This window comes from Heterocephalus glaber, unplaced genomic scaffold (genome assembly GCF_053883595.1).
Source record: "Heterocephalus glaber isolate CG9 unplaced genomic scaffold, H.glaber_assembly_v1.0 deba00001444, whole genome shotgun sequence".
NCBI lineage: Eukaryota > Metazoa > Chordata > Mammalia > Rodentia > Bathyergidae > Heterocephalus > Heterocephalus glaber.
Window position 1 is genome coordinate 31,951,003 of NW_028258297.1, and position 573,055 is coordinate 32,524,057.

General features: G+C 48.0%; 11 protein-coding genes and 4 pseudogenes across 54 annotated transcripts; 5 read left to right on the forward strand and 10 right to left on the reverse strand.

The window, feature by feature from the left end:
- Positions 1-8,701: 8,701 nt before the first annotated feature.
- Tspan11 (tetraspanin 11) lies at positions 8,702-66,150 on the forward strand. 4 transcript variants are annotated; one of them, XR_002390823.2, is made up of 9 exons: positions 8,702-8,992; positions 30,644-30,738; positions 41,655-41,846; positions 54,124-54,198; positions 54,863-54,967; positions 57,077-57,235; positions 57,420-57,506; positions 63,171-65,427; positions 65,848-66,150. XR_002390823.2 is itself a non-coding variant. In XM_021248151.2 (8 exons), exons 2-8 carry the CDS (start codon positions 30,655-30,657, stop codon positions 63,228-63,230), a joined length of 762 nt encoding a protein of 253 aa, XP_021103810.1. In that variant the 5' UTR covers positions 8,718-8,992; positions 30,644-30,654; the 3' UTR covers positions 63,231-66,150. The 4 variants fall into 4 exon arrangements, 2 of the variants coding, with proteins under 2 accessions (XP_021103810.1, XP_021103809.1); XR_015452186.1 differs by having other exon boundaries at positions 8,914-8,992; positions 63,171-64,828; XM_021248151.2 differs by having other exon boundaries at positions 8,718-8,992; positions 63,171-66,150.
- Positions 66,151-70,634: 4,484 nt separating this feature from the next.
- On the reverse strand, positions 70,635-253,761 carry Tspan9 (tetraspanin 9). 10 transcript variants are annotated; one of them, XM_087213583.1, is made up of 11 exons: positions 253,576-253,591; positions 194,348-194,437; positions 193,616-193,753; positions 178,383-178,557; positions 151,388-151,467; positions 76,745-76,936; positions 76,373-76,447; positions 75,321-75,422; positions 74,761-74,892; positions 74,353-74,436; positions 70,635-73,622 (listed from the first exon to the last, which is right to left on the reverse strand). In XM_087213583.1, the coding sequence occupies exons 4-11, from the start codon at positions 178,474-178,476 to the stop codon at positions 73,551-73,553; spliced, it is 831 nt and encodes a 276-aa protein (XP_087069709.1). In that variant the 5' UTR covers positions 178,477-178,557; positions 193,616-193,753; positions 194,348-194,437; positions 253,576-253,591; the 3' UTR covers positions 70,635-73,550. The 10 variants fall into 10 exon arrangements, with proteins under 10 accessions (XP_087069709.1, XP_021103812.1, XP_087069713.1 ...); XM_021248153.2 differs by lacking the exon at positions 253,576-253,591 and adding an exon at positions 176,928-177,053; XM_087213587.1 differs by lacking the exon at positions 178,383-178,557 and having other exon boundaries at positions 253,576-253,623.
- LOC147827556 (Fanconi anemia group G protein pseudogene) lies at positions 93,712-99,840 on the reverse strand (annotated as a pseudogene).
- Positions 93,712-103,093, reverse strand: LOC147827557 (Fanconi anemia group G protein pseudogene; annotated as a pseudogene).
- Positions 253,732-273,081, forward strand: LOC147827558 (uncharacterized). 2 transcript variants are annotated; one of them, XM_087213588.1, is made up of 4 exons: positions 253,732-254,962; positions 266,192-266,243; positions 267,108-267,259; positions 267,750-273,081. In XM_087213588.1, the coding sequence occupies exons 1-4, from the start codon at positions 254,810-254,812 to the stop codon at positions 267,762-267,764; spliced, it is 372 nt and encodes a 123-aa protein (XP_087069714.1). In that variant the 5' UTR covers positions 253,732-254,809; the 3' UTR covers positions 267,765-273,081. The 2 variants fall into 2 exon arrangements, 1 of the variants encoding a protein (XP_087069714.1); XR_015452187.1 differs by lacking the exon at positions 266,192-266,243 and having other exon boundaries at positions 267,108-273,081.
- Positions 273,082-277,619: 4,538 nt separating this feature from the next.
- Positions 277,620-331,451, reverse strand: Tead4 (TEA domain transcription factor 4). 17 transcript variants are annotated; one of them, XM_004869339.4, is made up of 13 exons: positions 331,300-331,451; positions 308,472-308,726; positions 301,644-301,731; positions 298,936-299,000; positions 298,527-298,589; positions 293,455-293,583; positions 292,282-292,325; positions 291,813-291,868; positions 289,557-289,678; positions 288,702-288,875; positions 279,454-279,594; positions 277,964-278,116; positions 277,620-277,890 (listed from the first exon to the last, which is right to left on the reverse strand). In XM_004869339.4, the coding sequence occupies exons 2-13, from the start codon at positions 308,583-308,585 to the stop codon at positions 277,777-277,779; spliced, it is 1,263 nt and encodes a 420-aa protein (XP_004869396.1). In that variant the 5' UTR covers positions 308,586-308,726; positions 331,300-331,451; the 3' UTR covers positions 277,620-277,776. The 17 variants fall into 17 exon arrangements, with proteins under 17 accessions (XP_004869396.1, XP_021103735.1, XP_087069699.1 ...); XM_021248076.2 differs by having other exon boundaries at positions 308,472-308,729; positions 331,300-331,430; XM_087213573.1 differs by lacking the exon at positions 301,644-301,731 and adding an exon at positions 326,346-326,489 and having other exon boundaries at positions 277,620-277,876; positions 331,300-331,430.
- A 9,011-nt stretch (positions 331,452-340,462) lies between these two features.
- On the reverse strand, positions 340,463-341,654 carry LOC110346631 (S-adenosylmethionine decarboxylase proenzyme pseudogene; annotated as a pseudogene).
- Positions 341,655-344,515: 2,861 nt separating this feature from the next.
- Tulp3 (TUB like protein 3) lies at positions 344,516-413,000 on the reverse strand. 2 transcript variants are annotated; one of them, XM_013067334.3, is made up of 11 exons: positions 412,865-412,999; positions 376,140-376,191; positions 362,622-362,781; positions 361,100-361,276; positions 354,502-354,632; positions 353,420-353,617; positions 351,624-351,736; positions 351,219-351,333; positions 348,713-348,811; positions 348,146-348,317; positions 344,516-346,725 (listed from the first exon to the last, which is right to left on the reverse strand). In XM_013067334.3, the coding sequence occupies exons 1-11, from the start codon at positions 412,903-412,905 to the stop codon at positions 346,592-346,594; spliced, it is 1,392 nt and encodes a 463-aa protein (XP_012922788.3). In that variant the 5' UTR covers positions 412,906-412,999; the 3' UTR covers positions 344,516-346,591. The 2 variants fall into 2 exon arrangements, with proteins under 2 accessions (XP_012922788.3, XP_021103715.2); XM_021248056.2 differs by lacking the exon at positions 361,100-361,276 and having other exon boundaries at positions 412,865-413,000.
- A 2,181-nt stretch (positions 413,001-415,181) lies between these two features.
- Positions 415,182-423,790, reverse strand: Rhno1 (RAD9-HUS1-RAD1 interacting nuclear orphan 1). 5 transcript variants are annotated; one of them, XM_013067300.3, is made up of 4 exons: positions 423,714-423,770; positions 419,064-419,274; positions 418,268-418,491; positions 415,182-415,940 (listed from the first exon to the last, which is right to left on the reverse strand). In XM_013067300.3, the coding sequence occupies exons 3-4, from the start codon at positions 418,457-418,459 to the stop codon at positions 415,395-415,397; spliced, it is 738 nt and encodes a 245-aa protein (XP_012922754.1). In that variant the 5' UTR covers positions 418,460-418,491; positions 419,064-419,274; positions 423,714-423,770; the 3' UTR covers positions 415,182-415,394. The 5 variants fall into 5 exon arrangements, with proteins under 5 accessions (XP_012922754.1, XP_004869388.1, XP_012922755.1 ...); XM_004869331.4 differs by lacking the exon at positions 423,714-423,770 and adding an exon at positions 423,398-423,619; XM_013067301.3 differs by lacking the exon at positions 423,714-423,770 and adding an exon at positions 420,288-423,619.
- A 19-nt stretch (positions 423,791-423,809) lies between these two features.
- Foxm1 (forkhead box M1) lies at positions 423,810-439,574 on the forward strand. Of its 7 annotated transcripts, none has more exons than XM_087213570.1 (9): positions 423,810-423,977; positions 425,838-426,386; positions 427,126-427,277; positions 429,324-429,524; positions 431,736-431,864; positions 432,669-432,713; positions 433,286-433,358; positions 433,504-433,679; positions 434,280-435,826. In XM_087213570.1, the coding sequence occupies exons 2-9, from the start codon at positions 425,885-425,887 to the stop codon at positions 434,397-434,399; spliced, it is 1,398 nt and encodes a 465-aa protein (XP_087069696.1). In that variant the 5' UTR covers positions 423,810-423,977; positions 425,838-425,884; the 3' UTR covers positions 434,400-435,826. The 7 variants fall into 7 exon arrangements, with proteins under 7 accessions (XP_087069696.1, XP_021103712.2, XP_087069693.1 ...); XM_021248053.2 differs by lacking the exon at positions 434,280-435,826 and adding an exon at positions 437,649-439,574 and having other exon boundaries at positions 423,811-423,977; XM_087213567.1 differs by lacking the exon at positions 434,280-435,826 and adding an exon at positions 437,649-439,574 and having other exon boundaries at positions 423,811-423,977; positions 433,289-433,358.
- Positions 439,575-439,720: 146 nt separating this feature from the next.
- Positions 439,721-449,874, forward strand: Tex52 (testis expressed 52). Of its 3 annotated transcripts, XM_087213581.1 has the most exons (4): positions 439,721-440,596; positions 442,937-443,528; positions 445,555-445,739; positions 446,273-447,226. In XM_087213581.1, exons 1-3 carry the CDS (start codon positions 440,363-440,365, stop codon positions 445,560-445,562), a joined length of 834 nt encoding a protein of 277 aa, XP_087069707.1. In that variant the 5' UTR covers positions 439,721-440,362; the 3' UTR covers positions 445,563-445,739; positions 446,273-447,226. The 3 variants fall into 3 exon arrangements, with proteins under 3 accessions (XP_087069707.1, XP_087069706.1, XP_087069705.1); XM_087213580.1 differs by lacking the exons at positions 445,555-445,739; positions 446,273-447,226 and adding an exon at positions 447,325-449,874; XM_087213579.1 differs by having other exon boundaries at positions 442,937-445,739.
- A 19,696-nt stretch (positions 449,875-469,570) lies between these two features.
- Itfg2 (integrin alpha FG-GAP repeat containing 2) lies at positions 469,571-498,642 on the reverse strand. Of its 2 annotated transcripts, XM_004869324.4 has the most exons (12): positions 498,395-498,641; positions 476,097-476,192; positions 475,405-475,446; positions 475,065-475,236; positions 474,064-474,203; positions 473,496-473,644; positions 473,104-473,201; positions 472,875-472,928; positions 472,687-472,778; positions 472,125-472,242; positions 470,806-470,979; positions 469,571-470,732 (listed from the first exon to the last, which is right to left on the reverse strand). In XM_004869324.4, the coding sequence occupies exons 1-12, from the start codon at positions 498,488-498,490 to the stop codon at positions 470,629-470,631; spliced, it is 1,335 nt and encodes a 444-aa protein (XP_004869381.1). In that variant the 5' UTR covers positions 498,491-498,641; the 3' UTR covers positions 469,571-470,628. The 2 variants fall into 2 exon arrangements, with proteins under 2 accessions (XP_004869381.1, XP_004869382.1); XM_004869325.4 differs by lacking the exon at positions 475,405-475,446 and having other exon boundaries at positions 498,395-498,642.
- Positions 498,643-512,370: 13,728 nt separating this feature from the next.
- Fkbp4 (FKBP prolyl isomerase 4) lies at positions 512,371-523,484 on the reverse strand. Its single transcript, XM_004869323.4, has 10 exons — positions 523,216-523,484; positions 519,243-519,387; positions 518,675-518,817; positions 517,801-517,921; positions 517,355-517,511; positions 516,444-516,534; positions 516,262-516,345; positions 515,855-516,040; positions 515,111-515,350; positions 512,371-513,143 (listed from the first exon to the last, which is right to left on the reverse strand). The coding sequence occupies exons 1-10, from the start codon at positions 523,318-523,320 to the stop codon at positions 513,036-513,038; spliced, it is 1,380 nt and encodes a 459-aa protein (XP_004869380.1). The 5' UTR covers positions 523,321-523,484; the 3' UTR covers positions 512,371-513,035.
- Positions 523,485-531,477: 7,993 nt separating this feature from the next.
- Positions 531,478-533,481, reverse strand: LOC101712608 (transcription intermediary factor 1-beta pseudogene; annotated as a pseudogene).
- A 22,073-nt stretch (positions 533,482-555,554) lies between these two features.
- Positions 555,555-561,612, forward strand: LOC101712260 (heterogeneous nuclear ribonucleoprotein H-like). The gene is given in 2 exon segments (XM_013067281.2): positions 555,555-555,570; positions 560,960-561,612. Coding segments are annotated over 2 exon segments (654 nt in total). The 3' UTR covers positions 561,598-561,612.
- Positions 561,613-573,055: the final 11,443 nt, after the last annotated feature.

Below are 573,055 nucleotides of genomic sequence, written 5' to 3' on the forward strand. Positions count from 1 at the left end.
ATTTAGGAATATTGTTTTCCTTTCAAATTCATTAAAGAATTTGAGAAGTAGTGGCATAAGGTCTTCTCTAAATTTCTGTAAAATTCAGCAGTGAATCTGTCAGGACCTGGGCTTTTATTTGTTGGTAGGTTTTTAATTATATCTTCAATTTTGTTGACTGATACTGGCTTATTTTGAATTTTTGTATTCAATTTCATTGACTGATATTGGGTTATTTAGATTTTTATATCTTCTTGATTCAACTTTGGTAATTCATGTTTTTAGGAATCTGTTGATTTCTTCTGTGTTTTCCATCTTATTAGAATACAGGTTCTTGAAGTAAGTATTAATGATCTTCTGGATTTCTGCAGGATCTGTTGTGATTTCACCCTTTTCTCCCCAAATTGCAAGGATTTGGGTCTTTTCTTTCCTTTTTAAATAAGGTTGGCTAAGGTTTTGCCAAATTTATTTAATCTTTCAAAGAACCAACTCTTTGATTCATTGATTCCTTGTAATGTTTTCTTAGTCTCCATTTCATTAATTTATCCTCAGATCTTTATAATTTCCTCCCTCGTACAAGCTTTGGGCTTGACTTGCTCTTCTTTTTCTAGAAGCTTGAGGATCAACATTAAGTGGTTTATTTGAACTCTCTCTGTTTTTTCGATGTGGGAATTCACCACTACAAATTTCCCTCATAGGATTGCTTTCATTGCATCCCAGAAGTTCTGGTATATTGTATTGGGATTATCATTTAATTGTAGAAACTGTCTAATTTCTTCTGTGACCTGTTGGTTGTTCCAGAGGGTGTTATTTAATTTCCATGAGTTTATGAAGTTTTTGTGGTTTCTTTTGCCATTGATTTCCAATTTCATTGCACTATGGTCTCATAGTATGCAAGGGATAATTTCAATTCCTTTGCATTTACTTCAACATGTTCATAAACTATGTGGTCTAATTTGGAGACCATCCTGCGTGCAACTGAGGAGATTGTATATTCTGTTGTTGTGAGGTAGAACACTCTGTAAACATCTACTAAGTTAGTTTGTTCAAAAGTTTGGTTCAGTTCTTATATTTGTTGATTTTTTGTGTGTAGTTGATCTGTCTATTTATTACAGTGGGGTATTGAGGTTCCTATTACAATTGTAATAGTGCTTATTAGATTTTCATGTCCATTAATATTTGTTTAATATACTAGGTGCATATATATTTATGATTGTTATCCCATCCTTTTGGATTGTTCCCTTAACAAGGATGAAGTGGCCTTCTTTGTCTGTCTTGATCAGTCTTGGTTTGAAATCCACTTTGTCTGCAAATACAATATGATTTTTCAGGATTCCTGTCATATGGAGTATTGTTTTCCATCCTTTGACTTTCAGTCTATGAATTTGTTTTTGAATTAAATATGTTTCCCATATGCAGCATATTGTTGGATATTGCTTATTGATCCATTCTTCCAGTCTGTTTTTTTGATTGGTGAACTGAGACTATTTACATTGATGGTTATAACTGATATGTATTGACTTATTGTTGGTTCCCTTTATTTTCTTTTCTGTTTAATTACTTGCCTTACATGGCAGATTCATTCTGTTGGGGTTCATGGAGTTGTAGTCCTCATTATCTCTTCTAGAATGTCCTTCAGAACACTTCGGAGTGCTGATTTGATGTTCATTAATTTCCTCAGGTGTTCTTTGTCATGGAAGTATCTTATTTTTCCACCAATTTTGAAAGATAGTTTTGCAGGGTACGTCAATCTGGGCTGGAGGTTTTTTCTTTTAGGGTTTGCAATACTTCACTCTAAGTCCTCCTTGACTTGAGGGTTCGTGTTGAGAAATCTGCTGTGATTCTGATGAGCTTTGCTTTATGGGTGATTTGTTTCTTTTCTCTAACAGCTTTTAATATTCTGTTCTTGTGTTGGATTTCTGAAATCTTGACTATTATTTGCCTTGGTGAAGACCTTTTTGATCCATTCCACTGGTGCCTTTCTCTGTGGCCTCTGGAGTCACCAGTAGTCACCGTGCATCTGCAGGTTGGAGACACACACACACACACACCTGTGTGAGCCAGTGACTGGGGAGCAAGTGCAGCTCGCCAGCTCCCTCTGAGCCAAGGTCCCTCTCATCACTATCCCTGCGGACTTCAATTCCTGCTTCAGAGTCTTGCTGGGTCCCGGGATCCCACTTCCTCCTTCTCTTCCTCATGCGGCTGTATTCCAGCGTCTGGACACTGGATCTCAGAGAGGCTGTTTCTCTGCGGCTCACCACTCCCCCATCTTCCGAGAAGTCCGTCATGTGGACTGTGCACTTGTACATGACAGATCTTGATTCTTCTTTTCCACCTTCCCTCCCCTCCCTTCAACCCTTCTTCCCCTCCTCATTTACAAAAGCGTTGTTCCCACTTTTCCTTCTATTCCCTTTTTTTCTTTTCCTTTCCTTCCTCCCCCATTTCTCTCTCCCCCCTTTTGTATGACTTTTGAGAAGTATCTATCTGTTCAGTTCATTTGCCCAGTTATTGATTAAATTACTTTTTCATTTGGTTTTAATATTTGCAGTTCTTTATATGTTCTGGATATTTATCCTCTGTTGAAAGAGTAACTGGTAAGATTCTCTCCCACTCTGTAAGCTGTCTCTTCACTCTTAGTTGTTTCCTTCACTGTGAAGAATGTTTTTAATTTGATGCAATCCAATTTGTTGATTTTTGCTATTATTTCCTGAGCTATTGGAGCCCTATTCTGGAAGTTTTTGCCTGGGACTCTACCCTGAAGTTTTTCCTGTGTGTTTTCTTCTAGTAATTTCAAAATGTAAGGTCTGACATTAAGGTCTTTCATCCATTTTGAGTTGATTTGTGTACAAGGTGAGAGAAAGGGATCTAGTTCCAACTTCTATGTGTGAATGTGAAGGTTTTTCAACGTTTGTTAAAAAGGCTATTTTTTCTCTACCACATTTTTGGCATTTTTGTTGACAATCAGATGGCTGCAGTTTTGGGATTTCATTTCTGGTTCCTCCATTCTATTCCATTAGTCTACAAGTCTATTTTTATGCCAACACCATGTTTTGTTGTTGAATGGCTCTAGAGTATATTTTGACCAGGTATTGTAAAGCCTGCAGCATTGGTCATTTTTTTTTTTTTTTTTTTTTTTTAGTACCAGGGATCAAACTCAGGCCCTTGGGCTTGCCAGGAAGGTGGTGGAACCACTGAGCTAAATCCCCAGCCCACATTGGTCATTTTTGCTCAGGATTGCTTAGGGTATTCTGGATCTTTTGTGACTCATGAATCTTAGATATTTTTTTCTAATTCTGTGAAGAACAACATTGGTATTATGATGGGGATTGCAGTAGTATGGCCATTTTACAATGTGAATTCACCCACTCCATGAACGTGAGAAGTCTTTCTATCTTATATTGTTTTCTTCAATGTCTCTCTTTAATATAATTTTGTTTGGGTTTATTCTCTCTCTCTCTCTCTCTCTCTCTCTCTCTCTCTCTCTCTCTCTCTCTCCTTCCTTTTCTTCTTTCTGCCTTCTTTCCTTCCTTCCTCCTTTCTTTCTTTTTGAGGCTATTGTGAATGAAACTGTTTTCCTGAATTCTGTCTCAGCAAATTTATTATTGGTAAATACAAAAGATATTGATTTTTGTGTGTTGACTTTGTATTCTGCTACCTTGCTAAATTTATCAGGTGGAGGGGCTGGGGCTTGGACTATTGAACCTATGGGCTTTGCATTGAGCTACATCCCCAGCCCTCTTTAAATTTTTTATTTTGAGACACAGTCTTACTAAGTTGTCCAGGCTGAGTTTGAACTTATGATCCTCCTGAATCTGCCTCCCAGGGTGCTAGGATTACAGGCATGCATGGCCACACTTGCTTTGTTTATTAATTCTAAAAGATTCTTGGTGAACTCTCAGGATTTTTTAGGTATAGAATCTTATCATCTGTATTGCAAACAAGTATTTTATGAACACAAGTGGTGAGAGGGGACACCCTGTTTCATTTGTAATTTTAAAGGAAATACTTTCAGTTTTCCCCCATTCAGAATGTTGTTGGGTAGAGGTTTATTGTATATAGGTTTGCTGTACCATATTGAGGTATGATCTTTTGACACCTAGTTTAATCAGGGTTTTTGTCATGAAAGGATGATGAATTTTGCTGAAGATTTCTTCTGCATCTACTGATAGTGTGATTTTTATCCTTGATTCTATTTATGTGGTGTATACACTTGTTGATTTGCATGTATTAAACCAAACTTGCATCCCTAGAATAAACCAAACTTAATCATGATTTGCGATTTTTTTGTTTGTTTTGTTTTGTTTTTTAGGCACCGGGGATCGAACTCGGGTCCTTGAGCGTGTGCAGCAGGCAGCTGATTTGTGATTTTTTTAATGTAAGGTTAAATTCAATTTGCAAGTATTTTATTGAAGATTTTTGTATTTATGTTTTTAAAAGATACTGGGCTGGTGTGTGTGTGTGTGTGTGTGTGTGTGTGTGTGCGCACCTTTATTAGGTTCTGGTAGCAGGGTAATACTGATTTTGTACAATAAATTTTCGCAGCTCTTCCCTTTCTATTTTTTAGATTAATGTGATGAGCATCAATATTAAAATTCAAGAGTGAATCCATCTGGTCCTGGGATTTTCTTTGTGGGGAGACTTTTTATCACTTTTTATTCAACCACTGCTTGATTTACTTACCTTTTAAAAAAAATCTTCTTGTTTCAGAAAAGAGAACCAACAACAGGAAAATAACATGACAAGGATAAGTCAGTATGTATCAGTTATAACCATCACTGTAAATAGTTTCATTCACCAGAATAAACCTTTCCTCATTTAAGCTGTCTCAGATATTTCATCACAGTAACAGAAAGCTGACGAATGGTGGATCCGTCAGATAATGAGAGGCACACATGGCACCAGGGTGTAGATGGGAAGCAGATGCTGTCCACACTGGGCGAGGAACAGAAGATGAAGTACAGGCCGGGTGAGGGGCAGAGGTCTCCAAATCTGCCGCGAACGCTCTTCCTTTACGGTAGCTTCCTGGTTGGGACTGCACTGGTGCCTCCAGGTTTGTTTGTTTTTTCCGAATAAGGACATTCTTAGCAGCCACATCCATATGTTTATGACTCAGCCAGCATTCGGACCTCAAGGAAATCTACTAAAAGGGAGATCAAGCAAGTAAGAGTGTCCTGGGCACGGTCTCGGTGCGCGATCATGGTGCCCCTCAGTCCAGTCTCTGCAGTGCCCACCACACACTACTCGAGCCCACACAGGAGAGCAGTTGAAACAGCTTCAAACCAGGTCAAACACCCAGCCCCCTTCCCTGGTGTCAAACTGTTATTCTCCTCCCTCCCCTGCTTCAAGCTGCATCGGTTCACGAACTGAGTTCTCTCCATGATTCTGGTCACAAACTGAGTAGGATGAGAACCAAATTGAATTCCTCCCTCAGGTCAACATAACCTAACCATTGGATGGGATTGGATTCACAGGTGGCTGGTGGTCCCTTGGGATGTACTGACCACAGCCGAAGGACTGCATTTCTTGTTTCATTCAATTTAAAGTAACTGAATTTTAAACTTAAAAACTGATCACTTGATTCAGTTATTGGAAAGCTTATGTGTATATGGAGCAACTTCTTCAACTGTAAATGTTATGAAATCTAAATACAGATCTAGTATTTCCAATGAAAGTTTGGTGTCTGAACTTAGATGTACTTTAAGTCTAAAATACATATCAAAATTGGAAGACTTAGTAGGAAAAAAGTGTAAAATATCTCATTTTTTTATACTGACACAGGTTAAAATGGTAATATTTTAAATATATTGTTTAAATAAAATGCATTGTTAAAATCAGTTTGACCATTTATTTACATTTTAGTTACTTATTCATTTTACTATATATTGGAAAGTTATAACTATATATATTTATGGATTATAAAGTGATATTATGATTTTTATACAATGTAAGATGATTAAGTAAAACTAATAACCCATCCATCACCACCAACAGTTGTCATTTTTTGTGATGGAAACATCCAATATTTGCTCTCTTAGAAATACTAAAATGTATAGCACTCAATTATTAGCTGCTGCAGTTTGCACTCACCAAAACTCCTGTTGAAATGTGGTTGCCAATGTATAGGTGTTGGCAGGTGAGGATTTTGGGGCCGCTGAGGTCTTTCTCAAGAGACGGGGTTGGCTCCTGCAGAGTTGCAGACTCCTCCCGGCACAGCTGGTTCCCATAATGTGCCCAGTTCTTGTCCACTGTCTTTCAGGCCTGCCTGGTTGACTTCCACTCCCCACTGTGAGTTTAGGCAGCAGTGCCCAGAGGCCCAGCAGATGCAGCCACCTAATCTCAGGCCTCCAGCTTCCAGAAAGAAAGCTAAATAGACCTCTTTTCTTTATGAATTAGTCAGTCTTGGGTATTCTGTTACAGCATGGGAAACAAGCTAGCTGTGTTCACCACACTGTGTGACAGATTGTTTTTTTTTAAAAACCTTAAGTTTCTTTCTACTATCAACTGAGACTGTGCCCCTCGGATTACCATCTCCTCTCCACCTCCATTTTCATGTTTGTAAATGTGGCTCCCAGAAATTTCCTAGTTGCTGTTATTTTTCTGTTGGTTTACTACTCCAGACATTGGGATGATACTGCATAGCATCCTGGCCTGAGCTCCATTTATCCCGTGCCCTGTCCCGGGACTAAAAGTTTCCTCCCAACCATTCCCCACACCCTAGCACTGTCCTCACTTCAATGATCCACGCATCGCAGCTCATCCTCCCAGAATTCTCTCCCTGCCCACGCCCACTCTGCCCTTGTCTCCTCCAGAGTGGAGCCTCTGAATAGCCGTTGCCCACACTGACCACACCCTGCATGGAGCCATTGTCAGTCTTTCCCTTGGCACCACTCTGACTTTGCTGAGCCACCCTGGCCCCCGGGACCACATCATCTACGGCCATCCTATCCAGAGCCTGCTCCGCCAACTCCATTCCTCTGCTGGGGCTTCCCTGCTATCCCACCTTCTCATTGTACCACTGACAGTTCTCAGTCTCCTGTGTCTGGAAGCCAATTGAGAGCTGCTGCTGGGAAGAACATCTTAAAAAAGAAAGAAACAGAATTAGGCAGAGAGTGAACTTAATGGAGATGTTGTTTCCACCGAGGCCACCTGTGGAAACTGCAGAGCTGGGTGGTCCTTCAGAGGCCCCTGCGATGGAGTCAAGAAGTTGTGCTTTTGTATCTGTACATCAACCAACTGGTTCTGCCCCCACCGCCAGGAGTGATATGTTAGTGTTCCATCATTGTAAAAACATACCTGAGACAAACAACTTGGAAGGAGCAAAGATCTACTTTGGCTTACGGTTTCCAAGGTTTCAGACCATGGTTGCTTGGTCCTCTTCCCCGGGGCCTGTGGTAGACAGAACACCACAGTGGGAAGCACATGACATAGCAAAGGTGCTGGCCTCATGTTGGCCAGAAAGCAAGAGAGGGGGAAACGCTGGAGGTCCCAGTGCTCCCTTCAAGGGCAGCCCCCAGTGACCTGATGTCCTCCCACTAGGTCCCACTCCTGAGGTTCTGCCCCTCACAGAGCACCCCAGGCTGGTGACCAGGCCTTCAACACTTTCGTCTTTGAGGGATAATCAAGATGCAACCCGTAACAAGCTGCAACCTGGCTTCTACAACTTACCCTAAATAACTCCAAATTTCCATACTAAACTTACTTTCTTGGGCACCCTCCTTCCTGGTTTCCCCCTTTCTCCTGAGTTCTGTGACACTCACTCATCTCTCCTGATAGTTTCCATTTCTTCCACCGCCTCCCTTCCATCCTTAGACCCAGGTCCTGTCTTCTGCCTGTCCTCTCGACCTCCCTCTGCTCACGAGGTCAGCTCAGCTTCTTCCAAGCAACTCCGAAATTCCCATCTACAGCCCTTCTGCTAAGTCTTCCAGAATCACCTGGCCCACCACATTTCCTGGGTACTGGAAGGTGGCCTGCTTTACAAACTCCACTCGCCTCCCAGTGAGCTCAGCTTCACACCACTCCCAGCTCTCCCAGAATGTTTACACCTCACCACAGCCTTCTCCTTGTACAGCACACCCCCGAGCTCTGCAGACTCCTGTCCTCTGACTCTGTGACTTCATCTCACAGGGACAATTGCAATTATCGCTTCTGAAACTTCCACTGCCTTAGTCCATTTTCTGTTGCTATAACAAAACACCTAAGACCAGGTAACTTGCAAAGAAGAGACGTTTATTTGGCTCAGGACTCTGGCAGCTGGCTGGGAAGTCCGAGATTGGGTAGATACCTCTGGGGAGGCCTTGCGTTGTACTCCAACATAGAAGAAAAGTGGAGGGAACGCAATTGCCTTTGAGAGACAGACACAAGGAACCCCTCACTTTACAAGGACCAGCTCTTGGGTGTAATTAATCCAGACTTGGGAGCGCGTGAACTCACTTCTCAGAGAATTAACCCGTTACACTAATCCCTCTGGAAGCACTAATCCCTCCGGAAGTTCCCACCATACCACCTCTCCAGCCCCTTACACTGCGACCACAGCCCAACACCAGCTGTGCAGGGGGCAACCCGTAGCACCTCCTTCCGCCCCCCCTCCCGCCGTGTTAACCCTTTCTCGGCAGCCCTTGGGGTGCCCAGGACACCGGGCTTCAGCAGCCAGCGGCTGTGGTTCTCCGCCTAGGTGACGCCCCAGCCCCCGCGAGCTGGTACGTGGGCAGTCTGGCACCAGAGCGCGGCTGAGGAGGTCCAGGGCGCAGGAGGCGGCGCCGCCAGGGGCACGGGGCCCGCTCCGCTCGCCCTTCTGCTCCAGTGTGGGTCGGCCCTCGGTTCGCCCTGGGCGGGGAGGCCTCGGACGGGGGAGTACAGCGGGGACAGCTCCAACTCCCACCCGCAGCGGCCGGCAGGAAGGCGGGCGGGGCTGCGCTCCCGGGGCGGGAAGTTGGAAGGGGCGCGGCTGGGCGGTGGGCGGCGTCTCCTCCCCGGCGCCCCCAGCCCGCCTGCTCCGCTCCTGCGACCGCCGGCGGTAAGTGAGGGCGCCGCGCGGGGCGGGCGGGAACGCAGGGTGCACGCGAGGGGGCGCGGGGTCCCGGGACTGTGTGCGCGGCGCCGTTCTGCACGCGTGCGGGACAGAGCGGGGCCTTGGTGCAGCCCGGCGAGGCGTGGCGAGTCCCGGCACAGCAGGGTCTGCGAAGCGCTAGCCCCTCGGCCTCCAGCTGAGCTGCCGGGGGGGGGGGGGGGGGGGCTGTCCCTGCACACGCGGCGGGAAGGGGTAGCCGCGCGAGGTTCTGGAACGATCCCCGGAGTGTGCCCGGCGTTCGCGCGTGTGAGTGGGCTGGAAACAGGAAGGGAGGGCTGGCCGGGCGGCGTCCGGACCTGGCTCAGGCTGCTGAGTGTGCGAGGAACATGCCCAGACGCCCGGGCAGCGTCACGCTTGTGGCGCTGGGAAGAGCAGAGCCCTGGAAACTCCTAGGTGCTCTGCAGGGTGGAGGGAGGGGCTGGCGGGAGAGAATGTGGGTACTGTTAGGCAGGGTGGAAAGTCTGTGTCTAATTTGTGTGCATGTGGGTTGTCATAAAAAGCGGTCGTTGGAATCTGGAGACCTGAGTGTGGAGCAGAACTTCGTGGTCTTTACTGGGTCGCACTCTTCCCGCGTCTCACTCAGCTGCTTTTGAGTCCACGTGGGGACGACAGCCATGGTCCTGCCTGTCTCTGGGGCAGCTGGAGACAAAGTGGTAAATGCCCAGGTGCTTCGGGGCAGTGAGGCTCCCAGGCAGGGGGAGCCGCTGGGCACACAGGTGCTCACGGGGGCCTGGGGAGGGGCGGCCTGGGGCAGTTGGCTTGTGGGTAGCAGAGGGAGCCAACTGCATGCTGTGCCTTGTGGCACTCGGACAACAGCAGTGTCTTCAGGAGCCTGTTTGGGACTGGGGTGTGGAAACGCCACAGGCCTGGGTGGGCTCACTAGGTTTGTGCAGATGTCTTCTGCAGCAAAGAAACACTGCTTTGACATTCTCCAAATCGCCCAGGGCACCTTGAGTTTCCAGATGAACCAGGGACTTCATCGCCGTTTTGCTTTTACATCTGGGCCAGCAAATGAGGAGCCAGAAAACGGAGTGGAGAAGCTTGCCAGGCAAAGTCAGGGTGCAGGGTGCGCACAACAGAGTTCTGACTCCGGGGGTTCAGAGCCTCACAGCCAGGGAGGCCTGGGGCCAGGCTGCTGAGACCCATGTGCAGAGAGCACCGATGCCAGAGCACGGTTGGTGGCTTCTCACTCTTGGCTGTCAGATTTCTCTGCATGCAGTAGTTGTTTCATAAGTTTGTGGCAGGAAAGAGCCTGGTCGAGGGACCCTGAAAGCTGAGGTTCAGGTTCTGCCTGGGCTCCCTGCCCACTGTGTGTGGGGAAAGTCTGTTCCTCATTAGTTAGGATCAGGGTGTCTCCAGATGATCGTTCTGATCGAAGCTCACAGACCACTTCTTGCAGCCCTTCCCAGCTCCTCACCTAAAGCAGCAACCTCACCACTGGCTCCCTGCACCTGGAACACGGATGTGCCCAAGAAAGGGCCCTGTGGCTGTCTGCACACTCAGGAGGAGTAGGGTGCCTGTGTGCTTTTCCAGCTGTGCTCCTAGGAGCTTTGAACCCCACAGGCAGGGCACCAATAACTCAGCCTATCCCCTCCAGGCAGGATTTCCTCTGAAGAAAGGGTCCTACCAAAATAAAACGAGAAAGCCATTTATCAGAGGGCCTCCGGGCATGTCTTTAGCCCCTCGTTGAAATGATGAAATGACGGCATTGTGCCTGGAATTTACACCTTCTTGGCCCGCCCGAAGGCTTGCACAGGGTTTGTTATTGGAAGAGGGTCTCGTGGAAGTTGATCCTAGGCTCTTGGTGTCCTGAACAAAGAATCGAACAGAAAAATCAGAAAAAATAGCAAGAGTGAGATGTATTTAAAAGGAGTAACAGGAGTGAGGGAAAGAAGTGAGAGTGCACTCCGAGGGTGGGAGTCAGCCAGTGAGAAGAGCTCACGGCCTCCACAGGGGCTGGTCCTGGGCATCCAGGGGCCTGGTATTTTGGAGGGTTAAGGTCTTGGGGCTGCAGCTGTAGAGTCATGCACAGCCAGTGCCTGACCTGGCCCACCACCCGCTGGGAGGGGAACCTTTGACCGAAGGGTTTGGCTGACGGTCATGCTGTCCCAAGCCCACAGTGCCACAGTGCCAGAGAGGACGGGCCAACTCAGGCTGGGGTCGTGTACGTCTAGGTTGGACATGGCGGGAGATATCAGAGTGACCTTTTTCTGTTGGTTTCTGATATTTTGACACAGTCGTCTGGTCTGTCTGGTTTCTTGTGTGTTGTCCCGTGGGTTTCTGTTGTTTACTTGTCCTTGCTCTGTCTCCTCCCTCAGGTTCAGACCCCAAAGTGAGATTCCCAAGTCATTTCTGTCCAGCCATGGAGTTCATCTTAGGGTTGTTTAGTGCACCTGGTTTCATTTCATGAACTTTTGCTCAAAGCAGTATGAAAATGACTTTGCACACAGTGCAGCAACAAGGGGCTGGGGAATCTCTGGGCCGTGTGTGAGGCAGGCACTGGACAGGGGAAGCACTGGCCATCTGACAGATAAGCATGGTGACTGCATCTGTCATTGACCTCTCTTGGCTGTGTCACCAGGCAGACTGTCCAGTTGCACCCTGTCACTAGTAGATGTCCATCAGCATATTTTCTCTTGAGTAGTTGGCATAGAGAAGAACTGTTCCCTGAGCAGTGACTCAGCTCAGAAGCCAGCCACATGGTGGCACCACGCGACCTATACTTACAGCAGTTTCCTGGGGTTCCCAGGCTGACCTCCCCGTAGAACATTCTCTCATGCCATCTCTTCCTATAAATACATTTGCATATGGCAGCAGGCAACTGCTGTGTCCAGTTTTGTGGCAGAGGGTACATTTGCCACTGCTTTTCCTAAACTCCAGAGGAGGAGCCCTTGAGGCTGTCCCCACTGTTCTGATTTAGACCAAGACTCTCTCCAAGGGCCTCAGGGGCTCAGAAGAGAGGCTTTGGGCAGATAAAGGTTAAGTCATGTCAGGGGAGTGTAAGTGACTTCCTGTTAGAATGTGGTCACTGGGGGCATGACCTGGAAGGGCTTCTCTCTCCAGGCTCCTACCTTCTCTCTGTTTCCTGGCCCCCCTGGTGTGAGCCACCTTGCTCCGCCTTACCCCATCTGCCACGCTGACCAGGGACTGTAGCTGTGAACCAAAGCAGAACTCTCTTCCTTGAGGTTGCATATGTTGGTGTTGTGTCCAGTGACGAGAAAAGTGACTAAGGCACCCACGTTGGAGGAGTGGAATAACTTCATGTGGTTGCTTTGGGTGGGATGTGGGGCGGGAGACCATACAAAGGGAGAGGAGAGACAGTAGGGGACGGACTCTTCCAGTGACTCCTCAGGACTGCTGGCCCTGCTTCTTGGATATGAGGCACCTTTGGCTGGCTCCCATGGTTCCCAGAGTCAGCAGCTTCATCTCTCAGGACAGCACAACTCAGTGCAGGTGGAGCCAGGTGGTGGGATGCTCCACGTACAGTACACGGGTGCACCAGTGCTGTGCTGAGCTTTGAACTTCCGGGTTCCTGAGAAATGCCTGCTGCTGGACTCTAGATGTTGAGATTAAGCTCAGTGCCAAGAATAGAAGATGAAACAGCTGAGCAAGCGCAGGCTGTGTGGCAAACACCTACGCCACAGCTGGGACTCGGGGACTCTGGGACATGAGCAGTGGAGGCATCCGTGTGGGCAACCAGCCCAAGCCAGGTTTTCGTCCCAGCACTGCCCCTTCCCCTCCATGTGACCTTGCTGAAGCTTCCATTTCCCCATCTGTAAGTCGGGGAAGTGATCCCAATGGCGTCTTTGCCTGGCTGAGTTCACCCTGTGGGGCTCAGCACAGCAGGGAGACACAGAACCCCCAAGTGTGCCCCAGACATCTGACACTCAAGGTGAAGGACCCCTGATGGGGAGGGGTGGGGTCGTCAAGATGCCCGCAGTCTCCTGCTGGCTGTGCCCCAAGCCAGCCCTGCTCCCCACATCTCCCTCGGGTGCCTTTCCAGATGGCCCTGGACCACTGGTGTGGGGGGACGCAGCTGTGCCCAGCAGCCTGACCTACCTGTCCCACTGTCCCACTGCAGACGACCATTCTTCAGGGATTAGGGGTCACTGTTGTAAATCCCAAGAACTGTGGGCATCACGGAGGGTCAGAAACTAGGAAGGAAAATCATGCTGCTGGTTTCCCAATCTGTTTTGAACGAGTGAGCAGGATTCCTTCATGATGGGTGTGGGGTCACCCTGCAGTGGTTCTCAGCCTCATCCCAACTTAGTGACCTGTCCTTCCCTCCTTCCTTCCCTCCTTCCTTTCCTCCTTCCCTTTTTCCTTCCAACATGGACTTCATGTCTTTAGAGATTTTTGTCAGCCAACCTTCAACACACATGAAATATGTTTCTTTACCTTAAAAAATTAAAGACTGCTACTGATGATTTGATTTTACTCTCACTGTCTACCTTTCTGCTTTATATCAATTGCATTTTAAAAACAACTGTGCAGGTCATTTCCTGACAGAAACTTGTATGTTTAAAAAGCTCAGCAGTGGTCAGAAGTGGACTGGTGTTGTCCAGTTTATCTAAAGCCTGGAACAGGTTGTAAAATCAGAGATTCCGTCATTCTGTTTATTCCTGCAGTGTGGATGGAGGCTGGACTAGGAGGCCTTTTGGCAGGTGAAGGTCAGAGAAGTGTTCCTGAAACACTGTAGAAATTTCTCCCTCAAGCTTCCTTTTGTAGACAAGCACTGCACTTTGGACATTTGGAGAGCACTGTCTATTCCCTGGCTTTAGAATTCTACTCCTTGCCACTACTTCGGAGTGGTGTTATGTTTGCTTTCTATCTCTAGCAAGTAGCATGGAGCCTGATGAGCAGCAGCATTCAGCGGGTGCTCACGAGGGGCTCTGAGGAAGGAGCCGCTTCCTCGGTCCTCACAGAGACGCTGTCTGAGGGAGAGTCCCTCCTCCAGGCCAACTGAATGGCTCGCAGGACCCAGCGCAGCATGGAAATGTGGGCCCACGTCCTAACACAGGAGGAGCCGCCAACCCAAGCTCTGAAATGTGACATTTTCTGTGCTCTCAGAACTTGTCGAGCTGCTCTTATTTGTTGACAGTTAACGACATTCTAAGTACAGAAAAATTAAGATTTTGAATTACTAAGATGGCTCTTACCATTCATCTTTGTTATGCGATGCTAGCTAGCGTAAAAGGAAAAGAAGCAAGCATTCGACTCATGCGCACTCACCACCATCGCGCCATCCCTGTTCCCCAGGCTGTGTGTGCCCTGGTTTCTCCTCTCACCAGAGCAGGGAAATATGCGCCACACTGAGTCTGCTGTTTCTAGGTCACTCCCTGCTGCACAGGAGTGAGCAGGAAAGAACTGGGAACTGTGCGTGTCCCTCTCCCTTCCCTCCTGTCACCTTCATTTCCTATGTCAGTTGTGGCCCAGTGCAGGAAGTAACATAAGTAAGAAAGGACGGGCCACCTAACCTGCTTCTCGGGATGCCTGACTCAGTTCTTTGTGTAGGCCGAGTTCTGGTTTCCACATGGAGCGAGGCCTCCCAGGACCCCCTGGCCCTGTCACAGGTGGGCACCGTGTTACCCAGTACTTGCTGGAGACTCCAAATCCTGAGCTTCACCTGCACAGTGCACACCTCGCTCTGCTCACACTCGTGTCCCCCACCCTGGACTTGATTTACAAATGGAAGCTCAAAGATGAAATGATGAAGGACCTCACGATGCCAACAACAGAGCATTAAGCCAAGTACACAGCCCCCTGAGAGTGAGGACCTGAGTCCACACAGTCACATGCACATGAGGCCACTTTGTCTGAGGTCTGGAACAGGCTGAAAAGCAAAATTCAGCCAGGCATGATCCCACACGCCTATGATCCTAGCACCCTGGGAGGCTGAGGTAGGAAGATGCAAGTTTGAGAAGTTAGGGAGAACCTGTCTCAAAAAACTTTTTAGAGCAGGGGATATAGCTTAGTGCAAAGGCCCTGAGTTCGATCCCCAGTTGCCCACCCCACCCCCAAAAGCCAGGCCAGGCTAAGCCAAACTCTCCACGGAGTCCAAGGATACTCCTGCTCAAGGGTGCTTGCTTGCTGCTCCCGGCCTCACCGTCTCTATAGCAAAGCTGAGCAGATAAGTGGGGATAAGGCGGCAAATGGCTTAGTTGCCAAGGAAACGTTCTTTCGCTGGACAGAAGAGAGGCACAAGGCAGAGGACTGTGAGCCTGTTGTGTAGCTCTGCACTTGGAGAAGCCTGGTGCACAACAGGCTCAGAACAGCCAGGCCTTCCGGAGGAGAGGCCCCTCCGAGTCTGAGGAGAGAGGATGAGGTCGAAAGTTAGGGCAAGGGGAACTGCGAGAGAAGGGGAGCACTGGGAATATGAGTAGCACTTTCCAGCAGCACGGGAAAGGCAGCTGAGGGCTTTGAACTTGGCAGGAAACCGTAGTTCTAAGCCAGTACTAGGGAGCAGGTACTAGTACAACAGGGCTGGGAGGAAACCCTCCTCTTTCATGTGGGAAAGAACTGCGTCAGACAGCCACACTGACACCGTCCCTCTGATTTCGTTATTGAGTTGTTCTACCCTCCACCTTGGTTTTAATTTGTGTAAAAACTGCTAGTTTTAAGTTCCTGTTTCCGTCATTAGATTGGGTAGCTGATTGGCTGATACAAGTTCTGCCCGAGCCTGCTGAAAGTGATTTTTATATATTAAAGAATTAGAACAAATGGGAGGAAACAAAGAATATGCAGTAGAGATGTGTGGCCCACAAACCCTACAGTATGTACCACCTAGTGCTTTGCAGAAGAGGCATGCTGATACCTTCCATCTAGCGCGCCCGGGATGATCAGCCGTGAGGTGGAGCCAAGACTGTCTCCCGAGTGTCAGCATCTGAGGTCCCAGCCTAACCCCATCTTAATTCCCAGGGCCTGCAGCCTAGGAGTTGATTGTCTTCACTCCTCAGATGATCCAATGTCCATCTAAGGCTGAAAGGCCCTGCCTAAAGCAGCAGCTCAGAAGCACCATCGACGTCCCTCAGCTGGTCCGAAGTCCAGAGCCTGTGGCTCAGAAACCCAGCTTGGGCCCGGCAGTGTGCATCCCAGGGGACTCCAATGTGCACTGGAGTCTAAGGGCGCCGCTCTCGGGCTTGGCCTTTGACTCCCAGACTGGCTCGAGGCAGGCAGATGCCATAAAGGGCCGGAGGAGAGCAGGAGGAAGAGCAGAAGCCGGTGAGGTCAGCAGGCCTAACGTGACTGCCGTCCGAGCCTACCTGAGGCCCTGGGGTTGAGGCAATGGTAGGAGCTAGAATCAGAGCAGAATAGTACCCCTAGCAGAAGTTCCTCTCCCTTGAAGATCATTTCTATCGATTTTAGGTTTGGGCTCTATTTTTCCTCAGCACATAGATCTTTCAGAACATCAGCTTACAGAAAGAACCTAGTGAGTAAACATGGGAATTTAAACACAATTTTGAACTATATTGAAATAATTCAAATAAACATCATACATGCCCGGGAAGTAGGAGCATTTGACTGTTAAATTTCATCCTACAGCTGAGATGCGGGGAATTCTCCTCCCCACTCAGGAGGGACAGATTCCCACAGAGTCTCAGTCTCCCACCCTCCAGGAATGTAGCATGTGGGGCATTTACATGAATGGAATAGAAATGGTGACCTGTTAAGGCCCCACCCTGTGCCAGGCGCACTTCATGAGCTTTTAACATGAATTGTTGCCAATAGTCATCCCAGCCCTCCGACCTCCGTGTTATCATCCCACTTTATAGTTCTGACTGTTGAGGCACAGAGAAGCCTAAAACTCTTTCAGTTCCATGACTGACCAATGGCAGGGCCAAGATTCAGATCCGGGGAAGCCTGGCCTCAAAACCGGTGAGGGGAGGGTGGGGAAGCTCGCTGTGACCTTCATGGCTCCACATCGCAGTACATCCGACCTGGCCGAGCTTTGCCCATCTGAGAAAGGACTCGAGGACCAGAGGCACACGGCACACACAGAGGAAGAGGCCATCCTGCTTGGCCAGAGTTGCTACAGCAGAGCTGCCTGGGCCCTTCAACTCTTCTTCCTCATTCTAGAAAGTAGTGGTTTCTGGAACACTGCCTATGGCTGTGCCATCAGCAGTAATGCAGCATCCCTTCTCAGGGCCTCCGACCTCCAAAGCACTGGGTGCTCTTAGCTCTTGAGCTCCCAGTTTTGGTAGCCTTGGCTGCAACAGAGGCACTGGGAGTTCAGACTTCAGCAGTGGGGGCTCCCCAGTGACTCTGCAATCCTCCCAAACCAGGAGCACTGGCTTGGGAGAACAGAGACCAGCCGAGAACCCAGCTCATCATGGACTTGATCAACGTGAGAATGCAGCCATGACATCTACCCCCTGAGATTCTCTCGTCAACATATGGTTGGGGGCTAATATTTAAGGTTTCCTCTCCACGGAGATGTGCAGGGGGTTTCTAAACCTTGGAAACAATGGGTAGTTGATGATAGTGGTAATGATGTGATTAATGCCTTTTAGGGAACAAATTTGGGCAACAGCTAGGGTGTTCTGAAGGCATATCATTTCTTTAGCGTTCTCCCCCAGCAGTTCATGGAACCGGAGCTCTTCCTTTTCCCAGACAAGAATTGCTTAACAGTATGAGGACTGTTGGCCAGTTGCCATGTAAATACATTCTTTCTTGCCCCGGAAAGGTCAAGTTTCTTTTAAAAACACAAGTATGTGTGTGACTGGCTCACCTGCAAGGAGAACTCAGTCCTTTCCAAAGGAACTCCTAGATTCCTAGGAGATGTTTCCACTGACCCAAGAGAAAGAGACAGGGTTTATTTATCAGGGAGTTCAGCGATTTCCAAGGTCTCTTCAATGAATCGCATCACCTCCCATACTTTTTATACCCAGATCCCAAAGTGAACACTGGAATTTAGCTTTGGGTGCATCTCCTTTGCACACACGCACACACACTATCAGTCCGTGTGGCTGGGGTGACAGCAAGCCAAACCAGGGGTCTGGACACCTGGAATACCTGACTCTGCTGAGGCTATGCCGCTGTCGGATGCCTGGGCCTGCCAGGTCTCTGGGAACTGATGGCTCAGACCTCAGCTGTGCCTACCCCTGAGAGAAAGGCTTGCATATCGCAGTTCTTAACATTTTTGTGTGAGAGAATCACACACCCCTTTGGGGATCTCCTAAGACCTATAGGACCCCAGCACATCAGTGGCAACATTGTTTTATGCCAACTTCCAGCCACTTGAAATTTGCCTTCGAGTTAGAACTCCACGAAGGAATATTTTTTAGGCTTATGGCTGAGCCATGGTATCTTGTTCCAGGGACAATAAGACACTATTCTGAAAGCAAAAGAGAAATTGTATGAATCCTCCTGTCTGGGAATGGAGATGAGTTTTTGCATAATCTGTGCTTTTTCCCCCAATGGAAGGTGAGCCCGTGCTGTCTGAGCCCAGCAGGTTGTGAATGCACTTAGGCACAAAGTAGCGTGTTCCACAATGAAGGGTCTGTGGGGCAGCCCCTCCTCCCACTGCCCGGCAAGCCCCTCCCAGCCTGGCCATCCCCAGAGCCACAGAGGGCAAGCCACCATTGTCCCCTTCTTGCTGCTGCTGCGATGGGGTGGGCGGGTGCATGTCCACCACCACTTGAGAGTTTAGGTGCAGGTTGAGGCTCCATGACCACTGTCTTGGTCATCCCTCTACCTGCTGGCAGGAGGACACCACACAGGTAGGTTAGATGACCACTGAAGCCTAGCAGTGGTGAGGGTGAGATCGATTCCCCTCTGGACATGTGGTAGTCCAGGCCCAAGCAAAGGTCAGAGACCCAGGCCCCTTCTAGCTCCCTCCTCCTGGCAATGGAAGGATGGAAGGGGGAACCAGCCTCCTGCTGTACTCAAGCGGGATGCCCGCCACCTGCAGGGGCCCTCTTCCCGGGACCAGTGGGCAGTTCCAGCCCCCTCAGCTTGCAGTTCTGGTCATCAGATGGTGGCTTAGCTTTGGGCCTGGAGAGGCTGCTCAGGGAGCTCTCTGCTGGGACCCCGCCTGCCAGGAGGCTGCTGTTAGGACTGTTGGTCAAGCCCAGAGGTGCGGCCTTGCTTCACCATCACTGATTTGCAGACTGGAGTGGCTCTCGCATTCTCTAGCTGCTTCCAGGGCCACTGTATACCTCTCTGGACCACACAGATAGAGATGCCCTGCAGGCCTCAGCCTGGACACTACATCAAGCTTGCAAAGCGCCTGCCTCCCCAGAGGCTGCGGACATTGGCTCTCGGGCCATGGTCCCCTAGCCTTCCTGGTCCTCTTGATGGCAGGCAGGACTGGATCTGGTGTTACCATTCTGCACCCTCCTGCTCTGGCCCTGCCTGTGCTGGGAATGGTGTCGGCCTTGGTGATCCCAGGGACTCAGATCTCAAGGTCTAGAGTGCGATCCAAAGTCTGGGGTCTGGGAACCACGGCAAAGTCTAATATCCAAGAGTTGCCTTGGGGAGAGGGAAAGAGCTGCAGCCAGTCCCCACCCGTTTCCTGGGGACCAAGCCGAGGCTCAGCAGGGCTGGCTGTGCCAGGTCTCCAGGCAGAGGTGATTCTCAGCATCAAGTGGGAGTTGGGCCCAAATCAGGGAGGTCCGATGGGAAGCAGCCAGCCTCAGCAAGCAGACAGGTATATGCCCTTGGAGGCAGGAGCCAGGAGCCAGCACCCACTGTGCCCATGCCAGGGCGAGGGAGTGGCTCCAAGGGGGGACTTCAATTTCAGACAAGGCTGTGTCCTTGGGTGAGTCTCCTCCCCCAGTGGGGGTCCTGAGAGAGCTGCTTGGACACCATCACTTTGCAGGTAGCCAGAGCCACAGCTGGAAGAGATGGGACTGTCAGGCTCCACAGTCCTGAGCAGGTACCCCGGCCACTGGCCCCAGCAGACATCATGATCAAAAAAGTGGGCGAGCCCATGGGACACAGCTAACGTAGAGTCTCCATGTGACCTAATAATCCCATTCCAAACAGCACCACTGGAAGAAACGCAAGCACAAATTTATACACGAATGTCAGAAGCAGCTCTCTTCCACAGTGGCCAAAAGGCAGGAACACCCAAATGCCCATGAAGAGCTGAATGTAGCTCAGTGGTAGAGTGTTTGCCTTGTATTCTTGAGGGCTTAGGTTCCATTCCCAGCACTAAAATGGGGGTGGGGTGAATGGATAAGCAGAAGGTGGTATGTGCACACAATGAAATATTATTCAGCCGTAAAAAGGAATGAAGGACAGATCCATGCTAGAATGTGAATGATCCTTGAAAACATTATGTTGGGTGAGAAAAGCTCACCACAAAAGACCATATATTATAACATTCCATTGGTAAGAAACATAAAGGCCAGCAGATGCACAGAGACAGAAAACAGATTTGTGGTTTCTAGAGGTAGAGGGAAGAAGACTTTTTGGAGCTGGGGAAGGGGATCTAGAGAAGGATGGAACAGGAGAAGGGAGGAAAGAAAGACCAAGATACAATTTATGTTACCAGTTCCCCAAAGCAATGTAGTTATGTACCACAAACATATAATGAGTAAGTAAATAAATTTAAAACAAAATCACATGACCTTCCTATATGCATCATCTGCTTTGATAAATTAAGGTTAAATGACCTGTTTAAGAAAGACGGCCCCCATCTGGATGGCCTTGTGCCCTTCTCAGGGTGCCACATTTCCCAGGGTTTCCATGTCCTCGAGGGAAGCGGAGGTTTCTCTGCTCCAGGAAGGAAGGCACCTCTTCCCTTGAGAGATAAAGGTAAGAGCCGAGTTCTCGCCAGTACACAGAATACATGTTGGTGCTTGCAAAGGAAGCAAAAAATAGTCATATACTTAGGAAAAATGTATCTTTCAGGGCTTAAAAACCAAGACTTCTTAGTGCTAGGATTTTAACTCAAGGTCCACCCTTAGCACCAGCCACATGACTGTGGTTAGCAGTCAAACCCCACATTTGATCCAAAAGAGCGGCCTCCGTTCCTTTACCTGTGCACGGCAAATAACATCGTGTTTGTCCAGAGGCTGCAGCCTGGGTCTCCCCGGGGGCCTCATAGGCCCCGGGCCTTAAAGTCAAGGAGACGACGATGAGGGCGAGGCTTCCTGGGATCTGGCATCTGTAGTGCTGGCCGTCGTGGTTCTTCCGACCTGGGTCTGCTGCCTCCCCAGCCCTCCACCCGAGGTCCTTGCCAAGGACAGCTCCCCTCATGCTCAGCTCCAGCCAGAGACCACCAGGACAAAAGAGGCCACGAGAAGCCAAGCCAGGGGAGGTCAGACTTCTGCATGTGGCCCTGCGAGTGGCTCACACGCCTGGCTCCTGCCTCCGGTCCCTCTTCTGTGAAAGGGAGGGAAGGCCCGTGCAAGTGGGTTATTTTAGGCACTACATTAATGTGCCAATCGCACTTAACGCAGTGCGTAGATATGGTCAGCATCTAATAACTGTTCAGGATGTTTTTGTACATCGGGCAGTCAAGCTCTCATTGACTGGCACAGGAAGAGCACACAGGCTCTGGAAGTGGTCTGACAGCAGTGTGAGGGCCGCGGTGTGCGACCCCAGCCCCCGCTGCCTCAGCTCTGCAGTCTCAGGCATGGCAAGCGGCCCTTAAACATGAAGTCGGGGCCAAGATGGGTGGGCCGCCTGGAGGGGGCCCACAGCGACCGGCGGGAAGTGCTCATGTGAGAACACTTTCATCCAACACTAAATTCAGTTGGAAATTAAACCACTGCAGTGGCCTTTTCCTTTCCTGCTGGGCTTGGCCAAGAACTCAGAGCTGGACACTGGTACTTAGTGGGTGGAGTCAGGGTAGGGTCTGGTTTGTCCCATCACACACACATGCTATTGTGTGGGAGAATGTTTTGTTGTTGTTGTTGTTTGGTGAGTTAAATGAGTGCTTCTCTGTTTGTTTATTTTTGTTTTGTTTAAAATGGGATCGCTCTGTGCTGCCCAAGCTGGCCTTGAGCTCCTGGCCTCAAGCCATTCTCCTGTCTCAGCCTCCTGAGTAGTTAGGACTACAGGTGCACACTGCTACTCATAGCTTTCTTTTTTTTCAATTGGCATATAAAATTGTATCTAGTTTCCATGTACAACATGATGTTTTGGAGTATATATATATTGTGGGATGACTAAATATAGCTAATTAGCATATGCATTACCTCATACAGTGACATTTTCTGATGAGAATGTTAAACATCCACTTTCAGCATTTTCCAAGAATGTATTATTTACAGTCACCATGCTATAAATCAATCTCCAAAAGGTAGTGCTCCTAACTGAAACTCTATGCCTTTTGACAAACATCTCCCTACCTCCCCAACCCAGGGAAAGTGCAAAAACTCCTGGAAAATTAACAATATACTCCTAGACAATCAATGGGTCACAAAATATACAAGAAATTGAAAAATTCCTGGAAGTTAATGACAATGATGGTACAACTCATTGAAACCTCTGGCACACTATAAAGCAGTTCTAAGAGAAAAACTGATCGCAATTAATACTCACATTAGGAAGACAGAGCAAGCTCAAATAGGCAACGTTATGAGAAATCTTAAGGCCCTTGAGAACAACAAACCAGCCCCAGTCCAAAATTAAGGAGGGAAATTATAAAGATGAGAGCAGAAATCAATGAAATTGAGACAAATAAAGTTTTCAACAAGTTGAAGAGCTGGTTCTTTAAAAGAAAAAATAAAATTAGTTAAGCCCTTAGCCAGACCTACCAAGAGAAAACGAGAAAAGACTCACGTCAATGAAATTAGAAGTGAAATAGGTGAAATCACAACAGACACTATGGAAATCCAGAAGATAGTAACTATTTCAAAAAATTATATTCCAGCAAAGTAATAAATTTTGAAGAAAGGGACAGGTTCCTAGACACACACAGACTACCAAAATTAACCTAAGAAGACATAAATATACTTAACAACTCAATAACAAGCAATGAAATTGATATGGTAACAAAGGATCTCCCAACTAAGAAAAGCCCAGGACCTGATGGCTTCACTGCTGAATTCTACAAAACCTATACAGATGTTATATTGCCAATACTCCTCGAGATTTTGGAGTGCTCCCAAATTCATTTATGGAAGCCAGTATCACCCTGATCCCAAAACCAGCTAAAGACCTAACTAAAAAAAGAAAACTATAGGCTAATCTCCTTAATGAACATAAATGCAGAAATCCTCAACAAGATATTAGCAAATAGAATGTAGCACATTATCAAAAAGATCATACATCATGATCAAGTAGGATTCACCCCAGAGGTGCAAGGATGGTTCAACATACATAAGTAAATAAATGTGATACAGCACATAAATAGAAGCAAGGTAAAAACCACATGATTATATCAATAGATGTAGAAAAGGCTTTTGACAAAATCCAACATCCTTTCATGTTAAAAACCCAGAAGAAAACAGGTATATAAGGACCATACCTGAATATGATAACAGCTGTGTATTACAGACTAACAGCCAGCATCATAGCAAATGATGAAAAACTAAAACATTCCCCTAAAATCAGGAACAAGACAAGGATGTCCATTATCACCTCTTCTATTCAAGGCACTTCTATTCAAGTGCTTGAAACATTAGCTAGAACAATTAGGCAAGAGAAAGAAAAGGAATACATATAGGAAAGGAAGAACTCAAATTATCATTATTTGCAGATGACGTGATACTCTACATAGACTACCCAAAAAACTCTTAGAATTATTAATGAACTTCAGCAATGTAGCAGAATACAAGATCAACACAAAAATCATCAGCATTTATGTACACCAGCAATGAATGGGATGAGAAGGAAATTATGAAAACAATACCATTCACAGTCACTTCCAGAAAAATAAAATATCTAGGGATTAATCTAACTAAGAACAGAAAGCCATCTACAAGCGAAACTACAGTACTGTGAAGACTGAAGAGGAAACCAGAAAATGGAAAGATGTCCCCTCCTCCTGGATAGGCAGAATCAATATTGTCAAAATCGCCATACTCGCAAAACTGGTATACAAATTCAATGCAGTCCCAATCAAAGTACCAACAGCATACTTTACCAATCTAGAGAAAATAATCCTAAAATTCATGTGGAAGCAGAAGAGACCCAGAATACCAAAAGCAGTTTGGGGCAACAAGCGCAAAGCAGGAGGCATAGCAATACTTGACTTCAAGCAATACTCTGAAGCAATAGTGATAAAAAAGGCCTGGTTCTGAGGCAAAAACAGATACATGGATCAATGGACTAGAACTGAGGATACGGAAACTTCCCCAGACACATTCAACTGCTTGTTCTAAAGGAGCCAAAAGCATATGTTGGAGGAAAGACAGCCCATCCCACAAGTGATTCTGGGAAAACTGGGTATCTGTGAGAACTAATATCTAGAACATACAAAGAACTCAAAAGAATTAAACTACCTAAAATTAAAGATCCAGTCAAGAAATGGGCAAGAAAAATTAACAGACACTTCACAGAGGAAGAAATACAAATGGTCAACAAATATATGAAAAACTGCTCAGCATCTCTGGCCATTAGAGAAACACAAATTAAAACAACGCTAAGATTCCATCTTACTCCACAAAGAATGACAATCGTTAAGAAATCAAGCAATAACTAATGCTGGTGAGGCTACAGCACAAAATAAACTCTCCTTCATTGTTGGTGGGAATGTAAACTAGTACAAACATTATGGAAATTAGTATGGAGATTTCTCAAAGAACTGAAATTAAACCTGGCCCCTGAAGACTCATGCACATCTCTTTATACAAAAGCCATTTAGTCCATCTAAGAGTTGCCGAAGTCCTAATAGTTTCAGCATTGCTAAAAAGTCCAACTCCAAAATCTCTGAGATTTAAGGCAAGTTTTTAGCTATGAGCCCCTGTACAAATGAAAAGGAAGTTAAACACTTCTAACATACAATGGCACAGGTAAACATTTCCATTCCAAAAGGTACAAATAGGGAGATAGAAAGAAATGGGACCAAAGCAAGACTAAAATCCAGCAGGGCAAACATTAAGTCTTGTAGTTCCATGTCCACCATCTGAGGCAATCTGTGGCAAGATGTGAGCTCCAAAGGGATTGGGTGGCTCCACCCCTATGGCACTGCTGATGATTGTAGCTCCCATCGCTTCTCTCTTGGGCCAACTCTGCTCCCTCCTTGCAGCTTTCCTCAGATGATCCATGCTTCTGGCTTCTCCAACCTTCTGGGGTCTCCACTGCATCTTCAGCTTCACACACTGCCTTCTCAGGGACGCACTGCCTGGGCCCCCAGGCCTTCTTCTGAAATCTGGGTAGAGGCCTTTCTGACTCCACAGCCCATGCATTATGCGCCTAAAATCAGTACCATGTGGGTGACACCAAGGTCTGCTGCCTGGAACAATACCCAGGCTTGCTTCTTTCTTGGCTGTAGGGATTGAATGCCTGGATTGTTGAACACTATGAACTAAACCCAGAGGAACAAATTCTCTAGACCACTGCCATTCTAGAACATGGTGCACTGGGGCTCTTTTCTCAAAGCAAAGTCTTTCACCTTTGCAATTTTGAAGCTGCAAAAGGGTGGAGTCCTGCTGGTTCTTTTGATGTTCGCAGGCCATCTTTTCTATTGTCCTGCCTGTTCCTTCTCAGCAACCAAGTTCTCCTCTACTCCTTTGCAGTCCACAGCTTTACCAGAGGTTCCTTTCAGGCCAAACTCAAAACATTTTAAATCATTCTGCGGGCCCTTTGCTCTTGATTTTCAACATAGATGAGACTGAAAGCTCCCAACAGCAGCCATGCCACAACCTCAACATTAGCCTGCCTTGAAATTTCTTCCACCAGATTAATTAGTCTGCCACACTTAATCGTGGTCTCCTGCAAAGTCTCAACATAAGTGAAATGCAGACACATTTTCTGCCAAAGTATAGCACACGTGTCTGGACTCCAACAGCCAATGTAGACTCATTCCTAGTTGAAACCTCCTGAGACTGGTCTTTACCAGCAGGAGTTCTATCAATATTCTGGTCTTCTGAGCTCTGACCAGAACCTCCCAGCATTCCAGGGGCGCTTCTTCAGCCAGCATCTCTAAACCTTTCTAGTCTGTTTCTACAAGCCAGTTCCAAAGGCTCCTGAACCATATAGCCAGGTAGTATCACAACAACAACCCTACTTCTATATTATCAAAATCTGTCTTGGTTACTTTTCTTATTGCTAAGACAAAATATCAGATATTTACATGTTTAAGGAAGAAAAATTTATTTCAGCTCAGATTGTAGAAGTTTCCATCGGTCACCTGGTTCCAAGGCATAGCAGAGAGGAAACAGTCCATGGCAGAGCAGGCAGGAGGTGGCCACAGCAGCAGGTCTTCCTTTCCTTTTTATCTCATCCAGGCTACAAACCTTTTGGGTGGTGCCTCCCACATGGAGGGGGGCTCAGCATCTGTTTCAGTGAGCCCTCCTGGTGATTCCTATGTTTGCCCAGGGGAACACACCAGGAAAAGCAGCCACTCACCTGGGCACTGGCAGCAACTGTGGGGTCACAGAAGCAGGGGAGGGGTCCTGACTCAGAGTAGATCACCAAAGTGGAGGTCTCCAGCCTGTGAATACCAGTAACAAACACAGACCTGAGAAGGACACCCCCCACTGCATGGCCAGGGGTACTGAGTGTTGCTCTGGGATCAGGGAAGGCTGAGTTCCTCTGAGCTCAGTGCATTTTGGTGGGCGAGAGCAGCTGGTGTTTCAGATCCAGGGCTCATCATGAAGAGACCTGCAGAGGGAGGAGGCAGTGTGGCCTTGCAGAGAAGGTCCAGGGTCAGGAAAGCATGGTTCCTCCTTATGCTCCTAGGCTTGTTTGTGGCTCTGAACATCATCTATGTTGATGATGGCCCCCAATGTGTGTCTGTCCCACCTGTCCCCCAGCCCCTTGGGGACATCTCCTCCCACTGGTTCAGGAACTCCAACTCTGAGCTCCTATGAACAGACAAAGTCCACTTAGGGAAGGCAGTCTGCTTGTGGAAATCACACGCCACTCCTACAGCTAATAGAAATAGTTCGGGGAGGGTCCAGGGCCCAGTGCCTGTGCTCACTGCAGGGTGTGGTGAGACTCATGGCGGAGCTGCAGGGGCTCCTCCTCTCCAGAGACTGCTCTAGCCCTGACCACACCACCCTGTGTGTCATCCTCCGCCCCAGAACATGGAAAGAGGCGAAATCTTGGAGGGGGACAGCTGGCGGGGAGGGGGTGCTTGCTTTGCCCACCACCAGAGAGCTGAGGTCCCAGCCACCCTTTCCACCACAAAGCACTCCTGATCCTCAGTCCTCCAACTGCTTCCCCAGCCTCCTCATCTGCAAACAGCGACTCAGGGTCTCCTCCCCGCACCCGAGTGCTCTCCACCCACAGCCCTCCACCACTCTGGCCAGGCTGAGCCCTGCCCACTGGGGACCAGATCCCTGTCCACCGGGACCCTGTCCCTTGCTCCTCCTCCCATCCCGTTGCTTGCCAGGGTGCCTGGCTTCCTCTCTCTTCTGAGAACCTGGGCCCTGGGCCTCTCCCCCAGGGAGTTGCTTGCACCGCCTGCTTGACGGGTCCCGTGCAGTGGAGTCTGTCACCTGCCCGGGCCTGAAACCCTGGTCTCCTGTTGGCTCTGCCTCACCCTTGCCAAACACTCCTGACACCAATAACCACACCTTCAGCCCTAGGCCACCCATAGTTGGGGGACGACACACGGTACCTCAGGGAGGAGCTTACTGGAATCCCCGCTCCTAATCATTCCGGGCTTTAAAGGGGAAAATTACGCTTGGTGAATGTTTGCTCTGTAGATTGGCAGCAGTACATGAATGGACTGTATGAGCTCGCATGAGATGTGCTGAGACACCTTGGTGGGGCACACAGTCAGAGTGGTGGGGTACCTACTGCCCAGCACCGTCCTGGGGCTCCCCCACCTGTAGAGCACCCGGACTCCTGGCTCTTCCACACCCTGTGCCCACTGTTAGTTGTAAGCAGTAGTGAACGACAACATAAAGCATAAGGAAGCTGCAAGTCTGTGGATCTCCTGTGGAAACCAAGTCTGGAGATGAGCAGCTACGGCAACTTCTTCAAACATACTTCTTTGTCCTTTTCAACCTGTGCTTTCTGGTTCATAGTTCACAATGGCTGCTTAAGCTCCAGCCTTAGCATCAGCATTCCTTAGACAATGGAAGGACAAGGTAAAGAGAAACATGGTCTCCCCTCTCTTTAACGATACTCTGCTGCCCGTGGTGGCACTGGTCTGTAATCCCAGCACTCAGGAGGCTGAGGCAGGAGGATCACTGTGAGTTGGAGGCCAGCCTAGGTTACATAGTGAGTTCAAAGCAACCTGAACTGCATAGTGAGACCCTGTCTCAAAAAAAAAAAAAAAAAAGGCTGAAAGGATACTCAGGTAACTGAAGGTAAAGAACGATGTTTAATGATGATAAAGGGGTTGCCCCCAGAGTGCTATCACAACCCTAGACTGTTTGCACCACTTCAGGGCTGCTGAATCCAAAATTAGCAGAATGCAAGGGGGTGGGTGGACGCCAGTGGTGGTGACACAGCCTTCTTGACAGCACAGCCTCTCTGGTAACCTACAGGACAAGCAGAGCAAACCCAGTGAGGACGCGGAGCTGCTGCTGTTCGGTGAGCAAGTGAGGTCGACGCACACCAGCAGCGACGGGTTCTTGTGCCTACAGCGTGCATGTGAAACACAAACCCACAGGGTGACCTTGTCAGAAGGCGCTCGCACCAGCTGTCTATCGAAGCTCATTCTGGCACCGGCACCAGAAAGGAGGCTTGGGAAGTTCGCCTGCCCCACGTGGCAGAGCCATGTTGCACTGCACAGGGAGGCTCAGTAACTTGCCCTTGGCCACACAGCCTGTCAACAGCAAAGCCAGCTCAGACCCAGGCAGCCAGCCTCACACTGGCACCGATGCTTCGCTAGGGCCTCTGCCACCCCAGCCCCTATGACTTCCGGGAAATCATTTTTAAATGTATGTCTCAGCTCAGGTGTTCAGGTCTTCATTGCTTCCACAAAAGATTGGATGGAACCCCGGTGTCCCCTCTGACCCTTTCCCTCCCGCGAATGGCTGAAATGTACCATCAGAAATGTGTTTCTTTTTGTCATGTCCTACTCTCTTCCTGAAGTTCTTTTTAGAAATGCAGCTTCCCAGATGGGCATGGAAGGCACATGCTTATGTAAGTTTCTCAGCCTAGGCAACTCAGTGGCTTATCCAGACACTGCCTCAAAATATAAAATAAAATGAAATGAAATAAAGTCGCTAGGGATGTAGCTCAGTGCAAAGGCCCTGGGTTCGGTCCCCAGTACCACACACACATGCATGCACGCCTGCACACACAAAAGTGGTTTCCCTTCTCTGCGAAGGTCTGTGGGGAGCAGAGGACTTGCAAGAGGAGGGCTGGCCTTGAGCCCCATCCAGAGCCCTGGCCGTGGAGCCCAAGGGCCGACTGCAGAGTGACCAGGGCCAGCTCCTGCGCCTGGCGGCTGACCCCATCCACCACCGTGTTTTATGAATTTCCTTTTTTCTCCCTCCATCCTTCATCTGCCTCCCTACCTCTCAGACTAAATTGGAGAAAAATGGGTTTTGTCTTCTTTTTTAAAGAAGACCAAAAGTCTTGACTGCTCTTCTCCAGGGCCTGCAATAGAAACCTTGCCGCAGAGAGCCGCACTGCCTTTCTCTGCCTCCAGGAGCCCTGAGTTTAGAGGGCAAAGGCCGGGCCTTCCTGGGGAGGAAGCGTGTTGAAACTGACCAAGCACAGACAGGGGAGGAGCGCAGGGTGGGCTGAGAGGTACACGGACCCGAGCAGGACCAGCCCTGCTACTGAGGTTCTGCAGGGGACAGCCCGGGGAGTGGCTGCTCTGCCAGCTGGGTGTCCAGGTGTGGGGAGCCCGCCTTACTGCCTCTGACCCCCCTGTGCCCCCCGTCCTCCACCCACCGGTCAGGGGCAGAGAAAGCGGATTGGAGCCAGGGCACCTCAGGGCTGGAGTCGGGTTTCGCCTCAGCTCTGTGGCGTGCGCAGAGTAACAGGCCGCATTTGCGGAGCACTTCCTCGGTGCGGGGACTGTCTGCTAAAACATCACGTAGATTATCCCAACATTCCACACGGCCTCTGGCATGGGTGCAGATCCACGCCACAAATCAGTCCCGCAAGTCTCACATCAGCCGTGACAGACCAGGGCTTGAGCCCAGTCATCGGACCTCAGAGAGTCTGCTGCTTGCTGCCAAGCCACTGGGCCTGTCTAGACCTGTTCCTCATGGGGAAGTCTAGGGGCTGGGATGGGTAGAGCAGGAGGAGCCATGGCTGAGTTCCGTGGCCACACAGCCACTGTTCCTCGCTCCTGCCGTGTGTGTGTGTGTGTGTGTGTGTGTGAGTGTGTGTGTGTGTGTGTGTGTGAGGCAAGCACACACCTGTGTTGTGACAAAGAATGAGAACAAAACAAGGCCCAGGCGAGGTCTGCAGAAGACCTGTGGGTCAGGCCCATATCCTGAAGACAAAGCTGACACCAAGGTGGCGGAAGTGCCGATGGGTCGCCCGTGCTCTAGTTGTTGTGCATTAGCCACGGCCCAAGGCCTCTGGCAAGGCTCCCTGCCAGCTCCTATGTGTTCTTTGCAGACCTGGTGATCATGGCCCAGTGGAAGAGCGAGCAGGATGACTGGCTGGTCGTCTACCTGAAGTGCTTGCTCTTCATCTTCAATTTCCTCTTCTGGGTAAGTGAATCCTGCACATGATCCTCTTCCCCAGCAATGAGGAGCCAGTTGATTTCTTCCATATCAAAGGGCCCCAAGGGGCAGGTGCTGCGTGCTGCAAGGCAGTGTATGCCTTTGCTCCCAAGGGGGAGCCAGAGAGTTCGGTCTGCAGGTTGGCATGGAGTCGGGCTGCATGGCCTGTGACCACTGGCATAACAGTGCCCTTTCCGTGCCAGTGCCCTGCACTCAAGGGCCAGCTCTTTCTTCCCTGGCACTGGTCACTCTGTGCCCTATGAATGTGACTGCCTGAAGCAACCTCTTGTTTCCACTGAAGCCCATTTGGGCCAGGGCAGAGGGACCAAGGCCTTAGGGACACGGGCTGCCACTGGCAGTGGTAGGAATGACGTCTCTCTATGAGGACTCCCTCAGGAAGCCTCCCTGGTCGGCCTTTTCCGGAACAGTGCGGAGTCTGTCCACTGAGGCAGTTTTCTGGTAATTGGGAGCAGAATACCATCAGCCCCCAAAATAACCTTCCGATAAGACAGAACTGGGTTTTGTGCTACCCAGGGCTGCCCCATTGACAGTCTCACCGGCTCTCAGGAACTCCCGTGCAGGGTGGGACTCCCTTTCCACGCCCTTCCCTCGGGCCCTCGATACAGATTGGCCGAGGCTGTGACAGAGCAGTGTGGGCTGCGGGGACCCAGCCACGCAGCACTTCCGGGGAGAAGGCAGGCATTCGATGCTATTTACCAAAAAGCGGAACACTCTCGTGTTTGTCCTAATGCGTTTCGCAAAGTTCCTGAGACAGCAGTACACTGATCTGCCACTTTGTCTTCCTGGCAACCTGGAGAGGGTGACAGTGGATGCTGCAGACATGCGCTGTGTGGGTAGGCGGGTCTGCATGCTCAGAGACAGACCCTGTGGGTGTTTAGGACTCTTTCTGAGTGAGCATTTCTTTGTCAGAATGTTCTTCCTGATCATTTTCAAATGGCTCATGTGCACACTACAGATAATCTCCAAAAGGTTGAAAACTATAAGAAAATAAAAATTGCTCCAGCACATGTTGGCTTCCGGGTTGCCCAGTGCTGGCCTTAGACAGCAGCAGTGTTTGCCCCCAGTGCTGAAGACAGGAGGTCCGGAGTCAGGCATCCGCAGGGCCGAACTCTGCCTGAGGCCGGCCAGACTCTCTGTGCCTCTCACTCGCAGCTTTGGGCTGGGGACTCTCAGCAGCCCTGGTCCGCAGTGCAGCCGCACTCCCGTCTGTACCTGGCCTCACATCTGGACCCTTCTCTGTCTCCACGCACCATTTTCCTCTTCTGGGACCGCACTGGATCTGGGCCACACAAATGACCTCATCTTAACCTGATTCCTGCTGCCCAGACTTCCAGATGAGTCCATTATTCCCAGCCTCCAGGGACTGAGGGTCCTCACTCGTCCCTTGGGAGACAGTTCATCCCATACCACTCGCTGTCCTGGGGGCAAACCCTGGGCGTTCCCTCCAGACTGCAGCGATGGCTGAGAGATGGTGACCCCATGGTAGGACTGACCATGGGTCAAGAGGTTGGGACTGTAAAATGGGCAGGATTAGGAATTAACTCGGTGGGTGAGAAGGATGGCAGAGCTCAGCATTTGGACAGGGGACTGGAAAGAGAAGCAGTTTGGGGTCAGATGGAGACGGCCCTCAGTCCCCGGGAGATGTCTGAGCGGGGACGCCCTGTGGCAGTCAGTTCCCCTCTCCAGGTCTCTGGAGCCAGCCAGGCCAGTGCCCCAGAATGGACTGCCGTCTCCAGGACCGGGGCTGAGTCTAGGGGGTCAGCAGTTCCCAGTGGCCCGAGCATAGGGAGTTCTGGGATAGAGTGGGGGGTGCTGACACCAGGAGAGCCCCAGCAAAGGGGGTGGAGACTGCTGGGGAATCAGGGAGAGGGCAGCTGGGGCAGGGACCAAGAGAGACGTGGCTCAGTGAAGCTGGAGCCTAGCGGCCACCAGGGTAAACACAGGGGACATACTGAGACCCCAAGGACTGGAGCGGTCCCTGGGCTGAACGCAGGAGCAGCGGTGCGTGGAGAGCTGCAGAGGCGAGGGTCGGGAGGCAGAGCTCACTGTAGACCCTGCCTCTGGGCCCAGGTGGGGGAGGAGGACCTGTGTCCATGGGCTCCGCAGCACTGAGGCCGGTGTGGGTGACCCCACTGCGATCCAGGGGCTGTCCTTGGGGCCGCTTCCAGCCAGAGTGGACCAAGTCGACATCCTTTAGAGCAGTAAGGAGAGGGTGTGGCTGCGGGCAGGTGGGCAGCAAGTGTGTTCCCAGGGCAGCCGCTAGGCAGAGCCTACCTTAGCCATCTCCAGCTTCCTGTTAGAAACATCTGGCTGGCACCTGCCTGCCTGCCTGCCAAGACCAGCCTCCCAGGACCTGGTCAGCTCAGCCTCCTTCTTGTGACAGTGGTGGGCTCGGAAGGTTCCAGCCTCTGTGGGCAGGGGGTCACGGTGCTCAGTCCCCTCAACCTGCCTCCCCACCTTCAGGTGACGGGGAGCACTCTGCTGACCTGTCTCTTCCCCAAACAGAGCCCAAGTTTACACCTAGCAGCATCCAAGTCCCTGGGGTTGACCAAATTCCCCAGGGAGGGCACTGTCCCCAGAGATCCCCTCCCCCACAGACACACCCTGAAGTCCCATTGCTGTCCCCTCCACTGAGGCCGGTTATAAACACAGTGTTGCCTGTGTCTACACTGGGGTGCCGCACAACCACCCCAAGGGAGAGTCTCAAGGCAGAGCAGTGAGGGACCCTCGGACATCCGTCAGGCTGCTGCTCATGGTCACTGCCCTGCCCCCAAATGCCGAAAGGGAGCCAGGACCAGAGGCCAGGCCGAGCTGGGAGGAGCACGGTGAGAGCAAAGCTCGTCTTCCCAGTGTGTCTCTTTGCTGTGCTCCATCAAAGCCCAGAGCAGGATGGGGGCGCCAGGGCTCCCTGCAGCCGTGCTGCCCTGCATTTGCCAGATGCTGCTGGGTTAGAGCCTCCCACAAATTATCTCCTGCCACCCTCCACTCAGCCCCACTGGCCCTTACCATCATATCCTTTCCCAAATGTGGGACAGGCTCACCAACTTCAGATGCTCCCAAGTCTTATCCTGTGATAAGCAAAGCTAGCATGGTAGCCAGGTACTCTAATACTGGGTCAGTAATGGTAGTGACTGTGTAAAAATTCATTCCAGTTTTCATTAAGCTCCAACTAAGTGTCAGGCATAGTTTTGGGTGCTCAGAACACGGCAGTGGAAAAGTTCCTGGTGTCTGGACAGGCCGTGGCCTCCTCTGGCCTGACCTTCCACTTGTGTCTTCCTGGATGACCCTCCCAGCCCCCCTCAGGGCTGTGGGCAGCTCTGTGAGACCCTGTTGTGCAGAATGTGAAGCAGTTTCCCCAGCATTCAAGCGCCATGATTATTTGCCACAGAATGTTCAGTGCTGTGGCTGAACTGTGTCCCCGCCAAGTTCACAGGTGGAACCCCGAGCCCAGTTGGGCTGATTTGCAGACAGGGCTTTTGAGAGGCACTTAAGGGAGGGTAAGTTCGGTCATGAGGGTGGGGGCCAGGCCCAGCAGGAAGTACAAGAGGCCCTCCACAGGCGAGCAATGTCCAGGCCACATGAGGACCTGCAGGAAGGCTGCCAGGCAGCTGGCCAGGAGCAGAGTCAGCCAGGCCCTTGACCCTGTACTTCCAGACCCCGAAAGTGGAAATAAATTCTCTTCCTAGGCCACCCAGTGTGCAACATGTCATGATGACAGCCCAGGCAGACGATGCTGTTAGACAAACCCCCTGGCCACTCCGCCCTCGCGTGGTAAATGAGAATCCAGTGCTGTGCTTGTGGAATTAGAGGTTGATATTTTGAGAAACATTCAGCACAGTTTCGGGAGCATACTTGGTATTTGCTGTTATGTGTGACCATTGTAATGACTGCTCCTTGTCCTGTCCTCAGCCTTCTCGGTCCACGTCCACGGTGCTGGTGCCACCCCTGTAGGAGACACATGCTGGGGTGTGGTGGTGCATGCCTGTAATCCCAGCTACTCTGAGACTGAGGCAGGAGGATCAGAAATTCTAGACCAGCTTGGACAACTTAGCGAGACAATGTCTCAAAATAAAATTTACAGGGGTCTGAGGATGCGGTTTTGGTAGAGCACCAGCCTAGTGTTTGCAAGGCCCTGCTCCAATCCCTAGCCGCCCCCAAAAGAAAGCTAAGAACAAAAGAAACACATGCAAGTGTAAGAAATATTAACAGGAAGCATTACTCATGAAACTAAACCCACTTTTCCGAATGTGACACTCCTGTTTTCTCTGTGATTGTTATCATTAAGTGTGGCTACAACTCACTAAACATTTCACAAGCCCAGTGTCACATGCTAGAGTTTGAGAACCCCAGGAAGCCCTGACATCTGCCCAACCTGCGCAGGTCTGGAGGTCTCATCCTTCCCACCCGCTGTCCCCTCAGCTCATGGACAAACCTGACACCGCTTTTCTGCCTCCTTCATGAGCCCAGAAAGCACATGGGCCCAGGTTTCCAGTATGGCTGCCTGGGAAGTGCGTATCTTCTCCCCACTTTTTCTCCAGGGCTCCCTACAGCTCCCATCAGCCCTGCAATGTTGTCCTCTAATTTATTATTTTAATTAGATGTTTGGCTGTGTTAATAATCAAAACTTTCCCGACTCCCAGGAGCTCTGCCAGGCTGTTGGAAGAGCCTGGAGTGGCTTCCTCTGCCCAGGAGCTCCGCCCTTCCCTGGGCATTGGCTCGGCCTTGACGCCTCCACAGGCATCCCAGGGAGACCTTCTGGGAGAAGAGGCCATGGCCACTGTTGACAGAAAGGAGCAGCCCCGGCCCTGGCGAGACTGTCACTTCTGGGCACAGGAGGAGCCAGGGAGGGAAGAGCCTTCTGCTCATGTGCAGGCCCAGGCTGGGAAGTCCTTCACATCCTGTGTCCCCTGCTGAACGTGGCCTCGGTCCCAGCTGAGGTTGGTGCGCATTTGGCCTGGGAGGGTCAGGATGACACGCGGTGGTAAAAAGCCAAGTCCCTGCAAAGCACGAGGTGCTCCACCCTGGGGGCTTGCTTCCCGGGCAGAACAGCTCCACGGGGGTCCACAGCTCAGTTGGTAAAAGGGGCACCAAACAGAATGTTAGAAATCTTGAGTTCTGGTCCCCACTATGCTGCTAGAGTTAGTGACCTTGGGCCGCACTTCTCTCTGGGCCTTAGGTTTTCCTTCCAGAATGTAAAGGGCATGGGCCCTTCTCCGCCCTCCCATGGAGCCCCTGGATGTCTCCACTGGTACCCCTCTCCCAGGATGAATGAGGTTTAATTAAGAGGCTACAGAGGGGACCGGGGATTTAGCTCAGTGGTTCCGCCACCTGCCTCGCAAGTGCAAGGTTCTGAGTTTGATGCCCGGTACCAAAGAAAAAAGAGGCTACAGAGGGAGATGCCAAGGCAGCAATTGTAGACTGTGCTGCATGTAACCAGAAACATGCTCAAGACAGGAGCTGGTGCCGGGGACAGAAGGGTGGGGGCTACGTTCTGCAGGCTCCTGGGCTGGGGCCAACAGCTCGAAGGAAGGCCCCTCCCAGGTCCTCCCCAGTGTGTCCTTTGGGATTTCGCCTCCTTGTAAGGGTGGAAGGCATGGGTGGGAGTAATGTTCTCATTTGTTGTTCAAAGCTCTTTGAAACGGAGTGGTGAACACAGTGCCTCCCGGTGGAAACCGCCCTCCCTGTGACAAACTGGGCATGTGGACTCCTCACACGGGACAGGTTTGAGCCAAGGGCACCACGGCAGGCAGAGCAGAGGGCCACCTCCCCCAGAAGCAGGGATGCTGCTCCCGAACAGGGCCAGGAGCAGCCCTGGTGGCAGCTTGCTTTCCCCTAGGCTCTCAGCGGCCTGGGTGTGGCTGGGGGTGCCCTTGGCCCCAGGACCCTACTTGGGGCCTGTAGAGCCTGGCTCACAGGTCTCCTTAGCCTCTCCCTGGACCCCAGCCTAAATCTGCACCCCAAGTTACTCACTTGGTCTCCATGACAGGAATCACCTGGTGGTGACCGAGTTGGAGTCTTTCCACCTGGCCACCCACAAGTGACCAAGAGGAGGGTGCTATCGGTCTGTGCCCTCAGCGGTCTGAGAGGCTGGCATTGCCAAGCAGATGCCCAGTGGGTGGTACTGAGAGAGAGAGCGTGAAGACACGTCAACCGGCACGAAGGCCCTAAGGACCCAAAAAGAGCCCTCCCCTCCCTCCGGGATGCACACTGCTCCTTTAGACCTAATGGCCGTAAGGCAGGGAGAAGGACCACTGCCCAGGAAACCAGCAGGGAGAGGCAGGGAGCAGAGCAGTTTGACTGCACAGCTCTCTACGAAAGTTCCGCCCACCAAGTGCCACATCACCACGGACGTCAGGGGCAGCGGGCTGTGTTCAAGGGCTGGGCCCCTTCAAGCAGAGGGCTCCCGGGAAGGGACGTGGTGTCGCAGGGGTGCCCGGGAACGCCTCTGCCCACAGGCGAGAGCAGCTGGCACCCTTGAAATGAATTTAGGAGGGTGCGTAGAGTTCGGCAGGAGAGAAAGAAGGAAGCGGACACCTGAGTCCCAAAGGGGCTGCGTGGCTTGTGCATATTCTCACAGCCAATGGACAGGGCTTGGACAGGACTCAGGCTCCTCACCCCAAGCTCTCCCTCTGACCACCCCACTGAGCATCCTTAGTGACAACCACCAGCCCAGGCTGGAGGAAGGGGAGCAGAGCTCAGTGCCCTGGCTGCCATGGCAGCTCCATGTGCCCCCAGGTGGGAGAGGAAGAGGGGCTGAGGGCAGACAGGGTGCACGTGGCCCTGCTATGTCAGGTCAGGATGGGGTGATGGCTCTGTGGATGGGACGCCAGGGGGCAAGGGCACGGATGGCTGTGGTCCCAGTGGGTGAACTCAGCCCCAGCCCCTTCTAGAACAGTGTGGTGCTCAGCAGGGACCATCTCCACACTGTGGCCCAGTGTGTGTCTCCCCCCGCCCCCCGCCATGGGCTTCCCTGGCCTGGAGGGAAAGAGCTGTCCTGCGCAGCGGGTGTCTCCCCACTGCCGTCCCAGGGCCTGCCCCATGGGGCCCCTGTCTTTCCTCCACTCCCAGAGCCCTCTGCCTGCTTTCCTCCAGGTCTGCCGCTTTGGTTCTAACCCGGCCTCGAATGCATGGCTGCTCAGCTAATCCTTTTCATCTAAGTACTTGAACGACATGCTGGCAGTTCCTTTTCTATCACCGGGAGTTCCTAAAGCTATGCCACATGAGTGCCCTGCAGTGTCCTCCTGGCCTGCCACTCCCAGCTTTACCCACTGCAGGGTTTTCTGGCTCACTGGCCACAGACAATGGCTTTGAAGCTATAGTGGTCGATATTCCACAGAAAGCAAGGCCAGTTTCATGAAGAGCCACGCCCTGTTGAGTCAGCTTGGGGTCAGAGTACCCCGAGCTGCTGGTGCTCCTCTCCCTGCCTCTTCTGCCACTTTCTGCTGGCTTAGGCGGTTTCCTCAAGGAGACACGGTCAGAAGCATCCTGCTGGAGGTGCACTGGCAGGAGGTTGGCCTCTGGTACTTACAGGGATGTTGGGATACCCACGTAGAGGACTGGGCACCTTGTGATACAGGGGAAGAAGGGAGGCGTAGAGGGGCTGAGAGTCCATCCTCCGTTCACATGGCTATCGGGCACAGCAAGGCTGGACCCAGGGCCTCTGACTTCTAAGCCCATGACGACCTCTGTGACCTTTCCACATTTAGCAGCTTTGCCTCTCCTGTCTGTTTTCCAAAGAGCCGGCCAAGTCCTAAGCAGAACTTAGGCTCATTCCTGCAGGCTGCTCACAAGTGGTGTCCCCTCCCTTCGACCCTCACTGGGTGTCACCCCCAGGAGGGCTGAAGACTCCTGGACATCAGAATGGGATGGCTTTGTCCCTTCAGATCCCTGCCCGACACTACATGGTGGCTGGGGAGCCGTCTGCACCCCAGCCCACCTGCGGGCTCAGCCCATTTTGCAAGACTTGAGAGCACGCGTCTCCCCCAGCCCCACGCCTTCCCCTGGCAGCTGCATTTTTCTTTTCTACCTAATCTGATTTTTGCCTGTGCTGATGGAAAATTATGCTTCTCATTATCCCACCTTCTACCCTAAAACTTCTGTGGAAGATGGAGAGAAGGATAGAGCTCAAGTCCTGAGCAAAAGTCAACAGCACCCCTGGCAACTGCTCCCTGGGGCAGGCCACAGTTCAGTGGACGCCTCGGGTCCAGAGCCTGGTATGCGCTGAGATCAGCACAGAGCCACCCACTGGGGAGAGGGTGGGGCTCTTGGGCCCCTACTGGTGTTGAGATCTGGGCTGTGCTTCCACTGGGAACGGCAGACATGCTCATGCCTGTCCCAGTCCCGAGGACACTGACGGGTCTGGAGTGCAGCTTCGGTTTCTCCTGACTCCCCGGGTGATTGTGCAGCCAGGACTTAACAGGGACCCAGTGGTGGAGAGACCTTGGAGAGACCATGGACCAAGCTTCTCACCTAGGTCGAGAAGAGGCTTGCGCCCCTGAACCTGAGGGTCTTACTTAGGGTGGAAGGCAGTTTCTCTGGACAAGAGACCCGAGTCCTTTCATCAGCTTCTTCCGTGGCTTCTCATCCCCGAGGAGACGACCATTAACTGTCCCCAACCCTGAGCAGACATATCCGGGTTCTGGGTCCAGATGCTCAGCCCACACTCTGATTTGGAGAACATGGGGGAAATGGAGGATGTGCACCTTCCATAGGCTGCATCCATTGGAGGCCAGATTTCCTGGCTTTTGCTGGGGTGAGATCAGCTCAGGGTGGTTGGGTTGACCAGCAAGCTGGCTGCTGCTCAGGACCTGTTCCTGACACTGTTGTATGCCTTTGATTAGTAAAAAAGGAGACAGGGGCCGAGGATTTAGCTCAGTGGTTCCAGCATCTGCCTCGCAAGCAAAAGGTCCTGAGTTCGATCTCTGGTACAAAAAAAAAAATGAGAAAGGAATTATCACTCAATTAGCACACTGTGTTTGGTAGGCCAAAGCCCGACCTTGGAAAAAGAGATGGAAAGGTTCTGAGTGGTTATAGACTGGGAACCACTGATCTAGTAACTCCCTTATTTGAGAGATTAAAAAGCTGAGATCGAACTGAGAGTTAGGTCACCCAGCTGGTTATACCAAGTTGAGACCCTCACCCAGGCCTTCCAGAAATGCCGTAAGGGACAAAAATCTCCATGTGTGGGATGCTTTGCTAACAGTCACACTGGTTATGGAGTGGACCGATGCATGTCCACTGGTGTGCCTCGTCCAGGGTTTGGTTCCACTGACTCAAACTCGGGAAACCCCTCACTTGCCCAGGCGGTGTGGACCACTGATGACCCACACCCACAGAGAACTGAGAGAAGTACCGAACCTGGGATTCGTCAAAGCTAAGGTATCATCAGTTGTAAGATCCATCACTGGCCTCCGGCCATAAGAAACAGTGCTGCCAAGGACCCTTAGACCATTAGTCATGAGATGCGTCCCAGGCTCAGGGAGACTGAAATGGGAGAGAGAAATGTGAGTCTGGGACTGAGGAGAGATGGTCCTTCCTCTCCTATCCCACCTGGGTGGCCCAGCTGTGGCCCCGGGTGGCATCCTTCCACCTGGTTCTCATGCCTGGTGGAGGAGCCACTGGAGATGAAATGGGACTGGGAAGAAATCATAGCTCTTTTAAAAGCAGGGGTGTTGGGGCAGGCCCTTCCACTCCATGGCATCCAGAGACAGAGCCTGGATTTGCCCCCAAAAGACCTGATTCCAGTCTCAGTGCTGAAACTCTAATGGTGTCGACTTGGGCACATTCTTACCCTCCCCAAGCCTCAGTTTCCTCATCTGCAGACAGCCGTACATGCTGCCCATCCTCACAAAGCAGGTATAGAGCTCAGAAGGGAAATGGCAGTGCACACACACTGGGTGTGCAGTTGCCTGGTGCCTGTTAAACCCAAGAGCCATCTTCCACTCCTCAGCTGAGGGCTGTGGCTCCCAGAGCAGAGGACAGGGAAGTGAGTCCCATGTGGCAGGCTGATGAGGAAAAGCTGAACAAGTGGATGGACCCCCAGTAAGTGGGGTGCTTCTCTAGCTTTTGCCACACCCAAGACCCCTTGAGAAGCATCCACCATCCATCCTTAGACGGGTCTTTCCTTAAGTGGGGACCAGGGGACGAGGGCACAGCGGAAGTCCACCCTCCCATGGCCATGCGGTCAGAGGTTCTCTCCTCAAATCCCAGGCACTCTCCCCTAGGGTTCCACACTGGCACCCTGAGGGCGTGCGCACTCACTCACACACAGTTCCGAAGTGTGACAGTCGCTGACAGTCATTCAGCCTTACGTGTCTCCCCAGTGCCACTCCAGCTGCAGGAGGCAGTGGCCCCAGGACTGAGAGGAAGGCAGGCCACCAGTGAAGAGGAGGAAGTAGACGGCTCCCTCTCCATCCTCTGTGGATGGCGTGCGGCACACACTGACCTTCCCAGGGAGGAGGCAGTGGGGCTGAGTGGGTGGCCCTGCCCTGCCCACCTGAGAGTCCCCAGTGGAAGGACCAAGGGAACGGCAGCACTGAAAGTGCCTGCCCGGGGGAGGTGGCAGGGCAGAGCTGGTAAGGTGCCCTCAGCACAGCTGGGGGCTGAAGGTCCCCAACGCCCTGTCACGCCCACAGCTGCACCCATCCCCTACCCACGGCACCCTCGGAAGGGGCCCCCCTGGGGGTCAGACCCCGAGTTGAAATCCAGCTCTCTGCTGGCTCCCACGCGGGGCCTGGTGAGGCTCCTAGCGGCTAGGCCTCCAATTGATCCCCTTGGTCAAGCCGGCACCAAATGCTTCTTGCGGCTGTTTGGAGAGGGCTGGTTGTGTAGACAGCACCCGTGCACAGCGGGCCCCGCTCCACCCTGCTCCCTGTCTCCTGCAGGCCGGCGGCTTGGCTGTGATGGCCGTGGGTGTCTGGACCCTGGCCGAAAAGAGCAGCTACCTCGGCTTCCTGGCCTCCAGCACCTTTGCCACCTCAGCCTGCATCGTCATCTCGGCGGGCACGCTTGTCATGGCAACCGGCTTCCTGGGCTGCACTGCCGTCCTCTCGGAGCAGAGGGGCTGCCTCTCCATGGTGAGCGCTGCCTGGGCACTGAGGTTGGGGACAGCCAGGCGGGGAGGCTGCTCGGGCCTGGAACAATCACATGTGTGGTTCCTGGACAGGAGCAGCGCGCAGCCTCAGCCTCCTCTGGAGCCCCTCTTCCCTCCTCTTCTCCCTCCTCTTCCTCCTCTCTCTCTCTCTGGACTCTCCTTCCTCCTCTTCCTCTTCTTCCTCCTCTTCCTCCCCTCCCTCTCTCCAGCGTCTCTACCACCTGGAGCTCCCCAGGTGCGGCCCACAGCCGGCCTCATCCCACCGGCTCACTCCCAAGCTCTGCCCTGGCCCCTCCCGGGTACCCCGAGGCGCCCTGGACACCATGCCGCCTGCAGATATTCCAGCGCGTCTCTCTTCAGCTTAGGGGTGCTGCTTTAGAAAACATAGTGACATTACTATTACCACACTCTTTCCTGATGTTGCAAAATAACAAGGCAGTTTTGGATTTGCCAACTGATCCAAAACACTGTTCTTTGTTTTCATTTATTTATTTTTACTTTTTTTTTTTTTGGTACCAGGGATCAAACTTGGGCCCTTGTGCTTGCGAGGCAGGCAGTGAAACCACTGAGCTCAATCCCTGGCCCTGTTCTTTGTTTTCAAGTTTGAGTCAGAATCTAAATTAGGTCCAGGTATTATATGGCAGGAGCCTCCTAAGCCTTTCAGTCCCTGCCTCTCTCTCTCTTTCCCCTCTCTGTCTGTCTCCCTGTCTCTCTGTGTCTGTATGTGTGTCTCTCTCTCTTTCTCGCTTTCCCCTCTTCATGCTGGGCAGGTGACGATGGGTACAGAGGACAGGCAGAGGTGAGGTGGTTGGTCCAGAGTGCTCAGCGGGAGGCCAAGGGAGCAGGCTCAGCCGAGCTAAAGGCCTGTGCCAGCCTTGGTAGGCACACATGGAGGTCAGCAGGTCCCAGTCAGGGGAGCTTGCGGCAGGGCCCAGCCTTCGCCCTGGCATTACTGGCCGCTGGGCAGGGCACTCGCTCACACCCTGCCTGTGGGGATGTTGAGGCAACAGGAACACACGAAGTTCTGAAGCTGACAACACACTGCAACAGGGCACATGGTCCAGCTCCTGCGCCCTCCCCGGGCTCCAGCCCACCTCACGCTGCGGAGCACTGAGGGCGGGGCTGGGTTTCACCAGACAGCTGTGTCCCTGGGGAGGCACAGGGGCCTCGTCCTCAGGAGTCAGCATGGGCAGTGGCAGGCAGAGACCAGTCGCATACCAGAGGGGCTCAGAGCAGGGCAGGCGAGCAGGGGCCTAGCAGTGGAGCTGGGCACCCAGGGCAGCTGGGGCTTCATACCCACTCAGTAGCCCACCTGGGCCAGAGTTTTCCGGGTTGGAAGGGAGCTCAAGGCCAGCATTCACCCAGACCATCCAGGCTTCAAGTAGGTGAGACCCGGGGTCCCTCCGGCATTACTGGAGGATGCTGCAAATTAAGGGCCCCTGGGAGAATGAGCTATTCCTCTGGGCGGGCGAAGAGGCCAGAAAGAGCACTGAGGGCTCAGCTCCCTCCTTGCTCTGCACCCAGTGCCACCGTTGTGGCCACGTCCCCTCCTCCCCTCCACGTCCTCGAGTTCAATCTGTGTAGCTGTGAGGCTGACCACGGAGGCCGAGGTCTCCAGCCTCCCCGGACACAAGCTGACCGCCATTTGGGCTGGATTCTGCCGGAGGGCGCCTAGCTCTGGCTGGGGCTGCTCTGAGAGAGGTGGACAGTCAGTGGAATGGCAGACTGGAGCTTCCGAAGGCTTCCGGGCACCTCTCCGCCCACCTTCCAGCTTCCAAGACAGAGAGCTGGGCCATCCCCTGGGGCTGGAGGCAGCCTCAGCACAGAGGCCCTGGGACAGGCTGGCTGGAGATACTTCTGTCTTCTCAGCTCTGCTCAACCCCTCCATAGAGGCTGTACAGGTGCTGGCAATGTCTGGCTCAGCCTCCCTGAACAGTGAGACCAGAAGTGTGCACTTCCACACACATGTGCACACACACACACCCCACACCAGGACCCGAGGTCGGGCGTCTCCAAGGTCGGGCTAACAGCAAACCCCATAGCCTGGGACCTTCTTCTGCCTTCCCTGCCTCCTTGGAAAGAAGCAACAACACAACTGGCCCATGGAGAGACCAGAAAGGGCAGAGGACCCCAGCTCACACCACTCTGGCCCAGCCTCAGAAGCAGGGAGTTCTGTCAGCCCTTCCTGGGGCTCACACAAGCGGCTCTGAGACCCAGGCTTGCATGTAGAGGCTCGGTGTGCTCCGGGTACCTTAGAAGTGCTCTATGGCTCCTGAACTCTCCTTCCTGGCTCCATTTCCTTTCCCCGCCGCCACATCTAACTTCCTTTCAAAACCTTCAGTCAGCTGAAGGCTGAGGGATGCTCTGTATAAAATGATTCCCAGAGAGAGAAGCTCCCAGGGAAACAGTGCCCTGCCTGGGCCTCCTCCTGGGGCCTCTGGCACCCTTACAGCCACTTTCCCTGAGACACTCACCGGGACAGGAACAGTGCGTCTGAGCAGCTGCCGAGATGACAGGCGGCTTGGCATGGGAGTCTGCAGAGGGGAGGGGAATGGGCTTTAAATTATTCATAGGAGACCTTCTGTTTTTAGCCAAGACTGCACAGCAGAGGCAGATAATTCAGGCCGTCCAAGCCTAAGCCCGATGGCCAGGCCGATGCCACCCACATCAAAAGAGAGGGCTATTTTTAGGGTTTTGAATACGGGCTTCGCAAACTTTTATATCTTCAGCCAAATGAAGATCGTGATGGATGGTTTGGACTAAACTGGGTCTTTGTTGGGAGCTATTTTATTTTTAGAGAGTGGATAAAAAGTAAGAAGTTCTGGAAACCAATTTCTGAAAATGAGGAGACCCAGAATTGCAACGCTTCCATCTGGGTGTCAAGACACGGTTAACTCAGGCAGGAAATAAGGTCTGGAATCTGGGACAGGTCTCTGTCACTTGCGCAAGTTCCGCTTGGTCCTCTACCAAGTCACCCAGGCTCTCTCTGCCATCCCAGTAACCCCATCTTTGTGTGGGATACGGTGTGAGGGTGCTGAGGAAGTATTTTCAGGTCTTAGGGAACGCGTTGCTGCGTTATATAAAGATCATAACAACGTGGCTCTGATGAACATTTACATCGCCATCACCATGACCAAGCTCTTTGAGAAGGGCCCTAAATAAACAGTTGCTCTTAGGGCCGCTGCTCCTAGGGTGCCTGCAGCCTTTCGAGACCACACCACCCAGAGAAGCGAGTGATGGTACAGCGTTCAGAGGGCACCGGCCTGGGAGTCTGGCTCTGTCCTGCCTGTGGCTGTCGCTTTGTCTGGCTCCTCCCTCAGCCTCAGGGTGGCACCACCTCCTCCGCCAGGTGTCACTTTGGTCCTTGAATTGGCTGCCTCTAAGTCCCAAAGGGATCAAGAACCTATAGCCAGACTGTTGGGAGGCTTCAGGTCCTTTCCAACAGAAGGAAACAATCTGACCTCCCCTGTGCTTAGTGCAGTGGAGGCCCGGGAATGGCAGGGTGGCCTCCGCGGAAATGGGGCACAAATATCCCGAGGAGCTGGCTGCATGGAAGACACGCACAGGCAGTCTTCGCTCTGCTCCCCAGGCCTTATTGCCATCATCGGCAAAGGCATGGGCCAGATCAGCTGTGAGCCAGGGCCGCGCTGACTGCCTGTCGCAGTGTGGCCCCTCCCCTCAGCCTTCCTCAATGTGGGGTACAGAAGGCACACAGGAGCTCTGAGTCCCTCGGCCCACGCCCTTCGCCTGGTGAAGCCTGGTAACTACCCCAGCCCTGGCCCAGGGCTTTCTCGCAGGCTGTACCCCGTCTCCTGAGCCTCAACACAGCAAATGGCACGCACCTTCTCACAGCCCGAATCCCTGGTTTCTTTCCAGGTGAAGCCTAACCTGTGAGGAACCCGTTAGGATATATTGGAGGATTACTCATTGTTCTTCCTTCAGCATCCACATCCTGGCAGATGCTCGATCTCACTGCATAACTGGAAAGATGTGGGACAGACCCTGTCCGAGGGCTGGACAGCAAGGCCGGTTACCAAGCCCTGAAGCCAGGGTGCAAGGGAGCCCCAGAAAGATGATAGGAATGCAGAGGGCAGAGAGCAGCACCCCAGGACAGGCGGAGGCGGAGGTTGGCTGCTGCTCCGCGGGTCCCTGGGTGCCACACAGGCCGGTGTGGAGGAGACTGCTGGCTCTCCCTGTGGCAGAGCCGCGTCCTTCCCTTTCCGCGGGAGGCCAAGTGAGCAAGCTTCGGTTGGTCACACAGCATCAGGTCCAGACAAGCTGCCGACTCGAACCTGCCCACATCCACCTTCCCCAGGCTGCAGTGGATGGGCAGGCTGCCTTCCTCCCCTCATCCTCTCCACGGTGCCCGGCAGAGCTGCCTAACCCGTCAGCCTCAGCAGACACTCCCTGCACATTCCCAGCTTTCCCTGCTTGGCTGGATGCAGGAAGGGGAGGGAAACAAGGCTGCCACTCGGTTCTTGTCTTGGAGCCTGGTAAGCAGCAGAGGGTCCTACCCCAAAAGGTAAAGCCCATGCAGGTGGCTCAGACTCCTGCTTGGATTTGCTCAGAAGCTCTTACCACTGAGCCCTGGATATTCCCTACTTCTGGGCCTCCTGTTCCCAGGAGCCCAGAGTCTCCCTCTCTTGTTCCTGGTTGGAATTTCTCCTCCTCAGCCTTTTCCTCAGAAGAGACTTGTGTCCTACTGTTACAGTGGTAGACACCCCATCACCTGTCCCCTCCTGCGGTCCCCACCACTATGCCTTTTCCTGCCCTCACCACCCCCAGGTCCTTTTGGTTCCACCTGAGTGCACAGCTGGCTGCAGGCTGCACCATCCCTCACCAGCCTGCAAGGAAAAGACAGTTGGCAAGTCTAGGGGCTTCCAGGGTGGTAGGAGGCAGCGATGGGTCAGCTGCATACTGGGTCCAAGGGCACCAGCATCCTCCGTGCTCCCAGAGCCCGGCCTTCACCCTGTAGCCAGCTGGCCAGGCCCTGTGCCCACTCCAGGTCCTGCTGTCATGCAGCCCATTCAGACTGAGCCCTGCAGACCCCTCGAAGCCTGGCAGGCACCTGTCTTTGGCTTGTATTTCTGGAACTGTGTTCTCCCTCCACATCCCTGCCTAACACACCCCTGCCCCTGATCCTCTGAACCCTCAGCATTTGGGCTTCGATTTCCCATGGCTCCAGCTGCGTTTCCATCACGTGCCTCTGGAGTGCCTCCTTCCCGTCTTTACTCTCCCCCCCCCCCCACCTCACTGGGCTGGCCGCTGTCCGAAGCCCACCCTGTCCTGGGCTCTGTACCCACTCTCAGCAGTGCTGGATCTACCCCCAGCAGACCAGGCCCTCATGGCCTTGCTGTGGAGCAGCCCCGGTGGCCTTGCCAGGCCCAGCATCCAGCACCGCTGTGGCTGCACGGCCCGACCTGGGAGCCGGGGCTGGTGCCAGGACGGGTAGAGGTCACCTGTGATATCTTGTCACAGGACTGGCTTGAGGCTCCCAAATCCACATCCTCTCTCTTCTGCACAAATCCCCAGCTGCCTCAAGCCAGTGGTTAACTGCCAGGAAATAATTCTCCCTGAGGTCATTGATGCTTAAACAGCGGGCTCCATCTTTTCATATTTATCACGGTCTGAGCGCCCGACCCTCCCTGCACAGCCTCGGGCTGGCCTCTCCCTGCCATTTAACCTTGGCCGCATCTGGAGTCTTTGCTTTGTTGCCAAGCTGTTCTGAGAATCGCTAGCACCTCTGCCCTGCCAGCCTGCCTAGACATCTGGCCTCGGTCATCAGACCATGACCTGCCATGAAGCTCTGTGAACCATTTCCTTGTCTAATTGTGCAGAACCTGCGAAGACTGAAGAGGAGCATTTTGGCAAAGCTCCCTCTTTTGTGGCAGAAAGTCTAAAATTCCGATTTTGTAAAGTTCTTAAAATTTACTACAAAAATGGCAGCAGCAGATGCTGAGTGCCCTGTGTCTCATGTACTGGTGAGTCTGTCCCAGAAATTATGTGGGGCCGAGCTTGCCCCATCTGAAGAGCTGATTTCTAATTAATCACCTTAATGGCACAAAGAGAAATATTTCTGTGCACCTCCTGCAGAGTCTCTCCTTAGAGAAATCCCTGGTTTGGTTCAGAGGACGCCGTGTTGCCCCAGCTTCCTTTTGGATCTATAATTTTAGAAAGGATCCAAATTCACTTCTAGTTCAAACTGTTCCAGTAAAGAATCAAGAGGAAAAATGCTTTGATACATGGCCCGGAGGAAGATGAATGCTTAGGCCAGTTTTGTGCTTAACACACTTGTTCCTTATGCTTTGGTTCTACTCTGACATACTTAGACGCAGGACAGAGAGGCCACAAGCTCTTTCCCTGGAATCCTTGATCCTGGTTTCCACCTAACCAAGACACCTCTGGTTGTTGCTGGGGGCACCAAAGCAGACCCGGAATGGCAGGGCAGAGTAGGAGCCAGATCGGAGCAGAGAGGTTAAGAGGGACAGCTTCAATTCCACCTCAGGGCCACAGAGAGGCCCAGGAAAGTGGAACAAGGAAGGGCCAAGCCAGGATGAAGGCCCTGAAGACTCCCAGGGAGCGACACCCGACGAGGCCCCAGAGTCTCGGAAGCTGCGCGCCAGCTGGGAAGACACTGGTTGGACGTGTGGAGGCTGTGCTTGGGCTGAACGGAGGAGCTGAGCCTGGACATGGTCAAGCAGAGCAGGCTGCAGAGCAGGTTCTGGGCAAAGAGCAAGAGCAGAGGCCCCGGGGCTGGAGGCTTCCTGGGTCTGGACTCTGTGCACACTCGGTGCCCATGGTCACAGCTTCCGACGTGATAGCAGGCTGCATGCAGTAAGAGGAAAAGCAGAGGGCAGAGACTGGCGTCAGGGCCTGGCACCCAGCACACCAGAGGAGCAGGTGGAAGGCAGTCTGGCAGCGTGGCTGATGGGAGAGCACAGGCCAGGGAGGGAGATGGGGGGTGGGGGCTGGCTTCGTGGCAGGGAGGGCTTCCTGGACTTCCTCGTTTTGTCTGTCCATCTTCACCCCTCATTCTCAGAACTTCCTGGCACCCTGCCTTTCCGGGGAGCTCCTGAGCCCCCATATTCACACAAGCCGGGCCTACTGGCAACATGCAGAACAGGCCTCGCCCGAGCCAGGCACCCACCCCGTGGGGACAGAGGCAGGTAGGAGCCCAGGGTCCTGTGTCAGAGTGCCACAGACTGGCTGTGCAGCCTCAGACAAGCTCCTCAGCCCCCTGGCACATGTCCTCACCAAGGGTGAGCCTGATGCGACACTCGCACGACGCTGTGACTCACCTCTGAGGGTGGCGGAAAGCTGTCGAGTGCAGGGCTGGAGAGAGGCCTGGGCTGGGGAAGAGCCCACAGATGCTGGCTGCTGCCAAGTAGGTGCCTGGTAAGCCATCCACCCTGCCGAGGGAGTTTGCTTACTTTTTGGGGAAGAGGTATCTCTCCGTGGCTTCCGCTGGAGGAAACCTGCACCCTGTGCTCCTCCTAAGCAGACTTTGAGGACAAAGCCAGCACACTGCCTGCAGGGTGGCGAGTCTGATGTCCCTCAGGAGAAAGGTGGGCTGTGTTGGTGGAGCACAGACCCTTCTGGCGTGGCCAGCCAGGGGGCCTGTAAATGCTAACCAACCTGAGATGCAGCACCTCTAAATTGCATATCACCTGAGGGATTCGTACTACTGGCTTTTAACAATTCAAAAACTGACACCAAACCACACTTCTGCCTAAAGGCAAGAGGTTTTAAGAACTTTCCCAGCACTCCATAGAATTAGCTTCTCACCCAGATCTCCCTCCAAGCCCTTCCCCAGCTCACTGAGGAGAGCTGAGGGCCACAGCCCCTCCAGAAGACACTCTCCCCCTGGCACCACTCGGGGCTGCTGGAGTGACCCTGCCCGTGGCCCTTCCTCTGAGCCCTGCGGAACAAGAGCTGAAGCAGTCCAGACATCCCTGCCCCCACTTGGGCCAAGGTGAGCAGCAGCCGCAGAAGCGCCCTGCCAGGCAGGGTCACAGAAAAACGCCTCCTGTGGGCCGTTTCAGGCTTCTCAGAAGTGAGCGGCCCTTGGATCCTCGGTTCCCACAGGGCAAAGGGACTCACGAACCCCAGGGTGCAAAGCTGAGTTCCTAAGTCAGGCTTTACCAGGCTCCGGGCGGGAGGGACCTCTGCTGAGGAGCTGTCCTGTTCATGGCAGGGGCAGCAGCACCCCGCCTCTCCCTTCCAGTTGTGACAACAAAACCGATGTCTCCAGGCATTGCCAAATGACCCCCGGGGCCAAATCAGTATGGCTGAGAAACACCATAGCAACCTAACTGAAGTGACAGCTCCAAGTCTCAGTCTCAGGGACAGAGGAGATGAAGCTGCTGTCCCTGACTTGGTCCCCCTCGAGCAAGTGTACTTTGCAAGAAAACACACTCCCCATCTAACCCAGGGGTGGTCCCAGATGGACTCCTATAGCCTTCACCATCCCGGGCAGCATGCGAGAGCCAGAAGAAGCCAGTACAGCAGTCACTCCATGGGGACAGGTGGAGGACATGCCACAAAGTGAGGCCCCGTCAGCAGAGCAGCAGGGCAGGCGGGCAGGGGCACAGAGGCAGGTGAGTCTGGAGGGAAGAAGCAAGCAGAAAATGGCCAAGGCGGGGGGTGGGCAGAGGACATGGGAAACAGCTATCACTGGACACCTTGAGTCCTCTGTCTCACAAAGAACAGAATCATAGAGGACTTTACGGAAAGCAGGTCAAAGGGGGAGTGTTTGTTAGACATGCCAGAAGGAAAGCAGTTGCTGTGGGTGTCTGGGGAGGGTCCCCGAAAGTAGGATTCGGGAGTGCTTTCTTTATGCTGGTCTTGTACAGATGGCTCAGTTATGGAAGGATCACCCATCACAGGTAGCTCGTGGGGGTTAGAATAACCAGTTGGAGCTCAGGCTTGGTAGAGTCTAAAGCAAATCAGTTTTCAGCAGGCCAAGTTCAAAAGAAACCAGTTTACTCTGTATGTGTAAGTTGCTCCAAGTCCAGCTCGGGCATAGAGGGAGGTATCAACTAAATCAGCATACTTAGCCTTTTTATCGCTTCTCCTGTGTTTGCTTTTATACTCCAGAGTTTAGTTGCATGGCTCACAGTAGCTCTTCACTGGGTGTCTGTGCTATTTCTTTGCATCAAGCTGACTCTGTCTTGTGTCCATCCCTTTTACAGAAGCACTGTGGGCATTCCCCAGGGGCTGGCAATTGCTGCCCACCGGGGATGGCTTAGAGGAGCCACGACAGCGGGGCATTGAAAGGCCCAGTAGATATCAGAGCTCTGGGCAGGGGGGTCCGGGAGAAAGGTGTCGAAGGCTGGACACCCTGGCCGAGTGCAGGGACCAATACCGGACTGCGAGCAGAGCTCCTCAGGTTGCACAGGACCTCAGATGGCTTTGCCGGCCCCAGGGTGAGGGAAGTGAAGGGCAGAGGTGGGTGTCTGTGTGAGCCCACGCATCACCAGGACCGCAGCAGCCTCTCCACGCCAGGGCTGCCAGCATCTTCCAGGAGGGAGGAGCCCCATGAGCACAGCTCTCTGCCTGTGTCCCTGGAGCTGTCACCCCTCAGTGACTCAGGGCCTCCCCTGCCCAGGTGAGTCATACACCTGCAGCCTTCCTGCCTAGGAAGCTGCTCGACCCCCTCCGAGCCAGCCTGGCCCGTCTGCAGGCTGGAGCCATAGCACTTGGAGGGGCGGCTCTGCACACCTTTCCCTGCCACTGACGGCCTTCCAGGTTACACAGCCCAGTGGATGCCAGTCCCTGAGAGGCTGCAGGGACTCATTTGGCCTGTGTGACATCGAGGGTGGGGTTCCCCATCTCCCTCTCTTCACTGTGTGCAGACACAGCTGTAGCAGTCCCATCCCTGGGGCCAGCAAGACACATGTCAGGGCTAGCATGCACACCTGACTCAAGCTGACGGCGAGGTGCTGCCTCCTAGCTGCCAGTGGCCACGTTGTCCCAGGTGCATGGGCACTAACTTCTCTTCCTCTGTCCCTCAACTAGGGGGTGCCCAGGTGCCCACCTGGGGGCAGGGGGACCTGTGTGGCCAGACCTGGCCCCTCAGTGCCGGGAGGGGAGCAGTTTGGAGAGAAGCTTTGGGCCCAGAGTCTCCCAGAGCCCTAAGGAGTCTGATGCAGTGAGGGGAGCCCCGGGTGGGTGACAAGGTGGCCACGCTGTGTCCCATGGGCGGAGGAGCTGCAGGAGGGCTGTGGTGCCTCTGCTTTCCAAGGGCTGCTCACTCTCACCCAGCCCAAGCTCTGGGAGGGAGGAGGTGGAACACCATGAAGCACGCTTCCCTGCCATGGGGGTGGACAAGGCAGGCGGCACCACCATCACCCAAGGCAAGGAAACAAAGGCCCTCCAGCCTGTGCCCCACACACAGGACCGGGGGAGGCCAGAGTTCAGCCTGTGCAGCCCTTGCACATTTCCCATTTGAACAGGCATGGGGCCACCCGACCGAAGCCAGCATGTTGAGTGGCATTGCCCCAGGCTGCCCGGGTCTTCAGCCCCATCTCTGAGTGTGTGGAGGGACCATCCACACACTGTTTTGTAGGGCTCCCACCTCTGCTTCCCTTGGTCCCATTCAGGACCATCCTGAGACCCAGGCAGACAGGAGAAAAGTCCAGAGGCCAAGGGAGTGGAACTTCTCCCCACTCAAGACCCCATCCCTGGCACCCAGGGCCTTCAGTCCCCTGCCCAGATGGCCCGAGCCTCCAGGCAGAGCCACAGGCATCCTGTGGCTGGTGTGGGATCCTGGGATGGGAGCCCAGCCCTCTACCTCCTCAGCCAGAAGACGTCTAATCCTGCAGAGGGCTGGACAGAGCTTGGACACACAGGCTGGAGCCTGTCCTGGGGCAGTGTAGACTCTGAGTAGGGAGGGAAGGAGGCCAGGGACTCCTCAGGCCCGCGGGTGATAAGACAGGCCTGCCCCTGTGAGTAGCTTCCATCACTGTCGCAGAGCACCCTAGGATGACTTCTTAGGGAGAGGTTTCTTTGGCTCATAGTTTCAGAGGTTTCAGTCCATGGTCAGCTGGTGCCATTGTTTTCAGCCTGCATCAAGGAAGAAATTTGGCAGCAGGGTGGCAGAGGGAAGCTGCTCAATACACGGCAGTCAGGAAGGAGAGCAGAGACACAGGGAGAGGCCAGGGACAGATCTGTCCCGCAGTGCTCCCTGTCCTCCAGCTAGGCCCAGTTCCCAGTTTCCACCACTTCCCAAGAATGCCATGAAACGATGGGTCCACCACTGGGCGGCTCAGTGATGAGATCCAGTCTCTCTGAACACTGCTGCCCTGGGACCAAGCCATCAGCATGTGAGCCTTTGGGGCCATTTCAGACCCAGAGACTGACCTGCAGCACCAGCTCCAAAGCTGGAATGAAGTTCCTGTGGGGAGGAAGGGTGTTGACTTAATGCAAAGGCAGCTCTGCCCTCAGTCCCTTCTCCGTGAAAACAAACATCCCCTCCCCGGTGTTTCCGCAGCCTTGCGCATGCACTGAGCACCCACAGGGAGGCCAGGCGAAGCCTCGGCCCGTGGTTCCGCTGTGCCTCTGGACAGGCCACCCATCCTCGCCTGCCCTCTCAGGAGCCAGTAGCTGCCTTCCTTGTCCAGCTCCTGCCCTGCCTCGGAGCCTGGAGCCTCAGCTCTAACCCACAGCCTGGGCCGTCCCCAGAACCTAGTGACCCAGTGACCATGGGCCTGTCCCTGGTGCGGCCGGGTGCTGGGAAGTCTGGGGACAGGTGCTCCTGAGTGGCGCCTCTTTCTCCTCTCCCCTTGCCTGCCCCTGCTCCTTCGCTGCTTCTAGCTTGCTTGTCACCTCTCCCTGTCTCCTCCCAGCCCACGTGGGTCTGACCTGCTGGCTCCTGCAGGGACACAACAGCGTCTAGCAGCGCCCAGCAGCCTCACATGTGTCCTCCCAACCTGGTTGCACATTCTTCCCAGGGCTCGACAGTAGCTGTGTGTGTAACAGCACTTGTGCGTCTGTCCCCCGCCTCCAGGGCTCGGGAGCCAGGACCGACTTGGTTGCAGCACCTGCACCTGGCATCCAGGAGGCTTTGGTGCACACTGAGTGCATGCCTGGTGGAGCCAGCAGCCCATGAGTGAGGGCACAGGCTGTCGGCTCAGCGGCTGGCAGGGGCCGTTGGTCCAGAGCTCTGGGAAGAGAGCATGGCAGGGCGAGGGTCACCAGCAGGCCCACCTCTCTCCTCGGCCAAATGTTCAGCACCCTGATCCCTCTCTCCTTGCTCCTAGTACTTCTGCCTGCTGTTTGTCATCTTCCTTGTGGAGCTGGTATCGGGTGTCCTGGCCCACATGTACTACCGGAGGGTGAGTGGAAGGGCGGGGAGCAAGGGCAGACACACAGGGGGCCCTGACTCGAGGGCTGACAGTGCTCTGCATCTGGACCTGGCTCCCCGCAGGGCCCAGCAATGCTGCTCTGTCTGCTGGTGCAGCGGTGTCTGTGAGGGAGTTGGGGAGGGGCCACCCTTGTCCCTCCCAAGGAGATGTAGAGGGAAGCTTGGGCCAGGGAGCAACACCAGGCAGGAAAGAGCCCAGCCTTGCCTGCCTGGGCTGGACGAGGGGGAAGTGACCAGTCCGGCTGCCTCCCACCCCAGGGGCCTCTGAGGCAGGGCGCAGGGTCATGTGCAGGGCAACCCTGGGCTGGTGGGACCTTACGACTGCAGGGGCAGTGTCCTGGTGCCCACAGGGCAGCCATTGTCATTAGGAGTATCAGCTCATCATCATACTGCAAATCTGCAGCTTGTGGCCCACAGCCTGCGCCCGGCCCCCAGCCCCTCAAACTGTGAGCTGCCCCTCCCCTCTGGGCTCTGCCCTGGACACCTTGGCCCTCGGCCCGCGCCTTCTCGGGACGCTCGAGAGCCCTGCCATCCTGCCAGTGCCACAGGCCTTGGTGTCCGGGAGATCCAGGGCAGGCTTTGGAGCCCACCGGCCCATGGAGGGGCAGGGGTCCCACCTTTGCTCCCCTCTGCAGCTGAGTGACGAGCTGAAGCAGCACCTGCACCGCACCTTGGCGGAGAGCTACGGGCAGCCCGGGGCCTCGGAGGTCACAGCCTCAGTGGATCGCCTGCAGCAGGACGTAAGCCACGAGCACAGCCGGACTCTGTCCCTTCCCCTTCCCACCCGTGTGACCCCAGGCAAGCTCCCCACCCTCTCTGAGCTTTTGCTGCACCCCTACCATGAGCTCCTGAGAGCAGCAATGCCAAGACTGCATCTCAGATGTCCCCAGTCTCCACGAACACCCGGAGCCTGGGTCGCTTGCTTTGCCATCCTCTGCCCTCACTTCCGCCACAGCTCCCCAGCCACTCCTCAGCCCTCCTTCTGCTGCCAAGCCGCCCTGGTCCTCTGCGCAGGAAGCTGGCCTTGCCAGAAGAGCCAGTCTCAGCCCCTGTCTGGCTGCCTCCCTCCTGCTTCAGGAAGCGGGGCCCACGGCCCAGAGGGGAGGGCAGGGCAGGCAGCCAGAGGTCAGAGAAGCAACCGCCAGACCTTACAGTGTGTGCCCGAGGGACTGCACTCGGCTCTGCTTCCCAAATCAGCCAAGCAGAACGTGCCAGTGAGGCCCACAGCCCTGGCCCTCGTAGGACGTCCACACCCAAAGTCAGATGAAGGGCAGACTTTGATCCCTGTCACCCCGGGTGCAGTTCGAGTGCCGTGGAGCCACATGTGGCCACCACAGACCCAGGACATCTCTGTCCTTACAGGAAGTTCACTGGACAGCGTGCGCTAGAGTCCTAGCAGCACATGTGGGGAAATGCCAGCTGCTTTCCCCGCCCACTTTGGGGCCCCTTCCCCACTGCCCCTGCACACTCCACTTGGGGCTGGGGAGCTCCGAGTGGGGAAGGAAGAGGAGGTCAGGGAGTCCTAAACTCCTGTGTCCCTGAGACGCAGGCTCAGCTCCCAGTGGGGCACCCAGAGGGTCCCTTCACAAGAAGTAGGCCAGGGCACAGGGGCAGCCCCACCCAAGGGCCCACCCAGAGATGCACAGTGAGAATTGAGCCAGACAGTGCACGGGACAGACCCTGCCGGGGGGCCTAACTCAGAAAGGGGACCCGGAGTTGGCGCTGGGCTGGATCTCACACTGAGCAGAGCTGGGGTGCGGGTGTGTGCACAAAGGACACAGCTGGCAGAGAGGCAGTAGGACCTGAGGGACAGTCAGCACCCTGGCCTGCACCTCAGACAGGAAGGGACACGTGCCGAGGAGCCAGCGGCTTCCTGCGGCCGCTTCCCAGCCCTGCGGGGTGCCAGAGGTATGTCCATGACACATGGACACGCAGGACAAGCAGGTTGGGGGTGGGTGTCCCTGACTGCTGGCTCTGGTGGACTCTTTCCAACACTTCATGCGGGCACCTCGGCCAGTCCTCACAACAGCTGTGCAGGGAGCGTCCTGTCCTCATTTCACAAGCGGCCCCGCAGAGCAGCAGCCTTGGGGCCTGAGCAGACACACCTTGAGCAGCCTGCTGCTCCTCCGCCTGCCTGTGTGCTCCTGTTCGTTCCTCCTCTGCGCGACGCACGGGCTTCTGCCCTCTGTCCAACACAACTAACTACGACCCGTACTGCCCCTGCTTGAGCCCCAGCCCAGCCTCGCTTCGACACACAGTCAGTCCCTGGCCGTGTGCAGAATCCGACCCCAGTGCCCCTGCATGCAAGGGCAAGAAGTGGCTGAGTCCACACTGAAGCAGCGTCTGTCGGGCTGGTGTTTCCCCACCCTGGCGGCTGCAGATGCTCACGCCAGGCCCTGGGCTCCGTGCTGACCTGCCCGTGGGCTGGGCTCTGGGATACTCCCGGTGCCCCTGCAGTCTGGGGTCTCCAGGCTTCAATGCCCAGTTGGACACCAGGACCTCAGGTGAGGCTGGGCCCCTGTCCCCAGTCCTGCCTCCTGGGTGACACCCTGGAGACCTCCCCTGGGTGCTGCTCCAGGCTCTGCCCATGGCCCCACTCTGGCAGGACCCCAGCATCCACCCACCAGCCCATCTTGCAAGCCCTCCCTGGCCCAGGACCCCCATCCTGATCTCCCCAAAGGACTTGGGTGGCTATTTAAGGCTGTGAGCAGGCGTTCCAGCCTGCAGACAAGGCACTCACGACAGGGAAGGCAGAACCCAGGAGAACGTTTGTGGACTGGGTGAAATCTGCGACCCGCGGCCAGGGAGGGACACACAAGGCCCTCACTCCAGCTGCCTCCTCCCCCTAGTTCAAGTGCTGTGGCAGCAACAGCTCAGCGGACTGGCAGCACAGTGCCTTTGTGCACTCACAGGAGGCCCAGGGGCGCCGGGTGCCTGACAGCTGCTGCAAGACAGTGGTGGCGCGCTGTGGCCAGCGGGTGCACCCCTCCAACATCTACCAGGTGGAGGTAAGTGCTGAGCTCCGACAGGCCAGGCCAGGAGTGGGGATGAGAAGCCCAGCCTCAGGGTGTCTCTTCAGAGCAGGCGACACTGGTTCCCTGAGGGCCGTCAGACACCATGGCACCTGGGCCCAGTCCCGCCCTCCCTCCTCACCCCAGCTGGCCAAGGAGCTCTGACCGTGCTCTCTTTCAGGGAGGCTGCGTCCCCAGGCTGGAGCAGTTCCTGGCTGACCATCTGCTGCTCCTGGGCGCGGTGGGCATCGGGGTGGCCTGCCTGCAGGTGAGTGGGGTTGGGGATGGCAGGGTCGTCCAGAGACCCTTGCAGCCCCTCTCAGTGACTGAGGCTACAGCTCCCACCCTTCCCTGTGCACCCGGCTGGACCTCGTGGTTGTCGCTCCCCAGAGAACACGGGGCAGCTTGGACTGTGCAGGGTGGGGCCTCGGAGGAGAGAGTGTATGCACTCGACGTGTGCAGAGTGTTGGTGGCAGTTTGGGCTGAGCTGCATGGGTATCTGCGGGCACCTGGGTCTCACTGGCTCACTGAAGGCACATGTGCATGTTTGGTGTAGGTGTGGGAGGTATGTGTCCCCGTACATGTCCTCATGAAAGGCTGTGTGTATATTCTTGCACCCAGCTCTCTCCAGAGGGTGGGCAGTGCCCTTGGCTCCTGCTTCTTCCCTCCATGACCCTCCCCAGCCACCGTCCAGGAAGTCAGCATCGCGTCCACCCAGAAGCTGGGCAGGAGCTGTCAGCTGGGCACACAGCGAGCAGAGCCTGCCAGCAGGAGCTGCATGGCACTGACCTTGTAGCTTCAGCTCAGCCCTCAGTCAGTGCTGTACGCAGTGTCCAGGGAGGGCAGGGACTTTGCAGGGCTCCCAAGCCCAGTGCTGCATCTGCTCTTGGCTCTCCCTGTCCTTCCACTTCGTCTCCCAGCCTCAGAAGGCCTGTGTGAGGATGTGATGTGCTTTGGCCCACACGAAGGCCAAGGTCAGGGGAGCTTCTTCAAGCTCTCTGTGAGCTCCAGAGTATTTCAGACGCTGCTTCTCCTGGGAGCCTCATGACGTGAGAGGGAGGTGTCCTGTCCTTTAAGGCAGAAAGCTGAGACCCAGAGAGACAGCTTTCCAAGGCTCTCACACTTGGAGCTGGCACCTGGGTCCCCTGGTTGTGGGCCCTTGTTTTCCGAATTCCTTATCCCCACACAGAGGCCTGTGGAAGAGAGACATCCAGGTGGCAGTGTCCCCTAGCTTGGAGAGACTCCAGGGCAAAGTCTTGCAGACCATGTCTTCCACCCACATCAGTCCAAGGCCTGGAGGAGCCAGTTGCAGCCTCACATACAGGGAGAGGCCTCAGCCTCCTGAGGAAGACCCATCTCAGTCCTGTGACCTTGAGCTGTATGGCCACAGCCAGTTATTTCATCTCTGAGCCTCAGTTACTCACTTGCAAAGGGGTTGATTACACCTCATTCGGCCATGGAGTGAGCATCAGCACCGAAAGAGCCAAGCAGGGAGCAGGTTTTCTGACCGTGACACACACCATTTTTATTATTTCTCTGTAGGCAGATTGTCTTGGAGAACAGTCCCAGCTGCTCCCCTGGCTCGCACACCTTCGTGCCCAGAGCCCCGGGAGGAGCAGCGGGGCCCCTCCTGTCCCGCGTGCTGAACCAGGGGTCACCCCTGCTCTGCTTCAGCTCCTGCTCCACTGAGGGCCCAGGAACCCTCTGCTCTGGACTTTGACCGAGCCTGGTCTGCTCTGCTCGGTTCCCTGCGGGCCCTGTGTCTGCAGAAGTAATGGCCAAGGTGAACCTCGGGCCAGAGAGAGCCCTCCGTGCAGTTGCGAGAGTCTGGAGGCCAGCAGTGGACCTGCAGACACACACGTCCCCTCCCCGCTCCGCCCCTCCGTGCACGGGCTCCACTGCTGACTGTGGAGTGGCCCCCGGGTCCCCAAGACAGTCTTCACTGGCCGCAGCTGTGAGTTTACCCAGTTTTCTCCACTGCAGCCCACGGAGCTCTGTGATGGCCAAGCTTCGGCTCAGAGCGCCCTCTGCCGGTCAGACTCAGGCACAGCCGCCGCGCGCATCGCACCAGGCCTCCCCCAGGCCAATCTTGCTCCCAGGCAGAGGGCTGGGGATTTAGCTCAGACGCCTGGCCCGGCAGTCTGATGCTCCCTGTCCTCTGAGCAGGGGGAGCCTTGCTGGGAGACAGAGCCTGGATTCCAGACTAGAGCCCTGCCCTTGTGTGGCCGTGGGGAATCACATTTCCCCTTAGTTTCCTTACCTGTAGAATGGAGAGGCCAAACGTTTTTTAGCCATTTTTAATGTTTTCAGTTTTCTAGTTGCCTTTTATTGGTACATGTTTGCGGTACACAGCGCTCATATTTACGGCAGGGAGCTGGCACCCGACAGAACACCTTCACCCTCTTCACCCCTGCTCCGCCCATCCCTTCTGCTCCTTCCAACTCTTAGTCCTCTTCATTTGCAAAAAGCTCTATTTCCATTTTTCTTCAGTTGCTTTTTTTTGAGAGGATGGGGGAAAAGAACTGAGCCTTTTGTAGAGCAGCAGTGTCTGCTTGTCAGTGGAAATCTCACACAGGCCCTCTGTACGCAGGAGGGAGCTGCTGGGGCTGCCCCTCCCAGGCTCAAGGCTGGGCTGCACCGGATTTACCACAGTGTGGAGCCCTAGGCCGGCCCCGGCCCTGTGACGTCTCTGGCTGTAGCCCTCTGAGTTTGGGTAAAGCACCGGCCACTGCAGCAACAGCTGCCTCAGGGTGGCACCTGCAGGAAGCTGGAGACAGGCCCGAGAACTCAGCAGAGCGCGCAGCCAGGTATGTCACGTGTCCTCGCAGGCACGGGCCTGCGCCCTTTATGCTTGGGAGACGTGGTGGGGCTGCACACTCTGCACCGAGAGGGAGAGGAAGGGGCTCGAAGAGCCTCCCCCACCGGGTGAACTCGGTGAAGGCCCAAGTGGCTGAGGACTCCACCCTGGTCCATGGGGTGACAGAGCCAGAGTGGAGAAAACCTGGTGCCTGAGAATGCTGTGCCGAGAGGCTGGATCTTTTCAGACTTCACATCCTTGCACTGAGCTTTTACCTTGTTTTGCATCAAACCTGTAGTGCAATGTGGGGCCAGACTGGGGGGCTGCGGACTCTCGTGATGGGGTGTGGTCCGGCAGATGCAGCCTGGGATTTCACTGGAAAGGTGGGGACGGGACCCACTCAGGCCACCCTGAGCTCTGCCCCCAAGTGGGATGGGCTCTGCAAAGTCCCCAGAGCAGCAGTCCTCAACCTTGGCAAGCTGGAAAGCCCCACGGCCAGGCTGCAGCCCAGCACGAAGGGCTAAAATAGTCTACAGGGGTCTTTGCAAGATCCTGGTGTTCCTCTGCACAGCCGCCTCGGCCACACTATCACTGGGCCTGTCTCATTCAGGGAAAGCTGGGGACACAAGAGAGATGGGAGCCAGGGAGGGGAAGTCATTTGCCTAAGGTCACACAGGGCAGACCTTGCTCCCCATTTTGGCATGGACTCTGAAGGCACTCTGTTTAGGTAACTTTAGAGAGTAACTCCTAGAGTTCTGGCTGGGACCATGCTGGCACTGCAGGGGCAGGGTGCAGTCCCTAGCACACACATACATAGCAGTCACTGTGCAGTCCTAGGCACAGGGTTAGAGCAATGTAGAAGGCCCTGACCAGCCCAAGACATCAGGCAGGGCTTCCTGAGGGAGGTAAAGTGTGGGGATCCTGGAAGGAGTCCAACAGGAAGTGGCAGAATGGGTGAGAGCCAGGGAGTGGGTCGGCATGTGCACAGACCTGGCTGGCTGGCAGGGAATGGGGCATCACTGAAGGGCGCTAGGGGCCATGGCTCTGCTGGCGTCACACAGGGTGCAGGAGGGGCTGGGTCCTGTTGTCCTTGTTGTTCAGGCGTCTCACCAGGACAGGCTCTGGGCCAGGGAAAATACTGGAGGTGTTTGTGTTGATAGAGGGAGGCACGAGGCTCAGAGAGGGACGGAACTCCCCCACCCAAGGTCATCAAGCCCACTGGCGCCCACTTGTGAGGGAGCCTGGCTCATCAACTACCCTCCCTCTGCGGGGTGCAAGTGGGCTCTGGGCCCAGGCAGTGACAAGGCAGCCTCGCACCTTCCATGGCGGGCTCTGCAGCCTATTCGAGGGGAGGGGAAGACCATCTGGGGATAGCTTCCAGGGACCTCCCTGGCCTTTTCCTCCGGCCTTCTGGTGACAGCCAGGTGCTGGTTCAGAAACATCTCGAGGAACTGAGCACCTTGGGCCCCTGTCACAGGGCCCGCCCTGGGCTATGCTCTGCCAGGCAGCCCCCGGAGAAGCACCTCCCGGCCTGGCCTGGCCTGCCTGCCTCAAGTCCAGTGACTGCAGTGCACTTTCCTGTGTTGTCCCTGTTCGCCCCTGCTGGCTGCCCGGAGCTGCTAGCGCTGGCTTCTTGCCTCCTCTGAAAGGGGGACCAGTCAGGGCTCCCCTGAGATCCAAGCCAGCGACCATCCCTGCACAACATCTAGGAAGGGGGAGTGTGTCCACGTGTGTTCACATGCACACGTGGAGATGAGTGTCCCTTACCCCTCTCATGAGTCAGGGTGGGGAGTCTGCTTGGCGTTTATGCATACGCGTGTACACACACTGAGGCGAGTGTGCCCATGCAGCTCACCCGTACTGTGCTTATCTGAAGAGGCCCCTGGAAACACATCCCATCCAAGAGTTCGAAGGCCGCCTGGCCGGTGCTCTTTGCAGATGTGGACACAACACACAGTACATCTGAAGTGCGGCAGCCTTCTCCTCCCTGCCCCCTTAGCAACATCAGAATGATGCATACAGACCCCCAGGCGGGTAATCAAGGCACAAGGGGGTCAGGAGTGTGCTGGGAGACACCTGGGTGGAACAACTGACAGCCACCTGCTGAAGGCCAACCGAGATGAGATGCGCTCCTAAGCCCCTGGGCTTGTGACCCTGAACCCCAGAGGTGGATTAGCGCAGAGGCTGAGAGCTGAGCACAGCACCCACAGTCTCTGCTGTCCTCCTTCTCAGCTGACAAGAGAGGCAGGCAATGGGCTGTCCTCAGTGCTGCCTCGAGCCAGCCCTGCAGCCAAGCAACCACCTCGAGACAGTGACCACCCCACCAGCCTGGCCTCCTCCCTGGCTGGAGCCCGGACACCCACCCAGGCTTGTGCTGCCACTGTCTGGCCCATGAGAAAATTTAGGGGAAGCCAGGACATTGTCCCTGTATTTAGGGGACTCCACCTTCACCCTGTGCCAGGGAGCAATCATGGGGCTCCTGGGCACAGTGCCCCTCTTGTGGGTAGAGGGAGATCCAGCATGTCACTGCTGTCATTCACAGAACCCCGATGTCAGTCTGGGAGCTCTGGTCACACCCCCACCTCCTTGTGTCCTTGAGTGGGAGGGAGGAGAGGAAGAGGAGGAAGCAGAAGGACCTATGAAGAGCTAGGAGGGAGAACAAATGGGGAAGCTGAGGACCCAGGTGGGAAGTGATTTTCCCAAGCAAGGGTGCGGCAGCCCCTGTGCATCACTGCTGAACTTGAGGTGGGCTCTCACACAGGTCGCTGAGGGCCTGCGTCTGCATCCTGAGCTGTTCACAGGATGCTCCTGCCTGTGTCCACTTCCACAGTGGCTTCTGAACATCAGCCAGAACATCAACCCTGGGCCTCAGTTTTGCGCTGGAGTCTGAAGGCAGCAGGATGCAGGCAGATTCATCCTAGAGAGAGGTGCTGAGACAGCTCTCGTGGGAGAGTGGAAACACCACTGTCCAGGAGCCCGTTAACCTGGGCTGTCCCTGGAGAAGCCTGGGACTGCAGACCTGCAGCATCAATGAGGAGCTCGCGAGAGATGCAGATCCTCAGGCCCCCACCCCTTCTGAGCAGCCAGCACCTCGAGGTTCTGATGTCTTTCTGCTCTGCTTTCTCCACCTGGCAGATCTGTGGGATGATTCTCACCTGCTGCCTGCACCAGAGGCTCCAGCAGCACTGTTATTAAAGGCCAACTCTGTCTCCTTCTGACCACGCTCCCCAGGACCAGGCCCACATCCCACACCTCATGCGCACCAGGCCTGCAGACTCGGCCCCAGCCCAACAGGGCACAGGGACTTCTGTGAGCGCACCGAGTGCCTAAGCCTGCCGGGGACCCCCCACTTCTGCTTACTCACTGCCCAAGTCCAGGCAGGGATGATCCTGCCGGGAGACAGCCAGACCCCTCCCGGGAGGGGAGCCCATGGACCATGGAAGGCCAAGGGCTGGGCTCTCAGCCCCTTCCAGCTCCGGAACCTGCACCTCGGAGCTGAGGTGCACTGGCCACTGGCCAGCATTCGACTTCTGCCTTCGCCCACTCTTCCCCACAGTAGCACTGGGGCGGACTCCTCCACAGGAGCCCACACAAGCCCTTGGATCTGCCTGGGCCCTCTCATGGGAGAGCAGTGATGTGCCTGCTGACTGCCTTCTGAGAGGCCTCAGTGTTGGTGAAGGCTCAGTTGAGCCGCCAGGCAGGGGCAGGGGGCACACTGGCCACAGCAGCAGGTGCCACACCAGGGACACCCCTGCCCACCCACCCATGTCCTGTGGGGAAGATGCCTCTGGAGATAAGGCCAGAGCCCTCCTCCCCCTGCCCTAAGGATCACCTGGCTCAAGGTCAGATTCTCAGGACTGCCAGGTTCTAAGTGTTACTAGATGTAAAAATCCAAGTGGATGAAATCCCAACCTGCAAAGTGGGGGAATGGACCCTGAGAAGGAGGAGCCCTGGGTGGAGGGGCACCCCTACCCCTTTTTTCCTGGGGCGCTCTCCCTGACCATGGTCACCATGTGCTCTTCCCAGGGCCCTGCTCTGCTTCCATTTCTACCATCCTGGAGTGGACACTGTCCCTCCCTTTGGTTCTCTTTCGTCACTGAGAGAAGCAGGGAATTTTCTGGAAGAACCACCCAACACTGAGGGAGAATAGAAGGGAAACCCTAGAATAGAACACATAGGCAGAGAGTAGGTATCGACTCAGACCAGAGCCTTGAGCATCCTCCAAGTGGCTGTTTCGTAGGCAGCTCCTAAAACCCCACTCCTGGCTTCCATCTTTCCCGGCTCCTGCACTTCTCCCCATGAAGGGGATGTTCTTACCCTCTCCACATGGACAGTGGCACCATGTCATGCTGAGGTAAGGCCAAAGGAGGTCACACCTCTCCTCCTGACATGGTTCTGTCTGGAGAGCACAGCTCTGCTGCCCTGGCTCAGCCCCGGAGAAGGTGTGCTCTCCCACACTCAGAGCCCTGCGTGGCCCAGAAACTGTCTCCAGAGCAGGAAGTGACCACGAGGATGGAGGGACGTGCTGGGCGCTCCCTAGAACCTGGGCTGGCCTCTCTCACCTGCCTAGAGAAGGCCAGGGCTTGCTGAGGAAAATCATCCAAAAGGAGACAGGCTTCCCCAGCAGCCCATCCTATACCACAACCAAGGGAAATGGCAGAATGTGAGCACTTCAGCTGTCCTCCGACTTCCTGGGATTCGGGCAGATTGTCCAAAACCACCGCAACTGCCAGGCTTATAGAGGAGAGGTGCCTGGCTGGATCCGAGCTCTTCCCGTGGAGGCCTCAAGGGAGGTAGGAGTAGACAGGGAGATGCCAAGCCTTCTGTGGCTGCCCAGAGGGCTCCCTGCATTCTCAGGCACACGGGGGACAGAGGTGACAGGCAGGCGCCACTTGATCAGCCTTGTCACAAGGCAGGGCAGGAACGTGACTCGTCAGCCCCAGCCCCATAGGTTGAGTTGGCCGGCCTGACCAGGACAGGATTAACTGTGAGCCCTGCCGTGGGCACCACTGGCCCTGACAGCCACTGGCAGGAATGGCTGATCATTGCTGCAGAGGGAGAACTGTACAGAGCTTTTTGGAAATGTGGTCTTGCTCATGCGAGCAGCATGGAGACAAGACAGGGCTAGAGCAGATGGAGGCCTGGTTAGAGGAGGTGCCCTGGGTGGTGGTCGTTCAGATAAGGACTTTTACCCCCACACACACCCACAAACACTGTTGCTGGGCTCTGGGGTGGGGACAGTGTGGTGGGGCACTGTGGTCCTGGAATGTCGCTCTGGGACTCCCTGAAGGCTGAGTAGGGAGAGTGAATTGGAATAGTTACCTTCAGCACCTACCGGCTACCAGCCTTGCAAACACTACCTGCCTACACACAGCGGCACCAGGCCTGGAAGGTGGGTAAGAAAGTGGTATTCTGTGTGGCTGCTGGGTGGCACTCCCTTTGTGGGGATGAGAGCGATCAGTATCTCGGCTGGCAGTTGTCTAATGTGCTGTACACAGCAGTCATCGTGGGGCCCTCCCAGAGAGAGGCCATCTAACAGTTCCCGGGGCTGCTGGTGCTGCTGGCCCTGCAGCCACACTTCGAGGTCCGCTACTTTGGACCACACCACAAAGGAATCATTGCCACCTTCCCTCAGATGTCACAGCCCCAGGAGAGGGCGGGGGGAAGCCCACTACAGCCTCCCTGCGCCTCCTTGCAGCCCCTGTCCTGGTGGTGCCTGGGTCCTCCCCTTCCTCCCCCAGCCCCAGTCTCCCACCACCATCGATGCACCTTGGCAGCCCTGCTGCATCCTTCTCACTCCCTTCTATTTCAGCATAATACCCAGCCCTGTGCTCCTGGCCTCCTTCACATCGCTCCCTCCTGCTCGTGGGCCTGCACACTCACCTCACCTGTACAGTGCCACTGGAAATTCCAGGCAGCCCAGCGACAGGAGGCTCCCTGGGCCCTGGAGCCAGCCGGCCTGGAGCAGGCCATCACATGTGGGAATGGAGAAGTTGCCTTACCCTACCCCATGTAGAGAAGCCCTCTCAGGGCAGCCTGGCCCTCCCTCACTGGTCTTTGTAAGCCTCTGGTGCTAAGGGCGTGTGATGAAGGAATTATATCTAGGACTACATTCCGCAGATCTGTGTTTTGCTCCTCTGCAAGGAAATCCCAGGCTTTGGTTCCCCGAAGGCACTGTGACCCTGCTGTGTCACTGTGTCACGGCTCCCTGTTCGCAAATCCAAGACCTCATTCGTTAGGGTCCTGCGCAGCCCCCTTCATCAGTTCTCGTGATCTACTTGTCTAGAAGGACAGCTGCTCACAAGTGGCCTTGGCCCCTGGCTGCAAGTAAAAGCCAGGCTTAACCAAGCTTCCTGCCTTCATACTCCGTACTTCACCCACTTCCCAGGGGCAGGCGCCACTCGCTAACGAGCCTGTGCTCTGCTCTTCCCTGCCGCCCTCCCCTTCATTGGGACGCTGGCCGTGGTGAGGTCGGGCAAGGCTGGGACTCGGTTCCCCAACGCCCTCCAGCGTATTTGCCGGTATTTCTCCACCTGGCACCCACGACTGTCTTCATCCCCGAATCCAAGCTGGAGCCTTTTTGTCTCAGCACACACAGACCTGAGTCTCTGCTGAGGGCACCAGTGCATCCGGTACATTTTAGAGCTAAAGGCTTCATCCTCTACGACACGAAACACTTCTCTGTTTCACTGTTCCTTCTAGAAAGTTGCTTGAGGACTGGTGGGAACCAGAAAACAGTCTGGGTAAGCTGGGCTCTAGAGAATCTTGAGACAGGAACCAGGGAGGGTGTGGTCCAGGAGGCAAGTTGGGAGCAGAACTCTGGCCTGCGTGAACTCAGAGGGGTCCCAGCCACTGACTGACAAATGCTGGATCCCCTGAGGAAGTCCCCAGGCAGGGGCCTGCCTTGCTAGGGACTCTGCTGACCCTGCCTACTCTCCAGGAGACACAGATGTTTGCTCACCCCCACCACCACTGTGAGTGTGCACACATGCGTGCAGAAAGGCACCCACACACCAAGGAGGGAAAAGCACCATCCATACCTTTCCCAGCTGCAGGCCAGCAGTGCTGTTGGTGGTCTCACTGCTGCCTACGTGACCCAGCAGCCAAGAAGGGCTGTAGCATGCAGGTGGGCTCTGGGCAGCCAGTGCTGAAGCAATGCCAAGTCACCCTCGGTGGCTGCTGGGTCTCCTGTCCGCTGCTACTACTTCCCAGCAGCCCCGAGGGCTGGGTTTCATTGCTGGGGATGCACATTTCCACTTGCTCCCCACAGTGAAAACTAGAGAGGCTACTGGCAGGGAGGGGAGGACATGGGGACAAAGCCCTTAATAACCAGGAAGCCCCGCTGCCTTTCCCTCCTGCCCCCATTTCTAGTTAAATCTCAGGCTGCTCAGTAGAAAGGAGCTGCCCTGGGAGAGATGAGTGTAGAGTCCCAGCTGTCCGCCAGCCAGTGCACTGAGGACACGGTAAAGCCAGCCTGAGCCAAAGGGTTAGCATTTCCCAGAGAGGCTGATGGCCAGCATCTGTGGGGCTTTAACATACTGAGAGCAGCTCATGCCTTGCTGATTCTATTGCAGAGAACCCCAAGTTGGGGACCAGGGGCAACATTCAGCATGCTCTCCAAAAAGAAGGCTGAATCTTTTCAGGGACTGAAGTGTCTGCCAGAGAAGAGAACTGCATGGAGGACATGCTGGACTTCTGAGGACGCAGTGGGGGTTGGGGTGAGGACAGAGGCAAAGGCACAAGCTTCCTGGTGTCATTAAACTACAGAACACAGGCTGCCACCTGCACTGACCACGTGTTGGAGGGCACTGCTGGGGACACTGAGCTAGGCTAAGGTCCAGAGCTGTGTAACCAGAAAACATATCTTAGAGCAAGAGGTGCTACCCACAAGCCTCAGGTGCAGGCTGCTGAGTACCTTCTACTGCCAGGTGTGGCTTCCTCTAAGCTGTGTTGCTTCCTCTGAGCCCAGGGGCATCACGGGAGATAGTCAGTACCCCAGGCTCACCCGGTGCTCTTCTGGGTCCTAGGGACATGAGAGGATGCTCCAGGTGAGCAGCATCAGGCACGAGGGACAGCTCAGGCACACCTCACTTACTCTTTTTGTGAGCTAAAGAGACAGTGGTCCACCTCATGGCTGTCCTTAAACAGCACAACCCAGATGGCTAAATCAAGTTTCCAGATCTTTACTGAATGCTTTAAGAGGGGACCATCTCAACTCCCGCATTTTTGTTCCAAAGTGGCACTGATTTAATTTGGTTTCCTCTTGCTTCTGTGGTTATCAAATGCTGCCGCTGAGCCAGCCCTGCAGAGTGGAGATTGGGAAGCTGTCTGCAACCTGCATGGCCGCTCAGTCCCCGCCCCCATGCACCCGCCACTCTTCCCAGCCAATCTCCAGGGTCCCCAGCTTTCAGCTGGGCAGTGCTCATCCCTGGGGTCCTGCTTTTAGTTTGGGAACCCACATTCCAATGGGCACTTTCCTCACTTGGCAGGTGGCAAAATCAAGAGACATTCCACGACTGTCGGACTTGCATGGACACCAAATGCTCAGTGGGTGTCGAGCCTGGGTCTTCCACCACCACACCATGCACATCCTAAGTTCAGGTGTCAACAGCCAACTTTCACGTTTATGACAGCATAAGACTGTGGTCTTACTCATGCCACGCTGCTCTCTGCCCCTCACCCACAGGCGGTACACTCATCTGGCAATCTGGTCACACAGTTAGGCATCTACCTGTGCAGGGGGAGCCCGTCCACCGGGTGAGCAGCAAGAATGCACGTTCTCCCCCCTAGATCTAAATACCACCATGGCTTGTTGGTTCTCCTGTCTCAGATCCAACTCAACGCTGCTTGCAGTGCCCTGTCAGCTCCTGGGCACATCACTGCAGCAGCTGGGGCTGGTCTCCCTGCAGCCACTCCTTGCCCACTGACCGCTCTCCATGTGCCAGGCAACCTTCCCAGGCAGAGCTCCATGTCACACGGGCTCACAGCCTCTCCGTGGCTCCCATTGCTGCTGGCTTCGGCTCAGCCTTTTCCACCTGCTTTGCATGCTCATGCCCTGGCAAGGCTCCTGCCGCACCTCCATGCCCTCTGCACCAGCTGTCTGTGGCCTGGTTGGGGGCCTTCCCTTGCCCAAGTTGGGGCCAGTGCCTGAGCTGCATGGCAACCAGGGCCCTGAGAATGTCACGATCGGTGCTGAGCTGTACCCGAGGTCCACTCCTGTGGTCTCCTCGATTCTGGTGCTCTGGGGGCACAATGTGAGTCATCCCCAGTCGCAGTCCCAGGGCCCAGCATGAGTTGCACTTGCTTGGTCCCTGAATGACTGGAAGCTCATCTGTGCAGCCCTGCTGGCAGCATCCTTGCTCGCTTACAGGAAGCCTTCTCCCCATCACATGGGATCAGGCAGCAGGGGGGCCCAGAGTCATCCTGGCCACTCCCTCCCATGGGCAGAAGAGCCCAAAACCCACCCCAGAAGGCTCTAGCCACATCATTAGAAGACCCAAGGAACATGGGCCCTTCTGCCAGCCAGGGCCTGCCTTCTAGAACAGTTAGTCAGTGCAGCCCACTGAGTTACTGCAGACATCATGCCAAGCGAGCGGACATCCCAGCAGGTGTGTTCACACCTGGGGACAGGCCAAAACCAAGTGGCTCCTGCCCAAATCCCTATGATAGGGCTGGTCCTCAACAGCAATACTGGTTTAACTGCCCCAGCCACAAAGCCCCACCCAGTACATCCACCGGGACCTGAGGCCACTTCAGCTGTACCTTGGGGAGATCACCCGGACTCGGGGCAGTCTCTCAGGCTTTAAGACAGGGCAGCTGCAGGCTGGGGCCCCATAGGTTGAGGCTCTGGGACCGTGCTGTCACCCTGGCTACTCCCTTGGGGAGGGAGGCGGGCAGGCCTTCAGACCCTTGGATACATGCATTCCTCATCCCTGCTTCCACTCAGGGGCAGTGACATAGCAGTGACCCAGGACAAGGACTTGAAGTGTGCCTCATCTGCAGCCGACTTGTGCCAGAAACGACAGCCAGATCCCAGTTGGGCTTCTACTAGCCTGTGGTAGCCAGAGGGCCTTCTTTGTCACAACCATCCTTGGATACATTTCTAGTCCCCTGGAATTGTGGCTCCGTGCTGAGAGACACCACACTGTCCCTATAGTCCTGGGACAGACGTCAGGCTCACAGGATCACCAGAAATGCTAGAAAAACAGGGAGATCCCTGCCCCTGCAGGAAGCCATTCTCATAGTCCTCATCCCTCCCCACACACAGGGCCTGGGCGCCTACAGGGCGGCAGGTATGGAGATGGGGCCAAGGCCTCTCGTGCAGCCCCCTTAGGCTGCCCCCTCGAGCCTGCCTCAGGTCACCAGACAGAGCAGTGTCTGCATGGCTCAGGCCCCTACAGAGGAGATGGGGACCCCCCCAGCCCCACCCAGCACCTTTACCTGGGTCCTGGAGGGCAGAGGAGGTCCCTGCCCTGGGGAGTGTCTAGGACAAGGGGAAGATCAGGGCCTGAGCCCCACCCCGGGTGCCTCACAACTCCTATGTAAAACAGGTCATCACCATAGCTGGGTGCACAAACACTGCTCAGAGACTGCCCAGTGTGCTTTTGACACACTATCCGGTTTTATTTAAAAACATGCTAAAAATATAGTGTCCAACAAAGCCGGGACTGGGATGAGGAGGTGTACAGACAGGCAGCACAACAGAAAAGTGCATCAGAAACCGAGAAGTGTGCTCTCCGGCTCCCCCACTGCCCTGGGCCAGGTGAGCAGCACTGGGGTGTAGGCAGGGCAGGGGCAGGACACACTGGACCTGGACCAGGGCCTCACTGCAGCAGAGGGGAAGATGAGGGAACAGGGACCAGGGGAGCTGCCCGACGCTGAAGGGCTGAGGGGCCAAGAACAAGCCCCAAGCAGCCTGCACCCGGCTCCCATCCTGTGCTGTCCCCGCTAATTAGCACCTCCACCAGAGGGTGGGCAGGGCGGGAGGAGGGGACGCCCCTTCCAGCCACATGAGCTGCTCTATGGCCACCACAGCCGGAGGCATGGCCACCTAGCTCCACATCCAATCAGACACGTGCAAGGAGCCTAGGAGGTGGTCAGCAGCCTCTCCAGGGTGAGGGCCCGGGTGCAGGGCCAGGCTGGCTGGGTGATGGGTGGCTGCCGCCTACTGCTGGCCACCCAGGGCAGTCTGCAGCCCCTCCACAAGATGCCACAGAGAAAGGCTGAGTCTGCATCGGGCATTCCCTGGAAGTCACCCACAAATCTGAGGGGCCTTTCTGAGTCAGGTCTGTCAACTGCTTGCATCAGCCCTGATGGAACGGAGCTAACTTTGACCTCAGCCAGGGAGCTGAGAGTGAGGGTGTCACTCTGGAATTCCCCCCGTGAGGTCATGGTCAGGAGAACCCGAAAAGACGCTGAACCACCCCTGTGGCATCACTCAGTGTGGCCTTCCAGGTGGCCTGGGATGGGCAAGGACTCAGGACAACAACCACTCTGTGTGTGAGACTGCCCATGCAGCCTCAGCCAAACAGCTCAGCAGCTGTGCTCAGCGGGGCACGAAGGCAGCCTACAGACGAAGGTCTGGGACGGATGCATGAGGTGGGGGAAAGGGTGGCTGTGGCCAAGGCTCCAGAAACCGAAGATGCCAGGGAGGCTATATGTCTCAATGCTGCTGCTGCTATTAGCAAAAATTAACAATTGCATTGATAGGCATAAATAAACCCACTCACCCTCCCACAGCAGAAACATCACACAGCAGGGCCTGTGCAGCACCAACACTCTGCCAAATGTGTGATGATGGGTCCGCCCTGCCCTCTCATTCTGAAGGGAGGCAGCTCTTGCTCCTCACCAGGAAAAGCACCAGAAGAATACAGGGAAAGGCAACTTTGCTCAAAGGTGCACTTGCCCCATCCTGCCTTCCCAGCAATTCCATCCACGCCACATTCCTGCCTCTGCCCAACCTGCTGAGACCATCCATCTCTCCACCTCCCATCACCAAAACAGGAGTCCTGAAACACCCTGGTCCTGACTTGTGTGTTACTTAAGCGTGGACGAGGATTTCGGGGTAGCTGGAGGGGGGGGGTCTCGGCCCCAGGGAAAAGCCGGCAGGGGAGACCTGCTCTGGTAGGCAGAAGCAGTGCCCAGTGAAGACCCAGTCCCCACCTGGTGGTGGCACACTTTCCAAGCTCAGCCCCACTGACTCTGACGGGGTGTCCTGCTGCAGCTCAACCACCTCTCAACACCACCCCACCGTTCATGCCCATGCTACTTTTTCCCCAGAAATGCTGTGACGGGTCAGCCTGGCCTGGTGGGCTTTCTTACTTTGTGGGATCACACAGGATGTGACGGCCATCCAGACCCCTGCTGACAGCAGTGGGGACTGGGAAGGAGATGCGGGCAGGGTAGTCAGCAGCCCCATGAATGCGGCCAGTTCCACCTCCCCTCCTGAGGCTCCCAGGCCCTCTGCTGTCATCCGAGCAGCCAGACATGAGGACTGCTTCCCTGTCCCACAGCAAGGTGAGGGCGGATCCAGGCCAGAAGTGTCATCTAGGAGTCTACAGCAGGAATGTCTGGAAGTCACAGAGCTCAGACTGGCTCGGGGACAGCACCCAGGAGGAGGGTGAGCTGCCTTGCAGGGGCAGCAGAGAGCAGAGGGCGGCAGGAGGAAACACCACCCGCTGCTCACCCATGGGAAGGGCAGGACTCTGACAGCTCCAGCCAAGTTCCTGGCAAAGTGCTCGCCAAGCCCCTGCCCCACACTTGCTGAGCTCCTGCTGTCAGGTACCCTGCCACTGACTCACGCTCTTCCGTCCTTTGTCTATGGGGTCCAGGCCCATGCCCCATCCCAGATGCACCGGGCCTTCCTCAGTGCACTCCAGAAGGCCTGGTGGAGCTCAGCCTACAACCACTCGAGTCACACGGGGTGTGTCCTGAAGCAGAGTGGACAATGTCCCCTGCCCACCCATCCCACCCACAGGAAGGGAAACTCAAACCGTGAAGGAGATCAATAAAGTAAAAAGTTACAAATCAGAAAGCTAACCCTAAACTTACCCGAGAGATAATATTCCTGAATAATCAAAATCAGAGTAAAATAAAAAAGTTACACTGTCAGGTATAAAAAGCCCGGCACGATGCACAGGGCCATGCTTGGCAGCGGGCAGACTCTGCCGGGCAGACGCAGATGGCGGTAGCCTGTGTGGGGGACAGTGCTGCCCCAGGGGAGTACTCTGCCCCTACCCACTCAGGGATGATGCATGGGCGGCACGAGGAAGGGCAGGGGCAGAAAGCCATCAGGTCCCGGCCTCCTCCTTACCCCACCCACCCCGCCGTCTTTGGCAAATTTGCAGATGCAGGAACCCGGTGCCCAGTGCCCTGCAGTCTGTGCGTGCCTCCTCCCTGGCCTCTGCCTCTGAGAAGTCCATGCGAGGCAGGTGGTGGAAGGGAGAGGTGCAGGCGGGAGACACTAAGCTCAGCCCCTCTCCCCCAGTGTCCACAGGCTGCTCTCTGCCAGCCTGCTCACGCGTCGTACTTCTTTCCTGTCCGATGGATGTGCTGGAACAGGGTCATGGAGAAGGCCATGCCCAGGATCTGAAAGACAAGGAGAAGGGTCTTGGGGTCTTAATGGCTGCCCTGCAGCCTAGGCTCCTCCTCGGCTGCTCAAGTTTTGGGTGTCACCTGGCCCCTGGGGCAAGAGGTACAGCCACAGAGTGCTTGGAAAATGCTAAGGCAGGAGGAGACGGTGCAGAGGCGGAGCTGTGGGCCTGGAACACCGAGGTACCTCCCCACAGCTCCCTGGCCACGGACACACAGAGGCCAGTGAGAGGGGGGACGATGGGGAATAGTGCAGCTATTCCCATTTACTCTTAGTGCACTTATCTTTGGATGTGTGTTTTGGACATAGAGAATATGCCTGGACAATACTGGGGCTTGTTCCTGCTCCTCAACCTGAATACTGAAAAGGGTGGGGATCCAGACCCTTGCAGAGGCAGGGAGGCCAGGCACGGCTTTCTGTCACCACACTGAGGGTGCCCATGCTCAAGCTGTCCAGCAGTGAGCAGGGAGGGGCTTGTGCCTTCCTCTTGGGGCAAAGGCTGGGGAGCAACGGGAAGGCATGTGGGGAGGCAGTGCCCCCACCTGCCAGCCCCCAGTGCCCAGCACCATCCTGCTTGCTGGGTGCGATCTCACGCCAGAGCTCTGTGGCTGACAGTGGCCTTGGCTGCAAAGCGCAGGTGGGTGCAGACCCTAGCAGGCACCGATGGGCGGATGGCCTCTCTACACCCCTGCCCTCCTCTGCTCTCCATGGGATGCCCCTCCGTACCTGGATGATGAGGATGCACATCCCTACTGTGCCGAGCACATGCTTATTCTCGTCGAACCACATCTTCACCTTCTCGTAGCAGCCCTGGGGAGTGAGACACAGCACGGCCATGATGCTCCGGCCTGCCCTCCCTGCACCCCAGCCTTGCTGGCCTTGGTCCTGCTCCTCCCTGCATGCAGGTCCCCAAGGTGCACCCACAAGGCCAGCTGCACAGCCGCGGACCCCACAGTCCCTCCCCGACTTGCCCAACCGTAGGCCCAGGGTGCACTCAGATGCACAGGTGTGAGCAGGTACACACGCCCAACCTCCTGGCTTCTCCCCTCTCCTCCACTGTGGGCCACAACCTCTACAGCTCTCCTCCGGCCAGGCTGACGCCCACAGACCCCAGGCAGCAGCACTCAGCCTCACCGTTTTCCACACGGGGGTGGTGCTGTTCCGCCCACAGCCTTGGGAGTTCTCCATGCAGCAGCGGTCAGGCACTGTGTTCTCCCCCAGCACCGGGTACCAGTCTGTGGAGTCAGTGACCCCACAGCATCGCATCTGCCGGGTGAGACGGACAGGTGTGGTCAGCCTCACCGTGGCTGGCCCTGTCTTCCCAGGCCTCCCTGCCGAGGCCAAGCCCAGCCACTGAGGCAGCCACTGGAGCTCGGGGACCTTCTTGTCCCTTCTCTGGGAGACAAATGACTGCTCCTTCCTTGAGACCAGGGCGGAAGAGCAAGGCACGGCCCTCAGACTGTCAGGAGCCGGACAGCTCTGCATCCCAAGAGGCCGCCAGCCCCACTGCCCACTGCCTCCTGGGCACGTCTGGGAGAACCAGCCCACTTTCCTCTCCGATTCTCACTCACCCTACAGCTCCCTCTACTGGCCACGCCAACATGCAGTCTCGCCAGCCTCCCCTTGCCTCCTTGTCCCTTCCAGTGAACACCCCTAGGCTGGCACCCATAGCCCACCCACTCCCAGCAACTCACCTCAGCCTGGATAATGTTCCAGGCATTCTTGAGCCCCACATTGTTCTCGGTGTTGTAGAGAAGCAGCCCTTCCTTAAGGTCCTGCTTGGCGTTCTCATTCACCTGGATGGGTGAGGTCAGCACTGCAGGTCACTGGGGACCCCGCATGGCTCCTCCCTGACCCTGCCAGCAGTGAGGACTGTGGTGGTGCACGAGATCAGTGGGCCCAAGGAGGGGAGGCAGGGTGCGGTGCCCCCACCCACCCCAGCTCTGGCTGTAGCCTGCACTGATCACCAGATACCTAAGGCACAGCTCAACTCTACAGGCCAGAGCTCTGGTCCTACCACGTGGAAGAGACAGCCTGCCTCCTGCCTCCTGGCCCCAGGGGCAGCTATGTTGCTGGCCGCTCTGCCCTCCCCACACCTTCTCTGCAGACACCCTAGGACTGAGAGGGAGAGCATGGTGGGTCCGACCTCTGCCCTGACGTCCACCTCTCACCAATGAGTGGCATGGCGGCTCTCTAATCTCTGTTCCACCTGTGATACTGCAATAACAACATCTATACCTGGTGGAGACTTTGTGAGAATGAAAGGAAGCAGTTCCTATGAGCAGCCAAACACAGGGCCACACCGAGCAACCTCTCGATATGGCCACTTTGCTTCCCTTTCACAAGAACAGAACTGAAGACTCATGGTCTGGAGACCCACTGGTGCTTCTCGCTCTCTGGAGTCCAGGGCACAGAGAACTCTGGGCTGGCTAAGTCCTGAGGGCCCAAGAGCACGGCTGGGCATCCTTTGTAGTTACTCAGGTCTCCAAGGGTGGCACAGGCCCTTCTCGTTGCAAATGGGTCACTCTTAGATCACCCAGGGGTAACAGCAAGCACTAGTGAGGTTTGAATCTCCTCTAGATGGTTGCTACACACAGTTCCAGTGATGGAGAGCTCACCAAGGCCATCTCTGCATCATTTGGGCATCACGTTTCCCAAGACGGCATGAGGTAATGAACTCCTCCACTGTCCCCAAACCTGCCCTTCCCGCTGTCACCACCACATGTTCCCTCGCTGTAAAGCTTACCTTGTCCATGTAGATGAAGAAGAGGATAAGCAGGATCAGCTCTGCGAGGAGGATGATCAACAGGACGATGAAAAACTAGAAAGAAAAGGACCAGGCATATGCACAGGGTAGTGGCAATAGCCAGGGACAGAAATGGCAGGGGTAGGGTACAGGCAGCACCTGGCAGGGCTTTCCAGGCTGAGAGGCCCACTACTCCTGAGGAAACCCGGAGGGCCAGGGGCTGGGTGAGATCAGACACACAACATTCTAGGAGCGACTCCCCGGGCTAGGCTTGGGTCGGTGGTAACTGGTGTTCTGGGCTGTGCCCGCCTCAGGGACCCACCGACAGGGCAGTGCAGAGGGCCCTGGGCTTTGGGCGGGGGTCCAACTCACACTGAGCAGGAGGCACTTGTTTTCTTTGATGGCCCCTAGGCAGCCGAGGAAGCCTGTCACCATGATGATGGTGCCGATGGCGATGACGAGATTGGCCGCAGACAGTGAGGGGAAGCTGGGGGAGAAGGTGGCAAAGTTGCCCTGGGACACGGAGAGCCAGATGCCCACTCCAAGCAGCCCACAGCCGCAGAGCTGGAGAGAAAGGAAAGGGGTTAGACCAGCACTGTTCTCACCTCCAGTGCCTGGAACCTGGAAGACTGCACAGCCCTCACTTCAGCCATGGGACCACACGGCGAGAGCTGGGCCTCAGGCCCAGAGCAGATGACTGAGACAAAGCCTCCAACTCTCTGTGCCTCGGTCTCCCTATCTGATAAACAGGACTAGACCCACTTCATGAACCACACAGGGTCACAGCAAGGAGTCAGAGACAAGAGCACACAGCAGATGCATCGAAAGTGCGAGACACAAAGAGGCAGCTTCAAAGAAGAGGCCCAGCATTCAGGATGCAGGCCAGGGAGGGATTGGGGAGGGATAGCAAGTTAGGACTGGTCTTGGGGAGCAGAAGAGAATATGGAGCCTGCTTTCTCAGAGCCAGAACTTCCAGTGGCTGTGTCCCATTGCCCCTGTTCCAAGGAGGCTGAAGAACAAAGCCCACAGATGGAAGAAGAGGAGCACTTGTGGGGCTGGTGGAGGGGCTGGCTATGGTCCAGAGTGGGGAGGCCATGGTTGCCCTGGCCAGTGGCCAGCAGGAGAGGCTGAAGCCGACTCTCCTCTCAGCACCCTGGGCTCTGACAACGCTAGCTGCTCCACCAAGGGAAGCTCTTCTTTCATTGGCACAAACCCCACATCTGCCTATTTTATCCTCCATATAGCAGACCTGCTCCACTCCCTCCGCTGGCTCAGGGGAAGTGTGCTGCATCTGAGAAGCCAATCAGCCAGCCAGTATTTACCAAGTACCTACAGCGTGCAGCATCCGGTGCCAGAGTAGCAACCATTACTTTAGAGACCTGGCTTCCAGGAGCCTCCGTTCTGGATGGACAAGGCAATAAAACCCCACATCCACCCCCACCCCCCCGGCAGGATGCACTGGAGCCAAATAAACGCAATGGCTATGACTCCCTGAAGCAAACACAGCCCCTGCGCTCTGGCTGCTCTGCTTGGAGAGAACACACAGATGTGCTAGCCTGAGAAGAGGCTGACCACACCCGGACAGAGGGCTCTGGAATCTGGAGGAGGAGCACATCTCCTGTGGGCACCTGGGTATGGAACGCAGGGCACACTGACTTGCGGCATGTGGGGAGGCTGCAGTGAACACTCAGCAAAGGCTCTGGCTTCATGCAGAGGAGCGCCTTGTGGGGACGCCAGTGTGACAGAGCGAGCGCTGACAGAACTGCAGGTGCTGATGTGACGCAGGAAGAGCAGTGAGGACCAGTAACTGGGGACAGGGTAGCCAGGGAAGTCCTCCTGGGAAAGGCAGTGTTAGACGAGGCACAAGGACCTGTACAAATATGTAGAGGTGCTCTAGAGGGAGTGCGGCAGGCACAGAAGCCTGGAGGTGGAAGGAGCCTGGCTGGCCAAGTGGCAGTATGGCTGCAACAAGCAAGTAAGATGACACGTGGTGGGGACAGAGAAGAGAGGGCCTGCAGGCAGGAAAATGTCCGAGTTGTGCCAGGGCAGGACAGTGACACAGTCTGGTTTCCCACACGTCACTGCAGCTGCTGTCCTAAGAGGAGAGCCCTGGAGGGGACAACAGGGCAGCCAGAGAGCAGTGGGCAGGACGGAGGTGGCAGCGCACAGTTAGGAAGGACAGCGATAAATGGTCCAGTGCAACATGTGGAGAGCTGACAAGGCTTCTGGGCTTCAAGGAATTAGCAGGATTTCGATCAGTGGGGAAGCAGAATGGTGGCCCAGACTACACACGAAAAAAGAAATGGTGAGAGATATTTGCATGGAGTAGGAAGCCAAAGAAAGCCAAGGAGCTATAGAAAATGAGGCTAAGTCCAGCATCTGTCAGATCCCCATGCTGCGGACAGTGGTCATGCAACTCCTCTGCCTGGAGCAGCCTTGGCTGGACGAGGTCAAAGGCAAGGCGTGGCATCTCCAGAGCGGGTGCATGCACTCAAGCGGCTCGGGAGCAGGTGCTGCTGCTTCTGCACTCACTAGGTGGCCCCTCAGCCTGCTTCAGAAGCTCTTTGGGTTCACCCATGACACGCTGAAATTTGCATTTCACTGACTTTCTTCAAATTCAGTCAGTTTCTATGCTGCCATCTCAATTTTTCTTTCATTAATCATAGCCTGGAAAATGCACATTCTTCAGGCTGAAGATTTATGGCTCTAAAAGTCAGACCTGGATTAAGTAAGTGGAAATTCTACTGCAGCAGGTACTTAAACAGGTACAGAAAGGAGCCTGGAGCTGCAGATCAACCTCACCTTGCCGCTGAGGCCTCTGCAGCCTTCTGCAGAAGCCACGGCTCCATGCGGACCAAGCTCAGCCCCTCCCAGGCTGGCCACCACCCCACTGCACTGCATGGATGAGGTCCATCCGTGAGCTTCCTGACACCCAGTACTGGAGCCTCCCTCCACTGTGAGGCAACAGAGCCAGGGCCCTGTTCCCACACCCGCTTCCTTCCTCACTTCCTGTGCAAGGCCCCACCAGGCCCTAGGTGAGAGCCAGGCAAAACCTGTTGCCTACAGGTATGTCAGCCCCTGTCACCAGCAGCCTGCTCCCAAGCCTGCCCAGTGTTCTGTTCTTCTCAAAGCCTTTGTACGCATTCCCTGCCGCTCACGAGGCCCTCCTACAACTTCAAGGCACCCTTTACAATGTCTGCTCAGTGCCAAGGCCTGCCCGGCACACCCCACTGCCACATCCCGTACCCTGGGGTCTCCTGCTGGGAGGAACCCTCAATGCCAGCTTCAGATGACCCAGCAGAGCCTTTAGTCAAGAAGAACACACAGACCAGAAGAGGAAACCAGGGCCAGGGATTTAGCTCAGTGGTTCCACTGCCTGCCTCGCAAGCACAAGGACCAGAGTTTGATCCCCGGTACCAAAAAAAAATACCAAAAAGATCTCCAAAAACACAGATGAGGAAACCAAGCGGGGACGGGTGGTTGGTCCCTGGCCACAGTGCCAGGTTGGGATAAGTCCCAGCCTCCTACATTTGGGTGCAGATTCTTCTACACCTACTTCCCAGGAGACCTGTGAGTTTGGAGTCTCCTGCTGACAAGTGACAAGGGACAGACAGGCACCAAGACATCTGCCTCAGCCCCAAGCCCCTACCCAAGGGGCCCTGCTGCTCTTACTACCTCTGTTTTCAGCTCAGCCTGCAAAAAGCTGCCTGAATCCTCTTCCGAAACGGCTCTTTCATCATGCAGCTCCCTGGTGTGACCTTAGGATTCTGGAGCTCTCCCAGGGCCAATTTCCCTTAAACTGCAGGATCTGGCCTGGTCCCTGCTCCAATCCCTTCCAGCACAGTCCTCGCCATGCCTAAGGGATGCCGCTCTTGTTCACGGGCCAGTAGTTCTCAACCAGAGGAGATTTTGATCCCCAGGAAGTCACAGAATATCTGCAGACACCTCTGGTTGTCACAGCTGATGAAGGGGGAGTCCCTGGCATGCAGCGGGTGGAGGCCAGGGATGCTGCTCACCCCACAGTGCTTAGCATGAACCCTGCAACAGAGAACTCTGTGGCCTCAAACATCAGTAGAAGCTGAGAGACCTTGCCCTGGGCCTATCCTCATGCCAGGCACCATGGCCCCTGGAGAAGGGCCTGGCATGGTCCCTGGGGCGGCTGAAGGCAGTGCTGGCTCTGGAAGGGACGGCATCAATGAGGGAAGTGCTCAGAGGCCTCCAGCAGAGCTAGGCAGGCTGAGCACAGGCCTGGCCGGTGGCAGTGAGCAGGAGGGAGGCAAGGCAGGAGTGACAGGGAAGAGGGAAGCAAAGCCTGGGGATGGCACTGCCAGCGCTCGGTATGGAGAGCTCAGCTGGTGCCATTTGGGGAAATTCCCTTCCAAAACCGGAGGGCTGTCTCAGCAGAGATAACCGAGCTACTACTGAGCTCAAGGCTGAAGAATCTGGGGCAAGGCAGGGTGACTCAGGAGATCAGGACCCAGCCAACCAGAGGTCATAGGTGCCCTGGTGTGGCCTTCTCTGAGAAGGGACAAGCTGAGGCTTCCTTGCCCCTTACCCGCTCCCCAGCTGAGGCATTTCAAAACAGCTTCAACTTTGCAAGCGCAAGGTCCCAAGTTCGATCCCTGCTACCCAAAAAAACAAAAAAACAAAAAAACAGCTTCAACTCAGGGCTCCAAACACAGCCACACCCAAATATAGACAGACGACCTGCTGCATATGTCCATGGCCTCCAGGTAGCTCAGGCTTTGGATGTGTGCTGTCTGAGGGCTACCTATGGCTTGCAGGAGAAGACACAGGCCTGTTGGTATGGACAGAAGCCCTCAGGCCCACAGGCCACGCAGGGTCCTCCTCATCTCCTGGGCCACTCCACACATGCACAGCAAGGAAGCTGGGGCTCAGAGAGGCCCTAACCTATCTCAGGCCAGCTCTCCACAGCCTCGCATTTACTAAGTTAGTGCTACTCAGCCTGACATCCCCGTGGCATTGCTCCTTGTCTTCAGTGTGAACCATACTGACTTGAAGCTTTGATGTGTGCTCCTGCCATGTGTCTTTACACTTGTCTGCATAGGGCACATGCTCCTCTAGGGCTGGGCCCACAGTTCCCCTCATCACCCCACTTCCTCCCACATGAGTGACCTGGGCCAAGGTGAGGCCACAGCGGCACCTCGAGGGCCTCAAGCTCTGTGCAGACTTGCTGCCCAACCTCACAAAAAGATGCGCTCTTCTGGAGCCAGGCTCACAGCCTATCTGTGCTCCCACCACAGGGCCTAGAACATGCCTGGAATACTGAATATCTGTCCAACGAATGAATGGGTGCATGGGTGAAGAAATGAACCAGCAAGGAGACCAGACCAGACACTCATGGCCACTTGAAAAAGAGCCACTGCGCACCCCATCCTACCCAGGGCCCCTGTCACCCACCTGAGCTCCTCCTGACCTGGTGTGAGCCACTGCTCGCCTGCCCAGCCCCACCAGCCCCACTATGCCCTCTGGCCACGCTAACCCCATGCTGTCTGCTGCAGCAGGGCCCACCAGGCCCTGGGGTCAGAGGTCACAGTGTCCTTCCACCCTGCAGCCCATCTGTGCTTGCAGATTTCTTTTTTTTGGTACCGGGAATTGAACTCAGGTCCTCGTGCTTGTGGGGCAGGCAGCAGAACCACTGAGCTAAATTCCCGGGCCCCTGTGCTTACAGATTTTTAAACACCAGGTCTCAGTGCTCTATGAGCCAGAGCCAGGCCCAACATTTAATGGGGTTTAATAAATTAGTGGATATGGATAATAAAAGAGGAAATCAACATGGCTTTAATTTCACAGCCTGACATGCTGCCTGGTAATGAAGCTGCCCGGCCCTGGAAGAGGACAACCTGCCAGGAACTTCACTGTGGGGAGCAAGAGACAATATATAAACGCCAAGAGAGGCTGCTACTTTGTATTTCAGACACCCTCTTGCCTCCAAGGGCCCCGGGCTCATTCACCCTCACAGCCATAGCCGAGACAGGCAACGGGAGGAAGGGAGCAACGGCCATACTTCCACCTCTGCATGCGGGGGACAAATGGACGAAGTTAGAGCCTCTCTGCCGAAGTCACCTGCCAGCAGGACTGCAGCTCATGGGCCGGGGAGAGGAGGTCGGGCAGCTCCCAGGTTTGCCCTCTGACAGGCTCTCCAGCCCTGCATAACTCTAGGAGGAATTCTCTCCAGCAACTCCAGAATCTACTCCCTGTGGCTTCCATACACCAGGCCTGGTTTCCCCAAGATGCTCACCAACAAGTATGACAGGCGCTTAATACTTGAAGATGTATCTCTAACAAACGTCCTTTCAAGTCTCCCCCAGCCTACTAAAGGGGTCTACATCTCTCACCTCTGAGTCATGCTCCACTCCCCATCCCTGTCTCAAACGGAAAGTCAGACTCCAGCTTCAGAAGGGCCATCACGGAGGACAAAGACACTCTCCCCTCCCACACTGTGAGCTGTATGCTTCTCATAATCTGGCCTAAGCTCCCGTGGCTTGGCTGATGTCTGCAGCACAGTTCTGTCCCACACTGAGCCAGGGTGGTCATTTAAAGCCAAATGGCATGATTCCTTACTCATTCTTTTTCTCTTAAAGCCTCCAATTTCTTCACACCTCCACCTTGCAGCCCCTAGTATCACCAGCTTACAGGTGACAGAGAGATCACACCATACTTCTGAGTCTAATTTTCTCCCAAATAAACATAGCACAAATCATTTGCATAGCCACAACCCAGTTACATTTGATTATTCTAAAAGGAAGTTATTCTTTATATAAGATGGTTCTGAGAGACAATGTTTAAACCCAGACAAACATAAGGAATGTTGTGCTTGGAGGTACAAGTCTAAGGTTAATAAAACTCTTGAAGTGATTTGAGTAAGCAAACCTCTTCACCCTCCCCAAATTCCGTGGAAACCCCTCTCAGGTGAGAGCTGTCCTGTTATGATGCATGTACCTCCTGCCACTAAAGCCCAGAGTGCATAGAGATGGAGGCCCACATGAGGGAGCTCAGGGAAAGCCCTTGCCTCGCCCCAGTGTTAAGGGCTCCATGGGGTGCGTGCCCAACTGCCAGCAGTCCTGGCCTCCTGCTGGTGGCACCCAGGGCTTGGCGGCCTCTGGTTACTAGCAGGGGCATGACTGGCTCTGCAGCAGGACCATCTGTTTGGGCTTCCTGGCCTGGCCTAGGCTGCAGGACCACCCTACTCAGGACCTCATCCCAGCCGCCCCAGCTGCAGTGTCTGTGGGACTCAAGGGCAGCCCAGGGCGAGGCAGGGAGGTCAGAGAGACTTCTGTGTTCTGTGCTGTGCTGACGGACCCTCTACAGAGTCTCCCTCTGTCCAGAAGGGGAGATGGCTCTGTGGACACTGCCCACACCCTGCTCCCAGACCACCCAAGCTCCGTGCACCCAACCTCAGACCTGGGTCAGCTTTCGGAGGAGCCAGTGTCTCTCCACCTTCTCAAACTGACCCCAAGCTCCTCCCCGTGAGGAACTGGAATTGAAGTGGAGGCCAGAACTGCTAAGGCCCCCCCCTGGAGCTGCAGCTGCCCAAGGAGCAAGCCTGAGGACAGCACCAGAAGACCACAGCATGCCCGGCCAATGTGCCACGGAGCAGTGGTGATGCAGAGCACCTGCCAGCCTCGGAAGCGGGGGTGATCCCTTGCCTGTCCCTAAGCATCGATTCCCTTCCAGGGCAGTGGGTGGCACCACACCTTGGACAGGTCTGGGGACAGACACAGCCATCTTCCCTGTGCCCCAGAGCCCTGCCACCCGAGCTCTTGCACCAAGGGAGGTCGGAGGACGTGAGCAGACAGCCTGGGACTTCAGTCGAGGCACTGTCTCAACACCCAAGGTTGCCACGAGGTCAAGGGAGGGGCTGAGTATTCGGAAGAGCTTGTCAGAGGCTCTGGAGAAAGGATTTTCCAATCACCAGCAGATCTTCCCTCTCTGCATTTGTTTTATTTCATGCACCTGGGGAGCAAGACGTTCACTTCTGACATCAAAGCACAGAGAACTACTGGAGCCAGGCTGCCAGGGAAGGCAAGATGGGATTAGAGATGAGCCTTCCTGAACCACTCTGGAGCTGCGGCCAGTAAGCACCCCGACAGTCAGGAATGCCAGCAGCTGCCGGAGCACAGGACTAGCGTTGTGGTGCTGAGGTGCAGGGTGCCCCAGAAGGCTATGTGACCCTTCTGAGCTGCTGCTCTGCTAAAAGAACAAGGGAGGACACTGCAAGGGTGAGCAAGGCGACCCCTGCTGCCACCTGTGTTCCTGGAGAGTAAATATCGTAAGGTACTGTGTTGGTGCTCAAACTTCTCAGAAAATGAGCACGGAACAGGACAGGACAAGGATGCCCTGAATCCACACCACAGTTCTCTGGCAGAGCTCAATTACCTGAGAGACTACAGCTCAGCCTCCAAGATAGGGACAGGGACAGAGGCCACGCTCCTGCTTTGGGAAAGGAAGAGCCCCAAGCATGAGGAAGAGACACAGGATGAAAGTGCTTTCATTCTGTTGCTTCCCTTCCACAGACCACAAAAGGGAGGATCTTTCAACAGTGAACCGAGGAGGCAGGGATTTAGCTCAGCGGTGCCGCCGCCTGTGTCGCAAGCACAGGTCCCGAGTTCCATCCCCGGTACCAAAAAAAAAGAAATGAGGGTACTGACAGCTCAAGTTCGGCAAATAATGCTCCCTAATTACACAAGTAGACACTGGGAAAGACTGTGGCTGACAGCCAGGACATCTCTGGCCCCAAGACAGCCACCCACACACCTTTGCAGGAACCCTTTGATGTGGCCGATACATACTTTGTCTTCTCCCTAGGAGTCACAGCCCCACAACCTGATTACTGATACTGCCCTCGGGGAGCTATGCCCGCCCACACGAGGACTCTGGCAGATCTGTCCTCTTTTATGGAGGACATAGGCTGGTTAAGTTCAGGTGTCTCTGCCACAGATGGTCTCAACACAAACCTCAGTGACAACCAAGATTCCTCCCTATTGTGCCAAGCTGTGCCATCTCCCAGTGCCCCTGGAAGGAAGGGAGCCTGGGCTCTGCCCTCTGATATGCAACCCTCACTCTACATTGAAGGTACTCTGCTGAAAACCGCCTGTCTGCAGTGTCAACAGACACACTTGTCCAAAGTCACAGACACATGTGCACCACGCCTTGCTGGACACACGCGTGGCCCAATGTTCCACCTCCCTGCTCTGCTGCAGAGGGTGACACCCAAGCACTCGTGTGGTCTGACCATGTGCCCAGCTCCATCTGAATGCTCTGCCTCTACTGTCCCGTGTAATCTGCCCAACCTAGGGGAGGGGCTGTTTTGTCCTCCTATCTTATACATCAGAGCAAAAGCATGGTGAGCTAAGCAGTGAAGAAGCCCAGGAAATGTGACTCCAAAGTCACGCTCTTACCATCACACTGCTCTGCTGAGACCTCGGTGACCTGCCATGCTCCTTCTCAACAGGCCAGCAAAGGTGTCACTGGACACAGGAAGGCCAGCTACAGTGCGCTGTGCAAAGCAGGCTCTGTGGCAAGGAAGCTGGCAAGACTGCATCCAGTCTAGCACAGCAGTCTCGTGTAAGGCCTCAAGGGCTAGCAGGCGGTATAACCAAGCAGTGCTGGTGACCACAGTGGAAGTGATACAGGGGTGAGGAGGGTGACAGTGCTGACAACGAGGCCAGACTGGCTGAGCTGTGGTGTGGCGGGACCTGTCAGGAGCCTTCCAAAGGGCCATTTGAGGTAGTCGCTCTTCTTTTCCCACTTCACAAATGGGAACTGGAAAGATGGAGAGGTTGAATGTGTTGTCTCTGTTTAGATATGGAGTTGGCAGAGCTGGAATTTTAATACAATTTTCTGTGACTCCCAATTTTGTGATCTTTGTATCTCCTACATATCTCAGAAAAGACCCAAATCTCATTTTCGTGAACATTTTCAACTCCCTTCTGCCTCAGTCTGAGTCAGGAGAGGTGAGAATGACTTGCCAAGGAGTTGGGGGTTCGGTGGGCAAAAGAGCCCAGGCTGGGGGAAGCCAGCAGGGCTATAGGTGGCAGCGGCCTCCGACCAGCAGGAGAGGACAAGTGTGGACAGGGTCCCCACGTGCGGGGTGGAGGCTGTGGTCATCCCCCTGCTTCACCCACTGTGCAGCAGAGTTGTGAAAATGGTAGGCTGTCCTCTACAACAGGAAGCAGGGGACAAAATAAATTGTGTGGAGCTCCCTTTTGCTCCTCTACCTCCAGAATCAGAAGACCATGCACAAAAAATAGTCTTCCGCCATCTGTTTTCTGGAGACTTTCACAAAGGCTATATTGGCAAATGGCCACAGCAATCTTACAGGCAATTGTTAGCCCAATTTGTAGACGGGACTAGAGCTCTCTGGAGTCCAGCTGTTACTGACATGGTGCCCACGGCTGACTGGTAATGGTAAGCAGGGACACGAGCACCATACCCAAAGAGAGTTTTGAGGAAGCACAGAAGCAACTCAAAGCAGTCTAGTTTAGGGAAGGCATGTGCCAGGTTCTGTGGCACAGGAGTGAGCCGGGGTCCCACCCCCAGGACACTCAAGCCAGCTGGACCTACAAGACCAGGCTGGGAAGTAGCCAGAGTACAGAGGAGAACATCGGCCAGCACTTGTCAGAGAAGGCCATGGGCGACTCAGGCCCTGAAGCCAGCTAGACCAGGTTAAAGTTCCTACTTTCCTCATTTAACAGCAGGGGGATTCTCTGGTGCTTGCTTTTTAAACGGGGGATTAACAGTGCCTACCACACAGAGCTGTAGTCAGAATTAAATGAGATTCATGAAAACAAACTTCCTAGCATGGTGCCTAATACACAGCTACAAATGGGAACCATTATTAGTATTTTTATGGCCATGCACCTCGTTTACCCAGTGATAGAGACCAGGCAGAAGAGCTGCACGCCTGGGGCCATCTTGGAAAGACGTAGTGAATCCCTGCTGGGCTGGGCCCCAGGCTGCCCCAGCCCCAGTGCTGGTGGCCAGGTAGCCAGTGCACTGGCTTTCTGCAGCCCTCGAGACCCAGGCAGAGGCAGCACGATCCACCCAGGCGTGCTTTCCTCACTCCCAGCCTCCCAGTCCCCAGCCGCCCACCTCTGGGAGCCAGCTCACTGTCCTGATTTGCAGCGTGCTTTCTTTTTGGCAGGAGTTGCTGCCGTCTGTGCTCTGGATGGTAAAACAAGTTTTCATCAATAAATTAAGATAAGCAGAAAGCCAGCTCAAGACGAGGTGGGCTGAGGCGGGCGGATGGGCAGGTACAAAGTTGCTCTGGGACCCAGAAGGGGCCAGAGCAAATCCAAAGCCAGACTAGGGTTTCCTGGCCCCTCTCACTGGGTTGCAGGTGCCCATTCCACAAGGACTTCTCAGAGAGAGGGTGATTCCAGAAGGCTCCATGCCTCCCTCTGGCCTGTTCTGTCCTCCAGTGGATGGGCCAAGTTCACAGAACAAGTAAAGGCAGGTTCTGGGCAATCCTCTGAGCTGCCATCTCGGTCGGACTCTGTGTTAAACGAGCTACATCACTCCGACACTTGCCTGCCAGATTACTGACACTATAAAGCTGCCTCCAAAAGCACAAACACTGTCCTCATAGTCTGACCCTCCTCCGGTGAACTTCAGGTCTCTGAATGCACCTGCCACACCTCCGCTTTCTCACCCTTTCTCTTGACCCTGAACACTTTCCTCTTCCCCACAGCAATCTCCCCACACCCTCAGCTACAGCTGTGGCTCTCTGCTAGGCTTGCTCACGCCCCTATCCCACTCTGGAGGGGTCCTGCTGTCTGCACCACTCATCCACCAGAGACCAAGATCCCGTCTGTAAGTGCTGATCTTTGCTGGGTGCGTGCTCTGCCTGCAGATGGCTGCACAGGGAGGAGCCCCCTTCAGACCTCTCCATGCACCCCACTAGCATGGAACATAATGCTGGGCGTAGGGCCTTCCTCATTGGGAAAGAGGAACACAAGCAAAGGAGGAAGGGGATTCACAGGGGTGCTTCCTCCCTGGTGCATGGGGTGCGGAGCCTCCTCCACTCCCTGACACCCTGAGCAGCCCACAGCATATGGCAGGAGGAAAGGCCATCTGTCCATCCACCACTATGCCCAAGGAGGTGTGCACCTCACATATGCTTGCGGGTTAACAGACAGGTGAGCCTTCAGGTTAAGCAGCATGAGGGAGCCAGAAGGCACATGGACCAGGTGCTGCCCCCTGTCGGCAGGAGCTGGAGGAGTCTGCCACCTCTGTGGCTCCATTTTCCCACGTGTAAAACAAAGGGTGAGTCAGGGGCAAGGCCCATGCCCAGAATCCCAGCTGCTCAGCAGGCTGAGGCAAGTCTGAGGCCAGCCTGAGCAACTCAGTGAGACCCCGTCTCACAATAAAAAAGTTAAAGGGGGTGTTGCTAGGAACACAGCTCAGTGCAAGGTCCTGGATTCGATCCCAAACACCACTCCCCCAACCCAACAAACAAATAAACCCATAAGGGGTGAAATGAGTAACATTCAAAGTCCTCCAGCCCTAAGAGCCTACAATTTAACTTCCACTGACTCACTCCCTAATTGCAGGAGACAAGTAAAATAGCCGTTTCAGTGCATCGTACAGGTTAGCAAGCTACGTGACCTGTCCATGGAGCTGGGAGGCTGGAACCAGGGCCCCTACTACCAACAGAGCAGCCCCATTGCACTCAGGGAAGGAGCAGGAAGGAAAAGCTGCCCACCAAAGGCCAGGTGGGCCAGCCTCGAGTCACGTGGTATCATTTACCCCCGACCCATTGAGATGACATCACAGCCCAAGCCTCCTGGTTAGGGAAACCAAGGTAAGACATGAGACTTGCTTAGGGTCCCCAGTCAATTCACTACCCTGCCCCAGACAGTGAACCCTGAAATGCACACAAGCACAGCAAGGGAGGATGGCAAGGTTTCAGGCCACAATGACGTTAAATCAAGAGTGTTAAACACACTTCAATCTGGATATGTCAAGATCAATAACTTCCGAGTCTGAGTGCTTCCCACACCTGAAAGGAACAGAGTCAGGTGAGAACTGAGGGAGACTTAGAGGGGATCAGCAGCCCCCAGCAGTCTCTCCCACCTCTCTTCAGCCCATCTCCCTCATAGTGGAAAACCCCGTTCCTAACACCAAGGCCTGCAGAGAGGAAACCATGCCACCTCAAAAAGGGGGAAAGCGGTAAGGATAACCTACCTGTTAAAGTGTGAGCTGGCAGGCGGAGCTGAGGCAAGTTCAATGAACAGAACAGAAACATATTGACAATAGCAAAAAGAAACAATTACCATGCATTTTCATATGGGATCCGAGGAATCAATTTGCTCTTGGTTTTGCTTATTCAACAAAAATGGGAGGGGAAAAAAAACCATAGCTGGGGAGAGATGAGGAGGACACAACAGAATGTAGACGCTTGCACTTTTTGGCTCCACATTTCCCTTAAGCTCTCAAGAGTGTTTTCTGACATGTGGGCTGGCACGGGAGTCAGAAGGAATATGCTGTGAGTGGAAGGACTCAGGTGTTGCTTCCAGGGTACCCACAAAACAGACACCCTTGGACTAACAGAGGTGTGTTTCCATCCACTTGGCAGCTTTGTGTCTCTGGGAGTAGAAATTACTTTTTAAAAAAGAAAGGAAAAATGCAATCTCCAAAATTCCTGGTACCCACTGCTCAAGGGAGCTGGTGTCTGACTTCAAGAAAACTCTAACCTTTGCCAAACTTCCAAGGTAATCCTGAAGATCCTACCCCTTCTGCAGAAGGCATATCATCCAGAACAGAAAGCCACTGTCCAGCAGGCCAGAGGTCAGCTCCACTTCTATGGGAGGGGCGTAACTCTACATCAGCGGGCCTCACAGTCACATGAAGCTCTGTTCTGTCAGTTGTGGGCAGGAGCTAGAAACCCGGACAGGACTCAGGATCTTGCCTACCAGCACCAGGTGCACAGACCCAGGGTGACCTCAGCCCTTCCTTTCCCATCTTGTCAGGAGAAGGTAACCCCACATTCTCAAATAGGTCCCAAAACTGTCTCAAGTCAAAATATGCCCAAAACACAAAATTTCCATGTGCACAGAAACTACTTCCCTCTCATGTGTGAGACCCTCAGAACAGTACCTTCTGCACAGCATCTGTCGTCCTGTACACAAGGGAAGAAGGGGGTGGGGGGGACTAGGAGAGAAGACTAGGCCAAGACCCCAGGGCATGAAGGAAAAGTAGCTCAGCATTCCCTGCTGGGGGAATGGGAAGGGCCAGAAGCCTACCCCGACCTCTGCAGAGTGAGTAAGTGGTCATGCCACCAGCAGACTGGACTGGCATGAAAGGGCACAAGAGCCCAAGGATGACAGAGCTGGAGCCTTCTGCTTTTTCTCACTATATTAGAGATCGACAGTAGGGTCACTGGATGCTTGAGGGGAGGAGTCTCCTGACTTCTCAAACCACGTGGGGATTGACAGGGTGAGGAGAAGCACCCAGGTTTCAGTGTTGCTTGCCTGGGACCCCCCCCCCCGCATCCACTAACCCCCTTATTCACAAAGCCAGGTCCTCCCCAGGGAGAAGCAGCTGCTTTCTTCATTAACCCCAGACCTGTCCCAGATAGCCCTCCCCATACAACAGCCTCGTCAGTAGAGTCCACCATGTGCTTCAGGAGCCAGTCCTCCCTTAGATGGTTTTTATCAAAGTCCACTGTGTTTTAGGCCAGGCCAAATGATCACAATTTGGGGGATTTTCTGCAGACACCATGAAAGAGTTAACCTGGTCTCCAAAGTCAAGATTAGGGGCACCGCTGGGGAGCTTATCTGACCTCCTGAAAGGCTTAGCACCCAGCTCAAGAAATGCCAATCAGCAAGCCAGGCTGAATTTAACCTCGGCCATCCCCCTAACCCTAGCCAGGGCACTCCCAAAATCGACAATTATGCTAGAAGCAGTGCTCACTGCAGCCATCATCAGCTATTTATAAGCTGCCTGCCTTCTGGGAGGAACCAGACACCTCCCATCACAGTGTCCTGCCAAGTGCCAGGCTTGCGGCTATGGCCTCAGGGATCCACCATGCAGGCTACTCAGGAGCAGAGGTGCTTTTCCCGAGACCCAGGGGGCCTTGCCTTGTCACCTCAAATGCACAGAGGCCACGTTCAACACAGCCTCTCCTCTCCCAGGAGATTCCTAGGGAGACTAGGTCTGCTCTCAGATTCAGTGTGGTTCCTGCAGCTTTTGTACCAACTCAGTGCTGGGTGTCTCCACCCTAGTCCAGCCACTGCTCCCTCTGAGCTCCTTCTCCTCCTTTTCTCATCTCCCTGCTCTGACAACGCAACACAACTAAAGAAGTGCAGAAGAACATTTACGTACATGACTACAGGTCTAGTTGCGGGTACAGGAGGTGCCCTAGCTTCTGAAAAAGAGGTAGGTGAGCAGCTAGCACCCATGCCCACAAAGGCATAGAGGGCAGGAGACAGACTGCTCCTCAACTCGAGGAAACAGAGGTGCCTGTCCTGATGCTGGTGCCTCTCACACCAGAGACACAAAGGGCGGCTCAGGTTCATTCCCACACAATCTGGGTGTGACTCCTACAGCTCCTTACTCTCCCCTGGAGACCAGCAAGACTTCTAAGAACTCAACACCGCCCTCCCTCCGGTGTGGGTTTACTGGCCTGCACAAGACCTCACCTATCTTGTCTACAGATGCTCATCTTATTCTCAGGGCAGCCTAAAGAAAAGGGCATTATGGCTTCTGGGTTACCATTCTAGACACCCCAAGAATTCTGTTCTAAAAACTAGTCCCCCTTCTGCCACTAGAGAGAGAGAGAGAGAGAGAGAGAGAGAGAGAGACAGGCAGACAGGCAGGCAGACAGAGTGCACTGGCACTTCTAAGAAACTAGCACCCAGCAGCCCAGGCGCTGTCCTCCCTTCACTGCTCACAAGGACCACATTCTTTGGGATGGCACAGCGACAGTATCACAAATATGGTGGTGAAGGGCTGAGGGAGGAGAAGGTACTAGAGAAATGTTTAATAACAGAGCTAGGTTATCTCCTTTCTCCTTTCTCGGCTGCTCGCCTAATGGTTGCTCGCACTACTATGTGGCTATGGGCTTGGTGAGTCAGCTGCTGGGAGACCAAACCCAGGTCAGCACAGGGGCCGAGTCTCCTCAGGCCACCTCTGCCCAGTCAATACGCCAGTCAGATGGGGCCCATGCACAGTGCACTCAGGCGCGCCTAACTGCCTCTATAAAAAGCCAGGCCAGTGGGCCACAGCCAGCCCCAAGCCCCAAGGTTGACTGTCCCATCCACAGGCTTTGCTCCTCACTGCCTCTCCTAACTGTAGACTGCTATTTCAGGCTCTGGGGGACAGAGGGGAGCCGATGGCCATAACAGGAAGCCCACGGGGTGGACAGGCAGGCGTCAGAGCAGTTCTGGTGACAGAGCAGCTGCCACCCTTGGTCCAGCCTCTCCCCTCTGTCCCCTGGAAACCAATAAAAACAGTTTGCTCAACAGTCAACACAGTGTACAAGCACTGTGTGCAACGTGGCTGTAAATGCAGAGAGAAACCTCCATGAGAAACTACGTGGTCCTACTTGTCATCCCTAGTGTGTCACTGTGGGCACAGATGGACAGGACAGGGAGAAGGCAGCCCATCAGCAGGGCTTCAGCAACTCAGTTTACTGCCACGCATTCTCCACAGGGTCAAAGGGGTTGACCTGCAGCATGCCCTTCCTTCAGTGTCATCACAAAGCTAAAGGAAGTTAGCATACAAGATGCACTAAAACTGCACTGGCGTCCAATGAACACAGTGCCACAGGTGCTGGACACTGACAGATCAGGCACTGCCATCAGCAGCAGCAGCAGCACAGACAACAGAAAGCCCGGCTGTCATTCATTTTGGCCGTCTTTTGCAGAGACACGAGTTGGGTATGCAACCTGGACTTTGGGGACCAGGCTGATGCAGCAGCTGTGCAGGCACCATGCTGTTCTCCGCTCACCTGTGGGCCTTTCCCTCACTGCTCTGCACCTCTGCAATAAGAATGCCCCTCTGTGTCAGGGAGCACAAAGGGCAGGGTGGTGGCCAGGAAGAGGGCATCTCAACACTGGAAAGGGGTAGAAAGGAAGCTGGGACCCAAGGGCGGCCCATACCCAGTCAAAAAGAAGCGAGGCAATGCCTAACAGAGGGGCGGGCCCCAGCTAACACCCCCACATTGACAGAACTAGACCTGTGCTCAAGGTACCCAGCTGGAGCTACAATGTGTTGTTCCACTTAACCTCACACCTGTCCTAGGAGGTAGGCACTGTTACCCAAACCAATAGGGCCAGCATTCGTTCTCAGCTCTGGACTCCATCTTCCAGATCCCTCCATTCCCCTGCTAGGCATCAGAATCCACAGAGCTGTCTCCACATGTCTGGGTCTGCAATGGCATGCTTGGCCAGGAGGCGCTCCATTGGGCCAGGCCACTGAAACAGAAACACTCTTAGCTCTGACATCCTGCCCCCTCCATTGTTGTCAGCATCCCACTAGGGTCCTGGGGGGAGTGACAAGATCCCTATCCCCTACTATTCTGGGGAACTTTTTTTTTTTTGGTACCGGGGATCAAACTTGGGACCTTGCGCTTTCAAAGCAGGCAGCGGAACCACTGAGCTAAATCCCCGGCCCAGTTCTGGGGAACTTTAATGAAGAGCTCAGTTCCTCTGTGAGCCCATGCTGGGCTCCAGCTTGGGCACTGTCGCAGGAAAGCAGCCTGGAGCAGGCACCCGTCCTCCTGCCAGCACCTCCCTGCAGGCTCACAGCCACCTGTGGTGGGGTGTGTGTTCATGATCCCTGTTTACTCCAATTAAAGAACTTGTACAAGTGAGAAGCTTGGCAGGCCAGGGCTGGAGTCTAAACTTTAATCACCAGGTTACATTGCATCCTTCATGAGCCACCCTTGTTACTTTGTCCACTGAGCCCTCAGGCTCTGCATCCAACAGAAGCAAAGGAATGCCTAACAGCATAATCTTTCATGCCTTTTTCTTGCCATCTTTTTATTTGGTGTCCTTAGGGACTGAAGCCTGCTTAGAGTAGGCTCTATAGCAAGTGAATTACACCCTGAGGCCAGGGAGCACCTTGGAGAGGCCACCAGGCAAGTGTGAGGCTTTCTTTTCCCCGCACAGCTGAACACACTCACGGCAATCATTGGAGGAACAGAACAGAGGGGCGCTCCAAGCACCAGCTCAGGACATGCCATGTAACTGTTAATCCTGCTTCCAGATTGCCCTGAGTCACAGCCCCTACACCCAAGATAGGTGTCCCTGGCAAGCCCACTGCACCCCTCGAAGAAAAGGTCCTTGGCTTGGTCGGAAGGCACCTTACTCTGCTCCCTTCACTTTAAAATAGGCCAAAAGGATGCCTGCCAAGATTCAGTGCTCTTGGCAAAGAGTATGATTATATTTCTGGCTACGGTGAAGGCTTGACCAGGGAAGGCATCCCAAACCAACAGCTGACTCCTGCTGTGATGACAAGAGGATCCTGGGAGTTGGCCCGGGCCCAGCCAGTGCCCTGCTGTATATAGTAGGAGGGGGCTCTGGCCCCACCGCAGGGCTCTGGGAACATAAGGCTGGCTATATAAGGGGCTGGGGCTGGGGGGAGTCCAGGGGGCTGGGGTTTCTTCTGGGCTCGGCCAGAGAGAGAGCTCTCCTGCAGGCATGTGCACACACCTGCTTGGGTGAGCATTCCTGCATTCCATTCCCTGCCTGGAATGGGCTGCCCCCTCTCATGGCCATCACAATACCCTCCCAGCACTATGCTGGGCTCACCTGCTGCAGAGGCCCAGCCAGGGACTCTGCTTGCCTCTGGTGGCACCAGCAGCTGAGCTCGGGGAAGTGTAGCACCCACAAGGAGCTGGTTCATAAACAGAAGGGGCTGGACTGAGACGTCTGGGGCACATGGCAAGGAGGCTATGGGCAGGTTTCAAGTGCAGGAAGTATCGGTATAATTTATAGTGGCTGTGTTCATCCCATGAGGCCCTGGAGGGCATAAAAGGGCCAAACGGTAAAGCCTACAAGGTAAAAAGCATCCCGCAGCCTCACGCACCCTATGACCACAGCTGAAGGTTGTGTTGGCTGTGAGGAGATGGAGGGACGCCTGGGGCCCTCTGCTGGGTGCTCTGCTCTGGGTAGTGGTTGTCACAGAGCTGTGTGGCCCAGCCACTATCCAACTGGTGCTTCCAAGTCCTACCACACACTCCCAGACCAGGCCCTTCCTATGTTCGCTCTGCCATCCACTCTGTACCTGAGCATGGTGCTGACTGGCTACCTGGTCCTCCAGGGTGGACGGCTGGTGCTCAGAGCCAGCACTGGGAGGCCCCAGGCAGCCAGAGGCACTGAGAACCTGCCATCTTGTGTCCCTCTGTCCCTAAAACTAAAGTTGTCCTTTGCAGCAGAAGGACCTGCTCCCACACAGACCCCTAGATGCTGAAAGGTAAACAGTGGTTTCCTCTGGGGCACGGTATTGTGAATGATTTCGATTTATGTTATTTTTGTACCTCTCTGTTCTTTCCAATACTCTCAATGACTACATATTAGTTTGTAATAAAAATAAACTTTAAAAAGAAAAGAACCAATCCCTCCCTCCTGGCCCAGCACACCTATCATTTTTCAAGATCAGCCTTTCAGACCCCTCTACCCAGGGCACCAAGTCTCCCTAACCACCTTCAAAAACATCCTTTCATCCTTCCAATGCCCTACACCTCCAGGTGACCTCAGACAGGAGGAGACCAACAATCACAGAACCCTTCCAATCTCTGACCTGAGATGAGATGGAATAAGACAGTGCTTCCCACTGAGGTGACTCCCAAAGCATGGGAGGAAGGCAGAAGAGAAAGATGCAGGAGAACAGAAGGGGGCCAGGAGAAGGTAAGAGAGGGCACAGAACCAAGATCGGGGCCACATGGCCTACTGTCGCCCTCCGTCTCACTGCAGTCCCTCTCAGGGCCCAAGGCCCTTCGCAAGGGCAGATTGGTGTGCCCATCACAGCCATTAACGGGCCTGGCAGCCTCTGGTAGGCACAGGAATGGGAGCACTGAACCCTGCATACCTCCAGTGCTCCGTCATAACACCAGGAAAGGGCTCTGGTCATGCACATGGCACCTGAGCCAGCCAGCCTGGGGGAGGTGACAGCTGAGGCTGCTGAGAAGCTGACCTCAGCATGGGCAGGCTGGGCCTGGGTATGGGCACCAAGACAGGGCTTCTCATGACTTCTCTGCAGAGGGGACATTTTCTTGTGTGTGCCCATGATAGCAGACCTAGGGGAAGGAAGACAGGGAAAAAGCTAGATATGACGGTGACTTCTAAAATGCCATGACCTCCATTCTGGAAAGATGGGCTGCTAGGGAATTGGATCAAAGTTTATAAAACCATGAAGGCCAATGCCAATGTTGATGTAGACCTATCTAACAGACCCTGGAACAGAACCTCGGGCATCACTTGAAGCCAGAGAGAAGCACCTGGTACAAGCAAAGGCAGTTTGGCTTTACAGTGGTCAAAAGACAAGGGTGCAACCATGGAGGTGGCACAGGATGAAAACATGCCTGGGATTGAGGAGACACAGGTATATCTGGGGCGAGAGCACCTCAGTGGGCCCTGGGGAGCTGACAGAGGCTGGCCTGTGCCTGACCTTCACAGATGGCCGTGTGCACGATGTGCTGCTATCAGCACCATGGACAGGCTGTGAATCTAGCACAGGTGGTCCTCATCATGCATCCAAAGACATTTTAATTTCTCTAAAATGAAGTCCTTATTTAAAATGAAGCTACCTAGGCTGGGGCTGTAGCTCAAGGGTAGAAAGTGTGCTTGCCTTGCATGCATGTGGCCCTGGGCTCCATCCCAAGCGTTATAAAACCAAAATAAAACCAAATTATTTCAACTAGCTCTGAGACCACATGCATGGTGGCAGGACAAGGAGCAGTTACCAGCACTCACCCCTCGACAGTGTGAGGTGATCATGCAGAGTCCAGAGCCAGATATCCAGAGCTCAAGTCTAGCTCCATCATCTGCTTGAAGGCGTCCAGAAAATCAGGTAACCTCTGAGAATGTTTCCACACTCATGAAATGAAGATAAAAATGTCACTCTTAGGGCCAGGGATTTTGCTCAGTGGTTTTGGCGCCTGCCTCGCAAGAGCATGGTCCCAAGTTCGATCCCCGGTACAAAAAAAAAAAAGTCACTCTTAGAGGAACAATCTGACTATGAGGCCAAATAACATATGTGACCCCCTGGATAGCATGTGTCAGGAGGTGCTTGGCAAATAGTTGCTAACCACAGTCCCTATTTACCTGGTGGATAAATCAGATGTGGACTTTTCTTTTTTTTTAAGGTGCAAGCAAATTTATTTAAAAGATACTAAAGTAAGAAGTAAAGCTCCTGCTCTGGATTGATAACCACGAGTGCTCTTTCTTTGTCTAAGGGTTTTAAAGGGATTTAGAAGGGAGCTTGAGCCGTTGTGTAAGCCATATAATCTCGCCTTAGAAGACTACTTATTTTTTAGCAATCTATGCAGTGTTCAGTGTCCATGCAAGACCTATGGGCCAATGGGCTGTCTAGTCATGCTCTGGGGAGCCCCCAGCTAGTGGGACAGCTGTCACATGTTTTGTAAGGTCCTTGGAGGGTCATGACTCAGCAGACTCCATTTTGGGGCCACTGTCCTTAATAGAACCTGTGCTCAAGAACCCTAACTCTTGTCTCACTAATTCCTATTACATAGTAGGGCATTCAAGTCCAGAGAGGTCCAAGGACAACCACAGAACACAGCAGATTCAATACAGCCCAAGGCAGCAAGAAAATTATATGCTGGGACTAGAAGTCTTTGGGCTCAAGATGACTGCTGGCCCTGATATTAGTAGACAGCTCTTGGTGAATGCTGACTCAATTCATCCTTCCACCACACAGACACATTTGACTGAGATCCAATTTCTAGTAAAGACAGGGTAGGGAGAGCAGAAGACTGCCCATCTCTGTTCAGTATAAAGTACCACACCTGCCATGTCTTGAGAGGCCCATCTATATAACCCACCAGTCCTAACTCCACTCACACTCACCTAGCACAGGATCCTGGGCTTTGAGGCTCTGCTTCTAGGCAATGGAAAGGACTAACGTACTGGCTCCAGAGGAAGGGTTAGTTTTTCTACCTATATCTCAAGCTCATAACACAGATGTTGAAGAGCTAGGGGTTCATTTGTGAGGCCCTGGGTACAATCCCCAGCACTACTCCCCTACCCCCTGCAAAAAAAAAAAAAAAAGTTGGGAGAGGGCATCTTAGGCAACCAACACTCAACTATGTGTGGTAGGCAGACAAGAAACATGAGTTTGCCAGGCGTGGTGGTGCAGGAGGATTGCTACAAGCTCAAGGCCAGCCTGGGTTACACAGCGAGTCCAAGGCCAGCTTGAACAACATAGTGAGACCCTGTCTCAGAAAAGAAAAAAAGAAAGAAACATGAGTTCTACTTAACCCAAGAAAAAAGAAAACAGGAAAAAAGGTGCCATGATCACAGCAATAACTCCTTGGTGGTAGGCAATGCTTCCTCTGGAACCAGAATGGCAATAAATGAGCCAAATTTCATAGGACTATCTCCAACCTCACCAGTAGAGGAGTTTATAGGAATGGTCAGCTCCAGCCACATTCTCCAGGGAAAGACTGAAAAAAGCTCTCCCCACAGAGAGCTTGAGGTCCCAGCTCAAGATCTTGGAAATGTGGCAGCTACAGGTCAACAAGGCTCTGTTAGCGAAATCTGAAACTCTTCAAGGAGGGTTTCCCAGTCAGGTGGATGAATCCAGCTCAAATATGTTTCCAGGTACAGGGGGAGAGACCTGGAGATCAAGAAGGGCGTGCCAGGTAGCTTCTTCCTGTGGCAGCTGAGTTTGGGTCTTCAGCCTCCAGCAGACAGCATTGGCCTCATCCTTCCGATTCAGATTCCTCAGAGTCTGAAGCAGGTGAAACAAAGCATGTCTGTGTCCTGGGCACACCTTCACACTGAGGAGGAAGTCCTGTAGGGCTCTGGTATCTTGCCCACTGGCTACCCATTCCAGTCCATGCCTGATCAGAGCGGCTGCCCAAAGGAAGATGTTTCAGTGCCACATCTGACCTATACCCCTGCTCACAGCTGGAAGCTCCTGGTCAGGCATGGCCCTGAAGAGCAGCTCAAGGCAACGGCTAAATTCACTGACTGCCTCTTTCTGGGCCCTCAGTTGAACCCAGGCCTGGCCCTGAAGCAGGTGGGCAGTGTGGCAGTTCCTTGGTTCCTTTACTGACATCTTCCCACAACCAGGACATCTTAGGAAGCAGAGATGATGTGCAGCTGAGCAGCTCCTCATAAAGCATCCTGGGCTCTGCCTGCCTTGATTAGCGCTACTGCTGCCTCCAAGAACACCTCCAGCTTACAGGGCCCTGGAGGACATTGGGGTGGGGAGAATCTTGGCTCTGAGCCATCCAACAACAGGGCCAAAAGGTCCATGTAATGCTCTGCAGCATCTTTTGCCCTGCAGAGTCATAGCCTATCAGCTTTACCTTAGGCCCCGTCAGGACCCTCCAAGGGTTCCAGGGATAATGTTCTCTTTTAGCTAATGGATACTAAGGGTCCTCCCCGTCTGTAGACATCAGCTTGCTAGCAGGTGCTTGACCTGGCTCTGTGTGCCACAGTGAAGGGGAGAGGCCGGGTCAGGTCGTGGGAGTAGCAGTTCTACTTCAATGAGAATCTGGGGAGCTTCAGATTTATGAGTGATACTCAAGGCCTCAACCAGCAGCTCCAGACTCCAGCTCTGCTCTTGTGTTCCCCAGTTGCCAATATAATCTGGAAGCCTCCAGAAGGGGAAGGCCCAAGGCTGACCCCTTTTTTAGGGCTGCAATCAAGTAGAGCAGCGCTCTCTGTGGATTTCCCTTGGTGGAAAGCATATGCTGTCAAAAGTACATCTCTCAAACCCCTGGGCACCCTGCAGGATTAATGGGGCAACTGATTCCTCAGCTAGAGGGCTCCAAGTTTTTAGAAGCAGCAACAGATCCTCAGAGGCCCTGTTCCTGCAGACTGGAGGACCCCGCTGAGCCCCTCCAGTAGGTCCTGAGTCAACTGCTATTGTCTTAGACCACACTCCTGAGCCACCAGTTCCTTGGCCCATCGAACAAGTCGATCAATCATTCCTTTCCCTCCACAGGTCCAGGCAGCTGGCACGTGGAGTGGAGCCGCACAGAAGGGTCCAAAGGGACATGGTGGCCGATGCGAAACCCTGCTCCCCTGGGGCACCAACCTGGCTGATCCACCCTTTCCAAAATTAATCCAGCACCACTTGCCTCTGGTGGGTCAGGACTGCAAAACTCGGCTAAGGTTGGTCCACTACCAGTCAGTTCAGCAGGAAACTGGGGAAAGAACCCAAACTGCCCAGAGATGGAGTGGCGTGTCTTAGTGGCAGAATCATGTGGCTCAGCGTTTAGCTAGCTGGGTCCTCTCAGAGCCCAGTTTTAGGGAAGGTGGTCCAGAACCATTCTTTGAGGCACCAGCATGGGAGGCTCAGCCCTTCCTCAAAGCCACATCCCCCAGCCGCTCTGTTTCCAGATGTGGACTTTTCCCTCAGAACATCAGGCACACACACATGACCAAGGCATGAGCAGAGTTAGGGATGGCAGGTTGGTAGTAAAACACCAAGAGGAGCTGAGAGGTTTCTGCCTGGGGAGCTAGGAAGAAGGGGATTTCCAGTGGAAGCTTTAAAAGGGGGCAGGCCTATAACACACACAGATAATTGGTCTAGAAGGAATTATGGGTAGGAAGAAAAGCATGCAGAAAGGAAGAGGGACAGGAAATGACATGTACACTTCCTGTGGGCCACCCTGAGTGCTCTGTGAGACAGGCTGGAATAAAGAACAGTGAGGGCTCATCTGATTGGTCCTCAGGGTGCCTGGGCTTACTGTAGAATGAGTGCAGGCCAGAGGCCCAGGTGACACTGATGAAGGAGCATAAACTCTGCTGGCTTCTTCAGACAGTGGTGGCACCTTGTGTGGGAGCAGAGGGTACTGTTAACAAGACTGAGGTCCTGGAAAGTAGAACCTGGTAGCTGCACGGCAAGTGGACTGAAAGCAACTGGGGACAGTGAAATCGCTGTCAGGCCATGGGGCCTGACTCAGGAAATGGTAGTGAAGATGGACTGGTGGGACCTAAAGGGAGCAGCAGGCAAAGGTTCCCAGTCTGAAAGGTGAGAAAGTCAAACATGTGACAGGACAAAGGAGGGCTTGTGATGCAAGGACCAGTGGAAGAATGCAGGTGGAGTTGAGGGACTAAAGGGTGGGTGTGGCAGAAGTAGGTGAGGGAGGGCCCTTTCATAGCTCAGCTGTGAACTGTGCAGCATCTAAGTCAAATCCTTTGGGAGTGGGGGTGCAACCAAACTGTGGCTTGATAATTTTGTGCCTCAGTTTATCATCCAAACCTAAATGAATTATTCCACCACACAGGCCCATTGTAAAAATGCTCGCTAGGGCCAGGGATTTAGCTCAGTGGTGCAGCCTCCTGCCTTGCAAGCGCAAGGTCCCAAGTTCGATCCCCGTACCAAAAAAAAAAAAAAAGCTTGGAAAACTGCAAGAGCACTTTATAAATGTAAGGTATTATTATCAGAGTACAGAGCTGGATCCAGAAGCTGGACAGGCTGGACAAGGACAGAGAGAGGAGTGTGCAGGAAGGGTTAGGGGCATGAGCTGCAGAATGCTAGGCCCAGGGCACTGTATCTCACAAGTCAAGGAGCAAGCAGTATCTTCAGGGGCCACAGCGCCAGCTATGTGCCATTGTCTTCAGCAGCCTTCATGTACCAGAGCTGCCAGCCTCCACCAGGACCACATGACATCTGTCCACACTGAATATCCCTTCCAGATCCATCTGGGAAAGGTGAAATAAGTGCAGTGTGGGTCAGGCAGTGAGACCAGCACCTTGACGGAAGTCTGGAAGGTAACGAGGGGTGTGAGTATCCAGTGTCCATGAGGGTGAGCTCATTAAAATCCCCCGGGAGATAGTCATCACCATGAAAGAGACAATGGGGGAGCCATTAGCTCCTGATTAAAATGAAGTGGCTGTTGCTCTAACCCAGAGAAGTGGAGCACATCTGTGGGAGAGGGCAGGTAGACAGGCAGTCTGTCATCTGATTAAGATGCTGTCTCCCATCCATCACGCTCCACACCCTTCGACACTTTCTGCCAGCATGTGTGCAGATAGTATGCTCTGCTCTGTGCTGGCAACAGAAGCCAACCACAGGGGACTGGCTGGGGGCATCATGCTGGATAGCAGAGGAGCTTCTCCTAGGTGCACTTTGTGAGTCTGGGAGCCCAGTAGGAAACAAATAGCAGAGAGTAAAGTCCATGGGGGGCTCGCCAAGCACATCCTACACTGTGGCCTGGCACTGGGGGTTGGCTTGATGGACACAAGCCTGTTCCCCAAACCAGTGGCCACTGGAGAAGATGACAATGGGCATGGAGTGTGATGACTCACAGGCTGCTAAGAGGGTGCTCCAGGAGGATCCTCTGCAGACTGGAAACCCCATTTCTCTTTCCCTTGCCATTTGGCCCTAGAGAGCCTTTGTAACCCTGCCTGACTCTCTTGGGAACCCTGAGAGTCAGAAGCAGCAAGAACCAGCAAGAGCCTTCAGGCCCACCTCCTGCCCCACGCTGGACTGGACTGCAGCACCACAGGTCGTGAGTGGGTGACGCTCTTTCCTTTGGGGGCAGGTAGGCAACATCTATCGAGTGTTACCAGCAGTAACTGATCTCTGACCTTTCCTTTTAAATTCCAAGGGTCATTTTGAAATCAATTTTGCTACAACCCTGACTGCACAGGGCCCAAGACAAGCTCACAGTCATTCCCAAGATGGTTTCTCAATAAACTCAATGACCTTTTTTTTGTTGCTAAATTAAAAAAAAAATTTATTATTACAGTTTTGCAGTAATGTTACCTTCACGGTAGGGAGTAGGCATGTGTACTTAATGTACCTTAATTTTTTATTCCCCTTGCCCTGTCCTCCTTCCCCACTCCCTCAATTGCTAGATGCTCTTCCCATTTGCAAAATATCTAAAAGACCCAATTAACAACAATGAGCACCTAAAATGAATAAACACTTCTCAGAAGTAGTGGTATGAATGGCCAATAATACATACATGAAAAATCCTCAACATCACTTGACATTACAGAAATGCAAATTAAAACCACACTGAGATACCATCTTATTCCAGAAAGAATGACTATTATCAAAAATGCAAACAGTAACAAAGGCTGGCAAGGCCGGGGGTGGGGCACCCTTCCACACTGTTGGTGGGAGTGTAAACAACCACAGTGGAAATCAGTACAGAGGTTCCTGGACACAGAACCTTTGACATAGTGAAGGTTCAGGAAAGACCTTCCATGCACTGACCACAGCCAAGCTCCTCTTCTCTGCCCTGGACAAACTGCTCTGTTTCGACCACCCACCCACCACAGTTTTCCGAGTGCTCACCCTCTTGGGAACCATGAACATCCTCCAGAATTCCTGTCTGGGAGCTGCTCCACTTCACTCAAGAGACCACTCACTTCCCACAGAAGGGAAGTGCCCTCGAGAAGCAAATGAGTGCTCCCTGCAGGTCTTCCCACCTGGCTCAGGATGGGTTCTCTGAGCCACCTGGATGGTGAGTGGCAGCAAGGCCAGGTGATACTTGGAGAGGAGAGCTGGGGAAGATGCCAGATTGTTTTGAACAGCTACCAACTCCAGTTTTGCTCTTCCCTACCCCAAATGTGGTTATTACTAGGCCCAGGTATGGGATGGCCTTGGTCAGGAAGGATGTTGGCACGCTGACCCAGAGAACATGGTCTGGGCTACAGTTCCCTGGCTCTAACAGGGAATGGGCACCGAATCCCATATTTTTCAAGTGGCGATTCTGCCCGATGTCCATCTGCCTGCTTCCCTCTGCACTGCAGGGATGCATCCTCATGGGTACACAGTGTTAGAGCCCCTCTGCCAGGAGCAGCTACAGTCCTGAGCTCAGCAAGGCTGCCACAAGCTGGAGAGGCAGTGGAAGGCTTTATCATCAGAAGGCAGTGGGAAGGCAGTCCTAGTACTCCACATACTTCTGAGAACAAAGACTCCAGGGCACAAAACAGACCTCTACCAACTGCAAAATGCAGAAAAGCTGCAGGATGGATCCTGGCTCAGCTCTGCCTGCCATACCTAGGTGCTGTGAGCAGAGGCTGGCAGGGGTTGACAGATGCAGCTCAGGTCTGCACCATGTGGTGGCTTGAGTCCTCTAACCTAATGCAGGTGGCAGGGTGGAGAGGACGGGGCCAGCAGTCCTTTCCCTACACAGTCTACAGGAGGCTGGGGCCCAGAGATGTGTCCAAGTCACATGGTGAATCAAGGGCAAACCCTGCCCCTACCTTACTCCTTCCACTCCAGCACATCGAGTGCCATTCAATGTGTGTCCCTCTTTGGCAGCCTACAAGAGGCTGGAGAAAAAGAAACTGGGAAACATTTCTCTCCTATTGCAGGACTCAGTTTCCCCTTTCTGCCTACAGGGTGGAAGCCTGGGAGCAGTCCCGAGGACATCCTTCTCACACCCCTAGGCACCTTCCTTGGCAGAGATCTATGAGCAGGAAATGAAATGTGCCTTGGTCCAGGCATCACCTTGCTTGCCCCAGGATGGTCTGATCAGAGCAATGTTGAGGTCCAGAGCCATGTGCTGCTAGCAGGAAGCAGAGGAACAGCACCTGCTGTTGCTGGAAGGCTGCCTGGTAGCATCCAGGGTCTAGGGGTCTGTTTTCCTCCCTTCTTCCCAGGAACTCGAAACAGCCAGACAAGATGGGCTGCAGCACACAGACTTGTGGAAAGACTAGAGTGCCCAGAGCTGAACAGCTAAGGCTCAGAGGGAGGCATGTGTGGTAGCAGTAGGCAGCATGGCACTGGATGCAGCAGATGAAGCTGAGCCAACTGTCCTCAGGAGGAGCAGGGCCTGGCAGGGAGGTCCTCAAGGCTCCGTGCCTGGCAGTGGAGTGCAAACCCAGTGACCACATACCCTCCCTTCTCTGCTGTCAACTCCAGCAATCTGGCTCCTGCTAGCCCTTTCTCCCCCATTACCCAGGCTCTCACACCCATGACTAAAGGACCATCAGCCACATGGTCCCCTCTGGGGATGGCGGGGGCTCACCATCTGGCAGGACCTGCTGCCACTGATGCTTGCTGTCTGCCTGCATGCAGGGTCCAGCAGGGGATAGGGGACCTGAGAGGTTATTCTCCTGAAGCAGACCCCAAGGCCAGTCCTCAGGGGGGCCCCATGCTGCCAGCTGTCTCTTGCCTCATCCACATACCTCATGCCATTTGGGGAGAGATGTAGTCCAGCCCCAGGATTGTGGCTTCAGAGAACAAGGACCTGGTAGCCTTCTAGTTGGGGCCTCCACCCCCTTGCCACTCAAGACATGTACATGCCTGGAGGAATGAGAGGCCCAGGTCACTCATCCATTGAGGACCAGGGTCAGTGTAGCTGAGTCTCTCAGGGAGGGAACAAGAGTCTGGGTTAAAAAGATGGAGTCCCAGGCAAGGCCATCTTTCCAGCTCTAAGCAGACCTCTGATGTTGAAAGCAGCATCATGTGAGCACCCTCACTTTGCCATACACCGTTTGGGCCAAGTGCCCCACACAGCTGCAGCAAAAGTTCACAATCAGTGAGCAGTGCACCAGCAAGCAAGCTCAAGGGCAGCCTAGTCCCAGAGCCCAGGCACCAGAGGTTGCAGCTAAAGGTAAAGGCCTGTCCAGGACACCTTTGGTTTCCACGAGGGCAGGACTAGAGGGTACATGGGGGCAGAGAATCCCCATGATGCTGGCAGGGGCCACACAACCCAGAATGCTTCTCAGGCCTTGAGCTCAGTCACTCTACCCATAGACTTGGTTCAAGGACCACCTGCCAGCAGCACGTGAGGAGACAAGAAACCTATATTGCCCTCCTCAGTCAGGCTGGGTGAGGCCCTCCCATGGAGTGGGAGCCAGGGAGAGACAGACACTGGGCCTGATACCTGCCTTGGAGGAGGCTCCCTCTGAGTGAGATCTAGTCCCACATTAAGCTGCTTAACCAGCAGCCCTACCTCCGAAGCTCAGGGCTCAGCTGCAAGGAAGTGAGGGGGCAGCACAGCCCTGTAGGAAGCACAGCCCTAGGTCAACAGCTGTGCAGAGTGGAGTGAGTTACTTAACCTCTTTGAGCATCTTTACACACCAAATAAAGGATAACACAACCCTGCCTCCAGGGATAGTCTTGGGAAGAAGCACCCAGCTCCTGGCTCCACGCCTGGCCATGGGAGGTGCCTCACAAATGGTAGTGGCATAATGTGTTACTCCAGTAGATGATCAGGCAAAAGAGTGGAGTGAAAAGGCTCCTGGGAAATGACACACCACTATGATGGGCCTGCATGACACTGCTACATTGGGTTGGCTTTTGAGATATTGCCCAGGCTAGCCTCAAACTCCTGGCTTCAAGTGCTCCTCTTGCTTCAGCCTCCTAAGTAGCTAGAGTATGTGCCAACACACTGGGCAAGGGTCACTTTTTCTACGTTAGATTGTAAAGCCCATGATGAAACCCTCCCTGTTTCCTCATCCCCCAAATCTACCCATCCACCCACATCTCAACTTTCTCAGGCTGGCTCCAAGGCTGTGACAGGAGGTCTGGGGACCCAGTTTCCTCCATAACTCCTGCCTAGATGCTCTGCCATGTGTCCTTGTAAGAAGAGTAGGGACTACAGTGGTATGCAGGCTGCAGCCACATGGGGATGGAAGGGTCCTTGGAGGTCATGTACATAGCCAAGGGTGCCAAGGCCCAGGGAGGCTATCACTCATCCAAGAGCAGGGCAGAGCTGGGGCTCCCCAGTCCACCAGCCTGCCCTCCGCCTAGGGTGCCAATCAAGCAAGAAAACTTGGGGAGCTCCTCGTTTGCCCATTCCGTCCTCTGCATAGGGCCCTTGTGTTGTAAAGTGTGGACAGTCCCTTCCACAGGCAGCTGGCAGGCAGAGGAGACAGAAAATGCCTGCCCATGAGGGACTCGATTCTCCTCTGGACTCCCAGAGTGCATCATGGAGTGTGGGTTGGCTGTGCCCACATCTGGGCTCTGCTCTTCACCTACAGGTGGAAGCTGCAGCAGCTGGTGGCTAAAACCTGTGATTCTGCTAGAGGCAGGGGTGGGAGGAAACTCAGTACTGAGGGGCAGGCTAGCTGGCATCCCAGGATGTGGGTACCAGGAGGAGGATGCCCAAGGCCTCAGCCACACTCATTCCCATCTGGAGAGTACAAGGTGCACTCCAGGTGGCAGGAAGGGCTCATAGGGTTGGGAGCAACAGGACTGCTAGACTCAGGACTTTGCAGGAGTTGCCGTATCTACTGTGCAGGCTTCTCCCTGCCTTCCTGTGAGCCGACCTACTGGGAAAAAATTGAGAATCAGAGTGAGCACATAAACACACACACACACACACACACATGCACACGCACACACACACACCCCGGCCTGTGGAAGCCAGAGGGGAGGCCTCGGCCTGGGAATACTAGAGGTGCAGGCGAGAGGCAAGTGAGCTGGACAGCAGAACATTTTCTGCCTTGTTTAGATGGCCCAGTCCAGAAGAGGAGGCAGGGATTCTAGATCTCTGGGGAAACTGGGGGACTCTTCTCCTTCTCCAGAACCCCAGCTCCTGAGCACCGGCCTGGAAGGGATGGTGAGGAGGACAGGGAAGAGGACTTTGCCCTCCATGAAGCATAGAACACAGCCCAGCCGGCAGCATTCCATTCTATCCTGAGCTGAGTGACACACACTACAGCTCAGGCTGGCAGTGCCTGCTGCCCTAGCCCCACTGGGCACACAGGCAAGGCTGGACTCCACTCACAGTCAGGGCCATGCAGGTCAGCACCCACGCCTGCTGCTTGAACTGGGACTGAAGCAAGGGTGCCCATGGGATGCCTAGGTCCTGGGGTGCCCTACCAACAGACTGGGAAAACTAGGGCCAAAGGAGAACACTCGTCTAAGACAACACTGGCCATTTCTCTCTCTCAAGATATCTCACTTTCTCATTGCACTACAGTAATATTTTTGGACCACAGTTGATTTTAGGCAGTAGACCACTGAAAGCAAAAAGCAAAAGGAGGAATATTGTATGTGGTTTTCAAAACTCAGAGAACTATATATGAAGAGTAAGCTCTGCAGGATGTAAAAGACTGTATTATGAACATTTTCCCATTTAACAAGTTCCCAAACTTACTCCTCCACAACATATCACACTTTACTGTTCCTCTGAGGTAGGACAACTAAAGTGCCTCTAATTCTCTTTTATGATAAGCTGCATTGTAATATGCACCCTGACATGCCTGATAGCATTTCTGATCATTCCTCGGGCTGAGCTGCTCATCACAGGACAGGCCTGCTTTTAAGGCTCCTGCTCCCAGTGGCCAAGCTGTCATCCACAAAGGTTCAGACACTAACCCCAGATCTGGATTACAGGGCTCGTCCTGTTAGCAGCTGTCAGTCTTAAGCTCTCTGTACACTTGGGATGGGGTGCAGCTCAGTGGAAGAGCATATTTACAAGTCTGCAGCACACAATCAGAACATAAACCTCTGCACTTGAAAGGCAAGAAAACAGCATATTACTGTTGTCATCACTTGAACTTCTTTGATTACTGGTGATGTTCTGCATTCTTTTTCATGTTCAGTAACCACTAATATTTCTTCTTGTACAAACCTAATTATAGCAGCAGCCATCAAACTATAACTCTCAAATGTCCATGGCATTTTAGGGCTATTGCAATATACAAAATACACATTAAACCCCAGGAGTTAACATTACGCTTGTATTTAACACCACAGTGCTCTCAAGACAGGCTGACACAGCATCAAGAGTGACCAGATTTGAGTCAAATGGCCATGGACTTAAAGGAAGGCCCACTCCTTCCTGCTCCAGCACGTGACCTGGGTGTCATCTGCAGTAGTGACTACCTCATAGGGCAGCAGGCAAATGCAGAGGAGGCCCTGTATATGACCACACACCTGCACAGTCTTCAGCAGGCCACAGGTCCACAGTGGACACTACTGAGTGGCCTGACAGGCAAAGCCCCACCGTGAGGGGTGGGGAGGGAGGAGAAGATGCCACTAACACTGGGCTGTATTGTTAAAAGGCTAAATTACAGCCTGGTGTTCCAAAGAACCTGTCAGACAGTTTTCCCATGGGGCATACTTTACAAGAGGACACATATCCTTTGGGGGCTCCCTGTGGGAAGCCAGGGAACTGGACCCTGTGGTTCTGGGCTTTCCCTCCCCGGGAGACCAGCAAAAAGCCCAGCATCACCATGCACCTCTAAAAGCAGCAGGAGGCTTGATGGACAGTCTCCCAAGGGCTCAGGCAGTTCCCAGCCCTGTGGGAGGCTTAGTCCCAAAGGAAGAGAGCAGGGGGAAGGAGAGGATTAGGGGGAGGACCAAGCACCCCCAGGGAAGAGGCCACTGTGCCTACAAGGCTGCAAGGGAAGCCCTCAGAGAAACACAGGACACAGAAGCAGCCCCACACTGGGCCTCCCTTCCACATTGCTGGCTGCAGGAGGCACACAGTGCTCCCAAGTCGAGAGCTAACTCAGATCAGGGCCAGGAATCTCCAAGCCTCCTACTCCACTGTAACAGGACAAAACAGCACATCCTTCACCCTCCAGGGTTGAAAGGCGTGTGCCCACCAGGAAAACCTGCTGTGGAAAGACCACTCCCACACTGGCAAGAGGGGAGAGAAAGCCTGCCTGGACAAGAAGATCAGAAAATCACTTTGGACCTAAATATGCACTTCAAGCAAGAACATGAGCCTGTTCACTATTCCAATAGCCAAGATGCGTGTCTTAGTCACTTTCCTCATTGCTGAAACAAAATCCCCGACACCCAAGTTAAAGGAGGAAAGGTTTATTTGGCTCACAGTTTGTAGAGGTTTCAGTTCATAATCAGCTGGCTCTAAGGCAGGGTGGCATGACAGAGGGGCATCGCAGAGGACCAAAGTTCATGGCAGGCAGAAAGTAGCAAAACAAGCAAGGGACCTTAGCAGCTTCTTTCTGGCTTTTTTATATTTCATGTAGGGCAGTCCCAAACCAATCAGAGGACTGATTTAGTAATCACCTACCCTTAATATTAGCACCTTTAATCTTAGCATTGCACCATGAATCAATCACATACTCTAGATTAAGCCACCTCTGGAAAAGCCCCATCTATGACCACATGAGGCTTTGGGGGGACCTATAAATGTAAGCCATAACAATATGGAATCAGCCCAGGTGTTTGTCGACAGATGAATGCATTTTAAAATGTGGTATACATAAACAATGGAGTACTACTCAGCCATAAAGAGTGAAATGCTGGGAGCCAGTCCCAGCACCCGGGAGGAGGCTCCCCCAGTGCCATTCCATGCTCCTAGGGCTGAGAAGGTGAGCCACACGGGCGCCAGAAGCACCCCCCACCCCATGGAAATGAGAAGACATGTAAACAAGCCTCAGAAACAGACTTCCAGATCACCTACAGCAACCCCAAAGGGAAACAAGATGGAACAATCTGATACTCAACCACCTGGACTCCCTGAACTGGCAACAGAAGAGGATCTGGAGAAAATGAAATCAGAAATAATTTCTTAGATAACAACAAAGATTGTGCTCATAGTGAAAGACATGACTAATAAATTTAGAGAGGATACAGATAAAAAAAATAGAGGATCTGAGGAACATGATGGAATCCCAACATAGGAAACAAATGGAATCCATAAAACAGATGCAAACAGATTTCCAGGAGATTAAAAACTCCATCGAAAGTCTACGCAGCAGAATGAACCAATGTGAGGACAGAATTTCAGATATAGAAGATAAGCTGGCAATTAGTGACCAGGAAAAGAAAAATTGCTTTAAAATTGTAAGGGAACACGAGAAATCAATCCAGCAGCTGCTAGACGATGCAAAGAAGAATAACATAAGACTGATTGGAGTCAATGAAGAAAGAGGACAGAGTGCAGATGACATAAAAAAACTCTTCACAGAAGTGATGGCAGAAAACTTCCCAAGGAGGGGAAAAGAACTTGACATACAGATAAGTGAGGCATATAGGACTCCAGCTAACCTCGATCAAAAAAAAAAAAAAAAACTACACATAGGCGTATAATAGTTAGGATTCCAGAAACCCAACAGAAGAACAAAATTCTACAAGCAGTGAGAGAAAAGAAACAAATCACATACAAAGGAAAGCCCATCAGAATCACAGCAGACTTCTCAATGCAAACCCTCAAGGCAAGACGAGCTTGGAGTGATGTATTTCAAGCCCTAAAGGAAAACAGCCTCTGAACCAGATTGATGTACCCTGCAAAACTATCTTTCAAAATTGATGGAGAAATGAGATACTTTCATGATAAAGAGCACCTCAGGAACTTCATGAATACCAAACCAGCACTCCAAAATATTTTCGACAATATCCTAGGAAAAGACAATGAGGATCACAACCCCAGGAAGCCCAGCAGAATGAATCCATTGGGCATGACAAATTAAACACAAAGGGGGAGAATCCAACAAAAAGAAAAAGTCATGACAAGGCTTTTAAAACTTTTAACTTCATCTCCCTAATGAGTGTATAATTCAATCTTGTTATTGTACTGATTAGTATTTTTCTGATTCTAGAGTTGCACACCTTTCCTTGTGCTGTACTGGCTATTTATCATCTTCTTGTGTCTACTTTTTAATTGGGTTGTCTATTAATGAGCTGTAAGAGTTCTTTATATATTCTGGTCATAGGTTATATGCATTGTAAATATGGTCTGTTTAAGGACTATGTTTCATTTTAATGATGTCATTGAAAGTTCTAAATTTTGATGGAATCTCATTTATCAATTTTTTTCTTTTATATACATCATGTTTTTTGTATCCTAGGTAGTTCTTGCCTACCCTAAATTCTTAAACATTTTCCCTTATAATTTCTTCTTAAAGTTTTATACTTTTAGTCTTTTGTATTTAGGTTCATAGATCCTTTCAAGTTATTTTTATGTATGGAAATAAAGGGTTGAGGTTAATTTTTTATATACGGTTACCAGGTGTTCTAGTGCCATTTGCTGAAAACACTATCTTTTCCTCGGCTCTTGAATTGAGTTTATATTCTATACAATGTTAATGTTAAATAATCTTTCAAAACTCAGTGGACCATATATGTGTGGTTCTATTTCTAGATTCTCTGTTTTATTCCAATGATCTAAATGTCTTTCCTTACACCAACACTGCCTTGATTACTGTAGCTTTAGAAGAAGTCTTAGAATTAGGTACTAAATGTCTTCCAACACTGATTTTTTTTTCCTTTTTCTTTTTACTTTCCTAGGTCCTTTGTACTCCTACATAACTTCTAAATTTCAATGTCTAAAAAAAATAAAATAAAATAAATTTTAAAAAATAAATAAATTTCAATATCCAATTCTTCACTTATACCAAGTACACATAGACCTGAATTTTTACATATACCTTGTGTTTTCTAATCCTGCTAAATTCAAATACAAGTTCTAGGGGCTCCTAGAGATTTCTTAGTATTTTCTCTGTAGATGATCATTTCATCTACATATAAAGAGTTTGCTTCTACCTTGCCAATCCTATCCTAATTGTGTCATATTATTGCCAGACTATTTTGGTTTGGGCCTATGTTTCAAAGTTTAATGGACAGATAAAGAGTAAGCATATCTGCCCTTGTTCCCCACCTTAAGGAGAAAGCATTGTTTCTTCTCCATTCATATAAGGCGTTCTTGCTGGAAGTATGGAGTACATGTCTTTAATTTGTTGAGAAGGTTCTGTTCTACTTCTAGTCTCCTGATAGCTTTTACCATGAACAGCTGTGGAATTTAGGCCAATACTTTTTCTCCAACTAGTGACAGGATCATATGGCTTTTTCCTTTCCTCTGTTAAAATGAAGACTTTTGGGGGTGGATCTTCCAATGCTGAACCAACACTGCCACCCCTATAACAAAACCACTTTCTACATACTGCCAGATCTGACTTCTAATAGTTTGTTTTGTTAAACAAATTTCTGTCTATGTTCATACTTTTGTCTTCTATTATCTTTATCCAGTTTTAGGAGTAGTACAATGTTGATTTCCTAAAATGAGGTGAGAAGTGCTCCTTTTTTTCTGCTTTAAATGTCTGATATAATTTATCAGTTAACATGTATATGAGTCTGTTGTTGTCATATAGGTAGGTTTTCAAGCTAGGAATATACTTTCTTTAATACGTACTATTCAAATTTTATATTTCCTCCAGAGTTAGTTTCTTTAATTTGTCTTCCAAGGTACTTCTTAGAAGTTGTCAAATTTATTTTCAAACAGATTTTTGAAATATGCTTTCTATATCCTTTTAAATTCTGTAAAATCTGTGGTAATGTCTCCTAGGTCTTGATATTTTAATTTTAAAAATGTATAATTGATATTGTGTAATAGGAAGTAAAGGTCTAAAGAAGCAGGGGAAGTGGGAGGGGCAAGGGAAAGGAAAGAAGGGAAAAGAAAAAATATGAGAAAAGGAAAAAAATGGAAACAAAATCTTTGCAAATAGGGAAGGGTGGACAGGGTGAAGGGAGGGCAGGGGAAGGGGAAAAAAAATAAGAACCAAGATACTCATGTAATGGTACAAGATCCCAATGATGTATGTAAATGTATTTTATACCTAAAATGTACCAATAAACTTAATGGGGGAAAACAACAACAACAACAAATCACACACACACAAAAAAAGAATGAAATGCTGTCATTTATAGGAAAATGGGTGGAAATGGAGGCCATTATGTATGTTAGTCAGCTTTTCCACTGCTGAACAAAATACCTGACACTCATAACTTAAAAGAGGAGAAGTTTGTCTGCCTCATGATACTGAAGGACTCCAAGGCAGAAACATCATGGCAAAAGAGCGTGGTGGAGCACAGCTGCTTAGTTCATGGTGCCCAGGAAGCAAAGTGGGGAACAGTGCTAGAGAAGCAGGGGTCCGCCAGCTACCAGATGTACATCCCATCCAGACACACCTGGAAGTGTGCTTTACTAACCCTAGGTGACTCCCAGGCCAAGCAAGTTGATGGCTTAACCAGCACATCACATTAACCAAAATAACTACAACTCACCACTGCTGAATGTACAGCCAGTGCCAGGGACCATGTTCACCCGCAGCTCAGCACCAAGGGGTGCACTTGCTCTGCTGCCAAAAGGCCTCTCTCTGCTGGCTTCTCAGAGAGTGCCCGCCACGGCTCCTCTAGGAACGGGGATTTGACGCTGTCCTCCTCATCCCACCTTCTGAGTGGGGAAATGAGGGCATGTGACTTTATCCTGGAGCAGGAATAAAGGAGTGTTCAGTTGGGGATCTAAACCCAGGATCCCCAACTCCCAGTCAGGGCTTAGCACACGAAGCACGGGGCAGGTGGCAATGTTTGCTGGGGAGCCGTACTCCTGGGGGCTTGAATTTCCTCACTAGCAAAGGAGAAACTCAATGACATTCACAAAGGGCACCGTGGGAACAGAACAAAACCACAAACCACAATTCAGCACAAAGCAGCCCAGCCCTGGCAGCTGCAGACTGCTCAGCGCACATGTCCCCAGGGTGGGGCAGGAGAGGACTACGAAAGATGCCAGGGAAGAGTTTGTCATGCCAGACTGATGGTGGGAGCTTAGGAAGCAAGAACAGGAAAGGATGCAGACTTCAGGCCAGAGTTCAAGACTCAGCTCAGCAGCTTCTAACCACGACCCCTGGGCAGCTCATTCAGCCTTCTTAGCTGCAAAACAGGGAAAACAGGAGAGATAAAAAGTGCTTTGTAGGGGCTGGGGATTTAGCTCAGTGGCACCGTGCCTGCCTCTGAAGCGCAAGGTTGTGAGTTCAATCCCCATACCAAAAAAAAAAAAAAAAGCTTTGTAAACTCTAAGTAGCATGAAAAAAAAGCCGAGAGAACACTCTCCTCCTCCTCTTGAAGATCGGAGGAAAAGGAAGAAAGACAAAGATGAGAGAAGGCAGCGGAAGGTCCCACAATGAGCTAGAGATGTTGGAACCAGATGTACTGGCTTTACAGCCGAGCCTTTTCATCATCACAGTGCACTCAACCTGCTGCACTGGACATGGAGTTCATAAACATGATTAAAAATGCTATTTACAAAATTCATGCCAGCAGAATGAGGTGCAGATGGCGCCAGTGACGCCCTTCCACAGGAAGAGCTGAGGGAGCCGTGCTCAGGCTTGGGGGAGGGGGGGCATACAGATCCTGCCTCTCTACACGTGGGAATGGAGCCTTCCCCAAACCCAAAATCCTAATCCTAAGCCTGCCCTTGGCTCCAGACAGAACCACCAGGCTCTCCCTCCTAGCTCCTCAGGAAGGCCAGCCATGCTCCGAGACAGTGAATGGGGAGGGCCCTGTGGGCTTGACACATAGGCTCTGGGGTGTCCTTGGAGAGCAGGGAGGGGAGGGACTCAGCATAGCCACATCAGAATTTCTGAAGCCAACAGGTAACCTAGGAGAAGGAGTGGAGGAGATACTGACCTGTTCACCCTGGCGGACTCAGTGCTTCATAGGTCATGAGTCACACACAGGGGCACCCGCCGTGCTGCCTGAGCACAAGCTACATCATCAACTTTCCATGAGAGTAGTCAAAGGACACTTTAAAAATGTGATAAAGGGGACAGTTTTGACCAATATGCCCTTGGCAAAATTCAAGATAAGCCCTTTCTCTGACACATCCCACTGCCTCAGCCCTTCCTCTCTCCCGGCCGTGTTCTACCCCTGCCTCAGCAGCAGCCCTGTCACCCCAGGAAGCCCACCCTATTCTCCTGCTACAGATGGAGGCCCTGCTGTGCTGCTGGAGGTCTTAGCTGTGCCACCCAATGGCACTGACAATCAGTGCTTCCCACAGGCGGGGCCATGTCTGGGGGATATTTCCCCAAGATTCCCTGCAGTATGAAGAACTGAGAGGGCCCAGTGACAACTTCCAAGATGGAAGCAGAGCCTGCAGAGCTTCTCACAAACACACAGCACTCGCAGGGTCTCTACGCACACCTGCCCACCCTCCCACCCAAACTATGTCAAGGCCTGGACTCACCAATGCCTGCTCTGTGAAGGCTGCAGAGCACAGACAAGGCTGGCTAATCTCTTCTCTGCTGCCACCCACACTTTTTCCAGGCCCCAGTGACCCCCATCATTCTCTCAGAAAATACCACAGCTGTATGAGACTCAGCCACATGCCAGACACTCTTCACAAGATTACCTCATTCACTGGGGCACCAATATGGTGACACAGATGAGCACAAGCCTCTGAGGCAGAGGCTGGTGTGGACAGCTCTAAAACTCACCAACTGCGTGGCCTGGGAAAGTGACCTCAGGTCTCTGAGCGTAGCTCTCCAGTCAGCCAAGAGTTGGCCCTGCCACCTTTCTTGGGTTCGCTGCTGAAACAATGCTTACAGAGTGTCTCGCTGCTCCTGGAAAGTCCTCAGTAAATGGTAGTTAGTATTACACGCTTGGACCAATCCCTCCAGTTAAGTGTCACTGTCTTCTCTCTACCAATAAGGAGGGTGACCTCCAGGAACACTGGGCAACCAGTTCAGAATCACAGGGCTGCTGCCACCCAGGAGGCAGAAGCGGAATTGAAGGCCACATATGGTAGCATCAGGCGCATTGTTCTCCATACCACAGGCTTGCAGAGGACAGAAGGGGGCACAGAGGTCAGCCAAGCGCCCTCAGCCTTGGGAAGTTCACAGTCTCAAGTCACAGGAACAAAGCTGCACAGCCCTGGGTCAGGTGTTTCCATCTCTGCCCAGCCTCAGTAACTGCCCCCGCCCCCCAGGAATCTTGGAGCATTAGTCTTCTTTTGAGCAGCCTGGCTCCCCTAGACCAAGTGCTGTCATAGGCAGCTAGGCCAAAGCCCCCAAAGCTAATTGGACTAGCCCTGCCTTCCCCATACAGGCATCCTGGGCAGTGGTCTGCACACCCCAGCCCCCAGGAAAGCATCAGTCTTCAAAACTCCAGCTGCAGGGCAAATCCAGCCCATACAGCACCAGTTCTCCATCCACAAAGAGCCAACCATCACTGGAAGTGGGAGACAAGACTCAGTGGGCACTTTACAAACACACTCAGTGGGGGAAAACCATGTAAGCTCCCATCATTTCGTGTTGTCCCTTGAGACCAGGGGACATGAGACCAGCCTCCAGGGAAGCAGGAACCTTCACACGCATGATCTCTGATCATGGCTGCCCTGGGAGTGCATACCTTGGGCCCGTTTTACAGATGCAGAAACTGAGAAGACTTGGGAAGCTCCCCCGCATTACACACAAATTAAGGGAAATGCCAGGACACAAAGCCCTGGTCCTCAGCCTCCCGGCCAGGTTCTTTCTACTACAGAGTACTGCACGTTTGTGCTCTCATTCCACTCATTCCTTCAATTGCTCAATTCTAGTCTTCCTAAACTGCTTAAGCTCACGACCCTCCATGCTATTTATCCATTACCACCTTCTGCTCCAGAAAACCTGGCAACTAGAATGATATTTTTCTTTTCCCATAGAGCTGCCAGGATCCAGCCCTTCTACAAGCCTTACACAGAGAGCTGATATAGCAGTTGGCAGCTCAGCCTGGAGAGGGCGCAGAGAGCACTGCAGACTATGCCACCCTCCGCTCCCTCCATTACACAGTGTAGCTCAGAGCCTTTTTGTAAGATAGCCGGGCCTCCCAGAAACACGGCTCTTACATTATTTTAGGAGGAAGTCTGAGGCAAGAAATGGGAGAGATTATAAATCAGCGCTTATTCAGCTCAAAGGTAGGTGTGCCGACTCAATTAACGGTAGTATTTGTCAAGCACCTACTACTATGCCCGGTGCTACAGGGTGGGGGCTCTGCCTTCAGGAGCTAGTGGGTCTAGTTGAGGGAAGGAGAGGCACCGCAAGCTCATCATCAGCACAGGGGCAAAGTATACCTGAGAAATTCAGAGGAAAACAATGGGCCTGCAAGTGGGGACAACAGATTTTAATCAGACTATGAAATTTACACTAGACATCAGAGGATGGCTGGGACTTCGATCTTTGATGGCATACGAGGAACTCACCCAAACTACCTTCTCAACACCATGGCTAATGCAAAAGCCTGCCTTGATCCCTCCTTCCCTAATCTTAGCTAATTACGTCACCTTTCTTATAGGCCTTTGGCTGAAGCTTCAGGATGGAAAAGTAGAGCATTAAATTAGATCTGTGAGAACAACCCAGCCCTCAAGCATACATACTATTCATTCATCTCCACTACTGTTAAGTAACAGTGCTTCAGGCTCAGAGTAGGGTGCTATAAGGAGCTACCATCTCCTGCAGGGGCCAGGCTACTCACCAAGCTAGTATGTTTGTTTGTTTTGTTTTTTGGTACTAGGGATCAAACTTGGGTCCTTCCGCTTGTGCAGCAGGCGGTGAAACCACTGAGCTAAATCCCCGGACCACTAGTATGGCAATTCTTCAGCCCCAGACCTCAGAGAAAGCCTCACCTCAGGCAGCCCCACCAAGATGGCTCTTTTCTTTCTCTGAGACCTGACATTCTCAGAAAGTGAAACTGTTCTTGCCCAGGACCCTGAGTGCATGCCCAGGAGAAGCTCTCACACATGTCCACAACTGACAATGCTCACAGGAGCCCTGCCCATGAGAGCAAAAGGCTGGGAACATGGGACTCACAATGAAATAGTACTACACAGGAGAAAAGATGAATGAGCCGCAAGTACAAACACCGCATGGCTGAATCTTGGAGACATAATGCTTAGTAAAAGAAATGGTGCTACAGAAAGCTACATGTGGCACAATTTTATAGAGCTCAAAAGCAAGTCAATCTACAGAAAGTATTGTTCGGGGATACAGATGAGTGACAAAATTAACAAAAAAGCCAAAAGACTCATTGAAATCCCATCAGCAGAGGGGTCCCCTGGGCGAGGGCACCAGGGAGTGGGCTAGGGATGGTGCTGACAAGAGGCAAGGGATGGGTGATGCTCAGACTTCAGGTGGGTGTGAGTTCCACAGTTTCTTCTGACAGCCTTTGAAACTTACATGTACTTATCAAATAACCTCATACAATAATTTAATGTGCTTGCTAATTTATTAACAACTAATTTGACAAGCCTGTGTAAGCCTGAAAATTCAGTGAGGAAGCCCTGCTGACAACTGTCTAAATGGACTGAAGGCAATGACTGAGGGGATGGTGGGGCTGGAGAGAAAGGGCTGCCCAGCAAGTCTGGTGTTCCCACTTTCGCCCTGGGTGGGTCTCTTCCCAAGCCAGTGGCACATGGAGTGACATGAAGACACCTGAAAAGCATGAGAAGGAGTAGGGGCCAGCAGCCTCAATGGGACAGGACAGCTGTCCTCACATGAGAAGGCTGGCAACAGGAAAAGGAAAAGACATTCCCTCCCCTCCGGGTGTCTCTGGGGAACAGATCCAGGGTCAATGGGAGAGAGCTTCCTGTAGCTACAATGTCCCCAAACAGAGCAAGCAAGAGGGGTCCACTGCAGGGGATCATGGGAGGTGCTGGAGCTGGGCTTCCTGAGTCTCCTAACAGAGAGGGACAGGGTCACACCAGACACCAAATCTTACTCCAAGGACCAGAGACCAGTATGACAGCACCCCCTGGGAACCCTGGGCCCCAATCCTGACCAACAACCTCTACCTCTGAGGGTGGAAACTGCCAGGCTCTGGTTTTGCAAAGTCCCCACCTGATCCTGATGCACACTGAGGCTCAGAGCTGCCAGATGCAACGTTCTTGAAGTTTTCTCATACTCGAGAGCATGTGAATCAATAGCAGGGTGCAGGGGCCAGGGAGCAGGAACTTCAGGGGCAGGGACCTGCTGCCAGTGTGCGGTGACCTCAATGATCCTGTTACAACCCTTCTTGCTGTGTCCTTATCCCCAATTTCCTCTTTTGTGTCTCTTGGTGAGACAGATAATAGACAGACAGACAGACAGACAAACAAACAAACTGGCTTCATATCTTGTGGTTACTGGGAGGATTTCTAAAGATAAATCAATCTCTGGGTAAAAAGAGAGAGAGAAAAACAACCAGATCTTATCATGGAAGCTGGAGATAGAAGAGGAAATATTTGACAGAAGACCACATATTTCCCAGGATTGGTGTTATAGGCGTGAGGAACAGATCCTCAGTTGTAGTGGAAACCTGGTAGCTTTCAACTCTGGCTTTGGCCCCACCACTCCCTGGCCTCAGCCCCACCTGACTGGGGACAGATGCCGTGGGCAAAGGCAGTTTGCCATCTCCTAGCCCGTAAGAATCACACCAAAACATCCAGCAGTACAGAGCCATGCCCAAGGCTTCTAGGCCTCCAGCTCCTTCTAGGCACCCTAACCATCCAGGTGCCTTCCTCAGCAGGCACTCCAGGTGGAGGGGAGAAGTGGCCCTGGTCAGACAACCCCACCGTGAGTCAGCCCAGGGAGGGCACATGGTGCTGGGCCGGGTGGCCAAGTCTGCTGGCCAGGCACACATGGCACAGCAGTGGGAGGAATCTTGGAAGCCACACAACCTCCAAAGTGAAAGGCTGCCCAATGCCAACAAGAAACCCGAGCTGGGAGATCATCTGAAGGCACCACCCGCCTGCACCCTGAAGCAAGCCACATCCTGGTCCACAGCAAACATCTGTCACCCTGGCACCTTGGTCGGCCAGTTCCATGTGAACTTCCACCATCTGCCCCTCCCAGCAGCAGCCTCTGGCCCCCAAGGTTAACGTGTTCAGAGTGGGCTGCCATGGAGCACAGGTGGCCAGCTATAATGTGCAGACATAGCAAACTGCTCACTTCCAGTCCTCACTTGTGGCCTTTCTTCTTAGTGCAGAGGCTCTCGCCAGGGACTGTCTGGGCCCTAGAAGGCAGTGCCATCATGCCTACTTGCCCAAGAGAAGCCTGCTGGGCATGCCTGGGCAGCAAAGACCTAGAAAGTGGTCCCCACTAAGTCGCCATCTGAATGCATGTTTGAGTCTGCAGTGGTGGCAGTGGAACCAGAACCTTTTACCTGGAGGAATCCTAATGCCAGGAGCCTGGATTTGCTCCTCCCCTCTGCTTTTCTCTGCTGCTCTCATTTCTGCACCTGCTGCTCTGCTGCCCTCTTCAAGGGTAAGAAACTCCAAAGGGAGAAGAGACAAAGAATGTGCAGCATTCTCTGGTGAGAAATTATAATTATTTTTAAAAGCATAATCTTTACACACTGAGGCACACACTCTTGACTAAGCACTGCTTCCAATTAGAGGCATCCTTCTCTCCTTGGGCAGGGGATGTATGTAGGTCATGCTGGGCCCTTTGTAGCAACCACACACACATGCATGCATGCATGCACACATACTCCATGTCTATACCACATGGCCCTTACTAGATTGTAGCCCCCTCCCCAAAGTCACTCACTCTCTCCACATCAGCATGGCCAGGCAGTGAGGGACACACAGACTTTACTGAGGACCAAGGAAGCCCCATGGCATCCTTAAAGGGCTCCAGGGTGATCAAGAATGGATAAGCCTTCCAAGAATGTGGTGTTTCCTTTGGGGAAGTAGCTGGATGTGAGAAAGAAGGAGGGTATGCTGGAGGTCAGGGCAGTTAGTGAGGCCCACTAGGGTAGACTCTACCCCATCAGTTCCCAGAGAGGTCTGAGGAAAACCCAAGGGAGGGGAGGAAACAGAGTCTCCAGGGGCTGAGAAACACCCCCAACCCCATCTAGAAGACCACACCCCATGGGGCTAAAAGGTGCTGGGTAGGCACCTACCAAGCAGAGCCACGGGATTCTGTTCTCATACATCAGTTCCAGGGCATTGAAGGAAGGACGTCCCTGGTGAGTGGTACTCTCCAACAGAAAAGACTGCTTATTTGGGGTAGGAAGAAAGGAAGAGGAGGGGGAAAGAGAGCTAGTAAGATGGGGATGAGAGATACAGGCTCACAAGGGAAAGAAATGTTTGGCTATAGAACTAAGTCTTGGAATAAAGGTATTTTCATCCACCTTTCAGCTGAACATTAGGAAGGGCTGGAAATTAAACTTGCAACCTGACCTCCAAAGATGTCCATCCACTTGGACGATCTGTGATGCCTGATGATGTGACCTGTGCCCAGCTTCCCATACATCTCCAACCAAGACCTAACCAGTTTTCAGGACAGTCCTGGGGGGGAAAAGTGGTGAGGGTGCTTTTGTAAATTGTTACAGGACCCAAGCCAGAGGTTTTCTGCCCCACAAAGAGAAGTGCCAGACAGATGACAGGAGGAAAGGGAAGGATGCAGGAATAAACTGAGAAAAGAAGGACCCCATACTGCTCAGCTGTGTCCCTGTCTCCTGCTCAGGAACCAAGCCCTGGATGCCCAGACCCACCTGGCCATCTCTATGGTGGAATCTGGTGCCACGACACCAGCCTGCCAGAGGGAAGTCTGCTGGGCAGGCCTGAGAAGCCAGGAAGGGGCTTCATCCACCTGCAGCCAAACCCAGCAGAAACACAGCACACAGCTCCACCTTCAAGGCTGCCCCACAAAGTACCCCCACTGCCCCTTCTGTATGGCCAAGGCCCTCAACTGCACACTTGGATCCTGGCAAAAGCCAGAGGTGAGAGAAAGATACCTGACCCTCAGCGGGGGAAAGCAGAGGAGTAAAGGCCTGCTGGGGAGAGTAACTGGGATGCCAAGTCAGGAGCCGAAGGGTCTGTGGTCACTCTGTCTGGTCCTCACCTTCCAGGGCACAGGGATGAAGAGGAAGAAGGCAGAGCCTGCGGCATGCCCAAGGGCGAGCCAGGAGTAACAAAGAATAACAAACGGCTGGACAATCCCTGCTCACTGCCTGGGTCTGGTCTGGGACGAGGCCTATGAAGCCCCAGGAAGTGTGCTGAGGGGGAGCCCACAGACATGTGCACATGCAGTCGGTCCCTAAAGCCTGTGGCTGGTGCCTTCTGTGGAAAGGGGCCTTCTGCAGGTTAAGGGTCTCAAGGAGAGGAGATAATGCTGTGTAACCCGCAGGGGCGGTAAGTGCCATGACAAAAGGCAGAGGGAGGCAGGTCCTCAAAGGATGAGGTGACAGGACCACAGGCAGTGACTCGGTGACGCAATCACAAGCCCAGGAATGCTGGAAACCACAAGAGGCAAGTAAGTGTCCTCCCAGAGCCTCCAGTCCAGATTCCTAGCTCTGCAACTGTGAAAGATCCATTTCTGCTGTTTTAAGTCACCAAGTTGTGGCAATTTGTTGGAACAGCTCTAGGAAACCAATACACCTCCAGGAGGCCTGGTACGCAGCCATCAACTCCCACCCGAACTGAGAGGAGAGCAGACGGCCTCTCCTCTGCAGCCCAACAGCATCAAGGGCTCGGCCTTGAGCCAGATACTCCCTGAGTCCTGCAGCACCCTCTGTTGATGTGACACTATTGTCCTGTACCTCACAGATAACATGGAAATTTTACTGTGCTATGTCACAAAGTGGTTGTAAGGAAAGAGTATTTTTTAAATTCATGCTAAGCATAATAGCTGCTCAATAAATACTAGCCAGCTTTGAATATCCTTGAGAGGGGCCACCAGGATCCACTGAGAAATGTAGATGCCAGTCACCATTCGGTCATTATCACAACCTCTGCAGAAGCCACACTTCCCCACCCTGCCTACGTAAGCAGGAAGTCACTCTGCTTGCAAAGCTCCTGAGGGCCTGCCACGGGACCTCCCGCTGCCTCCAGGGACCCTCAGGTGCTTGGCAGCCCTGCAAGTGAACATCCAAGTCCCCTGACTCACACGGTCTGGCCTGGGGAAGATGCAGCCCAGGCAGAGAAGGGGGCAAGGTGATGTGAAAGGGCAGGAGAAGAAGGAGGGCAGGACTGGTCTGGCACACAAGCCAAGCTGCCTCACAACATGTACTGTGAGCTTCTCTCCTGCCTTCAGCCGCCTTGCTCCCTGGAGCTGCTGACAACATTAACTTGCTGCTCTCCAGGCACTGCACACCACTGTCACCTGCACTGGGGAGTCTCCCCCTGCACACAGCTTCCCTTCAGACATCAGACCGTGATGTGTCAGACAGGCCAGGGGTGGACAGGCATTGAACCGGCATGAGATGGACCGCCCCAGGGTTCTCTCTCAAGGCAGCCCTTGGGCCCCTGCATGATCAGTCCAGGCTATGCAAACCCTTGGGGACACATGCAGCCCAGAAAAGTTCTAAAGCTTCTCTGCAGCCCATACTCACCCTGTCTTGATTGAAACAGCTGCTGTTGGTTTCAGTTCCTGCATTTAATTTTTTTAAATTAATTTTATTGGTACATTTTAGGTATACAATTCGTTTACATCTATCACTGGGTATTTGTACCTGTACATGATATATCTTGGTTATTTTTTTCCCCATTACCTGTGCACCCTTCACCCCCTCCACCCCTCCCTATTTTGCATTTAATTTTTTGCAACTAAACAACCACTCAGATTTGGCCACTGTGGTGCTGTCGCCAGCATACAGAGGCCTGCATATAACACGCTCCAAGGCTCAGGGCAGGTGTAGGCAGAGACTTGGGCAGTAGAGCTCAAAGGCAGACTCTGCTCATTCTTCTAGCTGACAACGAAAGGTCTACCTGTCCTGGGAATTCAGTCAGGCAGCCCAGGGGGACTGGACCTGGGCACAGACCCTCGCATAAGCAATACCTATTTGGAAAAAAAGCCCTTCTACTTCCCCAACCTTGAGAAAACCACTTGGCCCCTGTCTTCTCTCTATTATGGAAGGGAGGGGGCTGTTTTCCCACCTCATTTAAGCTCCGGAACATGCATGAGTCAGGCAGCATCCATAGATACACTGCTCATCTTCCCAAGGACCAGCGTGTGTGGTTGGCAGCTGCCTAAAAACTGCCCCCAAACCAGCACCTGCACATGGCTCCTGCTCTACTCTGAAGCAGTCAAACCGCACAGGATGACTCACCCTCCTAGAGCCTCTGATTCTGCAGCCCTCACTTCTAAAGAAGGTACAGAAGATGCTGTTGACCTCCACAGCCCAGGACCAGCTCCTCCTGTGTGTGCAGGAGGTCCTCTCAGTCCCTTCCTACTGGGCTCCATGGGTAGACCCTGGGGGTGCTCCAAGCCCAGAGACTGTAAGAAACAAGTCAAAGGTGGCTTGTAGGCAGCCATCTCTGCTGCCCATGAATCAGGTGAGTGCATGCCTAAGCCCCTCCGTTTTAGGCTTAGTACCGCTCCTGGGCACTCTTATAGCTTCCTGTGTTTACTTCCAATGCAGGTCTTGCTGTACCGTGGATTCCTTGGCTGTCCCTTCCCACTAAAAGGGAACTCTCTGACCACAAAGGCTCCATCTCCTTTCGTATTTCTGCATCTGTACAGAATCTGACACAAAGGCATGAGTCACATTTACTGAATAAAGGAGTGAATCAATTCTGAAACTCTGACCAGCCCTGGGGATGAGCACCACTCCCCATGCCCCCTGGTAATGGTGACCATGGCTCTTCTCTCCACCCCCAGGGTGGGCTGACATATCCAAAGTGGACCTACTCTCCCCACACAGGAAGCGTGCTGCTGAAACAGAGCTGACAGAACCGGGGACTCTGTCAGAGGGCTGTGCTGATGTCAGACCAGACCCCACAGTGTCAGGCCCCCATCCCATGCACGGCCATCCTGACACAGTTCTGGTGCCTTAGTCTTGTCTACACTCCTGGATGCACAGAGCTGTCTCCAGGACCCTGCTCCCCTGGGCACAGCCTTCTCAGATAGAGGCCAGGGGTGGCTTCTCTAGGCAGGCTCCACAGTGTAGAAAACAAAGGGCCAGGCCGGGGTTCCACTCCTATCTTTGTCACCAACTTGCTGCAATTTCCTGGACAAGTCCTTTTCTGTCTCTGGGTAAAGAAAGAGACAACAGAATAGGTAAAACTCTTGAAGACATAGGTGTAGGCAAAGACTTTATGAACAAAACTCCAATCCCACAGGAAATACCACAAAGAATCAATAAGGGGTCACATCAACTCAAAAAGCTTTTGCACAGCGAAAGAAACCACCAACAGAGTGAAAAGACAACCACAGAATGGGAAAAAATGTTTACCAGCTACTTCTCAGACAAAAGACTAACATTTAGACTATATAAAAAACTTTTAAAAAATCAGACCCTTCAAATTTAAAGACCCAACCCAACAATGAGCATCTGAAATGAATAGACGCTTCTCAGATGAAGAGGTACAAACAGTAAATAAACACATGAAAAAATGTTCAACATCACTGGTCATTCAAGAAATGCACATTAAAACAACACTGAGAGTCCAACTTACTCCAGAAAGAATGGCTACCATTGGGGCCAGGGATTTAGCTTAGTGGTTTCGCCGCCTGCCTCACAAGTGCAAGGTCCTGAGTTCAATGGCCGGTACCAGAAAAATAATCAACCAATAACAAATATTGGTGAGGGTGTGGGGAAAAGGAGCCCTTCTCCATTGCTGGTGGGAGTGTAAATTGGTATAACCACTACAGAAATCAGTATGGAGATTCCTTAAAAAACTAAAACCAGGGGCTGGGGATTTAGCTTAGTGGTTTCGCCGCCTGCTGCGCAAGTGCAAGGACCCGAGTTCAATCTCCGGCACCAAAAAATAAATAAATAAATCAGACACATACGTTTAAACTTTGCATTGTTTCATTGTTGCGAGAAATCCAGTGGGTAAAAAAGGAGCAGAACAGAGGACAGACAGGAAGTAGGAAGTACAAAGAACATGTTCAAAGAACAAGGGAGGGGGTAGGAAAAGAAGGGAAAAGGGATTTTCAAAAAGAGAACGAAGGGGAAAAACCAGAAACAAAGCTTTTGTAAATTGGGAGGGGAAAAAGGGTTGAAGGGAGGGGAGGGGAACAGGAAAAAAAGAAGAATTAAGACATATTCTATCCAGGGCTGGGGATTTAGCTCAGTGGTTCCGGTGCCTGCCTCATAAGCGCGAGGTGCCGAGTTCGATCTCCGGTACCAAAAAAAAAAAGACATATTCTATCCAGATACAAATCCCCTACAATAAATGTGATCATCATGTATGGCAAATATGTACCAATGACAAGAAAAAGGTTTCAAAGATTTATGAAAAAGATTTATTATGAAAAAGATTTTCATACTAATAAAAAAGACAGACAAATCCCTTGTACTCTGCACTTCCCGGGACACTCTACAGACACATGTCACCAGCCTGAGAAGGTCCCGGCAAAGCAGTACAATCTGCAGCATGAGGAAGCTTGAAGTCCCATGTGTCGGTGAGCAGGAGTCCCACAGAAACCAGGCCGCCTGAAGCCACCCAAAGAGATGGGGCCCTGATATCACATTTCAGCTGAAAGAAGAGAAGTTGGTCAAATCTGAAAAATCTGAGAATTCTGGTGAGATGGGAGAAGGCCATCTACTAACTTGGGAAAAATAAATTTCTTTTGCAGAAATCTTTACCACTGATTAGAATGGATTTCACCTACACAGGTGCAAGTCTGAACATAGAGGAACAGACCAAACAGCATTTTTCAATCCTGACTACATGAGAATCCTCTGGGAGCTTTCAAATAACCAGGTGCTGGGCTGCACTGTGGACCAAATAAACCAGAATATATTAGGATGGGACCCAGCACCTATATTCTATTTCACGTCTCCTCCATGACTCCAGTGCATAGAGAAGACTGAGAACCCTCCAGCTGCCTGTCTGCCCGTCAACCCCTAGGCTACTCACTGCCAACAAGCTACCGCTTCTGCTGCTGTCACTGGGGCTGCTGAATTCATGCTCCAGCGCGAAACACACTTGGAGTCCCGGCCTCTCCTTCAGTGCCTCAGCCAGTGCCCCACACAGTATTCCTCTCCCTGCTCCGTAAGTGAGGAACTGCCAAGGAGACAGGGCCGCCTCAGACCTTCCTCAGTCTAGGGCTAGGAGGACATCAGACCACAGCACAGACACACACAGTGCTGCTCAGGGCTCACTCTGGGCCTCAAGCATTGCCACAGAACTGCATGGAAAACACTACAGAAGCCTGGGTGGAATAGGCTGTGCACGAGCAAGGTCTCTGCCCCACACTCCAGAGGACCCTGGTGTGACAGCACCCAGCACCACTCCCGACAAACCCTGTCGGGAGCAATGCTACATAATTTTAGGGTAAAATCATTTGGTTAGCCTAGTTCTCTTGCCTACAGCCCAGGTAAAGAATAACTCCAGTTTGGCCTCCGGTCACAACTGAGACTTCAGTGATCCAGTGATGCTGTGATTCTCCAGGACAAGAAACACCCTGGGAGCTGAAAACATCCTGGGAGAACAACATCTGCTCAGTTCCTCATTGTTCTTGGACTGTTAACATCTTGTTTACCCAAGATGTGCTGAACTCTCTGCAAGCCTTTTGTTACACCTTGTTTATCCCAATGTGAACTACCGAACTCTATATTTCATTTGTTACATTTGTTTCTCCCGATGTACTGAATAAAAGGTGCAGTAAACTGGGGGCTTTTGTCTTTGCTGGCCTGAGCAACACTGATCAGAGCCAAAGCTCAGCTTCTTCTCAGTCTCATTTTTCTACCTTTCCTGTAATTTGCCGTGTGCTGCCGTGGCTCGCAGGAGACCAGGACTCACTGCAGAGGTTCTGGTAACGTCCCCTTGCCCTGTTCCCTACAAAACCCACATGTGACGCAGGGCTGATCATGCTGAAGAGGGCTGGGTACTAGCTGTGTTCAAATACCCTGGGCACAGGGCACAGAATTTCACTGTAATCGGTCATGTTTGTTCCAAGGATGACGACTATAACATATTTCTCATAATAATATCGTCCAACTACCCGTGTACTGCCATTATTCCACATCGATTTTAAAGCCGACTTAGCACAATAGTGGCTTCTAATTTGTAAGCAAAACTGGGGTGACATAAATCAAACTGTTAGAGTCAATGCTGCTGCTGCATGCTAATGGAGAGTTAATGGGGGGGCAACTGGGGCACGGGGCTCCTGTGGGCTATCTACGCACACTGCCCCTCCACCTGGGCCTGATGGGCACTGGCTGGTGGTGGCTCCTGGACCTGGGTGGCTAGAGCCACAGAGGTCCCTTTGGGCTCTCCACTGGAGGACAAAGCCCACAGTGAGGGAGTGAGGACAGAGGTCAGCTGATCCCATGTACCAGTATGAGGCTTGGGGGGTTTAAGGAGGGAGCTATACATCATGAGAGAATGAGGACCAGAAGAGGTGGCACTGGTAAAGCTCAGTGTCTGGCCCTGGCTGTGAATCCATACTTACTGAGACCCACTGGAGAAAGTTTAATGGATGCTCTCGGCAGGAACGCAGGACATGAAAAGAGCTGACCAGCACATGGGGCTCCACAAACAAGCCATCCAGTATCACCTCTGGTGGCAGCAACTCAGGAGAGACAGCCAGGAGTAGGAGCAAAAGGAGGCAAAGGTCAAGATCCCAGGGTGTCCAGAGGCTGCAGTGCCCTATTTGCCTGCAAGGGGAAGCCCTGGGCCTGGACACCTGTGCTGGTGAACACCCAGGAGACATCTGCTATCTCCCTACCTCCATCACAGTTCAGCCTGAGCAGAGGTCTAAGCTGCTGGCTATCGCTGCTCCTTACATCCCAGGTTCCACACCTGGGCATTACCAGGGCCATGTGTGCAGGATGTGGGGATCCCACTCACACACCCTTCCCCCAGCAGCACAGCTACAGTCACATTGTGCCCAGCTCCATGGCATCCCTGGCTCCACAGTGGCCCCTTAAGCATAGCAGAAGTTCAACACCTGCTTATTGGAAGAATTTTCAGGGGAAACAGTACAGAACTCTGCACAGATCTCAGGAAATGTACTCACAGCAGAACACCCAAGGCAGTGCTTTACTGCCTGCCATACACACCCCCTGAATGCTGGGACATCAAAAGAAAGACAAATCAGGTGTCCAGATATCTTCAATGATGTTTCTCTAACTCAAAGTAAACTGTCTTAATATATCAAGATAGACTAGCTGTGACAAGCTAAGGACTGCTTCAGAGTTGCTTTTGTCTTTCCCAGCATGGGGTGGGGGGGCAGACAGACACACACACACAGAGGATACAGGATAGGACATGAAACCTAGAGAGCAGTCCCAAAGGGTTTACTGTCCCACCAGCCACCTGCAATTCAGAGTGCCCCAGAAACCCCAGCTTGTCTTCAGGGTGCTGAACTAGTCCCGTGTCCCTTTGGCTCCCCCCAGCCCCACCCCACAAGAGCCAGCAGACTTGGAAAAGCTCAGCCTGGGGATGGGTCTCCATAAAAGGTAACCTGAAATATCTCCTTGCATCTTTAGAAAAGAGCAATGGCTGCAGGATGGCTCCCTAAGGCAGGACATTTCATGGGAAAGGCCAGTGTGTTTCTCCAGATGGCAAGGCCTCTGAAGGCAGAACTCAAAGGTGACAGCCATTCCTGGCCCTGCCAGCTCACCCCTGAGCAGCACCGGCGCTCTCCCCAGGGCGTGGGAAGCGGTCCCTTGGGATGGTGACAGCCTCCAGAGAGCAGAGCAGGGGCCAACCACACAGGCCAAGGCAACAGGGCTGAGTCTCTAGACTATGGCCCTCCTGGCAGTCACAAGAAACACTCCAACACTCCACTCCACTTCCTGGCAAATGGCCCAGGGTCAGCCTGAGCCACACAAGTAGTTGTCTGCTGTGCTGGCTCCAAGGCAGCCCCTCAACCAAAGTTTCCAACACTTCCTAAGCTCCTCAGTGCACAGACTGTGCCTGTGCTGGTGGAGAAACTGACCAGGTGAAGGTTATCCTCTGGCATCCCATCCAGGTGACCTGCAGCCCCCAGCCAGTACCACCTGCTACAGACTCCTGGAGGACAGCAGAGAGGAGGCCTCAGGTCTGTCCACCCTGAGAGGGCTTCACCCTGGTCCATGACCAGGATGGAGAGGAGAGATCTAGGCAGTGGTTAAGAGCACAGAGGGCTGGAGGATCAGTCAGATGTGAGAGTGCACAGGTTGCTAGACCAGCACCAGCACAGGCAAGCTCTAGAAACTAACTCCTATATTGACGGCCGTGGTGGTGCACACCTGTAATCCCAGCACTTGGGAGGCTGAGGCAGGAGGAGCACACAAAGTTTGAGGCCAGCCTGGGCTACATAGTGAGTTCAGGGCCAGCCTGAACTACAAAGGGAGACCCCACCACAAAAAACCAAGGGAAAAAAAAAGGAAGAAAGAAACGAACTCCTATAAAGGTAACTTTATGAAGCCCTCTTTCTGGAAATTTCCCAGATTCATTCTCTTTCTATCACCCCTTCCATCTTCCCGCCATTCTTCCCTGCTCATCCATCTCCTCAGTCCTAGGGAAGACAGACACACAGATCTGTCGTCTTCAAAGGGATCATGACATTAGAAAGCTGCCCACTGGCTGAGTCAACTCCTGACAGAGAGGGCTAACATCCTGCCTCCACCCTCATGGACAGCTGGCCTTGTGTCAGGTGGCCAGCCCAAGCCTGGGCAGCCAAGGGGCACTGTGCTCGAGCAGACTCAGCTCCCTCATAAGGTGCCGCTCAACAAAGACCCCCACTCATCGGCACGACAAATGGAGGCAACTGCTGCCTTTCCGGAGTGCTGCACACTGGTATCACCTGCATGTCCACTTAATGTCCCACAGTTAGGCTGTGGGACACAGCCATTGTTCACAGGAGGAAGCACATTGTGCCTAAAGAGGCGACACACTTCTGCTTAATCAAGGCTGTCACAGTCCCACTTCAGCCTCCCCGGCCAGGGACAAGAGAGAAGAGCTACCTATGAAACCCTCACCCCTGGCACATCATTCTCCATGAGGGCCTTCACACCACAACATCACAAATGCAACAGAAAGCAGACTTTGCGCAGGGGTGGCCGTCTGGCTCGCTGCTCGGGCCCAACAGCCAACAAGTCTGCTGGGGCTCCCTGTACCTCCTGACCCCTCTTTCGGAGGTTCTAGCGCTAGTCTGGGAAACAGATTGCTGGGGGGTGAAAGAAGAGAAATACCAGGTTGTTTTTTTTAATGACCCAGTTTCCGGCCAGATGCATTTGTTATTGGCAGCGGAGAGCCAGCAGAGTCGAAAACAGGGCAGCTGGCAATGTCTTAATCACTGTAGACAGGAAGGCAGAGGGGCCCAAGGCACTGACCAGATGGGCTCCATCAGCCAGAGCCAGCTACCTGAGGCAGCCAGTGCTACTCTGTCCCACTCACCATCCATGTGCCTTCTCCCTTCCTCTCCTCCACCTCTTCCTCATGCCCACTCCATCTCTGCCAAGGCCCTGCGCTGGCAGCAGCCTCCCCACGGACATGCCTTCAAAGGCCAGGAGATCACCCATACCTTGCTGTGGCCCCCACCCTACCCTGGCCCAGGCCCTCAGCTCACTCAGTTGATGCAGGCCCCTCCTTCCAAGAGCTGAGAAAGAGGTTTCAAGCTGGTCTAAATGTGCCAAACCCAGGAGCAACCCAAAAGGACAGGCCACCCCACTGTGAGATCAGTGGCTGCAAGCTTACTCCTCACCCATCCTCCTATACCTGCCCTGAAGGAAGCTGGGGGCAGGGGAGAGAAAGCCAAGACAAAGCCTAAAGAAAATGAGGGCCAGGAGAGGGGGTGGGCAGAGAAGAGAAGGCGAGCACCCATACTCAAGTCTGCACACACGCTCCCCACATGCTCTGACAAGGACCTCGGTGATGCTGCCCCAGTGGTGTCATCAGTCCCTGTGAACCTCACTGGGCTTGGTGCATCTTTCAGGTGCCACACAATGGATGACACCACTTCCTACAGTGCTTCTGTTACTCCCTGGGCCGACCTAGAAAGCAATTGGTATTATTACACCAAAAGGGCTGGCTCCAAGGCTGAACCACTGTAATAAAATACCTGAGGCAGGCTAACTTTATAAAGAAGAGAGATTTATCAAACTGCCCATTCTGGGGACTCAAGGGCAAGGTGCTAGCATTGACCTGGCTCTGATCAGGACCTCAGGGACTAGGGCAACACCACAGCAGGAGTACAGTGAGAAAAGAGCTATCTCCAGGTAAGCAGTTAGGGGGAGTCAGGGGTGGGCTCTGGAGAGAGGGCAGGGCTCCCAGAGAGCCACCTTATTCAGGACCGACAGTGACCTCAGGACTGCCCACAGCCTTGCACTGAGCGACATCCCCACTTCTTTTGTTTTTCTTCTTCCTTTTTCTAGTGCTGGGGACTCATGCTAGGCAAGTGCGCTTCTACTGAGCTACACCCCAGCCCTTCCCAGCTCTTTTTTTAAAATTTATTTTTACTTTGAGACAAGGTCTTGCTAAGTCGCTAAGTTGCCCAAGCTCGGTCTGAACCTGTGACCCTCCTGCCTCGGCCTCTCAGAGTGCTGGGGTTCCAGGTGTGCCCCACCAGAGACCCCTCCTGAGAGGTTCCACGCCATTGCTCACCACAGGCATACTAAAGATAAGGTCCCAGGACTTGAGCTTCCAACTACACCCACCCCACAATATGTACCTCACTCAGCACTGACTGTGAGCAGAGGCTGAGAATCACAGCCCGCTGCCTGGCCCTTCCCACTGGTGCCTCTCCCTGCCCAAGCCAGGCACCTGAGGGCCCTGGGGAAGAGGGATAGGCACAAATGCCCAGGGACAGGGGGACAGGGACACAGGTAGAGCTCAGTCCCTGCTGGCTCAGGATTTTTCCCCTCCCCAGGGCAAAGGTCTCTTGGTCTCCTGGGGAGAGAAAAGGAATAAAAACGTGCTGCACAACAGCATGAAGTCTGGGGAGACCTCCCCCTCTCAGACAGGCCGCCACCCAAAGGAGGCTTCACAGCTGCCTCGATGACACAGGGCTGCTGGAGTCTGCTCCAGTTCCTCCATACAGTACTGGGCAGGCCTCCGACAGCCAAGCAGACATCAGAAACAATAGGTGCAGGAAGCATGGGATCAAGTTTCCACTACCCTTCCCTGCTGGTCACCTTGAACGCAAGCTCTACACCCAACTCCAACCAAGTCAGTGGCTTGCTTTCATTCTCAGTCCCCAGCATCCATGCAGATGGGGCAGGTGGAGTCTTGTCCCTCAGGTATCGCCCAGTTACAGTGGGGTGAAGAGAACCAGAAAAGAAGAGAGTTCATGTAAGCATGGATACAAAAAAACAAAACAAAAAAAAACAGAAAGAGGCAAGCAACCCCAGTGAATAAAACAGCGGGGCCACAGGGTGCCTTCTGAAAGGTGCCTCTCAGCCACACCCTCTCCTGGTGCTTCTGCCACCCACAGTTCAGAGGCCGGGAGCATTCTGGGAGCTTAGTTTCTGCCAGGACAGTGGGCCAGGCAGGACCCTACAACCAAAGGCAAGGCTAGGGTCTCCAGAGTCTCCTTCTTCCCCAGGAGCTCCAGCTCTTGGGAAGCCAGCCCAGGTACTCATCCTTGGGAAGCAGGGCGGGGCGACATGAAGACCCATGGGAATCCTCATGGCTGGGTCTGGAAGCCACTATCACCTCCTGACCATCCTTAAGGCAAATGAGTTTCCATTCCCACCAAGGTGACTATGGATTCTGTGGGCTCCACCATGGAGGTGGGCTCCACCAAGCAGGTGCTACTCCAGTATGACCTGGACACTGGACACATCACCTTCCCTCCCTGTAACTCAGTCTCCCTAAAAGCAAAATGAGGCCATTTACCCTCTGGAAAACCTCCCTGCAGAGATGTGTTTGAAAGTTCACCTCAGAAACTGTTTGGACACTGTCTAGGGAACCACTGAGCTGCCAAAGCACTCCAGGTCCTCCCCCCCAGGGCCCTGTTTGAGGCGGACTCCCTTGCGACAGCCTGACAGTGTGTGTCTCGTCTGGGTCTGGACTTCTCCAGGGAAAGGATAAAGATGTGGATTTGCAGCAATGTGGCAAGTATGAGAGTACGACTTAATGCCCTGCCCCCAGAACCTACACCCACATTTTTTTGTTTTTGTTTTTGTTTTTTGTTTGTTTTGGGGGTTTTTTGGTACCGGGGATCGAACTCGGATCCTTGTGCTTGCAAGGCAGGCCGCGGAACCACTGAGCTAAATCCCCGGCCCTGGTTTTTGCTTTTTGAAACAGTCTCACTATTTAACCCTGATTGGCCTTGAACTCACAGTCCTCCTTCCTGCTTCCCCAGTACTGGGATTACAGCTGTATGCCACCACGGCTGGGTCTACTTCCACATCATGACAGCTAAAACAGAAGACAGCCAGAGAACTATCCACCTGGCTCCAGTGCTGCCCACAGCAGATAACCCCAAGACAGCAAATCTGCTCCAATTCCTGCCAATCAAAGCCCCAGACATCCAGCTAGAAGATCAGCCCCAGTGCTGGGACTGGAGTAAAGGCAGCAAGGCCCTAACCCCTGCCTGAGGCTATTTCCCTGCGCAGGATAGGTGGTGGGTATGGCAGGCACCCCAAGGAGGAGAGCAGATAGCAGATCACACATAGTAACACATAGCCACTGCCGCATGATCGTGGGATGAGAGGGTTTTGCATGGTCATTCAGCAAACCCCAGACAGAAAGAATGAGACGTCCCAGCAGAATCTGCACAATGGTCTCCCTCTGACAGAAGGCTGCTGTGCCAGCCCACTACAGAGCCTCCAGAGCATGGAGATCGAGGAGCCCTGCCACCACCACACCACCTGGGAGCACAGACTCGGGGTTCCCAAGGTGTCCAACCTTAGGGGATGCCTTGGCAGACAAATGCAGGGACCTCAATCACAGACTCCGTGGGCTGCCAGTGAGGAAGTACCCCAGAGAACAAAGCTCGGTGCACCTCTAAGACCCCTCAGACAGGAAGGCAGACAGGTGATAACATGGCAGGCACAGAACATGGAGTTACAGAAGTGGAAACAAGACAGTGCTCCCAATTTGTGTTAGCAGAGTCTCCATTTGGAGACTCCAGAGAACTATCATGAATTTCACCTCTGCAGCCTCCTGATGATTATCCCCGGCTGATCTGCCAAGTGCTAACTCTTGCTTCCCATTTTATAGATGAGCACAAAAGAAAGATCCACACGGGGGCACTGGCGGAGATGGAGGGGAGCCCATTCTTGCTCAAGGGTCCCTCCTTGATGCTATGTCCTCACCAGAGACAGAGCTAGGGAGAAAGGGTCAGCAACAGCACACAGCTGCTGTGAACAAGGCCAGAGATGAACCCTAAGTCCTTTCGGCTGGGTAGCACTTTCTCAGGACCACACAGACACAGCAAGACAGGCTCCTGGAGCATAGTTAGGAGCTACCTCAAAGGTGGTAATGCAGCCCAGCTTTCAGCCATGAGTTTCATGGGGATATTTTTTCACAGGCACAGGGTGGGTGTTTGTTTTCTAAAAGGTGTCAGCTGGGGTACCAAGGCAGCAGCTGTCACCTACCCTCCTCTGGAGCTGCCCTAGATAGAAGTAGGTGAGTAGAGGGGGAAGGCAGGGGCCAGAGGCCACACAGCGTGAGGAGCAGGGAGGACACCATTCAGGGTGTTTGGGGACAACATGAAGGAAGCAGAAAGCTGTTCCTAATGATGACTGCTGGAGGGAGGAATTGAAACAACCACAATGAAGACGTCTAACAATAGGAAGGGCACCTCAGCAGCTCTGTGTGTCACATGAGGTGCAGAATTGCTCTCACAGTTAGGATGCTTAATAAAGCAGCATGCCCCCTCATTACCTGCTCAGCCACAGCCTCCCAGGCAGGGGCAGGGTGGGGGAGAGCCAGCTCACTGTGGCAGAAGGAGTCCCCATCTCCTCCTCAGACCCAGAACTCCCACTCTTTCCAACCCTGAAGAGGAAACAGCTAAGAGGAAGGATTTTCTCCCCACCTCTAAGCAAGGACACTGAGGGCTGGGAGTATCCAGAAGCCCAGAGGGCCTCATCCAGCCTGAGAACCAGCAGCTCCTACCTCATAGACCCAGGCCACTGGCAGAATGTGGACAACGTCAGGATATTCAGGCACAGAGTTCCAGCACCCTGAAGGCTGTCCTGCCCAGCAGCCCCTTCTCTCCCTCCGGGCCTGTTTCCCTCCCTACGAGACAGAAAGGATCATCCCTGGTCCATCACTCTGCCAAGGCTACTGTGAGATAAGGACAACTAAGCATTCCAAACACTGGCTCTTTAAAAAACACAAAGAAGTTCGATCCCCTGGTACCAAAAAAAAAAAAACACAAAGCAAGTCACATGTAAAAGCATAGACTGTCAGAGCCTGAACCAGTGACCTGAGCAGTGAAACTTGTCAGATCTACTGTTTTCTTCAGGTGGAAAGAGAACCCCCAAAAGGGTCTTGACTTGCCCAGGTTCATACAACCAGCTAGTCACACATCTGGGACTAAAGACGGATCTGCAGAACAATCTCTCACCTTTCTCCAATATGCTACTTTGATCCCAGGTACAGCTGGCAGTTACCTGACTATATCCTATGAGAAAAGTAGGAAGCCTGCACTTCCAGAAGTGGGGAGAATAGCTAGTTATCCAAGACCTCGGCTGCTGGAGAGCTTACCAGCCCGGCCCCACCCATCCCTACAGGTGGAGAGCTGTCTCCATTTAAGAGAGAAGAGAGAAAACAAACCAGCACCACTAGAATCCTGTCAATAGTCCTTCCACTGCGCCTGATTCAGATTGCAGCCCTCTATGAGTGTCTTTTGTGAAACATGCACGTTTCACATGGACTCCCCTCCTCCTAGCAGGAGGCTGAGAAGGGGCCCCGGGGTGGGGGTGGGAGGGGAGGGAGGACAGCCTCTCGAAGTTCTCGGTGGCTGCCATAAATGGTAATGAATGGGGCACCTTGTGCATGCAGCTCCTCTGCTGACTGCTAGCATTTGCCTTCCTCCCCAGCCCCTCTGCAAAGAGCCTGCACCCTCCTTCCCAGCCTGGGCTCGGGCCTTAGGATGAGTGTCCTAAATGGCTCTGACATCACAGAGCACCTACTCAGAGCCCAGGCTCATCAGTCTGGCAAGCTGTCGCTCTGATTTGGGCCCAACAGCCTCTTGACAATAAATGGGGTGTGGGGTCAGAGTCCAGCTTCAGGGCACACCTGACCTCAGTGTGCAGGAACAGAAGGCTTGGGACCCCTGCAAACAGACTTCCCGAGTCCAGCCAGCCAGCAACTACACTCTCCATACCTCCCCACCCATAACATGCAGTGCCTTTCCAGCTGGGACCGGAGAGCCACTGCCAAGAGGCACTCTCCAGCAAGCAGCTCCCTGCCCACCACAGATCTGCTTCAGGGCCTCTACGTCACCCCCACCTCCGTATTTCTCCTGTCTCCTCCTCCTCCACCCTCCCCATCCCCCTGCTCATGGCAGGCCTCCTCCAGGCCCTGCAGTCCTCTCCCCTCTGCCGTCTAGACTCCCTGCAGAGCCAGCCTCCTCTTCGAAGGTGGACAGCAGACGACCAGTGTTGACAAGGACACTCACGTTACTTACTCCACGTGAAGCCAGCAGTCAGCCGGGGGCAGGGCTCACCCCTCACACGGGCTCTGCTCTCCTCCAGCTCTCAGCTCCGGGTACCTCACCATTCATCAGCTCTGCACTCAGGAAGGCAGGAAGCCCGAGTAGACAGTCACCCACAGCCGAGGTGGCAGGTCCCGTCCACAGCTCTCGCCCTGCTGATTGTGGGCGCCCTGTCCCATGAGCTCAAGTCCCATCTCTTGCACACATTCAAACCACTGCTACTCTCAGATGGGCACCTCACCCCTTCACTCCTGCTGCTCTCTCGCTGCTGTGTTCGGAGCCTTTTGCTGTGATTGCGCTCACTTCCAGAAAGTACTTACAGAGATCCAGATAAAACAGGATCATCAGGCCAGGGATTTAGCTCAGTGGTTCCAGCACCAGCCTCGCAAGCGCAAGGTCTTGAGTTCGATCCCCAGTACCAAAAAAAAAAAAAGAAGATCTTTGTCATTAAAAGACCTTATTAAAAAAAAAAAAACAGGCTCATCAAGACAAGATAAAATTAAGAAGGCAATCCTGATTAAAGAGAGAATAGTGGGAAAGAGAAAGCCTCGCACTGAACCTCCTAGAAGGCCAGGCAAAGAAGGAAGCACGCTGGGTTGTGTGCCTCCTGTGACTGAGCGGCAGTGCAGAGAAACTGACACTTTCATCGAAGCCTCTGCGGCCTAGTGATGGCAGACAAGCCTGAGGGTCAGCCTGCAAGAAGCTCAGGAGAAGCACCACCCTACCCTGTATGACTTCATGCCAGCGTAGGCTCTCTCTGGTAGGTGGCACTGCCTATCTGAACATTCGGGTACTGGTCTGCTCAGCCCCGGGGACAGGGACAGGGATGGGGATGAGGACAGGGACAGGGACGCGCCACCTTCCCTGCACTGGGTGAGCAGGGCTCGCTGGCTCATCACTGAAGCACATTTCAGGGAACGTAGAGCCTTAGGAGTGAGAAACGTGGGCAGCTCCAGGGTGGTGCTGAAAGGGGGCATGGGCTACTCCCGCCAGTGGGCAGACTCAGGGTTGGCACCAGGGATAGGTGTGGACAAAGGGCTCAGACACTGATCCATGACCATGGTCTGCCGGAACTGTCCCAAAAGGTGCCCTGGCCTGGGGACCTGTAACTCCTCACCCCAAAGGACTCAGACCTCTGTGGCCCAGGCAGGTGCTGAGTACAGAAATCAGAGTGCTGTGTCCCTCAACATCACAGCTAGAGGGACCATGCCAAAAAAAGGGGGACCAGGGGTTTAGTAGGGGTTTAGCTCAGTGGTTCCACCGCCCGTCTTGCAAGTGCAAGGTCCTGAGTTCAATCCCTGGTACCCAAAAAAACCCCAAAACACCCAGAGCTGCAGGATGGTGGGCGAGCTACTGCTCTGCCTCCTGAGCCTTGACCTCCCCCTCTGCTCCTGGCAACTCTGGAGAGAACCAGAAAGGGTGCGTCGCAAGATGGACAGGCTTCAGGAGCCCAGCATGGCCTGCTGTCTGGGAACAACTCACCTCCGCAGCCTCCGGTTCCTGCCGACATCCTGCCTCCTCCCGTCTCTTGGTAACAGCACCACCACTCTCTGGGCAACACCCACTGTGCACTGTGAAGGCTTCATGCTCTGGTGCTCTGCTCACTCTGCCAAGGGGGCACAGGACCAGCTAGACCCTTTCTCCTGGGAAGCCGTCTCTTGAGCAGTGAGACTCAAGGCCCAAAGCGGTGAGAACTGAAGCATCCCACCAGGGTGGAAGTGACGGAACTCAGTGGCCCTATCCCTGGACTCCCCAGGCACCCTGCCCTATCCCTGCCACAGCCTGTTCCTCGGCTTTCCTTTCCAGTCTGTGAGTGACTTCACAGATTGAATAGATCCACACACAGGAAAACAGCGGTACTGACAGGAAAAGAAGAGAAGAAAAGTTGGGCCGGAAAAATAAGAGGTATGCTAAAATACTCCTCCCCAAAGTGCCAAATGGCACTGTGGGATCTGTTCCTAGTAGGTACATGGGTAGACACAGCTCTGCTTCCTCAGTCAGCCAAGGGCAGTAGCTTACCCAGAACCCACTCAGGAATGGGTTGCTTAAAATGAAGGTGCCAGCTTATGCCACACACACAGAGGAAATCTAGGTAGACACACGTATTCATATGCATATGTACACATATATATTTACACTGTAGATATTTCTAATAGCTTATAAACATACTTAGAACATGCATGTGTATATTCATATCCATACTTACATTTACGTCCAATCACTGGAGGCTAAGTGTTCCTGTTCCACATAATTCCTGTGTTGAAATCATAACCCCAAATGTGACAGTATCAGGACGAGGGGGCTTCGGGAGGGTGGCGCCCTCAGGAATGGGACCAGTGCCCTTTCTGAGGAACCCCAGAGAGCTCTCCTGCCTTTCCATCATCCAAGGACACAACAAAAAGATGGCAGTGTGCAACTGATGACAGTGCTCACCAGAGCCTCACCACGCTGACAACCTGAACTCAGCCCAGCCTCCAGAGCAGTGTGGACAAGAATTCCTGTCCTACGTAAGCCACAAAGGCCACACACGCCTATGTTTAAAGCAGCCCGAAAGGACTGCAATGAACACTGTATGTATGTATGCACAGGTGCACACATATACAACATAACGTACTAGTGTACACAGACATATATGAAGGCACATACAGGGTGTGTTTTACAGAGAAGACGCAAGTGTAGAGCCAGACCACCCACAGCATCTTCACACACAGACATGGACCCTGCCCACCTTTCCCTTCCCTTTTTCTTACAAACGTTTTTACTCTGCAGCCACAGGACCCTGCCCCAGGGTGGAGCTGCAGGTCAGAGCACAGTGCCCACCAGCACCCACTCAGGGCCCAGCCACAGGGAGACAGGGCAGGCACAGGATGTGCACACACACACCTGAGTCTCTGACACCGACATAAACAAAACTCAGGCCTGCTCCCTTATCTCCTTTTTTGCCAAAGACAAATCTTCTTCTGTTTTGTTTATTTTGTTTTTTTGAGACAAGCTTTTGCTATGTAGACCAGCCTGGCCTTGAGCTCACTATGTAGCCCAGGCTAGCCTCAATCTCACAGCAATCCTCCTGCCTCAGCCTCCCAAGTCCCAGGATTACAGGCGTGTGGCACTACATCTTGCTCACTTGGGGATTTAGCTCAGTGGTTTTGCCGCCTGCTGCGCAAGCACAAGGACCCGAGTTCGATCCCCATATGAAAAAAACCAAACCAAAACAAAACATCTTGCTCACTTTTCATTTCACAGGCTCTTCCCACCTCTCTCTGAGACCAGAATCCCTGGAAACTGTAGATAGGGACACTGAAGCAGAAAGTGCCCTACAGACTTCTCCATATCTGCATCAATCATCAGGGAGTGACAAGGTAGTCAGGACCAGCATCAAAGGTCTGTCTGGAGCCAGATTCCAGGGCAAGAACAAGGAGAGGTGGTCACAAACCTGCCTCCCAAGGCATAGAGTACAGGTGCCTGCAGGAGTCCCATTTGGCCAAGGGGACATTTCAGTCCGAGGCCAGAGGCACCCCATTCCCAGAGCGTGCAGCCTCTCTTAGACTGGCCTGCAACTGTTACTGAATAGGCAACACCTAGAAGAATGCTGCCCAGAGCCTGCCCCAGACCTAATGTTGCTGCACCCTTGACAAATCTACCCACACTTGCAGAGAAGATACTGTGAACAAGCAAGGCAAGGATGAGATGACAAAGACTCCTAAGCACACTCACTCCTGCTCAAAGCCTCAGGTGTGATGGTCACTGTCCTCAGCTATACAGTAGACCCCACTGCCCGCCCACGGGGCCTGCCAAGACTTAGTGCCTAGATGACACACAAGCAAGACTGTACATTGGGAACAGTAATCCCTGCCATGTGAGGTGAAGGAGTCCAAAGCAGTCAGCAGAACAGGATGCAGGGTCATGCTGCGGGCAGGCTGGGAAACAGTATTTCCACTCTGGTGCATTCTCACAAAGGGCACAAAAGCAGCTCACAAAGCTCAGTGCATACAACTGATGGCCCATTAAACCGAACAAGTCCCTGCAGATTCCTGATGGCCAGTGTCTAACACACTTGTGTTTGAGGCTGGGGCTGAGAGAAGGCAGGCACAAACTGTCAACAGCGTCATATCCACATGTGTAAAAGCCCTGGTTTAAACCTCAGTACTGAAAACACACATACTCACACACACATACCCTAAAACCAAACCAAAGAAAAACTTTAGATATATGGAATATTCTGAATGTTTTCTAAAAACTCAGCATTATGCTTCTTGATGCTTTCAGGTTGGTAGTTGCAAGCATGTGCACTCATCTTCACTGCTCTGTAGTACTCCATTATGCAAATGTGCTGCATGCATTCTCCTGGTGGTGAGCATTTGGTTACACTCGTTTGGGGCTACTGGTACACATACGTAACATATCTTGACCATTTTGATCCCCTTTTTCTCCCCTCCCTAAGCTCCCTCCCAATATTCTCCTGCTGTGCACACAAAAGCTCTAGTCCAATGCTTCTGGAAGTATCTGAGGACCAGGACCAGCTTTTACATTTCCAGTTCCCATGGTGGTCCTGCTGTCCACGATTAGTTCACAGTTCGAACCATACTTGACTCACTTGAAAAGCTCGGCAACACCTGCAGGAGTCAGTAGTCATGAGCTGGGGAGGTCTGGCCATAGCACATTGTTGTAAAACTTTCTAAGCATTAGCACTGCCACGGACCACACTTTGAGGATCACTGCTGTAGGTCTGCCTCAGGAATGGCTCCTCTGGGCTTCAGGACATAAGCATTTCAGCTTTACCAGATAGGGCCGAGTTGTTTTCCAGTGTGGCTGTATCAACTGACATTTCCACCCAGGAATGGTAACTGAAAATGGAAAAAACTGGCATTCTCTAATACAGTGGGTGTAAAATGCTATATTATAATGGTTTTAATTTGCATTTTGTGATTACTAGTGAACACCTTTTCAGATGTTTGTCAGCCATTCTTTCCTCTTCTGAGAATGCCTGATTATGTGTTTTGTCCATTTTTCTACTGAGTTGTTAGCTTTTTCCTGTTAATTTTTAAGAGTTTTATGTTTTGAAAACTGTTTTAAATTAAATGTATTTGATACACAGTTTATGGTTTTTTCACTTTCTTCATGGGGTCTTTTGATAAACAGAAATAATTATTATTAATATAGTTGATTGTATCAGTTTATTTTCTTCGTTAGATTATACATTTATGTAACATTTAAAAATACGTGTCCCATGGATGTTTTTATATATTGGTAGTAGGACAGTGGTTGCCACAACATAATAAGCATTTGAATTGTTGAATGAGCAAATAAGGATGATTTATGTTTCTATTTTTTGAGACAGGGGCTCACTAAGTCACCAAGCTGTCCAGTCTGGGCTCAAACTTGGCACCCTACTGCCTCTGCCTCCCAGAGTGCCAAGGATTACAGGCTTGTGTTCCCACACCTGGCTACATCTATCAAAAGTTTCAAAATGAGCCAAACCAAAAGAAGTGGTATTTAAGAATGCCTGTCCATGTGAAATACACTTCATACTGGATTCAAGGGCCACAGTTCTCGGGGGAGCTGCTGGGGGTGTGGCCATGGAGAAACACACAGAGGCTCCACAGGTGTATGTAATGCAATGCTCCACTTCCTTTTTTTTGGTTTTTTGAGACAAATTCTCCCTATATAGTTCAGGCTGGTCTTGAACTCACTATGTAGCCCAGACTGGCCTCAAACTCATGGTGCTCCTCCTGCCTCAGTCTCCCAAGTACTGGAATTACAAGCATGCACTACCACACCCAGGAATGCTTCATTTCCTAAGTGACGTAGGGGATGCACACTTGTTTAATCATTTTTTAAATTATATGAATTTATATATAATCCAATTCACAATATGTAAACCCTTGAAGTGCGTTTTTGTCTAGTGATGTGGCCTGCACCTGGAGCCGCATATGCCATCTCTTAGACCAGGTCACAGGCCAAGCTGCCCAGCAGAGTCCAACGTCTGCCAGGCACTGAACGTCCAGGGGGTCCCTGGGGGCGCAATGACATCACCACCAGCCAGCTAACCTGGTCCTGACCTCACCCATTATACCAAGCACAAGGGGAACCAGGGGAAGGAATGGGCAGCCTCTGCTGGGAGGGCCTGGCTGGGGTCACAGACAGCCCCCTCACTGCCTCCTCCTCCACCCTTCCTGGACCTTCCTGCTTTCCCCGTTTCTCTTCATTCTCCTAAGACTGAAGGTCTTTCAGAACAATTCCCAGCCAGAGACACCAGGGCTCCTTCCACGGTTCCGCAGCTCTGCCCAGCATCATCCTCCCAGGGCCTGTGCCACAGCCCTTGGGTATCCAACTGCCCATTTCCAGGTTGCACCTGTCAAACTGCAGGAATTCTAACTGCAGTCAGCACCCAAAGGAGCCAGGGCTAGATGCTCTGCTAGCAGCACATACACACAGTGCCCACACTGCCTTTCGTGGGCCTAGCACAGGCACCCAAGGTTAGGGACACCTTCTGAGCATGGGCCGCATTGCTGGAAACACTGCCTCAGTAGGTCATGGAGGGCTGTGGGCTCTGACCATGGGAAAAGCTGCCCAGCTATGCTGCATGTGGACCCCATTGTGGGCCCGGATGGAAAGTTCCCCAAAGGCAGAAGCCCTGGCTCTCTCTCTCTCCCTAGGACAGTGACCCCACTGACACAGCGCCTCCTGCAGGGCACTGATGTAGGGACTCTCGATGCCAGGGATAAGATAAGAAGCCTGTTCCTCTCCTCCCAGGGGCATCTCCAGTGCTCCTGAGAGCATCCAAAGTTTGCCGGGACTCACAGGAAGAGGAGGCAGACCACATGTGATGCACACCCAGGACTCACTGAGTTAGAAGAAATTTGAGCGCTAAGTAGACAAACAGCAGGGCATGAAAGCCAGTTCTCCACCTTGTGCTGCTTCCCACTGCAGATCTGCTCACCCGCCTGACCGCGTGCCGCTCCTAACACCCTTGCCAGAGTCGGCCCCCACCCCCACCACATCTGCCAGCAGATTAGCTTCAAACATGAGCAGGGACAAAGCTGGCTCAGAAGACTTAACTCTGCCCGATGGGTTTAGGCTGGCTTCAAAGCTTCCTAACTGGGACCAAATAAGCGGGTACATCACAGTGGGAAAGGAAAGGCCGGAAAGGGGAGAGAACAGTGCATCTCTCTAAAGCTGGATTACCTACAGCAACAGCTTGTAGCCTGGATGACACAGCAAGACCTGTCACAGGGTCACTGCCAGAAAGACAGTCGAGCACTTTCCTAGGAGCCTGGAGACACACTGAGGAACATCCCACAGGTAACTCAACCTCAAGCTATCTCAGCCTTCACCACCCAATCCAGGCACCGCTCGGCTTCTCCATTCAGCCCACTTCCAGGTGCAAGATTCTGCCTCTCCTGCCGAGGTGCCAGCTCTCCCTGACACAGACTCTGGACAGACTTGCTCTCTGTCTCTCCCTACCCTCCCCATTCCCAGGACCCCTAGTCTCATCTTCTAGGCAAACTCCTATTCACCCTTCAAAATTCAATTGTCGCTTGCTCTACTTGGCTTTCTCTGTCTAATCTCAATAAAGCAGTATTATTTATCCTATTAAAAAAGAGCTCTATTAACCACCCGCTGTTCAAAACTGTAATTATCTGTTTATGCATCTGATTCCTCCATGGAACTCTAAGCAGTTCAATGGCCTAGCTTATAGTGAGTGTTCAGTAAGTGTACAGTACACACTGGATACAGGGCATCCATTAGTCCTTTTAATAGGAGAAAAACAGAAAAGCCACACGATTCACTGACTTCTTCCAAATTAAGAAGAACAAAAGCCCTGAGGCTCTTTTTTCCTCCATTTCTCCGTTTCTTTCTGATATGAATGAGCAAACGTTTCAGAGAGGGAGTGGGGAGAGGAGAGGACAAGTCAAACCATGCTGCCAGGCTGTCAGATCCAGGCCTGCCACCCCTAGCCTAGAATCTGGGGAAGAAGGAAGAGCCCTCACATGCCAGCCCCTGCCCTGGCAGGCCTGTGTTCAAATGCTGGGCACAGGACAGGCCAGATGACCTCCCAATTCCACGACTTCCTGGCTCGGGAAAACTGATATGGCTATGCAGCCAGTCAGACCCTGCCCTTACCAACTGGAGGCTCCGGTGCACACGGCGGCATTCAGCAAATAGTTGTGGCGTGAGTGAATGGACTCGATTGGGCCCAACACCCTAGCAAGCCAAGAAGGCCGAGGACCACGGGGCCTGCCGTCAAGTTCAGCCAAGGGCAGCCAGGCACACAGGGTGGGAAGGGGAAGCCGCTGTCCGCTGTGCTCGTTCAGGCAGGCGGGGATACAGCCCAGGCCCTTCTAAGGTGGAGAGAGAACTTAGCTGTTCATCGGGGTCTGCCTCTCCTCTACCCCCTCTTCCCCACCCCCTCTTGACTGACACCAATGCTGGCTCTGACATGATTTAAAAATAGATATTAAGACAAGGAAGTTTAATTTTTAATGCTTTGGAAAGGAAGTGAACACACAGCTGGCATCCTCTTGCGGCCACATTCCAGGAGTCTCTCAGGGTATCTACCCAGCCCTTCATCTGTGCCCCTGCCTCCAAGCAGAGCCATGCCTGACCCACCCAGATTTTTCTGCAGCATCCCTGTGGGGAGCCAGCCTGTGTCACTCACCCTGAACCTTCTGGGAAGTCCCAAACGCTTCTTAGGCCTGGTCCAGCCTGTATCCCCTCTACTTGGAGAGACTATGTCTGAACCTGAGCTCCCAGCTGGGATCCCTCCACACCATTCATCAGAAGGCGGCACCCCACAGTACCCTATGGCATTCAAGCTGTCCAGCACTGACTTCACAGGCCCCAGCCTGGAGTCCACAGCCAGCCAGGCCAGTTAGGGAACTTGGACAACCCCAGGGGCCTGACCCCACTTACTCAAGTTAATGAAGGCCCCACCTAGCTCCCTGCCTGTGGCTGCTCCATGCCAACCTTCCTGTGTTTCATCAGGCTCACTGAACACCATCTCAGCTAACTGCCCTTTATGAAGGGAGCAATCCACAAGGAATAGGCTTCCCAGTGGGGCCAGAATGTCACCGCTCTGCCAACTACGATTTAAAGTGATGGGACAGCCCTGCTGGCCAGCATGAAAAGTGATCATTATTCCAAGTGGCAATTATGACAGTAACCAGTCCCTGCTCCCCCATATCACACAGCAACTGGGCTGGGATTATGACTTGCTGTCCTGAGAAGAGGGCACGGGCCCCAGCACTCAGAAGTCCTCTTTGCAGGCAGCCCCATACACTCTCTCCCTTTCCTCACTGTCAACAGCTCCGAGCCTCTGTCACCCTCTGTAGAGGCTTAGATTCAATTTATCTCTACCTCAGCCATCAATCAGACAGCTCTGGGAGGATCCAGAGATATGGTGAGTGAGGGAAATGCCTCAAATGGCTTCTTCTCCTGGGAGAAGTACCTTGGACTGGATTTCATTAGTGGCGGACAGAATGGGGGACATTCTGTCCCAGTTCAGGGCCAGCCTGTCAATGAAGAAGCCAGCATTCTCTTTGGCCGTGAGAATCAAGGTGGGGGATTCAGGGAATAAAGAGGAGGGTTCCCTGTCTCGGCCACCATGGTGACCTTCATAGTGACCACCAGCTCCAGCTGTATCAGGCCCTCAGAAACACTGCCCTCCTAGGTGCCCCAAGCTCCCATAGTGCACTGGGATGCCAATGTGGCTAGCAGCATCTGGCTGTAGTCGACATTCCAGAAGTAGACCTGGACCACCACCAGCAGGCAGGCGCCCAGCAGCCTAGGAGGCACCTGCCCTTTTCTTAGTAAGAGGAGTGCTGGCTGCTCAGCTCTACCTCCCTTCCGGCCTGCCAGTGATGTCACCCAGGCTCTCACCAAAACCAACACCCTCGAAGCTCAACCCAGTGGCCAGGAAGCAGGTATTCCCAGACCTGTGAGGGGCCAGAGTCTGATGCCTTTCTCCTCCAGGTTAGGGATCCTCTGGAAGGGCTTGGAAGAGGCAGGGCGGGTGGCAGCAGCAAAGAGGTTTGGAGAACTACTAGGTGGGCTCTGGATCTATGAAAAGAGTTCTGTCTATTGATTGCAGGTGTTGAGCCCAACTCTAATCCCTCAGAAAAGCCTCTTTTTGGGATCTGAGCCATGGGACTAAAACAAGTGATGGCCGCATAATTCCTAAAAATTGCTCCTGGGTTTGTCCCTCTCTTGGCCCTACCCTCTCCCTTACCATCTCCTGAGCCTTTCCCTTACTCTCCCAGCCCAGCCCAGCCCATGCACCATGTAACTGTGCCCAGGGCAGCAGCAGGGGCCTCCCAGGGGTCTTGCTGCAGTCACACCTCAGCAGCCTTTCCCCTCTCACTCAATCCCTTCTCTGTTCTTCCTCCACAACAGGCCGAGGAACACCTGCCACAGGAAGTCTTCACTGCAGTGAAACGCAGTGACCCACTATCCCCAAGCAGCTCCCTACAAACACTGGCTAACACTCACACACACAAGCGTCCATTTCTCTCCTGCTAAATCTCCCGTCTTTTCCAAGATCTATGTCTTATTTTACTATCTCACATGCTACCAGCATGCATAAAAGAACTGGGACTCTGTTTTTCCTGGCTCATAGCTTGCTATGGGGATTCTGACAATATTAAGTAATCAAAAAAGTCAGGGAATAGGAGCAACTCCTTGTCTTGTGAGAAAGTGTTGCTGGTACCAGTTAGGACGAGACAAAGTTCTCTCACTACAGACCATAAAGAAAGGACTTTCCTCAGCTAGGTCATTAACTGCTGCCACGCTCTTAAAATAGAAAGAGTCACTTGTCACACCCCCGCTAAGGTCTGGGAGAGCCTTTCTAGAGGCAAGTTTGATATGTAACTTCTGGTCCCTGTCAAGTCAGACTTGGGAATCCCTACCACATAATAATATGTTGTGATTCACAGTTCTGGCCATCCATTCATTCACTTGCAAACATATCATTGGCACCTGCTCTGTGCAGGGCACAGACAGTGTGTCCAGAGGTCCCCAAACTAAGTTGGAGCCCTCTTGAAGGCACAAGCAGTTATACCAACTTCAGCCAGCAGGTGGCAGGGTGAGGGTGGGGAGGAGCAAGTGCCCGAGTGGGAGCTACTGGCCAAAGGCACCAAACATCCCTGTAGAGTCTTAATGATAAGCATTCATATACCAGGCAGGTTGGGGCAAAAGAAAAGGGCAGCCTGAGACCATGAAAAACAACAGAGAAGGAGGCAGTGAACAACAAAAATGACAGCATCCGTGCAGACCCAAAGGCACTGGAGAATACGACGCTGGCACAAAAGTCAAAGGATCAGAAGGCACTCGCCACAGGGAAGCCACAGAGGCCTTGACATTAAAGGTTTGGCCATCAGAAAAAGAAATCAGAGTATCTGCCTCAGCTTCCACAGAACCCCAGCCAGACGATAGGGGACATCCTAACTGCAAAGCAGAAGGTTCCAGCCTATGGAGACATCTGGGGAAGCCCAACACAAGGAATCTCAGATCATCTCTGGAAAGGAGTGCACTAGGCACCTTGCTGCCCTGGCCAGAACATCACCCAGGAGCCCAGGGGACAGTGAAGAGACTGGACAGTAAGGTGCACGGTGAGCTACCCAAGGTCACACCAAAGCTAACACAGAGCAAGACCAGAAGCCTGTCCTCTCCCTTCACACATCACACACACTTCTTCAGCTGAAGTGGGTCACCACAGAGGCTGAACACAGCACAGCTACTTCTACCCAACGCCTCTCCAAATGACTCTCCCCTGCCCCCAGTGCTCTTCCTGGACCATGCCCAGGAGGCTGAAGCTGACAGACTCCCAGTGGGCAGGCCGAGCCAAACATCTGTGCTGATGGTGTCCTGGCTCCAGTAAAGAAAAGCAGAGGCAGAAGTCAGGATGAAAGAACAGACATACACTCGAGAAGTTTTCACTAAATTTGCCTGTTACTCCTTATGCATGCCCAGCCTCCAGTGGCCCACAGAGGGCAGAAAGCAATCCCAAGCTGCCCCACCCACTGACACTTTCTCCAGAAAACAACCTCACAAAGCATGGAGCACCCTGTCTCCCTTTGTCCCTTCTGGTCCCGGAGCCTGGGAGCACGTGGTCAGCCCGCTCCTTGCCCAGGCCACTGCAGTCCCTCAAAAGCAGCAGCCAGACACCCGATGGCAGCATGCCCCCAGCCCCAGCTCGGCTTGGGACAGAGGCACCTCCTTCCAGGAGTCACTAAAGGTGGAGACATGAGACCTCTATACTCTGCCATCCAGCCCATCCAACGACAGATTGCAATATGGGAAGAAACCCAGAACATCATCCTCATGTGTCCACAGCCAGCGCAGGGTCACAGCTGTTAGATTCTGACCCCACACCACTGCTGCCAGCTGCCCAGTCTGAGGCACGTCCCACATAGGTTGTCTAAATGGGGAGAAGGTGATGACAAACTTTGCCATCCTTTCGGGAGTAGGGCAAGTCTCTCCTGGAAGACAGGCAAGTTGGGGCCTCCATTCAGACACCGAGGAAAGGAAGAGAAACAAGAAATGCATTAAGGGGGTGGGAGACTAGTAAAAAAGGCACTTACTGCTATACAGAGCGGGGAACAATGCAGCAAAGGATGGAGCAGAGCGGAGCGGGTATTCAGGCTACTGCTCTCGAGAGCAGGGCAGAGGGGGAACTGAAAACAGGACTTACCCAGAATAGTAAATTGAAGAGGAACATCATGTACTTCAAGCAGCAGAGGCAGCCCCTGGCCATGTTGCACTTCTTAAATTCTAGAAGGAACACAAAGGACAGGTCCAGGTAAAATACCACGTACTTGCTGCCTTTGGGTGCATTGTACTTGTCGGCTTTCACGCCGGCTTCGGCGCGACTCTGGCCCCGGGAACCCGCGGTGCCGTAGAAGGCGCCAGCTGTGAAGCCGCGGCCGAATGGGCGGCCCGAGGTGGACGGCTTGGCGAAGTCCGAGTCCTTGCTGTCCAAAGATGGACTCTGGTGGATCGAAGAGTCCTCACTACTCGACTTCTCCATGCTCTCGTCGTTCTCGGGGGATCCGGGGGGCGGGGGGCATCGCTCCCGAAGTAGGGCAGTGGGGACACCCGAGGGCGAGCGGGCGCGGGTCCCCACGGGACCTCCGCCCCAGCTGGCGCACTCACGATGGGCCAGAGCCCGAGCCCCGCCGCTGCGGGACGGCGCTCACACCCAGCCGGCTCAGCGCTCGGGGAGGCTGCGACTGTTTGATCGCTCCTTGCAGGGCAGCCGCTCACTCAGGCCGAAGAGCGCCGGGGTCCAGGCTCCCTACGCACGCCTCTATTAGCCCAGCCCACAGCAAGCCGAGCCTCCGGGGCGCCCCGCCCCCCCTACTCCGCCACTCTGCGGAGCTGCCGCCGGCCAGGCTGCGGCGCGAAGCGGGCACAGCCTGGGGTCACGGCAGCTGCACTGCCAGGCTTTCCCTGCGGAACCCTAGCCCGACTCTGGCTCTGAAACCCCGGAGCCCCCTACCCGCCTCGGCCCCGCCCCTGCTTTGCATTCAGCCAATGGGCACGCGGCTGTGCGGCCCTGCAGAACCTCCACCTCCACCCTCTCGCCCGCTGGCGCACGCGCGTCCCCCTGACACAGCGTCTTGAGCAGGATGCACGCTCTGCTGGGTGCCTACACCAGTGCACCAGGACCTCACTAAACTCCAGGGCTCAGGCTAGGGGAACCCGGGCCCCACTGGAAGGCGCTGCTCCTTCACGAGAGGAAGAGGGCGGCGAGAGGAGAGGGATGACTGCAGGTACCACGACCCAAGGAAGCAGAGGAGAGATCTGGGAGGACTGGAAAGGGAAGGAAGCGTGAAAGCTGCCCCTCCGCGGGGCTTGTCCAGCCCTGAACACGCGGTCTCCTGGGCAAAAACGCCCACACCGCATGCCTCGTGCACCTGGGGCGAGGTACCGTGCGTGAGCCAGGGGCCCGCAGCTGAAGCGCAAGGTTGGAAAAGCGCTCTGGGCTGCGGGGTGCAACTCCCCCCCCCCCGCACGCACGCACACACGCACGCAGGCACGCGCGGCTCCTCAAGGCTCCTGCAGCTGCGTGAGTGCCTGCCCCGCGAGCCTGGGTAGGACACGCGCTGGCTGGGACTCCAGCCGGCCGCGAGGGGTAGGGGGCAGATCCAGGGACTCGCCAGGCCTTCCATCGCCAATGCCAAGAGTGAAACTGTGTAACAGTGCCCTGAGCCACAGGCTAGGTCGGCCCAGAGTCCAGGAGCGCCTGAAGGTCTGGTCATCAGAGGACACGCTGAGGAGGGCGCTCGGCCCAGGCTGGGAACACCCAGAGCTGTCTTTACCCTCCCGTGAAACGCTGCCGCCAAGCTGGCCTCCCCTAGGTTTGTTGAGCAGTCTGCACTTGGGGCCCCCAATCCTAGCTCTCTTTTCTGCCCCGATCCGTCGCTCAGCAGAGGTGCAAAGAGCACTCCAGAGCAGGAGCCAAGCTGTACTGGGCTTCATAACCCGAGGCTCTGGGCAGCACTAGAGGGGCTGGCTGGATACAAGATCCCTCCCCACCGAGGTGGGTATGCACCTCCACCCTGGCCGCTCCGGCGCGTTTGTTCCACGCCCGTGCACTGTGCTGAGCCCCCTGAGGAAATGGCTATGAGATGTGCTGCCCCCTGCCCTTCAGCCACTTATGCTTTAGTCGAAAAGACCAGAGGGCAGAGGTCACCAAGGCAAGCAAATGGGCTGAACCGGCCCTGGCTGAGGAGGAAGGGGCATTAACTCCAGCCAGAGGGACTTCAGGACCCCAATTCAGGCCTCTGTGGTGACACTGCTGGCTCCCCTAGGCTTGCATCCTAGAGGCTGTAACCACAGCTCGTCTTCAGATGAACCTGCAGGTTTGCTGTCTGAGCCTCTCCCAGCTCAGGTGGGGAGCCTGGCCATAAAGCCTGTGTGAACTGCGGCACGGCAGCTTCTGCCCTCCTGTGTGGCACAGCAACCCTGTGGATGCCATCCACAGATAAGGGGCAGAGCTTATTGGGCACCTGGCAGAACACTACCTGCCTCTGTCCTTGTCACCTCACCAGCAGCTCCAGGGGGCTCTCAGCTGCCTCTTGTTCTCACAGCACATATGGATCTGAGGAGAGACCCTTTGCCTGCTGCCCACTGGATGGGGTTGGCAAACCAGCTTTCCCCTTGCAGCTCTCTGAACCTGCCGCCCTCTCCTCTCAGCGTGGGAGTCAAGCCCCTCTGGAGGTGCTGTGGATGTGCAGTAAGTAGGGGTGGAGTCAGTCTGTACATGCAGCAGGCGCTGTTACAGAGGGTGAGGTCGCTGAGGGCCCTCCATCAGGCCCTCTTCTTTCTAATCTTTTTCCATCCCTCCTCTCCCCGGCTCACACCTGGTCCAGCCAGAACAGTGTCCCCACTGTCCCAACTGTCCGGCTCCATGTCTGACCATAGATGAATGAGTTTCTCTAACTACTTCCTCAGAAGCTTAAGGGCCTCCAGACTGGGAGGCAGGAGACACAGGCAGGTGACAGAAGCGGCAGAGGCTACTCAGTCATAGCTCTGCTCCCTCCTGGTCACACTTGTCAAAACAGCACTTAAGTCCCCCTTACCAGCAGTTCCTAAAGCTGCAGTGGCACCTGGTTTAGTCACCATCAGAGTAATAAGCAATGCCGATTGATCAGCCTTTTGTCTCAGGGACTCAGCTTCACTCACAGTAACTCATTCAGTCCTTGAGACAGCACTACAAGATGGGGGTGGTTAAGGGCCAGGGATTTAGCTCAGTGGCAATGTGCCTGCCTTGCAAGCGCAAGGTCCTGAGTTCCATCCCCGTACCACACACAAAAAAAGAAAATGTTCAGGATAGGGGTGGTTATTATTCCATTTTATAGAAAAAGAAACACTTATTTTGAAGCCTAAATCAGTGGACTCTTGGACTCTAAACTTACTTCTTGGCCTTGGGAACCTTCCAGGCTAACAGACTCTAAAAGCACAACAGGGAACCTGATGTAGCACGTCCTGAGGAGAGGTCACTGTGTAAAAGGACCCTGACTGAGGGGCAAAATGGTAATGTGGCTGGCCCTGTGCCTCTGGACCACGAATCAGCAAAGGAAGGTCACCATGGAGATGCCTTGAGGGATCTTGGAGGGTGGAGGAGGAAGGGAGTGCAGGAGAATGGAGTATGCAGGACAGGGAGCTTATCCTGTCTTGAGGAAAGTCAACAGAGGTGCCTCAGGAAGGTTCTTCAGTCAGAACACATCCCTCCTCTGCCTCTTTCCATTGGTGATAGACTCTTCATTGTGGGCAGGACCCTAAGCAAGGACCCCAATGGTACAGAATAAGTGAGACAGGCTATGGGCCTCAGAAGCTCATAGCAGTTGAAGAGAGCAGTCTTCTGCCCACCCTATGATGGTACCAAAAAGAACCCAGCAGAGTGAGAACACAAGCACCAATGAGCAAGGAGCTGTCCCGCAGCCTGCTGTGGGAGAAAGAGAGGAAAGAAGGCACACCAGGAGCCCTGCGGGTGGCCTGCCTGGGAGCCTGGCAGTCAGTGCAGAGCTATTGCTGAGGCTCTGCAGGACACACTGCAGCTTCCCAAGCAGTGGCACGCGACCACACTGGGGCCTGAAAAGCATGGGCCTGGCAGCATGGGAAGAGATGAAAGGTAGTGAGGCCAGCTGCAGTAGCCTCAGTTTGTTAGACCTGGGGTGCAGAGGAAGAACCAGGTAGAGGTGATATAAGAAGTCGCCCCTGCATCTCCCCATCTTCTCCAGGCCCAGGAGAGCTGGGGGTACATCTGCCCTTGAGGGGCTCTCCAAGCATGTGGATAAGGCAGAACTGCTTTGCTCCCAGTCCCCTTTTTAAACAACAAAAAAACAGAAGCCACTGCAGAATTACCAAAGAGAGGAAGGAAGGTGAATGTGTGACATCAACATGTAACATCTCCGCTGCTGACTGGCAGCCAGAGAGATGTGGGCTTCTGAGGAAATCTCAAGCTCTTGTGCTTCTCCCCATTCTCAGCTTCAGTGTGAGAAAGAACTCAGGCTTCAGTTGGCCTCACACGCACACAATCAGAAAGGGCCACGCCTGGTCCCCTTTCTGACATGCACTGAATATTCCTGTATGTGACTGTGTGCAGCATTCAGCACCTCTTGTCTCTGTGCTGCAAATGAGGCAGCCTCTCACCTGGAGGACACAATGTGACCCCCCCAAGGGGCATCTGCTTTGCAAAATAATGTGCCCATCACATGACCACCATAGGGCTGGTGCTGGGAAAGTGAAGGAAAGCAAAAGGAAGATCTCCCCACCCAAGCCTTAAATTCTCCTCAAGGGGTGAGAGCTTGAGGGGGGGGGGAGGATAGGATAAAATAACATTTTTTAAATAAATAAATAAGTTCTCCTCGAGGACAGCCTGAGAGCCCACGTTCATGCCCCTAAAGGATGGGACCCAAGCTGGGCATCTTAGAAACTGTTCCTAGAAAGCAGGGCATCTGATGTCATCGGAACCGGATGAGGAAGCCCAGGAAACTTAAATGTCCAGCAGATAACAGATTGCAAATGTTAGCAGTCAGCTGATTTGTTTACAGCCACTTCCCCAATACAGACACAGACACACAGAGCGCCAACTTAGAGGAAGGCCCGAGGTGGAAAAACTAAGGGACTGAGACAGAAGCAAGACAGGACGAGGCCACCCTGAAAGTCTGCGGAGGGCCCTAAGGACAGATAGGCAGGGGCACGCACCTCTCCCTCCCAGCTACTGAGGCCTGGTACAAATACCTCAAGAGTGTGTGCCATATCTCAGAGCCCACAAGCAACGCTGCCTCCTTGCTGGGGTCAGCCCGGACAGGCCTGGCTACTGAAGAAGGTGTGGCTGTGCAGAGGCATCTGGCTACTTGTCCTCTGTCCTCTCACAGCTGCATCCCCTACACCTTTCTCGGCCAACGCTCACACCAAAATGAACCTGCATCCAACTCTCCCTCTTGGACTTTGCACTGGCTGTACCCTTCCCGGAAGTCCCTTTTCCCCAACCCACTGTCCAGCTAATGTCCACTGTCCAGTGGTCAGTCCTCCTTCATGGGGTCTTCTTGGGGCAGCAGTGATATTCCAAGTTCAACCTGCCATGACACTGCCTGTTCACAGCCCTCCCAAGCCCAGACTATGAGGGCCTGGAAGGCAAGGCTTGCCCATCATGCTTGTCTCCCAACCCATGGCCGGTGCCTAGCACATGGTGCTCTAGGCCTCTACTGAACACGGTAATGACAGCAGTGAGCACCTCCATGGGGACCTGGAGCAAGGATGGAAGCAGCTCCTTGAAAGCTGAGTCTTTGCTTGGAGCAGGGGAGGCTTTCTGCAGAGCAAGAACTGAACACTAACCTGCTATCCCAGCAGTTCACAGACTAGGTGGATGCAGGCTGCTGGGCTGCCCAGACACAGAGCCATGAACCCAGGGCTTTCAGCCATTTCTTCCAGGAAAGCTCCAAACAAGCCCCATCTTTCATCTGCAAGCCAATCAGCATCCCTGTTAGATCCTCGGAAGGCCTGGGGTACGAGGCATTGTGGTGGATGGACAGATGGACCTGCACCCATATGCATGGCCACACTGAGCTATTCACTCCTGGGAAACAGGAGAAAGCATTTGTTAGGAGTACTTATCAAAGAGGGCAGGTGGCTTCAGGAGGATGAGATAAGGCAGATGGCTAGGCACAGGGAAGTATGATAAAGCCTGAGGTTTATTGCCATGCACCAGTGGAAATGTACTGACCCAGCAAATCCAATATCCCTAACTGCTCCATGGAGGATGCAGACTTGCGGGCTGGGACAGTGCTCTCTGACCTAGCAGCCAGCCTGCCTGCAGAGCCTGTGGGGCAGCTGGGACCCTTCTGCTGTTTCCAGGAGCTGTTGCTGTTGCCTCCCCTCCCCTCTCTCACTCCATTGAGCCTGAAAGCTGTGGGGTTGGGACCGGAGCCACCTTGGGGAAGGACAGAACATAAGTAGCACTGGGGGATGCTTTAAAGTTAAGACAGGAGAGAAGAGTCCCAGATTGCATCCTGCTTAGAAGCCATCAAAGGGGAGCCTGTCATGCTCTACCTGCTGTGAGACAGTGTCTGGATGGGATGGGGAGGACAAATGTGAGCTCCTTACTGGTGTCTTAGGACTCACAAGTCTCACACTGCACAACCACTGTGACCCTGCATGGACAACTGTGTATGATGAACCAGGCTCCAGCCAATACCTCATTTGGTCTCTCTCTCCTCCCACCTAGGCTGCTCCTCATCATTTATGGTGCCTCCAGCTAAAGGGGCCTCCTAAAAGCACCCTGTTTACACCACACTTGGAGGTATTTTTTTTTCATCTTGAGATCAAATGGTCACAAACTACACTCTTTAATCAGCTATTTGGGTTACCAAAACTTAAACAGTTCCAGAAAGTTCTTTCCAAAGTGTCTCAGGTTGTTCTGGTAGCGATCCATTCTTATTGTAAACTAGTCATACATGATAGGTACCCAGCCATGATTCACCAACCCATACTTCTTCAGCACATGCCTAGAATGCTTATACACACAGGTATGCTCTCCATCATGGGGTCCTTCCTTGTCACTGCCTCCCACCTGCCAGTCTCCTTACTCGGCTCCCTGCCCCTCCTCATTCACCATGACACCTGCTGCCACCACTACTGTCCCAAGACAGTGCTCAGGACATACCACACTCCCTCCCCAACAGCTCAAAATCTTCACTGGCTCACTAGGGATTTAAACACAAACACTCAAACTTGTTGGAGACCTTCTACACCATACTTGGTGCTGATTTGCCCTGCCTTGTAGCATGCTTATTTGGATAGCAAGACCTGAAGAAGCTCCACACAGAATGACTCGGCAGCCCAACTTGATCCGTGCGTGGTGAAGACTCAAGAATGAAAGGAGACTTAACTGCATCTCTCCCACAGTGCAGAGCCCCCAAGTCTCCCCCACTTTACTGCACATGCTTACTTCACTCTATGCATCAGACTCCCTGGCACCACCCTCTGCCTAACTGGCACTCATTCACCTTGATGGATCACCACCATTTTTTCTTCTCTCTAGAGGCCCCTCTAGGGTCGCCCAGCAGAGTCACCATCAACTGAAATCAAAGTAGGGGCAGGGAGGTTCAGACCTCCAGCCTGGAGCTCAAGAGTATGTGGCTAGACTTTGTGAGGCCCAGTGTGTCTGGGTAGCTGTGTGTTACTCATCCCCCAAGCTCCGGCCCCAAGAGGCACCTCCATATCCCAGCTGAGCCAGGTGCCAGGGCACACCTGTTCCTCCTTCCCCAGCACTCCTGCTAGAGGAAATGCCAGCACACAGCCATGGCCAATTGGACACAGGAGGGGCAGGCATTGAGCTCCCTCTTCTTTCTTCCACCTCCCAGGCCTGAGACAGACCAGCACCCTGGCCCATCTACCATCTCTCTACAGTCCACCCCACTGGCCCATTTGCCTCCCCTAAGAATGAGCACAGGACAAGCATACCTAGGTGGCAGAAGCCAGGCACCATAAAGAGCTGGGGTCCAGTCCCAGCAATGTTATCATCTGGAAAGAAGACTTGCAGCTCTCTGAGCAGAGGATACATGTGCTGAATGAATGAATGAATGAATGAGCATACACTTCCATTTCCTCAACCATAAAAGGAGGTTAAGCATGATCTTGAGATACAGATGAGGCAATGTCTGGGAAACTACTTTATCAGATAGAAGGCACTATCCTTAGAATCTTGCATCCACACACAGTCCTACCAGTCAGCACATCTCATAGGAGTTCAAGAAAAGCAAAGGGCCCCTTGCTGATTAATGGAACTCCACAGAACTCCTTAGCATCCAGCCTGTATCCAACCTGTACTCGTTACTGTGGATGTTACTGAGGAGCATTCTACTCTATCTCCATCTTGGGAAGACTAACAAGAATGGGCAAGTGCTCAGAGGCCTGGTCCAGAGAGGGCCGGCCCATCAGGAAGGCTTCTTGGAAAAGGTGGGGCTTGGGCCAAGCATGGAGAGTGTCTGCACAGAAAGAGGGCAGACAAGGAGTGCCAGGTACCTGAATGCCATAAACAAAGGCATGTTCCTTGTGACTCCATTGTTCTTTTCGTTTTTTGGGGTTTTTTACTCCCTTTTTCTTAAGGGACTTGCATACTTCTGATCACATCTGATCCTCAGCACAACCTTGCATGATAAGCACAAAATATGTCTTTGTTTATAAATGAGAAAAGGCCCAAACAAAGGAGAGGGCTTATCTATAGTAGTTAGTAGAGCTGAGGCTGGAACCTACATCTCTTGACTTCCAAAACAGAGATCTTTCCCTACATCTAGTGGCTTTATCTGGGCCCAGTGCTGGACCCTGCTTTAATGTATAAAACTGACTCCTACTGAGTCATACACAAACATATTCTATATGAATGGAGGGAGACAAGGGAAAGGAAAAAAACAAAGATAAGAGAGATCATGCCTTAGGATTACTCAGCCAGGAAAAATACAATCTCCACATCATAACACCATGGGACAAGCTCTGTCAGTCCTGAAAAACATACCATGACACCCCCATATACACTAACCTTCATCACCCCCATTCGATACCCCCATCCTCCCTCTAACTTCCTGCAGCATGCACAGAGGTTCTCTGACAAATGAGAGCAAATAGAGACCCTGCCCCCTGAAACCATGGCCAGGTATAGTACAGATGAAAAACCAGTGATGGGCTGGTAGAGCTTTAGTGACTAGCTCTCTAGGGGTATGCCCTGATTTCTGGTGCTTGCCGATGGTCATGGTGCACACATTCCCACCATGGCCAAGCACTGATACCAATGATTCAACAGCCAGCTGGATAATTTTCTGATTACTTATTAATAGGTTCTCAAGAGGCAGTTCAAGAAGACTATAGCAAACCACTACAAATCATCTCTCTTGCCTTCAAAATAAACTCCAAGGCAGGAGGAGCATCATCCTGCCCTTCCTCCCCAGCAGTGAAAGTCACAGTGGTTAGGGTTGAGGGAACAGCATGGAAGCTGAACAAATCACAAGAAAGCATGGGGCAGCCTCCACCTGGTTTCCTGGCTTCCTCACAGTGGCCAAATAACCAGGGAAAGAAGTGACATTAGCTCCCAATCTACAGTGATCCTGTTGCATGAGTGAGACCAGGTCACTGCTCTGCACAAAACTCTCTAATGATTCCCATCACTCTTGGGGTGAGACAGAGTTCTCATAAAAATCTGCACAACTCACCAACACACATACACAACATATACCTCACCCCATTCATTCTCCATTCTAGCCACATGGTCCTCCTTGATGTTTCCTCATTGGAGTACCTTGGCTGTACTCTCTGCCTGAAACGTTCTTCCACTATCTCTGCATTACCAACTCTCTCACCTCTTTTAAACTCTCACTCAAACTGGGTGCAGTGGTACATGTCTGTAATCCCAGATTTTTAGGATGCTCAGGCAACAGATCACAAGTTGAAGGCCAGTCTAGGCGATACAGCAAGACCTTGTCTCAGAACAATAAAAAAGGCTAGGGGTGTGGCACAGTGTTAGACCACTTGCCTGAAAATAGTCACTCAAATATCACCTTCTCAAGAGGCCTTCCATTGCCATCCATTTAACACCGCCCCTCCTCCAGCACATTTCACTTCCCTTACCCTGTTCTGCTTTTTCCATAGCACTTACCCCAATATATAATATAATTTACCTTTTTATTACCTTGATTGTGTGTGATGTCTCCACTCACTACAGTGAAACTTTAGGAGGGCAGGAATTTGGGTCAGTTTCGTTTGCTGCTATATTTCCATGGCCAAGAACACAGCTTTCACATGGTCAGTGTGCCATATGTATTTTTTAATCAATCAATGAATGCCTAGAAGTGGTCTCTGCCAATTCCTTTGAGTGCCATCTTGGTTCCCAAGAAGAGGCAGCTGCAGCATAAGGGAGGCCAGTAGATAATGACACTTAGTGGGCCTCCAGATGCCTGTGTTCTTGGGCTGGACCTGCCACCTGTGATCTGACATAGCTGTACCCTGCATCCCAGCTCTGCCCTTCATTTTTTCTTTTCATCTCAGCTGTAATGGGACCCTACATGGCTAAGCTTGGGCAGTAGCATGGGGCAGCGTGAAGGTCACACAGTACACCGAGTCTGAAGGCCTTTGAGCTCTGCAGTGGGAGGACCTGAGATCAGGTTCAAGGCATTCCCTTAAAATCCTCTGAGTCCCCTCTGCACCAGCCACATCCATCCCCTATTCCATGCCTCTGGGCCTAGAAGAAATCCCCAAAGAATGTTCTCCACTCAGATCGAGCCAATGGAGCCCGACCCCAGGCTCCTGCCCCATCACGCCTCAGGCTCCCCACATGCAGAGTGACCAGCTCATGGTGCTATTTTAAGCTCCGAAGGCCCAGCTCTAGCACGTAGCCTCGGCGGGCTGATGGCCGAGCAGGAGGCTGAGAAGCTCACTCTCTAAGGAGTGCTGACCTGAGCAGGCCCCAGAGGGACACCAATCATCCCCTTCACACCACACCTTCTCTGCAGGGACCAGAAACTCCCTCCCAGGCCTCACCCTCCAACCCACTGGCTGTGGGGAAAATGAGTCAGGAGCTGTACTGCGCATACCCAGATTCCATTTCTGAATGTGACCCTGACTGCAGCAAAATGACTCCTAGCCCCACCCTGACAACCACCCAAAATTCCAAATGACTGAGAGCTAGCACAGTACCCGTCTTCAAAGTCTTGATAACATGAGACAGGCAACAAAAATGCAGACTGCAGGACAGCATCAGCCCTCTGTTATCTGGGAATGGCTTAGCCACGAGTCCCTTCTTAGCCCCTCTCTCACCCATTCCTCTATGGGGCTGCACATGTGCTAGGTAAACGGCCACACTCAACAAAGACTTTTGATTACATGGTGGTTTATAAATGCAGTCTAAAGCCAAATATTACAAAGATGGTCTAGGGATAACCTAGCCATCATTACTATGATCATTACTGTCTACATTTCCACTCACCTCACTGGACACCGAAATTGAGAAAAAAAGATTATAGAGCAAAGGAAGCAAAAGAATTTAGTAACAAACTCCTGCTTTTCATAGAGATCTGCCACTGGACAACTTTGATAAGGCAGTTATTCTGTATTTTCTATGACATCTACCCCTGAGGTTGTACAATATGGCAGCCCTATGCCAAACCACCCTGCACCGTAGGCCATCCAAGCAAACGGCTCTGGCTTGAGAAGGGATGCACAGGAACTCTGAGTACAAGCTATTCCCACTCCCAACCTTGTGCTGCAGGACAACTGCAAAACTACCCAGAGCAGGACAGGCCACTTGCGCCTGAGTGACCAGAAGCACCTTACAGCTCTAATTGCTCAGTTTAGGCAACATCAGCACCAGGGAGAGGGGGAAGGAGAGGCAGCAGGTTTGGCAATTAGGGAGCTCTGGGACCTCTCTCCTTGTTACCCATCTACCTCAAGACAGCACCAGCCATCCACACCTTAAAGAAATAGATTCACTCCCTAATTCTGGAGGATTGGCCCTTGAATTTTGTTGGTGCAAGATCCCAAAAGCTATGGGCCTTCAGAGATCATGCATTCTGCTTACCCCTTCCTTCCCTGGCTTCAGTCTATCAAGGCTCTTCTGAACATTTCTGTTAAAGGTACAAAAGCAACGACAACAGCCTGCGTGTACAGAAAAAGACACTATTCAAAGGGAGCTCATCTGCACGCTCCTCCCCCACAGTCTTAAGGAAGTAACCGCAACATACATCATCTGCCTGGTCTACAAAAAGACTGCACCTTGAGGCCAATCATTAAGTAGACCAGAATCCAGGTCTTCAGATTCTCATTCCTGTGCTCATTCCAAAATGCTAAGTCCCTATAAAACAGCATTTTACTAAGTGTGGTTCTCAAGCCACCTCCCTCAGCACCTCTGGGCACTGTGGATAACCAATCCCACACCCTGAGCCCACAATAGCCTCAGAGTCAGGCGTTCGGGAAACAGGGCCTTGTCAACCTGCCTAGTTAAAAACTCTCCAGAGAATTCTAAATGCACTGAAAGTTGAGGGCCACTGCTTACAAGGCTGCCGGTTGGATCAAATTGGCTCCTCCTCTCCATACAAGCAACAGCTGAAGTCCCACCACCTCCAGCAAACCCTCCCCAACTACAGACTCTGAGGAGGGGGCTCCCAGGGCCACCAACATTCATCTCCCGCAGGTACATTTGCAGGTGACCCCTCAAAATGCCCCTGAGACATTTCTATCAGTCTCTGAAGTCACACCAGCTGAGCAGAGAATCCTGGCCAATCCCTCCATCTTGAGAAGAGACATAACTGCCACAGTCCTCTGCTCAGACCAGGCCTCGCTCAAAGATACACTGAATGAAGAGCAGTAAGAGAAGGAAGGTCAGGATAACAGGATGATATCTCTCTGTGTGCCTTCCTTCTGGCCACTAAGGGCCCTGGTCCTTCCAGGAGACCTCTGATTCTGCAGCCAACAGGCTCTCTCCTTCTGCAAATCCTCAGGGTACAACAATTCAGGGTTCTGCCTTCGATCATTTGCTATCAAATCCACTTGAAACTCCAGCAAAGCCAGCAAAGCAGACACTCATGTTCCTGACATTAGCCCCCAAACAGCTTTCAACCTGTCCTCAGACATCATCTGTTTCCAACTCAGCCCCAGTCTGGCTGTCCCACCCTCCTGCCCCAGTGCTAGGCTTCATGTAGCTTGCCCTCCCTTGGCAGGCAGGCTCCTTGGGCTGACAACCCAGTTACAGATCCCCACCTCCTCATGGCCCCAGCATGCACTTTCTCCTTGCACTCTCTGAATCACTGCCCCTGTCACATGGCCTCACTGAGTCATTCTGAACAGCCCGAGTGGCACCATTTGTCTTTCCAAGCTGCAGAGGACAGGGTGCTAGTCAATTCTCCTTCAGCACCAATCACATCCTAGTCATGTGCCAGTTACTCAGTAAGCACTGTTGATAAACAAGTGGAGGGGGGAGGGGAAAGAGAGGGGTGAAAGGAGGGAGGGATGGATGGATGGATGGATGGATGGAATGAAGAAATGTAGCCAGCCAACTGTTCTGCTGGTAGCTAGTGCAGGGTTTTTGTTTTGTTTTGTTTTGTTTTGGCGGGGCAAGGATCACAGGGAGAGAGAGAAAATAGAAAGAACCCAATCACATAGGCCAAGAACAAAGCCATCATCACTCAGAGGGCCATGGGTCCAGGGTGTCTGAGAGAGCACCCATAGCTTTCCTGCCTTCCCAGTCTCCACCTTGTCGGTACCCAGAATGAGCCATTTAGCAGTCCCTACATTCCATCAGCAAACATCTCCCTGTTAGAAAGCCTGTCTGATCTGGATATATTAATTGGGCCATGAACTCTGCTAATCTGCTTCCTCCCCATCTACCTTTCAGGAAGGGAAGCAGTACTCCTGTCTGACAGGAAGCCTGGAAGCAGAAACCTGTCACTTTCTCCACCAGGCCCACATTGCCAGGAAGTTCAGTCTACTCCACATCACACATAGCCCCCTAAGACTTCCAAGCCCCTGCCATGCCCCTCCAAGACACACAGGCCTCTAACACACAAACACGAACATATACACATGGCCAAACATCCAGGCACCAGCATGAACTATGGAAACAGCACTCAATCAGCTTGGATTCCGGATGTGACTGGTTTTAGCCTCCCAGGGGACATCACAGGAGGCCTGACAGACTCAGCCAAGGAGCAGGTAGAAAAGAATCTGGGGTAAAGAGGAGGCGAATCACAGACTATAAGGTTGCTATGCGCTGAGAGGCAGTGAGTGTATGGCAGAGAGAAAGGCACAGGGTATGGGGTCAGAAGATCTAGGTGCAGTCCCAGTTCTGCCTCTCAGAGACCAATGACTTTGGGCAAGTCACTAGACCCTGGGAGCTTCAGTTTCGACATCTGCAAAACAGGCACAAAGCCTTTCTCCCCACCTGGCTGTCCTGACACAGCATGTGCGCTCTTCTCCTTATGGAGTGACTTACGGCCCTTCTCCCTCTGCAGAAACTCCCCAAGGAGACCTGGCTTGAGCAGCAATTACACTCTGCAGACAGCCATGCCGCCTGGTCCCAGCACTCATTACCTCACCACCCTTCCTTACCTTCCCTCACTACCTTGCGGCTCCTACATGCCTGCCTCTACTTCCCACCTTGGCAATAGGGATGAGGTGTGGGGAGATGCAAGGCAAGTCAGTCCCACCAGCATTCAGATCCCAGCTCTGCCCCCTGACAAGCTGCTTACCCTCTTGGTACTGTAGTCTCCTCATCTGAGTTAGAGTATGATAAATGTCTAATATTGATCAGTCGAGGATGTACATGTACACAGTGCCTGATTCACTGCCTGGCACACACTGACTTAATAAATAGTAGAGAATGTTTCTTTTAATTATTATCATCCTCATCCTGGCAAATGGATTTAGCGCTTCCCTCCAGAGCAGTAAAGCAGAGGCCTAATTCTTCCAGGTAGCAGCCTCTCCCACTGAAGGAGATAGCAGCAAGTGTCCCTACATCCTCCTCTCCCCAAGCATGCATCACATTTCTCCCTGCAGTTACTCACAGGCAGCCTTGGAGCCGCAGCACTCTGTCCCCCCTCCTTCTCACCTCTGCTGACCTGCTGACACCTCCCTAAACCTCATGCCCTGAACTCCTCCATGTGACCCCCACAGGCCCTCCAGCACCCACCACGATGCCTGGCGCTCAGGTGAACAGAAACATCTGGTGACCAAGTGGTCAGTGAATAAGCTGCACATTCTCCAAGGAATCTGAAACGGCGCAGGGCAGCAGGCTGACATCAGCTTACCTGGACGATGTTTCTACATCCTTGCAGCCTGGCTCCCTTCACCACACATCAACCACAATGGCTACAGCCTGAGCAGCCAGGCCACCTGGCTCTCTCACATCCAGAGCCTTGATGGAACCAGAGCTCTCCTTTGAATAGTGCAGCCTCCTAAACCCACGTATAGAACTTCAGTGACGGGGGAGACTTGCCCATTAAGGTTCTTGTTAGTTCTGCTCCACTGTTACCACGTGTTTATGTTTAAAGTCCTGATTCTATCATCCAATGTATCAGCAAATTCTCTCAACTTTCAAAAGATTACAGAAATTTTGCACTAGAAATGGATGTTATAGATTATCAACTTCATTGCCCTCCATAGCCAAATGAAGACACTGAGGCACAGAGTACTAAATAAACATGCCCAAGGACACATGCAATTTTATGGCAAATTCCTTCCTTCTTCTTAGCCCAAATTACTACTAATAATAATTTATAAAACATCAGGCTTTTAATATCTATTATGTCTAACCCTCATAATAACCGTGTGAGATAACCACTGTTTTCCCCACTGGATAGATGGGAGAGCTGGAAATCTTGGTAGCTCGTCCTGGGTTTCACAGGCCCTGAGCAGGTGTCCAAGCTAGGAAAAGAATCTCCTCTGTCTTATTCCAGAGGCTTCCCTGACTTCCATCTCAAGGCCACTGAACATGGGGACATCTCCAATCAGATGTCTAACATGGGGTTCTCAATCTAATGCCTCCTCTTCCCATCCCTACACCTTCACATTCAATCTTCCTTTAATATTTTTCTACTCTGTCGAGAGCATCAACATCAATCTATTCACTTAAACTAGACATCGAGAGCTACTTCCCGGAGCAGAACCCTGCCCTCCAGAGCCCATTCTCCAGTGCTCTGACACCACTCCCATGGCCACGTGCCTCAGTCTAAGTTTCAGATGCCACAAAACCTCCCGCCTACTCTCTTTCCATGGTTTCTTTCCATTCTTGAACACTTTCTACTAAGTTGCCCTTGGAATTATCTTTTTAAAATAAATCTGATCTTTGTGTCCATTTTAGGTATTCCATAAATAATACAACTCATGGATTCCCAAGATGCGAGCTTTCTCCATAGAGAATCCAGCGATTCTGTCTCTTAATGTGATACTATTCATAAACTGATTTTATGTATAAGCCACTTGTTGCGTGATCCTCCCAGTAGCTCTGTGGCTTGAAATAAAGAAACTGCAGCAGAAAGAAAAAAATTAAAAATCAAATAAATCTGACCTTATGCTGTCCCAACTTAAGGGCAAAGAGTTTTATTCCCAACTGTGGAACGCTCATGATCTCTGCACAACCCGGCAGGCCCTTCCACTCAAACTCCTACAGATCCTGTGAGACCCAGCTCAAAGCTCCCCTCCTCCTTGCTTGGCTGCTCCTCTCCTCACCTCTTCCTGGTTCTCCTGGCCTACATCTGCCACAGCCCTTCACACACTCCTTTCCTCTGTGACTTCTGCTCACCTTGAAAGGGAGCAGAACATGACATTTCTGAACCTCCAGTTCTTGGCCATGAATTTTCTAATTTATTCAACTTGCTAATTACTCAGCCTTAAAAACACTCAATGAAAACTTTTTGCTGTGTATGAAGAATGCTAGAAACTGCAAAGTGAAATATTTTCCCTCGACTTCAGATGTGGGGGCTTAGATCAATGTTGAAGAGTAATTTTCATTATAGTGAAAATGTTGGTTCAAATAAATTTCTACACTTGCCAAAAAAAAAGACTCAACGAATGTTGTTGAGAAAATTAGTGAATTTACAGTTAGGCCTCTGTTTATAATTTTAGTACAAAATAACCCTCTGTTAACCCAAGGAAAGACCTGCATCTGGACTAAAGGGTAAGTTTACTTTAGAGAAGTAATGCCAGGATACTGATGGAGAGAACTAAGTGACGCTAAAGGGCATGTGAAGTCCACACCTACTGGTCGACAGGCACGTACTTTGCAGGCAATCACTGACAATAAAGGCAGAGTAAATCCATTTCAAGAAATAAAGATCCCGAGTTATAACAGATGTGTGACTATGACCCAAATGAATGAATCTCATAATTGGTTCCATTAGCTTTAATCTGCAGCAACCCCCAGATCAATGTTTTTCAAACTGCAGGTTGTGACCTATTCAGGAGATGAAATTAGTTCAGTAGGTCAGCAGAGTATTTTTTCAAAATTTGATTTTTGGCAGGCTTTGCCCCCAAGTCTCTCAGGCTGTCCCACATCAGAGCAAAATTCGGCCCCCAACCATTTCCTGGCCTCTGTGGCCACAGGCAGTTGACGCTGATGCAGCTCACACAGTACAGGGAAGAAGACCAAAAATAAAAGTAAATGAAATAGAAAATATGAGAATGTTCTCACAGTAAGGATAAGCATCATTTCGTGTGTGTGTGTGTGTGTGTGCGTGTGTGTGTGTGTGTGTGTACTGAGTCACAGTGGGAGAAACAAGCCCCTGCATCTTTAGTGTGACATGGATAGCCCACAAGAGTTTCAGAGTTCCAGAACATGGGTTGCCTGCCATGAGAGTATAAAGTTTCTAGGCATGAAATTCAGAGTTGGCCACTTTCTGCAGGGGGCCACACCTGGCCTGGAAGGCTTATTCAGCTGCAGGAAATACAAGAGGGTTCACTCCCCATGATGGACATGTGCGCACAGATGCCAAAAAGTCAGTGTGCCCTGAGAAGAGACAGAGTCTTGTCAATGTGGAAATGGTTCCCTGGGCAACAGCACCCACTAGGCAGAACCCTGACTAGGAATTTGGACTTAAAGTGCTTGTCTACAAAATGAGAAGAACAATGCCCCAAATCACAGATGTACAATATATAACATGTACTCTTCATTCATGTATTTATTCACTTGATTACTGAAACAAATCAAAGTTGACTTTAAAAAAATGCATGAAGTGAGCTCAGCACTGAACTGTATCTCCCTAACCTATTAGAGAAAACCATTCGAAATTGAGCCAATATTTTACCCATTACAAATTCCACTCAGCTGCCTGCCTCATCTATTTATAGCAGACCTCACCTTCCACTGGTTCTGCACAACAGAAGGCAAAGCACATGCCCTCCTGCATCTCAAGGCGCAGTGTCAGATGATGCGGGCTCCAGCTCTTGTTTCATTCAGGGCAGAATGAGAGGAATGGTCTTAAAATGCAACAAGAAGTTAGCAGAAAGGAGCTGTTAAAGACAGGAACAGGTGAGTCAAGCAGGAGCCTGCTGCCTCCCCCCAGGACGGTTAAGCCTGCCCCACCTGGAGGCAGCATGTCAGGGTGGGTAAAGTGCCTGCATGGCTGCTCGGTCTCCTCCTTCCTAGATGACTTTGGGAGGTGCCTTCCTGTCTGTGGCATCCCTAGTTCCAGGATGCGGCAGGGTGATGACTGTGGGGTTGCCACAAACAATCAGACCTCCCCTCAAGCCCAAGGCCTATTTCCAGCTCCTGACAGTTCCTGTGTAATACCAACATCTTCGGAAGAATCCAGGGCATCCTGGGTCCAGCATTGTTCAAATCACACATTCCTCTTCATGAAAAGCTACTGAGTAACTCTCATACTTCCCCTCTCCCAGAGGAAACCACATCAGAGGACAAGCAACCAGATCCATCTGTGGATGGGGACCAAGGGGGACTGGCAGGTGGAGCTCCAGGGTACCTCCACATTCTTCAACAGATCCACCACAGCAGACATACAGACAGGCCCAGAAAGCTTGCCTATGCCTACCGCAGGTAAACCCACCCTCAAGGCACAGTGGCCACAGGCAACTGGGAGCGGCCAGAGCTCCAGGTGGCCTCGACACAGACAGCTGCTTCCTAAGTATCACTTAGGTGTCTACACCACCATCTCCCTAGTGCTTTGTGAGAGGCTCAACTAAGCCCTCAGGAAAGGAAAGAGAAGAGCGAGTGCTACAGAGTGTCTAGTAAAGTCTCAGACAGGGTCAGGCACTGGGGTCACCAGCCACGTTGGAAAAAGAAATGCAAGGGGAGAGAAAGACATGCAACAAATATTCTAAGCACGGTAGGAATTGGTGGAAAAAAGGGGGGGAAGTCAGGGAAAAGGTCAGGGGTCAGGACGACAGAGTAGGAGCTGTTGTCGCAGGCCAGCCTGATCCCCACCAAACTCTGCATCCCCAGGGCTCCGTGCTGTCCACAGAGAAGAGACCAGGCCGAGGATGCCTTGCTCACAGTCACTCCTGGCCCGGAGACCCTTGGCAGGCTCAGCACCTTCCATATACAGCATCACAGAACTCAAACTTCAGAGGGGGACAGCGACCAACACTGGCTCACTACCAGATCTCCAATGAAGGAGGGACCTGAGTCATCTTCATGATGAGGAAGTTCACCACTTTGTCTCTTTCCTTTTTTGTTTTGTTTCATTTTGTTTTGCAGTGCTGGGATACAACTCATGGCCTCCTACAAACAAAGCAATTGCTCTACCACTGAGCTTATACCCCTGGCTCTACCCTGTTTCTTAGATGTCAAAAACTTGGGAAAATTGGAAGTCATGAGAAGTTACAACCAACCAACCAAGCCTTTATGGTTAGCCTAGCAGATTTTTTTTAAAGTGCAACAAGGCTTCCTGGTGCTGACAAGAGTGTGGGGCCTCTCCTTCGGTCTCCCCCAGGACCACCCACTCCCCATATCCCTCGCTTTGTGGCTCCTGGGGGCCTCTTCCCTCACCTGGCCTGACTCCTCCTGTCCAGGGCCGTCTTCACCAGTACACTGGGTGTTTTCCAAACACTCCACTCAGCGCATTTCACTCCCTGCTGAAGCACTGCACCAGCCCCAGTTGTCATGGAGCAAGTAAAGAAAACCAAGGTGTGCTCTTAGAAAGCTGGCCAGGACTTGGCAGAGCCTAACAGACACACAATTCTCAGCTGAGCAATGGGGCTGGGGTGGCTGGAGGCTGGTATGATATAAAGATGAGAGGTCTGGTACAAGTGTTTCTTGGGATTTTCTCTGGCGGTGAACTGATACCTTCTCCATTGTGACTAGATCCCAGAATGGAGTCCAAGTCACCAAATGAAAAGAGAACATGTTTCAGTGGTGGGAAAGTTATTCAAATATTAGTCTTCTTAAAACTAACTTTTAATTGTGACTGGGATCAAGAAACAAAGTATCTTTTCCAATGTTTATTAATGCACATTAATTTTACAAAATATTAGTTCACTGTGGCATTGTCATACATGCATATAACATATTTTGATATCACCCCCATTACTCTCCCTTTCCCCCACACTCCTCCCCCATCCTCTTCCTCTAGTCTAATAATAAGAAACAAAATATTTCAGCCAATCAACAGACACTGACTGGCACCCCCTAAGATCACAGAATGCTAATAGAGAGGGGCAAGCACTGCTATTCCTGGCATACGCTCAAACAGGGCCCACGAAATGCTGGGTACGCACCAGCTGCTGATACACAGCTAGGAGGCCAGGCTTCCTCACAGGGTTTCACCTTCTGTTCCCTGTGAGGAATGCAGCCTGCTCCGGGCACTCTCAATTCCCTGGGTAGCCTCTTTGTGGCCCACCTTGGACAACACTGGACACTCTGTCCTCCACCCACTGAGCTCCCAAAGAAGGTTCTCACTGCACACTGCTCTGCGAGTATTGGTGCTGAGACTGAAGAGGAAAGGGCGCAGGGTGATTTTGCAATCCCAGACCCACCGCAATGCCAGGTTCATGACAGGTGACACAGGAACAAATGAACAATCCAGTGGACAGATGCCCGTAAGAAGCACTCCAGCAGGAAACACCCAAAGGTGAAGGCTGGGATAAACCCCAGCCCACAGCTCTTCAGACCCCTGAGAGGCAGGTCAGCCAGCACACATTCAAAAGGAAGAAAAGGAGAAGGATGCAGAGCCTAGGGGCCTTGGGCACCAGCGTGTGTCTCTTTAATATGCAGTGTGCAGATTCCCAGAAATCAATGCTCATTTTTAAAACAGTGCTACTCAGAGCCACCCTCCCTGACAGAGCCCAGGGTCAGTGTTAAGTATCTTTCTATTTATAAGCAACACCCACTGTGGAGGTGAAGAGCTATCCCCAGCTCAGCCATGGAGGTAGGGCAGTGTGGGACAGAGGAGAAAACTGAGGTCACCAAACAAAATGCCCACAGAGGTGTTCATGCACCAGGGAGAGGCTCCTTAGTGACTCTGTGCCCTCAGCAGAGGCTCCCAGCCTGCATGCACAACCAAGGATGGGTAGAGAAAGGAACCCAGAGATGGAAAGACCTGTGCCAGGAGTCTGGCTTCCCAGCATGCCGCTGCCTCTGTCACTTCCTGTCCCAGGAAGGCACTCTCCATCATTGGCCTACCCTCTTGTCTCTCATCTAATCCCAGGGTGTCCAGGAGCCCAGACATGCTGATGCTCTGTGGCCAAGGCTGAGGAAGACTCATCCTTCTCCTAGCCCTTCCCTTCTGGTGTCACCCCTCAGGGAGTGTGGCCCCGCTCCTAGGTTTCTAGGAGTAGCATGTTACAGAGTGCAAAAGCCAGAGGCATAGCCCCCAACACCTCACATCATACAAGGCACAAAGCCAGCACAAAACCGTAAGAGTGCCTCCAGTCTGTCCCCTCCTCAGAACACAAGGAAGGAAGGATGGGGGTAGCCTTTCTACACCACCAAATCAGGGATTCTGTGGGTCTCAGTGCTGCCAGTGAAAATTACAGCTGAGCAACTGGGCTGCTGGGCCAGTACAGGGAGGCCCTGTGCCCAAACACAGCAAGACACACAGGCTCATGACAATGGACACACAGCCATCTTCTCCTTTCCTTACACAGAAGCACAGGATGCCAGAAATGGAAGGCATCCTAGAAATCATTCAGGCATAAAGCCCCCTATAAATGAGAGGAAAATGAGGTTCCAGAGGTGGAATTAACCTCGCTGAGGTCATCCAGCCAGATGGTAACAGAGTAAATACAAAAACCCTGTTTCCTTCCTCCCTGATCGATGTCTTTCCCACTATACCATTCATCAGAAAGACATTTATCAGGCAGTGGTCTGCCAGGCGCTATCCTTGGCACATGGGCTCACCTAGAGACATAATTGCTCCCTGTTTTCAATCAGCTTATAATTTTCAGGGGTTGGGGGAGAAAGGGTGGGGCAGGTTTTCAACAACTTACAATTTTTTAGACAGCACAAGAATATGGTAAGTGCTTCCAAATCTTAGAGGTTGTGGTGACTTTTTCCACCTGGGAGGCACCTGCTCTAGGCTGGTGGTAAGCAGGGAAGAAAGGCTATCCCAGGGAAAGCAGCACTGGTGAGACAGACACAGAGCACTGAGAGCAGGTGGCAGACTCACAATCGTTCAGGAAGAGTGACATGGCTGGTGTAGACAGTCTGTGAGGGCCACAGGGCAGAACCACTGCTGTGCCCAGTCTAGGTGTCCCTTGGACAGAGAGATGACCATTGAAGTTAATCCACCCAGGTGCGGTGGTGAGCACAGAGAGCCAGGTCAGTGAGCCTAGATACTTTCCAGGACAGCAAAGGACTTGTTAGGATGATCAGATCAGTAAGCGTGGCCACCCTGCATGACAGCAAGGCACTAATTAGAGAGCTGTTGCAGTATTCAGCTAAGACACATCAAGTACCTCAACTGGAAAAGTAGGATTAAGAGGCGAGGCCGAAGTGAACCTACACTTCTGGAGTCAGCAGGGTCCGAATAGTGCTAACCCACCTGCAAGGTCACTTACCTTGGCCTTTCTACCTGCTGAGATAGCTCTGTATTCCCCATGGGCTCCATCAATCCCAGATGACAATGGTTACAAAGCAAGCACACTTCCAGAACTGAACAATGCCTCCCCAAGTGACAGTCCTCATGGATCTGGTACAAGAGTGGGTCGCAGTCACATAAACTTGTCTGACCACCTAGCCCATGGCTTGTCTCACAATCTTCTTCTGAAAGACAGTAGTGCTCCACAGGAGAGGGCATTGGGAGTCCCCTAAGCAGAGGCCAGAGGAGAAAAGTGAGAGACCCTCAAAGCTAGATTCCCACAACACAAATTCCACACATGGGTGGGCTCAACAAGTTACTTTTAAGTTCCCGGGTGACAGGAATGCTCATGGCAGACTGGGAACACCAATTAATTATATTCTCACATTTTATATTCTCTCATGTCACAGACAGGACTGATCACAGAAGGAAGGCCAGATCCTGTCCAGCTGGCTTCTCGGCCTTGCTCCAGGGTTGGGCAGGAAGGCAACACAAAGCCTGCGTCAGGAGCAACCTGCATGCTGTCTTCTGCAGCAGTGTGCTGAGAAAAGAGGCTGGCTTCAAGTGGCACACTTGATAGATGGACCCTGCTTTGCCTGCTGCTACCAGAAGGCCAGAGAGGGAAAGGAGAAATGAAAAGGCTGGGAGATATTTTTCCTGTGATTTGTGCTGCTCGAGATGCCCTGTTGCAATATTTATCCTGCAGCTCTGTCCCACTTTCGTTTATTATCCAGCTTAGCCTGAGTTATCACAACCAGGACAGGACCCATAAACTAGCTACCTGACACAATCAGGACCGTGCAGCATATTTTAAAAACTCAAGGAGCAGCTTTGACCCTCCATGGATATTTAAGGAAACAGGTGGACTCTGTATGCCCTGAGGACTCTGACTACTCTGGAAGCAGACACACTCGCAGAAATTCACCAGAGATCTTGGACCATCCACACCCTCAGTGCCAGTGTAGAACCATCATCTGATCACTGCTCCTTCTCAGGCCTATAAGGCATACCATCCAAGGCCCTGTCAATAGCAATTCACTAAAACGTATGCCAGTAAATGAATGACTGCTGGGTTTATTGAGTCTGTCTATTAAGAGTAAACCCTCTGTATCCTTGGGTTCTGCAGCCACAGATCCAGCCAACCTCAAGTGAAAAATACTGAAAAAAACTGCATCTGTACTGAACACATACAAACTTTTTTCTTGTCATGACTCCCTAGAACATAATATGATTATTTGTATAACATTAACATTGTATTAGACAATACAAGTAATCTAGAGATGATTTAAAGTATAGAGGAGATATGTAGGTTATATGCAAATACTATGCCATTTGACAAGAGACTTAAGAGTCTATGAATTTTGGTATCCAACAGGCATTCCTGGAACCACTCCCCATGGATACTGAAGGACAACTATACATATTAGATCTATGCTGGGCAAGGGGTTAGGAGTGTCTGACCAGCCTCATTTATCTTATCTACTGGATCTATTCAGAGACACACAGGGACCGAGAACTAACAATATAGAATGGATAAAATGGGTCTGATGGGGAAGGGACAATGGGACTATAAGGGTACCCAGGGCCAGGGGATTCTTAAGAGTCACTGCTGGCATCAAGAAAAACAAGAGGTTGGGTAGTAATCCTCAGACTGATGGCAAACAGTTTCTAAAGATTATGAATTAGTTATACAATCTGGTCACTGGGATTATAGCAGCACACAAAACCAGAAGAAAAACAAGACAAACCCTCACCCTCACACAGCTTGCATTTTGATTTGAGGATACAGGGTCAACAATAAAGTAAAAGAGAGGGAAGGAGAGAAGGAGGGAGGGATGAAGAGAGGGAGGAAAGGAGGGAGGGAGAGACTGGTGTGCTGTGTAGGAAACTAAAGAGAGCTAAGGAAGACAAGGAATGGAGGGAGGGCAGCTACTTTAGACAGGAAGGTCAGGGACAGTAGCCAGATCGGGGTCACAGCAGCAGGAGTAGTAAGGGGAGGCTGATCTATAAAGGAAACAGCCTGGGAGGGGGTGAGAAGTATGCTTTTCAACACATGAGGACATCTGTCAGTCATCCAAGTGGAAATGTACATCCCATGGTGTCGAGTCAAGGACTTCTTAAGTGAAGAGATGCTGGGGATCAGCAGGCAGTGATACGCCAGTGATCCCAAAGCCTTACTGGGCAGCTCCTGGGCAGGTGCCCTGCCATGCTGGGCCTTCTGCTCTGTTCATGGGTACACAGCCCCCCCCTCAGTACTCCTGCTTGGCTCAGGGCACAGGTCTGATCTACACGGCCATCCACACTACAGAGAGTCAGAAGAAGCCACAAAACTGGCCACAGCCTGCCCTGAGCCAGCGGAGCAGAGCTCAGTGATCTCCACTCTGTGCCCCACAGAGCCACCAAGAGACTTTGATGACAAGGAGACAGGGAAACATCTGCTTCTAAAAGTTGTTTTCATAGAAGTTGCCTGCGGAGTCTGGTTTTTTCCATGAACATATGTTACATGCTGAATCCAAGCTGAACACAGACAGGTGTATCCAACACAGGAATGGAGGTTATAGGGAGAAAACTAGAGTAACTGCACAGGAGAAAAATACTGAGCCCCAGCCCAGGCCAACACAGATGTGTCAAAGGCTCCAGAATATTCCTATGCACATTATAAATGAGATGGGTGGAAGAGAAATTCAGATTGAGGTGACATTTATTGAGCACCTTCTACTTCCCAGATGTTCTGCTGCATTCAGTTCTCTCAGCAGCCCCACGAGACGGGAATTATTACTTCCAGATACAGGCTGTGCAACTTCAAGAAGGAAGGGTATTTGTTCAAGGTCACAACAGCTAGAAAACAGAGAAGACAGGGCTCAGAACACCCCTCACTCCACCCCAGCCCAACACATCCCAACTGGCACCTTGGAGCTCTTTCCACTGCCTCCCTGCCTTGGGCCCACATCAGCTCCAAGGTTCCTTGGTACCTTTACCTCCTCCCTGCCTTAGCAACGATGGGAAACCCCCATGCCTACCATGACTGCTGATGTGGTCATCTTCTTCATGTTTTCAAGCACTGTCCAAAACTGCCTCCTTTATCCAGTCTTCCAAACCTACTTGTTCACTTGGCTCAACCTCCTCCAAAGAGCTAATGGGCTTAGACATAGCTCCCAAATGTCTGAGTCGACACTGCAGAACCTCAACACTTGCCCTGCAGCACTTACCAGTTGTAATTCCATATGTCCTGCCCAGTACCTGTCCATAGGATGTGGAATTAATAACATCATATTACTGTCATGTGACACATCTCACCTCTCTTGGCTGTCGCGCTGGTAACTCACATGGTATTGTCACCAGTGTGACTGGAATGACAAGCAAAGAAACCAGGATACAGAGATACTATGGTTTGGATAATAGCCCCCAAAGGTCCACATGTAAAGGCTTGGTCTCCAGCTTGGGGCATGACTGGAGATGGAAGAGCCTCTAGGAGGTAGAGCCTCATGGGAAGAAGTTCAGTCACTGAGGGTGCCCTTGAGGGAACACTGTAAACTGTCCTGTCACTGTTTGCATCTCAGCCACCATGGGGTGAATAGGCTCTCCCACCATAATGTGGTGTCTCACCACAGGCCCAAAGCAACGGGCCAGCCAACCATGGGCTGAAGCCCCTGAAACTGTGAGCCAAAATGAATCTGTTCCCTCATGAGGTTGCTTATTTCAAGTACTTTCTTACAGTAGCACAAAGCAGACTAACCCAGGAGGATAAAGGACTTTTCCAATTAACACCAATTAACACCTGTCTGAGCTTCGCATTTCCAGGCCACAGCCTTCCTTACCAGACCAGATGAAACTCCCTCTGACTCAACTTCCCAAAGCAGGAATGTCTTCTCATCCTCCTCTTAGAGGTTCCAAAGTCACCTAGACCCCCACCCCATCCAGCCTCAAGGCCAACTTGGCCCCAGCCACCCAAAAGCCCCATGCAGAGAGGAGGCAGCTTGTGTGGTGAGCATCTCTGCCCCTCTCCAGCACTCTTCATGAAGAGGCTACAATGGTCGGTGAAAACGGCTAAGCAGGTAGAAACAGAGTCAACTTTCTCTTCTCTGACTACACTTCATAAACAGCCCAAGAAGCATGTTGCCAGAAGGTCTGGACTGAGCAGAGAAATGACAAGATAAGCATACATACGCTTCATGTTCCGGCTCCGTTGAATGCCACATGAGATCACCACCTTCCATTTCCCACCACCTTCCTCCTGAGTCACGTCCAAACCTGAGCTCATCCATCTGCACACCAACGCTGGCCAGGAGAGGAGGTTGGACTGTTGGCACACCACATCTTACTCATTTTCCCAACCAGTCTTCTATTGAGACAGACAAGAGAGAGGGAGTGGGGAGATGCCTTGGCTTCCCAGAGACAGGGCCTGGCTCAGGAAAAGATCAGAGGCTCACCAAGTCCTCTCCACCCAAAACCCAGTTCTTTCCTGTTCCTATAATAGCTCTTGAGATACCCATCAGTAAAGAGATGGACACAGCACCTCATGAGAAAGATAACTGATTACAGGACAGAAAGGGGGTCACAGAAGAGGTATGGAGAAAAGAGACAGAAAATAAGCATGTGTTTCCCCAGGTCTGGCAGCTCCAAGTATATGACACTCTCTTCCCAGCCCTTGTACTGTGAGACTGAGTCCTAAGTGTGTTACACAAATTCATGTGTTCTGCCCTGCAGCGCCAGGCATGTGTTAGGAACTTGTCCAAGCTGGCTTCCCTCCTGGTCTTGAATCCAAAATGGGATAAAGAAGGGGAATGTGGACCGAGGATTTAGCTCAGTGGTTCCGCCACCTGCTGCGCAAGCACAAGGACCCAAGTTTGATCCCCGGTACCAAAAAAAAAAAAAATAGGAAGAGGGCCGTGATTTTTATAAAGATCTTATCAAGTAAAGCGATTGGAAGCATCTGGAAGGAGTTGGTACATTGTAGAGGCATGGAGATTTTTCTATAGTAAACGAGGAAATGCTTCTTTGCCATGGATAGTGATGCTGCCACTGCCTCAAAGCAAGCTGAGCCAGTGCTGTTGTACAGTCTTCCAGGCCTGAGTTTCAGAGCACTTTTTGGTACATACTGTGTGCATGAAGGCTGCCTCCTGCTGCTGCTCTGCCCCTGGGCCCCAGGCCTTGTCTTCTACAAAGGCCTCAATCCTGCTGCTTTTACTCCCCTCACAGGGAGGTGCCCATGATCTGACCCTGTAGAATCAGGTCCAGGATTCTCAAAGGGAAGCAGCAGGACAGACCTAGATCCATGGTCAATGCAAGTGGTCACACTGCCCCAGACAGGAACTCCACAGGTCCAGTGTAAGATATCCTACCAGCCAAGGGCCCTCCAGGAAAATCTGGTCCCTGCCTTCCACATGGACAGCCACATCATCTCTGCTCCAGCAGCTCCTAGCCCTGGCTATCCCAAGCTTTCAGAGGAGACGGGAAGCCCTGTTCACAGCCCTCAGGCAATGGATACCTGAACTTAGAGCCACACTAGATGGCTGTACACGCCCCAGATTCAGCCTACTCTGGGCTCCATGCCTCCACATCCATCCCAGCCCATCTCCATCATCCCTCCCTAGCCGAGTGTGGGTGGATCCCACCACTAGCCTTCACTGAGCACCTATGTGCCTAACCCTAAGGACCCTAAGGTTCCTGACATTTAGGACAAACAGTGGTACAAAGTACATAACATATGGCCCCAATCTCCGGGGGCTTGTAGACTCTTTTATTCTAAGCTGACCACTACTGCCCTGAAGTTACGCTTTATTTATGACCCCTAACGTATGTTCTAGTATCTTTGTGCCCTCGCTGCCTGGCATAGAGTACCTTCCTTGATGGAAGAGCTAAAAACCTGTCTATGCTAAAAATCCCATTTTTGGTGTTCAACCTCACTGGTCATCAGGGAAATCAACCAAAAACCAGGGCAAGACATCACAGCACACTCACCAGAATGCCTAAAAAAACAGAAACACCAAGTGGCCATCTAGGACTTTCATATACTGCTGTTGGGAATATAAACTGGCACAATCACTCCGGAAAACAGGTGATACCTACACAAGTAGAACACTGTATATCCATAATCTCTTTCTCAGTAATTTCACTCTTCAGTGTAAATCAATAGAAATAGGTTCTGATTTTTTAAGGGTGTATCAAAATCTTCATAGAACATTTCTTAAAAATAACCCAAATCTAGAAACTACCAGAATGCTCATCAACAAGTCAAAAAATCAATTGTGGTATAGACTTGTGGTGAAATACTATACAATCATGAAAATTAATAAATTACAGCCACTTGCAGTATGAATGAGTCTCATTTTTTTTAAAAAAAATTCTTTTGGGGGCCAGGGATTTAGCTCAGTGGTTTCGCTGCCTGCTGCGCAAGCACAAGGACCAGAGTTTGATCCCCGATAAAAAAAAAAAAGTTCTTTCTGAAGCTAGATTTTTGCGTGGGGGGGGGGGGGGCGGCGGGTATACCAGGGATCAAACTCAGGACCTTGCACTTGCAAGGCAGGCATGGTACCACTAAACTAAATCCCTGGCCCTGAAGCCAGATCTTTAAAACATACTGTATGATCTCACTTATATGAAGTTCAAAGTCTAATCTATGCTATTAGATGTCAGGATGGCTGGAAAGAGGTGTGCTGATGACCTCAGAGGTGCTGGGAATGTTGTTTCTTACTCTGGCCTCATGAATGGGTTCACTTTATAAAAATTTACTGAATGCTGCATTTTTTGTGTGCATGTGAGACTCCAACAGAAAGTTAGAATGATTTTCTGTTTCTATGCACCCACTTCTGTAGCCCTTTCATAGAAAGGACCAGAGCTGTTCACATAAATCACCAATCATCTATAAGTGTGATGTTAATGTCTTTCATCTCTAAAATGAAGACTGTGAGGTAATCTCTAAGGAGCAGCCCAGCTCTTGGTAATATAATGCTCTGATCCTATTCTGAGTATAACCTCATTAATCAGTAATAAGAAATCCTTCCCAAATTAGTGAAAAGTACAAAATACAGAACATTTGTTTAAAAACTGGCAGTGTTACTGCTTTCAAGAACTAAGCACATTACAAATTAAAATTTAAATGTCTACTAAATTGAAGTTAATGAAAAAAAGTTTAATATACTTTAGACTGACACTACTTGAACCCACTTGAGTACTATTGAAATCCTGTGTCTACCCATGGTAGCTTCTCCTGTAAACCATTTTAATCCAGAGGAGCTATGAATGCCAAATTACTACATCTGCTCTACATTAAGTGACCGAATCAGAGCATTGTGAGGGTCACACTGACTGAGACATCTATCGGCCCCGTTCCCTGCCGCCCACCCCCAGCATTAAGTCCCACATCCAGGCAAAGCTGAGCCTTGAGGACTGGGCTCTGTGGGAGGTGTCTTCATACCTGACCAACACACAGATTACTTCGGAGACTTAAGATACTCCTGGGAGCTCAGCACAGTGATGATGGCAGCGGGGCAGGAATTCTAGGCATATCATAAATAAAACTTCTGCCCAGTGGCTAATCTCACGGGCGCCTCACAAATATACAAACATATCAGGCAAAGCTCACTCACAGCCTTGGGAGCTTATACACATAGGCACCTCCCTCCCGACTGCCAGCAGAATCACAGCTCTGAGGGGGACTCTCTTCCGACCTCAGTGTCTCCTTCTTGTACAAGGGGGAGACATGCTCCATGGCCCTCCTCCACAGCAGTGGTGACAAAGGGACTCATCTTTCTCCTCCACCAAACAAGAGAGCATGGGAAATAATAGCTCAAAGGAAGCAATTTTGTAGAGATCACACTGCAAATCCAAACAGCAACACCTGCCTCAGGAGCTGGATTCCATAAAGTTTACTGAAAAATGAGAGAATGAACCTTGATTCCCAGCAAGCTCCCATTCATCAGGAATTAGACACCCCCAACTCTTGCCAACAGACTGAGTGACAGTGGTAGTGGCCAAGTACTTGGTATGGGAGGGTTAATTCACAGGGTCCGGCTTCTTTGTTAAGCCCATGTGCGCTGAGAACCCAGGCCGAAGACCATCCCCTCAGAAGCGAGCAGCTGAGTCAGGCCTTGGACTGCCAGTGCACTTCCCCTCCTCCACCTCCAGCTCCAGCTCCACCACCTGTCTCTGGACCAAATATGGATCGCACAGAGGCATTTCCTGAGCTCTGCAAGCTCACTGACCTGGAGGTTAATCCTATCCCTCCACAGCCGGGCCACAAGACAACAAGACTCCTTCCCAGTGAGGAGACCATGAAATCCTAGAATTTCAGGGCTGTGTAGGATCTGAGAAGCCAACAAGTTCAAGGCCCCAAAATGTCCAGGAATATCCCCAGTTCACAAAGCAGAAAGGGAAAGGCCAGGATTCAGCATGTAGTCCTCTGAACTTCACTATACTGAAGAGGAAGCCTGCTTGCATCCCAAACACCATCTTGGCCCATGGGGGTAGCAACCTGGAGTGCTGTGACCCATTGGTAATATCCACTTGGAGCCAAGGACAAGGGCTCTGCAGTTGGTGCTCACCAACCTGCCGCCACACCACTGCATCTCATCCTGGAAGGGCACTCCAGAACCTTGGTCCAGAAATGCCTGGTTGTCATTCTTCCCTTGCAGCCCTAGGAAAAGTACATCACTGGGGCGGGGGGATAATATCCTTACGAGGAAAAGAGACTGAGTCCAAAAGTGAAGGAGACCAGAGGGAGTTGGGAGCAAAACCTAGAAAATTTCACTTCTATTTCAAATTGTCAGTCATTTACTGAGTGTCTTATCAGGTAAGTCTGCATCAAATGCCATTGTGTGCAGGGCACAGTGGGGCTTAGTGACCCAATGCTGCAGGCCACACATTGGAAAGTGAGCTCTCTTCTGCCTCTGCTACTGACCCCACTAACACAGCATCATCCTCTCTGCTCCGCAGACCCTGTGTCAGAGAAAAATAAAACACACCTGGCAAGACTGCTGTGAGATCTGATGTGAAAACTCATCAGGAGAGCACAAGTCCCCTGAGCATATAAAGCACAGCTCCTGCCCCAGCACCACCAGCCTCCCCAGAGGCCCCGTGCAACTGAGCATTCTCAGCACCGCCCTCCCACACAGCACTTCCCTCCACTCCAGACCTACAGAGGGAGAGGTGTTGACCTGTAGGGTCTTCGGAAAGGAGAGAACAGCGAAGAGTGGCTGTGTCATCTGGAGGGAGAGACCAGCCAGGACATGCACCATATATGAGAACAGGTGAGTCTCTCATATCCATAGTTGCAGCTCGCACCAGAGTTTCCGCATCCTCCAGGGCAGAGCGAGGGATTACCAGGACATGTTACCGTCTCCAGATCTTCCTGCCAGAAGTCAAGTGTGGCAGCTCAGTAATGCATTTGTGTTGGTGCTACAGTAGCTACACGGAGATAGGCAGATTGCACACGATGCATAGGGGCCACCACACACTGACTCCAGGATGTGACATCCATGCAGATCCTCTGGGCAGTGAAAGCTGCAGGCAAGCTATTACTCCAGGAGTCAGAGACCCAATCACAAAAACTGTGACCCAGGCACTGCAGTTAGCAGACTTTCTTGGGTACCAAATGTCTACAAAACACCATCCTAGGTGTGGCAGAGGAGAGGGAAGGAGAATGGAGTAAAACACAAACTGAAAACATCATGGTCCCTATCACATATATGGGGTCTCAATCCTGGGGTTAAGACACACACAAGAACATTTTAGCAGAGTACAGGAAGTAGAAACACAGAGGGAGAAACACGATAGATGAACAGATCACCATATTCAATTATGGAGCTTACAGAAAGAATATTCAAACCAGTCCCTGAACAGTTGTTAGGCTTTTGAGAACAGCCAAGGGGTGAAGGGGAATGAGGTGAAAGAAGCAGCTGCGCTCAAAGGAGAAAATTATTGATTCACTCACTCGCTCACTCGCTCACTCATCATTAACCACTGATAGTTTCAGAAGTTTCTTGATGCTAAGAACTAAGCGGTGGACAGTAGGAACAACTTTGGAAATGCTCTGCTTCACCCGGAACCATGGAGGGGGTGGGAATAAGTTTGCAGAAGAGAGCTGGAGCTACCAGGGAGATCTGCCAATGCCTAGCAAGACCTTCCCCTTCCCATAGGTTCAAGAGAGGAAGTAGAAGGCCTGCATCCTCTACGGTCCCATTGCCTAAACCAGTACTCCAGCCAGCAGGCTGCTTGATGCCTGAGCTCTCATATGGCATGGCTCTTTACACTTCAGCCCAAGAGGCCTAAGGACACAAGGGCAACACATAGCCCAGAGCCTGGAATAACAGAAACTTGTCTCACTAATGTCCCTTAAATCCACCCGGGGTACCTATCAGATCTTCTGAGAAAGTGCTGAGGGGAAAGAAAACAGTTCTCCTATGGCCTAAAACAGGACTGGATTAAAGGAGCCAGAAAGCTGAAAATTCCCTCTTTCTTTTTCCCCCACACATTCATCACTTCTGGTCTCGGCTGTCACCATCTTTTCCTCTCTAGCCTGATCAAGTGCCTGCAAAGGCCCCATCCCCTGGACCCAGGGGCCCTCGATACTACTCTAGATAGAAGGATTGATAACCTCTCTGTTGCTGGTCACAGCAAGTGTCTTGTGATGAAAGTCCATGTCCTCTTATTTGGGCTTTCACCATCACAGCACCATTCTGGGAGTTACAAAGAGCAAGTTAAACAAACATATAAACTCAAAATGAACCATGGACCTAAATGCTGGAGCACAAACTATAAAACTTTTAGAAGAAAACACAGGTTTAACTCTTTGTGACCTTGTGTTAGGCAAGGGTGTCTCAGATATAATATCAAAAATGCAATTAAAGGCCTGGGGATTTAGCTCAGCGGTTTCGCCGCCTGCTGCGCAAGCGCAATGACCCGAGTTCCATCCCTGGTACCAAAAAAAAAAAGAAATGCAATTAAAGAAAAACTCAATACACTAGACTTCATCAAAATTAAAAACTCCTATGCTACAAATGAGACCATCAAGAAAGTGAAACTCACAGAATATGAGAAAATATTTGCAAGCTATACATCTATTAAGGGGCTTACAACCAGAGTATATACAGTTCTTATTAACTCAATAATGAATCTTTCAATAAATACTCGATTTAAAATGGGCAAAGCATACAAATAGACATTTCTTCAAAGAACTTACACACGTGGAAAATAAGTGTATGAACAGATACTCAACATCATTCCCCAACAAGGAAAAGTAAATCAAAACTACAATGAGAAATCATTTCATACCCACAGGATGGTTTTTAAAAAAGACAACAGTAAGTATAGGCAAGAGTATGGAGAAACTGGAATAGAATCCTCTATACACTGCTGGTGGGAATGCAAACGGTGCAGCCCCTTTGGAAAACAGTGTGATGGTTCCTCAACAAGTTAAACGGGCAGTGCTGTACCATGTAACCCAGCAATTCCACTCCCAGGTACAGGCCAAGAGAGAGGACTACATGCCTACACAAAACCCAGCACGCCAGTGTTCACTGCAGTCCTATTCATAAAAGCCAAAATACTAAAACTATCCAAATGTCCCTCCAAATGTTATGAATGGATAAACAAAATGTGGCATATACCTAAGTGATGAAATATTATTCAGTAATAAAGAGAATGAAGTAGTAGTATATGCTACAACTGGTTGAGCCTTGAAAACATTACATTAGGTGAAAGAAGCCAGACACAAAACACCACATACTGTTTGACTCCATTTGTAAGAAATGCCCAGAATAGGTGACTCCAGAGAGAGATTGTAGGCTGACGACTGTTCAGAGGTAGGGGCTGGGTCAGGGTTGGGAGGAAATGTGAAATAACTGCTCGTGGGTATGGGATTTCTTTTGGGGTGATAAACATGTTCACAGATAGACCATGGTGACAGTTACAGAACCCTAAACCCATTAAGCCACTGAGCTGCACATTCAATACTTGCATCATTTTGTTAGAGCTGCCATAATGAAGTACCACAGACTGGGCTGTGTAAACAGCAGAGTCTATTTTCTCGTGATTCTGGAGGCGAAGAACCCAAGGTCAAGGTGTCAGCGGGACTGGTTTTGTCTACTTTCTCCTTCTGCTTGGTTTAGAGACAGCCATCTTCTCCCTTAGTCTTCACATGGTCCTTCCTCTGTTTGTCTCAATCCTGAACCCCTCGTGGTACTGAGGACACCAGTCATACTATATGGGTCACAGTCCACCCACATGACCTCACTTCACTTTAATGACTTCTTAAAGACCCAGTCTCCAAATACAGCCATTCTCTGAGGCACAAAGAATTCGAATTGCAACATATGAATTTGAGGGGCCACAATTCAGTCCATAGCAATGGGAGAGTTTTATAGTGCATGAATTATATGTTAGTAACTCTAATCTTAAAAATTCCACTCATAAATCCTGGAGATGAGTTCGTTTAACCCCTTGACAGGGGGGTGGAACTGAAATCCAAAAGGGGAAGCTACTCACTGAAGATCACAGCTGGCCAGAGGCAGATCTGAGAGCAGAAGGCAGAGGCCCTAGTCAAGCCTCGCACTCTCTGCTACACTCTCCTACCAGCCTCTGAGGCTCAGAAACAGGACAAACAATGATGGGAAAAGTAAGAAAACCTTAAATTTAAAAAGAAAAATGCCTAAGAACTTAGATCATGTGCAATTAAAGAGCAAATATGCTCTGTGGCTTGGGGTGGGGGACACAGACAGTGAGGCTCTGAGGAGGTCCTGGAAGAGACGAGCATAGTGACAAGCAGAGGGTCCATAAGCAAATGCAACACAAACTCATCCCTGTCATGTGCCAGGGAAAAGTGGGAGCACGTTCCTGAACAAGATGTGGTTTTCAGAAGAGTTGGCACTTCAGCTAATCCCTGAAGAGTGGGCCTAATTCCACCAGGATGAAGGTTTCCCAAGCAAAAGGGGCCACGTGACAAAAGGCACAAATGCAGGTAATTCCAGATCTGTTCAGGAAATAGCAAGTTGACCGGTACAGTGGAGGCATATGCTTTATACAAGGCACAGTGGGGGATAACAAAGCAAAGGCAGCCTGAGGTCAATTCTGAAGAGCTACGCGTGCTACACTGAGAAGTGCTGCCTTGAGAAGAGCTACTGAAGAAGGCTCCAGAGCAGGAGTGAGACATGACCAAGAGGTGCAGGGAAAGGTTGTTTTTACCCACACCAGTGGACAACAGAGTACCACTTCTTCTCATAATTCCTGTATGAGACAATCACAGGACAGGATGTTAACCAAGGTACTCCAGTGGGAGGCAGGGACACCAGGAACCTCTGAGTCTAAGCGTGCTTAGGTTTATCTTAATCAGACTTGGTTGCGGAAAATAAGAAGAGGGAACTCTACAGGCACTGAAAAGCTGCCAACTCCTAGAGCCTATGTTGTGATCTGGTGCTGACAGCCCTTCATCTTTTCTGTTTTTCTTTTTCTTTTTTTTAGTGGATAAAGGGAAGGGTGGAAAAGGGGAGAAAGACACAGTGGAGTTGTTCGGTGAACAAAAGCACTGGTTCATCTTCACTTCCCACTTTTATCACGGTGTGCTGCTCCTCAGCACCCTATAATCATATGGGAGGCAGAGACACAGCCTGTATACACAGCCTAGGCATAAACGCATCCTGGACGGCAGTGCTGCTTGCCTGCTGATGTCTGCTGAACATCCTGATGACCAGGGAGGGGGTGGGAAGGGCCCAGGGATGCTCCGAGAATGGAAGAACATGGCCTAAGAAGTCGGGGAGCTCAGCTCGGGCCCAGGCTAGTTGTTGGTTGAGCTCAGGTAAGACATATGGCCTCTCTAGGTCTCAGTTTCTTAGTCTGCACTGACAAATAGAAGTGGCTGTTCAGTACTCTGTGTACCATGTGCCAAGAACACTTCAGGTTTTTATGCCTTACAAAATGCCTTGGGAGGTAAGTATTAGTCTCCCCATTTTACATATGGAGAAAGTGGGGCTCAGAGGTTAAATCGATGAGTCAAGATCCTAAGGCTATGCTTGCACTCAGGTCTGTCTGGCTTCAAAACCCACATTCTTGAACTCATCTGAATTCAGTGAAAATAAAACCTGCTCTGACCTTCCCCATCTACTTGCTAGGAGGCTCAGTGGGGAAAATCATACTCAACCCTGCATGGCACTCCACTGTCCTTGCCTTATACTGTAGTTACTCAGATCGAAAGGTGGTAACCCCAAGTCACCTTACTTCACCTGAGGCCCTCATCCCACGCTCTTCCCCTCCACCTACCTCCAACCTAGTCCCTGAAACTTCCGCCATCCACTGTGAGGGGTGCTCTTGATCCGTGGATTCCACCCAGTTCTTAGAAGCCAAGCCTTGATTCCAACCCCACCAGAGGACAGGGCCATTTCACTCCTGACCACTAGGGCTCCCACCTGCTGCCCTCCCTCCTCATCCTGGAGGGGGTGGCATGAAAGGAGGGAGGCACGGGTTCTGGCACAGGGCTTGCATTGAGCTTCTTCTTGCATTGCTTCTTCTCCAGGAGCCATCACAGTAAAGGCACACCCGATGTGTAGGCAGGGGATGCGACACACGTGGGGGCATGCCGACCTGTTATTAATGGAGGAAAACTGGACCTGACACTGTCAGTGATCTGAAACCTCACAGATAAGAAAGGCTTTGTCTTTTAATAAATAATAAATAACATAAGGTGTTTATTTCCCTCTCAAGCCATATTTCTTGAGTATCACTAGGGTTGTACGTCACGGCTCTCACTGGTGAGACCACAGAGCGATTAGCATCTTCAAGTCCCTTCTCCTTCCTGAGGAGTTCAAAGCACATCAGACAGACTACCCTTTATCTTCCTCACAGATGGGGAAGGGGCCTGGCAACTCTGCCTCCAGAGTGCCTGCAATAATTATTCACTAACTGTGCAAGGGGGAAATACCCTCACTGCACAGATAGGAAAATGGAGAATAGGAAATCTACTTGGCACCCACCTGATCCAATCTTCCCACTCTGACTTCATGCCTCATACTGCCTCTCAGTCAAATCCTGCCTTTGCTCAAAGGACCTAGGAGAGGTGAGTGTGGTCTCATGCTCTGAGTCAGACAGAGACAGACACAGACAAGAAAGGTGTACAGCCAATAACCCCTCCATATCTCGCTTAGCATCACAGCTGCCTCACAATGATCTCCTAAGTTCAGAGCACATCCGCTGTCCTTGTCCAGACACTTCCACAGCAACCTGTCTCACTTATGTTGCTGATCAGTATTATAATTCTGCATGCACGTTCCTCCCTCCACCCCATGACTTTTATTAGGTTATTGCTTTATAATCCTTATAGCCCTCAAAAGATAATACTGTGCCCTTAATACACAAAGCAAGTGTTGCAAACTGGCATCTTCAGACGAAAGCCAGCCCACAGATATGTTTTATTTGGTCTGTATCATATTTTAAATTTTTTAACTAGTTGCCAATAGTTAGAAATCAGTAGATTTTACCTGAAAATCAGGAGTTCAAATTTCCCTTAAAAATGGAAGCTCTTACAAACCAGGAGAACCATGTAGAATACTCTACTGTTACAGATTAATGACCTTTGAGAAATCCCAATTGTCTTTCTCCAGCCAGGTCATATCTGTAGAGGGCTGGGGAAAGGTTTAGAAAAGAGGCTCACTGCAATCATATGTGACCACTGGCGCCCCAATTTCATGTTCTGATTACTGAGTGGGGACAAGGGGGATCACAACATTGCTGAGGGTTCACAGTGGCGGCCACTTCCACTACTCAGACCTGGAGTCCAGATGCTTACAGGATCTGAGGTGCATTTAAGTATTTATATAAAACAAAAGAATCATGTCTCCCATTTATACTTATGCACTAGCTCTTCTTTTGCAATTATGTTCTATGTTGGGCATTCTGCTGCAAAACAATAATAGGACATGGTGGGGGTGGGCAAAAAAAAGGAAAAATGAAGTTCTGGCAATACCAGGCTTACATTTTGGTGTGGCAACTGAACAGCAGGAGTGTGCTAAGAGGCAACACGTGCTCTTCAATTTGTCACAGGCCCTATCCCCTGTTCCTCATCTCAGTTTGCAGCCTTGAAGCGAACTCACTACCACTGAACGGGAGAGCCTGTGGCCATTTCAGACTACAAGCTCCCTGAGAGTAATGGCTAGACAATTTTTCTTGCTTTGAATGAGATCAGACAGGACCGGGGGTTAGGAATTACTTAACCAGTGAAAAACCATACTCTACATCTATGAGCGCAAGCCAGCAAGCTTCAAAGCCAGAGCTACAGCAAAATGCACAGCTACAAGTCTTTAAAATGGGGCCTCTGCCATCAGACTGACTCTCCAAGGGCAGTTAGTGAGGACAGACATGGACCATGAGCTGAGCTAAATCTGGGGCTGACTTCCGGCTGGTATTTAACAACCTATAATGAGATCTCCTGTAACTCTAGGAAAGAATGAAAGACTGCTTGGCCTCCTGAATTGTCCTAAGGAAATAGTATGGGGAAGAGAGGGCACATGGACACCACACATGTATCTAATATCAGTATAATCATCAGTCAATATTAATGCAGTTTCTAGCATTATTTAGTTAAAACTGAATAAACCAGTAGGAAAACTGATACTCAATGATTCCTATGTAGTGATTTAAAAATCTAATTGTGATGATTATGTAGCTTGTGGCAGAATATTAAATAAAGCAAACAAAATGCAAAATCCTATCTACATTATGACTACAACATAAAAATTATGTCTGCAAGTAAATACAGACTGAAGGCATTGTGGAAAATGGAAAAGTCTATTTGTCGTGATGACAGTTTGAGAGGCCTTTCTTTCCCCTTATCCTTTTGATTTGTATTCTGATTATACAGTATTATTTATTTAATAGCCTTTTTTAAAAAATGCTCCTGCCCCTGAAATAAACTAGCATGGTCCAAAAACAGATAGTGATGAGGGTTAGGTGGGAAACATCTGCTTCACTGGGGGCCTTGTGAGGGTGCTACAGGGCCAGTCAGGCACAAAGTAAGTGTCAACATGGGCGCAGGTGCACACGTACGCACGCACACACACACACACACACACACACACACACACACGCTCAAAGGAAGCTCTGCACTCCTTACCGGGCAGAGCGTCACATTGTCCTGGGGACCCCTGCACTGTGTACAGGGCCTTCTGCAACCCTGTCATTTACATGGTGGCCACAGCTTCCCCGTCTTCTGGTACTGTATGAGGAAAGTGGCTCTGACCAGTTTCCAGGCTAGAAACAGCTCAGAGCAGCAGAGTGGCCCAAACTGATGTCACGACCCACACCGTGCCCCTTTCCGCCCATGACTGCTCTCAGGGTTCCCAACATACGTTTCCTGGGTCCACTGCTGGGGCCTCAGGAACAGGGTGGAGGCTACTTGCACAGAGAGCCAGGAGCATCCAAAGGACAGAATAACTACTGCGAGTCCTTCTGAAAACAGGGCTGGTGGGCCACCTAATCTCAGCCCGCCGTGGCATCAGGTCAACACCTTGGCAAACCCAGGTGGTCAAGGGAGAAGTCAGGCATCATGGGTGGGTAGACAAGCAGAAGACCAGACCCCATAGGGGCCTCCCTATGGCCAGGCAGTGTGAGCTGTGAAGTGGCAGAGAGCTGGCACCTTGGAAAACCAAAAGCAACTTCCTTCCCTCTAGCTTCCAATCTGATCAGACTCCCTTGGGAGAGATTTCCTGCTGTGAATTTCCCAGAGGACAAGAGCTGGAGAAGGAAAAACCTCCTTAGAGCTGCCTGAGCCAAGTGGCCAAATCAAACCTCGAATCTATCAGGCCTCCCAATTGCAGGGCCTTTACTTATACCTAGTAATTGGACTTCTACTTTTCAATTCCAAGGCTTGCCTTACTTTAAAAAGAATAAAAGGAAAGAAGGAAGGAGAAAGGAAGGAAGGTAAGAGAGAAATGTCTGTTGCTCCCTTATTCTCTTCAGTATCTGGGTCTGCAGAGGAGGGGGAGCCACGGTCCCAACAAACAAGGATGGGAAGAGGACAGCCCAACCAATCAGGGCATTAGACCACAGACAGAAGTGCGCAGCCTGGGGGCCATCCAGCTGGTGGCATCTGTCATGGCGGGAGGGGGGGGGACCAAATATGCAGCCAGTGGCAGATGGCAAGAGCCCCTCCTCCTATAAGCAAGCTCCACCCTGGGGTTGTTTCCATGCATTTTTTCCTGTGAGAAAAGAATGGCAAGAATGCAGCCTAGCCATTACCCAAATCCACCCTACATGGGCTCTATGCCCCATTGTACAGAGCGGGGAGCCTTTCAGAGCCAGGAATCAGAAAATCCACTTAAGAAATTCAGACTGGGGGCCAGGGATTGAGCTCAGTGGTTTGGTCACCTGCCTTGCAAGCTCAAGGACCTGAGTTTGATCCCCAGTACCAAAAAAAAAAAAAGAAATTCAGACTAACAGCCAGAAACTAGCAACACAGGTAATGCAATATGAGGGCTCCTTTAAGCTGAATACACACATGCACGCACACATGCACACAAACAACTCATACCCATTATGCATGCACATACATGCACAAACACACACAACCACACATGCACACACATTCTGCACACTACAAGCCACATAGAAAGGTGGCCAGAAACACTCCTGGACTTTTATGGCTCTTCAGGGACCTGATCTCCAGGAAGTGCTAGCAATTGCAATCCAATCGTGTCCCTGGCTAGCACAGCCCACTGGAGACTGCAGACCTTGCAGGGGGAGGAAGAACTTCATTGGGAAAAAATGTTGACAGAGTTTAATGTCAAGCGGAAGGACAAAGGCTTGGATGAAGAGCCTGACTGAGAAAGCAGGCGTTCTAAGAGCTCTGGCAATTTGCATGGATCTGTGCAGAGAGTATTGAGTTAAAAGGCACAGGAGGGGGCTGGCTTCCCAAGGCCAGGACAAGCCTGGGGTACAAAGGGACAGCATGTCTCTTTCTTCTGCAGTGCCTAGAACTTGGCATGCTGCAATCAGCCCTTAAGTGGGAATTAGCGAGACAACCCCCGGCTAGAAGGATGGCTTGGAAAGTCTGAAATCCTAAAACGTACTGTTTGCTCTAAAGAGACCAAATAAGATGGCAGAGAAGAAAAGCTTGGACTCACTGAGCAGTTAAGATAGGCCAAGCATAGAATGTCTGTAATTCTAAGATCAGAAGCAATGTGAGTATATGGCCTTATACTACAGACAAGAAACCTAGGAATCAAAGAGATTGGCCTTTGGTAACATGGCTGAAACTAAGACTGACACCGTGTGTCACTTCTAGAGTCCAGATACACACCACTCTGCATTTGAGGTTTCATGCTCAATCTTTCTATAGGTTTGTTTTGCTTTGTTTTGCTTTGGTTTTTGCGTTTTGAGACAGGGTCTCACTATGTAGTTCAGGCTGGCCTTGAACTCACTATGTAGCCCAAGTTGGCCTTGAAGTTAGAGTGATCCTCCTGCATCAGCTTCTGGAGTGCTGGGATTATAGACATGCACCATCACACCCAGCTTCGTGACCAGTTTTTCCAAAGTAAACCCTCCTCAGGCCAGGCTCCCTAAAAAAATAAATAAAGCAAAAGTACTGGTTCACCAGATGGCTTTAGTCAGGTCCCTTTTCACCCCCCTAGGCATCAGCAGTACCTTGTATAAAACTTAAAGGATAACCAGAGTCTTTCTAAGGTCCTTTCTGAAGTAATCCCCTAACTCTGGCAGGACTGAGATGGGCTCAGTGGGGTTCTCTAACACCCACCTTCTGTGCTGAATCCTAATCAGAGCTGTTCTTGTCTGACTCCAATCATGCCATGCCCTCTAAGTCACTCTGCTTGCTTGCTGCCTCTGCCTAGAGCTGTGTCCAGCACACCTCAGTAGTCAGTAGATGTCACTGGCTGGCTGAATGAATCACTAGCCAATCGATAAAAGGATGAACAAGTGCTCCTTGAGGGAAAGTGTGCTGCAAAGCAAGCCCTTATGAAGATCTGTTCCCTTGGAGACTTCCCCTCAAAGTGCAAGGGCTGGACCTTCCAAATCACTCTGCATTGAAATCACCTGCACTGCTTTCCCAAAAGCAGATTTCTGCCTCTGTTCCCAGAGTTTCAAACTCAGAGGATCTGGGATGGGGGCCCAGGAATCTGAATTATTAAAAAGCTTACCACATGTCTCTAACTCAGAGCCAGGTCTGGAATCACGGATGGCTGTTGCTTGGCTAATACCCATGCAGTCCTGTGCTGGGACTAAGGAAGCTGAGAGAGAAAAGCAAAGTAAGTGACTCTTTCTTACAACCTTTTCTCCAAAGGGCTTAAATCAACCTTTTGTGTCCTGATACTGCTACCTGTTGGACTGAGACAGGTGGCAATGCTGCTCTGAGGTGGTCAAGGAATAGGACTTCTTTCCCCTCTCTTTTCATCTCACCCTAGAGCTCCTGAAAAATTCAAGTTCTTTAGAGCTTTCAAGAATGCCACTGAATTTCAAAGTAAAAAAGGAAGAACAAGGCCAGGCACACATTTGGCTGCAGACCATGCTGATGCCAGGATTGGCAATACTCGGCCCCTTGCCCATGCTGGGCAAGACACATTTGTCCTTTTGCAGCTCTAACTCTGAAATTTGACCCTGCCACACACAGAGCCTCACTAATGCCAAGACAGCAGACCAGAAGGAATAGAGACCTTAGCCCTCCACGAAAGAGACTTATTCATTCATGAAAAGTACAGTCCCACTCAGAAGTACCAAGCACAGGCATAGACTTAGAAGAAAATGAAGGAATAACTACTATTCTTTTCAGTGAAAGAGTGGCCCTTCCAAGAGTCTGAAAGCTAAGCTGCCCATGCCCCACAATTTACCCAAGAGCCAGGGGCAGATACCATCCTGAGCTCTCCCTCAGCAACTGGAGACACTTTCTTAGAGGCACAAACAGAGGGGCCCGCTTCTCCTTCCTTATCCCCCTCCTTCTACCCAGCCCTGGACAAGACTGATGGAGCCAGGACAGCTGCAGCAGTGGGGAGAGGGGGGTGAACAACAGCTGGACAGAGGGAGGGCCGGGCAGAGTCCCAGCTAGGGCTGGAGAGGAAGGAGGGAGACATGGGTCTCCTCCGCACATTGCTTTTAAAGGCTGGAATGTGAACAGCTCCACCTCAACCTTGCTCCCCTCTCCTAATGGCCCTTTACAGGCAGGGAGGTACCTCTGGATTCCACAAACAGCAAGGCCACTCAGCAACATGGCTGCATGTTCTAGGCCCTAGAGCAGCAGCCCAGTGCAGACACAGCATGGATCAAGGCACCCATCAGGGCCCTTTCCTGTCCCAGCCCCACCCATGCGGGCGGGACCTGAGGCCCTGAGGCCGTAGAGAAGGAAATCCAAGATTCTGACCCCAGTCCAAGAAGGTGGAAGGCAATGAAAACCCTCTTGGTGTGGGTGTGACAGTGGACATGGATCTGTCACAAATCAAGCTGTGACTCTCAACAGAGGACCAAAGTTTGGTTCCATTAAAAAAAATTCCATGGCTTCTATGTCGTTTCCTTGTCTGAAAATGAAGCCGACGACATTTGTCTTACACAGTAGGTCTTATAAGTAGAAGCCCCATACTCCAGACCATGTGGGGCCTTGGTTTCCACACCTATAAAATGAGCAGGCTAGACTATATGGCCTCACAGGTTTCCTTCCAATCTATAAAATCCATTCCGCCTCTAGGCCAGGGACCCTGGGATGTGTGCCCTTCGTGCCTCTGTCTAAAAGGAAAAACCTGCCTGGTTCTGCACTGTCTCCCAGATGAAGGAAGCTCCTCCCTCCTACACCCTGTGCAGACTCACACTCAGCCTCCAGGAGTACTTGGATCCGACTCCCAAGGGCAGGCTCTGTCTGCTGAGCTATGTCTTCCCACATCCATGCACAGCATAAGAGCAGCTTAGCAGCTTCTCCCTGAGAGCAAATCATTTGCTACACACTTCACACCAAAGGTGTTCACCAATGCATATAGCACTGAAGGGAAAACTGTCAGTCCAAAACACTGCCTTCCAACACGGCAGCCTCCAGCAGTGTAACCATCTATACTTAAATGCTTATTAACAGACAGTAAATAAAACTAAAACTTCAGTTCCTTGAGTGCATGAGCCACCTTGAATGCTTACAGCCATGTACAGCCCACAGCACTGGGTGGTGCACACAACACACAATGGTCATCAGGCTCTGGGCCAGCGGACACTCTGTAGGACAGAGCCAGAGGGCAGAGAAGGAAGGGGGCGATGACAGCACGAAGAGGGTGCTACCACTAGGACCCAGGGCCCCACAGGCCCACCCACCTCAACCCTCAGTGAGGGTCTCCCTGGCTCCGACACCTAGCAGGTCACAGCAGCAAGTGTCACACCACACTTCGCTTGGGGGACAGAAAGGACACCTGTCATTCTTTCCAGCTGGTGGCATACTTCTGGCCTCTTCTAGTTCAAGATCTGTACCTTGTCCTGGAGCAGGGAGTTTAGCCATCCACCTGCTTCCCAGCAACTTCTCACACTGCTCCCGGATTTCAGACCACAGCAAGACCTGCAGAGGCCAGGCCTTTCCAGTCTCCAGCCTAGACTAGAAAATGTCAGGCCACGAAAGGAGAGAAACCCAGGTTTAACCCAGGTTTAAGCATCTACTATATTCAAGATTCCATCAAGGTCCTCGCACTTAGATTTTCCCATTTGATGTCCCCCCCCACAAAAAAAAATGCTGCATGCAAGGTAGAGATGGTTAAGCCCACATTCCAGACAGGGAAACTAAGGCTCAGGAAAGGCTCAGGTGACATGTGCAAGCTACAAAGTGTCACGGTCTGCTGCAAACCCAGAATGTCTGGCTCCACAGCTTACAACCCGCAGAGCTCTCTAAGAAATGAAGCAGGACCAAGCATGGACACGCTCCTCCCCAGGAACCGCTCAAACACAAGGTCAAGATGGAGGTCATTTTGCAGTTGTACATTTCTAGCCCGAGAAGCCTCCGATCTCAGGAAGGTCTCATCCTTGAGGAGGTGAAGAAAGGCCACAGAGACAAAGCAAGGGGAAAAGGACACAGGGGGGAGGAAAGAGGAAAAGAATGGAAGGAACCAAAAACAGAGACCTAAGAAGAAGGGCAGAGTGCATAGACGCATCTGAACTTACTTAATTCAGTTAATTATTTGTGCAACTGTCGGTCTAATGCCTGTCTTCTTCCATCAGACCTCAGGTGCCATGAAAGCCACAACTTTGTCTGTCCTGTCCACAACTGTGTTCCTAACAAAGTAGGCAGTCACATGCTCAATAACTACTTGTAGGAAAGATGGAGGGTAGAAGAAAGACAGTGGGCAGAATGACAAACAGAACATCAAGGGACTGGGCAGAAAGAAAAGTCTTCTGTCTGTTTAGGGACCAACATCTCCACCAGGTCTTTCTGATCTCAGCTCCCCAAGGCCCTCTGAGGGAGACAAAAAGAAAACATCCTCTTCCACTGGACTCTACCCCTCATGCAGGACCCCAGGGTCTTATCTGCCTCAACCCCTAACCACCACAGGTCATAAAACTAGGCCATGTCAGAGAGAGAAACATGCAGGATGCTCTCGTCCAATCTTCCCATTTTACAGATGATGAGTCTGTGGGGCAAGAGAAGGGATTTGCCTGGAGCACACAGCTTGAGTGGGAAAAAAATCCCCACGTCTGTGCCTGCAGGAGCTGGGCACTAGAAGGCCACTGCCAAGCCTGACTGCCTTGTGGCTCGGTCATAGGGCCAGCAGGAGCCTGCAGCCCATCTGTCTCTCCAGCCTGCCAAGAGGCCTCCCTCTCCTGTGCCATGTTAACGAAGCCCACCACAGGTGACCTCGGAACAGTGCACCAGTGGGAGGTTCTGCTGCTTAGCACACAGTCCTTTCATTTCCAATCTCCCAGCCTGACACTCCTAATGGTCTGGGCCCTTTCTGCTTTCAGCCCCAGGTGGGCATATATCACCTCAGCTGATGCCAGCCATGCCTCCCCCCCACCCCGCCCCGCCACCATCTGGACAGAGAGATGAGGAAAGAATGGGATACAGTGATCCTGGCAGAGAGGCCTGCTGGAATGCCTCACACCTGGTCCCCACCTTTGCCGGCCCACACGTGCATGTACTGTTGGGAGGCAAAGTGAAGAGCAAGAAGCCTTCTCTTTTTCTGGGACTCGGCATCCCCATATGTAATTGGGAATCTTCTACCCCAAGGTGGCAAGATGTGTTGAGAAAGTGTTCCTCTGCCCTCAGCATGAACGAGAAGAAAATCCATAAGAAACCAGTGAAGGTTAAAGCCCCTGTACTGGAGGAGCCTCGGTCAAGTAAGTGATTCAATACATGTTGACATAAAAAAGCCATTTGCTGAATAAGATGCTGCCAAGTGAAGGATGCAGAGCAAGAGCGCCATGGGCTGGCCCAGTTATGGGGGCCTTGAGACACGCTAGAGCACTGTGAGGGCAAATGCAAGTGACCTCCAGCTCTGAGACCAGGGCAAGCACAGCCCTACAGGAGGGCCCAACTGCCCAAGCAGTGAACCACATGCCTTCCACCAAGAATGCCCAGAGTGGCTGCTCAAACGGTGTGCTCATGATAGGGTGTGAGCTCAGTGTATGAAAGCGAGGAGTTTCATTTTTTGGAGGTGCCCCTGAGCTACCCAAGGCAACCAAGTAACATGACAGACTTGAAGTCAAGAGAATGGCAAAGAAAGGCAGTATGCAAATCAGGTTATCTTCATAACATAAATGTGCGATACCAGGAAGAGGGATAAGTATCATTAGCAGTTACTGTTCAAAACCCAAGATCTCGTGTCTGAATTTGACCCAAATGTAGGTGTCACTGAAGGCCAGCCCTGGCCGAAGGTCCCATGGTAATGAACTTCTTTCACTCCCAGGACACAGCCAGGCTACCAGGGGTGAGGGGCTGAGCCTGGGAGAAGCTGAGCCCATGTGCACAGAGGACAGGAAGCAACACTCCCTGGCAGTTCCACAATGCAAGGTTCCCAACTACCACAAACCAGGTGCCTCTGACCACAGAAATCTGTGTCTCCTTTCTGGAGGCTGAAGGTCAAGGTCAAGTGCACACAGAGCCATGCTCTCCACCAGTGGGCTTCTTCCTCACCTCCTCCTCCTCCTCACTTCTGGAGATGGCTGGCAATCCTTGGGAATGCACTGCTCCCATCTCTGCTTCCTTCTTCACAGACATTCTCCTTCACCTGTGTCCAAATTTCCTCTTAGTCATCAGCCTGGGGTCTGCTCTAACCCAACGTGACTCACCTTAATATGATCACATTGCCAAAGAGATGGCATGGCTTTTGGGGGGCCACTACTCAACTCACTACTGCCAGATGATGGCCCTGGGGTCCCCCACACCCATCACAGTGGGGAGACGTTACACAGGGCACCCAGTGACCTAAGTTCTAGCCTCAAATCCCCTGTGACTGGCCAGATCACCTCAGTCAGATCTCCAGCCCTCTTGCTCTCTCTGCTCTCTGTGAGGAACCTTGATTTCCCAGGTTCCTCTCAACTCTAAAACTGCCACAGTGAAAAGAAATAGAAACCAGCATGAACTCATGATTTTAACAATACAAGCAGAAATGAACATAGATATGTGTGCGTGCAGGAGTTGGCAGGCGCACTTCTAGCTCCATTCTGAGAGTATCCGGAAGCAACGACACCCAAGTAGGCAAGGGCACACCTAGTGCCTGGATCTCAGGATCTAAACACCATTCTCCAACAAAAGGAACAAGGTGCTTAGGTAAGTGACTGAATCCAGGGCCACAGCAGGAAAAGTAGAACATGAATCTGGAGCCTTTTGTGCTGCTAGAAAGAAGGAATACTCAAAAAGGATAGTGGTATGTCTAGAGGTCACAGGAGCCAACTGAAGCAGGTCACAGTGGCTACAGCTAGAGCAATCTGAGCAAAAGAATATAGCCCTGAATTATAACTAGAATTCATGGAATAAAATTAATATATTTACTACAAATCATATCAACACATTATGTATATATATTTTGACTCTGTAATGATAAAAATAACTTTATTAATTGAATAAATAAAAAAATGAGAGAGCATGGACAGGTCTTCCAGGAGAATTCCAATTAATACATGCAAAAGAAATGAAGGAAACAAAATTACCATTAGTCAAACACCACAAAATAAATGTTGCAGGCATGCTAAGACATTTGAGGGACGGGTATTTGTATAATGTCAAAATATCTGCTCCTAAACATTTATTAATTTCAGAGAAAAAAATAGTGGCTTTAGAGTGGAGGGCCTTGGCCATTGCATGTATTCCTGGACACCACACACTGAGAAGGACACAGTATCATTGGCATCGTATCCTGTCCAGAACACATAGCCCCAACTCAATCTTGAGAATACACTGGACATCCCCAAAGTGAGGCACTGTCCCCAAAGGAACGGACCAGTCCCCTTCAGTACTGTCAAGGTCATGAAAGACAAAGAAAAATGAAGGAACTGCCTGCCTGTAGGAGCCTAAGGAGACAGGACAACTAAATACAACTAACTAAGTAGGATACTGGAGTAGAAATGACATTATTGAGAAAACTGAAATCTAATAAAGTCTGTGGTTTGGTTAATAATAGTGTACCAATGTTAATTTCATTTTGACATATACTATGGTTATGTAAGACGTTAACAACCAAAAAAGTAAAAGTAAGACAGTGTATGTGCGTGTGTATGTTGCGCACACACACAGACATGCTACCAGGACACAGCACCTGTGTACACCTGGACATGTAGACATGCTACCAGAGCACAGAAGGCATGTACACATATACATACATGCTTCTAGGGCACATGTGCTGGCGTGTGGGAAGACCCATAAATTTGTAAGGTCACAGTGGATACAGTTGGGAGCAGGCAGAGGAGGGAGGGAAAATGGCCTTTTGCTGTTTCAGGCTGCGTGCTGAGCCGAGGATCCAATTTTCACAAAAGGATTACTAGATTACATTTTTTACCACAGGCAGCTGTCCCTGTCAAATAAATAATCATCGCCTTACATTTATATATCACCTTACATCCCACAGCCCTTTTCCTACATCTCAGACCAGCCTGGGAATGGCATCAACTCCACACAGGAAAGAACGGGAGAAGCAGGGGAGGGGTGGCCCACAAGAGGAAACCAGCCTGGATCCCATTCAGGTGCCAAGAAAGGGAGGGCTGGGGCCCAGATGGAGAAAGGGGAAGTCGGACGCTAAGAAGGGAGCCCGACAGTGAGTATGGTCTGAAATGAGCTCAAGGCCAGGACAAGGGTGTGAAGCAGGTCCTGAGTCTGGCAGCACCCACCCTACAGCAGCAGACAGTGAGGGGACAGCACTTGGCCTACAGTGAGCACACAGCTGTGCGTGAGCCTCTGTCTCCTCCTCTGTGACACATGCCTGTCACATGGGGAGGCACCTAGCATCACACCTGTCTCCACATCTTCTGTGCTGGCCAGGTGGGAAAGGCCCAGACAGAGAACATGGGCTGCATGGCATGATGGGATATGGAGATCTGCTGGTTCCAGGACAGAAGCCCTGAGTTCTCCAAGTTACTGTCACAGGTCCCCTGCTGAGCAGTGTGGGACAGGCCCTTATGTCCAAGCCTTAGGGGGCTGCCTACCCAGGTAGGCAGGTAGCTTCTGCCGATGTGCTACCCTGCAAAGAGGAGGGCAATGGGGCCACTGCAGCAGGGTGGGCAGCTGGCCACAGCTAAGGCTGAGTGGCCCCACTCCAGAGGGGAACCTCTAGGCCAGTGATGGTGAACATGTTTGGGTTTTCAAGGATACAGACAGCCCACTGCAGCACACGTGCCATAGGTTCACCACCTATGCTCTAGGCACTGGTTCAGGTTGTGCAATCAACAGTGCTGAAGCCCCACAAACCTGGCTTCTGGGGCCCTCATGATCTGGCTGAAAAGACAAGTGCACACTAAACATCAGGTCAAAACACGAGAGTTGGTGCCACTGTCATGCAAGCCAAGGGCAAATGAGGACCACAGCAAATGCCACAGGTTGCAGAGGAGGGCGGGGCCCCTGGGTAACGAGATCACACCAGGCTTCCTCAGACAGACAAGGCTCCCACCAGCTTCTGAAGGATGTGTGGGTCTTGGCTGGGCAGGGGCAGGGCAGGAGGAAGGGCATGAGCAACAAGATTTGGAGCATCACACACACCACAGAGACAGATGAGGACACCCATCACCACCACCTGGACAGCGAGGGGACAGGCTGGAATAGCCACTAGTCACATTGAAAAGGCTGGGGCTATGGGATCTGCATCCAGACACCCTGTGTGTCCATAGATCGGACACAACTATCCTTGTGTCCAGAGGGCTGGGGAGGCTGGAGAAAACAGAAGGGTCTGACACTGAGAAGCAAGCCTTAAGTGGACAGGGGAAGAGATCTTTTTTAACTTCCTTTTTTTAAATGCCTTGGTAATACAAAACCCAAACCTCCCCCTTGGCCAGGACCCCAAAGGCCTTGGTCCTCATCAGTGGAGTCTCATGTTTCCCCTCTGGCTCCCAGTACAGAACCCCAACTTCCCCTTTGGCTTCTACTGTGAACCCCACCCCTTCTTGTGGCCCTTACTCACTGCTTCCGTTTGGCTATTCCCTGAAATGCCTTGGTCTCTACTCCATACATATCCAAGTTTCCTCCAAGTCTTCCAAGTAAAGCCCCCAATCCTCTCAATTCTCACTGGCCCACACCCTTATCTTTCACCAAGCAGGAATAATGTCCTGGTTCCTCATCTGTGGAACTCAAGCTTCATTCTCTGCCTTCACAAAGCCTCACCCTGGGCTTCCCACACCTGATTGAGAACATCCATGTGCTCCACTACGAAGTCCAAAGTAGCCCAGAATTCTCCACACCAAGCTGTACAACTTCCTCATTCAAGTTCCCCCAGGAAACCCTGAATTTTCCTTGGGCTCCCGTCATCAACCCCGCTAAACTTCTCAATATCCTATGCCAAATTTAAAATCCCACCCTCATTTCCTGAGAAAACCTCAGTTTCCTTTCAGGGACTTTCCTGTAGGTTTGGAATGCCAAGAGCAGTACTTCTTGGCTGATCTACAGCAGATTACAGTTTTTATTTCTCATCCAATCTAGATCAAGGTATGGCCAACACCCACACCAGCCTCTACTCTGCTCAATGGGAGAAGTCCTTCAGCTTCAACAGAAAGTCCTTGAAGAGTTTCCTTGGTTCTGGACACCAAATTCCGAGAATTCCCTGGAGCTACCCCTAGAATACCCAGCAACCTAAAATGTCACAGGAGCACCCCTAAATGTTTACTTTCCATTTCTGGACTCACCTTGCTACAGATCAGCCCTGGTCCACAGACACATAAGGAGTACTCAACCACCCCCCTCCCCAGCCATCCAACAAACAGGCTTCCCTAGGACATGGATGTCTGAGAGCTCTGGCAGTAAGAGGCCAATTCTGCAGCAAGGGACCATCCCAGGGCACCAGCAAGCATCTACTGTTATGGGGACATTTGTGGGGCAATGTAAGTGCCATGGCTTGCACACCTGACAAGTGCCTGCACTGCAGGCCGGATAGAAAACCCACCTGAGGGCCCATAAGGGGCTCAGGGAACCAGTGAGGCTGAACACTGGGTCAGGGCCTACATCAAGGAGGGGCAGGAAGCAGGGCAGGTTGGAAGGAACCCTATCATCTCCTAGTTGTCCCATGTCATGAGCCAGGCCCCAAAGAGAAGGCTCCTCCCTCCACAGAGGTAAGGGACACAGGCCCAGCAAGGCCAGCCTCTGCTGGGGGGGGGGGGGCAGTTTCAACAGAAAAGGGGGAATCTACTTCAAACTGCTACCTGCTTCATCACCTGTTAAAAACCACAGCTCACCAAGACCAGGATTGGGGAACTGCTAACGATGATGCCAAACACTGTGGCCTCAGACAAAGAGAGGGAACAACAAGCTGGTCTTCCCTATGGACCCTACACACACACACACACACACACACACACACACACACACAAACACACACACGCACACACACACGAAAAGGGTGAGTGAGGCTGAAACCTGAGAGGATGCCAGTGGGCAGCGGGAAGCAATTTACAGCCAGGAAAACTGAGCCCTCAGCCAGATGTGGGACCTGGGCAGGGGCTGCCTCAAGGCTCAGTGATGGGGCCACGTGTGGAGGGGCTGGGGCTCGGGGCTCTAGGCTGGGGGATACGCAGAGGGGCAGAGAGGAAGACAGGCAGAAGAGGGGCCTGCACTCTCCTCACCAGACCCCCACACAGCAGGCCCAGGACCTGCCCTGCCTGCAGGCTGGTGACTCTGGGGTCAGCTGCCAGGGATGGGTAGGGGAGAGGGACGGGGAGACGATGGGGTAAAGGAATGAGGCAGGTGTGGGAAGGGGGTCCAGGAAGGGGTCCCCTGGCTCTCACAGAGGCAGCAGGAGCCTCCATCTATCTAATTCATTCACCTGGGTCACATCTGTGATGCTCGGAGGACTGGGAGTGAACCAGGAAGAAACAGTTCATCCCTCCTTCCTGGTTGGTCCTTCCAAGTTCATTCCCCCTTCCCTTGGTCCTTCCAAAAAAAGCTGTGCCAGCCTCCCGGCCTCCTGCCACACCTAGCCCCACGACTGGGGCCAGCCCTGGGATGGTGGATAGATGGGGCACAGGACTCCATCCCAGTATAGAACCACTGGGCACTGCCCCTCACCATCCACAGAGGATAGAGGCACCCCGAGAGAGGGAAGGTGAGGCCCAGAGAGGGGAAGGGCCACTCCGAGGTCACACCCCAGGGGCAGGACAGCCAGGACCCAAACCCCACCCACAGCACCTTCCTCAGAGGCCCAGTGACCACAATAGCCCTCAGCTGAGGAAACGAAGCTGCCTTCTCCAGAGCATCAAGGGAACTGGAAAAGGATGAGGGAAGGAAGTCAAGCCCCCAAAGAGCTGAACACAGAAATGTGTGTGACAAGAGGTGGAATTATTTCCTTTGGAAAAAAATTAATAAAAAGCCCTCCCTTACCAGACCCCAGGGGTATTTGGCTGTAAGCTGATGTAATTGAGAGAGGAGAGGCCAAGGGGAAAAAGCCCCTACCCCACCCAACGAGCCTACTGCCAGGAGCACAACAGGCGGACTGCAGCTGGAGCTGGGGGTAGGGTGGGGATGAGCCAGGCAGGCCTGGAGCCTGGGATGGAAGCAGAAAGCTGTGAAGCGGCAACACAGGGGCAGCACTCCCCTGGACTCCAGTGCAGGCCTGACACAGCATGTGAGAGGCATCACCGAGGCTGTGTCCACTGGCAAAACCTGCTGGATGTCAAGCCAGGAGGGAGGCAGGAAGCAGGGGGCAGGGTCATGGGACTCTCAGGAAGTCGGGACGTGGCTTGGGCTCCACAGGCAGACTCCTGCAGTCTTCCAGGGAGGAGAGAACAGGTCCAGAAGAGCATGGCTCAAGGAAAGGTGGGCAGGGCCAGGGCTCAGCTCTAGATTCCTGTCCCTCAGTTGCTGGAGTTCTCACAAAGCTGAAGAAAAGCCCACAAAGCCCCTGACACAAGGCTAAGGCCTGGTGAAGCACTGTGAGCAGGAACAACAGTACTGAGGGCAACCCTGGCAGTGGGTGTGGCTTCTCACAAACCCTGGCCCTCGCCTGCCTGACTAAAGGCTCTGCTCAGCATGAACCAGCTCATCAACAAAACCAGCTGCTCTGAGGGCTGGACAAATGGATGGCCAGGACTGAAGGGCTGGGCCTCTCAGCTCACACAGGCCTTCACACATGCTCGCCATTATTAGGCGTCATTGCCAAGGGGGCCCACGTCCTCAGCCTTAGTCCACTCTCCCTCCCAGGCCAGGAACCAGCATGTTCATCTACTCTCACACCCATCAACACCTGCATCTACTGCCAAACTCCGGGGGAACAACTGGTAACTCCTCAGAGACACTAGGTCTCAGCTTCTAGTCCCTGTGTAGCACTAAACACCCTGCCAGGGAGCTGTTACAAAGACTCCACCAGCTGGAGCTCTGTTAAAAGAGTCTGAGTGACATTACAGGGTCCTGGAAGGTCAGCTTGCAACTCTGGAACAGCTGGAACTGAGAGGCCACTTCTCAAGAGCACTGTGGGCTGCCTTGCCTTTGTCCCAGCCTTCCTTTATACCCACACCTGAGCCAAGCGGACGTGGAATTTGAGATCCCATGCCATCCAAGTGACAAGTGATCTACCAATAGCAAGGACTCCACGTGAATAAAATCAGAATGCACTAGAAACTGATAGGTGTCCTGCTGCCATCTAGTGGCTGACACAAGTAAAAGTGGGCAACAAGCAGAAGGCCACCAGCGAGTCTCCAACCACAGCCTCCCTTTGGCCAACCTGATCTGCCACAACTGAGAACGAAGCAGTAGGTACAGAAAGAATGAAAAGGTGCAAAACTCCCCAAGAAACACAAAGGCTGCTGCTATCCCCCAGGGGTTCTAGGAGGAAGAGCCTATTTGCTCATCCTTGTATGAACTCAAGTGGCTCTCCTGTGGCAAGTGTGCTGCCGGAGAAGGGACAGGTTGGTCAGATGCCATCCCTGAACCTAGCTGCCTCCCTGGGTGGCCTCCGCTCTGCCCGGGCTGGCCATGCCCACTTCTGACTCCCCTCTCTACCTGGACAGTTTGCCAGTGCAAACATCCTGGCCTCTCCACACTGCAGGGTGTCACTCTCAGGGTCCCCGCTGTGCTGGGGCACCTCAATTACAGTCCATCTGAGCGCCAGCCCCACAGGCCAGACTACACGGTACCTTAGAGGCCCCAACACTTCTCTTCTCCTGTCTGCAGAGCTGCTGCCCCGCCTTCTGGAAGGCCCATCTGTGTGCTGGCCCCGCTACCACAAGGCAAACAGGCCTCACAGACACTAGGCTGGTCTCCTGTCAAATCAAGAGGACAGACAAGTGAAGAGACTTGGGCTCCACCCCTGACTGGCTCCTAAACGGCTGTGTCACATGCTTGCCAAGTTTTCCCTTCCTCAAATTTTAAAAAGTTCTCATTTGGACAACAAAGGATCATCACGTGGATCCCATTCGGGTCAAATTATCCACAACATTAATTTATCCTTAGGTGTGGCAGTGACTGTAAATACCTAGTGTATCACTGTTTCCATAATAAGCTCATCTTCAGAGAGAAGATCCAAACCCTCACTCAGTCACTGAACAGTCAAAACACATGGAGAGAGTGAAGGATGACTGGCTTCATCCTGTCCTAGCTGAAACCCACAGGAGAGATCAACAAGGAGGCCCAGAGCCACAGGCCTGGCCCAGCTGACAGGGGAAGGCAGCACTTGCCTGGAGCCTGACACCCAGCTCACCTCCACAGTGCTGCTCTGAAGCAGCAAACTCACCACAGCCCAAGGGTTGACACTGCTTATAACTGAGAGCCAGGGAGGTTTTCTATACCTGACGGCCATCCAGGAAGGGCTGGCCACACTAGGAACTGACCCTGTGCTGAGGCCTGTGGTCAGGGACAGTCAATGCCATTCCCTCGGCCTTGCTTTATAAAAACATTTTCATGACACCTGATCCTCAGAGGCCTCCCCTCCCCTCCAGTTCTCTCCCCTTTACCCCCTAGTCACGTCTGCATACCAGTCAGTCAGAGCCACCCGAGGAGAAAACATCAAAGCTTGACTGTTTGGGCAGCACCATATGAGGGCACATCTGAACCCATTTTGCTTGATACACTACTCTGATGGCATTCTTCATTTTGAAACTGAGCATAAAATAAACAAAGAATGCACCAGGATGAAAGGTCTGGAAGAATCTGGAATCCATGCCATTTTATCTGCACGGTCCCTGGGTAAGGGTGTGGTAGAGGGACTCACATTTAACTCTTGTATTCTCATATATATTTTTTACAGCAAGAACATTTTCACATAACAGTGAGATACTATTTACAGTCAACAAAATATAGCACGCAAGAGACCAGCCCTGCAATTGTAGGAGGCGCCCATGCCACTGGGCCAGATCTTGAAGACAGGACCCCGAGGAGGTAAAGGCTGTCAGGGCAGATGTTGGAGTGGTTTATGAACACAGGGACAAACCCCCAGCAACCCTCCCAATACCTCCTCCATCTTCTCACTCATGCCTGAGATTCCTTCACTGAGGGACAGGCTTTGATTCCACAGTCAGAAATAGGCCTGAAACCATAGACCCACCCAAGAGACACCGAGCAGTGGCTCTGAGTCATACTCAGGAGGGACAAGTTCTGAGAAAGGGGGGTTCTAAGCCTCTCTAAAGTCATCCTTTGGGGGGCAGGAAAGTCCAGGCTGGAGCCAACAGCAACCTGGTGGATTAGGAAGCACCCCAAAGGTGAGGAGGAAGGGCTCCATGCCAGCCTGCAGGTTGCATCTGTCCTCACCCTGCACTGCATGGAAGGAGACAGCCACCTACCAGGGTGAAAAGAGGAGCCCCCATGGCCAAGTAGGATGAAGAATCCCAATCAAAAGAACTCTGCATGTGGCCAGCAGAGACCGAATATGGATAAGTAGTATCTCCATGAGCAGGGAAGTGGAGTCCCCTGTACAGGCCAGTCCCAGCCTCACTCGCTGGAGGCCTGTCCAGGGAGCCAGGCTTTTAAACAGAATCTAGACGAAAGAGGCCCCTTTTGAGAAGCATGAATGGGATTGTGGCAGCAGCTGTGGACTGGGGCAGGAGAAAGCAGGAACATTAAACTGAAGGAGAAGCCTTCACGTCTTTAGTCATGAGAGAAAAGCACATCCAAACCACAAGGAGATGCCATTTCCCACCTAGGACACCCATGACTTTTTCAAAATACAGAAAACAACAATTGTTGGCAAGAATGTGAAGAAACTGGAACACTCATACATTGTTGGTGGGAATGAAAAATGGTGCAGCTGCTATGAAAAACAGGTTGGCTGTTTCTCAACATGTGAAACAGAATTACCATATGATCCAACAATTCCACTCCTAGGTATATACCCGACAGAACTGAAAACAGGTGTCCAAACAAAAACACATGCATGAATGTTCACCACAGCTCTATTCACAACAGTCAAAGGGTGGAAACAATCCAAATGTCCATCAATAAAAGAATGGATAAACAACATATAAATATGATGGAATATTACTCAGCCATAAAAGAATGAAGTACTGCTACACACTACAACATGGATAAACGTGGAAGATTTCATTATGCTAAATGAAATAAACCAGACATGAAAGCCACATATTCTGTGACTCTACTCACATGAAGTGTCAGAACAGGCAAGTCCACCAAGGAAAGCGGGTCCCATCATGCCAGGGGTTGGGGAAGACTAGGGATGATAGATGTGGAGTGATGAAAAAGCTGTGGGACCAGGTCATGGCGACTGTTTTACAACACAGGAAATGTACTTACTGCCACAGAATTGTATATGTTAATAAATTGATTACAATAATACTTTTTTTTGGTACTGGGGATCGAACTTGGGTCTTTGTGCTTGCGAGGCAGACAGCAGAATCACTGAGCTAAATCCCCGGCCCTAATACATTTTATGTACAATAACACATATATAAATGAGATACATATATATCATAATTTTTAAAACATGGTGAGGACTTCAGGAGGGGCATGACCACTATGTCCAATACTCACAGACCCACCCAACGGTGGTCAGTGGACAGGACTTGCTCTGCCAGCTCTGGTTCCAGAGCCTTCCAGAAGCCCAACACACATCATAGCTAATCTCCCCTGCACACTGCCACACATTGGGTATGTTCCAAAGCCTCATCAGCATTGAGGCCTCTCTCCCTGAATATGCATGACAGCCCCATGGAGCCAAGCCAACTGGCCTTGCCATTTTCAGGTGAAAAAGCACAGAGCTAGAACAGGTGGTAATGAGCCAAAGTCATCTGCTAAGCAGAGGAGCTAAGAGTCAAACTCGTGGCCCTGGGCAATTAACCCCTGCACTCCAAGCCATCATCAGTAGAGAAGGGTGGTGGAGGTGGCACCAAAATACTAGGCGTGGCCAAGTCCCATTGTCACACACATGGCATGCGTCTGTTTACTTGGTCTTGCAGGGAACTGGTCTGCTCTGTGAAAACTAGAACAACACCATCAACCAAAAGGTCTGTTGGGTCCCAAAGAGAGGTACTGAATGTACCTGCAGATCCTGGACCATAAAGGGCTGCATAAGTATTCAGTTCTTTTTTTTCCCCCAAAACATGAAGAAAATTACAAAACTTGAGTAGACAGTCTCAGGAGGTGGAGGACCTGTCAGAAGAGGTAAGGGTCAGGATCAAGCGAAGGGGCTGCTCAGAAGGAACAGACAATAGACAGGGACTGGCCCATATGACCTTGAAATCCGATGTGGCTGAACTGAGAGACTCCCCGAGGGAGCTTCACATAGGAGAGCACTGACTGAGACAAGAGCCTAAGGATGCTAACAGCATCAGGGTAAGTAGGAAGGGAGAAAAGGTGAAGAAGCAGAAGGCTGGAAACAGCAGAAACATTTGCCAATAAAAACAGAAGAAACTAGATTTGGTGGCACCTCAGTGCGCCAGATGCTGTGCTGAGCGTTCCATACAGCTCATCTCACTGCACCCTCACTTCCGTGTGCGGTAGGCTATTATTAACCCATTGTGCCCACAAGGATGCTGGTGCTGAACGGTGAGGACCCCTGCTCACGGTCACACAGCTAGGAAGTGTTCACTCTGTCACCGTGCAACAGGTCAGCACTGGGTGCCAGTCTTGAGAAGGCCCTTCACACACGGATTCGGCCCCTGCAGACTCCACCCACCTGGCTCCTGCCTTCTGTTCTCAGTCCAAGCAGCAGAATCCTTATCCCTGCCACTCTACGGCCAAGAAGCAGACACTAAGAAGATGTAAGAGGACCTGGTAAAAAAACAGGGTAACTTATTTGCATCTCCTTTAGGGAGAAATCATGCTCTGCTTCCTGCCACTGCCAAATGCTGTCAGATCCTGCCAGTGTGCTGCTTGGACAGGCAGAGCAGGGGCTCAGGTTTCCCAAGTTGGCCAGGCAGGATGACCCACCAGGCACATGGCTGATGGTGCTCCGGCATGACCTAGGGAATTCCAGAACCGGTGTAGAACTGACTCACTAGCCACCACCATGATGCTGCCCTGAAGGAACCATAAAGGTGCACTGCTGCCAAGGCCTCCCAGAGTTGCCAAGCTCACCCCACTGACGAGTGGGCCTTGTAAGAAAGAGGCAGCAGGGAAGGTACCCAAAAATGGGCCAGGGCAGGCTGGACATCCACCCCTCCTGGGGTGAGAGAAGAGAGCCCTGGGCCAGCAATAAGCAGGGTTTATGCTCTGCCCTTAACCCATGGAGTCCAATCCATGGGATGGGACCCATTCATCTTACACTTTAGCCACCTCCTAAGGAAACTAGGAAGATAAAAGAGGCAAGTATAAACAGACGTGGAGCTGAGGATTTAGCTCAATGGTGCTGTGCCTGCCTCACAAGTGCAAGGCCCTGAGTTTGATCCCCAATACCGGAAAAAAATTTTTTAAAAATAAAAGGATGTAGAGGTCTTAATTTTTTCATAAGCTAAACTTCAAGAGATTATAATGTATCTGACACTATGCTAAACGCAATACATGGATCATCTCATTCCTTCTGTGATTTCATAATGGCCCTATGAGGTAATTAATCTCATCACCGCAATTTCAAAAGTAGACAAACCAAGTATTGAAAAGTCATATGACTCATGCAATGACAAATTAATACGTGGTGGAATCAGGTTGCCAAGCCACGTGGTCTGACCTCAGAACTCCACACTCCTAACCAAGATCCTTTAGCACTTCCTAAAACAGACACTCAGGAGCTGAGTGAAGAATTATTAACCATAATTCCTAGTCTCTGGGCATTTTCAGCCTGATAAGGAAATGGACAAATGGCTCCAGTGTACAAGAATCTAGCTGTGAATATACATGTTTTTACTCAAGGTGTACATCCATGTTCAATCATGTATGTGTCAGTCAGTATGTGTGTACATCACTCCAACGAGGACAATGGGGCTTTAAGATGAGATGGCAGACTGAGACAAAAGCATCACTAAATAAAGACCCCCCAAGTCTGTAAAAAAATTTTAAGATGAGAGGGTGCATAATAGCCAAAAGCTAGACACAATCCCAGTGGCCACAGACTGGTGGATACGCAAACTGTGCTACACAAGATAGAGTACTATTCAGCCATCATAGGAGAGAAATCCTGACATGTGCTACAACATGGAGGAACTGTGAAGACATCATAATGGTGAAATGAGCCAGTAACTGCAGGGCAGATATCGTATGACTCTGCTTACATAAAGTCAACAATCAAACCATAGAGCCAACAGTCAAACCATAGAGGCAGAAGGTAGAAAGGGGAGGGGAAATGGAAGTCACTGTTCAACAGGGACAGAGTTTCAGTTTGGGAAGATGAAAAAGTTCTAGAGATAGATGCCGTGACAGCTGCACAACAATGTAAATATAGAATGCCACTGAATAGCACACCTAAAATGATAAATCTTATGTGTATTTTGCCACAATAAATAAAATTAAAGAGAAATACACTGGTGGTGATGGTTATGACCTGCTGACCCTCAAGGATTTCTGTCCCTGCTTCATCCAGGGAGGAGCGAAGTGGTGACTCCACTATCATAAGCCAGAAAGAAATTTCCTGAGAGAACTCAGATATTTGGGCTTAAGACAATCAGAAAACAGGCCCTCCAGGTTCCAAAAGCTTATTGCCCACTGTGTTCAAACATCTAAGAAACTCAGGGAGTCAGCCTTCTATGTTTACAGGCCCAAAAGGAGGAGAGAGGGATGTGCTGGAGAGAGGAAGTGGTCAGGCTCAGATCCACTTTCTGGTGCAGAGCAAATGGGGGAAGATTTTCCTCCATAAATAATATTAATATTTTAACACCAGCAGGATATTTATTGATCCCTCAGTAAGCAATTACAAGCAATAGCTCACTTAATCTTTTCAACATCCAATGAGGTTTTATGCTACTTATGTTACAGAGAAATGAACTCCAAGAAGTTAAGAGAAGGGTCTGCCATCAACATGCTGGTGAGCCATGATCTGAAGCTCCAATTCCAAATCCATTTTCTCAACCACTGTAGATTACTTTTTTTTTTTAAACAAAATTTCACTATGTCGCCCAGGCTGAACTTAAATTCCAGGGCTCAAGTGATCCTCCTGCCTCAGTTTTCTTCCCCAATTACATTTTCTTTGCACATTTAAATACAGCAAGCTGAAAGGAAGTAACTGCTGTTGGGAGTGAATGTTGCCACAAAGGCCATCGTTACCCCAACAGCAGATTTCAGGCCTTAAAGTGCCACGTGATGCACTAAGGCCTGACCAAGAGCCCACAAAATACAAACAAAAGGGCTCTTCCTGAGTGAGGATGGCAAAAGCCCGTCCGGCTCACTGAGGGTCAGTTCCAAACTTAGCACCAACCTGCTGAAACAGCAGGTTCACATCTCCTCCCTTCTGGTAAGGCGGCCCGCCGGTACTGCCCAGCAGGCCCCGACAAAGAAGCACCACTTTACACTGGGTTTCCGGAGGCCTTTTAAGGCAAGAAGAGAAAACTCTGTGATGAAGACCATCTGAACCAGCGAGAAAAAAATCAACTGGGATCACACAGTAGAAAGGAATTTGAATTAGGGTTTGCTTTGAGACTGAGAAATCTAAAATGTCTTTCGTCACAGCATTCGGGAAACACAGCCAATTAAAAAAAAAACATAGGGCCAGGGATTTAGCTCAGTGGTTCCGGTGCCTGCCTTGCAAGCGCAAGGTCCTGAGTTCGATCCCTAGTACCAAAAAAAATAAATTTTAAAAAACCACATATTTAAAAACTGTCCTTCAGTTCTAAATTTACATCCAGTTGGGCCAGGGATTTAGCTCAGTGGTTCCTCCACCTGCCTTGCAAGCGCAAGGACCCGAGTTCAATCCTCGGTACCAAAAAAAAAATTACATCCAGTTAAGGGAGAAAACTGGAGGGGACGAAACATGAGAGAAGGGAAGGGACCCAAGGCAGAGGAGCCCCTCCTTGAAATCCTGTGCCCCACTAAACTCTCGGCCCCCTCGTTCCACAAGGCAGGGTAGCACAGACTCCCATCAAACATCTGAGGGCCCCGAAACCCCAGACCCTTCCAACTTTTCTGGTCTTATTAGTCACTGAAAAAACTGTATGAAGTATATAAAACAAAAAAAGAAAAGAAAAATCACTAATAACCACTAACCACTATTAGCATTTTTGGCGCATTTCATCTGTTCTTATTTACTTTGTAAAAAAAAAGATTAACACAGGCTGGGGATTTAGCTCAGTGGTGCCACTGCCTGCGTCCTGAGTTTGATCCCTGGTACCAAAAAAGAACAGTTAAGGATTTACAGTATGTATAGCTTTATGTCTTATAGTACAAGCTTGATATCTTTTCAGAAGCATTACTGTGAGCCTTATATATAATTTTTGATGACGTAATTTTTTAAAAGGTTGTTCAACAGACCATCAAACAAATGTATCCAAAATTTATTTTATTTAAATCTATTATTAACCAATATACAAAAACAAAAACTACAAATTTATGGGGTACCATGCAATCCATGGGATATTCCAATATATGCACTGTGAAACATTTAAATCGGGTCAAAGACTTCACCTCAAAAACTTATCATTCCTTTATGATGAAAACACTCAGATTTTCCCTGTAGCTTTCCTAAACATTTAGTACATTACTGTAACCAGCCCCCTTTAGCTCTCAAGTCCTTGTTTTGGGGCAACAAAGATTAAAGCCAATACAACTACAAACAGCAAGCAGTGGGGAATGGCCAACTGCACGTTCCTTAGAAAGAATAAAAGGAAAAGCTTTCCAGTCGTTGGAGAGGGGTTCCATTAGGATGGACACCAGACGTTTAAGTCTATCAGTCTTTTATATAGCTTTCGGTAGTGGTGTACGATGTACTGGTGACCATGGGAAGCTGCAGGTTGCAGGTGGGCCTTCGATGTCTGAAAAGCAAGCTGCTTTATTTGCATTTCACTTCTTCCAAGGTCTCTCTCATCTGGTTAGGATCTGTCCTTTATCCCCTGTACAGGCCCTGATAGTCAGTTTACTTAAGTTATTATTTGGGCCCCGACTTTTATTTTACTTCAGGTTAACTATTCAGGACCTGTGCCCTGTCTGCCTGACTTCCCCCATCTCCTTTACTATTACCTATAGTGACCTGACCGCACAATAGCACACCAGATCTTCTCACTGCTAAAACTTAATGCAGCAAAATTTACATAACTAATTTTCTAGTGTCAAGCATTTGGTACTTACCATTTTTAACTACTATAAATAATGCTGCAATGAATACTGGAACATATACAAAACTTCCTTAGTATAAATTCTAAGGAAAGCCAGGCGTGGTGGCACATGCCTATAATCTCAACACTCAGGAGGCTGAGGCAGGAGGATTGCCGTGAGCTGGAGGCCAGCCTGAGCTACATAGTGAGTTGGAGGCCAGCCCAAACTACACTGTCTCAAAAAAACAAAAAAAAATCCAAGGAACAGAATTATGACTATTTTTAAGACTCAACACCAACTGTCAAATACCTACTGAAATCAATTTTAAGTGATGTTGCATTTTTGACATAAAGGGTACCATATCTCAGTATCTTCTACATGGACCAAGTTTAAATTAAGCTGATAGCTGAATCCGTCCTGCTGGGTAAGAATTTCCCACTTCTTTTTTGAAGATTTTCTGCTAGTTGCTGATCTGCCAGCTAAAAATGTGCTTCAAATTATCCTGACAACCCCCGCTATTAGCATTGATCTCACTGTGCTTTATACCTTACCCTGAAGTCAGAAGGCACAGGCACCAAAGTCTGCTTACCTCTCTATCCTCATCTTCAAATTACTCATCTTTAATCACTACTTCTCAAACTTTAAATTTTTTTTAAAAAGAGACAATGTTGGCTGGAGATATAGCTCAGTGGTTCCGCTGCATGCCTCACAAGACCAAGGACCCGAGTTTGATCACTGGTACCCCCTCCAAAAAAAAAAAAAAAGAATATTGTTGCTTGGTTTTATAAATAAAAAGAAAAAAGAGACCAAGTCTCATTATGTTGCCCCAACTGGTCTTGAACTCCTGCCTCAAGTGATCCACCTGCCTCAGCTTTCCAAGTAATTGGGACCACAAGTATGAGCCATCACACCCAGCCTCAAACTGGTTTTAAGCTCTTTCAACCTCCCCCAACGTCCTTGCCAAAGTCATATGTCACAGGACTATGGCATGAGAAGGATCTGAGACCCCCTCACCATCTTGTACTACAGTTCCTCATCTGTAAAATGGGGTAATGCTCCCTCCCTCAGAGAGCTATTGGAAGGAGCAAGTTACACAACGCTTGTGAAGTGCTCAGTATCTGTGATGGGAACCTGGAAAACACACAGTACATGACAGCTTTTTTTGAAAAAAAATCCTAACACAAAATAACAAACCCACCAAAAAATTGCTTAATCCTCTAGCACAGGAGGAGATTAAAGAATCATACAGCTGTTGCTCTCACTGATGTTCATCCAGCCCTGGATGCCTGCAGAGAGACTCAGAATCTCCATGAGTGCCAATGCCCTGAACCTCAGCTCCAGGGCAAGGCAGGGCTGGCAGAGCCAGGCCTGGACAGCAGGCAGGCAGCTGGGCAGCACACCGTTATGTAGGCTCTGCTCGGCTCTGCCCAAGCAGGGGTGTGGACAGCCACAGGGAAACCAAAAAAGATAGCTGGAGAGCAGCCCAGCCACAAAGGGATCTGGGCACCAAAGCAAGCAGAGAAGTGGCTCGAGGTGCTACTGGCTCCTCCCAATGGCCACCAAGCAGGTGACTGGTACAGATACTGCCCCTGGCTGACCCTGGACCATCTGCTATTGTCCAGAGGCAGTGCTGAAGAGGAGTCATCATGGCATTGTCCACCCTCTGTATCAGCAGGAAACAGCTGGATGGACCAACACCAAATGCAGGAAGCCTCACCCTCCTGCAGGCCCTCCGCCCTGTTCAGGAGGCCCAACATCCTGCCTGCCTGTCCCCCAGGGACTCAACCAACCCCATGCACCCACAGTCTGAACAGACAAAACCATTTCCTGCCTCCATTTGGACTGGGGCAAAACACAAACTCTTGGTGTGGCCTTTTGGCAACTCACCTAGGAGCAAGGAGGCAACGGCTCCTGGAGTCAACCTGTCAGTTAATAGAAACCAAAGTACAAGAAAACAGAAGACAAAAAGCAATTAGAGCAGGGGATTCAGCTCAGTGGCACTGCACCTGCCCAGCAAGTGAAAAGTCCTAAGTTGACTTCCTGGTACAAAAAAAAAAAAAGCCATTGCACTCAATTCAGAAAAGACATGCTGTATACCAAGACGGTTTCTCTCTGAACAAAGCCCTGAGCTCGAGGATGTCCCTCACCACCACAATGCATGCAGACAGAGCTGGAGACCTCCATCTCTCTGGAAAGAGGGACTGTTACAGACTTTCACATTCACCCCCTGGACCTGAGTCTCCAGTGCTCAGATGGAGGACCCAAAACTCCCTGCTGGGGTTCAGACAACTGAGACAAGCAGCTGGGTGGTTCAGTCAGACAGCCCCAAATCTAAGCCCTACCTCTAACACTTAGCTGTGTTACCCAGGGAGCATAAGTTACATCACATCCTTCAGCCCAGGTTTGTGAACTCAAGTGCCTACAGGAGCCAGGTGGCAAATATTAAGTTTGTGAAACCAACTGGGTACAAGTTCCCACACTACAGAGACCGAGGGACTTTGGGAGATGGCAATATTGATTATGCCCAATGCAGGCTGCAATGCAGGCTGCAATGCAGGCAGAGTTAACCCCATGATTGGCTTGTGTATAGAAGTGAGTCTGGCTGAAGCCTACATGCCGAGGTCAGAATAAATTGCACCCAAATTCCGTTCCCACAACTAAAACCTTCAGACTAGAAGGACAATGTTCCAATTACAACCATTTATTTTGTCTATTCTGTTAATTCCAAAATGCTGTCTTGTCTTTTATGAGCCTTGCTTAATTTCCATAGAAACCACACAACTGCACATCCTCACACGTAGTCCTGCCCTTGCACATAGCTTGCTTTCATCCCAATTGATTACCAGTAAAAATCAGTGGCTTGGACTGGCCAGCGCCTCTGTCAGTTATACTGGCATTGGTCATAATGGCCCCTGCTTTCTCTCTCTCAGATCTCTTTTAAAAAGTTTTTTTATCTCAAGCCTGTGTTATACACTGAGTAAGGGACTGGAGCCTACTGCAGAGGTTTCCAGTAATGTTTCAGGGGTCCCCAGTAAGGGACAAGGAAAATCCAGGTCCCATGTGGTAGTGGAGGCCAAGGCTCATATCCAGCCAGCTGTGCCACAGGCAGTCCAGGCTCAGGTAACTGGACCTTCCAACTTCAAATGGCCCAAACCCCTCTTGCTATGAAAAGCTCTTCAGTGTTTAAGTATGGATTTTAACAAACAACAGCATTTATCAGGCCAGAACAGAATATACCCAGAGCCCAGACTGGACCTAGGGGCCACTAGATTGCAACCTAAGTCCTAAACTTTAGGTTCCACATTTGTACAATGTGGCCGGGTAACAGGAGCCCAGTGCTGGAAGATTAAACATGGCCAGAACTAGGGCCAGGGATTTAGCTCAGTGGTTTTGCTGCCTGCTGCACAAGTGCAAGGACCCAAGTTCAATCCCTGGTACCAAAAAAAACAAACAAACAAAAAACATGGCCAGAACTATCAAGCACTTCACTTTGCTTGACTCAGAAATCACTTGATAAATGGTGACAGTAACTCAGTACAGCTGATAGACCTTCAAGAGATCCAGCCCAACCTTCCATTCTCCAGGGAAGAAACATTTTAAGAGGGACCCTGGGACTGAGTTAGGAACTGCAAAGGTCCACCAACCTCCACCCAAACTCCCTGAACCCAAGTGGCCTCTCCTACCTACACTGGACTTCTCACCTGTCACTGGGCAGATGTCCCTCACGGGGGCTGGTCTCCCAGCTGTCATGGACACTCCTTCAGGGAAGTGCTATGCACACATCTCTGTCCCACACATAGCACCAGCCTCACACCAGGTGATGGGGCTCAGTCAGTGTGATCTGACTCACTGGTGGTCCCCTACTGGCCCCACATCCTGGTTTGCATTGGGTATGCTCAGGTTCCTGCCTTGCACCACCAGCACAGGCTGGGTGCTAAGTAAGGGAAGGCTGGGCGTGAGAGGATGGGGGTGACATCAGCAGGGCCAAAAGATGAAGCAGGGACAGGGAAGGGCTCAGCAAAAGGAGACTGGCAGAAGAAACACACACAGTGCACTTGGGGCTGTGGTGGGCTGAGGACCTAGAGAGTGAACGGCTAGAAGCAGGGGAGCTGAGTGAATGGGCTGGGAAGGCACAAACCCAGGCAGGGGAGGCCTGGCACTGCTGGTCACTGGGTTTCTGCCACACCAGGGCCCTAATGAGCCAGCATGGAGGCTCTAAAGCACTGAGTTATGGCTCCTGAGAGCAAATCAGTGCCCCAAGGTTGTGTTCAGCCCCCTATCCAATCCCAGGGATCCTGTTTGAACTTATTCTAACTTGAAGAATTCCTATCCCTGGGAGATCACGGAGTTATGGCTGGAAATTCCTACTACTCCTTCTAAAGCATACATTAAAGTTTTCTAATTAACATGAGCTGAAAAGCAAACCTTAGCTATACAAAAGCAACAAGGGAAAGAAGAGAAAATGCTTCTGGGTATTTTTTTTTTGGTACCAGAAATCGAACTCGAGTCCTTTCGTTTGTGCAGCAGGGGCGAAACCACTGAGCTAAACTCCCGGCCCACCTCTGGGTATTTCTTAAGGCAGACAATCCAAGACTAGAACTTTCAGGGCTGAAAGGACCTTAGGGACCATCAGGTTACTAAGGCCCTGAAGCCCAGGAAGGGAGAGTGATGCTCTCAAGATCATGTGGCCAGTCACTGCAGACAGACACCAGACTCTGGGGCCACTGGGGACCAGGCCTGTGCCCTTCCCAGCAGGATGCCACACTTCCCCCATTCCATCTGTTCACCAGGGACACTTCCAGAGCCACAGCAGAGAGTGTGTCACACACATCTCCCCATGGACTCACAGAAAATGCCCTAACACCCAAGCCTTTTGGCTGGGGTTTCTCTCACCAGATAATGGCTCTAATCACAGAAGTAAACTTGTAAGGGAGGAGAGAGGCATAGGTGTTCCACACCACTTGGGAGAGGCATGGGGAGGGGGTAGCAGAAGGTCTGCAGGTTATACACACAGTCGCCAGGCAGGGCAGGGCAGGGCGGGGCAGGGCAGGACAGGAGGGGCAAAGGAGAGAAGAGAGGGCTTCTGGCAGGAAAAGGAACTCAAACCTCACATGGTCGAGAGGATTTCACAACAAGGCCCCAGAAAGGCAGGGAACACTGGCAGCTCCCTCAGGCCTCCTGGGCTTCGAATCAGTCCCCCTGTGGAGAGAAGAGATTCAGGAGTCCCCAGACTTGAGTTTATACCCATCTGGCACACCTAACTATAAGAGCCTCTCGGCCCTGTGTCTCTCTCACCTATAAGACAGACGCCTTGTGCTGTATCTGCCCTATACAATGTAGAGCCCTAATTGCTGCTATTCGCACCACTGAGATTTTCTTCCTGATATTTAAACCACCCTGTACCATTTCATAAGCATTCTGAGGCCAAAAAGCATAGTACCTTCTCCAGCTGGGGTCAGATATTAAGCTGGCAGACATTCATTTGTGGACTGACTGACTGAACAACAGCGAATACCCTTCACAAGGAGGCTACATATATCCACGTCTTGAGGGCAGTGCTGAGCAGTTTTCATACCACTCCACAGAGCCCCAGGGCTCCTTTGCGCCCCAGGGCTTCTTTGCCAGTGCTGGGATTGTCACCTGGGAGCCTGCTGGTCCCCCACGCCAACTGGAAGTTCTGCTTGTCTCTGCTGGGCTTGGTAAATGTCCTCTCTGGAGGGAGGAGGAAGGAAGACAGGGGAGGGATAAATGTCCCCCATGGGCTGTAAATGAGGAAACTGAGGTAGTTGACTGATACCGTACGCTGCCACCTAGCAATCAGCCCCAGGCTGGTTCTCCCATAGTGGCTGGGCAATGATTTGCTGGCCAGAGGTGGTCATGAGGAAGTGCTAAGGAATATACTGGCTGATATGAAGTGTGGTGTGGCCCAGATGGAAGTTTTCCCATGTTTGTCAGTAAGTATAGGTGTCCTGTTCCATTAAAAAATAGGAAAGACAGGCCGGGGATTTAGCTCAGTGGTTCCGTTGCCTGCCTCGCAAGCACAAGGTCCCGAGTTCGATCCCTGGTACCAAAAAAAAAAAAATGTAGGAAAGACAGCTGCTCTTCCTCCTCCTCCTCTTCCCCCCACCACCAGCACTAACTCATAGTTAGATACTCCCTACATTAACTCATTAGTATTTAAATACCTTTGTGAAACAAGTCCTTTATTATCCCTACTTTACAGAATGGAAAAGGGTCTTACATAAATCTGCCCCAGTCATGTGAAGGAGCAGCAGAGCCAGGATCTGAACCGCAGGTGTGGTACTGACCAAGGGCCCATACTGCCTCTCGCCACAGGAGCCTCCCCCCCACAGCAACACTCAGGCCCCTGGATTCAGGGATGTGTCCTCCATCTCAGGTCTGCTGGTGTGGAGGGCGCCAAAAATGCTCCTAGGGCTCTACCTTCTGCCTTCATCTGCTGTGGCCTCCAGGCAGGGATGAGATACAGCAGAAAGCAACAAGGCCCAAATTCAACCAGGATATTTGTTCCCAATGACTCACAGAGTCCCAGAAGAAAAGATGGACAAGGGAATTTCTGAATGAATAACTAACCACAGAAAAATAGTTATGTAAATCAGCATGAACACAGAAAGAAATTAAACAAGAGTTTTCAAAAACAGCCTGCAGAAGTGGGAAATGCCCCAAACATGTGATCCTTCACTGTGCTGGCCTTGGGGCAGTGCTGGGCCTGGTGTGGGGATCTGGGCTCCTCCTGATTACAAAACTACAAGGTTTTACCTGGCTGCAGCAGGACTGTAAACACACTTGGAGTTCTCCCACTAACAGGAGAGAGAGGCCTCAAGTTGCAAAGACCAGACACATGTCCAAACTCTAGTTCCTCTCATTCTGTTTCTGCTGAAGTGCTTCTATGAATGAGATGCTCGTCACAATCTCGCTCCAGCAGTTTATAAAAACACCTATCAAAGGCTCTGCCTTATCAGGAGGACAAGTGACAGTGGAGAAAACCCAAAGCCTTGCCAGCAGGGGAAGCTGCCCAAGCAATGCCCATCAAGAAGCCCAGGGATAAAGGTGCTCTGTGCATCCCCTCAGGCTGAGCTGGTTGATAGGAGGAGCAGAGGTATTGGACAGGCTTAGCTGATATTTTGTTTTCAATAATTCAGAGTGAAGTTATCTTTCCTGCTAGAGCACTTTCTTCCATAAACCCTTCCTGCTGGTAAAGGTAGAGATCTGTTATCCCAAAGGCTTACAACTCATCCCAGCATTCAGCACACATGTAACACCAGCAGGGATGTCATCCCACCCCTCAAACCCATCTCTCACCTGATGCTGAGGCCAGAAAGCAATAAATAAACTGGAGTGTGTCCAAAGGAGGCAACAGGGAAGAAGCATCTAGAAATGAAGTTCTATGAGAGACAGCTGATGGAACTGGAGAGGAGGAAGCAGGGAGCTGTTGTCAGATATCTCAGCTTGTCATGTGGACAGGGAGCTGGCTGTCTCTTAAGCCCTGGCGGGCAGAAGCATGGCTGAAGGATGGTTCCAGAAGGGAAAAACTGAAAACCACAGCGGCCCAGCAGCAGGGGGAGCTCTCATCAGTGGAAAGTTCCACCCAGAGGGTGGCTCCTCAGTGGAATCCAGGAGGGACACAAACAGGGTGAACTAGGAGACCTTCCTCCAAGTGTCCCACAGTGACAAGCCCTGAGGAGCTGGGTGACTGCAGGAGGGGCAGTGCTCCGTCAGTTTTTAGTATTGTCATTTATTAAGTGCTCACATGGTGCTCAGTGCTTATCTGTTGTCCTGTTTAATCTTTACCATAAGTCAGTAAGACAGGTACTGTGACTACCACAGAACAGGTACCCAAAGTGTCTGCTGAATGGATAAATGATAAGTAAATGGACAGAAGAATGAATGAATGAATGAATGAATACCTTTACCGAAGAGAATTCTGAGTCAGAGCAGATATGCTGCTTGCCATGGTCAAGCAGCAGGGCTGGCATGTAAACACCAGTCAGAGCCACCAAGGCCTGCATCCTGATTCACTGAACTCTCACTAGGCAACTGCCTGGGTCTTCAGAGGTTAAAGGCTGGCTTGTAGCCAAGTGCAGTTGCACAAGCCTATAGGCCCAGCTGCTCAGGAGGCAGAGATGGGGCGATAACTTGAGCCCAGGAGTTCAAGGCCAGCCTGGGTAGCATAGAGGTCCTGTCTCACCAAAGAATAAAACATAAAAAGAATTGACTGGCTAGGACCAAATGCAACAAGCATGTCGCAAGTTTTGTTTTCCAAATATGCTCAAATAAACATGCACAGCTTTACAAAAGAAAGACTAAATGTTCAAGTTCAGCCCACCATCTTGCAACCAGAAGTGTGTTTATCTAAGAATCTATCTAGCTGACTGATGGAAAAGACAGGAAGGCTGGTGTGGTGATGCACACCTATAGTCCCAGCATTTAGGGGGATCACCCTGAATTCAAGGCCACCCTGAACTACATAGCAAGATCCTGTCTCAAAAAAACAAAAACAAAAAAAATAAATAAAAAGTAAAAATGATTGTTGAAAAATTAAAACAAGGGCCGGGGATTCAGCTCAGTGGTTTCTGCTGCCTGCTGCGCTAGCACAAGGACCAAGTTCGATCCCCAGTACCAAAAAAAAATAAAAATAAAAAATAAAAATAAATAAATAAAAATTAAAACACAGGGTCGTCTACAAGGATATGGAGAAAGCGGAGCCCTCAGACTTTGCCGATGGGAACCTAGTGTGCAGCTGCCTTGGAAGACTGCCTGGCAGTCCCTTAAGAAGCTCAACATATGACCCATGTGGCCCAGTGCCATGGAACAAATGGGTATGCTCCCCCAAACTCACAGGTTGAGACCCTAACCCCTAAGGTGACAGTATTACGAGGTGGGGCCACTGAGAGTGACTGGGGCACGAGTGCAGTCATCAAGAACAGGACGAGTGTACTCTCTGGAGCCCCACAGAATGCTTGTCCTTTTTCCACCACAGAGGATACAAGAAGTTTGCAACCCAGCGTAAGTCCCCTCAGAAGCTGATGTGACCATGCTGGCACCCTGACCTCCAGCCTCCTGAACTATAAGAAACAAATTTCTGTTGCCTAGGAGCCACCCAGTCTGTGGTACTTAGCCCAACATGTCCAAGGTATCTAGCCATTCCAGTCCCAGGTATGTGCCCAGGAGAAATGAAAACACATACCTCTCGTATATCCCTAAAATTATGCATGCATGTTCATGGCAGCATCATCCATAAGTCAAAAAGTAGAAACAGCTCAAATATCTGTCTACTAATGAATGGATAACACAGTGAATGTGCATATAATGGAATATCTCCCAAGCCTTAGAAAGGAACAAGATTCTAATACATACTACAACATGAGTGAATCCTGAAGGCATTATGCTTGCTGATTGAAAGAAGCTAGCCACAAAGACTGCATATTGTACAATTCTATTTATATGAAATGTTCAAAACAGGCAAATTTTTAAAAATCAGGCAAATCAAAGTACATTAAGGGATGGCTAGGGCTAGACTGGGCAGACAAAATGGGGAGCAGAAGGGAGAGGATGCTAACGGGTTTCTTTAGGGGAGTGATGAAAATGTTCTAAAACTGACACTGATGATGGGCACAAAATGATATGGTAAACAGCACTCAACTGTACACTTACACAGGCAAATGTTGTGGTAGTGAATTATACCTCAATAAAGCAAACCAGCTGGCCATCTTCTTTAATTTTAACAGATTACAGGGAATTTCATAATGGACAGATTACAGAGTTAAGGGAAGACGCAGTTCACTACCTCTTACCGATGTCCAAGATGTCATTTACTCATTCAAGAAATATTTATTAAAATTAAACTGTAAGTCATGCACTGCCCTACGTCAGTGGTCAGCAGATCATGGGCAAATCCAACCCACTGCCAATTCTTATATTGCTTGCAAGCTAAAAATGTTTTTTATGTAAGACTGAAAAATTCAAAAACAAAATAATATTTTATGACATGTGGAAGTTATATGAAATTCAAATTTCAGTGTCCATAAATAAATACAGTATCGGGCCAGGGATTTAGCTCAGTAGTTCCGCCACCTGCCTCATAAGCACAAGGTCCGAGTTCAATCCTTGGTACCAAAAAAATAAAAATAAATACATACGTACATACATAAATACAGTATCAACAGAACCCAGCCATACTCATTCACTTATGTACTGTCTGTGATCACAGTTTGTTTGGGGTTTTTTGGGTACCAGGGATCAAATTCAGTACCTTGTGCTTGCAAAGCAGACGCAGAACCACTGAGCTACATCCCTGGCCCCTGCGATCACTTTTGTGCCACAACAGAACTAAGGAACTACAGCACACACTGTGGTCTGCAAAGCTGAGGACATTCACAGTCAGGTCCTTTACAGATGAATGTGCTGAAGCAAGAAGGGAAGGCAGGGTACAAACAGCCAGGGCCTCTGTCCTCACTCACAGAGCTCATGGCCCCATGACAAAGGCAATGGGCCCCACAGTCACCAGTGGGGATCAATGCTGCTGCATAGGGAAACCTTCAGTTCTGGGAGTTCACAGATCAAGGGATCTGCCCGCCCACGCCAGGGTCAGGGAAGGGTTTGACTCTGCACCTGGTGGAGCAGGAGGGAGCGATGTCCAAAGCCCTGAGAGGGTCCAGGTGGAGCACTGAAGGGCTACAAGAAGCCACTGAGGCCACAGTGTAGGGTGAAGGGCAGGGCTTGCTCCGGACAGTCTGAGGCCATGGAGAATGTGGGCAGCATCTGAGAGCCACCCGAGAGTAGCCTGTGTACAAATCCTGTGCTGGGTGACCTGGGCAGACAGAAGGTGGGGGAATTCAACCAAAATACATGTATTAATCACCAAAAAAAGTGCCTATTGACTTCTTCATCCAGTATTCTACAGGACACAAAACAAGAAAAAGATGAAATTTTTTGACTCAAAATGGAAAACAAGTTGAGAGCCCAAGTCCTCTCGATGGCCTCTTGACTAGATTGGACTGGGTCCAGGTACTCAGACATAACTGCTTGGCTGTGGCCAGACACTGCAGTTTGGATCTTGCCTGTCCCTGAAGGTCCATGTATTTGAAGGCTCGGAGCCCAGATGCAGCACTACGGGAAGCATAATGACCTTTAGGAGGTAGGGAGTAGAAGAAGTTAGGTCCTTGCAGTGTTCTTGCAGGAGATATTCCAGGACATGGGCCCTTTCTGCTCTGTCTGCTTCCTGGCCACCATGAGGTGAGCAGCTTTGCTTCCGAACATGTTCCCGGCCACATGCTGTCTTGGTACAGGCTCAAAAACAGCACAGACAATCAACCACGGACCCAAACCTCAAACCCATGAGCAAAATCTCAGGTATCAACACAGCGATGGAAGCTGACTGAGGCACAGGTACCCACCAGGACTGCACCCTTCCCACATGCAATCCCTGCCAAGCCCCTGAAAGCCCCCTTCCCCACCCTATTATCCCCTCTCTAGCCACTGACCTCCACCTCTCAGGCATGCATTTGTTTACTCTTTGACTGGCTTTTATACTGGAATCTAAGTTCATTATGAGGACAAGAGCTCTGTTTTTCATTGCTGTACTCCCAGCACTACAACCTGACGGAGTCAGCTCTCAAGAAATATTCATGAAATATAAATGCAAGTACAAAAAAACTAAAGAAAAGGTAAGGGCTACATGTTCTTGACTTGCAACTTTGAATGAGTTACTTTTGTACAGCTCAGTCTCTTTATTTGTGGAACAAAAATAAGTCCCCACTCTGTGGGTAAATAAGGTAATATACACAAATAATCCTTACTGCTACTGAGGTCTTCTTGTGTCATGGGTTATTCTGCAGTGCAAATGTAAGTAAAGTGAGACTCCCCTATCTGCAGGCTGTGCACCTGAGCCTTCAACCAACTATAAATTAAAATATTCAGAAAAAAAGTCACAGGCCTTTTCTATAAGAGGCCAAAGTTATCACAACTCCAACAGGCAAGGACGATGGAATCTGGGACAAAACCGTAGGTGCATCTAGTCATTTTACTGAGCAAGAAACTAAGGCATAAGGTGACAAAGGGCCTATGAAAGCCATACAAGCAGCAGCGCATGCCTGTGTTCATACTTCCATTCTAAACTGGAGGCTTCTTATGTGTTCATTTTATTGCTCAATAAAAATTAGAATTAGGTTGTGGGTGTAGCTCAGTGTCAAGCATTTGTTTTGCAAGGACCTAACTTTGTTCCTCAACACAATTGAGAGAGAGAGAGACAGACAGACACATGCTCACTACAGCCAGAAAAATAAACCAGTATGAGGGAAAAGGCAACAGTGTCCCCACCCTTAGGCAGAACAATGTCCCTCGTGTAACCGCCTCACAGCTACATAGTGGCTGAGAGACCAGCACAGAGTTCAAGCCTGTCAGACCTGGGCCTGTGTGCAGCTTTGCTTCTAAGTCTATTAGTGACTCCCTCAGTTGCTTGCTCCCTCCTTCTGCTAGGGATTACTGGGCCTTGTCTACAACACACACTGCTGTAGGTACTGGATCCTGCAACGAGCATGCACACAAGATGAACTTCACTTTTTCCCCACAGAGCTCGTGAGAAACCCAATGGTCTATGTAAAACAAGGGAGGCGAGCAAAACACTGGAATATATTCTGGCCGACACTGCCCGCCCCCCGAGAACACACACGTTTACCTCTGCCACCACCTGACACCTCACCAAGTCAAAACCAAAGAGATTTTTTAATTCACAAACCAGAAGGGCTGATGACCCAACACAATTTCAGAGCTGGAAGGTAGAAGGACAGATGTTAAATGACTGAAGAAAACGGAATCCTAACACTTGGAATCCCGAGTCCCCAGATGCTGGATCAGCAGCCTGTGAAGGGCTGTAAACAGGATTTACCACTAGGGCTAAGGGTCTGCCTCAGGGCTGGGCTGTGCCACCTCTATATCCTACACTGCTCAGCTGAGTGAATGGTCCCTCCTCTCCCCAGCATCATAGCAGGAGTTGCCTTTTTCTTTGGACAGGGAAAAGCAGAGGTCTGTGAACTGGGACATCACACACAGCTTTCAGTTGAGGTACAAAAGCTAAGCCCCTGGCCCTCTTCATCGTTTAGCTCCTGAACACATGGATCTCTGGACCTTCTGTGTGGATAGGAGTCTTCTCCAGGCAATCTCAATGGCCCAAGAAAATATACCTGCAATACTAATTACCAGGTTCCTAAGCGAAACAGCATGACCAGGTCATCTACGTGAGACACAGAGTTCACACACACACACACACACACACACACACACACACATACACACACACACGTGCGCGCACAGCAGAACTCCCAGATACTTATTTATTTTTTATTTTGGGTTTTGTTTGGGGTTTTTTTCACAATAGTGGGAATGGAACCCAGGGAAACTCTACCACTTGAGCTATATTCACAGCCTTCTTAGTTTTTATTTTGAGAGAGGGTCTCAGTATGTTGCCCAGCCTGGTCTCAAACTTGTGATCCTCCTACCGCACCTTTCCAAGCAGCTGGGGTTGCAGGAAGGCATCACTGTGCCCAGACCTGTCACCCTTAACTCAAATACTAGCAGATTTCCAAGGATCACTCTACTGCCAAAGAAACCCTGCTACAGGAAAGACGGGAAATATACACATTTTATAGGAAACGATGAGCATCAATCCTCCCTCCTCAACATAAAACCATCATTGATATCCTTGGAGAAATAAGAGATGAGACTGTATCCATGAAACCAAAACAAGCAGCTATAAAAAGGGAAGATTCAAAAAATCTCTTAGAGGTTAAAAATATGCTAACTAATATGAAAACTTCCAGAAGACAAGAAGATAAAGTGGAAAAAAACATCCAGGAAAAGAGAGGAACAAAAAAGTTAATAAAATTACAGAACCAATCCAGGAAATGTAATATCCAAATTCTAGGCTTTCCAAAAGAAATGAAAAGGATAAATCACCAATGAAGTAATTCAAGAAAATTTCCCAGAACTAAATCATGTATGTTTCACAATGGAAAGGATCCACAGGGCACCTACGACATTGGGTGAAGTTGAACCATGCTAAGGCAGTCATGTGTGACACCTCAGGACAAGAAGCAGAGACATTTACATGGGAAGCTAGGGATTCCAGGGGGAAATCGTGCTACTTACAAAGGATTAAAGTCAGAATGGTATCAAACTTCTTAATAATAGCCCTGAAATTCAAAGGAAATGCTTTAAGCTATGCTTTAAGCATGCAAACAAACACACACACAGAAATTCCCAGTTCAGATCACATACCTAGCCAAAATATCAATAAAGGGTAAATGGAGCATGAATACTTTTTTCAGATTTACAAAGGCCCACAAATACTAAGAGTACCTACTACATGGCACACTGAGTCACCTCATGTTGTAAATGTCAGATTAGGTGCTGTCAACCCCACTGGACTCCAGGGGAGACGGCATGTTCTTCATCTTGGTACCTACAGCACACAGCACAGGAGCAGGTGGGCTCAAGGTGCCTCAGGGTTATGACCAAAGGCACTCAGCCAGCAAGGAGGAGCAAGAGGCCACACATGACCAAGCCCTGAGGTCAAAGGTCACAGCACAGTGCTGTGCAGCGCACTGGCAATGTATGCAAAGCCCAGGGCACCCTCACAATCCACAAGCTCTTGACCACCATGAGGAGTCCTAGTCAACATCTGAAACTGAAGCCAGAAACAAATGAAGCCATGCTCAAGTCACATCACTGATGTTACATGACATTTGGTTTCATTTTAGCCACCTTTTCTGGATCAAGGTAACACACAAATAGAGACAACCAACCTGAGCATAAAGCAGGGGAACACTGAGGCGAACACTCCCTTTGCTTCCTGGCAGTGCCTGTACACAGAGGGGAGCCAGACTAACAGGAGGAGGGGCACATGGGGGCTGGGCTGATGTGGAGGGTTCTTTGTCCTTGGCCCCTCTCTCCACCCCTACGTGGGAAAGCCAGAGCTCCGGCTCAGAAAGACCCAGGCCCAGGAGATGAGGGGACGCCACACAGGCTGGGAATACAACCTGCACCCATGCCCGTCCTCCTGGCAACTCTGCCAAGACACTCTCAGGTCTGCACGCAGATTCTCACTTGCCAGATTCCCAGGCCCAAAGGAACAGTCAGGGATGAGTAACAGCCCAGCCCCTGTACCTCCCTTCCACAGATTTATGGGGGCAGCTTTGCAGACAGAACCACCCCCCTCTTCCCCTAGAGGGGCCGCCTGTGTGAACATCTAATTGGATTTCCACAGCCCCGCGATGACTGTGTGAATGTACCACGGCAGCAGCCACAGTGGTGACGGCAGCAGGAAAGGTTCTGAAATAATAGCAGGGAAGGGCCCCGTCTGCTTTGCCTCTGTGGCTGGTAATCAGTGAGGACCTGAGCAGCCGAAGAGGAGCCTTTCCTTCCCTAAAAAGCAGTGCCCCCACCCTGCTGTACAATGTCCCCTCCTAACAGGGCCCCGTGGCTCTGTGGCCAAGGGCTGAACTCAGCTGATGACCTGTATCTAAGATCACCGGGACACACTCAGCTCCAGCTACCGAAGCCAAGGCCAGGCTGGCACTGCACAGCAGGGAGACTGCCTACTATTCCCTTCAGAATGCCCAACTTCCTTCCACCAGCGCTTTCTCTGCTCTTGGTACTACGGGGAGCCCACCGCTGCCAGAAACTCTCATGCCAAGTCAGGTAACTACCCACGGCAGTGGGTAGTACCACACTGTGCCCTGGAGAACTGGGTACACATGTGACACGCGCAAGCAGGCATGTGGCAAGCCCTGTGCAAGAGGAAGCGTGTGTGCCACGTGTGCATGTGTATGTGAAGGAAAGGCGGAGGCAAGAGAGGGCACTGTGACCAGGACATAAGTATGTGTGCAAAGTACACGTGCACATAAGCAAGTGAGTGTGGGTGTGAACACACATGTGTAAGAACATGACAATGTACGTTAGTGTGACGTGTGCGTGTGTGTCTGTGTGTGCAAGCCTGAGACTGAGACAGCCACTAGGTTAAGGACAGCAGGGAGGGACACCACTTTCCCCAGACTCAGACACCACACCACATGGTGAACATGAAACCACAACCCCCAGATCCAGAACTCTGGTGTCTCCCTCAGCTCACCTGTTCCTCCTGCTTCTAAGGACAAGCTAAACCCAGGCCTGGGCTCCCGCATTCCCTCCCTTGCTCTACCCCACCCTCACTCTGATCTCAATTTTTCCACCCCATAACACTTTTTTTTTTAAAGACAAGGAAAAGCCCTCCTTACTTCCTTAGAGAGCAGTAAATGTGAGGGTTACGGAATGACATTCTGAAAGTGATCTGAGTGTTCTGGGAGAAAAGGGAAGATAAAGCACAGGGTCTTCGGCTCCTCTTCTCTTGACCTTCCCCAGGGAGGTCAAGGATCAATCTGCCTTGATCTCCATTCCCTGCCTCAGGCGCCGAGCCCAAGTAGATAGCAGGAAGCTCAAGCCTCTAAGTAGCAGCGCTCTGACGAGCCAAACACAAAGACACAGAGTCCTCGTGGGCCCAGAGATGCTGCTCCCTGCAGATGGGGCACAAATTCCACTCCCCAAGCAGGCTTCCCCATCTGGAAGCAATCTGTTCTTCCTTTCACCAAACAAGCAGGTGAGAGGAGGGGGCCCACCCCTCACCCCTCCTGGTGACCAACTGGATACCTAAGAGTAGCCAAAGAACAGGAACAGGGTCAGCCTGATGGCACTCCAGATGCTGTTACTGTCATCCTCAACAATCCATCCTTCTGTCCTTGGAAATGAGGACAATAGTCCAGAGCACTTTAGCCTCAGACTGACCTTTGCTGACAGCCAGAACCACATTTTACTGTGTGTCCTTGAACAAAAATTCAACCTCTCTGAACCTCTGTTTCCTCCTCAGTACAATGGAGATGAAGTTGTAAGGATTAAATAAGATGTGCACACACAGAGCACATTAGTCAGCTTCTCTATCACTAAGACAAATACTCGATACCCAAAACTTGAAGGAGAGGTTTATTTTGGCTCAGGATTTTCAGAGGATCCAGTCCATAGCTGGCTGGCTCCAAGGCAGAACGGCACAGTGGAAGGGCCTGGCAGAGGAGGGCTACGCACCTCATGGCAGCCAGGAAGCAGGGAGAGCAGGGAGGAGCAGAGATAAGAATGCTCCCTTCCGGGTCACACCCCAGCGACCACCTCCAACCAGGCTCCACCCCTAACAAGCCATGAAGTCATCACTGGGTGAATCCATCGTCCAGTGATGGCAGGGGCAGTACAGAGCCCCCTGATCCAATCACCTTCCAAATAAGACTTTTGGGGGACATTTTAGATGTAAACCCAAACAGTCTGCACCATGCTGGGGACACCACAAGGACTCAGCAGACAATAGCACTTATTGTTCCATGGCAGCACAGTGACCCTTCTGAATGTAAGGCAGCCATGTTGCTCCTCTGTTCATATTTCTGCAGCACCCCCTCCCATAAACCTACAGGCCTTGGGATGGGTTCAAGGCCCTCCACGATCACATCCATGACCTTTCCCTGGCTCGCTTCACTGTAGCTTGACTGGTGCTGAACAGTCTCATGGGCTCCTACCTCAGGGCCTGTGCATGTACCTTCACCCAGATGCCCATGGCGCTCACTCCATCTCCTTCCATCTCTTCATGAATGTCCCTCCTCAGTACAACCTTCGGCAATCCTTGCCTCACCCTATCTTCCAGTCCTTATATCCCTGTTCTACTTTTCTACATAGCTTATTGTCACCATTCAATAACTATAGATTTTAATTGCTTGCCATCCTCGCCACCAAAACATAAGTGCACAAAGTTGGGGGTTTCCTGCATTCCTGCACCTCCAGAGCTTGGCCCAGGGAGGCCTTCAGACTCAGACCTGTGTGGAATGAATGAGTCTTGGGACATTTGGAATGAACTAAGCCCAGGCTGAGAGAGGAAATGCAAGTTCCAAGCCCCCACTCTGCCACTCACGAGTTGTCAGTCCTGAGACTCCACAGACTCCTGTGACAAAAACAGCCTTCATCCTGGCCACTTCTCAAGGTCTGACAAGAGACAGCAGGGGTAAGACAACATCTAGGAAAATGCTTTGGTGCTTGGCATGGTGGGGAGCCCTACAGAAACAGAAGTCTTTGAAACTGTCTCCCAACTGCACCGAACAGGCCCCAACTTCCAGTCTTAGCTGGGGCTAAGTGAGTGCTAAGAGAGTACACAGTGAGCTCTACAGAGTCAGTTCTTGAAAAACCAATAGAGTCTGGCCTGAGGTTTTAAATGGCACAAGTCCTATCCACCACTGAATTCCTGCAGCCTCAGGCACCGTAAGTGCTAGTAAATGTTTAGCAGAAGCATACTCGAACAGTCCCCATATAGATAGCCACGAAGAGAACAGAAAGATAACCAATAGAAGGACTTCAAAACTAGCTGACCTAAAACTGTATGCAGACAACAGCAATTGTAGATAAGGATGACAAAAATACTGACTTTACTGTGGTTTCACAGCCAAGGACTCAGCCAACCATGATCAAAAATATTTGGGCAAAGGGCCAGGGATTTAGCTCAGTGGTTCCATCTGCCTCGCAAGCACAATCCCAAGTTCGATCCCTGGTACCAAAATATGTGTGTGTGTGTGTGTGTGTGTATTTGGGGAAAAAAATTGCTCTGTATTTACTACATACAAACTTTTCTTGTCATTATTCCCTGAATAATACAATATAACAGCTGCTTATTCAGCACTTACATCACAATAAGTATATTAAGAAACCTAGAAATTATTTAAAGCACACAGGAGGACTTTGTAGGTTATGCCATTTGGTGTAAGAGACTTAAGCGGCAGCAGATTTTGGTATCTTGGGAAGGGGGGTTGGGGGCTTTGGAGCCAATCCCCCAAGGATACTGGAGGACAGCTGTATTTTTACTGCAGTCGCATCAAAGGCAAGTAATCCCTGGGGCAGACACGGAGGAACTGAAGACAGCCAAGGGGAATGAAGAACACCTTCTAGAGCACTCTGTCCAGTGCATGCATCTCTGGAAGGCTAGCTGTCCTCAGTGGTAGAGCACTGCCTAGGCTCGATCCCCAGCTCTGCAAAACTAAAAAGTACTAGTAGCAGTAGTAGCCAAAACACTGCAGATTATGACATAAAGTGCTCCATTATTATTAGCTGTAATATATCACTATGTTTATTATTGCCACCCCCCACTGCATGGAGCAACCTGGAAATTAGGAGGCAGAACACTTAGGTCCTAAGGCTCCTCCCTAGTCTGAGGCACACTTCCTTCCTTCACCAGTAAGGTAGACAGGTGGAGTGGGGCACCAGCCCAGCCACCTACCTTCTCTGGGACTCATTCGGTCAACAGATACTGACCACGTGACTGCTTTGTGCTTGAACCCCTTCTAGACACTGGACATGCAGCAGTGGACAGGCAGCAATGCCATTTCTCCTGAGCACTCCCTTTCTATCAGAGCAGGCTCTGCAGGTCCATGTGCACTCAGGCTCCAGCCCTCTAGAAACACCAGCCCTCAAATAATGTGGTCTTCATACTTCTAAGTGAAATAAATCAGACACCTGTGTTTAAATACCACATTGTTTCTCTGGGTGAGAAACTGAAAGTGGAAATAAGGACTGAGATGTATAATGGATGCTGGGAAATGGGAAAAGAGTGTTCAAAGGGGAAAGAGAACAAGGGAAGAGGGAGAGAGAAAGAAATGAAGGAACAAGAAAAAAAGTGAAAACAAGGAAAAAATGGAAACAAGCTTTTGTACATAGAGAGGGGAGGGGGCTTGAGAGGGGAAAGGATAAAATTTATTTTAAAAAAAAGAAATGGAAAAAAAAAATAATATGGTCTTCACCTCCTGTGGGGAAAGGACTCTGATCCGTAAAGGGTTTGGAGCTTTGCTGAGAAAGGTCGCCAAGTCCACAGTCTTCAGGACAGTACGAGCTTCTCTGAAGCCAGCAGCTCTGAGCCCTGCCAAGGGCCCCTCCCTGTCACTCCCCTGTGGAGCTGTTTCCCATTCTGCAGAGAAAGAAACTGAGGCTCTGCCTAGGTGAAACTTGTCTTGCAGCCAAGTTAAGAGGACCAGAGAGTCCTGAACCCCAAACTTAAGAGCATTCCTCCACATCGGTGGCCTTGGCTGTCTGGGCCACCCAGAAGGAATGAGGAGCACAGGCCAGGAGGAGAGGTGCCAGGAGCTCAGGCCCTGCATGGTGCTGCCAGGCACTCACTGCCTGGCAGCTCTCTCACCTCAGGCCTGCTTTTGGCATGGCCCTCACCCCAGAGTCCAGTCAGCTATGACCTTGGCCCTGAGCCCAGCCAAATGCAGAAACAATGAGGGAGCCAGGCAGATGCCACCAATTTCCCTAACAGACATCCAGGAGAGAAAAGTAAACCAACAATGGCTCCTTCCACAAAGAAGGTGGGCAACTCCTGCGGGAAACATGAGATTTTGCCCTGCTGAAATGGTTCCTTGGCTTATGACCTTCCACAGCAGACCCCTTGATGGTCCTCTTCCTGCCTCGGAGCTGCATGTCCACCCATCCTTCCTGGGGTGGGAGCTGGATTGCAGCTCCTTGCAGCTGTCCTTAAACAGAAAAGGGCAGGTACCTCAAGTGTCCTGAGACCCCTGTTAGCACCACCACTCACCTGGCCCATACTGTGTGATGTAGTCTTTGGCCCTAGGGGTGTAACACCTCCTTGCAAGCTTCCAGTCAATGAGGCCCCAGAGCAAGAGACCAGAGACAGAGAAACAAGCGAAGGAGCAGGTAGGTCCTGGGCAGCTGTGTCTGCTTGGGCGATGTTCAGGAGCACTGCAATGGCTGGGGCAGGACTTAGGGCTGCTGTGGGAAAGGTGGGAGAGGGTGGCCATGAAGGAGCCAGTCATCTCTGTCTCAAAAGGCACTTGTGCTCAGACCAAGGAGACGACAGGACAAGGCACTGACACAGGGGCCAGCCTGGGCAATGTGATGCCTGGGTCATTCAGGCCACTGCCAGGGTGTCTGGAAACCCCTAAGGAGAAGCCTACATAAGCAAGCAAGGAGGGGTGTGGAGTTCCCCTAGCCAAGGCAAGGAGCCCATTCCAGGTGTGTCTTTCTCAAGAGGGATGAATCAAGGGTCTCAAAGTCAGACACAGACTTAAAGTTAGGTAGAATGCTATCTAAGAGATGGTTTCACACAGCCTCCCACCCTTTTATGATCCCAAACACAGCACCCTCACAACCGTCAAGGGTTTGGGCTTAAAGCAGAATGCCACTGAGAAGCTCACACACCCTACACCACCCAGTCCTCTGCCAGGCGACTCCTAGTGGAGAAAGCTCTCCTAGGTCCAGACCCAACTCAGATCCCTAAAGCCCTTCCTTTACCCATGGGCCACAGGTTTGGCCCTGAATCTTGCACATGGTGGGTGATCTTGATTATGCCCCCTGCCAAGCACATCATAAAACAGTTTCCAAAAAGCCACTTCCATCCCTATCCATTGTAGTTCTCACCCTCCTACAGAGGTATTCACATTTGCCAATGTCCCAAAGGAAATTTTTTTTTTTTGGTACCGGGGATCAAACTCGGGTCCTTGCTCTTGCGCAGCAGATGATGAAACCACTGGGCTAAATCCCTGGCCCCCACAGGAAATTTAAAAACCCAAGGCTGTAGATACTGTCTGAACTCTGGTGAGCCCAGATCCACATGCAGGATGGTAATGTTCTTAGAAGGGTGGGGGTGTGGCTCAGTGGTAGAACACTTGCCTAGCTTTTGTGAGGCTCTGGGTTCCATCCACAGCACCGGCAATGGGGGGAAAAAATTTAGCAACCACATAGCATGATTAGCTTATATATCCTTCCATTAATACTCATTTAATTATTCATCAACAAACATTAGCTGCCAGCCACTGCTATAAGTATAAAAGATAATGAGAAAAGTGTCATATCATCACTGTGCTAAAGAAACAGCCAACTTGGAGAGACAAAAACAAAGCCAGACAAAATTACAAGGGAAAGAACATGCTGCTCCTGGGGTCTTATAGGGGTTCTTAGCAGAGGTATCACCCTCGTGTAGAGGGATAACTCCAGAGAACAGTGATGCCTGAGGTGAGCCCTAGGACAGCCCAGGGCTCCCACTGGCACCACAGTGAAGTCACAGGGTCTGGATTTGCCCTCCCACCTTACACAGCTAAGGGACTGCAGAGAACACATGAAGAATCTTCAGACACCGACCACAGGCAGCACAGGACTGTGATCCCTGAGAGAGAAACAACACAGGTGAGCTGTGCGAATGCCAGTGGGTGAAGCTGGGTGGCTTTCAGAGGTAGGAATCCACAGTCCACTGCTCTCACCGAGTAGGGAAGACAGCAATGAGGGCACACACATGGGATTTCTGGGGCAAAATATAAGGGAGGAGGGGCCTGCATAGCAAGAATGCACGGAGACTTGCAGAGGAGTCCCTTGGAATGTCTGGCTGATCTACACACTTGCGGGGTGAAACTCCACGAGACAGAAAAGAAACACTGGAAAGCAGTAAGCCAAACCATCTGCAGAGAGTACACAGGCCAGAAGGAGTTCACATCCCCCACAAGAATGAATGGAGAGAGCTCATAATACACAGGGCACTCCGTAAGCCAGAGAAGAGTGTGGCCTTAGCAGTGAGGCTAAATTAGCCCTAGACTCTAAGACTGCTCTGGATCCACCCTTAAAAAGCAAACCTCAAATGTGTGAAACTGATCCCCCGTTATTTAAATGCATGTCCGAATGAAGTCCAATACTATTTAAAGAAATAAAACAAAACCAAGCATCCATCAACGTTAAATTCACAATTGCCAGCACCCAATCAAAAATTAGCAGGCTGGACCCGAGTTCGATCCCCAGTACCAAAAATAAATAAATAAAAATTAGCAGGCATTCAAAGAAGCAGAAAAATGGCCTGTAAGTAGGAGGAAAATCAATCAGCAGGACATACTCAAAAATGACAGGGCTACATAGTGAGTTCAAGACCAGGCCAATCTACATAGTGAGACCCTGTCTCAAAAAAACAAAAAAAGAAAAATAAATTATTAACAAAAAAGAAAGAGGGCCGGGGATTTAGCTCAGTGGTTCCGGCGCCTGCCTTGCAAGCCCAAGGTCCCAAGTTCGATCCCCGGTACCAAACAAACAAAGAAACTATAGCTGAACACATTTTCAAACAACTAGCATTTCAAATTTGCTAAAACTATGCAGGCGAGAGATAAAACAACAGAACTGGGAGTGGTGGTAGTCCCAGCTACTCCAGAGACTGAAGCAGGAAGTTCACTTGAGCCCAGGAGTTCAAGGACAAGCCTGGGCAATACAATAAGACCCTGTTAACATGCACACATGCATGTGTGCAAGCACACACACAATGCGGGTAGGGGAGGCATTGCAAGCAAGGTAGATCACATGAAGAACAATGAAAAATGAGAGCCTACAGGAAGGAGAAGGAACAGCCACAGTAATCTGGCGTGACGAAAACAAGGACAAGGTAGCTCTAAGTGGGGAATGATGAGGAGTACTGGAGTGAATGTCAGCTCCGAGCAGGTTCTGTCCTCAACCAGGGGACAACTCTGGGTCCAAGGACCAGACTCTATGTGCAACAAAGACACAGGCAACAGCAAATCCTCTCATCAGAGAAGGTCGGTCTCTTTGCAGCGCCTGAAATGTAGAACTCAAACCAGAAAGGACCCAAGGGTTAAACCCCTCCTATGACACAAGAACTCACCTAAGGCCCAGAAAAGTGACAGTCCTTGCACAAGGCACTGGGGCCCTGACCCGAAGTGGGCTGCTCTTCCCACCAACCTGCTCTGCCATTACAGTCCCGCTGTGCTCTAGCACCATGCTGCTCTGGATGGTGCTGGGCATCTGAGTGTGTGGACACACTTGTCTCCACGTAAGGAGACACAGCTGCCCAGCATCACTGCGCTTTCGCTGCCACAGAGTGAGTAGGTGTTCAGGACCAGAGCAAGCGGTGATACCCAGCTGACTCTGTGGGACACAGAACAAGATAATCCTTTCCTGAGGACAAGGCCGGAGCTGCCCCTGGCCAGTCTTCAGTCTGAGGAGGACATGGAAGCAGGAAGGTCAGTCAGAGATGGACTCACCAACCCCACAGTGATTACCAGGCAGCTCCCCCACATTCCTCTGGACTCCAATCCTGCTTTTACCAGATTGGCCCTGAGCCAGGCCCTGTGCTTGCCACCCCTCCTCCCAGCAGGCACAGGAGAGGAAGAGGAAATGGTCTTGAACTTTCCTTCTCTCTTCCTCCCCAACAGTCACACTCCCTCAGCCACAGCTCCACAAGGCGCTGGGCTGGATAGCACCTCTTCTAGAGGTTAAGAATGAGCAGATTCTCGGGCTATTCCTGGAACCTCGATTTTTATCATCCTTCCATTCTGGTCAATTCTGAGGCCTGAGGCCAGAGGGCAGGAATGCCAGAGATCTGAGCCCAGCCCATCAGACTCAAAATAAACCCACATGTGCCTCTCTCAATCCTCAAGGGTTTGGTCGTCTGTGGCACGTGTTTCCCACAGACCCATAGGTCCCCTCCATGCAGGCAGCAGCCAACTCTGAGGTACCTCTGCGGGAGCTGAGAAAGCAGGCGGCAGGCGGCAGGCCTGGGTGTGGGTGAAGAGACAGAACGCAGGTCAGGATCTAGAAGCCTGGGTCGAGCTGCCTCTGCTCAACTGCCCAGGGCTCCTAGGAAAAGTTGCCTCAGTTTCCCCAAGTATGAGACTTCCAGGCAGTGGCCTCCTCTTCCCTCAACTTCCTCTCCACCTCCTCTGGGAAAGACAGCCTAACTCCCCCTCCCAGAGCTGTGGACACTTTAATGGGGCCCTCACTGCCTCTCCTAGAGACATTCAAGAAAGTGGGGGAAATAGATGAGAGTAGGGACATGCTTCTTTTGAGATAACAAGTGCAGGACTTATTCAAAAATTATGAGGGTGGGTCGAGGATTTGGCTCAGTGGTTCCGCTGCCTGCCTTGAAAAGCACAAGGTCCTGAGTTCGATCCTCAGTATCAAAAACAAAAAGTAAAGAGGGTCTGGGCACAGTGGCATATGCCTATAATCTCAGCACTCAGGCTGAGGCAGGAGGATAGCAAGTTTGAGCTCCACTTGGGCAACTTAACAAACCCTATCTCAGAATAAAAAAGCACTGAGGGATTTAGCTCAGTGGTAGAATGCCTCTGGATGCAATCATCAGTACTGAGGGGAAAAAAAAGAGTGCCTGGGGACATGGGGATATAGCCTCAGTGGTATGAACCAAACCCTGTGTTCCATTCCTAGCACCAAGAGTGTCTACCTGGTGCCAGGCAATGAGAAAACAGGAAAAATACCAAAGGGAAAGCAAGGCCTCTGCTCTTTGGAAGGAACAGAGCCCATGTGCAATAAGACACGTGCAACAAAGATGTGGGTGTAGAAATACTACGCCCCCTTACTCATATGTGGGCACTGAAGAATAGAGAGTGGAATGGTGGTTATCAGAGCCTAGGAAGGGTGTGGGGAAGGATGTAGAGAGCATTAGCAGGGACAGGGGCAGGGGGAAGGAGGAATAACTTCTAATGTTCTAAATGGTGGACAAATTTTTTTATTTTTGGTTTTTTGAGACAGACTCACTATATAGTTCAGGCTGATCATGAGCTCACTATATAGCCCAGGCTGATCTCGAACTCACAGCAATCCTTCTCAGCCTCCCAAGTACTGGGATTATAGGCATGCACTACCACCCCACGGCTAATTAAATATTTCAAGATAGCTAGTAGAAAGGATTTTGAACATTCCAAACGCAAAGAAATGATAAATGTCTGAGATGATAAATATGCATTTCCCTGATCTGATCATTATACATTGTACACATTGTATTAAAATGCCACACAGTTCTCATGCATATGCACATTAATTAAAAATAAAATTATAGGAGCTGGGGGTGTAGCTCAGTGGTAGGGTGCTTGCTCATTAGCACATGCAAGGCTCCCGTGTTTTTGTCTTTAAGAGAAAGAAACACTCCTGCCCATCAGTGAAACTTCTCCTGCCCAGTGAAGGTGGCAAAGTCCTGGGCTCTGGCATTCTGTGGAGTGGGGGTAGGGGTGGCTATAGGTCTCAGGAAAACAGGGGCCACAGACCAGCCTGCCCACTAGGTTTACAGCGTGGCAGCACCTCAGCTCTAGTGCTTTATGTAGATCAAGACCACATTAAAGACCCTTAGTTTAAAACCACCAGCAGCAGCACACAGCACCTCCTCAGGCTGTCCCTGTAAAATGCCACCATAGCCCTGTGCAGACCGTGAACAATTCCTGGTGTAACTGGCAGAAGAGAAGGGACAGGGTCCCTTGAGTTTTTCCTCTGCTGGGAACTATTCCTTTGGACACAATTCGGGGCAAGCAGGGAAAGAAGCCAGGAGTCTGGCTGCCTCAACCCCCTGTAGACCTTGAATGCCTTACAGAGCTGCTGCTGCCACTAGAAACAAGCTGCCTCTCTAAGGGGCAGTGCCATTTTACTGTCCTCACAGGGACATTAGAATCTGTTAACCACAAGGGACTTGGGTAAGCAGTAGGCAAGGTGGATCATGGAACTGGGTCCCATCACTTTTATGTCCAGTTAGGTGTGATTATAGAGCAGGAGTGAGGCTTCCCAGCTGGATCAAGGCAGGTGTCTCCTTTGGATTATACACAGAGAGCCCTGGCTGCACCTTAACAACCTTATCCTTGCCTACTTGGCTTACTGCCTTTGGAGCCCATTCCTACTGACAGGAAGCCGTGGGGCTGGATCTGAGAGGTGAGGACAGTGTGGTGGTGACTAGAGACCTAGATAAAAAGTAGAGAGACATTCAGCCACACACAAAAAGGGCTGAGGACCTACCTAACCCTGCACTTGGCTGAAGCTCTCTTACTGCACAGAACACCTAGTTCAAAAGGCATCTTGAGGAATCAAAGTGCTCAATAATTACTTGCTGATTAACTGACACTGTGAAGTTTGGTCTATCCTTACAGCCATGGAGAACAGTAACAACAGAGAGGCAGATACACAGGCAAAAGAAACAGGAATCAGAGAGGGCCTCCTGGGTCTCTGCTTAGGGGGCATGGACCTACTATCTGCCTCTATCAAGCACACTCTGCAGAGAGCACTGAGGACTGCCATCCAGTTTTTCCAATTGCTTGGCCAAAAGGAGCTGCTGAGATTTCTAGTCATACCTAAGATGCCAGATTGCTTAAAAGTTTGCAGTCGGCCCTGCATGTTTCCATTAGTACCGAGCATGGTAACTATTAAGGCTGTGAGCTGAAAAGATATCATTAGTCCTGCAACAAGGGCACAATGCCGGCAACTCTGATGTACCAGGAGTTCCCAACTGGAGTGCCAGCTGACACTCCCTCTGGTCCCTTGTCTTCACCAAGTCCCCTTCCTGAGCTACGCCAGGCACCCGCAGCAGGATCAGGGAACAGGAGGTGGGGAGATCAGAAGACTGTGCCATGAGGTGTGGATGTTTTCACAGTGAACCTTTCAGCCACAAAACTTTTCCAAAAGATGCTGAGGAACAGGGAGAAAATAAAATAGCAAAGGTTTTTCTAATGCAAATGTCCACTCTGCCTTTGTCCTTGTTTGATGAATGCACTAACCTTGGGCGGATGACAGGCAAGACAGCACTGCTGTGCTCAGCAATGTCTCCCCGGGGGCCTGCAGGCACTCCAGGGAGAGGAGAATGTGATGACGGGCCAGAGGCAGGAGGACTCAGGGATGCCCCATTGCTCACTCTCCTTTCTCCTCCTGGCCACTGGTGACATTTCACTGGAAGGGAAGAGCGACCAAGGTAGGTGATGGGAAGCCACAATGTCAAATCCATTCATTTCAAGCTGCCTGGGAAGGAAGTCTCTGAATCACACAGACCTGGGGTCTCTCACTTCACACCTGAGGTTGAAGGAGCAAAGTAGGTGCAGTATCTGGTAGGCAAATGAATGAAGAAATCCCAGTGGGACCTGGACTGGACTGCCCAGCTGACTGCGTTAAAGGTCTGTCACTCTCTGATTCCTTTCTCAGGGCTGCCACGAAATTGGCAGAGGATATGAAGAAGCCGAGCTCTTGGCAGCTCTCAAGGGGCAGAAGGTTTGACCTCCATGGCTCTAGGAACACTAGAGCAGGAGACACTGGCTACTGCAAAGCCCAAACCTCTGCTCTCACTGGCCCCTCCCATAGCACACCACTCTCCTTCCAACAGCAACCACAACCCAACATGAAAATCAAGTGTCCTCCCCTGGTTGACCCCTTTGGAGAAAGAGTTGACTGAGAAAGGGGCTGCACTGTCCTCAAAGATCTGTGGGGTCTTTCCTGAAGATTCTAGTCTTTCTGGACACAGGGAGGGACGGCACATTCGTGGGCAAGGACTCCAGTCCTGGAGCTCCACCAGTCCTGAGACTTGTTTCACTGACAGCAGGTGGATACTAGGGCTTTTTGAGGAGGGAAGGGGCTTCAGAGCCCAGACTTCAGAAGGTCTTATAGATTCTGGTTTTTTACCTAAAAGGTTAATTTCTTTGACAGAACCATAGCAAGGAAAAGATCCAGCAGCAACCACCCAATATGTAAAGCAGGATCTCTTGAACTGTCGGGCCTGCAGAGCCATCAACTGGCTGTCCCTGCATTAATGAGCTCAGGGTGACCAGCTTAGCCCAGCCCGAATGGCCAGTCCACAGAATAGCGAGCAAGGTGGTGGTTGTGTTCGTCCTCTACATTTTGGGACAGTCTCTTATGCTGCACAGATCACTGACACAAAACCCATTCTGCAAGTCTATGCAGCTAATGAAGTCACTGTAATGTGGAAAATGGCTAAAGAAGCAGCCAGACAATAAGTCTAACACAATTCTGTCTGCGGACATTGAAAAGATGAGTAGGTGAACAGCTGGATGCTAGTTTATCATAAAAATATCTACAAAGAATATAAACTAAAGCATTAGTGGTGATTATCTCTGAAAAACAGGGTAATAGGATGTTTTTTCTACAATTTATGTGATGTTTGAATATTATGATTTTGTTTTATAACAGAAAAAGATGTTTTAAAAAATTCACCTTGATTTTCACCACAAGCCAGTGTTTCCTAAAACATCCATTTTACCCTCATTCCCATTCTCTACTGCCAGCCTCCTAACCCTGAGCTGCTCTGAGTGGCCTCCCAGGTGCCCCAAAGTGAGGACCCCTCTCTGCCAGCCATGCGCCCCCTTCCACCCAGGCCATGCCCACCAAGGTTTCCATTCACCCCTGCAACCTCTCAGAGACCCTTTCCTTCCCTCCCCAAAACCCTGCTCTCCCTCCAGCCCTGCTCCATGTCCCACAGTCCCTCTACAGATGACAGAGAGCAGTCTACCAAGCCTGGACACTATCCGCCCCTCCCGGACACAGGCAGCGGGCCACCATCTCCAGCTTCTGTCTCACTGTGAGAGAAGCAGAACCAGAACAAGTAGTTCCCGCCTCACTTCCCGCTCTGCCTCACAAGCCTGGAAGGGGGTGAGACCCTCAACCCTGCCTGGAGCTCCCTTCCCGACCCCACCCATCCTCAGCAGCAAGTTGGTGGGAACCAGTGAGAACAGTTGCTATTTAGAGCGACTCACGCCATGACGGCGCTGTAAGTGCTCTGCTCCCACCCTCATGATCCCATGCTGCATCTGTTCATGCATACACACATAATGGACAGGCAGATCCACACTCTGGCTTCAGACCTAATTGCCTTCCTGGGGGATCCAACAACAGCTCTTCCTCACTCCAGTCCCTGCAACCTACATGTCCAGTTTTTAAACAAAGATGTTTAAAATCTCCCAGGACTAAGACATGTGGAAAATTACAGGCCCAGACCTCTACCTCATTTTCTCTAAGACAAAACATGTCACTCTGCAAGGGCACACACCCAGAAACACACATCCACTCCAACCCAGTCACCCTGGCCCTCGGAGCCCTCATTCAGGGCCTGGGCCACAAGGCGGCCAGGGCTTGCTAAAGCTAGGTCTGCCCCTCTGCCTTGGGCACCTGCCCCACCACAGCCTGCTGGAGAGTTTGGAGCCCCCAAGCCTCAGTCTCCACACTGTGACAAGTGAGGTTGGAGGCAAGGCTACCAGATGCTGTGCCCGCTCAGAGCCATGTAATTTACCTACTGAGAGGGCAAAGGGGGCCTCTCAGATGTGTCCCAGAACAATGCAAGACAACTCCTGCCCAAGCCAACCCCTGCAGGCCCCCAGGCCTGCGCACACCAGGGCAGGCACACACATACTCCTCTCCACACATGCACATAGCCACCCCATTCTAACCCTGCTCTAAGCACACCCCTTAAGTCACTTCCTCTCCTGTCTGCTATTCTCACAAACCTTCTCCCTGAAACGCCTCCCTCATCAGGAATGGAAGGAACACAGATCCTGTGCTGTCAGCAACATACATACCCCCTGACTGGGGACCACGAGTGTACAAAAGCCAGAGCCACTGCCCACCGGGGCCCTAGAAGCCTGTCTCAGGAAAAGTTGGACATTCTTCCTCTTTACATTTGCTTTAATTTTTGTTTCTCACTGAAAAAAGGCCATCTTCAAATCTGCACAAAGGTGCTGTAGGTTACTAAGGCCAAAGCCAAGGCTCACCCAGAGCCTGCCTCAGAGACCCTGGGACTCTCCAGCACTCCTGGGGTGACAGCCAGGGCTCCACTCAGCTTCCTGACTATTGGGACTTCTGGGGCTGGCCTCCACCCCATCCTTTCCTGTTCCCGTCACATCAGATGTTTTAACAAATGTGGACCATGGAAAGTAGAGCTGGGCGCAAAACTCTCAGAAGTACTGAGTATTCAAGCGCAATCCATTTCCAGCCCACCACTGCAGGGTGGGAGAGAAAAATGAGCAGGTGAAAGGGGTACGGTAAACTCAGAGCACAGACAATGCCCAACAAGAGTCAGTCTACCTTGCCAAACCTACACTGGGCCTCGGGATACAGCTCAGGGTCAGAGCACCTGCCTAGCATGTGAAACTTGCTGGGTCCAATTACCAGCACCACAGGAAAAAAATCCTCTACATCCGGTCCCAAAGTGCAGACTGAACCAGGCTCCCTGGTCCCCTCAGCCCCCCTCAGGAGCCCCAGTCAGTTCCAGCTGAGAGTTCAGTTGCATGTGTTTGGAAGTGAACTACACACAGGCACAGCAGGTATCTCACCTACTGTGGTTTGGCCAGAACTTGAGTTACTAACCTGAAGGGCTAGAATTGAGCCAAGGAGCCTTCTAACACCAAGCTGTATCAGGCAGGGGCAGGAGGCAGAGAGTTCAAAAGAAAGCAGAGGAGGGGATGGAGGAAAGGCAGCATGAGACACTACTCCCCAGGGGGCAGCTCTGTAAACAACCTCTACCCACACCCCCTCATCAGAAATCAGGCGTGGAAGGGCCAGGGATTTAGCTCTGTGGTTTCACCACGTGCTGCACAAGCGCAAGGACCCAAGTTCGATCCCTGGTACCCAAAAAAATAAATAAATAAATCAGGCGTGGGGTTTACTTGTTAACTTCTCCATCTTCCTCTAGACCAGAGGAGAGAAGCCATTAGCAAGGGGGAGAATAATTAGGAAGCTGGGACTGGGTACCAAAACACAGGCATATCCTTCTTGGAAACCAGCTACAGAGAGCTAGAAAGAAACGACCACCAGGCCTCCCATTTGCAGGTAAGGAAAAGGACCTGAAGAAAACAATTAACTTGCCAAGGTCACGTGCAGTTACAGGCAAGAGCAGGAGGCAGATGATAGCCTATCTCCCCAGGGCTGGTCATCGTTCCAAAGGCCCAATAGCATGACAAGGAATAGCACAACCAAAGCCCTCCAGGCCACAGCCATCAGACAGGGTGAATGTCCTGCTTGCTTCAAATCTCTCACTTGGGCTTCAATAGACGTGCAAAAGGAAGACGACCATCTGGCCAGAATCACATTGTGATGGGGCAGGAGGAGCGAAGGTGGCAGAAGGCTCACTCCCTGTCCAGCCTTCCTCTCTGGCACCTGACCATCACCAGACTGTACCCCAGGCCCCTATGCCTGGCTGTACAGCAGGCAGAGCTTCAAGAATGTACACAGACATCCAACCATTGGGAAGAGAGGAAGACTTAAAACAGGGGTCAGGCATTCACATATCCCCCACATTCTGCTTCCCAAGGCAGGCAGCTTTCACGGGGCGCCCAGCACAGGATTCCCAGGGCTAATAAGAACAGCTGCGGCAGAGCACCTGGGCCAAAGCCCCTGCTCCTCCTCCTCCTCACAGGAGAGAAGGCTCTGGACCTTCAGAGCTGCTGCTCTAAAATGCAGGGAAATGACAGCTACCTCAAGGGAAGGTTGTGAAAGTGAAGTAAGAGTTACACAATTCCACTGCAAACATACCTGAGGAGTTAAAACCAGGGCTGATGACAGTGACAAATATGAGTACAGACAGTGTAAAGCATGGCAGGGCAGTAAGAGCTTTGTGGCCACTCCTGGGCCACCAAATAATCCCTGCTAGAATTCACAAAGGGAAACTTCTGGCAAAATAAGCCCCTGGCCAGCACCCCTCCAGCCCTTGTCCTTCCCACCAACTGTATCGCTGGGTACACTAGAAAGCAAGAGACATACAGATTGCCCAGCAGGGACAAGCCACAGTATCAAACACACATAATTAAACATGAAAAAGTCCTAGCCTTGAGCAGCTTCCCCTGGAGCCTCAATCAGCACCATCCTCCTGGTCGCCAGTGGCTCCAGCCTAGCAGCTCAGAGGGGCCCTCCAGGCCCAAGTGCTGGGAACAACACAGGGCATCAGCAGGAACCTAAAGAAGCAGCCGCAAGTCAGTCCGGCAACAGCCTCCACAGAAGAGTGAGACATACAGGGCTGGCCAGGCTTTCCAGAGCTCAGCAGAGACCATCCCACCCTGGCTCCCCAGCCTGATGCTGGGAAGAGACAGGAAGCAGGAAGTCCCAGGACTCTCCTACTTCCCCAGGCTTCTTCTATAGAAACAGTAGGGGCAGGGGGCAATTCCCTCCTAGACCCCAAAGCCCAATTTAAAGGCTTTATAAGTTCAAAGTCAAGAAGGAGGGCAGCAGGACATCTAGAAAATGTCAACAACTTTTCTTTTGTGTGTGTGTCGGGGGGAATCTCACTGTATAGTCCAGGCCTTGAACTCACTAAGTATCCCAGGCTGGCCTCCAATTCTCAACTCACCCTGCCTCCGCCTCAAGTGCTCTGATCACAGGATTGTAACACCAAGCCCAGCTTGCCAGCACTCTACTCTGTTCTTCCCAACCTACAGTTAGAGGGCACGAAAGGCTGATCCCAGACAGTTTATCACACACAGGCTTTCAGAGGCCCCACTATGGACTGGAGCCAGACTGCCACTGACCTGAGCTCCCTGTATTTCCTGCAAACATCCTGGCCCCAGGATATTCCTGCAGGAAAATAAAAAACTAAGTCAAGGTTTTGGCATATGGCTACCTTAGGGTGAATTCTGTCTAGCAAGGGCCACTCTTGGGTGAGCAAACAAGAACCCACTTGCTCAACAACTGGAAAAGGCCAGAAATGGTAAACCAGTTCCAGCTGTGGTACCCGCTTCCCTCGGCTGGCGGTGGGTGCCTAAAGCACTATGCACACAACCTGAGGCCTGGCCCAGCAGGAAATCCACTAGTGATGTCGGCTGTATCCACGTCATGTAGACCCTTGGCATCAAAAATTTAACACTTATAATTCTGCCACACACAACTAAGCCAAAGTCTGAAGACATGTGAAAGTGGGTGACTTCCTGAGACCTACATTTGATCTCCTGTGCTTATGAGGCTGACAGGAAGGATCGGAACGGGCCACCACTGCTTTCGTCCCTGCATCCAGAGTTACTCCTGTGGAGCAGGAAAAGCTCGGTGGTTAACAGCCACCGAGCAAGACACAAAAGTGCGGCAGAAGCTGGAAGGGTGGTAAACACACAGACAGGAGCAGGGCTCCAGAGAAAGCCAGGCCTGTCTACAGCCAAGTCTGCTGTGGATGCAACACCGGGGTTCAGAAGGTACAGAGCTCACACCTTCTGGACATCACGGTCCACTGTGCCTCATCTGTGCTCGCAGCAGTGAGTACAATGGAAACATGAGGGGTGGGCAGAACACACGCCCTGAAATAAAGCAGCAAACAGCAACAAGTCCACAACAGCCATCTCAGAATTAGCTCCAATCCCATTATACTTCCTTTATGGCTCCAGCCAATCAGCTCACAGATGGCCTCAGTCCGAAATTCCAAAGTGTCTCGGGACCATTCCCTCCTCACCATTCCTCACAGCTGCCCAGCCAGTCTCCCCACCATGATCTGCCTCTTCACAGACCAGTCTCGCCTTCCTTAAGCCCACATCTACTTCTGTGACCCCCGTGAGAACCACACAGGTCCCAGGGCCTCCCATTCACTTTCTTTTGAAACAGTGAATGCATGGATGTCATTTCCTGGCTAGACACTGGAAACTGTCCATCGTGTGTCCACTGTTCACCTGCCTAGTCCCTTCTCCACTGCCTTCCCTCCACATATCATCCTCCACATATCACACACCCAAGTGCCCCTCTCAGGTGCCTGTCCTCAGGCTGAGTCTTCCTCCCTCGGTCTGGATGCCCCCTTCAGGGCTGGTGTCTATCACCCACCGCTGAGACAGGTGGTGCCCTCTTCCATCAAGGTGCTCCATCTTGTTTGAATCCACACAACACTGCTCTCAGAAGCCACTCACTTTGTACTTTGAACTCTCATTCTCTGAATGCCTTGTCCAGCCCCTAAAAGGACTCTACCTCCCTGAAGACATGACCTTTCATCTGCTTTATTTTTGGAGACTCAGAACTCAGCACAGACTCCTGCACAGACACCATTTGAGAAATTCGAACAGAATCACACAAGGCAGCACCTGAAAGCTAAGAGACAGATGAAGACAGACACCGCTATAGGAGTCCAACGAATAGGAGGTCCATCAGGAAGTAGTAGCTAGGGAAGGCTCCCTAAAAGGAGAGGCACAGGAGCAGAGCCCTAAAGGCTGGGAAGAGGAACAGGAAGAATACTCCAGAAAGGTGCAACAGTACACACCAAGCAGCAGAAAGAAATGAGCAAGGCACACTTGGGAGATGTCTAGCTGGACCTGGGGGTTCTTGAAAGGAGGCAAGTGGGAGAGGCTACCCGGGCAGGCGGGGGCTGGACAGGAAGGAGGGTCAGTGCTAGGCTAGGGCAGCAGGGCCACGTCCACTCTCTGTCAGTGGAGATAACACCCACAGCACGCCTGGCCTCCTGATAGGAGTCTTGTCCTCTCTTGTTCCAAGCATATTTGCCTTGTCTCCCCAGCTCGGTTATAAATAACAGCTCCCACTGTCTGCACACCTGCTGTGTATGTGGCCTGAGCTGTACGCTTCACATGCACATCTCATCACTCCTTCCCACAGCTCCGAGAACTTGGTATTGCCATTCTTACTTTGCAAGCAGGACACTGAGGCCAAAGGAGGTGAGAGCACTTGCTCAGGGTCTTCCCCACCCAGTCAGTAACTCAGTACCACTGGTACTGGGGCTACTGAGCTAGCGATGAGGGCGGGCACTCCTGCCAACAGTCCAGGCCCAGGGCTTCTGCTAAGGGAGCTGTTCCTCCCCCACTCTCCTTATTAATCCTCCAGGACAGCACAGACTGGGTGCACAGGAGCTTAGTAACACACTACACAGAAGGTAGCATGTGGTTGCCTGGGGCTTAGGAAGAGGGGAAATGGGGTTATTTAATAGAGTTTCAGTTCTGCAAGATACAAAGGTCTAGAAATGTGCTTCACAGAAAGATAATTAGCTTACAACTACAAAACTGTACACTTAAAAAGGGGTTAAAATGGTACACTTCACATTATGTGTTTTCTAACACAATTAAAAATCTAAAATACACACAGTGGTACAAGCCTTAATCATAGCTACTCTTGAAGCTGAGGCAGGAGAATCACAAATTGGAGCCACCCTGAGCAACTTGTCAAGGTGACTGCTCTCAAAATAAAAGGGTCAGGAGTGGAGTACTACTCAGCCATAAAGAATGAAAAACTAGAGTCATTTATAGCTAAATGGATGCACATCAAGGCCATACTCTTAAGTGAAATAAATAGGACACATGTGTAAATACCGATAGTTTCACTAGTGTGAGAAACTGATAGTGTAAACAAGGGTTAAAATGATTAACATGAATAATTAATAATTTGAAATAAGAAAAAAGGTCCAAAGATGAAGGAGTGAAGGGAGGGGAAGGGGAAAGGAAAAACTATGAGAAAAGAAAAAAAAATGGAAATGAAATCTATGTAAATAGGGAAGGGCAGAGGGGGTGAAGGGTGTACAGGTAATGGGGAAAAAAAAAATAAGAAGAACCAAGATACATCATGGACAGGTACAAACACCCAATGATAAATGTAAACGAACTGTATACCTAAAATGTACCAATAAAAGAACTAAAATAAAATAAAAATAAAAAAATAAAAAATCAAAGGGTCAGGGAGGTAGCTCAGTGGTAGAGTGTTTGCCTAGCATGGGTTCAGACCTGGCACTGGAAAAAGAAAGAAAAAGAAAAACACTGCTAATTATCTGATATGGAAGAGACCCTAAAAACATTTTAATCCAATAACCTTTCAAAAGAGAGTTGGGAAAAGAGATAACTGGCCCAAGGCTGAACAAATAGGGGGCATTAAGGCCAAGACAAGGCTCAATAGAGAAGAGGGAAGAGAGGCACCAGGCATGAAAAGTCAGAAGCCATAAGTTCAAGTTTTGTTTTTATTTTTGTTTTTTGGTGGTGGTGGTACTGGGGACTGAACCTAAAGCCTTTGCACATCCCCACCCATCCCCTCCTTTTAATGTTTTTTTATTTTGAGCCAATGTCTTGCTAAGTCGATAAGCTGCCGAGGCTCGGTTCCAAGTTGAGATCCTCCTGCCTCAGCCTCCAGCCTCCAGCCTCCCAGAAAGCTGGGATTACAGGTGTGTGTCACCATCCCCCGGCTAGCTTTGTTTCTTTATGAGTTTTGCGACCTTAGAGGAAGTATCTCTGATCCTCATTTCCCTAACCTACAGGAAGGTAATTAAAATTAATATGTATTTCACAAGGATACTGATGAGTGAAATACAATATACAGCTAATGTGCAGCAGATACACTGGCCAACTATAAACTATTTTATAAACATTAGTTATGGTTATTAACATTAAATATCTGTTAATATATTTAAAGAGCCGTACCAGAATATTAAAGCCTAAGACAAAAACAATAAGAAATTTAAAAATCCACTTGATTCTGGAGTATTCTCAGCGGCTCAGGGCCTCGTGCAGAGCGGGTCTCCAAGGAGTAAAGTAGAACCGAATCCCACTGCACCTTCCACTCCCCGGTTCCCTTCCCTCTGTGCCCCAGCGCACAGCCCGGCGCAACAGAGCCAGGGCAGGCTGAAGCAGGAAGCCCTGCGATTGTCTGCCTCTCCGGCTGCATTCCTCGCTAAATAGAAACGATTTGCCCAGGCTATTGTTTGAATTATCCGTAATCGTCTCCTCCCTCCCCACCTTCAGGACTGCAGGCTGAGCGCCCGTCTCTGCAGGGGACCGCACCCACAGGTCCTCCCGCGGCCGTTTCAGCAGATGGGCTGCAGGGCGCGAGGTCAAGGACCCCACCTCGCTTTCCTCCCGGGGTCGGGGAAAGCCTCCTGGAGGAGGAAACGCCTGAGGCGCCGGGGGGTCGGCGGCCGGTCCGGCGCTGCCATCAGAGTGCCCGGGCCGGGCCGCCTGGGGCAGGGAGGCTGACACGCCCGCCCCGCTCGGGCTCTGCTCCGACGCCGGGGCCAGCGCAGCTCTCCCGGGAGGCGCTCTGCGAAAATCCAGCTCCAGCCCCGACCTCGCGCGGCTCCCCGCAGCCGGGGCTCGCTCGGGAATGTTTTCCTCAGAAGTTTCTCAAGTGGCAGGCGCGAGCGCACGAGGGGCGGAATCCCGACGCGGGCGCCCGGCCCTCGCCTCCGGCCAAGCGGGGTCCCGGGCGGAGGGGTCGGCCCGCCCCGGCCCAGGCCTGCTCCGGCCTGCGCGCCCGCCGCGCCCTCCCCGAGTCTCCTCACAGAGCGGCGGCGCAGCTCCTCCTGCTCCCGCCCGCCCCGGCTCGCACCCCGGCCCCGCGCCGAAGGACCCGCGGCCGCCACCCCGCAGCACTCACCACGCCGGCCGAGGGCGAGTACCCGCGCTCCCGCCCGCACGGCCGCTGCCAGCGGAAACGGGGGGCGGGGCGGGGCGGGGCTATTCGGTGGGGCGGGGCGAGGCAGGCGTGGGCGTGGCCATCCCGAGGCCGAGCCGCTGGCCGTGACCGCTGCCCACCGCGCTCCGCCACCTGGCCGCCCCCGAGTGGGGTGCAGGGCCCGGCTGGCCAGCTCCGCGCGTGCGCGGCGCCCCGGCCTCGGGCTCAAGCGCTCCTCCGCCCGCCCCGCCCTGCCCCGGGCCTGAGCCCGCCCACGTCCCGGCTCCCGGGCCGGGGGACTGACCCGTGTGCGCGGCCCTGGGCGCAGGAGGCCTTCGGGGCTGGTCGAGGGCCGACCTGGCTGGCGCAGCCCCTCCCGCTGCCTGGGGCCCTCACCTCCCCCTGGCAGGGCCCCTGCACCTCGGGTTTTGAAGCCGAGGCCTAAACTTGCAAGCACTAAAGCCTGTCTCCGCTCCTCGGCGTTGCTGTCTCAGAAAGCGAACTCTGAGCCGGGCCCGAACTACACAGCGAGACTCTGTCTCAAAAATGAAAAGAAGGGGCCTGGGATTTAGCTCAGTGGTTCCGCTGCCTGCCTCGCAAGCGCAAGGTCCTGACATCGATACCGGTACCCCCCAAAAAACAAAACTTGGCTGTTATCTGCAGGGTGCCCTTGCTTTCTCGAGTTTACCCTAGCAGCTTCCGCTGGTCTTCTGGCCCCTCCTGGCAGGGTATTCTCCTTAACCACCGACCATCCCCTTCCTACCTCTCTACCCAGCAAGGGAAATAACCCTCCTCCCTCCCTTCAGAGCCTCCCCGTTCCCCGAAGGGTCTCCAGCCTGGCCGCCCCTTAGCGCGCGCTCCAACTTCGCCATCCGAAAGAGGGGCCGATGCCTTCCTGTAAAAAGAGCAGGTGACGGATTGGCTGGCAACCCCGGGCTGCGCGGCTGGACGGCCAGCCGTCTGAAGCCGGGCTCTGCCCGCTCCCCCTGTGGCGCGGGGCGTGGTCACGCAGTGCCCAAGGGGTGGACTGACAGCCGGCAGGGGCCAGCGTACACCTGACCATGGTGCTGCCCCGAAGTGCAGCCCTTTCTGCCCTTTAAAGGAAGACCGGCCTTACTCCTATGCTGGACCAAGTGCCTGCACGGCTGCAGACATCTGCGGAGAAGCTGTGGAGGACAAGGGTCTGACACAAAGAGGCCCAGGTGACTTACAGCCCATGAGGCCAGCACGCACTGAGTGTGTACGCCGAGGACAAAACTCCAGTGAACCCAGCGTGAGGCATGACAGCCTGGGAGAAAGAACTCCCGAAAGCACGTGGCCACAGCCTTGGCGGGATTCGGAGTTCCTGACCTGCGGAACATTCGCAGAGGTTAGTTAGACACAGTAAGGTGACAGTATCCGGCTTCTTGGCCTACAGCCCATCCAGTCCTCTTGTCCTGCTGTGGTTATTAATGGTCTGCCTTCTGGGCATGGTGCACACACCTGTAATCTGAGCACTCTGGGAGGCTGAGGCAGGAGGACAGCAATTTCAAGCCCAGCCTGAGTAATTTAGCAATTTAGCAAGACCCAGTTTCAGAATTTAAAAGGGCTGGGGATACAACTCACTCCGAAGGCCCTGGGTCAATCCTCAGTACCACCAAAAACAATTTCCCCCTGGTTTAATTAACTATGACCAAAGGCAATACTCCAAACAGCTCTTTCCAGCCCTGGATGCCAGAAACTCTGCTGGAATTTCTGAGTCCCCAAGGATTTCAAAAGATAGTGTGTCAGTTTATCCCCTTGAAATCACCAAATCAAATCAAAAATGATAATAGACAAAAAGTAGATTTCCAGCCAGCCGGGCCAAGGACAGTGCCTGCTAAACAGTGACACCTAGTAAGAAGAGTTGGTACTACAGGACACCGAGCGGGAAGGCTTCTCTGTCAGCTCCTGGTTTCCAGAAAGCAAAGAACTAACTTCTACCAAGGGCTTATGTGCAGGGCCAGCAGTTGTGACACATTTTAACTCATTGATCCTCACGGTAACTCCTTTCGGCAGGTACTGTCATCCTCCATTCTACCAGAGGAAACTGGGGCTCAGATTTCTCGACAGGCAAGATGGTGCACACCTGTATTCCCGGCGCTTATCCGCTTGAAGCCAGCCCAGATGCATAAGGAGAGCTAATTTCCCCAGGTCTTTCAGGCAACACAGACTACGAGAGGATAAAGTCCTTGTTTCTGCCCCTGCAGGCCCTGAACTAGTGGTTAAAGTTGAGCACTTAGTTACCTTAAATGAGTCTTCCACCTAAAATGACTTCCACAAACCATGAAGTGCTCAGTGGAGCTGCTTTTTGTTTGTTTTCGGTGCCTTCACATTGTGCTATATTCTCAGCCTCCCACCCCTTTTTTGAGACAGGTTGGCTCAAACTTTCGAATCCTCTTGCCTCAGTCTTACAAAGTGCTGGGATGACAGGCATGCCCAACCACACCAAACTTTTAATTTTTATTTATATCCTTACTTTTTTTTTGTAGTACTGGAGATCAAACCCAGGGCTTCACACATGCTAAGCAGGTGCACTACTACATCCCAGCCCTAGAGCTACCTTTCTGTGTGTCTGTGTGTGTGTGTGTCACTAGAGACTGAACCAAGGGCCTTCACACCAAACTACACCTCCAGCCCTCTTATTATCTTTTTATTTTAGACAAGGTCATGCTAAGTCGATAGATTGCCCAGGCTGGGTTCCAACTTGCAATTCTCCTGCCTCAGCCTCTGGAATTATAGGTGTGCACCACCACAGCCGACTTGATCTGTTATTTTTTAAAAAGTACTTCCCAGACTAGTGACACACCCCCTTCCACAACATTACTTGTGCAGTTTGTGGAGTGGTTACTGATCACAGATGCCTAGGAACCCAGCGACCAGAAGCTGCACAATTGTCAAGTTTTATCGGCAGGCACAAGTGACCAGAGAGTGTCCCTCTGCTTCCATGCTGTGCGCACATCTTCCAAACAGCTGGTCCCTTCAGCTTCGTTCTCTTCTAGGCTCACAGTAAGGCCAGTGTGGTAGGACCGGGGGTGACAAGGGTCTTGTGCAAGTCATTGTTGTAGAGGCATCAGGTGATATTGGGGACATACTTACTCTGTAAAAATATATTTGTTGGCTGTTTACATGTGCCAAACCCCTGGATTTAATCCCCAACACCAAGAAAAATGAAAGAGAGAGAGGGAAAAGAAGGAAGGAAGGAAGGAAGGAAGGAAGGAAGGAAGGAAAGGCGAGCTTGTGGTTTAACTGCTAAATCTGGCAGCTCTTCCTTGCTACTCACTGTTGCTAAGACTATCTGAGAGTGTGGACAAGAGCCAGAGAGCAGGCAGGTCGGGCCCGGTGGTTTCGTGCTTTCTGTTACAACTGCTCAGCTTTGCCCTTGGAGCCCAAAGCAGCTCTAACAATATAAAAATGAATGAGCACCCATTCCAATAAAACTTTATTTACAAAAACAAGCATCAGACCGTGGTTTGCCAACCCTTGCACCAGAATAATGTGTTTTCAAATTGGAACATGCAGACTTGCTGCGCTCAGATGTATCGTGGGTATGAGAGTAGGCTGGATTCAAGTTCTCAAGCACAAAAAACAAGGAGAGACAGGTCAAAGGCATTGAGCATCATGAGCGCAAGTGGTTCTGAGCTGGTTTTGAGTGTGTGCATATGTGTGACCCGACAGATCAGTGCCTGCAGAAAGCATGAGCCTCCAAAAGCCAGGTGTGGTGGTGCAATTGGGAGGCTGAGGCAGGAGGGTTCCCGTGAGTTCCAGGCCAGCCTGGGCTACATAGCATTACATCTGGATCTGGTGCTCATGGTGGACACACCATCGTGTTTTTATTTGACAGAAATTGCCATAGATGTTTGATCAACAAGGGGTAGTAAAAAAACACCAAAAATGTTTAAATTAAATAATTTATTATAGTAAAGACATATTTCCATTAACCCTTCTCAAAATACTCCCCTTCACTTTGAGCACAGTTACCCTTGGCAATGTGTCTTTTACTGTAGTAAGTTTTTAAAAATTTAAACATTCACCATATTTTTCTTTCTTTTCTTTTTTTTACATATTTTTCAATCATACATTGTAGCTCTGTGCAAAGGCCTAAGGTTAAATCCCCAATACCACAAAAAAAGAATGAAAACATTGTAATTGGCATATATAGTTATATCAGTGTATATACTTACATTAGCATAAACAGTTACCATAATTCACCAAAAATAAGACCTAATCGGAAAATAAGCCCTAGCATGATTTTTCAGGATGCTTCCGATATAAGCCCTACCCCCAAAGTAAGGCTTAGTTAAGACTGTCCGCCGGACGGACACATTTAGTATGTCCATTGCAACACACGACAGATGTACTGAATTATAAAATAATAATATTAATATATAATTAAATATCGATAAATAATATTGACACTAATACTCAGAATAGGTGATAATAAGTATTTGTAAATGCCCACGCAGGTGCCTTAGGATGAGAGATAAACGCCTGTGTGAATAGATGAACAGGAGACGTATGCCGGTGACCAGTCATAGCACAGGTGCGCTGCGTGAGTAACGTGTGCACTTGATAACAGACAGACGTGGTCGTACCTAATACGAGTCTTCGTACTGGAACACATCATGTGCCAGCACCCAAGTCCAACAATTAGCACTTTGTTAATCTGATTTCATTTCACCTCCAATCATCTTTTAGATTTATTAGTACATGTTTGCAGTTCATGCATTTTACAACCATCTTGGGGCGTTGAAACACGTACGTAATGCAGTCGTTTCTTTTTTAATCTCCTTCCCTCCCTCCCTCCCTCCCTTCTCCTTAGTTCCCCTTCTCATTCTTGTTGATATTGTTCATCTTAGCTCATGTTTATGGCATATAATGTCCACGTTCACTGAGGTTATTAGGATCCCGTATGTGGCACACCTTTGCTCTGCCTATTTCCCCATTCCCTCCCACTTGCCCCTCGCCTTGGTCCCCTGGACCCTTCCCATTGGCAAGAGATCCATCCCTTGTCTCATTCTATCCTTCCTTTATTTTTCTCTTGGTTTGTACTTTCCCTTACTCAGATGAGTTTGTGTGTCTGATTTATTTCGCTCAACATTATATTTTCTAGGTGCATCTGTTTTCCTACAAATGTCTCAAATTCATCCATCTTTATGGCCAAGTAGTATCCATTACACAGAGAGACCATATTTTCTCTATCCAGTCATCTGTTGATGTGTATACAGGCTGCTTCCAGGATTTAGCTATTATGAATTGGGCTGCTATAACCTTGGTATGTGTGTATTGCTCTAGTATGATGTCTAAAGCTCTTTGGGGAAGATAGACTGGGTCATATGGAATTTCTATTTTTTAGGACTCTCCATACTGATTTCCATAGTGGTTGTACTAGTTTACATTCCCACAAACAGTGGAGGAGGGTTCCTTTTCCCCCATAGCCTCTCACTATGGTTTGATTTTTTAATGATTAAGATGAAGTCTTAGCATTGTTTTAATTTGCATCTCTCTAATGATCAGAGATGCTGAAGATTTTTTCATATATTTGCTGACCATTTGTATTTCTTCCTCTATGAAGTATTCACTCCTCTTGCCCATTTCTTGACTGGGACTTTAATTTTAGGTGGTCTAATTTTTTTGAGTTCTTTATATATTCTAGATATTAGTCCTTGGTCTGAGAAGTAACCGGTAATTTTTTCCATTCTGTAGGATGTCTCTTCACTCTGCTAATTGATTCTTGTGCTGTACAGAAGCTGTTTAGTCTGATATAATCCCATTTGTTGATTCTTGCTGTTATTTCTTGTACAATTACTGTTCTATTTAGAAAATCCTTTCCTACACCTATGTCATCAAGTGTTTTACCTATTTTATCTTCCAGTACATTTAATGTTTCTGTTTTAATGTTTAGATCTTTGATCCATTTTGATTTTAATTTAGTACATGGTGAGAGATAAGGGTCCAGTTTCAATCTTCTGCACACAGATACCCAGTTTTCCCAGAATCACTTGTGGGATGGGCTGTCTTTCCTCCAACATATGCTTTTGGCTCCTTTGTCAAAGATCAAATAGCTGAGTATGTCTGGGGTCCTTTCTGTATCCTCTGTTTTGTTCCATTGATCCACATATCTGTTTTTGTTCCAGTACCATGCCTTTTTTAACACTATTGCTTTGTAGTATAGCTCGACGTCTGATATTCTAAGGCCTCCTACTTTGCTCTTATTGCCCAACATTGCTTTCACTATTCTGGGTCTCTTCTGGCTCCATATGAATTTTAGGATTGTTTTCTCTAGTTCTGTAAAGTATGTTGCTGGTATTTTGATTGGGACTGCTTTGAATCTCTGTGTTAGTTACTTTTCTCTCATTGCTGAGACAAAATACCTGATACCCAAAGTTAGAAGGGAAAGGATTTGTTTGTAGAGGTTTCAGTCCATAATCAGCTAGCTCCAAGGCAGGGTGGCATGGCAGACAAGCCTAGCAGAGGAGAACCTGTTCATGGCAGCTGGAAGGTAACAAAAGCAACAAGGGACTTTAACAGTCTTTCTGCCCCTTGGACTACAGAGATTAGGGCGGGGCCAACCCAATCACTCACCTGTAGTGGTTTAGGAATCACACACCCTTAGCCTCAGCATCACACTTTCCAGATTCAGCCACCTCTGAAAAAGACTGCATGAGGCTTTGGGGTGAGACCCAAGCCATGACGGTCTGTACCAGTTTTGGGAGTGTGGCCATTTTGACAATATTGGTCCTGCCTCTCCAGGAGCAAGGAGCACCGTTCCACTTTCTGATGTCCTCTTCAGTCTTGTTCTTCAGAGAACTGTAGTTTTCTTTGTAGAGGTCTTTCATTTCCTTGGTTAGGTTAATTTCTAGGTATTTCATTTTTCTTGAGGCTGTGAATGGTATTATTTTCATAATTTCCTTATCATCAAGTTCATTATTGGTGTATACAAAAGCTAATGATTTTTGTAAGTTCATCTTGTATCCTGCTATGTTGCTGAAGATGGTTAGTGAATCCAAGAGGTTTTTTGGTGGAGTTCTTTGGGTCTTATATGTAGAGTATCATATCATCTGCAAATAATGACAATTTGAATTCTTCGTTTTGTATAGGTATCCCTTTTATTTTTTTCTCTTGCCTGCTTGCTCTGGCTAATGTTTCAAGCATTATGTTGAACAGAAGGAGTGACAATGGGCAGTCTTGTCTTGTTCCTAATTTTAGGGGGAACACTTTTAGTTTTTAGGAATTGTGTTATACAGACATCCAGACCCTTCTCCCAGACCCCGTGTCCAATGTCCCCGTGACTCTCCATACCCATGATAGTACAGCAGTGCCAATCTGGAGTTCATATTCCTAATCTGTAGTGGTATCTAAATCCTGAATTTCGTGTGTGCATGCTGAGGAATCAAATGCCTTGAACACGCTAAATGCAAACTCTACACACTCTCTAACACTGAGCCACACCCCACCCTCTAAATCTTTAATTCAGTCATCATAGCCCACCTGTGAGGCTGAGTCTTTATATCAACTATAAACAAGATGAATGACACACATTAACACTTGTCGTAGGGTTAAAGAAGTATGCATTATTAACTACTGTTATCAAGGGGATAATTTATGTTTTATCTGCTTTTTATCTTTTTTTAGTTGTAGTAAAATTCACAGAAAATTCACCATGAGCCATTTTAAAGTTTAGCATTTTATAGTCTGTTTTTTAAGGTGTTTGCAAAGTATAAAATATGTCAGGGGCTGGGGATTTAGCTCAGCGGTTTCACCGCCTGCTAAGCAAGTGCAAGGACCCGAGTTTGATCCCCAGTAGCCCCCCCCGACAAAAAAAGTATGTCAGTAGGTGTATTATAGAAACAAAAAGTAGATTGGTGTTTTGTGTGGGCTGGAGACTGAGGGGGAGTGGTGGCCAATGAGTGAGCACTTTCCTTTCAGGGTGAGTAAAATATTTCAAATTTCAATAGTGATGATGCTTGCACAATCTCATGAAGACACAAAGACCATTGAATTGTATAATTTATAAGATAACTTTTATTACATGTGAATTCTACTAGAATAAGAGATGTATTAAAAAGCAACAGTTTATGTGTATTTACATATATGGAACAATGTGAAAGCGTAACAAAAATATCTCATTAAAGGTAGATCACAGTGTAAATGCTTATACAGATATAAAAAATACATATAACTATTCATTCTTTCTTTCTGTAATCAAAAAATTTTCAAGGACCTGTTCTGTACCAGATGCAGACTTGCAGTTTTGATGTTCACTAGTTGAATAAAACAGAGTTAGCTGATATTTAAAAACCCACAAAATACTACAGAAATGTGTAATGTGTTTCTAGACAGAAAAATATAACCTTATAAGCATATCATTCCCTATATATGTATATATTTGTAAATGATTTCAACACAATTTTCTTAAAACATGAGAAAATAATATAGAATACTGAGTCAAAAACCACCCATGTTTAAAAACTACACTCAATAAAATAATAATCTGTAGCTAAAAAAAAAAAGTATAAAAGTTTGTGACCTATATTTCCAATGTCTTTTGAGGGGGTTGGTTTGGTTTTTTTTTTTTTTTTTTTTTGGTGCTAGGGACAAAACCCATGGCTTCACACTGCTGGGCAAGTGCTCCACCACTGCAGCCCATGCCCCGGCCTGGGCTGGCAGTCTAGTATTTGTGCAGATCAAGTGGATAACTGCTTATAGAACTCTAATAAAATCTATAAACTGAGACTGTGTTTTGTAGATAGTGTTTAAATTCTTCATGTTAAATGATTAGTGTCTAAGGTTTTGCTTAGATTTTCCTAAGTCTTCCTTAGACAGATGTCAGATGTTAGATTTGGAAATGCTTAATTGCAGCTTTAACAGTCTAAGATAATTTAATTAATCAAGCTTGTAAGTGATATTAAATGTTTAGAGAAATTCATGAGCTGAGCATTAATCAAAGTACAAGTGAAGGAGATTTAGGATAAAAAACTAGCTCCATAAACAAAGGAACAACATGAACTTAAACCACATATTTAAAATTTACAATTTAAATAAATTGAAAAAATAGGTAAAGTACACAAATAACTTCAAGTATTCTTTTCATGCATCATATACATAACATTCAATTGATAGTGACTAGTAGTTTATAAACTAATACAAAAGTCAAGATTTGGGGCTGAGGATGTAGCTCAGTGGCGGAGTGCTTGACTAGCATGTGCAAGGCCCTGGGTTCAATCCCCAGCACCAAATAATAATAATAATAATAATAATAATAATAATAATAATAAATACATATATATAATGAAAAGATTATAAGTCAAATGAAAAGAAAGTACTTTAAATTTAATTTTTATTTTTTTTATTTATTCATTGAATTTTGAGACAGGATCTCACTTTGTAGTTTAGGGTGACCTTAAACTCACTATGTAGCCCAGGTTGGCCTCAAACTCATGGCAATCCTCCTGCCTCAGCCTCCCAAGAACTGGGACTATAGCTGTGTGGCACCACGCCCAGCTTCTTGTATTTATTTTTATTGAGAAAATAATTTTTAAAGAGTTTGTAAAGAGAAAATAATTTTTACAAATAATGATGAAAATGCTGCTGAAGTACGTGCATTTCCCAGAGAAGGGACCCTCCTGTACCTACACCAAACCCCTCCCATCTCCACAAGGGGGTGGAATTACTAATAATCCATCACAGCCTGGGGTGGAGCTTTTCTCTCCAGTGTTAGTCATGTTCCCATCTCCAGGACAAAATACCCAGCCCTCACAACTTTAAAGGAGGAGAGGTTTAGTTGGCTCACAGTTCCAGTGGGTTCAGTCCAGTGGGGTCAGCTGCTCCAAGATAGAAATGGCAGGGTGGAAGGGCCAGTTAAAGGACAGCTGCTCACTCTATGGCATCCAGGAAGCAGAGAGAAGGTAGTAGCCAGGGACGAAAATATACCCCACAGCTGGGTATGCTGGCTCACACCTGTAATCCCAGCACTCAGGAGACTGAGGCAGGAGGATTACTGAGAATTTAAGACCACCCTGGACTACATAGTCAGTTCAAGCCCCACCTGAACTATATAGCAAAAAAAAAAAAAAGAAAGAAAGAAAGAGAAAGAAAGAAAGAAAGAAAGAAAGGAAAAGAAAAGAAAAGAAAAAGCAGTGCTGGGGATGTAGCTCAGTGGTTCTTCCCCTGCCTCGCAAGTGCAAGGTCCCAAGTTCAATCCCTGGTACCAAAATAAAGAAAAAGAAAAGAAAGAAAAGGAAAGAGAAAGATCCTTAGATCCTTAGATCTAAGATCCTTAGAAAGATCCAGGTCATAGCCCCAGTGAGCCACCTCTCCTGACCCACCTCCCAATAGCACATTCAGCTATGAACTCACCAGTGGATTGAGTGCCTGCATGACCCAATCACCTTCCAAAAGCCCCACTTCTTTTTTATTTTTTTGGTACCAGAGATTGAACCTGGGACCTTGCGCTTGGGAGGCAGGCAGCAGAACCACTGAGCTAAATCCTCGGCCCTAAAAGCCCCACTTCTGATTATCTGAGACTTTGGGGGACGTTTCAGATCTGAGCTGTAACATTGCGCTTGATCACCATGTGCATCCCTGAACCTGGCGTGGGGCTATACACCTGCAGTCCCAGCACTGGGGAGGCTGAGGCAGGAGGATCCCAGTCCAAGCCCAACCTGTGCAATGTAACAGCTTAGTGATAGCCCATCTCAAAATATAACAAAAATTAAAAAGGGCTGGCGATGTAGCTCAGTGTGAAGGCCCTGGCTTCAACTTCCAGCACCAAAAATATAGAAATAGACAAGGGAGAGGTGGGGGTTGGGGGAGAACACCCCTGTTGCTTCTCCAGCTTCAGGGTGCCCGAGTCGCCTGCACATTGGAGTCCCAAAGCCGGGACAGTGCAGGGCAAGTGTGCAGGCCAAGGCCCCGAATGCTGGTGCTGCCCCGGAGGTGGGACACCTGTGCGCCCTCCCAACTAACCAGGACTGGAGCCGCTCCTCCTCAGGCCGGTTCATGGTCTCTCCCTGTGCTCCCCCGCCCTGCCCAATCTTTCTCTCCTTTCCTCTCATGCACCAGCTGAGCCCCGGCTGACCCCCTTTCTCTGGGGATTGCCTCCTTGGCAGATCTGGGCATCTGTGGCCTTGTCCTGCAGGACAGAGAGCAGATCTAGGCCCAAGAGGGTCCCCAAGAGGCAAAAGGCTGCCACCATCAGTTCATGGGTTTTCTTTTTTAAAAAATAGCAGAACATTTGTTGGTACATTTTAGACATACAGAATGATAACACTCATCATAGGGAATTTGCACCCGCATGATACATCCCGCCTCTTCTCTCCCATTCTCCTCTCCTCCCCTGCTCTATGTACAAAAACTTTGTGTCCTTTTTTCCTTCTATTTTCTCGCCCCTTCCCTGCTCCCTCGTTCCCCTTCCCATTTGAACATTCTCTTCCCATTTCCAGTATCTGTTATGCATTTTAGTGGTCATGGATTTCTGAGTGTCCCCCATTGGGGTGGGTGTGGGCTCCTTGACAGCTGGGCTTTCTTCACTGTTGCCCCTAAGCCCCAAAGCAGTGCCAGACATCCGGAGAGTGTGCTGAGGGGCACTACTCTGGCTGGAAGCAGCAGGCCAGCCCTGCTGGAACACAGTGGCGCCCTGGTCCTGCAGACAAAGTAGTGAGTGCTTGCTTGGCCTCTCGTGTGCGTGTGCATGTGCGTGTGGGGTGACCCGGCTGGTTTAGGTCTGGTTTAGCTCTCCTGTACTCTGTGCTGCCTGCTAGCTCGGGGCCGCTTTCATCTCTAGCCTCATGTGGGACTCTGCGGAGTCCAACCAGAGAGTGTTCCTTGTTTTGGGCCACTGCAGGATATTAAGCCAGAGGACAGGACCCAGCAGACAAAATCTGGAGGCCAGAAAGCCTCAAGGCGAACGTGATGAGTTGCCAAACCAGAGGGAACAGAAGCAAATATCAAAGCCAGGGACCATGGCCAGGAATCCCAGATCCAGGGAGATGAAAACGAGCAAGGGCAGATTACAGCTGGGGACGGGCCGCGCCTCCGAGGCAGGCATCTGAGGCTTGCTTTAATGTGTGTCCAGGACTGGGAGGGTCGGTTGGCTAAAATGAAAGGGGGCGGGTGGCTGCACAGAGCGGTATTTTCCAGAAGCTCTCGGTTTTCCAGTGCCTAAACTGGGGAGACAGCATGGAGTCTGTGAAGCCTTGGGGCCAGCTCCAGCCAGCAGCTGGCACATCCTGGCCCTGCAGCCTTGAGCAAAGTCCTCCAAAGGGGCCTCCACCAGCCTCTAGACTGCTGCCAGAGTGAAGGCGTTTCGAGATCGGAAGTGGAAAAAAGCCAGCCAAGTAGGCAGTGAAGAGGAAAAGCAGAAGCTCTCCTAGCTTGGAGGTGGGGAGGCGCAAAGAGAAGCCGACCCCTCTGGCACAAGGGAACCCGACAGGGTGGAGAGACAGCTCGGCTGAGGTCCCACAGCCAGTCTGACCTGGCTAAGACCCGGCTGCTCGCTCACCCGCTGCCTGCCGCGTACCGCTCCCTGCCGCGTACCTCTCCCTGCCGCGCTAATTTTCCTCCCCTTCATTCCCCGCAGCCTCCTGTGCCCCACATCACCTCTCAAGAAATAAAAGTATTTTCCTCAGAAGGTGAGAATCGATTGATTACTGCACTGAAACACCACCACAGTGCTTTCTTCTCTTTCGGGAGGGAGTCTGCGGGGCCTGGGACCCTAGGCCTTGGGCACGGTGGGCAACTGTTTCACCACTGAGCTGTACCTGCTCCGCCCCAATTTTACATTTTCTCTTCTGTGCTTTTCTTTTTCCTTCCCTCCCGCCCTCCCTCCCTTCCCTTTTACTCTCCTTTATTTTGTGGTACTGGGGATTGAACCAGGACCTTCGCACTGAGGATTGAACTGAGTACCTGAGCTACAACAGTCCCTTTATTCTTTTTATTTTGAGCCTGAGTCTCACTAAGTCATTAAATTGCCCAGGGTGGCTTTGAACGTGTGCTCTTCTTGCTTCAGCCTCCCAGAGTGCTGGGATTGCAGGTGTGCACCACACCCAGCTCCAAATCTTTTCTTTTTTCCCCTTCTCCTTCCCGCTCTCCCTCTGAATCCTCCCTTAGTGCCAGTACTCTCTGGGACCTCTGGAGCCAGCTTTCCCCTGTCCCGCCCAGCATCAGAAAACCTGCATTCCTGAGCTCAGGGTGAGGAGCCAGCGGACCCAGGTCAGAGAGCGAGATCTAAGTCAGGTGCTGGTTAGGGTTCCTCTGAGCCTCACTTTCTTCATCTGTGAGAAGACTATCTATAGTGTCACAGTGCAGCTGCGGGTATCAAGCAAGGAAATGCATTCCAAAGTGCTTTGCAAACTGAAAAATGCTAGAAAGAATGGGGTAGCACTATTAATACAACTATTTATGCCTCAAATAATAAATTTGGCTGCTAATTACAATCCCACAAAATAAAAGTGACTTGAAATAGTTTATTCTTCTCTCATGTGAAATCTGACCAGAACCGTTGCTGTACTCTCGTGGTATAAAGAATCCAGCACCCTGTATCTGCTGCTATGTCATGAGTAGCTCCCTTCCTATGGTCATCTCGAGATCCAAAGAGGCTGCACAGAATCCGGCCATCACAATCACACTGCAGCCTGCTCCTAAGAGGGTAAGGAGACCATGCCCCTCCCTTCTGGAATCAAATTTTTGCTACCTCCATTGGTCGATTAGTCACAGGATTGCATCCACCTCCAAGGTGTTCAGGACCCAAGGGTTTTGTTCTCAGTCAGTGACCTGTGCTGTGGAGAGCGAAAGGTTGAAATAACCTTGAGAGACCTCTGAGTCTCTTGAGAACATAATGAATCCTGGATATGCAGCGGGCACAAAAACAAGGATGGTTACTTGTAACAAGAGTGGTTAAATAGAGTTCGAATGTCTGCAGTGCAAGGGAACGTTATTCCCGGAGTTGTAAAGATACATTTGACCTTTTCCCTGGAAAATAATTAGTCGCCGAATTATGTACAGAGGAGGGGTTGGGGGTTGTGGAAAAGGTATATAAAGGGCAATAAAGTGGGAAGAGGGGTCTCTCCTCCGCCTCTCTCTCCTTTTTCTTTTCCTCAGAGGTTGTGTTTTTCTTTCATCCTCTCCCCTCCTCTCAGGTACTGTTCGACTAGTGATGGCTAGCACCGTCACTATGCCCCGTCGGAGGTGCAGCAGCTCCGTGACAGGAAGGAGGAGCTGGAAGTCTTCACCACCGCGGCCGCCTCGCCTGGCAGCGGTCAGCAGCATTGGAGAACTCCCTCGGGACGGTTTATTCGCTCTGAGAACACTCCTGCCCCCACACTTGAGTGCATGGAGTCTCAGGGAAAAATGGCAAGCCCTCTCCTGAGTCCAGACTCAGCTCCTGAAATCACATCCACTCCCAGGAATTCAAACATGAATCTGGTGCCAGTGACTCCTAAATCTAGCCCCGAGCTCTCCCCTCAGTTCTGGAATTGTTCTACTTAAATTGTTTTGTTTTGTTTTGTTTTGTTTTGTGACAGGGTCTTGCTATGAAGTTCGGGCTGGCCTTGAACTCATTATGTAGCCCAGGCTGGCATCGAACTAGCAGCGATTCTCCTGGCTCAGCCTCCCGAGTGCTAGGATTACAGGCATGCCGCCACCACACCTGGCCCAGAATTGTTCCAGAACCCAGTGCCGCCTGTCCGCTCTCTGTGGTGTCTCCCTCCTCATCCCCATCCCTACACGTGCTGCTCCCAAGTCTGTCTGTGTGAACCAGGAACCTCAGAGTGGTCCTAGCACCTCACCCTGTCCCACTTCCTCCATGCAGGCTCTCAGGAAGCCACGGGAACTGTCCTCAGCCACCTCCAGGGTGGCCCCTTTCTCATCTCCACCCCAAGCACAGCGCCACTGGTCGCACCTGCCCCTCTGCTGCAGCCTCCTGTCTGTCTCCCCACTTCCACACCTGCCCCGTGACCCTACCCCACAGCAGCCAGAGCAACAGCTGGGGTCAGAAAGTCAACCACAGCGGAGTCCACACGTGTCTACTCCCCGACCCCGAAAGCTTTCTGAATGGGTCCTGAGGGACTTTCAAAGGAATGAAACTGGAAAGGATGAAGAAAGATAACACATTTAGAAGCTGAACAGTAGCTGGTGCTGACTTAGCAGACCAGAGAAAGCAGAATGCTAACCCAGTGGATGCGAAGGAGGAACGTGATTCTTAGCACTTGACTTCCCAGAATACCGGTGGCACTGGGTATCTGAGAACGGGGAAACAGTGGGCTGAAGAAGAGAGGGTGGCCAGGCCTGGTGGTGCACCCCTGTAGTCCCAGCACTTGGGAGGCTGAGACAGGAGGATTGTCATGAGCTAGAGGCCAGCCTGGGCTACAATAGTGAGTTCAAAGCCAGCCTAAACTACATATTGAGACCCTGTCTCAAAAAAAGACAAGAAGGGAGGGTAGAGTTAGGCGTGGTGGGGCTTTGGGAGGTAATTCCAGCACTATGAGACACTGCGGCAAGTTCAAGCCCAGCCTGGGCAACCTGATGAGACCCTGTCTCAAAATGAAAAATTAAAAAGGGCTGGGGTTATAGCTCAGTATGAATACATTGAGTTCAATCTCCAGTACAAAAAAAAAAAGGAAGTTATTCAAATTGAGTTCAAGAAGTAGACCCCAAATCCCTGTTCTATGCCATGCAACCAGACTGCTGCTTCCCAGCTCAGGCAGAAACAGGAAGCTCTCTGGTTAGGCAAGAGCACCGGGATTGCCTCTGGGCTAGAGGACACCAGGCACAGCTGAAGGCCTGGGCAGAGAACAGAGCGCTGAGTCCTGCCACACTGGATGCGGACATGGCTGTCCCCAGTTGTTTCCTTGCGCTTGGTTCCTAGAATGCCGTGTCACCTGCAAGGAACTAGAGGAAGCCTTTGTCTGGACTCGACCAGACTAAAGACATCCACTTTCTGCCTCAGCCGAGCCTCAGCACCTGCCTGAAGGTCCAAGGCTCCCGGGAGCTCGCAGGGGCCGCTCTTCAGCCTAGCATCCCAGCAAGAATGCCCAGGCATCCTGACAGTCACAGTCATAAGAGCACCACCACCCCAGGGAAGCCGCTGGAGGGAGGCAGACCAGGGAAAGGACTCGTCCCCGAAAGTCCCCTCCTCCAGTGATGAGAGATGTCGTCTCCGTGGGTCCACTCCAGCCTCCTCTCACCCCTGGTGCTCCAGGGCTCCCCTTTCCCATCCAGAGGCCTGCGATGACCACCCACTCTGAGAGCCCCTGCTCTACTTCGGGTGTGATTTGTACCTCCTGCAGTCACTCTGAGCTTGGCCCTTGCTGTCGTGTGGACCTGGAATGTCCCTGAAGACCCATGTGTAACACCATTGTTCAGTGCTACTGAGAGCAGGTGGGGTCCAGTGCAAGCTCTTAGGTCTCCATGGGCTGGAAGGATGCTGTGGACCCTGGTCTCTGATTCTCAACCATGCAGTGAACAGCCTGTTTGCTTGTTTGTTTCTCCTTCTGGTTGCTTGTTTATTGTGTTCTCTGCTAGGAAGGAGGTCGCACGAGGCAGGGCTCTTTGCTTTCTGCCCTGGTAAGTTCCGAGATTTGTCCTGGCACACAGCACACTCAGTAAATGCCAGCTGCGTGGGGGTGTGCCACAACACCCCACTTTAGCCTCTAACCCATGCAGCCAGTGCCTGGAAGGACAAGCCCTTAGGGACAACAGTGGCTCTCCCGACCTTGTTCCAGAACTGCTCCCGGGATAGACGGAGTTATAAATGAATTACCCCTTTCTGAGCATGATGCTGTAAGACTTCGTCTAGTCCAGCAAGTAGTGTGTATCAGGCCACTGTTCAGTTTGGGGAGTGAAGGACTGCATATCGTTCCCCATGTGTACGATCCGAACTTTCCAGCATTCCCCGATGCTCAGGTGGGATAATGCAGGTCTCCATAGTGGACACGGGGTCACCAGGCCCTCCATACCAGTGTCACACAACCCTTTAAGATCACGCAACTCCCTGTTCAAACACACACAAACCAGCTGGGCAAGCGTCTGGTTTCTGGTGAAGGAAGCTCCCTGAGGGACAGTGCTGATGGGCAGACAGTGCTGCTGCTGGCTGGAAACTAGGGGCACAGCACTTGGCCGCATCGATCACATCTTGGGATTCTGCTTAGCAGCTCAGGGCTGGGGCCCCTCGCCAATAAACCTGCATACTCCTGGGCCAAGTTCCTGAGAGGCCAGGCTAGGGACCATCCTGCCTGCAGTGCACCCTTCAGACCCAGTGGGCTTTGTGTCTGTTTGCTGATCGCTGGACTATCAGGCCCCGTGGCAGGTTCCGATCTCCTGCTCAGTGCTACAGTGCAAGGCAAGCAAAAAACTTAAGAAAGAAGTAGAGAGAGAAATGGGGAGCAGGATGGCCGATGCTGAGCAAGCAGCAAAAGACCCTGGCCACCCAAAGCCTCTGATATTGGTGACATCACAGTTAGGGTGAGAGGGCTACACGTGGTTGCTGACACAGGCAAGGCTTGTAAGAGAAGAGACAAAGCATTCTTAATTTTGAGAATAGAATTTGGGTGTGAGTCACTCTGCCCTTGGCTGCCATGTTATCTAGTCACATAGGCTTTGGTCAGACTCATTTCTCGAAACGAGCTAATTGTAGGGTTAACTCTTTACAGCCTGCACTGCTCACAGCCTGCTTTGGGCACAATCAACGGGGTGGTCCCCCACACTGGGCTTGGGAAAGTGCAAAGTGCATGGGGCCCACAGCCTGAGGTGGGAGCCCGGCAGAGGTTCCCACAGGCAGGAGACCACCGGGGCCCCTGGGCTGGAACTTCACCCACAGCATGGGGGACCCGAGGGTGCTGCACCCTGACAGACAATGTGGGCTGGGTGCTGGGCTCCTGCCTAGGACGATGCCAGCCACTGCTGACAAGACACTCAGATGAAGAAACACTCCAGGCTTTGGGGACGTAGCACTTTACTGAAGATCTGGAGATGCAATGGGGGTTTACATAGCAAGAATACAAAACCTTAAGGTTGGATATAAGACATCCATGACTTCAAGAGACTTTTGTACTGTTTTTTGAGGCAGGGTCTCCCTTTGTGGTTCAGGCTGGCCTTGAACTCACTATATACCCCAGGCTGGCCTCAGACTCGAGGTGATCCTCTTGCCTCAGCCTCCTGAGTGCTGGGACTACAGGCATGTGCCACCATGCCTGACTCACGAGACTCTTAGTCATTTCCACCCATGGGGCTCCAGCCTTGTACAAAGGGCTTGGAGCACTTCACCCCATCCTTTCTCAGGAGGTAAAACAAAAGTCAAACTCCTGACAGTTTCTCATTGATCGGAGGGCAGCCCTCTCCTTCTAGGCCTCTCTGGGAGCCACAATGGTAGCTTTCCAGTGAAGAATGTGTCCCTCCTCAGCTGTGAGACCATCATGAGGGTGAAAGACAAACTAGCTATGCCAAGAGACAGGAGGCCTTCTCCTGAGCTTCTGAGGAGCAGCAGAGCACAGGTTTTCTTTCCTCTAGAAGTGTGTGTGTATGTGTCCTGCGCCGGAACCCAGGCCTTGTGCATGTGAGCCTCTCACTTAGCTCCCTGCCCACATCCCCTGCCCAGGGGACTCTCTGTGACTGTCTGTCTGTCTGTCTCTCTCTCACTGGGGATCAAACCCAGGGGCTCTACCACTGAGGTACATGGCCAGCCCCATTGACAGGGAAAAGTTTTAGATAACTTAGTAGATTGAATATTTAGGTAGTTGTAGAAGCAAAACAAGTAATATGTTCCTTTAAGATTTGCTTTTCCCGTAACTCTTGTTGTTTAAGGTGACTTTATTTTTTATTTTTTGGTACTGGGGATCGAACTCAGGTCCTTGTGCTTGCACAGCAGGCAACGAAACCACTGAGCTAAATGCCTGGCCCATGTTTAAGGTGACTTTAAGGTGACAGTTATCTGACTCTTTAACCAATAACTTCATTAACCTAATAAAGTTGCAATGCCTGGGTGAATTTACAATGTATATGTGCTTATCTTGTAATTGTATTTACACATCAAAGACCACTAGGGATGAGATAATGGCTAAAAAGGACATAAAAAGGAAACATTGAACAAACTGGCTAAACAAAGGGGCAGGGGGATACTGACCAGACCGGTTTCTGGCAGTCCCGCCTGCTTGCAAGTAGAACTTTTATTATTTTACCCAAAGTCTATGTCTCTGTGTATTTCTTTCCAAGATTTCCGGAACACCGTGACTTTTTATTTTGAGACAGGATCTTGCTAAGTTGCTCGGGTAAGCCTTGAGTTTGTAATCCTCCTGCTTCAGCCTCCCAAGAAGCTAACATGTACATCTAAATTGTGATAGTCTCAAGAGCGTTCACAAGTTAGGTGTGGCATGGCTCCTTCAAACATGTTTTTTTGGTACCAGGGATCAAACTTGGGACCTTGTGCTTTTGAGGCAGGCGCCGGAACCACTGAGCTAAATCCCCAGCTCCTTCAAACATTTTATCTTTCCTCTTCCCAACAGGACTCTGAACTCAACAGCCATTTATTCCCATTTCACGTAAGTTTCTGAAGGGTGCAGGGGGGTGACCCATCGTGACTTGGGAGAGGCTGATTTGGTTCTGGGTTAGCTTGGCTGGAGAGTTCAGCTCTTAAGAACATCTTACGGGGGTTTAGGTATTTGGGGAAAAGTTCATTTTCATTCTTGCAGCTAAGATTACAGATAATGTAAGAAGGGGTCAGGCATGGAGGGCAACAGGCATAGCTGCCCTGGAGGTAGGTCCACATCTGTGCCCCTCGAATCCTCTGCCTGGGGGCCAAAGGGTGATGGGCACCTGACACAGACACCATAGGTCTCAGCAGTGCCCTCCCATCACACCAGACCTTAGGCCTCCAGCCTCCTCCACCCACTGCCCACAGAAGAGGAAGCAAGTGTGCAAGGACCAAGCGCACACAGGATGTGGAGCCACACCAGGGCAGCCCTTCCACTCCACTGGCCACACACACACACACACACACACACACACACACACACACACACACACACACACACCCTTCCTGTGTGGGTTTCTCTCGTCAGGAAATCCTTCAAGTTCCCATGCTAGTTCATTGGTACAGTCTGCTTGGCCACCTCAGACCCACGAGGCATTGCCCTGTCTCCCTCCTGCTTTACACCCGGCAACACTGTCTGCCAACTCTAAACTGCACTGGAGGGCTTGGGGCCCCTTCCTCACCACCAGGCCCAGGCGGCGCTGCTCATCCACTCGCTGCCCCTCATGTGGCTGCCAGACGCAGCAGCCCCAGGGAGCCGAGTGCCAGGGACCAGCAGGGCAGGCAGACCCTGATGCACAACTCACCTCGCTCCTCTCCAGGGCACAGCAGCTCCAGAACTTTCTAAAAGTCTGATCCGAAGTACTTGCTGTGTTAACACAGTCCAGGCCTTCCCCTCACAGTAGGAAAATCCCGGTCCTCAGGTGAGGGTGTGTGGGAGACGCACCTGGGATGGGCTTCCTGCTTCTCTTCCCCATCTGGATGCTGACCAGGGGTGCCTGACCCCTGGCACTTGCTCACTCACACTCCTGACTCAGCAGCCTCCTCTTGATGCCTGGGACACATCTGCCCCTGCCTGCCTCTAGAACCCGTTATTCCTCCCCCTCTGGGAGCTGCCTCCTCTTGCCCTTCAAAAGCCAGCTGAAATGCCCCCAGGCCAGAGACTGTCCCCAGCAGCCAGCAGCGGTGCTTGCCTCTGAGCAGTCCCAGCCTCCACAGCTCTTCCCACAACTTGTACATCTTCACTGGCTTGCTCTGTCTTCAACAAACAAGTGCACAACAAAGATCTTGTCTGTCCGCTCACTGACAACCCCAGTGCCCAGGGCAAAGCCAAAGTTAAGTATTTGCAAAATGAGTGAACAAAGGCATTAAGGATCCAAGCAAGTTAGCTCAGCTTCTGTACCTCACTCTCTTCATCTTTAAAATGGGGCTGCTGGGTGCACTGGTGCACACTTGTAGATCCCAGCACTTGGGAAACTGAGGCATGAGGATTGCTTGAGTCCAGGTATTTGAGGTCAGCCTGGGTAACAGCAAGAAAGGACTCAAGAAGAAGAAAGAGAAGGTGGAGAAGACAAAAAGGAAAGAGAAGAAACTAGCGCACGAGAATCAGAGCGTCGCAGAGCTGCCCTGCTCAGGGCCACGGAGCAGTGCTGTCATGGTGGACAGACGCATTCACATGAGGGCGGGCGTGCTCAGCCTTCCACAGAAGGGGTGACTGCTCATGGCTTTTTGGTACTGGGGACTGAACCTGGTACCTCACGGATGCTAGACAAGCTCTACCATGAACTATATCCCTAGTTCCTCTTATTCTATTCTGAGACAGGGTCTTGCTAAATTCCTAGGCTGGCCTCAAACTTGCTGTCCTCCTGCCTCAGCCTCCTGAGTGGCTGCAATTACAGTGTACCTGCTGCTCTTGAAGAACAAGTCACAGATGGACAGTGGCTGAAGAGAAGGCACCACTAGCCAGGGGAACAAGTGGCGCCACCAGCAGGCAGAGGCTGGGGGCCCAGTGCCTCAGGCATAGGAGGGAGGGTGAGACTGGAGGTGGCCACGCTGTTTCCCTTTGCGTCCAACTAGAGCAGAGGCGGCAGCTAAATCTGCCCCTTCCAAGGTGATGCACCTGTAAGCAGGTGACGCTCACTGGGCTGCCTGAACTAAGTGCTGGACTCGGCCCCTGGGGCTCCCTCCCATCATGACACAGAGGGTCACCCGGTAACTGCATGGCCAAGGGGCTGCCACACACCCTCTCTGTGCCTGTGTGCTCCAGTCACGCTCTAAGGGGATCAGGGCCTCCCAATCAAAACCACCCAGGAACGGCCTGGGGAGGAGGGTGAGGGTGGGGCCTGCAGACCCAGACCTGCATGCGAGTGCCGTCTTCTCTGGGAGTGTCTGTGGAACCTGAACACGTGTCTCCTCTTGGGACCTGGGCACAGACACACATCTCTCCTGACCTTCCTCTCCCCTTCCCTCCCCTCTCTGTCCCCAGAAGCCCTCCCACTTCACAGTCTACCTCCTGTTTCCCATCATCTATCTTTTATTTTGCTCTTTAAATTCTTTACATTTTGGGGGGAAACCCAGTAACTTAGTTACACTTTGGGTTTCCTCGTGTAGGAGAAAGCATGTGCTACGGACGCTTGTGTGTTTGACTGTCCCATCTTCCAGGGAGAGTGGGGCCTCTCCACACAGCACAGTTATAACATGGCAGGAGGAAGGGGTTGGTTAAGCTGCTTGGTGATGAAGACAGTAAGTGCTGGGCTGGGGACAGAGGGAGACCGGGTGGCTTTGACTCACTTCCCACACGGGACAGGATGCTGCCCAGGCTCCTCCCAGTCACTTATCTAACTGTTGCCGAGAGCACAGCTCAGTGTAGCATGCTTGCCTGGCATGTGCAAAGCCCTGGGTTCCATTTCCAGCTAAACACGCACACACGCACACACTGCCCATCCTTTAAGGCCAGCTCTGCTCAAGGGCCACCTCTTCTCTGAATCCCCACACCCTGGTCCCTCCTGTCTTTGACCTTGGGCTACTCTGAGGATGTGCCTGCCCCACCCAACAGCTTCCTACCCTGGCTCCACAGTTAGACCCCAAGCTCTAACTTAGTGTCACCACATATTTACTGACCGCATGGATGTGCTCAGCACCATGCTAGGCATGGTACATACGTGACGTAGGTTGGTTTTTTGTTGTTTTTTTTTTTGGTACCAGGGATCAAACTCGGGTCCTTGCGCTTGCGAGGCAGGTGGCAGAACCACTGAGCTAAATCCCCAGCCCAAGGTAGGTTGTTATTATACCCATTTTACAGATGGGGAAACAGGCACAGGGAATTTAAGTAGCTCGCTGCAGGTCCCCGAGTCAGCAGGCAGGCTACCTCCAGAGCCACTGCTCCTAACACCACTTTGTAGCAACCCTCAGTGCTGCTGTACACAGAGGAGCTCCCTGCACATGGGGCTCACAGCAAACACCCAGAGGTTTGATCTTTGCTTCCTTTGCTGCAGGCTGCTAGGACTGTGGCTCCACTTGGGGAAGTCAGCACCAATGAGCCAGTAGGTGGCAGCAAGGAGCCAGGCCCTCTTGAGGGAGGAACACGAACCATCTAGGGCAGGGGTCTTAGGCACTTCATAGGCCGCCTCACTCCTCTGGAGTCCTGGAAGGCGGGCACTGTGGCCTTCCCAGTCTGCACTGAGCACAGGGCCTGTGGCTCAGACATGTTGCGATGTCCGCCTAGGTCAGGCAGCTCTAAATGCTATGCATGGCACCAGGGCAGCCTAAACCCAAGCCCCACAGTTCCTGGGAGACAGACAACCCAGCAAGCCCTTGGAGTGTTCACTAGGCAGGGTAGGCTCCAGCCCTCCTCCTCCGTCCCCAGAGAGCACAGAAACCACTCGGCCGCCCAAAGGAAGCTGCCTGAGTGGTGTCCTCAGTGGAGAGGGGGTGAGGACTCAGCCGCTCAGGGCTAGGTGGGTGTCAGGGAGCAGCAGCCATCACATGTGCCAGACCCACTTCCTGGCCGTACCAGGGACACAAGAGCTGAAGGATGAAAACACCTCGCCCTCCCCGCTTTGATGGGAGCTGACGTCTCAACCATAGTCACGGAGAAGACAGCCAGGCATGGTTCCATGACCACTGGAGACAGACAGCCATCTAAAGAACTTTCATGGCACCCTCCCGACAATCGCCACGTCCACACCTGAAGTCCAGCCCTTGTGGGCCTGCCCGTCAACACCAGCTGCAGGGTGTGTGGCCCAGGCCTGGCTCTGTCCCCAGGCCCTATGTGGCCCGTGGCTCAGTATGGCAGCGCAGGGACCCAGGCCGTGAGCTTGGGAATCTGGTGCTGTTCCTGGCTGAATCCATAGGGGCACTGGCTTTGGGACACCCTGGTGCTTGTCTGGCCATTGTGTCCAGCCTGCCCCCAGACCGCCTGCTTTCCCCCGGCCCTCCCAGGCTCACAAAGCCAGATAGGTCCTTTGCACATGCACAACACCTCAGGTTTATTGGGGGCGGGTGGGCAGGGCAGGCAGTCTGACCCTGGCAGCATCACGCCTGCTCCACTCTGTTCTCATGGCACTTCTGGGGGCCTCCCTGTGGGTCCCCTCCATGTCTCCATGTCCTGCACACACGTCTCAACCACCTTGCTCCCGAGTCTCTCATTCCTTCACCAGCCGGTAGATGTGGTGCTGAGCCCCGTGCTCACTGGCCGACACCTCAAAGACGTATGCAATGCACAGCAGGGTCTCCTGGGTGTCTCTGTCAGTGACCACCTGCAGTGAGACAGATGGGTGAAACCTCTGGAGGGGCCCTTGGTGCCCCCTGCCTGCGCCCACCTGTGTGCACCTGCAGGATGGTGAAGTTCTCCAGCACGCTGTTCATCAGGCACTTCTCGGGCAGGTGCTTCAGCTTGTGGATGAAGCCGATCATGTACCGGCAGAGCGGTGAGCGGTGGATGCGGTAGGAGTAGTGGCCGTTCTCATAGCGAGCGTACTCTGTCTGCAGATGCAGGGGACAGCAGGCACTTAGCATCCCCTCATCTGCACCCCAAGCCTGCTCTGTGGGAGGCACCACAACCAGAGCAACTGTCACACAGGAAGAAAAGGCAGGAGGCTGGAGGCCCAGGAGCAGAGCCACGCTGAGGTGGGTAGACAGTAAGCCAGGCCTCTCTCCCGTCAGCCGTGGGCAGACACTGGGCACCAGTGTCTTAGAGATGCAGCGGTCGAGGCCATGATGAGATGGGCCGGCAGCATCTTGATTCTGGCTGCATTAACGCAGGCAGAGTCTGCCCCGTTTACATGCACAGCACAAGCACTACTGGTGAAATCGAACCAGACCGCTGGATCCTATGAAGGCTGATTTCCTAGCTGCTAACGTTATTCTCCACTCCTGTAGGATATTGCCAGGCCAGGAGCAGGGTGAGGCCACATGGGATCACAATTACCGTTCCACAAAAGTAAATACAGATAGATATATAAATAAATAAGTAACTTGAGGAGCTGGGCAGGGTCCATGCTTAGCATGCACAAGGCCTGAGTTCAACTCCCAGCACCAAAATAAAGAAAGAGAAGGAAAATTGCTGTTGCCCATATTCTGCCCCCAAGATGGCAAAGCCACCAACTGAGGCCAAGTGGATCCAGGGCATCCCCAGAAAACAGGAAGTCTCTTCCGTGGCACTGGTTGGCACCTGGTTAACAGGTGGATGTGAGTGCTGGGGTTTGTTAATCAGACCAACGCGAGGAGAGACGAGGACAGGGACAGAGACCCACGGTGCTCTGGGTCACGGGCGTCCCACATCCTCGTCACTCTCGAGGTGCAGAGCACCAGAACATCAGAGGACAACTCGCTGCTCACTGAGCGACAAGCAGGGTTTCACCACAGCCCTCAACATGCCTTTGGCCAGTGTGCTCGAGAGACTGCTGGAAACTGCTGCCCAAAAGGAAGTGAATTTTTTGTCACTTCCACTAGTGTGGGTCTCCTGGGAACTAAGAAATCACAAAGTGGGGACACAGATTTGAGCATGGAGGAAGGCAGGGGCAGGGAACGCAGACCCTGGAGATCACTTGTCTCTCTTCAAGGAGACCACATGCAGGGCCTTCCTCTTTCTGGGCTCACTCAGGCTCAGCTCCCAGCCCCGGGTGCACCCACCCCACTCTCGGAGAGGATGTGTGTGAACACAGAGTCCTATCCCAGAGGCTCAGACAGGCAACAGTGCTCCTGTCAGAGGCTGCACAACTAGAAGGCCTCTTCCTGAGTGCGTGCAGAAGCCACCACCTCCCACAGGCCTGCTCCGAGGATGCCCAAGTCACCCTACCCGCCCCAGGCCAGCCTCCTACCTCCACCTTCTCCACCACCTGCTTGCCGAACAAGCACACCTTGGTGGAGCAGGTGATGATCATGTTCTCGGGACTCTCGTACTGGCTAGAGACCCCGTAAAAGGAGTGGCCTTTGTCCTCGAGGTTGGTGTTGAGGTCCGCCTGCAGGGGGAGACAGGAGGCTGAGGATGCGATCTGCAGGGCCCTGCCACAGGGAGAGGCTATGAGTCTCATAGCAGTCTCCGGCTGGAAGAATCCAGAGGGTGAACAGAGCAAGTGGACAGCAGACTGGAAAGCTTCACCGTTCTCATCCTCACTCCCAGGCTCCTTGTGAAGTCTCTCATGCAACAGAAAGAGAACCCTAGGGCTGCTTCAGTTTCAGGCCACTGCTGCCACCAATGCGGACACCCCTAGCAAGCAGGCTCCCAATTGCGCCTCTGGTCTTGGAGTTTCATAGTCTGACTTTGTTTTGTTAAACTGCAGATATGCAAATCCTTATCAGAATGAATTTATCAGAACTTTCCCACAGTCAGTTCTGATAACAAAGCGGGAGAGCAGGAACCCAGAAGAGGGAGGCTCCTCCCTGTCCCATCTCTTCTGGGCCTTCACCACACCCTGACGGTGTCTTTTCTGAAACAGCTCTGACCACAGGGTTCAGCCACCCTCCATGTTTTTCCACGGTCTTCCTGGCCTTCCTCCCACCACTCTTCCTCCCTCTGGGCATTCTCTTAGCTGCTGTAAGAGCTCTTTGCAAAAACCAAGTCTAACTCACCACCCTATAGCCCCAACTGTCTCACGGAGCCCTTCTGCCGCAGGGGCCTGAGTCCCACCCTGTGCCCACCTAGCTCCAAGGGCCCTTCACTAGCCCTGCAGCTGGTACTGTGCACCTGCTCCTCACCGGCCGGAGGTGCTTACTTCCGCTGCTGGATGTGGGGCTGATCGGAACGTACCTGCAACAGCTGCTTCTCAGCACAGGTGGAGCAATTCTCCTGGCATCACACAAGATTCCCCAGCCTTGGTTACCAGGGAGACTCCCGGACTCAGGTGGGGCTTGCCCAAGGCCACACAGCTTACAGGTGACAGGCTCGGGTCTGCAGGCTCCCAACCCAGCAGAGGGAAGGTTGAACCAACTGGCTGCCATGGGCACTCCCAGGCCAGAGCTGTATTTCTGAAGCCCTTGGCCATCTAGGGGCCCCACCCCAGAACTTGGGCTCCACAACAAACCATCCTGCCTGAGCTATGGTTGCTAACAGAACAATTTTAGACTCAGAAAAATGCACATATAACAGAAGGAAAATTCTTAGGAGGCCTCTCACCCACCCACATTACTGGTCTGAAATTACTACTATGCTGGCACCAGAGCACGGCCCTGTGGATGCAGGGGGAGCTGCAGGCTGTGACCTAAACTCTGCTGCACCAAGACAAGGGCTTCCAAGAACCCCAGGAAGGTTTGAGCATGAGAGCCAGGGAAGCCAGTTCTGTTGCTGGCCGCTAGGGGACGCACATATGCCATTTTGCTCTCCTTTGAGTTTTCCAAGAACAAGAGTTTTCTACACAATGGGCCGTTGTCTTAGAACAACAGAAACATTGTGTGGCCACATAAAATGTTGAGAAAGGCCTGTGTTTATTATTATGGGTCAATACCAACATAGTGAGGCCAGGCTCGGGAGGCTAAGGCAGAAGAATCACTGGGAGTTCAAGGCCAGCCTGTGCTACACTGTGAGACCCTATCTCAGAAAAACAAAACAAACTAACAAAAAAACCCAACAGGCTGAGTGAGAAAGGCAGGAAAGGGGACAGAATGAGAATGATTACTTTTAGGATGTCTTCATGTTGACATAGCATGCATATGGTTCACTGTGCTCGGCACTGGTTTTAACAAGGCTGTTGGGAGGAAAGAAGAAAAGAAGACTTGCAGCAGCATTCCAGCCAAAGCCCAGCCTCTGGAGCAGCCATACCTGTCACATCCTGCACTCCTACCCCAGGCTGGCCCAAGCTGCACACTCTGACTCCATCGCCACCCTTCCAGGAGGGCCTCTGCTGGGGGATGAGGCACACAAGGGATCCTGGTTCCTAGCAGAGGTGACGCAGGCCTCTGCAGAGCTGGAATCCATGGTATCCACAGCCCGAGTTCTTCTTGGGAAACAGGTGAACCAGAACCCAGGCTTTCTGTCTGCTCATTCTCTCAGTCATGTAGTCCTCCTAGGTGACAAGTTTGTCACACATGGGCTGAGGACAATCTGTGTGCTCAGGGTGGGCTGCAACCAGCAGCACAGGGCACAAATGCGGACCTGAACAGCAGGAGGCCCAGCTGCCTGGGAAGCTAGTGCCGGGCATGGGGGGATCGAGGGACGAGGCTGGACACCGCATGGTGAGGACCCTCAGGTGCCTGACCAACGCCAACCCATGGGTGATCCCATGCCCCCTGTGGTGCCAGCTCACTTTTATTCCTTCATCCCATGCTAAGTAACACATCGTGAAAGCAAGGATTCTGTTTTTCCCAACATAAGTGAAAAGAAGGACATGGTGATTAAAGAAGCAATGTTGAAGCCTGTGCCACCTAGAAAGTGCCACGTGTTGCGAAGACCTGGCGCCAGCCCCTCCTGGGCTTGTCCTCCCCATGAGGCAGAACTGCCCCTGCAGTGGGGCGGGAGCTATGTGAACACCCATTTCACTACCCCACGCTCTCTGGTCCAGGTGGGACGTTGGCTGGGGGCAAGAACAGGGTGTCCTTCAACCCAGGGCTCTTCAGTAAACATTCACTCACTGTTCCACCTTTACTGCTGGGTGGTGCGGTGTGAGGCGTGGACCCACCTGCTCACCCGGAAGTTCTCCAAGCCCCAGCTCCACCCTATCAAATATACCATCCTCATCTCCACTCCCTTGGCCCTTCCAGTCACTCAGTCATCCACTTATCCAGCCCCAGCCCGGGACAGAGGGGAGAAAGAGCTCAAGGCATTATTTCTCCTCTCAGGGAATTTGTCAGCAGGACAGCAAGTGGACTTGGTGGCTAGTGGCACCAGGAAGGAGAGCAATCCCACAGATGAATCAGGGTCGGCCCAGAACCTGGCCTGGTTGCCCCGCATAAGACCCAGGAGATGCTGGGCAGTGATGCAGAGGCTTCACTCCGGAGCACCTCAGCCCAGCCTGGGTGCCCAGAGCTCTGCAGCTATGCTCCAGCCACTGCCCACAACCTGCAGCCCCCTTCTCAGCACCACCTGGATACGCCTGGCTCCTTGGCCTTCCCTGCCAAAGGGGAGTCTTCTGCCAGCCCCACCATGCTGCCCTCTGAATGCCCCTTCCCTCCCTCTACCCTATTCATAGCTGTTCAAGAGTGGGCAGCTCTCAGGCTGGGCCTGGAGCAGGTGTGGGGGATCGGGTGACTGACAGATGAGCCCGGACAGCTGCAGCCTGGGTGTGGGGGCCCACGGGGCTCAGATTCACTGTCATGTGCTGGTATGTGCCTGGGAGAAATGTCAGGGCCGGGAGGGCCCGAGCGCAGGCTGGGATGGCAGGAAGGCCGGGACCAAACTTCTGCCACCAGGGCTCAGCTCAGGCCCTCCCAGCATTCCCCCCACACCCAACCAGTACTAGGGATCGAACCCAGGACTTGTGGATGCTAGGTGCCAGGCAAAAGATCTACCAGTGAGTTACATCCCCCACCCTTATTTTTTTTGAGACAGGGTCTAGCTAAGTTGGCCAGGCTGGCCTTGAACTTGCAATTCTCCTGCCTTGGCCTCTGGAGTAGCTGCTCTGATTACAGGCATGAGCTGTGACTCTGCTCAGCATTTTCAACATGCAGATTGGTGTTGATGGCCCATAATGTCCAAGAATCCCCTCTCTCCCACCAGAACAATGACTTTTCTGGTCTCAGAGCTTAAGAGCAACAGTGGGGAGCAGCTGTCCCCAGCTCTGGGCTCCAGCGTTCACTGGACAGAGCCCTGCCTCAGTGACTCCCCTCCCTCTCCAGTACACAGATGCCATTTCCAGCAGGGACTTGTCTTGGCAGGACATGAGTCTATAGATTGCTACCATAATCTGATCAAAGAACAGTGACTTTCAGGGGGACAGAGGCAGGAGCTCGGACTGGCGACACTGCCGCTCTGTGAGGATTCTGACCAACTCTTCAGTGCCGAGAAGCCAGAACTTAGCAGGCTGGGTGGGAAAGGCGATACAGCCACAGCTGACTGGTCTCACTGTTAGCACTCAGGGTACCTGCTCTTGGGGGCTCCAGGAAGCAGGGCAGAGCTCTCCCTCACTGCAGCTCAGAGCCCCGGCCTCTCGTGTGCCTCAAGGACAGACAGTGACGGGCACACAGAAGCCGAGATTCGCCAGGTCTGAGCTCTCAAATGGCCTGAGTGGGCAGCCTGCCTTATTTTGTCTCCACATCATGGACACAACCAGGACCCCGAGCTCCAAAAGACTGGAGTGGTGTTGGCTGTGGGCACCGTACGTGGCCAAGTGTGTGCATCTGTGAACCTGCTTAGCCAGACTTCCCCAGACAGGGTCCCCACACACTCTGCTACAAATCCCCACAGGCAGCTTCCCCTAGGGGAAAGGAGAAGATGGCAGGAGCCATGAGCAAGGCGGGAGGACACGCTAGCTTCTCCCAACCTGCCGTCTTTGCGCCTCCCAGGAGACAGCATCCTCCTTGTCTTCCGGAAGGAAGTTCGAGGTCCAGAACAATCCAAGAGGCCCAGCCACCCACACCAGATATGGACTGTAGGGTCAGGGGTGTCTACTGTCTCCATGCTGCTCCCACACCCTGCTCATGAGCAGGCCAGAGAACCTGCACGGGCACAGGAGAAGCGCTGCGACCCCAGTGGAAAGGAGGACAGGGTGGTGCCACAGATGCAGGCACCCAGAGCCAGGCTACTAGGTCTAGATTTGGGCCTGGTACCATATTGAACTGGTAAACTCTGGTAAGGTGCTTAACCTGTCTGTGCCTCAGTTTCCCCTCTGTAGGTGAGCTTATCGGCTGGAACTACCTCTGGGACGTGGCCAGGTTTAACCATGTCAGTGCACGTGAAGTGCTGAGGAGGGTGCCACTGTAATCTTTCGGTCTACGTCATCATCCCACGGCGTGGACAGACAAGAGCAACCCTGCACACCTCGAAGCCAGGTGTTCGCTTGCTCTGTGCCCGTTTTCCCCATTTGTGAAATGGAGGCCTAAGGTGATCCTCATATGGAGGGAGAACACAGAACATTACCAAAAACCACACTAGGGGTATCGCTCAGGGCTAGAACAGTTGCTTAGCATGTGAGAGACGGTGGGTTCCATGCCCACACCGAGAAGGAAGGAAAAAATTGAGAGAGAGAGAGAGAGAGAGAGAAAGCAAAAAGAAGAAAGAGAATATTATCAACAACTCAACAAGGTAGGAGCCAGGGAACAGGACCCAAACACACCACCTCCTCGAGGGCAGTGACCCCATCCAGGGCTTTCCTGCCCTTGCCAGCCTCCCTTCTGGCGCCAGTTGTACCCTCAAGGGTGGCGGCACCAGTGCTGGGAGGAGCTACAGAGCCACGTGTCACCTCCCAGGCTTCTTCCACATCGAGACCACCTGGGCAGGCTGAGTGTGAGCACAGGAGGCGGGCAGGGCAGGGACAGGGCAGGGACAACTTAACACAGCACTGCTGCCACACAGCAGCAGTGTAAACCGGGGTCATGGCTAAGCCTCTCGGTTCCAATCTCCACATCCAGGGCAGGAAGCAAAAGTGTGCAGAAGTGGAAGTGAGATGGTTTAAACCAGTGTGGTGAAACCACAGCAGCGTGCCACAGAGGGCTGTTACTATCATTGAAAGCTCTCAAAGGTTCACTATCCTGGTTTAAACCCTTCCTGAGAAAGGCAGACCAGCACCCCATCCTGAGGGGTGATCCCAACCTGCACCAACCTCAGAGCCCCAGCTCCTGCCTCCTACCTGCCTCCAGCCAGACAGCCGATTCTCCCAGCTTAGCGCAACTCTGGCCACATCGTGTCCTACTCAGAACCTTCAGTGAAGGGGAGGGCTGGTGCCAGGCTTGGGGGCCAAGGCAGGAGGGCCATGAGAGCCTGGGGGTTTGGAACCAGCCCAGGCAACATAAAGAAACCCAGTTTCAAAAATAAGCAAAACAGGGCCGGGATTTAGCTCAGTGGTGCCACCGCCTGCCTTGCAAGCGCAAGGTCCCGAGTTCAATCCCTGGTACCAAAAAAAATAATAATAATAAGCAAAACAAACCTTCATTAACTCATTACCAAGGGGGAGAGATGACAGATGCCATAAATGTGCTGCTCTTTCCCCTCTAAGACACTGCATCTGTTGGCACTTTCCTTTCTCAAGCGGCATTCCAGACGATGCTGCCAACCAGTCAGGTTAAACCCATTTTCCTGGACACTGGGTTAAAGGTGGGAATCCAACCATATGGGTTCATTGTTTTCCCTTTCTACAGACTCAAGTAGAATGATAATAGCAAAGAACTTTTAAAAATGTGCTGTACATAGGCTGGGCATGGTGGCACACACCTCCAATCCTAGCTACTCGGGAGCTGAGACAGAAAGATTGTGAGTTTAAGGTCAGCATGGGCAACTTAGTGAGACCTTGTCTCAAAAAAAATAAAAAGCAAAATAAAAAGGATGGAGGGATAGCTCGGTGGTAAAGTGATTGCCTAACATGTATGTGTGAGGTCCTGGGTTTGAACCTTAGCAATGTAAAAAAATTGTGAAAGAGGAAAAAAATGGAGAAGACAGGACTTCAAACCGACAGGACTTCAAGACACGTTAGAAAACTGGAGGCTGATTCCCAGGACTGGAATGGATTCTGCAGGGCAAGTAGCAGAAGGCTCCCCATGGAAGGGAGCAGAGCAGATGGCTTGGGGCTGGAGGGGCTGGGGAGACACTGCTGTGAAGAAAGGCCAGGCCAGAACCCTGCACATGGGCTGGCTGGACCCCTCCTAAGAACAAGGGACACTTATACCAGAAATGACGCAGGCGGACTCGGGCCTCGGCGACACGGGGACTGTTATAAAAGACGGGGACGAGACAGAGGAAGAAGCAAAATCAGCACCAGAAATGGCTGGAGCCCCTAACCCTCTCCTCTGTCCTATTCCCAGAGCACTGTGGCCAAGGGCCTCCCTTCCAGGGAAATTAATGGAGTGTGTGGAGAAATGAAATCATCCCAGGATAAGGAAAGGTCTAGCAGACACAATGGCATTCACTAATCTCTTCTCGGCTCCAACAGTCTTAAAATCAAGCCCACCTTGCACCCAGGGCTCACAGGCACTGCTAACATGGACAGCCAGCACAGACAGCAAAGAGAAACGTACACAGACTGGACTTCTTCGAAATTGGAAACCCTTACACTATCAAGAATGTGAGGCTAGGTGTGGTGGTACACACCTGAAATCCCAGCACTCCGGGAGGCCAAGGCAGGAGGGTCATGGGTGTGAGCCCAGCCAGGACAACTCAGTGACTTAGCAAGACTCTGTCTCAAAATGAAGGACAAAGAGGGCTGGGATGTGGCTCGATGTGAAAGTCCCAGGTTCAATCCCCAGTATCAAAAAACAAAAACTAAACAACAACAACAACCAAAAAAAGCCTACCAATGGGGAGAAGATATTTGCAAATCACACATCTAAGGACTTCTCTCTAGAATAAATAAAGAACACCTAGGAAAATCAGGAAAAGATACATAACTCAAAATAAAAATGGACAAAGGATCTAAACAGACATTTGTCCAAAATAGATATACAAATTAGCCAGGCGTGGTGGCACATGCTTGCAGTACCAGTTACTCAAGAGGCTGAGACAGGAGTATCCCTCAAAGCTTGCCTGGGCAACAGAGTGAGACGGTGTGTGGGGGCGTTATGCAAAACGGCCAGAAAGCACATGAAAAGATGCTCAACATCTTTAAGCATCAGAGAAATGCAAATCAAAGCCAAGAGAGGTGCCCCTGCAGAGCCACTAGGTCAGCTGCAACCACAGAAAATACCAAGTGTTAGTGGGAATATAAGGAAACCCAGGAGGTGGAGCCAGGAGGATCCTACGAGTTTGAGGCCATCTTGGGCTCAAAGTGAGTTCATTGTCAGTTTAGACTGGAAAAAAAAAAGCTCTTAAAAATGGATCTTCTGGGGCCAGGGATTTAGCTTATGGTGCAGTCGCCTGCCTAGAAAGCGGAAGGTCCTGAGTTTGATCCCTGGTAGCCAAAAAAAAAAAAAAGGATCTTCTCTTTTCTCAAAAATTGTTTATGATCCAGATTCCTTACTCAAAATATTAGTCAAGTATAGGGATGTAAAAATGATATTTCAAACAGGCATCTTTTCTTAGCGGCACTACAGGATGTACTGCAGAAACATCAGGGGAAGGGGCCCCTGGAGCTCCATCCACACACTGCCCAGCAGGGTGGGCCAGTCCCAGGCTGTGGGTGAGCGCTGGGCTGGGTTCGCTGCCCGGGCCTTGACACCCTCTGTGTGTGAACAGCCTCTTTCTAGGACCAGGAAGCTTCCAGATTATCAGAGTGGCGAGAGGCTGTGACAGGAGATGTAAGCAGGGCCGGTGTGGTCCCAGGGGAAACAGGACTAGGGGAGTGGAGCACCCAGGCCTAGCCCCGAGGCAACCCAGGACCTTATGGAGGCCAAGGCCCTCCGCCTCCCCCAAGAGGCCTGGTCTGCTAGGGGCCTGTCTGACCTTGCCTGCCTTCCTTCCCCCACGGCAGATGCAGGGCTCCCAGGACCAGGCTCTGCCAGCACAGGCCATGTCTTGGGCTGGGCTGTCTGAATGGGGTACAGCCTGGCCTGGACCAGCGAAGGCTGGCTGACCGACCCGAACCCTACATGCCCCTTCTCCCAGCTCGGTCCAGCCCACTGCAGACCCGGGAACTGGTACCAAAGTTGCCCTTCAAAGGCTCGGCTACAGCAGGTGCTTGAGGCTGGCTCTTCCCCTGCCCTTTGCTTCCCCTGTGAGTCTTTAGCCCACACTACAACCTGCGTATGGCCCCACTTTCTGGCTGGCTGCCACTACCACCATCAGAAAAGCCTGGGCTGGCCTCAGGGTTGGCTCAGTGGCAGAGTGCTTGCCTAGAATGCACAAGGCCCCATGTTCAACCCTGCAGCCCTGTTCTCTGGCATTCGGGACCCCATTCCCCATTCCCCTCTCTGCCAGCAGAGGCTCCTTCTATGCTTGCTGCTCCCTGGCCCCTCAAGCTGCCTCCCAGCAGCCAGCGCACGATGCTCACCTCACCCCCGACATCACCACAAATGCTCTGAGGTGAAAGGGAGGGTTTATTCTAGGGCTTACCCAAAACTTCACAAGAAAAAAGGCATTGGAGGGTCCCCGTTCGAAGAGCTCCTTGAGCCCACCCTTCTTTTCTGGGAATTTGTCACAGATCTGGCGGACATCTATGGCTTCGAGGTAGGGATCGCTGTAGCTTGGACTTGCCTGGCCGATGTGCACAAACAGGTGCTTGTTGTACTGTGGAGGGAATGGTGGTCTGAGAGACAGGAAGGCAGGGCAGACAGGGTGGGCCAGTGCTTCCTGCCCTGCTCTGGACCCCACTACTCTGTGACCCGGAACGAGTCATTTTACCTCTCTGGGCCTCAGCTTCCCCAGGGGGAACTTGGGGATGGTGCAGGTACAATTCTTTTGTTTCATACTGGGCAGGAATAGTATCGTTGATTAATGGGTTCCTCAGCTAACACATGTTGAGAGTGTTGGAGTTAGACAGTCTTGGCCTCCTGTCAGCAGGCCTCCTCTGAGTGCTTGTCTGGCCTTTGCAGGTGACACTGGTCACCCAGGACCCCAGACACTAAAGAGGACAGCCCAGGGATGGTGTCCCAGAGGATGGGACTTGGACACAGGAGTCTCCTCAGCTTCCTGCCGGCCTCTCAGGGCCAGGGAGTGCAGGGAAGGACCTGGGGTAGTTTGGGGTGGGAGCAGCTTTGGACTAAGAAGGAGGAGGGCTTGCAATAGCAGTGTGACAGTGAGCAGGGATGGGGAAGGACTGGGGTGAGGAAAGAGAAGAAAGGGCAGGGAGGGCCAGCCCGGGAGCCTAAGTAAGCCTCAGAGTGTGGCAGAAGAGCAGGCAGGAAGCCAAAAGCAGGTGGAGAGTGAGCCACAGGAGACAGTGTGGTGCGGGAGCTTGCGAGGACTCACCGTGGCTGGGTCCTGCTGCTGCTCCAGGAAGGCAGAGAACTCCAACATCCAGAGCTTGGAGCTGGCCACACTGCGGCCCTGCCACGGGGGCGCCAGGGGTGCGGAGGGCAATGAGGCAGGTCCTGAAGGAGATTCAAACCCTGAGCACAGCGGGAGAGGCACACAGAAGCTGCCATGTGCCCTCCCTGCCTAAACCGTCTTCAAGGCCCCTGGCTCACTGGCGAAAGCCGCATCCCCCTCAGAGGCAGGAGGCAGGTATGGCCGAGATCCAGGGCAGCTGGAGCGGAGCCAAACTCCAGGGAGACTGAGCACTGGAGGGCTGCCACAGCAGGCACCGCTGGGCTGGTGCCTTCAAGCCACCTCTGGTCTGGGGAGGAAGCTGCCTGACCAGCCCAGAGCTGCCTCTCTGGCAGAGCAGAACCTGGCCCAGAAGAGGTCGCAATACAGGCTCACTAACAAATGAATGGGGCCCAAATGGGTCCCTATGGGTTGTCGGAAAAGGCTCCCGTAGAAGGCCATGTTATAAAGAAGGGATGAAGGGGCTGGGGATTTAGCTCAGTGGCTCCAACCCCTGCCTTGAAAGCTCAAGGACCCGAGTTCAATCCCCAGTACCAAAAATAAAAATTAAAAAAAGGGATGAGGTCACATGGGAAACCCTGGGTGTAGACTGGAAGGGCATTCCAAGCCAAGGAAACAGCAGAGGTGAGCGTGCCAGCCCAGGAGCCAACTTGGCGAGACTAGAAATTCACTGGGGACACAGAAAGAGGGTGAATCTGGGAAGTGGCAAGAAGCAAGAAGCCACAGACAGGCGTGAAAGCTTTCCCAGTGGGAAGTGACTCAGGGCCATAGAATGGGGACACGGGAGCACACAGGGAGAAATGTCAGCACTGGAACAGTGGCCTGTGAGGGACAAAATTCTAGATGGCCCCAGCGTTCCCATTGGGGAGTGTGGTCAACAGTGGTCCCCGGTCAGAGGCAGAGAACTCAGGGGCACGTGGAGGAGGGGGTTTAGAAGGGACAGTCAGGGTGGGCGACAGCCACTCAAGACACAGCCAGTGCTTAATGCATCTGCTGAACCACTTGTTCTTTCACGCATCCACGCACCGCTTACTGAGGAACTATATCGCACCCACGTGTGACACAATACACAGAGACAGGAGTGACAACAAAGGTCACACCGTACAGACAGAGGGGAGCACACAGTGTGGGGAGAAGCAAGGGCAGGGGACAGGAAGGAGGGCGCCAAGGGGTAACAGGGGTGACAGAGGTGACCAGAGAACCCCAGAAGGCAATCCAGAGTCATGTTGTCTTCCAAAGTCACAGAAGCATTAAGCCCAGAAACAACGCAGCAAGACTGGCACCCCAGCCAGGGATTTAGCTCAGTGGCACCACGCCTGCCTTACAAGTGTAAGGTCCTAAGTTTGATCCCTGGTACCGAAACCAAAAAAAAAACCAAAAAACAAAAAAGCAAAATTGAGCTTTGAAAAGTTTTGGACTAGGGATTTAGCTCAGTGGTTTCGGCACCTGCCTCACAAGTGCAAGGTCCTGAGTTCGCTTCCCGGTACAAAAAAAAAAAAAAAGACTGGCACCTCAGAGCATCACAGGACTGCAAGAGGTGATGCGGAGCCAGCTACAAGGCCACTGCAGTACCAGGCAAGCGTCAGAGGACCCGAGTGAAGACTGCATCCATGTGGGCAGAGAGAGCAGGGGATTGGGCTGGACTTGGTGGTGCTCCATGTAGGGACAAGGGGCAGCGGCACTCAGGTGCCCAGGGTGGAAGGAAGCCCAGGGCCAGTGTGACTGTTGGCAGCTAGGAAGCCTCCACACCAACCGAGGATGCCTCCTAGGAGGGGTGAGGGGAGCCCTGGGCACAGCTGACCGGCGGCCCTGCCCTGGCACCTTCCAGGCCATTTCCCTCAGGTCCCCCAGGCCAGGCTGGAGCAAGGGGCCTCTTGGCCTGCCATGCGAAGGAGAGGACGACAGGGATCTGTCAAGCTGGAGACCCTCAGGGCCACAGCCCGCCTGTGAGGGCAGCTGCCCCTGGCACAGCACTACCTTTGAAAAGAGGACAGCAGTCCAGACCCCTCAAGGGGACAAACGGGCTCCGCACGCTAGTAGAGGGCAAGGAAAGGCTGCAGGCAGGACCCTGGGACACACGGCCTAGGCCTGCAGCAGGGCGGCATCTATAGACATGCAGAGGTCCAGGGCAGGAGCTGCAGGGCCCGATGTACAGGGGAGCCATTCTGGCCTACCCACCTGGCAGAAGCAGCGGAGGCTGGACAGTGTAGGTTTGCTGAGAGAAAGGTTTCACGCTGCAGGGGAGAGGAGGGACCATGTCAGCGGCTTGGAGCAGGGCCCACACACTCTGTGGCGGGCCCTCTGTCGGACCAGCAGTGGTCTCAGTGGCTTCCACCTCCCTCCCCTCCCACTGCCTCCTTCAGCTTCTGTGGCTAATCCATAGGAGCAGCACATCTGCTGGAGAATCTGCCCTCCTCTGCCTCCCCAGCCAGCCTGAGGGCTGATTCTTAGCCTCCTTCCCTCTGAGTCCCAAGCTTGGCCCAGCCCCACCCTGCACAAACAGGAGCTCCAGCAAATGGCACCCCAGGGTGTGGGCATTGCATGCAGACGGCACTCCATCCCACCCCCATGGCCAGGCTGTCTCCTGAGTTTCTGGTTTGACTTCAGTTCAGACAGCAACTAGTGGCAGACACCAGCCCATACTCACTCATTGGATGTTCCAACTTGGCCTGGTAAAGCTCCTTGCCAAAACTGAGAAGGCAAAAAGTACGATCAGCACAGCTGTGTGGACACAGGGCCCACAGTGAGGGAGATAGAGCAGGACCTCAGCTTCAAGGAGGCTGTGCGCTGACCCCAGCAGCAGGAGGAAGGAACGCGGATGTCCCTGTCCAGCTTGCTAATGCTAACAGGCTGTAGGGATCCCCAAGTGCTTCCAGGGGCACCAGGCTCCAGCAAGGCTCTGTGGATAAGACGCCCCACAGACAAAATGTGCAGGGGAGAGTCCCAGAGCACACAAGCTTCTGAAATGCCGAGGGCGGTGTTGGCCGACCTGTGCCACTGTGCTGCAGCAGGCACTCAGAGCCCTTTCAGTGGGCACACGAGCCAAGCTGGCCCAGCAGCTAGGCATCAGTAATAGTTGTTCTTTCTAAACTAAATCTTCAGTATTCAAGTTTAACTGCAGTGTTGGCACTTTGTGAGAAATAAGTGGGTTTTGGGTTGCAGTTTGGGCACCCAGTCTCTAAAAGGTTCCCCATCACAGGCCTCAGGTCAAGAAATCTATTTAGGGGTACAGGGCGCAGCTCCGTGGTACAGCGTGTGCTTAGCATGCATGAGGCCCTGGGTCTCATCCCCAGGACTGAAACAAAATCTAATGTCCCAAACCGACTTGCCCATATGATCCCTTATTGTCACATCCCTTTAACATTTGTGCTCTCTGGAGTAATCTTTGACATATAGTGGACAAGAAGCCCACAGAATAAAGGGCCTGTCCCTTCCCCCTTGTGCCCAGGGCAGAGCTGTTGGTGCATCTTAAAGACCCTGCGGTCTCTACAGCCTCAAAGACTCCATGAGGACACAGCCCCAGGAAGGAGCGCTTCTGGAACACTGCTAAAGGGCACCCAACGGCAGGGCCTTGAGCTTCAGCTCCACTCCCATCTGCAGCCTGGGCCAGCTCAGCTGTCAGCTGATGCCGGCCCCTGCCTTGGCTAAAGGCCTGCTGTGTCACTACCAAGGGGCCAACATGGCTCTGTCAGCTGAGCCTCAACTCAGGACAGCCTGGGGCCCTCGTACCTTCCTCCCCCGGCACACCTGGCTGGAAAGGACTGAAGTATGGAAACTGAACCCTCAGGCTCCCTCCAGCTGTCTGGGCCACCCCACTTACCCCGGAGACTGCAGGGCAGCCTGGCCCTCGGGCCAGGGCCAGTTTACCGTGGCAGGTGATGGCTGAGATGATCTGGGTGGACGACAGGGCAGCCATGCTCTGCAGGGCCTTGTCCTTCACTCCCTGAACCTGGGGGACATTGAAGGGGACTCAGTGTGCAGGCTCCATGCTCCATGCAGGCTCAGGTGAGGCAGCGCTGACTGAGGATGAGGGAGCCAGCCCAGTCTGTGTGGCACTCTACCTTGGCCCTGTGACTGTCTCTTGGTTTCCCTGAGTTTCCACTCTGTCACAGCAGCATGAGCCTGCCCGCCCGTCATCAGGGCTTAAGAGGGCCTTGGAGATCAGCTGCCAGACTGCGTTTCTTTTCATTCAGTACTAGGGCTGGAACCCAGGGTTTTGCACATGCTATCAAAGTGCTCTATCACTGAGCCACACCCCCGGTGCTGTGTCTGGTAACCATGGAGGCAGCTCAAGAGTCGGGTTTTAGATGGGCAGGGTGGCTCAGGGGTGGAGCAAGGCCCTGGTTCTAAAAAAAACAGAAAGGGAGAGGGGGTGGGGGAGAGAGAAAATTAGGAAGAACAAGAACCTGCCCTGAAACCCAGCACCTCTTAGATGGCATGACGATGCTAAGTTTCTGCTGGATATCTTCTCAGGGTGCAGAAGGGGCTGTCCTTGGCCAGGTGGGCTGTCGGAGCCCAAAGACAGGGTCCTGTGGCCCTACCTGCCTCATCCTGCCCTATGGGGCCCCTGCACTGTAAGCACCATGGGACTCCCCTACCTTTCAGTGCCAGAATGCCAGCATCACTGCCTGTCCCCTACGGGTTCAAAGAACCAAAGAATGGGTTCAGCCTGCATTGGCCCTGAATACACAAGCATTTAGGAAACCCTTGGTATGTCACCGAGAATAACAATATAGGGCTGGGCATGGAGCTCCATGGTGGAGCTCTTGCCTAGCATGTGCAAACCCCTGGTGCCCATCCCTGGCCCTGCAAATGTGAACTCCAAGGCAGTACTGTACTTGTGTAAGTCAGCGGTTTTCCTCCTGGGCTCCATCGTTCCAAAAAGTTTTCAAAACTGATGAGACATACTCTCTATTTCAAAGAGCCTAATGGGAATCACATCTTTGTCCAAAATAAGACCTCACACATAGACTAAGACCCTAAGTGCTTTTTAGCACGTGCAGCTTTACAGGTGCTAAATGGCTTGATTATGTCAGTCCAGAGCTCTGACTAGAAATTTATGATGAATATTGTGTGTGTGTGTGTGTGTGTGCGCGCGTGCGTGTGTGCACTGGGGATGGAACCCAGAGCTTATACATGCTAACCATGTGCTGTACCACTGAACCACACCCCCAGCTGTGATGAACCATTTAAAATGGAAAAACAAATAAACCACTATCTGATAATTAAGCTGGGAGGCCCAGGCCTTCCTTGAGTACTGCAGAAGCTGGGAACTGTGGGAGATCCTGTGACTCACAGTGACTGTGGCAGGATAATCTCCCTGATCCACACACGAGCCCTGGGAGGCAGAAAGTACGGTGGCTGTAAGGATCAGAGGTGCCCACCCCAGCACTGCTGGCAGTGCAGCCAGCACCCCTGTCCCACCACTTCCCAGGGTGTGGCCCAAGATAGCACATGGGAGGCTTCCGCTGTGTTACCCACTTTAACTCCCAGGAGGATAGAGAACAGCAGGAACCCCATTATAGGGTGAAGAACCTGAGCTGGAGCTACAGACATAACTCAGCAGTAGAGCACTTGGCTGCACACAAGAAGCTTTGGGCTTAATCCCCAGTGTTGATTCAAAAAAAAGAAGAAGGAAAGAAACTAAGGCTCAGAGAATTTAGGTGACCAGGGTGCCAACAGCAGCGATGGCCTGGAGAGCCTATTCCACAGTATGGCTCGCATGTGTCTCCAAAGTCCACGTGTTGGAAGCTCCTCTTAATCAGGTGTTTGTGGTGTCTGGGAGGTGATTAGCATTAGACAGATGAGGCCAAGGGCGGCCCTCGTGATGGTGTGAGTGGCTTCACAAAAGGGAGAGAGATCCACGTGGAGCACTTGCTCTGTCTCCAGGCAGTGCCTCCAGTGCTACGATGCAGACACCAGGTGCGAGGCCCACACTCCGAGATCTCCCGGCTGTCGGAACTGGAGCCACAGAAGTTCTGTTCTCTACACTGTTTTTTACAGTGCTGGGGATTGAATGCAGGGCTTTGTACATGCTAAGCAAATGCTCACCACTGTGCTACGTCCACAACACTGCCCCCAAAACGGCCCCCATTCTAAGACATGGCCTTGCTATGTTGACCAAGCTGGTCTTGAACTCTTGAGCTCAAGTAATCCTCCCACCTCAGGATCTCAAACACCCGGGACTGCAGGAGTGGGCCATCAAGTCCAGCTTTATTCCTTGCTGATCTCCAGCCTCTGGCAGTCTGTTATAACCACAGAGCGCTAAGACAGCCCAGAGTTGCACAGAACAGCCTGTGCCAACCAGACAGGCAGTGGAGACACATTAGAACCTGCCAGGCACCACGGAGGGTACAGGAAACCACCCTGAATATAGAGTATCCCTCCGACACAGCTCGAGCCGAGGAAGGCTGTCACCGGCCCCTCCCCTCTGTCCTGGGGCGACACTGGAGGCTTGCTCTCAGGAGCTGTCCTGACAATGAACAGAGGTTGGCAGTCTAGGTGCCTCTTCCCAAGGACACTTGTACTTTCAGGAGGAAAAGCCGCTCGGCCACCCACCCCACCTCTCCCTCCAGAAGCACAACTTGGCAGGCTGTGCACCAGTCTCTGAGCTCAACCCTGGATGATGAGGCCGGGCAGCTCCACCCGCCTCGTGCCAGCAACTGGCATCCCTTCCTGGATCCCCGGTCTTAACAAATGACTGGGCTCAGGAAACCACATCCTTGGTGGCCAAGCTAGGAGTTGGGAGGAAGGGAGGGAAGACGGGAGGGCACCAGTGGCAGGAGCACGGCTGAGGAGTCACTGAATGACCGCCCCGTATCACTGCCAGCTCATGTGGATGTGGAAGGTGAAAGGGGTCCCAGGAGGCTGTGCGACCTGACCAAGCACCCATGGCCACAGAGGGAAGGGCAGGGCTGGCAGCAGTCACAGCCCGAGGACAGCTACCTGGCCTTGCTGTCCACTCAGCACCTGCTCACTTTAGGTCCCAGAACCCCGTAAGAGTAGGACAAAAAAATCCTCAGGTCCATCTCTCTAGGAAAACATACACACACATGAAAGATTGCCATGTTAAAGGTCTGTGGCTCCCACCTAGCAATCCATGGACGGCTGCCCTTGACCCCCAAATGGAGCCCAGGGCAAGGGTGTGTGTGGTGCTCTGAACCACACCTGGGCTAGCAGGAACCGTCCCTGCCCCTGGACACTCTAAGCAAACACTGGAAGTCTGTCCTCTACCTTCCACCTGCCAGAGTCCCAGCCAGCTGGAGGCAGACAGAGCAGGGCCCGCAGCTGTGGCCAGGCCACTTGCCCCAGGCAGAGGAACAAGGTGCCTGGCCACAGCTGTGGGGTGCAGGCGACAGCCAGACTGGTGGGGGCGTGGCTTGCTGGGAGGCAGTAAGATCTACAGTTCCCACTACCATGATCCAAGGGACCAATGTTAGGCCTTGGACTATGGGGCCAGTTGGGACTTGTGAGATCATCTGCATCCATGGCTCTTCACGGGGGTTCTGAGGTGCTCTGGTTCTTGTTTAGTAGAGACAGGCTATATGCGAGGAGGGCTCTCAGGCCTGCTTCTCAGCAAGCTAGGTACAAGCAGAACAGCTTTTCAGCATACTTGGGTGAGATTGTTGTTGGGAGAGAAAATAAAAGAGACCTTCATTGCTTTAAAAAAAAATAGTTTGTAGCCAGGCATGGTGGTACACTTCTGTGATCCCAGCACTTTACTTGGGAGGCTGAGGCAAGAGGATCTCTAGAAGTTCAAGGCCAGCTTAGAATACACAGTAAATTCAAGGCCAGTCTGAACTGCACAGCCAGATGTTATGGCTGTGTCTAGATGTGCCTGCAAAGCCTCATGTGGCCAAGGTGGGGCTTTTTCAGAGGTGGCTGGATCTAGAGTGTGTGATGCTGGGATTGATTCATGGTGCAGTGCTAGGCTCAAGGGCCTAGGATTAAGGGTGTGAGTGCTGCCTGCCCTAAGCAGTCTGGATAAGAAAAGGAGCAGAAGGGCTCTATCAAGGTCCCTTGTGCTTTTGCTGTTTCTGCCTGCCATGAACTGTTTCTCCTCTGCAACACCCCTCTGCCAGGCCACTCTGCCTTGCAGCCAGCCGACTATGGACTGAAACCTCTTTGAACTACAAGTCAAATAAACTTTTCCTACTTTAACTTTGGGTGTCAGGTATTTTGTCTCAGTAATGAGAAAAATAACAAAGACACAAGACCAGTCTCAGAAAAAAAAATTAAAATTAAAAATAAAGTTTGTAAACTGCTTGTTTAATCCAATGGCCCAACGTTAGATTTTTCCAACTGGCTGCACAGACTCTGCTGTAAACACCTCTGTTGTCAGCCCACTCCTGCCTAGTGACCATCAGAAAGGCCCCTGGCTTCAGAGACCAGGAGGCCCAATTTCCCAACAGGAAGCCCATTGGCACAAGCCTTGCAGCTGGGCAGACCAGGGAGGCAAAGCAACTGTCAGCCTTCAGCGGCCCCTACTGCGATTCCACCAAACCCTGCCACCCGAAGCGCTGTGGCTGAGGGTGCTGAGGGGTCCAGAGAGGGACAGCAACTCAAGGGAGTCTTCAAGAAATGGGGTCTGGAAGGCAATGCAGCTGCTCTGAGCCAGGTGTACCCCAGTGGGAGCCTGGCCTGCAGGTCCCCTGGGAGTTAGGTGCCTGATCAGCAGGCACTGAGGTCCAGCAGAGAGCAGTCTCGGACTCATCCTCACTGTCCCAGACAGCAAGCAGCCCCTGGGTGCAGCAGCCCCTGGCTCAGCACGCAAGCAGCCAGCTCAGGCCCACAGGGAGATGGTCCCTTCTGGGAAAAGAGCCCCAGCTGCAGGACGCTGGGTCCACAGAGCCCCAGCTGCTTGTCCCCTCCCACTGCTGCTGTGCTCCTCACCTTGAGCTTGGCCTGGATCTCACGGGCTTTGCGTCGAGCCAGCACCTGGATGTGGCTGGAAACCTGTGGTAGGGAGAGAGGGCTCCTGTTCTCAGCTCCCAGGCAGCAGTTACCCCAGCCTCAGTCCCCCCCCACACACATCTGTGGCAGACAGATGGGTAAAAAAAAACCTCCCAGGAGGCTCTAGGCAAATCTCAAGTGCAGTGGCAATGTTTGCCATCTTTTCTGCTGTCCTGCAGAGGGGCTGCGACTCCCAGTGAGGCAGGAGCTTCCTCCTAGGCAGCAGAACAGGACCCCCAGGAGCCACCCTGTTCCAAGAGCCCACACTTGGTCTTGGGGAGGCTCCAGCCCCTGGGAGCTGCTGGAGTTGGGTTACCGCACCTGGGCACTGCCCGTGTCCCCAGCCCACCTGCTTTCTGGTGCGGGTCTTCCCTGTCCGAAGCTTGATGTAGCGGGCAATCAGTTCATTGCGACCTGCAGAGATTGGATGGCCAGCCTCTCAGTGGGAAAGAGGAAGACAGAAGAAAGGGAAGCAGAAGGTGGCTTCCCTGGGGATCCTCTCTTGCTCTGCTCTCCCTAGTGGTACTTGGGTGAGGATTCTGCAAGTCCCAGCTTGCCATCCTTGGACAAGGGATCCCCAGAGCAAAAGGAAGCCAAGGCTCTGCTGGTTGGATGGCTGACCGGAGGGCTCCATTTACGAGGCCCCCATGTCACTGGATGCTTGCAGCCCAAGGAGCCTCTGGAGCCTCCAAGACAGCAGCATTGCTCCTCCCTCCATCCTAGCCTCCCCCAGGCCTTCCGAACACTTGGGCAGCCCTGGGAAGTGTCTGGCCCTTGGTCGTCCCACGTGGGTTCCCACAGCCTTTGGAAGTGGCCAGAGCCTTATCAGATGTGCCATGTGTGGGCAACCAAGGGCACAGGCATCCTATGTGCTGAGATCCTGGGTGCCCCAGAGAAGAGGCCTAGGCCATCACTCAGGCAGCAGAAACCGTCAGAGGTGCAGCTCCGTGGCAGAGCCCTGCTTAGCCTGCATCCTGCAAAAACCAACCAGGCAGCCAGACGACCAGCCTCTGCTTCCACCCAGCTCTGACTCCAGCTGGCGGGAAGGTGCTGTGGCTGCAGGACCCTGGACTGTAGGAGCCCCAAGTGTCCTCAATTATCATCGGTGACAAAACGAAAAGAGGCTCAGCAACTTGCTGGGAGAGGGGAGACCCAGCATGTGCTAGAGACAAGGATGGGCTCAGGGACAAGGGGTCAATGCAGGCTGGGTGGTCGGGGGCCTGGGTGGACGACTACTGGGTAGGAGCAGACCACAGAAGAGTACTGGGTGGAGGAGAGAAGGGCAAGAGGGCTTAAGCCAGGGGGAGGGATCACCCTCTGCTCCAGCCCTGGGGCTGCAGAAGCTGCAGGTGAGCCCAGCAGGCTGTCTGCCACCTGGGTGGTAACCAGACAGCCTGGCCAGGGCCACACTGGCTGCCCAGAGTCCACCCTCAGGAGGTCCCTCTGCCAGGAGACTCGCTGGTGCACTGGACTGGCTGTGTCTCAGGAAGAAAGGAGGGGACAATCAGACTCTGGAGACTGCCTGCAAGCTGGACTGAACTTGAAACTGCGAGTCCAGCAAGATGTCTCTGCTCACAGCTTTCCAGGGAAAGGTACTGTGCCGGCTCTGTCTTGGTCCAACAGTTCTACTCTAAGTCTGACTACAGGCACCCACGCTACAAGAGGCAAGGTCAAGTGATCCCTGGGGTCAAGGACCACAGGACTGCGACCTGGGAGCCAGGCTGAGGCCACAGCTTCACAGAGGGCTTTGGTTCTATGGAAAGCCACTTTCCATGGCCCTCACTCTGATCCTTCACTCTTTTTTTTGGCCCTTTTTAAAAACTTTGAGACCGAGTTATGCTGTCATTAAGTTGACAAGGCTGGATTCAGTCTTGCAATCCTTTTGCCTCAGCCTCCTAGTGTTGGGATTATAGGCATGCGCCGCCACACCTGGCCTTGCCTTCTCTTCTTAAATCTATTCCTTTAAGCTTTTTCCTCTTGATTTGTCTAACTAAAAAAAAAAATTTTTGTTGGTACCAGGGATCAAACTCAGGACTTTTCACTTGCGAGGCAGGTGTGGTGCCACTGAGCTACATATCCGGCCCTTTTCAACTAAAATTTTATAGACTTAGGAGCCAGACCTTGAGTCTGGCTGGGTGAGAACATGGCTACCTCAATATCCTTCTCTGGACAATGGACACATTTTTGGCCTAAGTAAGCAGCCTGTTTTGGGGATGGTCTAGGGACAAGGAAGAGGCTGGTTCTGGAGTGAGGGCGTGGTGCCAAAAAGCAGGAATCCCAAGCTTGGTGCTGAGACAGTCGGAGGGGTCGGCAGGCAGGGGACACCGGGGGACAACCCTGCACACAGGCAGCAGTGGTCCCCATGGGTACCTGTGGGCTTCTGGACAGCTCTGAGGAGGAGACCACACCCTCACTGGGTCCCTCCCCAATACCTGGCACCTGCCAACCAAACGAAATGAGGACTGAGGACTGAATGAATGAGTCTTTCATGGCTCTGCCTTTTTCTTTTTTTGAGACAGGATCTCACTGTGTAGCCCAGGCTGGCCTCAAGCTCTCGGCAATCCTCCTACCTCAGTTTTACCAGTACTGAGATTACAGGTGTGGGCTACCATGCCTGGCCTTGTGGCTCTACCTTTAAAAATACCCAGAACTGGGCTACTGCTCACTAGCTGTCTTGACATGGTCCAAACAGCCATGATCTGGCCTGAACCCTGGTAATCACCTCCCACCTGCATTTCCTTCTCTCAGTCTATTCTCAACACAGCACCAGTAGTGATTCTATTAAAACCCAAAGCCATCCGTCACTTCCATCTTTCTCAGAATAAAATTGTCTAAGTTGCTGTGCACAGTGGCACATGCTGTAATCCCAGCTCTATGGGACACTGAGGCAGGAGGATCGTCAAGTTCAGGCCCAGCCTGGGTAACTTCAGGAGACCCTATCTCCAAATTTAAAAATAAAGGGCTGGGGGTGTAGCTAAGTGTGTGAAGGGCCTGGGTTTAATTCCCAGTGCTACAAAAGAAGTCTAAGTCCTGCCAAGCAGGGTGGTGCACACTTACAGTCCAGCTCCTCTGATGGCTGAGGCAGGAGAATCCCTAGAGCCCAGGAGGTCAAGGCTAACGTGAGCAGCATAATGACACCTTGTTTCTAAAAGTAAAAATGACCAAGTCTTTCACAGCCTGGAAGCTCCCACAGGCTCTGCCCCTGCCCTGCTCACCTCCCTAAGCACGCTCCCACCCAACCTCCTTGCTATCCCGAGGTGCCAGGCTCGCTGCCCACAGGGACTATGTGCCTCTGCTCCTCAGCAGGGAGCATTCTGCCCAGACACACTCAGTTCACTGTCCAGGCTCAGGACATCTGTGACAGCTGTGGAGCTTGGATGCCACTGTCTCCAGAGGTCTCCCACCAAAGCACAGAGGTGCCCTCCCTACCTGTGTCCATCTGCCCCTCCCCCTGCACTCTGTCTGTACTTTCCTCCCACTCACCTCCACACTCTTCTTCCCCACCCAAGAAGGGGGCTCCAGGAGAAAAGTGACTTTGAAAAATCCAATTATGACTTATTTATGTGGGATACCCAGAAAATGGCCTGAACATTGTATGCTCTTGACCAGTGCTTGTTAAATGAATGACAAGAGGTGGGCAGTAAGATGCTGACCAGATACCTGGCACACCGACTGCTGTGGCTTGTGTTTGGACGTCCCCCCAAAGCCTCATGAAGATAAGGAGGGCTTCCTTTTCCAGAGGTGGCTGAACCTGGAAAGTGTGATGCTGGGATTAAGGGATTAAGTGATTACTAAACCACTACACATGAGTGACTGGTTTGGCCCCGCCTTGATCCCGGTAGTCTGGATGGGATAAAAGGCGCAGAAAGATGCGCTGAAGGTCCCTGTTGCCTTTTCTCTTTTCCTGCTACCATGAACTGCTGCCCCTCTGCCATGTACCACCCTGCCTTGGAGCCGCCAATTATGGACTGGAACCTCTACGAACTGTGAGCTAAATAAACCTTTCCCCTTTAACTTTGGGTGTCAGGTATTTTGTCTCAGCAACAAGAAAAGTAACTAAGACACTGATCCAGCCTTCTAAGACAAAGGTGTGAGCTACACTGCCTCAGCCTCCCAGAGTGTGGGAGTAGAGCTAGGAGACAGGAGGGTGGCAGTCTGATGTAATTCTCAAAGTACTTGTCTCTTGGAGCTTTTCTGTACATGAGCAAATCCATATTTTGTGAGGTGTGAGGCATTTAAGAGTTGAGCTCTCTTTGGGGAAAAGCATGAGAGAAATAATGACAAGGCCTTGGGTTCCATCTCAAGCACTGAAAAAATAAATAGATAAATCAAGCAAGCAAGCAACCAACCACTAGTACTGATGGATACTTTCAGTATCTCAAAACTTATCAACTATCTAGTTTATGTATAGCTTATTGTATGTCAGTTGAGGCAGGACAGAAAAAAGCCAGGTAAAAAGGAGACAAGGAAAACTGTAATTTTTTTTTTTTGAACCAGGAAACGAACTCAGACCTTGTGCTTGCCAGGCAGGCATGGCACCCCTGAGCTAAATCCCCGGGCCCAGAAAACTGTAATTTTAAAATTGTACTTTTAGAAAAACTGAAGCTTCAGGAGACAAAGACCCCCAAGGTACAATGCCTTTTTCTCTTCCAAGAAACTTAAAACAATAAGCCTATGAAGGGGCTCCGACCCCTCCCTCAGGAAGCAGCACTACAAAGTGGGAACCTGTCCCTAACTCTCACACAGACTCTGCGTCTGACCTGGGCTGCCAGAGGGGCAGGGGCCACAGTAGGACCCACAGCCTACCTGGGCCCCATCAGGACATCCCACTCCAGCCTCTGCGCTCTCTGGAGGGCTGGCTCTCCTTTCCAGGGTGCATGTCCTCAATTCTGCCCGACACTGTCTAATGTCTGACATGTCTTGTTCTCACACCGCGAATCTCCCGTGGGTAGGGTGAGTGGAGGTACCGTCTCCTCTCTGGGGGACCTCCCCAGATCCCATCTGTTAACATCACGGAGACTTCAATAAAGCTGCTTTAACAACTAAGTGCAGGGACCCGGGCATAGTGGTGGACACCTGTAATCCTAGCACTCAGGAGGCTGAGGCAGGAGGGCTGGGGTGAGTTCAAAGCCAACCTGGCTACACGGCAAGACTCTGTGTCAACAAAGAAAAAAACAATTTTATGGATGAGGAAGGAGCTCACGTGAGCAAAGGTCACCTCCTCACACCATGTGCAGGTAATTATACCTAGTTGCCAGATAGGAAACAGGCCAGAAAACCTCACCCGGAACACCTGTCAACAGACATGCCTAGGACGACCTGCCCAGTTGCTCCAGGTGAGGCCACTTACTGTGATCCTAACCTGGCCCACTAAGATACTGGGTTAATGCAAAGGGCTCTCCCAGACCAACCTACCACTGGCTGAGGCCTTCACTCAGGCCCCGTGCTCACCCCACTGTCTGACTTTGCCCCTTGGCCAGTGTGGGTGGGCAGCACAGAAGCCAGACCCAAGTGGCTACGGCTGCCTCAGCTGTCTATGAAATGTTTTAACTGTAGGGTGCAGAGTGAGGTATGCATACATATAATGTGGGATGCTTAAGTGAAGCTAATTAATAGATCCATCACCTCAAATACCCTTTTTTGGGGGGGGTGCTTTTTTCAAGACAGGGTGTCACTATATAGTCCAGCTTGGCCTCAAACTCCCCATGTAGCCCAGGCTATCCTCCAGGTAGAAACCGTCCTGCCTCAGTCTCCCAAGTGCTAAGATTACAGGCATGTACTGCTATGCCCAGCTCCAATACTTACCGTTTTCACGCAGGAAATATTTAAAACTTACTCGGTTGGTGCTGGGGGTAGCTCAGTGGTAGAGCACTTCGCTAGCATGAATGAGGCCCTAGGTTTGACCCCAAGGAAGGAATGAGAAGGGAAGGGAAGTTTTGAAGCACACTATATTATTAACGCTCATTAGCCTGCTGTGCAACTGGTGTCAGAAACCTTCCTTCCTCCTGTCTAACTGAAACGACCTTGGACCGGCGTCTGCCCATCCCTGGTCCCTGGTAACTTCATTCTCTATCCCCATGAGTTTGGTTACTCAGCCACATCCAAGGGAGGCCCCACTGTGTTGGGGATGCTGACTTCCCTCTGCAGGTCTCTGCTCAGGCCTCCCCCTCCCTCCACAGCCCCAGCCCAGCTGCAGGACAAAGTGCACCCGAGAGAGCGAGGCCTCCAGCCCAAGGCTGCAAGCCACACACAGCCCGCAGAGGGACAGAGCAAAGGCTCCGGACCCCGTCCTCAGTGCAGAGCCTGCCCCCAGCCCCTGCCAGCTCTGCCTCGATGCTGCCTCTTGACAGCTGTGTGACTACCTGTGAGTGCAGGCCCCTTCCCTTACACAGCTTGTCAGGATGCTGCTTCGCCTTGACCCTCCACTGGGCCCCAAGCACCCTGCACGGTCCTACCTGTGTGTGGGCTGATGCCTTGCTCTCAGTTCCCCTGCCCCTGCCTGGTGCCGCCCCCCCAGCTCAGGCTCGACTTTCTCCCCAAGCTGTCTGCAGCCTGAGAGCCTCCTGGGTGGTTCACTTTCCAAAGCTGCTCCTCCTTGTCTCTCCATGGAGACATGGACCATGGAGTCACTAAGAATAGACGTTGAGCCCTCGGCCCCAGCCTGGCTCGATGGGCCAGCACTTCCTAAGAACCCACTGACTACCTGGGTGTGGTGATGCACACCTAAAGGCCCAGTACTCTGGGAGGCTGAGGCAGAAGGACTGCAAGTTTGAGCCTAGCTGGGCAACTTAGTGACTCAGCAAGACCCTGTCTCAGGCTGGGGATATAGCTCAATGTGAAGGCCCTGAGTTCTATCCCTAGTACCACATTCACAAAAAGAATGCACAGGACGCCAAGTCGGGACACAGGAGAGGAGAAGCAGAGAACAAATGGAGACAGATAGGAAAACCAAGGAACAGGGCAGAAAGCAATGAGTGCAGAAGACAACTGCACCAGCCACGGCCTCCAGAGGAGCAGGGAAGAGATGAGATCACACAGGGCCTGCGCTAAACTGCAGAAGGGAGGCAGACAAGGGCTAGAATTGCTGTCCTCAACCCTGCCCCCAGGCCAGGGGCAGCCTACCGGAAGAGGTCAGAGGGACAGCATGGCAGTGACAGGGCAAAAAACGGCAGCTGTGAGTGCGAGTGAGCACCCTTGGGAGCTGGCCCGAGAGTCTAGAGGTGCTGGAGGCATGGGGGGTCGGCCAGCAAGTGTGGGAGGCTCAGTGCAGAAGTAACAGGCGCTAATCCTTGGTGCGGCTCTGTAGGTCCTCTGCATGTCTGCCTGGGCCTGCTGGGGCTTCCTTACCAGGTGTTCCTGGCCTGGGCTGGGTGCAGGTCTAATTCCTGCTCTCAAAAGCCAAGGCCAGGCCCTGTCCCAGGTCTGGAACCATCCTCTCAGTGCCTGGTCCTGCCTGCTTGCCCTCAGGACTGGCCCACCTGGCTCACAGTCTCTGGTGAGGGGACTCAGGAGCATAAAGACAGTGGTAGCATCCGGCTGGGGCCTCTGGGTGGGGCTGGAGGGCACTGGCCGAGCACAGCAGGTCCCCGAGGGGAGCAGTGGGGACAGAACACCAGAGTGTGACCAGTCTCAGTGGCTGGGCAGCACGTCCTCCACCCTCCTCCCAGGCCTATCCCACATGCTGGTGAGCTCAGCGCTATCTATACCTCCTGGCTGGATGGGCCAGCCTGCAGAAAGGCCCTCTCTCGGCTCCTCATGTAGCATGGCCTTGGATCAGCCTGGGCACGGTAAGAGGAGACAGGGCTAAGCTAGCATTTGGCTCCTGCAGGACCTCTGCTCATGTAGGCCAGGTGAGTCATCAGACACGGTGTCCTGCTTCCAGTCCCCTGCCCGGGCCTGACCCACCTGAGCCAGGGCCAGGCAGAGGCAGGGTGGGGAGGGGAGCAATGAGGGCTTTCGGGTGAAGGTGTAGCTCCATGCTTGGGGGCAGATGCCTGGTGGCCACCCTGCTCTCCACTCACTGCCTGAGGGACTCTGGGAGAAGCTTGTGGAAGGAAGGGCTGTAGAACCCCACTACCCAGGAACAAGGCAGGCTTGATTTCAGTGGGCTGAAGATGTTGAAGAGTATCATGATTTGGATCTGAAATGCCCCCTCAAGCTCACGTGTTGAAGGCTTGGTCCCCAAGGCAGCAGTGTCCAGAGGGGGCCTCTGGATGGTGGAGGGATCATCAGGCCACTGAGAGAGTCTCAGCCCAACAGGCTGACAGGAGATGGTAGAACTCAGGAGGGGCAGCATGCTGTCCCCAGCCCCTTCCTCCTCCTTGACTACCCTGCTTCCTAGCCACCACAGTGAGCAGCACTGCTCCTCCTCGAACTCCAAGACATGCTGGCTCACTACAGGCCCAGAAACTTGGAACCAAGGGACCATGGACCAAAACCTCTGAAACCAAGAACCAAGATAAACCATTTCCTCTTTGAAGTTGATTTTCTTGTGTAATCTGTGAGTGACAGAAATCTGATGCAACGTGTTCCCCCAAATTTATATTCACCCAGAGCTTCAGTATCTGATGCTGTTTATTTTGTCTTGTAACCCTGGGGCTTAAACCCGAGCCCTTATACTTGCTAGGCAGGATTCTACCACTGACATATACCCCCAGCCCAACATCTGACACAATCTGGAAACAGGGCTTATTAGTTAATATGCAGGCATATTAGTTAAGATGAGGTCACAATGTATCAAGGTGGCCCTAAATCCAACAGTTATATAGAGAGGGGGGCATATGGGGTGGGGGGGATGGAAAAAAAGAGGCAGGATATATCACATACAGGTGCACATTCCCTGTGATGAGTGTTGTCATTACATATATCTAAAGTATACCAATAAATGTTCTGCCTCAAAAAAAACAGATCTGATGGCTGGTGTTCTTATGAGAAGAGGACACAGGGAAGACAACTATGTGACAACAGAGCCAGATATTGGGAAGACTCGGCTGCAGCCAAAGAATGCCATAGGTCACCAGCAAGTCCCAGAAGCCAGGAGGAAGGCGTGGGACAGGTCACCCTCAGAGGCCCCAAGGACACCAACCCTGCCAACCTGACCCCACGCCCTGGCCTTCTGAGTGAGCATTTGCACTAGAGGAGGGCGCCGCTGTTCGGGAAGAGGAGAGTGCAAACAACGGCCCTGGCGGTGGGCAGCTGGCCTGCAGCCTTGGCGCTGGAGGCCCAGGAGGGCCCTCTGTGCTCACTGATGTCCACCAGGCACAGAGGCGCTATCGGTCGGCAGGTCCTGTCCTGAGGCCATTGCCAGACCAGAGGTCCTGGGGGCCTTCAAGATGGGCCGGAAGCCAGATCTGGGCCTGCAGCAGCTGCTCTGTCTTGGTTCTGGCTTGTCCTTTCCAGACGCCCTCTCCTCCACCCACGTCGTCAGCTGTGTGACTGCCATCCTTCCCACACAGTGGGTGGACTTGGGCCATTTCCTGAGGTGCCCTCGTGCCCTGGCCCACGTAACAAGGAGGGACAGATCCACTTCCCCGGGCGGCCCACAGAAGCTCCGCCTGCTCTGGTGGATGAGCTGAGCCAGGGAGGCGGGGCGAGCAAGGGCCACAAGTCTTTCTTGTGGTTCACCTTTCACAGGCCCAGCTCTAAATTCTCCATATCACAGCATCTCAGCTACAGGGCCCCACCCCCCTCACCCATCCGCAGGGCTCTCCTTAGATGCCCCCATCCCTTGGGGACTCAGTGCAGAGGAAGCAGTGCACACCTGGGAGAAGCCCTGAGAGGCATCTGGAGAGGACCACAAGCCTTGTGTCCATGTCTCCTGCTCAGTTTACTCCAGGCCTGGACTGTGAACCTGGGGCCTGATGCCCAGCCCTGCAGCCTCCTTACCGTACATCTTGCCCTCGTCTGACAAGATGATCTTGCGCCGGCCACAAGGCGGGTAGATGGCCAGGGCTTCCTGGAAGCTCTGCTCAATGTCCGGGCTCCACACGCCCTCTGCATCGTTGTCAATGGGCTTGTTCAATGCTTGGCTGCACCTGGACACGCTGCTCCCCACAGGGGAGTCGGGAGAGTTCCACTCGTTGGAGGTAATGGTGCCGGCCTTGCACTCCAAGGCTCTGCTTGGAGGCGTGCCTGTTGAGTCTGCTGGGACAGAGAGCATGGCACCGGTGAGCAGCGAAAGAACTACACAGGCCACCCAGAAGTGCCAAACCCCAAACCAGGCCCTCAGGGAGCCAGGGGGAGGTCTGCGAGGATGTGGAGGTTGGGGCTCTGGGCAAGTCCTCTCCCTCTGCAGACCTCTGCTGCTCACCTGTGCAAGGCACATGACCAAGGCACAACCTAAGCACGTACTGGGGACTCAGGCAAGGGCTTAGAGGTGGGGCAACAGGACTGTGCTAGGGAGTGTTCCGACATCAGATCAGCACCTTGCAAAGAGGAAGCGAAGCACTGCACATGGCTGATGGGAGTGTAAAACAGTGCGACATTGTGAGGACACTTAAAGAGCTCCAGGTGTGATGGCACACACAATCACCCTAGCACTCTGCGAGGCTGAGCTAGGACGGCCACGTTCAAGCCCAGCCTGGGCAACTTCTCAAGACCCTGTCTCAAAATTGAAAAGTAAAGACGGGGCTGGGGATTAACTCAGTGAAGGCCCTAAATTCCATTCCCAGTACCAAAGATGGTAAATAAATAAATAAACTTAAGACGATGGCTGGGGAATGTAGCTCAGTGGTAGAAGTAAGACACTTGCCTGGCATGCTAAAGGCCCTGGGTCTGATCCTTGGTACTGGTTCATAAATAAATAAATAAGAGCTATCATGGGATCCAGCAATCCTGCTTCTCCATATATAGCCAAAGAATGGAAATAAGGTCTCAGAAAAATATTTGTACACTCATGTCCATGGTAGCACTACTCACAATAGCCAACAGGTGAAGTGTTCATGCCCGGACGAATGGATGTACAAGGTGTGGTACACAGTAGTGTCATCAGGAAGAAAACCACGGATGAGCCTTGAGGGGACCAGGCTAATGAAACGAGCCCTTCACGAAAGTCAAACCCTACACGGCTGTCAGTTCCCAGCAGTCAGTCAGCGAGAGGAGGAAATGGAAAGCTGTCACTGAATGGAAGGAGTTTTAGTTTTCCAAAATAAAAAAGTTCTAGAGCGGGCTGGGGATTTAGCTCAGTGGTTCCCCCATCTGCCTTGCAAGCACAAGGTCCTGAGTTCAATCCCTGGTACCAAAAAAAAAAAAGATGGTGGGCTGGGAGGAGCTCAGGTGGTGGAGTACAGGCCAGCACACCTGAGGCCCTGGGTTTGGTCCCTAGCACTGCAAAAGGATTCCAGAGAGAATACAGAAAAGGAAGTAAGGGCCAGGGGTTTAGCTCAGTGGTTCCGCTGCCCGCCTCGAAAGTGCAAGGACCTGAGCTCGATCCCTGGTACCAAACAAAAGGAAAAGAAAAGGAAGTAATAAATGCGTATCATAGGGACACTGCAGAATACCAAATAGAGACAAGACTTCAAAACCTCCAGGGTGAGAAAGGGCAGGTCATCCAGAGAAGCCTGCCCTCAGCTGGGTGCTGGGCCGGCTCAATGCACAGGGGCGGGGCTGAGCTACCTCCACAGCCCCGGCCAGGGGAGCCCTAACACTCCAGAAAGTGACCACCAACCTGGAGCAGGAGCCCAGCAAAAGCGTAACCCAAGAATGAGGACTGAATTCAGGCAGTTCAGACAAAGACGGAGGGAGCTCTCACTAGCACTGAAGCATGAAAACAATAAAGGGAGTGCTTGAAAAGATAAGAGCTGGTGACCACAGGGGCCTCTCGTAGCCCTGCACCCTCCAGCGTGTCTGTCCGTCTTGCTCTTTCCTCTCACTCGGCCCAAGCTCCTCGGCAGAGCCAGTTTCTCATTCACTCTTTTATCTTTTCAAGTAAATTTTGCCATGGCTAAAAAAAAAAGGTAAGAGAAAATGGACTCGATGTGAATGGAAGACGTCACACAAATGGACCACGAGCAGGGCGAGTGACTACAGCGCTGAAAGTGAATCTAAGACGCTGGCTGCAGAGGGCGCCGGGCAGAGCACTCCCCAGCTCTCCGCGATGCCATCCCTCCCGAACCCGAAGTGCACCAAATGAAAAACAATGACTTGTTTACTTTGGGTATGCAACACACACACACACACACACACACACACACACACACACACGCACGCACGCAGAAACAACATTTCTGAATTGTAAGTCAGAAGGTTCACTTGATAAAATCCAGGACCTGTTCACAATAGAAACTCTTAGTAAATGGCTAGAAACAAAAAGGAATTGCCTCGGTCTAATCAAAGATACCTTCCCCAAACCTGCACAATAAATGTTACACTTGATGATGGAACATTAGCATCGCCTTTAAGATGAAGACTACAGTAAAGAATGCACATTCTGTAGCCAGGCATGGTGGTGCACACCTGTAACCCCAGCACGTGGGAGGCTGAGGCAGGAGGATCACCACAAGTTAGCCTGAGCTACACAGTGAGTTCAAGGCCAGTCTAAGCTACATAAGCAAGACTGTTGCAAAAAAACAAAACAAAACAAAAAAAATTCTCATTCTGTGCTGAGGATGTGACCCAGTGGTACAGTACTTGCCTACTGTGTGTAAGGCCCTGGGTTCAATCATCAGCACCAAAAAAAAAAAAAAGCTCATTTTGGCCAGGTGTGTGGTCCAATCTTATAATCCTAGCACTCTGAGAGGCTGAGGCAGGAAGACAGCCCAAACTTATCAAGACTCTGACAAAAAAATAAGCGCTGGGGATATAACCCTGTGTAAGGTCCTAGATTCAATCCCTAGTACAAAAAAATTCTTATTTTTCAATGCGTACTCTATTTTAACAGATGTCCTAGACAAAAACACTAGGACAAGACAAAATGAACCAGAGACTGGAAAGAAGTAGCAAAAGTCTCTGTAGAAAAGACTCTACAAATTATAAAAACTTCTAAGAATTATGCTATCTCAACATCTCAAAATCAATTATATTCTTTTATATCAGAAATAAGGTATTAGAAAATATAATTTTAAAAAAAGTATTCCATTTAGAAAACAAAGACATAATGTACCCAGTAATAAATCTAACAAAATATGAGACCTTTTAACAGAAAACTGAGTTAATTGTTTAGAGAGACATAAGCCAGGCATGGGGATGCACACCTGTAATCCCAGCTACTTGAAGGCTGAAGCAAGAGGATCACAAATTTGAGGCCAGCCTGGGCCTCAAATAAAACATAAAATAAAAACATAAAAAGTCCTGGAGCTACAGCTCAGCACTGTGTGGGTTCAATCCCCAGTAACACACACACATAAGTAAATAAAGTAAAATAAAATACCTAAATGCAGGGGGGAAAGCATTTATGGATGGAAAACAATACCATAAAGATGTTGAATCACTCCAAAAACTCACAAATTCAGTGAAATTATGACAATAACTCCACAAGGTTTTCCACAAAACTTAAGCTCATTTTCAAAAGAAGTGGATGGGGCAGGGGGAGTTTCAAGTTGCTAACATTGTTCCCTTTCCATCTCCCCTTGGCTTCATATTTTGCAGCACTCATTCCTTAAATGATGCCTCCTTTTATTTTATTTTATTTCGTTATTTATTTTTTGGTACCTGGGATTGAACTCAGGACCTCTCACTTGCCAGGCAGGTGCTGTGCCACTGAGCTACATCACAGGCCCGAGGCCTCTTTTGAAAACCCTATACAGACTCCCTACCTGGGAGAGTCCCATCCATATTTCCATTTCTACTGTGTAAGTGTGTTTTTTATTTTGAGACACAGTCTCTCTGTGCTGCCCAGGCTGCCCCAAACTCCTAGGCCAGCAATTCTCCTGCCTCAGCTTCTCAAGCAGCTGGGACCACAGGTGCTTGTCCCAGGACCCAGAGCACCACACCGTCATGTGTCTTTGATGACCAGATTTGCACCTTTCCTGAGCTGTGGGCCTTCACAGCAACTGCCCACCATGCATCTCAACAGACATCCCAGCACTCCTCAAGCTCGACACGCTCAAGCCCAGCCTGAATTCTGTTCTTTTGCTCTCTCTGCAAATGAATCATTGCCCATCAGAGGGTAGAAACATAGGAGCATAGGCCAGGTGTGGTGGTGCAGGCCTGTAATCCCATAATCCCAGCACTTGGAGGCTGAGGCAGGAGGATCCCCTAGAGTTCGAGGCCAGCCTGGGCTACAATAGTGAGTTTCAGGCCAGCCTGAACTACACAGTGAGACCCTGTCTCAAAAAACCAAAAAAAACCCAGAAGCATAGTTGGCCTTGTTCTTCTCCCTCACCCATTCAGTGACCACCTCCTGTCTCTGTCTCCTGAGCCATTTCACTGTCTCATGGCCCTAACCCCACCGTCCACCATGCCGCTCCATCAGCTCACAGTGTGGGAGCACCTGGATTATAAAGTGAGTAAATCCCTCTGGGATTTATTTTGGAAATTTGCAAAATGCAGGTGTGATGTGGAGGAATGAGACCCTGGTGTCGGTTCTGGTCCTGCAGCAAACAGTGGGCAAGTCGTGTCACTTCTGCAGGCCACAGTCTGCTTACCTGGCAGAACGAGTTCACTGCTTTGGAGACTAGAGTGCTCCCGAGCTGGGAGTGCCTGTGCTTCCCTCCTCCAGAGCCCCTGCACACACCTCGAAGACACCCATCCACCTGGCCATGCTCAGGGAAGGCTGGAGAGCCGACCCGCACAGACAGGCTCCAGGGGGTGTTCAGTGCTCAGAGGGCTGGACACCACGGTCCTCCTCAGCATCAGCGACAGACAGTGCCTGAGGGGACAGGCGAAAGCCTAAAGATATGTGGGAGGTATGCATGCCTTTGTTCCTAATGCTTCAGATTGCATCCAACAGCCATTCATTAATGCTATGACTGCCTGAAGCTTTGTTAACCCTGGCTTTAGTCTAGATTTTCTTCTGTCCCTAACAGAAACACAGCATATGCTCTAAGAGGAATAGAGGGCACTGAAGGGACCAAAACGTTATGAGAGATGGAAAGAGGGTGGCCCATGCCCTGACCCTCAGAGAGCCAGGGGCTCTGGCCCTGTTCCACCAGAATCCCCTTTCCTTACCCTCAAAGTTGAGCCCAGGGTGGCCAAGCAGAACAGCTGGACTCTGCCCACAGGGAGGTTTTCTGAGGACCTGTACTCCATGTCCCCAAGACTGGGTCTGGGTCACCCAGGGCCCTGGCCACAGGCTTCAGTAGTGAAATGGAGTCGCTCCTGGCCCATGTGGTCCCGCAGCTCTGACCAGCTGGCCTCATCCACCTTGCAGCCTTTGGCCTGGGACCTGGTGAACCTCCCAGGAGCCCTGCCCCGGGGCCCAGCGTGAGGCCAACACCAGCCCAGAGAAGGTCCCTGCTGCCCCTTCCACAAGAGCTCCACAGTGGCCCGCTGCACCTGCCGGGGGAGCCAGAGTGAGGGACAGAAGTCATTGCTGAGCCAGGCCATGTGCCATGAACAGAGGAGTAAAAATAACCTCTGAATTAGAAAAACAATCCTAAATTCATTTGAAACCAGAAAAGGCCTAGAATAGCAAAGGCAATCCTGGGCAACAAAGGCAAAGAAGGGGGTATCACAATCCCTGACTTTAAATTATACTACAAAGCTATGGTGATAAAAACAGCATGGTACTGGCAAAGAAACAGACCTGAGGATCAATGGAACAGACTAGAGGATGCAGAAACAACTCCAGACAAAGGAGTCAAACACCTTCATTGGAGGAAAGATAGCCTCTTTAATAAATGGTGCTGGAAAAACTGGCTTTCTACCTGCCAAAGACTGAAACTAGACCCATGTCTTTCACCATGCACTAAACTAAAATCAAAGATCTAAATATTAAAACAGAAACACTAAAGAGAAAACACTAAAGAGAAGAAGAGAGAATAGGTGGAACGCTTGAGGACATAAGAGTAGGCAAAGACATTTTTCTTTTTCTTTTCTTTTTTTTTTTTTTTTTTTTTGCAGTACCAGGGATGGAACTCATGCTTGCAAGGCAGGTGTGGCACCACTGAGCTAAATCCCCGGGCTAGGAGTAGGCAAAGACTTCATGAACAAAATCCAGACCTTACAGGAAATACTACAAAGAATCAACAACTGGGATCTCATCTTATTAAAAAGCTTTTGAGGGCTGGGGATTTAGCTCAGTGGTTCCTGCGCCTGCCTTGCAAGCGCAAAGTCCTGAGTTCGATCCCTGGTAACAAAAAAAAAAAAAGCTTTTGCACAGCAATAAAAACAACCAACAGAGTGAAAAGACAACCCACAGAGTTGGAAAAAAATTTCACCAGCTATTCAGATAAAGGACCGTTATTCTAGAATATATAAAGAACTCAAAAAAAATCAGACCCCTCAAATTTAAAGACCCAATGCAAAAATAGGGATCTGAAATGAAAAGACCCTTCTCAGATGAAGAATTAGAAACGGCAAATAAAGATATGAAAAAATTTTCAACATCACTGGTCATTTGAGAGATGCAAATTAAAACAACACTGAGATTCCACCTCATTCCAGAAAGAATGGCTGCTATCAAGAAATCAACCAATAACAAATGCTGGAGGGGCTGTGGGGAAAAAGGAACCCTTCTCCACTGCTGATGTGAGTGCAGACTGGTCCAACCACTGTGGAGATCAGTGTGGAGATATCTCAAAAAACTAAAACCAGAGGTTCCATTTGACCCAGCTATACCTCTTCCCCAAAGAATTAAAAGCATCATACCATGATACCATATGTGCACCCATGTTTATAGTGGCACTGTTTGTAATAGCTAAATCTTGGAAACACCCCAAATGCCCGTCAACTGATGAGTGGATAAAGAAGGTGTGTTTTTTTATACAATGGAGTACTACTCTTCCATAAAGAAGAATGAGCTTCAGACATTTATAGCTAAATGGATGGACCTTGAGACCATACCCTTTTTTGGGGGGGTTATTGGGAATTGAACTCGGGACCTTGTGCTTTCGAGGCAGGCAGCAGAACTACTAAACTAAATCCCCAGCCCAAGACCATACTCGTAAGTGAAATAAATCGGACACACATGTTTAAAAAAAATAATAATAATAATCACGGACTTGGCTCCCAGGGCCTGGCCCAAAGACCTGCAAGCTCTGTCCCCCAGCCCCACCCAATAGGTACCCGACAGCCTCCCCAGGGCAACCCCAGCACAAACAGCACATCCTGGGCCCCAAACGCTGGTCACACGGGGACTCTGAGACCAGAAATCTATCGGCTTTTATCAGGGTCCTTCAACATCAGAACAACTGGCTACTCCAGAAAGAAACACTTTTGGGACCCGAAAGACTCGCATCCCAGGGCTGAACTCAGAGAGGCCAGGGCTCTGGAAGGTGAAACAACCTGGGCTGAGAAGGTAACAAACCAAGACCTGCAGGAACCGCGGGTGTGGCTCAGCCTGCCTGACGCACCTGAGGCGCTGGCTCCCGCTGCTGGCAACACAAAAATAAGCACAAAAACCAGGGCCTGGGCCCGATGTCCTCTCCCAGCCCCACCCCCACGGGTCAGCAGCTTCTCACAGCCCTGCCTGCCTGCCGCCACGGAAGCCTGTAACACAACGTAATGCCTGGCAAGCCAGCCTGACAGCGTCACTCCTGTGCTTATCCGGTCCCCACCCAGTGCGAGATGTCTCATCACACCTGCACATCCAGCCCAGGCTGGGGGATTTAAGCAGTCAACATTTTGCCTCAGGAGTTCACTCTTCCCCGGATTCTTTCCTCAGTCCAGGACTAATACACCGCTCCTTTCCTTTTATCACAAGACAGATGCTCCTTGGCGTATGGAGGGTTACATCCTGACAAACTTATTATTCAGTTAAAAATATACAAAACCAAGAGGGCACTTGAAGCTGGGCCTGGTGGCACATGCCCATGGTCCAGCTACTTACAGGTAGGCAGGAGCACTGCAAGTTCAAGACCAGCCTAGGCAATGTCTTTTTTTTTTTGGTGCCAGGGATCGAACTCAGGACCTTGCACTTGAGCAGCAGGTGCTGGAACCACTGAGCTAAATCCCCAGCCCTATAGGCAATGTCTTGAGACCCTGTCTCAACATAAAATAAAAAGGCTTGGAATGTAGCTCAGTGGTAGAACAGTTGCCTAGCATGAATGAGCAAGGCGCTGGGTTCCACCCCCAGCACAAGGGGGAAGGGAAGTGTGCTTGGAGCACTCAGCTACAGAACAGTCTAGCTTGGCCTCACTGACTGAAACAAGCTCAGAATGCTAACGTCAACCAACAGCCAGGCAAAATCATCTACCACAAAATGACTTTATCATAATATCCAAACAAATGCTAGTACTTTATCATATGGGTCATTCACCCACGTGCTCTGCGGCCAGCCGGGAGCTGTAGCTCATGCCACTGCTGAATCCAGAAGGGGGGATGTACCACATGCATGCATGTTACTGTTCCGGGAAAAGATAAAACTCAAAATATGAAGCAGTTTCCACCAAATGGCTACCACTTTCACGCAACTGTGAAGACTGTCATGGTGGTGCATGCCTTCCCCTCCTGCTTCACCCGGCAGTGCTGGGAAAGCAAGGCCAGAGCAGCAGCACTGGGGGGTGCTCCCTGCCATGACACCCTGGAGCAAAGACAATGGCTCCCGCCAGCATCCCACCCAGCTGTGCCCACTGGACCAGGCTGGAGGTTGGGTGCGGAGGCAGAAGCATGAGAGGCCCCACACACATCCTGGTTCGGGGGAATCTCTAGGCCTTCACTGCCCTACTTCATCCTCTGTGACTGCACCCAGGGCCTTCACAATGAGCTACGTCCGTGGCCCCATTGACAATTTCGTTGTTGTTGTTAACTTTGAAACAGGCTCTTGCCGAATCACTAAGTTGCCCAGGTTGGGCTCAAACTTGCGAACCTCCTGCTCAGCTCCCACAGTGCTGGGCTAACAGGCATGCGCCACTGTAACAGCTGACCTCATTCTTAAAATAAGACAAATGAGGAACAGTAAACAGTAAACTCCAGCCTTCTTCCAAATTCCTGCAGCCACCTTGGTCTTCATACCATCTTCAGAGCCTCGACTTTACTCACACAGTTTCCCTGCTTAGGGCAAGTCGCTGCCCAACTTAATTCCTGCCAACAGTCCGTCAACAAACATCTCTTGAGCACCTACTCTTGAGCTGGCCTCAACACAAGAACACAGGAAACAGTTTTGCTATAGGCAGGACCGCCTTCCTGGTCTCTTTCTCCGGGCCCTTGAGTGGCTTGACTTGAATGGGGTGGGGAGGGGTACAACACGTAAACACGTGACCATCACAAAGTGGCTGAGGCCTTAGAGGAACTAGGTATGAAGCACACAATGACACAAAGGTGACGCTTCAGCGTCACCGGGCCCCAGTCCACCAGGCTGTGGCCTGCTGTGCACTGCCCGAACCCTCTCTGGCCCAGGCAAGTGCTGCCTGCACCTCCTTAACTCCTGTCTTCCAAACCTTGCTGTGACTCAGACACTGGAGCGAGGAGACAGGAGAGGAAAGGCCCCCTGCAGATGGTGCAGGTCACATCCCCCGCAGCACTGTCTCCTGCAGTGCCTGTCCCAGGCAGATGACCCTATGCAGGCTGGGTGTCGAGGAGGAGCCGGGACACAAGGGACACGCATATGCTGCTCACCAGGTCATGAACTACTTGAACATCGATCGACAAGGCAAGCTACCATTCTGAACGCCCACCATGTGTCCGGCGCTGGACTGAGCACTTGACTGCACCTTCATTAATCCTCCTGACCTACCCCTGAGGTATCCAGTAGCATCCCATGCCTGGAGCAAGCAGAGGAGGACCCCCAGGAGAAGTGCTGAGAGTCTAAGCCCAGAGGCAGCCCTCGAGGGGCAAGACTCAGAACCCCAGCTCTGCTGCCTCACCACCACCAAGCTTCCTTCACCTATTCGGCCCAACGTCCGTGGACCCCTCGAAGGGGAAACAGCTTGGCTGTGCCACACAGGACAGGTGAGGGAAGTGTGAAGGGCAGCATGGCTGAAGCTGAGCTCTAAGACCCCGCCAGGCCGGCTCAGCAGCTGCAGTGGCCTCCGGGGGCTCAGCCAGGGCCCACCACTCCTGGCCTGTGTGAGAGGAGGAGGGGCAGAGGGGTCTTGGAGGGGCCAGGGCTCCAGGTGCAGGTGAGGGATCAAAGCCCTTCGAGGGGGTGCACGAAGAGTCACGGTTGGCACAGGGGACACACGTCTCTGGGAGGGAGGCTGGGCCCAGGCAGCCTGCAGTCAACCACCAGCCCATGCCCTTGCCTTCCCTGGGGTGGGTCCCTAGGGAGAGGGGGCTCCTCCGGGGAAACCCCCCACAGATGCTCCTGCACAGCGTGCGGAGAGGAGTGGTGTCTCCTGTTCCTGCATTCACAGTCCTGTGAGTACCGGCTATACACCAGGCATGGGCCCAAGTCACGCCAGGCCCGACTCCGCCCTCACTGCCCTCCCTGTGCATGGCTGAAGGTGTCCAGGGTCACCAGGAAGTCGAGAACCCGGATCGGCCATCAGTCTTCACAGATTCCCTATCTGCAAACATTTCCAGGCTCAGAATCAACGCAGTTCTCCCTCAGTTTCTGGGAAGCACTGTTTCCAAAACTCCAGAAGACACCAAAAGCCAAGGATGCCCAAGTGCCTTGCATAAAATAGGACAGTAAGCTGGGTGTGGTGGCACATGCCTAGCACTCTGGAGTCCCAGCACTTTGGAGGCTGAGGCAGGAGGATCACCACAAATTCAAGGCCAGCCTGGGCTACAAAGCAAGACCCTGTCTCAAACAAAACAAAATAAATAGGGCCAGGAATTTAGCTCAGTGGTTCCCCTGTCTGCCTCATAAGCTCAAGGTCCTGAGTTCCATCCCTGGTACAAAAGTAAATAAATAAATAAATAAATAAATAAGTGAAATAGCATAGTATTTGCATATAACTATGCACATTTTCCCACACACTTTACGCCGTCTCCGGGTAATATATAACACAACACAAGGTAAATGCCATGTAAGTAGCTGGAATATCATTGTTTGTGAGCTAATGGCTCTCAGTACAGACCCAGTTCTCTCAACACAGTACTGTGGGTGTGCAGTGGGTTGGACCCAGGGACACAGCTGCACAGGGGGTCACTCCCAGATGGGGCTCCTGCTGACCAGCTGGATCAGAGCTGCCACCAGGGGAGGATGAGGCAGGCTGCCCTCCACCCTCTCTGGTGGGCCCTGCCTGCACTGTAGGAAGTGTTCCTTTTGTGGTCTGTCTAGGTTTAGGACCACGTTTTTAAAATTTGAGTGCTTTTTGTTTAAAATGGCCCCAGGGCACACATTCTTTAAGCTTCTTTATTTTTTTTACACATTTAGTAAAATGATTCTTTTAGTCCAAACCCAGCATTTGACTAAAAATTATAATACTTAATGAAGTCCTAACATCAACACAGGAAATGTACCAGGCTTGGTGTGTTTTTTAATTTCTCACTTTGTAGCTGGGATAGCTGTCTTATATCCTATCGCGTAAATTTCACAGAATACTGCCTTTCAGAGACAAGGGGATGGGTTAACCTTTTTAGGGTGAGATTACACATAGCCCTGTACCAATTAAACCTCCACTTTAACAACAAGCAATAAATAATTGTCAGACATGGTGCACACACCATCCAAGATACCGAGGGGGCTGAGGCAGGAGAATCACAAGTTCAAGGCCAGCCTTGGCAACTTTGCAAGACCCTGCCTCAAAAATTTAAAAGAATTTTTAAAGGGCTGGGGAGCTGAAGCTCAGTGACAGTGCTTGCCTAGCATTTACAGGGCCCCGGGTTCAAGCCCCAGTACTGCAGATAGAGAGACAGAGATAGATAGAGATAGATAGAGATAGATAGAGATAGAGAGAGACAGAGAGAGACAGAGAGATTAAAAGCAAATAAAATAAAAAGGCCCCAAGCAAAGTGCTGTCTATGATTCCTAACTTCAAAAAGGTTATGATGCGGCTGGGGATTTAGCTCAGTGGTGCTGCTGCCTGCATCGAAAGTGGAAGGTCTGGAGTTTGATCCCCGTACCCAGAAAAAAAAGGGTCGTGGGCTGGGGATTTAGCTCAGTGGTTTCACCGCTTGCTGCGCAAGCACAAGGACCCAAGTTCCATCCCTGGTACCAAAAACAAAAAACAAAAACAAAACGATGCATAGTAAACAATATGTCTTGGAACAGAAGCACATAAAATAAGTTTATAAATTGACTGACAAAAATTAATTAACTAATTAATTAACTGACTGACAAAATCTTGTGACCAGAGGCTTGTAGGAACCTAACCCTGTGTTTTTCCTAGAGCAGCCTTGGTATTTGCTAATTCAGTGTTTGCAGTGACTTTATAAGACATAATTGCCAGGTGTGGTGCCACATGCCTATAATCCCAGGACTTGGGAAGCTGAGACAGGAATATCACCACGAGTTCAAGACCAGCCTGGGCTACCTAGTGAGTTCAAGGCCAGCCTGAAGTACCTAGTGAGACTCCCTCAAAAACAAAAAACAAACCCACAAATAACAAGAATCACCTGGACCTAGGGAGGGTAATGCAAGACCACTCCAGGCAAATAGTATCTCGGGATAGGGAGGAGTTGAATGGTGAGGCTGAGGCCCTAGGAAAACCACACCCAGGGGAGAGAGAAATGGCAGAAGGTCCCAGGACAGTGGAAAGGTGGAGACAGCTTCACTGTCCATCAACTATGAAGAGAGGCAGTGTTGTCTGGGGTCAGCCTGAGGGAGGAGGGACATTCTGGGCGACGCTCCGACACAGACGGACCCCGAAAACACTACGAGGTGGGAAGACTTCACCTGCGTGGCTCCTCGTGAAGGGCTTGACTGGCCAGGCTGCGCTGACAGACAGCGAACAGCAGCTCTCGCTCGGGAGCTGTGGTGATTTAATGCGCAGTCTCCGGAAGGGTGAGAAAGTCCCACAGATGCACGGAGAGGTGGCTGCACACCACTGGTGGACTTGGTGCGCCTGAACTGGGCACCTGACGATGGTTATGATGGAAAACTGTTAGGAATATTTTACATGCTTTTAAAAGCGTGAAAATGACAGAGGGAAAAAAGATGATGGACAGAGAACTGCAGTGGATCTGGCCCCAGTATTGAGGGGACAACGGAAAGGAGCTTGTTTATAGCTGGAAATGAGAGGACACCAGACAGCAAGTTCCTAGTCTCAGAAGGGTGAGTCCCCGAGGGAGCAGGTGGGCAAGCCCTCGAAGAAAGGGCCAGAAAAAGCTGACCCCCAGACTTCAAGAAGACTGGGCTGGGGCTTGCAGGAGGCCAGATGAGCAGCTCTCTCAAAAACGATTAAGGCCTGGACTCGGGGCTGTCCCAGTGGTAGAGCACATTTACCTCACGAGTGCAAGGCGCTGGGCTCCAGCTCCGGCACTGCAAAAAAACAGACCTGTGCAGTGCAGCGCAGCCACATCAGGGTCAAGGGACCTAAGGCGGGTGTGTGCCACACCCCGACACATGAAGCTGACCATGGCCAGCTGCCTGGTGGGAGTGGAGGCAGGGGGAACCACACCCTTCCAGGAAACGGGTCGCTGGGACAGAGCTGTGGAGAGGATCCACAGCACGGAGGTCCAGTGCTCAGCTCTGCACTGTCCTGGCTCAGACCCTGCCGGCCCACCACAGGCTGGGAGCTCTGAGCGAGCTGCTGGGCCTCCCTGAACCTCGGTGTCCTCCCAACCTACCCAACAGGCATGCTCAAGAATTTGGTTCATAGCTCAGTGGTTCTGCCACCTGCCTCGCAAGTGCAAGGACCCGCGTTCAATCCCCGGTACCAAAAAAAAAAAAAAGAATTCGGTTCAATCACAAACCCGACCCCCTGGCAGCTGTTACTGTCCCAGCTGAGGTGGGAGTTGCTGAAGGCCAGTCTGGGCAACACAGCAAGACCCTGCCTCTAAAACTAAATAAACACAGAGACTCAATCCGAAGACCCCAAGGCCCAGCCTGCTACAGCTCTGCATACACTGAGGTCATTGGTGTGCTGTTAGCAGAGGTATGGAGAAGGCAAGGAAGGCCGCGGAGGGGAGAGGAGCAACCAGGTGCTGAGGCCTCGGAAGTGCCCAGAGACGCAGGGCTGTGGAGGAGATAAGATTCCTAAGTGGTACGGGCCCAGGGCAGGGGCCAGGCAAGGACACACCCCAGTTCAGCACCCCAGCCAGGGCCTCACCCTAATATTTGGAAGTGGGTCATGGCATGGGGGTCTCCACCCTGCTCCACCCCTGGCTTGAGCTGTGTGAGGATCCAGCAGTGGCCTCAGAACAGGTTTGGGAGGACGAATTAGACTCCAAGCTCAGCCCTGCGGTGGTGCCCCTTGAGCGGGCACTGCCCTCCCTGGGCCTCGGTGCCTCCACTGGCAAATAATAAAAGCGAAGGTGGGAGAGTGGGTATCATTTGGCAAAAACAAGGGTGCTCTCGAGCCATGAGCGGGCATGATGGAACCGCAGCTGCCTGGCGCTGGGCTCCAAAGCCTTCTGACAGGCTGCACACCGAACGGCTCCATGGTAGCGAATTTTGGGGAAGACAGAACTATGGAGATAATGGAAACATCTTATGGGGACCAGAGAAGGGATGAAGAGAACATGGAGGCTTAATTTTTAACTGTGGTGTTGGAACTGACCCCAGGGCCTTGGGCATGTTAAGTAAGTGCTACATCCTAGAGATGCACCTCCAAATCAAACAGGATTTTTTGAGCAGTGAAGCCATTCTGTATGATACCGTGTGGCAGGAACATGCCACTGTCCAAAATGAAAAACTATGGGATGTGCACTGCCTGGAGAGACCCCGTGTGAACTGCGGAGGATAATCAGGTGTCAGGACCCGCTCATCAACTGTAAAAATGCATCACACTACAAGATGAGGAAGGGGTGGATACAGACACTCTATGCTTTCTGCCTGATTCTTCCACCATATATATAGTCTATTAAAAGAAAAAATGTGGGGAGGTAGACGGAGTAAGTCTCCTGGGGGCCTTTCTTTAGGGTTCTCAAATAAAGCCAGAGTTGGGCTGTGAGGGTCGAACTGCTCGGTGGTACTGGCAAAGCCCTGGGTTCAAGTCCCTGCACCACCAGTCATGAAAGCACTTGAGAGGCCAGAGGATGAAATTAACCAGCTGGTGCCACTTTCAGCACCCTGTCCTAGGGAAGTCCGGTCTCAAAGCTGATTCACTGGCCTCTGGAGCCTTTGCGGACACCAAGCTGCGCAGAAGGCTCAAAATGGGGGCAGAGGGGCGGCAGGGAGAGGCTCTGGCCCTTCCAGGTGGGGCCACTCAGCCTGGCCCAGCTGGTCGCACCGCCAGAGAGGAGCCTGGAAACAGATGCCAGTGGGGCCTCGCCTCCGGGGCAAGCTCTGGGCAGGGGCATGGGAGCAGGTCAGGGAGGCAGAGCCTCATCCTCCTCCTGCAGGGCCCTCTAGACGTCCATGCCCCAGCCCCAGCCACTGTGCCCTCGAGGAAGACCTTGGCTCAGGGGAGGAAACCACTTGGGCTCCTCGCCCCAGCATCTTAATAAACATTCTCCAGCTGGGGATTTAGCTCAGTGGTTCCACTGCCTGCCCCACAGGAACAAGGACCCGAGTTCGATCCCCAGTACCACAAAAAATAAAAATAAAATAAAATAAATTAAACATTCTCCAAAACACTGTACCTAACACACCCAACAAAGGGCTCGAACAGGAAAGAGCGTGCAAACAGAAGAAAACACTGGGCAAAAGAGCAGGATAGGTATGTCACCAGGGAAGTTATGCCGATGCAAATGGGCATGTGAAAATATCCTTCTCACCTCAGGAACATGTAAATTAAAGGCTAATGAGAAAGCAGTATATAGCTACCAGAATGGCAATGTGAAAAACAAAAACAGCTGGGTGTGGAGCTGCCCACGTATAATCCCAGCACTCCAGGAGGCTGAGACAGGAGGATCCCAAGTTCAAATCCAGCCAATTTAGGCAATTTAGCAACTTAGCAAGATTCTGTCTCAAAATAATATTTTCAAAGGGTAGGGATGTATTGTAGCTCAGTATGAAGGCCCTGGGTTCAATCCCCAGTGCCAGGAAAAAAAAAAATTCAACAACAACCCTAGAACACAGAGCCCAGGTGAGGATCTGCAGCAGTGAACTCCCCTGAGGTGTTGGGGGATGCAAAATGGCGTGTTTTGGAAAACAGCATGGCAGTTTCCTAAAATATTAAAAGCACGGGTACCATGTGGCCCAGCAACCCCTCCTAGGTATTTATGCAAGAGAAATGGAAGTCTGTGTTCACACAAAAATATAAATAATGTGGTAACAGGTTTACTAGAAGTGACAGAGGCTGGAAACAGCTTCCACATCTTTCCACCAGGGTAGGAGAAACACTATGGTCTGTGGGACATCTGTACACAGTAGTGGAATACTACTCAGCAAAGAAAAGGAACAGACTGTCTACGTGCATAACAATTTCAGTGATTCTCAAAGACATCACGCCAGTGAACCCCCAAAGCCACCCAATTGTATGATCGCCTTTACATGGTGTTTTGTTTTGAAACAGGGTCTCACTATATAGTCCAGGACAGGAACACCGCAAGCAAACAGCAAAGCCAGAGCCTCCAGAGCCCACAGCCCTGGAAGCCACCAGGAGCCTGCAGGGTGCTGGGGGCAGCCAGCATCGGCAGCCCTGGGAAAACCTGAGTCCCGCATGTGGAAAGCACAGCTCCCAGCCTGCACAGGGCCAGGCCAGCACCTGCCCCACCCGCTGGCTTTTCAGAGGCACTGTTCTGTCCTGGCTGAGGTGCTCAGTAAATTCTGCTGATGACCGAAAGCCCCTGGACCTTCGGTGGGATCCACTCTGACCCAAAACACCCCTGCTGACTCCCTCCTAGCCAGTCCATGCCTGGCAGCCCCTCCCGTTCCAGACTGAGACGTGCTCCTAGGTGTGCAATGCACACAAGATTGCCAGCACTGTCTATGAAGAGCTGTAAGCTGTCAAGATCATAATATCACAGCAGGTAAAATACAGTATTTCAGTTCATTTTACCAGGCGTTTTACTGTTTTCCAATTGTTTTTTCAGTTTCTATTTTTATTAGTACATATTTGCAGTACATGATTACATTCCTTGTGGAAAGTTGGTGTTTTAGATGGTTCACTTATTTATCTTGCTGTGGCTGGTGAGGGAACCCCGGGCCTTGTACATGCCAAGTAAGTGCTCTACCACCGAGCTCCACACCCAGCCTTTCCCCTAGTTTTTATGCCTGTCGGGGCTCAGGGGGCATAGGACTGAACACAGAGGCACCCCACCACTGATCTACATCCTCAGCCCTGTTTTTTTTGGTACTGGGGATCGAACTTGGGACCTTGCGCTTGCAAGGCAGGCAGTGGAACCACCAAGCTAAATCCCCGGCCCCGCTCAGCCCTGTTTTATTTCTTATTTGAGATGGTCTTATTAAGTTGCCCAGGCTGGCCTCAAACTCAGTCTCTCCAGTGCCAGGAGTATGTGCCACTACACCTGGCTCATTTTTAAATGTGGCTCTTAGATAACAAATCTACATATGATCTGGCTTACTTTTTTCTTCTTTTTTTTTTTTTTTTTTTTTTTGGTACCTGGGATCGAACTCAGGACCTTGCGCTTGCAAGGCAGGTGCCGGAACCACTAAGCTAAACCTGAGGCCTTTTCTTCTTTAATCGAGTGGTGGAACCCAAAGCCTCCACATGCTAGGAAGGCATCTACCCTGAGCTGTCCCCCTAGCCCTCTGGAGTCTATACTCACTGCTACTACTCTGTATGGGGGTCATCTTCCCCAACCCCCAAGTTCACGGCAAGACCAAGGTACAGTTGGGCATGGTGGCGCATGCCTGTAACCCCAGCTCTGGGTAGGCTGAGGCAGGAGGATCACTATGAGTTGAAGGCCAGCCTGGAAAGAAAAAGAAAGAAAGGGAAGACCAAGCTGCAGCCTGTCCCCAGTGCCCTGCTCCTTTGGCTCATACAAAGGCGGCAGTAACCCCGCATCCCCCCACCCTCCTCTACCTGCTCAGACACTGACTGTCTCGTTGCTGAAGCCAGCTTAGCTCTACCTCCCTCCAGCAGGAATCCTAGAATAGCGAGGTGGGGAAATACCTCAAGCATCATCCACTTCACCTGCAGAGAGACCCGACCGTAGGACTGAGGGAGCAGAGGCCCGAGAGCTCATCTAGTCCAATTTCCACCCGGTGCAATGCCTCCAAAGTGCCCCCAACAAGCTCCACATTGTCCCACAGGTTCTTTGTAGTCTCACATAATGAAGTAACTTCAGACCAATCAGACCCAATCTGCTATTGCTGAAAAGAGGGCCTACCTTCTCGAAATGATAACCCTCATCCACCTTCTGCTAAAGACACCTGCCATGGCAGGATATGGCAGAGCACACCCGCAATCCCAGCGCTCTGGGAGGCTGAGACAGGAGGATCACCAAATTCAAGCCCAGCCTGAGCAATTTAGTGACTTAGTGAGATCTGGTCTCAAAGTAAAAACTAAAAAGGGCCGGGATGTAGCTCAGTGAAAGACCCTGGATTTAATCCCTAGTATGGTGGGGAGTGGGGGAGGACACCATCATAGAATAACAACTCAATTCTTTTTTCTTTTATTTTTTTTGGAAATGCTGGGGATTGAACCCAGGGCCTTCCCCCATGCTAAGCAAGCACTCTACCACTTAGGTACACCCACCAAGCTCAGTCCTTAAGAGCACAGGATGTCCCCACCTTCGAGGACACACATAGTGCTCATGTGGCCAGTGTCGCAGTGCTCACTGTTTTCCTTAACAAGACGTCACCACACTCGGCCTGTCCCCGAGTTGTGCTACTATGTACCATTTGGTTTTCTTCTTCATGAACTTCTTTCTTTTCCAAATGTTCTACAATGTGTTTGTATTAATTCTTAAAATTAATACAATTAACAAGAATTAATACAAAACAATATTTCAGTTCATCCATCTGCTTACTCTGGAACCCAGGTCCTGTCATCCGAAGCGAGCAACTCTCGGCACTCACTGCACAGACAGAAAGCAAAGCCAAGCCCTGCGGTGCGGCCCTGGGGTTCCCCGGGTGCCACCAGCGCACTATCCACACTTGGGGTGACCGTTCAACCAGCTGGATATCCGACTCACAGCTGCTCACCAGAGCACCCTTCTCTTGTTCCCAAGAATCACGAGACCGAAATCCTTCCCAAAGGGCTGAGTACAGCTCAGGAAGAGCACCTGCCTAGCACTCAAAAGGCCCCAAGTTCACTCCCCAGCATGGCAAAAGAAAAAGAAAACAGCTGCTGAATATTCCTCCATCCAAATTAGTTTTGTTCCCAAAGACTTGGTAGAATAACTCCACTTTGGCTTCATTTTCAAAGTCTTCACACATTTTTTTGTTCAAATATCTGACCAGCTGGACATAGTGGTGCACACCTGTAATCTCAGCACTCAGGAGGCTGAAGCAAGAGGATCACCAAGAGTTCGAGACCAGCCTGAATTACAAAGTGAGGGCTTGTCTCAAAACAAAACACACCAAAAACTGACCCGACAGAGCTGCAATCCCTTAGTGATGTAGCTCAGTGGCAGGCACCTCCCTAGCATGCACGAAGCCTGAGCTGGATCCTTGGCACTGAAAAAGAAAAGAAAAATCTGACCTGGAATTAGGCAATGGAGCAAATGAAGCTCGCAGTGTGCCACTTCCAGCCCCGTGAAGAAATCCACTGGGATGGCCTTCCAGGACCTGGCAGGGCTGTCTGGCTGCTCTAGGGACCCACCCCAGCTGGAACCCAGGCAAAGCAGCCTGCACAACTGCTACTGCTCAAGTGCAGCGCCCCTCATCTCTCACAGAACGGGCACCCCTTACAGGACAGCATCGAAGTCTCCTGCCCCAGGCCTGCCCTCCCCACCCCGAGCTCAGCCCACAACTCTGCTTCCCCATCAACCTTACGCAGGCTCAGTGCCAAGATGGGGCGCAGCCAAGAAGCCACACAGCCTTTCAGCCTGGCCAGGGCGGCTCAGGAAGACACCCCAGGGCTTGGAGAGAGGAGGACAAGGCAACATGGAGCTGGCTGGAGTGAGCTGGGTGTGAGTGGAGGCCAGCGGACACCACTAGGCCTTCGCTAGTAGGACACAGAGCAGAGCCTCAGCCCAGTTCTGGGCCCTGGAGCTCAGGTTTCCCGGTTCCCTGGGGAGGAGAGGCCACCCTGAGGCCCACCCTGATCATCAGCCCCTCCCCTGGGCCCTGTGCACTGCCCCCAGCACTCCACCGGATCCAGTCTCATCCCGCAGGAGGGTCACCAGTCTTGGCCCAGCTCCCTTTTCCGGCCAGTGAGTCCTCTGTCCATTGTTTCCAGGCAGTCTGGGTGGGAGGAAGTGAGTCCCCACCCTTGGGGCCGCCTGCCCACCCGCTCCCTCCCCAGGGAGTGCAGCCCAGCAGGCTACCTCTCCGGGGAGCTGTCCACACACACACACCCGGCATGAGGGTGTGGCCACAGAGTGGCCTGGAATGCTGGTGGGGAATTGTCTGGAGATCCAGTCCCTACCATCTGAAGGCCCCAGGGCAGGCACACAGGTGTGATCAGAATCTCTCCAACATCCAGGCAGGAAAGCCAAAAGCAAGGGAAGAACTGTCCCTTTAGCAGCGGTCAAGGCAACATGAGTCTGAATACAGAACTTGGAAGCTGTGGCTCCCCGCCCCCACCTCTACCTGGGCCCCTGGCTGGTGACACCCTGGGATGGGCGACTGCCAGAGAGCAGCTGTTTCAGCTCCAATTTCAGAGCTTTAAAGGGAGCTAACCTCGGCCAACACAAGGTCATGGGGCATGGGAGACAGGCGAGGTAAGCCACTCTCACAAGCCTGAGTCTCCAACTGCCACCAGGCTGGCCTCAGCGGCAAGAAAAGCAAGGTCCACGGCCAGGCACCAGGTGTCCTCCACTTGCCCCAGGAATGAGAAGCTACAAGCTTGGCAACAGTTAGGCCTTTGGGACAGTCACCACAAGACTCCAGAAGGGAGCCCAAGACGACATGACAAGTGCGTCCCAGGTCTACAAAGAGGGAAGGCTGCGGGTGTGGCAAAGCCTAGGCCAGCCAGGCCCTGGTTCAATCCCCAGCACAAAACAAATACAAACAACAACAATAATAAAGACTGGAGGGTGAGGCGGGAGGATCACAAACAAGTTCCAGACCAGCCTGTGCCAACTGGTGACTCAGCAAGACCAGGCTCAAAATGAAAACTCGGAAGGGGTCAGGGATATGTAGCTCTCTGTGAAGGCACTGGGTTCAACCCTAATACCACCACCACAGAAAGAAAAAAATCTCCACCAGGTAAAGTAACACAGAACGTGGGGGAGAAACACGGTGCCGAGAGGGTGTGAGGAACAGCTCCTGGCCCCTTCCTGCCTGGCAGTTGCAGATCCCACTGTGACAGCAGCTGAGCACAGGATGCTGTCTGCCTCCCAAAATCTCTCCCAAAATCTTAACCGAGCCACAAGATAGTGGCACCCAAGTCATTCCAAAACCATCTACTCATCCCTAGGAAAAGAGAGCATGAAGCTAGTAGGTGCTTTGCACAGTGAGTTTTCACAACAAACGTTCTGGCTGGGTATTATTATGGCTAAGGAGTGAAGGTCTTGAAGGTGTTAACTATCAGGATTTGTGCCCAGGACCTGTGCCCTTTCTGCTCCATCAGTGGTGTGTTTAGGCCACTGCCCATATGGCTAGGCAGCTGGGAGGCTGGGAACCCCCATCTCAGGGTGGCCAGGGAAGCAGGGCAGGTCCCCAGCCCTCCGACAGGCTTCGTCGTTCCTTCCCAGCAGACCTGAACACCATCCGTATCTATCCACATCGGCTTCCGGGATTGGAGGAAGAGCCCCATCCCTGTCTGCCCGCAGCACTATCACTCACCACACACCGTCATTCCTGCCCCTCTCCTGGACACAACAAGGAATCAGAGGTGACCTGCGCCTCGTAGGCTGGCACTAATGAGCTGTTCGCAATGCTTCCCCGAGGAGAGCAAAGGGTAAAGAACCGGAGGAGACGTAGCCTGGCGTTGCAGACGTCTTTTCCAGCCGGTCGAAAGCCCTGGCTTCCCCCCAGCACCAGAAAAAGAGAAAGGAAAACTACCGAGGGAACCTTCTCAGTGGCCTGCTCAACTCCCAGGACCTGAACCTGTAAGAGTCATCAGGCTGGTAACACAGAAGCCTGCTTGTCTTCAGGCAAACCTACAGCTCAAGGTTCAAAGTGGTCCCTTCTTTCAGGGACGACCAACCCCTCAACCCCAACAACCAGCCCAGCATCTAAAGGCAACGGTCTCAGCTTCCTTCACCTTTCCGCCCGCATGTCCTAGAAACTATTCCAGGCAGGAAGAGACTCCGCTCTGCCTAGAGGGAAGCTGCGGAGAGAGAGGCGGCGTGGACAGCGCCTCCTGCAGCGGAGGGCCCGCGCACACAGGGGGGCGGAGGGCAGCAGTCGGAGTTGGAGCCCGAGTCGCGCCGGGCGGCAGCCTCCCCGAGGAGACCCTCGCTCGCACACTGACCCCCAGTGAATCCCGCCACGCACGCGCGGGCGAGCCGCTGCGCCCGGCCTCCTCCTCCTCCCACCCCGGCCTGGAGCGGGGAGCTCGGCCCGGCCCGGCCCCGCAGGAGCCCGCACTCCGCGGCCCGTACTCCGGGCCGCAGCCGGCTGCTGGCGAGGGCTCGAAGGCGCGGCCGGGCTCCGTCGGGCACTCACGTCCACTCCGGCCGTCTCCTCAGCCAGACCCGTCCGCTCCGACGACCTCGGCGCGGCGCGGCGCGGCGCGGCCCGGCGCTCGCAGCCTTACCGGCCCGGGTTCGGGCTGGGTCCGGCGGGCGCCCCGCCCCGGCGCGCTCAGCACGGCCTGGATGCCGCCGCCGCCGCGGAGGGAGGAGCCTTCGGACGGACGGCGACGCGCGGCCGCCGGCGGGCGCCTCTCACCTGACCGCGGCCCTGCCCAGCTCGGCCTCAGCCGGAGGCGAGGGGCGCGGCCTGCGCGGGCTGAGGGCCGGGCGCTCGGGATCGCGGGGCTGTCCCTGCCAAGACCCAAGTCGCTCTTGGTGTGAGACGCGTGCCCTGTGAGGACGGACGAGAATACCTCAGCACCTGCCCTTGGACAGCTTCTAAGGCAGCTGGGCGCCCCTTCCTGGTGGCGCAGGCCTGTGATCCCACCACTTGAAGAGGCTGAGGCAGGACAGTTCAGGCCAGCCTGGGCTACATCTCGAGACCCTGTCCCCCCAAAAGATTAAAATCAAAAATAAATAAATAAAATAAGGGGCTGGAGCTGTGACTCAGTACAAAGGCCCTGGTTTCAATCCCCAGTGCTGTAATAATAATAGTAGTAATTATAATAATAGTCATGGCCAGGGAGCTCAGTGAAAAGACTCTGGATACAGTTCCTAGTATTTCAAATAAAAATAAATAAATAGTTCCCAGACAGACATGCTGACTTACACGTGTAATTCCAGCACTCAGGTGGCTGAGACAGGTAGATTCCCACAAGTTCAAAGCTAGCCTAAACTAGGGCTGGGGAGTTAGCTCAGTGGCACCATACCTGCCTTGCAAGCACAGGGTCCTGAGTTGGATCCCCACTACACACCCATAAAGAGCTAGCTTGAACTATATAGTGGGACCCTGTCTCTAAATAAAACAAAGCGAAAATTTAGCTGGAGGGCCAGGAGTTTAGCTCAGTGGTTCCGCCGCCTGCCTCGCATGCACAAGGTCCTGAGTTCGATCCCTGATACCCCCCCAAAAAATTTAGCTGGACTCAGTACAGAACAGTGTTACCATAAAGTGAAAGTCTGGGTTTTAAGCCAGCAGGCCAAATGAATTTAGGGGAAGCTGGGTGCTACAAATACCTGGGCTCCTGTTTGAAGCCATTCAAAACAAACTGGCTTGAACATTTATGTTGCTGGAGCTCTCCCATTCACCATGTTGCTTTGGGAGACTTGAAACCAAAGCACTTGGCTTTTTCCAAAAATCAAAGCTAACCTCAGGCACGTTATCTTCTAATCTTGCCTCACAGTGGGTATCTGCCTCTTACCACCCTTGCCAAACAGAAGCCCTGAAGAGAGTAAATGTCTGGTTTACCTTATTTTTCACTCAACACCAGCATGGTGCCTGGAACAGAGAAGTGCACAATACATGCTGAATAAATGAAATTTATCTGCTACTATGGAAGATGCTAAAAACAAAGCACTAAAAATGCCAGAGTTGTATCCACGAAGGGCATTCTGAAAGTGTTTGTGAGCTTTGGCAACATAGTGAGACAAACCAGGCCTGGTAGCGCATGCCTGTGATCCCAGCACTGGGGAGGCTGAGGCAGGGGGATTGCTGCAAGTTCAAGGCTAGCCTGTACTACCCAGTGAGTTCTAGGCTAACTTAAGACCCTGTCTCAAAAGAAAAAAAAAAGACAACATAATGGGACTAAGTATTCTTTTTTTTTATTATTATTATTCTTTTTTTTGAGACAAGGTTTCACTATGTAGCCCAAGCTGGCCTTGAACTCATGGCAATCCTCCTGCCTCAGCCTCCCAAGAAAAGTACAAGCATGCACCACCACGCCTGGCTTTTGTTTTTATTTTGCAAGAGACTCTTGCTAAATTGCTAAATTAACCAGGTTAGGCTTGAACTTGTGAGCTTCCTGCCTCAGCCTCCTAGAATGCTGGGATTATAGGCACACACCACCATGCTCAGCTAATGGTGTGACATTTCATCCAGCTTTTAAACCATAGATATGTTTGCCAAGTGGAGACTGGAAAGCCCACTGAGGTCAAGTGGAGTGACACTAACAAAGATTACCGTGGCCTGCACGCAAGGGATGTTTAGGAGAGGCTTGTGAGCTGGGGTGGCTGGACACTAAGAGATGCAAAGACGCTGGGCACGGTGGTGCACACCTATAATCCTGGCTACTCAGAAGTCTGAAGCAGGAGGATTGTAAGTTTGAGGCCACCCTGGGTAACTCAGTGAGAGCCTGTCTCAAAATAAAAAATCAGGTACAGGGATATAGCTGTGGCATGGCGCCTGCCTTGCAAGTGCAAGGTCCTGAGTTCGATCCCCGGTCCAAATTTAAAAATAAATAAATTAATTAAAAATCAAAGGGGCTAAGTGGTAGAGTGCTTGCCTAACATGTGTGAGGCCCTGGATTCCATATCCAACTTTTTTAAAAAGTAAAGAATAAGATAAAAAGAAGCAAGTGCCGCAGTAGATAGATTGGGGAAGATTGCCGCTGTGCTGAAGATTTGGCCATCATAAAAGCCACTTAGGTAGGGTGACAGATCCGGGCCACGGGATCACCCAGATTCAGGCAGGGCCCGAGCTGAGGCAGGGTAAGGGTCTGGGAGGCAACCGCAGCAGCGGCCTACTGTGATATTCATTTGCACTTAAAAGAGGCCAACACACAAACCTTCATCAGCAAGCAGTGCCAAGACACCTTTTCACAAACACAACAGAGGTCACAATAAACCCAGAGCCCAAGGGGGAGGGATCAGTGCAGGAAATGTAATTCAACCCTTCACCTGAACAACTGACTCTTTAAAATATATTTATTTATTTTTATTTTATTCATTTATTTATTTATTTTTGGTACCGGGGATCCACCTCGGGACCTTGTGCTTGCGAGGCAGGCGGCGGAACCACTGAGCTAAATCCCTGGCCCTTTTTATTTTTGGGGTACCGGGATCAAATGAGGTGGAAACAGCGCCTTCTACGAGGGAGCAGCTGGTGGCGCCCCTGCGGGGAGCTGAGTTGCAACAGCAGGGGTCAGGGTGAGAGGGCTGGGTCGGTGCGGGAGGCCAGGGCACCTGGGTTACGCCGAGAGGAGAGAGCCCTCCTCGGGACCGGGACGCAGGGGCCAGGCTGGGGAGGGGCGTTTCTGGGTGCCCGGTCCTCCCCTAGCAGTTTCCCGAGCGCTCTGGGCTCTCAGATCTCACGTCCCCAGCCGTGGGGAAGCCTCTGCGTGAGGAAAGTTGTCAGACACGCAGGTCCTCAGGGTGGCGGCCGGCACTGTGCGTGGCACCGCCCTCCCCGAGGTGAGCACTCCGCCGGAGAGGCCTCTCCCTGACTTCCGGTGTGAAGCAGCCCCGCGGTTCGCAGCTCCTCCCAGACTGAGACCCTCACCCAGCTGATGCGGGTGTGGTCAGAGCTGGTTTCTTGTTTTGCTTTGATTTGGTTTTTTGAACCCAGGGCCTTCACACTGATCTACATCCCCAGAACTCCCCTCCCCTCTTTAGTATTTTGAGACAAGGTCACGTTAAGTCACTTAAATTGTCCAGGCTGGCCCCAAACCTGCAATCCTTCTGCCTCGGCTTCCCAGGGTGCTGGGATGACAGGTGCGCACCGTCATGCCTAGCCCAGAGTTGCTTGTGATTCGGGGAGGGTATTTATATTAGTTATGGGATAAAATAAAATTAAAAATCATCTTAATTATCGATACCATGTTATTTGGTATTATTTCCATTCCTATAAGAAATTTTGCTTTTCTAGCCCACGTGGGTCATAGTCAAAGGAATTATCCCTGAGGCTTTGTTGAGCAGACTGAACCACATCCACATCTACGTGATGGAATTCTTTATAGCTATTAATAACAAAATGTTGTTTTATTCGCTTAGTTATTTTGGGTGTGGGGGATGGAACCCAGGATCCTGCCCAGGCTAAATGTATGCCCTACCGCTGTACACTCTCAGCCCTTAAAGATGCTTTTTGAAATAAACCAAACATTCATGCTATAAGTACAAAAGCAGATTATAAAAACAGTATTTATAGATAATTTTGTCTTTTAAAAAAAGCCAATGGAAAAGCATGCTGTGTATGATGGTGCACAGCTATAATCCCAGTACTTGGGAGGCTGAGGCAGGAGGATCCCTGAGAGTTCAAGGCCAGCCTGGACTACATTATGGTACTGTGCTTTGTCTTGTCTTGTTTTGTTTTGGAGTGCTAGAGATCTAATGCCAGAGCCTTGTGCATGTTAGGCAAATGCTTTACCACTGAATTATATCACCAATCTGAGATCCTGTCTCAAATAATCAAATAATTTTAGAATGATTATCTCTGTAAGTTTGAAGAAATTTCTTTCTCATTTTTATTCTTTATTTTCTGTAAAAAAACTTGTACTTCTTTACTTATTGCTTTTATTTTTAAATTTTATTTATTTATTGACACAGAGTCTCACTTTGTGGTGCAGACTGGCCTTGGACTCACTGTGTTGCCCAGGCTGGCTTCCATCTTGTGGGGATCCTCCTGCCTCAGCCTCCCAAGTGCTGGGATTACAGGCCTGTGCCACCACATCCAGCCTTGTTTTTATTTTTTGGTGCTGAGGACCCAGAGCCTTACACATGGTAGGTGAGTGTTCTGTCCCTGAAGTACATTCCAGACCTAATGTTTTTTGGGGGGTTTTTGGGTACCAGGGATCAAACTCGGGTCCTTGAGCTTTTGCAGCAGGCGGCGAAACCACTGAGCTAAATCTCCAGCCCCAGACCTAATGTTTTTGACACAGGGTCTCAGTATGTTGCCCAGGTTGGCCCTGAACTCCAGGCTCAAGGGATCTTCCTGCCTCAACCTCCAAACTTGGGAATACAAGTGCCAGCTGCTGTACTGGACTTGTGCTGCATTTATAATCAAGAAAAACAGGATGGCTGGTGTTTGGAACACAACTCATGATAGGTTAATTTTGGAAACAGCTGACAGGCAAATGGAATAAAGCAAATGTGGAAGGTGTTATAAACTGTATGCACAGTGGAGCACTACTCAGCCATGAAGGGTAAACTTGAGTCCTTTGTATGAAAATGAATGCACCTTGAGACTACAATGCTAAGTGAAATAAATCAGCCAGAGAAGGTTAAACGGTGCATGGTTCATGGTTTCTCTTATATAAGAAACCCAAAGTATAAATCATTTAAAGAGCAAAATAAAAGCTCAGTGATAGAAACCAGAGAGAGGCTTTTGGAAAATGAGCGGGGTGTGTGGGGATGGGGAGGTCTGAGGGAAGGGGGAGAAAAAGTGATTAAGATGCAGTGTGTATATGTGCCAATTCCTAAAATGAATGCAGCCAGGCGTGGTGGCACATGCCTGTGATCCCAGCACTCGGAAGGCCGAGGCAGGAGCATCACAGGGAGTTCCAGGCCAGCCTGAGTACATAGTGCGTTTAAGGAAACCCTGAACTACATAGCAAGACCCTGTCTAAATACAAACAAGCAAACAAAAAACTCTGAACAAAACAACAAAAAAAGATGAATGTAATCATCATGTATTACAAACATATTAATTAAAAGAAACTTTAAAAAGGAAGAGTATAACTATATATGCAATCCTTCTCTTATGTCTTCATATCTTTTAAAATGAAAACAGGCAAGCCAGGAGTAGTGGCACGTACCTGTAGTTCTAGCACTCAGGAGGCTAAGGCAGGAGGATCACTGTGAGTTTGAGGCCAGCATGAGCTACATAGTGAGTTCCAGGCCAGCCTACACTGTGTAGTGAGACCTTGTCTAAATCAATCAATATTAAATAAAATGTGAGTGAAGGGCCGGGGATTTAGCTCAGTGGTCCCACACCAGCCTTGAAAGCACAAAGTCCTGAGTTCAATCTCCAGTACCAAAAAACAAAATTGTGAGTTAGATATGGTGGTGGCCCCTGACTGTAATCCCAGCGCTCTGAGAGGCTGAGGCAGGATGATAATAAATTTAAGCCCATCTTGAGCAATTTTGCAACTTAGTGAGGCCTTGTCTTAAAGTGTCTCAACTGCAAAATAAATAAATAAACTTAAAAATTAAAAAGGTTGGGGATATAGCTCAATAGGAAGGCTCTGAATTCAGTTTCCAGCACTGCAAATGAAACAAAACAATAAAATAAAAATAAAATAAAATAAGGGCTGAGCATGTTGCCCAGTGGTAAAGTGTTGCCTAGAATGCCTGAGGCTCTGGGTTCCACCACCAGCATTAAAAAATAATTTAAAGGGCCGGGGATTTGGCTCAGTGGTGCCACCGCCTGCCTCGAAAGTGCAAGGTCCCAAGTTCTATCTCTGGTACAATAATAATAATAATAATAATAATAATTAATAATAATTTTAAATGAAATGTTAAGAAAAACTGGATCCAGGTGTGGTGGCCCACACCTGTAATCCCAACACTCAGGAGGCTGAGGCAGGAGGATCCCCATGAGTTTGAGGCCAACCAGCCCAGACTTCATAGCAAGATTCTGTTTAAAAAAAAAGGCGGGGGGGGGAACCCCCAAATATTGTGGTAGTCCCCACGATGGACTACTATATAAACAAGCACAAGGAAGGACTGTATTTATTTATTCTGGGTTTCTTTTGAGACATGATTTCTCTAAGTCACTGAATTACCCAGTCTGGCCTTGATCTCCCAACCTTCCTGCCTCAAGCCTTTTAAGTGTTGGAATGACAAGTATACATCATTGCACCTGGCGTTGCCCCCCCCTTCCACTTTCTAGTTCCTTTTAGTTCCTTTCCAGGGTCTATGCAAAGGAAACTCACCTGTAACTTCCTACCCTTTGTCACCAAAGTTAGCATACATTATGGCTCTTAGCTTGGGTTTTCACTCTCTATATCCTGGGTACATTTCCATAATATATTCCCATAATACTAGCATAAACGCTGGAAAGAGACTAAAAGAAACCAGAAAGCAGTTAAATATAGGAATAGGAGGGCCGCTGATAGAAATAGGAGCAACACACCTGCCTGGCAAGCACAAGGTCCTGAGTTTGATCCCCGTCTGAGAAAAAAAAAAGGAATAGGGGTGAACAAAGGAAAAGAAGACAAATGTGGGATTAGACTTTGTATAGTGTTTTTAGGGTGTTGGGCATGCAGTCAGTGCCAAAGAACTTGCTTAGCATGCATGAGGCTCTGAGTTTGGTCCCCAGCACCACAAAAGAATAATAATTTAAACCATATAACATGATTTCTGTCATATATATATGTATATATGATATATATATATATATATGATGTAGGACAACATAAAACTGGCCAAAGGCAAAATTGGGCAACATTTATTTATTTTTGAGATGGGGTTTGTTTCCCAGGCTGGGGAACTCCCAGCTGAGCTCAAGCAATTCTCCTGCCTCGGCCTCTGGCACATAAATTAGTACTTTAAAATTAAAATTTCCAGATACACTGAGCTACTTTCCAGCACTTAAAATTAAATTTGGGCCCAACTTTTTTTGGGTTGGGGGGTTGACAGAGTCTTGCTATGTAGTTGAGGCTGGCCTTGAACTCACGGCGAACTTCCTGCCTCAGTCTCCTGAGTGCTGGGATTGCAGGCATGGACTACCATGCCTGACAGGGGCCTGACTTTTAGTCTGTCTTTTTCTTTTTTTTCCCAGTACTGGGGATTGAACTCAGGACCTTGTGCTTGTGAGGCTGGCACGACACCGAGCTACATCCCCCCTAAAGTCTTTCTCTGGTCAGTGCTGGCGATGATACCCAGAGCCTCCCCTGTGCCAGGAAGCGCTCTACTACCTCTCCCCCAACTTTTCGTCTTCATCTGATTCCAGGCCCACTCCTCCTGTCACCTTCCTTTTCCTCACACCACTCTTCCTTCTAAACTTCCTGCTCAGAAGCTACAGAAGAGGAGCTCAGAAAACTTCTTGAGATGTTTGAGGACCCTATGGAGCAGAACCTAGACAGGCAGTGTAACAGGTGTTACACCTTGGACTTTGGGACTCACTTCACAGACCAGAGACGTGTCCCGAAAGATGGTGACAGACAGGGGCCTCCTACTCCTCTCCGCCCCTTTGAAGTTCTGGGAGTTAAGAACTTGATTCCCAGATCAGTGTCACCTGGAGGCAGGTGGCTCTGGAGGTGTCAGGGTCCTGGGAGCAGCTCCTGCCTCCCTGGGCCTGTGCCCTTGCAGGGATGGTGGGCCATGCCCTTCCTCTCATTTCCTTCCTTGGCCTTGCCCCGTACCATCCCCACCCCACATCATTGGCATCACCACCCCAGCAGAGGCCAACAAGCAACAGGCCCACTCAGTCCTGGTCAAGCCACCAGCCAAGGGGCTGGGAATGCAGGTCAGTGGGAAAGTGTGTGCTCAGCAAATGTGAGGCCCTGGATAGAGCCCAACATTGCAAATTAAAACAAATGTCAAAATAAGTTTTCTCTTTCTAAGTTATTATCTAGGTATCCCCCCCACCCTGTTTTTTGTGAGACAGGGTCTCACTATGTAGTTCAGACTGGCCTTGAACTCACTTGCAGGCTGGCCTCAAACTCATAGCAATCTTACCTCAGCCTCTGGAGTGCTGGGATCACAGGCATGTTCCACCATGCCTAGTTTAGGGGTCTTTTTTGTATGTTTGGTTTTTTTAAACAGTGTATTGCTTTTATTTGGGGACCTGGAGGCAGAGGAAAGACATCGTGGTGAGGGAAGAAATCAAGGACTACAAATGCAGAAACAATTATTAAAACAGTACTACACAAAATGAGTAACTGGAATTTTTTTCTTAGGAGGACTTGACTCCTAGAAGAAAAACTTTAATCGCTGTTGCAAAAACATTTTTATGAAGTAGAAATTGGTTTCAATAATATTAGTAGAGAGTATGTTCTAGAAAATGGTGGGAACTAGATATAAAATTCTGGCAGCAATGTAATAGAGCATTCCCAGATTATTAGGTGGAGGCCAACACCCGGTGAGGATGAAAGCCTCGTCCGTGGGGAATTTCGGGCGATACCTGCAGAAATATCACACTGTGCATGAACCAAGCAATTATTTTCACAAGCGTTGTAAAGTTTCATACAGTAGAAGTTTTTTTCTACATGCATTTCAGTTTCACAGCTAGTAGCACAGAATACCTAAACACATAAGAAAGCACTCATGCAAGATGTCTAACTCCTTGATATAATAATGCATACACTTCAAAGTTATTACACTATCATTACACCTAGGGCTTCCTGCAACTGCAAGGTGGAGGCTATGGAAAACGTGGCCCCTGGTGTCAACATCTAGAAAGCAGCTACCACTTTCTATGTGTGTGTTTTTTGTTTTGTTTTGTTTTTGGTATCGGGGATTGAACTGGGGACCTTGTGCTTGCACAGCAGGCGGCGAAACCACTGAGCTAAATCCTCGGCCCTGGTTTTTGCATTTTAAAAAAAATTTTTCTTAATTCGCTGTTGTTGCTGCTTCTTAGCAAAACTAGTAAAAACAAAATTGTAATCATTGAACATAGCACTGGCAATCAGTTTAAAACCTTCAATCTCCTGGGGTGAAGAAGCACTGTGCGACCTTTAGAACTCTGATTAACAAACCAGGTGGTCCCAAACTGTCCTGGCTTGAACACTTGCACAACTTTCCTGATCGGGTCATCACAGGAGGTCTGACTTAAGTTTGTTTCAAAGCTAACGTAAGAAAACTCTGGTCCTGGAGTGATGTGAATAGTCCAGTGAGTTCCACCCCATTTCATTCCATCCACTGAATACCACAGGGATTGAACACTGTGGCATCCATCAGTGACAGGTCCTGGTATCAGATCACAGACTGTACCCTCATGAGGGAATCCTTTGCAGTAACACCTTCTTTCCTGTGGAACTGGTCAATAACTCCCGGGTGAAGCTCACTCATCAGCATTTCCAGGGTCTGATCTGGCTGATTACTCCAACTCTCTGGGAAATCCACAATATACAACTACCAACAGTCAGAATTCATATGTCCCATACAATGTGCTGCTCCATTTGGGAAAACTGCATTAAGAAACTCTTAATTTTTTACTGGAAATTCTGGTGTGGATACCCTTTGTGAGAAGGTTTTATAAAATTCTTACAAGAATAAAAGCTTTGAATCGAGTCAAGCCCACCCTGATCCCTAGCAAGCTTCAACAGGGGAACCGGAGTTTTCAGTAAGAGGGTGGAACCACATCTTCAGAATGAAGCGCCTCTTGGAGACAAACGTGCTACTCTCACTGAGCACAAAAGCTTCCTGCTTGCCAGTTTTTGTCACACTTATGATTGAACATTGCACATCCTTCCAAAGTGCATCCCACTCAGATCTCAGGATAGTGTAAAGATCCCCAGGTCCCTGGTGGGCATTGGGTCGCTGATGGGAGAACCAAACCTCCAGCAGCTTCCATCACCATGAGACTAGCCAACAACCAACCACAGAAAATCAACTAAATTAAATCTCGTCTCCTGCTGCTGCCATCACTGCTGCTGTGGATTGTTCCAGCTGTGTTGCTATAAAGTTTAGGTTCCTTTATTTGCTATAGTTTTATATTAACTTTGAAAAAGGGTTAATAAAAATTTGCCGGCTTTTTTGTGTGAGTTCATGTTCAAGACTCATGTTCATGAATCTGGTTGGAAATAGAGGCAGATACAATTCTATCTCTTGTAGTCAGTCCTCTGCTTTCTTGTTAGTAGAATGAGTGCTAGCTGATGTCTCTGGCCATACTGTGCAAGCCAGGTATTTTGTTATAGTGGTAGAAACTCCAGCTTTTCCCTTCCTGGGGCTTATTCTCTCTGCCTTCAGGATTCTGGGCCCAGCTGTGTTGGACAGCAGCATGCAGAAGTGCCTAGGCTGGATGGGCTGAAAGCCCAGGCAGACCTGGAAAAATCACAGAAGCCTGTTTCATATTTGAAATATTCAAAAATTTCTATGAACAGTGGGTTCATTTTTGCCTTCAAGTGAAAATAGAGAGGTGAGTACAATGTAAGGGGAATGAGGCAGGCTGGAGCAGTACGATAGGGACCCAATTAAACCATGCTGTCTTTCTTTTCTCTCATCAACATCCCCAAAACCACAAATTTGCTTTGAAAGTACTTAGGGAAGCCAGATGTAGTGGCTCACACCTGTAATCCTAGCACTCGGAAGCTAAGGCAGGAGGATCTTGAGTTTGAGACTGTGTGGGTTAACTTTGGGTAACTTAGTGAGTTTGAGGCCATCGGTCACATAGTAAGACCCTGTCCCAAAACAGAAAATGTACTTAAGAGTTGGGTGTGAGGATGCAGTCGATGATCCCAGCACTTGGGAGGCTTGAAGTAGGAGGGTCACTGAGTTCAAGGCCAGTCTGGGGTATATAGTGAGACCCTGTCTCAAAACAAAAACAAACAAAAGTACTTAGGGCTAGGGTGTGGCTGAGTGGTAGCCTGAATATGTGAAGTGCTGGGATCACCCAGACCCATGTCAGTTACCAGGTCTTCAGCTACAGAAGAACCAAGGTGTGCATCAGGGTGCTCAGCAAGCAGGATCCCATGGAAGTTACCTCCTGAGCTATCCCGGATAGCACACTTGCAGTACTATGGCCTTAGGTGACGCCGTGAGCACAACTAAAGCCCTCACAGAGCCCTAAGAGCAAGTCCTTCCTTCCTAGGCTGCCCTGGAAAGCGCTCTGGTTGATGAGCACTAGGGGACTTTTAAAGACCATCAGTAGCCAGCACACCAGTAACCCCAGCCCTCTGGGAGGCTGAGGCCGGAGGATGGCAAGCTCAAGCCTGGCCCGAGTAACAGTTACACCTTGTAGGGGCCGTTGTAAGATGTGTCAACGCTTGGGCATCTGAGGAACTCTGAGGGCACCTGAGGACACAATCCCCTCATTTAGTGCAGGTGCACAATGGAACTTTGTCATATAATAATGAATCAGCATAGACAACCACGCATGTGCCACATGGCCTGCAAGGTTGCTCAGAATGTTTTGTCTGTGTCTCAGTAAGCTGATAAACTACTATAAGTGCTGTGCTGAAAAATAGTTTGGTTCCTGCTTTTTTGTGATGTCTGCTCCACATATGTTCTTTTTTTTGGAAACCTCACCTGACGGGGTCTCCCTTCAGTCCACCAACCCCAACACAGCCTGTCTCAAAATAAAAAATATAAAAAAGGTCTCAAGATGTAGCTCAGTGCAAAGGCCTGAGTTCAATCCCCCATGCTGCCGAAGAGGAAGAGGAAGAGGAAGGAGGAGGAGGAGGAGGAGTAGGAGCAGGACAAAGAATATTTGTTCACTATGACAAGGAACAAAGCAGGAGAGTAAGCAAAATGATCTGCTATGTGAATGGTCCAAAATGTGTCCCAGGAGCCCCTGAGCGGCCTGGGGTGGGTGGACACCGGTGCATGGAGGTGGAGTAGAGAAGGACTGGAGCTGAGGCAGCCTGCAGGTCCCAGCTGTACCCACAGAGCAAGGTGTCTACGTGTCCTAAGATGACAATGTTAGGCCCTGTGACTGAACTGACAGATGCTAACTTTAGATATACTGGGTGAAATAAAGAGGGCTTTTTCTTTTTAATTGGGCAGAAGCTGCAGCTCAGTGGTTGATCATTTCCCTAGCATGCATAAGTCACCATCTGGGTTCACTCCTCCAAAATAAAATGATCTCTGACCACCAAAAAATATATGGAATGTCACAAAGAATTCACATGGTTAGCACACACCATTGCCACAGAAAGCCACAAAAAAAGAGAAAAATCACAAGTGAACTCCAGCTCCTGTCCTGGATTTTAGCTTTCCCTGTTCCTTTTCATGTGCTTCACCATCCCTGATGCTGCTATGCATGGGAGCCCCATAAAGACTTGAGTGCACTCTTTTCACCTTGTCAATATAAGGCGACACTTACAAGGCAAGAGGTGGGGCCTATTTTACTGGTTGCTGGGGAATCAACTTCCACAGAGAGAAACCTACGCAGATGTCCCACCATTCTGTTGCCCAGGGCGCCATTCTTCTGAGCCCTGTAATATTTCTGTAACATCTCCTGAGTACAGGCTGCTTGTCTGCAGATTCCTGCTTCACCCAGGACCAAAGTTTGTGGATGGCCAGCTTCAAAAAGCTGGTTAGGGGCCGGGAATTTAGCGCAGTGGCACTGCACCTGACTCACAAGCTCAAGGTCGTGAGTTCAATCCCTGGTACAAAAAAAAGCTGGTTAGTTCTCTGTTGCCAAGCTGGAAGCTACTATTTCAGAACATGATAATAGGCACTCTGTGAGGAATTAGACTCTGAGGACTCTGTGACACGTTTTTAATATAAATATTTTATTTCTGTAGCATACAAAAGGTATAAACATGATTTCTGTACTCGAGCTGAGAGTACTTGGAAGTGGGGCTACGGCTCTCTGAGCCAGAGGACAGAGGATCAGATCTAGTTGTCCTAGCAAGGTCCCCAGTCCCCAATCACTGTGACACTGCAGCTGGAGAGAAGGGACAGCTTTGTTCCAGCAAGGGTGGCTTGTTAGTTCACTGGGACAGTGGGTGGCAGAGGTGGACGGGCTTTAGGGCACTTTTAGAAATGAGGCACTTGATGGGAAGCTTGCCTGAGATGGAAACCAGTCTTGTCAGAACAAGCCGGCCCCACATAGCAGAGCCTTTTCATCCTGGATCTCTGGCCTGTATCTCATGGCTATTGGATGTGGAGCAAGGAACAACGGAAGCAGAGACATGGAAAGTACAGGGAAGGGAATTATCGTGGGGCACTGCTTCCATATCCCAGGCTGGCAAACAGCTCAGAGCATGAAGGCTTGGGAGTTGAGCAGTGCTGAGTGTGGAACGGCTTTTGGAGTCTCGAGTTCAGATACACTGCGGGGCCAGTGACCTGAGAGGAGGCTCTCCATCTGCTGGGAGATGTTTACCACTAGAAAGACTTAGGAGTCTTAGGATCTGCGAGGGGCAGCCCAGGAGCATCGCTCACGCAGATGGGCTAGGCTTTGGGGACCTGGAAACACAGACGCCAAGGGCAGCCGAGCTCTGCCCAGCGAGGTCTGCAGCGTCAAGGTTGGCTAGCTGGCCTCCCAAGCCTCTCCTGCCACATCTCTTAACAGGGACACTGAGCAAGTGCCTGTCTGTGGCACTGCCTCACCCTACTCCATGGTCTGCAGATGAGTGTGGGAAGCACACCTGGGCTGAGAATAAAGGCGGCTACCAAAGGGCTCCTCATCCTCCTAGGCAGTCCCCTCTAGAATGTACGTCAGCCTAAGCAGAGATGAAGACAGTTAAGAGCATGTTCTCACAAAGCTGAGCACAGATCTGGCCACAGCCACTCTGAAGGAGATAGGCACCCACCAGGCTGCTGGGGGAAGGCAGGGAAGAGGGAGTGGTGACACTTAGAGCTGTAGCAGAGCACCTGCAGGGGCCCCAAGCGTCTGTGGGGGTGCCCAAGTTCTTTCTGGGCATAAACTGCAGACACTGTCTTCTCCCACGAGGAAGCTTGGTGGGACAGCAGGGTGAGGTCACCTGTGTGGACGCACAGTGACCGCTGACTGGGAGACAGCACACTAGACCCATTTTCTCCAAAGGCAGAGCTACACGAATGTTGGTGAGGACAATCTTTTAGGACCGCGCTCCCCTGGGCCACTTTTTACGCACGGCTCGTGACCACAGGCCCACTCTGGAAGATGCTCAAACCACAGAGTACAAGACAGACCTGAAGCAGGGTAGCAAGCTAGAGCCCATGGGCCAAATGTTGCCTGCCATCTCTTTTGCAAGTAAAGTTTAGTGGACACAGCCACACTCCTTTGTGTGCAGATATCTATGGCTGCTTCTGTACTCTGAAGGCAGATCTGAGTAGCTGTGAGAGAGACTCGCAGGACTTTTACAGAGACGGTGTGCATGCTTTTCTGCCTGCAGACTAAAGGCAATTTAGGGAATTGTCCCTCTTTGGAAAAGAGATCCAGAAGCCAGGGACAGGCGCCCACATTTATAACCCCGCAATCAGGAGGCTGAGGCAAGAAGATCACAAATTTAAGGCCAGCCTGGGCTACATTGTGAGTCTGAGGCCAGACTGGACTGCATAGTGAGTCCCACAGTCTCAAAAAAAAGACTGTGAGAGCCTGATTCTTCAGCCTGCAGGACAGCCACTTCAGGAGTCACCGGTTCCTGACAAGTAGCTCTCTGGCTGTGAACACTCACTTACCCAGGCCACACTGCACCCCGACAGAGTCTCTCCAACCCGGAGAAGGGGCATTTGTGAATGTATATACCTGTGAGCCCATCTGCAGACACACACACACAGCATACATGTGCTCACAGACCATCCGAAGGGCTGACTTCTGCTCCTGAGAGCCGTGTGAGGAGCAGCTCTGCCTGTGGCTTCTCTCATTCGCATGCCAGCTTGCTGTCAAAGCTGGAGAGCCCAATGGCGAAGGCCTGGAGTGCACATAGCGGGTAGTTGTAGTCCAGTGTGAACACATCATCTGCCACACGCCCAAACTGCATAACAATGTAGTCAGCTAGAAGCAAAAACCAAGTGGGTGTTACAAGGTGATATGGGCAGGCCAGGCGTGGTGGTTCTGCTTGTAATGCAAGCACATAGGATGCTGAAGCAGGAGGATTGCAAGTTTGACCCAACTGTGGCAATTTAGTGAGACCTTGTTTCAAAATAAAAATAAAAGGGCCGGGGATTTAGCTCAGTGGTTTTGCCTCCTGCTGCACAAGCGCAAGGGCCCGAGTTCGATCCCTAGTACCAAAAAAACCCCAACAAAACTCCTATATGCAAATAAAAATAAAAAAGGGCCACAGATTTAGCTCAGTGGTGCTGCCGCCTACTTTGCAAGTGCAAAGTCCAGAGTTCGATCCTCAGTACCAAAAATAAATAAATAAATTTTAAAAAGGACTCAGATATAGCTCAGTGTGAAGACTGATGGTTCAACCCTGGTAGTGAAAAAAAAAAAGACTGTACCAAGGAAAAACCTATGTAAGTAGAAGGGAAAAAACCCCTAAACGTCAAACTGGTCAGTTAATCACCACTTCTCTTTAACTGAAAAAGGGGGAAAGGACAGTGCTATAGCACAGTGGTAGCATGTATACTTCATGTGCACGAGGCTCTGGTTTCCATCCCCAGCACATAAAATAAATAAAATAGGAATCTCAGCTGGGCGTGGTGGCCCAAGCCTGTGACCTCAGCACTCTGGAGGGCTGAGGCAGGAGGGTCACAAGTCTGAGCCCAGCCTGGGTGACGCAGTGACTTAGCAAGATGCAGTCTCTCTCCTTTCCTTTTTTTCTTTTTCTTGTACTGGGGATCGAACTCAGGAACTTGAACTTGCGAGGCAGGTGTGGCACTACTGAACTAAATCCCTGGCCCCTTTTTCTTCTTTTTTTGAAGACAGAGTTTCACTATGTAGTTCAGGATTGAATTCATGGCAATCCTCATGTTTCAACCTCCCAAATACTGGGATTACAGGAGTGGGCCACCATTTCCAGCTCAAAACCTTGGCTAAAATAAAAAGGGGTGGGGACGTAGCTCACTGTGAAGGCCCTGATACAATCCCCAGTGCTGCTAGGAAAAAAAGGGAGCTTATAGGGATGGGAAGAGGCAGTAAGTGTCTGCTCATCATAAGCAAAGTCTGTGAGACTACTCCTGAGCAGCACAGAGGGTGGAGCGGGGTGCAGGACTGAGGGCAGAACTTGCTTTGTGAGCCTGACTCACAAGAGCTTTCCTGGGTCCCCTGCACCCATGCCCAAGGCCTGCCCAAGACTCCCTCTCACTCCTCTCTACTCCTCAACACAGCAGAAAAGTTTTCTTCCAAAGATGTCCTTCTGTCTTTCCAAAGAAACCCTTTCTTTCTGAGTACTCCTTCCTGCAGTCCCAGGAGGCTCTCACTGTGTACTGGCAGGACACCCTCCTGTCCCATGCACCTCCCCGCAGCTTACAGTCATTATCGTGCACTATCTGGAAGTTCTTCACTGACGCCTGAGTGACCCGGCCGTGGAAGTTCAGGACGTAGGACTGCGTGTCATCGTTCCAGACCGGGGCCTTGTTGTGCAGCTCAATCAGGTTCTCCATGGCTTTGCTCTGCCATTTCGAAAGCAAGCTCTCATGGTCCTGTCAAGGGGAAGAACACCATTCTGTACTGTAACCACAGAACGGGTTTATTCTCAGTTCTTCCAGGTAAAAAGGAGAGTAGGGACATGTTTTCTATTTCAGAAAGGGTAAAACAGAAGCAAAGAATTAAAACAAGACATGAACCCAGTTTTTTCCTTTTCATTTCAGTATACAATCCAGCATTTCTCTGTGCAGTATTTGAGATGGTTTTAGATCCCTGACTGCAGCCACACCTCTGGAGCTGCCCCTGTCCTGAAGCTGAGCAACAGCTCCCAAGAGGGGTGAGCCAGACAACACTATGGGGGCTGGAAGGACCAGTACTGTTTGCAGTGGGTTCTTCTCCCTGGACTACTGTCTCTCACAGCTCTCTGCTGATTAAGTATGCTCTTACGTACATTTCGTGGCTGAAATGGGATCCGTTCATGATTCATATTCATCCCTGGAATAATCACAGACATTCTTCTAGGCCCTTTAAATCCAAGCACATTTGTTTCCTGGGAGACAAGAAAACAAGGCAGAATTTGGAAACAAAGGAAAAAGAGAGCAATTCTGTCCTGATAAAAGAGTTTCTAGGCATATCAAATGCTGGCAATGTCAAGAACACCAAGATTGATTTCATCACTTTGCTGTGATTAAAAAATAACAAAAACAGAGAATCAAAAATAGGAAGCCAGGCACAGTGGCACCTACAGTCCCAACTGCTCAGGAGGCTGAGCCAGGAGAAACATATGAACCCAGGTGCTTGAGCCTGGACATACAACAAGACCCTGTCTCAAAAGAAAAAACCCAAGTATTTCTGTACTTAAAAAAAAAAACAGTGAGGTACTGGGGATTCAACCACCACCTTTGTGCTGAGTGACAGTCCCCACACCCTCACTGTACCCCGTCTTGAACCTGTAATCCTACCGCCTCAGTCTCCTGGAGTATTGGCATTCCAGATGCATAACATTATACTCAGCTGTAGTTTGGAACTTCTTTTTTAAAAACATTAAACACCTACATATAAAATAGGTTCTATTGTGTTGACACTTCACTTTTTGTCTTTAGTAGAATTTTTTTTGGTTTTGGTTTTGGTTTTTTTTTTTTTTTTTGGTACCGGGGATCGAACTCAGGTCCTTGCGCTTGTGCAGCAGGTGGCAAAACCACTGAGCTAAATCCCCGGCCAGGTTTTGGTTTTTTTGATATCGAGACTCACTATGTATTTCAGGGTGGTCCTCAAGTCATGACATAGCCTAGCCTGGCTTTGAATTTGTGGTGATCCCCCTGCCTCAGTCTCTCGAGTGCTAGGACCATAGGCACGCACCACCACGCCCAACTCTTTGGCTTTTTTTACTCAACAACTCTTTAAATGGCCACTGTGCACCAGGCCCTCTGCTAGTGTGGCTCCAGAGTGAACGAGAGTTCAAAAGCGCTTACACAGTAGCACAGAGCACTCGTGCTTAGCAGGTACTAACACTATGGCAATAGGCAGGTTACAGAGGCCACGGGAAGCAGACGCACAACTGCCCCCTGAGTCCCGCTGTCACCAAAGACTTCGCAGTGATGTCAGCAGCAGATGATGAGCAACAGGCACAGAGGGACAGGAGAGGACTCTCAAGTGAGAGACCAATGAGGCCAGGCGAAGGGCTAGGGGGGGCACCCTGGCTAGAACAATGGGACTGAGAGAGGCAGTGCCCCAAAGAGTCAAAAAGGAAAGGCGAAGATGTCCAAACTTTCTTCTTCTTCTGAGACAGACTTGTTATGTAGTCCAGGCTGCCCTTAAACTTGTGGCAATCCTCCTGCCTCAGCCTCCCGAGCTCTGGGATTACAGGTGTGGGATCACACTCAGCCAGACTTTCTTCTGTATGCAATGGGTATGTGTGTATATATGCATGTAGGTATTCAGTGGTACTAAGGTTTGAACCTAGAGCCCTTGCACTGAGTTACATCTCCAAACTTTTTTTAAATTTTAATTTTGAGATGAGGCTTAGTTAAGTCTCTAAATTGCCCATGTTGGGCTTGAATTTGTGATCCTCCTGCCTCAGCCTCCAAGAATGCTGGGATCACAGCCATGGAAAGTCTCAATGGACAGTCATCACAAGTCAAGTACCCTCCGTGATGCTTATGCAATGCTTATGCAATTCCAGCATGATACACTACACTACCCCTGCTCAATGGAATGAGTGGTCACTGAAGCAGGAGACCAGCGAGGTCAGCTGCTGGCCTGACTGAGAGAGGCATACTTAGCAGCAGAACAGAGTGAACCAAAGAGGAGAAGAGGGCAGCACCCAAAGAGGCCTGGGTGCTGCCTGTGCCTGTGGTCCAGTGACTCGGGAGGCTGGAACAGCAGCGTCACTTGAGTCCAGGAGTTAAAGGCCAGAGCTGACTATGTAGCAAGACCCTGTCAGAAAGAGGTGATGGAGAGGAGGAGGACAGCAAGGAAGGGGCAGAGCGAGGGAGGGAAAAAGAAGGAAGAAAAGAGAGAAAGAAAAGAAAAGAAAGACAGAAGGATGAAGGAAGGAAGGAAGGAAAGACTAAAAGCAGAGAGGTCAGTTTTAATTTATTGTAACCTCTGGTCAATGGATAAGAAGTAAAGAAGGTCTAAATTAAGTGACATTACAAAAACAGAAGAGCAGAGCAAAGGGGCCAGGGATTTAGCTCAGCAGCACAGCACCTGCCAGGCAAGTGCACGGTCCTGAGTCCGATCCCCGTACCAAAAAAAAAAAAAAGTTAAAAACAAGAGCAAAAAAAGGTAAAAACAAAAAACAGCTGAACTTGGCAATTCATAAATAATGAAAACGTGACTATATGGAGAAAATGACAGCAGTGACCAAAGGGGGATGGGTCACAGGAACAGAGACAACTTGGGAAGGGAGCTGGGGTAGGGGCATAGGGAGGGGCACACATGGGGACAGCACTCACATAGCAGATGGCAGCCAGCTCCTGCCGGGTGTGGGTCTTCTCCACCAGACCCTGGGCCTTCAAGGGGCTGACGCCGTGGTCGTACACCGTGAACTTGGTGCCCATGAGGTTGGACCTAGTGCCAAGAGACAAAGTCACTGTGATGAGGTGCACTTTCCTGCAGGGAGAGGCCGAGAACAGGGCCTGTCTGCCTGTTCTCCATGTCTGGATGGTCGGCGTCACTTTTTCAAAGATCTCTTGTGGCAACAAAGAGGGGACTTGGATTTCATTTCAATGTTTTTCTTTTTCTTCTTTTTTGATTATCACATCTCTACATGCTAATTGTAAAAAAGATATGGACTGTTTTGAAACAACAGGAATAAACCTACAGAAAGAACAGGACAAGGGTATAAAGGCTGCTCTCACCTGAGCTTGCCAATGTAACTTTCTCCTTCTCGAGATAAATCCGTTGGGTCGGTGGAGATCAGATAGTTGGATGTTTTGCTCTTTTTCCGCTTTCTACCTGCAAGAAGAAATATCTGGAAAAAAAAATCCTATCTGTCAAAAAACAAAGTCAAGGGCCAGGGATTTAGCTCAGTGGTTCTGCTGCCTGCCTCTCATGTGCAAGGTCCAGAGATCAATCCCCGGTACCAAAAAAAAAAAAAAAAAAAAATGAAGTCAAGTGGATCCCCATGGTTCTACCTATAAGTTCAGCAAGCATTTAGCAAGTGTCTACCAGTCAATTTTGTGTCTTTATCCCTTTCTCTAACCCTCTCAGTGAGCTAGAAATCACTGGAAGTGGGATGAGGCACAATCACTTGCCCCCGTGGGGTACCCTGGGCTTGGACCTAGCAGGGTGTGGGGGGTGAGCGGCAGTCACAGTCAGTTTGCTTTCCACACAAGTTCCCTAAATTCACTATTTTGAAGTTTGTCTTAAGGAGAGGCAGGACGCTGCTCACTTTCCTGTTCCTTACTCTTACTGCTTCCTTCTGCCTCCCTCCTTGTACTTTATTGTTTTGGATCCTGTGATGTCAGGGGTCAGAATACAGTCACATGTATGCACACTCCTTGAATTCCACTAGAGTGGGACAGTACTAAGGAAGCAGGAATAGCAGTGCCTGAGCATGAGGACTTTGGAATCACACAGGGGGGGCTCGAATCTGGCTCTGCCACTTACCAGTGGGACTGTGGACAGGTAAGTCATTCCCCAAGCCCTACTTCCCAGTCTATAAAACAGAGACAAGAAATCCTGCCTAGTGAGGTTGTGATAAGAACTGCAGGTCATAATACCATAAATACCTAGTGCACGCCTGGTATCTTCTAAACATTCAATAAACAGTAGTTATAATAACAATAATGCCTATTATCATTACCTCATTTCTAGGCTCTTAAAATCATCCCCTTAGTCCTGGTATTAATACAAAATGCATTTTTAATAGGAAGGATTAAATGGTCTTAAACCGATAAATTAGAATTTCTAGGATGAAAAATAAAATATTTAACATACCTTCAATATTTCATATTTAACATGACCTTCTGTATTTCCAATTTCTCCTACAACCTAAAACCTGTTCTCCTTCTTCCACAGTATCATATTCAGCCACAATAAAAAGAAAAACCAAAGAACACACAGTAATACTCAAAAATAAACACTGGGAAGGAAGTAGAAATAACAACATTAACATATTCTCTGGGGCTGGGGCTGTAGCTCAGTGGAGAACATCTGCCTGCCATGTAGAAGGCCCTATGTCTGACTCCCAGAACCAGGAAAAACTAATTCTGCTCTATTTTCTTAAATTGTGGATAAAGTTAATTTTCTTGGGGTGGTGGTTATGGAGGAGGGCAGAGCTTGTCTGCTGGACTATGAGCACCTTGAAGATATCGGGAGCACAGAATCAGGAGAACACAGAATCAGTGCCAAACACTTGGAGGCCACACACACCTCCCCAGCAGATTTCTTTCAAGAGTCGCTTAAGGGGCCAGGGGAGTAGCTCAGTGGTGGAGCACTCACCTCGTACATTCAAAGCCATGGGTTCAATCTTCAACATGGGGAGGAAGGAAAGAAGAAAGAGAGGGAAGGGAGAAGGGAGGAAAGGAAGGAGGGAGGGAGGGCCAGCTGTGTGTGGTGCCTCAGCCTCAAAGGAGGACTATAAGTCAGCCATGTGTAGGTAGGTTAGCAATCTGTCTCAAAAAAAAAAAATGTTAAGAATTAATTCTCATACCTTCCGACTGTCATCTTTTTCCAAGTGCATAAAGTATGTGGGGAAGAGACCCCGATCCACTCCTCTCTTATCCCTGGTTATCCGGCATTTGACTGTGACACCGCGCGGAGCGGGACTGTATGCAAAGTCCTCCAGGTTCTCCACTTCTTTGAACTGGGGGTCAACTTGTGGGCCTGCAGTGCCCAAAGCTCCTGTGCTCTGAAAGTACATCCGTGCAGGAACAACACAGGTGGGTCAGAACCTTCACATTCTCCGCAAGAAACACAGAGCTCACTGATTTACCCCATGTCTTCAGTCTTCTGAGAACATGGAGGCATTCTAATAGTCAGACAATGAGGGTATGCACACTGGAAGTAGGGAAGAAGTTTAGTACAAACACGGAATATATAAAGCCTGAAAACAGCTGAACTGAGACAGAAGAAATTAGGTCTGAATATGGGCGTAAGTCTTTTGAAGGAACCTCATTCTGTAATTGTATCTAAACACTGAAGATGTGTTGGGAGCAATGCTACATAATTCTAGGGAAAAATCATTTGAGTAGGCCTAGTTTTCCTGCCTACAGGCCAGCTAGGACATTCCAGACATAACTGCATTTTGGCCTCTGGTCACAACTGAGACCTCAGTGATCCCCCACCACCACCATGCTGCAATCTCCAGGACAAGACCACACCTGTGGGAGATGCCAGGGAGGAACCAAATCTTCATCTGCATAGTTCCTCATTGTTCTTAGATTTCCACTGCCCCCCAGCCTTTTGTTACACCTTGTTTATCCCAATGTGAAGTACTGAACTCTATATTTCACTTGTTACATCTGTTTTTCCCGAGGTACTGAATAAAAGGTGCTGCAAGCTAGGGGGCTTTTGTCTTTGCCGCCCAGAGCAGCACTGATCAGACCCAAAGCTCAGCTTCTTCTCAGTCTCATTTGTCTACCTTTCCTGTAATTCGCCGTGTGCTGCCGTGGCTCACAGGAGATTAGGACTTACTGCAGAGGTTCTGGTAACGTCCCCTTCCCCTGTTCCCTACAAAGATGTGTTAGGGGAAGAGGCAAGTTAGCACCGAAGGGAAATGTTAGAACTACATACAGTGGTTGATTTCTGGCTGGATGCAGAAGTGGGTCTCTCTGTTTCTGAATAACGTGATTGGGAACTTAATTTTTGTCCTTCTTCCTCATCATCAGTTTTGTCCTCATCAAAGTTCAAACTATCTGAGATACCTGCAGAAAGGAAACATTGTCAACAACTGCTGATACTGGTTTAAAAAATGAAACAAAGCTTTGATTTTCTTGCTTAAAACACTACTAACTGGCCTGAGGATGCAGCTCAGTGGTGGAATGCACGGCTAGCATGTGTGAAGCCCTGGGTTAGAACTGAACATGGGATGGGGGTGGGGGTCCCCTAACTATTCTGACCCAAAACAGACATCCTGCCCAAATTTTGACAAGTCTTCATATTCTCACATCCATCCCTATGTTCCCACTCACTAATGCCACCCTAATTAATTTTTTGTTGTTGTTGTGTTTTTGAGGTTTTTTTGGCACTGGAGATAGAACTTGGGACCTTGTTCTTGCAAGGCAGGTGGCGGAACCACTGAGCTAAATCCTCGGCCCTGTTGATGTTTTTGAGACAGGGTCTTATTACATAGTTCAGACTGGCCTTGAACTCACTATGTAGCCTAGGCTGGCCTAAAACTAATAGTGATCCTCCTGCCTCAGCCTCTAAAGTGCTGAGATTACAGGTGTGCATCACCACATGTGGCTACCACCTTAACTGAGCTCTTTAAAATATTAAACTAGCCACGTGTGGTGGTGCATGCCTGTAATCCAAGCATTTGGGAGGCCAAGGCCAGCCTGAACTGTACAGTGAGATCTTCCTAGCTCAAAAAAAAAAAAAAAAGAAAGATTAATCTTTTTTTGGTAACAAAAAGGCAAGATTCTACTACCATATGGCTGACAGGGCTGTCTGCACTTGGTGCTGTCTTCAAATGCCATTTTTATACCAAGAACTTGATTTCTGTATCTATGTTTTCAGACAGAGATCAAAGATTTCACCCAAATATTTGAGACAACCAAAATGGACCTGCTTAAGGAACATAATCTGCCAAACTGATGCTTGTAACTGAGAGCTTAAGAGAATACTGCATGGGTCACACAGTTGGGATGCAAGCTGCCGAGAAGTTCAAAGCATTCACTCATCATCCACTGAGAGGCCTATTTCAAGAAATCAGCAGTCATTTCACAGAGCTGTGCAGAAGGTGGCAACCAGGCCCTTAAATCAGGGATAAAGATCTAGACCAAGAATCCGTCTGCTAGATGACTCAGGTAACTAATTTAGCTTTTGGTTAGATACAAAGTCATCTGCTATGGCTCCTACCCTTTCAACAATGTCTTTCACTTTCTTTTGTGTAAAATTAGTGGTAGTAAAATAATAGGGAAATGTCTTAGTTACTTTCCTCATCCACAAGTTAAAGGAGGAGACATTTATTCTGGCTCAAAGTTTGTAGAGGTTTCAGTCCATAGTTGGCTGGATCCAAGGCAGGGTGGCATGGCAGAGGGGCACTGTGGAGGGAAAACAGTCCATGGCATGGCAGGCAGGAGACAGCAAAGCAGCAAGCAGTAGAAGCCAACAGCAGTGAGTTTCCCTTTCCCTTTATTCCATTCAGCCTACTAGTTTATTGAGTAGTGCCTTCCATAACCAGGGAGGGTAGTCCCATTATCCAAACCCAGAACTATGCTAAACCAATCAGTGGATTAATTTAGTACCACACACCTAGAACCAGCCAGCTATGAAAAGCTCCACCTCTGAGCACATGAAGCTTTGGGGGGACATCTAGATACAAGCCATAATAAGAAGTAAGTACCATGATCACCTTCATATTACAGACAGGGAACTGATACTGAAAAGAGTAAAGATTTTTGCCCTCCTTTCTAGACATAAGTGGCAGAGATGAGATTCACAACCACTAAAATGGCTCCAAAGCTATGGGTTTTTAAAAAATTAATTTTATTGGTATATTTTAGGTATACAGTATGACATTCATCATTGGAAATTTGTACCTTTACTTAATCTCTCTTGGTTCTTATTTTTTTCCCCATCCCCCTGCCCCTCCCTTCAACCCTTCCATCCCACCCCATTTACAAAGACTTTGTTTCCATTTTTTCATTTTCTCATCCAAAGCTATGTTTTACCTCCTCCACGTCACAAACCTTTGCAATATCCTTCTCTCTGGTCACCATCCCAGCTGACAGACACATGCATCTCTCATGCGTTCTACACCTGGATGTCTTTGCACGTGCTATTTTTTCTGTTCCAGCTTGCACCTAACCAGCAGTGTGACCCAGGGCAAGTTACTTAGCCTAAGAACTAATTGGTATATACATAAAAAAGAGATACAAAAATCTGTGACATCAGTATTAGGATGTCCACCCTCCCTCTCTTTATATGTTGGGTTCTGAACCTAGGCCCTCAAGCATGCTAACAGTGTACTCTACCACTGTGCGATGTCCTTAGCCCCAGAAGTGTATCAGATGAGTATGCAGCAGCCACTCAACATGTCAGGGTCTCGCTGCTCCCAGCTGACAGCAGAGCACAGGCAGACATGCACCCTTCTTGGCTCAGCTTAATCACTGTCACAGCTTGTATCTAGATGTCCACCCAAACCCTGATGTGTTCATAGGTGGGGCTTTCTGGAGCTGGCTGGATCATGGGTGTGTGATACAGGGATTAAGGGTATATGGTACTAAATTAGTCCACTTTTTGGAATTAGCATAGTTCTGGGTGGCACTATCCAAAAGGCTGGTTGCCTGGATGGGATAAAAGGGAAAGGCAGGGTCTCTGGTTGCTGCTTGGCTGCCTTCTGCCTGCCACACCATGGACTGTTTTTCTTCTAAAATGCCCCTCTGCCATGCCATTGTGTCCTGGAGCCAGCTGATTATGGACTGAAACCTCTACAAACTATGGGCTAAATAAAGTTTTCCTCCCTTAATTTGTAGGTATCAGATATTTTGTCCCAGCAACGAGAAAAGCATTAGACAATCATTATCTCTTGATACCTTTATTATCCCTCTATCCCCTGGGAGAGTAATTCTATTTTTCCCCTGCTTTTCATTCTTGCATACACCCACACTATATTATAACTCTGAGTCAAACCATTTCCTAAATGGTTTTTCTGCTTCCCAACCTGACCCCTTCCACATTCATTCATTTTTTTTTTTTGGTACTGGGGATCAAACTCAGGACCTTGTGCTTGTGAGGCAGGTGGTGACACCACTCAGCTAAATCCCTGGACCCCTATTCATTCTTTATGGTGCAGAGTAATTTTCTCTCTCTTTTTAATTTTATCTTTTGGTGCTGGGAACGGAACCCAGGCCCCTCAGGCCTGTTCAGAGTAATTTTTCTACACACCCCAAATGTGGCCACATCTGAAACCCCTCCTATGTTCCATCATGTTTTAGACAAGCTCCACAGCCCTGCTATGGCCTGACCAGTCCTGGGCCACTTCCTCTTTAGGTATATCTTGCCTGTCACCTCTTATTCTGTGCTACTGTTGTTCTGAACAGACAGGTCCTCATCTGTCAGGCCCCTGCTTGGGCATCACTTTCTTGGGTGAGGCACCCTCCCGGCACTCCCCTGGCACCTTGAATTTCAACCTCTTGCCTGTGTAAGACCATGAAGCTTCAATTAAAATAAATGCTCCGGGGGGCTGGGGATTTAGCTCAGTGGTTTCGCCGCCTGCCACGCAAGCACAAGGACCTGAGTTCGATCCCCAGTACTTAAAAAAAAATTTTTTTAAATAAATGCTCCGGGCTCTCTGCTTTCTGGCAGTCATGAGGTGAGGAGCTTTCCTCTGCCTACACCCTTCTGCCATGCCATCCTGCTTTGGAGCTGGACAACTATGGACTGAAACCTCTACAAACTGTGAGCCAAAATAAACCTCTCTTCCCTGAAGCTATGAGTGTTGGGTATTTTGTCTCAGCAACATAGGAAGTAACCAAGACAGATTCTGGTACCACAGATTCTGCTATGACAACCTGATCACGTGGTTCAGAAGCCTCTGGAAATAGGCATAGGAGTAGTTTGGAAAGGTTTGGAGATGTAACCCTAGAATGCTATGATCTGAGCTTGATGGGAGACTGGTCAGAGCTTAGAAGACCAGAATGCTCATCAAACGGCAGAGTAAAGACCAGCATCAGGCTGTTTCAGCTGGGAAGGACTCTATCGGCAGTTAGACTCCAGGCCATGTGTGCTACACTCTGGCAGAAGATTTGTCTATATTTTGCTCATGCTGTGAGACTTTGCAGGAGGCTGAGATTAAGGGTAGAGGACTCATTAATCTAGTGGAGGAAATTTCAAGGCAGCTCAACATTTAGGCTGTGGCATGGATGCTGCTGGGGGCTTTTAGCCAACTCTACACTGCGAATCAGGAGCAAAAAGCCCATTTGAAAAGTTTTCATTTTCCCTAGAAAGGAAGAGCCTGCAAAATTTTAGCCAAAGAAAGTTGGTTGCTGAAAAGATGAAAAAGAAGCCAAGTACTCTGGATCAGGACAAAAGGAAAAATGGCTCAAGGGCCTCTTAGGAATCAGCTGAGCCCTACCCTTCCCAGGGTAAAATTTCAAAGGTAAAAGACTTTGCTAAGAGAAAAGAGCCCCAGCGGACCATGCTTAGGAACAACCCCCTAGGGAATTTGTTCCCAGTCCTCAGCTACCCAGGCACTCCGAGGCCCCTGCAGCCACAATTCAAGAAGGCTGGCTACTGCTTGTGCTGACAGCAGACTTTGGCATCATCCACATGGTGCTAGTTTCATGGGCACAGAATCTAAGAGTTGCGGGGTCAGGGAGGCTTCCATCCAGATTTCAGAAGAAGGTCTGGGAGGCCAGACAGTGTGCCCCTGAGAGGGCAGTGTGTGAAGCTGTAAGGGTGAACCTGAAGGTGTAGTGGAGACCCCAGGAAATTGGAGGCCAGGAATATAGGACATTTGAGGAAATGTCCTTTTGGTCAAGGACTGACCAAAGCTACCTGAAAGGCATGAGGGCTATAACCACCAGTTATGGCCCTGGGGGTGGGGTACCATGCTATTTGGTGCTTACATCTTGCCACAGTTTGTCTTGGGTGCTGCACATGGAGCTACAGGATTTAATGTTTGCACTGCTGGGTTTTGGTCCTGCTTTAATTCCAATCCTTTCTATCCTTCTACTTCTCCCTTTAAGAATGGGAATATTTATCTGGTGCCATTGCCATGTAGGCAGTGTTTAATTTCTTTTTGATTTTACAGGGGCTACAGCTAAGAGTTGCTTTGAGTCTCAGAGGAGACTTTGAACTTAAGACTTTCCAGCACTGCTCTTAAGACTTTGGCATACGAGATGCACATACATTTTTTAGGGGACAAGGAGAAATGTTAGGGTTGAGATCTCTCTAGATGTCTTCAAGGGCCTCATGCACTCATAGGTGGGGATTTTGGAAGGTTTATGGGGGAGGTATAGGTGACTTGCTGTCAGGAGGTGGGGCCTTGTTGGAAGAGGTGGGTCATTGGAGGCGTGGCTTGGCAGAGTGCATCTCCCATCCCATGAAGGTTCTTCCTTTCATGTTCTCTACTTCCTGCTATGAAGTGAGCAGCTAGCTACTCCTCTGCCAATCCCTTCTACCATGCTATCCTGCCTTGGAGCCAGCCAACTATGGCTGGAAACATGAACCAAAATAAACTTCTTTTAGGTGCAATGTCAGTTATTCTGTCTTTGAGCGAGAAAGTGACTTAGATACTCATGAAAGAAAACTTCCAGAAAGTGGCAAGAATTGCCAGACATGGTGGTGCACTCCTGTGATCTCAGCACTCAGAAGGCTGAGGCAGGAGAATCACCATGAATTCAAGACAAGCCTAGACTACATAGTGAGTTCAAGGTCAGTTTGAACTACACAGTAAGGCTGATTCAAAAGAAAAAAAAATGCTCGGCATGGTGGTGTATACTTGTAATCCCAGCACTCAGCAGGCTGAGGCAGAATGATCCCTCTGAGTTTGAAGCCAGACTGGGCTACATAGAGACTTTAAGGCCAGCCTAAACTGCATAGTGAAACTGCCTCAAAACACACCCACCCCCACACAAAAGTAGCAAGAACGGTGGGATAGGTATGTCTTAAGTGAGGGAAGGATCCTGAGGAGGATTATTTTTTTTGAGGGGGATTATTAATGGCAGTGTATTTTTTACTTTAACAATTTAAAAAATTGTTTAAATATTCACCAGATATTTTGATCATACTGCGCATCGGCACAAGCTTGGAGAACTCAGGCCACAGAGTCCCGCTGCAGTGAAGGGGAGAGCCCAGTTCACTGTTAAAGCTTAGAGGATGAAGGAGAAGCAAAAGACAAGCCCACTCATTCTCTGCTTGGTGGCTGGAGGAGAGAGGAACGAGAGCGAGGCAACAGAGTAGGAGACATGGGGCCCCACGATCTCCTGTCCAGGCCTAGATGTGGACAGGAAGAAAGCACTAACGGTAAGGGGAGACGAGACGGTCATGTCCAGGGGCTGCCATCACACAAAGAGGCTGCCCATGCCAATGCCAGGACCAAGCTGGGCAAGAGGATAGGGTGAAACCCTGGCAAACCCTGGCGAGGGGTGTGGTGACCAGATAAGGTCTCCAGCCCCAGACTTCAGCAGGGCAGGGGTGCCTTAAAATCCTCACCAATCCTCACCATGTTTTTGGAGAATTTCCTGAAGGTCTTGTTTGGAAGTAGAATTTACAGTGCTTTCTCTGTCAGCACTGCCTTCAGTATCTTCCTCTGCAGCAGAAGAGCCTACTGAGAGAACATGAAGTGCGGTTTCTACATCATGAGCATCTGGCTTTAGGAAGACAGCTGGACCATCAATGCCTAGGAGCCCAAGAAACAGGAAAGTGTCACGTACTACATGGCTAGGTGGTTTGGACGTGTGATCACAATTCCCAACCACCAAACCATTTCACCTCTCCTTCCTAAATACTGCAAAGACATTTATCCAAGATGAGGTTCATGTTGATAACATGCTTGGCTACTGCGTGTAGTAACATATATTTTATCTCTCACTTTAAAACTAAAACTTAAGAGGCTGGGGTATACCTCAGTGGTAGAATACTTGCTCAGCATGGGCAAAGCACTGAGTTCCAATCCCAGCATGGAAGGGGGCACAGAAAGGATGAGATCAAGAGAACAAAGCAGGTCCTCTACAGTACAGATCCTGTCTGAGCCCTGCTCAAGCAGCATGACAGAGAGGCTCTTCATCCTCTTCTTTCTCCTCTCACCAGCTCAATGGTCCTCTGAGCTACCTATGATAAGAAAAGATGCTCTCTCCTACTCTTGGATCATGGCTAACGGCTGCCAAATACAACAATCAAAACTGTGAACTTCTCACAGATAAGGGTGTAGCTCAGTGGCATAATGCTTGCCCAGAATACACAAAGCTCTGGGTTCCACCTGCTATGGCTTGTGTCCAGCTGTCCTCTCAAAGCCTCATGGAGTCACAGGTGGTGCTTTTCAGAGGTGGCCGCATCTAGAGTGTGTGATGCTAGGATTAAGGGTGTGTGGTTACTAAATTAGTCCACTGATTGGTTTGGCATAGTACTGAGTGTGGATAATGGGAAGGCCTACCTGGGTATGAGTGCTACCCACCCTAAGGACAGGTAGCCTGAATGTAAGGGACAGAAAGAGGACTGCTGCTGTTGCTTGCTGCTGGTTCCTTACTACTTCACTGCTTTGGAGCCCTCAGCCTGCCATGGACTGTTTCTCCTCTGCAATGCCCCTCTGCCATGCTGCCCTGCCTTGGAACCAGCCAACTATGCACTAAAACCTCTAAAAAACCGTGAGCCAAATAAACCTTTCCTCCTTTAACTTTAGGTGTCGGATATTTTGCCCAGCAACAAAAGTAACTAAGACACACCCCCTGTGCTGCAAACAACACCCCCCCCCAAAAAACCCCTGTAAGTGCTTGAAATAGGTCATTTTAGATTAATTCAACTGGCATCTAAAAACAAGTTCTAGAATGGACATGAACTCGAAGCCATCTTCTGCTGATGAGACTATTTTTAAAAATTCTACTCAAAGAGCCAGAATGATTACAGAGACCTGTGGTGGTACTGAGTAACCACGCTAAGACTGAGAGAATTCATCTCAGAATCCTCCTGCCTTCTCTCAGGTCTGTGAAGCTGCACTCCAGCAGGAAACTCAGCTGCCTAATACACACCATGCAGGACGACATCGCTGTGAAGAGTCTGAGGTTCTACCAACGGCGTGTGCTCCTCACTGCCGCTGGGCTTCAGCCGACGCAGCCTGGCTTCTGGGTTTGGCTGGACCATGAGGGGCTCCAGGCGCTTCGTCCTCTGCTTCTTCTCCAGTAGTGCTCTCTAGGAAGCAGAGGTGATGTCATAGCCACACAGTCTAACCAACCACCCTTCCCCATCTGGGGATGGAAGGGCAAACTCTTCCACTCAGCTGCATCACCAGCCTTTTCTCCAATTTTATTCTGAGTCAAGCTCACTATGGTGAGTAGGCTGCCTTGAACTCTTGGCCCTTGAGTGCAAGCCCCCCCATGAAGCTGGGTTTACAGGTGTGTCCCACCATGCCCTGCTGCCACTTTGAATACTTACAGTCTGTTTCTCACTGATCCTCAGAAAAACTGCTGTAAATGATTTTCCCCCACAGGAGAAATGGGGAAACTGAGGCACATTTTAAACATTTATTTATTTATTTATTTATTTTTTGGTTTTTTGAGACAGGGTCTCACTTTGTAGATCAGGCTGGCCCTGAACTCAGTATGTAGCCCAGGCCAGCCTCGAACTTGCAGAGATCCTCCTGCCTTTACCTCCTGAGTGCTGGGATTACAGACATGCGCCACCATGCCCGACCCAACAAATATTTATTGAACACCTATAAAAATCTATTCAAGGGCCAGGGATTTAGCTCAGTGGTGCTGCTGCCTGCCTCGAAAGCACAAGGACCTGAGTTCGATCCTTGGTACCAAAAAACAAAAAATCTATTTAAAATCATTCAACAAATTTCTAGCCCAGATGATGTTCCGATTCAAGTCTCCTGAAAAGTCATTATCACATTATTATGAAAGCATAATCACAGGTTCAAAATATGTAAACACATGCACAGGGAAAAAATGGAGGACCACAAAACAGTGACTTCTTTTTTTTTTTTCGATACCAGGAATCAAACTCAGGGCCTCTCCCTTGCCAGGCAGGCGCTACACCACTGAGCTACATTCCCAGCCCAAAACAATGACTTCTTTGGGTCACAAAATAGAAATAATTTTTTTCAAGTTTTCTACATTTTCCAAATTTTCTTATTTTTCAGTTTGGAATAAAAAATTGATTATATTCTAAACTCTGTATTATTTTTATGTTTTAATCAGCTAAAGAGGAGAGCTTCGGCTTCTTGTTCATCTTACAAAGTAGAAATCAAACAAACTTGGGTCAGAGTAAGAACAAAAACACATGGCAGCTGGCATTCCAAAGGGAAAGCAATCAATCTTACGGGTGAAAACAGGCTACAGAACCAAGTACCTATCTGTACTGCTAGCTACTTGGAAGGCTGAGGCAGGAAGATCACTTGAGGTTGGTCAGGAGTTTAAGGCCACCCTGGGAAACACAGTGAGATCCCATGCCAAAAACAAACCAACTCCCCCCATAAAACAAAAACAAGATTGCTAGACATGGTAGCGCAAGCCTGTAATTCCAGCACTGGGGAGGCTGAGGCAGGAGGATCACCATGAGTTTGAGGCCACCTTGGGCTACATAATGAGTTCAAGGCCAGCCTGGCCTACATAGGGAGACCCTGTCTCAAAACAAAAAACAAAATAAAACAAAAACCAAAAAGCAAAATAAAGAATATGGTAGAAAGTCGGAAGAAAGTGTGAGACAGAATAAGAAAAAAGTTCAATATGATGGAAAGCCAGGTACATACATATATACTATCCATACACATATATAATATAGTGTATAGCATGCATTCTATATCACTATATAATATTACTACATAGTATGTATTATTTGTAAACTTTGGCATGTAAAAGAACTTATAGTACATAGGAATTATTATGGATCTGGGATATCTCAGAATAGGAAAAATGCCAAGTCCCAAGTATAATGGCTTGTGTATAAACATCCCCCAAAGCCTCATGCGGTCACAGGTGGGGTTTTTCTGAGGTGGCTGGGTCTAGGGTATATGATGCTGGGATTAAGTCTGTGATGGTGGGATTAAGAATATGTGATTATTGCCAGGGATTTAGCTCAGTGCCATTGTGCCTGCCTCACAAGTGCAAGGTCCTGAGTTCCATTCCCGGTATAAAAAATAAAAAAAAAAGAATATGTGATGACTAAACTAGTCCACTGATTAGTTTGGCATAGTTCTGAGTGTGGATAATGGGAAGGCCCACCCTGGGTATGGGTGGCACCATCCAAAGGGCAGGTAGCTTGAAAGGGTTAAAAAGGAGAGGCAGGTTGCTGCTACTGTCACTTACTACTTCGCTGTTTTGCTGCCTTCTGCCCGCCATATTCTGTTTCTCCTGTGTCATGCCACCCTTCCTTGGAACCAGCCAACTATAAACTGAAACCTCTATGAGGTGTGAGCTGAAATAAACCTTTCCTCCTTTAACTTTGGGTATTAGGTATCTTGTCTCAGCAATAAGAAAAGTAACCAAGACACCTAGTAAAAAAATAAAGCCATGATTAAAAAGCAAAGGCTTTTTAACTTTACTACAGATTCTTAGGCAAAAAGCACTCTTTCCCACCAATAATTACTTTAGAAAAGTGCCTGAAGGAAGAAGTGTCACTCCAGGGGATAAGAGTAACAACAGAAAAGGAGTACCTTTTTCCTGAACTGGGCCAATGAAAACATGCAGATAAACTCTGAATGCATAAAAGATATAGGGCTATTTTTTTTGTTTTTTTGGTACCAGGGATCGAATTCAGGACCTTGAACTTGCGAGTCAGCCGGTGGCACCACTGAGTTACATCCCCAGCCCAATAGGGCTATTCTTTTACTCGACCTTGTGTAGAGAGATAGAAGACTGAGGACTACATCATCAGGAATGAATAGATCCAGAACAAGGAACACCAGTGTTTTATACTTTGATATTTTGATTATTAATTCTGACTTTTATTTTGAGATTTAATGAATTACTGTAAATAGCAGAACATTAAAGTACCAGGAACTCTAAATACATAGAGGCTATAGTGAATTCCTCCTCATAGACTTTTTTTTCCTTTTCTGCAGTACCGGGACAAAACCCAAGGCCGCATGCATGCAAGCAGGCCCTCTGCCACTGACCTCCACACATCCCTGCTCTCTTCTAGAATGTGTTGATAAGACTCTTGCAGCAACTAGGAAGTCTTGAATAATGGATAAGAAGTAACCTGCCTCAAGAGATGGTAATAGAAAGTATAGGAGAATAACCCACATCTAGAGCTTGAAGCAGGAGGATCAAGAATTTAAGGCCAGCCTGGGCTATATGCTGAGCTCAAGTCTCACCTGGAAAACACAGTGAGATTCCGTCTAAAAGAGAAAAAAAATAAGAAGAAAGAAAAGAAAACATGAAAAACTGTGACCAAAGGTATTATGTCTCATACCTGTGTTTTGTTTCATTTTGTTTTGTTTTGTTTTGTTTTTGGAGACAGGGTCTCGCTATGTCCCTGAACTATGTAGCCCAAGCTGGACTCGAACTTGTAGTGATCCTCCTGCCTCAGCCTCCCAAGTGCAGGAATTACGGGCATGCACCACTGTGCCCAGCTCATAACTGTGCAATGACTGATGAAACAAAAACACAAGCAAGAGTCTAATCCAGTTCATTATACGTGTTAAGAAAATACTACTACAGAAAAGGAGGCCAAAGAGCTAGAATTTGATAGAGTTTATCCAGTCTGTTCAATAAAGAAAAAAAAAAGAAAGAAAACTAGTGAATCTGTAGAGAAGAATATTCTATTCACTAGAAGAACTTGCTCTCTTTGAGGACAGAAAAACATATATGACTTCTTTGTGGTTTTGATGACATAACCTGGTTCCTTGTTCACCAGCCTTATAACTTTTTTCTTTTTTTTCAGTACTACACTCAGAGCCTCAGGGACACCGGACAAACACTCTACCACTGACCTGCATCTCTAGCCCTTTTTAAAAATTTTGAGACATGGGGCCAGGGATTTAGCTCAGTGTTTCCACCACCTGCCCTGCAAGCACAAGGTCCCAAGTTTGATCCCCAGTACCAAAAAAAAATTTTTTTTGAGACAGGGTCTAAGTCCCACAGGCTGGCCTCAAATTTTTGGTCTTTTTTGGTCTCCTGGGATTTCAGGGCTGCCCCACCACATCCAGCAGCTTTCTAATTTTCAATTTAACTTCTTAGGTATCATACTGCCAGGAAAAAGAGTATTATGAACAGTAGACAAATATCCCATGAAAGAACAGAGCTCCCACTGTAAACCAGTGTGCTGGTTCATAACCTACTGCTGTGAATCTAACAACTGAGTTTGTGCCAATGGACCTGGCTATGTCTAGATTCACTAATAGAACTCTTAGATGTGTGGAGAACAGATTACACTCTTGATCCCAGAGATCTTACAAAGGTATTTGGTGATGAATTCTCTATCAATTTCAACACCCACCTAACTCAGATGAATTAAGTTAAGGAAAAAAACACTGTAAGGTCAACAACTTTAGGGCCATAGCTACTGCACTGCAGTATTGAATTTATCCTAGTATGTCCAGGTTCATGAGAAGAAAATCACACACATCTGTATGTGGGCAAACTGTCACCTTGGTAAAAATTATTGCTCAATCTATCATTCTAATCACTCTCACACCGTCTGAGTGGGGAAGAAAGGCTGAGTTGAAATAACTATGTCAGCTGATATTTCAAAGCTAAAAGTGTTTTAAATGAGGCCACATAAGCAAAGGACTCCTTAGCAAGATAGGTATGGTCAGGGACAGGAAGAGAGCCAAAGCTATTTTATGCCCTAAGTACAATTAAAATAAAAGGTGATCAAAATATATGAATGTTTCAATTACAAATTTTTTATTACAGTAAAAGATACACTGTTATTCATGCCCCTCCAAATATTCCCCCTCAGTCTGAACACACTTGTCCCATCATTCTTGCCACTTTCTGAAGCAGTTCTGAGAGTGCTCTTTCTTGTTTATGAAGTGTAAATACAGTGAATATGACTGCTGAGTGCCATCTAGTAGAAAGGTAGGCTTGAAGAAACATTACAGTGTGTCCTTGAAACACTTGGTTGGAAAAGCTGGCTGGAGATGTGGGCAGGATTTCCAGATCCCAGGACGAGCCAGATGATTCTCAGTTTCTGTATAAAGAACTCCTCTCCTGCTCCCACAAGATGTGGAGGGCATGAAGGAGACAAAGGCCCCTAGGGGCCTGCTATCTGACTCTTCACGGGATCCCCGAGAGATCCAGGTTGCTCCTTCGTTCAGCCCAAGTTCACTCTGCAGAGCCAGTTCTTCCCTTACCTCTCTACCCTTCACCTTTGAAATAAACTTTTGGCACCGTTTTTAGCTTATCTGTCCAATTCTTTGTTCAAGACAAGGATCTAGACTACTTTTAGTTGGTGAACCATTTTTAAGGAACTGCTTGAAAACATCTTCACCTACCTTGTTCACTGGAACAGTTTCTGGCTCTTCTCCAAAGTCAAAATGACTATGAAAGGTAAATGTTTTGAATCAATTCAGGACATGGAGGGCTGGGGACTTAGCTCAGTGGTGCTGCTGCCTGCCTCCCACGAGCAAGGTCCCAAGTTTGATCCCCAGTAACAAAAAATAAATGAAAATAAAATTCAGGACATGGAGGCAACCATGATAGTGCAATTAAAGACCTCGCAAAAGAGAGTGAGTGTCCAGAAGTGCTTCAGAAAGTGGCACAATGCCAGATGTGGTGGCTCACCCCTGTAATCCCAGCACTTGGGAGGCCAAGGCAGGACTGGGCTACCTAGCAAGACTCTGTTTCAAAAAACTATTTGATGCACCTGCCTTGCAAGTGCAAGGTCCTGAGTTCGATCCCTGGTACCAAAAGAAAAACAAAAAACCATCTAAATTTTTGAGATCTGTGGGGGATATTTTTTCCTTTGGCTTGGTCTCAAGACAAATCTCTTGTGACCAGAATAAAAATTCTTAGTATAATGGGTAAGGAGGGTGATGTATAGATATAATACACAGTCTTGTTTTAAATTCTATATTACTCATGTGTAAATAAAATTATAAGATTATAGATAAAAAAGGAAAAGAAAAAGAAAGTGGGGGCTGGGGATTTAGCTCAGTGGTGCCGCTGCCCGCCTTGCAGGCAGAAGGTTCCAAGTTCGATCCTTGGTACCAAAAAAAAGAAAGTGGCAAGAACAATAAAATAAGAGTATCCAAAGGAAGGGAGAGCATTCTGAGGGACATTAATAGCAACATATCCTTTACTATAAAAAAATTTAAAAGAATTTAAGCATTCACTGCATTTTTCAATTACACTTTTGTGTTGCTGTCAAAATTTAAGTGTCACATAAACTAAAACTTTTGTGGCTTGGGGATTTTAGCTCAGTGGCACCACACCTGCCTCACAAGCAGGATTGTGAGTTCGATCCCTGGTACCAAAAAAACTCAAAAAAACTTCTGTATGTGTGTGTGGGGGGGTGCTGGGTATTGAATCCAGGGCCTTCACTGAGCTACACCCCCATCCTTTTTAAATTTAAAAAATTTTTTTAAAGACACCATCTCATTATGTAGTTCAGACTAGACTTAAATTCACTATGTAGTGTACATACCACTATACCTGGCTTAATTTTATTTTTAAATTTTGAGACAGGGTCTTGCTAAATTGCCCATGTGGGACCCAAACTTGTGATCCTTCTGCCTCTGCGTCTGAGAGTGTTGGGAGTACAGGCAGCGCCAGCATACCCAGCTATAAACTGAAACTTAATAATCTTTAAATGTTCCAGGGGTCGGGGATTTAGCTCAGTGGTTCCAGTGCCTGCCTCACAAGTGCAAGGTCCCGAGTTCAATCCCCAGTACCAAAAAAAAAAAAAAGTTCCAATTCCCTTGGGAACTAAACAAAAACTTTTAAAAATCCATCTTCTCTATAGTCCAGCAGTATGTCTGACCACTGTCTGGGAGCAAAATACTGAATGGTGTTGTTAAGATAAACAAGGAAGATGTAAAAGAGATTAGAAGGGGGAAATTCCACCAAGGGATTTTATCCAATAGAATAACAAACTCCAGACAACCCTAAAATTGATACCTTTACTTAACTACTTCTCAATTTTCTAAAAGGTGGAATCACCCCAGAGATGATGGGCTGAAGTTATATAATGATATTCTTGGATAGGCTGACTAAGCATCAACATCAGAATGGTTTTCTGGAGAACTAGTGTGTGGTAGCACATGCCTGTAATCCCAGCCCATGGGAGGCTGAGGCAGGAGGATTGTTATGAGTTCAAGGGCAGCCCAGACTACACAGTAAGTTCAAGGCCAGCCTGAACTACATAGTAAGACCCTGTCTCAAAAAGAGAAAGAGAGAGAATGAGAATGGTTTTCTGGGGCCTGTTGGTTCCCTGTTGATCCCTATATACAAAGTGAGATCACCAGAAGACAAGGCTAAATATTTTAAACAAGACTTCTGAAAGTATCAGAAAATGAAAGAATGATAGAAATTCTGAAAGACTGGCAGAAAATGTCTACAAATTGAGCCCATCATGAGTTTAAGGTCAGTATGAACTACACAGTGAGATCCTGTATCAAAAAACCAAAACAAAACAAAATCAGTTCAATGCACCAGGACCTCCTCTCTTATAAGGACAATATACAAATAGATGAGCAACTTCACCAAAAAGGATTGTGTTGTACTTTAATCCATTTCCTACCAAATGGCACAAATGTTCTCTATCTAATGTGTGTCCTGTCTAAGCAGTACCATAGTAAGGGTCAGGAAGCCTTTACTTTCTGTGGCCAGCTAAGGTGCTCCATGCCCTGCAAATGAGAGTATCCTAGTAAACCCAGTAAAAATAAAACCGAAATACACTCGATTCAAAATATTTCAAATATTCTAGTTCAGGAAACTGGATGTCCACATGAAAGAATGAAGTTAAACACCCATCTCACACCATACATAAAATTAACTCAGGGCTGGGGACGCAAGCTCAGTGGTACAGCCTGCTCAGCATATGTACGGGCCTAGGTATGATTCCCAGTACAAGAGGAAAATTAACTGAAAGTGGACCATAGATAGTTTAAGAACTAAAACTATAAAACACTTAGAAGAAAACAAAAGAGCAAGTATTTGTAACTTTGGTATTATGTATCTAGTTGTGCCCCCAAAGCCTCATGCAGTCAGAAGTGGTGCATTTTGGAGGTGGCTAGATTTAGAGTGTGTGATGCTGGGATCAAGGGTGTATGATTACTAAATTAGTCCACTGTTTGGTCTGATATAGTTCTGGGTAGGATTAAGGGTGTCCTATGCTGGGTATGAGTGCTACCTGCCCTAAGGGACAGAAAGGGATGATGTGGTTGCTTGCTGCTGCTGCTTTGCTTCTTCACTACTTTGCTGCCTTCGGCCCGCCATGAACTGTTTCTCCTCTGTGATGCCACCCTGCCTTGGAGCCAGCCAATTATGAACTGAAACCTCTATGAACTATGCTAAATAAATCTTTCCTTTAACTTTGGGTGTGGGGTATTTTGTCTCACCAATGAAAAAAAAGTAACCAAGACACTTGGTTTAGGCAATGGTTTCTTAGATATAATACTAAAGTGTACATGATTGGAGAAAAACATAGACAATACTTCTATGCTGGAAATGATACCATAAGGAAATAAAAAACTCACAGAATGGCAGAAAATGTCTACAAATTGTATGTCTGATAAAGAACTTACATCTAGAACGGTGGTGGTGAACCTATGACACGCAAGTTATTTTTTCTTTAAGACAAAAGACATTAATGCATGAGTTTTTTTTCTAAACTAAAACTTCAGAATTCATGTTTAACTGTAGTGTTGGCACTTTGTGATAAATAAGTGGGTTTTGGGTTGGAGTTTGGGTACTCGTCTCTAAAAGGTTCAGCATCAGCTGATCTAGAATATTTTTTTTAAATGGGCAAGGATTTGTAAATTCCTTAAAAGATAATATACAAGTGGCTGATAATAACATACCAAATACATCATTAGGAAAATGTGAATCAAAACTACAATGAATTATTACTTCTTACCCACTAAAATGACTAAGGACAGACACTAGCAAGTATTGGTGAGTATGTACAGAAACTGGAAGCCACATCCACTGCTATGGGATGAGGTTATCCTCAGAATGCGCTGGTGTCACTGGTGGGTGGGGCTGTGCCCTCAGGCAGGCTGGCTTGCTCTGCACTGTGAGGCTCCTGCAAGACTCTGCCAGCCTAGGGACCTAACTAAGCAGCAAAGTACCTTGGGTCCACACACCTCCATCTCATCTCCAACTTCAACATCCCAAGATTCTAACATTTTATTATTTTATCCAGTCCAACTTCACTCTAAGTGAAATGAGACCCACAGAGTTTCAGGATCTCATTTCAAGTCACACAGCAGCCAATTAACAGCAGAGTTAGAACTGGAACTGAAGCCTTCTGATTTGCAGACTGATGCCTCCTTCATCAGGTGGTGCTGTCTTTCTAGCTATACTTCCTGTCAATGCTCAACCCTTAACCTGCACGTGTGCACAGTGGCAGCCCAGGCTCTAACACATTACTGAACACTAGTGGACACAGTCCAAAGAGATTACTGCTTCAATCACCAGTAATTCAAAGAAAAACAAAACTAACAAAATTCATTTGAGAAAGTAAATATGAAAGAAATGCACATCACATACAGGTTCAAAGCTGCCTAGGGCTGGGGATTTAGCTCAGTGGCACCACTGCTTGCCTCACAACCGCAAGGTCCTGAGTTCGAGCCCCAGTACCAAAAAAAAAAAAAAGAGAAAAGCTGCCTAAGCACAATGATCACAGTATATAACAACATGAAGCATTCGTTCCTTCATTCCTTCAAACATTTAATGAGAGGTTATATAGTACAGTGGTACCTTAGTTCACAAACTTAATTCTTTTTTTGTATCAGAGTTCACTTTTAAAACTCAGACTGGGGCTCATAAATTTAAACTGAGAGGGGCCTAGAAGTACATAACTTTTATAAACATCAAAAATTTGCATTCAGGTACTATTATAGTAATGAAGTCCATTTTATTCCTGACTATAATTTAGGCTTCTGGTTCTATTAAAACTTAAATTTACTATGCTAAGAGGCTAGAATCCAGGTTTAATGTTCTATTTGTCTCAGTATTCTAACACTTCATAAGAAAGACAACATTTGGAATCCAAAAGTAACCATCATCTCCAGGATAGAAATTACGAGTTATAGGGCCGGGGATTTAGCTCAGTGGCGCCAAGCTTGCCTTGCAAGCGCAAGGTCCTGGGTTCAATCCCTGGTACCAAAAACAAACAAAAATTATGAGTTATTCCAGTTCCTTGTACGTAAACCCACATATCCATATGGCAGCTGCTCACCTTCAAGTCTTGGTGTTATAGGTAGGATCTCCCTCCAACATTAATGTTAAATATGTAATCTTCTGTTCACCAATAAGAGGAAATGGAATTTTATATTTGAAGTGTTACAGTCAGTTTATTAAGCTCAATGATGAGAGCTATCAGAATATTTTCCTGAAAGTTATTTTTTTCTTAGAAAAAAAAAAAAGCAAAATTAAAACGGCAACATGGCCACATGCTGTGGCTGTCAGGTCCCTCTGGAGATGGAGACAGTGCATTACTCCCTGGGCCATCAGGACTGTGGTCTGATCATCCTCAATGTTCTCCAGCTCCAAGCCACCCATCTCAGAACAAAGACTCATCTACTTCTACATCATTTCCAGCATCCTCCAAGAACTGAATGTCAGATGCATCAGACTGTTATCTGTTTCAAACAGCTGTTTGCCACTTAATTTGCTTCCTGATTGTTCTTCTTTTATCTGTTTCTTAATTTTTAAGAGTTCTGGATCAAACTTGGGTTCCCAACATAAATTCTCAACTGTAACAGGGGTACCATGGAATAATTGCTTCTCTGCTTTTTTTTCTTTTAGTTTCTTTTCCTCCTCTTGTCTCCTTTTTATCTGACCTATTACTTCATTTAATTTTTCTTGCATGGCTGTCACTAGAGTAAAGATCATGACTGCACCAAGATTTTCTTCAGCCTGCAATGTAATAATTTAAAAATGTCTGTGACATCATTATCTTCTCGATTTTCCTGGGAGAATATTTCATAAAGATGACTTCATTTGGGTATTTTTCATGGTGTGTAAAATTGAGGGTAGTCTAGACAGTTTCATCATTTTCTCCAGCCTCAGATGTCACAGTGATGGCGAAGCTGGGTGGATTCTCTAACACTGTGAAGGAGTCAGGGCAGATGGACTCAGATCTCTTGAGTCTATCTGCCCCTCTGTACTCTGCCATCATTTTGTACTGTACTCTGTACTCATTTTGCTGCTCCTCTCTGTACTCTGTCATTGTGGCCCTGGCTGCCGTCCCTGGATCATGCTAACACGCAGGCAGCGACCTACAGCCGAGTCCCAAGGCCCCTGCCAGGCCCAGCCTACTCTCAAACTCAATTCTTTCTGTAATTCTAGTCACAAACCAAATTGGATGAAAACCAAATCAAATTCAATGGTTAGGTTCAATGTTGGTCTTATGGGGAAATTTGATTTGGTTCTTGTCCAGTTCTGTTTGTGACCAGAATTGTGGAAAGAATTAAGTTTGTGAACAGAGGTACCACTGTACTGGGAAAGTCTAATATAACAGTCATAAAAAAATGTGTGGTATTATAGCCAAAACAAACCTCCTTAAAAATGCAATACTGAGGGCCAGGGATTTAGCTCAGTGGTTCCACCACCTGCCTCATAAGCACAAGGTCCTGAGTTTGATCCCTGGTACCAAAAAAAAAAAAAAATGCAGCACTGAAATTTTACACTGTACCCCCTAAATACGTACAAGTATGTTATGTGTCAATTAAAAATATATTTTAAAAATCCATGCTTGGTTTTTGTTCTCGTGGTGAGTAGTAAAGGAAACAAACAAGTAAAATTACTTCAACAAAACTGTAATAAAAAACAGTCCAGTGCTGGGAAGAAAATTAAGCCGCATAGCAGTAAGATCTGATCACATTTTAGTACAAATGAAGTTCGGTGTCTTTAAGGTAACAGAACCAAATGAGTACACAGAAACACCATGGCGCTGTTGTCTGAGCATGCCTCCGAGGCACCTGTGTGGCAGTCTTGTCCCAGTGCTGGGGCTAGTAGAGGTGGCTGGGTCATGTGTGACCTGGCCCTAGGAAGAGATGAATGTGCTTCTCACCCTAGAACTCCAGCTAGTTCCAAGAGTAAGTCATTACAAAAACAGCCATCCTGGCCCCTGAATCTCTGGCTGCTTGTCTTGCCATGTGATCTCTCTTCTGTAGATTTCCCTTTTTGATTCGGCTGTCTATGTTGGACTTCCAGCCTCCAAAACTGTAAACCACATGAATCTCTTCTTTATAAAGTACCTAGCAACAGATATTTTGTTACAGCAACAGAAAGTTAACTAATACCACATTGTTCTAATTCTTTGAGCGGCCGGGGATATAGCTCAGTGACACATCTGCTTGGCAAGCACAAGGTCCTGAGCTGAATTCCCTGGTACCATTAAAAAAAAATCCTATTTGCATAATTCTTTGAAAGGTGCCAAGGAACTTTCATTGATTATAAATCTGAGACCAGTTTTATTGCTGACAACTTCAAAGCTCTTTGCTCTTACCATGGCCCAGAGCACTGTTACAGCAAATACTAACCCTAGAGATTGCTAAGTATAACCATCTGCAACTGTGGTGATGTTAAGACACCTAGCAGATCAGAAGGTGTCTGTGGAGTGTTTCCAAAGATGATCACATGCAGGCCTGCAGAAGCAGGGAACAGAGCTGCCCTATGGGCAGCACAACCCACCAGGCTCACAGCCCAGGTAGAATGAAAAGGGAAGAAGGAGGAAGTCTGCCTGCACTTGAAAAGGTCCATTCTGCTAAAAAGTGCATGTTTTCTTGGTGGGGTGGTGGTGGTTTGAGGCAGGGTCTCCCTATGTAGTCCAGGCTGGCCTTGAACTCACCATGTAGCTCAGGCTGGCCTTGAACTCTTGGTGATCCTTCTGCCTCGGCCTCACCTGCGCTGGGATTATAGGTGTGTGGCACCACGCCGAGCTTAGCAGGTGCATCTTTTGCTACTGCCATTGCCTGTGGGCATCAGACTCCAGCTTCTTCAGTCTTTCAATGCAGACTGTGCAGGCAACTCTCCAAGGAGCTTCAAGTCTTTCGGCCTTGGACTGCAGCTGTCTCCTGGATCTCTCTTGTTCTGTAGCTTCCATTTTCTTAGACTGAGCAGTGACTGGATCCTCTGGCTCTTTAGCTTGCAGACAATCACTGTAGAGCATCCTGCCTCTGACCCTGCAGGCCTAACTAGTAAATCCTTATATACAGAGAGGACAAATTTATATATATTCATATATATAGTTATATATACATAAGCAATTTTTTTCTATCGACTCTGTTCCTCTATAAAACCCTAACCAAAATCCCCTCAGAGCACTTTGTTTTCTAGTTTTTTTCTACAAAGACTTCAGAGCCAAGGTCATCAGCATTACAGTCAGTACAGTTGTCCACTTAGTTCAAAAGAGGAGGCTCTGCTCACCTGGTTGTCTAGTTTCAGTTGTCGAAGCTTCACAGTCTCATCTTCAAAGGCACTGTTTTAAAAAATAAAAGAAAGTATGTAAAGAGAAAACCCTTCAAACCTTGGTAATTCCATCTGTTCCGGCATGCACCCCTCTGGGCTACTTGGAACCAATCCGTTCTGCTATAGGGAAAGCATTAGATTTGAGCTGCTGCCCGTGGTGTGGAAGGACTTGACAGCCTTAATGCCATACTTATGCCACAGGGCCTGAGGAGATCAAAATGCATAATGAAGAAGAGAAAGATCCCTATGCATGCAGGGATTTCTTTTTTCTCTTCTGCTCTTTTTGTTGTTCTGAGGATGGAACCTAGGGCTTCAAGCATGCTGGGCAAATTCTTTCCCACTGAGCTATGTCCCCAGCTCCTTCTTAAGCCATGTACTGAGCATTCATTATTTTCCCAACTCAGCACTAAGTATTTTACATACATTATTTTATATATTCTTCAAAACAACCCTGTGAATTAGGCACTACAATTTTTCACACATTTAAGACGAAGAAACAGACCTGGAGAGTTGTGCCTCAGTTTAAACACCAGAAACAAACCCTAGTCCTTGTTTCTTTCTAAAGTCTAAATTATACTTTAAAATCAAATATACCCACTGTCACCACTCCTGTTCAATATAGTTCTGGAAACATTAGCCACAGCAACTAGACAAGAAAAAGAAATAAAAGGAATAAAGATAGGAAAGTAAGAAGTTAAACTGCCATTATTTGCTGATGACATGATACTCTATGTAGAAGGCCCTAAAAACTCAGCCAGAAGACTTCTAGACTTGGGCCGGGGATATAGCTTAGCGGCATTGCACCTTCCTGGCAAGCGTAAGGTCCTGAGTTTGATCCCAGGTCCAGGAAAGAAAGAAAAAAAAAGACTTCTAGACTTGATTGACAGAGTCAGTAGAGTAGCTGGATACAAGGTCAACACTCAAAAAACAATAGCCTTCTTGTACACAAATAACAGACTCACTGAGAGAGAAATTGGGGAAACAATTCCTTTTACAGTAGTACCTCCAAAAATGAAATATCTAGGACTAAATCTAACGAAGGAAGTGAAAGACTTCTACACCGAAAACCACAGCACTCTAAAAAAAAGAGATTAATGAGGATATAAGAAGGGCCGGGGATTTAGCTCAGTGGTTCCGCCGCCTGCCTCTCAAGCTCAAGGTCCCAAGTTGGATCCCTGGTAGCAAAAAAAAAAAAGGATATAAGAAAATGGAAAGACATCCCTTGCTCCTGGGTAGGAAGAACCAATATAGTGAAAATGGCCATACTTCCAAAATTGCTAGATAGATTCAATGCAATCCCTACTGAAATCCCAACAGTATATTTCACAGAACTAGAGGAAACAATCCAAAAATTCATTTGGAACTAGAAGAAATGACAGAGGGTATCACAATCCCCAACTTGAAACTATACTACAAAGCCACTGAGATAAAAACAGCATGGTACTGGCAAAGAAAGAGACCCAAGGATCAGCAGAATAGATTAGAAGATGCAGAAACAACTCCAGACAAACTCAGCCCCCTCATCTTTGACAAAGGACCCAACCATCTTCACTGGAGGAAAGATAGCCTCTTTAATAAATGGTGCTGGAAAAGCTGGATTTCAACCTGCCAAAGATGAAAACTAGACCCCTATCTTTCACCATGCACTAAACTAAAATCGAAGTGGATCAAAGATCTAAATATTAAAACTGAAACACTAAACTTGTTGGAAGATAGGTTAGGTAGAACTCTTGAAGACATTGGCATGTGATAGCCAACCCGACTCCATCTTGAGCCTCAACACCAGTTTGTACCTGTGCTTGGACAATGCACCCAAATCCCCGCATCCTGCTTGGCGGTAAATTTGCTGCAGCTGCACGATGTTTTTTTTTTTTGTTTTTTTTTTTTTGGTACTGGGGATTGAACTCGGGACCTTGTGCTTGTGAGGCAGGCACGGGAAACACTGAGCTAAATCCCTGACCCTGCAGGATGTTTTGTAGTTCACCTAGTGTGTGAAACTTCCCTCTATCCCCCACCAAACTGGCAAGGTTCTGCTTCTATAAGATTCTGCTTGCTCTCCCCTGAGCCCTCCCCAACTGAAAGCAGGATTTATAAGGAGAAATCAAACCGTTTCTCAGGGCCAAGAGAACTTTCTGGGCTCCAGCCCCACCCCAGCCACCAGCTTTAATAAACGGACTCCAATCTGACACACAGTGTGGTGCATTTCTATTATTCTAACCCGCATGGGTAGAACAGGCATAGGAAAAGACTTTATGAACAAAACCTCAGTAGCACGGGAACTAGCACCAAGAATCAACAACTGGAATCTCATCATATTAAAAAGCTTCTGCACTGTAAGAAAAACCACCAACAGAGCTGAGACAACCTACAAGGTGGGAAAAAAGTTTTACCAGCTGTACCTCAGACAAAGGTCTACTATCTAAAATCTATAAAGAACTCAAAAAAATTAACCCCCAAATATAAAGACCCAATTCAAAACTGGGCATCTGAAATGAACAGACATTTCTCAGACAAACAAGAAAAAGCACCAAATAAACGTGAAAAAATGTTCAACATCACTGGTCATTCCAGAGATGCAGATGAAAACAATGCTGAGATTCTACCTCACCTCAGAAAGAACGGCTGCTATCAAGAAATTATCCAATAGCAAATGCTGGCGGGGGTGTGGGGAGAAAGGAACCCTTCTCCATTGTTGGTGGGAGTGCAGACTGGTGCAACCACTGTGGAAATCAGTATGGAGATACTTTAAAAAAACTAGGATTAGAAGTCCCATTTGACCCAGCTATTCCTGTGCTGGGTATCTTTCCAAAAGAATTAAAAGAATCGTATCACAGAGATATATGTGCACCCATGTTTATACTGGCACAGTTTGTGATAGCTAAAACTTGGAAACAGCCCAAGTGCCCATCAACTGGTGACTGGATAAAGAAAATGTGTGATTTTTTTTTTTTTTATAAAACAGAGTACTACTCAGCCATAAAGAAAGAGGAATTAGATCATTTATAGCTAAATGGATCCATATTGAGGCCATACTCTTAAGTGAAATAAATAGGACACACATGTGTAAATACCTAATGGTTTCTCTGGTGTGAGAAACTGAAAGTGTAAATGAGGATCAAAATGTATATTAATGTGTAATGGGGAAAAGAGGTCCAAAGGGGAAGAGGAAGGGAAGTGAGAGGGCTTGGGGAAAGAAAAGAAGGGTAAGGAATAAATATGAGAAAAGGAAAGAAAGGAAACAGTCTCTGTATATAGGAAAGGATGGAGGGGTTGAAGGGAGGGCAGGGGAATGGGGAAAAACTAAGAACCAAGATACATCATGTAAAGGTACAAGATCCCAATGATGAATGTCATCATACTGGACACTTAAAATGTACCAATAAACTTAATGAATAAAAAAAATTTTTTTAATCAAATATATTTTGTATGTTTTTTGGAACTAGTTCTATGAGAAGGAAAATGAAACAGGGTATGGCATCTTACTAGAGTTCTTTGATTTCCGTAAGATTTGGGCACAGCATTTACCTTATCTCCACTTTTGTCCTTAGTAATACTACACAGTCATCAGTGGAGATTCTAATACAGATGAACAGACAAGAGTTAATACACCACTGGGAGACAGGTTTGCTGGATAGAAGAAAAAGTAACAAAGATTAAAACTATTGTCTTCAGTTGATAAACCAAATCATTTTGGACATTTTCTTTTCTAAAAGCCATGTCCGTAATTTTAATAATTTCTTAATTTAGATTTTATTTTGTAACTCAGCATCTTGGAAAAAGCACAATATGAAATAAGGCAGAAATAGTTCTTGGTTACTTGAATTACATTTTTATCAGCAGTTTACTGTCAGAAAAACTAGCAATCTGAAAGGCAGGAGCAGGAGGATCACAAGTTTGAGTCCAGCCTAGGAAGTTAGCAAGGTCCTCTCTCAAAATAAAAAATAAAGGAATAGCTGGTGATGTAGCTCAGTGTGAAGGCCCTGGGTTTGAGGTCTAAGACTCCTCCTACTCCTAACATGCTTTCCTTTGTAGTTATGGAAACTCTCTTTCTTTACTTCCCTTCCTTTTTTTTTTGAGACAGGGTCTTGCTATGTAGCTCAAACTGGCCTTGAACTCACTATGTAGCCCAGGTTGGCCTGGAACTTGTGGCAATCCTCCTTCCTCAGCCTCACCAGTGCTGGGATTATAGGCATGCGCCACCATGCCTGGCCCTTCCTTCCTTTCTTTCCTACTGGAATTGAAACCCATGGCTTTTACACTCAGTTACCCCCCCATACACATACCAGCTCTTTATTTTTTATTTTGAGACAGAGTCTCATTAAATGGCCCAGGCTGGGCTTCAACTTGGAATCCTCCTTCCTCAGCCTCCCCAGTGCTGGGATTAACAGGCACACACCAGCACAACTAACTTATGCTTTTCTGAATGTTTTTCTCCTTACATGTTTTAAAATCCTTGCCTCACTAATACAGTGCTAGAATATTAGTAGTATTCACTAGTTATTAGTACAAATTTGCAAATGTTCTATATGAAACAAGTATGACAAAAATATTAATATTAGGGCAGGGATTTAGCTCAGTGGCACTGTGCCTGGCTCAAAAGCACAAGGTCCTGAGTCCAATCCCCAGTACCTGGCCCCCCCAAAAATGTATGTATTATATAGAAAAGGGTAACCTGGAGGAAAAAAATTCAGCTATGGACCAGTATTTTTATTTTTTATTTTTTGGTACCAGGGATCGAACTCGCATCCTTGTGCTTGTGAGGCAGGCGGCAGAACCACTGAGCTAAATCCCCGGCCCCTGGACCAGTATTTTTAAACAGCTGCTGCTCCAATTCACTGTGTCCTCAATACTAAACCAAAATTGTGATGCCTTCTGGCAGAGAAAAAAAATCATCCCCTCTCCCTACCCTACCCTCCAAATGAGGAGACCTTCTCAATAACGCTAAACTGTGACACACAACTAAGGCCCTAAACATTCCTCTACCAGTGATGAAAGTAGGGTGTCTGCACTGCCACACCCAGGCATCACCAAGCTCCCTTTGTCAAGCCTGGGAAGGCTGAACAAAAGATCTAATTAGCAGGGTATAATCAATACCTTCTGACTCCACACAAGAGAAAGTAAAGAGATGCTGCATAATTGTAACATTCAGATATCTCCCCTGTATGAAAAGCCATAATTCTATGAATGCTAAATTCATATTATAACTTAGCAGAAATAACAATATTCTATTTAATATTCAATCTAAACTAGAATTTCTAGTAATTTTCTTTCCTTCATTTCAAACTAAATTACTGTATAGCAATGCCTAAGTGGTTAGTAACTCAACACAAAACAGAAATAATTCCTGCAGAATAAAATAAATGGAATTATTTATTAGTAATTCTTTAAAAATGTTTATGTAGCTGGGGATGTAACTCAGTGGTAGAGCACTTGCTCAGCAAGCACAAGGCCCTAGATCCATCCCCAGCACTGTTATTTTAAAAAAATGGAATTACTATTTCCTCCCAGTTTTTTCTCATGGAAAACTTCCAATTTACTGATGAACACAGGGGGAACCCTAAACATACATCTCAGAGAAGCACATTTACCATCTAAGCGTGGTAGGCGATAATGCCCACAGATCACCATTCCCTCTTTTATTAGTGTATGCTTGCAATTTGCAATGAATATATTTATTAAGGGGTACTGGTATTATATACCTCTTGATCCTTTTTACTTTGCTTTCCCTCTCTCCTATCTCACCCTACCTCCATTTGAACTATATTCTCCAGTTACCAACTAACTAGTCAGAGTCTACACGGACGATTCCTACAAGCCTTCCACTTTGTAGTGCACTGAGAATGTGGTCTGTTCCCAATCATCTTTGTTTACGGGGACCAACATTTTTTTCTACTCTGTTTGTATTATTATTCTCTTATTCACCTACAAATATTTGGTAAGCAAATGCTTCTATTTATCCTCCCCTACATACGTTTTTACTGTTTTTGTGGTGGTGGTGGCGGTGGTGGTGATACAGATAGAACCTACAGCTCACACATGCCAGGCCAGTGTTCTATTACTGAGCTACAGCCCCAGCTACATACACATTTTTTAAGAATTACTAATTTGGAACCAAATATTCCCATGCCTTAGACACGTAATAAGCATTTTATGTTCTTCCCTTCACCTGGTTTAAAAAAAACTCACTAGATGAAATCAAAGCAAGTATCTAGTGTTAGTAAAACAGGGTTGAGGGGAATAACTCAGTGGCAGGGGATATGTTTAGCATGCCCAAAACCCTGTGTTCAATTTCTAGTAAGGCTCTCCAAAGAAAAGTGGCTAAAAATTTTTGGTATAGTCATACAATGGAATGATATACATCAATGAAAATGGATAAATTTGCCTCAAACACAAAAACATGAATGTATAATACACATAATGTTAAATAAAAGAGGCAATACATGAAAGAATACATATAGTAAGTTTCTTTTTACATAAATTAAAAAAATAAAGTGGTTGCTTAGAGTACACACATAGGATAAAATGATAATACAGAGAAAGAAAATGATTCTCTAAAAGACCAGAGTCACGTGTATGACCAACAAGAGTTTTGACAAGGGTACCAAGCTCATTCAATGGAGAAAGAATAGTCCCTTTAACAACTGGTGTTCAAAATACACATGCAAGAGAATGAAGCTGGATCACACACATCCACAAAAAGTAACTCAAAAATCGGACTTAAATTTAAATAAATGACAAAAGTACAAAACTCTTAGAAGATATACAAACGGACAATTTAAGCACATGAAGTTTCTCTGTCATTTGTTATCAGGGAAATGTGTATGAAAACCTCATTAAGATCTTCATACTTGAGAGGAAATTTGAAGCTCAACAATATAAGTTGAAAGTGGAAAAGCAATTGGGTCTTCGTCCATCTTTTTTTTTTTTTTTGGTATCAGGGATCAAACTCGGGTCCTTGTACTTGCTTGCACAGCAGGCGGGGAAACCACTGAGCTAAATCCCCGGCCCAAAATATTGTGAAATTCTTATTAATTTAATTTTATTTATTTTTTGCGTGTTTATTTTTGTACCGGGGATTGAACTCGGGACCTTCCTCTTGCAAGGCAGGTGACAGAACCACTGAGCTAAACCCCCGGCTCTTCGTCCATCTTCTGCTGAGCCACATCACAGCCAGACCACACAGCTGAGAAGTCATGGAGAAGAGCCTAGACTGCAGGAGCTGCAGTTTAGGAAAAAGGAAATGAAGGACCAGGAATATTGGAAACAGTTAGAGGAAATATGCCAGCAGTACCACAATGACATGAAGGAAGTTAGGAAGAAGATGGGGAGAGAGTTGGAGAGCTCCAAAATCAGGACCTATCTGGTGAAGAAGAATGCCCTACCTGTTGACCAAGATCCTCCTGCAGGGGACACAACAGTGCAGGACATTGAAAGAGACTTGAAAAATACTAGGCTTGAGAACATAAAGGAAAGTAAAATTCCAGAAAAGAAATATAAAGCTAAGAGAGGGGTAAAGTTCGAAATTAATTTAGATGAATATATATCTGATGGAAACACTGTCCAAGAGGAAGAGACAATAGACATACTAAATGAAACTTTGACCTTTGAGGACAGCATAAAGTTTAAGGGATATGACTGTCTAAAGGACCATGAAGATGACCTAGACAAAGCCTTTGAAAAACTCTGCAGCCCAGAAGCAATAAGAACATTAAAGTAATGGCTTCCTAGAGAAGAAGATGTGGGGAAGGTAGAAATGGCTTCTTGCATTGAAGTAGATGAGGAACTGCTGGAACCAGCATCTGATGGTGATGATACAAATTTTAAAGAATCAGAAGATGAGTTGAGAAGTGAAGTAGTAGAATCCCTCGAAAAATTCACTACTTGCAAAGGAGGAAGAATGGAAGAAATTTCCATTATCTGCAAGGATGCTGAAGTCAGAAGAGAGAAAGAGGTTAAGTGTAACAAAATCTGATGAATTAAGTGAAGGTCTAGAAGCTGTTTCTAGTCCATCTAATGACCAAATTTGTGTTGCTGATGAGGACTAAAGAACAACAACCTATTCTGCCATAAAGAAAAAGAAACTTGAGTCATTTGTAGGAAAATGGATGCACTTGAGACCATAATATTAAGTGAAATAAATCAGACACACAAGCTTAAATATTGCATGGTTTCTCTTATATGAGAAACTCAAATTATAAATAAAGAGCAAAATAAAAGATAAATACTAGGAAGTAGGGAGATAGCTCTTTCTCAAATGAGAAGAGATGGAGAAGGAGTTGGGAGAGGAGGGAAAGGAAATGAAAAAAGGAATTGGGATGCGTTATGTACATGTACCAACTCCACACAAGGAATGTAAAATTGTGTATTGCAGATATGCACTAATAAAAAAACACACAGGTGTGAAAAAAAAGATCTTCATACTTATTTGGATGGCTATAATCAAAAACACAGATGATAACAAGTGTTAGTGAAGATGTGGAAAAATCAGAACCCTCATGTGTTGGTGGAAATGTAAATGGCACATACACTTTGGAAAGCAGCCTGATAGGTCCCCAAATGATTAAACACATGGTTATCATAGGACCCAGAAATTCTACTCTTAGGAATATACCAAAGAGACACAAAAACACATGTCCATTAATTTTAACAAAAATTAATACACAGAATGCGCCCCCCCCCAAAGTATGGTGGCATACACCTGTAATCCCAGCACTCAGATTGAGGCAGGAGGATCTCACGTTTGAGTCCAGCCTAGATAACCTGACAATTTAGTGAGATCCTGTCTCAATTTAAAAAAGGAGGGGGATGTTTTTCTTTATAGCATATCATTTATTTAACTGAAAGGGTTTTTTTGCTTCTTTGTTTTTGTTTTTTGTAGTGCTAGAGATTGAACCCAGGGCTTTGCACATGCTAGGCAAGTGCTCTACCACTGAGTATGTTATACCCCCAACCTCCTTATTTTTTTATATAGGTATAATACCTTTATTTATCTTTATTCCCTTCCAGTCCTTGCCCAATACTTTTAACATTTACATTTTACAGTGCTTCAATCATAGGATACATGCAATTCTATGTTCTCTTTTATCCACTGCCATTGCAGAGGATTTAAACATATTCCCTCATTGCTACTCAGCCTGCAGAGCACAGTGCTTGAGGACCAACCAACAAGGCCCACTGACCATTCTTCCTCCCACCAACCACCACAGTTTTTTGTACAATTTGCTGTAATGTCACTGCTCTTCTGGTAGACATTTCAGCCTAATAGGGCTGAAGATTTAGGACTATCAGATTTAGAGGAGCCATAAAAAAAATTTGGTAACTGGACCCAAAAATTTGGGTAGCCCCTTATACACTTTAAATGGGCGAACTGTATGGCATATGAATTACATCTCAATAAAGGTATTAGAAAAAAAGAATTTGTAAGCCCATGCTGATTCTAATAAGTAAATAACTGAAGGGTACAATAAAGATCTTCCTTATGGAATAATACTAACTAACAGACATTGCCCCAGTGTCGTGGTTAGGGCGAAATTTCGACTTGACTACCCTGGGATCACCCTGAAGGTGGCGGCCCCCACGTCACGGTGTATCCAGGTGGGTGGAGGTGTGCCTTTGGGTCCAGATCTGGTCCTTGCCTCTTCCACTCGGGCACTGCACCCTGCTGTGGTTCCCCGCTGCCCTGTGTGTGTGAACTAATGAGTCTTGCTCCTCCAGGCCCTCCTGCCACAAGGCTTCTGCCCTGGAGCCAGCCAACCCTGGACTGAAACCATGAGCAGATTAAGCCTGTCCTTCAAGTGGTGGGTACTGGGTACTGTGTCTCAGCAACAAGAATGTGGCTAATACACCAAGTGATAGACACATTAGCTGTGACTGTACAGTCAAATACCAGGTATCCTATGACATGCTTTAATTAAAATGGCACAACTCACTGTATATGGTATCTCTCCTAAAGACGAGCAATCTGAATTCATTCAGGAGGGAACAAACCCAAACAGAGGGAAATCCTGTAAAAACAGCTATCAAGAATCTTCAAAAACATTGTATCAAGAAAGAAAAAAGAAAGAAAGGAAGATTGTTCTAGGTTAAAGTAAAAAACATTACAAGAAAACTATGGCAGCCACATGTAACAAAATCCCTGAATTATAGATGAAAATGTCCATACAGTAAAGACTGTGATATAAAAGGATATTTGACTGATGAAGAAAGCTCAAAAGGCAATGTATTCATTCTAAATAAAAGATTTCATATTATTGGGCCAGGGAAATAGTTCAGCAGCAACACTTGCCTGGCAAGCACAAGGTCCTGAATTCGATTCCTAGTACTAAAAAAAAAATTTCATCTTATAAATTTTCAGTCATTAGCTGTCTGTATGACTGTTGAAACACAATTTATGGGCCAGGGATCTAGCTCAGTGGTTCTGGCACCTGCCTTGCAAATGCAAGGTACCAAGTTTGATTCCCAGTAGCAAAAAAACCCCAAAACACAATTTACGAAAACCTGGGGGTTGGGGGGACAGCTAGGTGGTGGAGTGCTGGTTAGCATGTCCCAAGCCTTGGGTTAGATTCCCAGTGGGCACACATACACTCAACCTATGAGAAATAAATGCACTATGTGTGACAAAGAATTACTGGTAAGATATTATCAGAGAGGTGAAGGGAAAAAAGAAAGGCAAGTTACCCCAAGACAACAGCTACAAAAACAATGCAATTGTCAATACTTAAATCTAGTCAGTTATGCATCCTTAACTGAAGATTTGATCAATACTCTAGAAGAAAAACCATAGGTTTGATAGTGACTTTTACATAAATGCACATACATTTGAGAAATCAACAAATTAAGTCAGCTGTGTTAGCACATGCCTGTAATCCCAGCACTCTGGGAGGCTGAGGCAGAAGGAACACAAATTCAATCCTCAGTTTAGGCAATTTAGCAAGATCCTGTCTCAAAAAACAAAAAATTAAGGGCCGAGGATTTAGCTCAGTGGTTCTGGCACCTGCCTCGCAAGCGCAAGGTCTCAAGTTCGATCCCCAGTACCAAAAAAAAAAAAAAAAAAATTGGACTTCATTAAAAACAAAACTTTGTTCTGAAAAGATGAGAGTTATAAAAATTAAAAGACAAATCACACACTGGGAGAAAACAGACTGTCCCTAACTTTCAATGGTTTCACTGAGCAATTTTTTGACTTATGATAGGGAGAAAGCAATATACATTCAGTAGAAACTACTGTTTGTTTTTCCTGTTTTGTTTTGTTTGAGACAATGATGTACAGCTGCAACTGCCATCTGGAGCAGGGGGGACACAAGCAGAAACCTGAGGAAATCACACATAAACACTGGTCAACAGGAAACACCTTAGGAGAAGAGATATCAGCCTTCACCCTTCCGTCTCCTCTTCCACTATGCCATCTCCTAATGCAAAGCAACAGGGGAGGGGCAGCTTGAAGTTTATCTCCCTTTTCTTCTCTTTCGGATACTCAGTAAAGAGCAGCCAGAGAGTCTATTGTCAACCCAGCTGCAGAACAGGTCATCTAGGTACCTAGTATGCTTTTTTTTTTTTTTCCCTAGTATGCTTTTTGACTTCATGCTTCTGTTCTCCATGATACTTTGCTCAGCTTTTTCACTTTTGGGGAAAAATAGCTATTGGGAACTTGGTAGCTTTCCTGATTAGACACCAGCCCTAGTTTGCTCCTTTTTGTGCTCAAAGTCTCACCTGCACTTTTCTTCTAGGTGGCCATTTCTTTCTCAGGGTGCTATCTTAGGGCCGCTATCTTGTCTTGTCACATGGCTGGATGCCCTTCTGGGTCAGCCACTGTGACACTTGTTCCTAGATCCCTTCTCTGTACTAAAATTATTTTTTAAACACATACATACATAAAGATTTTCACATGATTCTCTTTCTGAATTTCTCCTTTAGAACACCTTCTGAAATCCCAAGATTTTCTGCCAACTATAGTGCCCCTAATATTTTAATATATGTATTTTCAATCACTAATTCATGATGGTCATACTGTGACATCCTACATCTCTTCATTTCCCATTGCCAAGGAATGCCAATTTCATTAATTTATGTTTATGACAACCGTCTATAAATGTGACTGTGGATGAACAAGGTATGTAGATGAATCCAAAAGATCAGATAAATTAATGTAAAGAGAGAAGCGAAGAACTTCTGATATAGGAGATAGGATGTGGTAAAGATGGCTGGGGAAATGAGCAGATCTGTCAACCACAAGATCCCAGGACAGGGCCAAATAATTGCAGGACCCCATATGTGGAACATCTTGTGGGCTCCCATGAGATGTGGATGGCATAAAAGAGATGAGATTCCCCGAGGAGCCTGGTATCATGACTCTTCATGGTAGCTCATTCTGTGTTGTCTAGACAAGGGGTGTACTTTCATTTTTGCTCTTTTCATCCTTTTCTCTCTTACTTGGCCCAAGTTCGCTCTGCAGAGCCAGTTTTCCTTTTACCCCTTTACCCCTCACTTTTCACATAAACTTTTGGCACTGTTTTTGGCTTGTCTAATTCTCTGTTCAAAACAAGAAGGACCTGGAATAAGTTTAATTGGTGAGCCATTTCTAAGGAAACTAACTGACAGCACTTCCATCTATAGCCATGCCAAATCCCCACCATACACACAGCCCTAAGGTCTACTATTTTTGTATGTTTGGGTTTTTTTTGCATCTGTATTACTGGGAATTGAGCCCAAAGCTGCTGTAATGAGCTACACCCCCAGCACCTCCCTCTTCCCTTATTTCTTATTTTGAGACAAGGTCTTGTTAAGTCACTAAACTATCCAGGCTGGGGTTGAACTTGCTGCCCTCCTGCCTCAGCCTCCCAGAATGTTAGGATTATATCTATGCATTACCACGCTCCTCTCTGCCCTCTCCCCTGCCCCACCTCACCCAACCAACATTTTCCAGTGTCATTCTGAATTTTCCATGGGAAGTTATAGGTCAAAATGTCACACAGAAAAGATATTTCCAGTTTCCAATACATGGACACAGAATCCTGCAGCTGAATTAAACAAGCCCATGAAAAGTCAACAACTGAGGAGGCAATTCATCCCAGCTAGAGATCAAATAGCAGAGTAATAAACAGCCGAGAAACAGCCTCTCTGAGATTTGGTATCCAGACACTGGAATACAGCAATGTGAAGAAGAGAAAAAGGAGGAAAATGAATCCCTAGGACCCTGAAGCCCACAGGGAGAGCAAGGAGAGAAACATCAACAAAGAAGGAGGTAGCAAGTGGTGCTTTCTCCCTGAGCCCTGACTCACTTTGTGGGAAGGGCAGCTTGAATCTGCAGGCCCACAGTGACTACTGGTGGCTCCAGAGACCTCCATAGAGAAACGCACCAGTAGAATGGGGCAGTGGATGCAGCAGGCTGCAGTTGCTGGTGAGTTATTCAGGTTCAGTTATTCCCCAGGAGAGGACAACTGCCAGTAACCATCTTGGAGAGAGGCCAACTGAGCCCAGGACTTAGAGCAGCTGTGGGCTGGCTCCATCAGGGTGTGGCAGAACCGAGTTCTGGCAGAAGATCAAGGAGCCAAGTTCAAGATGGTAGGAGGCACGGGGAGTGTTACAGGTTTAACAAAACAGGTTCTAGCCTCACAAACAGAAACTAGCCTGAGCTTCAGAACTAAAGGTACAGGCTTGGTGGGATTATGCTCTATTCTACTCTGTGGATAAATCTACAGCTGGCTTGTTGGGATTAATCAACATGGATCTGGGCTGTGTGTGCCCAATTTGTCTACCAGTGACAGCAGAGATATGCCTTGAAGTGGACATTGTTTCTTTCTTATTTTTGTTTTTGTTTTTTCTTTTTATCTTGATATTTTTGTTTTTATTTAAGTGTGAACATTATCTCTAGATTTTTTTGTTGTTGTTCTGTTCTGTTCTTGTCTTTATTTTTTCCTTCACTCTTTCCCTCCTGTCTTCTTCACCAGTTTCCCAAAGTTTGGGTAATCTTCCTTTGTCCTCCAGCCTTTCTTCTTCCTCTTCTTCTATTTCCTTTTCCTCTAACCCCATTTAAATTTTCTCCCCTGAGGGTAAAATCACCATACTGAGGGCATATTTACTGTATATAATTTTCTGGTTTGTTTTTGACTTTGTTATATAACCACAAATCTAGTTCATACAGTAGAGGTGACAATTAATAGTTATCACAGTTTGTCATCTTCTAGGCTGTGTTTGATGCTATTGTTATTGCTGATTGTACTACTTTAGCCAAAGTGACATAATTGTTCTAAACAGTTCTTCTTTCTCATATGGCAAGACTGACATTGCCTAAGGGTCATAAACAGTACTATAGACCAGTGCCAAAGAACCAAACGTTAGGCCAAATAGGCAGCAACTTCTCATGCCCAACAAAATGAAGAGGTAAGACCTGGCAACAGACTCAAAACCCAAAAGACAGCTACACCGTGAAGACATCTCTAAAAAGTAGTCATTTCCTACAGGTTCTAAATACTGGCAATAAAGCTACCAGCCAAATGTAATTTACAAGCATCAATCCAGGAATTAAACTAAAAAAAATAATAAAAAATGAGAAGATGCTTAACCTAGATGCAACCCCAGACTTCCAGTTCACAAAGGCAAACCCAGGGGGCAATGAGGTGGAAAAATTCAAAACCCACCCATTTAGACGCTCTGAAGTGGTAACAGTGTAAGTAACAAAGTAGATGAATGAGGCTCTAAAAAATTCAAATCAGAAATAGTTTCTCAGATAATTATAGAGACAGTGACTATAATGAAAGACATGCTTAGTGACTCTAGAGCAGATACGCATAAAAAATATAGAGGAGCTGAGGAAAATGATGGAAATCATGAAGACCCAACATAGGAAAAAATGGAATCCATGAAACAGATTCAAATAGATGTTCAGGGGATTAAAAATTCCACTGAAAGTATATGCAGCAGAATGAGCCAATGTTAGGACATATCATCGTATAGAAGACAGGATTGTGGTTAGCAACTGGGAAAAGAAAGATTTCTTAAAAATAGAAAGGAATCATGAAAAATCAATCCAACAGATGATTGATGATGCAAAGAAAAATAACATAAGTTCAATTGGAGTAAATGAAAAAGCAGGATATAGCGCAAATGACGTTAAAAAAAACCCCTGTTCACAGAAGTAATGGCAGAAAAACTTCCCAAGCAGGGAAAAAGAATTTGACATATAGATAAGTGAGGCATATAGAACTCCAATTAACCATGATAAAAAAAATATACCCCAAGGCATATAACAGCCAAGATTCCAGAACTTCAACACAAAAACAGAATATTAAAAGCTGTTAGAGGAAAAAAACCCAAATCAGCTATAAAGGAAAGCCCATCAGAATCACAGCAGACTTCTTAACACAAAATCTCAAGTCAAGAAAACCTTTGGAGTGAAATACTTCAAGCCTTAAAAGAAAACAACCTCCAACCCAGATTGATGTTCCTCACAAAACTATCTTTCAAAACTGATTGAGAAACAAAATACTTCCATGACAAAGAACACCTGAAGAAATTCATGACCACCAAACCAGCCCTCCAAAATGTTCTGAAGGACATTCTAGAAAGAGATAACAAGGACTACAACTCCATGAACCCCAGGGGAATGAATCCACCGGGCAAGGTAAGCAATTAAATGGGGGGGGGGAAGGGAACCAACAATGGAAAATAACTTATCAGGGATAAGTCAATACATATCAGTTACTGCCATCAATGTAAATGGTTTCAGTTCACCAATCAAAAGAAACAGACTAATGGAATGGATCAAGAAGCAAGATCCAGGGCCAGGGATTTAGCTCAGTGGTTTTGCTGCCTGCTACACAAGTTCAAGGACCTGAGTTTGATCCCTGGTACCAAAACACCCAAAACAAACCAAAAAAAAAAAAGCAAGATCCAAAAATATACTGCATACAGGAAACACATTTAATTAAAAGAGAAACTCATAGACTGAAAGTCAAAGGACAGAAAACAATACTCAGAAAAGAGCAGGATCCAGGAAAAAAGCAGGAGTAGCTATTCTATTTGCAGGCAAAGTGGATTTCAAGCCAAGACTGGTTAAAAGAGACACAGAAAGTCACTATATCCTTGTAAAGGGAACAATCCAAGAAGAAAAGATAACAATCATAAATATATACCCACCAAATACCAGTGCACCCAACTATATAAAATATTAACAGACATGAAAAATCAAATAAGCACTAATACAACTGTAATGGAGGACCTCAATACCCCAAGGTCACAAATAGATCAACTGGACAAAAAAATCAACAAAAAAAATCAGAACTAAAGCAAACTTCTGAACAAATGAACTAGTAGATGTCTACAGAGTATTTCCCCCCATGACATCAGAATACACATTCTTCTTAGCTGCACATGGGACGTTCTCCAAAATAGACCACATAGCTCATAAACATGCTTAAGTAAATGCAAAGAAATTGAAATTATCCTGTGCATATTATCAGACTATAGTACAATGAAATTGGAAATCAATGGCAAAAGAAACCACAAGAGGGCCAGAGATTTAGCTTAGTGGTTCCACCACCTGCTTCACAAGCACAAGGTCCCGAGTTCGATCCCCAGTACCAAAAAAAAAAAAAAAAAAAGAAAAGAAACCATAAGAACTTCATAAACTCAGGGAAATTACATAACACCATCCTGAATAACCAATGGTTTACAGATGAAATTAAAGAAGAAATTAGATAGTTTCTACAATAAAATATTAATGCCAATACAACATACCAGAACTTAGGGGACCCAATGTAAGTAGTCTTATGAGGGAAATTTATAATGGTGAATTCCTATATCAGAAAAACAGAGCAAGCTCAAATAAACAACTTAATATTGAACCTCAAACTTCTAGAAGCAAGTCAACCCCAAAGCTCATATGAGAAAGAAAATTATAAAGATCAGAGCAGGAATTAATTGAATTGACACTAAGAAAACAATACAAACATATCCAAAGCACTATTCTACACTCCACACACACACACACACACACACACACACACACACACACACAAACACAAAAGAAAACAATACAAAGAATCAATGAATTGAAGATTTGGCTTGTTGAAAGACTACATAAAACAGACAAACCTCTTAGCCAAGCTTACAGAAAAAAAAGGAAAGAAAAGACTCAAATTCATGCAGTTAGGCATAAAATCCATGCAATGGATGCAATTAGGCATGAAAAGGGTGAAATCACAACAGATCCTGCAGAAATTCAGAAGATCATTAATACCTACTTCAAGAAAAAAAGACCCAATCCAAAAATGGCCATGTGAAATGAACAGATACTTCTGAAAATAAGAAGTAGAAATGCCAAATAAATACATGAAAAAATGTTTAACATCACTGGTCATTCAAGAGATGTAAACTAAAACAATGCTGATATTCCATCTCCAGAAAGAATGGTTGCTATCAAGAAATCAACCAATAACAAATGCTGGAGGGGCTGTGGGAAAAAAAGAATCCTTTGGGCTGGGGATTTAGCTCAGTGGTGCCATCGCCTGCCTCATAAGTGCAAGGTCCCGAATTCGATCCCCGGTACCAAAAAAAAAAAAAAAAAAAATCCTTCTTCACTGCTGGTAGGAGTGTAGACTGGTGCAAACACTGTGGAAATCAATGTGGAGATTCCTCAAAAGCCTAAAAATAGAGGCTCCATTCGACCCAGCTATTTCCCTCCTTGGTATCTTCTCGAAAAAATTAAAAGCATCCTACCACAGCAATATATGCAAACTCATGTTTATAGCAGCATAGTTTATAATAGCTAAATCTTTGAAACAGCCCAAATGCTGATCAATGGATGAATGGATAATTAAGATGTGGTATTTTTTATACAATAGAGTATTACTCTTCCATAAAGAAGAATAAGCTTGAGACATTTCCAGCTCAATGGATGCGCACTGAGACCATACTCTTAAATGAGATAAATCAGGCACACTCATGTTTAAACACCGCATTGTTTCTCTGGTTTGAGAAACCGAAAGTGGAAATAAGGGCTAAAATGGATAATAGATATTGGGAAATGGAAAGAAAATGTTTAAATGAGAAGGGAAACAAGGAGGGGACAAGGGGGAAAGAAAAGACAAAAAAAAAGAAGAAAAAATGGAAACAAAGCTTTTGTACATAAGGAGGGGAAGAGTAGTCAAAGGGAGGGGAGCGGAATGGGAAAAAAGAAGAAGCAAGATATATCATGTACAGGTACAGATTCCCTATGATGAATCATATCATTATGTATATCTACAAGGTACCAATAAATGTTTTGCTTAAAAAGAAAGTCAACAACTGAAGCCAAACATCATGCTCAAGACTCCTGGGAGGTTTCTTCTAGAGTTGACATAGAAACACAAACACAATTCTTCTCTAGAGAGCAAATAACCATGCTTGTTTCCTGTCCCTCAAGTCAGCTATATATTTTTTTTTAATTTTTAATTTTTTTATTTTTTTGGTACCAGGGATCAAACTCAGGACCTTGCACTTGCGAGGCAGGCGCCGGAACCACTGAGCTAAATCCCCGGCCCCTGTCGGCTATATTTTAAACAACATAAATTCCTTGTGAATTTTCTTACTGTTAAAAAAAGCCACTAAATGGACAGAAAAATAAATAGAAAAGACAAAAACAATCTATTCAAACATGTATTTTGCCACTTAACCACTGGAAAACCAGTTACTGCTCAATAGCCATGCCATTGAAAGTCCAGAAGCAGGCTGTTTATTTCTCTGTAGGATCTTTGTCATCTTTTTTTTTTAATTTTAAAAAATTAGTCCGTTTATGGTACATGACAATTATGTTCCCCGTGGGAGTTGGTACATGTACATAACATATATTAATTATTTCCTTGCCAAGTCTTTTTTTTTTTTTTGGTACCGAATATCGAACTCAGGACCTTGTGCTTGCAAGGCAGGTACAGCGCCACAGAGCTAAATCCCCAGCCCTCCTTGCCACATCTTAATGTACATCTAAAAGGGCATGGAGATAGCCTAGGAAAGCAATCTTTCTTTTCTGCATTTTTCTGCCCTAATAACAGGTGTAACAATAATAATCTTTTAAAACACCTAAGAGTAAATGGGAAGTCCATCAATTCTAGAGAGGAATAAACACAAGTGTAGGGGTTGTAGCCAGACTACCCAGGTTTTCTGACCAGGGCACCTCTACTTACTGGCCTGGACAAGACTTTGTTGCTGCTGTTCTGTTTTTGAGACAGGACTTTGCTATGTAGTTTGGGCTCAGCTTGAGCTCACTATTGACCCAAGCTGGCCTTGAAATCACAGTGATACTCCCGCTTCAGCCTGAGTGTAGGGATTACACTGGACCACCACGCCCAGCTAGTCTGGAGAAGCTACTAGCCACTGCCTGCTTCAGTTTCTCAGGCACAACATGAGTACAATAACACTTCCTCTGACTATATAACATTTAACCAAGTTAATAAATATAAGATGCACAGACACATGGCCCACATTAAATCTTTTATAATTAACTGAATCCCTATCTTGACTATGTGCTGTGCAAGAGTTAAAGGTGAAGGGCCGGAGTTTAGCTCAGTGGTTCTGCCATCTGCCCGGCAAGTGCAAGAATCCGAGTTCAATCCCTGGTACTAAAAAAAAAAAAAAAAAAAAGTTAGAGGTGAAATTAATGCTCAAAGTAGCCTATACAGTATTTAATTAATACACTGCCATTAACAAAAGTTGAAGAAAAGTTTTGTGTCAAAATAAGTGGCCTACTTATTATAAAATAATATACACCCAGTAAATTCAAGCAGCTACAAATATAAGTAATTTATCAAGGGGCAAGGTAACTTTACTCTGAACCTACCACAAGATTTACAGACATTTTAAATGAAGCAAAATACACAAAATTAATACACAAATCCTGGGCCAGGGATTTAGCTCAGTGGTGCTGCCACCTGCCTCGCAAGTGCAAGGTCCTGAGTTCCATCACCGTTACCAAAAAAAAAGAAAGAAAGAAAAAATACACAAATCCTGTTCGCTTTTGTCCTTTGGTCCAATCTTCCCAGAGCTCCCAGAGTTTCACTACTTATTTCCAACAAGTAAAAACCCAGCTGTATGTAATTATATCATATTTGTTCTTTTTAACATATTTTTAAAATTCTTTTTGGTACCGGGAATCGAACTCAGGACCTTGTGCTTAGGAGGTAGGCAGCGGAACCACTGAGCTAAATCCCCAGCCATATTTTCTAAATGTTAAAAAATTTCTAATCACAAATGAATGCAAATTTATACTCAGAAATTCATTTTTAGGCAACTTTACAGAATTAATGTTTCTGTGCTGATTTACTTCAAAATATGACTGTGAAATACTGTTTGTTAACAGCAAAAACTACTGACCCCGATGTTTATTAAAAAGGGATTGGCTGAAGTGTAGCATATCCACACAATGCAGCACCATGCAGCTATTTAAAAAAGCACTGACATCAATGCAAGAGAGAGGACCCAGGATGTAGCTCAGTGGCACCTAGCCTGCCTGGTGAACACAAGGTCCTGAATTCGATCTCTGGTACTGGGGAAAAAAAAAAAAAACATGGGAGAGAAACACACTGGTACTAACGTGGAAAGATCTAGTTGTTTCATTAGCGAGGAAAGAGTAAGGTACAGACCATTGCAGAGCTGTATCTGCTATGATTTATGGAAGGAAAAATACATAAAAATATATTAACATTTGAAATAAGCAGCAGTGTCGCTTAAGGGAGGAAAATTAAATAGGTAGAGGAACAAGGAGGGGAAGAACATTACTTTTCCTTATATACCATTTTGAACCTCTTGAATTTTTTTTTTTTTGGTACAAGGGATTGAACTCAGGACCTTGTGCTTTCAAGGCAGGCATGGAGCCACTGAGCTAAATCCCTGGCCCAACCTTTTGAATTTTAATGCGAATGCATTTCAAAAAATATATCGAGTGTTGAGGGTTAAACTAAGTGGTAGAATGGGTGTTTGCATGTGGAAGGCCCTGGGTTCCATGCCCAACACCAAAAAATTTTAAAATATGTATATCAGGGGCTGGGGATTTAGCTCAGTGGTTCCAGTGCCTGCCTTGCAAGTGCAAAGTCCCAAGTTCGATCCCCAGTATCAAAAAAAAAGCTAAAATATGTATATCAGCTTTATGACCCCTAAATGTGACAGAGAGAACACTGGGGTGTTAGGGCTGGGGTGTAGCTCAGTGATATACTGTTTGCTTAGCATTCACAAGGCCCTGGATTTGATGCCAGCACTGAAAAAACAATTACAAATGGCTGAAACCAATCTAAGGGCTAGCAATGTTTCATTACATATTAATCAACCGGGTATCTGAGTCACAAGCAAACCCATCAGAGCTCCATTGTCACACATACTCAAAATACACAAGAAAGCTTTCAAACAGTTACATTTTAAAATGAAAAACATAAATGTGTTGATTACTTTAAAACTGGAAATCTGAAACATGGTGGTGCATCCCTGTAATCCCAGCACTCTTGGAGGCTGAAGCATAAGGATTGCCAAATTCATGCCCAGCCTGGACAACTTGGCAACATAGCAAGGCATTGTCTCAAAGTAAAAAATAAAAAACAGTCTGGAGATGGAGGTCATTGCAAAGCCCCTGGCTTTAATCCCCAGTACTGCCAAAAGGAAGAAAAAGAAAAAAGAAACCTAACACTGATGCCATTGTCACTGCTAACATCTGCAGGACACGCAAGCTCAGGAAGGCCTTGCTCTCAGGCGAGTGGGTGACCTCCTCTGGTGCCAATAAAGGCACTAGGTAATGAAGCCACATTTACCACACCATCCCAGTCCCACACAGGGCCTTCTGCACTGTTTACACTGCAGCTGTGTGTCAGGAGGTGCAAGACTCCTCTGGGAATTCTCACTGCAACAGAGCTATTTCCAAAACAATGCCTTTGCTAAGCTCTTCAGGGTCATACGCAGTGTTTTATTTTATGACTGGAGACAATACTTGTGATACTCAAAAGAAAAGCAAAATTACCAAAGAAAGGAACATCAGTATTTCTAATATTACTCAACATTGCTAAATGGTACATGGTTTCTAGAACACAGAAGACGTAATATTTAATAAAGTTTTTAAATTACATGGAAGAAAATTCCTCCTACTTATATCTTAAGGAGATATTTTGATTCATCATTCTTTGCTTTGACTTTGCAAAGAAAGTAAAAATTAAGTATTATTATCCTCACTTTTAGTTATAGGGGTGTGGGAAATAAGAATGATAAAATGAAAGTGGGAATGTTTTCAATTTCCCAGCCAGGAAAGATCCCCTGATTACACTGCCTAATTAAAAGAAATAATTTCAGTAGAGGATGCTATAAGCCTAAAATTATTATTTTATTTGGGGGTGTTGCAAATAGAGAAAATAAAAAGAAAAAAAAGAAGATAAATTTGAAAGTTTTTTGATTCTTAAACCCCAAACAAATGTTAACAGTACTGGCTTTATTAGCTATACATGTTACTGTGATCAGCTATTAGAAAAGCAACTCTCAGCTGGGCATGGTGGAACACGCTTCTAATCCTGGCATTCTAGGAGGCTGAAGCAAGAGGATCATAAGTTCAAGCCCACACTGGACAACTTAGTAAGACTCTGTCTCGAAATAAAAAATAAAAAAGGGCGGAGGATGTAGCTCAGTGCCAAGGGCCTAGGTTTAACCTCCAATATCGGAGGAAAAAATAAAGGAAAATTTCTAGAGGTGAAATCAACCTAGTTGCTGAAATAACAGTAGCTTCTATTGAATGAAAAAGACCAGATAAACATAAGCATAATTAAAGTGGGGGTCCTGATAACTCACTATCACAAATAGATCAACTAAACAACAACAACAACAAAAACCAAAGAAATATCATTGTTGAACAAAACCTTTGAACAAATGGACTTAAAATATCTATAGAAAGTTCCACCCAACAATAGCAGAACATACATTCTTCTCAGCAGCACACGGAACTTTCTCCAAAACAGACTACACACTAGTCAATAAAGCAAACTTCAATATGTGCAAAAGAACTGAAATTATACCATGCACATTATCAGATCATAGCACAATTAAACTAGAAATCAATGACAAAAGAAAACACAAAAATTATACAGATCCACAGAAACTAAACAGTACACCCAAACAATGAATTACAATAAAATCAAGAAAGAAATATGACAGTCTCTAGAACTAAACAATAATGACAGTACAATATATCAGAACTTATGGGACACAATGAAAGGAACCCTAAGAGAGAAGTTTATGGCTGGGAATGTTCACATTCCAAAACAGCAAGCCCAAATGAATAAATGAATGATGCACCTCAAGGTTCGACAAACACAAGAACAATTCAAACCCAAAGCTAGTACACAGAAAGAAATTATAAAGATCACAGCAGAAATCAATGAAATCGAGAAGAAAAATAGAAAAAAAATCAATGAATCAAACAGTTCGTTCTTCAAAAGAATAAACAAAATAGGCAAACCTTTAGCCAATCTTACCAAGAAGAGGAGAGAAAAGACCCAAATCAATGCAATGAGAAATGAAAAAAGTTAGGCCCTGGGGATTTAGCTCAGTGGTTTTGCTGCCTGCCTTGCAAGCGCAAGGACCCAAGTTCGATCCCCGGTACCAAAAACAAAAATCAAAAAATGAAAAAAGTGAAATCACAATGGACACTGTTAATAATAAAGAATTATTATGGACATTTAGATTCCCTTAAGTTTTGAGCTAATATGAGTAAAGCCCTTACAAACATTACTGTAAAATTTAAAAAATAAAGAACTATAAACAACTACTTTGCTTACCTGTACACCAATAAATTGAAGAATTCAGAATGGACAGATTCCCAGATACATATGAACTACCAAAACTGAACCAAGAAGATAGGCAATGAAATGGAAGCAGTAATTAAAAAAAAAAAACAAACCTATCAACTAAGAAAAGCCCAGGTCTGGATGGATCCATTGCTGAATTCTACGAAAACTTCAGGAAAGATACAACACCAACACTCCTCAAACTCTTTAATGAAATTGAAAGGGAAGTAGTACTCCTAAAGTTATTCCTGGAAGGTACTATTATCTGGATTCTAAAATCAGACAAGGATCTAATCAAAAAAGAGAACCATAGGCCAATCCCTTTAATGAATATAGATGCAAAAATCCTCAACAAGATTCTAGCAAAAAGAATGCAATGAATCATTAAAAAGATCATACATCATGAACAAGCAGGGTTCATCCCAGGGATGCAAGGATGGTTCAACATATACAAATCAATACCTATAATACACTACATAAACAGAAGTAAGAACAAAAATCACATGATCATCTCAATAGATGCAGAAAAAGCCTTTGACAAAATCTGCAATCCTTTCATGATAAAAACAATGAAGAAATAGGTATAGGAGAACTTAATCTAATAAAAGCCATTTATGACAAGCTTAATGTCAGTAGCATATTAAATAGGGGAAAAAACTGAAATTTTTCCCTCTAAAATCAGGAACAAGACAAGGATACCCACTATCACTATTCCAGTTCAATATAGTACTTGAAACATTAGCAAGAGCAATCAGGCAATAAAAAGAAGTAAAAGGGATACATATAGGAAAAGAAAAGGTCAAATTATCATTATTTACAGATGACATGATCCTCTACATAAAGACTCCCAAAAAATCTACCAAAAGACTCTTAGAATTGGCTGGGCATGGGTGGCACACACCTGTAATTCCACCACTAGGGAGGCTGAGGCTAGAGCATTGCCGTGAGTTCGAGGCCAGCCTGGACTATGTAGCAAGATCCTGTCTCAAAAAGAAAAAGAAAAAAAGACTTTTTGAATTAAAAACAAAATGAAGCAGGATATACAACCAACACAGAAAAATCAATAAAAAATCAATAGCACTCTTGCATACTAATAATGAACCCACTGAAGCTCAGCACAGTGGTACACGCCTGTAATCCCAGCACTTGGGAGGTTGAGACAGGAGAATTGCTGTAAGTTTGAGGCCAGCCTGGGCCTCACAGTGAGTTCAAGGCCAGTTTGAACTATATAGCAAGACTCTGTCTCAAAACTACATAATTAGGGGCTGGAGATTTAGCTCAGTGGCACCGCACCTGCCTGGCAAGTGCAAGGTCCTGAGTTTGATCCCTGGTACAAAAAAACAAAACAAAACAAACTACATAGTGAGACTGTCTCCAAAAAAAAAAGCCACTGAGAAAGAAATTAGGAAAAAAATACCATTCATACTACCACCAAGGAAAATTAAATACTTACAAATTAACCTAACCAAGGAAGCAAAACACCTCTACAACGAAAACTATAGTACTCTGAAAAGGTAGACTGACGAGGATATCAGAAAATGGAAAGATATTCCTTATTCCTGGACAGGCAAAACCAATATAGTTAAAATGGCCATACTTCCATAACTGATATACAGATTAAAACCAATCTCAATCAAAATACCAATAGCATTTCTCACAGAACTGGAGAAAACAATTCTAAAATTCATATGGAACCAGAAGAGACCCAGAATGGCAAAAGCAATCATTGATAACAAAAGCAAAGCAGGTGGCAACACAATCAAAATAAAAAAAGAAAAATTAACAAATTGGACTATATCAAAATAAAAGTTTGTATTTCAATGACAAGTGAAAAGACAATCTAGATTGAGAGATAAATTGGCAAATTAAAATCTCATAAGGGACTTGTCCTCAGAACTATAAAGAATTCATATAGGGCAGTAATAAGACAAATAACCCAAGTTGTGGCTGAGGTTCTGCAGCTCGGTGGTAGAGCATTTGCTTAGCATTTGGAAGACCCAGCACTAAAAGATATATTCAACCAAAAAAGAACCCCCAAAACCCCTACAGAGCAAAGTATATGAGTTAGCATTTCTCTCCACTTACAACATCTAGTAAACTCTTTTTTTTTTTGGTACCAGGGATCGAACTCGGGACCTTGTGCTTGCGAGGTAGGCGGCAGAACCACTGAACTAAATCCCCAGCATCAACATTTAGTGAATGTTTAAATTAAAAAATATATCTTACAATAAAAGACATATTTTTACATTAATCTCCCTCAAAATCTTCCTCCTCACTTTGAACACATATATCCCATTATTCTTACCACTTCCAGTTCTAGAAGTCTTCTTTCCCATCTTTCACTATACTGTCATGGCTGCCTCAACGTCCTGAATCAGTGTTTACCTTTCATGGTCGGTCTGACTCTGGGAAAGAGCTAGAAGATGCATGTGGCCAGATGCATGAAAATGGTGGATAAAGACACACCATGTTTCTAGGAGCTGCCCTTCCTCTGGAAGGCACTCAGAAGCAGCATATTTTTGATCATACCTTACAAAGACACTCATGAAAGAGGACTTCCAGAACAGTTTCAGCGACATGAATGCCAGGAATGGTGGCACACACCCATAATCTCAGCACTTGGGAGGCTGACACAGAAAGTTTGAGGCCAGCCTGAGCTACAAAGTGTGTTCACAGCCAGCCTGAACTGCAATAGCAAGACTCTGCCTCAAAAAATGGAAAAAAAAAAAAAAAGAAAAGAAAAAAGAAGAACGTGGCAAGAAAGATGGGATAAGTGTTTGAAGCAAGGGGGAGTATTTTGCAGAGGATTAGTGATGATGGGTCTTTTTTTGGGGGGGGTACCGGGGATCAAACTTGGGTCCCTGCGCTTGTACAGCAGGCGGCAAAACCACTGAGCTAAATCACCAGCCCCAATGGGTCTTTTACTGTAATACAATTTTTAATTTAAGGGCCAGGGATTTAGCTCAGTGCTACCACCGCCTGCCTCACAAACGCAAGGTCCTACCTTTGATCCCCGGTATCAAAAAAAAAACTGTGTCAGTGCTTGACAAGAATAAAATTTTAAATTTAAACATTCATCATATATTTATCATGCCTTATATAAAAAAGACCAATAAACACAAGAAAAATGCTCAATATTACTCATCATCAGAGAACTAACTACAAGGCAAACCCACCATGAAAAGCTACATCACATACACTAAAATGGTTATGATTAAAGAGAAATACAATGGGCTGGAGATTTAGCTCAGTGGTTCCGCCGCCTGCCTCACCCGCACAAGGTCCCGAGTTCAATCACCGTACCAAAAAAATAAATAAATAAATAAAAAATAAATAAAAAGAAATACAATAATAAGTGCTAGTAAAGATGTAGAGAAACTGTATATTGCTGATAGAAATGTAAAATGGCACATCTGTTTGCAAAACAGTCTGGCAGTTCCCTGAGTTGTCCAACACTGATTTATCATATGATTCAACAATTCCACTATTAGGTCTATGCATAAGAAAAATGAAGCTGTATGTCCAAAGACTCAGACACTATTGCTCATGACACCATTATTCTCTTTTTCTGGAGACAGGTCTCACTATGCAGTTCAGGCTAGCCTTGAACTCACTATGTAGCCAAGGCTGGCCTCGAACTAAATGGTGATCCTTCAACCTCAGCCTCTCAAGTCCTGGGATTACAGGTGTGCTACTATTACATCTGACCTACAGCATTATTTCTTTTTTTTGCATAAATTCTTTTATTGGTACATTTTAGGCATACAACATGTTAACATTTATCACTGGGTGCTTGTACGTGTACATGATGTATTTTGGTTATTTTTTCCCCATTACCTGTGTGCCCTTCACCCCCTCCACCTTTCCCTATTTACAAAGACTTTGTTTCCATTTTTCCTTTTTCCAATAATTTTTCCTTTCCCTTCTTTCCTTTCCCCTTCTCCTCCCCTTTTGGACCTTTTCTTCCTATTTCAAATTATCAATTATTCATTGTAATCCTTTTAATTCTTATTTACACTTTCAGTTTCTCACACTAGAGAAACTATTTGGTATTTACACATGTGTGTCCTATTTATTTCACTTAAGAGTATGGCCTCGATATGCATCCATTTAGCTATAAATATCTCTAGTTTCTGGTTCTTTATGGCTGAGCAGTATTCCATTTTATAAAAAAAAACCCCACATCTTCTTTATCCAGTTTCCAGTTGATGGGCACTTGGGCTGTTTCCAAGCTTTCGCTATTACAAACTGTGCTGCTATGAACATTGGTGCACATATATCACTGTGGTATGATTGTTTTAATTCTTTTGGGGAAGATACCCAGCAGGGGAATGGCTGGATCAAATGGGAACTCTCGTCCTAGTTCTTTGAGGTATCTCCATTCTGATTTCCACAGTGGTCGCACCAGTCTGCACTCCCACCAACAATGGAGAAGGGTTCCTTTCTCCCCACACCCCCATCAGCATTTGTTATTGGTTGATTTCTTGATAGCAGCCATTCTTTCTGGGGTGAGGTGGAATCTCAGCATTGTTTTCATCTGCATCTCTGGAATGACCAGTGATGTTGAACATTTTTTCATATGTTTATTTGCTATTTCTACTTCTTTGTCTGGGAAATGTCTATTCATTTCAGATGCCATTTTTGAACTGGGTCTTTGGATTTGGGGGGGGTGTCTGATTTTTTTCAGTTCTTTACATATTCTAGATAGTAGTCCTTTGTCTAAGGTACAGCTGCTAAAATTTTTTTCCCACATTGTAGGTTGTCTCTTGGCTCTGTTGGTGGTTTTTCTTGCAGTGGAGAAGCTTTTTAATAAGATGAGATCCCAGTTGTTGATTCTTTGTGCTAGTTCCCATGCTGCTGAGGTTTTGTTCATAATGTCTTTTCCTTACAGCATTATTTTTAATAACCAAAAAAGAAAGTGCAAGCAAACTACAGGGCCACTGACTAATGAATGGAGAAACAAAACATGGTATAGCTGTACAACAGAACACTATTCAGTAATAAAAAGTACTGATAAATTCAACACATAACTGAATGGATGAAGCTCAAAAATATTTTGCTAATTCAAAGAAGCCAGTCACAAGACACCACATCTTACAATTCCGTTTATATGAACATATAGAAGAGGCAAATCCACAGAGACAACAGTGGATTACTAGTTGCCCCAAGGAAGGGGAGGTTTATTGGGGAGAGGGTTGATGAAAATGTTCTAAGACTAGATTTCAGTGATATCATACAGTGTTATTTTCATTATATGAATGTAAGTGGGGGAAAAAAGAGATCTGTAATGTCTACATAGATTTACAGGATATATACAAATGTTTACAGTAGTTAACATAAAAGTATGGTATCAAAAATGTATTATTCAAAAGCAGGCATTTCTGAGAGTAAAACAAAAATTAATTATACCAGGATAGAAGTTGTAAACAAAAGAGAGCAGGGGAATAGTATAGGAAAGCTTCTTCCTATTCCATATGCTTTTGAGTTTTTTTGTTTGTTTATTTTGTTTTGTTTCCAGTAACAGAGATTGAACTCAGGTCCTTGCACTTGCCAGGCAGGTGCCACTGAGCTAAATCCCTTGCCCCTCTATATGCTTACTTTTGTAACTTGTTAAGTCCATAACCAGTCATTATTTCCCTTCAGTTTATGGAGATTTAAATAGCCTCAATAAATTTTAATTTTGCACCTAATAATCTATTGTTATTGGCCATGGTGGTGCACACTTGTAATCCTAGCACTCTAGTAGGCTGAGGCAGAAGGATCACAAGTTTAAGCCAAGCCTGGGCAACTTAGTAACTTAGCAAGACCCTGTCTCAAAATTAAAAACAAAAAACAAAATAAAAAATGAGAATGGGCTGGAGATCTAGTTCAGTGTGAAGACCCTGGGTTCAATTCCCAGTACTTCAAAATAAACAAAGAATGGAACACTGATAATTTTTAAGGGTGCTACACTGGTAGTTTGGATTTTCAGTATCCCCCACCCCCAAGGGCCCATGTGTTAAAGGCTTGGTTTTCCAGGGCTGCTCTACTGGGAGGAGGTGGTGGACCTTTAAAAAGTGGGCCTTGGGCTGGGGATTTAGCTCAGTGGTGCTGCTACCTGCCTTGCAAGCGCAAGGTCCCGAGTTCAATCCCTGGTAGGAAAAAAAAAAAGTGGGCCCTTATCCCCATGGGGTGGCACATATCTAATCCCAGCACTTTGGGAGGCTGAGGCGAGAGGTTCACAAGTTGGAAGTCTTGCTGGATCAACTTAATGAGAGCCTGTCTGGGAATAAAAGGGGCAAGGGACAAGGGATGTAGCTCAGTGGCAGAAAACTGCTGACTTGATCCCCAATACCACGAAAAACAAGTCTTATGGGAGGCCTTCCAAGGGGCAGGTGGGAGCACAGGCCCCTCCTCTTTCTTCTGCAGCATCCTTGCTTCGAGGTGAGCAGCCCTGCCCTGCAAGTGTGCTCACTAGGATAAGCTGCCTCACCATAGGTCCAAAACAGTCACACTAATCGTCCATTGAAACCTCTGAGAGTGGGAGCTGAAATAAACCTTTTCTCTTTATAGCTGCTTGTCTCAGGGATTGTTGAAATGGAAAGCTGGCTAACATAATGGGCTGCTACAGGCAGAATTCCCAACAACGTGCCTACCAGCCAGAGAAGGTGATTCCATGCTCCAAATGAAACTGGAAAAAGGGTAACAAACGCTGGAGGGGCTGTGGGGAAAAAGGAACCCTTCTCCACTGCTGCTGGGAGTGTAGACTGGTACAACTGCTGTGGAAAAAAAGGAACCCGTCTCCACTGCTGCTGGGAGTGTAGACTGGTACAACTGCTGTGGAAATCAGTGTGGAGATTTCTCAAAAAACTAAAACCAGAGGTTCCATTTGACCTAGCTATACCTCTTCTTGGTATTTTCCCGAAAGAATTAAAAGCATCTACCACAGCGATATATGCTCACTCATGTTTATAGTGGCAGTTTGTAATAGCTAAATCTTGGAAACAGTCCAAATACCCATCAACCGACAAATGGATAAAGATGTGGTTTTTTTATACAATGAAGTTCTACTCTGCCGTAGAGAAAGACAAGCTGGAGACATTTATAACTAAATGGATGCACCTTGAGACGATACTCTTAAATAAGATAAAACAGACACACATGTTTAAACACCGCATTATTTCTCTGGTGTGAGAAACAAAGTGGAAATAAGAGCTAAAATATACAACAGATATTGGGAAATGGGAAGAAAGTGTTCAAATGGGAAGGGGAACAAGGGAGGGTAGAGAGGGAATGGAAGGACACAAAAAAATGAAAGTAGAAGGAAAAAATGGAAACAAAGCTTTTGTACATTGGGAGGGGAAAGGGGGTCAAGGGGAGGGGGGGAAATGGAAAAACAGGGAGGAGCAGGATATATCATGTACAGGTGCAAATTCCCTTTGATGAGTGTTATCACTGTATACATCTAAAACATTATCAATAAGCGTTTTGCTTAAAAAAAAGAAAGAAAAAAGAAACGAGAAAGGAAGGAAGACAGTCTCTAGAGATCTTCTACAGTGGGGTCCCCAAGTCCCAGGACACAGACTGGTGGGGATCTGGGGCCTGTGAAGAGCCAGGCAGCCGAGGAAGCAAGTGGGTGGGGAGCAAGCGAAGGTTCATCTGTATTTACAGCCACGACTGTCACTTGAATCACCCCAGCTCCAGCTCCTGCAGGGTCAGGGCAGGTTTAGCTTATCACAGGAGCTGCCCCCTACTGTGAACTGCACATGTGAGGGATCCAGGTTGCAAGCTCCTGTGAATCATCCCCAAACAACCCCCAACACCAACCCCAAGGAAGGACTATCTTCTGAGAAACAGGTCCCCAGTGCCATTGATTTACAGAGCAATGTATCTTTTTGTGTGTGAAGTAAATCACTGCATATTTTCACTTCTGTTCATTCACTCTCGATTTCCACCATGTATGTGCACCTATGTAGTTTCATTGGCTTCATATTTACTTATCTTCCTACATGGAGCAATTTTCAACAAGAGATGATTAGACTGAACTGTTTATTCATTTTCTTTCTTTTTTAGTGGAGCTGGGGCGAAATCCAGGTCTTATTTCATTCTAGATAAGTACTCTACCCACCAAGCTTCACTCCCAGCCCTAATTCCTCCTTTTTTCTTTGGAGACAGGGTCTCACTGTGTATTCTAGACTGGCCTTGAACTCTCAGTGATCCTCCTGACTCAGCCTCCCTAGTGCCAGGATTATAGGCATGCATCAGCCCCAGCCCTGAGCTTCACTGTTAAACAGCACAAAGCATTTGGTCCTCAAGCTTTATCAACTTGAACACTTTCAAAAAGCCCTAGGAGGCAGTTCAGCATGATGGTTTTTGCTGAAATCTCTTAACTGGAAGATAGCAAGACAGACCTGGACCTTCACAAGCCCACGCATGCTTGTATTCATTTCACAGCTTGGTAAGTGGTAAAGATGGAAAACAAACAGATCTCTTACAAACACACCTGGGGCAAAGAGCTTAATTTTGGAAAGTCAACGAATGAAAGCCTTTAGCCCAGGATTCTTTTGATTCTTAAGAAGAAAATTATTAGCCAGGTGTGGTGACACATGCCTGTAATCACAAAACTCTAGGATACTGAGGCAGGAGGATTGAAAGTTCTAGTCCAACCTGGGCAACTTAGCAACTCTGTCAAAACATTTTTTAAAGGGCTGAGAATACAGCTCAGTGTGAAGGCCCTGGGTTCAATCACTACTAGTGCCAAAAAAGAGGAAAGGCAACATCAATCCTTGTGCACAACCTTTCATTACCAGTGCTCTTACTGGGCAGTAGAGCTTTCTGCTCCAGCCACCCTTCCACAGTGAGGTGATTTTTGTACTCAATGTACAATCAAAAGCATGAAGATGTGTGCCAGGCATAGGGGTGCATGCCTGTAAGAGGCTGAGGCAGGAGGATTACAAGTTAGAGCCCAGCCTGGACAACTCAGTGAGCAGCACTCCCAGGTCAAAATAAAAAATAAAAAAGTGCTGCTCAATTCCCCAATACCACCGACAGACAGACAGACAGACAGACACACACACACACACACACACACACACACGATGTCTACTTTCATCATCAGAGCAGTGACCACCTTCAGATGGATCAGACCACACTTCTGACCTGCTAGCTGCACATCTTGAACAACATCAGCCTGATGGATGGGTTGTTCTCCATGGTTTCAGTCTCGTCAGGGCCGGAAGCAGATGAAGCAGTTAGAAGTCAGCCCTGACCAGTGCGGACGAAGGAAACAGGGTGGTACATGGATTCCAGGACATGGCACTGGGCCAGAGGCTGCCCTGAGGTAAGCAGACCCATCTCTTGCCCTACAAAGCTGTTAAAATACATTGTCACTTTGCCGGCTGGAATACTGCTCCATTTAGTGAACACTTAACTATCGTGCGCCAGAAACTCCATTATATACACGCTATTTCCTCTAAGTCTCAGAACTACAAGGTAGGTACTATGATCCCATTGTTTGGATGAGGTATCAAATAAAGATTAAGCAATGTGCCCACAGTCACACAGCTCATCAGGGAAGGAACGGAAACTCAACTATGTCTCACTCCCATCTACCTCCATACACTAAGTCGCACAACCAATCCACAGGTGTTGCTATGGTCAGCACAGAATCAAGGATTTCATCACTATGGTATTTCAATAAATTCATTAAAAAGCTTTTCACTCAAAATGTCAGTTCATTTGCTGTTTTTAGGCAGCAGAATTTCTAAGCTAGTGAGTGGATTTCAAAGAATCCTTGTAGGGCTGGGAGCTCAGAGGTACAGCAAGCAGAAGCTTAGCTCGGGCCAGGCCCTGGGTTCCATCCCTTGCACCTACTCATCAGAATTTGTGTTCAAATGAATAACAGTTTCAGGTAAATGTGGCAACAGCTACTAATAAAGTGTTATTTAAGTCAAGTGACACACAGACTTACCTTTTCCAAACCCTAAATTTCAGTATTGGAGAAGCCATATTTTCATACATACTGAGACACCAAGAATAAAGCAGGAGACAATATATAAATATGAAATTAGAGATGGGGATGGTGGTACCTGCCTATGATCCCAGCACTTGGGAGACTGAGGCAGGAGGAGCCAAAGGTTCCAAGTCAGCCTGGGCTACACAGTGAGTTCAAGGCCAGCCTAACCTACTATACATAGCGAGATTTCAAAAAAACCAAAAAAACCTCAAATTAGAGATGCCAGGAAACACTCCTTTGAAATCCGTCCTTCCTCAACCAAGGGGAAGTGTTAGTAGTCTATGTACAGCTGTTTTTTCTATTGGAAAGACTCCTACAATCTGGAGTTAAACCACAGTAACACGAACAGTATGGGACTGTCACAAAACTAGGTAGGAGGCAGGTCATATGGGTGTGACCCAGTAGGCTGCATCTGCCCACTGAGTTCCTCCCTTCTCTCTGCTTCCTGGCCACAACCTCAGCAGCTTTCCTCCACCCTAGGCCCTCCATCATGCTAGTGACCATGCAAGGACTGAAACTTATGAAATGTGAGCCGAAATAAAACTCTCCTCCTTTAAGCTTGTCCCAGCAACAAAAACTAAGACAGGGGCCTAGGGATTTAGCTCAGTGGTTCCACCGCCTGCCTCACAAGCACAAGATCCCAAGTTCAAGCCCTAGTACCAAAAAAGAAAAAGAAAAAAAAAACAAAACTGGATATCCATTTGCAGAAAATTGAAGCTAGATCCCTAGAGGAAGGGGGAATGGAAAGTAAAAAGCAAAAAGAATGAAGATGTGTTATTACATGCACCAACTCCCCACAATGAATGTGATCATTATGTACTGCAAACATGAATTAATAAAAAAAACTAGATCCCCATCTCTCATTCTGTACAAAAATCAGTTCAACATAGTTCACAGACCTAGGTAAAAGATCTGAAACTACACAGGCATGGTGGCACATACCTGAAATCCCAATACTCTGGAGGCTGAGGCAGAAAGATCATAGATCAACCCCAGCCTAAGCAACTTCACAGTCTCAGAATAAAAACAGCTGGTAAACATCTTAGTGTTTTCCCCAGCACCACCAAACAAACAAACAAATCTGAACCTTTAAAACTGCTAAAAGAAAACACAGGGAAATTTGGGCACAGTGGCTCATGCCTGTAATTCCAGCACTCAAGAGACACTCAGGAGGCTGAGGCAGGAGGATTACTACTTTGAGGTCAGCATGAGCTCCATAGAGAGCTCTAGGTCAGCCTGGACTACATAGTGAGACCCTGACTCAAAAATCCAAAACAAAACAAAACAAAACATAAAGGGAAACACTTGAAGCCGTAGGCATAGGCAAAGACTTCCTAAATAATAGTCCAATGAGACATGAAACAATAGCAACAATCAACAAATCAAATTAGATTCTGCCTAGAAGCCCATATGTAACAGACAGATAGTAGGAGACAGGGAGATAGGTCTTTTGCAAGTGGGAAGGGGATCAAGAGGTGGAGAGAGGGGAAGGAGGGAAGGGAAGTAAAAAAAATCAAGATGTGTTTGTACATGTATCGACTGCCCCATGATGAATGGAACCGTTTTGTGCCGCTATGCTAATATGTGAATAAGAATAAAAGTTAAAATAAAAAAATAAATCTGCCTCATAGTATGACAGTTACATAATTCAAAGAAAAAAATCACAGAAAATGCAAAAGTCAGATGCTATCCTCACATCGAAAAGTATTAACACTGGAAACTCACTGTATTTCATCAAAAACATGAAATATAGGGCCAAGGATTTAGCTCAGTGGTTCTGTCACCTGCCTCGCAAGTACAAGGTCCCGAGTTTGATCCCTGGTGCCAAAAACAAAACAAAACAAAAAAATGAAATATAAAACCTAAAACCAAAAAAGCAAGAGCAACCAGTTCTTAGCAACCAGTTACACAGTGACAGAAGTTGCACTAACTTTACCTAGGGCAAGAAACAGTGACTCTCACACATTCCCTTTTATATCAATTTAAAAAATTATTAAGAAAGGGCCTTGCCGGGGATTTAGCTCAGTGGCACCTCGCCTGCCGTGCAAGCACAAGGTCCTGAGTTTGATTCCCAGTACCAAAACAAAACAAAATTTAAAATGGGGATGTGAATGCAACTCAGTGCAAAGGCCTGGGTTCAATTCCCAGTACCGAAAAAGCAGGGAGGGTCAGAACTGTTTAAATACCTACTAGTTTAAATAATAGACTAAATCTTTACACGCCAAACCTTTAGTGGGTATAGCAATGGAATAAAGAGCTAAGAGTACCGTCGGCGTGTATGACTTAAATCCTCAGCGAATGACAAAGGTTTTTGTCAATGATTCACAGGGCTCTCCATTAACTTTTCACTAACACGAAGCTGACAGGCTGAGATTTCGGGTTTCTCTTTCCTTTTAGAGGTGGCAGAAAACGAGGTGGCAGCAGAGAAAGCAGAGCAGAAAAGGGGGTAAGAAGCATTCGGAAGTTAAGACCATCCAGCGTAAGAGACAACTACTGAGCGGGGCTGGGGGCCCACGGCTGTAATTCCAGATTCCGAGAGGCTGAGACAGGAGGATCGCAAGTTTGAGCTTAGCCTAAGCAATTTACGGACTCTGTCAGATCCTATTCAAAATAAAACATCAAAAGGACTAGGGATGTAGCTCAGTGCGAAGGCCCTGGTTTCAAATCCCAGTACCCAGAGGGCGGGGAGCCGAAATTGGAAAGCAGAAAGAGAAAACTAGTTTGACACTGTCAGCCCTGGGCCTCTCCCCGATCCCACGCCCGCGACAGCGACGGCCGGGCACAGGCGACCGCGCTTCACAACCTCAGCGGCCCCGCGGCGGCACGGCCAAAGCAGCGGCTCCGTGAGGAAACCGAGGGGCGCTGAAGAGGGCACACCCTTCCAGACCCGGCGACCGCCCTCTGACCTGTCCCCGCGGGGCCCGAGCTTGCGGCGCGCCGCCTCCATCCCCGGCGGCCAACGCTCGCGGTCCACACCCCGTCCGCCGCAGCCCGGTTGGCTTGTCGCTCCGCGGCCGGCCCCGCTCCTGGCAACCACACCCTGCACTGTCGCCGCAGCCTATTGGTCCGCGCCCCGCCACTTCTCCCTCATTGGCTGCTCCCTCCAGCCCGAAGCGAGATGGTTTCCAAGGAGCTGGAGGCGGCGGGGGAGTTACGGCGCTTGCGCGCCAGGCTCCGGTCCTCTGACTCAAGCGCTCCTGGCCTGAGAGCGCTGGGCTTGCGACGGCCCTGGTCAGCGGCTGAGGGTGAGTGGGCCGCCTGCCCCCCCCCCCCCCCCCGCGAGGCTCCCGCACCCGCAGTCGGCCGACGACCCGGGGCACCTCCACGGTCTGCTGGGTGAGGACTCGGCTCGCCTCTGCCCTTGGACCCGCGCTGGTGCCGTCAGCTGCAGGGCGCTCCTCTCCCAGCCCAAGCTCAGGTCAACGCGACCTGCTCTCCAGACTCCCTGCAGCATGCCATCCTTCCAGCTACCCTCTCCACCGAGACCGTCTTCCAGCAGCCCAATCCCGGAGGAGCTGCTCTCTAGCTAAACCTCACTCTCCTTCCGGTGAGCCATGTCACCACCCATGGATTCCTCCACTCCGCACAGCACTATAGGCTCTGCAGAGCTTCCCGACGAAAGCAACTGCCTGTCGAATTTACAACATTCTGAGGTCAGTTTCTACATCGGCTTTGAATGCAGAAGTTAATTTTTCTACGACTCTAGTGGGCACAAGCTGGAGCAGAGTGCTGTGCCGTGTCAGCATCCACCCTGTGTGAACCTAGGCGCATTCTCTGTGCTTCAGAGTCCCAGCTATAACATAGACCAAGCCGAGTGTGGTGGCGTGTGGGAAACCAGGTGGGAGACCAAGACCTGGGCTGAGCTCTCCTTGGGGCTCGGAGGAAAGGACACAAAGCTGCCTCCCCCTCAGGCTGTTCACTCCCAGGCCAGCGTCCATCAGTTTCAAGGAGAGAAACAACTACAGCTGAAGTCTGATTAAACAAGATACACATTCGGGTGCAGTCTGCAAATTACGAGAACCTAATGAATTTTCCCTGAACCCTGGATCACATGCTTGTTTCTTCTTTGTGCAAGTCTAATAAAAGTGAGGAGCACTGTCAGTTCAGGGATTATTGTCCACTAGGGGTGAGAGCCCATCCTCAGTCCTTGTTCAAACCCTGGTCAGGGATAAACGTGTAGGCTGGATCCTAAAGTGGCACTCCCCTATGATCCCAGCACTGAAGAGGCTGAGGCAGGAGGACCGCCCAGCGATAAAGGTCAGCCTGAGCTACCTAGTGAATTCAAGACCAGCCTACACTACGTGGTGAGACCCTGTCTTAAGGGGAAAAAAAAAAAAGGCAGAACAATCCCTCTTGGTCTAGCTGAGACCTGATGTAGAGTAGGGGGTAAGCGCTGAATGAATGGGGTTGAATGAAATGGTATTTTTGTGAGTGCAAGGACTGGGCAGTCCTACATTAATTACAATTAGTATTCTTAGAAATTTTTCCACATTTTTTTCACAGTTAAAGTTATTGTTTAAGAAACAATTTTCATATTTACAAGTCTTCCATTGGAAACAAAAAACCACAAGCAAACCTAAGTGACTATCCATGTCCCCTTTATCTCCCCTGATCCTGCTGTATTCACTAAAATACAGGGAGCAGTCAGCCATAAAGTCAGAATTTGCTTTGATTTTTTGTTGTTTTTTGAGACAGAGTCTCAATATGAAGTCTATGCTGGCCTTGAACTATGTAGCCTAGGCTGACCTTGAACTCAGTGCTCTTCCTGCCACAGCCTCTAAAATGCTGGGATCACGGGCGTGCACTACACCTGGCTCTTGCATTGATTTTTTTCCATCTACCAGGTCATAGTGGAGGCTGCCATTGAGGCTCAGAGTTAGTACTCAAAAATGTGGGGAACAGGCCGGGGATTTAGCTCAGTGGTTTCGTCGCCTGCTGCGCAAGTGCAAGGACCTGAGTTCCATCCCTGGTACCAACAAAAAAAAATGTGGGATGGAAATCTGGGCGTGTGGTACACACCAGTAATCCCTCTATTCCAGAGGCTGAGACAGGAAGGTTACAGAGCTTGGTTGGGGTTATAGTTCAGTGGTAGAGCATTTGCCTAGCATGTGTCGCTGACAAGTGAGGTTCTCTAAAAACTCTCTACAACCATTTATTTACATACATTTTGAAGTTACAAGATTTAAAAATTTTAAACAGTTAATAAAAGAAAAATATAAACAGTTCATGATACTAAATGCAACTGTTTATGACACAAGGTATCTTAAAAAGAAAATCTGGGAATTGAATTTCCTTAGGACTCGAGTTAAAATCTTTCTTCCATTGGTATTATCTGTATTTTATTCTTGCAGTATACTCTCTTGTAAACTATAGCAACTCTAGGAAAATCAGCAATATTTTGAGACTTCTAGAGAAGAGGATGTCTGAGAAATCCAGTCAGCTGTTCACCAGGAACTGGCTTCTGCTCAACTTCCCTCTCTCCCTGAGGTACTCAAATAGATGCCTTCGCCTCCTCCATGTCACTTTTATCCCATACTTCTCCTCTGGGGTGTCTTTAACCAGAACAGGCCCAGGCTCTGGGCTGTGGGGAGCACAGGTGTGGACACAGACTGGAAGGCTGTTTTCCCTCTGCTCTGGGGGACTGGAATCTTCCCTCACAGATGGTCCTGGGGTCTGGATGTCAGGGGCAGCAAACACGCATGGCAAGCTCTGGAGTGCATGTGCTGACAGCTCCCCACAGGTCTGGGGACTGAACATCGGAACCAGAGGCTGTCTGGAAATGTCCTTTTCTGATTGACTGCGGCACTCCTTGACTGAGGGGATTTCTGGTATTTCTGGACTGGAAGAGAACAGTGGATTCTCAAAGACTAGATGTGGAAATTTGCAGGTTGATTTTCGACTTGAAAGTCTTGCCCGATCTTGGTGATGTTTCTGGTGGCCTGGAAAAAAGCTTTCTACTGTTGTGTCAAACTGAGGTGATACCTATGAATTAAAAAAAGAAAAGTGAAGTCAGCCAACTACCAAGTACCCAAGAGAGGAAACAACATCTAATGACAAGAATCTTATTGTGTGTGGTACTAGGGAGTGAACACAGGACATTTGCACTGAACTACATCCCCAGTCCTTTTTTATTTTTCATTCTGAGATAGGGTCTCACTAAGTTTCTAATTTGCCCAGGCTAGGCTCGAATTCAAAATCCTCCAGCCTGACCCTTCCAGAGTGCTGGGATTATAGGTGTATGCCACCATGCCTGGCTTTTTTTTTTTTTAACCAGAACCTTAAATGATGCCCACTACAGTAATGGACACAAAACAGAAATAGCCATCTAATGAAATGTTTATGTAAAAAGGTATGCACTTTGGGCTGGGGATTTAGCTCAGTGGCGCCACACCTGCCTCGCGAGCACAAGGTCCTGAGTTTGATCCTGGTACCCCCCAAAAAAGACATGCACTTTGGCCAAGTTAAGTCTCTCTGGTTTTGTTTTCTCATGTGCAAAAGCAGGGACAATGCCTCTTGCACTTCATCACACCATATAGCTATGATTTAACTGTTTAAATTTCACGAGGGAAGGACAGGAGGGTAACAGCTCAAACTACACATGCTTAGCCAGTCTCTGGGTACAATCCCCAGCACCAAAATCAAACCACTCAAAAATTTAACAGGCTGGGCATAGTGGCACACACCTGTAATCCCAGCACTTAGGAGGCCCAGGCAAAGACAGGAGGATCCTGTGAGTTCGAGGCCAGCCTGGACTGTATAGGGAGTTCAAGGCCAGGGCTGAACTACATAGTGATACCCTGTCTCAAAAACAAAACAAAAACAACAAACTTAACAAGGGCAAAGATTTTGTTTACCATTGATTCCCCAGCACCTAGCAGAATGCCTGGCACAGAAAAGGTCCTCAGTAAATAATAAACATTACACTGTAAGAACAGGGAATGAGACCATGTGCAGAAAGCATCTAGCAGCCAGTATGTGGTGGCACATGCCTGTAATCCAGCATTGTGGGAGGCTGAGATAGGAAGATGCAAGTTCTAATCCTACCTGGACAACCTAGCAAGACTCTGTCCCCCAAAAAAGGCAGGGGATATAGGTCAGTAGTAGAACACCCCTGGGTTCAAGCCCCAGAACCACACACACACACATACACACACAAAGCAACTAGTACAGACGTGGGACACAAGTAATACTCAATAAATGTCTATTTCTATCAGCATCCACAGGATTCCAGTATTTGTTTCCCCGATTATCACAAAGCCAATAATAACATTCTTCCCAGCAATCCTGGACAAATTATATCTTAAGCATATGCTTTGTCAAAGGCCTTTTGCTTCAGTACTTCTCTGTTATACAGCTGCTATATTCTCTTCCTAGTACTTTTTTTTTTGTGGTACCGAGGATCGAACTCAGGACCTTGCACTTGCCAGGGAGGCATAGGACCACTGAGCCACATCCCCAGCTTCCTTAAGAATTTTTTGTTGTTCATTTTTTGGTGCTGGGGATGGAATCAGGGTCCAGTGCATGTTAGGCAAGTTCTACCATCAGGCTATATCCACAGCCCATCCCAGGGCATTTGTTTGATTTGAGACAGGGTCTCGCTATGTAGCTCAGGCTGGTCTTAAACTCACTGTGCAGCCCATGCTGGCCTTGAAGTTCAGTCAACCCACTTTCCTCAGCTTCCCAAGTGCTGGGATTACAGGTGTGTGCACCACACCTTTCCATCCTAGGGCTTTTAAACTGGCAAATATGACATATGCCATTTCTGTGGATTTTTTTTTCGAAGTTCAGTCTATTCAACAGTTAAGGGTCAGGGATTTAGTTCATTCGTGCTGCCGCCTGCCTGCAGGGACCTGAGTTCCATCCCCAGTGCCAAGAAAAAAAAAAAAAAAAACAGTTAATATAGTACCTACCTAAATACCTTTCACATGAAATTCAGGGAAAAATCACTTTTTTTTTTTTTTTTTTTTTGGAGACAGGGCCTCCATCTGTGGTTTAGGCTGACCTTAAACTCACTATGTAGCCTAGGCTGGTCTTGAACTTGAGGCAATCCTCCTGCCTCAGCCTCCTGAGTCCTGGAATTACAGGCATGAACTTTTTCAGAGGAACCTGGTGGGGACAAGTCCAGTGCCATCCAACCCATGCCTCAGTCTGAACAGAGAAAAGAAGACACATAGGGAGGACCACTACCAAAAAGAGTGCACTGTTTCCCTGACCCACAAATCTGCTCATTCTTTGGAAGCCTTGGTTCAAGAAGAGCCGGCATTCTGAAAAGTCTATGGGGTAAAAGTCGAAGAATCCCACTGGCCTACCCAGGAAGCAATGGCTCCATCGATAGGCTTGCTGGGCACCTGCCGAGTCCGAGTCCGAGTGAGGCGTTGCTTTACGGATCCACAGTGGTGCTTGGGGCCCTCCAGTGGTTGTTGGTGGAACAGCAGCTGGGCTTTGTGGGATGGCTGGCCACGTCCTTTTTTGGGAGGCATCAGTAGGTGAAGGCAGCACATTTAGTAACCACATGATGCTGGTTGCCTCTTGGCTGGGGGACAGGGTCCAATTCCAACCACAGTAGAAGAAACAAAATCCGGAGAAAATAATTCAGATGATTCCCCAGTTCTTCCTGACACCCTGCCAGCCACTTCTACCACAAACTACCCCACCTGGAGCTCAAGGTTGTGGGGAACACAGCCTCCTACACTACACCACTAAGCAAAAATACAGTATTCAAGGGCCGGGGATTTAGCTCAATGGTTTTGCCACCTGCTGCGAAAGCACAAGGACCCAAGTTTGATCCCCAGTACCAAAAAAAAAAAAATACAGTATTCATCTTCAACAGCACTTGTTCAATAAGTATGCGTTGAGCACATGTTAAATGCCACAAATAGCAATTTATCCAAAAATCATTTTTTGTTATTTTGAGACAGGATCTTGCTATATAGTCTAGGCCAATGATGGTGAACCTTTTAGAACTTTCAATGATAAACAGTTGGCTGTGGCATGTGTACCGTAGATTCACCACCACAGGTCTAGGTTAGCTTTTGAACCCAGGGTCTTTGCAATGAGCTACATCCCAGCCCTTTTTTTATTTTTCATTTTGAGTCAGGGTCTCACCAAGTTGCCCAGGCTGGGGTGAGACTTGTCATCCTCTTGCCTCAGCCTCCCAGAGTGCTGGGATCACAGGCGTGCGTACCACGCCCAGGTAATAACAATCAATTGAGGGGCAAGCACTTGTAGTGATACAGTGGTCCGTCTTCAAGGAGTTGGGAATGTAGTTCAGTGGTTCAGCACTTTCCTAACATGCAGGAAGCCTTTGGTTTGATCCCTAGCAGTGCAAAAAAAGGAGAAAAGGAGCTGAGAGCCTAGAAGAGGGAAACAGACAATCGCAATTCAATATGAGGATACAACACGTCCAGCGAGGCTTCCCTGGACAGGAAGCTGCCTGACAAGTGGGTGAAAGGGCTGGGAGAGAAGAAAGGGTGAGGTGGGTGCTCCAGCCAAGGGACAGGAGACACAAGGCCATTCTGGGAATTCAAGGCACTGCAAGCTCAGCACAGCTGGGCATGGAGTGTGATGGAGATGAATGGCAAGAACAGAAGCTGGGCGTGGTGTCAGGGTCAGGTCAGAAAAGCCAGGTGAAACCATAGAGTATGGACTTGAACCTAAGTAGTCACTGAAGATTTTCAAACAGAATGATGTGATGGCACTTTTCTTTTTTTTTTTTTTTGAGACAGGGTCTTGCTATGTAGTGCAGGCTGCCCTTGAACTCACTATGGAGCCCAGGTTGGCCTCAAACTTGCAGCGATCCTCCTGCCTCTTCCTCCCAACTGCTGGGATTATAGGCATGCGTCATCATGCCTGGCTCGTACTTGGGTTTTGTTTTGCTTTTTAAAATTTTCACCCCAATAATTCTAAGCATAAACAAGAGCAGACTGAATAATATAATGGGTCATCATATACTCATCATCCAGCTCTAACAACCATCAACCCATGGTCACCATGGCCAGTCCTGATCCATCCATACTCCTATCCATTTCCTACCCCACATTAAAAAGAAAATATATTCACAATCACTGTCATTCCCATTAACATTACTAAATGTATATGCACAAACATATGAATTCCTTATTATCAAATATCCAGTCAATGTTCAAATTTTCAATTGTTTCATAAATGTCCTAATTGTTTTGTTTGTGTCATTTAGACAGCTCACTATGGCAATAGTATGAAAGGAGAGAAGAAGCACCCTGGAAGTGGGGTGTCTTAAATTACTTTCTCTCGTTGCTAAGACAAAATACCCAACACTCAGTTAAAGAAGGAAAGGTTTACTTGGCTCACAGTTTGTAGAGTTCATAATCAGCTGGCTGCAAGGCAGGGTGACAGGGCAGGGGGCATCGCAGAGTTCTCAGCTCACAGCAGGCAGAAGGCAGCAGAAGCGCAAGGAGCAAGTGACAAGCAGTGACCCTCTGTGGACAGGCAGCACTCACATCCAGGGTGAGGCAGCCTCAATCCTAGCATCACATCACGAATCAATCCCAGCATCACACACTCTAGATCCAGCCACCTCCGAAAAGCCCCACTATGACCACATGAAGCTTTGGGAGGACATCTAGATACAAGCCATAATAGGGGGACCAATTAGGTTACTGTGTCATCTGAGCGGGAAACGATGGAGGCCTGAGCATGGGCTGTGTCAGTGAAGATAGGAGGCTGAGACAGATACAGAGTCACAAGTAGGAAAAGTCTGAAGCAGTGACCAACCATTGGCTCTAATAACCAGATCAACTTTCATAAGAGCTTCTTCAGTGAAATGGTGGGACATGAGTTAACACACCGCAGGTAGGGGTAAAGGGAGGTGCCACTGAGCTTTCTGGACAGTCTCACAACCGCAGCAGCTTGTACATTTATGATTCATTAGGTCAACAACATGTGACTAGGCAGTAGAGACATGGGAAATAAGCACAGAATCACTACCCTCGAGGAATTAACATTTCAGGGCAAGCACACATAATAAATATATCCATTTGTTCACTCATTCAGCAGGTATTTACTGAGTCCCTACCGTGTACCAGGCATCGTTCCAGGTGCTGGAAACATATACCAGAGAACAAAATAAACTCCCTGCTGTCCTGGCACTTATAGTCTAGTGGTCAAAGTTAATGAACAAAAATCAAACAGGACAAGAGGTCCTAAGTGGACTTTTAGTCAGGGTTACCAGGGAAGGCCTCACTGCAGAATTAAATGCTTTTCCCTTAACGCTGAGAATGGAACCTAGGACCTCATGGATGCTAGGGAAGCACTCTACCACTAAACTACATCCCCCTTCTAATTTATGAGATCCTTCTGCCTCTGCCTCCCAAGCAGCTGGGATTATAGGCATTGTCACAACCAGCCTGATTGGTATTTTGAAAAGACAACTCTAGGCATTTTTTGAGAAAAACTCAGTTGGAAGGAGTTCAGAGGAGGGGCAGTAGTGGGAGCAACGGTTGCAGTGCAAAGAGCTGCAATGCACCCTTTGCTGAGATGATAGCTACTGGACGGGGCGAGTAGGCACTACAAACTCTCCCACTTTTTGTTTGTTTGCTTTTTGAGACAGGTTATCACTATGTAGCCAAGCTGGCAATCCTCCTGCCTTGCCTCTGGAATGCTGGGATTACAGGTGTGCACTACTACACCGGCTCTCTCTTGCTTTCTTAAAACTTCAGAACACCCTTTCAACACTGACCTTATTTCCTACTTGACAAAGAATACAGGAGACCTCAAAGGAAATAAATACTCTCATTTTCCAGAAATCGAATATTCCAATCTATGTAAGTCTGCATCTAACCTCTTTCCCTCTGATCTAATTAGAGGTGATTATGCTAAGGCCTTCCCTGCTAGCTCTGCTTTGGAGCTGTTTTTGCTCTATATACTTTTTTAGGCAATATCATCTGCTCACATGTCAATAACCACCTAGAAATATATGACTTTGGTATTTATATATTGAGCTTAGTCTTCTCTAAACTCAGGACACATATATCTGGCTGCCTACTTAACATCTTCTTCAAAGGCACGTTGAATTCAATGTTTAAAACTGAACTCATGCCTAGCGTGCATGTGGCCCTGTGTTCCATCTGTATCACTACAAAGTAAATAAATAAAGATGAACTCATGATTCCTCCCCATTAACCCCAGCCAAACTGATTATCTTCCAGTCCCCTTGGTTAGTCAGGCAATAACACCATTCATCTAGTTATGCAGCCAAAAACCTTTGCATCTTCCCCTTTCCCCTATCTCAACTTCCAGTCCAATCCATTTTACCTCTTCAGTAATGTCCCTTTCTAGGGCTCAAGATGCTGCTCATTGGTAAAGTGCTTAACTGACATGCAAGAGACCCTGGGTTCAATTCCCAGCACCAAGAATACCTCCTCCTACCCCTCTTCAAATTCCAACAATTCTTGCCTGAGGTATAGCATTAGCCTGTCTACCATAATCCACTCTACTCCCAGCAGAGGCAAAATTGAAAATGTAAATCCGATCTTTACCCACTCCTGCTTAAATTGTTGACTTCCTTTAATAAATTCTTGGGTTAGGACAAAACTCCTGGGTATGCTTTCTCTGAGTCACACCACACTCATTCAAGTCTCTCAGCCCAAACCTGTCACTCTCCAGTCCTGGACTCCCCAGGCCTCTTCCTGCTACACAGCAGCCTTTGCACTTTATTCCTCCTACTCAGCAGGTCTCCTTGCCTTCTGTGTAAAAGATGCTGGATCTTAAGCTCACCCTCAGTTCAGCAGAAAAGCCTTTCCTGTCCTACCTAAGTCAAGATCTCCTCATCTTAAATACTCAAAAATATAGTAGTAAGGCCTGGTAGCCTTATAGTCTTGGATGCTCTGAAGACTGAGATGAGATAATTCCTTGAGTCCAGTGGTTCAAGACCAGACTGGGCAACACAGCAAGACCTGGTCTCAAAAGTAAAGCAAGGAAGGAGAAGGGAAGTATCACTGACTTCTAACTTCACTTCGCAGCTGTAACTATTTGATTCTGGGGAAATGTCTGTGCTCCCCTACAACCCCATCAGACTCTAGGCTCAGGGGTCAAAAAAGAACCCTGTTTGCCATTGTATCTTCTGGGCCCGGCATATAGCAGGTCCTCCACAAAAACTGTTGCACAAGCGAGTAAATACAACATTTTATAAAGTATGTATATATAAAAGCTCGACCTTGGCAGGGGGCAAGACAGCTCAGAGTGGAGGACCTGAGGTCTGGGAGCTGAGGCAGGGCCTGTAAGGTATGCAGGCCTGTGGGTTTAAGAGGAAATACACTGGCAGGCTTGGTGGCCCGGCCTGTAATCCCAGGATTTTGGGAGGCTGAGGCAAGAGGATTGCAAATTCATGCCCAGCCTGGGCATTTTAGCGAGATAAGGGCTGGAGATCTGCTCACTGCGAAGGCCCCAGGTTCAATCCCTACTTGGGATGGTAGACGACAGGCCGCCCCAGACTCGGTGGACCCGGGGAGCCCGACGGTAGTTAACAGATAAGCCGAGCACAGCTGACAGGTAGGAACACGACCATTTCATCCTTGAAAAGCGAGGGAAGCGGTAGGAGAGCCGGGAGCTGCGGCCTGGGAGGCAGGTGAGGCCAGCGGGCGGAGAGCTCGCAGCCGGAGCCGGGTCCCCGCCGCGCCCCCGTACCGGTCCCTGCCCCCTTCGACTCGCCCGCGCCCCGCGGCTCCGCTCGGCCCGGCCAGTCCCAGCGCGCCGCCCGCCGCACCTCGCTGCCCGCACCTCGCTGCCCCTGCCGCAGCTCCGCGCCCAGCGTTCCTCCCAGAACGCGGAGACACGGGCCGCCGATTGGCGACGCTCCGTCACGTGACCCAACGCTCCGCCGGCGCCAATTTCAAACCGCGGAACAAACCGAAAGCTCCGGCGCCGACGCACCCGGCCCGTCCGGGCCCACTCCCCGCCGGGCTCCCGTCCCGCCCGCTCTCCGGGGCCCGGCCGGCTCAAGAGCACTGTGTTGGGCCCTGGGCGGTGTCGCTGCGGTCTGAGGTGAGCGGGGAGGGCCGGGCCGGGCGGCGGGACAGACTGAGAGGCCAGGCCGAGGCGTCCCCGGGGCGCCGGCCTCGGGAGGTCGGCGCCGCCTCGGAGGCGCTCAGCGAGGGTCGCGTTCTGGGTTCGTTCGCTCCCTGCTCTGAAAGCCCGGTCTGACCTTGAGTGTGACCGCACCCGCCGACCTCGGCAGTGCTGGCCGGGGCTGGAGCCTTGGCGCCCGGGCCTCTATCCTCTCTGGTTCGGACAGTGTAGCAAGATTTCCCTGTCTAGGATGGGGCCCGGGTCCGGCAAGCGCTTCAAAGCCTCCCTGGGCCAGACAGTGCGGGCAATCAGGAAAAGGCTGGTCAAGAGTTGAAGAGAAGGACTTAACCTGTAGAAAGAAAGGGGCAGTATTTGCTGATTGCTGGGGAAAGGGAGGACTGGAGGGACAGGAGGCAGAATTAAGACAGATTTGAAGTTAGAAACCCGAGATATAAAGGAAAGGGAGGCAACAGCGTGGGGAGGGCCTGAGAACTCTAAGCAGATGACAAGTGCCAGTCGTTTTTAGGGAGATCGCAGGTGTCCAAAAAAAGAGACAACTGATTCTTCCATGTCTCAAAGGACTTCAAAGTAGAATGATGGAATTTTACTTAATGATAAACTATTCCATATATCTATAAAAATTAATGGAATACTTAAAAAATACTTTCTTAGCATTTCAAAATCACCTTAGCATAGTAATAGCGCATTCTAGTAGTCAGGAAATAGGGGTTATAATCTTGGTTCTGGAAGAGAAATTAATAAAGTAGCATGCTTACAAAATATATGCATAATCAGATGCAAGTACTGAAATGTCAGTAAATAAATGTTTTTGGAAATTATAAAAGAAAATACAGTTTTTCAAGTGGGGATGGTGGTCCTCGCCTCCAATTCCAGCTACTTGGAAGGTTGAGCCAAAAGGATCAAAGTTCAGGCCAGTCTGGGCAATTTAGCCAGACTCTGTCTCAAAGTAAAAATTTTAAAAGGGCTATAGATGTAGCTTAGTAGTAGAGTGTTTGGCTAGCAAGTATGAACCCCTGAATTGGATCCCAGCACCAAAAAATAAAAATGCAAGAGTAATAGCCAGTGAAATAAAGGGCAACCCATAGAGTTGAAAATCTGTAAAACTTCCCATGGGTCACGTGACATCTTGTGACCTGGGAGGTAACTTCAGCACTGTGGTGACAGTGCAGTGCTACAGTTGGCCTTTCCCCCCTGATTCTTTGGGCACTGGTCCTATTGTTTACAGAGTAGGAGGACATCAAAATATAAATGGTTTATCTGAGAAGGCATTAAAGGATCCAAGTTTTGTCTGGGGCCCCTAATTACCATTTGTCCTATTCTAGCATCTTCCATTCCTGACCCTATAGTCATTGCACATGATTTATCTATATTATAATAGAGATGTCCATGTTTTTGTAAATGTCACACTCATTCTTTTGACGATTTCTAGCCCAGCTTCACTTTCTCCCTTGGAATTGCTTCTGTTTGCTGTATGTAGTTTTCACTTCCTTTGATTGGTGGGGCTCATCACTCTTTGTCCTAGGTATTTACAAAAGCTTGGGAGCATTCATGTAGGCCTTAGGCTCATCCTTTTGGCCATATATGCAGAGGAGCACCTTCTAAGAGAACCTCGGATGGGAGCAGAGGGGAAGGGAAGAAAAAAGAATTCAGATGTGTTATGTACATGCACCAACTCCCCATATTATGTAATACATAATGTAATCATTATGTACTACAAATATGTACTCATAAACATTTTTAAAAATTAAAGAAATAAAAGAACCTCCTCTTAGCCCAGCAAATCCCTGATGTTCTGCTGCTCCTTATACTTCGCAGGGTCCATACTTGTGATTCTCAATGGAGAGTGAAAGCACAGACTCAGAATGAAAACCAGCCCTCATCGGCCACTGATTCTCAAAAGAAGGAGGCTGCCCCTTCCTGTTCAAAATGCTCCAGTTGAAACATCTGAAGAAGATTCTAAGAAACCCCCTGCCCAGAAGGAGCCTAGTCAAGCCCCAGCCTCCAAGGAGGTGGCAGAATCCAGCTCTTGCAAGTTTCCAGCTGGGATCAAGATTATTAATCATCCTACCATGCCCAACACACAAGTGGTGGCCATCCCTAACAATGCTGATATCCAGAGCATCATCACAGTACTGACTGCCAAAGGAAAAGAGAGTGGCAGCAGTGGGCCTAACAAATTCATCCTCATCAGCTGTGGGGGAGCCCCAGCTTGCTCTCCAGGACCACAGCCGCAAGCCCAAAACAGCAATGATTCCAAGAGTACAGAATTACTCACTGAGAAGTTGGGACCAAAGCCTGCAGCTAAGGATGTGAATGTTCCTAGGCCACCTGGAGCTCCTCCAGGGCACCGGTGGGAGAGCTGTGGTATGTGGTCTGCAGGGCAAGGGCTGAGGAGCCTGGCTTTTTCTCTGGCGGCAAGGCTTGCAGGAGTATTGTTGCCTGCTACAGACATCCAGTCTGAACCCAGGGAAAGTCTTCATCCTGAAACCTTGACAGAGAGCCTTTTTAATTTTAATTTTATTAGTACATTTTAGATATACATAATGATAACATTCATCATATGGAATTTGTATCTGAACATAGTATATCTTCGTTCTTTTTTTCCCTTCTCCCTCCCCTCCCTTCAACCCTTGACACAGAGCCTTTGGACACAGTTGAAAGAATTACAATTATGATTTAGCATTTCTATTGTTTTCCTTAAAGGTATTAGTAAGGGGTTTGTTCATCATTTGTTTATTCTTTCCATTGGCCTTATAAGGAAGCTAATCTTTCCACATCTGAATAAAGGAACAAGCTGAAACTTGAGGAAGAAAAGTGCCTTTTTAAATAGCTATTCCATAGCCCATTTATAAGATTGCCTTTTTTTTAAAGATTGCCTTTATTGCTATTTAAGATTCAGTGTGGCTCACACTGAAATGCGATTTGAATTAATATGTCTGAATTTGTCCTGAAACCCCGAGTGGGGCAGAGTAACTCAGAGCCACAATAGATTCTCCATGTGTTCCCTGTCCTAAGGGTGGGTGATCCCTGCCCACTGACTTCGGTGGGCCTGCTGAGCGTCTGTCAGGCAGCTAAGTGGGGTCTTGGCTTGTTTCCCCTCTAGCCGGCGGTGAGGCAGCAGGCTGCATTCTGGACAGCAGCCTGAGTAACATTCAGTGGCTTGGGAAGATGAGTTCTGACGGACTGAGCTCCTGCAGCATCAAGCAGGAAGTGGAGGAGAAGGAGAACTGTTACCTGGAGCAGAGTCAGGTCAAGGTGAACTATTCTGTCACTTGCTGGGGAATCAGAGTGAGTGCAGACATTTCTAAGAAGGGACATGGCTCGCATGGCCTGCTTGTCAGCATTTCCAAGTCCTGATAGCAGTTCTCCACTCAGTGCTATTCTGTAAAACTTTGAGCTATTTTTCTGCCTCAGATCTTTTTCTCCCCTATTTGTGACATTTCCTTGAGGACAGATTCCCTTGGCTTTTTCTGTATTACGCTGAGCACTGGATTTGGCTTTTTCTGTATTACCCTGAGCACTGGATTTCGTATTCTGTCCTTAGTAGGTCCTCTGTAGGTATTCAGGAAATGATTCTAACAAATCTTAGTTTGGGAAGCTCCTTGAACTTTACAGAAGCATCCCAAGATCCTTGGGTTGCATTCATCCCAAGATGAATGGAATACAACATTTTTAACAATATAGTTTTACTAGATAATATACTGTAATTTTTTTTTTTGGTACCTGGGATTGAACTCGGACCTTGCACTTTCGAGGCAGGTGGTGGAACGATATACTGTAATATTAATAGCAAACGTGATTTATTTTAAATACTTCTAAAGCAGTTGAAATTGATCTAAGCCAATTGTGTAGTCTGGGTTGGTTTTTTGTTGTTGTTAATAGTTGCCGATATTACAGGTCCACTGATAGGTTCTCTTGTACTCACCCTTTAACCATTAACCAACAACCTTTAAAAATGAAAATGTAACCCAGGTGTGGCAGTTCGAACCAGTAATCCCAGCACTCTGGGAGGCTGAGGCAGGGGGTTTACAAGTTTGAGCCCACCCCCAGCAACTTAGTGAGACCCTGTCTCAAAATTTAAAAATAAATAAAGGGCCAGGGGTTGTAGCTCAGCACAAAGGCCCTAGATTCAATCTCCAGTGCTAAAAAGAAAAAAATTTTAGTGGTGGCTCACATCTGTAATCCTAGCACTTGAGAGGCTGAGGCAGGAGGATTACAGGGTCAAGGCCAAGTCTGGGCTACATAGCAAGTTCAATGGTAGTCTGAGCTATATAACGAGACCCTGTCTCAAAAAAAAAAAAGTGAAAATTTAGGTGGATGTATACATCAATAAATACTTAAATATACAATTGGACTTTTTTTTTTGTACCAGGGATTGAACTTGGGACCTTGTGCTTGCGAGGCAGGCAGTGGAACCAATGAGCTAAATCCCTGGCCCTTACAGTTGCACTTTGTAAAGTTATATTTCAGTTTTTTAAAATGTGAATGCTGGGGGCCCGAGATTTAGCTCAGTGGTTCTGCTGCCTGCCTCGAAAGTGCAAGGACCCGAGTTCGATCCCCAGTACCAAAAAAAAAATGTGAATGCTGGGCATGGTGGCACATGCCTGTAATTGCAGTATTCAGGAGGCTGAGGCAGGAGGATCACTGCAAGTTCAAGTGTGAGCTACATAGTGAGTTCATGGCCAGCCTGAGCTGCATAGCAAGACCCTGTCTCAAAAAACAAAACAAAATGTGAATGATCAGATCTTTGGCCAAGATTTAGGCAAATGTGGGCTTTGAAGACTTATTTCTGCCCCAAACTCTTGAGAATATTTCTTTCATACAGACATTCATACATACATTTCATACATACATTCAAATGAGATGGATTTATTCACATTTCATCAGGAGAAGAAATGGGACTAAGACCCAGAACTCTTGGTCTGCAAGTCTGAAAAATAGGCATGGATTAGTATAAAACCAGTGCTTTGAAAATCATAGTGTATACCCCGAGTAGAGCACTTTCAATTAAAGGGACTGGGCTTTCCTTTATTATTGGATAATATCTTCAACAAAACAAGTGATGATGGAGAAGCGGTCAGTTCCTTATTGGCTTTGTTCCAGCCTTGATCATCGCTGAGACTCTCCCTAGCCCTAAAAGTGTGTCCCACTATGGAACAGCAGTCTCAGATGAGTTTGTGTTTAGTACATTTTTGGGAATAAAGTTTTCCCAGGGGCTGTTCTCAAGGGGCCATGGTCGGGGGCTGCATAGTTCTCATGAGCTCATCTGTCATTCCCTCTTCCTTTCCCTTTGGCTCTCAGACCCCTCAGGTGGAGGAGCCCTTGGGAGCATCAACAGCCTGGCAGGACTCTGTGTCTGAGAGGCCGCCCTACTCTTACATGGCCATGATACAGTTCGCTATCAACAGCACCGAGAAGAAGCGCATGACCTTGAAGGACATCTACACTTGGATCGAGGATCACTTCCCCTATTTTAAGCACATTGCCAAGCCAGGCTGGAAGGTAACTGTCCCATGACACTGAGAGCTGGGGTCGCTGCAGCTGAACAGCACGTGCCCGGCACTGTGCTGCAGTATGTGTGGAGCCCTGGGGAAGCAGTTAGGTGCAGAGAATGCTCAAATGCTAAGCAGATGCATCTTTGGGATTGTGACTTGATTGTACTGAATCTGGGCAAAATCAGTAAAACTTCTTCATCTTTTACCAAAGATATTAATGAAAAAAACCCAAAACAACCCTGAACCTCATGACCCCAAGATTCATCTAAAGCATCACATTTCTAGTGGTCAGGGCTTTTCTTCACTTTATATGTGAACCACTGAGATGCTTGGGAATCGACGTAGCTCATACAGTTGGTTGGACAGTGTTGGAACTGTAAATTAGGTCTTTTTTGCTTGTTTATTGTTCTTTTGACACAGTCTGGCCTTGAACTCTGTAGCCCAGGCTAACCTTGAACACCCAGTGATCCTTCTGCCTCAGCCTCCTGAGTGCTGGAATTACAGATGTGTTTCATCATTCCTGCCACAAATTAGGTCCTTTGATTCAATTCCAAGCCAAGGGTGGTTTGTTTTGTTTTATTTTCCCCACAGTAAAACTCTTTACACTCTTACATCAACTTAATTTTCTACTTTATCTCACCCAACTATTTTTTTTTTTGGTACCGGGGATCGAACTTGGGTCTTCGCGCTTGCACAGCAGGTGGCGAAACCACTGAGCTAAATCCCTGGCCCTCACCCACCTATTTTGCTATTGACTGTTACTTTACAGTCTCATCCTACTTTCCTAGCCCGCCAAGTCCTTCTCTCTGTCTCTGTTTGTCTCTGTCTTTGTGGTGCTGAGCATGGAAACCAGGCCCTCACACATTAGGCAGACACTTTACCACTGAGTTATATCCCCAGCCCTTTTGATTTATTTATTTATTTTTAAATTTTTTTGAGACAGGGTCTCACCATGTAGTTCAGGCTGGTGTTGAACTCACTGTGTAGCCCAGGCTGGCCTCAAACTTAGAGCAATCCTCCTGACACAGCCTCCTGACCCAGCCCTTTTTATTTTGAGACAGATTTTTGCTAAGTTACCCAGGCTTCACTTGAACTTTCAATCCAGCTGCCTCAGCCTCTTGAAGAGCTGGGATTAAAGGCATGCATCACCACACCTGCACTCATTAAAATCTTTTCATTGAGCCAGGCATGGTGGTGCACGCCCGTAACCTCAGCAATCTGGAGGCTGAGGCAGAAAGATTCCCAAGAGTTCAAGACTAGCCAGGGCTTCGTAGTGAGTTCAAGTCCAGCCTGTACTATAAAGTGAGACCCTGTTTAAACACACACACACACACACACACACACACACACACACACATCTTTTCATTGGTCTTGGGTAGAAGTAGGGTTTGCTGAGAGGCATATACTCAGAGATAGAGCACTTGTCTAGCACATGCCAAGCCCTGGGCTTGGTTCCTAGCAATACACATGCACATACATGCATACGCACACACAAGAGAAAGAAGGAGAGAGGAAAAGAGAGAGCAAAGAAAGAAAAGGAATGGGATTTCCCAGGAGAGATGATTCCTTCAACTTCTGCTGGGACCAAATGTGGTTTCCTCTTTGCTGATCCTCGACGCTGAACCTGGCCTTCCCAGCCCCTGTAGAAGACCTGTCTGGATACCAAGGTTGGGTCACATCTGATCCCCAGATGGCTCTGCCCTTGGATCCCAGAACCAGATTTTCCACTCCTGCTCTGTTAGACCTTTCTCTGTGGACTGTGGAGTGAACTCTGCTCCTTTCTCCACCATGCTGAAGGAGCTGACAGTGTATCTAGTTCCAGAAAACACAAGCCTGGCTGTGGGCTGCACAGCTCAGTCCCTCTCCACTCCACACAAACATTGAGGCAGAGGTGGCAGGTGCAAATTTCATGCATGAGGTTCTCCTCACCTTGATCCTGCACTGAGATGGAGAACAAGAGAAGACAGGAGGCTTCTGCCGATGAGCCTGTGGGCTAGGAGGTGGGCCAGGTCTTTGTCACATTCTCCATCCCTGTGGAATTGAGGGGGTGTGACTGAGGTGTCAGCACTGTAGTGTGGAGTGTCAGTGAGTCTGCCAACAGCTGAGGTCACAGGGATTGTGGACAAAGCCTGTGCTGAGCAGGAGAGGCCCATAAGCTTCAAAGGTAGTGTTTCAGAAACTAACATAGCTGACAGCCGGTCGCCTTTCCCTCTTCCAGAATTCCATTCGCCACAACCTTTCCCTCCACGACATGTTTGTTCGGGAGACATCTCCCAATGGCAAGGTCTCCTTTTGGACCATTCACCCCAGTGCAAACAGATTCCTGACTTTGGATCAGGTGTTTAAGGTGAGTGTCTTAGTTTCGTCTAAGTAGGGTCAATGTTGGAGGTCGTGGTGGCCATCTCAAAAGGAACAAACTGTCCTTGGGATGCTGGGAGGAGCCATCTAGTTAGGGACTTGGATTAAACATGCTGAATTAAGTACAGTTGCCAAATACCAGATGACACACTTTTGTGCTAGACAGGTACATGGAAAGCACCATTGTGGTCTAAAATAGAGGACTTTTCAGGGCAGTGTTTCCTTAGCTCCCCTGGATGTAAGAATTACCTGGCATACTTGTTACAATATAGCTTTCCAGGTCCCTCTCTTGGGGCTCCTGATTCAGGGGATCTGATGGGACCAGGAATTTTTATGTTTATTTTTATTTATTTATTGTTTATTGTTGTTGTTTTTGAGACAGGGTCTTGCCACATAGTTGGGGCTGAACTCACTACCTAGCCTTGGCTGGCCTCCAACTTGTGGTAATCCTCCTGCCTCAGCCTCCTGAGTGCTGGGATTACAGGTGTGCACCAAAGGATTTTGTATTTTTAAAAGTATCTCAGGTGATTTTTGCAGAGAAAGACTGGGAAACTTTGCTCTAAAAAACGCCTTTGGGCTAGAGACCAGAAACTGAGCCACCACAGCATCTTTTTAGAAAGAAGCTATGCTTTGGGACTTGGCTGCTGGTAACTGACCATCCTTCTGGGAAGGACAATTGTCCAGGTGGTCCTTTGGCATCCACTGGGAATAGGTTTCTTCCCAGTCTGGTCAGATTGACCGTGCTGATGGTAACTTCATCTTGTTTCTCTCCCACAATGCTTGGCTGCCACAGCCACTGGACCCAGGGTCTCCACAATCGCCCGAGCACTTGGAATCAGTAAGATTCTCTCCATCTGGCTCGGGGCTTGGCCTTGCTTCCTTTCACTGCTTAGCATGGCTTTTATGGACAGAGACAAGCTGTGCCTAAGGGAAGGTGTCCTAGGGCCGTGTGACTGCTGCCCCGAAACACACAGCACCCTGAGGCTTCTGGGAGTGAGGATCTTGTGGCTGCTGGGCACTTGCCCACGTCTCCTTCCCCTTCAGGGGCAGCACAGAGGGGAGCCGAGCAAAGCAGGGCACAGAGGAGGACATGCCACTTGTGTCATGGGCCTCGAAGATTGTATTTTATTACCTCACTCTTCTGCCTGGCTTTTCTTTGCCACTCAGACAGCTACATGCTTCAGCACCCCTGGGGGATGGTGGGGTGGGGAAGGACTGTCCTGCCAGTGTGTATGGTGTGCCAGCCACCTTCCCGGAAGCAGGGCTTGGGAGACTGCTCACCTCTTCCACCTCCTCAGGCCCACTTTTTCTTTCTGGGCTGTCGGTTAGCCTAAGTGCCCCACCTTAGCTTGGTGGGGTCTAGTGTCCCCTCTGATTAACTGAGGTTTCTTTCTCTCTATGTGCCACAAGCAGCAGCAGAAGCGACCTAATGCTGAGCTCCGCCGGAATGCAACCATCAAAACTGAATTCCCACTGGGTGCACGTGAGTGGGAGGCCTTATTGAGGGGCATATCTTAGCCTCAGAAATTCTGTCCCCAGCTCAAATGGAGGGCTCTGAGTCCAGAGAAGGAGAGCAAGAAGGGGTTTTCCCTGGACCCCTGTCCTTAATCTCTCCTGTTTCCTTTTAGGGCGGAAGATGAAGCCACTGCTGCCAAGGGTCAACTCGTACCTGGTGCCCATCCAGTTCCCAGTGAACCAGTCCCTGGTGTTGCAGCCCACAGTGAAGGTGCCGTTGCCCCTGGCGGCTTCTCTCATGAGCTCAGAGGTAGCCTGCCACAGCAAGCGAGTCCGCATCGCCCCCAAGGTGAGTGCTCACTGTTGTTCTGCCAAGGGAGACTAGTCATTAAAAGTGTTGCACCTACAGCTTGTGCAGCACTCTGCTAAGTGGTTTTTGTTTGGGGTTTTTGTTTTTTTTTTGTACCAGGGATCGAACTTGTGCTTGCAAGGCAGGTGTGGCACCACTGAGCTAAATCCCCAGCCCAGCTAAGTGTTTCTTGAGAAGCTTTATAAACTTAGTTGGATAGGAAAAACAAAAACATAAGCAAACTTTAATAACATTATAAGAGCTAAAAAAGAATTTGGATTACAACGTAAGTGGTACTTTAAGGCCCATTAATGCCTGATGAGTTTGTAAGAACACAGACCAGGGTGGTTATATTTGAGCTTGGCTAGAAGGGTCCAGAAGTGTTCACAGGGGACAGGTCCTGGAACAAAGTGGAATGGGGCAGCCCACGGGGATGGAGGGAGTGTGCCACTGGGCAGGGCTGTGGGGGCACGCCAGGAGCAGAGTAAGTGGTCCTCCTCGATCAGTGTGTCTCAGTCTCAGTCCTGTTGATCTCCAGACTGGATAATTCCTTGTGGGGTTGGAGGGTGTGGTCTTCATGCCCTTTGTGTTCCCCACTAGATGCCAGTAGCACCCCCAGGAGTGACAATCCAAATGTCTCCAGATATCACCAGGTTTCTACTTGGGGAGAAGTCACTCCTGGCCCAGCATCTCTGGTCTAGCTTGGGGGAGGTGAGATAGGTAAGTGAAGGGCTCACTGTGATGGATCAAGTCTGGACCAAACCTCAGGAGATGGTTTTATGAGCCAAGGCTAATGTATAACCAAAGAAAAGAGCTTCTTGTTCTTTCAGTGAGATGGAAATAGCATGGACTTGAGTTTAGAGAAACCTGGATTTGCTTTTATTTTTTTTAATTTAAAAATACTTTTAGGGCTAGGATGTAGCACAGTAGTAGAGCACTTGCCTACCGTGTGTGAAGCCCTAGGTTCAATCCCCAGCACTACAAAATAAATAAAAGGAAAGATATTTGAACCCAGGAGTTCAGGGCCAGCCTTCGCAACATAGCAATGCCCTGTCTCTTCAAAGGAAAGAAAGAAACAAGATAACAGATGTCAACAATTTAGTATTCTTTCTTCTGTATTTTATCCATGCTTTTAAAATAATTTGTATATATAGTGCTAGCCATTTTATATGTATACATACAACACAGAAAATATTGAAAATGTGATTGCAATACACACATTTTTCTACATCTTTTTTTTTAAACTTGAGATATGTGCCTCAGCCTCCTGGGTAAGATGTGCCATCAGTCCTGCCTTTCATCTGAGGTTTGTTTGTTTTCATTTTTGTTTTTTTGAGACAGGATTCCCCTGGGTAATCCAGGCTGGGCTGGGGTTGAACTCCCTATGTCTCCAATTTGTAATCCTGCTTTGGCTTCCTGAGTGTTGCAAATTATAGGTGTGTGCCATAGCCAGCCACACCTGTCTTTTTCTAATACTGTAAGACATGGAGGTATGCAGGTTCTTCTGAATCACTTGGCGTAGTTCTTTTTTTTTTTTTGCACTGGGGATCGAACTCGTGTCCTTGTGCTTGTGAGGCAGGCGGCAGAACCACTGAGCTAAATCCCCAGCCTCACTTGGCATAGTTCTAATTCATTGTTTTCTAATGTCCACATAATGTTTCATAGTGTGGCCCTGTGAATTTCTCCATGCCCCACTTCTGTGGGCATGTTTTGTTTTTAGGGTTTTGCCCTATGTAAATAGCTTTTTACAGGCCTTTTGTGTCTATGGGATAGAGCCCCAGACATGAGATTGGAAAAGTACCTTAAATTATAATAAATATTGCAAGATTGTGTTCCTAAAAAAATGTGATCATTTACATTTCAACCAGCAATAGATGACAAGATCTGTATCTTTGTCAGCAATTGCTATGATTAGTCTTTAATATTGGGCGGTCCATGGAAGTCCCATTTGACCCCGCTATTCCACTGCTGGGGATCTTCCCCCAAAAATTAAAAGAATCATACCACAGTGATATATGTGCGCCCATGTTCATAGCAGCACAGTTTGTAATAGCTAAAACTTGGAAACAGCCCAAATGCCCATCAACTGGAGACTGGATAAAGAAAATGTGGTTTTTTTATAAAATGGAGTACTACTCAGCCATAAAAAATGAGAAATTAGAGACATTTATAGCTAAGTGGATGCACATTGAGGCGATACTCTTAAGTGAAATAAATAGGACACACATGTGTAAATACCAAATAGTTTCTCTGGTGTGAGAAACTGAAAGTGTAAATAAGGACTAAATGTATAATAGGTCATGTGAAATAGGAAGAAAAGGGCCAAAGGGGAAGGAAGTGGGAGGGCTAGGGGAAAGGATAGAAGGGAATGGGATTAATATGAGAAAATGGAAAAATAGGAACAAAATTTTTGTAAATAGGGAGGGCTGGAGGGGTTGAAGGGAGGGCTGGGCAAGAGTGAAAAACAAGAACCAAGAGAGACTATGTAAAGATGCAAATTTCCAATGATGAATGTCATTATATTGTATACCTAAAATGTACCAATGATTAGAATGAATAATTGATAATGTAAAATAGGAATAAAAGGTCCAAAGGGGTAGGGGCAGTGGGAGGCACAGGGGAAAGGAAAGAAGGGAAAGGAAAAAATGATGAGAAATGGAAAAAATGGAAATAAAGTCTTTGTAAATAGGGAAGGGTGGAGGGCATGAAGGGAGGGCTAGGAATGGGGAAAAAATAAGAACCAAGATGCATTATGTAAAGGTACAATTCCCAATGAGAAATGTAATTGTGTTGTATACCTACAATGTACCAATAAAAGAATTTAATACTTTAAAAAAAATATTGGGCAGTCCAGTGTGTGGCCTCCTTGTTAATTTTTTCTTTACCTTTAAGTCTGAGCACCTTCTCATTAAGTCTGGTCACTTGGAGCAGCCTCTGGTGCTCCTTTATGGACACTGCCCAATTTACAGCAGGGTCTGGTTATTAATTGGTGAGAGTTCTTTATTGCTAAAACATTAACCTCTGTCCTTTATAATAATATTTTCCTGCTTCCATCATTTGTTTCTTAACTTTGTTTATAATATATGTGGCCACAGTAAAATTTTAAATTTTTACATAGTGAAATTTGTCTCTCTTCTCTTTCACAGCTTTGGGGTTCTAGTTTTGTTTAGGAAGGTCTGCTGGGCATGGTGCCCCACACCTGTCATCCCAGCACTTGTGTGACTGACACAGGAGGATTGCTGTGAGTTCAAGGACAGCCTGGGCTACGTAGTGAGTTCAAGGCCAGCCTGAATTACAGAGCAAGACCCTGTCTCAAGAAAAAAAAAGAAAAAAAAGTCATCCCTCCCTAGATTGTGCATGTAGTCTTCTGGATTCTCTTTTAGGATTTGTGTGGTTTTCAGGTTGTAAGTTTTACATTTAACTCTTCGTATTCATGGGTTCAATCCCCCATCATGTGCCCCCCCCCAAGTCTTTGTACACAGTGTCAAATAAATTAAAAATTTTTTTTTTTGCACAAGGGATTATACCTAGTGTCTCATGCTTGCTAAGTATTTGCTATCCCACTGAGCTACACCCTCAGCCCCGTTCTCTCATCTTTACTCCCAAAATTAAAGTACCACCTTCATTATATATTATATTCTCATACTTAAATTTTTTTTTAATACTTTAAAAAGACAAAAGAGGGGCCAGGGATTTAGCTCAGTGGTTTCGCTGCCTGCTGCGCAAGTGCAAGGACCCAAGTTCGATCCCCGGTACCAAAAAATAAAAAATTAAAATTAAAAAATAAAAATAAGACAAAAGAGCTAGAGGTGTAGTCAGTGCTTGGCATGCAAGAGGCCCTCTGTTCGATCCCCAGAATCACAATAAATAAACAAATAAGAGGATCAACATCAGTGTATCACATGTGTCCTGCCTGCTGGCAGCAGGTTGAATGTGAGCGCTTTTACTTTGTCCCTGCTTCCCTTTCAGGTGCTGCTGGCTGACGAGGGCATAGCCCCACTATCTGCTGCTGGACCGGTGAAGGAGAAGAGATCTCTGCTTGGAACAGGGCTGTTACCTTTGCTTCCGGTTCAGTCTATCAAGGAGGAAGAAACCCAGCCTGGGGAGGACAAGCTCCCCTTAGGGAGACCCTTCAAAGTGGAGAGCCCTCCTTTGGAGGAGTGGCCCTCTCCGTGCCCATCTTTCAAAGAAGAGTCATCTCACTCCTGGGAGGATTCATCCTGCTCTCCCACCCCGAGGCCCAAGAAGTCCTACAGTGAGCTCAAGTCCCCGGCACGGTGTGTCTCAGAAATGCTTGTGATTAAACGGAGAGAGAGAAGGGAGATAAGCCGGTCTCGAAGGAAACAGCACCTGTTGCCTCCCTGTGTGGATGAGCCCGAGCTTGTCTTCTCGGAGGGCCCCAGCACTTCTGGACAAGCTGTGGAGCACCCTGTCTGCCTCCTGGCAGAGTCTGCAGAGCCAGCCCCTTCGCTCAACTGTCCCCAGGAGGAGGGAGGACCTTTCAAGACACCCATTAAGGAGATGCTGCCCATCTCCTCCACCCCAAGTAAATCTCTCCTCCCCAAAACCCCTGAATCCTGGAGGCTCACACCTGCCAAAGTGAGGGGGCTGGATTTCAGCCCGGTACAAACACCACAGGGCACCTTTGGCACCTTGCCTGACTCCCTAGGGCTAATGGATGTGAGCACCATGCCACTGCAAAGCATTCCCCTCTTTGACTCACCCCGAGAGCTCCTCAATTCAGAACCCTTTGACCTTGCCGCTGATCCCTTTAGCAGCTCTTGCCCCTCAGATCTGGAAGTCCCCAAGCTGGGATCCCCAGAGCCACAGGTCCCCAGCCTTTCAGCAAACCGTTCTCTGACAGAAGGCCTGGTTCTAGACACAATGAATGACAGCCTGAGCAAGATCCTGTTGGACATCAGCTTCCCTGGCCTGGAGGAGGACCCCCTGGGCCCTGACATCAACTGGTCTCAGTTCATTCCTGAGTAGAGGCTGGGCCTTGACCCTACACTCAAGCTCTCCACCATCCCAGGCAGTCGTGTGGCTGGGCAGCCCCAGGCTTGGTGCATGCCACACCCTCTGAGGACTGCAGGCCAGAACTCCACCACCTGGTGATGCAAAGGCAGCAGTCACACCCTAGCCACTGCTGGGACCTCTGCAAGAGTAGGATGTGCACCTGGTCTCTAGAGAGAGATTCTTCTCCTCTCCCGCCATGAGCTGAGGGTGGCGATGCAAAAGCAGTAGTGAGAGGGATCAGGAATCCCCTAGATCACTTCCATTCTATTCCTGCTGTCTCACTTTCCCTGCTTCCTGTAGCGTGGCCTTCGTAAATAGTATAAATTCTCTAAGTTACCTCCTAATTATAAGTGCAAGTCTGAGGTGGGTAGGATGACAGGGAGTTGCAGTTTGCTTCTGTCCCTTGGCTTGGTTCCTAGAGGGGGAGGTCCTGCAGTGCACGGTTTCTTCCAGGCCAAGGGTTCTTCACTGTGGGCAGCAGACAGTTCTCCCCGAGTCTGCTTGCCAGGGTCCCTCTTACTGCCCCTCCCTCCACCTCCCATGTTTCCAAGTCAGCTTTCCTGCAAGAAGAAATCTGGTTTAAAAGGTCTTGTATTGAGTCAAGAATTGAATTTGGAGATGGAATGGATGTATCTGAAACAGAGTGGTACCCAGATGTGCCCCGTAAGACATTTCTCTGATAATGTCCCTAATCATGCCAGGGAGACTAGCATGGACAAGGACTCAGGTGGAGGCTGGAAAGGTAGAAAGGACCCCTCACCTGCTTGGTGTCCTTAGCAGCTTTGCAAAGGACCACCCTAGGCTCTAGCTGGCTGCCTGTATGTGAGCCTGCTCAAGAACACTACCATAGCTTACCTACTGAATAAAATCTGGGTGGAACTGCTGGTCTCTTTGTTCTGTCAGGATTTGGAGGGGATGGACAAAGGGTTGATGATGAGACAGTGGTAATAGGAAGAGGCAAGGCCTGCAGCTGCCCATGGGAGCAAATGAAGGACAGCGTGTGGGGCTTCCACGTAGATCCCCTCCTACCCCAACCTTCATTCCTTGAGATTGAACTCAGGGCCTTTGCACTGAGCTACATCAACAGCTTTTTAGCTTTGAGACAAGGTCTTTCTCACTAAGTTGCCCAGGCAGGATTTGCATGTACAATCCTGGCTTAGCCTGCCAGGATACAGGGATCACAGGCATGTGCCACTGTGCCTGGCTCTCCCATACCTTTTCTTTTTTTTTTTTTGATACCAGCAGTTGAACTCAGGACCTCCTGCTTGCCAGGCAGGCACAGCGCCACTGAGCTAAATCCCCAGCCCTCTCCCATAGCTTTCCTAATGCAGTGCTTACTTCGGCAGCACATGTGCCTTACCTTTTCTTATGCTGAAATTGCCAATTTTCCCAGTGCTGTCCTATACATCCCACCTCTTTCCTGTCATCCCAACCTTGTTTCTTGAGTTCTCTGGGCCTGTTAAGTCAAGCCCTTGTTGATTCCACAATAAGAGTGGCAGGTCACTGGAGCATAAGGAAAGGGGGAGCCCTGTTCCAGGGGTCTTATTATCACCACCAGGAGGCCTTTCCCGCTTTTTTGCTCCCTGAACTTTCCTGCAAGTCCCTCCAGAAGCAGCTCCTGTCACTTTATTTTGTAGCCAGAACAGACGAGTCACTTCTCTGTCTCAATGGAAAGGCAGGCAGAGCCCCCAGGGACTGGAGAGCCTCAGGTGACAGGTAAGGGCTTCTCTACATCACTAGTCAGGAAGTGTCACCATAGCAACTCCAGTAACAAACAATGGTGCCCCGAAAGGGCTCCTCACAAAGCTGTCCCTCCTGGCTCTGAGCCCAGAAGAATGGCCAATAACCCACCAGCACTCCGAGGGCCCAGTGATCCATGTCACAGAGAGCCTCTCCTGCAGGTAATCCACCTTTTCCTCTGGCTAGGCCAGAGGCTGGCCCTCTGGGCAGCAGGTCTCCTAGGGTGCAAACTCCTTTTCTGCTCAGCATTGCGACCTGGAAGCAGCTTGGATGGGAGGAGGTGCCAGTTAGCACAGATTGAATGTCGTATCTGAAACACTTGGTATAGGAAGTCTAGGATTTGATTTTTTTTTTAATCTTGGAGTGTGTATAGGCATAATGAGATATCTTGCAGGCAGGACCCAAGTCTAAACACAAAATTTGTTTTATATATACCTATGCACCTAGCCTTCAAGTCATTTTATTCAGTATTTTTAGTGTGCCTGTATTTTGACTGATGGATCACTTAAGGTTAGGTGTGGCACTTCCCACTTGTCATGCCATGTGATGCTCAGAAAGGTTCAGATTTTGAACATTGGATTTTGGATTCTCAGATTAGGGATGTTCAACCTGTACCACTACCACCACCCCCAGCCCATTTGTAGAAATGACTTAGGGGACAAGGCTCACAATACAGAGAGGCTAAGTGTGGTGGCACACACCTGTGATCCTACCACTTAGGAGGCTGAAACAGGAGGATTGCTCCAAGTTTGAGGCCAGCTGGGGTTACACAGTGAGTCCTTGTCTCCAGAAAACAAAATAAAAGCAAAGCCCTGGGGTAAATAGGAGAGAGGCATTTAAAAGATACTTTCATCCTGGCCAGACCACATGCTGAGCACTGCACCATGGCCCAGGTCCCAGTCTGCTGTTCATTCAGACACACAGTTTCCCTTTAGCAAGGTGTATTTGGACTCATGGCTTCAGAGATGTCTGTCCATGGTCACTCGGCTCTGTTGGCCTGGGCCTGTGGTGGCCCAGGACATCACGGTGGGTGCACACGGTGGAGGAGGCCTGTGACTCCTTGGTGGCCAGGAAGTTGGAGCGGGAGGAGGGTCCCCCTGTCCCCTCAGTGGCCACCACCAGTGACCTCACTTCCCCCCACTGAGCCCTGCCTCCTAATGGTGTCACTACCCACAGCACCACAGGCTGCAGCCAAGCCAGCAGGCATGGGCCTTGGGGCTCTTCCAAGCCATTGCAGGATGGTGACAGGACTTGCTTGTAGAACTGTGAGGGTTAGATGGGACATGCGTAAGCATCGGCAGTGTTGACACAGGTTTGCTACTGTTTATGTCCTGGTGGGCACAGGTGCAGCAAAGAGAAGGAGCTAACATTCTAGATGCTTTCCATATTTGCATTTTATTCTTAGTTTAAAAAATTTGTTTTAGGGCTGGGGATTTAGCTCAGTGGAATAGCGCCTGCCTGGCAAGTGTGAGGTCCTGAATTCCAAGCCCAGTACCAACCCCCAAATTTTGGGGGGGCCAGGGATTTAGCTCAGTGGCACCACGCCTGCCTCGCAAGAGCAAGATCCTGAGTTCCATCCCTGGTACCAGAAAAAAAAATTTTTTTGAGACAGGGTTTCACTATGCAGTTCACATTGCCCTTGAACTGAGAATGTAGTCCAGGCTGCTGTCGAACTCTTGGCGATCTTCCTGCCCCAGTTTCTTGAGTGCTGGGGTTCATAGCTATCCGCCACCAACCCTGGCTGTACTAGCATTTTAATGAGAAGTCAGAAGGAATAGTGCCTGCTTGTAATCCCAGAACTCTAGGAGGCTGAGGCAAGTGGATCAAAAGTTCAAGCCCAGATTGGACAACTAGGCTCTGTCTCAAATTAAAAAATGTGAACAGGGCTGGTGATAAAAACTCAGTGCAAGCCAGACATGGTGGCACAGGCCTGTAATCCCATCACTTGGGAGGCTGAGGCAGGAGGGTTGCCTTGAATTCAAGGCCGGCTCCGGCTACACAGTGAGTTTGAGGCCAGCCTGAATTACATAGCAAGACTCTGTCTCAAACAAAACAAAACAAAACAAAACCCCAAAATACAACAACAAAAAACTCAGTGCAAAGGTCCTGGCTCCAGTCATCAGTGCTGCTGCCAGGACAGCAAAAGTCAAAGGCTCATGCCATAAGAGAGAAATATTAGAGCCTGGGCTGCTATCTGGAGAAGGGCTTTCCACGTGCCACCAGGTGTCACCAAGAGCACTGGAAGGTGGCTCTCTGGAATGGCTGTCATGGGCCACTTCTAGGACCATGGGCTGGACAGAGGCCCTAGACAGGAATGTGGGGCATCAGAATGGGGGAGGGGGTCTATGGAAAATAATCCTATCATTTGGGGCAGGGGGACAGGAACGAGAGTCTCGGGTGGGAGAAGGCTGGCAGCTTGTGCCTGGAAGCAGAGTTCAGGGCCTGGCCCTAATGAGTCCCTGTGGGTACAGGCATCTCCAGCTCCAGTTTTCTCTTCCCAGTCGGTCCGAGCCAATGAACACCTCCTCCAGTACCTGACGTGGGCTCAGCGCCAGTTCCTCCTTCCCAGCGAATTCTGGGAGTTCCCTGGCTTCACCCGGCAAGCCTACCACCCGCTGGGCCTGCAGCGCGCGGGGGGGGGGGGGGGGCGGGCACCACCCCCACCCCCACCCCGCCCCTGCACAGAAATCAAGTCCACCGTGCGTCCGCGGCTGCTCTGCCCTTGGCAGGGTGCAGCTGAGCACACCTGGGGCTTCCACACGTGGCTTGATGTGGGACATCTGCCCGCCACCTTCCCCAAGCGGCCAGACAGGCCCTACGACAGCAGCGTCTGGTGCCGGTTCAGACACTCCCAGGTGCATGGCCTTCGGCCAGCAGAGCCCCCCGTGACCCCTCCCTCCAGGATGGGGCCAAACAGCTTCCTGACCTTCATCTGCTCCATGCCCATCTTCTTGGAGGGGAACAGGAAGAAGCAGGAGATTCTGAGGACAGTGAAAGAGCTGAAGGAAGCAGAGAAACTCAAGCTGAGGAGTGAAATGAGAGCACCCCTTGTGAACGCCCAGGACAACACCCTGCCCCTGTGGCCTTCAGGAAGTAAGAGGAGCACTTCCTTGGGGAGCACCTCCCCGCTGTGGGCCAGCCCCAAGCCCTCTCCTGTTTCTGTGTCTAACTCTGTACCCCAGCCTTCCTACATGCTGTCCCTATCCGTTGTGCTTTTCTTCATAGTGCTGGGCATGGAACCCAGGGCCTTGTACATGCTAGACAAGTGCTTGACCACCGAGCCGCACCCTAGCCTGACTCTTGTTTTCAGAATACAGTATAGCTAGAAAGACTGGTGGGAGTGGGAAAAGGCCACAAGAGGAGGCACTTAATTATTTAGCTTTAGTAAGGCAAAAGATTTATATGATCTGAGGAGTGCCACTTAGGGATTAACACCCACTAGGCTCTGGGGACACTGAGGAGTGTGATTCAGTCCCTGCCCTCTAGAGAGCCACCAAGCCAGGCCATCTGGCACTCAGGAGGCTGAGGCAGGAGGATGGCCGCGAGTTCAAGGCCAAGCTGGGCCACATAGTGGGTTCAAGGTCAGCCTGAACTGCATAGTGAGATCTGGTCCCCAAAATCAAAAGGGTTGGGATTTAGCTCAGTGGTTCCAGTGCCTGCCTTGCAAGTGCAAGGTTCTGAGTTCAATCCCTGGTACAAAAAAAAAAAAAAAAAAAAAGGGTCAGTGAATATGTGAAAGAGCTGAGCCAGGGACTAGGGTGTGGCACAGTGGTGGAGTGCTTGCCTAGCATGTTGAAAGCCCTGGGTTCCATCTCTAGCACTGAAAAAGAAAGAAGAAAGGAAGGAGAAAAGGGGGGGGGGAGAGAAATAACAGAAAAGAAAAGAAAAGGCCGGGGATGTAGCTCAGTGGTTCTGGTGCCTACCTCTCAAGCGCAAGGTCCTGAGTTCGATCCCTGGCACCAGGAAAAAAAAAAAAAAAAAAGAAAGAAAGAAAGAGAGAGACAAAAACCAAGCCAAAATGAGACACCATTGGAGAACTCAGGAGGGACTACTGTGAGCCTGCTGGTGTCCTCTGTGCCTGCTTGTCCCGGGCGCTTGCTGTGAAAGCCAGGGCTAAGGCTGAGGGGCAAAAAGCCTGCAGAAGGGTGAAGAGAAGAGCGGTAGAGCAGACAGGAACTGAAAGGAACTGTGAGTCCCCAGCTCCTCCCTCCCACCCACTGGGGGGGTCTCAGCAGCCAAGGCGTTTTTTGTGCACGGCTTTTGTCTGCTGTACTTGATGTGAAGCCTGCTGGTGGCTGATTTGTGCTAATGCAGGATCCAAAGGTGAATAAGACTTAGCACCCTGCTCAAAGAGATCCATGGTTGGATCTAATGCCTTTAGCTACATTATTTAACCCCTTGGGACTCTCTGGGAAGAAACTCTTACTAACCCCCTTTTACACATGAGCTGCCTGAAAGGGAGAGGTCAAGAATCTTGCCCCATTTCACACAGCCCCCAGGTCACAAACTTGCCATCGGATTATAACTTTAAAAAATATTTTGTTGTTTTTTTGAGACAGGATCTCATCACGAAGTTCAGGCTGACGTTGAGCTCATTATAGCTCAGACTGGTGAACTTACAGCAGTCCTCCTGCCTCAGCTTTCTCAGTGCTGGGCGTAAGCATGAACCATCATGCCTGGCTTTCTAAAAATGTTTCAAGCCTCACTTTTCCCTAGTGTGTACTGGAGATAAGCCCTGCACCTTACCAGCTTGGTAAGAGATTAAATGGCGCGAGCAGAAGGGGTGAGAGAAATGGCATCATTATCAGCAGGGCATTTCCGTGAAAGAAGGGAGCTGCTGTGGGCCCAGCCCCTGGAGCCAGCATGAAGGAAAGAGCCTTGGGCAAGCCTTCTTATTTGTTTTTTGTTGGCAGTGAGGATAAATGTTGAACCCAGGGATTTGAGCAGACACACGCTCTACCACTGAGTTAATTTCCAGCCCCTCAGGCAATGTTTTGCTGCTCACAGAGAAGGTGATATTTGTGCTGGACCTTGGAGGAGTTGTACAAATTCAGAGGTGGAGACAAGAAAGACCACTGAGAGGAAAAGCCTATCAAGTCTGTTTCTTCTTTCTGAACAGCTCTGTAAGAGAAGAGTAAAGAAAATTGTTCTACAATGACTGCAGGCCCTGGAGGGCACTTAGCATGCAGACAGCCCTGGGTTCAATCTCCAACACCAGAAGAGATAAAAAAAAAAGATTCTGGATCAGCCAGGGAGAGCACTGAGGCTGCAGGGCCCAGAGGACTTCAGATATGGGACCTGGATGTGAGTTGCAAGGCGCTGGGCTCTTGCTGGGAAATAAACAATTGTAAATGCAGTAGCTCTCAACCTTGACAGCAGATAAGAACAACCTGGGCTCTTTAAAAAAGCAGAGCCTGGGGCTGGGGATTTAGCTCAGTGGTTCCACTGCCTGCCTCACAAGTGCAAGGTCCTGAGTTCAATCTCTCGTACCAAAAAAAAAAAAAAGCTGAGCCTCAGCCAGGGCACAGTGGTGCATGCCTATAATCTCAGAACTTGGAGGCTAAGGCAGGATGACCACAAGATCATCTTAGCGAGGTCCTGCCTCAGAAAATTTAAAAAGGACTGGAGATGTAACTTGGTGAAAAGGTCTTGGGTTTAATCCTCACTACTACAAGAAAAAAAAGGCTGAACTTCACCCTGGAAATTCTAACTAAAATAACCCAGGGCACAGCCTGCGCATGGTTTTTATTTTATTTTTGGCACTGGTGTTGGGGTACATGTTAGGCAAACATTCTATCACTAAACTGTACCCCTCTGCCCTGTTGTATTGTTAAAAGGTCCCCAGGATGGTTCTAATGTGCAGTCATGGCTGAGAACCTCAGAATAAACCAACAGCAGCAAAGGAGAATGTCTGCTGCAACAGAAAACCTGCAACCATTCAACTGTTTTTAAAAAGCTGCATGGTAATCCCGGCTGTAATCCCAGCACTCAGGAAGCTGGGCCAGGAAGATTGCTGTGAGCTCAAGGTCAGCCTGTGCTACACAGGCCAGCCTGAATTACAGAACAGGAACCTGTCTCACCCCCCTGCCACGCCCCAAAGCCAATTTTCTACGATTCCATTTAAATACTATGGGCCAATAAAGAGGAAGTCACTGGCTTGCACTGAGTTGAGTGGCCTTCCCACAAGTACTTTGTTAGTGGACAAGGAAAATCTGAGGTACACTAAGAATCCAGCCGGGCGTGGTGGTGCACACCTGTAATCCCCAGCACTTGGGAGGCTGAGGCAGGAAGATCTCCACAAATTTGAGGCCAGTCTGTGCTACATAGAGAATTTAAGGCCAGCCTAAACTACATGGTGAGACCTGTCTTAAAAAAAAAAAAGAATCTGGATGACACTATATACAATATGTGAAAAGGATAGAAGATTTACTAGCTACACCATATAGCTAGTAAATGATCTATATGTATATAAATATATGATCTCACCTGCTTAATGCTAAAACACATGTAGGATACAGTGCAGAGTATTTGACATAGAGGAGATGGGACAGATTCCTACAACCTGGTGCCGACGCAGCTGGTGGAAGACAGGACCACCTTCCCTTCCAGCCTTTCCTACGGTGACTTTCACTCTCCCTTGACCTGTCTCCCCTCTCCACACCCCTCCCCAACAGGTCCTGGCACAAATCAACTGGGGGATGGTTTGAGTCTCAGGGCCTCCCTCTCCTGCCCAATGCACTTCCCACTGCTCTAGCCAGAAGTTGGCCCTGCCCAAACCCTCTGCCTCATTACCAGAAGAAGGTGCTAAAGCTGGCCTGGCTGCCCAGTATGCCCCTGAGTAAGGACCTCATAAGAGACTTCCAAGCCTTGCTGGATGATCTCGTTGCAGCGCCCCTCCACCATCTGTCCACGCACAGCTCAGCCAAGCCTCAGGGAGGAAGGGGAGAAGAAGGCCTGGACACATCTAGAAGAGGCTGCAGATAGTGAAGATCACAGCAAGCACCCATGCTCCCAGGTCCCGTGTTCCCAGCCCATGTTCCTTCAGCAGGAAGCCTCGGGCAGCCGTGGGACTCTGGCTTCTGTCAAACAGCTTCTCCACCATCTTCCCAAGCTCGCATCACCTTTGTACCCTGCACTCCTGAAGATGCTACTGAAAATCTCAGTTTTTCTATTTCTTCCTCAGAGGGTTCTCCCAGAAGGTGGGAGGACTAGGGCCAGGAGGGTGGATAAGGCAGCAGGACAGCAGAGGAAGAGAGAGAGAGAGAGAGAGAGGAGAGAGAGAGAAATTTGGGAAGATGAGACTACCCTCTCACTGCCCATTTGGAGAGAGCCTGGCATTGCTGAGCCAGGGGATCATCCCTGAGCTCACCCTCCCTGGACCATCTGCTGCCTGTATGGAAGGCAGATGCTGTGCTTGGGTACAGGTCCCCTGCAGGGACTCAGGAGCAGAGTTAGGCCTGGCTAGTTCTGGAAGGCAGGAGGACGGGACAGTCAGGTCTGGGGAGGGTCAGCCAGGTCTCTGGAGAGCACAGGAGTAGAATGAAGTAGAGACTCGGGGGAAGCCAGAGTGGTCATCCCGGAGCATGACGAGGGCCTGGGCCCTGTGCTGCAGTGCACTCAAGGCACCTCAGCTTTTCCCATGGGGGAGTCAGAGAAGCCTGCCGTGGAGGCAGCAAAGGGCAGCTGTCAGGAGGGAGCTGGCCCTGCTTGGAGAGCACTGAGTAGTGGATGTCGAGCCCCACTTCCCCTCTCTGTGTGTGGGTGGCCTGCCCAGCTGGCTTCTCTTGGCCTCCTGCCCACTGGCCTCTCTGTCTCCACCTTGTTCAAGCCCCATCCCACAGGCCCCAGGGAATCACTGCACCACAAGGTTTGGGCATCGGTTTCACCCCTAACCACCTGTGTGACCTTCGGGAAAGGCACCGTTCCCCTCTAGCTTTAAGGTTCCTCATCTGCTCAGTGGGAGTCACTGGGCTTTAAATAAGTGGGATAAATAAAACAAGAAAGTTCTGCGAAGTGTCTGGCACACTGCAGGCCTTCCCTGGATGAAGCTATCAGTACTGCTCATAGAATGAAAATGATACATAGGTTATTGTTCATTCATAGAAAGGAGTAGAGTACTGAGGTGCTGCAATATGAGTGAAAAGCGGAACTGCTGTGGAGCGAAAGAAGGAGACACAGGGCTGGGGATGTAGCTCAGTGGTCAGTGCCTGCCTTGAAAGTGCAAGGCCCTGAGTTCAATTCTTGGTACAGAAAAAAAAAAAGAGAAGGAGACACAAAGGCAGTGTAGCGCAGTATGATTCTAGCTGTACGAGATCCCTTGAAAAGGCAAGTTCAGAGACTGGAAGTAGAGAAGTCACCAGGGGCTTGGAGGAAAGGATGGTGGGAGTTATTTAGAAAGAGTTTCTGCTGTGGATGATGATGAAAAAGTTCTAGAACTAGATAGTGGTGATGACAGCACAATATTGTAAATGCTCTCTTTTTTTTGAGACAGGGTCTCACTTTATAGTGCAGGCTGTCCTTGAACTCACTATGTAGCCCAGGCTGGCCTTGAACTTGCAACGATCCTCCTGCCTCAGCCTCCCATGTTCTGGGATTATAGCCATGCACCACCATGCCTGGCTATTGTGAATGTTCTTAATGCCCTAGATTTGTACACTTACAAATGATGAAAATGATAAATTTTATAATATGTATTTTTTGCCACAATAAAAATTTTGAAAAAAGAATAAGGTACTGATATGTGAATAAACCTTGAAAACAATGTGACAATTAAGGCAGCCAGAGAGAAGGTGCCTGCAGCTTGCAGTGGTTTAGATGCGGTTTGAGCTCATATGTGGGCGGCTTGTGACAGGACAGGACCTTTAAGAGCTGGTACCAGTGAGAAGCATTTAGGGCATCGGGGGCACTGCCCCTCAGAAGGAATTAATGTCTATCTGGCTGAGTGAATTAGTTGTTCTCAAGAAAGCTGTTAAAAAAAGAGCAGGAACCTGACCTCTCCCGACTCTGGGTTCCTGTCACCATGTGGCCTCTCTCTCTCCCACACGCACCCACCACGACACCATGCATGGTGTGGCACAGCCCAGGGCACCTCACCAGAGTGGAACAGATGTTGGCGCAATATTCTCAAACCTCCAGAACTAGGAGCACAACAGACCTCTTTCCTTTGTACATACTTGGCCTCGGGTATTTTATTACAGCAATGGAAAATGAATGGATGTGTTGTGTGATTCATTTATATGATGTATCTAGGACAGACAGATCCATAGAGCTAGAAGATAAATTGAAAGCTACCAGGTGCTGGAGAAGGGGGAAATTAAAAATATTTTGAAAGATGTAGATGATGATTGTACACTATGACTGAACTAAATCCTACTGACATGTAAACTTCATAATGGTAAATTTTATGTCATGAATTTCACCTAAATTAAAAATAATTATAATACCCATGAATTGTGTAGTTTCCCACTTTCCTTTGCACTCCAAATCTGTAATTATGTTATGTAGTACTGCTGGCCCTCCACCTTTCATCATAGTGTGTGTGTGTAGGGGCAGAATCAAGGGTTGAAGAATTTCCTGAGTACTTCAGAGGAGTATCCATTCTCCCAAGCTAGATTAAGAAGAATGGTGAAGAGAAAGCATTCCCTTTACATAGGGTCCAACATTGTCAGAGCTAAGCAGGCCATTAGAAAACAAGTCTAATGCCCTAAATTTATTTTTTGAGATAGGGTCTTGATATGTAGCTCAAACTGGCCTCAAACTTGTGATCTTCCTGACTCAGTCTCTCAAGTGCTAGGCTTACAGATAAGTACAACTGTGCCTGGCTGGGTTTTTGCAAAATGAATCAAACCCAAGACTTCATACATGCCAGGCAAGTGCTCTGCCACTGACCTATACCCCAAACCTGTAATGCCATTGTTTTTTTAGATGGACAAGTGATGAAGAAGTGATCTCCTCTGGATCCAAAAACAAGCAGTCCCCGTCTTTCTGGTGGTAAAATAGGAGGCAGGAGCTAGGATTGCAGGGCCTGTGTTGTCACCCTGTTCTTCAGGCCACGTCTCCTCTCCAATGAGTTGCCCTGGAGACTTCAGGGGTTAGCGTGAGGATTTGGGGAGCAGGAGGAAGAAGGCCATTGGGACTTCTGGGAGCAAGTTTCCCCTCTCTGGTCTTAAGCTAGGGGAGGGCAAAAAGGAAGTGCATCACATCCCCACCTTGTCAGGCCCAGGTCACCCAACAAGCTCCCAACCTCAACTGGGACTTCTACCCTGTTCACTGCCTTCCCACAGCCTCTGAAGCGGCCTCTTCCTTGCTGTTAGAGTCGCTAGAACAGTCAGGTCCTCTTGTCCACTGACCTGCTGGAAGGCAGAAACAGAACTCCCAAAGCTCCGGAGCTCCAATGGGCCAGGAGATCTGGGGGACAACAGCAGCCATCCTTGCTCTGGCTTGGGCACTCTACTAAGGCAATTCCTAGCTCAGCCTGCTATGTACATGGCTAGCAACCACGAGCACCTCCCATTCCTGCCCTCCCCCCATATTAATGAATAGGGTGTTCTTGAAAGCTTTGGTGGGCTGGGCTGGGAAGTCCCTGTAACCTGGGCCTATGCTCCCTCCACACCTGCAGTGTGGCTCTGAGGAGGCAGAGAATTGGGTCAATAGACACTCTTCTCCCTGCACATGCCCAGCATGCCTCCTTCTTGGCCCTTCTGGTGCCACCAGCTTCAAGGACACCGATAATCCTGCCACAGAGAGCCTTAAGGACCACTTATGGGCCAACATTGCCCCTTCCCATGGGCCATGGTTCCAGACCTAGGCTGAGAGGGCAACTCCAGGCTACTGGGTTGCTGGGGGCCTGAGGATCATGCAGAGCCAAGCATGTGGCCAGCCAGGGTCTGTTATTGTACAATCTGCCAGGGTTGGCCATCTAATAGCTGTGCTCTAAAATGCCCCATTGCTGCTCCCTAAAATGACAAATCAGAGCTCAGGTCCTATCAGTATGCTTCCCTCAACTCAGCTCCCACTTTCCCAGCATGTCCTGCCCTATGGTTTCCACTCATGGTCTACTCTCTTGCTCCAAGCCCTTTGGCTTCATGCTTCTCCTTGACCAAGGAGCCATATTCTCAGTTGTACTCTCTTTTGGACCACAGGCATTTATTCTTTCCCTTGCACGATGGTAATAATTACTACTGCCCATTTGTCATGATAGTTAGTGGTTGCTGTGTCTATTCAAATGGTTGCCCATCTTACATTAATCCTGAGCCAACACCTCCTCTACAGGCCCTGGAACAGAGCCTCACAAATGCCTACATGCTTGTAGCTATTGTTGCCAGTGTTCAAATTCCAAGAAAGTAGTTTAGATGTATGGCTTCCTTCCTTTAAACCACCATTATTTTCACTGGGTGTTCATTAGCACTGACACCAGGCATCACGACTTGTCTCCTTGGCCATAGCTAGCAGCTCCTCTAGCCATAGTATAACCAGAATAGAGAGGTGATGTCTGTGAATGCCAAGGGCAGGCCCAAAGTTTAGGCACGGGCAAAGGAAAAAAGGAAAGGAGTGAAAGCAGGAGAAAAAAAATAAACAGGAGAGGGAAGAAGACAAGCACTGAAGCTAGAGGAAATGCAAGACCAGAATCTTTGCTAGAGCCTGGAGGTCCAGAATATTTGGAAGGAGTTGGGCAATTTTGCCAGATTTTCTGAGGGTACTCACAGGATCAAGATTTGGGATATGAGCTGGGTGCAGCTGCACATGCTTATAATCCAAGCTACTCAGGAGGCTGAGGCAGAAGAATCACAAGCTTGAGGACAGCCTTGGGAACTTAGTAAGAAATTGTTTCAAAATAAAATGGAAATGACTGAGGATGTAGTTTAGTGGTAGAGCTCATGCTTAGCATCACGTGTGAGGCTCTGGTTCAGTCTCAAGTACTGCAAATAGTGAAAAAAAAAAGGTCAAAGAACTGTTTTAGTGCAATTTTTCATCACTATAATGAAATATGTGAGGCAGGGTGCTTTAGAAAGAAAAAAGGTTTAGGGGCTGGGGATGTAGCTCAGTGGCGCTGTGCCTGCTTTGCAAGCACAAGGTCCTGGATTCAATCCCCAGTACAAAAATATAAAAAAGAAAGAAAAGAAAAAAGGTTTGTTTAGCTTACAATTTAGAAGACTAGAAGTGCAAATGTCACAGTGCAGAGTTTGGTGACGGGTCCTCTGGGCTGCCACTCTCATGGTCTTGGGCTGGACACATGCATCGTAGTTCTGCTGTCTCCTGCTCAAAGCCAGGCTGTTGTCCCAGAGACCGGATGGAGATCAGCACTATGTCTCAGCAACAAGAAAGTGACTAAGACACAGGACCTAAATTGCCCAGTCTGGTCTTGAATTTGTGACTCTTCTGCTTCAGCCTCCAGAGAAGCTGGGATTATAGGCGTGCACATTTTGTCCAGCAAATCTATGTGTTTTTGTTCCTATAGCAATCCAATCCAGATCTCCACATGTGCTAGGCAAGTGCTCTACTGTTGTAGCAAATCTGGACCAGGAAAGACCAAACTCACTCGAGAGGTGGAGGAAAGCTAAGGGTTCATTGACTGGCTGGCCCAGTGGGGCTAAGTGCTCTCTAAAGACTTGCACCCTGAAATGTAAGAAATGGGGGAGCCTTATACAGTAGTTGAAGTTGGGGTGGGCTTGGAATGAGTGAAACGTAGTTTTACAAAAAGAGAAGCAGATAACGTAACTGTCTTGAGGTTGGGGCTTTCTTTAGGAACAGGATGTTCACATAGCATACATTTAGGGCTAACAGAGAGAACATAACAGGATACACATTGTGAACGCTAAAGGTAACAGGGTATATATTGTGGTAGCTTACATTATATTTAAATATAAAGTATTACCTACTACACTTGTTTCTGGGTACATAGGAACAAAATAAGAGCCTGGGGGAATTCTTTTCTTTTTTTGTATTAAATTCTTTTATTGGTACATTGTAGGTATACAACACAATTACATTTCTCATTGGGAATTGTACCTTTACATAATGCATCTTGGTTCTTATTTTTTCCCCATTCCTAGCCCTCCCTTCACCCCCTCCACCCTTCCCTATTTACAAAGACTTTATTTCCATTTTTTCCATTTCTCATCATTTTTTCCTTTCCCTTCTTTCCTTTCCCCTGCGCCTCCCACTGCCCCTACCCCTTTGGACCTTTCATTCCTATTTTACATTATCAATTATTCATTCTAATCATTGGTACATTTTAGGTATACAATATAATGACATTCATCATTGGAAATTTGCACCTTTACATAGTCTCTCTTGGTTCTTGTTTTTCACTCTTGCCCAGCCCTCCCTTCAACCCCTCCAGTCCTCCCTATTTACAAAGATTTTGTTCCTATTTTTCCATTTTCTCATATTAATCCCATTCCCTTCTATCCTTTCCCCTAGCCCTCCCACTTCCTTCCCCTTTGCCCCTTTTCTTCCTATTTCACATGACCTATTATACATTTAGTCCTTATTTACACTTTCAGTTTCTCACACCAGAGAAACTATTTGGTATTTACACATGTGTGTCCTATTTATTTCACTTAAGAGTATCGCCTCAATGTGCATCCACTTAGTTATAAATGTCTCTAATTTCTCATTTTTTATGGCTGAGTAGTACTCCATTTTATAAAAACACCACATTTTCTTTATCCAGTCTCCAGTTGATGGGCATTTGGGCTGTTTCCAAGTTTTAGCTATTACAAACTGCGCTGCTATGAACATGGGTGCACATATATCATTGTGGTATGATTCTTTTAATTCTTTGGGGAAGATCCCAGCAGTGGAATAGTGGGGTCAAATGGGACTTCCAGTCCTAGTTCTTTGAGGTATCTCCATACTGATTTCCACAGTGCTTGCACCAGTCTACACTCCCCCCAGCAGTGGAGCAGGGTTCCTCTTTCCCCACAGCCCCACCAACATTTGTTATTGGTTGATTTCATGATAGCAGCCATTCTTTCTGGAGTGAAGTGGAATCTCAGCATTGTTTTCATTTGCATCTCTCGAATGACCAGTGATGTTGAACATTTTTTCATGTATTTATTTGCTATTTCTACTTCTTTGTGTGAGAAATGTCTGTTCATTTCAGATGCCCATTTTTGGATTGGGTCTTTAAATTTGGGAGGTCTGATCTTTTTAAGTTCTTTATAGATTTGAGATAGTAGACCTTTGTCTGAAGAAGAGCAGGTGAAGATTTTTTTCCCACATTGTGGGTTGTCTCTTCACGCTGCTGGTGGTTTCTCTTGCTGTGCAGAAGCTTTTTAATAAGAAGAGATCCCATTTGTTGATTGTTTGTGCTAGTTCATGGGCACCTGAGGTTTTGTTCATAAAATCTTTTCCTACACTGATGTCTTCAGGGATTCTACCTAACCTCTGTTCCAACTGGTTCAGAGTTTCTATTTTAATATTTAGATGTTTAATCCACTTTGATTTTAGTTTAGTGCATGGTGAGAGATACAGGTCTAGTTTTAATCTTTGGCAAGTTGAAGCCCAATTTTTCCAGCACCATTTATTAAAGAGGCTATCTTTCCTCCAGGGAGGGTGTTTGGCTCCTTTGTCGAAGATGAGATGGCTGTGTCTGGCATTGTTTCTGCATCTTCTAATCTGTTCCACTGGTCCTCAAGCCTGTTTCTTTGCCAGTACCATGCTGTTTTTATCACAGTAGCTTTGTAGTATAGTTGCAGGTTGGGGATTGTGGTACCCCCTGCCATGTCTCTGTTACCTAGAATTGCTTTTGCTATTCTGGGTCTCTTCTTTCTCCAAATGAATTTTTGGATTTTTTTCTCAAGGTCTATGAAGTATGCTGCTGGGATCTCAATTGGAATTGCATTAAATCTGTATAGCAGTTTTGGAAGTATGGCCATTTTCACTATATTAATCCTTCCTACCCAGGAGCAGGGGATGTCTGTCCATTTTCTGATATCATCTTCAATCTCTCTTTTCAGAGTGCCATAGTTTTCAGAGAAGAGGTCTTTGATGTCTTTCGTTAGGATGATTCCTAGGTATTTCAGTTTTTTGGATGCTATTGTGAAAGGAATTATTTGCCCTATTTCTCTCTCAGTGAGTCTGTTATTGGTGTAGAGGAAAGCTATTGATTTTTGTGTGTTGACCTTGTAACCAGCTACTTGACTGAATTTGGTTATTAAGTCTAGAAGACTTTTGGTGGAGTTCTTGGGGTCTTCTATATAGAGTATCATGTCATCTGCAAATAATGACAATTTGACTTCTTCATTTCCTATCTTTATTCCTTTTATTTCTTTCTCTTGTCTAATTGCTGTGGCTAATGTTTCCAGAACTATATTGAACAAGAGTGGTGATAGTGGACATCCTTGTCTTGTTCCTGATTTGAGTGTGAAGGATTTCAGTTTTTGACCATTTAGTATGATATTGGCTGTTGGTTTTTCATAGATGGTTTCTATCAGTTTGAGGTAGAGACCATCTATTCCAATTTTTTGTAGGGTTTTTATCATAAATGCATGTTGGATTTTGTCAAATGCTTTTTCTGCATCTATGGAGATAATCATATGGTTTTTGTCCTTGGCTCTATTGATATAGTGTATTACATTAATTGATTTGCATATATTGAACCATCCCTGCATCCCTGGGATGAATCCCACTTGATCAGGGTGTGTGATCTTCTTGATGATCTTCTGCATTCTGTTTGCCAGGATCTTATTAAGGATTTTTGCATCTATGTTCATTAGTGAGATTGGCCTATAGTTCTCTTTTTCATTTGAGTCTTTCTCTGCTTTGGGGATCAAGGTGATGCCTGCTTCCAAGAATGAATTTGGAAGTGTTGCTTCCCTTTCAATTTCACTGAAGAGTTTAAACAGTAGCGGCAGCAGTTCCTCTCTAAATGTCTTGTAGAATTCAGCAGTGAAGCCATCAGGGCCCGGGCTTTTCTTAGGTGATAAGTTTTTAATTACATTTTCAATTTCATTGGTTGATATTGGGTTGTTCAGAAGTTTTAGGTCTTCTTCGTTCAACTTTGGTAATTCATATGTATCTAGGAATCTGTCCATTTCTTCTGTGTTTTCCATCTTATTGGCATATAGGTTCTGGAAGTAAGTATTGATGATCATCTGGATTTCTGCTGGGTCTATTGTAGTTTCACCCTTTTCATTCCTAATTGCATGGATTTGGGCCTTTTCTTTCCTTTTTCTGACAAGGTTGACTAAAGGTTTATCAATTTTGTTGATTCTTTCAAAGAACCAACTCTTGGCTTCATTGATTTTTTGTATTGTTCTCTTAGTCTCCATTGCATTGATTTCTCCTCTGATCTTTATAATTTCTTCCCTTGTATGAGCTTTGGGGTTGTCCTGCTCTTCTTTTTCTAGAAGCTTGAGGTTCAGCATCAGGTTGTTTAATTGGGCTCGTTCTGTTTTCCTAATATGCGTATTCACTGCTATGAATTTCCCTCGTAAGACTGCTTTCATTGTGTCCCATAGATTCCGATATGTTGTATTGTCATTGTCATTTAATTGAAGGAACTGTCTGATTTCTTCTTTAATTTCCTCTGGGACCCATTGGTTATTCAGAAGTGTGTTGTTCAATTTCCACGTGTTTATGAAATGTTTTGAGTTTCTTTTGCTATGGATCTCCAATTTCATCGCACTATGGTCTCATAATATACAGGGGATAACTTCAATTCCTTTGCACTTACTTAAACATGTTCTATGTGTGAGTATGTGGTCTGTTTTGGAGAATGACCCATGTGCAGCTGAGAAGAATGTGTATTCTGATTTTGTGGGGTGGAAGACTCTGTAAACATCTGTTAAGTTCATTTGTTCAAGAGTTCGACTGAGTTCTAGTATTTCATTACTTATTTTTAGTCTAGTTGATCTATCTATTTGTGACAGTGGGGTGTTGAGGTCTGCCTGGGGGAATTCTTAAGGCCTGGAGGCTTAAAGTTGAAAATTTCTGTATTACTACCACTGAGCTACCTAAATATAAGTTTTGTTTTGTTTTTGCAGTGTTCGTGATCAAACCCAGGGCTTTTGGAATGCTAGACAAGCCCTTGTGAGATGTATTTAAACCACCACTGCCCAATAAAAATATAATAGAGCTATATATGAAAATTTAAAATATTCAATTGCTGTGGCTGGGGTCATAGCTCAGTGAGACAGAATGTGTCTAGCGTGCACAAAGCCTGAGGTTATGGCCTCCACACTGCAATAAATTAAAAAAAAATTTAGTTGACACATTAAAAAAGGGGAAACAAAGTAAAATTAATCTTTATAATATATATATTTAACCCAATAGATAAAAAATATTATCTCTATATAATAATGAGATGTTTCACATTGCTTTTTTTTGGTACTGGAGATCGAACTCAGGACCTTATGCTTGTGAGGCAGGTGCTGGAACCACTGAGCTAAATCCCTGGCCCTCACATTGCTTTTTGTATTGCTTTCAAATCTAGTGTGCATTTTATACTACAGTACGCCTCAGTTTGGACTGGGCATATCTCATGATCAATAACCATATGGGCACAAGTCTAGAATTACCAGTGGTTGTAGGAGTATAGCTTAGAGTGTGTACGTAATATAGGTGAGGTCTTGGGTTCCATCCCCAGTATTAAAAGAAAAAAGAACTAGTAATAAATATCTGACTCATAAGGAAAAATACGAGGTGTACTCTGGTTTAATCAAATTAGCAATGATCTTGCCTCTGAGAAACATCATTGGCTATGATACTGCCCCCACAGTCTGGTTTTATCTAAAGACAGACATTTTTGTAGAAGGCCTTCAAGCACAAGGATGAAAGCCCAAGAAAATCTTACTTTTCAATTCCCTTCTTGGCTTTAATCATCAGTGGGAACACAGCCCCCAGCCTCCTGGCCAGCTTAGAAAATGCCCAGCAGTGTTCCTCATGCTTTGTTCTGTGGAGGGACCCCAGGCCCCTGCAGCTCTGTCAGGGAAGGAATATGAGAGAAGAGGAATGGGTCTGGCTCCTGTCATAGCAGAGAGGAAGCTCTGTACCCTGCCTGCCTGGCATCTTGATGGGAGGAGCTGGGCCATGCACAGAGGACACTGAGATGCTCGTCTATCCCATGTACAGCATGCAGAGTGTGGGACACAGATCCTCATCGACCCTAGCCCATCTTCTCTCTGCCTGGAAAAACCCTCCAGGTATCTCCACGGACCTCTACACTATGGTCTCTGCATAATGTCATCTCCTCTAAAAGAGCCACCCCCCACCCCCACCCCCAGCACTCCTCATTCTCTTACTCTGCTTTTTATTCATTTATTTACTTTTTCAGCTCACATCACTATCTGACTTGATAAATGCAGTAGCTCACTGTCTGGACTCCTCATCCAAATACAAAATTCATGAGGGCAAAGGTTTCATCTGGGTACCATGGTATACTTGGTGTCTGGGACATAATAGGTGCCCATTAAACATTTCTTTTCTGAACACCAGGACAACTTCATTCACAGGAGAACCAGTGTGGTGAATGAGTCATATCTTGCAGTTTTTATGCAAAATTTCTGAATTTAGAATTAACTCTTTGACATTTATGTGAACCACAAAATGAAACAAAGGAGAGAAATAACAGACATTTTCCAACTCTTTCAGAAATAAAAAACACCACTTCTATTCCAAATCACTCAGAATGGCTTAATCTTCCTAAATAGTGTTCCTGAAAGGTTCCCCCCCTTATCATTAGAGATCAATGTAGTTATCCTTGTCACTAGATTTTCTTTCTTTGAGATGGCGTTTCTCCTGCCTCAGCCTTCCAAGCATGTTCTTTTGAATTCTGTAACTGTGAAGTAAGAAAAAAAAATGATAAGGGAGGATACTAAGAGGAGTTATTTGTTTTTTTTTTAGTTCTTTCATTGGTACATTTTAGGTATAAAATTCATTTACATTTATCATTGGGTGTTTGTACCTGTACATGATGTATCTTGGTTCTTATTTTTTTCCCCATTACCTGTGCACCCTTCACCCCCTCTGCCCTTCCCTATTTACATAGATTTCATTTCCATTTTTTTTCTTTTGTCATAGTTTTTCCTTTCCCTCTTTTCCTTTCCCCTTCCCCTCCCTTCACTTCTTCACCTTTGGACCTTTTTTCCTATTTCAAAACTATCAATTATTTATTTTAATCATTTTAACCCTTGTTTACACTATCAGTTTCTCACACTAGAGAAACTATTTGGTATTTACACATGTGTGTCCTATTTATTTCACTTAAGAGTATGGCTTCGATATGCATCCATTTAGCTATAAATGACTCTAGTTTTTCATTCTTTATGGCTGAGTAGTACTCCATTTTATAAAAAAACCCACATTTTCTTTATCCAGTTTGCAGTTGATGGGTACTTGGGCTGCTTCCAAGTTTTAGCTATTACAAACTGTGCTGCTATGAACATGGGTGCACATATATCACAGTGGTATGATTGTTTTAATTCTTTTGGGGACGATACCCAGCAGGGGAATAGCTGGGTCAAATGGGACCTCTAGTCCTAGTTCTTTGAGATATCTCCATACTGACTTCCACAGTGGTTGCACCAGTCTACACTCCCACCAGCAATGGAGAAGGGTTCCTTTCTCCCCACACCCCCGCCAGGATTTGTTATTTGTTGATTTCTTGATAGCAGCCATTCTTTCTGGGGTGAGGTGGAATCTCAGTGTTGTTTTCATCTGCATCTCTCAAATGACGAGTGATATTGAACATTTTTTCATATATTTGTTTGCTGCTTTTACTTCCTTGTCTGAGAATTGTCTGTTCATTTCAGATGCCCATTTTTGAATTGGGTCTTTGAATTTGGGGGGTCTGATTTTTTTCAGTTCTTTACATATTCTAGATAGTAGTCCTTTGTCTGAAGTACAGCTGCTAAAAAATTTTTCCCATATTGTAGGTTGTCTGTTAGCTCTGTTGGTGGTTTCTTTTTTTTTTTTTTGGTACCGGGGTTTGAACTCAGGTCCTTGCGCTTGCAAGGCAGGCGGTGGAACCACTGAGCTAAATCCCCGGCCCTGTTGGTGGTTTCTTTTGCAGTGCAGAAGCTTTTTAATAAGATGAGATCCCAGTTGTTGATTCTTTCTGCTAGTTCCTGTGCTGCTGAGGTTTTGTTCATGAAGTCTTTTCCTATGCCAATGTCTTCAACAGTTCTACCTAACTTATCTTCCAGCAGGTTTAGTGTTTCTATCTTAATATTTATATCTTTAATCCACTTTGATCTTAGTTTAGTGTATAGTAATAGGTATGGGTCTAGTTTCAATCTTTGGCAGGTTGAAATCCAGTTTTTCCAACACCATTTATCAAATAGGCTATCTTTCCTCCAACGATGGTGGTTGGCTCCTTTGTCAAAGATGAGGTGGCTGAGCATGTCTGGAGTTATTTCTGCATCTTCTAATCTGTTCCACTGATCCTCAGGTCTGTTCCTTTGCCAGTACCATGCTGATTTTATCACAGTAGCTTTGTAGTATAGTTTCAAGTTGGGGATTGTGATACCCCCAGCCATGTCTCTGTTGCTTAGAATTGCTTTAGCTATTCTAGGTCTCTTATGGTTCCAAATGAATTCTTGGATTGTTTTCTCTAGCTCTGTGAAGTATATTGTTGGAATTTCAATTGGCATTGCATTGAATCTATATAGTAGTTTTGGAAGTATGGCCATTTTCACTATATTGGTTCTTCCTACCCAGGAGCAAAGGATGTCTTTCTATTTTCTTGTATCCTCTTCAATCTCTTTTTTCAGAGTGCTGTAGTTTCATTGTAGAGGTCTTTTGCTTCCTCTGTTAGATTGATTCCTAGATATTTCATTTTTTTGGTTGCTATTGTAAAAGGAATTGTTTCCCTAATTTCTCTCTCAGTGAGTCTGTTATTTGTGTACAAGAAGGCTATTGTTTTTTGAGTGTTGACCTTGTTTCCAGCTACTCTACTGAATCTGTCAATTAAGTCTAGAAGTCTTTTGGCAGAGTTTTTTGGGTCTTCTATGTAAAGTATCATATCGTCAGTAAATAATGACAGTTTAACTTCTTCTTTTCCTATCTTTATTCCTTTTATTTCTTTCTCTTTTCTAATTGCTATGGCTAATGTTTCCAGAACTATATTGAACAGGAGTGGTGATAGTGGGCATCCTTGTCTTGTTTCTGATTTTAGCATGAAAGTTTTCAGTTTTTGACCATTTAGTATGATGTTGGCTGTAAGATAAAGACCTTCTATTCCAATTTTCTGTAGGGTTTTTATTATGAATGGGTGCTGGATTTTGTCGAATGCTTTTTCTGCATCTATTGAGATGATCATATGGTTTTTGTCTCTGACTCTGTTGATATGGTGTATTACATTTATTGATTTTATGAATCTTGAACCATTCTTGCATCCCTGGGATAAATCTGACTTGTTCAGGGTGTATGATCTTCTTGATGACCCTCTGTATTCTGTTTGCCAGTATCTTGTTGAGGATTTTTGCATCTATGTTCATTAGGGAGATCGGCCTGTAGTTCTCTTTTTGGGTTGGGTCTTTCCCTGCTTTTGGAATCAAAGTAACACTTGCTTCCAGGAATGAATTTGGAAGTATTGCTTACCTAAGGGGAGTTATTTGGAAAGACACAGATAACTCACCTAAGGATACAAAGTAGCCTCAGAATATTCCCTGGAATTCTCCACCATTTCATCACAGAGATTTCTTCAGCCCTTAAGGAGAAAAATCTCAGATGTTTTTAACACTAGAACATTCTTTTTCTCTTGCAATTTGGAGGAAGACCAAGACCATGTCAGGGTCTAGAGCCCAGACCCCAGGGGTAATTAGCTGAAGACTGACACTCATCAGTTGGCAGTGACAGACTGGGGAGGCGAGGGGTAGCTCACTCATGCTGCCCTCCCTGTTCTGACCCAGTCATTGCCCAGCACCCAACTGGCTGGAGTGAACACTGGGTGGAGCCAACAGCTGAGCAGTGGACTGCAGAGCCGCCCCTAGTACACTCAGTCTGCCTGCCACTGCCTTCTCTGGCCAGGACCCCGGAAGGGGGCGCACCCCAGAGCCTGCCAGCTGCAAGCCCTACCAACCCTCCCTCTCCAGCCAGAGCCACATTCCCTATGCTGCAACCTCAGGAAATCGGTGTTGTATGGGGCTGCTTCTGCCCATGACTCCTTCCCTCTTTCCTCTGACAGAGGTCTTCCTGTCAGAGGAGAGCTGCAGTCTAGAGACCCAGACTTCAGCCAAGGATATAAACATAATTCACTTCCCAAAGAGATAGGGCAAGCAATGGAGCATGTGGAGCTTTGGAGGATACATTTCTCAGCAAGCACTTACTAAGGACCCATACCATGTGCTGATCTAGGCACTGGGATACAAAGATAAGTGAGATACAGACCTAACTGCAAGGGCTTTTTAGGCTGGTGGGAAAGTGAACTCCAGAAATAAGAGCCATGAAATGCAAGGGCAAGGGAGCTGAGAGAAGAGGGAGGAGCAGGAAGCAGACAGAGAGGGTATCCTGGAGTTCAGTCCAGCAGTAGTTACAGGATGCACACGGAATCCCAGATGTCAAGCAAAAACCCCTTTTCCGAATGAAAAGGATGTGTGAAGCCAGCCACCAATTCCAGTGGGTGCAGTGAAGAAGCAGTCTCAGAGTGAGCAGTAGCCAAGGCAAAGCAGCCTGGCTGAGCAGGAGGAGCAGCATCCCTGGGGTAGATGGAATGGAAGATGCAGACAGCAGCCAGGTCATCTGGGCTTGGGGTCAGCTTCAGAAGAGTGACTCTGTCAGTCAGCAATGGGGTGAGAACCTTTGATGTGTCTTATTCAGGCAAGCAACAGGCTGTTTTAATTTAGTGCTGAAACTTGAATGTGCACACAAATCACTTGAGGTATCATCAGGTGATTCTGGGGCTAGGGTGTACCTCAGTGGTAGAGTACTTGCTTGGCATGTACAAGGCCCTAGGTTTGATCCCCAGAACCACAAAAACAAAATAAAATCAGAAACCTGATTGTGTAGGTCTGAGGTTCTGCTTTTTTTTTTTTTTTTTGGTTCTGAGGATCGAACTTGGGTCCTTGTGCTTGTGAGGCAAGCAGCAGAACCACTGAGCTAAATCCCTGGCCCTGTTCTGCATTTTAAAATAGCCTTCCAAATGCTGCTAAAGCTGCTGACCTGCGACACTTCAAGCAGCACCGTGAGATAAACCAGTCTGGAGAACTGAACTGGTGGATTGGAAAGCAGCAGTCCAGAAAGCAGGCTCTTAGAAACTGAAGGTGCCCAGTGACCTCACAGAGCTGTGGGGAGGCTGAAATGATGCAGTGACAGAAAAGGATAGAGCCCATGAAGACAAGAGCCATGCTGGCAGAATCCGGAGTTCCTGGGCAGGGTGAGGATGGGTGAGGGAGAGGCTGATGACCCCCAGCATCTGAGTTCTGAAGACTTGTTCTTTTCATCAGACCATCAATCTTAGGCTATGCAGCTCATTGAAGAATGGAGGGGAGGGACAAAACTTCTAGTGCCCCTCCCCACTACCAGAAGTTTCCCCAAGCATGATGTACGACTTCCAGCACATGGCACATGGAATCCCTAGAATGGAAATGTTTTCTTCTTACCATTTCCTCATTGCCGAGCACTTTTGGGGCCCCAGAAAAATGGCATGACTTGATCCTGGGGGTCATTCTGCTCTATGCACGTGACTGCTAGGGTCCTTGTTGGCTTGTGCTGCTTTCTTACTGAGACAGGGGTCTAGCGTAGGGCTGGGGTGTGTGCTGTGGGTATGTAAGGGAGAGGAACTGACTGGCCCAGAACTTGAGTGTAGACTTGTCTGCCTTCATTGTCTTGTGATGAGATGCGGTGTAATCCAAAGACGCCTGGTGGAGGGAAACAGAGCTGGCGGGGGTTAAGGGTGGGGTGGTGGTGGTGTCCCCTCTGGTGCAGTCCCTGACTCACGGCCAAAGCAGCAGGAAGGCTGCTGGGACAGAAGTTCCAGCTGTCCTGTTCAGTTACAAGGGGAGAGACCTCTTAGGGGGCCAGCTTTCATTAAAGGTAGGATGGCAGAAAAGGCACTTCTCTCCTAACCTGGACCTAAGAATGGGATCCCCCATCATCCATCTTCGCTGTGCAATTCCATCTCTCACCATTTCTCTACCCCCTTCCCTGTCAGAGACTAATATTTAATGTGAGTGTGTGGTCCTCGTTTTGCTCTACATACCGGGAAGGTGTGTGCGTGCATGGGAAAGGCTCGTGTGTTCCACAGCAGAGGCCTTATCAGCTCTGGCACCACTGAACCACCTGCTCACTACTGAACCACTTCTAGTGAATGCACCCATTGCTCTGCTTGCCCTCCTGTCCCTGTGTCCACATTCTTCAGTCTTCCATATTTCATATTTCCACATTTCAGTGTCCAACTTAGAGGTCACTTCCTCCCCGAAAGCTTTTCTCATTTCCTCAGTAGGAAACTTTCCTCCATTTCCACCTCAAGACACCTTACTTATAATACTCTTATAGATCTTATTGAGGAGTTAATTTTACTTTGTGCTGTTGCTTTTTTGAAACAGAGTCTCCCTATATAGTTCTCAAAATCATGGCAATCTTCCTGCCCCAGCCTCCTGAGTGCTGGGATGAAAGGCATGTGCCACCATGCCTAGCTACATTTTACTTTTTTTTTTTCCCCCAATACTGGGGATTGAACTCAGGACCTTGCACTTCCAAGGCAGATGCAGCACCACTGAGCTAAATTCCTGGTCCTTACATTTTACTTCTTTAAACTGTTGAAAAACAACATTCAGGGCCGGGATTTAGCTCAGTGGTTTTGCCGCCTGCTGGGCAGGCTCAAGGACCTGAGTTCGATCCCCAGTACCAAAAACAAAAAACAAAAAAGAAAAGCAGCATTCATCAAAGTATCTTCTAATAACATGTCTTATGTACAGGAGATCCTCAACAAACGTTTGGAGAAAACCATCTTAATATATATGTATCCCAGAGTGCACCAAAATGTCTGTATATATCCCAAAGTGAACTTACCTTCATTCTGAGTGGCGAGCCTCTTGCTTACCCATGCCTGAGATTCCTAACAAGAGGTGGGTGTGGTAGTGGATCCTTGTAATCCTAGCATTATGAGAGGCCAAAGCAGGGGGATCACAAGTTTGAGTGTAGCCTAGGCAACTTTGTGAGACTTTGTCTCAAAATAAAAAAACAGGCTAGGGATGTAGGTCAGGGCAAAGGTTTGATTCCTAGTATTGTACCCGCCCCCACCAACAAACAAACACCTGAAGCACAAAAACATAAGTTCTGCTCTCTGATCTAAAGTTCTCTGACCAGGAGGCCCTCAAACTCCCAAGGATTGCTGGAAACAAACAGATCTCCACTTCGGACCACATCTTTCCCTGCTTATGTGTATCTCCGTTTCCTTTTTTTGGTTCCTTTACCAGAAAGTCAGTTTTGCCTCAATTATGACTCCCATAAAGAAATCACTTGTAAAGACTCAGTTTATTCCCTCCACTCATTTTAAAAAGAGAATCATCAAAGGGCAGGGAAATTGAAGGTTCCAATCCCACTTTCTCCTGGGGTGCAGGGATCCACAATCCTTCTGGTGCTGGGCCAGTTGCTTGGAGTGGCTGTGGACACAGGTGCTTAGTACAATCAGGTCTCTGCTGGATGCCTCAGGGCCCCTGGGGTAAAAGTGCAACTCAAATATGGGGGTGGGGTTACAAAAATATTTCCCTATCAGACCCTGGTGATAGTTTACAGCTCTGTGAAAATACTAAAAACCACTGACTTGGGGCTGGGAATGTAGCTCAATGTAGAAACCTAGCATGTGAGAAACTTTGGGTTTGATCATTAGCACTGCAAAAAACACTACTGAGCTGTATACTTTACAAGAATGAATTTTATGGTATATGAATCTCAATAGGTTTTTTTTTTTTTTTTTGTAAACAGAGTGGCTAGAAGGTTGTGGTAGTAAAGATTTAGATGCTATGTGGGCCAGGGATTAGAGAACACAAATCAGTGTTAGCTGAGTCACAGTGGTGGGATGGGAGTGGGGCTGGTTAGGGAAGATCCTGGAAGCTCGGGTGGGGATGCAGCACCTGGGCCTAGGCTCAGGTACAACAGCTGGAACTAAGGCTAGGGCAATAGATAGGGGCATGCTCGGCCCAGGTGTGTGGGGGTAAGTCCTCCCATGACTGACAGCAGCTTCTCAGGTCTTCTACCTTTCCTTTCTGGGTGTACCCCCTACCAGCAAGATGTGTACCCCAAGATGTCTTGACTGTCCCTAGCATGGTGGCAATATTCTCAGCCCTGGGGAACCGAGTGGGCAGGGAAGGACTTAGAGCTGAGGAGGGCAGCATGGCCACGGATCAGCCTCTCGTTTTCTCATGGTTCCTGCAGATGTAGAGTCTCAAGTTCTGGCTAGGACTGCAGACCCTGCTTTCCCTCACGTTAAGGCATCCACGGGTTTGGGGCCCGCCCTGAAGTACTGGCAAAGAGGTAAAGGACAGAGCAGAAGAACAAGCTCTAAGAAGGACCTGGAGGTGTGCACTGTTTTGTTGTTTTTTGAGACAGGGTCTTCCTATGCAGTTCAGGCTTTAGGTTTCTCAGTTACCCCCAAGTGGAAACTAAGAGATCTGGGTCCTTCCTTGACAGGGGTCCAGGTAAAATGGGAGCAAGGGAGAAGCCGGGAGCAGGTGGGAGCTGTGGGAAGTGGGAGGGGACAGAAGAGGGTGCTGGCAGAGAAGTAACCCACGTCCTGGCTCCCCAGTCCGGCGCACATCACCTGCAGCATGGCTGTGCTGCCACTGACAGCCCCTTCTCAGGGCTGTCCTTCCTGCCTTTGAACCAGGACGCTGGCCAGGGACTGTTGTCCTAGGCAGTCTCCAGGGCTGTGTTGCAATAGAAAAGCGGGAGGGATCATCCTCGAGTGGGTGACTCTGTCTGTCCTTCTTTTACCACCCTGGCCTCTGCTGTCCCACTCCTCTCAGCTGCTGATCTTCCCCCTGCTTCTCAGCAGCTGTCCTCTGCCCCATGAGGAGTGTCCTCTGCAGGGCCCATGATTCCAGGGTTCTGCTTTCCTGCTCTCTCAGCTCTTTCCCAAGAAGAGCAAAGCCAGGTCAGGGCTACAGAAAAGGACTGGAACATAATGGAGCAGCTCTAGGCGTGGCTCTGGCCATCAAAGTCAAAGCCAGCAGTCAATTGCTAGCCTCACCTGCGCCCATTGCGCCCCACCACTACTCACCTGCCTTTCCCCTGTCACCCCACCTCTGAGGCTTCATATCTGCCACCACCAGATTGCCAAGCTCCCTGGGCTGGGGCATGGGCTGTTTGGGCACTTGCCCTCCCTTTTAGTTCTGCACACACTCGCTCCCAGCTGAAAAGGAAAGGACATGGCAAGCACAGTAATTCATTTAACAGGAAAGGGAGTTACGCAGGAAGGCCCAGTTCCTAAGGCTGAAAGCTTTTATTAGCTATTTTTTCTGGGTCACAAACCTCCAAAGCCCACTGATTGATCAATGCCTTGGGCTGGCCTCTGACACTGCAGGTTTATCCTTCTCCATTTGCTTTTCCACCCTCTGGACCCCTCTAGTGGAGTGTGCAGAAGAGGGTTGCTGGGAGAAGCAACCCTGCACAGTAGACAGCACTCAGATTTAATCTATCCAATGTTCATTATTTCTAGAGCTGTCCACCTCCTTAAGGTACCTGCAGCCTTCTTTTTGGTCATTTGACCTTCAGCTTGTCTTGATTCCCTTGCCAGGTCAGAGCAAAAGGACAGAGCCTTCTTCGACTTCACTGTGAAGAAGAGAATCCATCGCTAAGGAGCCAGGCCCCTGGGTCTTTCTGCTTGGTCTGACTCTCTCAAATAATTAGGGACAGAGAAAAAGAAAGGTGTACCCAACAGGACTGTGTACCTGGGATTCTTAGGCTGGAAACTACATGTGAGCCTGGACGCATTAGAGAAGAGCCAGGGTGCAAAGAGCCACCCATGATGTCCAGCCTCACTGTTCTCAAATGACTCTCTTGTCCTCAGGATGTTATCTGTCATGGTACCTGGTCTCAAGGTCCTTAACAGTTCCCTATCCCTTGCTGCCTTGTTCCATGACTTTTGTCCCCTTCTCTGATTCTGTAATGACAGATCCCAGGCCCAATGCAGGCTGGCAGCCAGCTGCTTCTCTAGGCAGTGTTCCTCTCTGATCTTTCTTGCTGCCTATCGGGAGCTGAATGGTAACTCTGCCCCAACTGCCTTATGGGAAGGAAATATGGATGCGGGCCTTTCCCTTGGCTGATCCATTTGCCTGGCGTTGGTACAACCAAGGGCAATGATTTGTGGAATGTATTTTACATTACATATACAATTGTGAGGGCCAAGGATTTAGCTCAGTGGTTCCGCTGCCTGCCTCAAAAGCACAAGGTCTCGAGTTCAATCCCCTGTACCAAAAAACCCCCCAAAAGACAAAAAAACAACAAAAAACCCCATATACAATTATGACAAAACAATACCTACACTGTAAGCAATGGACTCTGTCTTCTAGTTTACTTTATTCTACTTCCTTTTAAAAAATGCTGGCCACAAGCTACCAAAGGATTATTACCTACAACTTGAAAAGCATTGATTTGGAGCACAAAGAATGAAGAGCAAAAAGAAGGCTGATGATACATGCCTACCATTCCAGAACTCTGGAGGCTGAGGCAAGAGGGTCCTAAGTCTGAGTTCAGCTTGGGCAGCTTGGAGACTCAGTGAAACCCTGTCTCAAAATAAAAAGTAAAAAAAGGGCTGAGCATGTAGTTCAGCACAAAGGCCCTGAGTTCAATCTCCAAAACTGTAAGCAAACCAACCAACCAACCAACTAGAAAGAACATAAATATTCCATGATATAATTCTGATTATGGTCTGGAGAATAAACCTGCATCAAATTGTAAATGACTACAGTCTTATATGCAATAAGGTATTCTGGGGGAAAGAGGAAAGCAGGGATGAGGGAGAAGGGCCTGCACAATACTTAAGAATACGGCAAGGCCGGGGCACAGCTCAGTGGTAGATACATGCCTAGCACATGCAAGGCTCTGGGTTCTCGCCTCAGCACTTGAACAAAAAAAGAGAGGGGGTGGGAAATATGGCATAATCTGAAAGCACTGACCAAGCTGCTTTAATAAATGGAGAAAAATCATCTCAGGGTTGCTAGGAATACAAGTAAGATCAGGCTGTAAAATGTTCTGGAAGACCTTTTTATTTTTATTAAAAAAATTTATTTTCCATTAAGTTTATTGGTACATTTTAGGTATACAATCCAGTTACACTCATCATTGGGATCTTGTACCTTTACATGATGTATCTTGGTTCTTATGTTTTTCCCATTCCCCTGCCCTCCCTTCACCCCCTCCACCCTTCCCTATTTACAAAGACTTTGTTTCCATTTTTTTCCTTTTCCCTTCTTTCCTTTCCCTTATCCCTCCCATTTCCCCTACTCCTTTAGACCTTTCTGGAAGACTTTTTTAAACAAAACAGTTTGCCAGTCATGTGATAATTACTACTGTCAATTACCTGGAGCTGTGCCATGAAAGGTGATGTTTAGGATGGGGTGGAGGCCCTACCTCCACTGCTTTCCTGGGACTGAAGACTGGTCTCCCTATGGGTGTTAGGGTTGTGCAAAAAATTTGTTCTCAAAAACAAGTCTGTTTTCTGCAGTGAGAGCAGGAAGCTTAGAGAGGGAGGCAGCGGCATCCTGGGTAATTCAGAACAAGGCTAGGATCCTACGACCCAGCTGCTGAGGTCCGTAAGGAAATGGGCAGAGGGTCACCTTATCTCTTTTTCACCAAAAAGAGGACAGGAGCCAGGTATGGTGGCAGATGGCTACAATCCAAGAAGCAGGAGGGTCATGAGTTCAAGACCAGCCTGTTGTACCTACCAGGTTCTAAGCCAGCGTGGACTACTCAGCAAGCCCCTCCTCCAAAAAAAACATGGGAGACAGTTTGTGGTGTAGGTAAGGGTGGCAGGTTAAGGGATTAAAAATGATTGATATGTAATATACCAATTTCCCAAAATGAATGCAGCTATTATGTATTTCTCACTAATACTATACTCATTAATTAAAAAAATACCAAGAGGCTTCTAGTTCATGGTCAAGCTAGAGTCATGGCACCTTCCCATGCCAAGTATTCACTCCTGCTCCTCTCTAAGTACACTCCCTCTCCTGTGAACATTGTGGACACCTCTGGGGTGGGGGTGGGGGTTTAGAGCATCCTTCAGCAGCCGAGAGGCCAAGCCCAACTAGGTGGGGTCCTGGGGGCTGGAGGAGGGACACTGTGGCGGCTGGTCTGGATGGTAGAGGATCTGGCGAAGCAGAGTGCGAGCTGCACAGTGGTCATTAGGATCTGACAATAGAAAGGAGCTAGTGAGAGGCTGTGGGTTCCGGGACGCCCGGCCTTTGGCTTTCCCAGGACTCACCCACGCCCAGCTCTTGCAGCAGGCTGTGGTACTCGGGCTCAGTCTCTAACAGTTTCAGCAGATTGCTGGACTCCATCCGCTCTAGCTGCACCTCCCAATACACGTAGATCTTCTGGTTGAAGGTGACATACACGAGGCAGGGGCTGTTGCGGCCCTCTTTGCAGGCATACAGGCCTGGGAGACAGGGACAATGAGACAGAGGTCAAGCTTGGGTCCCACTGGTGTGGGACAAGAACAAGACCTGGATATCAGAGTCAGGGTTTTGTCCTCCCCATCCCTAATATGCTGAGCAACAAACAAAGGTCTACTTTCTATTTCTTCTCTGCTGGGAACTCAGTAAAATAGGTTCAGACAGGAAAATATCGGGCCCCCCCAAGATATGGAAAAACTGTAGTAAAAAACTAGGCACAGAACAGTATCTAAAAAGGTGGTATTTTAAATTTTCCCATTCTAGTGCTATCCCTGGAGTCTTGTGGGACAGCCCTGCCAGTCCAAAGGGTCAGCCAGCAAAATCTGACCAGAAAGAAAGGCTTCTCCTAGGTTTTCACCCTTTATTTCAAGGCCATGCACATCAGCTTCTCAGGTCACTGGTGTTGTCTTCCAGAGACAGCTCCAGCTCCTATCAGCCTGTTTGTTCATTTTTTGTGGTGCTGGAGATTGAGCCAGCACCTCATGAATGTTGGGTAGGTTCTCCATCACTGAGGCACACACAGACCTTTATTATTTTGGTAACAGACATATCCCCAGGTTGCTCAAAAAAGCTGGTGCTGCTTTCCAAAGTTTTCAATTTGGAACTGAGAATGCTCTAGGAGAATTTTTCTCACAGAGTTCTAGCACACTCAGATGGAAAAGAACTCTAATGTCTTTCCACATCCCAGACACACAGTGAGAACGAATTCCACTATTTAAAATATTCAGAGATACCTTAATTTTTCTTTCTTTTCTTTTTTGGTACTGGGGATTGAACACGGGACATTGTGCTTGCAAGGCAGGTCGTGTTAATTTTCCTTATTTAAAACTGTCAGGGCCAGGGATTTAGCTCAGTGGTGCCACCACCTGCCTTCCAGGTGCAAGGTCCCAAGTTCAATCCCCGGTACCAAAAAAAAAAAATCCTCTTCGAGTTTTAAAACTTTCACGACTGTGACGGAGTACCTGCCCACGGCTTGCTAGTGAAGGGGCTAAAGCATTCATTCATTTATGAAGATTTCCATTTGTGGCTATGTCATCGAGTAGAAACAAGAGCCAAATGTTTCTGTAGCACCTCACGTCATTATCTAATGTGAGCGTGCGCAGAGAGGGACCGTAGGGGAGGGTCCCACCTGCACGGAAGGCGCGGATATTTTCATCCACTTGGAAGCGGACAACAGTACGGTTGTGATCGATAATATACGTCTGTCCATCCCAGGCACATGCAACCACCTCCTCATGTCCATTACCCTGAAAAAGGTCAGAGACAAGGAAACAGGAGTGGCCAGGAGGGCTTTAGCAAGACACCTAATGGCGGAGGCTGGAAAAGCTATAAAGGACAGTGAACTTGACTTTGGATGGCAGGCTGTGAGCTGGGGAAGAACTCCTGTGCCCACCCACCAGGGCGGTCAAATGAGGCACCTTTCATAATGCTGTGGAACAGGCAGCCTTATCCACAACTTTATTCTGAGGAAACCTCAGCTCCAAGCTTTCATCTTATTGAAGGTAAGTCACTCATTCATGGTGGACCCAATCCCTGCTCCCTATAGCTCCATCACCATGCAGACATGAGAGGTGCTACAGAAATGTTTAGAGGGATGTGAGCGGCTGAGAGTGTAGACAGATGCAAGTGGCTGGATGCAAAACTCTCTGTGCAGAATGCACAAATGCTCTGCTCCACCTATACCCACTCACTGTGACATCTAACTTCTCCAAGGCGAAGAGCTGGTGATCTACTTGCACTGACCACAGCAGCTTGTCTGCTTCCTCCATGAGCTTCAGAGTCCCTGTAGGGGGACAGATGGCCCAGAATGGACGAGCTGAACCCCGAAAAGACCCCATGGGCAGAGCCCTCTGCCCCTGCCCAGGCCAACTTTGCTCACCATCCAGGGTGCAGAGGGCAAAGAGGTCAGAGCTACCCCTCTCAGGGTTGTGGCCTGTGGGTGGGATGGAAAAATGTGAAGGGCAGAGCAAGCAAAACCTGTCTCCAGGATGGGGGCAGCCCCCCCTCAGGGAGGGAAGGACAATCTAGAAGCAAGATCAGGGCACTGGATCTCTTTCCTCCAGAGCTGACTCCTCCCCTCAGCTCTCTCCCTCCCAAGCCACCTTCACCTTGTTTGATGTTGCCTATCAGGTGAGTAGAGACGTTCTTGTTGTGGATACGGCCGGATGTCTGGTGCAGCACTACATCTCGGGCAGCTGCGGTCTCTCTGTGAGGAGGCGGGAGAGTGGCCATGTGGGTCCACTGGAGATGGGTTCTCCAGGCCCTTGGTGGCTGCTATCCCCAAAAAAGCAGGAGGGATTGACCTGCCGGGCAGACACCTTGAGCCTCTTTCAGATGCTGCAAAGTTAAGGCTCGGGATGCCCCAGGTACCCAAGTAATCCTCTGTAATGGGAGATGAAGGAGGTCTGTCAACTGCAGACCATCTTACTACCATGTGTCCTTGGGAAGCCTGTTTTGCTTCCATGCGGCCCACATACTCTGCAGTCCTGTACCTCCTTACCTGCTGCCCTCTATGGCCTCCTCAGAGGCAGGGGAAGATCCAGTGTCCTTGTTCCAGGTGCACAGAAGAACTGCGTAAGCACAGCCTGGCTGAGATACCATCAGCTCAGGAACACCCAGCGGCCCTGGGGTCACCGAGAGACTGTCCACCTGTACTAGGGAATGGGGTTCAGTGGGGATGGAGCACCAGGGAGGGGTGAGGCCTGTCAGGATGAGGGGATATAGTGGGGAAGGGCTCCTGGGAATAGCTCTCCAGAGGTGGGGGCACAGGAGGAAGGACTGTGGAGTCTGGAGAATCCTCCCCTCTACACACTCCTGCTTTCCACTGTGAGTGTCCCACTGGGTCTTGATCCTGATGGGATCCATACCACATCTACTGAATACTCTTGTTTCTCAACCCAGTGTTCTCTCTCTTTCACCTGCCATTAGAATTTCTGTGAAGATCTTGACTGGAGATGATATTCTGTGGGTCTTTCTCACAAGTGGCTTTCCCTTCTTCCCGCCCTGATCCTGTCCCGTGACTGATCTCCAGAGGCCTTGGTCCCTGCTTCCCTAACTCAGCCTCTCACCTGGCCCTCCAGCATCCATTTCTTGAGGGACACCAGCTGTCCTGTCAGGTGTCCAGTACCCTCAGACAGCTCTTCCCAGCGGAAGGCGTGCACCACACGGTCTGTGTGTCCTACCACCAGTTCACAACACCCATCTCCATCTGTGGGCACAGAGAATAAGCTGCATTCGGAGCCAAATCTGTACTGGTCAGCTTGAGGACTACAATCACTTTCCTCTCTTTTGCCGCGGTCACTGCTGCTGGCACTTTTTATCTGGTGCAACATCATGTCCAGCCTTTTGTGCTATTCATGGCCACTGTAGCTGCTGCCTGCCCCAGCCTTTCCTTGTGCTCACGTAGCTACCCGTCCCTCTGTCCTACAAGCCTCACTGTGTATACTCTCCTATTCTTATATGGTCCAGTGTCCTGACTCATCCCATGCACCTCCCACTTTCAGACCACTTCTGGTCAAAATAGCAGCCCTGTGGCTGGAGAGCTCATTCTCTTGGCACTTTCAGGCTTCTACCAAATGTCACCTTCTCAGCAAGCACATTCTTGTCAGCTCCACTTAAAATCGCTACCTCTACCTTGATAATGCCAGAGCTATTTCTATGACTTATTTTCTCTACAGCACTTATTACCTTCTAATATACTATTTAAATTTATTTTTTGCTGTACTGGGGATGGAACCCAGGGGTTCATGCATGCTAGGCAAGTATTCTACAACTGAGCAACAGTCCCAGACCAACTATTTAATTTTCTTGAAAAAATTTAGATTGTTTTTTCCTGTCTCTCCGTAATAAAGTCTAGGACAGCAGTTATTTGTGTCTGTTTCATTCATTACTATAATTCTAGTGCCTAAAACTATGCTTGGCTCGCAATGAGAGCTCAGTAACTCGGCATTTAATACATAGCAAATGTGTCAATGAATATGGACCCCTTCCCTCACACTAATCCTTGAGATCTGTCGTAACACCCACTGGCTCTATGGCCCTGGTTGCCTGCAAAGGGAACTATGCTCACCGATGTCGCCGATCAGCATGACCTTGGTGTTGGCTGGGATGTGCTGCTTGAAGACTGGACGCTGCTCCTCTCCCACCAGTGTTTCGTGGTGTCCAGAGGCATCCAGGACCTTGCCAGGTGTCAGGTCAAACAAATGAAACCAGCCTTCGGCGCTCACTGCCACCACCAGGTTCTGGGAGAAAGAAGAGAGAGGTACAGGAGAGATGGACTGGCCTGGAGAGGGAGGTCAGGGTGCAAGGTTGATAATTACATCTTAGAGGTCAGGGCTGGCTTGCGCTGGCAGACAGGGTGGAGAGGAGGCCATGGAACTGTATCAAAGCCCATTCCCTAGAGTTCTTACCTTTCCTTTATTACACACATCTCCAACCCCAACACAGGTCAACTGCAATAGAGAAAGGGAGGCTCAGGGAGGCAACAGGGAGAACAGTCTTCTCTAATCCCTATGAAGCAAGATGGAGTGAGTTTCTTAATTACCATCATTTACTGAAAACTCATCATGTGGCATACACTGATAGTCTTTACTGACCCAATTATTGTGCTATGGGTTCCGTTTACCCAGACAATATGAAAATCTGAAGTGGGTGAGATAATTTGGGCTTAAAACAAAACCACATGTATGATGGTGGTCAAATAAGATTACATCACTTGGTACTGTAGTAGTTGTCTTAGTCTGTGTGCATACTCTATGATGTTCACACAGTGACCAAAGAGCCTATTTCTCAGAACAGGTCCCTGTTGTTATGTGACACATGACTATACTTTATAGGATCAGACAACTTTACGTGGCTTCTGTAAAGCGTTAAGGGTCCCCACAACATAAAGCACAGCTGGCCTTGTGTGGAGGGGTAGGGTGGAGGAGATGTGAGAGCTGGGCTTGGGTCAACTAAATTCCAAGTGGGGCTGGGCTGAGCAGCTGGGAGGTCAGGATAAACCGGGGAGCTCTGCAGCAGACCTCTCCTTCACAGTGCCTGCCTGCATGGAAGGGATCCTTCCCCCACCTTCCTCTCAAAACCCAGCGAGGTGAATACTGACCATCCCCTGGCAGGTGCAGGTGAGCCATGGCCGGCTGTCATCATTCTTGTAGACAGACAGCTTTCCGCTGGTGTCTCCTACAACCAGTTCATTTAACTTCAAAGGGAGAGAGAAGAATGTTAGTGAAACAGTTCATTCTGTATAAACATGAGCTCTTTTTTTTTTTTTGAGAAAAACAAACAACAACCACCAAACAACAAAAAATGTCTGCTACTGGGCTTATACACTTTTATGGGAGAAGAGGAATGGGTGGGCACTTTTCCTCCCTCTCAAAAAAGGTATAAATAAGGGCCAGGGATTCAGCTCAGTGGCTCTGCCACCTGCCTCGAAAGTGCAAGGACCTGAGTTCGATCCCCGGTGTCTCCCCACCAAAAGGTATAAATGTATTCAGTTCCAAACTATATAGCATTTACACTCATTTCTCCGAATGTCCACACTCCCTTCTTGAGTATACAATGTGCTTTCTATATTTGCCTAATAAAGACTATTCGTGTCTCTTTTTGGTGCATCCTGAAAATTCTTTTTCTGTGATGGGAGTCAGTGAGCCTGCTACAGTGGGGTGGCTTAAGTTTGGGAAATTCTCAAACCTGGCCTGGTGACATTTTCTCTTGGCAAACCAGCCAGGAGGTAAAAGAATTGAGAGGGGGCTTTTGCTAAGACCAGCCAAAAGATTTTCATTCTTTTTTTCTTTCCCACTTTCCTCAACTCCTTGCCCTCTGAAACATAGTGTATCTTTTTTTCTCCTCCTTTTTCTCTTCCTCTCCCTGCCTTCAAACTTCTGCAGTCTTAAGAGTCCTTTCCTTTTCCAGCAGTTAGACTCCCAATGCCCTGGAAAACGAGTGCTTGTACATAAAAGTACTGAAGGCAAGAAGCACTTGCTCCCCGTGACCAGAAGTGGGAAGAGGTGTCAAGAGGAAGCCTCCAGGACATGCAGTGGGCTTACTAGGTATTCCTTTAGGTTAGCACCACATTCTGTCTGCCTTAGTTACTTTTCTCATTGCTGAAACAAAATACCTAACTTCCAAAGTTAAAAAAGGAAAGGTTTATTCTGGCTGTCAATTTTTAGAGCTTTCAGTCCAGTCACCTGGTTCCAAGGCAGGGTGGCACAGCAGAGGGCATCACAGAGGAGAAAGAGTCCATGGCAAAGCAGGCAGGAGGCAGCAGAGCAGCGAAGCTGCAGAGTAGCTTCTTTCTGTCCTTTTATATTCCATCCAGGCCATTTGCCTTTTTGGTGGTGCCACCCACACCCAGGGTGGCACCCTTACTCCCATTATTACATACCCTAATCCGGCCACCTCTGGGACCCTCCACCCTATGACCTCATGAGGCTTGCAGGGACATCTAGATACAAAATAAAGATAAAGCCACCATCCAGTGTCTTGAGCAAAGTTTCTCATGCAGCTGGCATGGGAAACTCAATCCTGAGACAGTGGAGAAACTGGACTCTGGGTTGCAGCAATCTCAAAAGCCTATATAGTTGCAGGTCCTAAACACTTCAGCCTGAGGGGTCTTCTACATCGTGATTTTGACCCTCCCCTAAACCAAAGGGCATAAGCTTGCTCCACCTGATGCCGTGGCTCCCCTCTTGGGGTGGCTGGGAACATATCCTAAGCTGTGCAGATTCAAATGGTCATTCAGGTGAAAACTGACACTATACATGGGGACCTGATAAAGTTTATGGATCTGAACTGAGCCCAGTGGTTTACTTTTTTACCCAGGAAGGATCTTGGGTCTGACTGCCTCTTTTATCTACCAGTGAGAGCAGAGTCAGGCCTTGAACTGGACACTACCATGACATTGTAGACCCCAGAAAATAACTACAGGCTTGAAATCACAGAGAAATTTCTTTTTTTTTCCTTTGCATTTGGTAATTTTTTTCTTTTTTTGTTTGTTTGTGCTTTGGTTCCAGGAATCAAACTCAGGACCTTGCGCTTGTGAGGCATGCACGGGAACCACTGAGCTAAATCCTTGGCCCTGTTTGTTTTTAAAAAAAAAACTTTTTTTGTGACTGTGAACATTGTTTTAAATTTTTTCTTCTTTCTTTCCCTCCTGTCTTTTTCACATTTCCTAAGGCTTGCATAATCTTCTTTGTCCTCTAGCCTTCCTTCTAATCTTTTCTTCTTTTCTTTTTCATTTTTTTCCTCTTCTGCCTTTTAAATTTTCTTCCCTTCATTACTTCTCTCTTATTTTTATATTTATTTATTTATTTTTTGAGACAGGGTCTCACTATGCAGTTCAGGCTGGCCTCAAACTTACGGCAATCTTTTTCTTTTATTTTTATTCTCTGTATACTTTCTTTTTTTCCTACTTTTCTCTTATTTTATTTCTTGCCAGTTTTTTTGGTCCTACCTTTACCCAATTCTGTAGACATTCTTCTACTTCCCAACAAGATCCTTTGTACCATTTCTCCTCCTCCTATCATTAAATTTAAATTTTCAAAGTTTTCCTTTTGCCTCTCCCATTCCCAAACCCTAAATCTTTAATAGTATAACCATAAATCTTTGTTAATCTTTTGATAGTTAACTCTGTAACATTACTGTTGAATTCTTTTCTACCATTAGCAGAGATGTGACTGTTACATTTAGTACAGTTACATTTAGCTGTAAGTCAACACCTGAGTTGCCTTAATGTTTACATTATAACTGATGGTTTCTTTTCTTGGGTTAAAGGCGGTACATCACTGGTTCTTATGGTACATTAATGTCTAATTTGTCTCAGGTGATACTTCTGTGGCTGTTTCACTTGATATTAACAGGGTAACATAATTATTGTGATTACTCTATAAGCCAACATTCAGATTGCCTTCGTGACATTCACAATACTACAGTAGATTCCCAGAGAACTTGGTTGCTGGAGTAAGTATAGTCCTCCTCCTCTCCCAAAGTAACCAAGGTCGTCAAATAATGGGGCTCTGGTAAAGAATTACAGTTAGCCACACCCAAAGTATATCACTGAAAAGCAATGAAAGAGATCTCTATCTTAGCAACAGAGTCTTTAGACTATAAACATCAATGAATCTCAGCACAAAACGAAACAAACAGAAACAATAGAAACACAGGAAGAAGAGGCAACAAAATGCCTCCCCAAAGCCCCAATTCTCCCAAAGCCAATCCAGGGGACACTAAGGGGCAAAGTTGTATAAGCCACACACCTGAATTACTCAAAAGCATAGCAGATGAGGTTAGAAAACAGCTTAAAGAGATACTCAATGAGATTAGAGAACATATAACAAATAAATGATAAATAACATATAATAATAAAATATTATATAATAATATAGTAATAAATAACAAAAATGCAGAATCTCTCAGAAAACACTAATAGAAAGCTAGATGAACTAAATAAAATGATATAAAACATGCATGACCAGTTCACCAAATTAGAGTGCCTGAAAAAGTTTCAATCAGAAATCTAGGAGATTAAAAGTCATATTAAAATTATGGGCAGCAGGACAGACTGATGTGAAGACAATTTCAGAACTAGAAGGCAATGATGCCTTTAAAGACTGACTACTCAAAGACACCTTAAAAACAGCAAGAGAAAATAAAAAATTGATCCAACAAGTGTTAGATGATGCAAAGAAGAGTAATCAAAGAATAATGGGAATAAATGAAATATCAGAAGAGAAATGGCATAAAAAACCTGTTCACAGAAATGATGGCAGAAAACTCCCCAAATGTAGGAAAAGAAATAAACATACAGATAAGCAAGGGATATAGAACACCAAATAGCCATGATCGAAAGAGAACCTTTCCATGCCACATCACATTACACTCAAAATTCCAGAAGTCCACCACAGAGACAAAAATCTTAAAAGCTGTTAGAGAAAGGAAGCAAATCTCATACAAAGGTAAACCCATTAGAATAACAACTGATTTCTCTACACAAATCTTAAAGGCCAGGAGGGCTTTCAGTGAAGTGTTTCAAGCCCAAAGAGATATCACCTTCCAACCCAAACTTATGTATACTGCAGAACTTTTCTTTAAAATTGATGGACAAATAAGATATTTCCATAACAAGGAGCACCTTTAGAAATTCATGACTACCAAACTAGCGTTACAAAAAATTCTCAAGGACATCCTAGAAAGAGACAATGAAAGCAACAATGTCAATAAGTAAAAAAAGAATGAATACACCTGGTGGGATGAATAGCTAAACAAAAGAAGAAAAATGAGGAAATCAGAAACAAGAAAATAATGCTTTGAGAGGAATAAGTCAATATCTCTCAGTAATAACTCTGAATGTGAATGGTTTCAATTCCCCAATTAAAAGACACAGATTGCCAGAATGGATCAAGAAAGAAAACCCAACAATATGTAGCACAGAAGAAACACGTTTAGTGCAAAAAGATAATCACAGATTAAAAATCAAAGGATGGAAAACAACATTTCATGAAACAGGAACCCAGAAAAAAGCAGGAGTTGCTATCTTAATTTCAGACAAAGTGGATTTCAAGCTGAGGCTGGTCAGAAGAGACAAAGGTGTACATATTAGTTAAAGGGAACAATTAACAGGAGGAGATAATGATCATAAATATATATGCACCAAATATCAGCACACCCAACTTCACAAAACAATACCAATGGACATGACAAACAGATTAAACACCAATACTCAATATCCCATTGTCACAAATGGACAGCTCAACTAGATAAAAAATCCAAAGAAATATCAGAGTTGAACCAAACTTTCAAATAAATGGACTTAATAGTTAGATACAGAGCATTCCATCCAGCAACAGAACTACACATTCTTTTCAGCAGCAATGGAACTTTCTCTAAAACAGACCAATATTAGCCAATAAAGCATGCTTAAGTAAATGCAAAATAATCTACATTATCCCATGCATATTTTCGGATCACAGTGCAATGAAACTAGAAATCAATGGCAAAAGAAACCACATAAACTATGCAAACACACAGAAACTAAACAATACCCTCTTGACTAATCAATGAATCACAGATGAAATTAAAAAAGAAATTAGACAGTTTCTCTAATCAAACAATAATGCCAGAATGACATACTGGAATCTACTGAACACAATGAAAGCAGTTCCATAATGGAATTTCATGGTAGTGAATTCTCACATCAGAAAAACAGAATGAGCTTAAATAATGATTCACCTCAAGGTCCCAGGAAAAAACAATCCAAACCCAAAGCTAGTATGAGGAAGGAAATTATAAAGATCAGGGCAGAAATTGATTGAGACTATGAAAACAATACAAAGAATCAGTAATTGGAGGAGATGATTCCTTGAAAAATTAAAGAAAATAGTCAAACCCTTAGCTAGTAAGGAAAGAAAAGACTTAAATCCATACAATTAGAAATGCAAAAGCTGAAATCACAATGGATTCTGCTGAAATCTAGACTACTGGTAACTACTGGCACACTAATAAAATAGAAAATTCAGAGGAAATGTATAATTCTTAGATACATAAGAACTACCAAAGCTGAACCAAGAAGATATAAATATCCTGAAGAAGCCAGTATCAGTCAGTGAAATTGAAGAAATAATAAAAACACTACCAACTAAGAAAAGCCTAGGTCCCAACAGATTCACTGCTGAATTCTACAAGAACTTTAGAGAAGATTTAATCCTAGTATTCCTCAAACTCTTTAATGAAATTGAAAGGGAAGCAGTACTGCCAGTCATTCCTGGAAGCAAGAATTACTCAGATTCCCAAACCAGAAAAAGGTCCAACCAAAAAAGGAGAACTACAGGCCAATCTCTAATTAACACAGATGCAAAAATCCTCAATAAGATAATGGCAAACAGAATGGATCAAATCAGCAAAAAGATCATACATCATGACCAAATAGGATTCATTCCAGGGATGCAGGGATGGTTCAACATATCAACAAATCAATAAATGCAATAAACCATATAAACAGAACCAAGGACAAAAAACACATGATCACCTCAAAAGATGCAGAAAAAGCATTTGACAAAATCCAAGAAAATAGGAATAGAAGGTTTTTATCTCAACCTGATAAAAGCCATCTATGACAAATCAACAGTCAACATCATACTGAATGAAGGAAGCTGAAAGCTTTTCCTCCAAAATCAGGAACAAGACTAGGATGCCCGCTATCACCACTGCTGTTTAATATAGTGCCTGAAACATAAGCTAGAGCAATAAGACAAGAGAATGAATTAAAAGGGATATGGATAGGGAAGGAAGAAGTTAAATTATCATTATTTGCTGATGACATGATCCTCTACATAGAAGGTCCCAAAAACTCCACCAAAAGACTCCTAGAACTAATATCCAAATTTGGCAGTGTAGCAGGATACAAAATCAATGTTCAAAAATCAATAGCATCCCTGAACATAAATAATGAACTCACTGGGAGGGAAAGTAGGGAAACAATACCTTTCAAAATAGCATCAAGAAAAATGAAATACTTAGGAATGAACCTAACCAAGGAAGTCAAAGACCTCTTACAATAAAAACTATAGTACTCTGAAGAAAGAGACTGAAGAGGACATCAAAAAATGGAAAGACGGGCCCGGGGATTTAGCTCAGTGGTTCTGCTGCCTGCCTTGCAAGTACAAGGATCCAAGTTCGATCCCTGGTACCAAAAAAAAAAACAACCCCAAAAAAGGAAAGACATCCCTGTTCCTGGATGGACAGAATCAATATAGTCAAAATGGTCATACTTCCAAAACTGTTATATAGAATGCAATCCCAATCAAAATACCAATAACATTCCTTACAGAACTGGAGAAAGCAATCCCAAAATTAATAGGGAACCAGAAGAGACCTCAAATAGCAAAAGAAATTCTGGGCAACAAGGGCACAGTATGGGGCATCACAACCCTGGACTCCATGTTATTCTACAAAGCTACAGTGATAAAAACAGCATGGTATTGGCAAAACAAGATTCATGGATCAATGGAAAAGAATAGAAGGCACAGAAACAACTCCAGGCACACTCAGCTATGTTATTTTTGACAAAGGAGCCAAATCCCTTCACTGGGTGCAAGACAGTCTCTCTAACAAATGGTGCTGAGCAAACTGGGTATCCACATACCGAAGGTTGAACTCAGACCCATATCTCTTAGCATGCACTAAATGAAAATCAGAATGGATTAAAGATCTAAACATTAGAACAGAAACTCTTAATCTGCTGGAAAACAAAATAAGTAAAACTCTTGAAGACATTGGTACAGGCAAAAAGTTTCTGAGCAAAACCCGTGTTGCACAAGGACTAATACCGAGAATCAACAAATGGGATCACATCAAATTTCAAAGCTTCTGCACAGCAGAGGAAACCACTAACAGAGCAATGAGACAACCTACAGAATGCGAAAAGAAATTTGCCAGCTACTCCTTAGTCAAAGGACTAATAATCAGAATATATAAAAACCTGAAAAAATTAACTCCCCCAAATTTATAAAGGCCCAATTAAAAAATGGGCATGTGAAATGAACAGACACTTCTCAGATGAAAAAATACAAAAACGTTCAACACTGCTAACTATTGGAGAAATGCACATTAAAAGAACATTGAAGGGGGCCGGGGATTTAGCTCAGTAGTTTTGCCGCCTGCTGCACAAGTGCAAGGACCTGAGTTCGATCCCTGGTACCAAAAAAAAAAAGGACATTGAGGGCCAGGGATTTAGCTCAGTGGCTTAGCTGCCTGCTGTGCAATCTCAAGGACCCGAGTTCAATCCCCGGTACCAAAAAAAAAAAAAAAAAAAAAAGAACACTGAGATTCAGTTTCACTCCAGAAAGAATGGCTAGCATCCAGAAATCAATCGATAACAAATGCTGGCAAGGGTGTGGGGAGAAAGGAACCCTTCTCAGTTTTTGGTGGGACTGTAAACTTATACAACCACTACAGAAATCAGTGTGAGTTGAACAGACATTTCTCAAAGAATTAAAAGCAGCAAATAAATATATGAAAAAATGTTCAACATCACTGGTCATTCGCGAGATGCAGCTGAAAACAACACTGAGATTTCACCTCACCCCAGAAAGAATGGCTGCTATCAAGAAATCAACCAATAACAAATGCTGGTGGGGCTGTGGGGAGAAAGGAACCCTTCTCCATTGTTGGTGGGAGTGCAGACTGGTGCAACCACTGTGGAAATCAGTATGGAGATGCCTCAAAGAACTAGGGCTGGAGGTCCCATTTGACCCAGCTATTCCCCTGCTGGGGATCTTCCCCAAAGAATTAAAAGAATCATACCACAGTGATATATGTGCATCCATGTTTATAGCAGCACAGTTTTTAATAGTTAAAGCTTGGAAGCAGCCCAAGTGCCCATCAACTGGAAACTGGATAAAGAAAATGTGGTTTTTTTATAAAATGGAGTACTACTCAGCCATAAAGAACCAGAAACTAGAGACATTTATAGCTGAATGGATGCATATTGAGACCATACTATTAAGTGAAATAAATAGGACACACATGTGTAAATACCGAATAGTTTCTCTAGTGTGAGAAACTGAAAGTGTAAATAAGAATTAAAAGGATTACAATGAATAATTGATAATTTGAAAAGGAAAAGGTCCAAAGGTGTAGGGGTGGTGGGAGGGGAAGGGGAAAGGAAAGAAGGGAAAGGAAAAATTATGAGAAAAGAAAAAAAAAAGGAAACGAAGTCTTTGTAAATAGGGAAGGGTGGAGGGGGTGAAGGGCACACAGGTAATGGGGAAAAAAATAAGAACCAAGATACTCATGTACAGGTACCAGCACCCAGTGATGAATGTAAACGTATTGTTTACCTAAAATGTACCAATAAAAGAATAAAAAAACACAAAAAACCAGTGTGAGGGCTAGGGTTTTTGCTCAGTGGTTCCACCGCCTGCCTCACAAGCACAAGGTCCCAAGTTCAATGCCAGGTACCCCCCCCCCCAAAAAAAAATCAGTGTGGAGATTCCTCAAAAAACTAAAAGCGAAAGTTCCATTTGACCCAGCTACTCTCCTTCTAGGTATCCTTCCAAAAGAGTTAACGACATCACACCACAGCAATGTGTGCTCACTCATGTTTATGGCAGCACAATCCATAATAGTTAGATATTGGAAACAGCCTATCTGTCACAGAGCAATGGGTAACAAAATGCGGTATTTATATACAATGGAGCACTACTCTGCCATAAGAACGATAAACTTGAGTCGTTTGTAGGAAAATGGATGCAACTAGAGAACACAATTTTAAGTGAAGTAACTCAGGCACACAAGATTAAATATCACATAGTTTCTCTTATATGAAAAACTCATCATATATATATATATGTGTGTGTGTGTAATAAAGGAGAGATAATAGAAAAAGGAGAAAGAAAAAAACTACTGTAATCTAGTGTGGACAATATATCTAAAAGTGTAACTTGACTTAGAAAAATTATCTTAGTTTTATAGATTCTTTGGCCTATTAGCCTGGCTTTCAATCTCTATACAGTGTATATGATAATTAACTTTATAAGGCCTTGTAAGATAAAGAAATGAATCTGATGCTGGAAAAATAAAAGGAGGGTGGAGGGAGGGGAGAAAAAGAAGGAAATTGAAATGTGTTATGTACATGTACCAACCCACATAGTGAATGTAATCACTGTGTACCGCAAACATGTACTAATACAAGAAAAAAAGAGAAACTCTGTATGTTTCTAACAAAATGGCAGAGTACCATAAAAATAAGTTTTATAAATGCAATGTTTATTATTTTCTATGTATAGTAACTTAATAGTTATTCCTTGATTAAAGATAACATACAGTGCTGGGTGTGGTGCACACCTGCAATCCCAGCACTTAGGAGGTGCAGGCAGGAGGATCCCCATGAGCTCCAGGCCAGTTCAGACTACACAGTGAGTTCAAGGTCAGCTTGAACTTCATAGCAAGAGCTTGTCTCAAAAAACAAACAAACAAACAGATAATATATATAGATAAAAAATGTTAACTGCTATGACTTGGTTTTCATGAGTCATCTAAAGTAATTGTGAAGATAAATAGGTGGGGTACCCTTGGGCTTGGGGAACTGCCAGACAAAACTCCTCTCTGTGGCTAAAATATCAGCTGCCTGAAGGAATTTGCTCCAGTTTTCTCCACTGATGAGAAATTTCCCATTTTTCCTCAGTCTTCATAGCATTTTTTTTTTTCAGTACTGGTGATGGAACTCAGGACCTTGTGCTTGCCAGGCAGGTGCAGCACCACTAGGCTACATCCGCGGGCCTTTCCTCAGGCTTACTGAGTCTTGCCCCAACAAATGTTATTAAATAAATTCTTATTTATAACTAAGCTGGCTATAATTAAGAGCCTAAAAGTTTTCTATGTTTAAAGCAACAAGGTTTTAAGATATTAAAATGTTCTTGGTTAAACTTAAAAACTATTAAAAAACAAAGGTTTTATATTTTACTAAGATAATTTCTTATGTTTTCTGTTGTTAGATTTTTGGTTAGTTAAAAAGTTGTTTTAGGGATTATTTAAATGGTACCATGTATACCCGGAAGTTGTGGCACATGCCTGTAATCTCAGCATTCAGAAGGCTGAGGCAAAAGGGTTGTTGTGAGTTCAAGTCCAGCTTGGACTACACAGTGAGTTCAAGACCAGCCTGAACTACATAGTGAGACCTTGTCTCGAAAACCACACACACGGGGCCGGGGATTTAGCTCAGTGGTTCCGCCGCCTGCTTCGCAAGCGGAAGGACTGGAGTTCAATCCCCGGTACCAAAAAAAAAAAAACCACACACAGGGCCAGGGACATAGCTCAGTGGTTTCGCTGCCTGCTGTGCAAGCGCAAGGACCTGAGTTCGATCCCCAGTACCCCCCCAAAATTTTTTTTTCAATAATCAGATTATGATTGGTTAAATAAACAACTATTATCTTAGTTTATAACTATGTAAATATAGGTACATATGAGGCCATATATACATTATACAAAATATGTTGTGAGTCCAAACTAGTTTAATACATACAAATGAAATAATAGGTACTCTCTTTTATACAATATACATTATAGTGATACCTTGGTTGTCAAACTCAAGTTGTTACAAATTTGTGTTTGAACATCAAAAAGTTAGAGAACTGAACATATTTTTCCCATAATAATGGAAAATCAAATCAAATATCATCATAATTGTTGTTTGCTCTTGATTTCAATTTTCCCTATAAACTTTATAACTATTATCTGTTAACATTCTACAAAAATTTTACTTCTAAAACAATCACAACTGGTTAAAAAAAGTTCTCTGATTATATTTTTATTTCAAAGTGCTTGATATTCAGGTAAGACAATAATAGTTAAACCTAGAGCTGCTACTTCAGTATTGGTGTAACTGACCTTCTGAGGCTTGGCAACCAAAGCTAAAGAAAGATGAAGGTACCTGGGCTAAGAAGACAGCCAGTACTTTGGCCCTGGCCCTCCTAGGTCAACAAAGACTCAGGACAAGAGGGAGCCCCTCTACAAGGATCCTACAACTCCAGTGAGTCACCCAACCTCCCAAACAGGGAGACTGCTGACCTAGAGAAAAGGATTCAACCAGTGTACTTGTGCTAAAAAGAGCATCACTGGCCGGGGATTTACCTCAGTGGTTTCACCGCCTGCTGTGCAAGTGCAAGGACCCGAGTTTGATCCCCGGTACCAAAAAAAAAACAAAAAAAAAAACAGCATCACTAAAGAGGGGAAGGTCCCCATGCTTCCAAGTTAAGCTATGTGATCAAGCAAAGACTGTGAGCCATACTGGAAGATCATACATCTGGTAGAGGAAAACCCAAGAGCTAAGAGGCTCTGCACACGACCCCAAAAATAATGCCTGAGGAGCCTAAACTGACCTTGACAAATATACAAATATATGTTAAATTTCATCAACACAAGTTTCACTTTAACTTAGTCATAAACATCCAGCAGAAAAGTATAACCAACAATATATAACATAATACTAGTAATATTAAATTAAAGGCTAGGCTAGACATAAAAAAGGGGCCTCACACACTGCACTAGCCCTTGCTGACAGTCTCCCGCTGCGCCTATAACTTATAGCCATAATAAGTTCTGATTATCAATCTCACTAGTCAAGCCAAAAATACTAACAAATATGCGTGCTAGGTTTGCTGACAACTCCCCACTTCTAGTGTACCTGGGCTACCATGGCTGGGTATCTCCTCTTCAGGGAGATGATTAGATAAAGCTTCAAACTTTTATAAAATACTGGTTACAAAGTGCAGAGATGAACTCAAAAGCTTGCTACCAGGTCTAATGTCTCTCAGTGGTCAATAAATGAGAGACTCTTCATAAAAGGGGTTGTGGAAAAACCTTTACTCTAGCCACAGCTAATACTCAGATATGGAAAAAACAGAGCTACTGACTTGCCCCACTCTTGAAACTTCCATGATAAAAGAAAACCACTGATTCATGGATGAATATTTTCAGGTTTGGGATGAACACATCTGTCTGACACTGCTATGGGACAACTAAGCCAACCAGCACCCCACTGTTTGAAACAAACAAAAAAACATACTTTGATAAATGGAGCAATGCCACCCAAAATATGGGATAGATTCTTACCCAGGGCTGTAATCACAGTATTAAGAGATACTGACTTACCTGCTACTGACCAAAAGGCAAGGGCTGGAATAAGATGGCCAACACCAAACGGTACTTCGTGGCTCTGTGGTACAAACCTATGGCCTTGGTTGCCTCCAGTCTAGTTTAAAAGATGTACGTAAGGGTACTAATGGGTATAAGGCCACTGGGTTAAAATTGTAGAATGACCAGCCAATTTCCCAGGCTTGTGACATTCATGGACAAAATCAGTTTTTCACTGGGATGATCACTTGGCCTCCATCTTTATTCCACAAATAGGACTTGAACAGGTAATGGTACACATTGAATCTCTTTCTAATTATACCTAAAATGCTCTAAATAACACTGGAGAGGGTATTTTATTACTAAATTTAAAAGTAAAAATGATGAAAAAATCCATTTTACAAAACCAAATGGCCCTAGATATTCTAACAGCAGCACAAGGTGAAACCTGTGCCATTCTGAAAACAAAATGTCGTGTGTACATTCCTGACAACTTTGCAAATGTGTCTTCTGCATTACAAGATCTATGTTCACTGACTGCTGCAATGTCAAACTCTGCTGATCAATGACTGGCTAATGTCCTGGTTTTCTAAAACAGCCTGGTGAGAAAAAGGTCTCTCTTCTCTGGTTATGATACTGCACATTGGAATTTTTTCATGTCACACGATCCTTTGTAGTTGTGGACTAATGTATTATATACCCTTGCCTTCTTTTTCAGATTTTTTTTTTTTTTGGTACCGGGGATCAAACTCGGGTCCTTGTGCTTGCAAGCCAGGCTGCGGAACCACTGAGCTAAATCTCTCGCCCTTTTTTCAGATTATTAAAGAGTGATGGTTTTACAAACAGCAAAACATGATGTTCCTATGTCTCCTTTAAATCAGTCAGGATGAGACTTTCCATGTCTGGATAGGTAGGGTCAATGGCTCTCCTCAGCATAAAAAACTTATATGAAGTCGGACTGCTGGGCCTTCTGCACCCCCTTAAAAGTAAGAGAACAAGATGGGGGGCAGTGAGGTAGGATAAAAGAAATAAGATAGGTAGGAAGAAGACAAGGAAATCATAACTAAAACTTGTAATTTGCATGAACACTGCCACTTTGAGGACTTGGGTGAAGTCACCCAAGATAGCCCCATGCAACACTCCTTGGCTAGATTTACATCTCTCCCTAGCAAATCCATTACTAAAGGCCATACATTGGTCATTTAAGAAAGTAGTACAGTACAGGAGTCTTGCCCTGCAATAAGCACTGTCTCAGTGCCAACAACCCTTGGCAGGATTTACACTCCTTCCCTACCAGACCCATCACTTAGAAGGCCATAAGTTGGCCCAATGAAGACAGCAAACAAAAGGTTGAGCAAACCTAGAGAATGTCTAAATCACCTATCAAAACCAAAACAACAACAACAACAAAAAACCCATGTCTGCTAACAGACTGGTACTTTTTTGAGGGAGAGAGAGGAATAGGTAGGCACTTTTTTCCCTAGCTTTTTACCCCCTCAAAAAAGTATAAATGCATTCATTTCCAAACTATAATGCATCTCATTTTTCTGAGTGCCCACACGCATCTCTTGAGTGTGTACGGTACGCTCTGTCTTTGCCCAATAAACCATACTTGTGTTTCTGGCACCCCTGAATTCTGTTCCTGTGACAGGAGTTAGCAAGCCTGCTACAGCAGAGTGGGTTAGGTTTGGAAACTCTCAGCCCCAGCCCAGTGACAGTTTCATGATTTCTTCTTGGAAGGACAATCAACACCTCCCTCCTGTCCCCCAAATTGAGTAAACTAAAATTAGATTCTCAAGAGATTTCTATTCTCAAGAGCTATACATAGTGACCTCACTCATCATAGGGAATTTGTACCTGCACATAATACATCTTGATTTTTCTTTTTTCCCCCTCAATCTCCTCCCCTCCCTTCAACCCTTCTTTCCCTTATTTACAAAAGCTTTTTTTCCATTTTTTCTTTCTGTTTTTTTCTTTTCTCTTCCTTCTTTTCTCCTCTTTTGTTCCCCTTCCCACTTGACCATTTTCTTCCCATTTCACAATATCTATTTATACATTTTGGTCCCTATTTACACTTTCAGTTTCTCACATCAGAGGAAAAATGTGATATTTGAACATGTCTGCCTAATTTATTTCACTTAAGTGGATGGTCTCAAGCTGCATCCATTTATGTATAAATGCCTCATGTTTATCCTTCTTTAAGGCAGAGTAGTACTCCATTATAAAAAAAATACCACATCTTCTTCATCCATTCATCCAATGATGGGCATTTGGACTATTTTCCAAGATTTAGCTATTACAAACAATCCTGCTATAAACATGGGTGTGCATATATTGCCATGGTATGATGCTTTTGATTCTTTTGTGAAGATACCAACAAGGGGAATAGCTGGGTCAAATGGAACCTCTAGTTTTAGTTCTTTGAGGAATCTCCACACTGTTTTCCACAGTGGTTGCACCAGTCTGCACTCCACCAACAGTGGAGAAGGGTGCTGTTTTCCCAGAAAATATTTGTTATTGGTTGATTTCTTGATAACAGCCATTCTTTCTGGAGTGAGATGAAATCTCAGTGTTGTTTTAATTTGCATCTCTCAAACAAGAGATTTAATTCTAAGGCAACACAGATATTAACAGTAAGGAAGCTAGGCTAAATGGCATGTGCCTATAGTCCCAGATACTCAGGAGGCTGTGACAGGAGGATTGCTTGAGCCCAGGAGTTTCAGGCCAGCCTGGAGAATATACTAAGACCCTGCCTCAAAAAGCTAGTTTGGAAAAATTAGGCAAACTGGGATTTACTCTTAAGATTTTTTTTGTGTGTGTGTGTGTGTGTGTGTGTGTGTGTGTGTGTGTGTGTGTGTTTTGAGACAGGGTCTAGCTATGTAATTCAGGCTGGACTTGAACTCATTGTGTATCCCAGGCTGGCCTCAAACTCACAGTGATCCTCTTGCTCAGCCTTCCTAGTGCTGGGATTCCAGGGATATGTCATCATTCCCAGGTTAGACTGACTGTTTAATAGTTGTGGGAGTTTCTGTATTAATCAGAAGCAGACAGTGAGCTTATCAACATGAAAACCTCCACAGCTGGGGTTTCTATTCCTGCTGAGAAGAGGTCCACAGACAGAGAAGCTACACAGCGTGCTGCCTGAGAGTGCAACTGCTGGGTTTGAACCTATGGCTCTCTGCCTTTGTCTTCCATCTGTAAGACTAGGATAGGGCTGGGGTGTACAGTACTTGCTTAGCATGTGCAAGGCCTTAGGTAATCCTAGCACCGCAAAACAAAAGTAAACAAAAAACAAGAGTAAGATACTCTACCTCATCAGGTTGTTGGGACACTTGAGCTAACATAGGAAAGCATTTAGAAGAATGACTGGCATATAGTGAATACCAGCTGGTTTTTCAGCCTCTATTTGAACTCCTCTAAGGAAGGCCAGAGTATTATAGATGAGCTAGGTAGAAATATTACAGGCAGTCAGATAGGACTAAGTCCTTGAGAGGGCCAGGACAAAGGTGAAACACACCACAGCTGCACGGTGGCTGAAAACCAGGCCTCAAGATGAAGACAAGGTAACCAGACCCACACACTTCTTCAAAGAACTGGGGTTATTGAAGTCTAGATAGGCATTGACCATCCTGGGGGTGACCAGAGACCTCTGGACCCACTGGCCCCTGGGAGAATCCTTGTTCTTTCCATCCATGCTTGTTATGTGACTCGCTTCCCAACTGGACGCCATTACCTCACTACTCTTGTAACCTTATCGGATGTTCATGGCTGTGGCCCACGCTATTACCCACGTGGGCTTCACCCTATAAAACTCCTCTGTAAAGTGGGGTCCCCGGCTGCCCACGTGGGACCCCTCCTCCTCTCAGGAGCTTTCCTATCAATAAATATCTTCCTACTTTTAACCTCTGTGTTCCTAGGACTCATTCTTTGATTTCTGGAGAACAAGAACTCGGCATATCATACAGTTAGCAGGTTGGGAGATATAATATTTCATATTTCCAGTGACAAGAGAACTAAGCATGCTTTCTACAATCCATTTTTTATACCTTCATTCAACAAATGCTAAAACACACAAGTAGGTTCTCAGTAAATGTTTAATGAATAAATAATAAAAAGCATTATTAAAAAAATTTTTTGGAGACAAGTTCTATGTAGTTCAGGTTGGCCTTGAATGCAGTAGGTAGCCCAGGTTTGCCTCAACCTCACTGTGATCCTCCTGCCTCAGCCTCCTGAGTTCTGGGATTATAAGTGCACCACCATGCCTGGCTTGTTCTTCTCTTTTCTGGTACTTTGGATTGAACCAAGGGGTGCTCTACCACTGAGCTACATCCTCAGCTCTTTTTATTTTTTTACTTCAGACAGGGTCTTGCTAAATTGCCCCAAATGGGTCCTAACTTTTTTTTTTTGCTTAAATTCTTTTATTGGTACATTCTAGGTATACAGTATGTTTACATTTATCATTGGGTGCTTGTACCTGTACATGATGTATCTTGGTTCTTATTTTTTCCCCATTACCTGTGCGCCCTTCACCCCCTCTGCCCTTCCCTATTTACACAGACTTCGTTTCCATTTTTTTTCCTTTTCTCATAATTTTTCCTTTCCCCATCTCCTCCCACCGCCCCTACCCTTTGGACCTTTTCCTATGTCAAAGTATCAATTATTAGTTATTAATCCTTTTAATCCTTATTTACACTCTCAGTTTCTCACACTAGAGAAATTATTCAGTATTTACACATGTGTGTCCTATTTATTTCACTTGAGTATGGCCTCAATATGCATCCATTTAGCTATAAATGACTCTAGTTTCTGGTTCTTTATGGCTGAGTAGTACGCCATTTTATAAAAAAACTACATCTTCTCTATCCAGTTTCCAGTTGATGGGTGCTTGGGCTGTTCCCAAGCTTTAGCAATTACAAACTGTGCCACTATGGGCCCTAACTTTTGATCTTTCTTCCTCAGCCTCCCTAGTAGATGGGATTGCAGGCAAGCATGCCCAGCTCCCAGATTTAAAAAAAGAAAAATCAGACAAGGAAAAATTGGAATGAAAGAGAACGCTCAGCCAGTCCTGGAGTTTTTAGATAAATCTGGACAACCAGTTGGAGGTACAAAGATAAATGCACAGACTTCCTGGTGGGAACAACCTCGCAGATTTACAGAGCAGAGATGCAGGAAGAAAATCACAAAACAGAGTGCAAGGAAAGGTGGCAGCTAGGCAGGGAAAAGACACGCTTTATTAAAAATTAACAGAGAGGGCTGGGAATTTAACTCAGCAGCATACACGTGCCTCGCAAGTGAAAGGGCCTGAGTTCGATCCCCGGCATCAAAAAAAAAAAAAAATTAACAGTGAAACTTACTGAAAGCAGGTTCTGCCCTGTACAGGTAGACTCTACAGTTAGAGCCATTAGAAAGACACAGGAGAAAGAAACTAGACCGAGAGGTGCCAGGTGACACAATTATCAAGAGTCAACAAAACACAAGGAAGCCAGAAACATGAAAGATTACCAGGGCTAGGGATGTAGCTCAGTGGTGCCATGCCTGCCTGGCAAATGCAAGGTCCTGAGTTCGATCCCTGGGGTCTGTGTATGTGTGTGTGTGTGTGTGTGTGTGTGTGTGTGTGTAGATCATCAAAATCAGTCCCCCTCACCCATCTGATAAATGCAAAGGAGATAAGGGGCAGCCACCTAAGTACTCTTATTTAGTATGTAAGATAAGCAGGCACACACATACACATATGTATGCATGTTCGCACTGTAACATCACTATATTACTGCACCAGATATACACATGTCCCCTTTACTTAACCATTAAGTCTAAGCTACCTTCTTACCATTATCTATCACAAAGGGACAGGAAGAAATCAAATGGCCAGAAAGAATGCAGGCAAATGTGCCCAGGTCAGGTACAAAGACAGCCAAGAGAGCTAATCAGATGGTGAGAACTTCTACGTGTCCACATAGGGGATGGGAAAAATCACTAGTCCTAAATAAAAAGAGCTCAAGGGCATTCACTTCTGATACCTCCTACTTGCCAGAGTAGCTATCTTCTTTCTTTTCCATCTTTTTCCAAATAAACTATCTTCTTTTAAATTCTCCTTCTTTAGTTCATTGGTGAAGCTGAGAGCTTACAATCCCAGCAGTTGTGTGTTCCACATGAGGAGCAGTGCATACATCCCACTCTGCCACAATAAATGTGGTAAATGTGCCACAGGGAGCACAATTGGGGCTGGGAGACCACTCCCCCTCTACCCACTTGAATTTGGGCAATGCCCCAGGGCCAACCCTCCTTCCACTGTTCTGAGAGAAGCAAAAAGTAAAATAACAAAGATCCAGGAAATCTCTAAAGCTCTGGGGCTAGAGCACATGCATTTTAGAGCTCCTGGCCCGAACTTTAGTCACCTTCCCTCACTTAAACCTCATTAAAGGTTCATACATATGGAATGCATAGTCAGAGCAGATTCTGGGACAGGCCTGTATGTTGAAAGCCAGAGATACTTCAGCACCCTTTCAATGATTCCTGTCAATCCTATCGAGACCCAGTGAGAGGCACTTGGGCTGAGGTGCACATCTTTTAAAATCCAAACGCCTGATTTGTCTGTGTACTTTTTATTTTCCTGTTGTCCCGATACCACTTCTCGGTTCATGCCACCTTTTTTTTCTCTGTTGGCACAGACCTGCTCTGGGCACATCTTCCCATTATCTTAAATAATATAGCTGCTTTTTCTTTTACAAGTGGATGTACACTTGCAATTCTTTGCTCAGCACACACAAGAGCCTGGAATCTATCTGTTGGATCCACCATGTGAATCAGATGCAGTGAGCAAACAGATGTGACTCAGTCAGGCAGAGTGTGGCAAAATCTTAGAGGAGGTCATTTCTAGGGCAGCCGTCTGCTTTCTAGCAGCTAGAAATCTTCCCACCAGATTGGCTTCCCTGTAGTTGAGCTTGGCTCTGACCTCTGGAAGGTACATCACTCAACAGCAATGCTACAGGAGAAATAAGGGGAGCTCTTTCTGAGTTCTGCTTGGGCCTTCAAAGGGCTTGCTGTGCCTAGTGCCTAGTGCAGCCCTAGAGTCCCTCAGTCTTACAGGAAATAATTCATTTCAAACAACTATAAGATAAGGGTTCTAGCGCCTGGGATTTAGCTCAGTGGTTCCAACACCGCCTGGCTTGAAAGTGCAAGGACACGAGTTTGATCCCCAGTACCAAAAAAAAAAGATAAGGGTTCTTTAGGACAAAATCAGTCTTTTTCTTGCCCCCAAATCTCCAAGTGCTTGTTTTGGGAACTACTAACAGAGTTTCTCTTCTCTTTAGTAGTCCTGGGGATTGAACCCAGTGCACTCTACCACTGGGCTACACACTTAGCCCCCAGCGCAGTTTCTATCAGTAGTCAAGTGGGCCAAGTACACTATGCCTTGTCACACAACAGCTCTCTCAGCTATCTGACTTTGAGTTATACTTACTAGTAACAGGCAAAGCTCTTCCAGTTTTTTTTTTCCTGGCTTTTTGAGACAGGGTCTCACACTGCAGTTCAGGTTGGCCTCGAGCTCACATGAATCCTGCCTCAGCCTCCCAAGTACAGGGATTACAGATGTACACCACCATGCCCTGCACTTCCAGTTGCTTTGAAACACAAAATCACTTTTTCTTTTTTTGTGGTCTTCGGAATTGAACCCAGGGCCTTTTCACTGAGTTACATTCCCAGCCCCAAATTACTAAATTGCTCAGGCTGGGTTCCAACTGGGAGTCCTGCTGCCTCTGCATCCCAGAGTGCTGGGATTATAGGTGTACACCACTATGCTTGGTTTTACTTCTTCCTTTTCCCCTTCCTCCCTCCCTCCCTCCATTCCTTCCTTCTTTCTTTCCCTTCCCTTCCCCCTTCTTTCCTTTTTCTTTCTTCCTTTTTTGTGGTACTGGAGATCAAACCCAGGGTCATACAGCAGCCAAATGACCTACCACTAGCCACATCCTAGCCTAAAATGTTTTTTTCACATTTGCTTTTTAAAATAATATTTAATAAAAAATGTTGGGCCGGGAATTGAGTTCAGTGGTTCCAGTGCCAGCCTCAAAAGTGCAACGTCCGGAGTTCAATCCCCAGTACCAAAAAAAAAAAAGTTTATCGAGTGACAATTATGTGCCCAGGGACTTTTGTTAAGTGTTGGAACTCTAACAGTGAAAAAATAGGTTTAAAAGGGTCGGGGATTTTGCCGCCTGCTGCGCAAGCACAAGGACCTGACGATACTCAGTACCAAAAAAAAAGGGTTGGGGATTTAGCTCAGTGGCACCTCGTCTGCCTTGCAAGTGCAAGGTGCTGAGTTCAATCCCCAGTACCAAAAACAAAACAAACAAACAAAAATAGGTTTAAAAAATCCCGGGTGCCGGGGATATAGCTCAGTGGTGCCACGCCTGCCTGGCAAGTGTAAGTGTCTGAGTTCAATCCCTGGTACCTGGGGCAGGGGCAGGATTCCCGAGCTGGGTATGTTGGTGCAAACCTGTAATGCCAGCATCCTGGGCAGCCGAGGCAGGAAGATTTCAAGTTCAAGCCCAGCCTGGGTAATTTTGTGAGACCTTGTCTCAAAAATAAAAATAAAGGGGATGCAGATGTAGCTCAGTATAGAGACCCCACATTCAATCTTCAGTTAAAAAAAATGACAGTATAATTTGCAGATGGTGCTCTGTGACTGTGGGAGATTGGTTCCAGGACCCCCATAAATTCCAAAATCCACCAATGCTCAAGTAACTTATACAAAATGGCATGGTAGGTTTTACACATGATCTCTGCACATCTTCCCATAAACTTTATATCATTGTTGGAGTTATCTGTAAATAGTCATGTACTGCCCATAATTTGGTCAATGGCGAACAATATATATGAAGGTATACACTATATAGCCTTGGATTTTTAAAGTAGTTTTGTTAGTATAAAAACAAAACCACCTAGGACCGGGGATTTAGCTCAGTGGTTCCGCCGCCTGCCTAGCAAACGCAAGGTCCCAAGTTCGATCCCTGGTACAAAAAAAACAAAAACAAAAAACAAAACCCACCTAACTACACATTCCTTATACCCTTAAGTGATGCATACTCGTGGTTGTTAGATTGTATTTTTAAGGAATAATCACAAGGAAAAAACTGTACATACTCAGTCAAGACCTAATATTTATTTTCTTTAAGTATAGCACTTCCTGTCTCAGGGTGATTGTATCCCGGGTGCAGAGGGCTGGGGAGGAGGGCCAAAGGCTAAGACAGCAGTGCTGATAGTCCTTGAGCGCTAACTGCGCGCCAAGCGTTGTTCCACCTGCTTATTCCGCATTAATTTATTTATACTGGGCAGGTGCTGCAGACGGTGCGGAAGTGCAGGCTCATGAGTCATTCAGGTAGGAGGGGCCCAGAGAAAACTTCCCAGGTGCAGAGCAACAGGCTTTTTTTAGTTTAGAGGCGAAACACATTTTGTGGCCTTGAAAGGTAAGGTGATTTGAAAGGTGAAGCCACTGGGCGAGGCTAATCAGAAGCAGCGACCCAAGACACTTGCCTACCAGGGTGTACCAGGCTTCTACGGCACAAACTAAGGAATGAGGCAGAGGGATCAATCGTCTATCCTTCTAAAAAAATACTCTCAGGGCACAAAGCCAACTGAGACCCAGGGCAATATCCGTCACGGAAGCAACAGACAGTCTTTCTCCAGTGAGCGCAACATCAGCCGCAGCCTCTACGCACGCGCAAAATGCAGCGTGCCCCTCGCGGGCGCAGGCGCACCGTCCTCCATTGCGCATGTACTCACCAAGTCGTTATCCACGTCCCCGAGGCAGATTGCATGCGGGAAGAGGCTCCCACCGAACTCCATAATAGCGCGCTGCACGTAGCTAACTGACCTCATGGCATCTCCAAGGTCCCCAGACCCAGGAGCCTACTAAATGATCCCCAAATTGCTAACCGCTACCGCGCCCGCGGAAGGTAACCTAAAGCGGAAAGTTAACGTCACCGCCTGATCCTCTTAACTCCCGCCTCGCTCGCTCAGTCCCAGAGAGGCGGGACTTCCGAGCCTTGATGTGAGTGATAGGGCGGCCGGCCGCTCCTGATCGCCAGGGGGCTGGCGTGGGGTGCTCCAGGGCTTGCTCTGTTCTGTGGTTCTGGCCTTGAGGGAGAACCGTTCGACTGTCCCTCAGAATCACAGTAACAGTAATCATAATAACTGACAATCATACGATTTCTAACAGTTGTGGGCTTTTCTAGGGGCGCGGGAGGGGTTAGAAACTCATTTACCGGGGCTGGCTAGGAGCTAGCTGTGTAGCCCTGCTGACCTCGAATTTCTAATCCTGCTTCAGCCTCTTGTTCAGGGGTGTGCCAATATGCCAAATTCCAGCTGTTCCTATAAAACTAGCCACCCATCAGGAATTGTTAAAACAATGTAGTGCATTACAGCCATCATTAAAAAAAAATAGGAAAGATCAAGTGATTCCTGAAGTAGCAATGGCTGTGAAAGTTTTGTTTTATATATATGATCAATAGTTTAAAACCATCTGATACATTTCACATATATTTCTTCACAAAAGTAGCAAACCACGTTGTGAACTTGGATAATTATGTTTCTTCAGATGAGGAAAGCATGTTCAGTAAGATGAAGCCATTTGGCAAAGTGATGAAGGCAGGACTCAAACTGATCTAAAACCCCAGGGCTTTTTTTCTTTAATCACTTATTGCCTGATTCCTGGTAAAGTCCTTAGGCTGGAAGTGAAGGTTGCTGTGATTCTAGACCCACTTTGTCTTGTAGACACCCCATCCTATCCCCAAATAAAAAGCTCTCGTCTCTCTCCCTTAGTGGTTTTACTCTGTAGTGGATGGGACCATTACTCTCATGGCGTGACACTTTGGGATTCTTTTCCTGTTGAATCCAATCCTGCCTTTCTTTGTTGTGTCCGATAAATCAGGGCTACAAGAGTATTTATGAAATCCTACAGGAGCTCAATACATATTTAGGTTTGTAAGCCTAGGCTGATTTATACTTGGTCTTTTACCAAAAATAAAATTACCATACCTGAAGATGTTAGACCAGGCGTAGCCCTACTCTGTCTGAATGTAGTGGGAGAAGGCTGGAGGGGCAGGACCTTTTTACCTAGGGGAGTGGGGGAGGATGGCAAATTTGGTCCTAGAAGTCTCAAGGGATCTGTCACCTAAGATGAGAAGGAACATCAGGTCAGAACAGAAAGCAGTATAGACTTACTGGGGACTGTAGATCCACTCCGAGGCTTAACCGTTACCAGTCCTTGTTTCTGGTGGTGTACTGTGGGGATGCCCATGCCCACTCAAAGGTTTGGGTTACCCAGTTTTTCACAGTGCTTTTAAAATGCATTACTTTAATCATGGAGGGGTTTCATATTGCACCCACTAGTCTGTATGTCTATCCTCTCACCCTAGCTTAAACTCTGAACTTCCTATTAAGTTTTAGGGGGTGGCAAAACAAAAATTAGTATTAATTTTATCTAATAAAATTAGATGTAGTATTCACTTGTTTTGTTGTATTTTTCCATTTTTTTAGCCCTCTAAATGAAATTTCAAATAAACTTATTAATAAATAATTCTCAGGTCAAAATAGATGAGGATCACCCTGCTTCAGTCACCAAGTGCCCTAGCCTGACCCAACTCTGAAATCATACCGGCCTTGCATTCCACCAAGTCTTAGTTTGGTTTTTTTTTTGGCACCAGGGATCAAACTCAGGACCTTGCCCTTGCATTTTCAAGGCAGGTGGCGGCACCACTGAGCTAAATCCCAGGCCTGCAAGTCTTAGTTTATCTTCATCATTTGGGTTTCTTGTTCTGGATCTTTCTGATATACAGTTGTGTGGGTAGAATATTCTTTATAAATCAGACAAACAGTAGCTTTAGTAGAAGGTTCCATGGGAAGGGATGGGAATTAACTGGAAAGCATTTCTATGGCATCTTTGACCACTTCATTCTTTTTTTTTTTTTTGTATTAAATTCTTTTATTGGTACATTGTAGGTATACAAGACAATTACATTTCTCATTGGGAATTGTACCTTTACATAATGCATCTTGGTTCTTATTTTTTCCCCATTCCTAGCCCTCCCTTCATGCCCTCCACCCTTCCCTATTTACAAAGACTTTATTTCCATTTTTTCCATTTCTCATCATTTTTCCTTTCCCTTCTTTCCTTTCCCCTGCCCCTCCCACTACCCCTACCCCTTTGGACCTTTTCTTCCTATTTTGCATTATCGATTAGTCATTCTAATCATTGGTACATTTTAGGTATACAATATAGTGACATTCATCATTGGAAATTTGCACCTTTACATAGTCTCTCTTGGTTCTTATTTTTCACCCTTGCCCAGCCCTCCCTTCAACCCCTCCATTCCTATTTACAAAGATTTTGTTCCTATTTTTCTATTTTCTCATATTAATCCCATTCCCTTCTATCCTTTGCCCTAGCCCTCCCACTTCCTTCCCCTTTGCCCCTTTTCTTCCTGTTTCACATGACCTATTATACATTTAGTCCTTATTTATACTTTCAGTTTCTCACACCAGAGAAACTATTTGGTATTTACACGTGTGTCCTATTTATTTCACTTAAGAGTATCGCCTCAATGTGCATCCATTTAGCTATGTCTCTAATTTCTCATTTTTTAATGGCTGAGTAGTACTCCATTTTATAAAAAAACCACATTTTCTTGATCCAGTCTCCAGTTGATGGGCATTTGGGCGGTTTCCAAGTTTTAGCTATTACAAACTGTGCTGCTATGAACATGGGTGCACATATATCACTGTGGTATGATTCTTTTAATTCTTTGGGGAAGATCCCCAGCAACCACTTCATTCTCTTAAGAGTAGATGGAGTAGCCCCACCCAAGTTGTCTGGCCAGGGTACCCAGGAAGAAGCAGGATCTTCAGAGCTCTTTCTTGCGCAAGGCTCAGAGCTACCTACCATCCTGGAGACAGGGTCCAGGACTTCCTAATGGGATATTTTTCAAGACATAAATCACTGTTAGCCTTCTTTTAAGTGCACACCTTAAAAGTTTCAAAAAGGCAAGGTCCTGAGTTCGATCCCCAGTACCAAAGGAAAAAAAAAAAGGTTTCAAAAAGGTCCTGACATACAGAAACCATTCTTAAACTTATTTGACCTACAAACTGGGCATAACTGTGGGCAGCTCTACTGATGGAAGTACTATTATTCAGAATACCTCTTTCCTCAAAAGTTTCATGTTATCAGAAAGGACCAACTCTGGAAAGCTTTAATCCTAGAACTTGTTGGGTTAAGATGCTACTGGATATTAAAAATGGCAGTGTAAAGACCCTATAGCAAAATGGAGCCTCAGACCTGGAATCTTCACATCTGGAAACAACAAATTAGTGAAGAAAAAAGTACAGGAAAATTAGAAACCACAGAAAAACTGTGGAAACTGAACACAACACAGGGAGAAGAATAAAGCAGCCTGAAATTCCCATGGTTATTGTAAACTGCAAAAATAGTGTGAGATTTTACTCTGAAAGTTAACCCTTTTTTCATGGCAGGCTGGAGTTGAAAAATCCTGCCATATTTGAGCATTTAATCAGAAGACATATTGGGAAGGGGTTAGAGACTGAGCCGCAGAAGCTAGGTGTGGTGTCACACACCTGTAATTCCTGCACTCAGGAGGCTCAGGTAAAGATTGCCACAAATTCGGGGCCAATTTGAACTGCATAGTGAAACCTTATCTTAAAAAAAAAGCTACAAAATATAGACCAACTATGCTTCAGGGTTTCTAGGGGGAGGCCACAAAAGATAGTCATGGAGAATGTGCAGGCTAGATATATGCCCCCTGAGAAGTTTAAGCCCTGCCCATGTTCAATTTGAGAAGCCAGGCTGGTTGTATGTAGGTTTTGGAAGGGGCTGGGTCTGAAAGTGCTGACACTAATTAGACTGCTTGATGTCCTCTAACCTGCTATCTACATCCAGCACAAAATTAAATGGTCTGTTTGCTTTCCCCATCTGCCAACATGAACAGGGGTATGCCTCAACCTGCATAGTTGACACAGTCTGAGGTATACAGACAGTGAGGCCTCTGGAGCAGGCAGGGGTTGGGGAGGGATGCACCTCACACATCTACAGGCTATAGAGCTAGGCAGATAAAGCAGTGACTTGGGGCACACAGGATACGGAGACTGGACACAGCTGGGTGAACACAGTGCAGGGCAGACACCACTGATCAGCCACACCCAGCAGGAAAAGTGGGGCAGGACTCAGCATTCACATGTAAAAACCTGAATCTGGAAACTAGTGACTCACTATTCCCTCATCCATATCTGGTAGATTCTAATACTGCAGATCTTGGAAAAACACCAAAGAATTTTTTGGACTCATCTCTCTTCTAGCTTTTTGGGGGTTTGGGCTTGTTTTTCTTTCTCTTCATCTTTTTTTCTTGTTTCTTTTGTTACTTTTATCTATCTTTGTTTATTCCTTAATAGGATTCTCTCACTTTTCTCTCATCTCCTTTTATTTTTCAAATTTTACTTTTTTGTTTTCCTTTTCCCCCACCTGCTCCGTTTTTATTAGTATTACTATTAAACCGTGTTAATCTTTAGGTACTTAGTTGACTCTGCTATTATTGTTGAATTCTATTATAAATGGTGGCATAGTTGCTACATTTAGTAGATATTTTCTGTATGTCAATATTTGCTTTGCCTTTGTGTCTAAATTATCATTGCAGATCTCTTTTTTACTTTTAGGGGTGGTTCAGTGATCCAGTTTGTTCTTGATTCTATTATTATTATTGCTGATTTCATTGCTACTGACAGGGTAGCATAGTTGTTGGGATTAATTGGTTTTTACTGTTTGCCAGGATCTGGATTGTCTTTGTGTTATCAGTAATACTGTGTGGTTCATTTCCAGAGAACTACTGCTGAGCCAATTATACTGCTCTCTCCCCTTCCCAAATTAATGGAGGTGGTTGGATCTTAGGACAGAGAAAAAGGCCTTTAGTTAACCACACCTAGAGTGCATCATTGGAAAGAAAGACACTAAAGAGAGCTCCATACTAGTCATATTAGCAACAAAATCTACTTTAATTGATCTGCAACCATTGGCATAATAAACCATGAAACAGGGGAGGCCTCCAAGAACTGATCCCTGGGGCACAGACAGAGAGGAAATCAAAAGCCTAACAGCTGAATTGTACAAAGTGATAAAAGAAAAACAAAAACTAAAATAAAATAAAAGCAACACAACACCAAACCCAAAAAATAACCAGATCAATAAGGTGCTCAGTGAGCTTGACGATGATGTAACTAAATAGATAATAAACTTAACAAAATAATAACTTTACAGAAGACACTAATAAAAAGCTAGCTGGACTAAATAAAACAATACAAAACATGAATGACTGGTTAAGGAATTAAGGGTCCATGAAAAGGTACAAAACAGAAATCTAGGAAGATAAAAAACTATACAACAGAAGTGACCTCTATGAGGTCAAAGTGACAGATCTAGAAGATAGGTCTGATTAATGCATGAGACCATATGCTCAGAGGTACATTAAAAACAAGAGACTACGCAAACATTAGAATTAGTGAAAAATCAGAAGACAGCATGAATGGCATAAAAAAATATGTTTAGAGAAATTCTAGAAAACTTTCCAAATATAGGGAAATAATTACAGATAAGTGAAGCATATAGAGCCCAAGAGCCATGGTCAGAAAAGAACTTCTCCATGACACATCACAGTAAAAATTCCAGAAGTCCAACATAAGGACAGAATCTTAAAAGCTGGTAGGAAAAGCAATAAATCATTTATAAAGATAAATACACTAGGATTACGGTAGACCAAGCCCTAAAAGAAAACAACTTCAAACCCAGACTAATATATCCTGCAAAATTATCTTTCAAAATTGATAGAGAAATAAGGTCTTCCCATGAAAAAGAGCAAGTTTAGAAATTCATGACCACCAAACCAGCCATCAAAAAACCAAAACAAAACTACAAAAAACCTCCAGGATATCCTAGAAAGACACAATAAAGCCAACGTGCTAAAATGTCCAGTGGAATGAATACATATGGTTGGATGAGTTAAGCAGAAAGTTAAGCAGAAAAGGTGGTGGGTGGGGGAATCAGTAACAGGAAAATAACAGAAACACAGGAATAACTCAATACCTTTCATTAATAACTCTCAGTGTGAATGGTTTCAACTCCCTGATCAAAAGACACAGATTGGCAGACTGGCTTAAAAAATAAAAACCCCAATGGTATGCTCTATACAAGAAATACATGTAGTTCAAAAAGAAATTCATAAGACTAAAATCAAAGTATGGAAAACAATAGTCGATGAAATGGGAGCCTGAGAACAAGCTGGAGTAGCTATCCTATTTTTAGACCAAGCAGATTTGAAGCCAAGTCTGATTAGAAGAGGCAAAGAAAGTCATAAACAAAATGGTTAACACAATTCATCAGGAAGAGCTTAAAATTATATATATGGTCTGAACACCAGTGCATACAACTTCTTAAAACTAGTGAACATAGGGCTGGGGATTTAGCTCAGTGGTTCCACCACCTGCCTTGCAAGCACAAGGACCTGAGTTCAATCCCCGGTACCAAAAAACCCGAGTTGACATAAAAGACTAGCTAAACATCAATGCAGTTATAGTGGATGATCTCAGTATCCCACAGTCACCAATAGATCAATGACAAAAAAAGTAAATCAACAAAAGATATCAGAGTTGAGCCACACTTTTGAACAAGTGGACTTGACAGATATCTACAGAAATGGACCAACAGGGCCAAGGACTTAGCTCAGTAATGCCGCTGCCTACCTCACAAGCGCAAGGACCCGAGTTTGATACCCAGTACGGGGAGGGGGGTGGGGAGAGATGGATTGCTAGCATCGGGCTGGGGATTTAGCTCAGTGGTTCCAGTGCCTGCCTTGGAAATGCAAGGACCGGAGCTCAATCCCCAGTACCAAAAAAAAAAAAAAAAAAAAAGAAATGGACCAACCGAATACACATTCTTCTCAGAGCACATGGAATCTTCTCCAAAAGAGACCATATCCTAGCTCATAAAGCATGCTTAAGTAAATACAAAAAAACTGAAGTTATCTCATGCATTTGAGATCATCATACACTGAAATGAGAAATCAATGATTAAAACGGCCGAGGATGTAGCTCAGTGGTGCCATGCCTGCCTGGCAAGTGCAAGGTCCTGAGTTTGATCTCTGGTATGGGGGAAAAAAAAATCAGTGGTAAAAGCAACCACAGATATTATGCATACACATGGAGATTAAGCAATATACTCTTGAATAATCAATGAATCGTAGAAGAAATCAATAAGACAGTTCCTAGAATCAAATAATGCCAGTACAACATACCAGAATTTATGACATAATGAAAGTTGTCCTAATAGGAAAGTTTATTGCTGTGAATGCCCACCTTGAGAAACAGAGAGCCCAAGTACCCTAATGATGCATCTCAATGCCCTAGGAAAAACAATGCAAATCCAGAGCTGTGTAAGGAACAAAATTAGAAAGATCAGAGCAGTTATTAATGATTGAGAATAAAAAAACAATACAAAGAAGCAATGAATGGAAAAGCTGGTTCTTCAAAAGAATGAAACAGGCAACCAATTCTACAAAAAAACAACAAAAAACATCCATGTGAATGCAATTACAAATCAAAAGGTGAATCACAATGGACACCACTGAAATCCAGATGATTAGTAACTACTTACAAAATCTGTACTCCAATAAATTGGAGAACCTTGAAGAAATGGATAGATTGCTAGATACATGAATTATCAAAATGGAACCCAGAAGAAAACCCTAAACAGTTAAACAACAAGCAAGGAATTAGCGGCAATAATAAAAAACCTACCAACTATGAAAAGCCCAGGATCTAATGGATTCACCACTGAATTCTATAAGAATTACTACAAGATCTATTGCCCATACTCCTCAACACTTTAATAAAACTGAAAGGGGGCCAGGGACCTAGTTCAGCTGTGCAGCACCTGCCTGGCAAGCATGAGGTCCTGGGTTCAATTCCCAGTAACTAAATTATAAATAAAATTGAAAGGGAAAGGGTACTTTCGATACTAATTCTTGGAAGCTAGTGCTACCTTGATTCCAAAACCAGATAAGGACCCAACTAAAAAAGAAAACTACAGGCCAACCTCTTTAATGAACATAGACACAAACATCCTCAAGAACTTACTGGCAAATAGCATGTAACAAACCATTAACAAGATCATACATCATGACCAATTGTCTTAGTTACTTTTCTTTTTTTTTTTTTTGGTACCGGAGATTGAACTCAGGACCTTGTGCTTTCGAGGCAGGTGCCAGAACCACTGAGCTAAATCCCCGGCCCAGTTACTTTTCTCATTGCTGAGACAAAATACCCAACACTCAAAGATAAAGGGGGAAAGGTTTATTTAGCTCACAGCTTGTAGAGGTTTCAGTCCACAATCGGCTGGCTCCATGGCTGGGTGGCATGGCAGATAGGCATTGCAGAGCAGAAACAGTTCATGGCAGGCAGAAGGCAGAAAAGCAAGCAAGAGAAAACAAGCCTCTTTCTTTCCCTTATGTTGTATCCGGCTACCAGGATTAGGGTGGTGGCAAACCAATGGGGGACTGATTTAGTAATTACCCACCCTTAATCCTAGCATTGCACCATGAGTCAATCACACAGTCTAGATTCAGTCACCTCTGAAAAAGCCCTGCCTATGACTGCATAAGGCTTTGGGGGAACATTTGGACACAAGGCATAACACCAAGTAAGCTTTCTCCCAAGGGTGCAAGGATGGTTCAACATACCTAAATCAATAAACGTAATATATTACATAAACAGAAATAAGGAAAACACATGATAATCTCAATAGATGCAGAAAAAGCCTTTGACAAAATCTGACATTTGTTTATGATAAAAACCCTTAAGAAAATAGTTATGGAAGTACCTTATTTCAATCTGATGAAAGTCATTCATGACAAACCTACTGCTAGTATCATATTAAATGGGGGAAAATAGAGAGCTTTTTCTCTAAAATTATGAACAAGGATTTTCACTATTACTGCTCCTGTTCAATATACTACTTGATATTTTAGCCAGAGTAATCAGGCAAGGCAATTTAAAAAAAAAGAATATGTAGAGGAAAGCAAGAAGTTAAACTATATTCTCAGATGACATGATCCTTTACATAGAAGATCCGAGAAAATTCTACTGAAAGAGTCCTAGAATAACCCAAGTTCAGCTATGTAGCAGAATACAATATTGACACAAAAAATAGTGTTCCTGTACACCAATAGTGAACTTACTGAGAAGGAAATTAGGAAAATAATACCATTAAAATAGCTTCAAGAAACATTGCATACTTAAGAATTAACCTAACTAAAGAAGTGAAAGCATTTTACAATGAAAACTACAGTACCCTGAAAAAGGGAATCAAAGAGAACATTAGAAAATGGGAAGATATCCCGTTCCTGGATAAGCAGAACCAACATTGTTAAAATGGCCAAACCTCTGAAACTGTTAGATTTAATGCAATCTCAATCAAAATACCAACAGCATTCTTCACAAAACTAGAAAAACAATCCTAAAATTCACATGGAACCAGAAGAGCACCAGAATACCAGAAGAAATCCTGGGCAATAAAAGCAAAGCTGGAGGCATCACAATCCTGGATTTCAAGTTATATTACAAAGCTACAGTGATAGAAACAGCATGGTACCAGCACAAAAACAGACTTGTGGATCAGTGAAACAGAATAGAGGATGCATAAACAACCCCAAGCACATTTAGCCATCTAATCTTTGACAAAGGAACCAAAAACATGTGCTCAAGAAAAGATAAGACTGTTTAACCAATGGTACTAGGAAAACTGGCTGTACACATGCAGAAGATTGAATCTAGACCCATTTCTATCACCAGGTACTAAACTAAAAACACATCAAAGATCTAAATGTTAAAAACAAAATCTGGTCCGGGGATTTAGCTCAGTGGTTCTGGCGCCTGCCTCGCAAGCGCAAGGTCCTGAGTTCAATCCCCAGTACCAAAAAAAAATAAAAATAAAAAATAAAAAAATAAAAACAAAATCTGCTGAAAGATATATAGGTGAAATTCTTGAAGACACTGGCATAGGCAAGAACCTTTTGGTCACAACTCCAATTGCACAAGAAATAACAAGAATCAACAAATGAGACTACATCAAATTAAAAAGCTTCTGGACAGCAAAGGAAACAACCAATAAGAGTCAATAGATAAGCTACAGAATGGGAAAAATTTCTGTCAGCTACTCCTTGGATAGAAGACTTATATATGAATAGAGAATATATGGATAGAGGAGAATATATGAAGAACTAAAAAAAGAAATCAGACCCTCCCCAATACAAACCCAATCGAAATCATGGGCAACTGACATGGAAACTTCTGAGAACAAGTACAAATGAGCAATACAAGAGAAAATGATCCATATCTTTGGCCATGAAAGAAATGCAAACAACACTGAGATTCCATCTTACTCCAGAAAGAATGACTATCATTGTGAAGTCAAATAACATGCTGGCAAGGCTAAGGGGGAAAAGGTACCCTTCTACGTTGTTGGTGGGAATGTAAAGTAGTACAGCCACTATTGAAGTCAGTATGAAGGAAAATTCCTGAAAAAACAAGAAATTCTGTTAAGTTCAGCCAATCCTAGGTATGTTCTTGGAAGAGTTAAAGACATCCTATTACAGTGATCCATTTTTATAGAAGCACAACTCATAATAGCCAAATCTTGGAAGCAACCTATATGTTCAATAGATGAATGGATAAAGAAAATGGGTATTTATATAAATGGAGTACTACTCTGCCATAACAAATAAAATTTTGAGTCATCTGTAGGAAAATGGATGCACTATGAAACCACATTAAATGAACACACAAGCTTAAATTTCGCATGGTTTTTCTTAGATAAGATTTTTGCAAATGGGAGAGGGACCAAGAGATGGTGGTAGGGAGGGAAAGTAAAAGCATTATGATGTATTATGTACATGTACTCTCTATGATGGTATAATAATTATGTACCGCAAACATGTACTAATATAAAAAGGAAAAAAAATAAAGACATTCCTACAGGATGAGTAGTGCTCACTGTCATTTAAACCCAAATGAAGAAGTGGACTTAAAACACCAAAGGTGAAAAAGGATTTTTGGAAGCAGTGGTTGCCTAACACTATGAATGGACTTTTAACTTGTACAAGGCTGAAGATCCTAAAAAACACTCATCTTAGAGGTGGGGAAGAGTATGGGTGGTCCTCTCCTAGCACTAGAACCCAGATTCATAAAGGCATTGCTTTTCCTTGATTGTCCCACCTCACAATGATTTGGAAACATTTCATTCTACTTTCTCTCAAATGGGTATGACTCTTTTTTTGGTACTAGGGTTCGAACTCAGGACCTTGCATTCGCCAGGCAGGCGCAGTGCCACTGTACTAAATCCCTGGCACTCCAATTGGTATGACTTTACATTTGGGAGATATTTGATGCACTCATATGGCAAACAGGTGTGGAAATGTAGTCATAAATCGTATCTACTTGTGTTGGCTTTATTTAGCACTGCCCTCAGTCCATTGCCATTTCAACCTAAGCATTGTTAAGTTTTGAGTTCTCCATTTGGAGAGGAAAATCCATTGAGACAGAAGAAACAAAGCAGAAGAGGTTCCACTGTTGCTTATTTTCCAGTAATGATTTTCCTTAAAAAATTAGTTTTTACTAGTCCTAAATATTTTTCATTTTCCAATTGAAATAGGATAAACAATTCAGTATTGGGTTTACCCTCAGGTTAGTGTAGTTGGTATAAAAGGTGTCAGGTGCCTTCCAGATCTTGCCAGTCATCTTTATAAAGATTCTGGACTTCAGCCCACATGGGATGGAAGGCATTGAAATGGTGGAGGGATATGACTTTGATGCAGAGTGAAGTATAGGTGGGGAGATGATGTAGGATAGGAGCCTTTTGTGGAAGAACAGGTCAGAATTGCATGCTGTTGGGGAAGAGGTAGTGATGGAGATACGTGGGAGATAAAATTTATAGAATTTGAGTAGCAGTAGGTCAAGATAAACCTGGTATTTTTTTTTCAGAATGAGACCTCTTATAAATGTGCATTATAGCTAACAGCACTGGTTGCTACTAGTTTTCCTTAGTCAAACACATATTTTCTGCTTAAAAAAAGATTTAAATGTTGGTGAGAAAGGTGCAGCTATCTAGAAACAAACTTAAAACAGTGACCCAGAACAGAGCCAATTGTGGTAGTATTGAACTTTTATCCTTAACGACCTTTAAATTATTTTAACAAAACATCTTCACAAGGGCCAGGGATTTAGCTCAGTGGTTCCGCCGCCTGCCTCGCAAGTGCAACATCTCGAGTTCAATCCCTAGTACCAAAAAAACAAAACATCCTCACAAGACAGTTTTAATGTTACTGTAAAGTAAGACATTTATCTCCAAGTGTTCTACAGAAGTTTTGAATTCTTAGAATCTTATAGAACCCTTTGTGCTGGACAGGACCTTAGGAGTGCTTTCATCTGTTTTTGCAGATGAAGAGGTCTAAGACCTGCCTATGAGCCCCATTGCAGTCTGGTTTTGTTCAGAGAACTCACCTTCCAGGCAGACCTTTCCATTTTAATTTCTGAGCTTGAATTTCCTCATCTGTAAAAATGGGGGTAATGTTTTTTGTAGGATGGTTGAGAATCTAACCCACAAAACACTCTTCCTAAGTGCTAGGATTATAAGTGCCTAAGAAGGGTCAGCTACAATCATTGGTTATGGGGACAACAGCCCAATTTTGAAACACCCAAAGGATCCAGACACAGACTTCAAGCACAGGACTGTAATTTAAACCTAGCAATAAAGCAAGCAGGACTCACAGAAACACTAAAATTGTAGTCCTGGCTCAAGCAACAGCTACGTTGTTTGGCTCAGTGAGACATTTTCCACACAGAAATCTATCTTCGACAATGTAAATTATGAAGAGGGTTGGTCTGACCAACCTAGGGCCCCCTGGCTTCTCCCAGGGGGCCCATGCTGCTCTGCTGTAGGAGTCAAGGGTCAAAGCATGGTTAGAAAAGCAACACAAGTGTTTTCTTGGTGTCGCTGAAAAGGAAGGTGGGTGCGATCAGTACTCTTTATTTTAAATCATGTAAAAGGTATCTGATATGAGGCAGTCAGCTACACCAGTTTTTCCACCTAGTTAAGGAATCAGTCACATGTGGTGGCACATGCCTATAATCTCAGCACTCTAGGAGGCTGAGGCAGGAAGATTCTAAATTCTAGTCCAGTGATTCAGCAAAACCCTGTCTCAAAATAAAAGGGGATATAGCTCAGTGTCCTGGTTTCAATCTCCAGTTGAGGAAAAAAGAACACATGAAAACACACAAATCAAGAAAGCACAAACATGCCTCTATCAAATGAGAGTGAGGCAGAAGTACAAATCTAACTTCAGAATAAATGTGCATGCCCCAGTCTTCTACATGTTTACACTTTTTCTTAGGTGTAGGGAAGAAAATCAGAGGTAGTAAGACTGGGAGCTTAATGGTGGTCTATAGTACAATCCCAGCTGCAGCCTGCATGGGGCTCATTGGGCCTGTGCAAGGGGGCTGCTTCCTGCCACGTGATTGCAACTGTATCACATGCTGCACCTACATAAACTGAACTAGGGGCTAGGAAAGTGACCCATAAATCTGCTCCTGCCCGGTATACTCATCATATCCACCCTCCAAAGCTGAACACAAAGGGGTGCCTGACATCCAGATAGGTTTTGTTGTTTCCACTTTATTGCTCAAGCATGGGACTTGAGGCGCACCTGGACCTTCAGCAACATGCAGAGAAGAGGCTAGGGGTTGGGGTTACAACCAGGGCAAGAAGAAAATCTGACAGGAGGGGAACTACTGAAAGGGAAGACAGGGGTGGCCACCAAGACACCAGAAGATACATCACTCACACCATCTGGGGTGTGGAAGGGAACAAAAAAGGTAATGGGCAGAGCAGTGGTTTTTCCCATGCCCCTAGCACCGCAGGGAGGCCACATGTTTGCAAATGGACTGGGGCAGAGGATTAGGATAACGGCTGCCTGGGACTTTCCCTCTATGCCCTGGTCTCACCTCAAATTCTATCCCTGCCACCTGCCCCCTTCTACCATTTGAAAAATGGACTTAACAGAGGGAGCAAAATAAATTAACATTTTCATCAATATGTGAGGATGGACTTGTGTTCATGGATAACAGGGGAAGAGGTGGTGATACCACCTCAAATTATCCATCTCAACACCCCCACCTTTCCCCCTCAAAGCCATTATCCAACCAGATAGAAAAATAAAGTCTAATTCACTGAAAATTCTTCAGTTTTTACAAAACTAACAGGGTAGGGTAGGGAAGAGAGCAGGGAGGCAGGCAGCTGCATGGAGTAGGGTTGGGAAGGCTATGCCTCTGTCTCCACCTGAGGCTGGGTCCCCGAAGCATCTTTCTTCAGCTCAGCCTTCATTTCTGTGTCAGTGTGATGGTCTCCTGTGGCTGCCTCTGCCTTGGCCTGTAAGGAAGAGGGAGAGGAAGGTGCTGAATTCCCAAGTGAAAACCACACATTCAACTTCAACAGAATCGCATGAACTTAACAATTCTTCTAGAACTGTCCTAAAGATATACCTGGTATGTTCAAATTATGAATTTATAATGTCATTCATTTACAATACTGTTTAGAACTATGCTCATCCATCAGGTGATATCTATTACATGTGACCGGTTCCAATCAATGTGTGTTTTTTTTTTTTTTTTTTTTTTTGGTACTGGGGATCGAACTGGAGACCTTTTGCTTTCAAGGCAGGCAGCAGCACCACTGAGCTAAATCCCAGGCCCCCAATCGATGTTTTGAGGCAAGGTCTCACTATGTAACACAGCTGGCCTCAAACTCATTATGCAACCCAGACTGGCTTCAGAACTCATAATCCTATTTCAGCCTCCTGAGAGATGGAATTACAGGCATGTGCCAACTTTAAATCTGTTTTAAGTGTAACACATATTAAAGATTTTAAAGATTTATTCTAAAAAACACACAAATGTATTTTTTTTGGCAGTACTGGGGATTGAACCCAGGGCCTTTGCACTGAGGTCTATACATCTCCAGGCCCCTCCTTTTTTTTCTTTTGAGACAAGGTCTCACTAAGTCATCCAGGCTAAACTCGAACTTGGGATTTTCCTGCCAGATTCCCAGAGTGCTGGGACTATAGGTGTGTGCCACCGTGCCCTGCTCAGAGATTAAATTTTAAGAAATTACATATTGCAGCTGGGTGTGATGGTACACACATGTACTCTCCAGTACTGCCAAACAAAAAACACACACACATAGAATCACTAACATTTGAGAGATATTTTACATAGTTTTTTTTAAACCAAAATGTTATCAATTCTATTTCTCTTTACCTTTTTAAACATGGTGACTACTAGAAAACTTAAAATTAATATGTGGTTTGCATTTTATTTCTGTTGGACTGTGTTGATTTAGCATACTGAAAGACTAAGAAATAAGAAATTGGTTAAATAAGATTTCCATATAGTGGAATACTACATAAACGTAAGAGAATGTAAAAGTGCTTTTAAATATTCATGTAAAATAAGCTTCCAGTTATTATGTGAAAAATATGGGAGCTGGAGCATGTTGCCCTAAAAGCCACTTGAATGTGTCTGTCTTGTGTATAAAAGCATTAGAGTGGAATGACAAGTACTGGCACAGGATCAGATGCTTCACAAAGAGGCAGACTTTTTTTTTACTACACATACTTTTTCCAGCACTTTGTTTTTGTGGTGAGGGGACTGAACTCAGGGCCTTCACACTGAGCTACATCCCCAGCTCTTTTTCCATTTTTTATTTTGAGATGGGTTATTGCTAAGTAAGTTGCCCAGGCTGGGATCAAACTTCCAATCCTCATGCCTCAGCCTCCTAGAGTGCCCGGATTACAGGTGCGTTATCACTATACCTAGCTCTACATAAATATATTACCTATTTAACACCACCCCCTTCCCCCAGGGCTAGGATGTATCTCAGTGATGGAGTACACAATTAAGTTTAGCATGCTTGAGGACTTGAGTTCAATCTTTAGATATTCCCCTGTCAAGCATCTGGAGCCTTTTAAAGACTCTAGGCACAAAGCCAGGCATGGAGCCGCATACCTGCAATCACAGCACTCAGGAGGCTGAGGTAGGATTGTGAGTTTGAGACCTGCCTGGACTGTACATCGCTCAGAGAAAAAAAGACCCCAGGTACAGAAGAAAACAGAGCAACCAACTCTGATGTGTGGACAGGTTCCAACCCTGGTCACAAAAGTACAATGGCTCCATCACCAGAAGTCCTTACTGAGGGAACACACGTGTTCCTTATTGCTTTTGACAAGATAGTAACTAGTTTCCACAATTGGCACAATCAGTCCATACCAGCTGGGCGGAGGAGTAGGACAAGAAACACCTTTTTTTGTCCACTTTAGTCCTGCCCCATCAAATCCTCACCTTGTTCTCCTTTTCAGCCAGTCTCTCAAACATGTTAGCATAGAGCTTCTTCTCCCGGGCAAGCTGCTTGCGGATCCTCTGCTGGCACACAGCCAGCTGGGTCTTGGCAGCTTTGTTGCTGGGGTAGAGCTGCAGGACCTTCTGGAAGTCAGCTCGTGCTAGGTCAAAGTCATTCACTGCCAGATGGGCCTCTCCTCGGCGGAAGAGACCCTTCTCATTGTTGTTGTCCAGTTCCAGGGCCTGAGAATGCAGAACAAGACTTCAAAGTCCTATAGCTTACTTGGCCTTGGCAGGGTTCCAAAGGGACCCCTAAAAGCAGGATCAGAAATGGCTGGTGCCAGTCCAGAACAAGACTTGGGTAATTAAATGCAAAAGATCCACGTCTAGGAAGGAACTCAGTCCAAGAAGAATGGGAAGGTGCCATATTTTGGATGAAAAAAGGATCTGATATTCCCATTTTTTAGTGTAGATAAGAAAGAGGAAGCAGCTAAGAACCAGGTTAGGAAAAAACTCTAGTTCTTTCTACCTGGTACTTGCTTCTACTTCTGTACCAACTGCCTCCCACTACAACCTGAAAGTGCTTGCTACTGGCATCTTGTACCTCTGTGGTCTCCATGATCTCCATTCTCCTAACAATATACCCCACTATTTCCACCCTAGTCACCAAGAGCAAGAGTCAGACACTGGCAGCTCACCTACCCCTGCTTGTGAGTGTTATCTTTGTGTCCTCTAATGGGACCTCACCTTGTTACAGCTTTCAATGGCAGCTGAGAAGGCCTGCAGCTTCAGATGACACATGGCCAGGTTCAGGTGGGAGGCCAGTCGAAGGGCCTGGGCCTTCTGTGCTTCCTCATCAGAAAAACTTGACTCATACTCCAGCCAGGATACAATCTTCTTATACTGCAGTAAAGCCTGCTTGTACTTGCCTTCCTAGAATGGGAGGCAGATTTAGGTCCCTAGCACAGGCTCAGTGGCATTAGGCTGCCATATCCAGTAAACAGTGAGTGACCTGTGGGTACAAGACTCCTGTCCACTGCTCTCCCTGTCAAGATCAATGGGCTCAGTCAGATATAGTAGCAGAAAACTGCAGGGAAAGGGTGGGCCCACAGCAGCCCTTACTGGTGGTGTCCTGAGTGTGACTGTTGGCTCACCTTGAAGTACACAGTGCCCCGCTCTTTCACTATGGTGCTCTGCTCCAGCTTTTCCTCGGAATTCATCTCCCAAGACTCCTTAGCCTGCCATACACCAGGGGTGAGACAAAATGATTAGTGTCCCTATAGTCACCGGTAGGACAGAACTGAATCCAGTGGAAGAAAACCTTGAGCAAACCTACCTTCTCAAAATTCTTAAGGTGTATCTCATATCTCAGCTCAGCATTTGGTGGGATTTGGAACTTCTCCTTGCCAACACTGCCAAAACCATAGCTGCAGGGGTGAAAAAAACCTTTGGGTCATATTGGCAGCCCTTAACCTGTCCCAGGCTGAAAAAGCTTCCTGTTCATTTCCAGGAAAGAACCTTCCCATCTCTTAAGAATTGGTTCAAATCTTTCCTGTTTGGCAAAATATTCCCTAACCTCCTCACACAATTAGGATTTTCTGTAGCATTTTCTACAGCTTCTCATAACTCTTAATCACATGGTAATATGATTACTAACTTAAAGGGTACCTCAGTGAATGAGGCACTGGAAGGCAGGAATGATGTTAGTTTTGAACCTCTACAATTTTCAGCAGTGTGTCTGGCATATAGTAAGTGCGTCTTAATAGAGGGTGTTAATCATCAAGTTGGAGCCTTTCCTCAAGCTGTGACCTTTGTGGGAAGGCATCTCTCCTTTCGAGCCTTAGGGTACCAATATTCTGTGTTTTCCTTGTAACAGAATACTTTTTCATCTCCTGACTTCTTTCAGTGAGAATGCCTCAACCCCTGAACCTGTTTCCAGTCTGAAAGAACTTCATAGCCCTCTTTTCCAATTTGAAGCCTCTATTATTGGCCACTTTCTGGCAGCAGCTAGAAATCTTGATGTGGGTATAAGACAAAGACTAGGCTTTGATCCACAGAAATGTGGACAATTGTGGCCACACTTCTAATTACAACAAAGGGGTCAAAATGTTCTAAATTTGGTACTCTAGATTACAGCAAACAAACAAAGGGGAGCAAATACAAATGGCCAGTTATATAACTCAGCACTGACACTCTGATCTTTGACCTTCATCTGCCTATCTGGTTGGCAAAGTGTCTATGGCTCACCTGGGCTTGAGGTATACAATGGAATGTTCTCCTTTCTCCATGCGCTGAATGGCCTTCTCTAGCCCACAGGGAAGATCCTGGCTCTCCCCATCGCCGACCTCAAAGCGGACCTCCCGCTGGTCAAAGAGCTGGTCCTTATAGTACCCTTCCAGTGTGACTGGAATGAAAGAGAGGCAACATACCAGTGGTGTGAGAGGGCAGCGCCCTGGGAAAAGATACTATCAGCCTACCTGCATCTCCCCATCACTTCTTGTCCCCACAATATCCCTGTCATGTTCTCAGACCTGAAGGGATGTTAAGAGAGTATGGCCCAACATCTCATTTTATGGATAAATCAGACTCAGAAAAAAAGGAAGTGACTTGCCCAAAGCCAACCAGGGCCTAAGTGTAAGTACCAGAATTCAAACCAAAGACTTCTCTCCACACTCTAGACCATGCTATCTCACCCTCCACAATAGCGCCATCATTGGGCCTGGAATAGCCTTCACCCCGAGTCTGTATTCTTCGGATGATTCCACCATCTTCATCTTCGGTCAGGTCCTCTCCCTTAAACTCAAACAACTCCACCTGTGGGACAATCATAAGGTGACCAATGCCTTCCTGCACTAACTCAGCAACTTCTTTCATCCAGAAGAGTCTCTAGTAACTGCCAGAACAGATCTGTCCATGGGACAGTCACACTAGGAGTCAGAGTGGCACCTCTGCCAAGTTCTTGGGAGCTGCCCTGGCTTCCACTTTGGCAGTGGCACCCAGGTCACTGGACTTCAACCAGCCTCAGAAGAATCTATGTATTACTCTGGTCAACTTAACAAGGACACAGGAAGCCCAATCTGGTAGGCATCAGAAATGTCCTAGCATCCCTCAGCAGTCTTTCTGAATGTTCTCAAATATCCACTGCCAGGCTTGCCATTTTTCAGACCTAAAAGCATCAGTGTCATCTCTTTAGGGAAGTCTTTCCTCAATCTGTGACCTATGGGAAGGTGCTGCTCCTTCCTGAACTCTAGGAGACCAACAGTCTGTTTAGTTTTTAAACAGCATACTTTCTCTCTCCTGATTTCTTTCAGTAGGAATGCCTCAACCCCTGACCCTGCTTCCATCTGGAGGGACTTCAGAGCCCTCTGTTTCAACCCGAAACCTCCATTACTGCCTGGCCACTTTCTGGCTGCAGCAGAGCCAGCTGCCTTTTCCAGTTCTTCTAAGGCCAGGCCCTCAGCTTTGGCAACATTGTCTCCAAGAGGCAGGAAGGGCTGGAGGGCAGCCAGCCACTGGGCTGAGATAAAGCCTGGCTCTCTGCCTGGGTCTTTATGGCTGGACACTCACCTCAAACACAAGTATGGCATTGGGGGGGATATTTGGAGGACTGCCTGCTGAACCATACGCATATTCTGGTTTGCAGGTGATGCGGCACAGTTCCCCCACCTTCATGGTTGCCACAGCAATATCCCAAGCCTTGATGACCTCCCCTGCAGGTAGAGAAAAACAGCATCTCCTTAGCAGGATTCTGATTCTGACCCCAAACCATGTCTCCAAAGAGAGTTACCATAATGCACCCATCAGGAAGCTGAACACCCTTTAGAAATGGGACTAGAAAACAAGAAGCTTGCATCAAGTGCTATCAGGTCTCAGAACTCTACAAAGATCACTTGACTCTGGAATAAACGAATTCAAGAAGCAAGATAGTCTATCCTTGAACAGTGAGATGGTGAGTTGATGAGAAAAGGGAGAGACAAATCAATACAGTTACAGAACAGTAGAAGTACAAGTCATAGAATGAGTAATGTACTGTGATACATCCCTGTTCGAACTCAGTGTTGCAAACACGATTTCTGCTTATGATAATTTTCATCCATCTCAAACCCTATCCCACCAGCCCAGTGACCATGCCTACCTTTTCCCAGGTCAAAGGAGAATTTATCCTTGCGGTCCAGACTGGAGTCAAATTTTGTGCCATCTAATAGCCAGCCAGTGTAGTGCACAAAGACTCGGTCCCCAATCATGGGTGTCTCTGTGCCTTTACCCTCTCTCTTGATGACCTGGGAAGGAGGATAAAATGAGTACCCAGGTACAAGTGTGGAAGGGGCCCCAAACTGCCTGCAAGCTTCCTAGAGGAACCTAATAGTTCCTGTCCACTCTCCCATGCCTCTCATAAGCAGATTCAAGGGACCAATCATCAGATCATTCTGATGTTACTAGTGTGGCTAGGAATCACCTGCTCATCTTTTTATGGTGCTGGGATTGAACCTAGGGCCTCATGCATGCTAGGCAAGCACTATAACCACTGTGCTACACCCTTAGCCCTTGTAAGTTTTTGAAAACAGGGTCTCACTAATGCCCCAGCTAGCCTCAAATTTATGATCCTTACAATAACATCCAAAAAACCCACAATATCTAGGAATCAATCTAACAAAGGAAGCAAAAGACTTCTATACTGAAAATTACAGCACTCTAAAAAAGGAGATGGAGGAGGATATAAGAAAATGGAAAGACATCCTTTGTTCCTGGGTAGGAAGAACCAATATAGTGAGAATGGCCATACTTCCAAAACTACTATATAGATTTAATGCAATGCCGATTGAAATTCCAACAATATACTTCACAGAACTAGAAAAAACAATCCAAAAATTTATTTGGAATCAGAAGAGACCTGGAATATCAAAAGCAATTCTAGGCAGCAGAGACATGGCTGCGAGTATCACAATCCCCAACTTGAAACTATACTACAAAGCTACTGTGACAAAAACAGCATGGTACTGGCAAAGAAACAGACCTGAGAATCAGTGGAATAGATTAGAAGATGCAGAAACAACTCCAGACATACTCAGCCACCTCATCTTTGACAAGGAAGCCAACCACCCTCACTGGAGGAAAGACAGCCTATTTAACAAATGGTGTTGGAAAAACTGGATTTCAACTGGCCAAAGATTAAAACTAGACCCATACCTATCACCATGTACTAAACTAAGATCGAAGTGAATTAAAGATCTAAATATTAAGACAGAAACAGTAAACTTGCTAGAAGGTAAGTTAGGTAGAACTCTTGATGCCATTGGCATAGGAAAAGGCTTTATGAACAAAACCTCAGTAGCATGGGAACTAGCACAAAGAATCAACAACTGGGATCTCATTAAAAAGCTTCTTCACTGCAAGAGAAACCACCAACAGAGCTAAGAGACAACCTACAATGTGGGAAAAATTTTTTAGCAGCTGTATCTTAGACAAAGGACTACTATCTAGAATATATATAAAGAACTGAAAAAAATCAGACCCTCCAAATTAAAAAACTCAGTTCAAAAATGGGCATCTGAAATGAACAGACATTTCTCAGACAAAGACGTAAAGGCAGCAAATAAATATATGAAAAAATGTTCAACATCACTGGTCATTTGAAAAATGCAGATGAAAACAACACTGAGATGCCACCTCACCCCAGGAAGAATGGCTGCTATCAAGAAATCAACCAGGAACCAGGGATTTAGCTCAGTGGTTTCACCACCTGCTGCGCAAGCGCAAGGACCGGAGTTCGATCCCTGGTACCAAAAAAAAAAAAAAAGAAAGAAAGAAAAATCAACCAATAACAAATGCTGGCAGGAGTGTGGGAAGAAAGGAACCCTTCTCCATTGTTGGTGGGAGTGCAGACTGGTGCAATCATTGTGGAAATCAGTATGGAGATACCTCGAAGAACTAGGGCTAGAGGTCCCATTTGATCCAACTATTCCCTTGCTGGGGATCTTCCCCAAAGAATTAAAAGAATCATACCACAGTGATATATGTGCACCCATGTTCATAGCAGCACAATTTGTAATAGCTAAAATTTGGAAACAGCCCAAGTTCTCATCAGCTGGAAACTGGATAAAAAAGATGTGGTTTTTTAAAATAAAATGGAGTAATACTCAGCCATAATGAACCAGAAACTACAGACATTTACAGCTAAGTGGATGCATATTGAGGACATATTCTTAAGTGAAATAAATAGGACACACATGTGTAAATACTGAATAGTTTCTCTAGTGTGAGAAACTGAAAGTGTAAATAAGAATTAAAATGATTAAAACAAATAATTGATAATTTGAAATAGGAAGAAAAGGTCCAAAGGGGTAGGGGTGGTGGGAGGGGAAGGGGAAAGGAAAGGAGGGAAAGGAAAAATTATGAGAAAAAAAAAATGGAAACAAAGTCTTTGTAAATAGGGAAGGGTGGAGGGGGTGAAGGGCGCACCGGTAATGGGGAAAAAAATAAGAACCAAGATACTCATGTACAGGTACCAGCACCCAATGATGAATGTAAACGTACTGTATACCTAAAATGTACCAATAAAAGAATTTAAGGAAAAAAAATTTATGATCCTTATGCCTCAGCTTTCCAAGGATTACACGTATGTGCCACTACATCCCATCTCCTAATCATTCTTGAAGTGCAGAAAGACTTTGAAAAACTGGAGACAAAAGGCCTAAGTTCAAGTTTTTCCTTATGGTTCTAGATAAACATTATACTCTCTGGACCTTGACTGTAAAGCAGTGATAATAATCCCTATCTCCTGGAGTTTTTAAGACAAAACCAGCAAAGAGCTCAATGAAAATTTACAGTTATTAGTAGGAAAGGGGAAAGTCTTTATACATTTCTTCATTCCCCCTGAATGCCAGTGATCATCAGATCAGGGTCTAGCCTGGATGGAGAATGAGGAGAATGACAGGATTATGAACAATAAAGAGAACAGAACAGCTCAAAACAGGGAAAAGGTAAAGCCCAGTTACGAATGAGCACAGAGGCTCTTCATCGGGCCCTGGAATCTGTTCGAGACATGAGTTTTCCTGCCTGGTAGGCTGAATACTTTATTTCAGGACCGAAGTATTTCTTATGGAAGCACAGGCTCTGTTTCTTTTCTTCAGCATTTATAAAGAGTGACCCAATAGGATCCCCGGTGAGCATGTGGTTACCCTCTAAGGGAAATCTTCCAAGACACAACAGACAGGTGGTTCCAGGAGTTAAAAGAGTAAAAGAGATGGAATGGAGAATCAAAGGAGAGGTGACCCTTCCTGGAACCATAACCTCAGAGGAAACAGTACGCTGGAGCGAGAAGGGGAAGCCACAGGCTCACAGGACAGCAGCTGGGCCGGGCCACAAGCACCTGAGGCAAAGTCAAATGCATTCCTGAACCAGGTGAAGTATGCCAGAGGTCTCTCGTTTTGTACAGGCCACATTCGTGTGGGACTGCGTAGTGGCAAGCCACCGGGAGGAACAATGGACGGGAGAGCTTGCAATGCGGGATAGAATTTCACCATCCTGAACTCCTGGCAGAACCTTCCTCAAACTACAGCCTGTAGTCCAGATCCAGGTCCAGAAGCATCCCTCTCCTAGCTCCTCCAGCTGTTGGTAGTCAGGCGGTTCCAAAGAGAAAGTGCTTCCAAAGCAAAGTGCTCCTTCCCGCCCGGCAACCTGAAGCCCCAACATTGGAAGGCGGAGGAGCGGGGGCGTGGGAGGGACTACAGGTCCCAGCATGCACCGCTGCAGGTCCCCGCAGACGAGGGGCAAGGCAGGGCGGAGTCAGTGACCTCGCCGGGGGAACGGGCCCGGGAATGCAGCGGGATCTTTTTTTTTTCTCGGCCAGGCCTAAGCCCCGAGCACACAGGGCCCTGGACCAAGACACGCTCCCAGGAGCCGCTCAAGTCCCAGCTAGTGTTCAAGTCCCAGGTGGGCAGCCTGGGGAGTTCCTGGCGCAGCCTGATTGGGGCGGCGCCGCGCAGGACAGGCCCAGCCCGGTGCGCGCCGCCGTGGTCCCGGCAACCGTCCGACTCCCTCCGCCTCGAGCACCCTAGTTTCGGCCCGGGCTCCCAGGGCCTCGCGCCAGCCACGCCACCCGCTCTCACCTTCAGCACGCCCTCGTCCTGCTTGGGGCTGATGTCCACCCCCTCCAGGGGCAGTGGCGCCGACTGCGCCCCGCTCTCGGCCGCCTTCATCTCCTCGGCGGTCATCGCCGCTCGGCGCGCGGGAGCCTGCGGGCCTGAGCTGAGGAGACGCTGGGTCTGCGGGCTCCGAGGGGCCGAACGCCGGCGCCCACGCACGCAGCAGCCCACGCTCGCGCACCTCGCGGCAGGGTCGGCCAGCGGAGTCAGGCGCTCGGTGTGTGTGTGGGGGGGCGGGCGGAGCGGCGGGCCGCGAGTGGTGCCGCCCTCCGGGAGGCGGGGCTGGGCGGAGCCGCGCGGGCGCGGCGGGGTGGGGCGCAGAAGTTTCTAGAGCCGGTAACCGGGTAAGGGCCGCGGTGTCCCTGGCGCCCTCGGGACGCCTCGGACTGGTCTCGCCCGAAGGCTGCCGGCTTCCCGACTTACGGGGCCCTGCGGGACTCCAGGCACCGCCTTCCTTCTCCCCGCCCGGGTCAGCTCCTCCCCTGCCCTCTTCCCGCCGTCCCGGACGCTTCCAGATCCTTCTGGATCGCGTCAGCCGCCGCCCGCGCCCCTCGCGGCGGTGCTCTGAGTTGCGGCCGGCTGGGCGCAGGTGAGTGACCGCCCGCCGCCCGCCGCCCGCCGCCCCCACTGGGTTTTGAGACAGGCCCTCCTAATTCAGGCTGACTTTGAACTTACTGTGTTGCCCAGGCAGTCCTCCAACTTGCAGTGATCCTCCCGCCACGGCCTTGTAAGTGCTAGGATTACAGGCATGGGGGACAACAGCTGGATTTCTGCATCTTTTTTTTTTTTTTTGAACATTTTTAACTATTTCATGCTTTATTTGACATTTTTTTTTCTTTATCTTTCTTTTCTCCCATTAACTTTATTGGTACATTTTAGGTATACAATACAGTTACATTCATCATTGGGATCTTGCACCATTACATGACTCTCTTGGTTCTTATTTTTTTTCCCTTCCCTTGCCCTCCCTTCACCCCGTCCACCCTTCCCTATTTGCAAAGACCTTGTTTCCATTTTTTTCCTGTTTTCATATTTTTTCCTTTCCCTTTTTTCCCTTCCCCTACCCCTCCCAATTCCCCTGCTCTTTTAGACCTTTTCTTCCTTAACGTTACACAATATCAGTTATACATTTTTGAAATTACAATATTAAGATCTAGGAGACATGACCACAGATTTTACAGAATTTAAAAGGATATAGAAAGCATATTACAAAAATCTTTTTTGAAATAAATTTGACAACTTCTAAGAAGTAACTTAGAAGACAATGAAACTAACTCTGGAGGAAATACAAAATTTGAATAGCACCTATTAAAGAAAGTATATTTCTAGCTTGAAAACCTACCTATATGACAACAGCAGGCTCATAAACATTTTAACTGATAAATTATATCAAACAAAGCAGAAAAAAGGAACACTTCTCACCTCATTTTAGGAAATCAACATTGTGCTAATCCTAAAACTGGATAAAGATAATAGAAGAAAAAAGTATGAACATAGATAGAAGTTTGTTTAACAAAACCAACTGTTAGAAGTCAGATCTGGCAGTATGTAGAAAGTGGTTTTGTTATAGGGATGGCAGTGTTGGTTCAGCATTGGAAGATCCACCCCCAAAAGTCATCATTTTAACAGAGGAAAGGAGAAAGCCATATGATCCTGTCACTAGTTGGAGAAAGAGTATTGGACTAAATTTTACAGCTGTTCATGGTAAAAGCTATCAGGAGACTACAAGTAGAACAGAACCTTCTCAACAGATCAAAGACATGTACTCCATACTTCCAACAAAAACTCCTTCTATGAATGGAGACGATACAATGCTTTCTCCCTAAAGTGGGGAACAAGGGCATATATGCCTACTCTTCATCTGTCCATTAGACTTTGAAACATAGGTCTAAACCAAAATAGTCTGGCAATAAAATGACACAACTAGGATAGGATTGGCACGGCAGAAGCAAAATCTTTATATGTAGATGAAATGATCATCTACAGAGAAAATACTAAGAAATCTCTAGGAGCCCCTAGAACTTGTACTTGAATTTAGCAGGATTAGAAAACACAGGTATATATAAAAATTCAGGTCTGTGTATACTTGCTATAAATGAAGAACTGGATATTGAAATTTAAAAGTTATGTGGGAGTACAAAGGACCCAGAAAAGCCAAAAACAAAAACAGTGTTGGAAGACGTTTAGCACCCAATTTTAAGACTTCTTCTAAAGCTACAGTAATCAAGGCAGTGTTGGTGTAAGGAAAGACATTTAGATCATTGGAATAAAACAGAGAATCTAGAAATAGAACCACACATATATGGTCCACTGAGTTTTGAAAGATTATTTAACATTGGCATTTTATAGAATATAAACTCAATTCAAGAGTCGAGGAAGAGATAGTGTCTTCAGCAAACGGCACTAGAACACCTGGTATTCATATATAAAAAATTAACCTCAACCCTTTTTTTCCATACATGAAAATAACTTGAAGGGATCCACGAACCCAAATAAGAAAGCCTAAAAGTATAAAACTTTAAGAAGAAATTATAAGGGAAAATATTTATGAACTCCGGGTAGGCAAGAACTACCTAGGATACAAAAAACATGATGTATAAAAGAAAAAAAATTGATGCGATTCCATCAAAATTTAGAACTTTAAATGACATCATTAAAATGAAAAGTAGTCCTTAAACAGACCATATTTACAATGCATATAACCTATGAGCAGAATATATAAAGAATTCTTAGAGCTCATTAATAGACAACCCAATTAAAATGTAGACATAAGATGATAAATAGCCAGTATAGCACAAGGAATGGTGTGCAATTCTAGAATCAGAAAAATACCAATCAGTACAATAATAAGATTGAATTATACACTCATTAGGGAGATGAAGTCAAAAGTTTTAAAAGCCTTGTCATGACTTTTTCTTTTTGTTGGATTCTCCCCCTTTGCGTTTATTTTGTCATGTCCAATGGATTCATTCTGCTGGGTTTCCTGGGGTTGTGATCCACATTGTCTTTTCCTAGGGTATTGTCTAAAATTTTTTTGAGTGCTGGTTTTGTATTCATGAAGTTCCTGAGGTGCTCTTTATCATGAAAGTATGTTATTTCTCCATCAATTTTGAAAGGTAGTCTTGCAGGGTACATCAATCTGGGTTGGAGGCTGTTTTCCTTTAGGGCTTGAAATACATCACTCCAAGCTCTTCTTGCCTTGAGGGTTTGCATTGAGAAGTCTGCTGTGATTCTGATGGGCTTTCCTTTGTATGTGATTTGTTTCTTTTCTCTCACTGCTTGTAGAATTTTATTCTTCTGTTGGATTTCTGGAATCCTAACTTATATGCCTATGTGTAGATTTTTTTTTTGATTAAGGTTAGCTGGAGTCCTATATGCTTCGCTTATCTGTATGTCAAGTTCTTTTCCCCTCCTTGGGAAGTTTTCTGCCATCACTTCTGTGAAGAGTTTTTTTATGTCATCTGCACTCTGTCCTCTTTCTTCATTGACTCCAATCAGTCTTATGTTATTCTTCTTTGCATTGTCTAGCAGCTGCTGGATTGATTTCTCACGTTCCCTTACAATTTTAAAGCAATTTTTCTTTTCCTCCTCACTAATTGCAATCTTATCTTCTATATGTGAAATTCTACCCTCACATTAGTTTATTCTGCTGCACAGACTTTTATGAAGTTTTAAATCTCTTGGAAATCTGTTTGTATCTGTTTTATGGATTCTATTTGTTTCCTATGTTGGGATTCCATCATGTTCCTCAGATCCTCTATTTTTTTTATCTGTGTCCTCTCTAGATTTATTAATCATGTCTTGCACCATGAGCAAAATCTTTGCTGTTATCTGAGAAATTATTTCTGATTTCATTTTTCCCAGATCCTCTTTTGTTGCCAGTTCAGAGAGTCCAGGTGGTTGAGTATCAGATTGTTCCATCTCGTTTCCCTTTGGGGTTGCTGTAGGTGATCTGAAAGTCTGTTTTTGAGGCTTGTTTATGTGTCTTCTCATTTCCACGGGGGTGAGGGGTGCTTCTGGCGCCCATGCAGCTCACCTTCTCTGCCCTAGGAGCTTGGGATGGCATCGGGGGAGCTTCCTTCTAGGTGCTGGGACCGGCTGAGCTTCACTGACCCAGGAGCCTGGGATGGAGGTGGGGAGCTTCCTTCCGGGTGCTGGGACCGGCTCACCTTCTTGGCCCTAGGAGCCTGGGATGGCTTTGCATCTTTTTCTTCAATGTACATCAAGCTCCTTTTATTCCATTTTATTCCATTACATACTAATTGAGAATGTAAGATGTGCCTGCCTTTGCCCAAACCTATGCCTCAGTGGAAAGAGGATGTGGACTAAGGAAAGGGATAGGTTCCCCAGATGCCAGCTGCTCAAATTAGAGCAAGTTACTGAAAGCCTCCATTTCTTGTCGGTCCCCGCTGTAAATAAAGGTCACTTGATTATTTTAAAACAGGGAATGTAATCCCAACAAATTTGAGCCCAACTTGGGCAATTTAGTGACTTAGGGAGATCTTATCTCAAAAAATAGTAAAAGGTCTGAGGATGTAGCTCAGTGGGAAAGCCCTAGTAAGGGGGATGTGGGAATGGTGCCTAGTACACTGCTCACCTTCAAGGAGTGATTAATAACTAATGGCCATTACTGTGACATGTGCTGTGATGGAGATGAGGACATAGTGCCAAGGAAAGAGTTGTAGAAGAGGGCAGGACTGGAAGTTGATCTAAGAGAGTTTCCTCTGAGGCACGGAACCTTCTGTGCTGTAGCACAGATGCAGTTTAAATGTAGTTTAAATAAAGATGCAGTTTAAATAAAGCCTTGCTTGTGAAAAAAGGCAGGACCGGAGGTTGGCTAGGTGGCACACATCTGTAGTCTCAGCTACTGGGGAGCCTGAGGCAGGAGAATGGGGCATGGAAATTTGAAGCTAGCCTGAGCAATAAAGTAAGACCCTGTCTTTAATGAGAGATGGCTTGGAAGAAGGTTTGGTAGAAGGGGGATGAGGACAAGATTTCTAGTGGGAAAACTTTACTCCATGTAGTGAAGGAGTAAATGAGGAACTCATAGGTATTATTCTTATTTTATTGTTGTGTGTGGGTTTTCTGGACATTGACTCCTTGTCAGCCTTGCATGCTGAGTATGTGCTCTGCCAGAGAGTTTCCCCAATCTCCTTTGGGGTCTTGAATCCCAAAGCATCAATCCTGTTGTTTCTATAATGTTTCCTGGTTGTCTATATTTTTCTGATTCTAAAGTCTATACATACTGATTGTGGGAAATGCACAGATGTTTTGTTCTCATTCTTCCTCCTCCTCACTTCTTCCTTAGCTCACTCAAAATTTTTCTAAAATTTATTCTTTTTACAAGAGGAGGAAAGCAACTTTTTGTCATCCATTTACTCTGTGAGTGACTTATGTTGGATTCACCCAAAATAAATAAAAATCAAATAGTTTGTGTCTATGTGAGGTCTGCATATACTGGGGACCTTTGCAGTGTAAAGGATGAATGTGCAGGCTCTGGACTGGATTCACACATTGCACATTCTAGCACAGGCTCTGGATGTTAGCTTAGGTCATATATCGGCTTCATCATTGAACAAACCATGAGTTCCTGGGCAGTTGTCGCTAACCCTAACCCTAAGTATATTTTTGTTTTTTCTCTAAGAGGAGATAAAAGTAGCCAGTGTTCATCCTCCTGTATCTGTACGGATACATTAAAATATGGCCTTGGCCTCTTTCTACAGAGGGTCAAAGCACCAAATGCCTATTCTAGTATTATTTCTAGTTTTCACAAACTTGTATGTGACCAAGGACTATGTGTTATCTAGGTTATCATCATACCTAATTAGCATAACTAGAACAAGTATTGTCATTTTGGAAATAAAAAATCTTACCTTCCATTGTCTTCAAATAAAATCATAGATTTAATATCATGCATGTGCACTGTAGTGACCACAAAACCCCAACAGCTGTCATTACTGAGAAATTAGGACATTATTGTTCTTTCAGTGTGTCAAACTTCTGTCATTGGTCTGCTGATACTTTAAAATGTTCCAGTTGTAATAAAAATGAGACTTCAGATTTATATGTATATCCCAGAAATTCATTGTGTTGGTGATAGCCTTAGTCTAAGTCAAATACTCAAATATTTATCCTTTCAGACTTTAGCCAAAATGTATATTCAGAACACCTTTGAATTTAACCCCTTGCATAGACTCCACAGATGAGTTGGTGAGTCACCCTTCTCTCTACAAGTAACCTCCTCTGTGATCGTTACAGTCTTCTGCTATGTTATGGGGTTTGCCTTCTAGGTTTAATTTCCCCAAAGGGAGGAAATTTTATGGAAGCCCTTGCTAGGGATGGGGATATTCATATAGCTTCCAAGGTAGACCAGACCTTTTATTCTTTTTCTTTGATACTGGGGATCAGACTCAGGTCCTTGCGCTTGCGAGGCAAGCGACAGAAACACTGAGCTAAATCCCTGGCCCACCTTTTATTCTTTTTAAAAAGTTTTTTTTATGTTTGTTTGTACATGTGTATTGTACATAATTGTCTCATTTACTTTCTTTGTTGCTGAGACAAAAAACCTAATACTCACAAGTTAAAGCAAGAGAGGTTTATTTTGGCTCGGTTTGTAGGTTTCAGTCCATAGTTGGCTCATTCCAAGGCTGGGTGGCATGGCAGAGAAGAGACACCCATAGCAGGGCAGGCAGGAAGCAGAGTGGGGTCAAGGGAGTAGGAAGGATATATACCCTTCAGGCCACACCCCCAGTGACCCATGTCTTTCCACCAAGCTTTACCGCCTAACATCACACTCAACTAGAAGTGATGAGTTTCACACACTCGTAGTCCAGACACCTCTCAAAAACCCCACCTGTGAGTGCATGAGGCTTTGGGGGGGACATCTACATATTAACCCTAACAATGGTGATTACATTTATCATGGAGAGTATATACATAATACATCTTTTTTTTGGTACTGGGGATCGAACTCGGGACCTTGGCACTTTTGAGGGAGGCAGCACCCTGAGCTAAATCCCTGGCTCTTAATACGTCTTAATTCTTTTTACTTCCTGTCTTAGTTACTTTTCTTATTGCTGGGACAAAATACCTGACACCCAGAAGTTAAGAGGAAAGATTTATTTCGGCTCACAGTTTGTAGAGATTTCAATCCATAGTTGGCTGGTTCCAAGGGCTGGTGGCATGGCAGAGGGGCATCGCAGGAGAAACAGAACATGACGTGGCAAACCGAAGGCAATGAGCAGGAAGCAGTAGCAACAGTAGCAAGCCTGCCTTCTTTCTGCCTTTATATTTCATCCAGGCTACAAGCCTATTGATTGGTGCCACCTATGCCCAGGGTGAGGCTTCCATTATTCACACCCTTAATCCCAGTATCACACATTTAATCCACATTCACACACCCTTATCCAGCCACCTTTAAAACTTCCCACCTATGACCACATGAGGCTTTGGGGGTCATCCAGATACAAACAATAACACTTCCCTTTGCCCTCCCTACCCACACCTTCCATCTAGACTTTCCAATTTAATTTTGGTCCTTCAATTATTTATTACTATTACTTTGGGTTTCTCATATTAGAGAAACCATGCAATTTTTATGGTTGTGTGTCATTTTATTTCACCATTAAGGTTGCAAGATGGTACCATTTTCCTATAAAAGACTCAAAGTTATCCTTTATGGCTGAATAGTACTCCATTGTGTGTGTATGGCACATTTCCCTTATCCATTCATCTGTTGATGGAGATGTAGGCTGCTTCCAAGATTTAGCTATTATGAGTTGTGTGCTGAAAACATGGGTAATGCATACATCACTGTAATATGATGTCTTTAACTCTGTGGGGAAGATACCTAGAAGGGAAATAGCTGAGTCAAATGGAATTTCTGTTTTAATCTTTTGTCAGGTATTTTCATGCTGATTTTGTAGTGGTTGTACCAGTTACAATACATTTCCACCAATGATTTAGAAAGGTGGCATTTCCCACAGCCTCATCAGCATTTGTTATTGTTCAGTTTGTTAATGATATTCTTTCAAGAGTAATATGGAATCTCAGTATTGTATTTTTTTTTAAACAGGTGAAGTTTAAAATCCACAGATGTAAAAACCATTTCATGAGGGACTGGGGGATGGGGCTACCAGGGCATGGGAGTCAGGCCATTAGGGGTTTGGGATAAGGTGATAGGACATAGATCAGGGCTGGACCAAGCTGGCCTTTGGGACTTCAGCTTCAGGGACCATCACCAGGGCCACCAGACAGCTCCTGTAAAGATAGAACAGCACTGAACAAGCAGTGGTGGGGGCTCCACCATCACAGTGGAGAACTTGGTGTTACTGAAGGTCTCATTCATGCATGTCTGGAGGCACTGCAGGCTGATGGTGGACTGTCTATCTGCCTTGTCCTCAGTCATCTAATTGAACTGCTTGAACATGTAGTCTACATCCTGGGCAAACTCCTGGGGGAAGGTGTAAGGGATGACAGCTTTCCCGGAGGCGGGCACAGATCAGGGTCAGGTCCAGGTAGACCATGGAGAAAGTAGAGTCAGTAGCCAGCTGGTGTTGGGGGCTGTGGGTTTATGGCAGAATGGGCCAGGAGGACACATTCACATTTCTGCAGATTGGTTGGTGAGAGCATGGCCACCATGCCAGAGTTGTCAACACCATCTATGCTAAGGCTGCTATCCTCCTTTTTCAAGTTGGGGAGCACATAGCAGAGCAAGCAGCTCCACTCCTCCCCTGGTACATCCCTCAGGGCAAGCAGATGGCAGTTCAGATGGAAGCAAAACTCACACTAGTTGCACATGACCAAGTCACCTGGCTTCTGGCAAACATGTCAGGTAATGGTTGTGTAATCCAAATTGCCTGGGCTACCACCTGGGACTGAGGTGCCCTTAGGAGCCACCACCTCCAGGCCTGAGGTATTGCTACCACTAGGAGAGGCCAGGCAGGGGCCCTCAGTGCCAGGGCTCTTGGCCAGAACCATCAGCACAGATTTGATCTCAAGGCCCTCAGCAGCAGCAGGAGGAGCTCTAATGATGGCCTGTGTCTCCTTCTCTATGGAGGAGAGAGGTGTGAGGCACCAGGTACCCTGGGTGCTTCTGGAGGGCATAGTCCCAGGCTGATCAGGAGCTATGGCAACAGCATCATTCTCAGTAACAGTGAGTGGAGTTTTCAGTGGTGCTGCCTGGAAAGACCTTGAAGATGTGGCTGGCTGGCTGGCTCACCCATGACATCTTGCCCATGAGGCCATTCACTTTGTCCTCACCAGAGCAGAACCACTTCGATGCAGGCTCTGTACTGGAGTAGGAGTCATCTTATCCAAAGCTGTAGCTCTTCTGTATCTCCCTGGGCTGGCTACTGCCAGAACCCTCCTTGCTTAGAGGCCCTGGGGCTCTTAGGGAAGCCCCAGATTGTAGGGCCTGTGGAGTTGGTACCAGGATGCTCAGCTACAATCTTGCTGAAGGCCTTGGCACTCTTGGTCCAGGCATTGAGGTTCCACTGAAACTCTTGCCATGTGGCTCCACAGGATCCACAATGACCTTGAGGGCTCAGTGTAGCTAGAAGTATATGAAATTCTTAGAAAGCAGCAAGGCTATGTTGTCACTCTCCAGAGCCCAAGAGGGAAAGTGCTCTGATGCTTCTGGATCTTTGTCAAGGCCCAGTGCTGCTGTTCCAGGTGCTCTGCTGCCCCTCATCTGCCTTCTGGGCATTGCTGACTAGCACATAGCTCGGCTCATTCAGCTCCTTCATGATCTGCAAGATGGCCATCTTGACATCCACCTGCACAAACTTCTGCACATCAGATATATGACCAGTGAAGCTGCAAACCTGCTCCGTGCCCTTCTGCAGTATGGCATGTCTGTCCCCAAGGCATTTCACCATTGAGGCCAGGACTTTGTGCTGGTTCCAGGATCTTCCAGGAACTGGTACTTGTGGTCCTTGTGGGTGTTGCAGTAGCAGTCCTGACAGATGAGGGTGTCACAGCTCTGCAGAACAGCACAAGATGTTCATGCTTGTTCACATTGCAATAGGCAGTGCATTAACCATCCCTGGACGTGGCTGGCCCAAGGGAGTACACAGTATGGTTCTTGGTGTACTTCACCCACTGGTAGGCCTCCACACTGGTCTTAAACAGTGGCTCAGAACACTCCACGAAATAGCTGGTGGCTGGCATCTTTGCAGCAGTGCAGCACTGGTTCATTTTAGCTATTACAAACTGTGCAGCTATAAACATGGTGCACATATATCACTGTGGTATGATTCTTTTAATTCTTTTGGGAAGATCTGCAGCAGAGGGATAGCTGGGTCAAATGGGACCTCTAATACTAGTTCTTTGGGGTATCTCCATACTGATTTCCACAGTGGTTGTACCAGTCTACACTCTCACCAACAGTGGAGAAGTGTTCCTTTTCCCCCAGCATTTGTTATTAGTGGATTTCATGATAGCAGCCATTCTTTCTGGGGTGAGGTGGAATCTCAGCATTGTTTTCATTTCATTTCATTTCATTTCATTTCATTTCATTATTTCATTTCATTTCACTTCATTTCATTTCATTTGGATGACCAGTGATGCTGAACATTTTTCATATGTTTATTGGCTGTTCCTACTTCTTTGAGAAATGTCTGTTCATTTCAGATGCCCATTTTTGGATTGGATCTTTAAATTTGGAAGGTCTGATTTTTAAAAATTCTTTATATATCTAGATAGTAGACTTTTGTCTAAGGAACAGCTGGTAAAAGTTTTTTCTCACATTGTAGGTTGTCTCTTCACTCTGTTGGTGGTTTCTCTTGCTGTGCAGAAGCTTTTGTACTGGGGATCAAATTCAGGACCTTGCGCTTGTGAGGCAGGCAGCGGCACCACTGAGCTAAATCCCCAGCCAGAAGCTTTTTTGTGTGGTACGGGGGATCAAACTCAGGTCCTTGTGCTTGTGAGGCAGGCGGTGGAACCACTGAGCTAAATCCCTGGCCCCAGAAGCTTTTTAATAAGCGATCCCACTTGTTGATTCTTTGTACTGGCTCATGTGCAACTGAGGTTTTGTTCATGAAATCTTTTCCTATGCCAATGTCTTCAAGAGTTCTACCTAACCTCTCTTCCAGCCAGTTTAATGTTTCTGTTTTAATATTTAGATCTTTAATCCATTTTGATTTTAGTTTAGTGTATGATGAGAGATATAAGTCTAGTTTTAATCTTTGGCAAGTTGAAACCTAATTTTTCCAGCACCATTTAAGAGGCTATCTTTCCTCCTGTGAGGGTTTTTGGCTCCTTTGTCAAAGATGAAGTGGCTGAGTATGTCTAGAGTTGTTTCTGTGTCTTCTAGTCTATTCCACTGATCCTTAGGTCTGTTTCTTTGCCAGTACCATGCTGTTTTTATCACAGTAGCTTTGTAGTACAGTTTCAAGTTGGGGATTGTGATACCCCCTACCTTGTCTTTGTTGCCTAGAATTGCTTTTGCTATTCTAGGTCTCTTCTTATTCCAAATGAATTTTTGGATTGTTTTATCAAGGTCTGTGAAGTATGCTGCTGGAATTTCAATTGGGATTGCATTGAATCTATATAGCAGTTTTGGAAGTACAGCTATTTTCGCTATATTGGTTCTTCCTACCCAGGAGCAAGGGATGTCTTTCCATTTTCTGATATCATCTTTGATCTCTTTTCAGAGTGCTATATAGTTTTCAGAGTAGAGGTCTTTGATTCCTTTTGTTAGGGTATTGCTATGGAATTCAGCCTGGCCTTCCACTCACTGTGTAGCTCAGGCTGGCCTTGACTTTATGGCAGTCCTCCTGCCACAGCCTCCCAAGTGCTGAGGTTTCAGGCATGCACCACAATACCTGCTTGATGTTATTTCTTGTGCAATTTGATTTCCATTCAAAAAGTCCTTACCTATGTCCATGTCTTTTTTTTTTGTATTAAATTATTTATTGGTACATTGTAGATATACAACACAATTACATTTCTCATTCGGAATTGTACCTTTATATAATGCATCTTGGTTCTTATTTTTTTCCCATTCCTAGCCCTCCTTTCACGCCCTCCACCCTTCCCTATTTACAAAGACTTTATTTCCATTTTTTCCATTTCTCATCATATTTTCCTTTCCCTTCTTTCCTTTCCCCTGCCCCTCCCACTACCCCTACCCCTTTGGACCTTTTATTCCTATTTTACATTATCGATTATTCATTCTAGTAATTGGTACATTTTAGGTATACAATATAATGACATTCATCATTGGAAATTTGCACCTTTACATAGTCTCTCTTGGTTCTTATTTTTCACTCTTGCCCAGCCCTCCCTTCAATCACTCCAGTCCTCCCTATTTACAAAGATTTTGTTCCTATTTTTCCATTTTCTCATATTAATCCCATTCCCTTCTATCCTTTCCCCTAGCCCTCCCACTTACTTCCCCTTTGCCCCTTTTCTTCCTATTTCACATGACCTATTATACATTTAGTCCTTATTTACACTTTCAGTTTCTCACACCAGAGAAACTATTTGGTATTTACACATGTGTGTCCTATTTATTTCACTTAAGAGTATCGCCTCAATGTGCATCCACTTAGTTATAAATGTCTCTAATTTCTCATTTTTTATGGCTGAGTAGTACTCCATTTTATAAAAACACCACATTTTCTTTATCCAGTCTCCAGTTGATGGGCATTTGGGCTGTTTCCAAGTTTTAGCTATTACAAACTGCGCTGCTATGAACATGGGTGCACATATATCATTGTGGTATGATTCTTTTAATTCTTTGGGGAAGATCCCCAGCAGTGGAATAGTGGGGTCAAATGGGACTTCCAGTCCTAGTTCTTTGAGGTATCTCCATACTGATTTCCACAGTGCTTGCACCAGTCTACACTCCCACCAGCAGTGGAGCAGGGTTCCTCTTTCCCCACAGCCCCACCAACATTTGTTATTGGTTGATTTCATGATAGCAGCCATTCTTTCTGGAGTGAAGTGGAATCTCAGCATTGTTTTCATTTGCATCTCTCGAATGACCAGTGATGTTGAACATTTTTTCATGTATTTATTTGCTATTTCTACTTCTTTGTGTGAGAAATGTCTGTTCATTTCAGATGCCCATTTTTGGATTGGGTCTTTAAATTTGGGAGGTCTGATCTTTTTAAGTTCTTTATAGATTTGAGATAGTAGACCTTTGTCTGAAGAAGAGCAGGTGAAGATTTTTTTCCCACATTGTGGGTTGTCTCTTCACGCTGCTGGTGGTTTCTCTTGCTGTGCAGAAGCTTTTTAATAAGAAGAGATCCCATTTGTTGATTGTTTGTGCTAGTTCATGGGCACCTGAGGTTTTGTTCATAAAATCTTTTCCTACACTGATGTCTTCAGGGATTCTACCTAACCTCTGTTCCAACTGGTTCAGAGTTTCTATTTTAATATTTAGATGTTTAATCCACTTTGATTTTAGTTTAGTGCATGGTGAGAGATACAGGTCTAGTTTTAATCTTTGGCAAGTTGAAGCCCAATTTTTCCAGCACCATTTATTAAAGAGGCTATCTTTCCTCCAGGGAGGGTGTTTGGCTCCTTTGTCGAAGATGAGATGGCTGTGTCTGGCATTGTTTCTGCATCTTCTAATCTGTTCCACTGGTCCTCAAGCCTGTTTCTTTGCCAGTACCATGCTGTTTTTATCACAGTAGCTTTGTAGTATAGTTGCAGGTTGGGGATTGTGGTACCCCCTGCCATGTCTCTGTTACCTAGAATTGCTTTTGCTATTCTGGGTCTCTTCTTGCTCCAAATGAATTTTTGGATTTTTTTCTCAAGGTCTATGAAGTATGCTGCTGGGATCTCAATTGGAATTGCATTAAATCTGTATAGCAGTTTTGGAAGTATGGCCATTTTCACTATATTAATCCTTCCTACCCAGGAGCAGGGGATGTCTGTCCATTTTCTGATATCATCTTCAATCTCTCTTTTCAGAGTGCCATAGTTTTCAGAGAAGAGGTCTTTGATGTCTTTCGTTAGGATGATTCCTAGGTATTTCAGTTTTTTGGATGCTATTGTGAAAGGAATTATTTGCCCTATTTCTCTCTCAGTGAGTCTGTTATTGGTGTAGAGGAAAGCTATTGATTTTTGTGTGTTGACCTTGTAACCAGCTACTTGACTGAATTTGGTTATTAAGTCTAGAAGACTTTTGGTGGAGTTCTTGGGGTCTTCTATATAGAGTATCATGTCATCTGCAAATAATGACAATTTGACTTCTTCATTTCCTATCTTTATTCCTTTTATTTCTTTCTCTTGTCTAATTGCTGTGGCTAATGTTTCCAGAACTATATTGAACAAGAGTGGTGATAGTGGACATCCTTGTCTTGTTCCTGATTTGAGTGTGAAGGATTTCAGTTTTTGACCATTTAGTATGATATTGGCTGTTGGTTTTTCATAGATGGTTTCTATCAGTTTGAGGTAGAGACCATCTATTCCAATTTTTTGTAGGGTTTTTATCATAAATGCATGTTGGATTTTGTCAAATGCTTTTTCTGCATCTATGGAGATAATCATATGGTTTTTGTCCTTGGCTCTATTGATATAGTGTATTACATTAATTGATTTTCATATATTGAACCATCCCTGCATCCCTGGGATGAATCCCACTTGATCAGGGTGTGTGATCTTCTTGATGATCTTCTGCATTCTGTTTGCCAGGATCTTATTAAGGATTTTTGCATCTATGTTCATTAGTGAGATTGGCCTATAGTTCTCTTTTTCATTTGAGTCTTTCTCTGCTTTGGGGATCAAGGTGATGCCTGCTTCCAAGAATGAATTTGGAAGTATTGCTTCCCTTTCAATTTCACTGAAGAGTTTAAACAGTAGCGGCAGCAGTTCCTCTCTAAATGTCTTGTAGAATTCAGCAGTGAAGCCATCAGGGCCCGGGCTTTTCTTAGGTGATAAGTTTTTAATTACATTTTCAATTTCATTGGTTGATATTGGGTTGTTCAGAAGTTTTAGGTCTTCTTCGTTCAACTTTGGTAATTCATATGTATCTAGGAATCTGTCCATTTCTTCTGTGTTTTCCATCTTATTGGCATATAGGTTCTGGAAGTAAGTATTGATGATCATCTGGATTTCTGCTGGGTCTATTGTAGTTTCACCCTTTTCATTCCTAATTGCATGGATTTGGGCCTTTTCTTTCCTTTTTCTGACAAGGTTGACTAAAGGTTTATCAATTTTGTTGATTCTTTCAAAGAACCAACTCTTGGCTTCATTGATTTTTTGTATTGTTCTCTTAGTCTCCATTGCATTGATTTCTCCTCTGATCTTTATAATTTCTTCCCTTGTATGAGCTTTGGGGTTGTCCTGCTCTTCTTTTTCTAGAAGCTTGAGGTTCAGCATCAGGTTGTTTAATTGGGCTCGTTCTGTTTTCCTAATATGCGTATTCACTGCTATGAATTTCCCTCGTAAGACTGCTTTCATTGTGTCCCATAGATTCCGATATGTTGTATTGTCATTGTCATTTAATTGAAGGAACTGTCTGATTTCTTCTTTAATTTCCTCTGGGACCCATTGGTTATTCAGAAGTGTGTTGTTCAATTTCCACGTGTTTATGAAATGTTTTGAGTTTCTTTTGCTATGGATCTCCAATTTCATCACACTATGGTCTCATAATATACAGGGGATAACTTCAATTCCTTTGCACTTATTTAAACATGTTCTATGTGTGAGTATGTGGTCTATTTTGGAGAATGACCCATGTGCAGCTGAGAAGAATGTGTATTCTGATTTTGTGGGGTGGAAGACTCTGTAAACATCTGTTAAGTTCATTTGTTCAAGAGTTCGATTGAGTTCTGTATTTCATTACTTATTTTTAGTCTAGTTGATCTATCTATTTGTGACAGTGGGGTGTTGAGGTCCCCCACTACAATTGTATTAGTACATATATGACTTTTCATGTCTGTTAGTATTTGTTTTATATAGTTGGGTGCACTAGTGTTTGGTGCATAGATATTTATGATTGTCATCATCTCTTCCTCTTGGATTCTTCCCTTTACAAGGATGTAGTGTCCTTCTTCATCTCTCTTAATCAGTGTTGGTTTGAAATCTATTTGATCTGCCAAGAGGATAGCTACTCTTACTTTTTTTCAGGTTCCTGTTGCATGCAGTATTGTTTTCCACCCTTTAACTTTTAGTCTATGAGTTTCCTTTTGAATTAAGTGTGTTTCTTGTATGCAGCATATTGTTGGATTTTGCTTCTTGACCCATTCTGCCAGTCTATTTCTTTTGATTGGTGAATTGAGACCATTAACCTTGATGGTTATAACTGAAACGTATTGACTTGTCATTGCCATGACTTTTCCTTTTTGTTGGGTTCTCCCCCTTTACATTTAATTTCTTGTCGTGCCAGATAGGTTCATTCTGCTTTGCTTCCTGGGGTTGTGATCCTCAATGTCTGTTCCTAGGCTATTGTGTAAAATTCTTTGGAGTGCTGGTTTGGTATTCATGAAGTTCCTAAGGTGCTCTTTGTCATGAAAGTATCTTATTTCTCCATCCATTTTGAAAGATAGTTTTGCAGGGTACATCAATCTGGGTTGGAGGCTGTTTTCTTTTAGGGCTTGGAATATGTCACTTCAAGCTCTTCTTGCCTTGATGGTTTGTGTTGAGAAGTCTGCTGTGATTCTGATGGGCTTTCCTTTGTATGTGATTTGTTTCTTTTCTCTGACTGCTTGGAGAACTTTGTTCTTCTGTTGTGTTTCTGGAATCTTAACAATTATATGCCTATGTGTAGATTTTTTTTGATCAAGGCTATTTGGAGTCCTATATGCCTCACTTATCTGTATGTCAAGCTCTTTTCCCCTGCTTGGGAAGTTTTCTGCCATTATTTCTGTGAAGAGATTTTTTTATGTCATCTGCACTCTCTCCTGTTTCTTCATTGGGCCCAATCAGTCTTATGTTATTCTTCTTTGCATCATCTAGCAGCTGCTGGATTGATTTCTCATGTTCCCTTATAATTTTGAAGCAATTTTTCTTTTCCTGGTCACTAATTGCAATCTTATCTTCTATGTCTGAAATTCTGTCCTCACATTGGCTCATTCTGCTGTATAGACTTGCAATGGAGTTCTTCATGTCCTAGAAATCTATTTGCATCTGTTTTATGGATTCCATTTGTTTCCTATGTTGGGATTCCATCATGTTCCTGAGCTCCTCTCTAGATTTATTAATCATGTCTTGCACTAGGGGCACAATTTCTCCTGTTATCTGAGAAATTATTTCTGATTTCAGTTTTTCCAGATCCCCTTTTGTTGCCAGTTCAGTGGGTCCAGGTGGTTGAGTATCAGAGGGTTCCATCTCATTTTCCTTTGGGATTGCTGTAGGTGATCTGGAAGTCTGGTTTCGAGACTTATTTACGTGTTTTCTCATTTCAACTGGTTCGAGGGGCTGTTAGCGCCTACACAGATTACCTCCTCTGAGCTGGGTGAGGTGGGACAGGGGCCGGGAGCAGCGGTAGGGATGGTGACCCAAAAGCCCTTTCCTGTGGGCTGGGAGCAGCCGGAGGGATGGTGGCCGGGAAACCCCTTTCTCTGGACCAGGAGCAGTGGGATGGTGGCTCAGAAGCCCCTCCCTCTGGGCTGGGAGTGGTGAGAGGGATGGTGGCCCAGACACCCCTTCCTCTGGGCCAGGAGCAGCGGGACAGAAGGTGGCCCAAAAGCCCTTTCCTCTGGGCTGGGAGCAGCGGGAGTGATGGTGACCGGGAAGCCCCTTCCTCTGGACCAGGAGCAGTGGGATGACAGCTCAGAAGCCCCACCTCTGGGCCGGGAGCAGTGGGACTCAGTACCTTGGTCTGGTGGTCTGGTGTCCTCTGCGTCTTTGTAGTGTGGAATCAGGTGGCTGTCTGGCTGCAGCGGGGTGATTTGGTGTCTTCCGCGCGACTCAGGACCTTGGTAGGGCGTGCACAGACCTGCCTGTCTGCAGTGGGCTGATTCAGCGTGTGTTCTGCGCGACTGGGGACCTCGGTAGGGTGTGGGCAGACCTGCCTGTCTGTAGTGGGGTGATTCGGCATCTTCCGTGTGACTCAGGACCTCGGTAGAGCGTGCACAGACCTGCCTGTCTGCAGCGGGCTGATTCGGAGTCTTCAGCGTGACTAAGGACCTCCCTATGTCCATGTCTTAAGTTTTACCTTCTAGCAAATCAAGTGTTTCTGTTTTAATGTCTAGGTCTTTTATCCATTTTTATTTTATTTTAAAACATGGTGATAGATATTGGTCTAGACTCAATCTTCAGCATGTGGATAGTTTTTCCAGAACTATTTGTTGAAAAGGCTGTCTTTTCTCCAGCATGTGTTTTTGGGCCCTTTGTCAAAGATCAAGTGATTGAATGTGCCTGGAATTATTTCTGCATCCTATATTCTCTTCCATTTATCCATATGTCTGTTTTTGTGCTGGTACCATGCTGTTTTTAATCTCTGTAGCTTTGTAATATAACTTCAGATCTGGAATGTGATGCTTCCTGCTTTAATTGTCTAACATTACTTTTATTATTCTGGGTCTCTTCTGGTTTTATATGAATTTTAGAATTCTTTTTCTGGTTCTGTAAGGAATGCTTTTCGTATTTTGATTCAAATTGCATTAAATCTTTGTGCCAGTTTTGGTACTATGGCCATTTTGACAATGTTGGTTCTGGCTATGCAGGAACAGGGAATGTCTTTCAAATTTCTGATGTTCTGTTTGATCTCCTTTTATAGAGTACAGTGGGCCCTTGACTTACAAACTCAGTTTGTTTGCAAGGGCTGGTTATAACTCAGGTTGGTCAACTGAAACCTCGGGCTCCTCTACACAGCCTTCAAAGTCTCTTTCCTATATAATTTTAGGCCACACTTTCTTCCAGGCAGATCTCAGTGTCCTTAGGGAGACATTGGCCCAGGATTTCTGTTAACCCCACACAGAAAAGGATGTTGTAATGTTCCTTCCAGAACGCTTAAATATATATATCCCTTCCCCTTTGCAGCTTTTCTTCCTATTTGACGTTATGTGTTATACCTTTTAGTCCTTATTTACACTTTCAGTTTCTCACACTAGAGAAACTATTTGGTATTTACATGTGTGTCCTATTTATTTCACTTAAGAGTATCACCTCAATATGCATGCATTTAGCTGTCAATATCTCTAATTTCTCATTTTTTTATGGCTGAGTAGTACTCCATTTTATAAAAACACCACATTTTCTTTATCCAATCTCCAGTTGATGGGCAATTGGGCTGCTTCCAAGTTTTAGCTATCACAAATTGTGCTGCTATGAACATGGGTGCACATATATCACTGTGGTTTGATTCTTTTAATTCTTTGGGGAAGATACCCAGCAGGGGAATGGCTGGGTCAAATGGGACTTCCAGTCCTAGTTCTTTGAGGTATCTCCATACTGATTTCCACAGTGGTTGCACCAGTCGACACTCCCACCAGCAGTGGAGCAGTGTTCCTCTTTCCCCACAGCCCAGCTAACATTTGTTATTGGTTGATTTCATGATAGCAAACATTCTTTCTGGGGTGAGGTGGAATCTCAGTGTTGTTTTCATTTGCATCGCTCGAATGACCAGTGATGTTGAACATTTTTTCATATATTTATTTGCTATTTCTAGTTCTTTGTCTGAAAAATGTTCATTTCAAATGCCCATTTTTGGATTGGGTCTTTAAATTTGGGAGGTCTGATGGTCCCTTGTTATTTTTAAGAAATCTTCCTTTTCATGGTCATTAACCAAAATCTTATCTTCTGTGTCTGAGATTCTGTCCTCATATTGGCTCATTCTGCTTCATATACTTTCAATGGAATTTTTAATCTCCTGGTTATCTGTTTGACTATGTTTCATGGATTCCATTTCTGTCCTATGTCAAACATTTATGGTTTCCTTCATTTGCCTAAGCTCCTCTATTTTTTAAAAAATCTGGACCTGCTCTAGACTCAGTAACCATGTCTTTCATTATGGTCACCATCTCTGTAGTTATCTGAGAAATTGTTTCTGATTTGACTTTTTTCTAGAGCCTCATTCACTGCTATGTTACTTCTACTGTTACCACTTCAGAGAATCCAGGTATGTGAGTTTCATATTGTTCTACCTCATTGCCCCCTTGGTTTTGGCTTTGCTGAGCTGAAAGTCTGGGGTTCTGGAAGCTAAAGTGTCTTCTCATTTTTTGTTTTTAGTTTAATTCCTGGATTGATATTTGTAAATTGCTCATGGTAGGTAGCTTTTTTGCTAATATGGAAAATCCATAGGAAATGACTACTCAGACATGTCTTCCAGGTGTAGCTAACTTTTGGGTTTTGAGTTTATTGCAAGATCATATCTCTTTAATTTAGAAGTTCTTGCCTGTTTGTCCTAGCCACTGGTTCTTTGGCACTAGCCTATAGTATTATTTATGACCCTTAGGCAATCTCAGTCTTGGCATATCAGGAAGAACAACTGATTAGAACAATTATGTCACCTTGGCTAAACTAGTACAATGAGCAATAACAATCACTTCAAACACAGCCTGGAAAATGACAAACTATCATAAGTATTAATTTGCCCTCTTTACTATATGAACAAGATTTTTTTATATGAACAAGTTTTGTAGCTATATAACAAAATCTAATACAGACCAGAAAATAGTAATATAGTAAATATTCCCTCAATTTAGTGATTTTACCCTCAGCGAAGAAATTTTAAAAGGAGTTCGGCATAGAAGTAGAGAAATAGAAGAAGAGAAAGAAATTAGAAACAAGGCTGGGGGACAGAGGAAGATTATACAAGCTTTTGGAAACTGGTGAAGACAGGAGGGAAAGCATAAGCAATAACAACAGAACAAAACAATAACAAAAAAACTAGAAACACTTTTCATACTTGTTGGTGACCTTGGTCTCAGGTCCTTGTTCAGGGTGCCAGCTGTCACTGAATCTCCTGGCTGGCCTTGATCTGGGACCTAGACCCACAACTTTGTTCCTCTCTGATGCAGGAGTGGACGAGGATGAATGATAAAGAGGCACGGAGTTAACATGCAGGCAACCAGGGGGCTTGTACCTCTAGTTGGTAGAGGAGCCCCAAGCCTTTGCCTCACCTTGCTTTTATTCACCCAAACATGGGCACAAGCAGTCACGGTAGCACAAGATTCATTGGGTTTCCAACATCCATTAGTACATTCTCTGGTAAACAACTTAATCTCAGCTGTTTTAACTTTTCTCTAGTATGCAATATACAATCACCCCTGAGTGCAGCCTTTCTCTTTTGTGCTCACAGAGGAGGCCAATTAGGCCTTAATTCTCCTCTGGTCCTCTACACACACTCATATAAAAATTAGAACAATAAAGAAAACAGAAAAAAACCCAAAACAAAGAAAGAAAAAATTTTAAATGTCCACTTCAGGGCATGTCTCTGCTGTCACTGGTATACAGAGTACACAGACAGAGTCCAGATCCATGTTGATTGATCCCAACAAGCCAGCAGTAGAATTACAGCGGGGTAGTGGATTAACTTCCATTTAAGTTCTGGCTGCTGAAGTTTCTGGCTGTGAAGCTGAGAGCTGAGTTGTTCATCTTGCAACCTTCCAGGTGCCTCTTGCCAGCTTTAACTTGTCTACTAGCAGCTTGAACTTGGCTCCCTGACCTCCTGCTCTCTTGAACTTGGCTGCACCTCAACTTGACACTGGGAGCTCCTAGATGGAGACAGCTTGATACTGCTTTGAGTTTTGAGCTCAGTTGCCCTCTCTCCGAGATGGCTATGGGCCAATTGGCCTCTCCTAGGTGTCTGAACCCAAATAACTCAACAGCCATGGCAGTCTGCTGTGTTACTTGCTGTGTCCCAGTGGTAGTTTTTTTTGTGGAGGTCTCTGGGTTCACTAGTAGTCACTGTGAATCTGTAGGTTCAAGACACTCCTCCAAACAGCTTGAGCTAGGGCTCAGGAAGAGAGCACTGCTTGCTACATCCCTTTTCTGTGTTGAGGTCACTTTTTTCTCTCCTCTGGGCTCCAATTTTCACTTCAGACCCTTGCTGGGTTAGAGTTAGGGCTAAGTTTAGGTTTTAGGTTTAGGTTTAGGTTTAGGGATTTGGTTAAGGTTAGTTATTTTTAGGAGTTGGGTTATGTTTAGGGTTAGAGTGATAGGGTTTGAGTAGGTTTAGGGTGACATTTGGCTTAGTGTCATGTTTAGGATTAGGGTTTTATTTAGGTTTAGGATTAGAGTTATGTTGAGAGTTTAGGTTCAGGTTTGGGTTCTGGTTAGGATTAGGGTAAGGGCGTGGTAGTCTTAAGGTTAGGATAAAGGCTATGGTTAGGTTATGGTTAGGGTTAAGCTTAGTGGTCAGGCTAGGTTTTGGATTATGTTTAGGGTTAGGTGTAGTGTTATAGGCAGGTTTAGATGTTATCTTTAGGTTTAGGTTTAGGGTTTTTGTTACATTTGGGTCAGGGTTAGAGTTAGGGTGAGGGCTAGGTTTTCTGTTCAGTTGAGAGTGAGGATTTGGTTAGGTTTGGTGTTAGGGTTCCCATCAGGTTAGGGTTCTGGTTTGGGGTAGGTTTAGGATTAGGGTAAGAGTAAGGGTTAAGGTTAGGGTTATGGTTAATTTAAAGATAGGGTAAAGGTTAGGGCTAGTGCTGTGGTTAGTGTAACAGGGTTAGATTAAGTTTAGGGTTAAGTGTAAGGCTAGTAGGGTTCAATTCATGTTATACTAAGGTTTGTGTTAGGGTTCAGGTTAGGGTCAGGGTTAGTATTAGTGTTTGTTTTGGTTTAGACCAATGATTATGGTTATGTTTAATGTTAGGTTAGGGTTCTGGTTAGATTTCAGATTAGCATTATGGTAAGGGTTAGGGTTTGGGTTTGCATTTGTATTTGGGTTAGGGTTAGCTTTGGGGTTATAGTAAGGGTTAGGGAAAGGTTTATGCTTAGGGTTAGTTTTAGGTTTGGGGTTTGAGTTTGTGTTAGGTTTAGGTTTCCAGTCCAGTTTAGGGTTATGCTTAGAGTTAGGGTTATCTTTAAATTTAGGTTTAGGGTATTAGGTCTAGTGTTATGTTTAATATAAACATTCGGGTTAGTTTTAGGTTTTGCATTTAGGGTTTGGGTTGGAGTTAGTGTTTGTTAGGTATAGGTTTATAGTTAGATTTGGTTTAGTTTAGTGCTAGGGTTATGTTTAGCATTAGTCTTAGGGTTAGGATTGGTATTATGGTTCATATTTGGTTTAGGGTTATTTATAGGGGTAGGGATTGGGTTAATGTTAAGGTCATTGGTTTAGGGTTAGGTTTAAGGTTATATTTAGGTTCAGAAAATAGTTTAGTTTGGGGTACAGGTTAGGGATATGGTTAAGGATTGGGTTAGTGTTTGTGTTCAGGTTTGGTTTAGAGTTAGACTAAATGTTAAACTTAAGGTTCAGTTAGGGTTCCTGTTTGGGTTAGGGTTAGAATTTGGTTTATGTTAATTTTTAGGGTTAGGCTTAATGTTAGTGTTCAGATTGGTTATAGGTTTAGTGTTAGATTTAGGGATAGTGTTGAGGTTGGGATTGGTGTTAGGATTAGGGTTAAGTTAGGTTTAGGGTCAGTGTGCAGTTTTTGGTTAGTGTTATGCTTAGATTTATTTTTTTGGTTTAGGGTTTGTGATCAGGATAGTTGTATCATTAGGGTTTGTGTTTGTGTTAGGTTTTGTGTTTGGGTTATAGTTAGGGTTAGATTTAGGATTAGTGTTAGGGTTAAGGTTAGAGTGTTAGTGCTCCATTTAGGTTTAGTTTTAGGATTAGGGCTAGAGTTGGTGTTCTGGTTTTTATAGGGTTTAAATTAGGGTTAGGGTTCCTGTTTACATAGAGTTAGCATTAGCTTGAGGGCTAGGGTAAAGGTTAGGGATAGTGTTAGGGCTTAAATATTAGGTGTATGTTTAAGTTTTGGTTTTGGGTTTTGTGTAGGGTTTATTTGATATTGATTTAGGTTTTGTGTTAGTGTAAGGGTTGGGATTAAGTTTATTTTTAGGGTTTATGTAAGGGTTAGGCCTGTTTCAGTTATGATAAGGGTTGGGTTTAGGTTTCACTTTGGGGTAAATGTTAGTATTAGGGTTTAAGTAAGGACTAGGTTTAGGGTTAGGTTTAGTGATCAGATTAGTCTTATGTTTAGTGTTTATGTTAGCATTAGTGTTAGGGTTCAGATGAAATTTTGGGTTAGGGTTATTAAGCATTAGCATTAGAGGTACATTTATATTTCAGTGTAGTTGCTAGGCTTAGGGTTACATTTAGAGTTAATGTTTGGGTTACCATTAGGTTCAGTATTATGATTAGTACTAGGTGTAGGTTTCAGGTTTGGGCTTTGGTTAGTTTTGGGGTTAGAGTTAGTGTTTATGTTTGGGTTAGAGTTTGGGTTAGGGTTGGGGTTAGTGTTAAGGTTCAGGTTTGGGTTAGGGTTTAGGTTTAGAGTTTGAGTTCTAGATCTAGTTAGGGTTATGGTTAGACTTAGGTTTAGGATTTAGTTTTAGAGTTTGTTTTAGTTTTAGGGTTACAGGGTTGGGTTAGGGTTAGTACTTGGAATTAGATTAGCATTAGGGTTAGGTTTTGGGTTAGGATTAGTGTTAGGGTTAGGCATAACTTTAGGCTTAGTGTAATGGTTGGGCCTGGTGTTAGGGTAAGGGTTAGGGTTAAGATTAGGGTTAAGGTTCTGGTTTGGTTTTTGGTTAGGGGTTGGGTTAGGTTTCAGTCTTGGGTCAGTGTTTGGGTTTGATACTAATGGTTAATGTGAGAGGTAGACATAGGGTTCAGATTATGGTTAGGGTTCCATTTATTGTTATGGTTTGGTTATGGTTTAGGTTTGGATTAGTTTAGCATTGAGATAAGAGTTAGGGTCAGTGTTACAGTTATGGTTAGGGTGAGGGTTATGGTTTGCATTGGTGTTAGATTTGTATTTTAGTTTTGGGTTAAGGTTCATTTTCAGGTTAGGGTTAGAGTTAGCATTTAGAATTAGGGTTAGGGTTAGTGGTAGTGTTAGGCCTCCCTTTTGGTTTCAGTGTAGGGGTCAGCCAGTTTTAGGATTTCAGTGTGGATTAGGTTTTGGGTTAGGGTTTGAATTAGTGAAAGCTTTAGTGTTAGAGTTAGGGTCTTAATTTTGTGTGGATATGCTTAGTGTTAGGATTAGGGATTACTTTTGGTCTAGGATTATGTTTAGTTTTAGTTTTTGAGTTAGGTTTAGGGTTCAGGTAGGTTTAGGTTAATGGTGTAGATTATGGTTAGGGTTAGGTTTCTGGTTCAGTTAGGTTTAAGGTTAGGATTATGGTACAGTTAGGTTTAGGGTTTGATTTATGGTTTGGGTTAGGTTTAGGGTTTGTGTTATGGTTGTGGTTAGGTTTAGGGTTAGGTCTACAGTTAGTGTAGGGGTCAGGTATAGTGTTAAGAGTTAAGGTTACTTTTAGGATTAATGTTCCTGTTAATACTAGAGTTAGTGTTAGATTTAGTGATGTTTTAAGGTTAGAGTTATTGTTAGGGTTCAGTTAGTTTTAGAGTTAGTGTTAAGGTTCCATTTAGGTTTAGGTTTAGCATTAGTTTTATGGTTAGCATTAGAGTGTAGGGTTTCAGTTAGGGATAGGGTTTGGGTTAGGTTTAGTGATCAGTTTAAATTTAGATTTAGTGTTAGGTTTAGGGCTAGAGTAAGTGTTATGGGTAGTGTTTGTGTTAGGTGGTAAAGTTTAAAATTAGGGTTAGGGTTACAGAGCTAATGTTAGGCATAGTTTTATGGTTGTTTTCGGTTAGATTTAAGGTTCAGTTTCAGGTTAGAGGTAGTGTAAGAGTTAGCAATATTGTTAGGTTTAGTTTGGGGGCTAGAATTAGGGTGAGGTTTAGAGTTAGGTCCAGGGTTAGAGTTAATTAGTTAGGTTTAGATTTAGGGTTCAGGTTTGGTATTGGGTTAGAGTTCATGTTAGTACGAGCATTAGTTATACATGTAGGGTTTGATTTGTGGTTGGGAAATGGGTTAGTTTATATTTAGGGTTAGGGTTCAGTTTAGGTTTCAGGTTTGGGTGGGGGTTAGTTTTCATGTTTGGGTTCAAGATAGGGTTAGGTTTAGAGTTAAGTTTTGAGTTAGGGATCAGGTTGAAGTCTGGGTTAGGATTAAGTTCAGTGTTAGAGTTATGTTTAGGTTTAGGGTTACCATTTGGACTTATTTTAGGGCTTATTTTTAGATTTAGGAATAGAGTTAGCTTAGAGGGTTAGGTTAAGCTTAGGGCTACAAGATTAGGGTTATAGTTAATGTTAAGGTTACAGGGTTAAGGTTAGTGTAAGGGTTAGTGTTAGGTTCAGCTTTAGGTTTTGGGCCAAGTCTAGGCTTAGTTTTAATCTTAGGGTTGGTATTGGGGTTAGGATTAAAGTTAGGTTTAAAGTTAGGGTCCTGGTTTGGGTTCAGGTTAAGGTTAGTGTTAGGATTTGCTTTAGCATTTGGGATCTGGTTAGGGTTTTGGTTCGTTTTAGTTTTAAGGTTCTGGTAAGAGGGTTAGATGTAACTTGAGGGTTTGGGTTAGGTTTAAGATTACTATTAGGATTAGGGTTAAGTTTAGTGTTAGTGTTCAGGTTAGGTTTAGGTTTATGTTTTGCATTTGGATTAGTGTAAGGTTTAGGTTTAGGATCCAGATTTATGTTAGGGTTAAGATGGTTAGGGATATGGTTCACATATGGGTTAGGGTAATGTTTAGGGTTAGGTTTATGGTTTGAGATAGCATTGGTATTAGGGTTAGGGTTTGGTTTAGGATTGGGTTAAGGTTTGAGTTCCAGTATGTGTTAGGTTTAGGGTTTGGATTAGTCTTCTGGTTTAGAAGTAGGGTTAGTGTATAATTAGGGGTAGGTTTAGAGGATTAGGGTTAGTGTTAGCATTAGTGTTACAGGGTTAGGGTTAAGGTTAGTGTTACTGTTAGGGTAATATTTAGGGTTCAAGTTTTAGGATTAGCATAAAAAGTAAGTTTAATGTTAGTATTTGGGTAAGGTTAGTGTTCATCTTAGGTCTAGGGTAAGGGTTTGGTTCAGGGTCTTCAATTTCAGGTTTGCATTAGGTTTATGGTTGAGTTAGTGTTCTCTTTCGGGTTTGAGTTTCTGTTAGGATTATGTTTTGGGTGATATTCATGTTAGGTTTAGGATTAGCTTTATGGTTAGGGATAGGGTTAGAGTTAGGGTTTAGGTTAGAATTAGGGTTACAGTTAGTGTTGGGTTTCAGTTTAGTGTTAATGTTATGGTTAGATTTAGGGTATAGGTTAGGTTGGGTTAGGATTAGAATTAGGTTTAGGGTCACTTTTCATTAGGGTTAAGGTTAAAGTTTGGTTTGGGATGGAGTTAGGTTTAGGATTAGGGTTAGGTTTGTGTTCATTTTTGTGGAAGGGTTTAGGGTAGTTTTAGAATTAGGGTGTTAGTTGTAGGTTTAGGATTCAGTTTGGGGTTCAGTGTAGGGTTAATGTTTGAAATTGATTTAGGTTATGGGTTAGGGTAAGTGTTGTGATAAGGATATTTTTAGGGTTTGGGAAATGGTTAGTCCTAGTGCTACAGTTAAGGGTCAGGGTTAGGGTTCATGTTCAGGTAAGGGATAGTATTAGGGCTCAGGTAAGGGGCAGGTGTAGGGTTCGCTTTAGTGTTTGGTTTAGCCTTAGGTTTAGGGTTAGGATAGGGCTTAAGGGATAGGTTAACCCTTAGGTTAAGGGTTAGGGTTAGTGTTAGGTTTCAGTTTAGGCTGTGCCTAGAGTTAGGTTTATGGCTCAGTTTAGGTTTCAGGTTCCATTTAGGGTTTGGCTTTGGGTTAGGGTTGGAGTTTGGGTAAGGATTAGGGTTTGGGTTGGAGTTAGGGTTATTGTTAATGTTAGGTTTCAGATTCAGCTCTTTGGGATTAGGTTTAGGATTTGCTAAAGGTTAGAATTAGTGCTCAGGTTCATGTTAGGGTTAGGGTTCTGGTAAGGGTTAGTGTTAGGGTGAGGGTTTGGGATACTTTTAGGTTTCATTTTAGAGTTAGGGTTCATCTTAGATTTAGAGTTTCTGTTTAGTTTTAATGTTAGGGTTAGATTTATAATTTAGTGCTAGGTTTGGGATTAGGATTAGTGTTAGGGTTACTATTAGATTTAGGATTAGGGTTAATTTTAGGTGTCAGGTTCTGGTTATTTTTAGTTTTAGGGTTAGCTTTACTGTTTGGATTCAGATTAGGGCTCAGGGTATGTTTGAGTTTAGTGTTAGGATTTTGGGTAGGGTTAGGTTTAGGATTAAGGTTCTGGATCTGGTTAGGGTTAGGACAAAGGTTTAGTATTTTAGTTTTAGGGTAGAGTTACAGTTCAGTTTAAGGTTAGGATTAGTGTTCAAGTTCAGGTTCAGTGAGGTTAATTTTAGTTTTTGTGTAAGGGTTATGGTTAGTGTTTTGGTTCTCTTAGGGTTAGGTATAGGATTAGGATTAGTGTTAGGGTTTGGTTTAGAATTGGGTTTAGGATTAGTGTTAGTGTTTGAGTTCAAGTTAAGTTTTGGGTTTGGTTTATGATTTTATAGTTTTATGGTTTGGGTTACATTTAGGTTAGGTTTGTGTTCCTGGTTTAGAGTAAGGGTAGGGTTATGTTTCAGGTTTAGATTATGTTAGGAATAGGATTAGGTTTAGGGTTATTGTTAGGTTTCTCATTAGGCTTAGGGTTGGTTATGGGATCATTTTAGAGTTAGGGTTAGGTTTCCTGTTAGGTTTCCACTTACGGTCAGGTTTAGGGTTCAAGTTCAGTTTAGGTTTAGGGTTTGGATTAGGTTTATATTTAAGAATAAGTTTAGGGTTCAGGTAAGAATCTTTATGGTTTGGGTTTGGTGTATATTTAGTGTTATGTTTAGTTTTTGATTTAGGGATAGGATTAAGTTAGGGAAAAGGTTAGAGGTTTGGATTTGGGTTAGTGTCAAGCTTAAGAGTCAGATTAGGTTTAGGGTTAGGTTTTGGGTTTGGGCTAGGGTTAAATTGAGCTTTAGGTTTCAGGGGAGTTTTAGGAATAGGTTTAGGTTCAGTGTTTGGGTTAGGGTTAGATTTAGGGTTAGGGTTTGGGGATCATTCTAGGGTTTGTGTTAAGATTAGAGTGACAACACAAAGATTAGAGTGACATTCACAGGGTTAGTGTTAGGGTTAAAGTGTCATGGATAAAGTTATAGGTTTAGGTATATGGTTCATGTTAGAGTTCAGATTAGGGTTTGGCTTTGGGTTAGTGTTAGTGTTAGGATTAGTTTTAGAATATGGGTTAGGGTTAGTGTTACAGGGTTCAGATACAGGTTTATATTAGGCTTAGGATTAAGGTTCATGTTAAATTTTGGGTTAGGTTTAGTGTTTGAGTAAAGGTTAGGGTGAGGGTTCAGGGTTAGAGTTTTTGTTAGAGTTTTGGTTTTGGATTAAGGTTGTGTTAGTGTTTGAGTTTAGGGTTGGTGTTCAGGTTTGAGTTTGGTTAAGGGTAGGGTTTTTATTAGTGTTAGGGTTAGTGATAGAGATAGGGTTTGGAATAAGGCTGTTAAGACTAGGGTTAGGTGCAGGCTTCAGGTTCCAATTAGTGTTAGTCTTAGGAGTAGATTTTGGTTTACATTTTGGGTAAGGGTTAGGGTTAGTACTAAGGTTGTATTTCCTATTAGGTTTTAGATTCAGGTTAGTATTCAGTTATGGTTAGGGTCAGATTCATTTTTGAGTTTGGGTTAGATTTAGGTTATTATTATTATTTTATTATTTTGGCACTGGGGATCAAACTCATGACCTTGTGCTTGAAAGGCAGGTGTGGTGCTGCTGAGCTAAATCCCTGGCCCAGTTTTAGGTTTTGGGTTAGGGTTAAGTTTCAGGTTAGAAGTCACATTTGGATTAGGGTATTGGTTAGGGTTTGGTATTATTTTAAAGTTTGGGTTCATGTTAGCAATAGTGTTAAGATGACAGTCCTGGGGTTTAGGTGAGATTTAAGGTTAGGAATAGGGTTAAGGTTAGGATTCAGATTAGGGTTGGGATTTTGGGTTAGATTTTGTGTTTGCTTCAGTGTTATTTCAGCTCAGGATTAGGGTAGTGTTAGGTTTAGGATTAGTTTTCACAGTTGGATTGGGTCTAACATTAGGTTTAGTGTTTGAGTTAAGATTAGTTTTCAGATTCATTTTATGGGTTTGTATTAGGGTTAGTATGCAGGTTCAGGTTAGGGTTCTGGTTAGGGTTAGGCTTTGTGTTTGTGTCATGTTCTGGTTTAGGATTAGGTTTAATAGTTTAGGCTTAGAGCTTTGGTTCCCTTGAGGTTTAAAGTTAGGTTTAGAATTAAGGTTCTAGTTAAATTAGTGTTAGAGTGAGAATTCGGGTTAGGTTTAGGCTTAGGATTTGTGTTCAGGGGCTTGTTAGGGTTCAGGTTCATGTTAGGGTTTGGGCTAGTGATCGATTTTGGGTTAGGGTTAGGTTTTTGTTTGTGTGTGTTAGGGTTAGGGTTATTGTTAAGGTTTACTTGTAGTTTAGATGTAGCATTAGGGTTAGTGTACAGGTGTATGTTAGAGTTAGGGTTAGGGTTATGTTTAGAGTTCCTGTTTGTGTTAGGGTTAGGGTTAGTGCTGAGTTAGTTTTAGGGTTAATTTTAGTGTTCAGTTGAATGTTTGGGTTTGATTTAGGGCTAGGATTAGGGTTTGGGCTCTGGTTCTGCTTAGTGTTAGGGTTTGGTTTAGTATTTAGTTTTGGGTTTGTCAGGTTAATTCTAGCTTTAGTGTTAGGTTTTGAGTTATGGTTAGGTTTTTCATTCACTTTCATGTTAAAGTTAGGGTTTGTGTTAGGTTTTAGGTTCTGGTTCTTTTGGGTTATGTTTAGGGTTAGATATAGAGTTCATGTTTGGTTTCAGTTTAGGGTTAGGGCTGGGGTTTGGGTTAGCATTAGCTTTCAGGTTAGGTCTATGGTTAGGTTTAGGATTAGGGCAAGGCTGAGGGTTTGGTTTATGTTATGGGTTATATTTCTAGTTAGGTTTCTGGATAGGGTTAATGTTCAGGTTTGTGTTTGGGTAAGGGTTAGGGACAGTGTTATGGTTTGGGCTATGTTTGGGTTAGGGTTAGGTTCAGGTTAGGTTATGGTTAAGGTTAGAATTCAGGTTCATATTTAGAGTAGGGTTAGGGTTAGTATTAGTTCTCAGGTTAGGTTTCAGATTAGGGGTAGGTATAGGGTTAGGATTAGGGTTACTGATAGGGTTAGGCTCAGCTTCTGGTTAGGGTTCAGGTTAGGTCTTGGTTGAGTGTCAGGGTTCGTGGTATGGTTAGGCTAGAGATAGGGTTCATTTCTGGTTAGGTTTATATTTAGGGTTAAATTTAGGTTTAGGGACAGCTTTGGGGATACATTTCAGATGAGAATTCAGGTTAGGTTTAGACATTGGGGTCAGTTTCATGTTAGGTTTAGGGTTTTTGTTTGGTTTTGGGTTCTGATCCTGGTTCAGGTGAGGTTTAGGGCTATGGTTAGTGTTTGGGGGTGGGTTAGGGTCAGGTTTAGGTTTAGGGTTAGGTATAGAGTTCATGTTAGGTTTTGGTTTAGGGTTAGGGTTCAGGTTTTGGTTGGTGTTATGTTTCAGGTTAAGTCCATGGTTAGATTTATTGATAGGTTTAGGGTTAAGGTTAGTGTTAGGGTTGGGGTTAGTGTTAGGATTTGGTCTGTGTTTCAGATAGTGTTAGGTTTTAGGTCATGTTATGGTTATGGTTCAGGTTCAGGTTCAGGTTCATATTTGGAGAAGGGTTAAAGTTGGTGTTAGTTTTGAAGTTGGGTTGAGTGTTACTGATAGTGTTAGATTTAGGTTCTGGTGAGGGTTTGAATTAGTTCTAGGGTTAGGGTTAGTGTTTGGGTTTGTGTGCAGTTCTGGGTTGTTTTTTGGGTTGTTTCCATTTGGATTTGGTTTAAGATTAAGGTTCAACATTTGTGTTAAGTTTAGGGTCAGTCGTTCAAATTAGGTTTAGGGTTGGGTTAGAGGTCAGGTTTTATTTTCAGTCAGGGTAGTGGTCGGAGGTGGATTACTATTTAGGATTGGGTTAAGTGTAGAGTTAAGCATAGAGTTCAGATTATGGTTATGTATAGGGCTGGGTTTGGTTTAGTTAGGGTTAGGGTTAATTTAAGGTTAGGGTTAGTTTAAGGTTTTGAGTTATATTTGGGTTTAGATTTGTGTTTCAGAGTGGGGTTAGTGTTAGGTTTCTGTTTCAGATTTTTGTTAGGAATAGGAGGACCTCCAGTGGCACAATTGGCTAGTGCATTGTACTAATACAAGAATACGATTAGGGTGATGGTTGTTTCTTTTTTAAGTGTAGGTTTAGGGCTAGTGGTCAAGTACAGATTAATTTTAGTCTTAGGTTTAGGGTTAGGGTTAGGTTTTGATTTTGGTTTAGGGTTAAGGTTCAGGTTAGGATTTAGGTTAGGCTTAGGGTTAGGGTTATGCTTATGATTAAGGGTAAGTTTAGAATTTGGGTGAGTCAGTGTTAGGTTTATTGTTAGGTTTATGGTTTAAGTTAGGTCCAGAGTTAGCGTTATGGTTAGTGTTTGGTTTATGGTTCAGGTTAAAATAGGAAAAGTTGTGGTTCAGATTAGGGTTAGTGTCAAGCTTAAGGATCAGGTTAGGTTTAGGCTAGTTTTATAGTTCAAGATTGGTTTAGGAATAGGTTTAGTTTCAGTGTTTGGGTTAAGGCTAGATTTAGGATTAGGGTTTGGGAATCATTCTAGGGTTTATGTTAAGATTAGAGTGACCATCAACACTCAAAAAACAATAGCCTTCTTGTATACAAATAACAGACTCACTGAGAGAAATTAGGGAAACAATTCCTTTTACAATAGCATCCAAAAAAATGAAATATCTAGGAATCAATCTAACAAAGGAAGCAAAAGAACTCTACATTGAAAACTGCAGCACTCTGAAAAAAGATCAAAGAGGATACAAGAAAATGGAAAGACATCCCTTGCTCCTGGGTAGGAGGAACCAATATAGTGAAAATGGCCATACTTCCAAAACTACTATATAGACTCAATGCAATGCCAATTGAAATTCCAACAATATACTTCACAGAACTAGAGAAAACAATCCAAAATTAATATGGAACCATAAGAGACCTAGAATAGCTAAAGCAATTCTAAGCAACAGAGACATGGCTGGGAGTATCACAATCCCAACTTGAAACTATACTACAAAGCTACTGTGATAAAATCAGCATGGCACTGGCAAAGGAACAGACCTGAGGATAAGTGGAATAGATTAGAAGATGCAGAAATAACTCCAGACATGCTCAGCCACCTCATCTTTGACAAAGGAGCCAACCGCCATCATTGGAGGAAAGATAGGCTATTTAATAAATGTTGTTGGAAAAACTGGATTTGAACCTACCAAAGGTTAAAATGACCCATACCTATCACCATGGACTAAACTAAGATCGAAGTGGATTAAAGATATAAATATTAAGACAGAAACACTAAACTTGCTGAAAGATAAGTTATGTAGAACTCTTGAAGACATTGGCATAGGAAAAGACTTCATGAACAAAACCTCAGCACAGGAACTAGCACAAAGAATCAACAACTGGGATCTCATCTTATTAAAAAGCTTCTTCACTGTAAAGAAACCACCAACAGAGCTAACAGACAACCTACAATATGGGAAAAAATTTTTAGCAGCTGTACCTCAGACAAAGGACCACTATCTAGAATATACAAAGAATTGAAAAAAATCAGACCCCCCAAATTCAAAGACCCAATTCAAAAATGGGCATCTGAAATGAACAGACAATTCTCAGATAAGGAAGTAAAAGCAGCAAACAAATATATGAAAAAATGTTCAACATCACTCGTCATTTGAGAGATGCACATGAAAACAACACTGAGATTCCACCTCACCCCAGAAAGAATGGCTGCTATCAAGAAATCAACAAATAACAAATGCTGGTGGGGTTGTGGGGAGAAAGGAACCCTTCTCCATTGCTGGTGGGAGTGTAGACTGGTGCAACCACTGTGGAAGTCAGTATGGAGACACCTCAAAGAACTAGGACTACAGGTCCCACTTGACCCAGCTATTCCCCTGCTGGGTATCTTCCCAAAAGAATTAAAAGAATCACACCACAGTGATATATGTGCACCCATGTTCACAGCGGCAAAGTTTGTAATAGCTAAAGCTTGGAAGCAGCCCAAGTGCCCATCAACTGGAAACTGGATAAAGAAAATGTGGTTTTTTTGTAAAATGGAGTACTACTCAGCCATAAAGAACGAAGCACTAGAGTCATTTATAGCTAAATGGATGCATATCGAGGCCATACTCTTAAGTGAAATAAATAGGACACACATGTGTAAATACCGAATAGTTTCTCTAGTGTGAGAAACAGATAGTGTAAACAAGGGTTAAAATGATTAAAATGAATAATTGATAGTTTTGAAATAGGAAAAAAGGTCCAAAGATGAAGGAGTGAAGGGAGGGGAAGGGGAAAGGAAAAGAGGGAAAGGAAAAACTATAACAAAAGAAAAAAAATGGAAATGAAATCTATGTAAATAGGGAAGGGCGGAGGGGGTGAAGGGTGCATAGGTAATGGGGAAAAAATAAAAACCAGGGTATATCATGTACAGGTACAAGCACCCAATGATAAATGTAAACAAATTGTATACCTAAAATGTACCAACAAAAGAACAACAAAAATAAAAGATTAGAGTGACCTTTAGAAGGTTAGGGTTAGGGTTACTGTTAGGGTTAGAAAGAGAAGGTTAAGGTTATAATTAGGTTTAGGTATATGGTTCATGTTAGAGGTCATATTAGAGTTTAGGTTTAGTTTAGTGTTAGGGTTAGGATTAGTTTTTGTTTTCAGATTAGTGTTAGTGTTATAGAGTTCAGGTTCAGGTTAGGTTTAGCATTAAGATTTGGGTTAGAATTTGGATTAGGTCTTAGGTTAGGTTTAGTGTTTGGGTAAGGTTTAGGGTGAGGTTTTAGGGTTAAAGTTTTTGCTAGGGCTATGGTTTTGGTTTAAGTTTAGTTTTATGGTTAGGGTTTTAGGTTAGCGTTCAGGTTTGGGTTTGTGTTAGGTCTAGGGTTTGTATTTGGGGTAGTATTAAAGTTAGGAATAGTGTTATGTTTCAGAATAGGGCTATGGTTAGGATTAGGGTTAAGTTTAGGCTTCAGTTTCTCATTAGGGTTAGGTTTAGGAATAGGTTTTGGTTACATTTTCAGCAAGAGTTAGGGCTAAGACTATGGTTAGATTTCATGTTATGTTTAGGATTCAGGTTAGTGTTCAGTTAGGGCTATTGTTAGATTCATTTTTGCATTAGAGTTAAGGTTTGTGCTCAAGTTAGGGTTAGGTTCAGGCTTTAGGTTAGGGTTAGGGACAGAGTGGATCAACCTGTGTGGACCTGGCAAGAAAGTCCAAGTCTGTCTGGCCTGGGTGAGGTGGCAGGCTACTTGGTTTTCTGCCACATACAGGAAACCCACATCTATGTGGATTCTAGAATACTAAGGGATACACCATCATCACTTCTTTCAACACCTGAATGCATTATCAACAGATCTGGGAAAGAAAAATAGTTATATGTCTGCATATTTTTCTACTGAAAGACTTAGAACATCATAATCCTTCTCAAAAGAGGTTATTTGGTACAGCTGGGGATTTAGCTCAGTGGTTCCGCCGCCTGCCTCGCAAGTGGAAGGAACCGAGTTCGATCTCCGGTACCAAAAAAAAAAAAAAGTAAAAAAAAAAAAGAGGTTATTTGGTAAGAAAGGGACCAAAATGGACAGAGTTCATGAGGCATAAAATATGCTTAAATGAAGTTCTGGACAGAGGGTGTTTGCTTCAACTCCTTCAACAAGGTCTTCTTTTTTGTTGTTATGGATTGGCCACTGAGATAAACTTTTTTTTTCTTTTTTGGCAGCAGGCAGAAGGGAAAATGAGGGATTGGGATGGGATGACCAAGTCTCTCTCTCTCTCTCTCTGTGCATATATATATATATATGTATGTGTGTGTGTGCATCTGTGTGTGTGCATGTGTGTGTATGTAATTTCTGACACAGACAGTCTTGGTAGTCATGAGAGGTTTGCCTTCTGAGGTATGACAGTCCCTGTCAAAGCCACCACCGTGTGTGTGTGTGTGTGTGTGTGTGTGTGTGTGTGTGGTTTTAAGAAGACAGCTCACAAATATGAGCACTGCCATCAAGTTCTTCACTAATACTGCTATGTAAAGTACTGTCCAGAGAAAAGGAAGGGTAAGAGTCTAAGCAACCTGTCCTATAAAGAGATCTCAAATATTTACTTCATATTACCTTAGGGTTTCTTAAGCCAATTAACAGGCACTTTCTTCTGGAAAGTAGTGAATTTTAATGTGCATGAAAGAGAGATGAATTCCTGAAAAAGAGCACTTGCTGTTATTTCAGCAGGTGGATAATAGTTCCTTTGTAAGCCTTTTGACAGATCAACCTAGAAAAAGAATTGATGCCCTGCCTGAACATACATGTGTAAGTCCTTCAGTTGTAGTTTTTAACTTTGCTTTAGTTTGGCTTAGTTCTTCAGTAGAAACAGCTGTATTGAGAGGAGGACATACAAGTACTCAGGTGTGGTGGGGCATACATGTAATCTCAGGACTCTGGGAAGCTGAGCCAGGAGGAACAGAAGTTTGAGCCCAACCTGGGCAATTGAGTGACATGGTGAGACTATGTCTCAAAATTAAAATTAAATAAAGGCCCAGGAATGTAGTTCAGTGCAAAGGTACTGGCTCTAATTCCCTATATCTCCACCACCACAACAAGATCAGCAAATAGTTTGCAGAGAGAGAGAGAGAGAGAGAGAGAGAGAGAGAGAGAGAGAGAGAGAGAGTCTGCATGAAATTTTTTTTTTTTTGCAGTTTGTAAAAGATTTATTTGACAAGTTTCACTTAAGCACAATACACCTGAAAGGAATCACAATGAGATTTAAATCAAGGCCTCAGAATTTCATACAAACACCAAGACCAAATCCTAAGGTATTGATTGGTATAGTGTCTCAGTTTCCCCATTAACTTAAAAAAAAAGCTTAAACTTACGTGCCTTACAGGTTATTAAATGAAACTAGAATTAACAAACATGACAAATGTTTCACTGTAATTGTAGACACAGCTCTTATGTTGAATTTTACAAAACAGCATGTCTTTCAACATGCTTCCCAACAGTGTTCCATGTGATATGGTATAAGAGCAACATTTAACATAATTCAACTGCTTTAACCTAAATACACTTACTGCTTAAGTACATCCTACAATATAACTACTTTGAGAAAAGCTGAAAAGTGTTTAACAGTTATAGTTTACTTAATCTTGATGTTACATCCTGGATAACTTGTGTTCAAAAATACTGAACCTTGAGTATTTAAAACAATCCTCATTTCCTGATAGGAGTTATCATAAATCTCAAGCTTGGATTGGAAAAACTGCTAAACTAAGGTTTGGTTTTTCCTTTAAAAAAAGTTGACCAAGAGACAGTGATCAGGATCAATTACATTCCCCATCCACCACTTATACTGGACATGCTAGACACCCCTCCCATTCCGTTCATGCCCATAGATGCTTGGCTTCCACAACTGTAGTAGCTGCTGTTCACTGCTCCTTGGCTGCCTATGCAATGTTTGATTGAAAATCACTGGAGTTTTCCTGTAAAACTTGGTCATATCCACTCATGCTGCTCTGGCCACCATAGCCGCCTCTGTAGCCACCACTCAGCTGCTGGCTGGCTGGGCCACCGTAACTGGACTGGTTTGACAAGACCATGCCTCCCGTCATTTGGCTACCATAAGCACCACCGCTTGCTCCTGCTGTAGAATTCAAGAAGAGTTCTACATATCTGTGTTCGTAAGCACCACCGTTTGCTCCTGCTGTGGAATTCAAGAAGAGTTCTACATATCTGTGTTGCATATTTGCTTTATCTTTTGACATAGCTGAAAAGGCTCTAAAGAAACACAAGGAAAGAATAGGGCATAGGTATATTGAAATCTTTAAGAGCAGTCAGGCTGAAGTTAGAACTCATTATGGTCCACCATGAAAGCTCATGGCCATGCAGTGACCAGGTCCCTACGACAGGCCTGGGGCTGGCAGAGGGTATAACAGCATTGGCAGAGGAGCTGGCTTTGAGAGGATGAGGCATGGTGCTTATGGCGGAGGCTATGGAGGCTATGATGATTATAATGGCTATAATGATGGCTATGGATTTGGGTCAGATAGATTTGGAAGAGACTTCAATTACTGTTTTTCAGGAATGTCCAATCACAGATATGGGGATGGTGGTTCAACTTTCCAGAGCACAACTGGACACTGTGTACACATGCGGGGATTACCTTACCAAGCTACTGAGAATGACATCTATAATTTTTTTTCACCACTCAACCCTGTGAGAGTACACATTGAGATTGGTCCTGATGGGAGAGTAACTGGTGAAGCAGATGTTGAATTTGCAACTCATGAAGATGCTGTTGCAGCTAATTCTTTATTGATTTAAAGACATCAGTACTAAATTTCCACCATAGCTGTGCTCAACCAAGTTAGCAGGTAGCTAGTCTTACTAGGGGTGGGGATTGGTGATGGAAGTAGTGAGGTTGGCCAAGCTTTCTTAGAGAACAGGATTCAGCCCTTGTGCAGATAAGAGCAGAAACAGTTGCTGGACCCATAGCAACTGAATGGAACATGTGGCCTTACTTCTTGGGAAATGGCTGACTGAGCCAATCTCTGTGGACCCCTGCGAGGAAGAGCCCTGTCAATCAGTCTGGCCATGGACTGAATGGTTGACCTTGGTGGACCTGGAGAGTGAGGGCCCAGTGAGTCACTCCAACAGTGGGCAATTGAGTTACCTTGACAAAAGTGGCAGATGAAAACATGACCTTTTTTACATACTGACATGACTATGTTGTCATCAAAGTCAAAGCTCAGGTCTAACACTAGGAAATCTTGTGACATGTTTGTTTTATGTTTGGTCATTTGTTAGTATTATTAATGACTTAATTAGTCCAGTTTTCACCTCAGAAGACAGCTCCATTCCACCCTAGCACTGGTAGATCATGCATCCATTCTCTATTTAAATATGAGGCCAGACATAAATGAAATAGAAAAGATACACAACCAAGCACAGAAAAACTGGTCCTAACATTGAGTGTGCATAGATAGCTTTTCATAAACAATAAAAATTACTAAAAATCCAAAATGTTATTTTTAATTAAATAAATATGAGTGAACATTAAACCTGAATCAGCATCCTTGCAGAGCTGCTGAATAAAAAGTGTTTATTTTCTTCTTACATACTTACATACAAATGACAGTCATTCTGATGAGATTTAATATAGACATCAATAAAGGTATGCTAATTTCTAAACATCAATCCTTTAACAGATTTATTTATAATAAGGGTATATGATAAAATCTGTGGATCAACAATAGAAAGGTGAGTTTTATTTATGATGTGGTAGAAATCATCAATCTCTCTCCTTTTAGAAACTAATTTGGAAATTAATGTTTTATATGCCAGAGCAATTACTGTCATATTCAAATATAAAGAACAAAGGGTTAGGGTTAGGGCTAGGGTTCCCCATTGCCAGGGGAACAAATAATTATTTTTAATCAAGAAATTCCAAATTAGTAACTTGAGATCAATGAAGAAATAAGTTGAATTTTTGCAATGTATAGGAGAGACTTTCCCTACTGTTCAGTTCTATCAATGTGTTAATTTGACCGTTTAATATATGATGATAAGCCATATCTACACCTACAACCTTGGGTTCCCTCATTCTTTATGCTTTCATGGGAATATGGGACTTTATAGGAAATTTCTCTCTTTTCTCATCTTAAAGCAGAGAGCTTGCAAAGTGCATCTATATTTCCCACTACTCAGAATATTAATGATCAGGGTCATACAGGCAGACTTTGAACACCCTGGAAGTAAGGGTTTTCTTCAGAGCAGAGTTGCTATTCTATTTAATTCTGTAATATTTAAATAAATGTTATTTTTCACATTCTAAATTCTCAGAAGAAGAAGCATGCTTGGGTATATTTATTATTAATGTATCTATATTGACTCAAGAATTGTGGCATGTAAATAATAGGTGAGTTGGTAAATGTGGGAGAAAATAGGGCAAAAATAACAGTCTTTTCTTTTTGATTATAACAGAGCTACATTTTAAAAACTTGCAGAGCTACATATGTTAAAATAAAATCTGTAAATATTAAGAAAAACATGTTCCCAATTTGATAGATGCTGGCTGCTGGCTGCATGTAACCAATGAGCACTGTAAAATGAATTAGTCCAAATGAAGATATGCTATAAGTGCAAACAGTACAATATGCTCTGTTACCATCCAATTGGTGGGTTCTTCTTCCAACCCAGAAAGAATTACAAGGTAAAAAGTCAAAAGAGGACTGAGCAAAAGTAGTCATTGTAGAGCAAGAGTAGAAAACAGCATGTATTGTAAAGCAAAAACAGAAAGCTCTCAAGCAAATGAACTTGGTAAGGGGCCTGAAATGGGTTGCCGGACTCTTTTATACACAAAAATGACTACATCTCAAGCAAGTTGACATCAGCCTATAGGGTTACAATCAGAGAAGGTTGACGTACAAGTGGGCCTATAGGAGGTCAGAGTATGCAGCAGGTGTACTCTTGCAAACACCTTAATTGTAACTTTAAACAGCTAATCTAAAGAGGCCTTTGTTTACAGACCCTCCAGGTGTCTTCGGCTTGTCATCTACATGTCATTCACTGAATCTGATTCCCTCTTTGGCTTGGCCTCTTCTGGGGGCCCTGGCTGCCTGTCCTGTTTGTGGACCTCCCTTTGGCAGAACACTTCCCACACTCCTATCCACTCGTGGGCCAGTGTTATTATGAGAAATCTTACTCTCCCTCAGGACCCTCCTTGTCAACAATTACTGCTGGAGTCTCTTTTTAGGTTATGAAAATGACACCAAAACTTAGAAAATGGGACTTAAGGGTTTGTTTTTTTTTTTGCCATAGTGGCTAATTGAAACCTCTAGCAAGAACGTTAGGGACCACAGTGGTGGCATTAAAGGTAGTGAGTAGATCAGCACCGCCCCTCCTCCCATGTTCCCAGTGGCACCTGACTTAAGCAGCCTTAAGTTGTGGCATGGCAATGAGTGGGAAGTAAGCACTCCCCCCCCCCTTTGCTCCCAGCAACCTGAGAGAGATGCAGAGGAGTTAAACAGAGAATGCTGTGCAAGGGCTGAGAGGAGCCAACACTACACAGGACTGGGAGCAGCCTTGGACTGTCTCTGTCTGAGGGTGTCACAGCAACTGGCAGAGTGACAGTGAAAAAAAAGCATAAGGAGACATGGGCAGGCCACAGAGGGACACACAGAAAGTTGCTGGCTGAAGACTGGCCCCAGCCCCCACATCTGGAGGCCAAGATCAGCCCCACATCCAGCACTAATCCTACCACATTTGGCAGGGTTACCCAGCAGAGATTTGTGCTCTGACTTGGACATAACCAAAGAACTGAAGGCACAAGAGGAATTTTATTTTATTGTTTTGATTGTTTAGGTTTTTACTTTTATTGTTAGTTTTGTTTTGCAGGCTTTTTTCTCTTTATTTAACTGTCCTCAATTTATTATTGTTAATATTATTATTATTTTTTTGGTACTGGGGATTGAACTCAGGACCTTGCACTTGCGAGGCAGGTGTGGTGCCACTGAACTAAATCCCTGGCCCTGTCCTCAATTTTTTGATATTTTCACATGAGTGAATGTTGTCTCTAGTCTTTCTGGTTTGGTTCAGTATTCTTTTGATTTATTTTTCATTCTTTCCTGTCCTATTCTTCAGTTTCCCAATGTTTGGGTGATCATCTTTGGTCCTTAAGCCTTGCTTCTACTACAGTACTCTTTTGTTTTGGTACTGGGGATTGAACTCGGGACCTTGTGCTTGCAAGGCAGGTGGAGGAACCACTGAGCTAAATCCCTGGCCCTATTACATTACTCTTAATTTATCTCTCTGTTTCTACCCTATCTCTCTTAATCCCCCCAACATGGTAAAATCACTCTACTAAGGGGAATCTCACAGCACACAAGTTTCCAGTTTATGATGGATTTTGTTAAGTAACTATGTATCTTGCTCCTAAGGTTAAAAGTACTAAATTAATAGTTACCACAGTTTGTCAATTGCTAGGCTGTGCTTGATGCTATTGTTGTTGCTGATTATATTACTTTAGTCATACCTGTTTTAATTAGTTGTTCTTTGTATAACAACACGGTGATTGTCTGGGGTCATAATCATCACCATAGTCCATTACCAAATGACTGTGTGCTGAGCCAAATAGCAAGTTCTCATTCCTAATAAATTGGGAACATAGGATCTTGGGACAGAAACAAAGGCCAAGAGCCACCTACACCTAGAGGACATCTGTGAGGAATGGACATTTCATAGGGAAGCCTCAATATTAGTGATAAAGCTACTTACCATAAGTAGTTTATAAGCAAATTAAAATTAAAAAGATAGAAAACAGTAAGACACAGAAACAATGCAACCCTAGCCTACTCAGGACAAGTCCAGAGGACAATGAGATAGAGAAAATCAGAAGCCACCCACCTGAATTTTCTGAAATAGTAGCAATAAAAGAAAAAAAAACAGATGAAGGAGGGTATAGAGAAAATCAGATCAGAAATAATCTCTCAGGTAAAAAGAGTGATGATGATCAAAGTGAAGGACTTGCTCAGTGACTCTAGAGCAGACACAGATAAAAAATAGAGGAGCTTAGGAAAATGATGGAAACCATGAATGCCCAACATAGGAAAGAAATGGAATCCATGAAACAGATTCAAACAGATATCCAGATTAAAAATTCCATTGAAAGTACATACAACTGAGTGAACCAAGGTAAGGACAGAATGTCAGATCTAGAAGACAGGGTTGTGGTCAGTGATCATAAAAGGAAATATTTCTGGAAAACAACAAGGGACCATAAACAATCAGTTCAATAGCTGCAAGATGATGCAAAGAAGAACAACATAAGATTGATCTGAGTCAAAGAAAAAGCAGGAGACAATACAAATGATATAGAAAAAATCTGTTCACAGAAGTATTGGCAGAAAACTTCCCAAGTATGGAAAAAGAATTTGACATACAGATAAGTGGCAACTCCAATTACTCATGACCAAAATAAATGTACACCAAGGCATATAATCAAGATTCCAGAAATTTAGCAGAAGAACAGAATATTAAAAGCTGTTAGAGAAAAGACATATATCACCTATAAAAGGAAGCCTATCAGAATCACAGCAGACTTCGCAACACAAATCCTTAAGTAAAGGAGAGCTTAGAGTAAAGTATTTCAAGTCATGAAGGAAAACAACCTCCAACCCAGATTGATGTACCCTAGAAAACTGTCAAAATAAATGGAGAAATGAGATATTTCTATGACAAAGAACAAATGAAGAAATGTATGACCACCAAACCAGCTCTCCAAAATGTTGTGAAGGGTATTTTAGAAAGAGATAAAGACTGCAATCCCCAAAACACCAATAGAAAGAATCTACCAGGCAAGACAAGCAAACAGAAAAGAAAGACAGGAAACCAACAGGAAAATAAAACAACAAGGATAAGCCACTACATATCAGCTACAGCCATCAATGTAAATGGTACCAATTTACCAATCAAAAGAAACAGACTGGCAAAATGGATCAAGAAACAAGATCCAACAATATAAACAAATTTAACTCAAAAAGAAATTCATAGACTGAAAGTCAAAGAATGAAAAACAATACTTCATGTGACAGGAACCTGGAAAAAAGCATGGGTAGCTATTCTATTGTCAGATAAAGTGAACTTCAAGCCAAGACTGATCAAAAGAGACAAAGAAGGTCACTACATACTTGCTAAGGGAACAATCCAAGAGGAGGAGATAACAATAATAAATATAAATGCACCAAATACTGGCATATAAAACATATTAATGGACATGAAAAATCAATAAGCATTAACATGATTGTAATAAGGGACCTCAATATACTACTGTCACAAATAAATAGATCAAGTAGACAAGAAATCAACAAAGAAATATCAGAACTGAATAAAACCTGTGAACAAATGGACTTAGTAGATGTCTACAGAGTATTTCACCTCACATAATCAGAATACACATTCTTCTCAGCTGTGCATGGGATGTTCTCCAAAATAGACCACATACTAGCTCATAGAACATGTGTAAGTAAATTCAAAGGAACTGAACTTACACCATGCATATTATCAGACCATAGTGCAATGAAATGGGAAATTATTGTCATAAGAAACCACAAAAATTACATAAACACATGGAAATTAAATAACACTCTCCTGAATAACCAATGGATCTCAGATGAAATTTAAAAAGAAATTAGACAGTTTCTACAATTAAATGATAATGCTGATAAAACATACCAGAACTTATGGGATGCAATGAAAGCAGACCTATTTATAGTGCTGAACTCACATCAGGAAAACAGTGTGAGTTTAAATAAACAAGCTAATGTTGAACCTCAAACTTCTAGAAAAAGAATAGCAAGCCAACTCCTAATCTCATATGAGGGAGGAAATTATAAAGATCAGGGCAGAAATTAATGCAAGTGAGACTAAGAAAACAGTACAAAGAATCAATGAATCAAAAATTTGGTTCTTTGAAAGATTAAATAAAATTGATAAACCTTTAGCCAAACCTGATCAAAAAAAGGAAAGAAAAGACTCAGGTCCATGCAATTAGGAATGAAAAGGGTAAAATCACAATGGGTTCTGCAGAAATCCAGAAGATCATCAATACCTACTTTAAGAACCTTTATTGTAATAAAAGGGAAAACAGAAGAAATAGATTCCTGGATACATATGAATTACCAAATCTGAATAAAAAGGTATAAAAATTCTAAATAACCTAATATCAGTCAATGAGATTGAAGATGTAATTGAAAATCTACCAACAAAGAAAAGCCCATGTCCTGACAGATTCACTGCTGAATTCTACAAGAAACTTAGAGATCTATTGACACACTCCTTAAACTTTTTAATGAAATCAAAAGGGAAGCAGAACTCAAACTCATTCGTGGAAGCAAGTATTACCCTGCTACCAAAACCAGAGAAAGATCCAATCCAAAAAGTGAACTACAAGCCAATCTCCCTCATGAACATAGATGCAAAAATCCTCAATAAGATACTGGCAAACAATGCAGCAAATCATCAAGATTATACACCATGGCCAGGGATTTAGCTCATTGGTTTCATTGCCTGCTGTGCAAGTGTAAGGACCCAAGTTTGATCCCCAGTACCAAAAAGAAAAAAAAAGATTATACACCATGACCAAATAGGATTCATTCCAGGGATGAAGGGATGGTCAACATATGCAAATCGATAAATGTAATACATCCAATCAACAGAGCCAAGGACAAAAATCACATGATCATCTCAATAGACATAGAAAAAGCAGTTGACAAAGTTCAACACCCATTCATGATAAAAATCCTATAGAAAATTGGAATCGATGGTCTTTATCTCAATCTGATAAAAGCTACCTATGACAAACCAACAGCCATCATCATACTAAATGGTCAAAACCAGAAGGCTTTCACTCTGAAATCAGGAAGAAGATATGGATGTCCACTCTCACCACTACTATACAATGTAGTTCTGGAAACATTAGCCAGAGCCATTAGAAAAGAGAAAGAAATAAAAGGAATAAGGGTAGAAAAGGGAAAAGGTAAATTATCATTATTTCTTTTGATTACATGATACTGTACATAGAAGACCACCAAAAACCCCACCAAAAGACTTCTAGATTCCACAAGGACCAAGTGAAGCTGGTCTGGATTATAGTTCAAAAGTTAGGTAACACATCCTTGGGAAAAGAGTAAAGGAATATTTAAGTAATCTTCTGTAATTCAGGCTTCTCTCACTGAAGTTTTACATAGTGTCATGAGCTCAAAGGTATCCTTGGCAGGCACTTAGAGTGGAAAACATCTTGACATCTCTTGGAAGCTTAAAATCCTGAGAAAAACAGTCACACATGCTGAATAGGAGACCTCACTTCCAAAAGGTAGTGACCAACCATGACCATGAGACCAAGAGTAAGCCTAGTTCTCTAACAGCTCCCACTTATGTCTCCTATGGTGGCAAATTTTATGTGATAAGCTACAGCAGCAATTTAAACATTGAAAAATTTTTAGCCAGACATGACCAAATTCTTCCCAGGGACATGAAAATATATGAAGAAAGTCCCATAGAATATTTAATCTGAGTAATATGCTTTCTTTTTTGAAATTCCTATAGAGATTTGTTGCAAACTGCAAGATGGTCCTGAGTCTAGGTCTCAAACTCCTGAACAGTCCTTGATATATGGTAGTCATTCAATAAAGGTTTGTTGAATGAACTTGTTAGGTACCACTATTAACTGTAAGTCAATTAAATACCAACATTCCATGGGTGGGGGGTGAAAACACACCAAGGATTTTGCATACCATAGTCCTGGGGCATGTCTCAGGAATCTGGATACATGATTGTATCAGTTTGTGAGGGAACCTGTCAAGGATTCAGGGTACCTTCCTCTTTAAGGGGATACACTGAAGAGTCTGTGTACTGAAATCTTGTGGGTTATGGAAAGTTCTGTGTATCATATTTCTCAGGACAGTCATGCTGAGGCTTCTGGGTATTGGAGTATTTGTAAGAGTTACTCTGAGGATTCTGGGTAGCAGAGTCCTTGGGGATCATTCTGGGTACCTAGTCCTTGCAGAGCACCCAGAAGATTCTGGGTCCTGTAGTTGGGGTCATGGGGGCTTTTGGGTACTGCAGTCCCAGATGTGGAATTGACTGGTATCCTGGAAGGGGGGGGACACAGTGATACTTAAGGCTATTGCAGTACAGGTGTGTGCATGCAGAGGCTTTTGGGTACTGTGGTGGATTGACAAATGGTCAACTTAAGTGGAATGCCCTGCTGAACTGAGTCAGTGTGGTTCTGGGGATGGAAGACCCACCTGAGGATTGTTGCCAATGGCACAAAAGGAGAATAGGCAGGGAAGATGCATGCTGTTGATTTTCCTAGAGAAGCTTGCCAAAGCTGTTTTTCCTGATAGAAACTTGGCTGTTCTCCTTGGAGGAGCTGTGGTCCTCACTGTCACTGGGGATGGCTGCTGTCCTTTTTTGCCGGAGCTCTGGTCTTCACCTTGATTGTTGCTTCCTGGTTCCAGTGTGAATCCCTTAGCCTTCTGGCACAGATCCTTTACCCGGCCAGCACAGACTTTCTAAAATCCACCACTGGCCTTTGGGGCTTTCCAGTGAAGATCCTTGATGCGGACCCATGGAGGACATTTCTGTGGGGTCTAGGCCTTTGGCTGGACTTTGCAGGCTCCAAGACTTGGCTGGATTCTTTGGGTCTCCAGCACACGGACAGATCTCTTGCACTCTTCTGCATTTGACTTTTTGGGTGAATATTGTAAAATAATCCTATAAATTATGTGTGCCCTGTATTAAATCTATTCCTTTGCAAACCACTTACAACAAGTATTTTTGTCCTTCCATGTGCCTTCCTAGTACCACAGTCATGGGTGAAGTCGTGTCCTAGGGAGGTTACTGTGAACCATGATGGGTCGGGGGGTGACATGCTGAAGTTTCTGGGTACTATAGTTCTGCGGTTGAGGTACACAGAATTTCTGGGAGAGAGCATCACATGGAGGATCATGGGGTACCAGAGTAGGGGAAGTGCTAAGGCTTTGGCTGATGGTGGGGCATGCATAATCTTCTGGATAATGTAGTCCGTGGGGTCACACCAAGGATTCTGGCTAGTGTAGATCTATGATTGGTGCAGTCAAAGTCTTCTGGGTATTGTAGTCCTGGGTGTGGTCTGTAAGGCCAAGAATTCTGGGTACTGTAGTTGGGGGTGCACAGCAAGGGTTCCGGGTTGAGTTATCACGTGGAAGATTCTGTGACATCTGGTGGGCAGTGCTGTGGAGTCAGCAGCTATTGTCACCAACCTCCTCGTGTCAGTGAGCTGGACTCCTGCATACCCTCTATCCAGTAGGACAAAAGGGCTGAGAAGACCAGGGTGGATCAGAGCTGGCTACTACTGTTATTGGCCCCAGGGTGCCAACACTTGAGAGGTTCCTTTTCCTGTGACTCACCCTGCTGGGCCCAATCCAGATGCACCCCGGCCACACCCCTCCTCCTCCAGAACCCAGGCCCCGCCCCTCTCACTAGAGCTCAAGGACACCCACAGCAGAGGTGCCCTGGCTCCGCCCTCTCCCATAACCCCTCCTGTTATGCCCAATCCTAGCACTCCTTGGCTACACCGCTTCTCTTCCTGAACCCAGGACCCACCCCTCCCACGACCCCGATCCTGGACACCCACGGCTGAAGAGCCTGGCCACATGCCTCCTCATCCTGTAAGCCAGGCTCAATCCTCTCTGGTGACTCGCCCTGTTGTGCCCAATCCTGGTGCTCCCAGGCTATGCCCCTCCTCTTCATGAACCCAGGCCCGACCCCTGCTGTGACCCAGCCATGCCCCTCCCATGACCCAGCCCCAGGACCCCCTTAGCTGAGGAGCCTGGCCACACCCCTTCTCCTGTAGCCAGGCTCCGCCCCCTCCCATGACCTTACCAGCTGCACACCCTGCTCTCTGAATCCTTCCTGCCTCCTGACCAAAGCACTGCAGTCAGCCATGCTTTATGTCCAGCAGAGAGCCTTCTAGAGGGGTCGCCACAGAGCGCTGCTTCATCTCTCTCCTCAGCAGGCGAGGAGCCTCCTACCATGACCTCTTCAGCCCTCCTCCCCTGGGCAGGTTGAGGTGTGAGCACATGCGGACCTCACCAACTTCAGGCCTCATCTTCCTGCCAAGCTAGTGCTAGGCCTCACCAGTCCCAGCCCTCACATTCTCACCAAGTCCACCCCATGCCTCACCAACCCCAAGCCTCACTTTCCTGCCCAGGCTGCCCCAGGCCTCACCAGTTCAAGGGCTCACCTTCCCACCAAGCCTGCTCAAGCCTTACCAACCCCAAGCCTCATCTTTCCACCAAGCTTGCCTCAGGCTTCACCAGTCCTAGGCCTCACCTTCCCAGCAAGCCTGCCCCAGCTGCACAAACCCAAGGCCTCACCGTCCCACTAAACCCCTGTCCCAGACTCACCAACCCCAGGCCTTACCTTCTTGCCAAGCTCATGCTAGGCTTCACCAGTCCCAAGCCTCACCAATCCCAGGGATCACCTTCTGACCAAGCCTGCCCTAGGCACCCCTTATGCTGAACAGCATGAGTGTGAGGTGCAGCAAGTAAGGAGGGATCTGGATGTGTGGAGAGGTGTCACACATTTATTTATAATCTCTCTTTACATAGAATATCTCAGAACCATATTTCCCTCAGTGTAAATTACTGTTACAATGTATTTTCAGTTTTTTAATTTAGTGACACCACTTCAGTTAAATTGGTTTTGTTCGTTTTGTTTTGTTTTTGAGACAGAATCTCACTCTATGATTCAGGCTCCTTTGAACTCACAGTGATCCTCCTGTCTCAGCCTCCTGAGTGCTAGGATTACAGGTGTGTGCCACCACTCTTGGTGTAAACTTCTTGTTTATCAGTAACTACAGGATTGGTGTCTAACTTTCAATGCCAGTCCATGATGACTGTCACAGTGGAGTTAAATGGCTTTCTTGCTGTTCAGCTATTACAGGCCTAAGATTGTTAGAGCATCTTTGAATGTCTCATCTTTTATAGATTGTCATTAAGTACAATTTGTCAAATAACTTTTGAGGCACTGGGACATGCCTGAATTAAGAATGATCTCATCTTTTACTTGTCTTTATACTCAAAGTCAAGTATCCCATCTAAAGTGTGTACATACCCTGTCTGGAATTCCTACACTTCCCCAATTAGGTCAGAGACAAGAGAGGAGGAAACACTTTTGATTAAGATGTGGGGTTGGGAGAGTGAAAGAATTTTTTTGTAGACATTACCCTTTTGCAAATATT

Bases quoted from the DNA above. Each gene is read 5' to 3' on its own strand.
- Tspan11 (XM_021248150.2), top strand. From the start codon at position 30,655: ATGGCCCAGTGGAAGAGCGAGCAGGATGACTGGCTGGTCGTCTACCTG. The intron at 30,739-41,654 runs GTAAGTGAATCC...TGTCTCCTGCAG, and splicing joins TCTTCAATTTCCTCTTCTGG to GCCGGCGGCTTGGCTGTGAT. The intron at 41,847-54,123 runs GTGAGCGCTGCC...CCTTGCTCCTAG, and splicing joins AGAGGGGCTGCCTCTCCATG to TACTTCTGCCTGCTGTTTGT.
- Tspan9 (XM_087213582.1), bottom strand. From the start codon at position 151,723: ATGGAGAAGTCGAGTAGTGAGGACTCTTCGATCCACCAGAGTCCATCT. The intron at 76,937-151,387 runs GTAAGTCCTGTT...CTTTCTCTCCAG, and splicing joins TCTTCAATTTACTATTCTGG to CTCTGCGGCTGTGGGCTGCT. The intron at 75,423-76,372 runs GTAAGCTTTACA...TCACCCATCCAG, and splicing joins TCTTCATCTACATGGACAAG to GTGAATGAGAACGCCAAGCA.
- LOC147827558 (XM_087213588.1), top strand. From the start codon at position 254,810: ATGAGGCCAGCACGCACTGAGTGTGTACGCCGAGGACAAAACTCCAGT. The intron at 254,963-266,191 runs GTTAGTTAGACA...CATTCCCCGCAG, and splicing joins CCTGCGGAACATTCGCAGAG to CCTCCTGTGCCCCACATCAC. The intron at 266,244-267,107 runs GTGAGAATCGAT...AAATCTGACCAG, and splicing joins AAAAGTATTTTCCTCAGAAG to AACCGTTGCTGTACTCTCGT.
- Tead4 (XM_087213571.1), bottom strand. From the start codon at position 326,370: ATGACCCCCATACAGAGTAGTAGCA. The intron at 292,326-293,454 runs GTAAGTGGGGTG...TTGCCTTCTCAG, and splicing joins GCTGCCCTGCAGTCTCCGGG to TTTTGGCAAGGAGCTTTACC. The intron at 288,876-289,556 runs GTGAGTCCTCGC...TTCCCTCCACAG, and splicing joins AGCAGCAGGACCCAGCCACG to TACAACAAGCACCTGTTTGT.
- Tulp3 (XM_013067334.3), bottom strand. From the start codon at position 412,905: ATGGAGGCGGCGCGCCGCAAGCTCGGGCCCCGCGGGGACAG. The intron at 376,192-412,864 runs GTCAGAGGGCGG...TTTTTAAAACAG, and splicing joins CTCGGGCCCCGCGGGGACAG to TGCCTTTGAAGATGAGACTG. The intron at 346,726-348,145 runs GTAAGCTGCGGG...TTTTGCTTCTAG, and splicing joins GATAGTGCACGATAATGACT to CTGACTACATTGTTATGCAG.
- Rhno1 (XM_004869329.3), bottom strand. From the start codon at position 418,459: ATGTGCTGCCTTCACCTACTGATGCCTCCCAAAAAAGGACGTGGCCAG. The intron at 415,941-418,267 runs GTAGGCCAGTGG...TTTAATTCATAG, and splicing joins ATGGAGCCATTGCTTCCTGG to GTATCACCTCAGTTTGACAC.
- Foxm1 (XM_021248053.2), top strand. From the start codon at position 425,885: ATGAAAACCAGCCCTCATCGGCCACTGATTCTCAAAAGAAGGAGGCTG. The intron at 431,865-432,668 runs GTGAGTGTCTTA...TGGCTGCCACAG, and splicing joins CTTTGGATCAGGTGTTTAAG to CCACTGGACCCAGGGTCTCC. The intron at 433,359-433,503 runs GTGAGTGGGAGG...GTTTCCTTTTAG, and splicing joins TGAATTCCCACTGGGTGCAC to GGCGGAAGATGAAGCCACTG.
- Tex52 (XM_087213579.1), top strand. From the start codon at position 440,363: ATGGAAAGGCAGGCAGAGCCCCCAGGGACTGGAGAGCCTCAGGTGACA. The intron at 440,597-442,936 runs GTAATCCACCTT...TTCTCTTCCCAG, and splicing joins ACAGAGAGCCTCTCCTGCAG to TCGGTCCGAGCCAATGAACA.
- Itfg2 (XM_004869324.4), bottom strand. From the start codon at position 498,490: ATGAGGTCAGTTAGCTACGTGCAGCGCGCTATTATGGAGTTCGGTGGG. The intron at 474,204-475,064 runs GTGAGCATAGTT...CTGTGCCCACAG, and splicing joins CATGCTGATCGGCGACATCG to ATGGAGATGGGTGTTGTGAA. The intron at 472,779-472,874 runs GTGAGCAAAGTT...GTCCCCCTACAG, and splicing joins TGCCCTCTGCACCCTGGATG to GGACTCTGAAGCTCATGGAG.
- Fkbp4 (XM_004869323.4), bottom strand. From the start codon at position 523,320: ATGACCGCCGAGGAGATGAAGGCGGCCGAGAGCGGGGCGCAGTCGGCG. The intron at 519,388-523,215 runs GTGAGAGCGGGT...CCTCCTTCCCAG, and splicing joins AGGACGAGGGCGTGCTGAAG to GTCATCAAGAGAGAGGGTAA. The intron at 516,535-517,354 runs GTGAGCCATAGA...TCACCCCTGCAG, and splicing joins ATTGTATACCTCAAGCCCAG to CTATGGTTTTGGCAGTGTTG.